The following is a 531,260-nucleotide window of genomic DNA, read 5'->3' as shown; positions in this document are numbered from 1 at the left end:
TGTGGGGACCGCTTTCTTGACGGATAGTCATGTATCATCCTAGCATTAAATGATCACCTTTCGCGCGACAGACAACAAACGAGGTTTGGCCCTTGGGTTTTTTTGTGGTGAGTTTCTTCGTGATGTTCTGCCCGAACCAATCTCCGGTTTTCCGATCGTAACATTGGCTCTCGCGATCGGCTCAAATTTCCCCCCTATCCGGCAAAACATCGGAACCGAAAAGTCTCCTCGGAATTGGTTTTATCTTACGGTTTTATCTGTCATCGTTAAAAAAGTCGTCCATTATTCACAGGAAATTGAACTTTCGTTCACAATTCCATCACAGAGAGCTTATCTTTAAGGCATCGGCCTAAATTCGGGAAATCCATTTTCAAGGACAAAAGTTCTACTAAGGAAATAAATAGGATGTGAACACCGACAATCTTGCACATCAATATCACAGCTATCAGCCACTATGTCATACAAAAATTTGAACTTTGTGACTGTTTTCAACCGATCTTTTCGAAGCAAAATTTAAATTTTATTAAGCACATAGTTAGGGTTGCTTATCCCTATAGCGTATGTTTCTTCAAACAACTATTCACAATGATATCCTCACCTTGGTGATGCAGGGTGCCCGATGGATCCTTGCTCTTTGAAGTGAATCAAGCAATTTTGTCAAATGTTGAAAAAGAAACAAAACAATTCAATCTCATCAGCAGCACTCGCCAACTTATCAAAAGGACACAAATTTCCAATTTCTTTTCATCCTATCCTGAAAACAGCAAAGGATATGGTTTTTATACCATACTCGTTGGTATTTCGCCAAGTATTCAACGCTTGAGATGATCTATAATAAAAGCCCAAATCATCCGTAAAAGAAATGAGAATACCTTTTTCCCGTAACTTCTGGTATTTCTATTAGAAGGCACCAAAAGAGACATAATCCCAGACCATACTGATCATGTTACAATACTTAATATGTGTGTCAGTAACAGAGAGACTTAATTAGCACCGCACCTAAAATCAATCATTGTTGTTCCTGGATGATGATACTACTGGATAAAACCTTGTCTCAGTGTTCGTTGCCTCGCGTTTAAATCTCGAGAACAACTCTCCTTGCATCATTTTCACGTCCAATCTCGCTGCCACAACAAGCACAGAACTTTTTGACATGATTTCACCCCCGTGCTGAGATTTCCCCTGGCGGAATGCGCATGCGCCCACGCGTCAGCTGTACGTAAACGAATCCGAGGATAACATAAATCAGTGTCATTTCATCATGCTATACATCGCTGTGAAAAAAAGGAGTTGATGATTGGCAAGGTTTTACCCTGTTTACTCCGAGCATACAATCCGAACCCAGGAATACTTCGAGTAAATTTACTTCAAATATGAAGAAAATGTAGACTGGCGCCGCCGCTTGTGTTCCAGCTGCCAAACTATCTGGACATTTCGTTCCATCAAAGTGTACTCTTTGGCCAAAACTACTGATTTGTCGAATTAGTTTCGCATTCTGGGAATACCAGAATTAGAAATTGGGTCCAGAATTTTTTTCATACTTCAATCTGCTTGTAACTGTCGCCTCGATGTATACTGAATCGGTTGATGTGGTTGTCATGGCTCCAGAATGTTATGTCGTCGACATTCATTTTTATATCGATCTATATAAAGAAAGACACGCGCCAAAGACCAAATAGTTTCCCGCCACTGAATATGACCTTTGACCTATTGTGCAATTGGTTTTTAAGCTCTGGCAGGAGCTTCTACATGTGACTTGGTGATCGGTCGGTCGGTCTGTCTGTCCCCGAAAATTGACCAAAAGTATGGTGTTCCATGTGTGCCATCGGCGTCGCTTTTTTAAGCTCTGGTAGGGATTGATGAATTTCGTTTTAAGCTCTGGCAGGGACCATTTTGATCGATTTCATGCAAGATGGTCATGCAAGACTTCTTGCAACACGGCCAGAGCTTATTGTGCACTCGCACTTTTTTTTTTCTATCCTAGGTGAGTACCAATTGCCACTACCTATTTTCTACCAGCTTAGGGGTTCCTGATAACTATTTTTCTATCATCCTAAAGGGTTTCATGATACTATTTTTCATTCTCCTAGGGGATTCTTCTCAACAGGAGATATCAGGGGTTTCTTTAACCCCTTCAATGTTTAAGCTCCGCAAGACTTCTTGCAACACGGCCAGCCAGAGCTTAGTGTGCACTCGCACTTGTTTGTTGTTTTCTGGCGCGAATCTTTTGGAGGAACTCATCCAAAAGGAAATTAATCACAATCATGTTAAGACAACTCAACCCTAAATTTATCAAACAATTCCAGCAATTTGAAGGAACACAAGCGAAACGCTACGTACGCATTCCACACATTAATAGACTAAAAATAATTCAAACGAAGTAAAGTACACCTCATTACATTGCAGGACTATGCACATGTTAATACGATAAAAACCATATGGCCTTTCGATTTGAAATGTATATGGACTTTCAATCTCAGATGATTAGCTGCTACTAATTACAATGAATTATTTTCTGGAGCCATAAAATACGAAAAGCAATCAGTAGGCCTATGTCTCGCCTCGGGTGACAGATATTAAAGGGCCCATGCAATGTAACTTTGATTAATCAAGTCCTTGAAAACGAATCTTTACGTCCCATTTAACCTTACTTTCAATTTTCGATTTTCCATTTTCAACGATAGTTTGGTGCCTTTTTGGTTTGTATGCTAATGCGAATTTATACACATTCATGAGTGACTAATTTGTGATGTCATTTCAGGCAGAAACGTCGGGGTTACAGCTATTTAAGCACCAAAAGTTGTCAGAATTTTATATATTTAGTTGTTGTAAATTTCCTTTTCTTTGGTGATTCTTTGTTGTGTCAGCACAAGGCAGTATTAAAGCTAATGAGCAAACTTTTCTCACACATGTTTTCAATTTACAAATTATCTTTGGGTTTACAATGCGAACAGTAAACCCCTGAACTGAACAGTGTCTTCCTGAACTGACATCACAGCAACAGCGCCCTCAGTTTACCGGAAAAGCATTGAAAATGTTGAAATGTTTAAAGAAGTGCCTTTTTTCAATGATATTAAAACGGAAATTCAAAGAGTTTTCATATTGAATGAGAGGAGAACAAACTAGCACAAAAGGCGTTCCTAAGACAAATTCAAAAGAAAATCAGTCACTACTTTACATTACTATTTTTCAATAGAAATTACGCTCTCCTATTATCGCTATTTTATACTATTATTTATGCCTTTATTTTTAGTATAGGGCCCTATGTGTATTTTTTAATGATGTTTGTATTGTGTAATCTATACCACAATTCAGCTGTTGGCAGTATTATGGTCCAATAGCCATTTCAAATCCATATCCAAAGAACTTTTGAAGTGGAAGGCATTTGTCTTGAAACAAAATGTCATTTCGGAGTGAACATTTACATGTAAGGTACACTATAAGGTATCTATAATAGATACATTTTGAAATGATTAGGTTTACGGCAGCTATACTTGTACTTGTCAAGATGCTTGGGTACTGTAACGGGTGCGACTGGTGTGAGAGGCTACTGTGTATACGAGTATCATGTTGCTAGAAAATATCGGTGTCCCCCCCCCCCGGTCTAATTTGTCTGGAGAGGAGGCCGATCGTTCACCGACCAAGAGCAAAAAGTGCATTCTCCATTTCACTCGGACCGGCAGAGTTAGCATTGAGAATCGATAGACCACCGCCAATTCCTCGAAATATAAGTGCCGCCCATAATTTGATCCGAAGGAAGTAACACTAAAAAGGTTAATGTTATGAGAAAGTTGCGCAAGTTAAATCAATGCGGACGTGGTCGAAGATGTGTTACGGGAAGCATTGCAAGCAATTGATAAAAAAAGATACCACACTTAAAAGTTTATTGCCATGGACAAGTTGCGTAAGTTAAATGAATGCGGACGTGGTCGAAGATGTGTTACTGAACTTACTGGAAGCATCGCAAGTAATATTATTAACCAAAAAGCTATCACACTAAAAAGTTTATTGCTATGGACAAGTTGCGTTAGTTAAATCAATGCGGACGTGATCGAAGATATGTTACAGGAAGCATTGCAAGCAAATGATAAAAAAAAGATACCAGGAGGGTTGGGTAAAACGTACAACTCCGATATTGCTTTAATACCCTAAATGTTTGTAGCTCAAAAAGGAGAACAGACGCAAAAGTTTAGTGCGAATGGAATCTTGACAAAACATCTTCTAGCAATCAAACTGGGATACAACTATAATCACTTCAGCCTCCAAAGCTGGAATAACAAGCCGCCCTCCAACTACACAAAATCTTGATAATTCGTGAACAGGCTTGGGACAAAAATACACCTTCAAATCCAAGAGACACATCGCAAAGATTGCCGAATCGAATACACTGTGTAAACCATTACTAGTTAGTTCAGTCATATTCCCCCTGAAGTGTGTCAATAGCAGAGACCTACAAGATTCACGAAATTGATGCAGATAAGCTACGAGCGGTGTTCCCTTTTGTCCGTATAATCTGATAACAGACATTTACAAGAAAAACACTCTCCTTCCCCGGTAAAGTATACCTGCCCTTAAATTAGATTTTGGTCGACCTTTTGACAAGATGTACGTATACGTAAGTGGTAGGGTTGGAAAGTGCATTTATTGTAAATCACACTTTTCAACCCCGCGTTCTATTCTCGAGTGGTGGCTCTTCGCAGTGCTTGTTGCACCATAAGTGATTGCACTGATGCGTCATAATCGTGACTTTGCATGTTATTACTTTTCAAGTAAAAAAAAGTCAAATCATCCGTCACATTGCACGTAAGAAGATTTTTTTTTTTCGTTTTTGATGTTTGATTTTGCGTCTGTGATTGTCCACACAGTATTGTAAAGTGTTTTCCCTCGGGGAAAGTCTTGGCGTAAACACCGATGTTAATCTAATTTACAAATCGATAATAGAAAAGTTACGAACATAACACTCATGGAAATTATATACAGATGAGCTTTAGGGAATTCGGGAAGTTTGTATTTCTGAATTAATCAAAACTCTCATGCCTTCTACAAACAGGGAGGAACTGATCATTCTTTTACGTCTGGTTGTCATGGCTATAACACTTCTGTTAGCAAAGCATTGCTTTTTTACATGGGGTCGTTAAAAATAATCAAATAATCACAATATCAACTGTGGATTATTACGGAAATTTTTACAAAACCTTCCCAATGTTAATGGTTTGAAAATAATCCATCGTTTTCGTTGGTAGGTTGTTTTACTTTTATATCAACATGTCATTCCCTTCTTTTCCCGTTTAATTCAACTCTTTCCATCATTTCTCCTTTTCTAATCTCCAAGGAACTGCCGATATCACTTTCTTCCAAGAGGTTCAACATTCATCATTTAATACGGATGATCAATTCATTATTTCGAAATGTCTGACAAAACACTCTGATATTGATATATGCCTACTCATTTAGTGGTTTTTTTTAAGAATCCAATTACTTTGTTTGGTTACTGTTGACATGAATTTCTATGTTTCCTCCTTTGTTCGTTTAATTCAAATATTTCCATCATTTCTCCGTTCCTACTCTCCAAGGAACCTCCGCTATCAATAGTGTAAAGCCTACAGCAGTCCAACATTCATCATTTACGGATGATCACTTCATCATTTTGAAATGTCTAACAAAACATGCCCATGTTGATGCTCATTAGACATTAAATGACTTTTAAAAGAATCCAGTCGTATTGTTGGGTCATTCTCGCTCGCGACATGAATATCTAGCTTCCCTCCTTTGTCCGTTGAATTTCAATCTTTCCGTCATTTCTCCTCCAATCTATCTCCAAGGGACTCCCAATATCAATATTTAATCCGCACGAAGATGTCAATTTCAAAGTCTGTTCATCCGGGAAGCCTTGAATGCTGTTCGTCCTTAATCATGGCCATTTCCAATTCGCCGTTCATCCAGAGTAATTCCAGAATTGTGTCTTCGTTTTTTTGATTAAGCCTTTAGGCTCCACATCGACGATTTCAGTTGCCTGCATGCATTTAACTGAAACGTTACGATAACTGAAGGTAAACAGACTTAACTAATTCAGCAATTTTTAAACCTAAGACAACTTTGTAAACATATGAGGTATAAAGTAGAACGCGAATTATTCTCCTGAACAATTAATAATAATGAGTGTTTTTTTAAGCTGCGGGATAGCAGCTCAACAAAACAATCATCAGTTCTCTCCGTTAGTCCGTTAGTTAGTTAGTAACAAACGTTGACATTGTCCATTGCTCCTACAAATTTTGACAGATTTCAACCAAACTTTGTCAAAAGTATCAGTAGCCCAGCCCCAACATGTCACTTGACCAAACCGGGGTCAAAGGTCATCATGGGGTCACTGGGGTCAAAAATATAATTTTTTTAAAACTCAAATCACTACTCCTTCCAGAAATTACATGGCACAATCACGTGAATCATAGTGAACACAAATTCGTTGGCCCGCAGCTTCTGAGATCTTTCCGATCGAGCTTGTTTTTTTTTTATCACGAGTACCAAAACAATAAACGTAACGATGACACAACGGAACACGGGAACTTGCTCAAATACCAAGAGGTCCAGCACAGGAAAGTGAGGAAAGGAAAGGGAAGTTATTTCGAAGGAAGAGATATAGAATCACACATTTTGAAAATTGATTCGCCTGACGACGTTACGTCCTCAACGTGAGATTTTGTTACAAACCTTTCACTGGCGGAAATGTGTTTTCTAAATTGAATCTTGCCAACTGTTGACCCGTTGCGTATGAATAGCCAGCCGGAGGAACGGCCAGAACAAGGCTTGATCTCTTTCGCCATACCATACAGATCGACAAAACGAAACAAAGTTGCTACAGGCACTCATCTTCATATAGCACGCGTGATAATACCGATGTGTTTCGTCCGTACAGTCCGCGTCAGTACAGGTGGTCGTATTTGCATGTAAGGCCAAAAAAAAAAATAAGTCGGTCTCTGGTCAGCGCGCGCGTCGATTTTAATCATGCGCGTCGATCTTTTTTTTTTCCAAAATGTTCCGCGGTAGCTCCAATAGCGCCCTCTATTTCCGCACCTCCTCAATTTTTTTTTACCAAAGAGCACCAAGGAATGGGAAATTGCACCAAGGCAAATGATCGAAAGCACCAAGGCAAATTATGGAGGACACCAATGTACATGAGGACACCAAAAAACAAAATAGTCCCCCCTTGTCTGTACAATCCAAGCTTGAAGAAAAAAAAAAAAAGCCAAAAAAAAAAAAAAAGCCGCGTGGCCGCGTCAATTCCGGAACTTTGGTCTGACCAGAGACCGAATATTTTTTTTTTTGGCCTAACCTTGCTAAGGTTATAATCACGGAGTAAGGACTCAGCTCTATGGTTATACTGTGTCCCTAGATTGGTCCTCTTCCTGCTGACAAAAAACTCCTCTTGAAAGATGATCTCCACTGTACTCCATCCCTTTTGTTGAGGAGGATGTCCAACATCCTGTCTTTTCAGGAGCCCTTTTTTCTGAAAAAAAAGTTTATTGTCTCGTTCCAACAATGGTAGAACCCCGCGGGTCGTAGCACGACCGAGTACGTTTGGGAATTAAGAGACTGAGAAAGAGAGAAATAATAATTATAAATAAGGAGATTAGCGGCTAGGATTTGTTCGACTGGCTGGGGGGGGGGGGGGATGAGGAAGAGGAAGACGGCGAACAGAGATATTAGATTAGAATGGGGAATCCGGAAGTGGTAAAACTTGAGCGCGAACCACGAAGGAAACAGCAATTCTGTGTCCGAGGAGATGTATAACATTTGCCCAGGGCTGTGCCACTGATATTGGAATCATAAAAAAGGATAAAAAGAGTGGGATCAAAGGGGGAAGTTTACTTTGTCAAAGAGAACAGCGGAAGAATGAATTGAAGAAAAACTGGGGAGATGAGTTTGGATTGGGAACAAGTTTCACGTGGGCAACACACTTGCCCATGATAATCCAAAGCCCAAATGGAAACACTGTATGTGACGACGACCGCTCGACTTGGGTGTGAGAAAACGTTTGAGAGTGTGGCATGCATGCAACTCAATTTGAAAGGAGCATGGAAGATTTAAAGGGATATCACGGCCTGGAATGCGACCAATTGGGCTACAAAACACGGATGATATTCAAAAGAGCATTTAAAAGTAGAATATAAACGTCCACAAAACCATCTTTTTAAAAATGGGCGTTTTGTGTTATTTTGCGGGCGAGAATTTTGGGTGTCAAAATGTTGTCTCCGAAAAATCGAGCTGTTGAGTGCTAGTTGTGATCCAGCCGCGTACTATAGTTTGCATTCTGCGGACGGGTACTAAACAACATTTTTGTGTTGGTGCTGTGTGTTTACGTTGAATAGACACGACTTGAAATACGTATGGGTAGGGCCTTTGCCTCCAACGCGTCTGATGTAACAACCTTGATTTTGTTTTTTGTCTTTTCTCGGGAACGACAGACATTAGGTTTGTTTCCTTTCAACCAGACCTTCGGAAACAGTATAGGTAAACAATCCAAAACATGAAATTTTCAGGGATTTTAGGCCGTAATGTCCCTTTAAACCAAATATTTGAACACAAGATGGCTTCCCATTTCAAATTAAAAAGGGGGCACACTGATTTTTCTGTTAGGTTTTTTTTTCTAAACATTTTATCATACGTTAACCCGTGAAAACCCCGTTTCGCGCAATCTCCCAAGTTTCGAGTTCAATTTCAGTAATCTCTTATTTGTTCAACGAAGCTTTACCGCGGGTTCTACAAATCGCCCCCGGGGAAACGCGCGCGTGGGGCACGCGGCACGCGGCGTGTGACGTGACAAGCGCGCGCAATTTACACCTGACAGGCGGACCCTGAGGCCATATCAAGGGGGGCTGGCCGATCTGAGAGCGGCTACTTCATATGATGCTCATGGGGCAACTTATTGGGTACGCCAACACACTTTTTCGCCGTTGGCTTTTTCTCCTCCAAACCGCGGAGCAATCACGGTTTTGTCGGACCGCATTTGGGCAGAGGTGGGCTGATTGGGTCAGAACGGGGGAGGGGGAAAAAGAAAAGAAAACGCCGCGTGAATGAGATGGAAAAAACCTCCAGAATGAGTGTGGAAAAGAACAGTACATAAGACTGGGGAAAAAACACCGAATCTTTATTTGGAATTTGCTGAAATGAACTGACGAATTGTGAGGGGGAGAACGGGTGGGTGAAGGCAATAAGTGAAAATGCGGGATTGAGGTTGACACTTTGTTTATTCACACCCGGGCTATTGACCGTGTGACCTTTATCACGGAACTACTTTTACCGATAAAATGACTAGATTTAGAGGCTGAAAATGGGGATATACCCGATGTTCCCCAATACCGATGTTCCCCAATACCGGGCCAAAATCCTTAGGGTTACTGGTTAGGGTCGGGGAACATAGGTATTGGGGAACATAGGTATTGGGAACAAAGGTATTGGGGAACAAAGGTATTGGGGAACATAGGTATCGGGGAACATGGGTATTGGGGAACGTGGGTATTGGGGAACATGGGTATTGGGGAACATGGGTATTGGGGAACATAGGTATTGGGGAACATATATGTATTGGGGAACATGGGTACTGAGGAACATGGATACTGGGGAACATGGGTATTGGGGAACATGGGTATTGGGGAACATAGGTTTTGAGGAACATAGGTACTGGGGAACATATATATGTATTGGGGAACATAGGTATGCACCCCTGAAAATGTACATGTACCACTATGGATGTGTATGGTAAACAAAGGTTGTTCCTATAGGCCTACCCTTCGCAACGTAAGCTACCAGTGAAAAAAACTTTCCTGTGCTTTGCGAGGGCTTCTGAGAAGAAGACCACGATTATCTTCATCCAGTGGGACTCGAACCCATGACATTCCGTTTGCTTGTGCAACCCAAAACTTTCATATGTTTTATCTCAAGTTTCCGACGTACGGATAAACTCAGAGAATGAGTAGCCAAATTGTAGTTCAACCGCTGACCGAGAAATTTCAGTGTAATCTGGGCCACGTCGGGCGGCACAATCCCGCCGTTCACCTTTACCTCGTGTTCAGTTTACCTTGTTCCCAATTACGACTGCAGGGCGGAGTATCGGTTTTCTCAATTATCGATACCTCGAACAGTCCAGGCGTCGGGAAATTTTTTTCTTCCTTCTGAGCTTCCTCGAAAAAAAGAAGAAAATCGGCGGCGAAATGTTTCCTTGTATGTTAGACGATATTGGGGAAGAGACATCCATCTTATTGGATTTGCTTGCAAGTGCCTCCGGGTAGAGGGCGCTGTTTCATTCAATTAGGAAAACCAGGTATCGAGCTTTGCCGAATTTGGACGGCTAGCTGTGACATTCTAGGAATCGATACCGTCTCTGGAAATGACTCCGGAGTCGATACTCGGATGTTATCAAACTGAGAGGCCAGACACCCGTCAGGAACTGAAAAAAAACTTTTTAGAAGTAAACTTTTGGTAAGCCCACAACATAAACTTTGTGTGTTTTACCGACTAAATTCAAATAGGCTTCAAATACTGTTTTTAATATGGTAAAATCTCTTGTGAAAAGAAAGCAAACATTCACGCATAACATGGATGGCATATCGTAGTGTCGAGACAAGGTTATACGCGGATGATGCGGCAATCCCTTTACAGGAAAAGAAGACTTTTTCTCGGGGCAGCGGGTTGGCCTAGTGGTCCGTTCCTTGCCTCCCAACCTCTATGGCCCGGGTTCCAATCCCGCCCAGACCCGAATTGGATCCATGTCTGATTGCCTGAGTCCATGCCTGATTCCGTGTGTTTCCCCAAGAACATTAAGTGATTCCGTGTGTTTCCCCTAGAACATTCATGTGGGGCTAGGCTTTTCCTCGCACACTATCTAGCCAGATTACTGGTGAATGAGGAATTCCTTGTTTCATTCCCAGAAATAAATTAATTGAAGTAATAAAGATACCAATATTTAAACAATTTTCTTCCATGGTCCCTATACGTCCAGAGGATCCAGGGTTCGAGCCTGTATACAGTGACCGCTCTCACGCTCGTAATCATCCAATTACTTAAACAGACCTTGCAATCGGCAAAGAGGCCGGTTTTGATTTGCGCTCGTTAAAACCTGTAACACAAACCGCTCCAAGCTATACCAAGCAACTATAGTAAGATCACTTCAAGAAGGAGGACTCTCGTTATAATGGATTGATTTGATTTTGCACCTGAAAGAGTTCGACAATAGCACACGGATCTACCTGTAATGGCCATTAGTAACGGGTGGGGGAAACCAAACAAAGACCACCTATGTCTTCAGTCACAATGCTCTCCTCCTTTTTTTTTTACTTTCGTATCATTGATATCATTGGATTTTCAGGGGTTTAAGGAGGTCAACCTGAGAAGTTGCAGGAGGTTGCGAGGGGAGTCAACAATGCTTGACGATATCTTCGTCCTTGGGGGCAGTTTGTACCTGTTGTTCATTGTTTACCGATATCATTCTTTATTGTTTGGGCGATCACAATGGCAGCATTGTACCTGATGGGTTATAATGGGCCAGATGATCCTAACAAAGGATTACTGACCACTAAGAGACGTTTGACAGCTTCTTATTAATGGTAACATGACACGAAACCCACCGGTACCTCCTTCAAGATTTATATTCGGCTTATTAGACAAGAAAAGACCAAGGACACGCTGGTTTAGTCTGTGTTCAAGCAGGTTTTAAGCTGAAACCGGCTGCCTGATCGAACGATGTTCGCATCACCGGAACATCGACACCTTTTTGTTCCTTCCCGAAAAAAATATGTTCCAACAGATAGCAGGAGACGGTCCTATGTCGCAGTTGCTGCTCCGGAGGCCAGAAAAAGAATTACCATGAAGCTAAAGTAGGGGGTGGGTTCAGATGGTGGTACTTTCCTCGCTATCCAGTGTCACAAATTTGGTATGGTTTCCTCACTCCTGTTACAAATAAAACAGTTTGTAAACATTTCAACCATTCTTATTCCCGTTCAGTGCTGGTGCCATTGCGAGACAAAGTAAATTCTTCAATCATAAAGCAAGGAATCTATGCTTAATATTCGAGACTAACGATAGCAATGCCGCTTGAGTAACTCCTAACTCTTACCCGGAGGGGGGGGGGGGGACACGGAGAGAGTTCACTCTTGCTCTATGCTCTAATCAGCTGCCAGGAAAGATGTTAGATCTCACAAGATTTTTGCCAATGCTCAGATGCTTTTTGTTCATTGGTGATCCAGGGACGCAAAAAGAGTTTCATGACCTGCAGGGCAGGACACTAAAAGAAGGTCGAATGGGCCTTGAAACTTTGGTACTTCTCCAATTTTCACTGCGTAGACAAATTTGGTAACTGTAAACTAGTTTTACGTCCGCAATGCATACATTTCTAGGCAGTGGCACGGCGATACAGACACGATCGATTCCGACTGTCCGGTTTCAAGTTCAAATCGAAGTATCGATAAAAAAAAGGACAGCTAGTGAACTTTAAGGATTACGGCTCAACCGTTGTGGGTTCATCGCTCTTGAAGATTCGCAATCCATTACTCCATCTTAGGAGACGGAAATCCCCTTCACCTTCCGCTGAGACGCGACTGTTGAATTGAGAGGGGTACATGCGTGCACGTGCATTGAACCAAGAATTGATAAGATGATAGCGGTTGTTTTGGGGGCCAGCAGCGGGTAGGGACGATCACGAGCGCAGGGGTAGGACGGCGTGGATCGAGGCAAGGTTTTGTACCCGTTTTACTTTGCGAAGATCATGTTTTGGAGAATTTATGCGGAAACATGTGGGACAATGGAACATCGACACGCGTTTCGTGGGACAGAGTTTATACTTGACACTTTTTCGGGTCAAAAATGATACTTCTCTGGATCCTTTTCCGGGTCATTCTGGACCCGGAAACTTGAGTGTCATTTTGACCCGGAAAAGTGTGATTTTTACCAGGCAAAGTGTCAGTTTGATCCGGAAAAGTGTTGTTTTGACCCGGAAAAGTGTCATTTTGACCCGGAAAGAGTATCAGGTCAAACATGACTCGGATTCCGGGTCAGATCTGACCCGGGACTCTTTAGAGTGATCAGTGTTAATCCATTTGAGATCAATGACTGGACTTCACGCTATGCCACGGATGGTGTCTTTATGTCCTTAAGCAAGAGATGTTTCCTCAATTGTTCCGTATACAAAGGTGTTTAACGTCATGGGGCAGTGGAGGATAGGTTCCGGTATCAAAATTGCAACCAATTAAGCTTTACACAGGTGCTTAGGTAGGATGTATAAAAATGACATCAATATGCCGTCAAGGAAGATGAAGAGCACCTTTCAATGAAGTGCTGTACCCAATGCAGAACGGGAAGAGTCGGAATGAATATTTATGCCATGATGATATAACAGGTGTTTAGGGTACCGTCAAGTCCATCCCACTTCAATGAAATTGGACTGCACCTTTAAGCTGGCATCAAAGATCAGACAGAATGCACCTTGAAACCGGAATGATTAATTCATTATTAAGCTAGTTGCTACAGGTGTTTTTAGGTCCGACGCCATCATGGGTGAAGTTTATCCCACCTGCGGCAAAGCACCACACGATTGATGATCGAATCCCGGATGAGCCACTGATCCAATCACGGCTACCCATCGGCAATTCCTCTTGACACATCGGGTCTTTGACCATCTACATCTCCCGAAACCTCTCGCCCAATTCGCAATACTTCACGGATCCCCCGAGATCAGGACACGCCCACAGCGAAGTTGTCATTCCTTAGCCTCCAGAAAAAAACAGTTGCCATCTTTCCCAGAAAATGGAAAGACATATCAAAAAACGGATCAATCTACAGAGCTTTTTACACATACGACTGAACTTCAAATAATATCCTAACCTTTTTTTTCTTCAATCAATGCATTCCCCCAAGACAGTGTCGTTCCATCAACGCGCTGTTATGCTCCACAGATAAATCACAGATTGATTTGTCTGTGACATTATTTTGCTACATATCACAGAAAATTGGTTTCTGCTGCATGCGACACACACAAAAAAACAACCTGTCAAATACGCTTCTCCCTCGACTAACGAAATCGATACCTTTTTTTTTTAAAGTAAAATAGTTTATGGCTTCAGTACCATGTTCCCTCTATATTTGACAAACAGGTTAAATGGAAAGAAGAGAGGAATGGATTGTTGAGTAACTAAAGCACAGACAAACAAACAGCCAAGACGCAAATAGACAAAGGTTTGTGTACAAAGATGAGGCACAGTGCTAACAGCGTCTCGCGGTCCCAGCTAGCGCAAAACATTGGCCCAATATTGGCTTTAGGGCCTGTACGTCTCTTGTCAATGCTCACCAATGTTCAGCCAATGTTCAGCCAATATTGCTATTGTTGCCAATATAGGACCATTTTTTTTTTGCCAATGAGCAAAACGTACGTGGGCCAATATTGGGTAATGTTGGGTAATACTGGCTGACTATGTTCACCAGTGTTCAGCCAATGTTATGCCGATATTTCAATTGTTGCCAATATAGGACCATTTTTTTGCAAATTAGCAAAACGTACCTAGGCCAATATTGGGTAATCATTTGTGTAATATTGGCTGACCATGTTCACCAATGTTTAGCCAATTTAATGCCGATATTGCAATTGTTGCCAATATAGGACCATTTTTTTGGCCAATTAGCAAAACGTACGTAGGCCAATATTAGGTAATATTGGGCCGATAATGGCCAAGTTCTGCCTGAGATTGGCTTGCACGAATTAGCTCAATGTTAATGCCAAGATTTAATAGCCCAATATTGGTCCATGTGTCAGTGCTGGTTGAAGTAGTAAAACGAGACAGAGAAAAAAATCAACGGTGTAACAAAATATACCACGCGTCGATCGGGCAGTGAACTGCCTTGCAGTTCATTCAACTAGTTCTTCCAACGCATGCCACTTTATCTAATAGATTTTCTGTTTTTCTTGACAGCTTTGGCATTTCAATTTCCCGGGCTTTGAGAGGCAAGACCCTCTTCCCTCTCCCGCCAAGCGACATCAGCCGGGGAAATCCAATAAAAATCCCCTCGTGATGAAAAGGAGGGGACTTGACCTGTTTTTTACCCCCCGCCGCCAAACAAAGATCAATCCGCGGCGTGAAGAGGCATCTTACTGAACCCCTCATCCTCCTGCAAATTTGCACTCGGCGTTCGGTCAGAAAACAACGTCGTCGAATCGAACCGCGCTGAATATCGCTTAAAATCTTTGATGGAAACTTGAGATATGTCTTTGTATTATGCATGTCTTCGAGAAGAGCAAAGATTACGCGAGATGCAACTTGCATGACAACGAAATAACTAGAGATGGGAGGTACGCAGTTAAGAGTGTCTTTGGGCGAACGAATACAATGTATGGATTTTGTGCAAAGTGTCCCCCAATACACCGCAACATGATATCTTCACTCTCTACATCAACCAGTGTGGCTACTATCCCCTATGCTTTCACCGCGCATGCTAAACCTTTTAGATTGGGGTGTTTTTCTGGATTTTTACGTAAAGGAGTAGTCATGTTTCACCTACTCAGTGTCTCAGTAACAAAAATAACGACCTTCCAACTTCACCAAATTAATGGCTCGAAGACAAACGAACAAACACAACTGAAATTTGACTTCCAAGTTGAAGTTCACACCATCCACTGCACCTAAAATGCAGTGTTGAATCTATACTGAGACATCTGATAAAGTTACATTATGGTATTAGTGTTGATATAAAATCCAAAGGTTAATAAATTAATCCTGTTAAAATACACAACCAAATAACGACAATGGTGTTGCGGGAAATGAATAAGATAAGAACATAGAATAGAAAGCACGGGGATTTTGTGAACTCATTTTGGAAACCAAATGACACTTGAGACGGCTCCTCTTTAACACCACCGAGACCTTGTCCGTGTGCTCCTCGAGTCGCCCTCTCATCTCAATGATTAGCCTGGGACAAAATGCCTCCTCTCAAGAACTCGATATGTCAAGGAAATCGTTTAAGCCTCCCCCAGAAAACATGGAGAGCAACTATAAGCCATGTGACAAACCGAGGGCTCGCGACCATTATTAACGCGCTCTCCGGACTGCGCGCGGCGGGGGACTGAGGTTTACGGGCAGCTTGCATCCTTAAGAAAAGCAGTGTCCTCCCCAGAACAGGAGTGCGTTAATTTCAGTTACGGAGGCCTCTCCGTCAATATCATGATGGATGACCATTGCTGGATGGTAAACCGAGCACCTTTGTTAATGGCTTTATTATCGAGGACGTCTGCCATCATCTAGACCAAGTGCGACGAGTTTACCAGACGTCCGAGTCGCCTGAACGGACAACATTCATTTTGACTTTATGACGTGCAAAACTTGAACAACAAAATGAAACCCAAGACAGATTATTTACAGTGATCTGTAGAGTCTAGTCTATGTAAGGCCTAACTGGCTCTCACCCAGCCCGGTAACCAGCGATGTGCCGCTGACGGCGATGTGAGAGAAGGCTTTGTGTGTATCAAATCACGGTACCTTTCTCTGCAAAAGCCATCACAATGCAATTTCATCTGGTGCGGCTTTTGTGATATAGGCTTAAGTCCCCTCTGATGCTTGCCCGAAGACACTAATCACGGAGTTCTACGGAGCGTAACATATATTGCATGGGAGAAAAACACTTGTACTTAACCAAAAATAAATCACCGGACAAAATGCCATTTGACTTGTACTGCTTTGTTCTCTGTAGAATTTTTCTTAGCACCAAGAGTAGCTGAGTCCATATTTGTGTTAATCAACTCCATGAAATTGGACATATAAGTTTACACAGTCCAAGAAAACCCACACATGCCACCATAAGGCGGTTCATTCATCATTACCTAAAATAGTCGAAATTACCTGAACTGCCGAACAAGCCAATGTTAGAAATAAAAATATGTCAACTGATTTTTTTGGGGTTAGACCGCCAATAATTATGGTTGTGTAGCTCCGTATAGGGCTAGAGACAGGTACGGTATTCCATAGGTCGCGAGTCCAATCCCATTTCAGTCAATATTTCGTAGTTGAACCAAATATTGAATAAACCTAAACTAAATTAAAGTGTCTATATTTATAGAAGGTAAGTATTCCTGCAAGTGCCAAACTCATTTTGTATATTTTTAATTCGAACAAACTCGATCGGAAATATCTCGGAAGCTGCGGGCCAATGAATTCGTGATCAGGCATGAGTCACGTGAATGTGCCATGTATTTCCTGGAAGGAGATACTATAGTGTTGTTTATTGAGTGAAAAAAACCTTGTAAACCTAAAACAATCACCACGGCAACTCAATAATGCCATTGGTCTGAAACCTACTTAAGTCAGTGTTGGTTTATGGAGGTAAGCCACGGAGCTGGTTTCGGTACAATGTTGTTTTGGACAAGACTCAAGTCTTAAAAGCTCCCAGTTCGCTGAGAAGTAAGAAGAAAGTGCCCCAGGTGGGATTCAAACGTAAGACCATCTTGAGAGGTACGCCAGAGGAAGTGCTACACCCACTTATGAGATTCGGCCAATCTGCTTTCCCTGCCAGTGTAGAGTTGCAAACAAATGACGACAAGAAGATTGAACGGATAGGCACAAAGAGCTGGCAACACTGTAAAATTCCACCTGTCTTTATTAAATTACGTTTCCATTTTCTCGAGAGATCCAAGTAACACAATATACGGCTAGTCTCTTGCCGTTTCACTTGATATCCCACATGCTTCGTGGTGTTTCATCAAACCCTGCCCTACCGTGTATGGAAACCGCCGAAATTAAAAAAAAAAAAAGGTACCGTCATGTGAGACGCGACGACAAACGGAATTAACTCAAATTGGAAAACATTCCCTTGTTATGGTGAAATTAACTGTAATGAGTTGCACTTGTTTTCGGAGTACACGGAAGTTGGATCAAAAAGAAGGGTTTTGGCGCATCTGTTTTTGCTTGCTCTGTGGATTACGCGGCTCTGAGTGTGGAGCGAAATCACCAAGCGTGAGGCATCTGGACTGAGATGATACACTAGTAATTTTAAATCAGAACCAATCAAGAATTAATCAAGAGGATACTACCCATATGATGGAATTTGCGTCGGGTGATGTAAATTCAATTTTTGCAGTTCACCGACGTATTAAAAGCTGTATACTCAGTGTGTTACCCCCGAGTGAAAGTGAGAGGACAAAAATCACTCGGGTGGGACTCGAACCCACGACCTCCTGCTTTCTAGTGCAGACGTCGTACCACTCGACCACCGAGCTTGCGGAATCGGTTGGCTGGTTCCAATCTAGACTGTGACTGGACTACAGTTCTCTTTCCTGATTTCATACCGATCACAAATCAAACTGACATATTTCAGCCGGCCAGCCGGCCAGCCGGCCAGCCGACCCCGACAAGTACGGTGGTCGAGTGGTAAGATGTCTGCACTCGTAAGCAGAAGGTCATAGGTTCGAGACCCACCCGAGTAAACTTGCGTTTGTCTTTTATATCGTAAGTTCTCTGACAATACCATTTCAGAACTCATGCTTGCATAAATTACGCCAATGTAGGTTAACATACGCTGCGCACAGTGTCTTGGTTACGATGTAATGCCCTGGGTACAGCATATGCACACCCCACTGTGGAGGATTTTCTATCAACCCCAAGGAACGGAGGGCTGTTTCGAATTCAGGATCGCAATTTGCAAGGCGACCTTATCTGCGAACCGGAGGGCCAAATGTCTTATCTAATAACACAGGAGACATTTGCTCCTTCATCTCGCCTGCCCACCCATCCTCCCACTGCATCACTTGATCCTCTTACTACTGTTCCTTCAAGGTTACGTCTTGCTAGATCTAGGGACCGAAAGTTTGCTTATAGGATCACCTTAAGCTCTTTGTTTAGATTACTATTGTGTTACTATTGTCTACGGGGTTTATTCATAGTCCTAACTGTACACAGACCCTCTCCCATGTGCTCTGATCCGTCTCTGTGAGTTTACATTGGTCAACCAGGGGTGTAAAAACAGTTCTCGAAAAACAAACAGAGTGGACAATGAGGAACCGATATTCCTGAGAAAGGGATGGAGAGAACAGGTCAGTACTGACCACTGGGTTGACCAGTGGAGCTGCAAACATTGACCCTAGATTCATGCTCGGACCGGCTCCGCATGCTCGGTCCGTTGGTATTTTTCATGATTGAAATGATTCCGTATAGTCCAAGAGAAAGCGCTCAGATGCAAGCATAGGGCTTGTCATAGAGCAAGTACCAAGTTCCGACGCGATCATAGTCACAGCGAAAACCTAAGTCTAAACAAACCGTTTCTACAAACACTCTCCAAACGTAAATCAGTACATAAATGCTTGGAAAATCCGCTCACACATTATTAAGGACTTGACTCAAAGCCTTAGTACACATTACTTGCTAAAACTGTTCTCTAGTCTGAACAGAACAAACAAAACTCTGCTAAGTTCTTTCTTCGAAATTCAATGCAACGCCTCCAGCTTGGTTTCCGTGTGCCTGTTGGCACTTCCAATTATCATGTTAACAAGCCCGTTATCTGAGACGTTTTCCCGTCATCAGCAAGTTTCTTCTTCAACTGCCTTAGGTATGTTTTTCAAGATGTCTGCACTCACCCCCTCAATCCTACGTTTGCAATCGAAAATTAGTCAAATGATTTCCTGGAAAAAAATAATCAGACAACCTCCAGTTTGTTTACACGGGGTAACACGATATCATGGACTTGCCTTGGGGCACAGATTCCACACAGAAAAGAATATAAGTTCACATTTTGGAAGCAACTGAGGTAAAAAAAGCTGAGGCTATCAGAGTAAGGATTCAAATCCGGGAAAAAACGGGAATCAAACTGTGACCCATAAAAATGAGGGGGAAAACCTTCCCGATCATGGGTTTTCAGGGGAGAATCATTCAGAGTTTTCCTCAAATCTTCAAACCTCTAAAAGTCATCGTTGTCTTTCTGTAGTGTCTTAAGGTTTCCAGGCTACAAGTGAAAGTGTGCACCTTTGAGGACACTTTGGTAACATTACCGGAGAGCATGAGTACATTCATAAATGTAACTAAAAAAAGGTTTGTCCCACCTACACGATCATCTACATGTTCTGACACAGAATCTAATGCCTTCGGAGTGTGGAATAATTGTTCAAAAACCTTAAAATCCGTCGTGCACCTTCAGTGTCCACTCAGCAAAAAGATTTTTTTTCTCCTCAGTTCTTCCCAATTTTGGCGCAATCGTGTTTGCCAATCCCCTTGCGTTTTGTAAAATGCTATTACAGATTGAATTCCATCAAGACAAACAACTCCCTTAGAATTACTCATCAATGCAAATATCAAAACATGTGGCATTTGCACTGCCATCAATAACGTAATTATTGTCACAACACGAGGCAACTGTTGGCAGAATATTATTTTTTTCTTATTTTAAACACGACTTCAGCCTTGCAGGTCCCAACTTGAATTTAGATCTGTCAATTTTGCGAGTGCAATTTCAAGTGACTCATTTGGTTACCTTTCATTTTCTTCAAAACAAACTGTCTTCCAAATAAAATGAATTCATCAAAAACAATTGATTGACCTAAAAAAACGACGACAGTTTCAATAATTGTGAAACTGGCATTTTTATCCAGAACAATCGGCGTGTGCCATCTTCAAAAGACAGCCTAGTTAAACCACCCGATTGAGTCAATTTATATTGACTAAGTAAATTTATATTAACTGCGAGTAAATGTATATTTTGTGGAGAACTAGCGGTTCGGATCATTAAGTCGCCCACGACACGCATCCAAAACACATCCAAAACCGAAAGAGCACGCCTAAAGACTTCGCGTTTACTTGTTATTCAAACTGACGTCTTTGCACAAAACAACTTACGAACTTTTCAAGCACTTAAATACTGACTAAAATACGACTGCTGTAGCTGCAGAAAATGCTCTTCCTTCCACTTTTGAAGTTGCAACTTATTGTCGCCACAAGCACTGCCAAGGATATCAAATGTCACTTAAATTATATACTAGTTACCAAGTTATAAATTTGTGTTTTCAAGAATCTGTAGTACAGCAAATGACTACTTAAAGTTCTTATTATGCCCATTTCCATTTAGAAAAAATGATGCTGTTCAAATATCTACTGAACTTCGTGTTCTAATAACTTTTACATAAAAGAACAAGGTCGGTTCGGTTGTAAATTTCCATCGGTTACTGAATCTAAAAATAAAAACCACTGCATGCCTCTACGAAATGCAATAAATCTCAACCAAATCTTGCCTGTAAGATTTGCAAACACCTTTAGGCCATGACATGCCGAAGGAACAGTACATGTACCGGCATAATGCAATCTCATCGGGTCTGCACTTTCTCATGTTTTTTTTTTAACTGCAACAATCAATTCGGACAGTAGGCCTAAGCATTCTGGCCGAGAGAATTTACTTTTTCTCCTGCTGAGTGTCACCAACTTAAACCAGCCTAGCTCTGTTACTTGGAATAATCTTGTGCGCCTTGTGCAAAGGTCTTCAAGATTATTCCGGCACTTATAATAGAAGCTGATGGGGGATCTTATGGTAATGGACGTCTTGTGATAAGGTGGCGCTCGGAAGAAGAATAAAGCTGCCTCAGATCATGGCCGTGGACTCATCGGCTTGAAAAGAACTCTGATGATAATTGATTGGGGTAAGATATTTCTGTCGGTAAATTTAAGTAAATGAAAGTAAAAGGTGCTTTAACACAGATAGGCAAAACAAATACCCGCAGGGGACTCGTTAGACGGTATTTTGGAGTCCATTAACAGCAAACATCCTTGCTCATCAATCATTGTTCTAGTTGCGGCATTGGCGCATTTGTAAACACTATTTATTTACAGACAAATGCATTCGAAGAGTGTTCTAACTCTGATTAGCTTTATGCAATTAAAAGTTCGGGCTTCAGGAATAGAAAAATAACGAAACAATTAAACATTGAGTTATCAAGAAAATGTCATCTCGGTAATATCCATTTGAAAAATAAATCTTCATAATTTTCCAGTTCCACAAGTGCACAACTTGACTTGTTACAGATCACCGTCTACAAAATTGTGAAAGGTTGTCGGCATACCCCCCCCCCCCCCCCCCCAAACAACTGCTTATCTTTTGACGCCAGGAACGTTACTCAAAAACAAAATTCACACTTTGGTTCAAAGGAAGTTATCTTGTGGTAAACTCATAACCCACTTTAAAAGCCTTTTCCCCTGCGCCGAGACCACTCCAACACAAGTTGCCTCTTTCTTAATGTTTTTTCACTTATTCAAATCTCAAATCTTTATTCAAATTTTCTAGGTTATGGTGCCGCCGGTCTTGTCCTAGATTTGGGTCGCCTAGCTGAACTGTTCCTTACACCGACGCATCTCTTTCTTCCCGCGTGCCTCCGCATTCTCCCAATTTTATTATTTTCTTCGATGAATCGCATCCATATAGACTATTTTTTCCAAACTGCATTTACAGAGAAAATGAGAACGTATATCCGTTGATCTCCTCTTCGGATCACGTATCTGATAAAGAAATACCTACCTTGTTATTTCACTTTGTTGAAAATTTAATTATAACTGTAGTGGCCTTTATCTTTTAAAGCTTAAACCCTTAAGTCTCCCTGACCTTTCAATATCCAAAATGAAACTTGGAAGGGTTAGGAAGAAACAGTTCTCCACAATTACTTCACATGGACGTCTCCCCCTTGAAGAACACGAAAATACCAAGACTTCCTTAACTGCTTACTGTAGGCATATACAGCCATTTTATATATGGCACTCTATAAAATTCCCGGGTCACATTTGACCCGAAATCCGGGTCATAACTGACCTGCTACTTTTCCGTGTCAAAACGACACTTTTCCGGGTGAGAATGACACCTTTCCGGGTCAAAATGACACTATTCCGGGTCATTTACAATTGTCCAAAGAGCTTGTCATTTTAAACCCGGAAGGTATCATTTTGACCCGGAAAAGGGTCATTTCGACCTGAAAAGTGTCACTTCGACCCGGAAAGTGTCATTTTGACCCGGAAAATTGTCAGGTCAAATATGACCCTGATTCTGGGTCAAATATTGACCCGAAACTTTTTGGAGTGTGCGGAGAAGGCAATGGAGAAATGTGGGAGGAAACCTCGAAATGATACTCCAAATAAAAACCACACACAGTGTACAATCCATGGGTCTGAGTGGATTCGAACCGGGGACACAGAAAGGGAAGACCAGGTAAAGTACCACTGCTCCAACCTGACTCCCCAATCATCATCGGCTCATCCTTCCTCTTTTGTGTCATTTGGAAGACAAACGACAAACCAATGAGCCATGACAGTGACGATATTATGAAGTCACAGTGTTATTATAAGTTCAATATTAGAAGGCGAGTCGGAAGGATGATGGAGGGAGGTGTCATTAAAGACACTTCAAAGTGTGTGTGTGGGGGGGGGGGTTCACGGCTTTTTGGCACCGCGATTCCAGACAATCAACAAGATAGTGAAGAGGCAGACTATTATAAGATGAATTTTGCGTCGGGGTGATATAAATCATATTAGGTTTTTGCCCTTCACCGACGAAGATAGTGTAGAGGTAGACTGTTAACGGTTCAACTGCCGTTCATTGCCATGAGAGGATCTAGGCTTAGTCCGCTGTTTTCTTTTCTAAGAAACTCAAAGTTGATATTTTAGGGGGGGGGCATAACTTCTCCAAGAAGCAAGGAGAATTGCTCATTATTCATACTACAGATTTGGTCCAGTAGCAGCACAAAACAGCCGAGGGATTTAAGAGAGCATGACATTTCAATCTGTGCCGATACTTCCCACACAGGCAAAACATTACAGCTTTGATAACACTGAAAGTCGAGACAAAGACGAGACAGCCTTTGAAAAAAAAGTACAAACACAACAACGGCAATGATATAGACCATTTACGTTGTTGCTAACAAGATGTTTTCAAAAATGTGCTTCCTTTCTTTCTCCAATCAGCTCAATTATTAGTTTATACTAGAATCATCCGAACTAAAACCAAGCGTTTATGACGAACCTGACTCGTTTCAATAATGAGTCGCTGCTTGTCACCGAACGTTCTACATCACTGTTACATTTCCAACAATAACGAGAAATCAAAAAGATCCCCGCAAGGCAACTTAACTCTGCAGCTCGCAAGAAAACTCCATAAAAGACAGTAAATAAAGACAATCTTCAGTTGGAGCTCTGGAGAGACACTAAAAATTCCCAAGAAATATATTCCAGCAATACTGAATCCAAAGATTCCTCCAACTCAACGTCGCCTTTAACAGCACCTCGCAGCAAGGAAACCCCTTTCTTTTGAGAATACGGTGATGAAAAACTCGTTATTTAAGACACAGGAGAAGAGCTGCAAAATCCGCAAGAAATCTGCTCCTGCTATAGCCGAGAGTCGACCAACGGGATTGGAAGCACGGAGATGGAAAAAAATCTTAGTCTTACATCCTGATTGGATTTTAACTCCGGAAAGAGAGGAGCTGGCTTAATGGGGGGAAAAGACGTCCATTACTTTGCCGGTCTGAGGCTACGCGACTCTCACAAAATGAACAACGGTGGCAAACCCCGATAAAAACCATTTGGCTTAAGGTAGTCGTTAACACTTTCACATTACTCGGAATGTAGTGTCTGTGTTGACAACTAGCCCTACATGAAATGATATGCTTGATTTCAATTCTTATGGTATTGCATGATAAAGCTGGAATTTTACTATGATTTTTTGAAAAGTAACTTCAAGCCCACAAGAGCATTTTCATACTCGTGAAATAAATACACACAGTGAAAGAATACAAAAACTTCCTTGACAAAGGTTGCTGATATCGTTACAGAAACTTTTTAAAGTCATTTCACACGTGCAAACTTCCCCGAGTTAAAACACTGGCAACATCCTTTCCATTTAAGTATCGAGAGTGGTAAATATATGGAGACATAAATATCAACCAAAATTTATTGCAATGGCCGTTACATCACAAGGAGGAACCAGAACAACTACAAATACATCAGAAAACACTTTGGAATACCCAGAAAGCAATAAATCGCAGCGTCTTAGATGATTGGATTGATGTGAAAACCACTCCAGCACAGCACTTGTCAGCTCTCATTAAGATGTTTTCCTCTAAGCTCCATTTTTCCATAAACCCTTTCGCAAGATCGAAACATCTTCTTTATGTTCCACTGAGAGCAATTCATGTCCACATACAGATGTCATAAATATCGTCAATTTTTTTCAATATTCACTGATGCTCTGCAAGAGTTTAAATAAGTGCGTCTATACTTCATGTTCACACTTACGTGATAAAATGGGGTCGCGTATTCCTATACTGAAGGCTTGATGATTATTAACCCGCGTCACTCTGGGGCGAGCTCTTTTGTTTCTTGATCCAACGTGACCTGTTTCTGTCGCCGCGTTCTTATTCCGTCTCCCCCGAGGCAGGGGGAAGATTCATCATTCCAAGTTCATGTTCTCCCCCGTGTTGAGGCAAAATGGACGAAATAATGCGCCTTGATTTATTTCAGGAGGTAGTGGGGTTTTTTTTTTTATTTTTTTATTACAAGGACATGATGGATGATTTCTACGACTATGTCGAGTGATTATATGCTTTATGCGTATAGCGGCCATCTTAGAGGACAAATGTTTTTGTTTTGCTGGGATATGCATGAGTGAACTTAGGCATTCATTGTTACTGAATTAAATAACAGAAGTTTCCCTCCAAGATGGCTGCCACGCATAAGTGCTATAATGGCACGCGTTGCATAATACGAGGCTATTTGAGTATGGGCATGTGAGTTTTTGATGAAGAAGAATCGTTCTCAGTGCTCGACGTTTCGGGCCTTCCACCCTGACAATCTTCAGGAGTTAAACACTGACGTGTACTGTAAATCATGTTCTTCAGATACATCTCATCACAACTGAGTGTCAGGAATGAATGAAACGGCTTTAACCCGAGCAAATTTCAAAACACACCCTCTCTCGTGAAGACTTTCAATTATGTGCACGTCTTGTAAACAATCTGTCTACGCCTATACCACACCACCATAAGAGTTTAGCATGACGAGTACACATCATTATGTGGACTGGGGAACACCCTGACGCAATGTCACTACAGAATGCGTCTTCGTTACATGAGCAGGCTCGGTGTTAAACAGAACAGCCGTCAATTAAATACTGTAAAAACTGCCTAACTAACATACAAGCCAAGAGCCGAGGTTTCAAAAGTAAAAGTATCAACAAACTGAGGAAGAGAGTTAAACATGTACACGAGCACTACTTACTATTTTTCACACACACACACAAAACGACTTCTCATATCAAACTTTGGAAATATTTTTTTTCATCAAATACCGTTCCCTTCGGGGCCTGTTTGGCTGCCTATCAATACGAGATCTTGTTTTCAATATATCAATAAAAAAATACACGCGACTTTGAATATTTAAACAGTTCTTCATTTTCAGGGATATAAAAGGTGCGCGAGAGACACTTTCCTAAGGGGAATACATGTATTATCCATACCCTCACAAAAAAAAGTCACAATTCAGTGCTGAAATGAAAGCTCATACAAACGAGAGTTAAGTTAGAGCCATCGGCATAACTTCCAAGTAAGTCATTTCATACCAGTTTTGCTTTTTAAATGCTCATCTTTCTTCATAATTATCACTGAGAAGTGAAAATGGGACTGGTGACTTTGAACAACTTTTCTCATCAACTTAAAGGGTCCATGAAGTGATTTTTTCTGAGGAACACATTTTGTGCAACTTTCCCTTTCTGGTTAATGTTATTGTACAAATGTTGTAAAGTGCACTTCTTTAAACACTTAAAATTGTCCATGTTTTTTTACAACTGGGATGCTGTTCTGGTGATGTCATTTCATAAGGAGGACACTTGTTCAGTTTAGAGGTTTTCATTTTTAATTGTGAACCCCCACATATGCTTTTTAAAAAATATTTGTGAGAAAAATTTGCTCATTGGCTTACTGACACAACGACGAATCACCAAAGGATAAAAAGTTTACGACAGCGAAATATCCAAAATTCTGGCAACTTTTGGTGCTAAAATAGCTGTAACATTGAGATTTCTGCCTGAAATGACATCATAGTTTTTATCATGACGTTTGAAATTAGCATTAGCATAAAAATCAAGAAGGTACCCAAATACCTTTGAAAATGGCAAAACGAAAATTGAAAATTTCATCAGGTAAACTTTACCCGATGAAAGTAAAATTCAGATCTCCGAATACGGCACCGCAGGTGCACATCTTTACCGTAAAGAGATGCGCCTGTTCGTCGTGCCGTTTTCGTAGATCTGACATGTCTGAATTAAAATTATTCATAATTTAAAAAAAAAAAGAATTAAAAGCTCTCATCGTCACTCTGGCAAGACCGAATAAACTGCATCCCATGAATGTGTTATATTTGGTCATAAACACACCATCAGAGGTGATTCTACTTTCTATTTGAACAGACTCTCTTTCAATTAAACCCTTGTTTAAAAGTAGTTTGAAGATACAATAAATATATAGAAGGTATACCAGCATAAAATAGTCGCATATAATTAAACCGAGGTCGTTATAATAGTGTAATTTATTGTTGTATGTATTAAGTTTACATTCTGAAACTAATTACCAATACATATAATTGCACTTCAACTATAACAGTGGTCAGGTGGTGTTAGATTTAACACTGCTGTTGTATTGTGTAAATGTTTTACACCAATGGTGTAAAATTTACACGGAGGTTTGTAAGGTGTTGATCTGGTACACGGTACCGGTACCCTCTGGAATCATGTGCACAATAGGGAACAAAAGATTGTGTACGTCTCCACGGAGCAATTTGTATAGGTGAATACGTCTCCACAAGGTAATCGCGAAACAGATACATGTATTTAACTTAAAAACTAGGAATTTCCAACATGTCCAAGGTGTGTTGATGTGTCGCAAATTGAAGTATTTTATGTGCGAATTTCAGCCCAGGAAATTTATTTTGGTTAAAATAGCAGCATTTTGACACTACACTTTCAAACTCGAAAACTTTAGTACACGAGAACAAAGGAATGACTACACAAGGATACAAATTCCAGTAGGCCTTATTACGCATGTTTTATCATATTTTATAAGGAATTGTTTTATTAAAAAAAAAAATCTAATATTTCCAGAGTTCACGTACAGCTCTTTACGACTACGCATTTGACTGATGGTGATTGATACTGTGCAAAATCCTGAAGTTTGTCTTCGAGTCATCGTAAATACAGGGGCAATCGCCTAAACATTAATAGCAACCATTAATGATGCTTGAACAAACACTCGATTGCTAGGGAGCGGGATGGAGTAATCTTACACGGGGAGCAACATACATCAAACTAGGGCATGTAGGGGAGGAAAACGAGCGGGGAAAGAGCAAATCGAATCAGGAACGAAAACTACTCACCTGACATAGAGGAAAGGTCATCCACGTCAAGAGAAGAAGATGAAGAAGCATGTTGATCGTCATCCAGGGGGAAAGAGAGCTGTAAGACGAGCAGTGGCGTACGGGAAGCAGACTCCAAGACGCGGCCTGGATGAGGCTCGAGTGTGTCGTAATAATCGCAGCTCCTTATCGCTCGATGTTTACATTTTATGTTGATCCCCGATACCAGAGCTGTGTTCTGTTCCTGCAATTCTCAGAAGGCGGTAATTCAGTTGTCCCTTTTCCCGGAAAATTTATGCTACACAACTCTGATGGTGTACTGAACCAACTGTCTTGTGTCTGCAATTCAAAATCAGACAACTTTGGGAGAAGGGTAAAGTTCTGATCAGTCGTCAACAAGATTTCTTTTCAGTCTTTGAGAAAGTGATGCCGCGCCGTCAAGAAGGAAGCTAGTCGCTACTTTATAACTCTCCACTTTTGATTTTCACGAATGGTTCGAGCCCCCTCCCGGCGGTGTTTGCTGTTGTGGAGGGCTGAGAAGAAGAGAAGAAAAAGGGAAAAAACTGCGGCTCATTCACACGAAGTGTTGTTCATGTTGCTATTAAGCACATCGTGGAGAGGCTTTATCCTTGGGATGTCTTGGGGGAGACGGTTCAGAGAGATGATTCTCCTCCTCCTTGGAGAGATTTCTTCACTCCTAGCCGGGCACTGACGTCGACGAGCGTGCGTTGTGACACGAACGGGTCGCAACAAGCGAGTGACATCAAGGCACTGACCTGCGGACTACACAACTGCAAGAGAAAAGAACACATGAGAAGAATCGTGTCTTGAGCGTCGGAAACAAGAGCGGCTTTGTTCCGAGGAAAGAGCTGGCTGTTGGCGGTACGGCTTTGGATTGCACCGTAATCTGTCTTAAGTAAACCTTGGTTAAGCCACAGGCGGTTATATATAGCCCGAGTTTTATGCCGTGCCTGGACGAACAGGGCCCTGACAGCTGACTGCGTTGTGTCGGTGTGAAGCTCGCTCTTTACCTTGCGTGTGACAGAACAAGTGATAGTAGCTGGCCCACGATACAGCGCGCCAACGCAAACACTTTTCCCTTCGGAGTCCAAACTCCCTGATGGCCTTTTAGTTCGTCAAACTATTACCATGGCAACGGAAACAGCAATCTGTTGCCAAGAGATGCCGGTGAATAAAAGGGTTCTCTCCACGCATCCCCTGCACTGCCTCCCCATCAAAAACTTGCGGAGCTTTTTTGGCTGTTATTTCTTAATTAAACACCCATCCGGTACGAAGTTGTATCTCTCTGTTGTTTTTACCCACGTATTTCGCTCGCTCGCGATCGCAGTGCTTCCCTCCTCTCATGCATGGAACATCTTTTTCTCCACACTTATCTGCGTCCGCGCATCAGTCTAATGACTCGTACCCAGACTTCGAAATTAAATCGTAAGATAACCGGCTTACTTTTTTCCTGTGCAGATCTTTCTACGTGGGTGTCTTAATAACGCACGGGAGGGTCTGAAATCGAACGGAACAACCTGCTGGGGGCTGGCAGGCGGACCGAGCTAGCAGCGGTCCGCTCCTGCATGTACTACTGCTGCTGAGTTAATCGAGTGTTGAGGGGGACGCGAAATGCGAGTCGAGTTGTCACCAAGCTGATGTCTGAGAGCAATTCGTGGGTAATATCGCTGGGGAAAAAAATCTTATTAGTGGATAAAAGTTTACCTTTGCATTTGTTCTGCATGTCACTTTGTATCATCAACTGCTCACTGGTTTCGGACTTTTGTTTATAAAATTCACTTGGATCGTCAAAGAGTTATACTTAAGTCTGAAAAGTTAATATGCCTCGTGATTCTTTTTTTCATTCTCCGACTATAAAGTGAACGTAGACATGCGGTTTGCATATCCAAAAAGTTATAAAAAAAATTGAGAGGTGCCCAAATGAAAGTTGACGAACAAATCTCCTAAATCTTGTTAAATACCAACTTTGAAAGTTTAAAGCAAACAGGAAAATAGCACTGCTTTAAAAACGGGAGACGGCTTTACTTTTGGGCGATAGAGGGCGCTATTATGCTTGACGGCAGTACCTCTTTAAACAAAACCTGTTGAAATGAGGCGTGCCTGCGCAATCTTTTTTCTTTCTTTCTTTCCTTTTTCGCTTGGCGCTGTTAGCCGCATCGATGTGCCCTTTTAACAGGCCCGATCAAGTTCTTCGACCATCGGCCGGGGACCCCTCAATATACCCCCAAGGCACGGCACAACCAACCGTCGATTCTAATTAAGGCAACTCTAAAGATTCCTCACAGTCACGTTTCAATAATTTCCCCTGATTGCATCCTTCTTAGCCCCGCTGGCTTTTTTCTTATGATTACGGAAGAGCCGCCTGAGAAAATGTCAAGGAAGATGAGGGGAAAATCGCTCCCACTGATTATTTCTTCTTCACGCATATTTGGTGGGAGGAAACTGCGCCGTTCCGTTCCCGTCCCCAATTTCGTTTGTTTATCTGTGGGATTGAGCTATCGCCTGCGATGGTTTGTGAACCACAAAATTAATTTCTTGATGGCACTAATGGAAAAGTTTCTGCCTGTCTTTCACGTCCCCGGTTAGCTTTTTCATGTGCAAAATTAATCGCGAGGATTTTTTTTTGTCTTAAAAGGGTAGATGAGCGCGTCCTAGACCTAATGGTTTGGGAAGCTTCAACCCTTCGTAATAAACGTTTTTCTCCTTCACTTTTTTATTTTTTTAAACTGATGTTAAGTAAAATTAAAAAAAAAATGGAAATGTCGAATGAAGCGCCATCGATACTAAAAGGTTTGTAATTAGTGAATTTGTCATGGATGGGCTTCGGTTGTCAACTTTGATCGGTCCCCTCCTCGTTTGGCAGTCCAAAGAACAACAATTTATGCCCTTCTTGGCTGTCTGTAGGCCTTGGTGTAGAAGGGACAATTAAGGTGGGAGTGAAATGGTTGAACAATTATTTTCTGAGCAGCTGAGCCACACACAATGAACTTCTCATTATGCTTCTCATTACTGTCCTGAGATCTGCCAGCTAATCCCCGCGAAATTGCCTCCCGCTAGTTCTTGTTCTTTTTTGAGACCGAGACTATTCATTAACATTAATACAAAACAGCTGTATGATAAACTCTTGAGCAGTTTGTTGTTTTTGGAAAGAACTGTAATGAAACAAAATACATTACCATTACTTAACAACAAAAAAATTGCATTATTTAGGAGAAAGAAAAAAATGTAACGATGTCCAGTAAATTTACAAGAACTAGAAAAAATGCTCTAAATTACAAACTTCAGCAGATGCGTCAAGTCAGCGACTGCATATTTGGTTAGGCTTGATTTTTTTGGGAGTGGGCAGCTTCTTGCGATGAAGATTAGCTCTGCGCACAAGAATTCCCGTACAAAAAGTAGTATTAACATTAGACTGCCTATATATAAAGCTTTTGTACCTAAATATTTACATTTAATAGGGGCACATGCTGCACTGCAGGCAAAAACATTGTGTCAATCGAAGTTTCAGACCATAATGGGCAACATATAGTAGATGCACATTGCACTATTTTCCCAAAATATTCCCGATGTAATTTGACACTTTCCGTTTTGTCCTCTATACCCCATTTCAATTTCACAGTAAATTTATCTATCTACATAAAACTCTTATTTTTTTGAGAAAGATTTTCTTTCATGGTAACTGGAAATATACCCACAAAAATATGGGAATGCCTCGTTCAGGAAAGAATGTTGCATCCCGACGCCACTTTTTTTCATCATAGATTATCTTAATGAAGGTCTTTCATTGCAAAAATGTTGAATCTGGGACTGAGAAACGGTCCCAATTTTGTCAGAAAATACTTTGAAAATGCTATCGACTCTCCATAGACTTTGTACACAACCAAAGATGTGGCGTCCAGATACTACATTCTTTCCCTCGTTCATTCTGCACTTCTCCATTTTGAAACAATTCGTAACGATTAACATTTTCTGTCCCAGTTTCCCCCTTTTTGGTGCAAGGCGAGGTCTCCAAATAGACACAAACATTCACGAGAAAGGACAACCACTAAGAACGGTAAATGTTTTACCTGTTAAGCGCGAATTCCAGGCACAAAAGCCGTACAAAATGTTCGCCAGTATACAACCACTCCCTCCTTTCGCGAGTTGTGAATCAAAAGGCGCCTTTTTACCACTAAGTCCACAGTGCACGTGTGCTTACAGCAGTGTGTATCGGGCACTAGACCTACAAAAACTATCGCGTAGAGGAAAATAGATACATTCCATTTCTGGGACAGGTTAACGTGCTCGAATTAACTTTCTAGGATATAATTTGTCCCAACATTTAAACTTGTATACCACAAGCTGACATTATAATATTGTAATATCTACTGAATATACTAAGCGTATGTGTTCTTTTAGAGGATTCTTTAATTCGTTCTATATTATTACACATCAAAAGCACGTGCGGAAACCCCCACATTTGACAATGGTTAAGCCCAAAAGTTTTCGTCTGCTGGGCATTTGCATAAGAATAGATCACGCAGGTGTCCGACTATAAAACGCAGACGAATGTGACGCAAGTCTGGAGGATTGTACATACAGTGAACTGCAGAGAGGCAGGAATCAGACTATACATTATTCAAAAGAAGTTTTCTTGAGAACTGCGGTACTACTGCAGTAACTCGCACAATAACTTAACTTCGACAAACGCACGAAATGCGCCTGGCAACGTGAAACTTCACAAAAAGAAGGTTAACTTTGTTCTTAATATGTACATTTGACATTTCAGACCTTTTGCTGAATGCAAATAAAAGAAATCAAGCACAACACTCTTTCAGTGTGTTAATTCGGCAAAGAAAAAAAATGTTCCCCTGATGAGTGTACCCCAAGTTTGCAAAAGAAAATTAAACTGAAAATGTTCACTTCTCGACAGTTCACGTAAAAAGTTTCTGCCAATATGTTTTCGTAACTCACATGTCGAACAACCACTCAAACACGATCTTGCAGTTTTTTGCCGATCGCAAAACACGTTATTGCCACGATTTCAAAAGAAAATCTAACAGTCATGTGCACCACACGTCAAGAAAAGAAAAGAATAAAGAAACACATCACAATGTGTCGCCAACAGAATCATTTTCTTCAATTTCCCTCGATATTACAAAACTGCCTTCTTTTTTTTGGTCAACAAAACTGACAGGCGTGCCAGCTCGATAGTTAAAAAAAAAAGCCGACGGGGTGATGTTACGAAGACGACCCGTTTGTTGTGTCATCTATTTTGAAACGTGATCTGCCATTTGCAGCTTGGATTTCTGGGCCCGAAGCAATCGAGTGTTTCTAAAGGGTTGGATACGGTCGGCGCCCACACATCGATTACTTTAATTTCCCTCAAGTTTGGAGAGATATTTGGCAGAATTCCAGTCTCTTTTTTCTTTTCTCCAATCAAGTTTCGTGAATAGAATTCGCAGTTGCATGTGTTATTTCTTAATTTATGTGGCAAATGTCGATTTAACATTTATATTTATTTTTTTAATTTTTATTTGTTGTTTTTGTTTTAACATAAACTTGGTTTCCACTTAAACCACAACTAATCTACATCAATTAAGGCAACAAAAACTGTACAAGTGCATGAAAATCATTTAAGACATTACACCACTATGAAAAAGAACTTTTGGTCGAACTATCTACTCCAAGTTACATAGTGCAAGTTGCAAAACTCAAGGCGTTGCAGTTATCTACATATAGGAAAGACTTCGAAGACATGTACATGAAAGAACACTCCCTTCCATTGGAAAATATTTTTTAAACTAAATTTCAAAACAGAACCACCACCTAAACATTAACAATACAATGTATAACTCAAGAGTCAAAAACTACAAAGAGTTCTAAAAGTTAAAGAGTACATTTCATCTTTTTTTCTTTTTTCTTTTTTGTTTCTTTGGGGTTTTTTGCTTTTTTTTTTGTAATTTTTTTTTGATATTTTTTTAGCTGAATAGCATCTGAACTCAATTCAGGGATGTTGCAATAAAATAAAATGGTTGAAAGGGGGGGGGGGGGGGGGGGGGGGGGGGTAGTAAGAGGTAAGGGTAACCAAAACCAAGGAGACGTAAAAATTAAATTATGAACAGAAAACAAAATTGACTTTTTTTGCAAGGTTCCATGAAGTAAAAGTACAGTCGGCTCTCGTTATAACAAACTTGTTTGGACCTAGCCAAATTGTTTGTTATATCAGAATTTTGTATTAAGAGGAACATCAGTCCCATTCATTGGGCATATAAATGCACAGTCGGGACCAAGGCTTTATGTTTGTTATAACCAGAATTTTGTATTAACAGAGTTTGTACTAACGAGAGTCGACTGTACATGTATGGATAAGCCCAAAAATTGTAAACATTGTGTTGCCTGGTATTTCATTTGAATAAAGGTCAAATGCAAATGATGTCCAATTTGCATACACTATATGCGTGACCTAGAGGTTATCTGCTTGTATCCAGTGTGTTGTCACATGGGTGATGTTGCTCCCATGCATAGTGCCGTCTTGGGATCGATCTTAGACGTGCTGGTGTTCGGTGAGTTCAGTGGAGCTGTCGTCATCCTCGTTCTTCAATAATCCTGCAAAATAGATTTTGGTGAGAGAATTGTTGAAAATTGACAAAATACCTGAGAAACTGAGGGATTTCTCTTGAGAAGTTGAACAGAAACTCCTCAGAAGTACTTTATGCAAACCGAAATATAGTACTTCTACTGGCGAGTATCAAGGGCTCCCTCTTGTGGGCAGATCCTGCCAGGCTGGATTTTTTTTTTATATAACCACACTTTTCAAAAAGAGTTACCTTTTTCAAGAGAAACTATTTTAAATATCCAAGTATAAATATCGATAAGAGTAGTCAGGTTTTAGCTTGTAGTGAGATAGAAAGATCCCCCTCCACCAAAAAAACCAATAAATAAATAAAAAAAAAAAATAAAAACTAAATAAAATTATGGGAACTATTGACCTGAAAATCTGGGTTCTATCTTGATTTTATTATTTTTTTTAATGCTGGTTTTTTTCCACTGTTGATTTAACAATTAGGTAAACTTCAGTTGACCAGCAGTGTTCATTTCCTTCATATTGTGATATCTGTTGGTATGGGACAATTCATGTAAGACTAAAAAAAGAGGAAACATACGCATATATATAAGTGAATTCGTTTAATTCTTTTGCATTCCTTTAACCCAGTATAAAACATTTCCAATCACTTGGCAAGCAGAGTTGTAACATTATTATTCCCGATCAAAAAATTGAATTACAATTCCACTTTCCAATGGTAGTACGAGCAACTCAAATGAGGCAATTGTTACAACTCAAATATTGGCTGCCACACAACACTTGTAAACATTCCACCAATAACTGAATTGAAATTTACAAATCTATAAATTGATCAATTAAATTAAGGTTTGCGACAAAAAGAATCATCTGAGTATAGTAGTCGAATATATGGTTACATAGTATGGTTTATACAACGCCTGAATAAATCCCCATCATCTAATTGGTGGGTCGATGATCACATGTCACTGAATTATTCATCCAACTCCCCCCCCCCCCCCCCAAAGCCCGGCCGCACCGCAAAAATAGAAGTTCTAACTGTAAATAGAAATTACGTGGTTCTGACCAATCAGATGACAAGGATTTTATTCAGTTGTATGAAACAAATAATGGAAAGAATAACTTCATCATTTTCATGAGGTTCCATTCCACAAGGCGAAAACATCCACCTATCACCTCATGAAATTATTCTTACCATTACACTCATTTAACATTAACTTTTTTTTTTTATAATAACGACTTGTGCACAAACGTAATTATTTTCGCGAATATATTCACCTTGCAATACTCAGTAATATTTACAGAAATTTGTTCATGCTCAACCCGTACCCAAAAAATTGTTTTGGTGGCTTATGATGAACAATCCTTGAATGTTCTTATTATGATCACTTCAAAACCACAAAACTATTCTAATGAAATGGTTACCAGTGTTGTAGTCGAGTACTTTATCAGAGTATTAAGTTCTGCCGAGTACCAAGTTATCGAGTACCACTCAAACTCGGGAACGAGTACAGGTATCTCAGTCCGCGAGTACTTGGATGTCCGAGTATAGGTACATGTATGAGTACTTGCAGTTGCAGCCCTACAAGCAGGGCAACGGAGCATGTGCATCTCCAAGTGAGATTCTTTTGTTTCATTCAAAACTAAACTACTCAAGTTTTCCTCGAGTCCTTATAATCGAGTATGAGTACTCTGATGATTGAATATGAGTACTCTGATGATTGAGTACAAGTACGCTGATAATCAAGTACGATATCACATAGTCGAGTCCAAGTACTTCGCTTCTTGAGTACGAGTACTGTGAAATCGAGTCCGAGTATTTTGATACTCGAGTACTTAGACCTTTGAGTATATGTTTTGTAAAGTCGAGTCCGAGTACTTGGACTTCAAGGGTCCACGTACTCCGAGTATTTTGATACTCGAGTACGAGTGCGAAAACGAGTACTCTAAAAAAAGTACTTGAGTATGAGTATTGAGTACGAGTACTACAACACTGATGGGCACAACGAAATCTTTCCATTGGAGCATTTACTTTTTAAACAGTACAAATTGCGTTAAGTGCATAGACGTGTTAATATATAATATAGTATTAATACGTAACATACACTGTGAAAATTACTTTGCAGTTGGTATATATGTACCGGAACTTAAACTGCCGTTATGGATTTCTTTAAAATATTCTCATCCACGTTATTCTACAATTTAACTAATAATTTTAATTACTTCTTCAAATCTTAAAATCCAATTCACACTTGTTGTTTTTTTTGTCAAAATATTATTAAAACAAAATAAATTTAAAATCTGTATTCATTGCAGGTTAAACCCGGTTCATAAAAAAGCAAGGAGTATTTTCTAACAAGGCTTTTAATGTAACAGCAACTTTTGGCATTCATTCTGCTATCATGCAGAACACGGTTTGAAATTCGTAGGAGACTTCTTTTTTTTATTTCTATTAGTATTTTGGAAAGTGTTTTATCATGTTATTGTGAAATAATGGAAATTAATTTTAGAAAAATTATATTTATATTTCTTGTCTTTAGTATTCATTAGATTTATATTTGTTGTCTTATTCATTAATTCATTAAGTGCAAAGATAAATTTAAAAGGTTCTATTAAAATGAATACATAATCATTCTGAGTATATAAAGTATAATACAGAACAAAATATCATACGAGTTGTGGTGGTGAACAAGGTAATTTAATCTTAACTAAAAATGTCATCAAGTCTAGTTACCCGCCCCAAAACATCTATTTTATACATCCTAACATCAGAAGATCCAGACTATTCTTCACCTCCAAGCATTGTGGTGAACGCTCCAAGTTATATGTTTACACAAAAAACTGGTTATTTACCGGTTATGTTACCGGAAAGGTACATATAAATGTTAAAATAAGAATGTCATTTAATTAGCAGATATTTCATTTGTTTATATCTAGTACAAAAACGACCCCAATGAAATGAGTACGACCCTTTAAAAAAATCAAAATGTACACAATGTTCCCGCCATATTGTTTTATCACTGAATGAGCTTATAATTACCCTACGAAACTTATTTCTGCAATTCCAGAGAATTATTGCAAATATTCACACAGATTCCGAGCCGTTTCTTGCAACTTGTCAAAATTCACCCACACACTTCAAAAAGCTCACACATTAGAAGTCTCGCACGAGAGAACACTATCCACAAAGAAGAAAATAATCTGATCCTCTACAGTCCTGAATAATGTAGACGTTAATGCCTGTGCATTACAGAATGTTACAAAAGAGATGCAGTGGGTTTTTTTTTGACATAATAGGTTAATAACACCGCAATGACTGGCGGGAAAAGAGGAAATTAATCCCATTGACATTTTTAGAATGGCACTTCACGGGGGCTGTTTGGCAATGTTTCTAGTCGTTCTAACGAAAAGTTCATGGCAAATCTGATCTTTTGAGGGAGAAACTTTATCCCGTTAATTGCTATTGAACTGTCCGTCACACCTGACAATGTTATATTTGTCACAGCTCTTCAAGTCGATTTGTTTTTATAAAGCCCAGTCTTCCTGGAATTTCTGGCCTCTTTCCAAATTTTGAGACTAATTTTTCACGGAGTGCCAATTTTTTTGGCAATTCAATTAAGAGACAAAGAAAACAAAAAATGACACTCATTTTTGCTAATGAAAAAAAATCTATGTACCTTGGAATTAAAGGGAATAGCTTGAACTGTTGGAGGGATTGCGTGTTTGTTTGTTTGCTTGTTTGTTTGTTTTTCTGTCCGTTTTGGAGACAGATGAGAAATAGAAACAATGACTCCCGAAACGGAGAGATTTGGAGGATGCTCATTTGCTTATCAAAAGATTGCATGGACATGTAGCTTGTCATTCCTTGAAGTGTGTGGCTGTTCGTCTAGTAATACTACTTTTTTTTTCATTTTCTTAACCCTAACTCCCGAGGCTGTTTTGCTTAGATGCAACCTCAATCCTTCAAAATCCTCCAGATGCCTCCATGCAAAACTTGCATACAGCGTCAATCCTCCAAAACTCTCCGTTATTTCATGAATGTGGTCCTTGGAGGGGTGACCACTGCCTCAATCCTGCAAAAATCCTCCAGCAATCACTGTCAATATGTTGAGGCAGAGCCAGTGACATCCCGGAGCAGTGCAGAGGATTTAAAGTATAATCTAGGCCTAAATGTATACACGTCTAAGACCTTGACACAGTGCATCCTCGTAAATCAGGCACACAATATTGCCATGTAGCCTCAATCCTGCAAATTCCTCCATTTTGCAAAGAGGATTTTGGAGGATTTGGGAAGGTTAGGGTTAAACGTTTCATCCCTGTCGTAAAAGCCATACAGTAATCACAGCACATTTTCTTAAGGGGAACATTGAAATTTTTTTTAGGGCAGACTAGAGAAAGGGATAAGAGTGTAAACATATTGGACACTGTTCTCTCGTGTTTGGGTATTTTTTCGGTGGGGCATTCCTACCCCACCCCAGCACCCTAGCCGATCCCCGGTGGTGCCTCTACGCAGTCTCCTCAAACTTGCGGTACGAGCCTTCGTCGTCTGGCATGAGACCTGCGGGGAAGACAGGCACACACAGAAATGCTCAGCCAAAAACGGAAGAAAAAGCCATGAAAGGGGAAAAGAAAGGCTGACGTTCATCACTACAAGCACAAACTATGGCTTGACACAGCTGACAGAGGGCGCCCTAACCATTTATGCTTACTACATGAAGATGAAAACTCCTAGAAAGAAAAAATTGCTTCACATTGATGACAACAGAGGGCGCCCTCACCAAACTGTACAACACAACACAGAATCAGGAGAGTTGGTGCTCACTACATTATTAACCAGTTCGCGCCGGGATTATTTTGACAATGACCGGACCCAGGCGCGGGATTGTTCTCACGAACCTCGGGTTCAGGCCGTGATCTGTGGGTAGCACACCCTGATATTTCTGGCCTTGCTTGCTGCGAGTGGGTCAAACAGATATTTCTGGCCTCGCACGTTGCGTGTTTATCCGTCATCCGTTCTGAATGCGGCAAAACCTTCGCGTGTATACACGTCATCCGACATGAATTGGTTAACTTGAACTACAATCCACCACTTAAAAAAACCACTGCTTCACACATATGACAACAGAGGGCGCCAACACCAAAAAGTCTCATTCATATAACAGACACACTGCATGTATGTCTTCAAGAGATCCTAAACGACTTCTCACGAAATGTCAATGACTGCAATGATGATTCTAAATGTACACTGCGATGCTATGAGCGGCAATGAATCCTAATGAATGTGTGAATCGGTGGAGGATGTGATTACATAGTAAAGAGCAAGGGAATGATGGGTTTCCATGGCAACAGCGGAAATGAAGCATTGCAAAGCATTTTGCAATTTTTACAGAAGCAAATCAGCACATAATCAGCAATGAAGACAAAATGTATTCATTTTTTTTTTTAAGAAATGTGATTTCCCACTGGGCCGAAAATAATTTCCCAGAAATTTCCCAGATGTCCTTTTGTCAATGACACTTGTGTAAAAACACCACGCCAATTCACGACTACTTTTTAGTTTTTCATCAGTCATATGACAAGCGTTTCAGCAATTTTTTTAGGTCTTCCCCAGGAAATTCACGCCAAGATGAACTGCCTTTTGTGTGGCGTGTTGCAATTACAGCAAGTCACAGACACGAGATGTCTAAAATGTGTACTTGTATTAAAGGGAATGTACATCATTGGCTTTTGCTGTAATTTTCAGAAATGAAGTATTTGGGGGGTTAGTATAATAGATCAAAAATTGTTACACTGACATGTTTGAAATTTGGTGTTCGAAAATGCTGGAAAAACCAAGAAAAACAAAAATATTCAAGTAGTCTGGTTCCCTGACTCCACTAAAGATGAAATGGATCAAAAATACCAGAAAATTGTAAGGTAAGGGAACCAGTCTAGCTGGCCCGCACCCGTTCATGAACATGGAACCAATAGCTAGAAAAACAAAATTTAGACTAAAAAAAATGGTAAATTTGGAGCAGTAATTGAAAAAAAGTTAGGTTTTTCCAACGGTGGTCGGCCGACCAGCGTTGGAAATGTATACAAATAAACCATTTTCTTGAAAATGGCTTCACACCAGGTGCCATAATTTTACAGGATGCTTAAGCATGTCATTTACCAGCATCCTAGTAAGGTATTTCGTAACACCTTGGTAGTTTTATTTTTCGATATTTGCAAATGTTGTATTTTCCCTTTAACACTCTGGCCTATAAATAGTAGTACGGCTGAATAGCTAGGCATGTACGTAGCTTCACATTTTAAGGCCATTATCGAATACACACACATATTGGATGATTGGTACAAGGCAGTAACAAAACCCTGGCCTTCTCAAGTCCAAAGTTCAAGTATTTACAATGTAAGTACATATGAAGCACCTGACTAATAGCCACGATGTGTATTACATGCTAGTATCAAAAATCTATCAAGTGGTAGAGTCCAACCTACTGTATACATAAGACTCATCATCGATGTCCTTACCAAGTTTCACAAAGTCCGTGTCATTGTTATTCCTGTACTATGGCGGATTTTGAAGATTTCAGTTAGGTTCCCAACAAAAACACTTTGCATATGTAGGATTTACAGGTAGAATTAAAGTTGAATAAAAAAAGAAAGAGCCATTTTGTAACAGATATTGACCATTTGGTGTACACCCCAAGACACTACTGTGCGGCACAAGGTCAAATATCCAATTTTGATCAAGGTACAATTTATCTCCTTTGTTCTTCAAACACTTCACTTCTTATATCAGTTATTGACAAAAACCTTATGCACTCTTCATGTCAACAGATACGTGCAATAAGCTTGAGCGAGGCGAACACATTGTCAAGTGGCATTTTTTTTGCTTGTCAGATTCTTGTAACATTTGAAGGGACTCATGATAACAAATAAAAATGTGATTGAGTCATCAGTCCAGGCATGATATTTTACTCTCACGGGAAAAAGTAAAAAGTGTCCAGCAGACAACCAAAAGTGCACTGTCTAAAGTATTAAATGTCTAAAATGGAGGAAACAAAATAATACAAAGAGGAAAAAAAATGGAAATCCTACTGATATAGGAAACTATCATGCCTGTGTCAATCTTCAACTAAAACATATTCTCTGATACTTGTAGTTAAATGAGTGTGAAAAGGTTGGTTTTTTTTTAAATCTGAACTGAAACAAAAACCTAGAATTTAAATTCAGAAAGTCATAAAAAAATTGTTCTGATCAAACTTGTACTCAACCAAAACAGTTGTCTCTTCATTTCACTTTCAATGTGATATCTCTTCTTATTGACAAAAACACTTCAAGACTGTTTTTTCTGAGTGGTCTTTTTGCAAGAAAGAGAAAAGTTAGCAAAAACTAAATTCAGCAATTTTTTTGGGGGGGAATCACTGATTAGTGAGTCAGTCAATATTGCGTACAGTAGGCGGGATTCAAACAGGAAATTCAGGATGAAGATTCGCAAAATTTGATCACTTTGGTTTGTAAGGAATTAACTGTGACAGGCAGTAAGCCTTTTTTACTACAACGATGCACAAGGATATTTCCAGAGCCCTAACAATTGGACACAACTGACTATCACACAACTAACAATTCTTCAATTTTGACCCCAAAAAATATATACTCGAGTAAAAAATGACAAAATACAGAAAAGTGCACGGTAAAATTCATAAATTTGCCATTAAAAAAAAAAACAACGAACAAACAAAGCTGTGCAGCGATTTTGCTGTGATTTCTCAGATTTTTTTTACAAGGCGTGGAAAATCTTTAATGACGCACAGTGGAAAATGAGCGTGTAACTGGCATTTCTCCAACAGCATTGACTTTAAGCCAAAAGTAATCTCCAGCGAAAGAGGAAACATTGATCAACAACAATGGGAGCATGCACACTGACATGACACAAACGGCCAGCTGGACATATTTATACAATGGTCCTTCACATGTGTACAATTATAACACAGACGCACAGCTACATGAGCATGTACAGTGCCTTTACAAAGAAAATCTAAATTGTGGACAAAGATTATTATTTTTTTTATAAAATACCCAGCTATCATAAAACATACATTCTAAGGTTTATGCTAATACTCAAACGCGAGTCACATAATTTTTTTATAATGAATGTTTTACACAGAGCACGACAGTAATGAATACATGGTATCAACTTTAATAACATGTAATATACAGCAAATTTTGTTTTACAACTAATTACAATTGTAGTAAGGTTAAACTTCCCGGGGAACAAATGCCGAGTATGAGTTGGTTACAATTTACATGTGTTGTGTGGCAGCCATGGATTTATTAGAATGTGTTAGCAAAATGTCCGTGAATCGACAATAAAAAAAAAATTTTTTTAAGAAGACTCAAGTTGATAGCGGAAAAGCATGAAATTACATATCGTAAGATGAAGCCCTGTTTTATTGCAAGTTGTCAACGTTTTTGACATGTTCGTACTTTCACTTGGCTTCGGTCAATGCACCCAGTCCCTCATTCAAGATGTGCAGAGGAGAAGTGAAGAAAAAAAACCCACCAAAGTCTGAAGGAAGTGCTTGTAAAAATATAAAATGTATCCACTCACCATATTTCCGTCTGATTTCATCATTTTTGGCCTTCCTGTCCGCTTTCCTGTTAGGAAAACAAAAGAAAACGTTTACTTGCTTACTATTCTTTTAGATTAAGGGTGGTAGGGGTTCAAATTGAAAAAAGAAAATGATGAAAAAATTAGGGGACAGATCTCTTCATTTTTGAGGATATTTGACATCATATTGTCAGGTTAATCATCAAGTTTCATTCACCCAATGGAAAGCACACGAATGTGACAAATCACACAAGGGGAAAAGCAACAAAAAAACAAAAGCAACAGTACATTTTAGTGACAACACAAGAGATTTTTTAAAGACGCCATACAATATAGAAATAGAAAGTCCTCACAATGTCAGATCGCTTTTAAATAGTTACAACTTGGTGAGAAAGAAACTCTGTACTTAACATGCGTATCACATGTTTTGGCTTGTAACCCATTTTATTTCATGCAAAAATGTCTTTGCTCAATGAAAAAAACCTAAACGTTCCCACGAGACTACAAAAACACTCTAACTCCAAAATGTCCATATTACTGGGGGAGACCGGTTGGCGTAGCGGTTCTTTCCTCGCCTTCCACCGCTGCGACCCGGGTTCGATTCCTGCCCTGGTCAACATGTGGATTGGGATTTTCAGCTCTGCTCTGATTCCATGGGTTTTCCCCAGAATATTCTTCCACCTCTTAAACTGTAATTTCTTCTCATTGTCTTTTCTCTACAGGTTTCTTCAGGCTTGCGAGCTACTGAACCTCAGCCACTTTTAAGGAATCTCTGGGTTCATTACCAGAAATAACTAATATTTAATAATAATAATAACAATTTTTTCTCAGAGAATTTACTTTATACGAAAGGTATTAAAAAAAAATCATAGCCCTTCAAAGTTTTTGATCTGTGATTCTACTTGATGAGCTTTCAGAAAGGACATGGATTTTTGTTCACATTTGTGTTTTTAAGTGGCACAACAGTCTTACTATGGAGGATTAAAGGAACTGGTGCAAAAATTAACACAAACCCTAGTGATTGTGTTAACTGTGAGTATGCTGCCACCGTTTTTCAAATTTAGAGCAGGAAAATCACACACTGCAAGTAAGGCTGTCCCAAGTATACCGAATACTGGATGATCAACTGAACATTCAAAAAGCTTTCTGCCAAAATTTTCGGGGTTTAAAATTTTCGGGGTTTTGTTTTACCTCTCTCAAATATTCAATCTGCAAAAACCTTTTCGAATATTCGGTCGATAAATCGAATATTCAAATATTCAGAACATTCGGGACAGCCGTATAACAGTTGCAGCAACATTGAAGATGCGAGAAAGTGTGTCATGGTGAATGAATTTAGATGTTAAGCCGTGACAATGCGTCCGATCATCAACAAATCATTCAAAGGCCAATTCAATTCGTAACATTTGCCACCTTCCGAATTGACTTGACAAAAAGACTCTTTTTTAAGTAAAGGTAAAGATGTCGATGGTATAGAAGTCATTGGTGCAGAGTCATTTCTGACTACATGGTGCAAGCAAGCCTTAAGGTATGAATGCTGATAAACTATCTTCATGATACAACTTGTCTGAAGCTCATGACATTCATAACAGTATCAGAACAAACTCGTATTTTTAAAATTGCCTCTCCTGATTGAAACATCCAGGGATGAGATTGCCAATTTAAAAAAAAAGCCTGAAAATTTGATGCACGGTCTGAAAGATGCATTTCTTTCTATACTGATAATGTCTTTCTCTCAGATTCAAAAGTCTGAATTCAGACAAAAATTTGAAAAATCTGATGCCTGAACATCCTTTTATTTCCATATTTTTTTTTGGGGGGGGGGGGGGAATTTCAACATTTTCATCAGTTTGTTTCATCAATGTCAACATTTTCTTCGATCTGTTTTGCAAATGTTACAATTGGCCTTCAAATGTCTACAAGCTGCAGCCATTGCTTAGGCCAGATTTCGGTTGAGTGACTGCACACTTTCTAAATCTACAGCGGCCGCTGGTGAGGTCTTACTTCTGGCCACGTTTGACTTGACGTTCGGCTTTCTTCTTGGCGTAATTCCTTTCCTCTTTGTCTAGTCTGAAAAGGATAAAGAGATCTTTCGTTGTGAAATGTGATTTTTCGGGTGAAGGGGGAACACTTGCTTACTTCTGTTCGTGGTGCATCTTTCGCTCGGCCTTCTTCCGTTCGAACTTTGCGTCCTCCGAAGCGTACCTGGAAGGAACCAAAGGGACGTCAACGCGAGAAAAGGGCACCGATGCGCAAAAACGGCGGAGTCCTCTTATTTTGTCAAGTTTTAATCTTCTGAAGTATACATCCAGCGTCTTCAGCAATGAGTCAATATCAGCCGTTTTCAGTCAAGTTGAAGCAAGTTGCACTATAGCCCTATCAGCTGAGTAGTATTTCCAGTTTTGTCATCAGTTCACTATTGCCTACCTCACTGGTCAATATTATACAACTATTGAATGGCTCAAAGTGGAATGGGAGGAATATTATCACAAGGTAAAATCTGGACTTTTCCATTTCACAAGGCGAAGCCGAGTGAAATGGGAAAGTCCAGATTCTACCCAGCCATAATATTCCTCCCATCTCACAATTTAAAGCCACTCAATATTTGTTTTATATAACTGACATATAGATCCTTGTCATTTGATTTATTTCTAAATAAAATTCTAAACGATTTCAAATCATTTACTACACCATGAGATAAAGCATTCAGTAGTTATTTTATAACACCTCACCAGCAAATTCGGCTTGGTTTTACTATTTTTTTAAATTATTTAAATCTAAATACAGTTATAATGAGCTTCTATTTCAATACAAAATTGGTGGAAAATGTATTTCTCTCTTCCAAACCACCCCTTCACGAAATGTTTGACCCCAACTCTGTAGCGCTGGCTCTTGGGAACAATACGCGCTACGCGCAATGCGCACACCAGCATACATTTGCATACAAATATCGCGCCATAGAACAGAGATGATCCTAACTGTTGAATATGCAAATCCCATCCACCATGGGCCAATGGGACTTTCTGAGCCCCGGCGTAAATGGGAGCAATAATGAATGGCACGGTAACTTGAGTTCCACCAATCAAATGGCAAGGATCTGTACACGTATGTCAGTTATATAATCGCATATATATGCCCCACCCCCACTTTACTACTGCCTCCATCAACAGTCACTTACAATATTTATCAGCCTGCCGAACTCGCATAGGTAGTCAATAGGTGTCACATCTAAAGTCAATGTTATACCAAAAGATATTTACCTCCATATGCGGTCAATATTACTTCTATGGCCCTACTTACTTGGCTCTGTTGGATCTAGAACGGCAGCAGCAACAGTAGATGCATAGGGCAAAGCCAATAAGCAGAATGCCTGCAATGACTCCCATTGAGATGATCAGAGCCTCAAAGTTCACTGGAAAAACAAAGAGAAATATTCACATTTAAAGTGAGCACAGGCCAAAGGATGTGACTTTGCGATTAGTTTTGTAAACGTTTAGTAAATGTTTTAAGAACTGTTAAAAAGTTTAAACATTTAGCCATTCACAACGGCTAACGCATGCTCTTTATGTCTGCAGACCGGTGTGATTGACATGCTAACTCAACAATGGTAGTCATTGAAAAAATAAAACCTTTTTACATGTGCCCTTAATATAATCAAGGAAAGTATTGACGTGCTTTGAAGGTTTTGTAAATTAAATAGGTTTGAAAACATTGCTTATTTTTTGTGCTATGTAGGTTTAACTCAAAGGAATACTGCGTGAACGTAGGTCCCTTTTTTTATAATTCGGTTTCGTTTTAACGTTTTTAACCAATTTAGACATTCTTAATTTAATTGTTTTCGTTTAAAAGTTTAAACGTGTAAACGTCACATTCTTACAAAGGCCAAGATCATTATACCTTAAAAAAGCAGATTGGGCATTTTCTCAGGTTTCTTTCCCTAAAAGTGCGTAAAACCCATAATCCATTTTTTGTATGGTTGTGTGTTCAAACCAAATCACAAACAATGGCAACTATGCCCCTATTAAAAGCACGTTAGTTTACCTAAAGCAACGGACCGACGGCAACAAATACACAAGCGATCTGTGTGCATGCCATATAGGATTATGTGTTCAAACCCTACCGCAGACAATAGACAATAATGTCCCTCAGCAGGGGTCTTTACCACAATGACAGACAGGCAAAAGAGAGAATACGGGTACTTACAAAAACACACTCCCCATCTTGCTTCGGATAAGGCACAATACTTGGTAGGAAGGATTTCCTTGGCCGGATACAGGGCGCAAACCTTATTGGTGTTACAGTAATAGCACTGCAGAAAAGAGAGTAAAAGGACGCCTTTTACACTTAGCACTTGTCATGAAAAATACTTCAGAGATTTGATCGTATGCATTAGCACCGTTGATGTCAGAATTTTCAATAACTGACATCTTGGAAATCCAATATCAAGAATATTTGATATTAAAGACCATAACGATGACACTTTGATTGAAAAAAACTAACATTAAGTCCCAAGTTTCCATGGCCTTCTCTTGAGCATATTTCTCAAACTGTTTAAATAAATCTCAAGAGTGTTTGCCCAGAACGGGCGGTTTCTTTTGAGGTTTTACATTTGGGGAGACCGCGAATTCCAGCGAACGCAGAGCACAAAGCGTCGCCGCTTGACATTTCGTGATGTTTTTATTTTGAGTCACAAGCACAAGCTGCTGCCGAGTTTTATTTCATTATACAGCAAATGTTAAACACAAAGTAAAAGCACAAACGGGAGATTTATTTTGACGATAATCGGACGCATTTTCGATATTATTCCTCAATACCAAAAATTTTGATATTTTGATGTGATTAAAAAATTGCTATCGGCGATATCGATATCAAAATAATATTGAATAATCGAGTAATATCGATATATCGACGGAGCTTAGACAAAGGTAAAACGGGACTCAGATTAAGGTTCAACCGAAACCAAAAAATCGACCATCCCTTCAAATATTTTGACATTTTCCCGACTACATGCAAAATATCCAACTTTAAGCTCATTTTATGATGACACTGTCAGGTCACATATTTGAATGCCTGTCATTATTTACCCTTAACCATCAAATCCTAAAAAAATCCAACAGGATTGAGAAAGGAAGTTTTACATGAGATGCCAGCAAACTGGTCCATCAAAGATGACAACATAAATTTAGGGGGGGGGGGGGGAAATATCTGATTCAACAGGTTTTACTCACTTTAGCTCCTGGGAAAGCGAGACATTTGTCACAGCTTCCATTGTGTGCGCCACAGGCTGGTGAGAGAAAAGATGGGAAAATTACATTTATTGTTAGGCAGTGGATAGTTGACCGTGAACTGGTCCGCGATTGTTTTTGTTGTGGCACTGGTAAACAATGTAACAAGTTAACATGCAAAGTTATCTTACTACAGTCGATTTCCTAGTTCCAGATTGCAAACATTATTCAGTCTGCTTTTGGTTTAATAGTTTACCTTGAGTGATGGAGATAGCACAAAATAATTCTCCAAATTTAACCTCTTTTTCTGAATATACGTCCTAGTTCCGAAACGGTTTAATCAGTTCCGGAATGGATCAAAAACTGCTTTGCGTGAAAGAAAATAATCACGCGAGAAAATCATTTTTTTTAGCCAGAACCAACTCGAACGAATCAAACATATTTTCTGATAAACCATTAGGAAAGATTCCCATATCTGGCCATCACTTGTCACCCTGTGCACAAACCCTATGGGACTGGTTTGAAAATTTGTAAGTGTTTTCTCAGTAAAAATTCAAAAATTTTCCCTGCTAATTTGGACTTTTTAGGACATATTATCACTTTCTGATGGCTGCTAGGTCATTTAAGGGGAAAATTACTGATGGCCAGATATGGGAATCTTGCCAGGCGTTATTTAATTTAATAAGAGAATTCGGAAAAAATTGTGCAACTTGACGCCGCTTTTTTCTACTCCTAGAACTATGAGGCTCCGCGTGAGCGGAGCCTCATAGATGTAGAAGCCCGCAAAATTGTCTGCAGCACAAAACACTAATAAAGTACAAAAACGTCCATCAAAATGCAGACATTTCACACAGAACCGCTGCACAGTTTGCCCCTATACTCCGTACTTTACCTCTTGACATACTCACGTATCTTGGGCACAACTAACATAGGTGGATTCTGTCGGTTTTTAGGCCAAAATGATGAAAAATATGCCCTTTCCGCACTGAGCCAACCGAACACTTGAAACGTGCACGCATATGATCGAGCGATGATTTTCGGTTCGCTCGGAGCGCGCCGCGGGGGGTACGGTACAGGCGAAATGATAGTATGTGCATGCGTACAAGTGCATGTACCGTACCCCCCGCGGCGCGCTCCGAGCGAACCGAAAATCATCGCTCGATCATATGCGTGCACGTTTCAAGTGTTCGGTTGGCTCAGTGCGGAAAGGGCATATTTTTCATTATTTTGGCCTAAAAACCGACAGAATCCACCTATGTTAGTTGTGCCCAAGATACGTGAGTATGTCAAGAGGTAAAGTACGGAGTATAGGGGCAAACTGTGTGCAGCGGTTCTGTGTGAAATGTCTGCATTTTGATGGACGTTTTTGTACTTTATTAGTGTTTTGTGCTGCAGACAATTTTGCGGGCTTCTACATCTATGAGGCTCCGCTCACGCGGAGCCTCATAGTTCTAGGAGTAGCTTTTTTCATCATACAGGCCTATCATCTCAATGAAGGTCAGTCATTGCAAAAATGATAAGACATGATGAACCTGGGACTGATAAACATTTACAATTTTGTTAAAAAATACTTCAAAAATTTTCTTGACTCTCCATTGACTAATGACTTTGTACACAACCGCTGAAGTGGCGTCAGGTTGCAACATTTTTTCCAAACCTTTAGACCCATCACAGAACACATCACATAAAATCGATTATGCGCATGCAGGCCTAGGCCTAGTTGGGTCATACCGGTCATGTATGCACGCGCGCGATCCCGAACTAGGCAAAAACATCACCGACATAGTCCGAGTAACTTGGACATGTTGGACCCTACTTATTGCCTTTTTTAACATTCGGACACGGACTATCGCCAGGCCATGTCCATTGTTAAAAAAGGTGATAAGTGTAGGGTCCAAGTTCTAGTTACTCTAGCAAAAAGGACGTTCATTCGTTGGCGAATTTTCAGATTATAAAGTGAAAGTCGACCTTATTTTGATTCAACAAACACTTCAGTTTTAAATGTTCATGACTTCCCAAACAATCTTTGGTAACAGCAAAGTGGTCTTCAAGAGCTATTTTCTTCCGTTATTTTCTTCAGGAACAAAATAAAAGTAACACAGTTTTCACTCACTGTCGGCAACAGTCGGTGCGGCAGTTGCAGTTGTTGGTGTTTTCGTCGTTGCGTTCACAGAACTGACGAATCCAAACTCCGAGCAAAAACACACTAAAACAACAAGAACTACCGTGGAAAATAACAAATTCTTCATCTTGAACTCTTCTATGGATATTCAGAACACAGAAAAAAAACTCCTCCGTTTGAAAAATTGTCGATAAATGTGACAAAAGTACCGAAATAAAATCAAATTTCCTTGTTTTGGTAGGTGTCTGCGCACTTCTCGATTTTCAATGGGAGGTCACTCAGAGGTCAACGATGAGTAAGTGGTTCAAAGGTCAAACCAGACAACTAAGCGGAAGAATATTATTTTTATTTGGGAAAAAAATGAAAACACGTAAAGCTCTGTCAAAACCGCTTTCAAAAACGTGTAAAAAAATACATTCACAGCTATACAAAGGGTCTTTATAATTTTCAACACGTTTTTGTTTTCCGCATGAAAAAAAATGGGAACTACTTTTTAATAATACTAGGGGTCGTAAAAAAGTCTGGGACAATGACGTAATGTTTATGGTAATCTTGTACTAGAGAGGGCGCTATTTGCTCTCTACATTTCCAAAAGTTAGGCCGCTCAAAAAAAAAAAACCTCATCCAAAAGAATATTACTATCGTACGAAATGAATCGAATTTGTGACAAACATTTTTGTGAAAATGACAGTTATTTTATTTTCCACTTTGCAGTGAGAATCAAGAGTTTGTGCAAGTAAACTGGAAGAGGTTTATAGCCAAATATAAAAGCACCCACAACAAATTTCACACACGCATTCCAAAAAAAAAAGAACTTTTTCTTTGTAAATTTTCATTCGCCACAAACCCTTGTCCAAAACATTATCATACAATATAATAATATACAAACAATTATTTACAAATTATTATGCAAAATATACAATATTTTTTGAGGCCGCCTACCCCACTTCACTTTAAAATTTCCAATTTCAAGGCATAACTTTATTCCTATTGGCTAAGAACAAATGCATTTGTTATTGCTCACGTCACTTTTAGAAGAAAAAAACAACACAGAAGATAGAAACTTATTGAAGGTAGACTATAAAATTATCCATCTAATTTCTTTTTGACCCTGAAAAATAATAAATTAATAGTTTATCACGTTGAAATTGATTCATGAGAACTTATACAGAAATAAATACTTATTTTTGTTTGATTATTTTGTTTTGTATCTGATGCATAGCTTTAAATCTCCCAAAGTTGTGTCAAACTTCACTTTATAAAAATATAAAATTATCGTTTTAATCACAATTTTAATTCAAATGGAATGTAACCTAGCTAATTACAAGTATATGAACTTGTTCCAAATGACTTACAAAAGTTTATTTCAAAAAAAAAAAATTATCTCTATATCAACGGCAAGGCTAACAAAACACAATGTCTGTTCAACTTATAGGAAAACACACAATAGCCACACACACACATCACCTAAACAAAGGAGTATTGTTGAAGCAATCCATACAAAATATAAAAGACCATTTGAACATTAAAGGCACTCTATCAAAATTCTAATTATGAGAGTGAGGGTGATTTCATAATTACTTTGAGAGATGAACTGAAAACAAACTAAAATTTAAGACAAACGTTGAGAATTGAAAAATGAAGAGTGCAAAAATGGATTCATTAAAAAAGAAACCAAAATATGGCACCCTCCTCACAGTAGAATTGATGGTTTATCCCAATATGTTGCAAACTTAATTTGGTTTTAAATAACTAGACTTTGTTCATCCTCTGCTATTTTATTATGGAAATAAATTAAAAAAATAACCAAGCATTCCGAAAATGACATAGTAATAAATAATTACGATAGCAATATCAGCATCAGTACATAACAATATTAGTGACTGAAAAAATAGCGACATTTTAAGATATTACGTCCCCTGCATCACACACACCAAAATTTTGCATAGAAATTTCAAAGACAAAAAAAGGAAACAATGCTATAAAAGGCACCACGCAGATCATGAAGAAAGTCACACTGAAGAATACAATGAAAGTCACTGGCATCAACTACATGTACAAAATGGAAGACTTTTGTTGAATGTTGATTAATTGAGGTATAAAGTGAGACACAGGATAAGACGAAAAGACTTTGGCAAATGTTGCTCTCAGATCAATCTTTCTGATTATTGTATCCACAATTTTGCAGATCGGTGCAGAAAAATGATTGTTCATATTCGGAATGAGGCACATGCAAAACACATCTTTGAACCTAAGAGCTGGAATGACTAGAAATGATGCAAGCAAAATCAAAGCATGTGATATGGCTTCTGGACAGAAAAGAATGTAGTATCCAGACGCCACTTCAGCGGTTGTGTACAAAGTCTATGGAGAGTCAAGAACATTTCCGAAGTATTTCCTAACAAAACTGGAAATGTTTCTCAGTCCCAGATTCATGTCTTTTTTCAACATTTTTGCAATGACTGACCTTCATTGAGATGATATATGAAGAAAAAAAGTGGCGTCAGGTTGCAACATTCTTTCCGAAAGAAACACTTCAAATTGTAGCTTTTGGTACTAAGGCTGTTCATTCACTGCACACGTATTTCTATTGGCTCGCCTACCTCCAGACACACAAGGCACGGTGACCATCACGGCATTTTGTGAATACCACTGTTGAATAGCTTCCCATGTTGTTTTCACAGAATTTGTCATTGAGTTTCTGATGTTTACCGCATATTCTGTTTTTATCAATAGACTTGATATATTATTAATTTTTTTAATTTAGAGCACCAAGTTATTAAGACACCTGCATAAAAGATCAAGGCACATAAATACAGACAGACACACCAATTAAGTAATTTGTTTCAAAAGCACAGATTCATGACGTGGTGGCATTGTTCTGCTTGTTCTAAGGCACAATATTGTTCAGAGACATTTGCTTATCGAACCGGATGGTTTAAATTTGCCATCAGTTCGACAAGTTGCCGCTTGAGTAGCAACAGGCAGTTCATGTGTCTAATGAGGCAAATTCAAAAGTATAGAGCACCTAGTGGTCATAATGTTCGGAACCCGATAAACGCTTGTCAAGGCCTACATTCTCCTGTGTTAATGGTTGATTCCCTCCCTCTGTGTGTCCCCGCCCCCTTTGTGGGGCGCTCGCTTGTTTGGCGCCCTCCTCCTCCCCTGGACCTCTTTGGATTTCATCAGCATGTGCCGGTAGCTCAGCCGCAGGGAGGGGACGTGGATCAAGTGCCGGTCGTGGAACATTGTCGTGACTTGTAGCGGGGGTAGGCGGGGACCCCATCAGCTAGGGGTGGTGGCGCCGGTCACCACCCGACGCTGGGGCGCGTACAGGCCCCGGGGCGGGTGGGGCTGGGCGGGGGATTTGGTGAGGGAGGCAGCGGAGCCTGTGGAGGACAGGGCGCGGGGTTTCGCCAGGCCTCGGCGACGGATCTTGGGCAGGTTGTTGGTGGAGGAACTGGAAAGAAAGAGAACAATTAGGAAAATTGAAATCATCAAATAGATCTACAAGCAGTGTCAAGTCATTCACAAGTCCACCACTAGTCTGGTAGCAGGTAGGTCACATATTATTACACAAGTCTGGTTACAAGTAACAACTGGACCGAGCCCAGTCTAATGTGGTCTTCTCAGATACCAGCAGCGCTCCAGCACGTAACTGGTTCGTCACTCAAATTCTGATGGGAGGCAGGTGGCTCTGGACAACAACACACATACATCGGGGATAGCCTGACTGTTTATCAAGGACAAGCCACTGCACTCCCGCAGTGTTAGTTACAAAATATGCCAACATATTTATGGTCTTTTACTGATTGAGAAGCAATCTCAGTAGGGTGCTCATGAATGCGAACCCAGGAATCCCGGGTTCCTGAAAGCCACATTAGACTGGGCTCAGCCAAGTAATGCATGCGACTTGTTTCAAATACTGTCACAATCAAACTAACAATGCAAAAGTATGAGTTTTTTTTAATTTAAAAATTCTGAGTTAAAACAAAATTGTAACAGGACTCGTCATCTCCCTCAATGATTTTGATCCCAGGTAGATGTTGAATGATAAACATAAACCGATAACCTTCAAATATCTACTAGCTAATACCAAGCTTCCGAGATACAATCTTGATTGTTTACTCACCTCTTCTTGAGGCCCGTTGTTGGTGAAGGCGCGCTGGTGACTGGGGCGCTGGACGTCCGTGGGTCATGTGACTGGATGATGCTGGAGATCGGTGTCCACTGGGAAAGGAAACCATGACAACCAATTTCTGATAAATTTATAGCAGAATATTTAGGATGTGCACTGCCTGAACAGCAAATTTCAACAAAAAGGTTTAAACCATGAAGACAACTTTCAACCTCAACTGACTAAAAAGGGGGTTTCAACAGCACAACAAAACCGTTTGCAAATTGGGAGAACATTTCTAGGCGCTCTTACATAGAAACTACTGCTCCCCAAATTATCGTGCATGGCACACATCAGCTGAGTACCAGTCAGTGTGCAATGCTCGTCATATGGCATTTTGGTTGGTAACCAGTTTTGCTAGATTTCTCTCTTCTGTGGTTGCGGCTGAAGTGATAAGCCCTTGATGAGTTGGACAAGTCTTGTCTGGTTTCATGTATAATTTGCAAACTGTGCTCAAAAGACTGTAATTGATTCCATCTGTACACACTCATTGAGGGCGCTATTCACATTCTTAACTCACGCACCTCAAAGGTGGAATATTGCTGCCCGCAATACAGCCAAATGCAAGGAGCAGAAACACAAATGCAATCATTCACATCATTGTGTGTGCAGTGCCATGCTCAATGCTATATAAAATACACAGAGTTTCCACGGGAAGCCATGTTGAGGGGCAAATATGGCTGAGTTTTGTATGCTTATTGAAATTGTTTTTCAAATTTTGACAAACTGTATTCCATGCACAGCTCCTCGTGAAACTCTCTCTCTCTGAAAACATGCGTGAATGGTTTATGATGGTGCACAATTCATTACTGCTGCTCATTAATACAGTAAATGCAGGCTCAGTGACAAAAATGAAATGGTTTGATGATCATGATGATGATGACGATGGAAAGTGACACACGGTGTGCTGCCTACAAAACCATTAAACAAACCAAAATCTTGCCAACAGCCTGTGAAAAACAAAAACTGAGCAATACTGCAACATGCTCAAATTTGTCTTCTGAATGTTGTAAAACCATTTTTGGGGTGTGTTTACCCTGGACAAACCCATGGGGTCAATTGTTATCACCACAAGACCAAACAGCCTTTTTTTAAATTTCTGTTCATACTTACTGGGCTAAACCTGGGTGTGAATGCTGGACTCCATGGCTGACGCTATTGCATGCCATAATCAAAAGCGTTAATTTGTTTACTCAATGACGACATGTACATAGGTTGGTAATATTAGTGGTGGCAGAGGTGGGATGTTAGTGGCAGAGGTGGGATGTTAGTGGCAGAGGTGGGATGCGCAATATGCAGTCCATTCTGTCCATATTACAAGTAGAATGGCTTCTTCCACCAAAGCATCTGTGGTTCTCTAGCTCCGAGGCCATAACAAACCTTAGTTCTATTAAGTTTGGGACATAATTGATACTTTTGGGACACGGTTTTATCTATTGTTATTATTACATTTTGTTTTTGCAAAGAATCCGTTTTGTAGTGCTCCCAGAAGGTTCAGCCTAGATTATCATGGCAGGATTTGCTTCATCATAAGAACCAGCCTAAATTTGAATGCAACACTCATTCTGACAAGTGTAAAGTTTCAGATAAGGTTGCTGCTGGAAAGCAAGTCTAAACACTGCTAATACGGTATCCGGAAATAATGGAATGGTTTGTTAGATTTTGCACTTACCACATGCGAGTTGTCTTTTCCGGTGCTCAAGTGTATGCCTTCTTGACAGTACTCCTCCAATAATGACAATCCTAGACGGATACAATAGACCACACATTGCAATTCATTATCTTAAAAGATTTGAAAAAATGATTTGATGGGGACCAATAAGGCTCTACATGTAGGTGTCTGACACTCATCGAAGACAATATGGTTGCACTCATTCAAAATAAAATGTGTCAAGCCTAACTCGCACCATACGGGTGCAAACCAAAGCACGCAAGCGGCGTGTCCCTTCCAGTGGAGTTCTCATGAGCGGTGACAAAGTCCATTAGGCCAAAAAAAAAAATATTCGGTCTCTGGTCAGACCAAAGTTCCGTAATCGACGCGGCCACGCGGCTTTTTTTGGGGGGGGGGCTTTTTTTTTTTTCTTCAAGCTTGGATTGTACAGACAAGGTGGGTACTATTTTGCTTTTTTTGTGTCCTCATGTACATTGGTGTCCTCCATAATTTGCCTTGGTGCTTTCGATCATTTGCCTTGGTGCAATTTTCCCATTCCTTGGTGCTCTTTAATAAAAAAAATTGAGGAGGTGTGGAAATAGAGGGCGCTGTTGAAGCTACCGCGGAACATTTGGGAAAAAAAAAGATCGACGCGCATGATTAAAATCGACACGCGTGCTGACCAGAGACCGACTTTTTTTTTTTTTGGCCTTACCGTTCAAACACAGAGTTCAACGAGTCTAAACTTGCGTTACCTTTGGCGTGTTGCCGGTGGTACTTGCGCACCCATTCGTCCAGTAGGATGTTGTAGTATCGCGGGTTCTCAAAGAACCTCGCGTACTTGTGGGACGTTGGGGAGGGGAAGATGCGCTCAAAGCCCCCACAGCGGCTGTACTCGTCCTCCGCCTCGGTCAGTATGCGTAGATCATCGGGGGTCAAGGTGTCCAGGATGGACATGCGACATTGCTGGACAAAGAAGCATGTCAAAGTTCACATCAAAATCATACTCAGTCTAAAATCATGAGTTAGGGATTAATATGCACTTGTCATTGTTTTTATGAATGCGACAGGGGTGTTAGATACCAAAATTGACAAAATGCAAAGTATGATGAAGTTGACTATTAAGCTGACCATTATTGCTTGGGGGTGCACTGTCTTGTCAATCCTGTCGGTTTAAAGTCTAAATTTTGACTTAGGCATTCTCGAATGTCTCCACTGACTGCAGTTCAAACGAGTAGAGAGTTGCTGCAAAGTTACCATGAAAAGGAAGACTTTTTTTACCTCGTCGATGTGTTTCTGTGTGTAGAAGACATGCTTGGCCCTCTCATCGTTAGACAGCGGAGTCTGATACAGCCTCTTATCCATAAAAATGTCGCTACCACGGATCCTGAATGAGGAAAATTTTGAGTTTATTCAAAAAAATTAAGACAATGGACAAGTTTATAGCACCATTGCAGTACTCTTTGTTCAATCCCAACCAATTTAAACTCTTGTCAGATATAGCAACTTTATCAGGATATCAGTGAGAACATGTATGTGAATTCACGTCCAATTTTCCATCTCAGCCGAAAATCTCCAACACGTCAAACACGTGAAATGGTCCTTAAGAGCAGAAATTTGGAGACAGAATATTGACCAACATACTTGGAAGCCGAGTTGCTGGTGGGCGTCAGGATGGAGTAGATGTCTCTCTTGTCTGGGACGTGGAAGCTGGAGATGTTGAGAAGATCCTTGATCATCTCCCCCTTGATGCTGACGTCCAAGGGAGAATTGGAATGGAGACTGAATGCAAAAGTTAAGGTATACAAAAAATAATGGAATGTTAATGTTTTTTATGCCAAGCATTCTTATTTAGCATACACAAACTTGTCTACAGTATTTAGGAATTTTTTTAAATGGAGAAAATAATGGAACATTTTAAACTTACATGTTCAAAAGACTCTGTGTCTTATATGACAATTAACTGTGAACGTTAAATATACCTGACAATTACTTTTACTAATCTCAGAAAGCAAACAAATTTGTTAGATGTTATGCTGTTATCATTCTTCTTGACTACAATTTATGTAAAAATAAAAATGTAAATGAAAGTTTGTAGTTTATTTCCAAACCAAATAAAACGTTCGGCAATTTGCGAAACAATTTTGTCATGAATTACCTTGGGGAGATGTTGACTTCTAGAATCCACGGTTTCAGGTTCTCATCCAGCATGACGTCAAAGCCAAACAGTTCATGGACGCAGTAACGACTCTTGACGTTCAGCTTGACCATACTGTTGACGGTGGAGTCCACGCTGCGATACACAAAAAACAAACAGGTATCCAATCAAATGAAGATTACCACAAAACCAAACAGCCATGTTTTTTTCCTGTTCAATCACTACTCACTGTTCACACTTACTGGTCTAAGCCTGGGTGAGAATGCTGGACTCCATGGCTGACACTATTGCATGCCATATTCAAAAGCGTTAATTCGTATACTCAATGACACCATTCACATACCCTGGTTTTATTAGTGGTGGCAGAAGTGGGATGTTAGTGGCAGAGGTGGGATGCGCAGTATGCAGTCAAATCCAGCCAGGAATTTGCCCTCAAAAAAGTGACAAAGCCTTCTTTTACAAAAGTATATGTGACTCTCCAGCTCCGATGCCAAAAGAAACCTGAGGTTCAATAACTTTTGGGACATAACTGATATTTTTGGGACTCAAGTTTTTTTATTATAATTATTACATTTTTGGGGGCATAAAAACCATTTTGTGATGATCCCAGAAGGCTCATCCTAGATTCTCATGGATGCAATTATAAAAGTCTGAGCTTCATAAGTTTCTTTCTAAAAACAAAGTGCCTGCCAATGATAGCGAGGTGAAACTTGCCCACTCTTGAGGAGGAACTTTTACAGAGAATATACACAGCTTCCCAGCTAAGCATAGAAGACATACCTAATGATGGTCTTGACCACAACGTCCTTGATGGTCTCCCACACGCTGACGGTGTCTATGCCCATTGGTTTCAGGTAGCCCCATAGTGCCTTCAGGCCCCTGTAAAAAAAAGACAACACGAAGCAATTACGAAATCTGAACCATCTCTTAGCTCTGAAATTACTCTAGTTCTGTACGCATTTACAGAGAAATCGTACAAGACAAATCTAACAGTGGCATACTTGTAACTGATTGCCGATACGTGCACTTACCTAGGTCTCATGGGTGGACTACAGAATGCAGGCTGGTATATTTCTTTGCAATTTTCTCTTGGAGGGGTACATGTTTTTCTTCTTCAAACTTGCATTAGGGCAATTCCACGGCTACTCACGTTACAGTTTTGATGTACTTTTGAGCTTCCTTGGGCTGTAATTACCTTACTGAAAAGGTTTAATAACCGTTATCCCCATGGTAGATAGAGTAGACCTAGACCTACCTAAGCACCTAAGACGACATCCAGAAAAATGTGTTATGTATGATAAACAAGACGCACAAAATCGGTTACTCACATTACGAAAATGTAACGTGAGTAACCGTGGAATTGCCTATTACCATTTGTGTCCTTCGCAGGCCGTGTAGTCGTTGTTGGGAGTGAAGTCGGCATTCTTCTTGTTGATGCTGTAGTTGGTCAGATGCATGAACTTGTTGGAGAGGTTCTTCATGGACGCTGAATATCTAGCCAGACCGAAAAAAAAACAAGACATCCTGAAACATTCGTTCATCAATTCAACTTTAGAATTTCAGTACCTCCTAAAATGAGGTAAAATCACAAAAATTCCATTCTTGAACTTTCAAAGAAATTTCTTAAAAAGAAAACAAAAATGCAATTGAACATTCAGTTATAAATTCAAAACATTCAACATTTCTTTGGAACTCATCAACTGAAATGATCCAGGGTTTTAGAAGGTGGGGAAGGTGGGCGGGGGGGAAAGACAGGTTTACTAATGCTCTAAAAACTGTTCTACCCCTGGTTAATAAAGCACTCACTTCATTGTGGCGAATCTGGCAAGCCCATCCTGGAAGACGTAAATCTTGAGCGGGTCGTAGGACTTGACGTAGACGTAGATGCGTAGATCAAACTTGCTGTCGTTGATCAGGAAAGGTTTGGCGAGGTATCGCTGGACGATGACTGGTTTGCGTCTGGGGATTTGGTTCCACTTGTGGACCACGCGGATGCCGATACCCCTAGCTGAAGCCGGCTATAAATATAGAAAAATCGCACACAAATCAAACGGGAATTTACTATCTTTTATTATTTTTAAAAATACGTCTTGCTTACTTTTGACTTTTTAATTTAGTGCTCTGATATGTAGTGCCAGCAGGAGACCCGAGGTAAATCTCAAGGAGCTGCTGGAAGCAGAGATGTGCTAATCGCAGAAAATATTGGCTTAGCAAAATTGGCTTACCGGCCAAAATGGTATGGAATATTAATTACCTGTGTGACTGGTTCTTGGGTGTATTTTTGTTAAGCGCAGAAATTTGCTTACTCCTACATTTTGAGGTTTTTGTTAGGAGAACTCGACCCATTAGTCCCTGAACAACCCACAATCACCCTGCCTAATTACACAGTACAGTTTTACAGGCAATAAACACAATGTAATACAATGTAATACACAATGTAATACAATGTAATACAATGTAATACACAATGTAATACAATGTAATACAATGTTATACACAATGTAATACAATGTAATACAGCACTATTTCGGTTCAACTCACAGGTTTCAGGATCCACTTCTGTTTGGTCCCACCGTCCTCCCAGGCTCGTTTCAGCAGCTTGAGGTCATAGGGCAGGCAGAAGGTCTGAGGGAAGAAGCCGTAGTCCCGCTTGCCAAAATGCACCTGCATCTTGTAGAGGTTGCGCCAGAGACGGTCTTTGCGGCCGATCTGGAACGAGCCTGGCAGGTGGTTCACCTGAAAAAGGAGAACGGAAATTTTGCTCAATGCAACATAGACGTTTACCCTGTTTCTGTGTGTTGCATCTGGCAGGGTTAGGGTTAAAGGTAGAGTACATCATTTGAAGCTATCCCAAAAGTAACTGACAAAATTATTGTTGAAAAGCATATTTGGCTTAAAGATAGTAACGGCACTAAACTCCCTGTGAAATTATTCTGTCTGGGGTGCTGTCATTTTGAAGAAAACAATCAAAAAAGGCCATTTCCAAAGGTGTGTCAAGTGACACATTCTTGGAAGTTTCCGTTGGTAGTTGGTTTGTAATTCGGCAAAGCCGTGAATGGGTGCACGCAAACGTTGACACGACGTACAGGCACGCGCGGTTGCTATAATTCGTTGGTTCAGTGAATGACATCAGGTAGCTTGCAATCGGCTGAATGAGAACATGTCCTGGATGCTGATTTTGGGCGCGATTCAAAACATGACTTGGCAAGAGAAATCAAGATCTTAGAATATTGTTTTCTTGGAATGTACAGCATTCACTGCACTCAAACTTCACCAGGTATAGTTGTTAAGTACCCTTCATTAGATTTCGAGCACTTTTGTTGCTTCAAACGAAAAACATGCACAAATGACTAAATGATGTTCTCTACCTTTAAAGTAATACTGTTATAGAATGTCTTCAAGCTCAACAGAGTGTACTGCTAACCTTATAAGTCTTAGAAACTCTTACCTTTTGGTACTCCCGAACTACCTTGAAGGCGTTGGCTTTCATGTGCTTGCCCCAGTAACCAAGCCACTCATTTGCCTCTGTGGGGGAAAAAAATAAGAGTTTGCTTTCAGAAATTCCCAGTCTTTTTAAATATCTTAGCAAGCATTTTGTGCTGGTCCCAGAGGGCCAGCCTACGTGCTCATAGGAAACAACGCAAAATCGGACACAAAGAGCGCCACCTTGTGGCGCTCAGGAGCAAAATGGCAATTTTGTTTCACTCGAAATTAAAGATAAGACCTCTACGCCAATTTTCCGTTCAATTTGACCAGCGGTAGCCACGTCAATTTCTTTTTATATTGCCCTCTACCAAAACCGCCTCTAAAACGGTTGCCAATCCCTGGGCCCAGGTCCAAATGTAACCCCCAGCTCTATGCGAAATAGACCCACAAGTTTTTGTTTTTTTTCCGAACAAAATCTTCCGAGTTTGAAGCCACTAGTCGCAAATGCTTGATTTCCAGAAACATTTCTACAATCAATCCCAATTATAGGCCGCAAGGACCTCTTATTCAAAGTTACCTGTGGGATCACAAAATATTATTGAGCTCGCGCGCAGAAATTTACAGCGTTTTGGTGGTGTGCATCAAACCAAACAGTGCTTATCGTAACAGGATTATCCCATTACAACAATGAATGTTGGACTAGGTGCCAGTGGATTGAAAACATGGTCAGTCTTGCGGAGTACTTACTTCTTGTTGCACGGAACCCAGACCGGGCGATGCAGTTCTTGATGACGTTAGGGGTGATCGGGCTCATGCGCCACTTGAGGAGCTTACGGATCTCCCAGGGAAACTGGACAGCTGGAAAGGGGGTAGAAAATCAGCTCGAGATTAGATCAAGAAGTCTCCAACTACATCTTCTAGCAGTGACTTCTGTCAGGAAGCACCAATTTAAAGCTATAGTCCATCATTTGCAGCTAGCCGAAAAGTAACTGGCGTAATTATTGTTGAAAAGCATACTTGGTTGAAAGATAGTAAGGGGACTAAACTCCCTGTGAAATTATTCTTTCTGGCAAGCTGTCATTTTGAAGAAATCAAAGAAAGAAGGTTTTTCCAACGGTGCGTCTTAAGACGCACCGTAGGAAATTTAAATTAGTAGTTAGTTTTGTTATTCGGCGAAGCACGCGCAAGCATTGGTACGATGCACACGCACGCGTGGTTGCTATAATTCAGGCTTCAATTCAAAACATGATTCAGAAATTGATTTGATTTGAAATTGAGATCCTAGAATGCTGTTTTTCTCGGAATATACAGCTGAAGCTTAGCTGAAACTTCATCAGGTTAGTTGTTTAGTACCCTTCTTTAGATTTTGAGCACTTTTGTTGCTTCAAACGAACAAAATGCACAAATTACAAATGATGGATTATATCTTTTAATTATTTGATTCACAATTGGTTGTGCCTAAACAGTGAAGCCCCTCAATCATTTTCACTTTGACAAGAAAGTTTCAAGGGAAGAAACTATTTAAAAAGTATATAATTCTGTTACTGTTTTAATTAGGAAGACCTTACTCTCGCAAGATTGTAACATAAAAATTAAATAACATTGGAAACAAATGACCACATCTATCTTTCCATTTGACTACATTCAATCTCTAAATTATGATCAAAATCTTGAGAATTGGTTACAAATAGTGAAACTTTCAACCACATTTCAAAATGTCAAGAAAACAGATGATTTATCAAAAAACAGGTCTTCGAAATTTGGCATCTTAAAAAAAAACATGTTTTTTTAGGCACTTCCAAAATTTTCAGTACAGATTCGTGCCTGAGACAGATTTTTCTAAAACATGATTTTTTTTAATGCAATTTTACTTTGTTGAAACAAGCTTTGCCTACCTTTCTCTTCCACACCAACAAAGTTGATGGTGGGCGGGATGTGGCTGAACAGACTTGGGCTCAGCGCGGGCAAGGCATCGTCTGCGCCCGTGGTCAGGTATTGGAACATGCGGGAACCCGCCCGGCTGGACAGGCTGACCCTTTCGCCGTCCTGGGGCTTGGGGGACTTGCCGCTGGCAGCCGGTAAGGGTAGGTTGGTCAGCTGGTAGCGGGAATCGTTACTGGCGATGGAGTAACCGTCCGACTCGTCTGTGGAAAAAAAAACAAAGAGTTAAAGTTCAAGACAGTTTCGTTGAGCTGTTAAACACAAAAACCCTGCTTCATGCTTAGCACAAAGGAGTATTGCTTAGTAACACTACCTTACCAGCTAAAATGCCCTGCAATACATGCTTGTGGCTGGTTCCCACGTTTCTTTGCTTAGCATGTGAACGTGCCCAGCGAAATTTGTTCATTTTCTAAAGTTTCACCCAAAAGATTTCACATTTTCAAATCCTAACCAACTTTATCCCAAGTCAAAAAATAACAGCGTTGCTGTTGAAACCCCTCAGCCAGAGTCAAGTTATCATCCGGAAACCATTAACCTTTAACTCAACGTGGTGACCTTGACCTTTGGCCTTTGACCCCAGAACCAGTCCCAACATGCCTGTACCAATGGGAAACCCCCTACCGAAGTTAGACACCAACATTTCATTTCTAACTCAAGGTATCATTCGGAACCATTTACATTGAACTCACCACGGTGACCTTGACCTTTGACCTTTTGACCCCAAAACCAATCCCAACTTGCCTGTACCCAAGGGCAAACCCCTACCTCAGTCAGACACCAAAATCTCATTTCTAACTCAAGTTATCATCCGGAAACCATTTACCTTTAACTCACCATGCTGACCTTGACCTTTGACCTTTTGACCCCAAAACCAATCCCAACTTGCCTTCTCCCAAGGGCAACCCTCTACCAAAGTTAGACACCAAAATCGCATTTCTAACTCAAGTTATCATCCGGAAACCATTTACCTTTAACTCACAATGGTGACCTTGACCTTTGACCTTTTGACCCCAAAACCAATCCCAACTTGCCTACTCCCAAGGGCAACCCTCTACCAAAGTTAGACACCAAAATCGCATTTCTAACTCAAGTTATCATCCGGAAACCATTTACCTTTAACTCACAATGGTGACCTTGACCTTTGACCTTTTGACCCCAAAACCAATCCCAACTTGCCTACTCCCAAGGGCAACCCTCTACCAAAGTTAGACACCAAAATCGCATTTCTAACTCAAGTTATCATCCGGAAACCATTTACATTTAACTCACCACGGTGACCTTGAACTTTGACCTTTTGACCCTAAAACCAATCCCAACTTGCCTACTCCCAAGGGCAACCCCCTATCAAAGTTAGACACCAAAATCTCATTTCTAACTCAAGTTATCATCTGGAAACCATTTACCTTTATCTCACCATGCTGACCTTGACCTTTGACCTTTTGACCCCAAAACCAATCCCAACTTGCCTACTCCCAAGGGCAACCCTCTACCAAAGTTAGACACCAAAATCTCATTTCTAACTGAAGTTATCATCCGGAAACCATTTACATTTAACTCACCACGGTGACCTTGACCTTTGACCTTTTGACCTCAAAACCAATCCCAACTTGCCTACTCCCAAGGGCAACCCCCTACCGAAGTTACAACCCCAAACAACATTTCTAACTCAAGTTATCATCCGGAAACTAAGCTGCCCGGACGGACGGACGGACGGACAGACACACATACATCCGGACGGACGGACGCCCTAGGCGATGACAATACCCCTCGAGCCTCTCGGCTGAGGGGTAAAAACTATAATAGTTAATTAATATTTTGTTATAAATTTATCTTTTTTTAAAACTTATTTGTTCTTGTTCTTTTACAGTCAACTCAACAAACACTGTTAATACAAATTCTGGTCATAACTATCATAAAGCGTTAGTTCCAACTGTGCTTTACATACATGTACATGTGCACAATGAATGGGACCGACGTTCCTCTTAATACAAAATTCTGATATAACAAACATTTTGGCTAGCCTGAGGTCCGGCTGTGTTTATATTAACGAGAGTCAAGCGTAATTCCTTTTTTGGAAGAGGGAGAGCTCACCATCTTCATCAAGGTCGTCTCCATCAATCCCGTCCATTCCATCGTCCTCATCAAAGTCGTCAAAAGATGCTCCGTCTCCAGGCATCCTCTCACTGCGTGGAGGAATAAGTAGAGAAACAAGGATGCAGTCAAAGTCTCGGAGAGAAATCGAGAAAGCCCCTGTTTCCATCACGATGCCAACAAGGAATAATTAATTCAAGTTTATGAACAGAGCGCAACAGCTTGGGGTGCGACAAGCTTAAGATCTTGTTGGGGACTGTTGATTTGTGGGTTCAAGCCAAACCAGTGGTTGCAGTTCTTGTGTCCTTGAGCAATGTACTTTACTGAAATATTGACAAATTGCCACAATAAGTTTATGGCAAACATGTTCGTATAATCACATTATCACCCTATGTGTAATCACCAGTTAATGAGATTTTTGGCCGAAGTTGAAATACTTTTGGTAAACAAGTTGGCATATTTTGTTGAACACTTATATGTGTACATGTCCTTTCTTTGCTTTCAAAATCGTAATCAACTTCACTTTTTAAGATTGCCCTTGTAACCTCTGATCATGTAATTATATGGGGAGTGTGGCCTAATGGTTAGGGTTCGTGACTCATGATCTGAGGGTCAGGGGTTCAAATCCAGCTGCTGGCCTTATGTTGTGTCCTTGGGCAAGCCACTTCACCCCCACTTGCCTCTCTCCACCTAGGAGTATAAATGGGTACCGGCATTAGCCGGGGAGCAACTTGCGATGGACTAGCATCCCATCCAGGGAGGTCTCAGTCATTTCATGCTATTGAAACCAGAGATAAACGCTGGCCTGATGGGCCACATTGGCTCGTGACAGTTTTTATTGTTTCTTTTTTACGTCCATTTTTTGTTCATGTCCCTGTTGTACACTCTTTAATGCCTTCTTTCTCCCAAGGGTGATTATGTAAAGCCAAGTACATGCCAAATAAACATGATAAATAAAAATAGTTTGAAGGCAGTTTTACATGTAATTATACTTGCATGGCTAAAATTCCACAGGTCAGGTGTATAAACAGGGACATAATAAAAGTCACACTTCTGGACCCCACGTTTATGAAATGACCCATGAAAAAAATGCAATAACGCCACTATTAAACTATCACACAAAGTTATTTTCAATGTTCATAAGGCTTTACGCCTGGAATTTCAATAAGTAAAAAAGTACTGCAACATCAGAACAATTTTGCACAAATAGTTGGTCCCTACAAAAAAAAAATCAATATTCACTTTTTGCAATCAGTAAATATTGCACAGCAAAAAAATATTGCCCAGGTACATGTACAATGTAGGCACATCAAAGGGCCCGGGTCCGTTTAATAAGCCGATTCAATTAAAACATTGTTTGAATAGGGTTGGGGAGTTGAATTCCAGCTGTCCATGGAGTGTTGACTCTGTCAACTGCCGTTTCATGTATCGCATTCCGCTTGGCTGACTTCAAATATTTACATGGGTTGCAATATTAAAAAAAAAAAAAACCGAAGAAGAAAAAATTCCCTGTAGGCGACGTGTCAAATTATTAATCAATGTTGGAGTGCCTGTCGAGTGGGGGGAGATTCGAGGACGCTCAAAATTGAATTGGATTGGGGATTGTCGGGGGATTTTTGCTGTGACAGCTTTCAAACGGCGGTTGAGTGTACTGTCATTACTAAGCGTGCAAACAGGTTCATATTTCGCGGAGAGGTTGTTACCTAATTTTGTTCAAATATTGTGCGAGGGTAGGGTAGGATATTAATAGGAAAATTTTTGCCTGGTACTCGTACTCACACTTATGGAAAAGTATTCATACTCGTAGAAAAGTACTCGTACTCGTGGAGAAGTACCTGACTACAACACTGGTAATTTCTATCACTAAATTTAACATAGAATTTGAGACTTTTGACCATTTAATCTGTAAATGATTTTTTGGAGGAACATTAATTTTATTTTCAGCTAAAAATGTTCCTGCAAAACACAACTTAAAACAAAACATGTAATACACTGTTACATGGTAATATCTACCGCAATTCGATTTATAGGCTTATGTCATCGATTAATTTTAATGATTAATAAATGATTGTCTGTGCTCAGAGTTAATGATTAATGATTGCAAATAACCACAAGGTTGCAATCAATATTCATCAAAAACCTATATGGATTCACTTGAACTCTACTAAAATTCTGCACAGTGCAATACAAGCTATTTAAATTAGGTGGAAAAATGTCCAGAATCTTTCTTTCTACATCAAATTTTCACAGCTCGTCTTGAATCCTGCTCCCATCCTTTTATTATTATTTAAATCTTTGCCCTTTCTCACTTGTTTATTTATTTTATACCAGCTTGTCCCCCAAAACCCACTTTTTTACGATGGTAAACAACTATCACTGCCTCCAAGCAGGAAGATGAAAATGGGATTTAAATGTCTTCTGTGAGCAAAATTTTTTTTTTTTACAAATCTCGACTGTTTTATTTACCTGGCTGGCAATTTCAACAAGGCCAGCCCAGCAGTCAAAATAAATCAAGTGACTGTTTTTAACAGTTGAGTGCTCCCTGCCTTCATAAAACAGGATTGACTGGCTGTGATTGTTATGAAACCTGATATAGCTGCTTTGACTGTAGGAGATTGATAAGCCGGCTGGGCCTACCAGTCACCTGCTTTTGTCTGTTGATGGAATTTGACTGTCAGAGTGCTTACAACAAATATGATCTGACTGTTGCTGACTAGCCTGTGTAAAAGGCATGGCAGGGGAACAGGATTGAATTTTTGACTGTCTGTGACTGAATCAAACAAAAGGAGAGTTAAAGGCACAAATACTACGACAGCAAAGAAAAAATCACTCTGCTGGCATTGTGTCATCGCTAGGCAACAACAAGTGATCTTGTCGTTTTTCCATTAACTTTCCCGACGACGCTCCGAGCAGGACAGAGACGTCACTGCCAATCGATTCGTTTTCCCGGCGGGATAACGGTTTGCGATCTGCTCATTCCGACTAACTGACAGTGCATAACGAGAGAGATCAGGCATTAAAAATTGAAGATTCGCGGCTCACGAGGCTTCAGTGCAAAATTGAAAAAAAATCCTAAAAATAGATCTCGGTGATGATTATGTGGGAAAAACAGATGGTCGGCCAATTTTGTTGGATTGATGACACCGTTCATAACAAGGATAAAAGCCACTTGATGAAAGAGGCTACAGGAAAATAAGGGGAAAGACAAACACGCCACGGCCGAAGTGCATGCGTTGCTGGAGTACTGTGGCCTCATTGTAAAAAGGAGAGCGATTTGCATTTTTGTGGTCGAAGGCATTGAAAATGCAGGTTCAAATCATTTAGTGGGAATGGTGTTAATTTGTGTTTTTTTTATTAATTAATTAATTAATTTATTTATTTCAAGCAATAAACAGACAAGTGCTGCATTTGACATAAAGGCATACATAAAATACAAAAAATGTGCAATTAGTATCAAATCGTATAAGATTCCTCAAATTTCAAAATCAACTTACTAGTTTTTCGGAAGTTCTGAGAAAAGTACAACTGAGGAAAAAGTTTCAATATTTTACCTTCCTGACGGTTCATATTCGTCATCATCCTCGTTTTCGACTTCATCAATGTCGCTCCACTCCTCCGCGTCTTCCGACGAGGAAATCCGTGACCTCCGGTTGATTTTTGACCCCAACGACCTCCTTACGCTGCCCTCTGACCCTGACGACTCTCTGCTGGTTTGTCGTTGCGGGCTGGACGGGGGTTCTTTTCCCGGACTGTCCGGGGGAGGCTTGGGTTTGAAGTTCGTTTTGGGTTGTTTTTTAGTCTGACTCCCTTGCAATGCGAATTTGCTCCGAGGCTCGTTCAGCGGTTTCTTGCCGCTGATTGGTCGGATCAGCGTCCTGCTCGTTGGGATCGGGGGTTTGGATCGCAGCGAGTCGCTAGCGGCACCGCCGGACCCCCGGGCGCCGAGTTCGCTCTTGGCCCGCACCAGCCCGTCCGTGGTTTTCGTCCGCTGCGGCGAGCGGACGGTGACGTTGTTCAAGTCGTTGCGTATCTTGTTGAATTCTTCGCTAGTCCGGCAGAAACCGTTCTGGTCAACCCCGCCGTAGTTCGAGATGTTGTTGTTGTCCAGGTCGCCCCAGACCGGCACGCGAGGCCCCTCGCCAAGTTTGCTTCGCAGAAGTGGCCGGCTGGTCTGCTGGCGCAACGGCAGGGGCTTGATGTTGCCCGACAGGGCAAGAGTCTCCAGACCCCTCTGCAAAGTTGCTTTAATTTCCTTGATCTGGTTTGGTGTTGCCATGATGCAGTCCGTCACCCACAGATCCAGCAGACGGAATGAAGTCGTCTCGCTAAGGCACGCTGTACTTTTAAGGCCCACGCTGGTGAATGCCCAACGATGCGAAAAATCTAAGCGTCCTTTTGTCACCTACGCTCCATCACGGCTGAATCGATTTGAGCGGCTCAGGAGGGATGCATCCCGGGTAATGGGGCGGCAAGGGAATGCCGGAGGATTCTCGTTCAAGCGTGATAGCTGCAAAAACCTGAGGGGAATAGGAAATTGATGGTAATACTCGATTAACTTCCTTGGTTGAATACAGGTATCGATGCCCAAAGCACTTTTTTTCTTCTGATCGCTGATTAATTACATTGTCAGTGTCACAGTCACTCAAAGGTCAATGATACACGCCTGACTGCCTAGCATGATTTATTGGGAACCATATCCATCCTGGCAAATTCCAACACCATAATTATGGGAAACTGCACACACATACTTCTGACTTTGATTCTGGAGGTGTGCCAACCCAATGTAAAAGACTGTCAGTTTAGGCGTACTGCACCCATCCTGACAGATTCCAACAAAACATGCTGTTGGGGTTTGATGGGTTGAGTTCTGTAAGGGTTCAAACAAAAATGCACGGTGCCTCAAAAATATATTTATAGTCTGTACTAATGAGCTCACATGTTATTCAATCCATGCTTTAAAATGGACCATTGCTGTTAAAGAGAGCAAGTTAATTTTAAAACTCTTTGTTGTTGGTTTATTCACCAGAATTGAAATGAAAAATGCACAAGAATTTCCAATTTGCACAGAATTTTGTTTTATTCGCGATGACATAATTTCAGATATAAGGAAAACATTTGATGTGCTTGTTGAACTTTATTTGTTTTTAGACAGGGCCATAGGCCTTATTTTGTTTTTGAGGGGGGCAAAAGTTTAATTCATATCAATGATTTTTTGGTATAGGGCCAATGTGGCATTAGCATTTACCGGTAGACATTGGAAATCACCGAAAATCAACTGGAAAACGACGAAAAACACCCCCCCCCCAAAAAAAAAAAAAAAACAACCAAAAAAAACCCCCAAAAAACCCAAAAAGACCAAATAAAAAAAAACAACCGCAAGAAAAAAAAGATTTTCTTCGTTTCCTTTATTTTTTCTGTTGGTTTTCTTTTAGGTTACTTTACTTTTATGTTTTTTTTATAGCAAATCCTATTTTTTATTGAAGTAGATTACATTTTTTTTCTTAGCGATTCATGGCTTTGGAAGATTTTTTTGTTAAAAAGGAATTAGGCCTAATGTAACGTTAAGTCTGAGAACCGTTTGGTTGATAGGGCCTAGTCTGGTTCCAAGAGCCAAAGATCCTGACGTTGAATATGGTCAGGCATTTGTCAGGTCAGGGAACTAGACAGTCGACTGCCGTAATGATAATCGGGGTTTTTTTTTAGTTGCTTTCCGATGTTTGGCTTTGCGGTTGTTTTTCCTGTTGCATTGTTTTTGGTTTTCCGGTCGTTAATGGAAGGATCGATGATTTTCGGTTCGCTCGGCACGCGCCGCGGGGGGTACGGTACAAGCAAAATGATAGTAGGCCTATGCACATGCGTACAAGTGCAAGCAGGCCTACCGTACCCCTGTGGCGCGCGCCACTTGAAGCGAAAATCATCGATCGATCATATCTGCGTGCACATTTTAAGTGTCAGGCTGGCTTAGTGTGGAAAGGGCATATTTTTCATCATTTTGGCCTAAAAACCGACAGAATCCGCCGATACTTACATATGTCAAGAGGTATAGTTTAGTACAGAGTTTAGCTGTGCCGCGGTTCTGTGGGAAATGTCTGTGCTATTTTGACATGTTTGAATTGATTAGTGCATGTTGTAGACTAGAAGCAGCAACAATTTTGCGCGAATTGCAGTTCTAGGAGTAAACAAGTATTAGGTGCCGGTCACTCCCTCCATGCCATGTACCGTCCATGCCATGGTCACACTGGTTTAAGCTACATAGCCCCCCCCCCCCCCCACCCACCCACCCACCCGCTAGGAGGCCCGCCTACGTACGTAGCCAAATACGTATAGGTGCCTACGTACGTTTTTGCCGGCAAGCTCAGAAGTAAACAAGCCTTGCAAAACCTGCAAGAAAACAAACCTCATTCATGTCTAGCAAGCCTGTGGAGGTTTGTCTCACAGCCAATACATTCACCTCAATGTCAGTCCATTTTTGTTTGCCGTAACCGAAGTTTAAACCGGTTATTTGAGCTCAACGAAACTAATCCCCAACTTCCAGAATTAATATTTTTTCTTAGCAACACTAGGTCACGTGACCAGACCTGCCCCAAGAGGGCGCTAGTCCAAGATGATGGCTGATTTTTTTGGTTGGTGTCACTAGAGGGCGGTATAATGGTAAACAATTCCTCAGAGGCATCAGCCTGTTGAGTTGGCACATCTTTCTCTGAATTCCACAAAATTGTTGTTGCAATAAACGCAGAGATTTTCTCGAGAGGTATCATAGAGGACAAATAGGTGCAACGATGAATACATCTGCAAAGATTGTGGAATGTGTTCCCAATTTTTCGGAGGGACGATCGAAGGAGGTGATGTTCTTCTCATCTATGATTTTCTTGGGGGATTCTTGATTTTGAAACTTAAAAATTGTCTCAATCCAAAATAATTTCAGTTTCTGTGTCAGGCATGTGAGGAGATTCTCAGCAAATGGAGAGAGATTACTATTATAAATTAATTCGGAAATTCATGTTTTAATACACTATTTTGTAATGATTCAAGTCAATGACTTGACTCGAGTCCGACTCGAGTCACAATTTTTGGTGACTCAACTTGACTCGAGTCCCTAGGGCAAGTGACTCCACTCGACTTGAGTCACTGCGATCAAATGACTCGACTCGACTCGACCTTCTTCACCTAATGATTGGCCTTGACTCAAGTCACTACTTTAAAATGACTCGACTCGAGTCAGAAAAGTCAGTGACTCATTACAAGTACAACTCTGAACAAAATATCAAAATGTTGAGATGTTTATTCAATCAATGTACAGATCGTCGACGCCATCGCCCATGCACTCATCCACACCGAGGGGTGCCACTTACTGGATGTGGACCCAAGCCCGTCCACCAACCGCACCGTCTTTTCGTTTGTGGGCTCTCCCGATGCCGTCGTCGAGGGCGCTCTCAATATGGCCCGGGTCGCGGCGCGGCTGATTGACATGCGACATCATCATGGTGGGGTTTACTTAACTGCTGACAAATTTTACTGTGAACAACTTTTTCGTAGCATAACAAAGTTTTAGTTTTTTGTTTTGCTTGTCGATAGAATCTTAATTCTTGTTTACTTTGTTCATTTTGTTTGGGTCCACCGTAGGTGAGCATCCACGCATGGGGGCGCTAGACGTGTGCCCCTTCATTCCAGTCTGTAACGTGACCATGGAGGAATGCGTCCAGTGCGCCAAGGAATTCGGGCAACAACTCTCTCAAGAACTCTCCATTCCAGGTGAGGAATGGCTTTGTCCAGTTTCCTGCGAGATAAGGGTATTGGGGAAGTTGGTTTGAATTTAAACATCTCCTAAAACTCAGAAGTAGTCATTAAACTAGGATGCAGTTATCATCAAAAGGTGTGTATCATTTAAATTGTGAACCACACTTTATCTCTAAATTCTCTTTTGAGTTTAGACAACATTTCAAAACGCAGAACAGTTTTAAAGCTTAGGTAAACCAACGGCTTGATTGATGACGACCCTTTCATCAAAAGATGTTTATAATTCATTTTTTGAACCCCTTGTTTTTTCTGTTGTCTTTATGCTTGCAGTTTATCTCTACGCCGAAGCTGCCACAGAAGAGAAAAGAAAGTTGCTGTCATCCATAAGAGCAGGAGAATACGAGAAACTTGCCACCAAAGTACGTTCCAAAGCCCGCATTATGTTGCAGCCTGTTGTGAGACTTTGTCAAGTTATACAGTCAATTGCCAAATGTTGATTGTCTTTTGTTTTCTGCCTTAGCTCGCCGATCCAGACTGGCTCCCCGATTTCGGCGCGGCCGAGTTCGTCCCATCATGGGGCGCGACGGCCACCGGCGCCCGCAAATTCCTGATTGCCTACAACGTGAACCTGCTGGGAACCAAGGAACAGGCGCACCGCATCGCCCTCAACATCCGGGAGCAAGGCCGCGGAAAAGGCCAGGTGTGGATAAACGAGATTCGACCATCGTTGACAAACAATTTCGATCATTGTTCTCCCCGTTGGTTTTCAACATCGGTAGTTTTTTAGGCGAGTCAGTATAAAGTCTGCCACGAACCAATATGGCCCATCAGGCCGGCGTTTATCTCCGGTTTCAGTGGCATGAAACGACTGAGAATATTTCTACTCCCCCTGGATGGGATGCCAGTCCATCGCAGGTTACTTCCCAAGTAATGCCGGTACCCATTTATACTCCTGGGTGGAAAGAGGCAAGTGGGGTGAAGTGTCTTGCCAAAGGACACAACAAATGGCCAACAGCTGGATTCGAACCCCTGACCCTCTGATCACGAGTCACGAGTACTAACCACTAGGCCTCAAACTCCCCTCCCCCTTTTACAAGAGTCCCTAAAAGGAAAGTGGTCTTGAAGTACTCTTTAACCCATCTAATGCCAATCATTATTTGTGCCTTATTTCCCCAGCCCGGAAGACTCAAGTCCGTCCAGGGTATAGGGTGGTGGCTCGCGGAGGCCAACCTAGCCCAAGTCAGCCTGAATCTTCTGGACTTTGAAGTCTCGACAATGCATCAAGTTTTTGAAGAATGCGTCAAGGATGCTGAGGTAATCCCACCGATAATTAATACTTTATCTCAGACAGTAGGCTCAGAAAAAAGTAATATTATTAAAGTTAAAGTAATAAAATATGAATCAATAATTCACACCCAAAAAACATTGACCAAAGAGACGGTATATGATCATTTTCCAACATTGCATCGCAAAGTTATTCATGCTTGCCAGCACCCTCCCTATTTCAGAAATTCATCATTCATTGCTGAATTTTCTTCATCTTTTTTGTTATCTTTCTAAGGAGTTGAATCTAGCCGTCTGCGGCTCACAGATCGTCGGTCTGGTGCCCCTGCAGGCCATGCTAGACGCAGCCGACTATTACATCATGAAAGAGAACCTGTTCATCTTGGACGAAGACCAGAAAATACGACTGGTAAGTGGTCCAGAAAGTTTAATAATTAATTATGACAATTCGTATTTATTCAGTAATTATTTATCATTAATACTACAATGTTTGGTGAGTGTAGATTTCTTCTGTAATTTTATTATAGGTGATTCAAAAGTTGGGCCTGAGTTCTCTGAGCCTCTTCAAACCAAACGAACGGATTATTGAGTAAGTAGAAACTGTTCCTTCTGTCAAATCACAAGCCATCACAAGCCATCATAAGCCATCACAACTCATCGCAAGTTAATCTGAAGTCACCCCGTCTCAAGTCAAGCCACACGCTATTTGAATGAACTGTGCTAAAGGCATTCTTTTGTTAATAGAGTTGAGATAGAGTTGCGATTGATTTGCGATTGGCTTGCGATTGACTTGTGATTGTCTTGTGATTGTCTTATGATTGCCTTATGATTGACTCCTGATTGTTTTGTGATTGACTTGTGATTGTATTGGGATTGTCTGTGATTGCCTTATGATTGATCTGTGATTGAATTGTGATTTGACTTGTGATTGTCCTGTGATTGTCTGTGATTGCCTTATGATTGACTTGTGATTGATTTGTGATTGGCTTGTGATAGCGTTTTTATTGTCGTGTGATTGCCTTATGATTGTCTTATGACTGCTTTATGATCACGTGTTGATTGCCTTATGATAATCTAATGATTGCCTTGTGATTGCTTTACGTTTACCTTGTGATCGCCTTATGATTGCCTTGTGTTTGCCTATTGATTGTCTCAATTACACAACTCAATTTAGGCTAAAAAAAAAATTGTTTTGCTTCCGATTACATGGCATTTGAAAATAGGGTAGTTAGGTAGGGAAAATATTTTTTTTTGGACAAATTTTTTTATATACGATCTTATGCCGGTATCTTCGTGTAATCAAGGGTGAAAGGAAGTAACTGATGATTTTCAGGGTTTCTTCCCCATTTCCCCCCCCCCCAAAAAAATTAGGATAGTGGCTGTAAAAATACGGTAGGTAGGGTAACCGGAAGCAGAACTATTATATATTTTTGGCCTTACGTCATTACAGGTCAGAACTTCCGTCTTTTCAAAACGGATAATTTTAGGTTTTGTTTTTTATTTTCATCAGATACATGGTCCGGGAAGATGACTCTATCGACGCTCCTCTGGCCAACATGAGCCTCAAGTCCTTTATCAAAAGTGTCGGGGCCCGGACCCCCGCGCCTGGGGGCGGGTCTGTGGCTGCTGCCGTGGGGGCGTTGGTAAGACATTCTTGTAGTCGAAGCCGAGAACTAGAGTTTGGTTGAGGAGACATTAGGCCGAAGAAAGTTAAAACTTATGGAAAGAGCAAATTCAGTAAGACGAAAGAAATAAGGTTTTCAATCTTACCAATTGTTATTCATTCTCAAGCCAGAAAATCTATGAAAAATTCACCACGACATCAATATCAGTGTACGCAGAAAAACGCAAAATATTCTACCAAAATTTGTTGCAGCTAGATGTCATTTAAGAAAAAGGAATGTGTCTCATTTACATATAATGAATATTAAGATATATTTATAGATATTGAATATTAATTTCTTCAAAACGATGACAGAGTTTTGTTGTCATGTTTGCAACAATTCCTTAAACGGAGGCTTTTTTCTCTTGGTTATGTGTGAGGATAATTTTTTATTATTTTTTTATTCTACATGATATTTTTTCAACATTTTAATAATCAATGTTTTGAATTTGCAGTTACAGCAAATCATAGTTAACTATGTAACTGGATGACAAAAATTACAACCACAGAATTGCAAAAGGAAGAGAAATGCTCCCATTTTTTGGGGATAAAATTTCCATTTTGTCTAAAAAAAATTTATGACCATCTTTTTAGGGTGCTGCTTTAGCTAGCATGGTTGGGTGGATGACGTACGGCAATAAAAAGTTCGAGAAACTGGATGCGACAATGCGACGTCTCATACCGCAGATGAACGACGTCATGCAGAGTCTGATACCCCTGGTGGATGCCGACGCTGCGGCTTTCAATGGATTCATGGTATGGGGAAAGCACGACGAGACGGGGACCCAGACCTCGCTGTCAAAATTTACTCATAGACTTGCATTTCTGTCATGCATTGCAATGAAACTATGTAGAATATTTCATTAAAAGAACTACTGTAATGGAGAAAAATTGTGCAAAACGGGTAAACTGATGTGGAAAAAAAAAGTGTTAATTGTTGCTTTTTGTCTTCTCAAACAGACCGCCAGTAAACTTCCCAAAACAACCGAGGAAGAAAAGAAAGTGTAAGCGTCATAATTAATTCTATCTGAATTTTTTTCCATTATGCATACAGGGGTGCGAGTGACCACTGATAAAAATAGCTAAAAACAACTGAAAAAGGTGTTAAAAAGCTGAACTTTGGAAATCTCCTATACTTTTGTACACAGCAAGTGAGGGAAAAAAGCTGAAATCCAAAACAAAAAAAGCTGAAATCAGCTGTAAAGAGTGTATGGATTCTCACTGCCTGTCAATCAAACTTTGCATTGACCAATCAGGTCGCAACTTTTGGTCAGGTGACCACGGTAGTCCAATCAAACAGGGTCACAAGCACTGTGAGAAATGTACACTGATCAAAAATGGGTGGGACTTCATGGCCAAAATGGAATATTCCATAAAATTGTCATTTGTGAAAAATGCGTTTATTTTATTTTTTCGCAGGCACGATGAATGCGCGCAAGCCGCCATTCGCACAGCCATCTCGGTACCCATGCAGGTGGCCAAAAGCATCAACGACATATGGGAACCATTGAAGGAACTGGCCAGGCACGGCAATGTGCAGTGCGTCTCCGATCTGCAGGTAACTTGGAAAATTTACAAAAATTCGTAACGACATTGGCAATTTCCAAAACGAAATTTAAAGAAGTAATAGTAAAACTTTGGTGCTGAAAATATAACGGTGCAAAATTGACCAGAAATGTGGACTAAGCTGTTGATTGGTCAATTTGGCTGTCATGTTTTTGTAATACAACAACGGGTTACCGAAGACCTGATAAAAGGCGCCCGCTGAATGGTCAGAATCTCGAGGTCAGGACACAGTCTTGTTTTGCATAATTAATCGCCGAATCTGTTGGCATATCATAGACCCTTGCTGTGCAAGGGGATATTTCCATAGACAAGTTCCAACCCCCTAAAAAAATAATCACTCCCCACGCCCCTTTGTAGGAGATCCTCATCAGCTGCCTGTGTTTTTTTGATTCATAGGTTGGGGCCAGAGCTCTGGAATTAGGCGTATGGGGCGCCTATTACAACATTATGATTAACATTCCAAATGTGGAGGAGGAAAGCTACAAAGAAAAGGTAAGAACTTTCTGATCACTACCTCAGTATTTTTTGGTATACATTTATCGTCTTCGTAACTACAGAAACAGGCTATATATAAAAAAAGAAATATTGTCATATCTGTAAATCTCGCACTGCTTTTTTTTCCCCAATTTGGTTTTAATTTTCTGGCAGGCAAGGGAGGACATTGAGACTGTCCTGAAGCTGGCAAAAGAGGGCGCCGCAGACGTGCTGAAAATTGTGGACGAACGTGCTTAAGACAGAGCAAGCTTAAGACAGTTGTGCATTCTGGGAATTCTGTCGGCCTGTATAATGTGTGCAAAATGTGTGAGTATATATTAAAGTTGGTAAAACCGTGCTATGTGGCGCTCAAGAATTTATTGTTCAAATTGAATTATTACTTGTTTTAGCATGAGTCATGAGCTTTCAAATGAGTCACCGAAAAGTTTTAAACTTTGAAATAGAAGCATTCTGTATTCGTATTTCAAAAATGTGAATATATATTTTTGTGTGCTGCACAAAAAATATTGTGTTTCTAGGAGACCAGGGTGATAAGCATTCACTTTTTTTTTTTCCTAATTTCTTTTTTTTTTTTAATAGTTTTTTTAGAATTGGTTATTTCAATTAAAAACAAAATTAAAAACAGTTTTCACATTTTAAATTGCCCAGTGTGAGTTTAGGTAGGGTACATGAAACATGATGCAATACCGTAGCAGTGCAGGTATAACAAGAATATTTGAGGCCCTCTTGTGGTGGTTAATCCCAACGTTTTATTATTTAACAAAAACCCCGAATAGTATTGTACTTACTACTTCATGCAAAGTTTAGGGACATGCATATATTTTTCTTCCAATACAGAAATTGTATGGCATATATGGTAAAAAAAAAAGTGTGATGACAATTTTAGTTTGGTTTTAATCAGCATTTCCGTTCTGTAATAGTGGTGTGTGTAACTGGGTAGCATGGCTTCTCTGGCATGTTTATATATAAAAGCAATGCGGTGAAATTGATGTTAAAAACAGTTTTTGTCTGTTGTAAAGGTAAACTTCCTTCAAAAGGAATGCATAATAAGCAATAAATGAAACAGCATGTTACATGTATATAACGCTGTAGATTAACTACAAAATGATTTAACACATGTAAATTTTCAAAAAGTGCCTTATCAAGTCGAAAAGACACACACAAACAAAAAAAGCTTGATGAAAGTAAAAGTTCTTTGTAATAAGCATATACTAGCTTTTAAAATATCCTTTTTGGAAAAAAAAACAAAATTTAATGTGGTTTAATACTTTATTTGGCCTGCAATGTCAGATTATATTTACCGTGCAGCTTGTGTAATGGATTTGGTGTTGAATAAAAATAGCAAAAGCTATTCAAACAAAAGTTAAAATGTCTCAGTTAGTTGCAACTGTGTCACTAATTTCTCTGCACATGCAGCCAATAAATGCATTCTTTTCGCTTTAGTCCAGTAATTTTATAAGCTGTGTCCTCTTCAAGGCCGGGGGTGGGGGGGGGAACCATTCAATGGGGATGCATGGTAGGGGTAGTTCCTTACAAAAACATTCATGCGTGACGAGTATAATCGAATGGACATGTTGGACAGTGAGCAACATAGAATTGAAGGTGCATTGTAAAAAGATCAAGCATTCCACAATTGTCTCCTTTTCATTGGCTGAGTTGACACTGGGGGGGGGGGGGGGAGAGGGGGGCGTTCGTAAGTCATTCTTGTGGTCAAAGTCGAGAACTAGAGTTTGGTTGAGGGGACATTAGGCGAAAGATCTTAAAAGTTACTTAAAAGAACAGCTCCACCAAAGAAAAATATACTTTTTAACCTAAAATGTTTGTGTCACGCTTTACTTCAGTCATACATGTATACTGAAATTCACTGTGAAATTGATATCAGTGTAAGGAAACGGCATTTTACCATAATGTGTGGCCACAGGAAAGGAACATGGTCTTTTACATATAATGAATATTAACATATATTAACATGTATTTACATATAATGAATATTATTTTCATAAATTTCAACAATTTCTGGGCAGGAGTACAAGTAGCATTTCTCCCCCACAGTAAAGGGAGGCTTGTTTTTTTATAGTTCTTGGTTATGCATGATGATAAATAATATTTTATAACTACAAATTTGTTAATACTTTAATAATTATCCTTTTGTATTTGCAATTGCGGCCAACCATAGTTGGCCAACAACTATGCAGTTCACGCATGCGTGAACGTAAATCATGTACCGCAGCTACCACACTTAATGTCCGACAAATTCAGGATTGCCGTTGTTTGCGCATCAATTTAAACCATCAAGCAAAGAAAACATGGTTTCATTGTGCCTTTGGGCCACTAAAGAATGATTCAGGCATGCCCAACAAGTTGTTCTGTCAAGCGATACTAATTGTTCCCTGCTGGTTGCAGGCATTCATCTGGTGATCAACTAACTTAAAGAGATTAAACCTCAACATAAGAGAGATAGGAATTCCTGGTGCAATCTTAATGAAACCAAAACACTCGAATAAACCGATATAAAAGAGGATTCACGGCACGCATGTAAATTCTCAATAAGTGCCTCAAGTCCAAAATGACATGGAAGCCCTGCTGGAAATTCATGATTCTTTGACAAATAAGCAGTTTTATTAGCTGTTCAAATATCATTTTTGAAAAAGAAGAAATTTATTGTTAGTTTAATAAACTGGTGAGTTTCTGAAATGCCATGATTTTGTTGGCCAAAGGATATTAAGAGATTTACCCACCTGTGTTTAACAGATTTGATGTTCAATCAAAAGGTGAATGTTTTTCAAAATAAATACGTCTCATTTTAGATTTTAGAAGGAATCAAATAAAATTTGCACATAAGAACTAATATTTGGTGATGCGGCACGTCAAAATATATCAAGTTAAGTGTATGTAGAATATATGACAATGTGGTGAAAATAATACAAACGATATGAGCTGCAGACATATATACAGTAACATCAGGCATGCAACTGGGAAGTCACAAAAAAAGAGGAAATTCAAATTTTTCCCAGACTTTGTACAGTGTTTTTCTATTTTCAATGGCACACATTGGAAGTAAAAAAAGAGAGGAAATCAGCTGATCCGAGGAAAAGTTGCATACCTGTAATATAGATGAAGATGTAAATTGAAAATTAAAGAACAAAATCTGTTGATATCAATTTGGCTGAATGAAGATAAAACAACTATAGTCGTTTTATCTTCATTAAAGTGGGGTTTGAACCTACAACCTCCGAAATGGTTCATTAGACTTCTTCAAAATATAAATTTAAAGGTATATGACGGTATTTGTGGTTGAAACTTAAAGTCACATTTGTGTAATTTAGCATCCTGAGGATGTTATTGTTATTTTGTTTTAAAAAGAACTTGTATAACTTACTTTAAAATATCAATTTACGATTTACAAAAATAATTTTCATTTGTGTGTGTGTGATTCTCTACACACAAATTAAATATTCGTTGCTTAATATGTTTAAATATCATTCAGAAATACCTAAGACAAGGTACCAATTCCTATTGGTCGAAAGCCTGTCACATGGGTGGTTTTAAACCACCAATAAAACATCACTGCGTTCTGCGCCACATCCCTAAGTGCACGTCGCACACGCGCCAATTTCCATAAAAGGAGATTTTTTCAGACCACGTGCCTATACCCGGACCATCCGGACACGTAACGCACCCCGGATGCTGACACGTAAAAAGACTAGCACGAGCGGCGAAGCCGCGAAGGCCTTTACTATCTCGTGGAACTAATCACTTATTCATTTATTCACGTAATATACATCAAGCAATATGAACCAATCATCTAATGGTGGTTTGCGGTTACCAGCAACAGCACCTACGCTATGGCGTGTGTGCTGTCTGGCGCCAGACGACGGCTGATTTACATTAGTAATGCTGCATTTTCATTGGTCAATTTACAACGGGTAATGCATTATGCATGTCTACCAAATCGGTAGACAAATGTAAAGAAAAACATAAGCGTTCTCCACGAGATGGTAAAGGCCCTCGCGGCTTTGCCGCTCGTACTAGTCTTTTTACGTGTCAGCATCCGGGGTGCGCCACGTGTCCGGGTAAGCGCGTGGGACTTGACTAAAGGGGCCTGGTCGCAGATAGTAACCCTTGCCTTCGGTTCCGGCTATTATCCCCGTCCAGGCCTCCCGCCAGTTTTAATCGTACATGTTTAAAACTGGCCAAGCACATATCTATTGCCTTAAGAATGTCAAAATACTGATTGATGAAACATTTGATAACATCTCTGACTTATATGCAGGTAGAAGAAATGATCGGGTACTGTACATGGTGGAAAACATAAAGTGAAACACGTTATCGACTTGATTCAACAAAACAGCTGCCTCTTTTTCCAAAAACTTCCTCCTTTTAACCGTTTTGCATTACAATTGAGGTTGTAGAAAGTTTCGCAATTCAATACAAAAGGTAAGACAATTTGCACATATACATGTAACAATGTCCTTTTTGATTATTCGGACACTTTTATTTAATTTTACATTTTGGGATTCATTCCCCACCCCCCCCCCCCAAATCTTCGCAGAATGAACTTGTACAACTCGCTGCATAGTTCTTCAAGGGACTTTTTTCTAAACTTAGCACACTTGGAGCACTGATCCCAATATGAAACAGCCTGGGAATGCCGGGTTCCAATAAAGGAACGCCAGGTTCCTAGTTAGGAGTGCCAGATATCTGAATATCAGGTTCCCATATAGGAATGCACATTTCCCATTTAGGAATGCCAGATTCCTATATCTGAGTATCAGGTTCCCATATAGGAATGCCAGTTCCCATATAGGAATGCCAGATTCCTATATCTGAATATCAGGTTCCCATATAGGAATGCCAGTTCCCATATAGGAATGCCAGATTCCTATATCTGAATATCAGGTTCCCATATAGGAATGCCAGTTCCCATATAGGAGTGCCAGATTCCTATATCCGAATATCATGTTCCCATATAGGAATGCCAGTTCCCATATAGGAATGCCAGGTTCCCATATAGGAATGCCAGATTCCTATATCTGAATATCAGGTTCCCATATAGGAATGCCAGGTTCCCATTTAAGAGTTCCAGATTCCTATATCCGAATATCATGTTCCCATGTAGGAATGCCAGGTTCCCATTTAGGAGTGCCAAATTCCTATATCTGAATATCAGGATTCCATTTGGGAATGCCAGGTTTCCATATGGAAATACCAGGTTTCCATTTGGGAATGCCAGGTTTCCATATAGGAATGCCAGATTCCTACATGGGAATGCCAGGTTCCCATTTAGGAGTGCCAGATTCCTATATCTGAATATCAGGTTTCCATATGGGAATACCAGGTTTTTATGACGGAATGCCAGATTCCTATATGGGAATACCATATTTCCATATGGGAATGCCAGGTTTCCATGAGGGAATGCCAGATTCCTATATGGGAATACCAGGATTCCATTATGGAATACCAGTTCCATTTATCGAAATGCTGGTATAGAAATATCAGGTATCAATGTGGGAATGCCAGATTCCTATATGGGAATACCAGGTTTCCATTATGGAATACCAGTTCCATTTATCGAAATGCTGGTAAAGAAATATCAGGTATCAATGAGGGAATGCCAGATTCCTATATGGGAATACCAGATTTCCATACGGGAATGCCAGGTTTCCATTCGGGAATGTCAAGGTGGCAATCTTGGAATACTAAATTCCCATATAGGGATACTTTCCTATAAACAAGCTTGCTTTACTCTTTTAATAAAAAAAAAGGAATAATCAAAATAAATTCCGGACCGTCCTTGATTTGGGCCTCATTTGAGTTTGATTCTCGGAATAATTATTCCCAATCGACAACTCCGGGATATTCCTCCTTGCCGATCGACTGTAGGATCGGAAACCCGTCTCCGTCCACGGCCTGGTCCGGATTGCAGTTGACACGGAAATACGCAGTGATTACTTGCTGATCCGTCCGTGTCATGAGAGTAAAGTTGAAGGTCGACCTGAGAGGGAGTAAACAACAACAACAAATTATCAACCAAAAAAGTAAACAGACTTGAAGATATTTGTACCAACAAATAAATTGTCATGGGTTGAATACCCTTCAACTAGCCTGAAAATAAATTTTTAAAATTTGACTCCCCTGTTTACATTGTGACTTTAGTTGTGTATTCATTAATGCCAAAGACAGTTTACCTTTTCCTATTGGTCGAGAGCCCATCACATGGTTAAATTCACCATACACCGGCACAGCTGCGTTCTGCACCACATCGCGCAGTACGCGCCACGCGCACGTCAATTGCCATATAAGGAGTTGTTTACAACTACTCATGAGACTGGACATAGAGGAGTGTCCCAAAAAATATGAAGTATAATAATTGCTGGACAAAATAGTTGGAAATTTATGATTTTTAACTTGTTTTAACTTTTGCACCAAACAATGTTGATTTTTTTTTTACCGAACAATGTTGATTTTTTTTTTACCAAAAAGGTATTTATGAATGGGAATAAATATGTGCTTGGCCAGTATTAAACACAATGAACCCGAGCGGGATCCAGACTCCAACTGGTCTTAAAACGTACTGTTTAAAACTGGCCAAGCATACATTTATTCACTGAATCAAATATTGGAAAACTAAAATGCATACTCACTGGAACATCATGTATATGAAACTATCGCGTGTTTGTATTGGACTGCAGTACTTGCTATTGATCAAAAACATAAAAGAAAAAAAAAGAGTATTAAGGCCAAAAAAAAAAAGTCTCCGGTTCTGGTATGCGCGCGCGTCGCCGTAGCCATGCGCGTCGGCAAAATGAAAAAGTTTTTTTTTCAATGAAAGATGATGCCTCAAAACCGCCAAACTCACTGGTTTGACTGGAATTCTGCTGCTGCGCAATTTCAACGTGGTTTTAGATGGGGTTATGATCGAGAATAAGCTTTTTGTGGCCTCTCTGGACTACCATATATTTGCACTAAGTTTAGTTGGGCACCATTTGCAGTCACCAGCCGTCATTTGAAGCAAAAAAGTCAGGTAAAAAAAAAAAACAAGTCGCGTCGCCGCACCACTTTTTGGACAAGCTCCATACCAGAAACCGGAGACTTTTTTTGGGGGGGGGGGCCTAAAGGGAATATACAACATTTGTAAACATCGAAAAATAAAACCACCAAGTTTTTACGAAATACTTTACTAGAATGTTGGTAAATGACAGTATAAAGCACCCTGTAAAATTATGGCACCTGGTGTCGAGTCATTTTCAAGAAAATAGTATTTTTGTATACATTTCCAACGGTGGTCGGCCAACCACCATTGGAAAGACCTAACTATTTTTCAACTACTGATCCACATTTACCATTTTTTCAGTCCAAATTTAGTTTGCTATTGGTTACATGTTCATGAACGGGTGCAGGCAGGCTAGACAGGTTCCCTTACCTTACAATTTTCCGGCATCTATAAATATTGATCTATTTCATCTTTAGTGGAGTCAGGGAACCAGACTGCTTGAACATTTTTGTTTTTCTTGGTTTTTCCGGCATTTTCGAACACAAAACTTCAAACACGTTGTAGAAATATGTGATCTATTATACCAACCCCTGAATAGTTAATTTCTGAAAATTACAACAAAAGCCAATGATGTACATTCACTTTAACATGCAATATGTCGTGGAATGTCTTTCAAAAATATGACTGTAAATTGGCACACAAGTCTAAAGTCATATAAAATTATAGCATTGGCTGGAATACAGTAGCATTCAATATTGGTACAATTTCAATAGGTCCAAGTAATTTTAACTCACACAGGGAAGTACTGGTTTGTCAACGTCATGTTAACGGGTTGTTTAAGCTGCAGAAGAAAGAAGAACAATGCCAAAATGAGATGTGAACACGCAAAGTTTGTTACTGATTAGGGTTGCCGAATATACCAGATATTCGATCATTCAACCGCATATTCGAAAAGCTTCTTGCCAGTTTGAAAATTCGAAAACCAAAAAAAACTACGTACATACAGGTGGGGTGGGGCAGGTGTGCGGCAGGGGACGCGCAGGGGGTGCAGAGGTGGATTAGGGAGGGGGTGCAGGTGGAAGATGGGTGGTGGATAGGGTAGGGTGGTTGGAGTACTAGGTGTGGTCGAGAGGGGTTCAGAAGCGGCAAGAAGAGTTGGGGTGGGTTAGGGTGGAGGTTGGGGTGGAGAAGGGGTGGGGTGGAGGGGGGGCAGGGTGAGGTGAAGATGGGGTGAGGGTTGGGTGGGGGTGAGGGTTGTTTGGGCTGAGGGTGGGGGTGAGGGTAGGGGCGAGGGTTGGTTGGGGGTGGAGGATGAGGGTGAGATTGGGGGTGAGGATGTGGGTGTGAGTGAGTTTGTTTCTGCATTCAATAGGGGACGTTGAACAATAGAGGACAGCAGGGTCCCCAATTCCCGAAGGTCCCCAATTTGGCGATTGTGTACGAACCATATGGGAGGTCTTCCTAAAAAGTACAAACAAAAGAGGGACAATAGGGGGTCCCTGATTGCAGGCAAATACACCCTTGTCTGTGTGGGTGAGGTTGGGGGCAGGGGTGGGGGGTGGGAGTTGGGGGATGAGGGGAGAGTGGGAGGGGGCAGGACAAGGTGGAGGAGGGAAAGAAGGTTCTACTCACCAGTTCCGTGGCTCTGATGGGTACCGCTTCATTCTTGACAAATTTCTCGGTCGTAATGATCTTGTTGTGGAACAGGACAGTGACTTGCAGTTGAATGTCATTTGTGGTCACCGACACAAAATTGTTATTGGTGATGTTGTAAAATAACTGGAGAAAAAAAAAAATGGAAAAAAAATTCGGATTGAAATGAATCAGACTCAGACAAGGCCAAAAAAAAAAATAAGTCGGTCTCTGGTCAGCGCGCGCGTCGATTTTAATCATTTTTTTTTTTTCCAAAATGTTCCGCAGTAGCTCCAACAGCGCCCTCTATTTCCGCACCTCCTCAATTTTTTTTTACCAAAGAGCACCAAGGAATGGAAATTGCACCAGGCAAATGATCGAAAGCACCAAGGCAAATTATGGAGGACACCAACGTACATGAGGACACCAAAAAAGCACAATAGTACCTCCCTTGTCTGTACAATCCAAGCTTGAAGAAGAAAAAAAAAAGCAAAAAAAAAAAAAAAAGCCGCTTGGCCGCGTCAATTCCGGAACTTTGGTCTGACCAGAGACCGAATATTATTTTTTTTTTGGCCTAAACATTATACAACAAAACCTTACACATCAATTGACCTGGGCATTAAACAATCACAGCTGACCATCTGGGATTTCAAAACCAAGAAGCGGACGGAAAAAAATCAGTTGATCAACCTGAAGCTTTGGGCGCAATAACTAACCATCAATTCCAGTGCGCAGGTGTCATGTTCATGGGACGTCGACACGTTCAGATCGACGTGGAGGGTGGTGACGTTGTCGTGAACGACGTCTACTGTCCGTGGTATGAGGAAGGCACACAGGGTTCCGGCGAGAACAACGCACAGCAGGAACGAGAGAAAGACATAGAGCCAGCTGCGGAGAGATATAACCGATATTCAGAAAAAGAAACACATGAAATGAACAACGTATTTCTCCTTTAAAGCTATAGTCCATCATTTGCAGCCATCCGAAAAGTAACTGGCGTAATTATTGTTGAAAAACAAACTTGGTTGAAAGATAGTAAGGGAACTAAACTCCCTGTGAAATTTTTCTTTCTGGGAAGCTGTCATTTTGAAGTAATCAACGAAAGTAGGCATTTCCAACGGTGATTCTTAAGAAGCACCATAGGAAAATTTAAATTAGTAGTTCGTTTTGTTATTCAGCGCAGCGCGCACAAGTATTGGAACGACGCACAGGCGCGCGCGGTTGTTATAATTCGGCGGATCAGTGCGCGACAGTGGAATTCAAAACAATTCAAAACATGATTCAGTAACTTTTGATTTGAAATTGAGATCTTAGAATGCTGTTTTTCTCGGAATGTACAGCTGAAGCTTAGCTGAAACTTCATCAGGTTAGTTGCTCAGTATCCTTCATTAGATATTGAACTCTTTTGTTGCTTCAAACGAACAAAATGCACAAATTGCAAATGATGGACTGTAGCTTTAACAAGCTCGATCGGATCTCGGAAGCTGCGGGCCAATGAATTTGTGTTCACCTTATTTTGACCTACGACTCCATAGCTGTAGGTCAGATGAAGAGGTCACGATGGACATTCTTTAACCCTAACCGCCCTGAATCCTCCAAAATCCTTTTTGCAAATTGGAGGAATTTGCAGGATTGAGGTTACATGGCAAAAGTGCGTTGCTGATTTCAGAGTACGCACTGTGTCAAGGTCTTGGGCCGGACCTTGTGTTGTTTATGCTCAGCCGTGCATAAATTTAGTCCTTGATTATACTTGACATCCTCCGCACTGCTCCAGGATGTCACTGCCTCTGCCTCAGCCTATTGACAGTCATAGTCGGAGGATTTTGCAGGATTCAGGCAGTGGTCACCCCTCCATGGACCATATTCAAGAAATAACGGAGGAATTTGCAGGATTGAGGCTATATGCTATTTTTCCATGAGGCCAATTGGAGGATTCTGCAGGATTGAGGCTACATCCTAGCAAAAATGCCTAGGGAGTTAGGGTTAATGTTTGACCAAGGCCAACATGTCGACAGCGCTACTTTTGTCATTTGAGCTTCTTGGTCACGTGACATTTTGGGGCTGGGCTTCTGATACTTGTGACAAAGTTTGGTTGTAAGCAGTCAAAATATGTTGGAGCAATAGACACTGTCAACGTTTGTTACTTACTAACTAACTAATGAACGGACTAACTGAGAGAAACGATGATTTGAAAAGCTGCTACCCGCAGCCAAAAAGTCAACTTTTTGGAGCAATTGAATAAAAAAAAAGACAAAATAAGTATCGCTACATGCCAGTTGGTTTGTTCCCACTTACGTTCTTCGGGGTTTCAGCCGCTTGTCATTGTATGGAATAAGAGCTACAAGATCATCTTCCTGCCCTGTTTGGAAAATATTATAAGCAAAGAAAGTGAGCAAAATAATGTTCAACTAAATAGCTTTCTTGGTTTCAAGTTTGAAGCCCAATTTTACTCAATTCTCCTTTTAGGTGACAACTTGCCAGTGAGATTGGGATGGTTGTTCTTTTATAAATACCTTTCCGGTCAAAAAGTCAAAACAAGTCAAAAATTGTGAATTTCAGACGATTTTGTTCAACAAGTTTACCTCATGTTTTTCGAAACACCCCTCTCGCCATGTTATGGTATGTCCCTCCTGAGAGTAGTCGTAAGCAACTCCTTATATGGAGATTGGCGCGTATTGTGCAGTGCAGAATTTAGGACTCGCGAAACACAGACCATTGGTAGTATTGCGCATGCCTAAGTGAAGATTGTGTGAACGTTCCACCAATAAAAGGGTAAAAGGAACCAGACTTCATAGTAGTCCAAATTTCATGTGACACCGGGAAAGTGTTTAAGACCAGCCAGCCGATGTTTTATTGACCGTTTAAGATTTTTTATTGACCGCATTCCAGCGATCAGGCATGAGAATAAATTTCAATGGAAAAAACAGGAAACTTGTGCAAAAACAGGAAAAAATATGTGAAATCAGGCCCAAAAAAACCCAAAACAAGCTCAAAACAAAAACGCAGGAATTTGGGCAAAAAAAAAAAATGGGAATTCCTGTTTAAACAGGAAGATTCTCATGCCCGAGGGATAACTTATAATTGTCTGGTCCCTCAAAGAACAAAGCCTTACCTCTGGGGATCTTCCCCGTTCCTTGACACGTCGGACATGTCAGCCCACTGCCTAGCTCCTCGTACGAATACATTGTCCCCGACGCCCGTGCGCTCGCCGCTGGCGAGACTGGGTTGGAGTTCAATCTGTCCTTTACGTCATTGGCTCTGTTGTTTTTATCGATGGTGGAGTAGTTACCGCTACTGGAAGACATGGAATCCAGGATGGGTCTGCTTGGATCGGAATGTCGTCAGGGCTGATGACGTAGCCACTCATGCTAGTAATAGGCTATTAATACCAGAACAAGTACCCTGAAAAGGAAACGTTGGTCTTAAATTCTCACCAACGGTTCTTGAATTTCACCTTCAGTTCGGGAAACATCGTTGTAACACACGCCTTGTTTGAGGCTGCCGTTTTGAATTCAGGAAAAGTAGACTTGTACATGACTCTGGCTGGACTTTCCTGGGAAGCATCAGACAGACCACTCACAGGGCACTTTGATTGGTCACCTGACCTATCACAGGGCACTTTGATTGGTCACCAGTCCAGGTGACCAATCAAAGTGCCCTGTGATTGGTCTGTCTGATGCTTGCCAGGAAACAGTCTAGCCAGAGCCATGCACAAGACTACTTTTCCTGAATTCGAAATGGCAGCCTCAAACAAGGCGTGTGTGACAAGGATGTTTCCCGAATTGAAGGTGGAATTTCTCTTTCTTTTCTTCCCAAAGGTATGTGAACCTAACCACCACCATTTGTATTTTCAATTCCCACTGAAGCCTACAGGAGTACAGGGGTGCATAAGGCAGTTTGAAGACTGTTTTTGGGTAGCCCCATAAATGTGGCCTATTTACTGGACTGCCTCCGTAAACATAGGCCACACATCCACATGTACAAAAATCGTGTCGACTTTGCCAAATTTTGATTTTCACATTTAGGCTTAGTTTGTAGGGGTTTTTTGCTTTAGAAGCATACTCACCCTCTTTATAGGCTAATCAGAAAGTGCTGCCTTTTTCAGATGTCTAATTTTCGTGAAATTTCCAGATTCATTTTTACACGTTTGTGTATCAAAATTTCAACATGAAATTTCACAAAAATTAGACATCTGAAAAAGGCAGCACTTTCTGACTAGCCTATAAAGAGGGTGAGTATGCTTCTAAAGCAAAAAAATCCTACAAACTAAGCCTAAATGTGAAAAATCAAAATTTGGCAAAGTCGACACGATTTTTGTACATGTGGATGTGTGGCCTATGTTTACGGAGGCAGTCCAGTAAATAGGCCACATTTATGGGGCTAGTTTTTGGGGTGAAATCTGAAGATTTTGATTGGGGGTACGAGTGGAAATGGTCAAAAACAATTATTAGTAGACGCAATACGGCCATTGATTTTGGACTCTCGCCGGACCGACCATGTCCAAATGTTAAAAAAGCAATCCAGCGTAGACGGTAGAGTCCTACTTTACTCCGACAACCCAGTTAGTTAGTACGACAGTCAATAGGGCCTATTCTGCTGAGTGCTACTGACTATTGTCTCGGGGAAATATGTCCTAAAAAGTCAAAATTAGCAGGGACAAATTTTGAATTTTTACTGAGAAAACACTTTCAGACCAGTGGTTTGTGCACAGGCAGGACAGGTGACAAGTGAATTGCCAGATATGGGAATGTTTCCTGTCTCTTTTTTTAAAGTAAAATTATATATGCTTTCCAATAACAATAGTAATACTCACCTTATGAACCTGTTACTGTGGGGATATGCCTACGTACGTGCATTTCGTGTAAAACAATCGTCAGTTTCCACCGCAAGAAAAAATTATCCGCGTCTGGTCATGTGAATGTTCTTAATCTTGACTTGTGCAAAGTTTACAGAGCGCCCTCTATAGACTCAAAACGACAATTGTTCAACTTGGGGGCGGGGTACATGTGAATGCCCCCCCCCCCCCCCGAATAATATGGCATCCTTCCAAAATGTTTTAGGATATCAGAAATTATGAAAAGCAGGTTCTCTAAAAAGTTGAATTCTTTAACAACATTGACCCCCCCCCCCCCAAAAAAAAACCCTTCCTAACAATTAAAGCAACTTGTGTCCCTTAGGAGGACACTTTACTTCAATGTATTTTTTTCATGACAGAAATTGGGTTGCCAACTCCATGATACAACTGATCAAAAGCAAAATCGTTTAACTCCTAAATTGTCATTTTTTCTTTCATGACATTACAATAAGTAAACACAGTACATTTGGCAGGGCCCTTGTGAAAATAAACAAAACCACAAAAAAAATGTTCTTTTCATAAAGAAAACATTCAGACGAAAAAGGAAATAAAACAGAAACTGACAGTATAGTGTCACAACAGAATAAATCTATTTTCCAGTGATACTGGAGAAAAAAATCTGAAATGTTTTATTGAGAAAGTGTTCTTCAATGTATGTACAATAACCATAATAATATTAATAACAATTTTCACAATCAACACATTTACAGGTTTGGTATACGTTTTCCAACGTCCAATAAGATCTACATGTACTGTACACGTTTCTAAGAATAACGACATGTTAACAATAACCCCCTGCACAGATAACATTTAAAGACTGACCAGCCGATAACATAAAACTTGTCGATCAGACTTATAACACATTTTGCCAAAATCGTCCAAACAACGGCCTCAGCAAAACCAATAGACATAATTTTGATTTTCATTTACAAAACGAACGATTTCTAGTTTTGATCCTTCACACCGTGCTTCCTAGCATTCATTGGTGCAATGCTAGAAACATTTTTAAACCCTTTAAAACAAATGTTAACACTGGTCTGATAATCCAAACTTAAAACGTTTCATAACAACACTTTACTTTTTTCTACAAAGCATTTTCCAGTACAAAAATACCATTTTACTATTTTGGGTGAAAGATCTACAGAAAATGGCTAAGTGAACAACAGATCCCACCCCACCCCAGCCCCCTCCAAAAAAAATAGGGCACTAAGGAACATCCCTAAAACTGGGGGGAAAAAACAAATTTGCTTAGTTCCAAAAATTATATGTGACAGCCCAACTTCTCATATGCTCAAGCAAGCACGTCATAATGTTTCAGGGACAATCTTGAAATGTGGATTGTTCTCATCTAATACTAGAAACACCAATTTAAACAGGGCAGCATATTCGGTAGAAATGCTCTGGGGATAATTCCTAAGCGGCGAAATCATCAAGGCAACTTCACAGCACTGTTATGCATGCAGAAATTGCCGCTGAGTAGATTTCACCAGCTTTAATCAAATTGGCTGAGGACCAGTTACAACTGGCATGCCAACTGTTACATTTTTGGCTGGTTCCCGGTGCAAATTGGCCAAGCGCTCAATGTCACTCAGTAAGTGTGAGTAAGGAATGCTACAAATTTCACAGTATGATGAAATCATTTCTAGTCCAACGATTTGACTAACTTGTCATCTAAATATGAAAGACAATGACAAAGAAAATTTATTTCAAAAAATCCGAAAATTATGACAGACAGGCAGCCTCAAGAACTATCCTATTCATTAAGAAAACAAGACAATAAATGCATTAAGTTTGACAATTGCAACCGGCAAAACTGATTGGCAAAATTAAGAATTCTGATATCTGGTTGTTTTTCCTTTGGCATGAAGAAATATGCCTCTTTCTCCAAAGCTTGCTTGTTTTCAACAGAAACACAGATTTGTTATATACCGATACATACGTAATCACAATTTTTACCATTTCTCATCTTTAACTGGTTTCCCGTGGAAAGGAATAAAGTTCTAAAATATACACCAAAAGATTGACATACGACATGTACAATAAAACACCACTAGTAAACATCCAGCGTGCTAGGGAGTTAATCTCTTGATTGAACCAATATACACCCAGTACCAAAAATTTTACTCCCTAGGCTATTTATATTTATAAAGTTCATCGTACAAACTGGCATTAAGCAAAAAATTATGTACAGTGATAAAAATGATGTCTGCATTTTCTCGAGACCTTTTTTTTTTTGCACACATTAGACAAAACACTGTATTACAAAGCTTGCAAAAAATTCTTTTAGAGTTTGGAGAAAAACTTTCAACTGATAATTTACTGTTACTTTTTATTTCGCACCAAACGTTAATAATGGGAACACAAGTTCATATCTCAACGACTTAAATGAATTAAAACCGACCAAGAAAAAATTGGATAGATTTCACTTGCTAAAATGTTTTTTTTTGTCACTTTGGTGTCAATTTTGTATATTTCTTCCAAGAACAGTTAAAAACGAAAGGCTCTTAAAAAAATTACAACTTCAAGTATAAAAAAACCCCAAAAATTAAAAAGACGCTTTCAAATTGTTTTTGTTCAAAATGGAAAACTTTAAAACTGGTCAAAAAGTTTGCAGCAAATGCATTACAAGTGGAAAATGATAAAACATAGCTTTCAACTTAAAAATCAAAACAAATTTGTAAAGAAAATACAGACACTATTCACAACTAAATCAGAAAGTAAGTAATAACCTACAAAATGAATGTCAACCTTATAAAAGGCAACCAAAAAGTAAATAAATAATTACAAATGTAACTCAAAATTCCCTTTTGGCGAAAAAAATCTTAGAAAAAAAACAAACCAGAGAATTTTGAAATTTATCTCCAAGATAACTGCAGGCATGCAACGGGGAACTTAGAAAAAAACGAGGAAACTCCAAATCAGACAAGACTTTGTACAATTTTTTTCATTTTCAATTTGTAATGGTATTCATGAGAAGTAAACAAAAACAGAAAAAGTCAGTGGATCCAAGGAAAAGTTGCATGCCCATAACTGGCTCTCAGCTAGTCAATTCTACAAAAATGTACAATTCTTTTGGTCACAGGAACGTGAAATGAGTCACTAAACATAAAAAACGATGTCAACTTCGACTTAAATTGAAACAAAATTCTTTACCGGATTTCTTTTGGTTTTAACCCTCCCATGCAAACATACATTCTGTGCAAAGTTGTCCTTTCAGTCAAAATCAATCAAGTGACTGCTTTCAACAGTTAACAGCTCCCAGCCTACATAAAGCAGGATTGACTGCCTGTGACTGTTTTAGAAACTTGATACAGCTATGCTTTGACTGTAGGTGATTGATATTAGCCAGCTGTGCCTACCACTTGCCTGCTTTTGTCTGCTGACTGAATTTGACTAGTCACAGTGCTTGCTTGAAATATGATCTGACTGTTGGTGACTAGCGTGTGTAAAAAGGCATGGCAGGGGAAGAGGATTGATTTTTTTGTGACTTTCTGTGACTGTTCAGACAGCAGGAGGGTTAACGACCCATTTCACGTCACCTCACGCCTACACTATTCTACTGAGTAAACATAATGAAGTCACTCTTCAATATGTAGAGAAGATGATTCTAATTAAAGGGAATATACATCATTTGCTTTTGCTGTAATTTTCAGAAATGGATGGAATTGGGGGGTTGGAAATATAAAGCAAATATAGTTACACTGACTTTTTGGAGGTTTTGGGTTCGAAAATGCTATAAAAACCAAGAAAAACGATCATTTTCCTGTAGTCTGGTTCCCTGACTCCATATAAAAAGAAACAGAGCAGTTTACATACATTGGGGAATTGTAAGGTCACGGAACCAGTCTAGCTGGCTCGTACCCGTTCATAGGTTTGTAATCGATTGCAAACAAGTGCAATGGTCAATTGGGGCCAGTATTTGAAAAAAAAGCCAGTTGTTTCCAACGCTGATCGGCCGATCAGCGTTGGAAATTGATACAAAAATACCACTTTTCTTGAAAATGACAGTATACCAGGTGCCATAATTTTACAGGATGCTTTAGACTGTCATTTACCAACATCCTATTAAGGTATTTCGCAAAAACTTGGTAGTTTTATTTTTCGATGTTTGCAAATGTTGTATATTCCCTTTAAATGAAATAAAGAACAAAAAACAAAAATAACTTTATCGGTAAAGAAACTTCCCACACTTTACCCTTGGTTCTAGGGGAAGGCAACATGCAAAACAAATTTTTATCAGAACAAAGCTTCTATATGACTTGGTAACAGTTTTGAACATGAAATTTTCATACTTTTTTGTTTTATACAAATATCTACTTTTGTTCCCTGAAAAACCTTACTTTATACAAACCGTGACTACAGGTACACAAACACTGGACAACACTAGTCTACTTTCACATTATATTTCCTGAGTCTCATTCTATTTTTCTTTAGTTTTGTATTTGTTTCTGTACAAAAAAGTGTTGGATTGTGACCATCAAAAAACACTGGAAAAAAAAAAAACTTTTCAATGTGCCAAAGGGTTCTTTCTGTTATAAAAAAAAATTCCACCTTGTTAAGATATCAGTACCATTATAAAATGTTTGTCATTTCTCCATAAACAATCTAAAAAAAAAAAAACTTTAAAGGGTTTAAAGCTACAGTCCATAATTTGCAGCTATCCAAAAAGTAACTGACGTAATTATTGTTGAAAAGCATACTTGGTTTAACGATAATAATGGACTAAACTCCCTGTGAAATTATTCTTTCTGGCAAGCTGTCAATTTGAAGAAAACAATTAAAGAAGGCCTTTCCAAAGATGTGTCTAAAGACACATCTTTGGAAATTTCCGTTATTAGTGTATTTTTAATTCGGCGAAGCGCACGCAACTGTTGACACAATGCATACGCGCGCGCAGTTGTTACAATTCATTGGTTCAGTGCGTGACATTGCATAGCTGCAATCGGCTGGATGAGAGTGTGTCCCAGATGCTGAATTCGGGCGTGATTCAAAACATGATTCGGCAACTTTTGATTTGAAATTGAGATCCTAGAATATTGTTTTCTCAAAACATACAGCATTCACTGAGCTGAAACTTCGTCAGGTTAGTTGTTAAGCACCCTTCTTTAGATTTTGAGCACTAAAGTTGCTTTAAACGAACATAATGCACAAATAACAAATGATGAACTGCACCTTTAAAACACTGATATGTTTGCTATACTGGCAGGGAAAAAAATGAACATTTTTTGGCACAGGCTTCGGGTTGATAAAAAGCTTTCTCACTGTTTGGGATAAGGATACCAAATTAGTGAAATTAATTTCAAAAATATATATAATACTGATTTCAGTGCGCTACTTAAATGTCATCAAAAGTCACTTAAGTAAACATTTAAAATGCCGTATAAAAAAATGAGGAACTGTTTTTATATTTAATGAATTTGGAACAAAATGGGTCTTAGGCATCATAGAGTTTGTTTGGAACATCACAGAAAATCGGAGTTAAAAAAAATCTGCGATGACCGTTGACTTGTGCAACACTTTTTGAGAAGTTTATTCTTCGTTGCCATGTAAGGTCACGTGATCTCATTTCCCGGGGCCAATAGAGGGCGCTTTGGTAACTTTTCAGCAAATTTGCGTAGAACTGATACAAAAACGATTCCCGGCAAATGTCTACATTTCATGTCCCAAATTTTTTGGTCATTTTTTTTTTTTTTTTACAAAATGGGTCTTATTATTTGAGGGAAGGGAACACAATGATAAAAGTCTCCTAAATTTTTTGTTAAGTATTATTTTTATTACAAACTTACGCTAAGCAGTTAACTTGATGCTAGCTCTTGTCTTTAGAACTTGTTTGTCGTCTCTCGCCTCCTCTTGGACTCTGACCAAAAAAAAAAAAATTTGCCAAAAAACTTCAAAATTTTAATTTTTAACAACACTTTTTTTTCACCACATGTCTAGTTTTTTTTATATTTTATTTGTGTGAATATTCGAACCGGCAAAAAGTTATTCGAATGTTTAGTTGATGATCGAATATTCAAATATTCAGTATATTTGGGGCAGCCCTAAAATGTTACTCCCAGATTTCTATAAATAGATTACAGTCTATTAGTTTGTACAGACTCTGTGCAGTAAATAGTCCTGTTTCTATTTATAAACAATGATGTCATGTTTCTATTTATGGAACAATGATGTCATGTTTCTATGGTATGGAATGATGTCGTACCTTGGGTCTGCTGGTGTTCTGTGGCTGGGTGTGTGCCGTCAGCGTCTGTAGTTCCCCATTGAGGGGCATGATGGTGGTTGTAGTGGTGGCCGTTCCGATGCCAGTGGGGAGTAACACCGACAAGCCCAGCCCGGCTTGGTTCTGTGTCTGCATCATCTGGTACACTAAATGCTGATGCTGTTCCTGTTGGAAACAGAACAGCCAAAATCGGATTGTTACAAATTATAAATGAAGGGCGGAGAGATAGCGATCTCTAATTGGGGGGGGGGGGACGGAAGAGAGAGGGGAAGGGGGTAGGAGGAAGGTTGACGGGGACGTCCAACTTACAGGCGTCAGATGTTGCTGAACCAGCGTGCTAAGGTGTGGATGCTGGAGGACCATGGTTGGATGTGAACCAGCGTTGACGGTCGGTAAACTGAGCTGATCGCGACTCGTGCTGTCCCGACTGGAGTGAGACGACTCAGTGCTCGTGCTTTAGAAATGCAAATAAAGAAATGAACGATAAGAGTTAACAATGTGTTCCTTATAATTATGGAGCTTTATACCAAAGTCTCAACAGTATATTACAATTATTACCCCCGTTCATCAAACCATGACTCGTTTTCTGCAGCGACTCAAAATGAGCTTGAACTGTCAATAGTTCCAGACCAGAGATTTGGGTGAGGTCTAAGTGTAAGTACTAACCTGTCTCTTGATGGCACTCGTTTGTGGACGTCAGCCCCGTGACCCGATGACGACCCTTGACCCAAGGTCGTCTTGACCTGCACAGGGGTCGCCCGGTCCTGGCTGGGGGTCATGCGGCCCGGCGGCGCGTGACCCGGCGTGAGCCGCCCGGGGGGAGGGGTGGCCTGCCCGTGACCGGAGACGACCTGGGTCGCGCTGTGGGTCGCGGAGACCCCCGTGGAAGTGTGGGAAGGGTTGGCGGGGCTGTGGCGCGCCGTAGAGGAAGACTGGGCCACGTGGTGCGCCACACCGTTGTTCTGCGGGGTGCTGGACGGGTGCAAGGGTAGCTGGGCGTGGTTGAGGCTCATGTTAGGGGGCGTGGCTTGGGAGGGCTGGGAGGCGGGGAGGGAAGGGGACTGGTTGTAGGAGTGGTTCAGTGAGTGGTTGAGGCTCTGGGTGCTACTCCGACTGCTGTTCAGGTCCTAGGAGAAACAAGATATAAGCAAAATTTAGAGATTAACAGAACACGTTACCAAATTAAAAACAGAGCATGTGTCGGAGGACGAAATTCAAAAACCAAAATTTTATAACTGTCTACCTGGCTACTTGCGCTCAGCGTCGTCACATCCGAATGGATCACGTTATTGAACCTCGGACTCCGCCGCGAGTTGGCGTTCTCGGGCGACCCACCCTGGTTCAGAGGTCGCGAGAGCCGGAGGTTGACGGCAAGCAAGTGATCACGACGCTGGACCAGTGACAAGATGTACTCCTCCAAGCGCGTGTTCTCCTGCCGGAGCTGGTACAGGCAGGACAGCAGAGAGGCGACTGCGGAAGACAAAAAAAAAAGGTGAGTGGGACGTGAACCTTCGACCACTAAACTCCAATTCAAGTGCACCACCACTAATAAACTCCCGGCACAGCTGGTAAGGGCATGACAACAGGGATCAAGCAGAATGAGATATGAACCAGAGACAATCAGATTGCAGCTCCAGTGTGTTACGAATAGGTACCATTCTACAATATCAACTCCCTGCATGGCAAATGAGTAAATGGGATATGAACCAGAGACCATTCAGCTGCAGTTCCAGCGCACTACTGATTGTTTCAATCCAACCTAGAGAAATTCCCTGCACGACAGGATAGCAGGGAGGAACTTGTGGGAGTGTCGAAAACTGGAAATGCGAGCGAATTGGATGTGAACCAGAGACCATCAGATTGCTGTTCCAGTGTACCATCGATTGGTTCTATCCACTGCTAAGGACACCCTACATAACAGAACAGCAGGAAGGCAACTAAGGGAGCAGAAAATGTGAGCAAACGGGATGAAAACAAGAGACTACCCCCTTCCCCCCCCCCCTCCCCCCCAAAGGAGAATCACTTACTGTCGAGATGAGTGGCTTGCTGCATGAGAAATTCAGAGCCTTGGTCCCATTGTCGCTCTAATAACTGCTCCATGGTAGCTGGCATCCCAGAACTAAAATCCACCACACAAAAAACAACAACAATATCAGAGCAGTTACTAAATCCCTCTAGCTAATTCTGTAATCAATGTGTACCTTTCAGTTATCTGTATTGCATGTATCCCCTTCTCTCAAACAATGATCAGACTTGAGATAATAATAATAATATTAATACCGGCGTCTCATATAGCGCACGTATCTACCAACTATTAGGTACTCAAGGCGCTGGAGATACGTTTATTATTAAAGAAAGGTAAATAAAGTTTATGAGAGATATGAGACCCATTATGTAGCACCTTATAAGGGTTCACAAGGTGCTGCGGGGCATATTATAGCCACTGCCAGAAACACCGGGGCAAACCCCTTCTCTTAGCGATAAGTGTTACTGGGTTCTTTAACGTGCATTACACAACACACGGGACATACGGCTTTACGTCCCATCCGAAGGACGAAGCAATAATGGTAAAGTGCCTTGCTGAAGAGCACAAGCACCATGTTCCCACAGTCAGGATTCGAACCCATGTACCACGGCACACGAGTCGAACACCGTAACCATTGGACCACAGCACCCCACAGAGATCCACAATTTGAAATGGGATAAATGTGTGTGTTTTTTTTTTCTGTCTTACGGTTGGTTGGCTTCTGTATGCTGCCGGTTATGGAGTGCCGCCAGCCGCGACTGTGGCCCGATGAGTCCACTCTGTCCGGCCATGTTGAAGACATCTTGGATTGTAGAATCTTCTGTGAAAAGGAAACAGTTGGACAATGAGGCTTTTACCATTTTATTCAGTACTCCTCTGAACTGTATGCCTCGGTCGTGATATCCACTAACAAGTCTCATTGCTAGTGAATGCACAAAAATGGTGGGAAAATTACCGCGCGCCAGTTTTCAGTTTTAACACTCGTTGATTTTGAAAGTTTAGTGTGCTCTGCCATTATAGCTATTTGTCCTGGAGAAGGGATCAAGGTGAAACTTGAGACATGTGAGAACGTTGTGTTTACCGTGATTGACAGCCGGGCTCAGGAAGCTTGGCATGGATGCCGCTGGATACAGCGGAGAATTTAAGCCACCGCTGCCACCAGGTCCGCTGAAGCTTAACCTCGGCATGCCTATCCCGGAGGGGCTTCCCACGGATGATCCGCTGGACCGCCTCTTCTTGTTGGGCACGCCGTCTCCCCCACTCAGCGACCGCATCGCCGACCGTGGCCGGTTCATCTTGCTGTCTTTCCGCTTCGCGCTTCGGTGCTTCTTCCGTTCCCGCTTGGTAGCCTCATCGCCGCTGCTGGAAGTTGTGGATATTGCCGCTTTGGAGCTGGAGGGTTTGTGGACGACCGGCTTGGGGGTGATTATCTTGGACGTTGGAGGGAACGTCGGTGTTGGAGAAAAGGTCGGCGTTGGAGGGAAGGTCGACGTTGGAGTGAACGTCGGGGTCGGGGGATCGGGTGAAGTCTCCTCCTCCTTCTCCTTCTTCTTGCTGGGCCCATCTTCCTGCTGCTCCGATTTGTACTTGGCCATGAATTCCTCATAGGCATCTGTGTAGGAGGTGGTTTTACCTGGTCCAGTCCTGGAAGGTGAGGAGGACATAACGGTCTCGACGTCCACTGTGGGAGTCTCACGGGATTTCTCAGGTGGTAGGTCCTTGACCATGACTGTTTCTGTGACCACCATAGGGGTTGTGGGAGTTGGTGTGGCGGGGTTGGATTTGGATCCAACCTTCTTCGACTTGGTCGGTTTCAGACTGGAGGTGGAATCCTCTGCTGACTGATTGGGGGAGGAGACGCGTTCAGAATAGCTGACGCTGAACTCCGAACCACCTAATTTTGACGATGCAGCTGTAGACTGGTTGTCACCAGAGCCAGGTGCATCTAACTTTAGCGAGCTACTCTTCCGACCCCTGTGACCAGGCTGAGTAACAGTGTTCCGGGTGAATTTCAGGATCAAGGAGCTGTCGCCTGAAGATGGATCCTCTGCTGAGGCAGACGGAGGTGTCCCTGCAGGACCAATGACAGTCTCGGTAAAATTGGCGTTGGTAAACTTCCCAGAGGAGTCTTCCTGCTTTCCACCACCACTGGGAGAGCTGGATGCAACTGTCACTGACTTGGAGTCAGCGGCATGTGCTTCTGTGAGACGTGCCTCCGCGGCTTTAGCCTCAGCTGCTCTAGCCTCTGCAGCACTTTCCTGCTGTGCCAGCAGGGCAGCACTGGCCTCTGCTATGCAAAACCTGTTCTTGCGTTCGGGTTTCCCCTTATTGACCTTCTCAAGTCTCAACTTTTCTGACTTGTCCGTTTTATCTGTCTTTATATCAGTCTTATCAGAAGGCCTTTCCGCTGCCTTTTCGGGGGTGCTGTACGCACTGCCAAGAGGCTTGAAGGGAGGTATTGTCTTGATATCCTTGTTTTTATTCTGAAAACAAACAAGCGGCATATCGTAAAAAAGCAATTTGACTACCGTATCTGGAGCAGCAACAGCAACAACAATGATGATGAAACAATTTTTCAGAATCAGAGAACTCCACATTTTCACAATTCTTATAGAACCACAGACCGTCAAAGAAGCTGGTCCTAGAAATTACAATTCTTACCAACTTGGTGTAGTGATATGAGCAGTAACCTGTGTATTTGACGTTATCGTTGTATGGTCCAGCCTCCTCGCACAACAAGCCGTCCTGCTGGGCACTGGGGAAACACAAGCAAAAACCACACACATCATACGCAAAAGACCGAGAAAGTGGTACAAACAGGCTGCAAGTAGAAAAGAGTTGACATTTTTCATGATCTTGTCAGGGAAACGATTGTGTTCAGTTGGCTATTTTGGCTTGTGTGCCATACTATGGACCCTGAACAAGTTCCATTGAATCAGTGACAACACAAAACAATGGCACAAGTTAATCCTGAGGTCCCTCCCGATTCCTTCAAAATCTACCAGGAAGTTTTGTAGGATTTTGCAGGATTAAGCGCTTTCAGGAATGTTTGATTCATATTACGCTATATAAATGCTGTTTCATTATTACTATTACTATTACTTTGCATGGGGATTGACAGACTTTGAAACTTGGTAGGTACAAAGGGTGTGCCATTGGGTTCCTGCACATTGGAGGATTTTGTAGGATTGAGGAAGGTAGAGCCCAGCTACTGTTACTTTACCTGGGGCTTGATAGCCCTTGAAACTTGGTAGGTACAAAGAGTGTGCCATTGGGTTCCTACACAGTGGAGGATTTTGTAGGATTGAGAAAGATAGAGCCCGGCCACTATTACTTTCCATGGGGCTTGATGGACCTTGACACTTAGTAGGTACAAAGATTATGCCACAGGGTTCCTGCACAGTGGAGGATTTTGTAGGACTGAGGAAGGTAAAAGCTCAGCCACTTTCGCTTTGAATGGGCGGGGTGGTACTTGAAAGTTCAAATACAGAGACCATGACGTGGATTTCGTACAATGCGATGGACTTTGAAAGAATCTGGAAGACTTGCAAAAAATCTGTAAGCCTTTGGATTTAGAGTTGAACAGTGAGTCAAATGTTTTCACTGTCGATTGAAAAATAAAACTTGAAACTCACCAAGTGACGTGAAACGATTGTCGGCAACCGTTCTTATTACAGGTCATACAAGCACCAATGGTAGCTTTACTCTCTCGTCCTTTCGTCTCGCACAAACAACACGACTACAGGAAAATATAAAGTAATTTGCAAAAGCAGAAAATTGTGAAATGCGGGTGGTAATAAACTGCTGTGGGACTGTTCACGTCGATGCTAAGCATAATATATTTGTTTGTATGATCAGTGCAACATGTGACGGACAAAAAAAATCATTAAAAAAATATACAACGCCTGAATATATCCCAGTCATCTGACTGGTGGGTCTTTGATCACATATCATTGAATTATTTGACACCACTGTTCATGAATATGGAAATTTGTATTACCATAAAAACAAAAAAGGCATTGAAACACATGGGTCCTTTAAGCAAATTATTTTATGTTTTACATAAGCATTTCCTGTGCCTTGCAACTTTCTGTGTTAGGCACAAAATGGCAACCTTTTTTTTTTACCTTATTATATCGATCATGAGGTACAGAAGATAACAGGATAGGTTCCATAGTTGTCACATTTCCAAAGTCAACTTCGGGGATGTAAAGCGCACAGACGACATGCGCCCAGCCTAATTTAAAAGAAACAGGAATGTCCAATTACTTTAAAGTTTTAAAATACATTCAGTAATTCAGAGTGAATATTATCATTACAAAACTGCAATTCCTTTTTAACATCTCCAACGGATACTTGGTGTAACACTTTAAACTGAGCTGGCGAAGGCATACAAAATCAGTGTGCTTGGAGAGAATTATTTTAGTCAAGAACTGTGACTAAAATTCCAAAGCAAAGAAGAAAAGTTCACTGATTATTGATCGAATCTGAGAATGCATTGGTCCTAATTTATTTTAAACTCTGTATTAAACCTAAATAAGAAAACACAACAAAAAAACTAAGACTTTGGCCTCAAATTTTCATTTTAAAACTGCCAATGTTGGATTGGAAACAATATATATAAGATAATTGTACGCATTATTCCTTGCTGTTACTTTTATCAAGTACTGACGTACCTCCATTATCGGTCCTTTTTAAAGCGCCCTCTCGCTGCGGGCACAGCTCACAACGCTGTGAATACAAAAAATTCAAAAACAGTACAATTTAAGGATTTCCGAAGTGGAAGATTACCAATTTTACTTGAAACAGTTCAAGACTTACGCAAGTAACATCTTGTAAAAATGAGGTGCAGATAGCTCAATTACATTGTATATGCTATGTATAACTATACACTGAACACAAAAACTCGGGTCATTGAAAAACCTTAACGGATATAATTCCATACCTGGACATCACTTGACACCCTGTGCACAAACCCTATGAGACTGGTCTGAAAAATTCTTAGTGTTTTCTCAGTAAATGCTTCAATATTTGCCCTGCTAAATTTGACTTTTTCAGGACATGTTATCGCTTTCTGATGGCTGATAGGTCACTGCACGGAAAATTTAGTGATGTCTGTGTATGGAATTCTTTCCACCTAAACAAACACTTTTCCTGCTTGTTAAACACAAAACCTTTCTGACAAACATCTTTCTATGCATGTACATTTTGTACAGTCGTCTCACTTAACACAAACTCGTTCGGACCTAGCCAAATTGTTTGTTATTTCGGAATTTTTTATTAAGAGGAATATCAGTCCCATTCACTGTACACATAAATGCACAGTCGGGACCAAGGCTTTATGTTTGCTTTAACCAGAATTTGTATTAACAGTGTCTGTACTAACAAGAGTCGACTGTATGCAATTCTGAACAAAAGTGGACATTGTTTTTCCCTTTCAGTTTCTGATCCTTTGATATGGTGGGGTATCTGATCAATGTAAAATCGTTCCTTGTATGCAACTCATTAAAACCCAGACTGGGAAGTTGCTTTTGCAAAACTGAAATCAGGCCAACTTCACTCACTATTTAGCCAGCAAATTTCTCCACAATTTTCACTCGGTATTTCACCAACCAAGTTTGAAGACTCAATTCAATTTTTAAAGGAGACTTTTCTTCAATATTTTGCACATGAGAGAGAAGTCAGGTGATTTCAAGATGAGGCTAAAGACTAGACTGGTGCATGTCCAACCGAGGTCCAACTGTTTGAAAAGACTGACCTCTTCATTCAGTGTCATTAGTCTGGTGGCTGACTATAGAGAAATGTGTAGAAATAGAGACTGGTACCTGACATCCTAGATCTTTCGGTTGGCAGAGTTGATTGATGCAGTACTGAAGGGTTGTCAAACTGGTCGTTTCAAGGTGCCAGTCTATTTTCTTGTGTTGCGTGTTTTCAATACCTTAAGTTTTGGGACTCTCATACACAGTATTGAGAGTGCCAAATTTTCGGACTAATTAAAACCATGCTTGTGGTCTTTTTCTTTTTATTCTTACCACTCTAGCAGCTCTCTCTTGTGATTCACACTTGCGGCAATACCAAGGTCCAGTGGGGACTGTCACTATTCCATAACAAGCTTCAACAGAAAAAAAAGTTATGCCTGATCAGGTGGCGAGGTCTTTTTCAGCAAAGTTTGATACTTTTTTTTAGAAAATAAACACAGGCATGCAACAGGGAATTCAGGAGGAAATTTCCAACCACACAAGGGAAAAAATGCTGCAACCTGACGCCACTTTTTTCTTCATCTCAATGAAGGTCAGTCATTGCAAAAATGATGATAAGACATGAATCTGGGACTGAGAAACATTTCCAATTTTGTTAGGAAATACTTAGAAAATTGTCTTGACTCTCCATAGACTTTGTTCACATCCACTGAAGTGGCATCAGGTTGCAACATTTTTTTCCCACACAAGACTTTGTACACTGTAGTGTTTTTCAATTTGTAAAGGCAGCAAGACTGTTGCATCCTGACGCCACTTTTTCATCATATATCATCTCAATGAAGACCAGTCATTGCAATAATGTTGAAAAGACATGAATCTCGGACTGAGAAACATTTCCAATTTTGCTAGGGAATACTTTGCAAATGTTCTTGACTCTCCACAGACTTTGTACACAACTGCTGAAGTGGCGTCCGGATACTATTTCCGCAATTCATCAGATTTTTTAAAAACGAAGAAATCAGCGGATCCGAAGAAAAGTTGCATGCATGCCTGTAAACAGGCAGAATGTTGATTCTATTTGTTCCCCAAATAACCTAAAGTTAAAGACAGTCAGTCATTGAACTCATTGCAAATAATTGTAATGTCTTGGGGGGGGGGGGAATTAACATATATGGGACTGAGATGAGAAACAATTCCAATATTGTTTTTTTTTTTAAATGGCTAGGCCTAGGGATGCTTCATTCAAATATTTTTCACAAACTCCTCAAATACAAATTTTGTTCAAAAAAACATTTTACTAATGACAGTAGTTGTATACAACACAGAATAATGTAATCATGGCAATTATAAAAGATAGTGGATATTTTGCCGGAGGTAATGACGGCAAACTAACGATTACTAAAGGTTTGCCGGCGGCAATCCATATCAACAGAGGGCGCTGTACTCTTTAAAATAGGGCTGAATTATAAGACGTATTAAATTCCCACTAAAAGTTGTGTAGCACGTTTGGTGTAATGGTTAAGCAAGGGCTCTACTAAGCGGGATGACTCGCGTTCGAATCCGACCGCACCACATTTTTAAGGTTTTTTTTCTCATCCCCAAATAAATAAGAATATTCTTCTTTTATTATTTTAACATGTCTCAAACATTTTTTGCAGAGTATTACATTTTCTTTTTCAGATTTGTGGCTCTGGAGGATTTTTTTTAAAAGGGAAATAAAGTCCAAAATTATAAAATGGTCTGAATCCCATCTTGTGAATACGAGGTAACAACGATAATTTTGGCATGGAGCCAGACTAAAACTTGTCACCGGAAAATGTTTAAGTACAAAAAAACAGTAACTGCGCATGTTCAGTGCATATCCAGCAAACTAACGTTTACTTAAGGTTTGCCGTCTCCGGCAAAATATACACTGCCATTATAAAATGTCAGTTGTAAACTGACAAAAGTTATAAAAGTTTGTCAGTGTCAGTCAGTGTCTTCACAATGAAACTGAAACAACTTGCTAGCCTAGGCCTACTTTCGTAAGCTGATGACTGCCGTCGTGAGTGGGCCTGAACTTGGCAATGGGAAAACCCTTTTCTCAATCTCATTCTCAGTCAGTGTCAGTTGAAATTGAATATTTATTTCCTGATAAGCATGATAAGTGATAAAACAATCAACCACTAGCTTCAATGATAATCCTCAAAACCCACGACTACTAGTAATTCTGATTGGTCTGTTTTTAAGTCAATAAATAAAGGCGCGTAGAAGTCCACCGGCATGCCTGGATTTTAAAAACACCATTCGTTTACACAGTGCAAATTTACCTTGGTGAACCGCCACATTACAAACTTGCCCGTCGCAATATACCAAGGGATTCTCAGTCCAGCCGCGTTCATCCCCGCAAACACAGCATCCCCCAATCATCTCCTTCATATTGGAAAAACTATCAACCGAGGAATTCTCACCAGCGAGTGGGAGAAATGGAGGTTTTCCGGCCCCAAAATGGGTCCCCTTTCCGTAGATTGTCCATCGAATCGAGGGCAGGATTTTTTTATTTTGTCCGAGCGCCAGGTCACTGAGCGTGCGCATTGACCTGAAGAAAATGCATTGTGGGTAAAATGCCAGTGAGGTCAAAGAACTTTACACCGGATGCAAACAAGCGCTCACAACGCTCTGATGATATGACTGACTGAGCTACAATAAGAGACGTTTATGCGGCTTCTTATTGAAGTCGGATGAAATAGGCTAGGAGAAGAAATTGGATTTCTAGTCTCCAGGTGACCTCCTTCACCAGCGTCTCCTTACAATTAGGACTTTTTAATTAACTAGGCACAGTGGGGGTAAAGGGATTATGGTTCTAAGAGGTCCGGGTGAGGCTATATTTTTATAAAGATGATGATGGTCATGATGATATGATGGGGATAATCACGATCATTATCATGATGATTTTCTTTCAAACTCACAAACGAAACTACTTGAAAATAACTCCCGAGTGTGAAACTGTGCATTATATATGATGTTTCTCTTAATTTACGGTATAGGGGTGGGGCAAGCAATGTACTTGAGAAACGACTTCAGAGTGAAAAGAATTGTCTCGTCCGGGCTTTTTGATTAAAAAAAAAATGGAGCCGGGCGCCTTTTCTTTTTTCTTTTTCTTTTCAAAATGGCGGATTTTTCAAGATGGCGGATGAATTTGTCCATTTGCTCGACTACAAAATTAAGTGTCGTCCAAAAGAGCCGTAACCATTTCTACATAACTACAATTTTGTTGGAAGCAAATAAAAAGACAATTGCAATATATATTGTCAATGTACACTGCAAAAAAAAATTACCGGAAAAGAACGGCAGATAAACTGTTAAATTTACAGTTTTATTACCCGTAACATTCAATCGACGTAATTTCCCGTAATTTTTACGGGATATTGTTTTATAGTGTACGAATTAAACATTTAAAGGGGGGGGGGGACACGGCCTTATGTCCATTGTCGTAGCAACTTAGCCTTAGGTGTCAAAATGATTTCGTTTTCCGCACAAGTTTCCAGGTATTTGAACTAAGGTTCGAACACCATGTTTTCGGTTTTTGGTCTCATGTTTATTTTTTAACACAATAACCAGGTATTTCTTATTTGAAATCTTATAGAGGTTTTATTACCGTGCTTTTATAACGAAGACCGGGGATTTGAACTTATTTCTGGCAGTTCAACTTCGCCAAATATTCAGTTTAGTTTTATTAGTGCGCAGAGGCGGAAAGGGATTGTGGGTGGAGCCAGGTTGAATCGGCGCAAGCTACTAGCTCATGACGTCAAGTGTTGACTATCCAATCATAATGCAGCGAGTCTTTCAAGGGACCAAAAAAAAACGAATTTAAAATTCTGAATCAGGGCCACGTGCACGGCAGAACTCAAAAATAAATAATTTCGCGTGTCTACATTTCAGCACGAATGTGCAAGTGCCCTTTAAAAAAAAAAATGTTACCCCCCCCCCAATAAAAATGGCCATGCTACACCACTGAATCGAACCACATATTTTCCTGTCTTCATCAGTTCCAAATGGGAAAACGTGTCTTCCTTGTTATCAGATCGGCTGATAGTGGGGAGGCGCGATCGAGCATTCCACTGGTAAAGTTTCATTTTTTTTTCTCAAATCAAAAACGAAAAACGGTGGAACCCCCCGCTGATGACATTTGACCCCTGAATTCCCTCACGTCCACATGTGGGTGGGGGATGGGGAGTGTTTTTTAAACCCGCCGTACCAATTTAGTCGTGTATACCCAATCTTCCCTAGCCTTCCCTCCGATCTTAAAACAACCAAAACAACCACCTCATGATCAACAAGAACATAACAGCAACTTGCTTTATATGGGTGGGGTAAGTTGAAAAGGGACGAACCTGTGTTCACAAGAATGGAGTGCCCATCTCTCTTTCAAAGCGATTGGGCCAGACTCCTCCATGTAATGCTGCTATCATGGGTGGGGGGGGGGGGGGGGGGTCGCCACATCTCCTCCACAGCGACTCTGTTACCTTCACTGCATCGAATACTGCCGGTACCCATTTAACAGCTGGGTTGAGTGAAAACCTTTCAGGTTGGGACATCATCTGTCAAAGTGTTAATATTGACAAATAAATAAACGTGCTGCAAGCTGCCTACTGACTAGATTGACCTGAGGTATCAAACAAAAAGTTAGATCGCCTATAACGTTTCGACCTAGAAGGATATTATGTCAAAGGCAAAATGATAGAGATCATGTTAGGATCGAACAATTTGGGCTCTCTATATAGCTTTTTGAAGTGGTAAAAAAGTTGTTAAACGCCTCCCCTTAAAAGATTGAGACAACTAAACATCAACATCCAAGTTTGAAGTTTATTGGTCTTTTCTGGATTCCACCGAAAGATTTTCTTGTTCTCAACAGATGGCAAAGTAAGACTTGAGGCTTTGCAGGGTGGAGATACTAATGAATGAAAGGTTTGCGGAAACACCACGTGGGAATAATTAAGAGAATGGTTCTGAAAAGAACCAGAGGTACAAACTCGACCTCCCAGTCAGTATGCTCTGACGTCAGTACACTCTCCTGAAGACGGTCAGAGCATACTGACCGGAACGTCGAGTTTAGACCTTATTCTTTTCAAAACCATTCTCTGAGTTTGAGAAATTATTCCCACATGGTGTTTCCGCAAACATTGCATTCAGACACTGTACAGTGCAGTGTATTCGAAGGACATTAACTACAACCACACACATGTAGGCGAAAATAAGTCTTTGTGTCCTTGACTTTAATGGCTTGGAATATATATTTTAACTTTTTATAAAACAAGTGAACAACAGTTAACATCTTGGAAAATCGAACAGCTATGTTTCAAATTTACACAGTATAACTACAAAAAAGAACAAAATGTTGCTAAAAATGTCCTATATTTGGTTTCCCAACACCGTTTCCATTGAGTCCCATAAACTTTTACGATCCTTTTTTTCTGTTGTTTCAAAAAAATAAAGAAGCAAAAAGCGGAACTGGTCAGCATTTTATACCAAGCTCGACAACACTGTGAAACCACGCGGGCTGAGGGCTGCCTTATTTTGGTGGAGATCTTTAAAGAAAGATGAGAATACTGCAGGTGTAAACAAAATTCCCGGTCATGCATCCAAATAGGTTGTCTGGGAATGGTTGCCAAACGTCCCGCCAAACATTGGTCAAAATTTCAGCCGGCTACACTTTCGGGTCAATTACTGTAAGTCGGTACAGCCGTACAGTCCAATTGCCGGCTATAAATGCCAAATTTTATGACAATTTTCACCAACTTATTTTTTTACAGCGTCTTTATAGCCAAGGCACCAAAACGTCTTCCAATTTCTTAACAGGTAGAAAACCATGTAAGTAGCATCATTTACATGTACCAACAATTGTGACAACAGTGCAGTTTTCCAAATCATGTAATGACCAAAAAACCCGGAACTTTTAGGCCTATATCTAATCAACGTTTTCAACAACAAACACAATACATATTTCAACTTTGTATAGGCAGGACATTACATTACAATGGACGGCTTAATTTTCCCCAGGTTCTAACCAAAAGACCATGCAAGAAGATACGGCGGAAAATTGAGACACCGCTATCACAAAAAAGAGGGGAAAAAAACCTTGCAAACATTTTGTTTTTGAAAACAAAACTGAGATTGGCTAATTGACTTCATATCAGGCCGATATGTGATCTATTTATGAAAGGCTAAATGTCGGTTATGTGACCTACTTTAGGAACAGAATTTAGGCTGTGTCGGTTTTTGAAGGCGCTCCCTTCAACGAAATTATGATTTTTTTAATGTGATGTTACTCTTATGTTGTGTGTATACTGCAGCTGCATACAACCGAGTGAAAGTTTACTGCCGACCCCTTCGGATCTTTTGCAAAGTTAGCGTTTTTTTCCCCGTACCGTACACGGACGAACTTGTAAAGCAACACGGCCATTTTGTCTCTCAAAAGCACAATCATTATTTTCAAGTCTGTTAAAAGCAAGCTACTCCAAAAGGCGGGAAAAACTGGGCCATTATTTCAGCTGTGATTCCAAAGTGTCTATACGAACCATCCGTTTTATGCTAACATTAAGTTCATGCATGGTACACATTTTCGAGCCTACTATAAACGAGTCGCAATTGTACCATAATTTTGGCGGCAAAACGATTATCGTGACACGTACCATTAAGCTTCAAACTTGTAAAAATGGCAAACACTATAACAACCGTTTGTACACAAACACCGTAACGTGGTAAGACACATTAACACTGCTTATATACGGCATTAGTACATGTTTTTCGCGTTGATTCGAAAATGGAAGTCGTTTATATATTACAAAAAACGTAGTTAAAAATGGCGGTATGTGTGAGTGCACGTAATATGCAAGTACAGGTACATGTACATGTACAAGAATTGTAGGCCTACATGTATTTCTAAACTGTGCGTGCAACGCAAGTGCAGATAATACGAAAAAGGTTCTGACCTTCACTGTAGTTTCGTTCAGTCTCTCTCTAAACTGACAATGTGTATACATTCTCAGTTCGCACATGCACATGAGACCCATGGAAACGTACACATGTACATGCGGAAACAATAAAGTTATGGCATGTATTTGAACAATTTTTCAAAAATTACAACGAACGAAACTGTGGAATGTACATTTATACATTCAATGTCGAAACATTCAACTACAATCACACTAATCTTGTAATAAAGATTTTGTAATAATATAATTAAATCAATAATGAAACATGATTGGTTTTGTGCTTCAATCAGCACCAACGTTAGCGTATAGCATTCACAGTTTTATCTTTTGGTATAAAAAAATACAACAGTTATCAACGAATCTATTTTCTTTTTTTTTCTGTTTGAAAAAGAAACAACGTTTTTGGTAATTCATGTTCGGGGTAGGGGCGGTTGGCCGAGTCGCCACCGCCAGATCGGGTGGCTTGCCGACGGTGGTTCACCCGGGTCGACAGAGGCTCGGTACGCTGGATGGAGATCGTTGTCTCGTACAACTAAGGACGGAACCACGGAGAAGAAATCGTTCAGTTTGAATTCAGAAGGGTTAAGTACGGGTGCCGAGAAACCCTTACTGTGCCTCTTGTTCGTGTCGCCTTTGAGTCGCTTCTTCTTCTTCCTCTTCTTCTTCGTGACCGTCTTCTTACGGTCCCGCCGCGACTTGGGTTTGTTCGTCCGTTTTTCGTCTAACTCCGTTTCCTTTTTTAGCTGCTTGATCTGTGCGTTTATGGATTCCAGCGCCTTCTCCAAGACTCGCACTGCTTTCTGGGGATCGCTGGGAAGGCGAAGCATTTTCCCCGTCTGATTGCTCGAGTGATGCTGATTCTTCTTAGAGGCATTTTTCTTAAGTTTCCTCCGGTGAGTTTTGCAGGCCCGATGCGAACGTGGATGCGAATTCTCCATCGTCTTGAGATGTGAACCGTTTCTGTGCTGAACGCAATCGCGATGGATCGCTTTTGATTTCGTCGACTTGCGGTGGCGGTGATGGCGACAGTGCTTTATTTTCGGCCGGTCCAAATTTGTTTCCCCGAGAAACGAACTCGTAATTCTTGTTTGCTCTGTGACTTCAGCTTCATCCTTTTCAGATTTAGGTTCACGGGTTTCCATAACACTTTGCCATTCGCCTTTCACAGCTTGCTGGCCACAATCTAGTGATTCCGAGAGTGATTTCAAGCTTGCTCGACCCAAGTCTGGCCTAGCTCTTTTGGCATCACGGGGACTTGCTGTCTCACCAGGCGCCCAAGTCCTGCGCCGTATTTTCAAGACAAGGGGCTGGGTGTCTGGAAACTTCTGTGTGGTAGTGGTGATTGGTGATCTCCGCTGTTGACGGGAACTAGGGCTTGGAGTTCCGTGTTTCAAACTAGAAGTCATAATGTCTCCGTTCTGGGAGGTACTTTTCAGGCTGAAATTGGGCTGCTTGGACGAGTTATTGTTGTCAGTGATGTTTTGGTCTCTACGATCTGAAAGCTCGAACTTTGAGATTGAGTTATTAACAGAGTGGGCCAAACTGCCGTGTAGAAGATTGTCATCATTTCGGGGAACTGGAAATGAAGGCTTTGGCGAGGCAGGATTTGATGGGATGGAGGAGTCGGAGAGATTGGAGTCGATCTCCAAACTGGAAATGTCAGTTTCGCTTTCCTCGCTGGCCACGCCAGTATGGCAGCCCGTCTTGGAGTTACTGTAGACGACAAGGCGCTTCTGAAACCCGTTGACGAAAGCTGACGGTTTCAGCGCCGGTCCGGGTGGGTTGGACTTGGTCAGCGGGGCTTGGGGCTGAAGCTGGGCCGTGGCGCACGGCCGGCCATGTAGCTCAGCCGCGGCCCGCCGTCTTGCCATCCCCGTGAATCCAGATTCTGAGCTCGTTTTACCGTTCCCAGAATCATGCAATACCGGATACTGGCCGCGACCTGCACTCATACAATTCAGGACCGTACCACTCTGTTTCTGATGTTGGCGTGCATTCAACATCGTGTGCACTGTTTAATGAGGCAAATCATTTTAGCTTCGGAGCCCGACCTGTATGCCGTTATCAGCGCTCGATAGTTCAGTGTCCGCTCCAGCGACCGCCATCTTGCGCGTTTATATAACCCTGCTTTCCTTCCATGATGATGATCCACACACTGCAGTCAAAATGTGTAAATAAACCACACACACGGCGCACAGTCGTCCTTCTCTAGTACGAAACTACGATTAGCATGAACGTACAGCGAAGAAAAGGAAAAGGGTTCTAATTTTTCAATGTACCTCAACACATAGGCCTACATGTACACATGGACGTTAGCAGTCATTTTCACTCCGACCGTTGTATTTGCAGCACAAATTGGGTTACCTTTCACGTGAAACTCTAAACGCTCAAGACGAATTATCTCCGTCTTTCCTAATATAATCTACCTATGCATTTACGAGTTTAAGTTCGGTAAATCTCGGACCATGGTCTGCGGTTAAATCTCATCACGTTCGAATCCAGAAATATATCGACTGATCTTTGGGAAATTCAAGAACATTTTCATCGAGCTACGGCAGGTTGAGCACTGTCTCGGGAAAAATGCATTGAATTTGAAGTATCATGTTATTTTATTAACACGGTCACTAAAAACGATTTTTCAGCTTATTCCATGGGGATGTGTAGTGGGTTTGGTATCTTCACAGTTTTAGCTTGACACCGAATATTAGTTTCTGAAAATGAACTATGGGTAAATGGCCATCGCTGCATGTATTTGCGCAGTGGGTCTACTAAGTGGTTTATGCATGTGAAATGTACAGTACATGTACATGTACATGTATGTACATGTACATGTACTGTACATGTACATGTACGTATATTCGTATAGTAAATTGTACATGTACATGTACATGTTCATGTGCTGCACTCTGTATGTCGGAGCATAGAGCTAGGACCTATGGTCGGCATGGTCGGAGTTACGTGCGCGCGTTCGATCGTTTACACGAACGTCAAAATAAGTCCCTTCGGTGCACTTTACGTAATATACGTACAATGTACGTTACATGATTACTTTAATATGGCTGTGAAATTTATGTACTGACACCGTTTTGAGATATGGTTAGGTAGCCTGAGTATCACCCGTTATATCCACGGAGCCAAATCCAGGAGAACGTCCGCTCATAGTCATATATCTTACTCCTGACATGCAAATTTATGCAAGCCGCGCGCCAGCCAATCGGAGTCTACTTTACTAAATCGTGACGTCATTTCATTTCCAAATCAGGACTAAAACTGTGATTGGTCAATTCGAATGTAGTGTTTTGTAATACAATAACAGCTGGGAGCGCATTCGCATACAGAGCGCGCACGCCGTGCTAGTTTTTTGTATCCATGTCTATCCGGTTCGTAGTAAAAATGTCATACACGCGCGCGCGCCACTGATTACTAGCGCCCATTGGATAAACACTCAGTTGCGTTAACTTCCGGTTCCAATGGTTCCAGTGCAACATAATGGCAGTGGGCGTGGTTTAAACTGTAGTGACGTCACACTAACGAACCGGATGACGCACAACGGGTCAATGACCGAAGACCCGATAGGATATAGAAAGCGCCCGCTGATTGGTCAAAATCTAGGAGGTCAAGAGGCGGGGTCTTACGCGCATAATAGACCACGGCATTCGCCGTTATTTATTTCATTCTTAAGTCAGCGATGCTGACAGGGGTCATTTTAACCAGCAACACTTTCAGTTTTGAATCTTGAGGAGTAATAATTGTTTTCCAAGTATAATACCGCCTACAAACATATATCCTCTTATTTTGAAGAAAAGAAAATTGAAGACGCACAAAAAATTATGCTAAAAGACATAAGTTTATATCAAGCACACGGTGGTGAAATAACTGTCAAATCAAACATTTTAATTGCTCCGCAATAGATAAAAAATCATAAATAGATAACAACCTCATAAATAACACGTTTTTATTATCATCAATTACAAATGCCATTGAGTTATTCTTGAGGGCGCTCTGCCAAATTGACGGTCCTCCAAAATACTGGTTTCCGCCTGCACTTTATGCATTATTGCATGTTCTGCGTGTGCAATTTATCGTGCACCATCAGACAGTTCCGTCAACATGTCGCTGAGCAGACGACGTGTACATTTCTTCTCGCAATTTCAAACTTTAATTTTGACGCTTTTGTTGTTTCTGTTTTGTTTCGTGTCGAATGTGAAAGCATGGGACAACGAGGACTTTGAGCTTTTCGATTTGGTGGAGGATGTCCAACTAAATTTCTATGATGTTCTCGGCGTCGAAAAGGTAAGTCAGCTCAGACCATCAGACTTGGTCGGAGTTTACACACACAACTCCGTGACACACATACACACATGCAACGCCATCCGCCGAGCTAGCTGTGTAAGCCGGGGGGTGGGGTGGGGGGGGGGGGGCTGCTACACTAGTTGGGAATTTGTCTCTTTTAAGAAAAATTGTGAACAGATAAACTTTGGTACTTACAATCAGTTGATCTTGAAGGGGAAAAAATGTGCAACCTGACGCCACTTGTGCGATTTGTGTACAAAGTAGACTATGGAGAGTCAAGAAAATTATTTCCTAAAAGTATTTCCTAACAAAATTGGAAATATTTCTCAGTCCCAGATTTATGTCTTATCATCATTTTTTGCAATGAATGACCCTTCATTGAGATGATATATGAAGAAAAAAGTGGCGTCGGGTTGCAACATTTTTTCCCTTTTTTCCCCAGATAAAAAGGTTTACACCTCAAAATAAATTTGATATACATGTAGGAAAAACATGATTATGCCATTTTGTTTCAGACGGCGAGTGCGGCAGAGATTCGCAAAGCCTACAGGAAACAATCTCTGCTTTTTCACCCTGACAAGAACAAGGAGGACGAGGCCGAGGAAAAGTTCCGGCAGGTAAAGATCAGAGAAAATAGATATTAATCCCGCTGGATTGTACAACGCCCTCTTTGACGCGTATACGAGTAGGCCTACATTATGAAACGTATTGGATGACTGCCACCATTTGTGCAACACCTGTGGCCGATTGGATAGCGCATCTATCTAATGAGTGAAAAGATCTCTTGTTCAAATCCTGGCTAGCGACATTTTCTTCTTCGTTTTTTTCATCCCAGAAACTTAAGAATATTCTTCTTTTATTATTTTAAATTGACTCCAACACTTAATTGCAGAGTATTGCATTTTCTTTTTCTGATTCGTGGCTCTGGAGGAATTTTTTTTAAGGGAAATAAAGTCAGAAATTGTAAAATGGTCTGATTCTCATCTTGTGAATACAAAGTCACAACTATGCTGTTGGCGCGGAACCAGACAAAGATTTGTCATGGTAAAAATTTCAAAGTCCCCAAAACAGTCACTGCGAATGTTCATTGCCTATCGGGCAAAATATCGTGTACTAAAAGAAAGCCGAATCCAGCTAAATATCCACTACCAAGAAAATTTGTAAACCGTAATTCACGCCCACTTTACTGACCATGTGCAACATAACATTAAACTATAATGCGTTGTAGACTATGATAGTAATATTGTAGCTTTTCTCGCTTTTTGTCCCCAAAATTATGTGCAGTTAGTTGCTGTGGCAGAGGTTCTCAGAGATACAGATATGCGAGAAAGGTAAGTTTGGATATATTTAAGAATCTTTTTCTTTCATGCTACAATCGCTCTTGGAAAAGCTTGGGCTTAAAGGGAATATACAACATTTGCAAACATCGAAAAATAAAACTACCAAGTTTTTACGAAATACCTTACTAGGATGTTGGTAAATGACAGTCTAAAGCATCCTGTAAAATTATGGCACTTGGTGTGAAGTCCTTTTCAAGAAAATGGTATTTTTGTAAAAATTTCCAACGGTGGTCGGCCGACCACCGTTGGAAAAACCTAACTATTTTTCAACTACTGCTCCAAATTAACAATTTTTCTTTCAGTCCAAATTTTGTTTGCTATTGGTTACATGTTCATGAACGGGTGCAGGCTGGCTAGACTGGTTCCATTACCTTACAAGTTTTCGGCATCTGTAAATTGATCCATTTTATATTTAGTGGAGTCAGGGAACCAGACTACTTGAAAATTTTTGTTTTTCTTGGTTTTTTCCAGCATTTTCGAACGAACACAAACCTTCAAACATGTCAGTCTAACAATATTTGATCTATTATACTAACCCCTCAAATAGTTCATTTTTGAAAATTACAGCAAAAGCCAATCATGTATATTCCCTTTAACCCTTCCTCTACTTCACCATCAATTTTTGTTATCCAAAGATACGACCAAATTCTTGAGCATGGGCTTCCCAACTGGCGAGAGCCGGCCTTCTACTACCGTCGAGTCCGCAAGATGGGCCTGCTGGAAATGGCTGTCTTGCTCTTCATCATCATAACGGTGGGTCACTACGTCGTCCTGTGGTCCATCTACTGGGAAAGACTTCTAGATCTTGTAAGTTGATTCTCTGCGTCACATCCGGGGGGTAAATGTCAGAAACACTGTGGGCTCCATGCATGAACAGACATGGTGCTTCATGAGTCGGATACTCTGCAATAGTGCATTGAGCTCAAAACGCTGTGGGTCATTTTGCAGTGTTTGTGTCCTTGGGCAAGGCACTTTACAACAATATTTTGCTACTTCCAATGTGGGAGTACAGTTAAATTAGTGCAGTGAGGGCAAAATGGATATTGGGTTTGGAAAGGCCGTTCGCACAGAAATGCTAGCGTTGAGGTTTGTCACGGTACTCCCAAGGACCGGAGGTGGTTTTGGGAATATTTGTGGGTCCAATGAGCAGGGGTAATAATAATGTAAAAACTTAAAACTAGGAAAGAATGTTGCATCCTTTTTTTTTCATCGCATATTTCAATGAAGGTCAGTCATTGTAAAAATGTTGAAAAGACATGAATCTGGGACTGAGAAACATTTGCAATTTTGTGAGAGAATACTTTGAAAATGCACTCGACTCTCCATAGACTTTGTACACAACCAAAGAAGTGGCATCTGGACACTACATTGTCTCCTTAACCTATGCTAAAAAATTGCTTATTTTGTCGTATTAATTGAGTAAATCCTTTATTTCACAGGAAGCAATCATTCCAAAGAAGAAACGGGACAAAAAGTCCAAGAAGGCAGGCCGGCAGCCCGCCACCACCTCCGCAACTACCCCGACAGACGCCGACGAAAATGCCCCCCAAGACCCGGCCCTGGACGACCCCCTCCGCCCAACCAAACCCCAGCTGGCCGATGCCCTCCCCTGCAAGCTCTATCGCCTCCTATTCACCACAGCAGTTTCCGTCCCCTCCATGCTGAAACAAGCCAAACTCGAACTCGAGATGTGGCGGGAGAGGCGAAAATTGGAGGCGGAGCTAGCTGCACAAGAGGAGGAGGAGGAGGACGGGGAGGAAGGCGGAGTTAAGAAGGTCAAAAAGAGGCGGAGAGTGGATCCAACCGTTTACGAGTACGAGCCAAGCACAACGACACCTGTAACCTACACTCCACAGGAAACCACGGACGACAATAGCAGCAAAATTTCTAATATAAAGGTAAAAGTCCAATTTGTGAAAAGTAGTGGTGGGATTAAAATCCGGATATTCCACTATTTGGTTTGGATTTTGGAAACCGGATATTCGAAACCAACCTTAAAATAAAATTAAGCCTTCCATTTTGTTATGACACAAGCTCAAGAACATTTCTGGAAAATCCCCCAAATTGCTCAATGGTTCTCTGATTGTGACCACATTCACTCGCTAATGGTCTTCGCGGTTCATGAATAGCCTGCTCATTGGACTGATCAGAGGGTTCCCATCAATTTTTTCAATCATTACAACTCTGGAGTGTGTTTCAAAGGCAAAGTCGTCAATAAATCTTGCAAGCTATACCCAATTATCGTGAAGGGCATTGCATGCGGCACCTCATTCATCACTGTCTGTTGGCACGACCGTGAACTGAATGGGAACTTCTGGTGGAATCAGATAACCGTTATTCGGTTTGAAAAAAAATTAGGATATCCGGATTTTGAAATATCCGATTTTTCCCACCATTAGTGTAAACTCTCCAAACCCTTCAAATCCCATCAGGTTTTGGAGGATTTTGTAGGATTGAGGAGGGCAGAGCCCACTTGTTTTTCTTTAGATGGGACTTGAGCCCCCATTAAACTAAAAATTTCAAAGAATGTCTTGTTGTGTTACTGGTCAGTGAGATGCAGCCGAAGCTAGAGGCACAGCCATAATTTGGAAAATGCCCCATTTTTTTCTTCCCTGATTGGTGTATTTGTTTAGTCTGGTGACTGGACCCAAGACGATGTGACCAGACTTATCCGGGCCATGACCAAGTATCCTGGGGGGACGGCGGCCAGGTGGGACAAAATCGCCGAAGAGATCTCGAGACCTGTCGATGAGGTTAGTACCAGGTAGTGTCGTTGTCAAGCCCGTCCGCAAGTCCCTGCAAGCCCTCTCGAGTTCATCACAAGTCCTCCCGTCCCAAGTCAAGTCACAAGCTATTCAAATGAACTGTGACTAAACGCATTCCTTTGTTATTGTTCATCCACTGTTACTTGTGACTGGACTTGTGACTGGACTTGTGATGGGGAGTCAGGTCGGCATAGCGGTACTTTCCTCGCCTTCCACTGCTGTGACCCGGGTTTGAATCCCGCCTGGACCAACATGTGGATTGGGTTTTCAGTCCCTGCCTGAATCCGTGGGTTTTCCCCAGAATATTCTTCTGGGTTTTTCCTCCCACCTCTAAAACTGCAATTTCTTCTCATTGTGTTCTCTCTACAGGTTTCTTCAGGCTTACGCCTAGGGCGCTCTTGAAGATTCCTTGGTTTCATTACCAGAAATAAAATAATAATGATAACACTGGTACCAACTTGTCAGTGGTGATCACAACCTCTGTTTGTGTTCTTTGGTGAATGAGTTTAAGTGGTGACCCACTGTTAATTCAGCTTAAAAACTGGCCAGACTACCCTGACAAATTTTGAGTGGTTTGAGTGGTTGAGACTGCACTCTCGAATAGGAATTCATTTGTTCAAAGACAACATGATGAGCTTGAGATTTTTTGGCGTTTTTTTTTAACGCTTTGGTGCAATGGTTACGATGTTTCTACTCGTATGTGCCGTGGTACGAGGGTTCAAACCCTGACCAGGAACATGGTGCTTGTGTTCTGGGGCAAGACACTTTACTACAATTGTCGCTCTCCACCCAGGAGCATCATTGGGTACCTGTGAAGGCAGAGACCAAATTGCGCTGAACTCGAGCTGCTGCAGAAAGATGGTCTCATTCCTGATGAACAGGGATAATAATTGTAAAACACTTTGAAACCTTAGGTATAAAGCGCTATACAGGGTGAGTAAAAAAAAAAAAACCCAAATGTCGGGCCCATTGTTTTATTAAGTTCTGCATGTAGCACTTTCAAAATCTAGGAAATTAAAGCCCAATTCATAAGCTTTCTTTCAGTACAAGAATTATTCAAATCACTTATGTACTTTTCAAGTTACAGAGTTTTAAACTCAACCACTGTTTTAAGGTTCTGTCCACAGATCACCCAAAAAGTTCATTGTTCTTTCAGCAAAACGAAAATAAATCACATAGGGATGTGTGTGAATTGTTTTCGTTTTGCTGAAAGAACGCACACCTTTTTTGTGATCTGTGGACAGAACTTCAAAATGGTGGTTCTGTTTAAAACTCTGTACCTTGAAAAGTACATGAGTGATTTGAATGATTCTTGTACTAAAAGAAAGCTTATGAATTGGGCTTTCATATCCTAGATTTTGAAAGTGCTACATGCAGAACTTCACTAAAACAATGGGCCCGACATTTGGGTTTCCTTTTTTTTTTACTCACCCTGTATAAGTAGCACATTATTATTTAGAACTACTGGTGGGTCATATCAATGAAGGACAAAAACCCTATATTAGAAATATGCTCACACACCCACCCACTGTGAAAAATTTAAGCTTGCGAGCTTTAGAAAACCAGAATGTCGATTGAAGCAATTACTTTTTGATTTATTTGTAGGTTACTAAGAAAGCCAAACAAATCAAATCTGGAGGATTCGTAGTCAGCGTGGATGCTTCGGCACAAGGTTGGTATTTTATATGATCTCACCCTAAAGGATCAAAAATGGTCCCACAGCTTTTTTTTATCCCTTGTAAAATCATCTTTTGAGTATTAACCGTCCTAGTCATCTGCACTATACAACCCTTGAAGTTTTGCAAAACCACTTTCGCCCACAGAGTTAGCACCCACACTTCAAATTCCTTTGAGGTAATCTTCTGTGGAGTATGGATAACACTTCAAATCCCTGCACAATTCTTTTGTGTGGTTATGCTCAGGGCAAGCAGGCAGATATGGTCATGCTTCACTGCTCTCCACAGTGCTGTTTTATGTGCGGTGACTCTCTGTGTGACACAGTTACTTTAACACTTCATATCCCTTCACTTGAAACTGACCTGCAGCGTTTTAAAGACATTTTACACATTGCTCTGAATATTGACTTCCAACTAGGAGGGTTAGACCGAGTGTTTTGGTTTTTTTTATGTTTCAGGTATAACTGGCGCAGTGAAGCACGCAGTGACCAGCAAAACGGGGAAGAAATTTACTGACGATGACATCACAACTCAAGACTTGACAACATCCGACCCAGACGACAGCCACAAGGAAAACCATGGAAAACACAAGCCGACCAAACCTCCCAAAACTGCCGAGAGAACGTTGCTCATCTCACAGACGTCGGGCAACGGAAATCTCGAGAGCCAACGGGATGAGACAGAAGGGGAGAACGCGGAGAACGCTGGGACGGAGCAAGATGTTTTGTCGCCGGGCGGGGCAGGAAGCTGGAGCCAGCGACAACAGAAGATCTTTGAGAAAGCTCTGACCGTCTACGGTAAAGGCGTGGCCGAGAGATGGGAGAAGATAGCTGATGCTGTCCCTGGGAAGAGAAAGGTCAGAAAACATTCTCCTTATGATATTTCTAGCCATCGCAAGTCCTGTCACAAGTACATCGCAAGTCAATTCATAAGTCCAGTCAGAAGCTACAGAGGACGAACAATAACAAAGGAATGCGTTTGTCGCAGATAATTTGAATTGCTTGTGGGGGAAATGTGGCCTAGTGGTTAGGGTTCGTGACTCAAGATCAGAGAGTCAGGGGTTCAAATCCAGCTGCTGGTCATATGTTGTGTCCTTGGGCAAGCCACTGCACCCCAACTTGCCTCTCTCCACCTAGGAGAGTATATATCAGTACATGTACCACCATGAACTGGGGAGTAACCTGCGATGGACTGGCATCCCATCCAGGGGGAATAGAAATATTATCAGTCGTTTCATGCCAAGGAAACTGGAGATAAACGCCAGCCTGATGGGCTCATTTGTAGTGACAGCCTTGCCTTTACTTACTTTTCTTCCAGGAGGAGTGCATCTTGAGATACAAGGAGCTCGTGGAGACGATACGACGGAAGAAACAGGGGAACGCAGGACCGCCACCAGAGAGGTAGCAGCAACAGAACGATGATGGTAACATCACTCATCATTGGACGACTGAGTTTGACAGTTTTTAATAAATTAATTTTAAGCCTAACACCCCCTGGTCATATTTTGCCAAGAAACTCCCTGAATTATCCAAAATGTTGCAGTGGCCGGTTTCAAAGGGTAGACTGGTTCCCGTCCGCATAATATGGGGATCGGTAGCTAGTTCCTATTTAAAGCCATTGATTGGATCACCTCTGAGAGTGTGCAGCACGATCTTTTAATGTTTGAAAATGATGTTTACTGCTTTGCGCACGGATGACAGTTGAACACATGGCTATAAAAAAAAGTTAACTCTTACCATAACCAGTAGGCATATTTAATCGGATGTGTCTCCATGAAGACAACTTCCAAGCATTGCAACTGGATATGTTTCAAGTACTTAAAAGTAGTGCCACTTGACTGATATCGACTGAAAGGACAACTTTGCACAGAATTAGAGGTACTTTTGGAGTTGTACTTTTTTTTTAATCCACACTTTTTTGATGGCTTTCCAATTCGATGCCTTAAACAAAAATCCAATTTTGAAATTATCTCTTTTTACAGTAAATTCAGTCAGATTGACTGCTTTTATGTTGGACAGTTCGTAGGTAATTTATGTTTTGTGAAACAAGTCTTGGTTCAAATATTGATATGTATTTATTTGTTCCCATTTGAATTTTCAGGGTTTAGTTTTTGTTCAAAAAATGTTCTGCTAAATCTAAGGTCATGTTTCGTCTGTATTGATCTTCATTGTTTGTGTGCTTAGCACAGCACTTTAAAAGTTAAAGGGACACATCTTTCCGAAATGGCCATTTTAAAAAATATTTTGCGATTGTTTACTTATCCTATTTCAAAGTTGTGGTCGGAAGGAAACTAAAAAAAATGTTGCACTGTTCCTGAGAAAGAAAAAAAACTCGGTTGCGTACTTCCGACGCGGAGGATATTTTGTGGCATAGGCGTACTTAATTTTCAGCCGTTAATGTGAGTAGCCTTCCTGGACATAGGTTCTTTCCAGCTGTCGGACGATTCAATGTACGGTGCACGTCATGTGTGTACATTAAAGTACACGCTGTTTCCCGCACGTCTGCAGTTTGCGATGCATTGGTGGAGTGTGTGCGACAGGATTCACGACAAGCACCCAACAGCTCGATTATTGAGAGTCAAAATTTTGACCCCTGCAATTCGTTCTCGCTAGAATAACACAAAAACAGCAAATTTTCAAAGGATGGTTGTGTGGACGTTTATATTCTACTTTTAAATGCTCTTTCCAATTTATATCATTTCATTCAAAATGTGTTTGTAGCCAAATTGGGCACTTTTGCAGGATGTAGTATCCCTTTAAGCCTGTATGTGGTGTTCATTTAAAGATACAGTCCATCATTTGTAATTTGTGCATTTTGTTCGTTTGAAACAACAAAAGTGTGCAAAATCTAATGAAGGATACTGAACAACTAACCTGATGAAGTTTCAGCTCAGCTTCAGCTCAGCTTCAGCTGTATATTCCGAGAAAAACAGCATTCTAGGATCTCAATTTCAAATCAAAAGTTGCTGAAACATGTTTTGAATTGTTTTGAATTGCAGCTATACGCAATGTCGCGCACTGATCCGACGAATTATAGCAACCGCGCGTGCGTGTGCGTCGTGCCAATGCTTGCGCCCGCTGCGCCGAATAACAAAACGAACTACTAATTTAAATTTTCCTACGGTGCGTCTTAAGACGCACCGTTGGAAAGGCCTTCTTTCGTTGATTACTTCAAAATGACAGCTTGCCAGAAAGAATAATTTCACAGGGAGCTTAGTCCACTTACTATCTTTCAACCAAGTATGTTTTTCAACAATAATACGCCAGTTACTTTTTCGGATGGCTGCAAATGATGGACTATAGCTTTAATGATACATGTATCATGAAGTACAGTGGAAAAATATGCACAGTGAATAAAAGTCATTCTCTGTCCACTTTTCTTGCCAAATTGTTAATTTTATTGGCTATTCCAGCTATAAACTTAACTAAATTGGTGTATGCTCATATCAAGAGTTTGCATGTAACCTGAAGTTATGTGAACCTTAGTGTACATATTTTATGTTACATTTGTAACGGTTGTGCCTAAACCTGATTCCATCCTAGTAAAGACTTCAACAAAACCCGAGCCGAATTTCTACTCGCAAAATGGAATAAAACTTTGCATGGAAAGAAATTCGTTTACTGCTGTTGTAGTTTGTTATCAGTTATCAGTTCTTGTTTTGAGGGTAAAGGGGTGGGATTCACATATAAACACACAGATGAAATATGGGAATTGAAAATAACAGGCACAAACTCTACGCAGATATAGAGTTGAACAATTGCACATCTCCAAGACGGGCCGTTCTCATACTTGCCCACCTTTAAAATTTGGTTTCAAGAACAAATAATTGTATCATTTTTGTTAATATACCATGTCATGGCAATAAACAAAATAACGAATCAATATCTGGGACTATTAAGCCAAACTCCTCTACCCACTACCCCCGCCCCCCAAAACCCATTGAACTAGATTTTTAAGCACACTTTAGAAAAAAGTTCCAGTGGTCAAGAGAGGGCGCCCTTTGCAGGCCAAGGGGCCGGTGTAGCGTGAATTTACGTTTCTATGAAATTTGGACTCATTGTTAATACCGCGCATGCGTAAGTTGGTAATTAGGAAAGTGACCGGTCACGTGAGAGGGATTAACCAATAATAGGGAAAAGGGGTCCGATTTTCATAGGAGACGGATTTTCATGTGACACCGGGGCCGGGGACAAACATTTTTTTTTAACGGTATGTCGGCATGCTAAGAAACAGAGTTCTTGGGCCATTGTAGGTACAGTCGAAGAGGAACTGAGAAATCAATGAAAATGATAGAAAACAGAGTGTTTTTACTGTTGTTTTATTCCCAACTCATTTTAAAAATAAAATCGGGATGCAAGAATCTGTGATCCTGGTGTGAGGACTAAATGTAGCTTCCAATCCGGCACAATTTTACAATAAGCCCCCCAAAAAGTATTCACAACGCCACCGGTGTGTGAAATTCTCGTTGCTTACTCTAAGCGCCCTCTATCGACATCAGCTATCCAGTGGCAGTCAAAAAACAGTTCCGGAGATTTTTAATCTAGATTTATTGAATTGTTATTCAAGTAATTTGATTTTGTTTTGGCAGCTTAACCATAAGTGTGATAATACCCACTTAATTTAATCCAAATGAATGAAATTTCCCACCCTCAAAATAATGAAACTTCGAGCTCAAAACCAAAACATCGTAAATTCGTAGCCAAATGATGTTTGTTTTTTGAGCCACTTCACTGGTACTCGGTATTTGGCGGCTGAACGCAGAGATCACGAAGTGACACCAGCCAATTTTGTGCGTGCCATTTTTGTGCACGGAGATTCAGCACTCGGTCAGTGTGCATTTTCTGCACAGTGTCACCGACATTGCTCGGTTCTTGACATTTTTGATCTCTGGATTAGGGTGAAAATTACCGCTTAGAGATGGCGTGACGTACTGGTGACAAGATGGATACGTCCCTTTTTCTTCTGGTCTTTCTCTTGGCCAGCCCTGTCCCTTCTTTGACCGATCCATCTGGAAAACTGGGTGAGTTTTGGGCTTTCTAATTTTTGTGTTGTGACAGCCGGCCATCATTTTTCGTCTGCTGCTGATGATGTCATCATGGATGTCATTGTTTATTACATCAATGACATTGTATTTGTTGTAATTGTGATGCGTAATAGTTGATAATAGATTTAATGTCACCGTTATGAAATTGTCAGTAAATTCCAGAGTCATGTAATTAATTTAATTTTATGTTACTCCACCTTTTAAAATAATTAAGGGGATTACTAACTCCAGCTAGGCCGGGGATTACTTGGAACATTGGAGGGATTCCCGTATCTGGCCATCACTTGTCATCCTGTGCACAAACAGTATGAGACTGGTCTGAGAATGTTTTCAAAGTAATTTCTCAGTAACTACCTCAATATTTGCCCTGCTATGGCATGGATTCAAGAGCCATGAATCAGAAAAAAAAATTAATCTTCTTCAATAAAAAGTAGGATATAGCATGATTTCACGAAAAACAATAAAACAATTAAAAATTAGAAAATGTATTTATGATTTTGGGGCACAAAAAAAAAAAAAAAAAATTACACCGATATTCAAACCTGTGCATTCGGCATTCTAACAGTTCCGGATCATCGCCATTTCCGGATCACTTGATTAAATAAATATTAATTCAACTGTAACCAAACTTTTTTTTTGCGAGATTTTGTTTTCACCAATTTTGCAATTGTTGGGGTAAAGAAATTTTTGAAATTGCTAAAAACACTACCCACGATCCAGTTTGGCAAAATATCTGCTTGTTTTGTAACTGGCCTGTGAAGGAAGCGTGAAAAGGCCAAAATCTGGTTTCCTGTGGAAGGAAGTCAACATTGATCGTCTTTTTCTTCACTTTATTTTAGGTTTTCTTGTAACTTTTTGTAAGGATAATCTAAAGTAGACCCTATCACTGAGTACATTGTAATAATGATTTTGGCATTTGAATTTAAAACTGAATTGCCATATTTGGGGAAAGGTTTTTATCACTCTGTTTCACACGATGCAGACGCACTGACTCCATTTTAACTACACGTACCTACTTTTTATTGAAAAAAATAGATTTCAGTTTCTTCTTCCTAATCAGTGGCTTTGGAGGATTTCGTTTAAAATTGGACTTAAGTCCAAGAACCGTTCGGGTGATAGTCTGGTTCCAAGAGACGTTGAATACTATAAGGTCAAGGAACCAGATGGTTGATTGCCGTAACAATAGCCACTGCGTTTATTATTAAAACGTAAGAGCTCCCGTCATGGAAGAATGTCAAATAAGAAGAACACTAATCTTCAAATGTTTTTGTCTTGCCTAAGGGTTTATTTGAGCGTATGTATTCCTACAGTTTCAGATATAGCCATAATTATTTTGGTCTTATCCTAATGTTTCTTTTGTTTACCACTTCGGCTGTACTAATCATCCCCACATTTTTACCCAAAATTTGCAATCTAGCATTAAATGACAAATTATTTTGTCAGTACATTCATAAAAAAACCCATGATGATCATGTAATTTAATTGCATTCTGCCCATGGCCATTGCAGTGTGAAACCAATTCTCTGTGCAGATCACTGACGTCATTACAATCACTGGTCATTTGCATTATTGAATTGTGGTCAGATGAACGCCCAAGTGCGTGCACCAGTGTGTGTCGTAGTTCCTGCGCGGCGTGAAATTTTGGTCTTCATAAGAAACACGAACTGCCTGACCATATTGTGAATAGATTCTCAGTGCGTGAAGACAATGAGAAGGCATAGGTAATGGTACATGTCATGGTGAGAGATGTGGTAAGAAATGGGATTAGGGTCGGATGGGATGGAACAGTAAGGTTTGGGTGGGGATTAACTCTAACCTCCGCAACTCCATCAAAATCCACCCCCCCCCCCCCCAATTTTTGGTGGATTTTGGGTACTTGGTCCTGCAGGCCTGGTTTCACTAAATATTGATGGAGTATGATGGACTTCAGGGCCCGGAGGCCTTTTAGCAAAGCATGCATTGGAAGTAGTGTGATTGATGGATTTTGGTGGACTTGGTCCAGTACTTAGTAAAAGGCAGTAGGGAGTCAGGATAAAAAGTCTAAATTCAAATTTTATAGAAAATTCATTTACAAAGTTCTAAATTCAAAGATTTGATATTGAATTATCACAACATCTGGAATGGTGCTATCTTTAATAGAGAAAATATCACAGTGTAAAAACTGTTAATTTTAATCAGTTTTTCATTAATTTTTACGGGACAATAAATTGTACAATGTGTACGGCCAGTACAGGTACATTTTCTTCCTGAATCTGAATTTAAAATAAAAAATTTAATCTTAATTTTTAAATAGAAAATCATTCCACAATTCAAGTTTCTAAAGCGAATTGTTAGTGTGAGTAATTCCCCTGTAATTAATTATTAGAACAATTTTGATTGAAGGAGAAAGGGATACATAATTTGTCTTAAAAATAATTTGATAAATTGTAAAAAAAAATGTTTGTAGCACCCAGTACCAACACTTGTGAGTAAGTCCAAGGTTTGCGTATAAGACACTCTGACACGTACATGTACATGTAGCTGCCAAAAACTGTAACCACAATTTGTGTCGTTAAAAGACAAATTGCCTTTTAGTTGTAAAAAGATGCAAATGACTCATCAAAATACGGGTAGATAGAGTGCCTGTTTGTGCAAATGACCGCACATGAAGTTGATTGATCGTCGGACAACTCAAAACCTTTTGTTTTTTTTACAATTATATACATGTGTACGTGTACATGTCGACAAGGCATTATGCCGTAACGAGAATCTTGTATAGGCAACACTGCGTAAATTGCTTTCCCCGCAGAGCCCCATTAGCAGCGCGAGGGTGAAAATCACGTCATGCTATACAGTGTTCACTGCTCTCTCGGATACTGCAGTTGCCATGGTTACGCGGTTTGATTTACATTGTATTTACTGTGCCGTGCGTAGAACAATTTCGTCTTGGATAAGATTTAACCTGAGGGTCACCGCCGTTTCCTGTTCATTAAAATATAAGCCTGTCAGGGTTTCCATTTTGATGCTAATAATATACATGTACCAAGGTATTGCATCATTTAATTTAATATATTCATTATGTTCACAATTTTTGATTTTTTATTAAATTGGGTAAAAAAACATTGTTGTTTTATAATTGTGACAAATTTGTATTGTCAAGAATGGAAACGCATAACGGAACTGCTGGCTCGAATTTATGGAGTTGTTTTCTTCAACATGAATACTTCAAAAAAGAGACCGAAATGATTCTCCAACCATTGCTGATTCCACTCTTACCCAAAAGATATTTGCTCAGAAAACCCACCTCAATTTGACTCAATATTTTTTTCAAAATGTACCTCATTTTCTTTTTACCTGGCATGCCTGGAGATGTTTACTCCAATTTTTTGTGGGCAGTTATTAAATTTAAAGCGAGCAAGCCCCATCACAATGGTATCGTCACGGAGGGATGAAACCTACATGTAAAGTTACGTGTTCACTGACCAACAACAAGGCTATTGCTCATTGTGAATGCTATCCATTGGAGGCCTCTGCCCTCTTCAATGCTTCCAGCAAATTGCAGTGTCGGATGAATTTGCCAATCTCTTGTACCGTGTACGCACCATTGTACTTGATGGTTTCAATCCTATTTTCCCATTTACCTTGGATCAGGATCTGCAGAAAGTCCCTGGGTATTCTTATTACGAAAACCATTTGTGGTGAATAAAAAAAAAGATCACTGCACTGGAAGCCAATGGAATTTGTTTATTCTTACGTAAAATTGTTTAGGCAACATCAATCCCAACTTAACACTACTGCTATCTGAACAGTCACAGACAGTCAAAAATCAATCCTCTCCAATCCCCTGCCATGCCTTTTACACTGGCTAGTCACCAACAGTCAGATCATATTTCAAACAAGCACTGTGACTAGTCAACTTAAGTCAACAGACAAAAACAGAAAACAGCTGTCTTATCAATCACCTACTGTAGGGTCAAAGCATAGCCTGTCAATTGATCCTGCTTCATGTAGGCTGAGAGCTCTTACATTGTACAATGTAACTGTTGAAAACAGTCATTTGATTGATTTTCACTGAAAGGACAACTTGGCACAGAATGTAGGCCTATAGAACCAATAAAGTGTTGTTTTTTTCCCTTGATCATGTTGATCCTGCATAGGCCTAATCTTCCAAATCTCCCTGCAGTGGATTTTTGAAGGAAATTTGGACCTTAACCTGGTGTACATAAATGTACCTTAACTACGGTACCATACATGTACATAATTGTGTAGGTGTACCTTGACCTGGGGTTTCTTGATTGAAACGCTCCTAATTGTACATCTTCAAGAACCTCACACAATCTCCACATCCATCCTATCAGGTTTGCTATCAGAGAGGAGCAATTGTGGCAAAGTGCCCTGCTGAAGGACACAGGTACGGTGTCACACGAAAATCCGACTCCTATTACAATCGGACCCCTATTTCCCTATTATTGGTTGATACCTCGCACGTGACAGGTCACTCTCCCGAAACGATCCTAAATATAGCATAGTACCGTACTCACGCGTGCGCAGTACTACCAATGAGTCCACATTTCATGGAGTCGGATATTCACGCTACAACGGTACTACAATTTTAAGATCAGGGGTCAAATCCCCGTTTAGGTGTTTCGCAGTAAGGCTGCTCTAATTGAATCGATTGCAGCAAAGTGTCTTGCCCAAGGACTATAGTGCTTCATGATTGCCAGGTTAGGGGTTAAAGGAATTTCACAATTTGCCTTCATATGTACCGACCGGTACCATGCATACAGATCACAAAACTTTGTACATCCCGTCAGCTGTCTTCTTGCTCGTTACTCATCCTTTTGTGGGTTTTAATTGTTCCGTTGATATTTAAGCTCAGATCTTAAGCCTGATTAAACACGCAGAATTAATCGCGGCACTGTATTAGCATAAATTTGCATAATCAACATCGCGTTGCATCCACCTGTACAGTCTTTGCCTCATCTTCTGCACTTGACTGAGCATTGATGACCAGTAACTGAATCTCTTTCCCTGAGTCTCCTGCGGATTGTAAGGAGATCCAACACAATTTCATCAAGTGCACAAAAGTGCTATCCCATTCATCTTCCAGAAATTGAAGTACATGTACAAGCATCCATAACCTACTATGAATAATTTTTTTCTGAACAGATATATCTACATGTACATGTGCTTCTCCACAAATGTTTGAACTATTATTGCACAGGATTGATGGAGAAAACATTGTAAAATTTGAGTTGAAGGTACATGTATAGGGCCTATGCAAAAAAAAATTGCAAACATCAAAAAACTACTAAATTTGTATGAAATACCGTACCTTACTTGACTGTAAGTGAATAATAGTCTCAAGCATCCTGTGAAATCATGGCACCTGGTGTGCTGTCATTTTCAAGAAAAGTGGAGTTTTTGTATCACGTTCCAGCGATGGTCGGCCGACCATCATTTAATTCTATTTAGGAGGTATTGTTTAATTAATTGGATCTTTGTAATGCTTCACTCTGTTGTCACCTAAACCAGTAGGCCAATTTAGTGGACAAAATTTAACACTTACAGCAACACATGTAGCAAGGAAATAATGACATTGAAATATATCGGTTGTCATTTTAAAACCGGCCACGCAGTGACAGATCAACTCGAGACGGTAAGCCAGTGTGAAAACTCGAGCATAGGTAGTCTAACGCAATCCAGACTAAATTTGATAAAAAAAATCGCTTTGACTGGAAGCATCTGACTAGTCCCCTCTAGTCAAAACTGCCGATGAACTTACGATAGCGCGCCCTGCCCTTTACCGTGGCGGGTTTCTGGTGGTTGAATAATGACCCACGAAATCACATTAAATACGCCCACTGCTGAAAACGGGGGACTGTGGAATACGAGAAGAAAAGTATTGATGTCATTCGGTTGCGCTCGGCAAATAAGAGTGGAGAAGTGTGCGTTAAAAATTAACCCCAATATGGCACAAATCAAGGACGATCGGTTGGTGAGGATGAAATGTGTTGCCTTCTCTTTGATTGTGACTGCTTCTTCTCATTTAATTGTATTTATAAACAGCAGCTGAAGGGTAAAGACATTTCAACATTTGAGAATAAATTTGGTAAATTTTATTCAAAGAAGAAAGCAAAGGGATCAATAGAACAGAACATGGTCTCCATATGTGACTGATATCCAGATAAATTGGCAAAAAAATAATTCTGAGGGCAATTTAGTGGTGGGAGAAATCGGAGATTTCAAAATCCGGTTATCCAACTTCTTTTTTAAACTGAATAACAGTTATCTGAATTCACCAGAATTCCCATTCAGCTCACAGTCATGTCAACAAAAAGTGGCAAGTGAGGTGCCGTAGGAAATGCCCTCCCAACATGCCCAATGACTGGGTATAGTTTGCAGGATTCAGTGACCACTGGGCCTTTACAAAAACACTCCAAAGCTGTAACGTTGAAAAAATAAAAATGGAAGGGAACTCTCTGATGAGTCGAATGGGCAGGCTATTATAGCAAGAAGACCACTAGCGAGTGAATGCAGTTACAATCAGAGACCATGGAGCAAATTGGGGGATGTTCCAGTTTTTTTCTTTAGCCTGCGTCAAAAAAAATTGAAGGCTTAAATTTTTTAAGGTTTGTGTCCAATATCCAGTTTCCAAATTCGAAACCGAATAGTGGAATTCGAAACAAATTTTCATAAAATTGGATTTAAATCCTACCACTTCAATTTAGGAAACTTTCCAAATAGTACAAACTCAAAAAAAAAAAAAAATCACCAACATGCTGACATGTAACTACCGGTATTATCCAAACCAACATCAAGTACACAGAAATTTACAACATGTAAATATAAGATATGGCAGTTCAAACAAAAACAAACATCCCCCCACACAAAAAAACAACCTGGAAAATATGCTGAAGATCAAATTCTGATCCATCATAAAAATGATGAATTTTAAGATATATTCATAAAAAAAACACTTGAAAACAACATTATAATAATTTAGTCGTGAGAAATCTCCTTCATGACGTTTGAATTCAAACCTCTGAAAGCTAATTCTAACGGAAATTCCAATTGTAAATTTCCTTCACAACTTGACTTGCCCCCCCCCCCCAGCGTCCTTGTACACTTTCATAAAAGCCATTATTCTGATTACAAAGTTACCATCCATCATCAGTATTTTTCACCATAGTCTGAAATTCGCCATTGTGTGGCAGTCTCGAGTCAATCCCATTTGTCCCTCATTTTGAATTTTCCACCGACTGTAAACAAGCTTCATCGTGTTGTACTGGCCACTCGTCCTCGCATGTACTAGTTAATAAGTTCTCCAAAACTAAAGGGGAAATACATACATAATGTATTGAGCAGTTTTTTACGCATGAATTCAAAGAATTGTATAGTGTTTCCTTTGCACATGTGGACTCTATTTGAACAGTGTCTTAATTTGGCTTTTTAATTTTGAAATCGCAGTGCTAAATCTTTTGTTACCGTTTATTAAAATTCGAAGTGTGCATTTTTCTTCAGGCAATGCCGTTAGTGATAGAATAATTATGAAGATACATTTGGTGCGCCCCAACACAAAAAATGTGACGTCACGTGGTACAAATGTATGTCAAAATCAGGCACTTTTGAGCTAGAAGTCAATTTTGAGTTATTGCAATATTAAAAGAGCAGTGCTCTTTTAAACGCCGCTTTGTTTTCTGAAATTAGATATTCCATAGCAAAGTTGTTAAATTTTGAAATCGGACTGTCCGAAAAGTCACGCTAATTTTGCATCATTTCAGAGCAAAATCTTGAACAAATTGTCATTTTTTATTGTAATGATTAATAAAATGCTTTGTTGATGAAATTTCAGTTTGAAACTTTTACTGAACATTTCAAAAAAATACATTTGTGTAGCGTCACAAATTTCAAAAATCTCAAAATCGCTGAAAATCATACAGCATGTTGTTAAGGGCAATTCTCCATGGGAGAGCAAAAAATGTCAAAAATAAATATTGACATATTAAACCTTTTTCGTACTTTTTCCAGACCTCAATTAAATGGGGAATTCAGTTCAAAAAACGAAATTAAAAAAAAAATACATATTTCTGGTAAAAACAGTGATTTTTGCAATTTATGATTAAAAACGTTCAGATTTGGTAAAAAAATAAAATTTTGTGTATGTATTACTTTCTGAATTATAGAGAAAAGATTTGATGTATTTTATGATGTTACAAGTTACTAACATTACTCAGGGTCATTAAAAAAAAAATTAAAAATCTAAATATATATATATATATAGTGTAGGCCTTCATTTAAAAATGTCAAAATTAGCACGTAATTCCGTTACCGAAAAAATGGCGAAAGTTACTTATTTCACAAATTGTCTTGTTTTTTTTCTACAAATCATTTGTGTTGAGAAAAGACCCTACTATAAACATAAATGAAAAATAAAAACTTTAAAATAGTAATTTCTTGGCATTTTTCCAAGTGGTAACGGAATTACGAAATGGTAACGGAATTACGGTAACGGAATTACGCATGCACAAAGTATGCACACTTCCCCCAGATTATGTACATGACATATTAAATAGGAGATTTGCATGTAAACCTTGGACAATAACTTTAAATACTAAATTACTTGTTAAATCATTTCCCTCTTTAATTTGCTATTATACAATTAAAAATAATCAGGTGTTCCATTGATTTTTTTACTTTTACTTTTTCTTTTTTACTATTTAAAAAATGCTAATAGTTGTTTGGTTACTTAAAGGGAATATACAACATTTGCAAACGTCAGAAAATAAAACTACTAAGTTTTTACAAAATACCTTACTACACTGTAGGATGTTGGTAAATGACAGTCTAAAGCATTCTGTAAAATTATGGCACCTGGTGTGAAGTAATATTCAAAAAAATGATATTTTTGTATACAATTCCAACGGTGGTCGGCCGACCACCGTTGGAAAATCCTAACTATTTTTCAACTATATTGCTTCAACTTTACACTCTTTCCAGTCCAAATTTTGTTTGCTACACCTATTTGTTACATGTTCATGAACGGGTGCAGGCCAGCTAGTCTGGTTCCCTTACCTTCCACTTTTCCAGCATCTATAAATTGATCCATTTTACCTTTAGTGGAGTCAAGGAACCAGACTACTTGAAAAGTTTTGTTTTTCTTGGTTTTCCAGCATTTTCGAACGCAAAACTTCAAACATGTCAGTGTAACAATATTTGATCTATTATACTAACCCCTCAAATAGTTCATTTCTGAAAAATTACAGCAAAAGCCAATGATGTACATTCCCTTTAAATACATGTATGTTGCCAAAGCCGTTGTCTGGGACCCAGAGAAAATATATTCCACAACAAGGATATGAGAGTTGAGTACCAGACTGTACTTGTACTTCTACTTGGCATAACTTAACATCTTCTCTTGCTCAGAGATGCCAACCAGTACAGTTTTATTGTATTTTCCACGATAAACTAGTGAAATTATACGATACAATTGTTCATAGTAAAATTTGATTTTCGTTAAAAAATAAATATACATTGCTAACTGGCAATGCAGCCATCACCAGACTGCTTTCATTTGACCTTGACCTTTGACCTAAAAAATGAAGCCCATACATGTTTAGGCCTACATTTACATTTTGATCTGCTTATTTTCACTGAGCTTTCCCCTTGTGGCATTTTATATACTTCTAAAATTTGTATTGTGATGAGTTTATGTTGAATTCAATGTTAATGTATTGCATTTACCTATTACATGTAAACCTATGGCGTAATTCCGTTACCGCCCAGGCGTAATTCCGTTACCGTGATTAAAATGCAAATTATGAAAAGAGTGATTATTTTTTCAACTTTGTTATGCATTGTAGTTAACAACACCCCTGAACTCTACAAATAACAGGTAGTGTCCAATTTTAAAATTTCCAAACTTCAGAGAGTTTTATTAATTTATGCGAGAACTCAAATATGCTTGTCCTCCGTCCGTAATTCCGTTACCGATATTAAGCTCCGCCCCTAAAAGGGTAATCTTGTGGGATTTTTGTTTCTTTAGCGGTCAATCAATTCTACTGGGTCTTGGCTCCCTTTCCATGTTTAGATTAGTTGCCTAGCATTGAACATATTTTCTTGGGAAAGAATAATCCTTGACAAAGTGACAAAATTCCGTAATTCCGTTACCAAAGAATTGCCCTTAAGCAACTGTTTCTCCATAGCTCGGCCCAATTCTGCCTGGTTTGGATGTACCACGTCACAAATGTACATACCGGGTAGGCGACATTACAAACATGAATGTTTGGGACATTTAATCCCAGAAATACTGAGATTTCTTCACTTTTTTTTTTAAAATTTGTACGGGGAGACAGAATTTATTTTTTGGTTGTTGCCTCTCAGTGTTGAGTCTGATGACGCACAAGTTTGACTAATTACGCTTATTTAATTTTTTTTTTTATATTTAAAAAAATAAATTGCCGTGTGTACTGGTATTTTGCAGTTGAAATTGTAATAAATCCGATAAATTTTATAAGATTGCTGTATTGGAAAGACAGGTGGTTGTTGGGGGTTATTGGCCTGTTCCACAATCCTTGCATAAAAAAACCCCACTATTAAGCCATCAACGTCAATTTTCACCCACATAATGTCCATTTTCATCAGAATGTCAAACTTAATTCAGAGCTGAGTGCAGTATAATGCTCTGAGTCTTAAGTGTACATGGATTGTAAAAAAAAAAACCCAAAAAACCTGACAAAAATGCCCTGAAGACTAATTTAGTTTGATGTACATGTACCGTACTCACAAATATGCGTGCACTTGTCTGTGTCATAAATGTAAATTAAGATCAATGATATGGACTTACCGGTAGATTGCCGTAGTTTTCGTGCAACTCAATATAACTCTGGGCATTTTGTTATCGCTAAGCATCCATGTCTTGCTGTCAACAATTTTGTTTCTTGTAGTACTAAGATCGTTGCCGGAAGTTTCTGAAGCGTTACCATGGTTAATTACAGTGGAGTAGAGAATAAATTGGTTGTGGAACTGTAGGGCCTATTGTGCATTAATTGTAATAAATTGGAAAAGTAAAGTTTGTTTTTTACAGATGTTTTTTTTTTTTTTTAAACGAAGAACAGTTTGACCACAAATATAAACGGACAGGTCAATTTGATCATTTTGATCTACCATATATAATACACGGTGTACAGTAAACGCAAGGTGCAAGATTTTTTGTTTGTCTCACAATGTACATGTACGTGTGCAATGCGCAACACACTCTTCAAAGGCATCGTGAACGGTGGCAGGTTAATATTTTTTATTCAGTTTATTTGTGTAGAAACTCATTAATAATTGAAAGACAGTAATGATCGTGCCTGCAATTGACCTACATACATGTGTATTCTTCTGTTAAAGCACACCATTAATTTTCCACACAAATACTCATACGTCGTACATGTACATGTACATGTATGGTACCGGTACATGTACTGTGCATGATAAATACTTACGCACACTGTACATGTAATGTACATGTACATACACATGTACATGTATGTACATGTACATGTGCATCCCTGCACACATACCGTATTATCATGATTATCGCAAATTGTGCAATCTCTGAAGACGGTAGCCAAATTTTGAGAGTACTAATAATAATGAAAGTAAGACCAAAAAAAAAATAGTAGGTCTCTGGTCAGACCGAAGTTCCGGAATTGATGCGGCGACGCGTTTTTTTTTTTTTTTTCAAGCTTGTATTGTACAGACAAGGTGGGTACTATTTTGCTTTCTTTGTGTCCTCATTATACATTGGTGTCCTCCATAATTTGCCTTGGTGCCCTTTATCATTTGCCTTGGTGCAATTTCCCCATTCCTTGGTGCTCCTTGGTACAAAAATTTGAGGAGGCGCAGCAATAGAGGGCGCTGTTGTAGCTTCCGTGTTAATTTGAAAAAAAAAGAAGGTTGACGCGCATGATTAAAATCGACGCACGCGCTGACCAGAGACCGAGTATTTTTTTTTTGGCCTTACCTTGCATGCTTCAAATTACCCTACAGAAAAAAAAACAAACCTTTTTTGAAACTTGCCAAAAATGAATTTTTCTGGAACCTTAAATCTGACAATAACAGTCCTGCTTTCCCCATATTCAGCCTACTCTTGACACAAATTGAGTTTGAGTCCCAAATTAATATTCCTCGTCCCCCTTATTAATTGGGTAACACACTGCGCCCCCCTGCGCACCCCTGTGTGTTCGCCCCTGTGCTCTCTCATGTCTCCCCTGGGTCACAGCAGCTGAAGACACAGCGTGCCGCTCACTAATTATTTCCTTTCTCTCGTCCGAGCCGCGGTCAGAGAAATTTGCGGCTTGCCCTGTGAAGGTGTATTGACATGCGTCCTTATGTTGTCGAATTATACATGTTATAAATGCAAGATGATCTTGGTTAAAATGTACTCAATTGGGCATGTGTGAAATGAATGACACTTGGTGTGATAATTTGTCTTGTTTGGCCATTAAAAAATGAGCAGGTTTAACTGGTATGCATGAGAAAATGTACATACCGTACATGTACGGTAGTCATATGTACATTAACCTCTACTTGATCAAAATTCCAACATGTGGTTCAGCTACATGTAAATTTTGAAAATACAGAGGTTTTTAACATGTTCAGTGCTCAACATCCACATGTACATGTCCATGTCCATGTACATGTACAATGTACTTGTTCACAACATGTGTACACATACATGTACATGTACATGTATCCATACATGTATCTGTCAGAAATTTAAATGTTTGTAAATATAAAAAATATGACTACAAGTAGAAACCGTAAAATTTCAAATTTTTTCCAAATACTTGTACATGTTTATGTCATACATCCGCTGATTCATCACATCGTACATTTCATGTACATTTTTGCTTAAATGAAACCTTATGAATTATTAAGTATCATCTGCAACATACCAGACTGTGAATTTCTCCAGCCTAAATTTGAGGAAAAAACCATTGATAAATCTTCTTCCACAACAACATGCAGTCATCCGTGCAATTGTCTGCAGTAAGTAAAAAATTATATATAATCCTGACAGACATTATCATTTCTGGCAATCCAATGCAACCTACATGCATTCCTATCCCCCCCCCCCCCCCAACGCTCCCTTGTCACATTTGCGTCAGTAGCGTGTAAATGGATGTTGAAATTATCTCCGCGCTGGCGAAATCCCTCTATTGTATGCCCTACTCGGAATACAAGTGTCGTCAACTACGCCGGCTATATTTCTGACCTTCCACGGACACGATGCTAGCATTGAGTCAATACAATGCCTGTGTGTGGGTGTATACAACATGTGGGCGTTAAAAGCACTGACAGAATTTCTTCGTGTCGGTTTTGTTTCTTTTGACATCGTCGTTTTTTTGTTAGTTTTAGAGGACTATTTTTCAAGCCATATGTTGGTTTTGTTTTGGGGACAGAATGAAACATGAGAGCATTTTTCCTGTTATTTGGTCCCTGTACCTCGGGGGAAGGACGTCGTTTTTTTTTTTTTACTCGTGTTTGAGATTCATTTCAACGGTTGATTTTACAATGGATTTAGTTTGTTGGTGAATAATAATAGAGATTTTAGAGCGCGGACTTGCGTAACGGACTTCATTCACAAAACGCTCTCAATTTTTTATTTTTTATAGTTACATAAATGAATAGGGCCGCGATACAACAAAATCACCAAGTTAAAAAAGGTGTGTTTCTTTTGTGCGATTTTTGGAATTACTATCAGGGTATTATTTTTTTTGGAGGGGGTGCACAAATGCACTCCGACATTTGGAAAAGTTATTGATAAGGACAGCGGTACACAAAAATATCGCAAAGCTAAAAAGGTGTGTTTCATTGTGTGATTTTTGGAATTTCTTTCAATTTTCAGGGGTTTTTTTGTGGCAGGCATTAATGTAAGTACCCAGATGTTTTTAAAAGTTCTTGAAAAGGACAGAGGTACAAAAAATAAGTGCATTTAAAAAAAAGAGTGTGTTCTTTTGTGTGATTTTTGGAACGTCTTTCAAACGCTTAGACGTTTTTTTTATAGTTATTGAAAAGGGGATGCTTGAAGCGATGCAAACAAATCGGAAAGTTAAAAGGGTGCGTTTCTTCGTGTGTGTTTAATTTTTTTTTTAATTTCTCATTCTTTAAGGGGGGGGGGGGGGGGTGGAAGGGAAAAGAACAAAGTGCATTTTTAGACATTTATTATAGTCATTGACAAGGTCCCTGGAGAGACCTATCGGTACGCACCCAGGGAGAACAGTTCTTTGATAGCTGATGGGGTTACCCTGGTAAAATAGACTATAAAAAAAGGACAACACAAATTAAAACATTCAAGTTAAAAGGGTGCGTTTCTTTGTCCGGGTTTTTTCCTTTCTTTCCATTTTCATGGGGGGACGGGGGAAGTCACTGGAAAAAGGAAGGACACAATTGCATTTAATAATTATGAAATTGCGCACAGTATGTATTATAATTTGTATTGACTAGTGCTCTCTCAAGTAAAAAAATGGCCTTATTTGCGAAAAAACAATGTCCATCGTCATACATGAATAATATTTCACTGTGAAATTAACCAAACTTGATCAGGCATCAAGTGCGCATTTAGAGAGGTTGCTGCCAGGATTTGGAGGGGAGGGGGGCTCTCTCAAGTGAAAAATGGCCTTTGAGAATCGAGCAATATCCCACATCATAACTGTACAAAATGTGCATGACCAATATTGCACTGCGACAATTAACCCAACATCCCATTTTACTGACATGAATTATTTCAGTAATTAATTACATATTCATGCATTTGCTTGACACACGTTTAAATATTTCATCAGAGTACTGTAATTCACTGACATTGGCAGACCTTGGAACAAGTCACACATGTATTACATGTGTACAATGTACAATGTACGTAGTCACCTATCGTATGCGAACACAAGTCCAATTCGTATACTGGCAAAAGACTTGCAATTTTGTTTGAGTTTTTTTTGGGTTATATTTTGTTGTTGTTGTTGCATGCTGTAGTTGACAGCCCAGTAATTACCTTGTATCTCATGCGTGACACAAGAACTAAGGAGACAATGCCAGATCTGCTATGTAATTACCATACTTACACGGTACATGCACAATATTGTCCAACCCATTACAAGGTGGATTGTGTTTTTGCAATCAGCGTTTGACAGCGGTCATATAATTTTGCCACTATTTGAATCTTGCCTGCGTCAGTGTGGGATTTGTTATTGTAGACAAACGACTGACGCCCTACAGTACGCCACCCACATGTAAGTTTAAACAGTGGGCGGTCATCAGACATTTTCAGATAAATAAATATGTTGAAAAATGTCCGAACAAAACCGGACGTGTTCAGTTAAATTTGGTCCTTAAACTGCGTTCGGAATTAGGAAAAAAAAATCTAACAGTCAACAATATGACCGCTGATTTTGTCCAAGCAGTGTACATACATGTTTGTGTCTCAATTTGCTCTCTGCCGTGTCCACATTTACATGTATACAGTATAAAAAATATTCCATTTTGTTAAAAGGTCATGAAGGTATGTAGATCATTTGTCATTTGTGCATTTTTTTCGTATGTTCAGCAACAAAAGTGCTCAAAACCTAAAGACCGGTGCTTATATAACAACTAACCTGATGAAGTTTAAGCTCTGTGAATGCTGTATATTATGAGAAAACAATATTCCAGGATCTCAGTTACAATTTAAAAAATGCCCAGTCATATTTTGAAATCGGCATATGGGACACATTCTCATTCAGCTGATCCTACCGGTACATGTGTGCGATGTCACGCACTGAACTGACAAATAAAAGCAACCGCACACGCATGCGTCATGTCAACGCTTTTGCGCCCACCCCATTCATGAACTACAAACCAACTACTAAAAGAAATTTCCAAAAAGGCGCCACTTGGCTCATCTTTGGAAATGGCCTTCCTTGTGTTGTTTTCTTCAAAATGACAGCATGCCAGAAAGAATAATTTCACAGGGAGTTTAGTGCCATTACTATCTTTAAACCAAGTAAGCTTTTCAACAATAATTTTGTCAGTTACTTTTTGGATATTTGCAAATGATCTACTCTACCGGAACCTTTAAATATATTTTTGTTTGGAACAGCCATTTTTCATTTTTGGATATATGGATATATGACAGTGTGTGTCCTTGTTAAAAAAACCCAAAAACAAACATAACCAGCGTAACAGCAAATTTTCAATTAGCCTTCACATGCAAGACTCCTCTGTACATCTTTATTCAGTCAGGTTTAAGGTCATAGGTTAGGGTTGTCCACTTCCGAATAATTTAGTATTCGATTACTTGAAACTGCTTTCGACTGAACATTCGGATATTCGAAACTGCCAGCTGCAACTGCGTGCCGCACCGGTCAAAAGTTGCACGCAGAGCGTGTCAGTTGAAATTTGCATCGGCGAATCAATATGGGTTGCTGGAGTATTATGCAGTAAGTGTTTTATAACTGTTAAGGGCTTTAAAGCTATAGTCCATCATTTGCAGCCATCCGAAAAGTAACTGGCGTAATTATTGTTGAAAAACAAACTTGGTTGAAAGATAGTAAGGGGACTAAACTCCCTGTGAAATTGTTCATTCTGGGAAGCTGTCATTTTGAAGTAATCAACGAAAGAAGGCCTTTCCAACGGTGCGTCTTAAGACGCACCGTATGAAAATTTAAATTAGTAGTTCGTTTTGTTATTCGGCGAAGCGTGCGCAAGCATTGGCACGACGCACACGCGCGCGCGATTGCTATAATTCGTCGGATCGCTGCCCGACATCGCGTATAGCTGCAATTCAAAACAATTCAAAACATGATTCAGTAACTTTTGATTTGAAATTGAGATCCTAGAATGCTGTTTTTCTCGGAATATACAGCTGAAGCTTAGCTGAAACTTCATCAAGTTAGTTGTTCAGTATCCTTCATTAGATTTTGAACACTTTTGTTGCTTCAAACGAACAAAATGCACAAATTACAAATGATGGACAATATCTTTAAGCTGCTAAGGATGGAGACAATGAACCGCCCTTGACACAAAAATTACCGTCGACAAATACTAGTTTTCCGATCAACTGGACTTAATGTCAGTTTCTCTTTATTATTTTTTGTTTCACAGGGTGTCGCTTCAGCCCAGTGTGCGACGAAGATGAAGTGTGTGCAGAAGGTAGGTCCGCCATGGCCGTGAATTAGTGTCCTTGAGCAGGATGGTTTATCACAATTGATGACCATTTTTGTGTGTTAATTGCTTTCAGTGCCTCGGTATCCTGTCACTGGGAGCAGTTGATGAGTGTCACGGTCCGTTACAGCTCATAAGCCTTTGGCGGCAGGAGAAATGTGTGGACAAAGCCATAGTTGGCGAAGTGCAGAGTTTTTTTCATAATGAAATGATCAAGCATGAATGGGTCCGTTCAAACAGTTTCCACATTGCCGGAGGCAACCTCACAATGGATTCAATCATCCTCTGCATGAACATTAATCACCCAGCGGCAAAATGTAATAAATGTTGTCAATAGTTGTCTGAATGCATGTCATCATGTACACTGCTGGCTTCCATTGCAAACAGCCAGTAAATTCGTTTGAAGAATTTATTCTAAATCACATTACAACTCTAACTCTCCCAGGTCTGCCACAAGCTATCAGGATGTTTTTTCAAGATTTTTCTGACCTTTACAGGAAAACGTCTTCCCAAATCCTGTGAAAATTGTCCACTTTCCCATGGAATTGCCCTTTCTACATTTGTATATGATCAGGGGCCAATTTCATAGAGCTGCTTAAGCACAAAATTTGCTTAAGCACAAAAAAGTCTTGCTTAATAAAATCAGGTTACCGGCCAAAACTCCATGCGATTGTTATGCTAAGTAAACAACAGCTAAATACCAGTCACAAGCAATGTACATCACTTGGAGTTTTGGCCGGTAACCTAATTTTACTAAGCAATGTTTTTTCATGCTTAAAGGGAATATACATCATTTGCTTTTGCTGTAATTTTCAGAAATGGATGGAATTGGGGGATTGGAAATATAAAGCAAATATAGTTACACTGACTTTTTGGAGGTTTTGGGTTCGAAAATGCTATAAAAACCAAGAAAAACGATCATTTACCTGTAGTCTGGTTCCCTGACTCCATATAAGAAGAAACAGAGCAGTTTACATACATTGGGGAATTGTAAGGTCAGGGAACCAGTCTAGCTGGCTCGTACCCGTTCATAGGTTTGTAATCGATTGCAAACAAGTGCAATAGTCAATTGGGGCCAGTATTTGAAAAAAAGCCAGTTGTTTCCAACGCTGATCGGCCGATCAGCGTTGGAAATTGATACAAAAATACCACTTTTCTTGAAAATGACAGTATACCAGGTGCCATAATTTTACAGGATGCTTTAGACTGTCATTTACCAACGTCCTATTAAGGTATTTCGCAAAAACTTGGTAGTTTTATTTTTCGATGTTTGCAAATGTTGTATATTCCCTTTAAGCAAATTTTCTGCTTAAGCAGCTCTATGAAATTGGGCCGCTAGCATTCTGTGCTAAGTTGTCCTTTCTGTCAAAATCAAACAGATGACTGTTTTCAACAGTTCAGAATTCCCATCCTACATAAAGCAGGATTGACTGGCTGTGACTGTTTATGTAACTTGATACAGCTATGCTTTGACTCCGGTTGATTGATACGCCAGCTGTGACCTACTTGCCTGCTCTGTCTGTTGACTGAGTTTGACTAGTCACAGTGCTTGCATGACATGTGATCTGACTGCTGGTGACTAGCCTGTGTTAAAAGTATAGCACGGGAAGTGTATGGACATTTTGGCTGTCTGTGACTGTTTTAATAGCAGGAGGGTTAAAGCCCAAATATGATAACAGTATAGGATGCTAAGTTTTTATTAATTTTTTAAAAATTTTTTGTGACAGACCAACTGTTCGGCACCTGCATGCAGCGTTTGGCCAACTTCCTGCCCAACTACAAGCTTGACCCGGCCGGCCTGAAGCAACTGAAGGACGTCGTCCAGTATCTACTGGACGAGGGTTTCGCGTGGGAAGATCAATATGCGCAGGTTGGTTTACGGGGAAGACAGAAAAAAAAATCAGTGGGTGGTCACATGATCTTTTCTGACAGGATAACAATTTCTGAGGTGACGCAACCGATGAGGGATCCATATTTTGAATCTGTGGATCTGAATAAAAAATTTTCCTTGATTTTTTTGTCCAATTTCAGGCATATTTCAGAAAGACTTTTGAGTTGTCTGTAACTGATGACACATTAATAATTCTATTCAGACCAAAATGTAAGAGTTATAAATTTTCCTCAAATTTTTCTTTTTTATCCCCCCCCCTGAGAAAACCCACCAAACTTTAAAAGATGAAATATTATTTCAGTGCCAGATTTTAGACATTATTTAAAACAACTAAGTCCTTTCAATAATGTTAATTACATTTCAAAATATTACCTGCATGTACATTAAATGAATTCCTGTTTGCTGAAAACAATGAAAGAACAAACCTTAAACAACTGTTTTTGTTTGCTTTAAAAATATACAGCCCAAACTTTTTTCTAATCTTTGTATTTTCAAACTAAAGTCGATACGTTTACTACCTGTGCGTACATGCACATGTAATGTACAATTGTACATATTAAAATGATGAGAAAAAAATGCAAGACAGAGATAAATGAGTGAAAGGACTGTTGCGATCTCACGACGAAAAACCTGCTCTCTGGAAAAATTCATTTTGCTCGCAATCGGGATCCATCCTCGGTTGCCGTTGACGACGCATCTTGAAGATGCAACTTCCCAATAATACCCACCAGCTGTTGCCGTAATGCGCTTCCTCAAGATGAAGAAAAAATCAGAAGAAAAAAAATATCAGGAAAAAACAAGAAAAGAAAAGCTGCTCCGTGTCTATCCAGAGCCGAGTAATTCCTGCGTGATTAGCCTCCGGTTGCCGCGGGCAACCTTAATCTTTTTTTTTTACCCCACTCGCTCATTCATGCTAGAATTTACGTCATGTAGTCACAACTACCCTTCCTTACTCATTTCCAATGGCATATGGTGTTGGATTTAGTTGAGACTTTTTTTTGCGTGGAAGACAATTTTTTTGGTCTGTTTGTGTCGTGAATTTTGAAGATGTTGCACGAGACGAGAATACGGTTTGGAGGATATGACATCTGCTATGTACAAAACATGTACATAGTGCTGGATGTGTGTACATGTATGTGTTGTGAATGTTAATAACGATGTGTTCCCCCCCCCTTTTTTTTTAGGGAAAAACGTTTTTACTTACGGAAAGTTGTGTAACCCCAAATTCCAAAACATGAATGAAAACAAGATCTTTAAGTTATTGTTATACCATCCCCAAAATATTTGTCCTTGAACATGGACGAACATCACCCACTTACAATGTATTAAGAACTGTGTACATAATTTTACAGAATAAACAATTTTTTTTAATACGAAACAGCAGCAGTGCCGCTTTAAATGATCAATTTACTGATTGTCACTTGGCGACATGTTCTGTTTAAGTGTCGCTGTTATCTCGTTGCTTATGTACACATGGATGTGTTATGTCAACAGCTTGCTTCCAGCTTTACGCGGATACGTGCAGTGCAAGTCCACGTAGATCCATAAAACGTGGTATGCATTAACAAGAGCGGTATTGACCGGCTAATGTAATGCACTCTTTGTCGCTTTTTGAAACCATCTTTTTGTTAGATCAGTCAGAGACAGTCAAAAAGTCAATCCTGTTCCCCTGCCATGCCTTTTACACAGGCTAGTCAGCAACAGTCAGATCATATTTCTTGTAGGCACTGTGACAGTCAAATTCCATCAACAGACAAAAGCAGGTGACTGGTAGGCCCAGCTGGTATTTCAATCTCTTACTGTCAAAGCAGCTATATCAGGTTTCATAACAATCACAGCCAGTCAATCCTGCTTTCTGAAGGCAGGGAGCACTCAACTGTTAAAAACAGTCACTTGATTTATTTTGGCTGCTGGGCTGGCCTTATTGAAATTGCCAGCCAGAGAAGGAGGGTTTGCTCTCTTTAAAAAATACGAAAAACAAAACAAAGAAAAACAAACAAACAAACACCCCCATAAACAAACAAACAAACAAACAAATAACAAGTCATTTTAATAAGTTCATCCCTTTTAGCCTCTCAACATCAATGTAAAACAAAAATTGTTAATGCTCAGAAACAAAACATTTTAGAAAAGAGAAAATTTTTCGAAAATGCTAAATTAATACGTAACTCTTCTCTTTTTGTGAGTGCAATAATACCAGTTGTACGAGACGCCTTCAGACTAATGACTGGCCTTCGGTCTTGATGAAATGCCCAGTAGGCTTAATTTCATTGCTTTCTAGACACCTGGGCTCAGACAGGCTATTCACACACTGGACGTTGTCCACACTCCGCAGCCCACAAATTAGCAAGTCAGATTATCTCGCACGTCGCACGAAAACATTATAATATTTGATGTAATGTGCTCATGAGATTATTATCAATTTTTATTTCAATGTGAGCTTTCTGATCAGAAAGGATTTTTTTTAATTTGATTGTTGAATATTTTCCTGACAAGCGATCCTTTTTGAAAAGTATTTTTATTTTTTGGTGTTAAGACATTTGCACTTGTAAGCAGAATGTTCGTGGGTTCGAGTCCAACCCAAGTAAGCTCGTAATTTTTTTTCTCAAGCTCTTGGATAAATTAGCACCAAGTAAGCATAGTAAACCATTTGACAGAATTTAGCTTTATGTAACACTTGAATCTACAGGAAGTGGACATGTTTTCAAACTTGTTAACAGATGTTTGTCATCGTTTTTTTTTTTTTTTTTTTCAGGATTCCCTTCGAGAAGTCCTCGACCCCTTCAGGCAGAGTATCGTCCCCGTGGCCCCTGAACTCCGACCCCCGGGATACCAGCCAGAATCTCCAATGACCGACGCAGAGGCCGAGGCGTGGGCTACCGTGGACCGCCTGGCCCAAACCTACCAGGCCGTGCTGGACGAATACCAGGAGCGTTACCGGGCCTACGAGGAGTTGGTGAAGACGTACGGGTTCGGGACCGACGACGACCTGAACCAGTACGCGGCTGAGATGCAGCGCAAGTACGAGAGCGTCGTCCGCGAGCTGCAGGCCGAGGAAAGAGAGAACTTGCGCCGGCTGTACAACCTGTACTACGAGAAGTATCTGAGCCTGCTGGAGGAGGAGACTAACCAGGGCGCGACTGATGCGCAGGATGCGTGGGATATTGAAGGCGGGTACGGAGAGGGCAACGATTGGAAGGGGCTGTACAAAATGCGACTGCTCAAGGAATACTTGCAGGTAAATCGCGGGGAAAATGTAAACTTCTAACTTTTAAGATTCTATAGTAATTGGTAACGGAAAGCCCTAAATTTGTCCAGGAAATTTTATGGAGAAGCCATGGAGTTTCATTTTGGGATTTCTGCCGGAAATCTGGACTCCCATATTGTATTTGTTAACCAGTTCCTGCCGGAGGCCGTGATAACACGCACTGGCTGTTTTTGTACCCAGGCACGGCCGACAGATTAAGACGTCAGGATTGGCTTTGACTCGCCTCCGGGTGACATCTTAACAAGCTAGTCCCTCAGGCCTTTTGTACACACACACAATGTCCGTGTTGCGGACTGTGTGCTGACCATTGTGTGGGACGTTGTGCGCGGCCTATTGTTTTACAATTTACGCTTAAGTGCACACCCTAGAGTATTAAAACATATGAAGTTTCGGAAAGAAATATTGCACAAGTACTGTTGAAATCACTCATCAGTATTTGCAGCGTTTGGCTGTGTATCAGAAGTTGGCTGGGAAATTTTGCCTTCTGAAAATTTGGAAATTTTTCGGCAAATATAAACCCGGCGCGAAGTGATTAAAGAAGGGCTGAAACTTGGCTGAAAGTTTCCTTGAATTGCACAAATGGCAAATGCAGTCAAACACTCGGTCCTCTACCCTGACTCATGACTCGAGGGGAAGAAAACAACTTATTTTCCGTCTCCAAGTCATCTTCAATGTTTGCAAGTCGTCTCTTTCAGTGTTGACCCTTGATGACTGATCATTTAAAGTCATCCATTCCTGATGGTCTGCGTTGGAAACCCGCATTTTGCTGCCCACTCGTCTTTAAGTTTTACATGAGGAAAAACCATCAGGACTGCATGAAGGACACTCCTCACGAACTCGTTCGCGAAGGGAACGTCACGAAGGGGTCGTGGTGGGCCTATCGCAAGTCCATCAAAAGTCCAGTCACAAGAAACAGTGAATCATCAATAACGAAGGAATGCCTTTGTCATTAAAAGCTCAATTGAAGAGCTTGTGAGTTGAATTGGGACTGGAGGACTTGGGATGGACTTGTGATGGACTTGTGAAGGACTTGACTACTTCCCCGCTATAATAGCGGCCCTGCAAAACAAAATGAAAGAGCAAAACATTATTTGGCCTGTACATCGGAAAAAAGTTCATATAATCTTCCTATCAGTTCTTAACCTGAATCCCCTAGAGTGATTTACTAGGAACACTACACTCACTCTTGCAAAATCCAACAGCAAGGGTAAATTCGACACTCAAACTTTTGGAATCTGTTTATTGGTGCTAAGCCTGACCCCATATTAAGCAGTTTACTCGTGCAGTACTCATTCCAACAGATTCCAACAAAACATGCCGTTGGATTTTGAAGGGTTGGGGTGGTTAGGGTTAATCTGTCGGCTATTTTGAAAATACTCCCTAGCCCTGCAAGCTACTATAATAATAATCAGCATTTGAGAATGCTCTTACTAGTAAACTAAAGCACAGCGCTTACAGTATTATTATTACCCCATATCATTGGGCCAATAAAACATTCCAAACACCATCTCAGCTCCCTGGGGAGTATACAGCTCGATGCAGCCTGTTAAGCGCAAGCAAGCTTATTCAATCACAATAACCATCTCTGCCCTCACAGGTACCCATTTACTCCTGGGTGGAGAGAAGCAATGAGTGACAAAGTGCCTTGCTCAAGGGCACACGCACCATGACCCCGGCTGGACTCCAACCCACAACCTGCAGCTTTACCCGCAGACCACGAATCCAGTGCCCTTAACCACGAGGCCACAGCACTCCTACTATAATGCCAGTGTGCGTTTCAAAGATTTTCCAGCTAAGTAGTACTGCTGTCCCATTGTCCATACTCTCGTATTACTGCTTACGTCTTCTTATCTTCCAGCTCCTCTACAATGAGAATCGGGATCGCTGGGTGACGTCCTCGGAAGAATCGGCCTCAGAATCCGACACCTCTTCCGAGGGCTCGTCTTACTCCTTGGAATCCTTCATGGAGGAGTGGAACGGAGATTTCGGCAACGAGCTGCCCGTCGGCAATGATGAGGTTGCCGTGGAGACGGAGGCGGCCGAGCCTCAAGATCAGAACAAGCAGGGAGAAGGTATCGCCAAGTCTTAGAGACTGATTTTGGCTTAGCAAGGAAATACTGCTTAGAAATTTGTGTGCTAAGCAGCTCATTGCAAATTTTGGCTTAGCAAGGAAATACTGCTTAGCAAATTTCTGTATTTAGAAACTTTGTGTGCTGAGCAGCTCATTTCAAATTTTGGCTTAGCAAGGAAATATTGCTTAGCAGATTTCTGTACTTACAAAATTTGTGTGCTGAGCAGCTCATTGCAAATTAGTCCCAGCAGCCTAATTTACAAAGCACTGCGTATCTTACGTCATGTGTAGGAATTGCGCACCAAATTGATTTCGCAGTTACGCAATAAACTAACAATCGATTTCACGAAACTTGACGTAGCTGCGCAACGTTTTAACCCTCTTCTTGCTTAAGAGGTCACCAATGGTCAAAATTTTCTTCCTCACCTCCTGGCATACTGTGTACAACCAATGGGGGTCTTGACCAATATTGACCCAAGTAATTACCAGGCTGACAATACATGTTTCCATAGGAGGGTTAAATAATCTAAACATCTTGGACGAGGGTAATGATAGCATTTGCGATGTTCGCGAAGCAGTTGTTGAATCAGATCCGCCCGCCATTTTTTTTTGTGCCGCTGTCAGCGGCTCGCCATAGCGAAAGAGTTAATCAAAGTTACTTGCCCCAGCAACTAATTCTAGCTCATGAAGCAACAGGTTATAGTTACCAGCACAGAGGAATCTTAATGGAAGTATTCAACGCTTTTTTGTATGTTTTCTTCTTGAAGGGACCGTGTATGATACGATCTTCGGCGATTTGGACGGGCAGTACTGGAACGCCCTGACCGACGAGGAGAAGAACGATCTCATCGACGAGATCTTGCAGCTAGAGGCCGAAGATGCGGGCGTTGCCACGGAGACGGGAGACGCGGAGGAGGAAGGTGGAGGAAAGGAGGAGCAAGGGGCGGAGTCTGGCGAGGAAAAGGGGGCGGATGAGAAAAAGGCTCCCTCTAGCAAAGGTGAGATTGGCCGTGTCAAAAGTTTCTCTCTGCTGGGAACCAGTCATGGGTAGTGTACATTACATGGCTTTTTGGTTGGTTACCGGATTTTGCTCAGCACAGAAAATATGTGCTTAGCGCAAATGGGTTACCAGCCAAGATGTAGTGTAACATATGAAGTTTGCGACTGGTGCACGGCGGCTTCACGGCTCACATTGCTTAGCGCATGCATTTATTACCAGCGTAATATTCCACTTCGCAGCTTCTTAAAGCCTAGTCAGAGGATCAACCATTCACATGTGCAGCAGTCACGGTCGAACGTCTGATAAACCCTAACATGCAAGTTATATGGCGACCGTGGGCGCCAGCCAATCGGAGTCGACTTTAGAAGCGTGATGTCATTTTGATCAGAAATGTGGACTAAGTTGTTGATTGGTCGATTTGGCTGCCATGTTTTTGTAATACAACAACGGGTTACCGAAGACCCGATAGAAGGCGCCCGCTGAATGGTCAGAATCTCGAGGTCAAAACACAGTCTTGTTTTGCATAATTAATCGCCGAATCTGCTCACATATCATAGACCCTAGGGATATTCCATAGAATACTTAATGCCCTTCTAAAAAAAAAATATATCATGATGGTGCCATACAAGGTTTGTGTTAAGAGGCTTTTAAATAATTGAGGGAACAAATCTGGCTGTGAATTTTAAGTTGATAGCAAGTTTTTCAATGCATGACCAATTCCTACATACCCCCGAGAATGCCAAAAAACGAGTCTCCAAGTGGCCGAGGTTTATGACTTAGTTATTCCAAACTGGCGCTCTAAGGCATGTTCTTGCATGGAGCATTTTAAAAATTCATTGTCTTTCTTAAAACAAATTTTCTAAGAGCACCATTGTTATGTCGTTCACGTTTAGCAGTAATATCGTCCGGGGTCAAATTTCACGCCGGTGCCCGTCGCCTCAGTGGTCACCGACGGACAATCTCGTTCTGCAGTTGTGAACTCAGTAAATTTTTTAACAAACCTTGGCGCGAGTTGTCGTGAACAAAGAGCGAAGATATTAATTATGTAACAAGATTGTAATTTTCAAGATGTGAAAGAAGAAATCTGTGTGTACTTGAAACTTGCGTAAATTTTTTAACAAGCCTTGGCGCGAGTTGTCGTGAGCAAAGAGCAAAGATATAAATTATGTAACAAGCTCGTAATTTTCAAGATGTGAAAAAGAAATCTGTGTGTACTCAACTTGGCACCAGCATCTTACTCAAGCTGTGTCGGGGGGGGGGGGGGGGCAGACACAAGTACAGTTTGGACTTTCAGTGACAATTGAGAATGATATCAAAATCATCAAAATGATATCAACATCATCAAAAACCAAAACTGCCAAGTTATCATGAAATACCTTACTTGACTGTAAGTGAATAATAGTCTCAAGCATCCTGTGAAATCATGGCACCTGGTGTGCTGTCATTTTCAAGCAAAGTGGAATTTTTGTATCAATTTCCAACGATTGTCGGCCGACCAACATTGGAACAAAAATGACTTTTTTTCAAATACTGCCCCCAATTTACCAAATTATTTAGTCCACATTTGGTTTGCAATCAGTTACACATCTGTGAACGGGTGCAAGCCAGCTAGTCTGGTTCCCAGCTCGTGCTCTTGTAGTCTGAGAACCAGACTACAATGAACAGCATTTTCTTTCTTGGTTTTTCCCGCATCTTTGAACACAAAATTTCAGGTCAGTGTACGAATGTAACAATATGTGCTATTAAATATCTCACCCCAAATCCATCCATTTCTGAAAATTACTGCAGAAGCAAATGTTGTATATTACTTCAAAAACTTTTTTCCCCCAACTTTTTTCCAATCTGTCTGAGATCAATGTAGTGGCTCAAACTGACAGGTTCTAACGACTATCCTCTAAATTACATACACCTGCCAGGCATTGTCTGTTACTCACACCTGTCCCTCGGAGCGGTAATATATCCCATCATCCCTTGGGGCATTTTTTTCTTCTTGGAGTGTAAGCGAAAGTTCATTCCACTAATTAAGAGGTCTTTTTTGTCTTTCTTTCTCCTTTAGGTCAAGGGGTCGGCCAGCCTGGCAAGGAGTTCGTTGAACCCTTGCAGCAGCCTAAGGAGTCGGGGATTAGCATGAATGTTGACCTGGCCAAGAAGGACGAAGGTAGGGATCTTCTTCAAAATAAAGAGAAAAAAAATTTTCTTAGGCCAAAAAAAAAAAGTCTCCGGTTTCTGGTATGCGCGCGCGTCACCGTAGTCATGCGCGTCGGCAAAATGAAAAAGTTTTTTTTTCAATGAAAGATGATGTCTGAAAACCGCCAAACTCACTGGTCTGACTGGAATCCTGCTGCTGCACAATTTTAATGTGTTTTTAGATTGGGTTATGGTCGAGAATAAGCTTTATGTGGCCTCTCTGGACTCCCATATAATTTGCACTAAGTTTAGTCGGGCACCATTTGCAGTCATCAGCCGACATTTGAAGAAAAAAAATCAGGTAAAAAAAAAAAAAAGCCGCGTCGCTGCGCAACTTTTTGGGCAGCTCCATACCAGAAACCGGAGACTTTTTTTTTTGGCCTTAACTCTAACTGTCCCGCATCCTCCAAAGTCCTTTTTGCAAAAATGGAGCATTTTGCAGGATTGAGGCTATATGGCAAACATGTGTGGCTGATTTTGGAGGATGCACTGTGTCAAGGTCCTTGGCCAGACCTTGTGTTGCTTATGCTCAGCCGTGCCTAACTTGAGGCCTAGATTATACTTGGAATCCTCCGCACTGCTCCAGGATGCCACTGGCTCTACCTCAACATACTGACAGTGATTGCTGGAGGATTTTGCAGGATTGAGGCAGTGGTCACCCCTCCAAGAAATGACGGAGGAATTGCAGGATTGAGGCTGTTTTACAAACAGTTTTTACATGGAGGCAGTTGGAAGATTTTGCAGGATTGAGGTTACATCCTAGCAAAAATGCCTAGGGAGTTAGGGTTAATCTGTCACAGTACGTGATTCTTTGATTGCATTGCTTGTGTGATATTCTCACATTTTGCTGCACAATCTATCCTTTAAATAGAATGTAATAATAATAATGATAATAATAGTGAACATTTCACACCTAACATGCCTAATAATGTGCAAACTCAACAAGGAAATCTTGTTTTAGAGTACTTAGTCAACTGTCCCCCTGAAATTGGAAGAGCATTGCTATCATCAGTTTGGCCAATCAGAGTGAGACTCACAAGCACGCACAACCAATCACATTGGTTCCGTTTGTGTCTGCTCTTCTCATGCCAGTGGGTCCTCAATTTTGTCATCTGTACCAGTGTAGACTTGAAAAGAAACCAAAATAGATCCGAGTAGAAGTGCCACTCACTGCTTTAAGGTATTTTTCTGTTTTTTTTTTTCATCCGTAGCTGCTATTTTTGTCACTATCGTGCATTCCATCTTGTCTCGCGTGTTCTCCTGGGGGGTAATAACCACAAATAAATCACCCTTTTGGGACTGTTTGGCCAGCACGCAGAGAGAGAGAGAGAGATAATTACTGGATAGGAATTTGCCGGAGGGGGAGGGGGGGGGGGAAGCAGACGACATTCATGTCTGAAACATGAGTTGTGACTACACGTTGAATTATAGATGTTGTGAGGTGTGTGGGCAAACATTAGAGTGGTTTGAGTGAACGCTTCCATTTGATGTGTTCACGCATGAATGAATGTTACTGTGACAAGTGGATCATGAGGAGTGCACATTTAACGCTGAATGTACGTTAAATAAATCCCTTTTGGGGGGGGGAGTTGGGTGTTTGGAGAGTTCTTTGAGAAACCCCTGCCCCATCCCCACCACCCCCACCCCTTCTCCTTTCCCTTCCCCCTTCCCTTCCCCCACCCCTTCTCCTTTCCCTTCCCCTTTCCCTTCCCCCACCCCCATCCCCAACCCCACACCCCCCTTCTCCCACTCCCACTCTCACCCCACCCCTACAACACCCCACCCCACCCCTACAACACCCCACCCCACCCCCATCCCTACTCCACCCCACCCCCATCCCTATCCCACTCCTACCACACCCCTACCCCAACAAACCCTACCCAAACCCCACCCAAACCCCACCCAAACCCCATTGCCAATAAATTTGTAACACTTTACCAAAAAAATTGGATGATTTCTGAAAAATAAAATTCTGGGTTGCTTTTTAGATTGCCACATGATAAGGTTTTTAATCAAAAATGATTCTTCTAAGTATTTTGAAGTGACGTTGCTGTCCCGATACGTATTTAGGAGTGAGTCATTTATTAATTTTCTCAGATTTTCTGTTATATTCAAGCAATTTTCCCCGACACAAAAATGCCTAGGGAGTTAAGGGGTCAATAATTTCCCTGTACTTAACAAGTGGCATTTCACTGTGTGGGAGTGCGTACAAGCCGGGACCTTCGGCAGGTCACGCACCCCTCAGCACCTGCAACTTCCATCTCCTCTGTCAGTCATCATGAACTATTGATGGTGTCAACGCCGTCCCTCATAACTTTTACCGATGACGGCTTCTTGCCGTGGTTGCCAGAAGGAGATCCCTCCGTGGCCCTATAATGTATGCAAGCCTTCACACATGGATAGGTCGACTACATGCCTGGCATAATAGTCCAAAGCGAAGACTGAGTATCGCGTTCTCAGTCAGAGTTTGCTGCTGTCGATGGCCTAATGGATTCTCGATCTCTCGTCTACGATCTTATCATTCAGTAAGTCCTCGCGTTTCCAGGATCAATCGACGATATGAGTGATTGACCTTTAAGCGATCTGCGGCCGTCCTACTTTAAAGAGGAGCAAACAGCTCCGTTGCCGTAGCAAACTTCATTGGTACTTGTGCCACCGGGTCCAGTGAATTGATCCTCGATACGTTTCCATGGTCGGACTGGGTGTGGTTCAGTTTGTCCCCGTGAAGTGGCACGGAATCCACTGGTACCCGTGTCACTGGTTCCTGTTTGTCCTCTGGGTGATGCGATTCACATATGGACGACGGCCAGGAGCACGCCCTGTCTTGAGTTGGTACCTGTGTTGCTGGTTCCCACAGTTCAGATGCACCTTCATCCTGTTCAGCGAGTGACAGACGATACGTTGATTGTACTGTAGATCATCTCGACTTTAAGTGGCGTCCTCGCTGCACGTTCCGCAGCTTGGCTGCATGATATTCTTCACACATGTCCAACGGGGACTATTTATAAGCCTAGAAATCCTCATCGGTGCCCATGTCACTGGTTCCCGACTTAGCAACTGCGCCATTCATTCTGTACAGATCTGCTCGGTACTCGTATCAGTGTCCCCTTATTAGAGCTTGTAGCCAGTTTGTCTGAAGTGGCTGATCGGCATTCGTGGACATTTTGCACATGTACTTTCCCGGAGAACTGCAACGTTATTTTTAGACCTGTATAGACCAAGACGTCGGCTTTATTTGCAGGCTGTGCCAGCACATCTGTGTAAGTTTGTATCCTTCAGATTTTGGGACATCCAAAATCTGAAAATGCGTGTTCCAAAAGAGAGTTCACTCCATTAGTCCAGGGGTGTGAAATCTCAGCTTTAAAGCTGATTTCAGCTTTTTTTGATTTGGATTTCAACTGTTTTCCCTCACTTGCTGTGTACAAAAGTATAGGAGATTTCCAAAGTTCAGCTTTTTTACACCTTTTTCAGCTGTTTTCAGCTATTTTTATCAGTGGTCGCTCACACCCCTTACAAATACATTAAAAAAGTAGTTGAAAAATTTGTCTTTTGTTTGTCGGAATGGCTTACGTACAAGTATAAAGAGAGCTAATTAGGGATCTATGTACAGTAAGATGTTTAAACAAGAACAAATTTCTTACCGTCATGTTGTGAAAAATTTGAAATTTATTGCAGTTTTGAATCAAAGCCTTGGGGGAAGTTAGTTTTAAAATTGTTTTGAAAGACAAACTTCAAGGTGTTGGTAGATTTTCCGAATTCGTTGCATCTTGAGAAATTTATAAAAATTCCTTGTATAAAAAAAGATTAATTAAATAAAACCCACGCCATGTAGAAAAAAAAGGGCCTCTTGTAGAATTTGGCCGTTTTTGTTGCAATGGGAAATCTATTTAACTGAATAGCTCACCTCAGGCACTCATGTCTGTAGACATTTGATTTATGTCATTAAAGAGACTGTCAAAGGAAAACGCTCAATTTTGTTTTGGCCTAGAGCCAAAAATTCAAGCAAAGATGGATCACCATGATGAATCGATGATTAGTATTCCCGACGGCAGAACAGATCTTGATTTTCTGTCTCCTATCCGAATCGGTTTCGTCTCTGATTTCTCAGTACTGAAATTCCATCGGAACGACCTCTCTTTTTTTCTTTCTCTTTTTTTACTTCGTTTGGACGGTAGCTCTTCTATGCCTGTACGTAGTCGACGCGTGCTCCAGTATGGGCATCGCTAATTTTGTTTGTTTGTGAGTTCAACGTGTTACCGGCCGCAGGAGTTTAAGATATTTGCACGGGCGGCTGCCAAAATCAAATTAACGTCTTGACTTGTATGCGGTACGAGGACCCATCCAGACAAAGGAGGGAAAGAATGCTTCCCGCTGTAGAAACACTCTCAGTATTCAAAGACTCGGGCTGGGAATGAAAACGGAATCGAAACGGGATATCTTAAGTTGATTTAACTCGACTTAAAAACGTTGCATGCCCTGGCAACATTTGACGTTGTTATGCCAGTAGGAAATAAATACTTCGAGAAGGGGACACTCCTGATAAAATTACACCCAGAAAGTTGGTTCTTCATATTACCTTCAATTTTGATTTAAATTTTGACTTCATAATCGGTATTTGTAACGTACGATTTTGATTGATACAAGTTATTACAAGGTGACCTTTTAAATTGAATAATCAAGTGTTGGAATTTTTCAGAGGTGTATGCCATGCTTGTCCACAAAAAAAGAGTCGTTTTAGTTTTGAATGGTTTTGACATTATTAACATATTCATTCTTTTTTCATCCACTAACTCTTTTTCCCCTCAAGGCAAATTTGTGCATGAAGATGTAAGTGAATCAGATAATTGTCGACACAAGAAAAAAAAATTCAAAAAATACTTGGTAAAAAGTTGGTGGAGGAATGCATGGAATAAACTGCATGATAAAAATTCCCCCTTTTTTTTTTTTTTTTTACAAACAGGTAGTTGGGAAGAAATAACTTTTTTTTTTCATTTGGGTTGATTCACATTTCGTATTCATGACTTGAGTCTTATCATGAACTGTATGGTTTTTATCAATTTGCACACTTCATCATTATGTACATGGAGAAGCACGGTGAATTTTCTACCTCAATTGTTGGCAACGTTTTTTTTGATTTGTTTTCATTTTTCAAAATGTAATGCAGAAAGAGGTATATATTTGCCAGACGTAAAAATGCCCCCCCCCCTCAACCCGCAGGGAAATACCAGGATGTGCTACTTAGACAATGTAAATTTCATTAACATTAATGTGGTGTCTGAGCACATTTTATAGTGAGCTGTGTAGCACAGGAATTTATCGAGCACCAAAAGTATTTACTGCGATGAAACTGATTGACACAAGAAGTTTCATTTCTTCTGAAAAAGTGGATGATGACATCATAAACACCACACTGGAATTGCTCATATACTGACTTCGCAGCTTTTGCAATATGAAACAGTATTCTTAGATAATCAGATATGGATGACATTATTTGTACATTTGTTTCTGTTCATGTTACAAAAGGTAGGTAAAGGGCGCCCTCTTTGATCACGCACACAATCCATTGCATGAACTAACACGTCTTCAGCACGGGAACACAACGCAGAGTGTAGCATGACCAGTTACAGATTTCTTTTCTGTTTCTGTTCTTGAAGATGCTGTTGCCGTGGCAACGCCAGAGCCTGCCAGGAAGGAGCCTACCACACCCGCGCCCGAGCCGACCACCGCCAAGAGGACGACATTTGCTCCTTCTGGCTACGTCTTCATAGCCCTAACGTCGGGGTAAATACTCGTAATTTCTTCTTTTTCATTTTTTTTTTTTTTTTCCATTTTTTTTTGGGGAGGCTTGTTTCCTAGTTGTGAGGGTCTTGTTTGACTTGTGATCAGAGGGTCAGGGGTTTGAATCCAACTTCAGGCCCTGTTTTGTGTCCTTGAGCAAGCCACTTTATTACAACTTGCCTCGTTCCACCCTGGAGTGTAGATGAGAACCACGGAAGCAGAACATGGAACTGATATACATACATGTGAGCCTAAGCCCAAAGTCAATCATGGCCTAAAGTCTTTTGAATATGACGCTGGAGAAATAGCCAAAGTTTCAAAAATGCCCCATTAGCTCTGCAAGCAATGCATACTGCCCTCTAAGGGCAGATATTGCACAGGTGCAATATACACACATCCCCCCCCCATTTTTTTTGAAATTCTCTAAGAAATATCCACCAATCATCCGTCAAAAATGTAGCCTTCCATTGACAATGTAAACGGAAGAGTTTATTCACCAATGCTCAACCGATGACAAAAGTCCCCCCCCCCCCAAAAAAAAAAATCAATGTTAGAGAAAGGTTGAATATATTGTCCTTTCCACCTCCAAAGAAGACATCCAAAAGAGAAGCATTTCTCGGGTAAACCATGTTTTCTCTCTGATAGAATCAGAGTACAGCTATCGTCCATTATCTGCCTGCAGGTCAAGAAGGGAAAATTGCAGCTTTTAGGAGTTTGTATTTTGTAAAACACAGCGATTATCTTAAATTTTGAGTGGCCGACAAGCATTTTGCAGGCTTTTGGAGAAGACCGTTTTGGTTGTTAGAGATGAACAGGCATGCATCTTTTCCTCTGATCGGCGGATTTCCTTGTTTTTAACTTCTCGTAAATACCACACAAATTAAAAAACACTGTACAGAGTCTTGGGTGTGTTGGAATTTCCTCTTTTTTTTGGTAAATTTCCAGTTGCATGCCTGAGTGATATCGGAACTCGAACTGTCCACCAGGACGGTGTCCCCCCCCCCTCCCCCTTTAGAGTTCAAAAATTCTGAGATGATTATTGGTGTGGGTCGCCGACCGTGAAATAAGATTTGCCATCTGAGGCAGCGCGATCGCCGCGAGTGTGTAAAATGGACTGGAAAACAGACTAGCAGGGTCGGTGTTCCATCATGCTGTTTTGGTATTCGCATGGCGTTCATATAGAGTGGCCTGGCCGGCTGTGTGGCAGCTGACACGGCTGAGTGGCGTCATGGGTAAATGCTGGGCGATAGTGCGATATATATCGATTAATCGTGATTAGCGATCATGGCCTTTGGTGCTAATACCAATTATATTTTCCAGTTTGTTGTCATAACCACAATTAATGGTTAATCCGAAATTGTGCATTTTTGCACCTGAACTCTCCAAAAACCCTCACTACGCAAAACCAACATCTGCGTTATAACCAGCAATCGATATTATTTGTCATAGGATTAATCGATAAGTGATCGTTTTGTAAATCACCCAGCACTGGCTGAGAGCTTTTGACCCTTTCCCCGTCGTCCATTTTTAAGGGCAAAAAGGTTTAAAAAGGAGAAGGACGGGCACTTAATCCCGTAAGACTTTTTTCTGAGTATCTGCCGAGTTGTTTTTGAAGAAAAACAACTTGAGGGTGTTACTGATGTTTCTTGTCTGCGTTTTTGCCTTGCTCGCTGTTTGACCTTTTTTTTTTAAGAAGGTACTCTTAGATTTTTAGTAGATTCTAAAGCCTTTCGTTGAGAGTCGAATTTGCCTGTTTAGTAAAATAGAAACTTAAACCTTTTGACAAAGTTATTGCCATATTTTACACAAAATTGTAGTGATAATGATCATTGACATGTACACTCTTTTAAATGATACGCAATGTGGTAGTAATATTAATGATAATAATTTATTCTTAATACAGCATTTTTAAATAAAAATCTCAACAAAATGCCTAGCAAAATATCAAAACCAATAATTTAAACCTTTTAATAATTAAAAAACAGTTACAGTAATAATCTACATCAAAAAGTAGTATTGAATTTTCTAACGTCTAGCAAGAAAGAAGTTCCATTGAATACAGAAATAAGTTGGGTTGTAATTTTTGGGTTGAACAATTAAAGAAAAATTTTTTAAAATATTTACGAACGACTTCATAACAATGAGTTTCACTGAGAACACATTGCACTGGATGTGTGTGTTAAAGATATAGTCCATCATTTGTGATTTGTGCATTTTGTTCGTTTGAAGCAACAAAAGTGTTCAAAATCTAATGAAGGATACTGAACAACTAACCTGATGAAGTTTCAGCTAAGCTTCAGCTGTGTATTCCGAGAAAAACAGCATTCTAGGATCTCAATTTCAAATCAAAAGTTACTGAATCATGTTTTGAATTGTTTTGAATTGCAGCTATACGCAACGTCGCGCACTGATCCGACGAATTATAGCAACCACGCGCGCCTGTGCGTCGTGCCAATGCTTGCGCGCGCTGCGCCGAATAACAAAACGAACTACTAATTTAAATTTTCCTACGGTGCGTCTTAAGACGCACCGTTGGAAAGGCCTTCTTTCGTTGATTACTTCAAAATGACAGTTTCCCAGAAAGAATAATTTCACAGGGAGTTTAGTCCCCTTACTATCTTTCAACCAAGTTTGTTTTTCAACAATAATTACGCCAGTTACTTTTCGGATGGCTGCAAATGATGGACTATAGCTTTAAGTGCGACATTTCAACATGTGCTATTAACAAAACTTTAAATACATATTTTAAACATTGGGCTAAACCCAGTATTAACATTTTTTATAAATCTAGCCACTTGTAATATATTTTTGAGAGCTTTCGTGCTCTAGCCAACAAGATAGTACGCTGGGAATGGCTGTTTTGACAAAATATCAGATCTGAACTTTCAGCATTATTATTCATGCAAATGCTGATTTTTTTTCCCGCGGACACCTGTCCCCACAGAGACTGAATCTTTTTCAGAAAGGGAATGCGAAATCGTGACATGTCGTCGACAGACGGCGTGATTTCCTCCGATAGCAATATCCGGCTGTCTGCAACTGTTTGACGTCATCAGTGTAATTAGCTATGCGTAAAAAACAACCAAAACAAAAGCTAATGGGAATCTTAATTCAGCATGGTGAATCACATTTGTAAGAATTAATTTGTAGTTGAATCGGAGATTAGAATCTCTGAACTGATGCCTTTTTTTAATATTCGTTTGTTTTTGGTATCTGTCAATCTCAAATCGGGGCTGTCCTTTATTCCCAAATGTCCTAAATCCCCTGACCCTGGCGCAATGTGTGAAACAATGCGATCAAGACAGATCAGTTGAAAGTATCCAATGCCAAAATTGAGCAGGACAATTCAAGCTGGCACAGTGTTCTAGTAACGATGGACAAAAATACATGCGGTTTGACCTCAATCGGGTCAAAAGTGTTTACAATTTCTGAGAAATTCAGATGTTTTATTATTGTAAAAAAACCCTGAAATCCTCAAAATGTTCAAGAATTCCTCTTACTAAGTCCCACTGAACGCCATTTTGTAGCTTTTTTTTATTAGTTGATCTAAATTGTATAATTCCTTTCTTTTTTTGATCACAAACTTGCTAATTTGTTTCCGGCATTGAATCAATTTTATACAAAATCATTGCTGTTGTTTTGATATACATGGACATGTTTTTAAACCAAACTTTTATTTCTGAGAATTCGCTAAACACTTTGTTTTGAAACAGTGATAACCACATCTGTTTTCAGCAGCAGTTTTTGTCCATAATCAGAATCCATTGTATTTTAAAGCTATAATCCATCATTTGCAGCCATCCGAAAAGTAACTGGCATAATTATTGTTGAAAAACATACTTGGTTGAAAGATAGTAAGTGGCCTAAACTCCCTGTGAAATTATTTTTACTGGCAAGCTGTCATTTTGAAGTCAACGAAAGAAGGCCTTTCCAACGGTGCGTCTTAAAGACGCACCGTATAGCTGCAATCGGCTCAGTGAGAACGTGTCTCAGACGCTGAATTCAGGCCAAATTCAAAACATGATTCAGCGACTTTTGATTTGAAATTGAGATCTTAGAATGCTGTTTTTCTCGGAAGAAACAGCTGAAGCTGAGCTGAAACTTCATCAGGTTAGTTGTTCAGTATCCTTCATTAGATGTTGAACACTTTTGTTGCTTCAAACAAACAAAATGCACAAATTACAAATGATGGACTATATCTTTAACGGACCACTCTGTCTAGTTTCTACTGAGTCAATTCCTACAATACCTGGTGACATTCCCTACATTTGTCAGACTGGGGGGGGGGGGGGGGGCTGGCTCAAAACCACAACACTGCCCGGAGATTATTGAAGCATTAATCATTCAAGACCTTGAGAAGAAAAAATAACAGGATCGTGAACTGTGACAGTCTGGCAAAAAAAAAACGGCCACAAGGGGCCACAAATTTTTATTTTTCTCGGTCCCAATTCCTACGAGGGATTCTGACACTGACAAACGATGCACGTCGGCAAATGATGTACACGCACGTCGCGTGAGGTGTACTTGTGTAATCTTACGTCAGTCAACCGTGATGAGAATTTATGTAGTAGATGTCATGTCAGACAAATGAAAGCCCATTGATGTTAAAGGGGCACTAGGTCCTGAAATCCCCTAAAATTTTATGTTTTGGATTGTTTACTTTAATAGCCTATTTCAAGCATCTGGTTGAAAGAAAACCAACCTAATTGTCTTACCGTTCCCGAGAAAAGACAAACAAAAAAAACCGCTCGTTTACATCGGACATGATGGAGCAGAAATACGTTTTTCGTGTCGTTCTCAGTGTACAATATACACGTTGTGTGTCTCGGGAACAGCGGTGACCAATCTCCAATGCAAAAAAAGGGGTTTCTTCAATGACCGCAAAAGGCGAACACTCAACGAATGAAATCACAACTACATGTAGCATCCAAATAGCTCGAATTTATGGGGTCGCAAAGGTGGAAACCCCAAAATTCGTTCTTGCATGCATAATACAGGAATAACACAAAAACGCCCAGTTTTGAAAGGATAGTTGTGTGGATGTTGTATATCCTACTTTTAAATGTTATTTCCGATTAACATCATCTCGTTCAAGGCGCGTTTCGTAGCCCAATTGGGCTGTTCCAGGACCTAGTGTCCCTTTAATGGCCTTAGACTCCGGCACTTTGAAAATGTGTTGACGGGGACTATTTTAGTGTCACATGTGGTCCATTTTACTAGTGGATTAGTTGATGTTTTTATTTCTAATGCAACTTTTCAACAGTACGTCTTCAGAAGACAGGAATAGACATGAGACATAACAATGTCACACTTTGTTTGCCGTGTGCTTCATGTGCACTTTCTTACAGTAGCTTGATTGTTTTCGTTCCCACCTGGCTCCCATAAGAAAATGCATGTCCGACCAAAGCGTGACGTCATGACGTTGTTTCTTTTAGATTTCCCATTTGCCTTAGAGCATGGTCCCAAAGCAGTATCTTTTGTGAGAAAGGGCTGAGAATTCTTTGAGAATATGATTTGTTTTTTTAATTTGAGATTTTATATCTGATGTTTTATTTTCCAGCTTATTTGAGGGTAAATGTTGTTTATTTTGGAGAATTCTCAGTGATAAACTGAAATTGTAACCCTGACCTTCCCAAATCCTCCAAAATCCTCTTTGCAAAATGGAGGATTTTACAGGATTGAGGTTGTATGACAAACACGTGCGGCTGATTTTGGAGGATGCACTGTGTCAAGGTCTTAGGCCGGACCTTGTGTTGTTTATGCTCAGCCGTGCATAAATTTAGGCCTATATTATACTTGAAATCCTCCGCACTGCTCCAGGATGTCACTGGCTCTGCCTCAACATATTGACAGTGGTTGCCGGAGGATTTTGCAGGATTGAGGCAGTGGTCACCCCTCCAAGAACCACATTCAAGAAATAACGGAGGATTTTGCAGGATTGAGGCTGTATGCAATTTTTACATGGAGGCAGTTGGAGGATTTTGAGGATGCATATCCCAGCCAAAATGCCTAGGGAGTTAGAATAAAGGGAGGGTTTGTTTCTTCAAATTCCCTTTTTGATTTTGTTTTTTTAATGGGTGGGAACTTCTTACTGAACTGGCTGTGTACTGCTCATTTTAAAATAGTCGACACACCCCTTTGATAAATTTACGACTTTTTTTTTACCCGTACGATACATCAAAAGTGCATTATTGACATTTTGACAGAGGAGAAGCATTCGCTTACCACTGCCTAATTATATGCGAGTGGCCTTTCCAGTCTTGAGTGCACTACGTGATGGCAGATGACAAATCGATACGAGAGGCTCCAGAGGTCACGTGATCAGTCACATGATCAGTAGCAACTCTGGCTCTGTCTCTAGTTTGTATGGAGAGCGTAGGAGGCCCTCTTGTGACCAATTTGTGAAATGCCAGTGTGTGTTTGTTCAACTCGATCGGCCATGTGTTATGGATATTTGCATGTGTTGCATCTGAAATTGTGTATGCGCATAAATTGAAATTTGGGAATTTTTTTTTAAAGTACGGATTTAGCCAGCTCTGGGGTGTGTAATTTGCTGTAAATTTAAAAAAAAAAGTGGTGTCCATCTGTTCACCTTTGAATGAATGTCAACAAAGCTCAAAACAGGATATATACACTTAACGTACATTTTTTTACACACGTACATTTCTCTCTTCAATCCTTGTATGCAAACATACATTCAGTGCCAAGTAATCCTTTCAGTCAAAATCAGTCAAGTGACAGTTTTCAACAGTTAAGAGCTCCCATACATAAAGCAGGATTGACTGGCTGTGACTGTTTATGTAACTTGATACAGCTGTGCTTTGACTGTAGGTGATTAAGCCAGCTGTGCCTACCACTTGCCTGCGTTTGTCTGTTGACTGAATTTGACTAGTCACAGTGCTTGCTTGAAGACTGTTGGTGACCAGCCTGTGTAAAAGGCATGGCAGGGAAGAGGATTGATTTTTTTTTACTGTCTGTGACTCAGCTGTTTGTACGGCAGGAGGGTTAATTTGGAAAGTAAATTTACAACCCTTTTTTCTCTGTAAGATTGCAGAAAGTACATTTACAGTAATACAAAAAAACCAACAGTTTTGGAACATATGGTTTTATCAATGTTTACTACCCCCCCCCCCCCACGGATCATATGCAGATATATCCACATATAGACATACCAAAGTATTGAATATAAAGCTAATGTATTCTGCTTATAAATATCAAATTTGTATTTCAAATTACAATATATTTACAGCATATATAAATCAACATGACTAAAAATATGTACGGTTCATTGCCCCGTATGGTAGAGATATGCAGTGGGCATAGAAGTGGCGCACAAGTTGTGCATAATTTATTTGGTCGGCGTATGCTAAGTTATTTCCGTTTCCATATTTTTATAACTGTACTGTGAGGTCCAGAAATATTCATGTCTAAACGTTGTGCGGTGTACACGTTGCATATCAGACATTTTTACCAGACCGGGGTTCTCTGAAGTACGTATATTTGGTTGCGCAGAGACTATGGACATGTTCATGTAGCACTTGTTTTGGTAAGTCCACGTTTGATGTAAAAGTTGACTATTAAAAAGCGAGGACATATGGTACGCCCATACTTGTTTACGTTACATACCAAGTGTGGACATTCCATTGCTTTCGTGTAGTTAAGAAAAACCAGTGAAAAAACTCATTTTTCTCAAACTGTGAAAACTCTTTCTGTATCTGTCTGTATCTGTATGGCTACGTTGCAGAAACCTATTCAGGCATTATCGCAACGGAGTACTGAGGTACTCAAGGCACTGGGAGTTATGTCTATTGTTAGATGAATGAAGTACATGAGAGATATGAGACCCATTATGTGGCACCAGGGTTTACAAGGTGCTGCGGCCACTGCCAGGACACCGGGGCGAACCCCTTCTCTTAGCGACAAGTGTTACTGGGTTCTTTAACATGCATTACACAACACACGGGACCTACGGCTTTGCGTCCCATCCGAAGGACGAAGCAATAGTGGTAAAGTGCCTTGCTCAAGAGCACAAGCACCATGTTCCCACGGTCAGGACTTTCAACCCAATTTTTTTTCTTTCTATGATTCCCTTTAGTGTTTCTCTTCATTCTGCCATGGATAAACCTAACCCTAAAATGCCTCTAAACCTGTTTTCCAGAAATGGGGAAACACTGTGTGGACTTGCCCAGGTCCACACAACGTCGCCTCTACCTGGTTTATGTGGACCTCTTTTGTTCGGAAGTCCACGCAGTGAATGTAATGCCTACCCACTTGTACACATTGCCTTATACCAGTACCTATTGTTTGACTGTGGACATCTCCTTTGTATTCGTGTTGTTAAGAAAAACACGGAGAAAAAAAACCTGTTTTACTCGCACTGTGAACACTCTTTCAACCCATTTTTTTTAATCATGATTTCCTTGCGTGTTCCACTTCATTTTGGGACAGATAAACCTCAAACCCCAAAATGCCTCTAGCCTGTTTTCCAGAGAGGGGAAAATATTGTTGCCCTTTGGTTCCACATTTGCCAATATGTAAGAGCATGTAAGCCCTACCCAACCCCAAGCCAAACCCCTGCACTATGACTAAAAAAAAAACCCAATCAAACCGTTATGGATTCCAATTCTCTCTGTTCACAACTTTTCTTCTTGACTTCTGACTGACACCTCTCGTACATAGACACTGACAGAACGGGGAACCGCCAACATAGGGCTGGATAGATCAGTCGGTAGAGCGACATAACGGCAATCCGAAGGTCGCGGTTTCAAACCCCGCTCCAGTCCACGTCTCAACTTGAATTGTTATTTTTTGTCGTCCGCTGAACAGGATCAGTTTGCGAGAAGCTCAGATGCTTGTCGAGGAGCTGGCCATTGCCCTGGACGCCCCAGAAGGAGCCTTCTCCGAGATAGAGTAAGTACCAACAACCAACTTCTTCCTCTTAACCCCTAATAATTAACCTTCCTCAATCCTCCAAAGTCCTCCGGATGGTTTTTGGAGGATTTTGGAGGAATGAGGCTGAATGCAACATACAGTTTTATAGGATTGTGGAGGATCGATGCCGAATGGTTTTTGAAGAAGAGGAGGATTTTGGAGGATTTTGGAGGATTGAGGCTGAATGTAGCATACAGTTTGGGAGGATTCTGGAGGATTGACGGTACATGGACATTCAGTATCGGTTGATTTTGGAGGATTGAGGCTGAATGGTTTTTGAAGAAGAGGAGGCTTTTGTAGGATTGAGGCAGTGGGTACATGTGCAACATTTTGGAGGATTTTGAAGTATTCAGGCATGGTCCCTAGCATATGGCCTAAATATTTTGCGCCTTGTTTCAGTAAAGAGAATCAACACCAGTCAAAATAAAAATCAGTTGGTCCATGGAAACCCACAGACTTACTTATTTGTGTTCGTGTCAAAATGGAGTTTTTTTCCTCGGCATGCGGAATATTCACTAACATGCTTACAGCCATGCTAGACGGTAAAGACACACACGGACTGGTAAAATTAAACGTCTGTGCAACTGCTGTGGGGCGAAACAACACACTCGGAAAAAGCTCTTGACCGGTTTTAAGACGTGTGCGTATGAATATACCAAACGTGGCTATGAATTCAAGAAAGATATTAAAAAATTTCCATTGCACCCCCGGGCCGTGAAATCTGTTAAAGGAAAACCTCTGTACTTGCTTGCCGTGGTTGAAGTATATCTATGCCTTCAAGCTGTTATTATTCTTTCGACAACCACCCTCTCCAAAAAAAAAAAAAAAAGGAAAAGAGACTAATTATGACATAAGTAAATTCTTATTGAATTGGCAAGTGAATTTGTATTTTGAAGTTCGTGATAGATATGGTAAATGGTTTAGAAGAAAACGTTTAGAAAGTTATTTGTTGCGGATATTTTTCTTGTAGCACTTTGCCCAAACCCTCCCAGATCTTTTAAAATCCACTCTGAGATTTTGAAGGATTTTGTAGGATTGAGGAAGGTAGAGCCCTGCCCACTGTTACTTTACATGAGGCTTGATGGACCTCGAAACTTGGTAGGTCCAAAGAGTGTGCCATTGGGTTCCTATAGAGTGATGGATTTTGTAGGATTAAGGAAGAGCCCAGCACTGATTACTTTACATGGGGCTTGGTGGACCTCGAAACTTGGTAGGTACAAAGAGTGTGGCATTGGGTTCCTATAGAGTGATGGATTTTGTAGGATTGAGGAAGAACCCAGCCACTATTACTTCACATTGGGCTTGATACCCCTTGAAACTTGGTAGGTACAAAAAGTGTGCCATTGGGTTCCTAAAGAGTGATGGATTTTGTAGGATTGAGGAAGGAAGAGCCCAGCCACTATAACATTACATGGGGCTTGATACCGCTTGAAACTTGGTACCTCGTACAAAGAGTGTGTCATTGGGTTCCTGCACAGTGGAGGATTCTGTAGGATTGAGGAAGGTAGAGCCCAGCTATTACTTTACATGGGGCTTGATACGCCTTGAAACTTGGTAGGTACAAAGAGTGTGTCATTGGGTTCCTAGAGAGTAATGGATTTTGAAGGATTTAGGAAGATTTCTAGCAAAGACATGAAAGATACCAGACGGTTAATTAATTCTGTGTGTGTTAAGTGTGTACATTGTACATTTCCTACTTTGTTAGCTTGCCATGTGCTCTGGGCGGATGTTACTAAGTACGTGAATAGTGAATGAAATGTTAAGCATGGAAGAATCAAAAAGAATTTTTTGCCATCTTGTTACAGGTTACATTGCAGGTCAGAAAAAAAAGCAAACAAACAAACAACCCAGCAAAAACACCAAACCCCCGCAGTAGCTTGTCAGCAGTCGAAAGTCCATTTCATTATCCCGTCCTGTCTGAGTTAAGAAAAGGCTCTGTGTCAGCACCACGCGTTACGTTCCCACGCCTGAGTGATTAGCCTATTTTGGAACAAAATGAAAGGGAAAAACGTTTGTTTGCCCGGCACTCAGAAATTTCTGTCAAGACTTTGATGTATATCGGTCAGCTCTTGTCAACAAGTTTTGCTACCTACACGTTTCTGTAAACATCTCATGTATAGGACTTGAAAGTTGAAGGGGGGTGGAGTTTGGATGGGCATGGAAGGGGGGAGAAACGTCTGTGTCCTGATATATCGTAATGAGGAATGATCCCCACCTTTGACTTTATAAGTTACATACATCATGTTAAAGCGCAAATCATTGGCGTTCCAATGATACCAAATTAATTTATGTAGCTCAATTTATTCCAAAGATATTCCACAGGAGCGTCAGCAGTGTCAAACCGAACTTCGCCGACCTCATTCCAAGAAAAACGGCTTTAAAAAAAGAAACACACTGCGCGCCAATGGCAGTGGAAAATGTTTCGGTGTCCAACTTTTGGGAGTGTATACATTTATTTTTTTCTCAACAGAAATGTATAGTGTGAATCTTTGAAACCTTGGCTACTCAAAAATAACAAAAAACCAATATGGATTTTGAAATTTTTCTGGTGTATCCAACTTCAGGCGTTGATAACTCAAAAACGTGGTTTTGGGGGACATTCCTCATTTTGCCACAGTAGGTTACATCTTTCTTCCAAGCATGGAAACTTGTGTTTCCTGATTCAGTATCGCCGATTCTGTTATTGCATTTGCCGCTAGACCCCTATAAATTGACATGTTCAGGAATATGTAATGTACCAAACCAATCTTGCTTCCCTCTACATTCCATTCTCACTATATCCTGACTGTCCCTCCCCCACCCCCTCCGCCACCCCTATGTCATCATCTCCATCAAACCACCCGGCCAAATCCGTCCTTCCCTCTCGCGCAAGTCGATTGCCATTTCTTGGAAGGATCCATCCTACCGTCCCGTTCCCCTGTGCTATAATTACACAAGCCCCGGCTTTTACCTATCCCCAAACACAACAAACAGCGACCGGCTGGCCTCTTTCGCCCCGCGCTGCACAGCTTATGTATATGTCCTGAGGAGGAGGCTGTTTCTTCTCCTTGTAGATTGGACGTGCCGTTTGGACGATTTGCTATTGATCAATGACGTCGTTTGGGGCATGGAGTGGGCGACTTCAATGTTCAGATAGGTTACGCGAGCTGTTCAGCATGTCCCTAAATATTGTCTGGCACCTCAATAACAGGCCTGTTTTATTATTTCCACAAACTTTTCAAAGGTTGTCCCTTTGAACCAAAGTCGTACAGGGTGAGTCAAAAAAAAAGGAAAACCCAAATGTCGGGACCATTGTTTTAGTGAAGGTTCTGCATGTAGCCCTTTCAAAATCTAGGATATGAAAGCCCAATTCATAAGCTTTCTTTTAGTACAAGAATCATTCAAATCACTCATGTACTTTTCAAGTTACGGAATTTGAAACACAACCACCGTTTTAAAGTTCAGTCCACGGATCACAAGAATGTAAGTGTTCTTTCAGCAAAACGAAAACAAATCACATACCTGGTAGGGATGTGTGTGAATCATTTTAATTTTTCTGAAAGAATGCACACCTTTTTTTGTGATCCGTGGACAGAACTTTAAAACGGTGGTTGTGTTTAAAATTCCGTAACCTGAAAAGTACATGAGTGATTTGAATGATTTTTGCACTAAAAGAAAGCTTATGAATTGGGCTTCCATATCCTAGATTTTCAAAGTGCTGTATGCAGAACTGCACTAAAACAATAGTCCCGACATTTGGTTTTCGCTTTTTTTGACTCACCCTGTACACTAATGTTACTTAGCCAGACAAATTCTTAGTAAATCTTGTTCATTTGCAAGAAATTTGCTTTGGTGAATAAAATATTCAGAGCATTTTAGAAGCAAGGCACGTGTATCAATATCTAATAAAAATTAACACTATTCATTATCTTATAACAAAAAAATAGTGACAGTCCAAAGAGAAAATAATTTTTATCCCCCATTGTAATCATGAGTTTTGATCAAGATTTGGGGTAACGGGCGAAATACAAAATGTAGCACCCCTTTGCCAAGAATGTAAAAAAAAAAAAATAAATAAATAAAAAAAATGTAGCACCCCTTTTGCCAAGAATGCAAAAAAAAAAAATAATAAATGTAGCACCCCTTTTGCCAAGAATGTAAAAAAAATAAAAAAAATGTTGCACCCCTCTTGCCAAGAATGTTAAAAAGAAAGAAAAAAAAGTAGTTATCACATCGGAAACAAAATGTAAACACTGCACCTACTTGTCAAATGTATACATTTATATGCATAGATTTTTAATCCCGTGTTGTATTTATAAAATGAGGTTTGTTTCCTCTCCAATTAATATTATAGAAACCCCCCCCCCCCCAAAAAAAAAATGGTTGAACTGACAAATTTCACATCAAAACAGGAACCAAACAAACAACCCAACACCCCAAACACACTCAAACAAACAACGCAACAAACAAACAAACGTAAATATGGAAGTAAAAAAACATGTTTTCCCAAGCGTTTTCTCCGAACAAGATTTTTTTTTTGCTGGCAAACACATGTACCATTCGCTTGACAGTGTGTGTGAGGCCAAAGCTTGTTGATGTTTTATTCGTCTTCATTTTGTCTGACCTACTTAGATTCATATCTATATTGTCTGCCCGAACCCTCTTCAGTATGATCAGATCTATAATTATAAAGAAACCTTGTTTTTTACACTGGTCTCCTTCGTTGCTATTTTGAAACCAAACTGGAAACATAATGCTGTGTGGTCACAGAGTAAGGGGGAGGATCGGGGGCTACCGCGTAGTTCACGTTAGACTCTCTGACGTAATCCCCGGCATGCCGGTTTCCGACGGGAACTGCGCCGCAGGCCAAAAAAAAAAACCTAATTGAAAATCAAGGCCTGGTTTATTGATTGCAGTTTGGTTCAAGCCACAAGCAGATTCTATTGCACACGCTGTATATCACCACATGTGTGCGTGTGATGTATTTGTGTGTGACGATTGCATTCTGTGCATGAATGCGGTACACACATCTGATTATATATCCCAGCACCACGTCATTATTTTGCGGGGCCACACAAGATAACACATTGCTGTCCGTGTTTTGGGTATTAAACGCCGTGTCCCTGCCGGGATTTTGTCACCGTTTCCACGTGCTCGGAATGGCGTATTAGCCCAGGAATTTTGGTTGGTTATTCCCGTCTTTGCCGATTAAGTGTCGTTATCCTGGACTTCTTTACCATGTTCACCGTCTGGATTCGGATTACTTGTCCATCTCAGCAGTGGTATGTTCTCTAATGAGTTTTTTTTGTTGGTGTTGTAATTTCAATTTTGGAATTGTCGAGGGAGTAATCGCTAATTGCCCCATTGGAATTCTGCACACGGGTGTTGAATAATGCAACGGATTACGGTATGTATTTGAGTGTAGTGCTATTTATATCACCAGTGTTCTGTTCCGTCTTTTGGTTGGGGATTCCATGTTCTGTTCTGTCTTTCAGGGGCGTCAGGTTGGCGCAGTGGTTACTGTCCTCGCCTTCCACCGCTGTGGCCCGGGTTCGATTCCTGTCCTGGTCCATGTGTGGATTGGGTTTTCAGTCCCTACCCCATTTCCGTGAGCTTTCCCCAGAATATTCTTCTGGGGTTGTTTTCCCACCTCTAAATAGGTTTCTTCAGGCTTGGGAGCCACAGTACATTGAGGAATCCTTGGTTTCATTACCAGAAAGAAAAAATTAAATAATAAATAATAAAAAAATTACATGTAAGTGAAGGGTCCTGGGTTTGATTGCTGCCTGTTTCCTGTATTATGTTTCTCTCAGCAATTCAAGATTGTTTTTTTTTTTATAAAACACAGATCTGTAAATGCCAAAGCTGTTGTATTTTTGAATATATTCATTGCTAAATCTTGCTTCGGAGTTACAGAGAGGATAATATTTCCATGTGAGTTGCAAAGCTGCAAGACACTTCTATATATTGGAATAAGACAGATCTGTTAATGCCAAAGATGTTGTATTTTTGAATATATTCATATTGCCAAATCTGACTTCGGAGTTACATAGAGGATAATATTTCCATGTAAGTTGCAAAGCTGCAAGACACTTCTTACTATGGAAAAAAAATCCACAAACATGGAAATATGTACATTTTTATTTAGCAAAATTTAGTATATTAAGCTCTAAACATGTGAAATAATGTACATGTACATGTGTACTATATGTACCTTGCAGTTCTACACGTCAATTCTTTCATTCATAGAAAAAAAGCCGTTTAATTTTATTTTTCCAATTTAAGACAGAACATGCGGTTGCTAATAATGTATGCATGTGATATGTTCTCACATTCCTAATCCTTCAGTCATGTTTTCATGCTCTTCGCTAATATGGGCATTGACTCAACTTGGTTCATGAATATTTAATTCTACTTTTTAGAGCAGATCCGAGCCATCCCCCCCCCCAAAAAAAAACGAACCAATTTTGTTTTGGGTACAGTGATGTTTTACATGTTATAAAGGCAGGCACTGCATACACCACCATGTTTTCCTCAAAAAAAATTGGTTAAACTTAAAGTGGTCAGAAATTGCCTCAGATCGCACCACAGAGCATCTAGAATCCAAAGATTTGTCGTGCCCTCGAGCGGCCCCAAACCCCATGCCGTAATTTTTGGGCCCACCTTTTTTTTTGGGAGGGGGCCAACATTTTTTTGGGGCCCCCCCTCAAATTATGTTCTGGATCCACCCTTGCTGCAGTTAAACAATTCAAAATGTATCCAAAATAGAGAGATTTTTCAGGGCTGTTTTTTTTTGGTGAGCTTGAATCTCTTTCAATTTATAAAACAAATATCCTGAATCTTGTCGATCTTTGTCCGCAAGTGTGACGTACATGTACCTGTCCTATTTGACGTCACCTAGCAGGGGATGTGTTGGGGGGGGGGGGGGGTGTCTGTTTGGACATAGCGTGCATACTTTGTGTTTACATCAGTGTGGTGAGGTGACACTCGGTGGAGTGTGTAATGTGAGCGGCGAAGCTTGTCCGTCTGGCTGATCGGTAATGATGTATGAGCGGCGTCATTTTGGGAATGACTGCGTAATGGCAGTAAGTGGTCGTGGGCAAGAAGATCTTTGTTTTCCTCAAGGAATTTGTTATTGTTTGGGAGAGAGACGGATGTGTGAGGGTGAGATATGAAAAATTATGTCGGCAGAATCCCCAGCGCATTTGATCGAAACGTAACACGGAAATGTCTGTTTGTCTAAAAGCTTTTCATACGGGCCGTGTTTACAAAAGCTTGAATCCAAAGCAGCTCGTCTGGTGAATTCATTGATACAGGGTCGAAAGCAACTCCTGTCTATTTGTAGAGCATGTAGGACTTAAAAGGTAGGGTAGAACATTTGTCATTTGTGCATTTTTTTCTTCGTTTGAAGCGACAAAAGTGCTCAAAATCCAAAGACGGGTGCTTAACAACCAACCTGAAGAAGTTTTAGCTCAGTGAATGCTGTATATAGTCTGAGAAAACATTTTTCTTAGATCTCGATTTCATGGCAAGAGTTGCAGAGTCATGTTTTGAATTGCGCCTGAAATCAGCATCCAGACACAGTGTCATTCAGCCGATTGCAGCTATGCGATGCCACGCACAGAACCGACGAATAATAGCAACCGCGCGCGCATGTGTGCGTCGTGTCAAAGCTTGTGCGCTCTCTTTCATGGATTTGCCGAATTACAAACCACTAATGGAAATTTTCAAAAATGCCTCTCTTGACGCATCTTTCGGAATTGCCTTAGTTTATTGTTTTCTTCAAAAGGACAGCATGCCAGAAAGAATAATTTTACAGGGAGTTAAGTGCCATTACTATCTTTAAACCTAGTAAGCTTTTCGACGATAATTTTGTCAGTTACTTTTTGGATGGCTACAAAGTAAATGCACATCAACTGGCTTGACACATCTCTGGTTATAGACCGTGGGCCAGAAATCCTATCTTGCCTAGAAAATGAAGACAAGTCCGTTCAAAATTTTTGGTGGCAAAGAAAAAATGCTTGTTCTTTGTCAATTTGAGGGTGCTGAATTCAATTCTTTCTGTTGCCAAGCTATCAGGTGGCAGGTTTAAGCACAATCTTCGTCCAAATTGTTATACCAAAAACATGAAAAACATCCTCTTTAGCTACCAGCCTATTTGTGTAATAAACTGGCATTTCGAACAACCATATTTTTGCTTCAAAATTTGTTTACTTTTATTGCACAAAGTTTATTGTTGCGTGTCCTTCTTGGTACCAAAATAGCAGTTCTGCCAATCAAAGTGCAGGCTTAGACTAAAAACGGAAAGCAATAAAATTTGTCCTATTTTAAGTTCTACTAAACAGAACAGAAGTTTAAAAAACAACAATTAATTGAAATAAATTACAACTTGAAAAATAATTAGGAAATTTCAATGGATAATGTGCCTTTTTGGGGCCAGACAAACAAATAAATAAAATAAATGAAATTATGATGACCAACTTGGAAATGATTTTTCAACACAAATACACAGGATTGGTTACCGTCAACAACAAATATTCATTTCCTGCTGTCTTTGTTTCTGTATTTTCTTTAATAATGGCTTTTTTATCGCTGTGGAATTAGCCTTGGACGAACCCAGAATCATTGATTTTAAGTTCTATAACCTATTTTAAGTTCTACTAAACAGAACAGAAGTTAAAGAACCACAATGAATTGAAATAAATTACAATTTGAAAAAAAAAATGGTAGGAACTTTAATGGATAATTTGCCTTTTTTGGGGGCCAAACAAACAAATAGATAAAATAAATAACATTATGAAAACCAACTTGTAAATGATCTTGCAACAGAAATACACATGAATTGTTACCGTCAACAACAAATATTCATTTCCTGCTTTCTTTGTTTCTTCATTTCTTTTACCAATTGCTTATTTCATCACTGTGGAATTAGCCTTGGTCGAACCTACCGTTGCAGTAATTTATTTGTTTAAATATCTAGTTTGAGTGTATTTATTATTAACGATGCAATACACGAACCAACACAGAACATGCACCCTGTCTGTGTACAGTCAACATTCTTGCAGGAGATAGTAATTAAATCTCAGAAGAAACGTAATCTGATTTTATATTCAAGTTGGGACGGGGGTGGGAGGTAGTAAACGGAAGCTGTAGATTGTCGGTGCCTCGGAAGAAAACTATAAAAAAATAACAATAATAATACAAAAACACACACCCTTTTTTGTAGGTTTTTATTTTTTTGAATTCAATAATGATCAAAAGAGATGTGTGTATGGTACATATTGTGGTTTGGTTAGTTATCACAATGAGCTTTGTGGAAAACGGAGGACGGTGCAGAAATTTCACACTTGCATGCCTGTCAGGTGTGATAGATGTTGCTCAGAAAATCTATACTCTGCGACCTATGTCATGATGTATTAGATACATGTATGCTGCAAGCATGAAATTGCAGAGGGCAAGTACCGGTATATATCATTTGCAGCTATCCAAAAAGTAATTGACGAAATCAATGTTGAAAATCTCACTTGGTTGAAAACTAGTAATGACACTTTAACGCCCTGTGAAATTATTCTTTCTGGCATGGTTTCATTTTGAAGAAAACAATTTAAAGAAGGCCATTTCAGTTTTATTAGTATTTATCAGGCTGACTTGATCTGCAAGAAAAATAGTCGAATGTGAAAAGTTTGTTGAATGTTTCTTCACTTAACTGAAGGAAATTTTGTGCTGATCGAAGCTGCCATTGTGGTTGTTGACAACAGTGGGTGTATATCCTGCTGCGGGCTGCGTCCGTGCGCGACGGTACCGCATGCTACGTTCTGTTGACTGGTTGCCAGCTGTGAGTTTCCAAGCTCTTGATTGTGCGGAAACCAGTGAAAATTGTTAAAAATGCCGGAATGAGGACAATATCATAAATAATATATTGTCTTCATCCGGAAAGCATACAATACGCTGATTGATTTTTACCACTGGAGGCCCGATGTAAAGAATGATGGTAAGAATGTTGCATCCTAACGCCACTTTTTTCATCATATATCATCTCAAAGAAGGTCAGTCATTGCAAAGATGTTGAAAAGACATGAATCTGGGACTGAAAAACATGTCCAGTTTTGTTAGCAAATACTTTGAAAATGTTCTTGACTCTCCATGGACTTTGTACACAACCGCTGAATTGGCGTCTGAATACTACATGTACATTCTTTCCATAATAATATCTATTCCATGTGAACATACATGTAGAATTAGCTTGTTATATTGCCAACACACCCAATTGTTCTGGTTTTAGTTCACTGTATATCATGTAGGCCTATGTCCTCGGTCTGTAATTAATCACCGTGGCGATCATATTACACAGTTAATTAAAGAACAATCTTGTGCTAATCCATCAACCTCCCCCCCCCCCCCCCCCCCCCACATTGACGTCATTTCATACATCGTCATCATCGGGAACTCAACTGACCCCTCGAATAGATTTGTAGTGTGACAAAATGCCGAAGTGCTTTCAGTAGTGCCGGCGAGTGACCACAACACTCTTTGCGCTGATTTTTTGTTGTAGTTGCAGGGACGCGATATTTTAACAGCTTCCAAACTCGGTTGTTTCAAGGGAGTAGCAGATTGCTGTTCGGCCGGAGATTTATAGGTTATCACAATAAAGGGCAGGTACGCTTGCTGGGTGCAGATTATCATACCCCTGCTTCCTTGTGAGATACAGTTCGCAGACTAAGTAAGGGTTTCAATCGCTTCTCAAAAGTGGGGGGGGGGGGGGGGGGGGGGGACATACCTTGATCAGAAGTAATGCGAGCATGCAGTGCCAAGCCCTAACGGCGTAGGAAAACTTTTTGGACTCTAGACGCTCTGTGGTGCAATCAAAGGCAATTTCTGACCACTTTAACCAATTTTTTTTTTTAGCGAAAGATGATAATTTAAACAGCGTTTTCGAATTTGGAGTCATTGAATCAGCTATTTTCAGCTAAAGAATCATAGGCTGCAATTTTTATTCGGAGGTGAAAAAAGTGTGTGTGTGTGTGGGGGGGGGGGGGGGGAGGGGGACAGTTTGGGGCCCGCTTAAGGGCCTGAAACATTTTGGATTCTAGATGCTGTGTGGTGCAATCTGGGGTAATTTCTGACCAAATTTGTTTTAGGAAAAGATTACCATTCCAACATCATTTTCGATCTAGTCAGCTATTCTGAGCTATAGAATGAATAATGAAGGCTACAATTTTTATTTGGGGATGTAACAAGTGTGTGGGAGGGGGGGGGGGGGACAAACGATATGATATCCCCCACTTTAAAAAGTAGTCCCCCCTGTCCCCCACCAATTGACACCCATGGGACAAAGAAGTGGGAGACATTGACAGATGTTTGAAATTTGAAGGTTATTTTGTTTTGAGTTCCACCGCAGTTGTACATGCTTGCATGAGATACATTTGTACCAAGGGTGACAGACACTGTGACAAATAGGGTGATAGACTACGAGACAAAGTAAAGAGAGACTCAGTGACACGTAGACACGCAGACTCTGCAATACATAGTGGCACAGACCTCTCAGAACAAATTCATGTAAAATTGGACAAAATCAGTCAGATCCCCTGAGAAAACCAATTAACATTTTTGACTGATTTCATGCCCATCTGCCCAGAAATTGAAATGTCCTGCCGTTTAATATACATTACATTGTGTGTAGTTTATAAATGGTAAACTGTAGAATATTTGTTTTAGCACTGTGCAGTACCCTTTCTTTTGAGTGGTACATTGTAAGAACAATATTCTAAAACATACCCAATTGATGTACTGTAATAGTTTGTCTTGTATATCAACATCTAGTTGGAAATGTCCTTTTTTAAAATATTTTAATTCCCCCCCCCCCCCTCCCGAATTGATTTTTCCTTTTCATACTTTATTTGTCTCAAACACCATCGGTGTTAATTTTGATCCACCCACCTGTCGAGCAGAGCGGCTTAGGTGTTGCCATAATCGAACTGTCAACTCAATAAATTTAAAAAGAAAAAAGAAAGAATAAAAAAAAGCAACATCCGAGAATTTTCTTAATCCATTCTGGACTGCGTTGGTTTGTTTACCGGCTTCGCGCAAATTTTATCGGCTTTGATATTGAAACCTCCGCGGGCCCTCTCTGTCTACTTCCGCGCCCGGGGAATCGCGCCAAATTGCGGATTACAGTTGATCGGAGAAAATCGGTTTTAATGTGGGAGGGGGAGAACGGGGGAAAAAAGATAAAAGGTAAAAAAAAAAGCCACGGGTTGCTCCCGGCAACTAGTGTTGTCGTCTGGCTTGTGATCAAGATCCCAAATCCATATGTATCGCCTCGGGTTTCGGAGTCGAGAACGACGGTTGGAATTTTTGTCTTGCAGCCGAAAATTTGTCTCAACAGTTCCTTTCCAATAACATTAAATTCCTCAAAATGATATGCTTGATAGAACGTTAAATGTGCTCATTTGATTACTGTACTACCTTTGTTCCTATTTTTGTAATCGTAGTGATTTAATTACATCTAATATGCCCACTGACTTACCCCTCTGTCTGTAAGAATTTTTACAGTGCTTAAAGGTCATATATAACATTTGCAAACATCAAAAACAAAACTACTAAATTATTATGAAATTTTACCGACTTGACTGTAAGTGAATAACAGTCTCAAGCATTCTGTGAAATCATGGCACCCAGGAAAACAGACTAGCTGGCTTGCACCTGTTCACAGATGTGTAACCGATTGCAAACAGAATTTGGACTAACTAAATTTGGTAAATTAGGGCCAGTATTTGAAAAAGTCCTTTTTTTCCAATTGGTTGTCGTCCATTGTTGAAAATTAAAACAAAAATCCCACTTTTCTTGAAAATGACAGCACACCAGAAGCCATGATTTCACAGGATGCTTGAGACTATTATTCACTTACAGTCAAGTAAGGTATTTCAGATTAATTTGGTAGTTTTTGTTGTTGTTGATGTTTCCAAATGTTGTATATTATCTTTAATTAAAAGACGTGGGTGGTTATCGTGTTCCATTCCTAAATCCTGATTCATCAAAAAAGAAATAATTGAGCATAAATATTTAAACAACAAAGAGTACGGTAACATCATCATCTTCGCAGTTCAAGGTCTTCTTCCGTAAACTTCAAATCAACCAAAGTGGCAATTGATTACGCAAGCTCGGAAGTGTCTTTTTCTTATTTGGCTTTCCTCAGTGCAGTTACATTGTGTGACGATAATGCAATAATGCCTCTTTGACGCGTCAAACTTACCGTAGTGCACTCGTTACGTGGGTGGACAAAATGCGTTGTTCTTCGTAATCACTTGTGATGTGTGTTTTTGCGGACCTCAATTACCGGACTAATTGCGCCTTTGGAAAAATATGCGAATGATGTAGTTTGTGATTGTCTACCCCTTTAGCGTTGACGTATGTGACTCCATATAATTTCTCTGGCTACTGTTAATGGGTATTGTCAGTTATCATTGACACTTGATGTGCAGTGACGGCTTGTATTTCTGTGTGTATGTCATAAAGTCCGTTGCCCTCTGTGTGCAGTGCATTGTGGGATATGCGATTCAGTCAGAAAATACATGTATGTACTTCTCATGAGGAGAACAACGTAATATGAAAAAATGTCGAAGAAATATCAAAGCCCCAATTAGACAATTCTATCCCAGCATGTGTGTTTCTTTAATTTGTTCTGGCTTGCAACCCCTACCCCCATCCCACTCCCCCACCCCATCCCACTCCCCCACCCCCAATCCACTCCCCACCACCAACCCCAATCCACTCCCCCACCACCAACCCCAATCCTACCCTACCCCCAATCCAGCTGGTTTTGACTTTTTACCTCATCAACAGGGATGAGATTTTACAGACTTTTGTCTGAAATCAGACTTTATGAATCTAAGAGGAAGACATTATTAAGTATAGAATTTTCAGACTTTTTTTTTATTATTAAATTGACAATCTCAGCCCTGCTCATCACATTCAAACACCCCCTGACGGACATGTACATGTAGAAACAACCAGTGTGGCAGAAAAAATAAATACCCAATTGATTGACCGCAGCTTGTGTGCACCTTTAAAAGACATCCTACCCCTAAAATTCAACCCCCCCCCCCATGTAGGTCTTGATTTCCATCCAAGCATTTTCGGATACCTCCCAGGTAACAACATGGCAGAAATAATAAAATACCAAGTTGACTGATTTTCTCCCAGCTTTTGTTCCTCTTTAAGACCCCCACCACCACATTCCCTCCTCCAACTCCCCCAACAGCACCCCCCTCCAACTCCCCCAACAGCACCCCCCTCCAACTCCCCCAACAGCACCCCCCTCCAACTCCCCCAACAGCACCCCCCCTCCAACTCCCCAACAGCACCCCCCTCCAACTCCCCCAACAGCACCCCCTCCAACTCCCCCAACAGCACCCCCCTCCAACTCCCCCAACAGCACCCCCCTCCAACTCCCCCAACAGCACCCCCCTCCAACTCCCCCAACAGCACCCCCCTCCAACTCCCCCAACAGCACCCCCCTCCAACTCCCCCAACAGCACCCCCCTCCAACTCCCCCAACAGCACCCCCTCCAACTCTCCCAACAGCACCCCCCTCCAACTCCCCCAACAGCACCCCCCTCCAACTCCCCCAACAGCACCCCCCTCCAACTCCCCCAACAGCACCCCCCTCCATCCCTACAGGTCCTAAGATCATTCAAGACTACCGGGTACTTCAAACCCAGTGTGTGTGTCCCTTTAACACCCCTTCCCCCTCCCCCCTCCCCCTACAGCCCACAGGTCTTGAGAACCAACCTAGCAGAAATAATAACCCGCCAAGTTGAATGACTTCGTCCCTAGGGCATACGAAGAATTCATTATCAGGCCTTTATATCTGGCTATTCCCGTCTTGCGAGTACATTATGTAATTACCGCCTGCCCGAGCCTGGTCCTTCTTATTTCCTTTCGCGATGCAAATCTTTTCAGCTCGTGGCTTCGTAATTGCAGAATTTCATAAGTTTCAGAATCAAAAGAGTGCATTCACTCCTAAATTGAAATATTTTGTTCTATCTGTGGAGATCTCTACATAGTTCGATCGAAGGCCTTTGAGTCATGTTAGTTTTGAGGACAGTTTATGCATAACTTGCGAAATTTTAATAGGTTGTGAAATTAAATAATGTAAATTTAAGAAAGGTAGAATCAACTTTATGTTCTCATTTTCCGGGCATAAAATTTGGCAAACAATGTGTGTATGTGAGCAGTTTCTGCTTGAAACATTAATATTTTGTTTTTAAAAAGATGTTCCGAAGATAAAGCTTGAACTAAATGTACATAAAATGTTTCTAAATTCATGTGAAAATTGATTTCTCTTATATTTTTCCCCACTCTTCCAATTTTTGTTTTTTCCAGAACTGGTGAGAAACAGGTGACGTTCAAAGTTCATCCCGACGTGATTCGGATGACCCCAGCCGAGGTCGCTGAAGCTGCAGGTAAGAGACGTCCTGATTGGTTGTTGCTATGGCAGCAGACTATACTGGACCAATCACAAACAGCATACATTGGTGTATTCAGATTTACATGTACACCATAGCGATCAATACATTCTGTTTGGCATGGTATCTGTCAGAAAAAAATTCAGTCATTTTGATATATTTTTCAAACCTTCAAAAAAAACCCCCAGTATTATCTAGCTACCATGTTTCATAAATAGCCGTTTTTTCCCCTCTTTTTTTCTGTTTTTTTTCTTCAAACTTTGACAGTATTAGTACTCTAGCAACCATGTTTTGTAACTGTTCATTTTTTTTAATAGGCCTATATTTTTCAACATGTTTTTTTATACAAAACATTCATCAGTCCAAGATTTAATGGATAAAAAGTCATTTATAAAGCTAATAATTGTCATGAGCTAAAAGTGACAGTCTTGAAAGATATTTTTCTTCTAAAAAAGGAAAAAAAAGTCCAAGTACCATGGCAACTAACGAGCTTCGGTCGCTCACGTAAGCCGGGCTTCAGCTTATACAACTGTGGAGAAGCGAGGTCGTTCGTTGTGTAACAAACGTCTTGTAAGAATGTCGCAGAAGTTGCTACATGGATGCGCCATATTTTAGTTTAGAATGCTCGAATGGGTTTCTCAGACCCCAAATTCGTTGCCGCTCGCACTCACAAATGCACCGTGTTTACAGAGAAACGGATGACGCGCGGCCCACACCGTCTTCCTTTCCTCCAAAAAAAAAATCCGAAAGACCAAAAAGCGATTGATTTTTCAGGAAGTTGCCCTTTCCACTGACCCGGACACGGAAAACCGTCCTCCGTAATAGAAAACCGCTGATCCGCAGGCGGTTGCCATAGTAGCCAAGCCGATGGGAAGAGGGTCGACCAGAGATAGATGTGTCCACTGGTTTTGCTGTCGTCTTATTTAGTAGAACAAGAAGTTGAAAGATGACTGAGAGCAGCTATGGGTTGATTTTAAAGGGGCAGGCGAGACGAAAATTTAACAATCTTCAAGGGGCAAGCAAGGCCAGACTGATTTTAAAGGGGCATGTAGCACAGGGAGGCACTGAATTTAAGAGACAAGCAAAGCAAGGGAATTGATTGTAAAGAAGTAGGAAGGACAGGGTCGAACTGATTTTAAAGGGGCAAGCGGGACAGCGATAGCCTGATCTTAAAGGGCCGGCAAGGTGAGGGAACTGATTGTAAAGGGACAAGCAGGACTAGGAAGAACATTAAAGGAGCACACAAGGCACAGCGACTGAACTTAAAAGGGGCAGACGAGACTATAATGAACAAATCTTATAGAAAAAGGGAAGGTAACGGCACTGATGTTAAAGGGGCAGGCAACACGAGGAGGTACTGATCTTAAAAGAGCAGGCGAGGTTAGGGTACTGATCTTAAAGGGGCATGCAGGACGGGACGAAACTCGGCCACATTTCACAGCGCTGCTTAAAGCAAGTGGTTTTCTGCCAACAGATCCTGTGTCTATCTGGCAATAAGCATAGCAAAGAGCACCCTAATTTAAGGGTGAAAACTTGATTCAAATTGTGATGTTTATTATTGTTTCAAAGTAAATCACATCTTTTTGTTTAAAGACAAAAAGAAACAATCAAATAAATTAATTAATTAATATCGGATGATATGCATGATTGAAGCAGGAGTACACATATTTACAGGTTCTGTCCGTAAAGGTTATCTTCGACTAGTTTTGGGGCCCAGCGTGTAAATTTCCCTGCTCCGCATAATAGCGGCCCGCAATTCAATAACGCACGGCACTGTTGACTGAGTGCCAACTGTGCACACATGTTGTATGTAAACTAGGCCACACCATATGGCGTGGAACTATTTACTTATGAATTGCCGAGCGCGCCGTGGGATTATGCTGTCTCCCATTATGTTTCTACAATTCAGCATCGGGTGAACTGTTGGTATGGATTTTTTTCCCCCACCAAATAATGTTCTCTTTGTCGATAGTGTTCTCATCGATAGTGTTAACCTGATGCACATAATTATCCTGCCTCGGCGTGTTTAAAGGGAAAATACAACATTTGCAAACATCGAAAAATAAAACTACCAAGTTGTTACGAAAAACCTTACTAGGATGTTGGTAAATGACATGCTTAAGCATCCTGTAAAATTATGGCACCTGGTGTGAAGCCATTTTCAAGAAAATGGTATATTTGTATACATTTCCAACGGTGGTCGGCTGACCACCGTTGGAAAAACCTAATTATTTTTCAACTACTGCTCAAAATGTACCTTTTTTGTTCAGTCCAAATTTTGTTTGCTATTGGTTACATGTTTATGAACGTGTGCAGGCCAGCTAGACTGGTTCCTTACCTTACAATTTTCCAGTATTTTTGATCCATTTCATCTTTAGTGGAGTCAGGGAACCAGACTACTTGAATATTTTTGTTTTTCTTGGTTTTTCCAGCATTTGCGAACACAAAACTTCAAACATGTCAGTGTAACAATATTTGATCTATTATATTAACCCCCCAAATAGTTCATTTCTGAAAATTACAGCAAAAGCCAATGATGTACATTCCCTTTAAATGGACTAGCCATAGAAGTTTTTTCACTAGTGCATGTGGATTTTCATCCCTTGTTTTTCCCATCCTCCAAATGAACACAAAACAAAAATTACTTTAAGTGTCTGTATATATTTATCATTCGCAATTCTCCTGGAGTGATTTTTAATGAAATGCGGAAATTGAGCCGTTCAGATATTGAGTCGGCTTCTCGCCAGAGGAAATTGGATGTCCCGAAACTAGAAAATGATAGCCTTGAAAAAGAAATATGCGCGTCTTTTAATATTGTACTGTTCGGATTGGTCCACACACTACATTAAAAATCATTGAGCGTTTGTTAAAGACAGCACCTGGTTAGATTAAATGGTTCACATAACTTGCATATCAGCGTAAAAAAAAAGTTAAAAAAAAAAAAAAATTGAAACGGACTTTAGCCAAGCCATTCATTTGGTGGAGCTGACATTTGTATTCAGTATTTTATTTTTTTAAGTTGTTACCTAAAGAGAATTTGCATACAATTTAAATGAAGCAATGGTTTGAATTGAAAAGTGGATCAGATTAAAAGGGTTTTAATTAGTTTTTATAAAAATACAAAAAAATATGCATTATTCAGTTTTCTTGTACACTCGTACATTTGACTAATGACGCAAACATTGAAACCTTTATATGCAAAAAAACACACCATGTTTTCTTCGAGGAAACCAAACCAGACAGCTGTGCCAAAGTAGATGCTAATTACACGTTATTAATAGACACGCAATTAATGGCATTCCATTCACGCCTACGTTACTGACATTTCACCCCCCCCCCCTATTCCCCCCCCCCATGCTACATTGTGATCAGTAGTCATGTCTTCATGTACTCTGCACGACCGTTCAAGCAGAGAAAACAATATGAAATTCCGCAATTGCTTCATGTTGGCTGCGCTGACACACGGATAAGAGATCGATTGCAGCCTGATCATGGAGCAACTTGACGTCATACTGTCTGATTCGAACACCCCCAGACATGAAACAACATGTTCATGTTCATAATGTGCAAGCGCCGTACACATACATGACATTATGCACATTACATTTTTCAGAAGCCGTAGTTTACATGTTGCGGTTCAGTAACTACCCAGCAAGCAAAGTTGACATGTTTTGCATATGTGCGCCTCAGGAAAATTTAACAAGTCGGCATCAAATTGGATTACAACTAGTTGAAACCACTCATCCTCGTAAAAGGTGCGCTGAAACGAAGTGCACTTATAAACCGTACGAACTTCTTTTAAAATTCTCATATCCCGGGGCAGGCTTACCTCCCACTTTGTAGGTTTACATATGTGCCTTGTCATTGTGAAGATTCAGTTGCGTATAATTATTGTCAGTGAGTTAAAAAAAAGGGCAAATACATGTTGATCTTAGAAGATTGCGGGGTTTTTATTTGCTACGATTTGGTAGCACAAGTCGCAGTATTTTGATGGCCTGAAATTAAAGGGAATAGGCAACATTTGCAAACATCCAAAAAACAAAAACTACCAAATTATTATGAAATACCTTACTTGACTGGAAGTGAGTAATAGTCTCAAGCATCCTGTGAAATCATGGCACCTGGTGTGCTGTCATTTTCAAGAAAAGTGGAATTTATGTATCAATTTCAAAAATGGTCCGTCATTGGAAAAAAACGTACTTTTTTCAAATACTGTCCCCACTTTACCAAATTTAGTTAGTCTACAGTTTGTTTGCAATCGGTTATACATCCGTGAATAGGTTCAAGCCAGCTAGTCTGGTTCCCTGGCCTGACAATTCCCCATCATCTATAAATTGCTCTATTTCATCTGAAGTAGGATCTGGGAACCACACTACAAGAATGACCTTTTTATTTGGTTTTTCCAGCATCTAGGAACACAAAACTTTAAACAGGTCAGTGTAACATATTTGCTATAAAATACTAACCCTCAAATCTGTCCATTTCTTGAAATAACAGCAAAAGCGAATGCTGTATATTCCCTTTAACACAGACAAAGTAGAAAATAGAAATGATGAGAAGAATAATAGAATACACTGATCAGCTGAGTGGTTTTTAATTTTTTTTAAATTTTTTTTTTATTTATCTGGAATCAATAAAACTAGGGAGAGTCTTTCCGATATGAGCGTTGTTATCGCGCCAGATTGAAATAATCAATAGATCTCTGAGCTACAGCAAAAAAATATGATTGTCTGTCTTTTGGAAATTATGAAATTTATTATTGAATTACATGTAGATGTATTTCTATAGTATTTATTTCTGGTAATAAGAAACAACAATGATTCCTCTGAGGCATGGCACAATAGCTCTTAAGAAACATGTGGAGAGAAGACGTTCAAGACATTTTCATTTTAAAGTCGAGAGAAAAACCTGAATGCTGTAGTAAGACATCTGCACAAGAAAGCAGGAGGTTGTGGGTTCAAGTCCCACCAAAAGAGTTCAGCTTTTCTAATTTTTTTTTATAATACTGTTAGAAAGTGCAGATAATGAAGAACTGACTTTTCATCAATACAGAGTTGAGAGTGGCAAATCCTTGATTATAAATTCAAATCTCACCAATATTAAACATCCATCTTTGTTTGACCTGTATCAAAAAAAAAACCCATCTAATTAAATCAGTGCAATTGATTCAGTTGGATCTCAGCAACACTTTTGTGCGCTCCTAGTGTGCATTCGAGTAGCTCACCCGGATCGAGTCGGGTAACAGCAGACGGGTTAGCCACGACAGCCGGGCTAATCGAACCCTCAATCGCAGGCCATAACGATCCTTACGCTACGCCCGTGGCCGCGGCCATAGCCACTGACAAAACGCCCGTTTCGGACTGGGTCTTAGTTTGAGATTTACTGCTTTTCAGTCAGTTGCAAAACTGAAAAAAAGTTAGGCTGGAATTATAGCCTCTAAAGTCCCAATGAACTTGATAAATAAATTAGACTTCAAATAAAGTTGATTTTTGCGCCACTTGAGATTTCCGCTGTCCGGCCGCCATATTTCTCCGTTTCTAGGAATGAACAGCGCGTGCGTGTGACGTATTTCCACCACTGACTCTGCTCCACGAGCAGGGTCTGTGGTGGCTGACCCAGGTGAGCCCCGAGAATGACGTCAGAGCTAATCGAACGACACGGGGCTAACCCGAGTCGACCCGGGTAAACTACTGGAACGCATCCCTAGTGTACACACTTGACCACAACATAAACTATGCACAAACATTGTACATGTACATGACTGTCATTAGAAGATTGAATGTCATCCGGTGTTGAGGAGACGCAGCGTTTAATTTAATTACCAAATGTTTTGTCAAGTGTTTGTCTAAGCTGGATCTCACAACTTCCCTTCTCCTTGTGTTATTCTAGAGGGATCTTTATGTATTCTAGTGCTTGGGTGAGCTTTGTGTTTCGACTTAAGCAAGAAAATTATCAGATTATTTGATGCCACCTGCCAATAATTACATACAATTTTTGGAAGCCTCTCAAAAAGATTTGGAAAAAAAAAAAAATGTTCTCATGTTTTTTTTAAAACAGGTATTCTGTCTGTGTATGTAGCCAAGTCTACTGAGATTTTTTAATGTTGCATATTTTTTTGTCATCTTGTGAGATAAAAAAAAAAAAAATTTCTAGGGGGAATTTAAAAAAAATATATTGGCTTGGAGTTCAGGCAAGTGGAAAAATGCTGTCAATGGTGCAAACCAGTATTAAAAAAAGACAAAAATCTGTCCGCCGAGCTCATGAATGAAAGTTATACATTCAAATTATTCGATATTAGAGAGTTCTGAGAGCCATGGAATTAGGGGATTGAAGACATATGGCAATGCATCTCTGGCCTGGACATGGCTTCCAATTTTAAGCATTTCGGATGCAATTGGGTCCGAAGGTGGCGCTATTTAGCCATGTTGTGGAGGGATCCTTTTTTTCCAAGTAACTAAGTTTCCAGTTTGGAAATATCAGTCGTTTTAGGGGTGGTCTTTTTTAGCTGGTAATCTCAAATAGTCATTGGTAAACCTATCAAAAATTGAAAAGAAAGTGAAAGACGACATGTTGATCATCAATATTCTGTGCAGCCTGAACACCTGTGAGAGTTTTTAGTGTTTTTAAAATTATTTTAGAGTATGGGAATCATCACTGGTGTCTATATGAATTTATTTACTGGGTTGCATCCTCAGGAAATTGTATACTGCCCCCTCTATTGATACATATTTGCCATTTAGGTACAGAATGGAAGTACACAATTGTGAACGACAAGTTAAAAAAATTACCTCCCAAAAAAATAGCCGACTATTTTTGTGCCGGTATCGACCTCTTTCCTTTAGGGCACATTTTATGACATCACGACAGACAAGCTCCCCCCCCCACCCCCGTTGCCTCAAGCGGTGACATTTACACCGCTTCTATATTTTTCTCCACCCCGGTGTGAGGAAATCTCGCAAATAACACACCGAGGAAGAAACGAGATGGGTAAAAAAGGAAAGCCGATCTGTTTTTCCTGGAAGTGTTGGCTGGCCCAGCTGGCGCATCTGTGAAGTGGTTTTTGTGTGGTTGGATATCAGTGGCATTGAACGTCACGGATGTGGATGTCAATGACCATGGACAAAAGAGGGCGCTCTTTCATGGACTGTGATTTTGCACTGACCTGCTTGAATTGACTTGCATACATTTTTATCGTGGATTTGGATATATGGGAATGAGGGAATATTGTTTAAAGGTAATAAACATTTGTTTTTCCTGTAATTTTCAGAATTTGAAGGATTTTGGGGTTAGTCTTTTATAGGAAATATTGTTACACTGGCCTATTAAAGGGAATGTACATCATTGGCTTTTGCTGTAATTTTCAGAAATGAACTATTTTGAGGGGTTAGTATAACAGATCAAGTAATGTTACACTGACATGTTTGAAGTTTTGTGTTCGAAAATGCAGGAAAAACCAAGGGGAAAAAATGTTCACGTATAGTCTGGTTCCCTGACTCCACTAAAGATGAAATTGATCAATTTATAGATGCCGGAAAATTGTAAGGTAATGGAACCAGTCTAACTGGCCTGCAGCCGTTCATGAACATGTAACCAATAGCAAACAAAATTTTGACTGAACAAAAATGGTACATTTTGAGCAGTAGTTGAAAAATAGTTAGGTTTTTCCAACGGTGGTCGGCTGACCACCGTTGGAAATTTATGCAAAATATCACTTTTCTTGATAATGACTTCACACCTGGTGCCATAATTTTACAGGATGCTTTAGACTGTCATTTACCAACATCCTAGTAAGGTATTTTGTAAAAACTTGGTAGTTTTATTTTCCGATGTTTGCAAATGTTGTATATTCCCTTTAAAATGTTTGTGTTCATGGATGCTGGAAAAAAAAAACACGGGAAAAAAAATGCATTGAGCAACGGATGATACTCAGACTACATCAACACTAGTTATTGTTGGTAAGCCATCAGAAAGCAACAAACTCTTTGCTGTGCACTCGATGTACAAGTACTCCCTCAACGACATTGAAGGGAGAGTTGGGGGAGAATGGCTGGAGAGATATTCCAACGCATTTTCCGACGACGCCTGACGCTCCCGCGAGGACGCCTGGGCTTTGCGCACATTCAAAATAAGGCCAAAAAAAAAAATTAGTCGGTCTCTGGTCAGCGCGCGCGTCGATTTTGATCATGCGTCAACCTTTTTTCCCTTCAAATTTACCACAGAAGCTACAACGGCTCCCTCTATTGCAGCACCTCCTCAAATGTGTGTACCAAGGAGCACCAAGGAAAAGGGAAATTGCGTCTAGGCAAATAATCGAGGGCACCAAGGCAAATGATTGAGGACACCAGTGTATATGAGGACACAAAAAAGCAAAATAGTACCCACCTTGTCTGAACAATTCAAGCTTAAAAAAAAAAAGCAAAAAACCCCCCCCCCCCCAAAAAAAACAAACAGCATTGCCGCATCAATTCCGGAACTTCGGTCTGACCAGAGACTGACTATTTTTTTTTTGGCTAAAACTAGTTGCAAGTACTTTGCGCTTTACACGGCGAACATGTACGTGCACACGGTGATTCCCCCCCCCCCCCATGGGGGCTCTTGGAGGTGGTAAAAAAAAAAACGCCCTCTATTGTTGGCGCACGAAGCACATTACTTGATAAAATAATACCTACACTGCATCATTAGACAGTAACAATGCTTGACATTATGCATTTCTAACATCAATCTTGTGCACCAGAAACAAAAGCAAACTAAAACCCCCAACAAATCTCATCCTGTTAGCGTCGTCAACAATTCATTCTGTTTTCGTGCCGCAGCGTCGTGACCAATTCACTCGGTTTTCATGCTCCACCTCGCGAATGTGCCCATGTGTGTGTTTGTTCTGGTTCCGGCTAGAGCAATTTCATTAGGATTCCTACATCTTTCCCCTGGCCTAGTTTATTTTTGAAGCATTTTAGGTTATTCAAGGGAACTGGAGAGCGAAGTACAAATAAACCGACTGGTGTGTTTACCCGTGCCTGGATGCATTTAATGGAATGAGGAATGGACGCGGTTCTCGAGTGAAACCTTTTAGGTCACACAAATGAAATCTTTGGAACGGAAAAAAAAATAAAAGGCCCCTGACTTTTTCAGTTAAAGAAATCCTGTTAAAGAATTCCAGATCACTTTTAAATTTGTATTGTAACAAGTTTGAAGAACTGTTTTTCTAAAACATAAATCTGGAAAATGGAATCAAGTTCCAAAATTAAAAGTTTTCACAATTCTCCAAAATAAAAATGCAAACCTGTATTTTTTGTTATCCATTCATGTACGTATTTATGTTGACAATTTTTAAATCAAATTTTTATGAAATCAAATTCAGATCTGTGTAATCAAATAAAAAAACAATGAAAACCTCTTTTCAACGGAAATTTGCCAGCTGAGCAGTTGTAATAATTGCATGAATTGGTAAAACTGGCTGCACAATTTACGATTGATTTTCACAAAAACCACTTGTTGATTTTTTTATGCTTCAATTTTTCCCCCCTGTTTCTTCATTTTGTTTAGCTGCTCGTCAGTCAGATCTGGAAGACATGATGGGAGTCACCATTACAGAGACGGGGGTGGGCAAACAGGTAAGTCAATTTTGTTTCGGAGGGGAAAATTGTGTCCGTAATTTTTTTTGAGTGGAGCAAACTTCATTTTCAGAACTGACACTGAAGATCGATAGTGGAATGTCCGTAGGTCAAAGGTCACAGAGCTGTTAAGGGCAGAACTTCGCTAAGTATGGAAAATATTGGTTATGAGCCAAGATATCAATTGATGTATATTGGCGTATCACCGGTTCATGGCTGTTGCGTGCTTAGCATATAAACATTTGCTAAGTATTTCCTGCTTAACAGCTCCATGGAATTAAGCCCTGTTGCCAGACATCCCCCCCCTTAAAAGCCTTGGTTGGCCACGCCCCTCAGTGGAACACTTCTCTCGCCGGTGTTCTGCAAGAAGATAAAAACGGCACTCGGGTTGCATCCTCGGAGGGTACATGCGTAAATGGATCATGTCGACACCCATCAGGGCGCCCTCTGGTGGTTTGTGTAGAGGGGACAAGATCCCGTCCGTTGCAGTGATCACAATCCAGTGGGGTATTTTGTGAAATGGGCCAATGAGACCAAATGGTGACAAGCCTGTTGTAGATATTGTTATCTGTGAGGGCGCCCTCGACCGGTAGTGCACGGAGGGGATATAATTAGTGTTGACGGCAGTATTGGTGTCGGGGTAATTGTAATCTGATAGCTGTTCTCTGTAGGCGACAGTTTAAATTGGGGTTTAGAGAAATGAAAGCACTTGCGTTTAGAGAAATGAAAACACTTGCGCTGAGTACTCGTGAACTCGTGCTTATAAAAACACATCATTGGAAAGGTCTAGTCTGGCAAACCTTGTTAGCTCTGAAATCTGTTTTGAAAATGAAAAGTCTGTCTGTTGGCTTATGTTGTCTTTGTTCAAAATCCCCCCCAACAACAAAAAATCCAACAAGTTGAAAAAATGTGGTAAGCCAAACTTTATGCCTTTTTTTGGCCAAACAATTACAACCACTACACTTAAAAATCAACTTGAAGTGTTTTTTTTAAAAATAATTGACGACGGAAGCAAAAAAGATCCTTTGACACAGATCCATAATTCACTCGGCAATTTCACCCGAGCGACTCCATTACAAAACCAGGACATAACCACGGCAACTGCTCGGCGGCCAGGTACGCGACGTTCTACATTATCCCCGGATGCCACCGCTAAGCCGCTTTCGGCTCTTGTGACTCCTTTACAAGGAAAGTTTCCCCGCCAGGCGCGTCGGATTTCACACAGCCTGCGGACAAAAAATGTAAATCGGTAACGTTTTGGTTTTATTTTCCGTGTACGGATGTGCTTTAAATGCACTTGGAATGTGGACATTAGTGCTGTTGAGGCGTTTTGACTTACATGCAGCTAGACATATTTTGAGAGCAGAGTTTTTGGGTCTTCGTTTATGTGTTGTGCTGTTTCCAAGGTTACATGTTTCTTGGCGGATGTTTTCCTAGTGTCTCGGATTTGATGTTGTTTGATGAGGGATTAATGTCGAGAATGGTCAAGTGTTAATAGATGTTCAGTCGCAGGTTAGACTGGATACCTGTCCTTGTACATGAATATGAGGGCAAGCTATCTCCTTCAAAACTTGTGAAATAGATCGGGGCGGAGTGACGTCAGTTTTTATCGGTTGTGTTACAATGTATGTGTTGACTGTTCTACTTGTTCTTCTATCTCAAACCCCAAAGACTTTGTACTTGTTTTATTTTCGGCGCCACTTTTGACACTAAACACACTTTAATCTTGATCAAACTTAACACAATCAAAGACCATATAGCAAAGATGGTCCGGGAAGATGGACGATGATGTCATCACAAGAATTTTCATGATGATGTCATCACATATCATGTGACGTCATCTTAAAGGTGCAACTTTCAACAACTTTTATCTAGAGGCCGATTGGGCTGAAACTTTGTGCATAGTTAGGGATCTGGGCCCTTTGGCATTGCTTACCACAGAATTCCGCGCTTACGATCACCATTTCGTGCTTACCACGGTAGCAGAAAAATTGTGCGCTAACCCTGTAAGCCAGAATCCTTAGTTACGGGATGTATGCATGCGCAGCAGCGTAAATTCCTCATTAAAGTGTTAAATATGCTTTACCGTAAGCACGGAATTTTCTTCTATAGTAAAGCATTTTTTCGCTTACGGTAAACAGAGCCATGAAATTAGGCGCTGTACTTAGACAGACATAGATCTCTGGTTTTTTGTAATCTGTTGCTCTACATCCATTTGGCTTACTTGCAAATCAAGGATCTCCGTTTATTTGCTCCGCATTGACAATCCCCTCCGTTCTTTATTGGAAAAAAATTGAGATTAGAGATGTATTTTGGGACTGACCTTTCGTAGGGAAAAACTTGAAGATAATGATTAACAAGGTCATGAAGGTGAAAAGAAATTACATAAAAATCAAGAAAATTTACAAAAAGAGATATCGATCTGGAAAACACATCCAAATCCATGATCCATTTTCTAGTTTAGAGTGAGATTATACGCCGTTGAATATTAAAATAATACAGATCGCTCGCACAAACTCTAAGTACAGTTGAAAGTACGCTCACTTACAGAGCCAAAAAAAAAAGACGGAAAAAAAAAATCGTCTTTTCCACTTAATCTTCTCCGTTCCCGAGCTAAGTCCCATTTGCGGCGTTTCGGGTATCCTTACCTGCGCACTTAGGTGCATTCACCTAGAAATTGAGCTTTTAACTTAGAGCGTGCATTAAGAATTTTAACGTCCCCCCATATCTATAAATCTTGAGGGAACTCTTTGCACTTTAAGTTCACCAGGGTCTGTTCACCCTCAAAAGACGGATTTAGAAATCTGGGAAAATATTTAAATTTGATGCCGGAAGGAGAATTTGCCTTTTTGCATTTTTCCCCGATAATATTTCTCGCTTATCATGACACAAGCGATAGTAAAACTTGGTATGTGCATCCAGTGTGTGTGAATTTTTGAAGTATTACCTAAAAAAATATTTTCTATAAGACACATCAGATTGTTTATTTACAAATTCTCCTGATTACAAAAAATTGCAGAGACTCAGTAACAAAATGTTTGTTTAAATGCAAATTCCAAAAATAAACAAATAAATAAAGAGTATCAGAACATATGTGATATTAACTGATGTCTAAAATGTCAAAAAATGGGACGGAATCGTTTAGTTTTTGAGTCATCGTCAAAAGGACATTTTGGGGTCACTCCTAAATAAAATTTAAATGCAAGCACTCAGTGACATTTGTTAACACATGGTCTGATCAAATGGTGATTGAATTGAAGTATTTTGAGTTGCCGGGGTAAAAAAGAATTTCCCCTGGGGAGGGAAGTGGTTTGTAGGGGTAGGGGTAGGGGTGACCTATATTTAATCAATCCATCTCTCTTTTATTGTCATCTTCTGTATGTGCCTTCCCATTTCATAACATCTACAGCGAAGTGAATTCCCTGTAGGTAATGAAATTTGATGATTATGCTGCCTGTATTTTTTTCACAGAGGTTAAGACTTACATGTAAAGCTCCCCCCAAAAAAAAAAAATAAGGAAAAATTTCAGATGTAAATGGCATTAAGCATGTAAAGACCGCACAGTTTTTCAAGTGGTACATTGCGTCCCTTGCTTCATTTTGTATTCAAACTCTAATCAGCGGCACATTTTTTGGGGGCTCTTACACTTTCTGCCGTTACTCCCTCTGAAGCAGTCAATGTGGGCTTTTCTCAGCGCCGGTCAGTCGGCCCCAGTAACATCCAAGATCAATAAATGGCTAGATTTTCTTTTCTTTGCGTCCCTTGCTTCATTTTGTATTCAAACTGTAGTCGGCAGCACATCAAAATTTTTTTTGGTTCTTTCACTTTGTGCCGGTTCTCCCTCTGAAGCAGTCAAAGTGAACTCTTCCTAGCGCCGGTCAGTCGGCCCCAGTAACATCCAAGATCAATAAATAGCTGGATTTTTTTCTTTTTTTGGTACGCTCGGAATCAAACGAAAATTCCCCAGCCTTTTTGTTCGTTTTTTTTTTTTTTTCATTTCTATCTTGCTTAATCTCAAAAGACAACCATTAGCTTTTGCCAGTCAGTGGCCGAGGGACTCCAAAAAAAAAAAAAAAATAGTGGAAAGACAGGCCGGCCGAATTCCGTTGAGGGAAATGTCTCTGTTTCCATAGCAATATCCCGGCAATCTTGCAGATGGGGAAAAATTGGGCTGTACATGTAGCTTCTTGCCAATGAACTGTTAAGGGCCTTCTTTTTGTGATGCATGATTTTTGATTTCCTCTGGAAGTAAAATAATGAAGAGATAAACATTTGTGAGCATTCTGATAATCGCCAATAAAACGTAATTAAAATTAAATTTACATTTTCTTTTACCCTCTCTTCACAAATTTATTGTGTCAATTTATGTTCAAATTTATGCAGTATGTCCTATAAAAAAGAAGTTTTTTTCACACTTCCCTCTTAAAAGTAAATGCTGTGTCAAAGTACATGTAAGTCATGTTTTCTCCGTTCACAACCAAATTTTCAAGGGAGGTAACTTGAAACCCGTTGATTTATTATTTTTTTCACAGATTTTTTGTTTAAAGATTCTTCGTTTAAAGATTCTTTGTTTAAAAATATTGGACTTGTAATTGAAACGCCAGGAGTTGCCCATTTTGAGTTTGACACACTGGATGGGAGTCGCAATATGGGTCAATTTTATCTGTTCCCATGGCAACAGTGTACCGAACTCGGGAAAATAAAAGTGTTCTCATATGTCATCTTGGGTAGCCCGCTGGGCTTGTTAGCAACGCAACATGAGACAAGAATTTTCACAAGTTGCGTGCCGACAAGACGAGAACCCGTAAAGAAAAAAAAAAAATTGAAAAAGAAAAGAAAAAAACCCTCTGGTTTTGGATAACATAACCGGCCGTGTTCCCAAGAGTTTACTCAGGATATAGATCCTAAGTATGACATTCCCTACTTAAAAATCCACTTTAGAGTTTTCGCAGAGTATGCGCGTCGCAACGCTAGGCGAGGAAAGTCTCCGGGAATAAACCAGACGATGGCAAATAAATGAGAAATGATTCTCAGGTTGCCAGGTTTTAAGCTTGTCATTTATCATCGGTCGTGACAGAGAGCTGACTTGGAAAGTCAGCAATAACATAAGAAAGGGTTTGGGAAGTCGGAAACAAATGATTAAATGCGTCATTGTCTGGAAATTAACCAGTCCTGCCCCCAACCCCCCCCCCCCCCTTAAAAAAAAAACCACCTGGAGCGAAACATGAAGATTATTTGCTTAATAGCAGAAAATGGGTTACCAACCAAATTCTAATCCAATAACTCATTCAGCGAACAAAATTAGAAATCATTTTTGAGTTGCGCCAATTCCGCGCCCACATGCCCCATGCGTTTGTAAAATTCTAGTCCAATAACTAATTCAGCGAACAAAATTAGAAACCATTTTTTGAGTTTGCGCCATGTCCGAGCGCAAATGTCCCACGCGTTCTTAAAACACAAGACGCGCGCTCATTTTTTTGCATCCCTATTGGTCGAAGGAGCCCGGAGTGCGTGCGAACTACCAGAGCGCGACTCGCGCAAGCCCGGTGCCACCTCAGAAAATGGCTTCCAGCTAATATAGTTCGTGATTCTCACTTAGTGTCAAGCAATAGGCCTATTTTGTAAGAATTTACAACGCAAGCGTTGTAACGCCCGTGTGTCGTGTCAACGCACGACACGCGGGCGTGGTTGCCGTTGTTCGTCGGTTCAGTGGGTGATATTGCGTAGCTGCAATCGGCTGGATGTGAACGTGTTCCGGATGCTGATTTCGGGCGCAATTCCAAACACGACTCGGCAACTTTTGCATTGAAATCGGGATCCTAGAATATTGTTTACTCGTATTATATAAAGCATTTACACTGAGCTAAAACTTCATCAGGTTAGTTGTTAAGCACCCTTCTTTAGAATTTGAGCACTTTTGTTGCTTCAAACGAGAAAAAAAAAAATCACAAATGACAAACTCTACCTTTAAAAGCAAGCCCATCAAATTGGCCCTTTAATAAAAAACGAGGAAAAAATAGGAAACTAGACCAGGTGTCGTTCTGTTGATTCTTCATCACCGGTGTACGGAAGACCGTCAAAGGGTTGCCATCTGACGGATCTGAAAGGGAGGGAAATGAAACGCAGTTCTCCCCACCCATCACCCAGGCCTGTTCTTTTGTCTTGGTATAGATCGCAACTCCGTCAGCAGGTGTGGATCAATCAATTGTCCGCTCTCTCGGTGATTGGTCACCCAGATGGTGTGGCTCTCTGTACACATGGCCAGATTTTTCGGCCGCGTTTGTTCAGTTCCTGAGTTGATGCATCATATTTGTTCATTTTTGTCTACCATGATTGAGTGCACATACCGCACACTGGCAGTAGCACACACTTGTTGACACTCAATTATTCAATAAATTTGCCATACAGGAACAAAAATATTGAAATTTCTTTTATTTTAATGGAATCACTTTGCAACAGACTTAAATATCATAAATTTCAAAAGTACAGGAAAAAAAAGGGAAAATGACCTCTCAATGCCATATGTTGCTCTAAAGACGCTGCCCTCGATTGTCAGTTTTAAAGGTTTTTGAAATGTGGCTTTGTTCAAGGTTTGGCTCCATCGCTTGCTTCAGAATCTTTGAGAAACTTGGGCATTACAAAAACTTATACCTCTTACCATAGAATTTGATGACATTAAAGCAGAACACAGACCCAAATTGATCCGAATCTGAAGACAGATCCGTGATTTGGAAATTCCTCAAGTATGCAATATTGTCCTTATCTGAATCAACAGCGTCCTCTGTTGTCCGTTGAGTGCCAGCTGGGAGATCGCTCAGCACAGGGTCTTGTTAATTATTGATATAACCTGGCTGTATCGTGCCAGGTATTGACATGAACGAACAACCTGCAGGGTGATGGATGGTTGGGGGGGGGGGGGGGGGGGGGGGGGGGGAGTTCGTGGCTCTCTAGGATCAAAATTATGATGACCTACTGAAGATAGGGTTACACGTGCACAGGATATACTTGGGGGAAAAAAACCTGTTAAAATATCAGATTGGAAATTGAAGTCATGGCAAAAAAAATGGAGTGGGATATTTTTTTTTGCATCTTAGGCCACTCTCAGAGTGAGGTTGTAACAGCTTTTAAGCAAAGGAATCGGCAGATATTTTCTTCTAGGTTTTAATTTTTGGTGATGTTCATTGTTCAATAGTTATTCATAAAATTAGTGTTTCATTTATTTTTTTTAATTTGAGAAATGCCATTTTAAAACGAAATGTGGAAGAGATGGGTTGATTAAAAAATACAATTGTTTTTTAACGAAAACAACAGTTTAACAAGAAAATCAAATGTATTGTTTTTTTTTCCTGGGAATAAACATGATTTTTTTAAGGCACCCATAAAAATCCTGTTTTTTATGTCATGTTTATTTGGCATCTTTTCTTGGCGATAGCATCAACAGCTGTTTATTCATAACATTTGTTATATTAGTTAAATATATTGGATTTTTTTGCTTCAGAATCGTATTCTAAATGTAAAATTGTGAGAAATGTGGTTTATTGTCGAATAAACAGAGGAAGGATTTTAACCTTTTAAGGTTTACAGAAAAAGATTCAAAAGATGCAAGTAAAATGTGAATGGCATCGGAAAACCATAACAATATGCAGGAAATAACATGCGATGCAAAAACACCCATCGCTGCACTGTACGCGAGCCTTTTGTCATTTGTTTTTTACCGCGACTTGAACTTTAAAAGTCGATTTCACGAAATGTCAAGCAGCGGCGTACGCGTCTAATGTTGCGCCTTCTTTATATTTGCACTACGTCAAGCTTTTTAGTGGTCCGAACTGGATCGGTGTTCCACAATTCCACCGGACTTGCCCCAGCCGAGGCAATCGGAGACGGAGTTGTTTTTGAGCGATCCTTTTTCAAGGCTTTTCCTCGCAAAGACCCTAAGACATTTGATTGTCCACTGTCTGTCAGATGAAAGCCGAACACGGAAAATCAAAACAATAAATCGGATTTGGAGATAAAGTCAAGGCAACAAGTGAATATTTTGATAAATAAATCAGTTTTATATCGTAAAGATGTTATTGATTAAAAACCTATGTACACATGTACATGTACAGTATGGAGCTTACATGTACATTAAAAAAAAAGGAAAAAAAATTGTTTTGATTAATTGTAATATTAATTAAATACATTTGTAACATATCATTTACATCTCCACACAGAAATTTTGCCAGATCTCTAAAAAATCTCGTGATTTTTCTGTTGCTGTACAGAATAAACAGAGAAGTTTTAGTACGAAATGTGTGAAGCAAAACATTTCAGTCAATAAATGTAATTAATCGATAACTGTCTGATAAGCTTCTGAAAATTCTTTAGTTAATAAATGTTTTTATGGGGGAGGGGGGGTGTTTGTGCTTTCAGGGATTGCAGAAAAGAACTGATAATATCGAACATGATACAGTGTGCATGTCGTTTTTATTCTTGAGTGGTTGACATGTGGTGTATTTGAGTCTTTAAGAAATTAATGAATTTCTTATGGCGCAATTGGTAGAAACTAAAAGGCTTTAAATGTTTTTTGGATGACTATTGTTTTTCCATAAGGCTTTTGTTAGCCCAAGGCTTCCAAAATTCTCTTTACAAAATGGACATTTTTGCAGGATTGAGGCCACCAGTATATGGCAAAAATGTGCGGCTGATTTTGGAGGATGCCCTGTGTCTAAGGTCAGACCGTGTGTTGTTTACGCTCAGCCGTGCAGTTTAGGCCTAGATTATACTTGAAATCCTCCGCACTGCTCCAGGATGTCACTGGCTCTGCCTCAACACATTGACAGTGATTGCCGGAGGATTTGGCAGGATTGAGGCAGTGGTCACCCCTCCAATTAAGGGCCACATTCAAGAAATAATAGAGGATTTTGCAGGATTGAAGCTGTATGCAATTTTTTACAATGAGGCAGTTGAAGGATTTTGCAGGATTGAGGCTACACCCCAGCAAAAATGCCCAGGGAGTTTATAATATTTCTGAAGCAGGGAGAAATTCAATTAATGATTTTGGGGTTTCTTGTACAGATTCCCTGCCTTTGAATGAAAACTGTCTAGATGCCCTTGATCAGTCGATAGCGCTTAAACCAGGACCCTAACCACCGGCCTGCAAGGAACCTTCATTTCAGTATTAAACTTTCAAGTAATTACAGTAATAGCCTATAAATCATCAGAGCAATCCTCTCTTGTGGCGCGGCTCAAATGACAGTTGTGCCGTAATCACCGCGCACGCGGAACGATTCCCGGCTCACGCAGAGATTCCAATCGTTGGTTTTTGACCAACGCGTTTGCTTTATGTACCTCAACTGATCATCAATTTGGGGCTTGAGTATTTGTAATTCACGATTGTATAAATCCAGGGGGGACAAAATGAATATGGGGATGCTTAAATAGGCGGCAAAGTGTTAAAGCGGTGCGAGGTGGCGAGGGGGTTACAGCAAAGAAAGAAACAGCCGACAATGGCATTTGCAAAACAAACAAAAAATTGAATCAGACTTGAATTAGTGGTGGGATTAATATCCGTTTTTTGAAAATTCGGTCTGAATTCCAATATTCGGTTTGGATTTTGAAAACCGGAAATTCAAAACCTTCCTTAAAAAAAAATGAAGCTCTCCATTTTTTGTGACATAGACTTAAGGAAATAATTGGAACATCCCCCAGTTTGCTTCATGGTCTCTGATTGTGACTGCATTCACTCTGCTAATGGTCGTCTTGGTTCATGAATAGCCTGCTAATTGGACTCATCAGAGAGTTCCCACCCATTTTTTTCCCCACCATTACAGCTCAGGAGCGCATTGCATGCGGCACCTCACTCGTCACTTTCTGTGGCATTAATGTGAGCTGAGTGGAATTTTCCGGTGAAATCGGATAACCGTTATTCGGTTTGAAAAAAAAGAAGGAATAACCGGATTTTGAAATGTCTGATTTCTCCGATCGCTAACTTGAAGCGTCTGTAAATTTACTGTAAGTAACTGGAAGAGGAAGTCAGTTATCATGAGTGCTATAGACGCTTTGCATGTGGCGGCCATCTTTGTATATCAATTCAGTAACAATGAACACGAAAGAGGTCTACCCATGCTCACCTTTGCAAAACAAGATCACACAGCTCAAAGAGAACAGCAGGGCAAATGATCCGTTCCAATTCAAACAATTCGCACACAAATTTTCCAGAATTTGGTTGGATAATTTTTTTGTCGCCTTCCTCATTATTAAAAAAAGAGAAGAGGAAAGTCACCTATGTTTAAGCCAAAACTGAACTTGGCAGCTACTGTACAAAAGAAAATGACGAATGGAATTAACAAAAGAGGTAATCTATTGGTTTATCGAAAATGTAATTAAATGAAAATGACGATTTATACTATCCTAAGGGTGTGGATTGTTCACCTCCAGGAATTTTTTGATTGAATTTCTACCCCGTGGCTATATTACATAAAGCCCATTGAAAACAGCTTTTCAACAGGCTTTATGTAATATACATGTAGCTTTATGTAATATAGCCACGGGGTTGAAATTTTATTTAAAAAAACAGCAGGGCAAATGATCCGTTCCAATTCAAACAATTTGCACAAAAATTTTCCAGAATTTGGTTAGACATTTTTTTGTCGCCTTCCTCATTATTAAAAAAAAAGAAGAAAGTCACTTATGATTAAGCCAAAACTGAACTTGGCAGCTACTGTATAAATGAAAATGACAAATGGAATTAACAGAAGAGGTAATCTATTGCTTTATCCAAAATGTAATTAAATGAAAATGACGATTTATACTGTCCTCAGGGTGTGGATTGTTCGCCTCTAGGATTTTTTTGATTGAATTTCTACCCCCTGGCTATATTACATAAAGCCCATTGAAAACAGCATTTCAACTGGAGGGCTAAAAAAAAAAAACTTGCAGATGTTGAATATTATGCGTAATATCTTCCGCGCCAGCTGTCACCGCACGGCTAATTAACGATGCAGCATTCCATTCAGCAGTTTTCCACGGTTCGCCGCACGCGACGCATTCCAGCGACTGACACCCGGGCCGCATGGCATGCATGCATGCATGCATGCGGCGCCCATTTGCATAATCATTCAATCACAACTTGGGAGCCCGTTTGGAAGGGCATGACATGTAGCGGCCGTTCCCGGGCTTGTTAACGGCCAGTTAACGGCCGGTCGTGGGACATCAAGCGGCGTCTAATGAGCTCTCGACCTGGGCCCAATTTCACGGTACTGCTAACCACTCAATTTCCGTCTTTCCGTCTTCCACCTCTCTGTGCTTACAGCCCTAGCAGAGAAATTCTGCGCTAACCCTGTAAGCGTAGACTCCTTTAACTCCCTACTTAGTTTTTTACTAAAGGGCAATTCCACACCAAAGTGGACATGACACCAAAAAATTCAAATACATGTGACTTAAACAAATTTGGCATCGAATGAAAGCTAAAAGTCTATATTTTCAAGATTTGAAGTCGGAATTTTATTTTTTATACATTTCGGTACCAAAAAATAGGATTATGTAATAATCCTGTTTTAATCCTAAAAACGTGATTAATAGTGATATGAAAGTATTCTACCAATAGACACACAAAAATATGTACTAATGCCATCAGTTTCTGTCATGAGAAAGTATTGGTCTTGAAAAACCGACTAAAACTTGTTTTTAACATTTTGCGTAATTTGTTTCGCTTCAGTGACTTCTAATATTTCAGGCTTCGAAAATGTCCTTCCGTTACCGAAAAAATACATATTTTTAATTTATTTTTAAAACTTGCAGTATGAATGCAATGAAAGTTACTGTGCAAAGCAAGTTTAGGTAGGCCTTCAATATGACATTATAACTGACACTGTTGTACTTCTCGTTTTTTAATTACAATTAATTAAATCACGTCCTTCCGTTACCAAATTGGTAACGGAAGGACGGTAACGGAAGGACAAATTGTATTTTTATCAAATGTTACGACATTTGCGCTCATGTTTGAAAAATGAAAATCACTGCAAATACATGCATGTATAATGAACATTGAAAGGACATTCATGTGACCCACCTTCACAAAAGCGGGATAAGCAGGGCAAGGTGTTTATTACAAAGGAAGGCACAGGCATGTACAACATGTACAATGTACATGTACATATATGCCGATGTACCAGTACTTGTACATGTATGGAGTTGTTGCAGAAAATCAAATCATTAAGTTGCTGCCATCAGCATTCATGGACAATAGAGAAAGATACGAATTCTGTGAAGCCATTCCAGAAGCAAATTAAGTCAAAAATGAGATGGCAGAAAGTACCGGTACTTTGGGGCACTTTCATTCAATTTACATGTGTAAGACATGTGAGGTGCAATCTTTGACAAATTATGCCCAATTTAAAACTTTCAGTTTGGATGTTTATAAATTAATTGTTACTACTCTAAATCATTGTAATTTGATTTCAAACATTGATTTTAGAGTTCAATTAAAAGCAACACCTAACTGAAGCCATCAGTTCTACCGGTAGATGTTTTTACCTTAAATGTACATGTAGGCTGGTCGCCCCCCCCCCCCCCCCCCCCACCCCAACCTTTGAACCTACCGGTATTATTATTAAAAGTTGTTGGTGAACATGTAACCAATATACTCGAGAGTTCAAATACTGTGTATTTAAACTTTTAAGGATTGAGGTGATGGGTTTCAAGTCTATTTCTGTAGTAGTCCTGTGTTCGTGAATTATGTGTTTTGGGTTGTTTTCGTTTTTCTTTTGTTATCATGAATTAGCAGCTTCTATCTTTATCTCAATAGTTTCTTGGGTATAATTATTTATGCCAGGTCTGCATATTGATGATTTCACATTCAGTTACACATTTCAGCAATTTGTTTCACTTGTATAATTAGTGTAAATTCACATTTTGTTCATGCTATAATTGAGTAAACCTTTTGTCCTTCCGTTACCGTCCTTCCGTTACCAAATTATAATCTACTTAAAACGTTGTAATTATATTACCGAAACACTTAAAGTCAAATGAAAGGCGGTATAGTATAGATAAAGCTTCAGGGATTCCATTTCCTACTTTTAAAATAAAATTGCCCCATAAAATTCACAGAGTTTACGCAAAACGCGAGTAAGTTGGAAAACCCTTGTCCGTTTTACCGTCCTTCCGTTACCGACCTCATTAATATTCATAACTCATAACCGGGAGGCATTCATGCCCCCCAAGAGTGTGGAAATTGAAAGTAGCATTATAGCAATACAATTGTGACATTTGTTTGCTGTAACTATGAACAGTGTCTGTGATACACACATTTGAAATTTTGTTTAATGAGTGAAAACGTCCTTCCGTTACCGTGGAATTGCCCTAAAGTAGAAGACCATGTCCGTCAAAATCCATCACCGACTCCGCTTCACATAATGCTTCAGGACCAAATCCGTTGAAATTCACCACTGATGCTGGTGGATTGTGATGGACTTGGTACTCAGGCCTACTGAAATCCCCAAAATGGGGGATAGATTTTGATGGAGTTGAAAGGTTACGGTAAATGGATGCAGGCATTTACAAGCCGAACTTCCTTGCTTTTCGTGAAATATGCGAACCACAACAAAAAAAAACTTGTTATAATTTCAATCCATGTAAATTCTTTCCTTATTAAGCAGAGTCATGAAATTTGGGCCTGTACCGCGCAGAACTGCCTGACAGTCTGGTTCTTATAAACAGAGAGTGCATTTGTTCATAAGACAAGTCCAGTTACCAGATTTTGCTTTTCGTATTTTGAAAAAAATCTGATGTAATTTAGTCTGGTCACCAAAACCTCAAAGGTCGAATGTTGTCATTTTAGTTTAAGAGTCTGGATACCACATTGTGTGATGTTAGATCATTTTGGTATTTTTTTTTTAATCTGATATGAATTAAAGAAATACTGTTTTTGTGAATTTTCGGATTGGATCTTTGTTGTCACAAAACTATTGTAAATTTAGCTTTTTGTTCTTTGAAGGAAACCTTTAAAAGAGTTCTTAGTGTTTATTTCTCATTCACTGGATTTCACGTTGACAGACTATTTTACAGTTTAACCCTAACCTTCCCAAACTCAATCAAAATCCATCCCCCATTTCGGTGGATTTTAGGGGACTTGGTCCTTCAGGCCTGCTGTGACTAAATATTGATGAAGTATGATGGACTTGGGTCTGGAGGCCTAAAGCAAAGCATGCATTGGAAGCAGTGTGATTGATGGATTTTGGCGGACTATTAAACGTAGTCCAGTACTTACTAAAAGACAGTAGGGAGTTAGGGTTAATATCTGAGTTTATGCTGATTTAAAAAAAAAACCACACAATCATAATCACAATATTAATGTCTCCACTTTTCCATTACCGTAACATCTGTCGTAAATCCTACTCAATATTCGACCAAACTCTCATGCAGGCCAAAAAGTAATCTATGAATTGTAATATATGCCCTCAAAATCCCCAGCCTCGAGTTAAACCTTTTTTATACATGTACCGTACTGTGCATCCAGGGTTCGCAGTATCCGTTAAATCGCTGCAATATATCACGTTGCATAAAAAGCAATTTAAATACACAGTATCTGCACTTATCCAGAGGTCATTAGTATTATTTTTTTGTGTGTGTCTAAAGAGCTTACTTTCGGGCTCTTGATTCTTGGCCAAAAAAAAAAAAAAAAAAAAAAAACGAAAAAAAAAAAAAAACACGAAAAAAACACGAAACAAAAAAAAAAAAAAAAAAAACACGAAACAAAAAGGAGAAATGAATTGGATGATGAATAGCCACAGTTGAATTGACCAGTTTCCATAGTGTCGGGCGCGTGCCGTGTGAATAGCGCTGCGGTGCGGTGTGTTGCTGGGTTGGCTGGAGGGGAGATGTGTGCATGTGTGTTTATGTAGATTTATGCAGGGGTGACGGTGCGGTCAGTGTATTTGCGCGAGGGGGGGGGGGGTGAGGGCAGAAACTGACGATTGTTGGATGTCAGTACGCCCTGTAGGGAGAATCTTTTGCTGAGTGTACTTTCTGATGCTTCCTTGTCGATTTGTCAATTTTTCAGTTCTTTTCTTCAGATGTTGCAGTGCTTAGAATATCGATGTCTTTAAGAAGTAATATCATAAGTTCTTGAAGATTTCTCTGTAATGTTATCTCCTCATTTGTCCTCTTTTTGCGTAGAACAAGGATGCCATGAAAAAAGTCTTTAAAAAAGATAAAAATTTTCATCCTAAACATAATTGCAGTTGATTGAGGACACTTCCGAGATAACAATAGCCTGAATTACATGAGTTATCACCGGAAGAAGAAACCGTCGATCTCGTTTTTATGCCTAGCAAAACAGCAGTGTTTAGATTGATCCCACCTCCCCCCCCCCACCCTGATTTGCAATTTAGTGAAATTTTAAAGTTTAATAGGAAACATGTCATCAAATCCATTTCCGTATGCATATATTACGCTGACAGTAGCATATCATTATTGCTACGGACATTGAACCCTTTCATCACTCCAAAATGCACTTCGCATAATTTTCATCTGTAACGCATGCATACATTGTTAAAATTAACATACCCCCCCCCCCCCCCCGGTAGCTGCTTTAAGGAGCTATATTTTAAATGCTGTATACTTGAAATGTCATTTTTAGGGCAAGCGGAAAAATTGTTTAGCGTTTCGTTTTTATAATACATGCCTTTAAAATGTTGAAATCTCATGGCTGATTTAATACACGGAATAACCAACACAGACATTGAGCTGTGGTGAGTTTTAAGTTTATTAAAAGAAAACAATTTTTGTTAATAATCAGATCCTGGAAATTAATCCTTACAGACTTAATTGTGGTGGAGTGGGCGATAAAAGTATCTACTTTCATTTTGACGTGAATTTTTTCATCATTTCTTCAAACATTGCCCGAAGCTATTGTCTACCTGCTAGAAACGTTGTCGACTCGAAATTAGCTTTTAATATTGAATTTTCAACGGTGCAGTCGTATTAGAAACATAGTTCCCAAGGCACTAAGCAGTATTGCCCACAAATGCTTGCATGTACATGTACATGCAGGCGCGCACCAACTGATAACATCCCCCCACCCCACCCCTTGCCGAACCGCCTCACGGCACCCTTTCACCGCACCTCATTAGCATGCGAAGTAACGTTTTTCCTCCCGGTTGCGGGCAGGATTACATCCCAATCTACGGCGCACGCACCTCCGCTATGTAACCAGTCCGCTTCCTGTTGGTAGGAAACATGTCTGCGCGGGGTCACTGCGAACACAGCGAGGCTTGTATGTAAATGCGGGGACTGAGTCTAGATGAGGACCGAGTCGAGAGGGGCTCAGTATAAATGGAATTATCTTTTCTTTTCTTTTCGTGGGCTTTATGACTCCTGTTCCATTTCCGCTTTTTGAGTTCGGAGCCCTGTATTCAATCTGAAATCACTAATTCCAGAAATCAGAGATTAAACAAAATGACTAGTCATTGTTTGGTGTAGGTCTCAGCATCCGAAACGAATTTCAAATCTGCAGGAAAGTCGGGGAACGCTCTCTTTCGGATTTGGCTTTGTGTCTTAACCGTTGAGCCGGGGTGAATCTGGCGAAATGAAGAATTGATCTTCTGGAAATTTAATTTTTTTGTTATATTTTGGAGTGCGGTTTATTGATATACTGATGACTTACTCTAGACAGACTGTAGCTGGCTTCTGTGGCTTTGTAAATTGTTTATGGAAATTATACTTGTATCCTTTCATGAAGGTACGCAGGTTGTGAGCTAAAAAAATTAAGTACAAAATGACAGTCGTGAAGTACTTCTCAAGTTTCTTCCGTCAGATTGCCTCAATGTAAACTCCTTTTCAGATGTCTACTTCCTCCCAAAAGTTCATCTCCTGTTCCATGTGAGTGTTGACACACGTCTTCTTTCTCCGTCATTGCTTGTTAATTTTCTTGTAACAACCATCAAGTATCTTGCCTTGTGGTTTGCGAATTCCTTGGGAAAAAAAAACAAACAGGATTAAACTGCGGCAGTGGGCTTCCGCATTTCGGCCAACGAAACCTTTTTAATGCCAGAAAATCCGCCCTGTAACCCAAGCCATACAAACCTTTGTCGGTTTCGACCAATTAGAAACCCAGTGCGGAGGATTGTTTTTCCCTCATCTAAGAAACGCAACACCTGTTTCCCCATAATTAGAACCGACACGGATCGGGTTGTTAACGACTCAACATGTCCAAAACGCATACCGGCCGTCTTCCCTCGCGCAATTTTTTTTTTTTAAAAGCAGGTAATATTTCATGAGTTAATAGAGAAAATGCGGAGTTGGTTTTATCTACTTAAAGCCACCCACAAGATGCAGAAATCCTGGCCCAGGGCAATAGCGCACTTTGTCCTAACGTTCAGGGTCACTTAATTTAAAAAAAAAATATACAAACATTTCAGAGACGGATTTTTTTTTTGTATAGGCCCAGGGATGACATGTATTGAGATTGACAGTGAAGGTGGACAAGACTGTGTACCCATCAGCAGTGAGGGGTAATAGTGGCCAGACAGAAATAAAATCAAGTTTATCCTGGAATGCAGATATCATAACAGTAAAATATTTTCACTCTAAGAAATAAGATTTGGAGCAGTTGTCAGTAACAGAAAGTGTGTGACATGACATGACATCTGATAAGAAACCTTTGGAGACTCAATGTTTTGAAAATATCCTCTTAAACGAAAAAAACCCAAAAATATCTGAAGTGTTAGCAGATTTGCATCATTACTTGAATCTTTGAATGAAAATTGTTTGTTTTTTATAATCATGTATCATTTTTTTTTCAAAATACTTGAGACGAATCTTTATCTTACCAACTGAAAAATTTGGGGAAAATATTCTTTTTGGTCAAGTATTAGCGAGTGTCTGTCTGCATGTGTTTCCCGGCCCACTGTATGTAATAAAAAAATATTGACCCAAGCCTATACTAGCCAATATTGTCCCAACTAAACACACACATTGATTTCCTTTCACTTCAAGTACAAGTTCTGGATTAAAATTTAACTTTTTGTTTGTTTAAGGGAAAAAACCACTGTCATTTAATCAATTTTTTTAAAGATCTCCTGAAGAGCGGGTCCTTCAAAAAAAAAAACACAAAAAAAAACCCGACAAATTTTAATGCATTTTTTGTCAGGTAAGAGGGAACATTTTCACTGGGAAACAGAAATATCTATTTGTCCTGCCGCTTTTTTTCTGTCGTTTTTATTTTTCAAAATTGCAAATGAGTCACTTCTCATCAGACCCGGAGGGTGAGCTGTCGTAAAACGCATCTGACCCAGAAAAATATTGCTCGAGCCAGAGTGACCGTTAAGTGACCGTTAAAGTGACCGTTTAAGTGACCGATCGTAGTGAAAATGACCGCTCTGAAAAAAAAAAACGGTCACTCGATGACAAGAGAAGGACACTTCCTTCATCTCAATCGATTTTGAAACCTTAAGGGAAATCTTCCCGAATTTTTTTTTTTTTTTTGTGGAAGATGACTTTCTTTAAACCACTTTTTGTGATACCCATTTTTGCCTTCCCTTTTAAAACCATATGTAATCACCCCTGAAGTGCGTTTTATTCTCTTTTTTCCCCTTAAATCTTAAAAAGTATGAATTTTTGAATTTTTAAACAGCGGTAGTCAAAATGTAAATTTTGTTTCATTTACTTTGCATGTTTTCAGGGATTTTTTTGAGGAAAAACAAACAGACAAATTGCATGTTATCAACTTGTTTTTGACAAGATGCTATTTTATTCCTCCCTATTTCGTCTGTAAGCAAATCCACCAAGACCTTCAAAACATGTCTATTCATTTTTTTCATTCAATAAAAAAAAAAAACCTCACTAGAAGTAGCTGACACCGAAAAAAAATAGGGAAAAAGCAAAAAAAAAAAGACGCTCTTTCACTTTTCTTTTTCTCGCCTCCTCAGCAGGTCGCCCCAAGACCCCAACAACATTCATATTTTTTTGATTCCTCAACAAGTACAAAGTAATATCTAGCACTGAAAAGAGAGAGAAAAAATATAGAAAAAAAAACAGATTACTGCATGACCAAAATGCCATCTGGCCATGTAAGAGCTTAGGCTTACACTGAACTAGAAAGCCCCCCCCCCCCCCACCAAAAAAAAAAAGAACAGAAAAATGGGCAAATAAGACTGTTGCCTGGCCTTTCCCTGACCCATGATTTGCCGAGTTGCGGTAGCACCTTGCAAAGGCCGGATGCATCCTCCCCAAGGAGGAGACGGTGAACATCTCAGAAGAGGTCAAGAGAGCAGCTGAAAGCTCCTCATCCATCCCCATCTCAAAGATACAGAAAAAAAAGAAGAAAGAAAAAAAAAGAAAAACTAGATATTCTGCTCCAAATCCATGCCCATCTCAAATATACAGAGAAAAAAAAAGAAGAAAGAAAAGAAGAAAAAGAAGAAAAAAGCCTTGATATTCTGCCCCTCATCCATCCCCATCACAAAGATACAGAGAAAAAAAAAGAAGAAAAGAAGAAAGAAAAGAAGAACAAGAAAAACAAGATATTCTGCTCCTCATCCATCCCCATCTCAAAGATACAGAGAAAAAAAAAGAAGAGAGAAAAGAGGAAAGAAAAGAAGAAAAAGAAGAAAACCCCCCAGATATTTTGCTCCTCATCCATCCCCATCTCAAAGACACAGAGAAAAAAGAAGAAAGAAAAGAAGAAAAGAAGAAAAACTAGATATTCTGCCCCTCATCCATCCCCATCTCAAAGACACAGGGAAAAAAATATAAAAAATAAAGAAAAATAACCTAGATATTCTGCTTCCTGTCCTAGTCCAGTTCAGCGGAGGATAAAAACCAAAAAAAGCTTGTATCTACACGTTTCTCCAGAAATGAGGACGCAGGGACTTAGGGAACCAAGGAAACGTGATCTGGTTTTTGTTTGTTTAAGCAAATGCAGGAGTCCTCCTTTTTGTGTCCGACAACTTGCTTGGAAAACAGCAGAAACTGTCACAATTGTTAAAAAAAAAAAATTGAAATTTGTTTTGAAAAATGTTCAGATAATGAACTAGCTCAATATTTTAGAGCTGTCTCATGTAGTATCCCAAATTCTTTGACCAACCTTGATTGCGCTTGGAGTAATGAAGGACTATTTTGGTTTTCAGTTTTTAATTTTCACTCTTTTCACTGTATGTTTCTCTCTTAAAAATTTGGTGACAGTTTAGTGGAAGTATTTCTAATTTTGAAATGTTTGACTTTAACCAAAAATGTGTATGAAGAAACGTGTTTTAAATTTTCACATGTCACCATCTGCATGCTACTTGAAGTTATCTGTCACTCTTGCTTCTAAGCATTTGCAGCCAGAATTGGACAGACTACCAGCGAGCCTAAGACCCACAATGCACATGTCATACAAAATTTGCCTGCCGTCGGGTAACCAATGATAAACAAATTTTCCAGAGCTAACAAATCACCCAAATCCAAGCAAATATTTTCTCATTGAAAAAAAAAAAATTTCTGTGAGTCATCACACATCCCTTTCAAATTTGTTGTCACAGACGGACAAATGATTCCCTCCTCCATTCATCTGCGAAGCCTCCTCAGAGATTTAGCGGATTTCATATCGCAGGACTCTCATCACTAATTCCTCTTTTCTCATCAAGAAAAACGAAGACGATTTATCTAAATTCAAATGAGAATGCCTTCAATATTTCATCGGCAACGGCTACTGTTCACGGATTTGCTTTTCAGAAGAAAAGTTTGGCCGGTCATTCTTGAGAGCGAAGGTAGCTGGGGATTCTCCCCAGTTTTTTTAGAACCCATTTGGCAAGGGGGTTTGTATTGTCAGGACTGCGAGTAAGCACTGTCCCTTGTTTCCCTCGGATTCATTCATTCTTCTTCTTCTTTTTTTAAACCAAAACAATCCCTGCGAATCCTCGCCACAGGGCACGCGCGGGTGAAGCATTCTGCCATCGAGGTTTAATCAGACCTAGGGTCCTGATTAAGAAGTGTGGCCAAAAAAGTGTGTTGTTGGTTAATCCCTTGCAAATGGAATTTGATGGGGACAGTCTAATTTGTTTGGTTATATCATTGTAGCGAGCGATCATTTTCGCAACTTCAAGTCTGTTCAGGCGTGAGATTTTGTTCCCGCACTTAAGTCTGAAATCAGACATTTTGAGTCTGAGAAAAAAAAAATCAGTTAAGAAAGAATGTATCTTTCAGATCTTACATCCACTTTTCAGACTTTGTTAAAATTGTTTTTTTTTCAACATCATCTCTGGTGTGTTCTCAACCTTCATCTTAACCATAATCCTCCAAACAGTATTGGAGGATTTTGGAGGATTGAGGATGAATGGTGTTTGAGAAGCATAAAGATTTTGGAGGATGGAGGATGAATGGTGTTGAAGCACATGAGGATTTTGGAGGATTGAGGATGAATGGTGTTGAAGCACATGAGGATTTTGGAGGATTGAGGATGAATGATGTTTGAGAAACATAAGGATTTTGGAGGATTGAGGATGAATGGTGTTTGAAGAGGAGGATTTTGGAGGATTGAGGGTGAATGCATTTTGTGATGCAGGACTGTCTGACGGTTTTAAAGGATTGAGGCGCTGGGTACTCTTCATTTGAACACAAGTTCAAAAGTTTGGAGGATGTTGGAGGATTGAGGATGGTTCCTGGCAAAAAGGGCCTAGGGAGTTAGGGTTGAACATCCCGAATCGGTGAGAACCAGGGCACAGTTTGAAAAAAACAAACAAGAAATCACCAGCGTCCTCCACGGGTGATTCAGGACAGCCCGCGTGACACCCCCAATGACAGAGTTGTGGTGAATTGTGATGCTGAATGGCTCTGTCATTCTAACACTAAGTTACATTTCAGCCGATGCCACGCTCTACAGTATCTGGAACCCCTGTACATGTACATGTACTTTATATATGTGTGTCACTGACTCTTCAGTGTTTGGGGATTCTTGCCCCCTCTCCTTCAGATGGCCTTTTATAACCTCCTTTGCAGTTTTTGTTGTGACCCACAGAAAAATCCCCAATGCAAGATATCCTTTCAGTTGCAGTATTTCTTCCCCACGTTTTCTTTTTTTGTGTGTCCTCTAGAGCACCTTAGCAGGAGACGTTTGCCTTTTGTGTCAGGACCCTTTTCTTTCATTTTTTTAGGGAAGGTCTTCTACCTCATTTTTGTAGTCTTTACTTGCTGTCAGAGTGCAGACCAGGCCCCCGCGCCAGCCTGCTGCGTTTCATTCGCCCCTCTCGACCGTGCCACTGGGGCTCCGGACAAAAGTTTGCTGTAGGTGTTCCTGGCTCGTTGCTTTGTCTGAATAAAAAGAAAGAAGAAAGAAAAAAAGAAGAATTACATTAGCTGTTTCCTATTCTCCCTAAGCTGCCTTGCCTGGGGCTTCTGCAAAAGTTTGTAAGAGCTTTTCTTCCGTACGTCTTTTTTATTTTTTCCTCGGATCACAGGAAGACTGGTTTGTCAATCTCCGAACCATCCGGCTGCGGGTCTCCCTTGAAACGTAGGGCTAGGGCTAAGGCGAAAGTTGGCCGGAACTTTTGTCCGTATCCAACACAGATTTCAATTCTCTGGAGAAGAGCTATCACCTTTTATTCTCGTCTGACTTTTGCCATTTGACAGGGGTCATTTTCTTCGGCTTTCCGGCCGCTACAATCAAGGGAAAAAAAATATAATTTGATTTTCTGCCACTTTTCTTTATTTCTTTCCTCCCAAAGTAAATAAGCTTGCCGTTCTCCGAAGAAATGACAGGAAACGTCTCAGTTTGGGAACAAAGTACCAGGGCCTATGCTACTGACTTTAATGAAATAATGAAGTCAATTTTCAACCTTGTTAGATCCATCAACTCGTAAATCCTCAAAAGAAATACAATTAAAAAGCGGAAACTGCTCGCTAAATGTTGTAATTTGGCAAGTCACAATTATAGAATTTGATACTAAAGCAAAAAGACCAAGAGCAAAATGAGCCTACCGAGTGCTTCCAGAAAAGCAACGGATGCCATAATTAGAAAACAGCTTTAGATTAACCCGTGAATTCAGTGTAAAAAAAATGATACAAAATTGGACTTACATTTGTGGACAAGCACATGGCTGTTTCGGCATTTTGTTAATGCCTGTTCAAGTTGTTTTAAACACTAATAATTATTGCACATCCCACCGTATACCAAACGAATTGAATTTAGTGCCCAAAGTGCCATGACATGTTAGATGAAAACGTGTACAAATGCTAAAGGGGAATGGCTGAAAAAGAAGGGGGGGGGGAACTCTTAACAAAAACAAAGGCAGTTTCGGCAAGTTGCCGAAACAGCCCCCCCCCCCCCCAAAAAAAAATAGTCGCATTGACTTCTTAAAATTGCAGAGCCGAAGTAGCTAGATTGGTTGTATAGATCTGTTTAATGACCATTCACGTTGTCTGTGATCTGGAGAATCACCGATGACCATTTGGGAATCAAAAACCCCGGACGGATTTTTCATTTTGTTTAAACTTTGGCCGTTCAACAAGGCAACGTTCTTCTCTGTATTAGATTAATCTACAAGTATAATCGCACCATAACGTGACATGTCTCTTTTTTTTTTTTTTTATATCTTTTCTTTTTTTTCCTTGACAACACGACCGAATCCCTTGCCGGAAATCTCGACGGCCGTGGAGTTTTTCAGAATCTCACTGATTGCTTTCCCTTAAGGTGAACGATGCCGGTCGTTGACACCTCGACAGACTAGGAAGGGGAAAAGCATGAAAATGAAGAAAGAAGAAAAAAAAAATAATGGTAATAATTGAAGTGGATAAATTTGTTAAGATTGCGCGTTTAGGTTTTTTCGCCGTTTTCATTTCACACTTGACAATCTCATCAAAACGCTGCTGTAACAACAGCATCATAATTACGCGCCAAGCGTCAAACTGGTAACATTATACTCGCGGCATCAGATGTCCACAAAAATTCATCAACCATTCAAAATATTTCTCGTTGCTATGGTGCCGGCGATTATCCCCGGGGAAAAAAAATTGAATTCATTTTGCGCTGGGATTTTTGTTACTGCATCAGTAGGCAGGGTGAAATAATTTGATGACTATGTTTTAAAATTTGATATACATGTACCTTTTATTCTGTTGTTGCAACATATTGATTTGATCTCTCTTTTAAATCATAAATATTGCCTTAAATAGTGGAGTAGATTTTTGTGTCAACATTTATGTTATGAATTTCAGGATATTTTAATCCTTGAAGATTTTAAAACTTCAAATGTCGTGAGTAGTTTCCTGCAGTGTTCTCCAAATGAATCGAAGCAAGGACAATTTTTACAAACCAAACAAAACAGCTGTCTAATTTAAAGATGGACCCTTTAACGAACATAAAAAATTCAACACTAAATTTCATTTGTTTGGAAGAGGAATACAAGTGTACTCAAAATGCAGCCCTCTGAAAATACCTGTGATTGATAAAGATTTGTTTTTAAAACAGTAGAAACAGCGAGTATTGTTTCAGCAGCTGTCAGGAAAGTGCTCCACCTTTTCCGTCTACGAGATAATTTCTCCAGACCTCTCAATCTTGCGGGGCAAGACGAAGGCCAATTTTGTCCCGCGACCCTTCGACCCAGATTACCAAGTCCTACTTTAAAAAAAAAATAAAAAATTTGACGCTCATGTACTGGCGTGTCTTGGCAACATTAAACGAGAGAGAAAGGTGCGGAAGAGGCTGAAGAAGAATAAGAAGAAGGGAAAGGAAAAAAAAATGAGACAAACAAGTTTAGCGGGAACCATTTATCAAATGCAATTTAATTGTCGACATGGGCAGTTTTTGGATCGGATTGCTAGCGCGGCATTGTTGCGGCTGTATTAGCCTCTGGGCTTAGCCCGGACTTCGTTCTGCGCAGCCGATGAAGACAGAACTGCAAATAAGACGCTAGAAAATTTTCAATTTGGGAGCTGCTTTCTTCTGTCTATCCTTTTTTGCCTCTCTCAGGGTGCTTAGATCGGTTATTGGCTGATGACTGGATCGTATCGTCAGTCTGTCCAAACGATGTAATTGAACAAGATTGTCGGGACAGGCATTCTTCAAAGCCTATCAATAGTTTTATGTCCAGAGCAGATTTTAGGCAACAATTTTTGATGCACATCAGTTATTTTATTTCCTCACAGACCCCTCCCTTCCCCCCAAAAAGTACATTTTATCTGGGATTTAAAAACAAAGAATAAGAGGAACAGAGGAAAAATCAGACCAGAAACAATGCCTCTTCCGTAATTTTGTGGAAAAAAAATTAAAAAATACAACCTTTGTCTCCTGTGTAAATGTAAAAAGACAAAGGTTTATAAGTATGAGATTGAAAGTTTAAATGTTTGTGAAAAAAATGAAATTGGGGCACAGCTTGTTTTTATTGATCTGCGTTAATTTCCAAAGGAAATTAAAAATGGACATGTAAACGAAAATGTTGCTCTAGTCTTAAGAAATCATACACCTTACAGAGCATTGACTCCCAAGATTTATTGCAAGTAACCTTGATCAAAAATTGGAGTGATCTCAATTTTGATTCACGCAATAAAGACAATTTTCTGTGAATTTGTAACAAACATCATGCATGAAATTTGCCGCCAGTGCATTCATACGGGTTTTTAAAGGCATCCGATTTAGCATAGCGAATTAATCATTATCGATACACAAATCACAAAATTGTAAAAAAAGAGGCATCAAGCCTAATTGTACAGCCTTGCCATCCAGTGCTTTACATTCAAACATTGATTATTAATATCACGCGCCAAGGAGTCGTTAGCTCGTTAAATGTACCCCTCCATTTGCTGCCCCTGACTGGTTGCGTCGTGGAGCTCGCGTGGCGTCGGTTTATGCAAATTGCCAACGACCTCGATCACAGCTCAGCTGAGGTTGTTTCGTATCGATCCCATTTTCCCAGATTTTTTACCCCCCCCCCCCCCATCACGCTGTTAAAGGCCGTCCAATGGTTGAGGGTTTTTGTTCTCGCAATCTTGGCGTTCGTTCAGTGTGAAAATTGATCAGTCCCTGTCGTGGCACAGTGAACTAACATGTCCCTCGAATAAAGATCGACAATTTCCACCAGAATTTTATAACGCAAGCATTTGTATCCCTCAAAAAGTCGCAACAGTTTTAAAAACAATTTCAAAACTTTTCCAATTTTAGGGGTCAACACATTTGATTTTAAGATCATCAATGATTTTCAAAAAAAAAATCTATATTACTTTGTCTTGTTCTTTTCCCATATTTTGTTGTACTTATTCTTTACAATTGTCTTGTCTTTGATTATGTCAAAATGAACTTTGATTTATTTCCAAAATTTGAATTTCTTGTTAATATCATGCTAGTTTGTCTGTTTTTTTCCCCCTGTGCAAACGTTCATGTATTTTCATTGAAGTTGTCTTTTCTTGATGTTATTTGACTTAAGTTTGACTTATTTCCATCTATTGATTCGTTTCTAAATGCTTGATAAATGACGAAATATTTAGGCAACGTACACATTTAAGATGTTGCATGGGAACTATCTCTGTGGTAATGTCCAACCTTGTGACCCTCTCACCGTCACTATGTGCACCACCCTGTCTGTCGACCATTCCCTTGCTAACCACTCTCCCCACCGTCTTGTCACCGTGTCCGTGACTACATTCGACCCACGCTCTCAAGCCATCGTCCTCTCTCTCTCTCGCATCACCCCCACAACCGTAAGAATACTGAAAAATTGACCGGGATCGTGCTGCATGTGCACTCCTGCACTCAGAAGAACCGAAATTCAACCGGGGGTTCCTCGAAATCCAATATTTCTTCTCCGTCATTTTTTTCCTTCTCATGTCAGACCTAATGAAATCGCTTTCATTCCCCACTCAGATGCCTCATAGACCTTGACTTTCTTAATTTCCTCGCCGCGTTTGTACTCTTTTTATCCCCTATTTCGCCAAGAGTTTCATTCCTGCACCTTCATTTCTCATCTTTGTCCCCTATCCCCCCCCCCCATATACCTTCTGTTCTTTTTCTTTTCTGTTATTCCTGCCAACCTCTGAAAGCCTTTTCAAGTTCTCCATTTTCCTTTCGATCGGTTTATGAAATGCCATCCACATCTTGAAATCTGATAGCCTGCCGAATTCTGCTTTTTAAATTTTTTTTCCCCTTCAAATTCCATATGCCCAGTGTCGTCAACTTTTCGGCCGGGAATCAATCCTAAAGATTTCAGGGGAGATACCAAGTGATCTGACATACTGCTTCACGTCTCTATCACCCTTGTTCTTTTATTTATCCGCTCTGTACACGTTCATTGATTCGGCCATTTCTCTGAGTTTCTTTTTAAAGCCCGCTTGGCTTATTTTTTTCTCTGATTATTGTTTCACTCCTGATTTCTGTTGGACCTGTTAACCTCTCAATTGAGAAAATAGGTGTTCATTCTGTACGAAGTGCCGCTTGACTTTGCGTACGTATATTTATGCTCGAGGAATAGCAGTGCTCTACTGTAGGAGTTCGTTGTTCGCTTCAGGATAGGAAACATTGTCATTATGTGCATTAAATTCTTCATGTAGTTATTCGTCAGATTTTGATTTAAGTGGTTATTGATAAAATTAGAGTTTTGCTTTCTGTACACATGTACTGTATATGCTGAGTAACAACAATATTTACCCTTCTATGTAAACATGCATTCTGTGCCAAGTAGTCCTTTCAGTCAAAATCAAACAAGTGACTGTTTTCAACAGTTAAGAATTCCTAGCCTACGTAAAGCAGGATTGACTGGCTGGGACTGTTTATGTAACTTGATTTCACAGGGAGCTTGAGAGACTATTATGCACTTACAGTCAAGTAAGGTATTTCATAATCATTTGGTAGTTTTGTTTTTGGATGTTTGCAAATGTTTTATATTATCTTTAAAGGCAGCCTTTTGTTCTTAATTCCTGCTAAAAGACTAATCTTAAAAAAAATCCTCTAAAACTAAAAAGGTCTACAACTACTATAAAAATAATTCCATCATACTACCCACCCCCTCGCCCCCCAAAAAGCTTTTTGTGGTTGGCATTGTATTCCTGTAATTGACATCTGACTGTGGCAAAATGTACATTTGTAGCCAGAGAAGAAAGTGCATCCAAAAAAATTCTCGGCGGGTTATCACAGCCAATTCAATTTAGTATCCTCTCTGCCTTGTCGCTAACCACCAACCCCCAAGACATATCCTGCCTGTCGTTCTATCCCAATCTCCAGGGTCTCCGGAAGTTGGAAAATATTTATTTTTCTCTCTTGTCCTTACTCTCCAAATCTCACTCGTTTCTCGGCCCACCTCACTTTATCCTCGATCTTTTAGTGCATTACCCTGATGAAACCCGATAACGGTCAAAACCGGAATAGAAATCAGATACTAAAAGCGAATCGGTAAGAAAAGTAAAAATCCTCAGTTTAACCCTTTTTCTGTCTCCTTGCCCCCTTTTTTCCCTCTCGCCCCGCCCGCACCCCTGGGACAGTCTTGAGATGACAAGACAAGTGCATTTGGATGTCATCTTGAAGAGAGTGCAAATGTACATGTATGCTGCCTAGAGTTGGCATTCTGACAGGCTTGCAGTTTCGTGTACACAGAACTCAATGAGAAATTACTCTTACTATTGCACTCGTCTAGTTCGCATTCTGACAGGCTTGTAGTTTCGTGTACACTGAACTCAATGTGAAATTACTCTTACCATTGCACTCATCTGGTTCGCATTCTGACAGGCTTGCAGTTTCGTGTACACAGGACTCTATGTGAAATTTACTCTTACCATTGCACTCGTCCAGCTCGCATTCTGACAGGCTTGCAGTTTCGTGTACACTGAACTCAATGTGAAATTACTCTTACCATTGCACTCGTCTTAGTTCGCATTCTGACAGGCTTGCAGTTTCGTGTACACTGAACTCTATGTGAAATTACTCTTACCATTGCACTCGTCTAGTTCGCATTCTGACAGGCTTGCAGTTTCGTGTACACTGAACTCTATGTGAAATTACTCTTACCATTGCACTCATAAACATCTAAAACATGAAAAAAGTAAGACTGCTGCAAACTGCTTACTGACTGGGTGGACCTGAAATATGTAAATCTAAAAATTAATGTGGCCTGACGTTGCGAACTTAGCAAGTTCTTCTTCAGAGGCTAAAACAGAAATGACAGAGGTACATACATTAACATGGGGGTGCACACAAACATGCAGGGATGAAAGAAGAAACACAAAAGGAGGATTAGGTGGGAAAGGTGTGGACAGATGCAGGGGAGGGTGGATGAGAGAACAAAGAAACAAAGGGAGATGGCAAACCACAAGGGGTCTGGTATGAACAGGGGAGGGACCATAAAGGGGAAGGATCAAAGGTCACAGGGAGTGGGAACGGACAAAAGAGTGTGGGAGTGAAGGGGGATTATGCGGGGGGGGGGGGGGGGGGGAACAGTATGGAGGTGGAAAGGGATGAAAGATGGGGAAAGATGGGGAAACACAAACAACGAGGACCAGGTGGATTATCTGTAACAGAAGACAATGGAGGAAGAAAAATATTAATCATTTCCAAGTTGGATGTTGAGACCACATGAATCCGGCCCATTGTGCAGACCAGATGCATGAAATCGACTTCCAGTGAATAGTCGTTCTGAATCAAAGGAGTACAATTTTGGGAAAAAAATGTTGCAACCTGACGCCATTTTTCTTCTTCTTCATATATCATCTCAATGAAGGACAGTCATTGCACAAATGATGATAAGACATGAATCTGGGACTGAGACACATTTCCAATTTTGTTAGGAGATACTTAGAAAATGTTCTTGACTCTCTCCAAAGACTTTGTACGCTGAAGTGGCATCAAGTTGCAACATTTTTTTCCGCATTTTGTGCACTCTCGGACCAGCTTTAGCAGGCCTGCCTTGTACTGTTTCATGTCATGGGTCATGCATTCTGGCTCAAGATTTTATTTGTAATTTGTATCGCAGTTTGTGGAGAGGGTGACTTGAATTTTTAATACAGTCTTTTTTGGGCCAGAAACCTTTCCGACTTGAACATCCGAGTACGATAATCCGAGAAGGAATCATGCATTTTTTAAAAGAACGCACTCGTCGTCTGTTCCAAGATCCGAGGGCTGATTGTATCTTGGACCGCGTCTGTGCAGCTTAGCTTGACATTTGAATTTCAAAGCAGACACAAGTTTGTTATTTTTTGTACTGTTAGCCGGAGAGAAAAAAAATGGCAACTGTAGCGCTAGCAAAAACAGGGTAATCCTAGACGATAGCTTGTTGTCCTGTCCAGACTGAATTGGTTTCTCACCTTAAAAGCTTTTCCAGGATGCATATAGAGGTCATTTTTTTTTCTGAATTTATAAAAAAATTTTTTTAATCTTATTATAAGTCCAGGACACGAATCACCTTATTTTTTCCCTCCTCGCCTCCTCGCAAAGAAAAAGATGGCGGAAAAAATCCGGGCCGAAGTTTTGTTCAGTGTTTGGTTTGAAAATAACGGGCCAGTCTTTTTGGCAGGCCTCAAGAATAACAAGGAGGAGCCCCAGCCCGACTTGTCGGGGCAAAGGCGTGCAAACTGTTTACAGAGACAACATCAATTCTGTCTTGGTTGCCGTAGCAACCGTTTCCCAACCCCATCCCCCCTCTTTTTTATTTTCTTCTCCTCCTCGGTCGAGGTGCCGTCAGGTGAAGACGGCACAGCTATTCAGCTTGATCGGATAATCGATATTTCTCTTTTTTTCCTCTCTCTTTGCCCTGGCCGCGGGACTTATCGTCATATCTGGTTTCTGAGCTGTGTGTTTGTCGTCATTGACAAACTGGAGGAATTTACAAAAGAATAAATCGCAAAGTGCACCGAGTTCCTTATTGACGAAGTACACTTTGTGACAAATCAAGATCGATTCTCTCTTTTTTCTTCTTCTTTTTTTACAGTTTAGGCTCGGTTACTTTAGACCATTGTTGAGCCAACTGTCACTCATGAGCTGACTTGAAAACGTAAACAGGTTTTTTTTCCCTTATTTTTTTTTTTTACAAATAAGCTGATTGACTTCCTTGATATTGTGCGAACACTTGTGCATCTTGAAGTTTCTTAATTAATTTTTTAATTGTAATCGTTAATTTGAAAGTGAGCTGGAGATGCGGTGAAGTAATATCCATATCGTTAACAAGCTTTGTTTGTTTTTTCTGACATGCTATCCCTGTCTGTTACCCCTAAAAAAAACAAGGAACAAATATTTTCTTGATGAAATTTCACGTTGAAATCCCATGCCCAATATTTTGAAAATTAAAGTGATATGAAATTTCTCAATCACAAATCAGTAATAGTAATACAAATAATTGAAAAATTATATCTCATTGTTTCCATTATGACCAATGATCAAAAGCGCATAAAAAGTCTTCTAAACAAAAAAAAGGACAAAAAATGCTTTAGAAACTCAACTTAAAAGTAAAAATACATTGATCTACGTATTACAATTAGCATACAAATAAAAAAATAATCCACATTAAAATAACTGTATGATACACAAACAAAGCTAAAAACATTGAAATTATAATACACTTCATCTACAAAAGCATCAGTTATAAGAACTGTCTTTTGGAGAAAAAAAAAAAGGTAAAATATCTACCCACATTTTTTTATGGCCATTCTTCCTTGTATAATGTGCTGCCCATAATTTTGACCAACCCTTGGCCCTCGCACAATGTCAGTATATATCTACATTGTACGAGGTGTTAAAATCCGGCTCTTTAATTCTTACAACCTCAGTCTTTGATTTTTTTTTGTGTAGCTTGTTGCAATTCATAATCCTCTAAATAAAAAATGAATATGACGGATCCGCGCAATCAGGACTCTTTCACCTCTCAGGTGCTTCCAATTCAGGTGTGACAATACGGACAGAAAAATGACCGCAGGGCGCCGGTCAGTATTTCACGGCCGGTGTCCAATTTCTCCCCCTCGGAAGTGGTCACTGGCCGTTTCGAGTGAAATAATGAAATAATTGCATCGGGTGGGAGCGGAGTGGTTTCGGCCCACCGACTCAATTTTTAATGCCTTGTGCGAGCCGGGGGGGGGGGGGGGGGGGGGAATTTGCATGAAGCGTGCAGAACGGTGCTAAGCGCGAAACAGATATGCTTAGCAATGATGCTTAGCAAATTTGCATGAGGCGTGCAAATTTGCATGAAGCGTGCAGAACGGTACTAAGCGCGGAACAGATGTGCTAAGCCATGATGTGTTACCGGCCAAACTGCTATGTCATATGTATAAGTGTTGGTCGGTACTCCACTGTTATTTGCTTAGCTGATTTATTCGCTGAGTACTATTTGCTGCTTAAAGATAGAGTATACCATTTGCAGCTGTCCAAAAAGTATTGCTGTCCAACGAAATTATTGTTGAAAAGATTAATGGCACTAAAGACCCTGTGAAATTACTCATGCTGTGATTTTGAAGAAAACAAGAAAAGAATGCCATTTCCAAAGATGCATCAAGTGACACATTTTTGGAAATTTCCGTAAGTAGTTGTTCTGTCATTCTGCGAATCCGTGAATGGGTGCGCGCGCGCAAGCGTTGACACGATGCACACACTCGTGCGGTTGCTATTATTCATCAGTTCAGCGTGCGACATCGCGTAGCTGCAATCGGCTGAATGAGAAAGTGTCCCGGATGCTGATTTCGGGTGCAAGTAAAAACATGACTAGGCAAATTTTGAATTGAAAACGAGATCCTAGAACATGTAGAATAATGTTTTCTCAGAGTATACAGCATTCACTGAGCTAAAATTTCATCAGGTTAGTTGTTCAGCACCCGTCCATCTATACATTATGAGCACTTTTGTTTCTTCAAACGGAATGCACAAATGACAAATGATCTACTCTACCTTTAAACAGTGGCATAAAATTGAAATCTGATCACTGCTTTCTTTCTCATAACAGAAGTCACAGAACAGCTATTGTGTCAATGCATATTTCCGTAACAACCTGTAGCACGGTATCAAGTTAATTACTTAATTCAAATATTTTAGTACATGTGTATCAGTTTTGAGACACTTTGTTAGTCTTGGATGGAAATGCTGCAGTGACTTGGACGAGTCTAGTAGTTTGCCCTGAGGGGAACGTGCAGGACACTCGGACAAGTCTAGTCCAAAGGGCAACGCTTCTTCGTCAGCTAAAAAGCAATATTAAAGTATTAAAATCGGCCGACGCTGCCTGATGTAATCCTATCTGTGGCGCGGTCACCGCGTTGAATTATTCATTTCGTAAAGAAGATAGGGGGGGGGGAGAGAGAAAGAATGGGACGTAAAAAAAATAAAAAATAAGAAATTGACCTGAAAAGCTTGTATTTAATTTGGTTTGCACGGAAGGCTTATTGTACATACGGAACAGTATCTGGCTTAGTTACACTGTCATGGGGAGCCTGACAATACTCGTACAACATCCCCCCCCCCCACAAACCTCGCTCGCTTCTCAGCGTCTTGACAAATCCTTGCCTGGGGCACCTCGGAGCAAAGATGGTCGCTACCTCCTAGAGGAGAGAGGGTTGCCCTGGCAACCAGGAGATCTGTTCTCTGGCTGACCCCGGTGAATACGTCTCAGGAACAGAGAGAAGGAGCAAGCGGATGGGGGAAGAAAAAAAATGGAGAAAAAAAAAAGCGAGGTGGTTTTGGATAATTTCGTCCGCCGTTACCGGGCAAACGTAAGGGTTATTGGAGAGCAGAGACCTGCTCTTTTGGATTGTTAGTGATGTAATTCCAACCACGGGGAGAAGAATTAGAAAAAGAAGGAGAAAAAAAAAATGAAAACTAGATGTTGTTATGGATTGGGTCTCACACTTTTCCTAAGTGTCCTGGTTACTTACAGCAGTGTAGCTTTTATAGTGTGGCGGCTGTTATTCACGGTGTTTGATAAACTGCAGGGCGTTAGTTTGAGTGTTAAAAAAAATCTGTTGCAGTGTACCTTCCGGGTAGAGGATGAAAAATCGCCGTGAACTTTCCATCACTTCTACTACTTAATAGCCTCATCCTTATCTTAGGCTGGCTTCAGAGTCCAAGCGTAAATTTGTGTATTTTGTTGGAATAAATGAAATGAAACAATTCTGCAAAATTGCCTCCAGGGTTTTTCTAAAATTAATCAATTCTGCAATATTTTGTGTTTCTTCCTGAATTTTTGTGCTAGATCTCTTTGCCTGGGCTTTCAAAATCGTTACAACCATACCTGTTTTTCTCTCCACTTTTCACTGAGTTTGCTGGTTTTGTTCGAAGATAGGTGCAGTAGGACTTAAAGTTTGCACTGCATGTTGGGCCGTGACCTCAGACAAATACAGCAGTTGTACACCCAAATCTACTTTCTCTGTTTAACCTTTTAGTGCCTGTACCGCCCCAAACTGTCCTGCCTGTTCCCCCCCCCCCACCCCGCCCCGCATCGCACCCACACCGCCCCAAGCCACCTAACACTGTATTGTTTATTGCTTCATCCTTGAATAAATCAAAAGTTTGAATGGGTTTGAAAATGTTACTTGTTTTGAGAAATTCTCTTGGCATACAACTTTACTTGATATTTGGGGCACCCTCGATTTGCAATCAAATGGCCAGCATATTTTTCTTTTTTTAAATCTGATCCAAATGTCACAGTCTGGTTAAGAGTTTGGCGTGTTTTTTTTTTCACCCGGAGTTCGGGGACACAGTTGACTTAGTACAAGCGCGATTCCTTTTGTCGGTAACTTGTTAAAGCATTTGCTCGGACAAGTCCAGACAAGTGAAAATCTTCAGAGCACATTTGCAGACAGGTCTTCATGCCGTGGATGTTGTTTTCTTTTCTCATTTTTTTTTTCGGGGCCGGTCTAGACTGCCTAGAGCCTCAACTTTCTCCTGGCATTGCGCCAATTCTTCCCCGCTCCGCGGCCGGCCGCGCATTGCAAGGGACGTCTGTGATTCCATAATAGCACTTATAGCTCGCAGCCCGAGTAAAATGCTTTTGAACGGGGGACGGGTCCAAGTCTGCTTATTCCTGCCGCGATGCGATCGGAATATTTAACCTGAAAAAAAATATATCCCACACCGGCATGCGTGTCACGGGGAGAGATGTTCGCATGACACAAAGTATACTCTGGTTTTAATGTCTCTGTGGCAGGGTTCGTAATCTTATCGCTTTCCGTTAAGTGCTGCAAACCCTTAAAGAGGTTTTCATGCTGCTTCTTCTTCTGTTTTTTTTTTTTTTTTTTTTTTTGCTGAGCTTGCAGAGAGTAATATTCAGGCTGACTTGCCGAACGGCTGAAATTGCAATCCGGTCTCAGCTTTCCCAAAACCCGGGGAAAGTAGAAACACTCTGTTAGCTTAGCATATTTGTACTTGCCGCACAGGCCTCGTGTTACAGCCTGACTCTGCTTTTGAAGTGGAAACTGCTAAGCAGGCTTGTCAGCCGTTGGATATTTGCTTACCAAATTGTCTAGTCTTGAATGTCAGGATTTTGTCACTGCAGCTGACAAATCTGAGGACTTTTGGGAGCAGTGAGAAATTTAGTCCTAAGGTTGGAAAAAGTCTGTGGATTTTTCTATTTGCTTTGTTTGACTTGACGTGCTTCAGCCGTTCAGCAGTCGTCAGAATACTCTTTTCCACTTTCGATAGGCTTCAACCGAGATTCAGCTTTTGTCAAAATAGTCTGGCATCCCTGCCTTGATTTTTGTTTTGGCACAGAATTTAAAGTAAATAGAAGATACCTTTTTGGGACTTGAGTTACAGAGCTCGTATCAGGAGCTTGCGACACCATGACAGTGTCTTTATCAACTGGCGCTGTTGAGGCCCTCACGTCAGAATAGAGTAAGTCATTGGAAATGTTTTTAAGTTTGTTAACTTCCCAGAACATTTCCAGAAATGAAAATTAAAAAAAACAGTATATTTGTCATTAGAGGAGTGTTGCGAATTATCAAAATTGTATCATTTTACAGTTCAGCAGTTTAATAAAAAAAAAAAACGAAATAAAAAGGGTCAGTCAAGTTAGTATGTCATGGCTGCCAAATGTTGGACAGTTGTCACTGATTTTCTGATCTTGTTTTGTTTCCCCGGTGGCAGTTTTTGTAAAAAAAAAAGGATAGATTTTGACAAACCTAACTAATTGCCAGGTGAGTTGCCTTGTTTTGGCCGAGGCAAGCTGAAACTCTAGAAGCACATATTGAGAAGTTGTATTTTCCTGGAACGAAGTGGAGAAAAAAATGTCGCGCTTTTCCTGATCATGATTGGCATTCGGTCCCTGTATTTGCCCGCCAGTCAGGATTAAATGGTTTTCAGCCGTTGAAAAATGGCCTTTTTCCTTGCATTAAGCTCAGGTTTTTTCCCTCAGGTCTTAGGCTATGTATTGCAAACCTTAATGGAGTTGTTTTTGCCTGCATAATCCCTTAAATCCGTCTTGAGAAACAACTTGCTTGACAGTTACAGGTTTGAAGAAAAAAAACTGAGAATGTTTAATTGTCTGTTTTGCAGATTGGGGGATTCGGTACCGTAGTCAGAAATGTATTCCGCCGCTGGGCCGCTTTTTGCATGTGGTCGCTCGCAGCTCAACTTTAATGATCGTTTGTGGACTTTAACTTTAACAATCGGTTCTTGTTCGGAGCAGTCGTAGCGAATAAATCAGAACACATGGAAGCTGAAGCCGTCTCGATCATGAAATCTTAATGAACGTTTGCGGTTAAGACTGGGGCAGATTAAAATCACTGCGACAGTTTTAAGGAGTGTTTTCCATCTTCTCTGGTCGTCCCTGCCTGCGTGTCACGTTGTCGCACCGGGGAGTGGAGATTGTATAAAAGCCTAAATTAAACATTTGGCCGGGCGTCGGCACGGAATATATCATTCCTGTATCATTTTTTTGGTCGGACTTGGAAGGTAAGAGGGACGTGTGTGTGTGTGTGTGTGTGCGTTCCCTCTCGACTCAATATTTGCAGTGGTGGGCTGTATATCTCTCTCGCACGGATTGCGCTGGGTCGGGGTTTGTTTAAGGAGATGCACTGGCTGTGTCAATTTCAGTACGGCTGTGTGGCGGGAGTAGTTTTTAAAGGGTACTGTCAGAATTTTGTGTTGTTTCGTTGGTTGGAGATGTTGGTGATGTCGTACAGTCAATGATGTTTTCATCACTCTTGCTTGTACGTTGAGTCATTTCTCATCTGTGGTTTGTGTTCGCATAATTTTGCATTTTTTTTTTTTCCGCATTTGTTGCAGCTGATATTTGCAATACTACATAATTTATATTTCTCTAAAAAAAAAATCTATATAACAGCATTTTGGCTAATAAGTTATTAACTTGAAATTTTACAAGTTTAGCAAATTATGTGTTGCATGTATTTTCATTGTGGGGAGGTGGAAGGAATAGTCTATGGAATATCCCCTTGCATAGAAAGGGTCTAGGATATGCGAGCAGATTTGGCGATTGATTATGCAAAACAAGACTGCGTCTTGACCTCGAGATTCTGACCATTCAGCGGGCGCCTTCTATCGGGTCTTCGGTAACCCGTTGTTGTATTACAAAAACACGGCATCCAAATTGACCAATCAACAGCTTAGTCCACATTTCTGATTGGAACGATGTCACAGTTTCTCTGATTGTCAGGCGTGCGGGGTTGCAAAATTGCAGTACTGAGCCACCAAGCTTATCCATGATGTGTTTACACAAAAAAAAACCTGCCTATTCCTCAACTCATTTTCATTCAGCTGCCATCAAGATTTTTTACCCTCCCCTTAATAAGAATTCCTTTCAACCTTTTCCGACGGTGCGCACCTGGGGAATGTTCCCCATTCCCTACTAATCTGATTTTCCTCGTGTAATGGGTTTCTTCAAGAGATCCCCTCCCCCCAAAAATTCCAGATTTTATTTTTAAAACAGCGGTTGCCAAGGCAACCGCATTTCCCCCCGTCCATTAGCAATTCATACGACACAGTTAATTATTTAATTTGATAGAGGCCCTCATTTGTTAAAATTCCAGGGAAGAAGAAAAAATAAAGAAATAGAATTTTTTTTTTTTTTTAAAGATTCGTGTAGTCTCCTGAGTTCAGATTTCACCTGATTATGTTGCTCCGGGGCATGCACCGAACTGCAAATTCTTTGACTCTTCTCCCTTTCTAATTAGGCATCGGGTAATAAGAAAAATCGTGGAATGTTCGTTAACTGGTCTTCTTTTCTCGGAGCCCTGGGGCGCGGTGAACGAATGTCGCAAGCAGGGTTATTGGAGGCTAATTCGTGGTGTGCGGTCCGATAAAAAAGATGGGGGGGGGGGGAACGCATCCCTCCCAACTATATACGGCATAATCATGACTGACTGGACGTTCGATGCACATCAGAAAAGCATCTTTTAAAGGTAATTTGCAAACATCAAAAAACAAAACTACCAAATTATTATGAAATACCTTACTTGACTGTTAGTGAATAATAGTCTCAAGCATCCTGTGAAATCATGGCACCTGGTGTGCTGTCCTTTTAAAGGATAAGTGGAATTTTTGTATCAATTTCCAACGATGGAAAAAACTGACTCTTCTCAAATACTGCCCTCACTTCACCAAATTTAGTTAGTCCACATTTTGTTTGCAATCGGTTACAAATCCGTGAACGGGCACAAGCCAGCTAGTCTGGTTCCCCGACCCTGACAATTCCCTGACATCTATCAAGAATACAACAAAAACATAATTTAAATTATGACAAAAAGGTTTTGAAGAATTAAGTAATTTTCACGAAATCGGTTTAACTGTCTTGTAGTACAGAATACAGATTAACAGATCGACACTCATTAAGTTTTTTTTGTCAACGCAAAAATGAGCTTTTTACTTTATACTTCAGCATTGGTAATGTAAACAAAGAAGGGCAAATATTTGATTTTTCAGAACTGTACATAATCAGAAAAGCGATTTCATGTCATCACAAACTTATTCCTAATTCTGTATTTCACCATATACAGTCCTTCATATCTGGTGAATTTGTTGTTTCGAGTTTTTAGAGGGTTAAGACCGCGACTGTGCGATCGATATCCCCACCACTTCGGTTTTAAAACTCCCCTGCCAGACTTCTATTAATTAAATCCAGTGCAGTCTACATGTAATATTGCTGGCCGTGCCGGTCGAAATCGAATCGGGTAAGATTGTTGGGCTGCGAGTCTAGTTACCGAGGCGAGGGTTGGACCTGCGCCATTCTTAGCGGTTCTCCTTCTATGGTTTCTTTTCCTCTGTTCCGTTCCTCTGTCGTTCGTCTCCACGCTGGATCGCTTTGCAAGGAAAGAAACAGGCCTGTATCAAGCAGAAATTGAGCAGGATGATAATATTTCATATGCGGTTACGTATTACATGTAATTCCAGATACACTTCTACTTGTTTAAAGTCGGATATTTGTTTCATGACGTGCATTTTTACAGAATGATTATATGGCAATCCCGGTCCCCCCCCCCCAAATTTTTTTTTTTCAAATCATATTTTTTTCCCTGAAGAATTATATTAGGCCAAAAAAATATAGTCGGTCTCTGATTGTACAGACAAGGTGGGTACTATTTTGCTTTTTTTCCCGCGGTAGCTAGAACAGTGCCTTCTATTGTCGCACTGCCTCAAATTTTCGTACCAAGCAGCACCAAGTAATGGGGAAGGGCACCAAGGCAAATGATGGAGGACACCAAGGTATTTGAGGACACAAAAAAGCAAATTAGTACCCACCTTGTCTGTTTTGTACAATCCAAGCTTGAAAAAAAAAAAAAACGCATCACCGCATCAATTCTGGAACTCTGGTCTGACCAGAGACCGATTTTCTTTTTTTGGTTGGCCTTACAGGATTTAACTTGTTCATATCTGATTTACGCCTGGCTGATTTGTGTTTAGCCAGTAAGCATGTTTAGCCAGTAAGCATGTTTAGCCAGTAAGCATGTATATTTTCTGACTAGTAGTTGTGCTCACATGTCGAAGCTCATGAAGTTGGGTTCCCAGCTGAGTTTCATTGGAGTTGCTTACAGCAGAAAATACTGCTAAGCAGAGGTTATCTGCTTAAGTAAATGTAAATACGGAAGAACGTATTGGCGGCAAAGCAGTGTGCCTCACGTGGCATTTTTTGGCAGGTCACCTGTTTTGCTGAAAATGTCTGCGTTATGTCGCAAATTGTATTTTCTGAGCAGTAGGCGATGATCCAGTGGTTACGGTGTTGGACTCATGTACGATGTTGACTGGGTTCAAACCCTGCCAGGAACTTGGTGTTTGTGCCCTTGGGCAAGACACTGTGCCCTCAGCAATTGCCTCTCTCCACCCAGGAGTATGAATGGGTACCTGTGAGGGTAGAGGACGGAATGTGCGCTGATATCGGCTGCCGCGTGGTCTCGTGGCCTGATAAACGGGGGAATAACTGTAAAACGCTTTGAGATTGTTGATACGATGGATATTGCTACAGTATACATGTATAAGCATTACAATTTATTTCTCTATTAAAATGATGCCCGAAGGTGCAACTTTGATAAAACTGCTAATAAAATGACTTTTGATTAAAAAGGGGAAAAGCTCCCAATCTTCGAACAGCAAGAAAATCCAGGATGAAACATGCACCATGAATTTGTTGAAGCCTTCTTCCCGTAGCTCAGTCCGCAAGATCAATTTGACTCCTTTACAGCTCTCACCTCAACGACCTTTAAAATTTCAATCACGGCAGGGGATCCCTTTAAGACCCGCGCTCACCCGTGCTCATTGCTGCGGTCCTTCAACTCCAAACGGGGCTCAGCACTTCGCTCCGCGAATAATTTCACCAAAAAGCCTTCGTTCCCATTGGCTTTGGGCTTCACTGGCTCACGCGGTGTCACGTTGCACAGGGAATCCTTCAGATTAAAACGCCGAGAAAATGAAGTAAAAAAAAAAAGCTTGAGCTTTATACGGGGATATGAGGGGCGACTGAGAGATGACGGGGAAAAAAAGGAAAAAAGACTGACTTTTTTTTTTCTCGCTGATGGAGATCGGGATTATGCTGAGTGGAAGGGGATGATTTTGACATCTGTCCTTTGTCGTTTGCGTCTTGATTCTGTGGGCTTTTGAGTTTTTATGGTCGCTGGAGGGTTTGCCGTTTGAGCTCTTTGAGTTTCAGCAAGAGTTGAGGATTACGACAGCTGACATGCTGTAAGATTGTGAAATTATTCAGGCTGAATTTGGACATGTTAAAAGACATTTAAAAAAAATATATTGTAGCGAACAGATTGAATAAAAAACGTTCACAGAATGTAGAGTAGTGTATTTCTGTAAGGCGATTATTTTGTAATATACATGTAAAATAAATAATCGGAAATATCTAGATACCAAAATCTTACGAATATCACACACTTGCATATATTTAGAGTATTATTCTCACCACTATGAAGCTTTGAGGTGGCGTTTCCGTGAATTTTATTAACATTCTTTTATCAAGTGATCAAAAGCAATCTGAAGGCTTACCACCCACCCCCCCTTCCCCCGGCCCATAGAGCATGGCATTATGTAAATCAGATAGTAAGATTTGTATTGACGGCATACAGAATGTATTGACCCATGTGCACATATGCGCCGGCCGCGCATTGTTTGCACACGCTCAGTAGAAACACCTGTGTCGGCGTCCATTTTCGGTATAATTCACAGAATGCGGCGTGATGCATTACGTTGCTTATTGTACATCCACAACAGATGTTGCCAATCGAGCTAAACCTCATACCCAAATCTAAAACCCGTTATTTTTTTTGTCACCGGAAGTTGTGCGGATTCGATAATATAATTTGTCACCAAATTATCAGCTTTTTTTTTTTTTTTGAGGAAAGGGGGGGGGGACATGTTGCTGACGGATTCGAGATCATCGTTTAAGTTTTTTTGGCAAAGAAATCTATTGCTGCACTGAGAAAAAAAAAGAGCTGCTAAAGAAATTATGCTGCAAATTATCTTGTCCATATGGTATGCCTCAAGTTATGGTTTAGGGACGTGGCTCTGTACAAACCAACAAGAGATAAAACACAAAAGTCACATCATTTTTGGAAGAAAAAAAAATTAATTTGAAAACAGACTGTAATTTTTAAAAAGTAACCAATCTCGAACCTTGGACTCCATAGTAGACTGCATAATATTCATCTCATAGCACATGACATGTATGTACTGCGTGCACATGTGGAACGGATATTTAGCGTCATACATGGGAACTGTTCATTACTTCAAAGGTAATATGAAACGTTTGCTTTTGCTGTAATGTTCAGAAATCGATGGATTTGGGGGTTAGTATTTTAAAGCAAGTATTGTTACACTGACCTGTTCAAAGTTTTGTGTTCATACATAGATGCTGGAAAAACCAATTAAAAAAATGCTGTTCTTGTAGTCTGTTTCCCTGACAAAATGGAGCGATATATAGACGTCAGGTCGGGTAACCATACTAGCTGGCTTGCACCCATTCACGGATGTGTAACCGATTGAAAACAAAATGTGGACTAACAAAATTTGGTAAATTGGGAGCAGTATTTGAAAAATGATGTTTTTTTTCCAACGATGGTCAGCCGACCATCGTTGGAAATTGACACAAATATTCCGCTTTTCTTGAAAATGACAGCACATCAGGTGCCATGATTTCACAGGATGCTTGAGACTATTATTCACTTACAGTCAAGTAAGGTATTTCAGAATATTTTGGTCGTTTTAATTTGTGATATTTGCAAATGTTGTACAGTACCTTTAAGTACAACATTTACTGCTCAAAGGTATTCCAATTTATAGATCGGTTGTTGCATTTTCATATCCTGTTTCCATACGTACATATGTCCGATTGCGGTTACATGTGTGTTTTCGGCGTCCTGTACAATCCTTTCGGGCCTGTACTTGCTACTTGTATAACGCGTAATTTGATTGGTTTAATCAGTTTACCATTGAACACTTGTCATGGCACATTTTTCTAATGTTGTTAAATGTTTCACGGCAATCAGTAGGCCTGCAAACGAATGTTAAATTGAATTGAATGCTTTGAGTGGAGATAGTGAGGCTGAAAATGTAGCTGCATTGTATGTAGGCCAAAAAAAAATAGTTCGGCTTCCGATTACATGGCATTCGAAAAAAGGGTAGGTAGGTAAGGAATTTTTTTGTGTACGATCATTTGGAGGCGTCTGCGTGTAGTCAACGGTAAAAGGTAGAAATTGATGCTTTTGGGTGTTTTTTTCTCATTTTTCCAATAAAAAAATTAGGGAAGGGGCTGTCAGAATAGGGGGGGGGGGGCCTATGTGGCCGCTTGTGTGTAAACCATTTTTTCACAAACTTCGCATTGTTGATCTTCACGAAGTTTGCTTCCAACTGCTTTAAATGATTGGAATATGTGATGCGATCAAGCTACGTGAGTCGTTTGTCGGAAATTTTCATTTGGAGATACAGGCCAAAATAGGGCCACTTCATCACATCGCTTCATCACATCTCCTGGTGTTCCGACTTCCATAATATTTTAACTAAAAATGATATCAGCATGCGGTTTCCACAGCAGTAATGCTGAGATTGTGCTCTTTTCAAATCTGTAATAAAAATTTTTTGACCGGGGTCGACAAACGACTCATGTAGCTTGATCGCATCACATTTTGCTGTTCATCGCTTTTATTGTTTGCAATATATGCTGCACTTTTGTTGAAATTGTACTCTCGTCCTGCAGTTGTCCGGACTTTGGTTTTTACCATCCTATCCTCTGAAGCGGCAATAACGGAATTGGAAAAGTAGGAAGATGGTTCAAATACCATCCCTGCCCTTAACTCGCCATCACTCTCTCTCGCTCTCTGTCAATGATTAAAGAAGCGTAAACGGCGCGTGTTGCGTCGTGAGCGGAGAACCCTGGACTCTCCGTCGTAATAATGTTCACCCCCACTTCGCAGAGCAACCCTCCGATTTTTTTTTTTTTTAATATTATGTGCACGCTAACGAGGGGCTTATGTTCACTCCGTAAATCACAAGGTTGGTTTTAGGGGGAGAGCTATTTAGCCGGCGCGGTGGAATGAAAAAGACTGATGTGATTGCTTCTTGTCGGTTAGTTTGTCTGTTTTCTTTCGGGCGGTGGTCCCTGTGTTGTTAATTACCACACAACGACTAGGCGATCGTCCTTGGGAATTTTTTTTAGAGGAAAGTTGAAGGGCGGTTGTCTTAATAGACAAAGAGGAAAGAACTCGTACCCTCATAATTACAGTTTTTCAAGGTATTGATACGTTTTGCTCAATTTTTATTACAAAAAACCTTGATCTGTTATAGTACTCGAGGGCTTACAGTTGTCTTTTTTTTTGTAAACCCTGTTATACCTTTTGAATTAGTCATCACTAAAACTTGACTTTTTGTTCCGAATGAATGCACTGCTGTAATTTAAATGTAAATTATTTGTACCGTCATAAATGTCTAAGTCCTATGATGTTCAGTTGTATTTTTATACACCGGTCGAGTGCTAAGCTCTATGACTTTTATGGCGCTGATATCAGACATGTGTGGAAAACATCTGTGTCGATCAGAAATTTATCTAGAAAGTTGATCTAGAAAGCTATAAAACACATTTGTTTACAGTGTTTACAGCCAAAAAAAAATTAGTTTATTCACACCAGAAACCCGAAATCAGTTATTTTCATCCCAGCATAAGAATTTCAGATAGAGAGAGAGAAAAAAATTGTCCCCTCAAAAACAGAAAACCTTTATATGAAATGAGTAAAAAAAAAAATGTTTCGATTCAAAGTTTGATTTGCAGCAGATTTCTTATCAAGGGCTTCTTCAGGACACCATTCGTAAAGAAAGAAACAAAATGAAAATTGATAAAATCTTTCCGTACCGTCTTTTAGTGTGGTGAACTGGAGAACATTGGGATTTTTGCTTTTGGCATGTCTCTGTGGTTCAATTAGTTGACCTTCTCGTTGTCGTGACTGTTCTTAATGAAAGGGCAGCCATTAAGCTGAAAGCAATGAATAAAGAGCCCAAAATATTAGTAATATTCCTCGAGGCCTTTCGTGCCCTTTAATTTATTGACGAATAAAATGTATCATGTATCATAACAGTTTTGACTTTCTAAACATTTTCTGTTAGTAAAAATTTAACCAATTACGCCCAACCCAAACCAAACCCACACAAACCCTTGAAAAAAAAATATGTAAATCCTTCAGAAACATACCCTTTGTTAATGAACCCTTGTAATGATAATTTATTTTAAACATCTGGAAAATTTGGCGAAGAAAATAATTTCCTGAAAGAAAGATCGTCCTGAATCAAGAATGGTCTCTTCCAATTCTGACCACAAGATATCTCATTATCACGGTCCTAAATCACCCTACGGTAGAAATGGAATCTTCCAAGAAATAAAATGTAAACAAAAAAAAAGCCCCTTCTCATTCTGAACATTTTTTTTGGTGCGTACATCTGTTTGCTCGGCCCATTGTTAACGGCAAAGGAAAAATTATAATATCCACGAGCTGGATTTTAATTAGCAATACTTGCCGATAAATCCGCAGTGTTTACAATACAGAGGTCGTTTTAGAACAGCTGGCTCGGCGACTATTGTGCCTACACACACAGCTTATTTATAAGGCCTCTCTATCCAATGAGGGAAAAAAAAAAAATTACCGTGATTGATGCTGAAAGTACTATTGGAATATGATAACAGAAAAAAAAAACCTGGCGCTCATTTGCATGATAATGGCCAGACTCCAGTGTCCACACCCCCCTTCAACTGATCGGCTATTTGCAGCACCTGTTCACGGTTGCCGTGGTAACCTCCGCATCCAGCCAATAGCAGCAGCGCAGGGTCATCGTGGGTAAAATTTTTTTGTGGCCTGCTCTGCCGTTGTCCGGTTTTGTGTGTGTGTGTGTGCAAGGGAGGACAGACTTTCAACTGGAGATAGGAGTACGTTGTGCGTGTCGGAGGTTCAGTGTGCAGTCCGGTCTCGGTACGGCGGTTTGGTTGAGCGTGGAGCAAAGTGTGCCTCTTTACCGGTTGTTGCTTTGTTAGTTATCGCTATGCACTCCGAGGAGCTCGGTAAACCGATGGGCTACGCAGTAGGTAAGCGAGCTTAGAAAACATTTCATCCTTTCTAAAAAACATTCCTCTGTGTTTTAGGCTTCTGCAGTTTGGAAATTCATTTCTCCGTGAAGACTGCTCGCTTTGAGGGGACAAAGGACTTCAGGGTTTTTGTCAGTGGTTGTGGATTTTTGAGAGCCCTTTGTCAGCCGTGTATGCAGTTATTGTGCCGTACAGAGGCTGTGTAAACGCACATATATATGAGTGTGTAACAAAGAAAATTGCCTCTTTCTGTCGCTCTTCACCGGGCAGTGTTGTGTAAGAAATGTTGTCAATCGGTTCCAGGGTCGCCAAGCAGTTTGCTGGTAATTAGAGGCCGTTTGATTGGGGGGGAAATGGGAAGGCCGGGGCCGGCGAATTGGAGATCTGATTGAAAGCGTGAAAATTGCTGGACTGGTGGCTAATAACGAACCTAGTTTAATGAAGGATTGTAAATTTTGGGTCATCAGAAGGATATCATTGTTGAGAATCTGGAAGATATAAAGAGAGGTTTTGCCTAGGTGTTGGTCTTGACTGTTACATTTTTATTATTTAATTGGAAGATTTTTTTTGGGGGGGGGGAAGGGGGGGGGTTGATTCTTTGTAATGATCAGTAATATGGTGTTTGTCGTTCAAAGACAAATCTTTATCTGATATGGAAGATGATTAAATTTCACGAAATTATCGATCGACTCGCTGGGAAAAGACAATGGCTTCGAAAAATCATTTGGACAGCTTTTATATTTTTTTGGCTAAGCGTTTTTTAATAAAGTGGCTCGTTCATAAGTTTGTTTTGCATCTGCATATTTGAACTGGTTCTTAACGGTTCAATTAATAAAAAAATGACCTCAATTTTTTTTCCCAGCCATATTGTGACACAGTTCCTTTTGAATTTACTACCGTGCCGTTACAGTTGCCTTATGCGGTAACTCCCATTAATGTGAGATGTGTCCGTCCGGATGCATTATGTATGCCCGAGTCTCCATCGTGTGGACGCGTTGCGGAGTTCACTCGACGGATTGCCGTCATTAGTGATGCATGATTGGCTTCGTTCACACAGCCCAAATTTCAAGTGTTACGTCGTCGTTGTCGTGAACATGATGCAAGGACGCGAGAATGTCCTGGACTTGGCACTATTCCGAGTGTGAGCTTCGTATTTGATGGATGATGCACTTGCTGTAGTCATGACCAAGTATTGTGCAATGCTAATGAGTAGTGTGTTTCGTTTTGTGCTCTGCATATGCTTTCGGTCTTTATTCATGTAATTTTCAGGAATCTTTAAAAATTGACTGCATTATGAGTTTTAGAGCTCTGTAAAACTACGACAGATGTTTCAGAAGCTGTTGGTTTGTGCTGGTAGTTGTAAACAAATGCTGGCAATGTTTTTGTCTGGAAATATTTTTGTCAGTGTTTTATCTGTTCAGGGTTTGATAATGGTTGATATGTGCCACTGTGATGTTAGGAATCACAGCGCATATGATGGTGTGTATCACTGTTGGCGTTCCGTGTTTAACCAAGAATTTTGACAGCGACTGAAACAGTGGACTAGCAAATCTGGTTCTGAGAGATATTTTTTTAGAATAATCATCTAAAAATCCCTCCAAAAAAAAATGAATCAAATTAATTTTTTGAGATGACTTTGCAATAAAGGCAGGCAACGACTAAACCACCATCTTTTCCTCAAAAAACATTGGTTAAAGTGGTCAGAAATTGTTTCAAATCGCACCACAGAGCATCTAGAATCCAAAAATTTTTGGGTCCCTTAAGCAGGCCCTGAACCCCACGTCGTAATTATTTTGGACACACTTTTGGGGGACCAAATTTTTTTGTAACCCCCCCCCCCCAAATTGTGTTCTGGATCCGCCCTTGTAGTGCACTCAATTATTTGCTTCTGGGAAGTGAGTCACAATTGTTGTATTGTTGTAAAATACCCTGCCCATGGACACTAGGTGACACGATCCTCTTATCTGTGCCTTGAACCTAGATCCAGATGACCCTTCTGGTAAGGACACTGCCTCGTTATTCAGTGCTATATCATGTGTGGATGTACACGTACATGTCCGGCATGTATGCCAAAGCAAGGAAAATGCTTGCTCAAATTGACACAGAGGGATCCACGGCCCGAAACAGATTGCAAAAACATTAGCAAATTGAAAGAGGAGGTCTTGAAGGAGGTCGATCAGTCACTGTCCTGTAAAGCAAAAAAGGTTCGCTCCGTTCTTGTGTTACATCCTGGCAAGGAATCACGGTGAACCGCGTGACCTCTCATCACTCGGCGAAAACAGCGAGCCATTTGCATGAATTATTCCGGCCGGTGGTTGGAGTAATGTCATCAATTAGTTTCGTGGAGAACCCCCCCCCCCCCACCCTTACCGCTGTATGAGGGTTGCTTTAAGGGGGTTTGAGGCTCCAAGCGAGAGGTGTGTGGAGGGGCATTGGGAAGGGAGCGGTAGAGAGCCTCATGTACATAATTGGTTAATAACGATCTCTCCATGTTGGGTCTGATTACCGTTATTGATTTGATGGGGGGAAGGGGATGCTTTCTTTGGAGGTTGCTCCTCGGTGGTTTCGTGTTTGGGGGGTTATGTATCGTGACTTGGGCCGGGGAGTTCCGCACGGATGACCTGTTTGTTTTGCATGCGAGAGTCGGTAATCAAATAACACGAGACCGGGCAAGGAGAAAGTTTGCATCGAGTGGGGGAAAGTCTGGCTGTGTCAATATGTACGGGACGTTTCGGTAGGCATTGCCTTGGATGAAAACAACATTTGGGTGGTTTGCGAAGGAGTGAACCGTTTTCAAGGTTCTGGATGTCTCTGTGACGTGCATACTTTTCTCGAAGGAAGTTTTCACAGTTACCTGATGGAAAAATAATATGTTGGAAGTGGGAGTGTAGGATTTCTTTTTTGGGGGGGGGTGGCTTGGAATCTGAAATTTATTAAAATATGCAATGGGTATGGATTGAGAGAGAAGATAAACTGGCGTTGATCTGAACTTACAAGTAACCTTCATCAGAAAGGGTTGGGGAAAAATTGCAGTTGATATTTTCGAGGGCTCGGTGTGGAAATTTCAGGTGCCTAATCTGAGCGGCTGGGGCGCTAGACTCACAAATTATTAGCATAAAAATCACAGAAGCGCCTGGCTAGGCTCCAATAAAAAAAAAAATGAAAAGTATTAGACCATCACTGAAATCACTTGAAAATTTCCAGAGGTCTAGAGTGCACATGTATTTGGAGCCCCGAGTTACACATTTGCAGCCGTTTCGAATTTCAGGAAGGTGCCTTGATGCTGCTGTCAATCTGACCCAATCAACTGGTGATACTTAACCGGTGACACGGCTACCTTGAGCTGAAAACCAGGTGGCCAAACCCCCCCCCCCTCCCCCAAAAGGAGAAAAGTAGGAACGAGTAAATAAACTCATCTTTGGTGTAACCCTTTTCTTGTGATGATGCGTGTCTTCCTGCCTCAGCGTTGATTAATTGGGCCGATCCTTTCTTGTAACCCAAGCTGGTCTGTCGGTCGACAGGCAAGATGACTTCGGCGCGCGGGCCTCCCGATGTGGCTTGTAGCTGTGCAATTCATCGCATCAGAAGATAATGAAATGGGTTGATGTTCCCCAGGGGTGGGGTGATGTTTGGAAAGTGGGGGGGGGGGTTGAAGAAGTGAAAGAATTTGTTGGAGGTTATGATTGAGTACGGGTTGATGAGCACCGTGGTTGCCTAAAATGTGTCGCGAGGCTGTGCGATTTGTCACGTGGATACACCGTGAAATGGGTTAATGTTTCCTGTGGGAGGCCGGGAAGGGAGACGGAAGTTTGATGATGTGTTGGACGGAAGATGGTGATGGAAGGTCGTGAAAGGATGAAGGTGGGGTGGTTGTGTGGGTACGCGACTCTGACATGAGAGGTTTATGGTCATCGGAATGTGACATGCCGCTGTGTGCGATTGGTCACATGAATGTATAATGATAGAGGTTCAGGTTCGGAGTAGCGCGTAGAAGATCCGAAGATCAGCTGTGATCTCGTTTTCCAAGTCTGGCGATTTCTTGATATCTAGGTTACATGGCGGAGTGGTATATCTTTCCAGACTTTAGGCCTAACCTTCCTCAATCCTCCAAAGTCCTCCGGGCGGTTTTGGAGGTTGGAGGGCACATGGACATTCAGTATCGGTTGATTTAAGAGGATTGAAGCTGAACGGTGTTTGAAGAAGAGGAGGATTTTGGAGGATTGAGGCCGAATGCATTTTGAGAAGCAGGGCTGGTGGAGGAGTTTGAGGTTACACCTCTATGTTCCGACACCCCTATATTCCGACTGCACATATTCCTACTCCTAACCCTAACCCTTACCCTAAACCTAACCCTAACGGGAAGTAACACAATCTTATGTGGGGTTGTTGGGACATAGGGGTGGCGGAACATAAGAGTGTTGGAAAATAGAGCAGTCACCGATTTTGAAGGATTGAGGCAGTGGGTATCCTTCATTTGAACATAAGTGCAAAATTTTGGAGGTTTTTGGAGGATTGAGGATGGTTCCTAGCAGAAAGAGCCTTAGAGTTAGAGTAAATCTTCACTGTTTAGAGCATACGTAAGACCTGCAGAATATAGACAAACCTTTTTTGAAGTGTGGGATCCGACCAAAAAAAACCCCAGAAATTGATTTCTAAGTGTGAGTAAATTTATTTCCCAGAATTCCAGAGGTCGTAAAGAGGATTTAGTTCATGGAGAGTCTGGACTTGTCGCATGTTCTATCCGTGGGTTTTGTCAGGATTTATGCCTCGAGGCTTTGTCATGAATATTCTCCCCCCAGTCTCTTGGCAGGGCAGACTCTCCATCCTTGATCAGATTTGGGGAGAAAGAGTGAAGCAACAGCTTTCTGTGTTTGTAGGTGATCTCTGGAGACTACCAGACTTGTTTACGCTGAGTTCAGATTTTTTTCCCCTCAAAATTTCAAAAATTGTCTAAATACTGTCTACAGACACATTGTGTGGTCGAAAAATTCAAAATGCAGCTTGTTTTGGAAGTCTGTTTTGTCATGTTTTGGAGAAGTGAAAGGTTTACGACTGAGTAATTTTATGTTGACCACCAAACGAACCTTAATTCTTCCAACTGACATGTCTCAACACAAGCCCTGTCTGCTCCTGTAGGCTCATAAATTGCATCCGCGCGAACTCTCGCTAATTTCACTCTGCACTGCCTGTGTCCCCCCGAACCCATTGACTGATGAGGCTCATCGATCAAGCGGAGATAAATCTCCAATCCTTCACCAGACGAATGAGAGAAAAAGGGGGTTTGGTGGGTGGGGCAAGAGGGGACGAAGATGAGCAACTTCCGTCTCCCGTCTCCGAGAAGAAAAAAAAAAATTGAGGAATGATGAGACTTCCTCCGAAGCTTCTTGGCCTGGGTATCAAGGAGAGATGGTTTAATAGACATAAGTGTATCGTTTTAAGTAGGGTATTGGGCCAGATTGATCCATCATCTCGGAGAAAGAGGACAAGGGGCGAGACCAGAGAGGTAAAAGAGGAGAGTTCGGATGCGCAGGTGGCTTTCTCTACGAGCTGATAAAACAGTTCGTCTTCTCAAGAGTAGAAGAAAGCTTGACAAATTTGGAATCGTTGAATGAGGTAGAACGCTATCAATCAGGCGAAGTGAAGACGCTGTCATAAGGACAGTGTGAGGAACTAGGTTTTGGAGGTTGCGCATGATTGGAGATCGGATTTAGAGTCGGGGGTAGCTGAGTCAACAGGCACTGCATGCTGCCAGAAATGTCAGGGACGATTTGCAAGTTCACAAACTTGCTTACTGTTCAAAGAGTCAGTTGGTTTTAAGCTTGATGCCCTTCGACAATTGCATGATCTTTTGAAGTGTCTCAAACCGTTATACGTGAAATTTTCTAGCAAGCTGTTGTGAAGCTCAAATTGTGAGCAGAGTGGCGTGATGGCAAATTTAAGTGCCTCTGCTTGCCACACATTGTCTTGTCACGTTTACTCGAGACATGAACACTGTGAACATAAAATGCAGTTTTTAGACAACCTTCGATGTAAATCTACCTCGAACTTTGCGTCGAGGTAGATTTTTTGTCTCTGAGAATGCCGGAAGGCAGAGTAGAAGGAAGAGAGGGCGAGAGGAATTGATATCGGAACAGATATCGAGAGTCGACCGTCTGTGGTACGAGGATGTGAAGGACTAAAGCGTAGGATTAAGCTGGTTTAGAATTTTAGTGGGATTAGGCCTGTTAATCCCGGCCTTGCTCTCGTATCTGATCCCCCGAGAGCTGTTGGGATTAGAGTTGGATTAATGTTCCTTGATCACTTGAGCTCAGTTTCCAGTTCTCGGTTTCAAAGACAGAAATGAGATTATTGGATCGGCCAAGATTTTCTCCGAACTCACAGCGAAAAAGTAACATTTGAATCAAGCCCAGCAAGGATTACATTTAGGCATCGATCCTCTAGGACCGCGAAAGTTTAGCCCTTTGCTTGAAAAAATCTCCTCAACACAGATTGATTAACTTTGGGTGTTCACAGATAGTTGGATTACATTAATCCATCCTTAATCCTCTTAATCCTTGCTCTTTAAGATTTGGTTTGGGCTATTTGCTTCATGATTGCAGGTCATAGACTTAAAAAAAAATAATTTAAATAAATTTTTAAAAATCAAAAAATTAAAAACGTATCCCAAGATGCCAAGAATTGGAGTGATTTCATTTGGCCCAGTTTTTCAAGATCTGCAGTTGTTTCTTAGGCCAAAGATGAAGCCAAATTGTATTATAAACTGTGGTTTCAAAAAAAGAGCTGAATATCATCCTGCTAGGAGTTGAAACTAATTATGCCAAAAAAAAAAATGGCAAGAATATCGATAATGAAATCCGTGTGTGTGTTTTGGAAGCAGCTGGGAGCGCCACATGTCTTTTGTTCGGCAGACAATGCAAGAGGATGCATAATCCTGTGAAGACAGCTGGCCGGGGGAAGGGTGGATGCGACGAAGCGACGAGGGTGGTTGGGCAATCGCTGGAACGTGGTGGCTGTGAACGCGCGTTCATTAAATTCTCGTAGCTGTGCGGAGCGTGCGTGAGTGAGAATATTTCTATTATTACCTTTTTTTTTTCCTTCTAAGATTCCCGAGGAAAGTGATTGAAGGGTGAATGCACAAGGGTAATGCCCTGCTTCAGTTGTCGGCTCTTTGTTTCTCTCTCTTTTTTTTTTTTTGGTGGTTGGGGGAGGGGGAGGGTGTCTTTTGTTGATAATATAAATCACAGTCCCCGAGTGTCGAGCGTTATTAACACAGGGAGCAATAACTGGCGACAGAACTCGGAAATAAATTATGGTAAATCCAGTCGGGTTTGAAGTCGCCGATTATGGTATGAACGCAGGCTGTGAAAATCATTTTTGTTTGAAAGAAATCTGAATCACATTTTGAATATGACTACAAGTCCTCCAACAACTCTCTTGCAAAGTAAAATATGTACCTTTTTTTTAAATACTAAATTCTCAGAGCCATGCTTACAATCTAATGCACCATTTCACTTTGAATTAAAGGTTTTATGCAATATTTGCGGACATCAAAAAACAAAAATATCAAATTATTATGAAATACCTTACTTAACTGTACATGTAAGTGAATAATCCTGTGAAATCATGGCACCTGGTGTGCTGTCAATTTCAAGAAAAGTGGAATTTTTGTATCAATTTCCGACCATCGTTGAAAACAACTGACTTTTTTCAAACACTGCCCCCAATTTCCCAAATTTAGTTAGTCCACATTTTGTTTGCTATTGGTTACACATCCGCGAATGGGTGCAAGCTGGCTAGTCTGGTTCCCTGACCTGGCAATTCCCCGACGTCTATAAATTGCTCCGTTTCGTCTGAAGTAGGTCAGTGTAACACTATTTGCTGTAAAATACAAACCCCAAATCCATCGATTTCTGAAAACTACCGCAAAAGCAAACGTTGTACGATACCTTTAGGCTAAAAAATCGTAGCTGAAAATTTAAACAAAGAAAGTTAAGCCAACATTTTATTTTGGATTTGTCTCGAAAACAAAAAGTACTTTGACTGGCTTAACCACTGACTGAAAATCCTTGCGGATGACCCATTTCAGTTTTTTGTTTTCACCCCAAACAACCATAGGTACAGTGATATATCTGCCCTCTGGTCATGTCAGTTTTACGTTTCTCTGCCGGGAAGATTCCCTGAGCAGAAAACGTTGGAATTTTGAAATCCCCTCCGCGAAAACCTAGTCAATTGGACTCAAGCGTGCATGGTCAGTTTATCCCTCGGTAATTTAAGCGTGACTAGCAATCGCTCACATTACCACTGAACTTTACCATGTACTTTTTTTTTTTAATATACTCTTACCCAACCAACAAACGAGATTTATGAAGTAATTATCTAGTCAGTGTTTATATTTCCAACTTTTTTTTGTGCGAGTTGTGATTGAAATATGGTGCTGTACTTCGGTGCTGATGTATTAAATGTGTCTGTGAGCCTTGGAACTGAAGGAATATAATTTGAGGACGGTCGCTCGTCACTCAAACGTGCTTCAAAGAAGCCACTGGTGAAATAAAATAGTCATGAGACATTCAGGCAAAATGAGATGGAAATGGGCACAGGCCGTAGTGGAGCAAAATGCAAAAAAAAAAAATTAATATGGTGATTTGTTTTTTTTTAATTTTTAGATTTATTGATATTTGTAATTGTTGATTTGTCTACTACATATATTTTAAAGAAATAGTATTAAAATCGTGGGGTAAAAGTGTTTTTAAGGTAAAACAATTGGCATCTTTCATTTTCACGACTACAAAAATGCAAAATTTTAAAGGCCATTTTCTCAGCATTTTACTTTTTTGACGTGTCAATAAAGCATGAACTTTCAACAGCCATAACTTGTCAACGGAATGTCCGATTGAAGTGCAACAAACAGTATTGTGAGGAGATTTTTATTCTCTTTCCTAATACCCGCAAAACCCTCATTTCGACCTCTGCCCAGGTCTGTCTCATTTTGCCAGAACGCCTTACATATTTGATTGGAAGAGTTGAAATCATGTTCAACAGATAATTTGGGCTTGCCAGCGTATTTTATTGAGTGAACTCGTACATGTACATGGCTAAACCTTGTGATTCTGTGGGCCATGTGTTGTATTTATTTCTTGCAGCCGATGTTTGTATATAACAGTTAGATATCGGTACATGTACAGGTGGGCTTATACATACAATGTGCATAGACCAATCTGGGCATGCCGTCAGTTCTATCACGAAGGCCCCCTTCAATGGCGAGAGCATTGTGCTAGCTATTGTACAGACAATCCGTCACAGGACCGTTGCTGTGTGCAGTAGCGTATACAATGGTCTTCTCCATTGAAGGAGGCCTAGTGAGTGTACAAAGTGATGTTCGGTTTCGTCTATAATACCGCCGTATTGATATTATCAATTTTTATCAATTGATGACTTAGAGGAAACTTGTCTTCCGTGACTCAAGATTCAAACTCATGCTGAGTCAAACTCAACCCGAGTTTCAGTCATATTGGCCTTTGTGACTCGATTTTGAGTCTGACATTCGTGAGTTTTGTGTCTGTGGCATAGAAACCAACCAAAGTTGCATCTTAGATGCTGAAGCGAGTAGGATTATCTGTGGTTTAAGTAAAGTCTTGGACAAAACCTGCGCAGGATGTGTTTCCCTCCGAGGGAATAAAAACTGACGTTGGCTCGATGAAGAGGAGTTGTCATGGCAGGATTAACGTCTTTCAATCCCCAGTGAAGCTATCTGTCATATACGATCCTCACTTTCTTTCTTTCTTTCTTTCCTTTGACTTTTGTTCCGAGACAGGGCATTGAAGAACTTTTGCTCCATATCTTATTGGTCCGTGTCATATCACCCGAGCATCAGGTATTAATATAACAAGATCGGATTTCGCAAAACCGTAAAAAAAACCTTTCCCACTTGCAATAACACGAGGACGCCATTGTGTCAGGCGCGCAAAATAACACAGGCACTCGCGTCAGATCGATGCGCGACTCAGTATAGCTGACGCACAGAAATCGGGGGGGGGGGGGGGTGAAAACGCAAACAGTGAAAGATTGTGACAGATGACAAAGGTTTGGAGTATCAGTAGATTTCCTGGGCCGAGATTGTCACAATTGTTGTCATCTGACGGCTCAGGTTTCGTATAGAATCCGAGAAGAATACGAATAAAGCTACAAAAAGATCTAGGCCAAGGGCTGGGGAAACGGATATTCAAAAGCTTCTTTTTAAAAGTATAGGTGGAGAAAGGGAGTTGGTGTCAAGATGGAATTTCGTCCGGAGGAAATTTTATCAAAGTTTCGGACCGTGTTCTACGGATTGGATAGGGGGAAGACATGGCGGTAGGATTTTAAAAAAAGACTGCGTTTCTGTTGAAAAAGTGCTAGCAAAGTTTGGAAGATGTATCTGAATTCAGAGAGAACAGTGGAATGTGAACCAACAGGAAGTATTTCAACATCAGGTTGAACTACATGGAAGAAATTGACTGGAGCAGGGTTTGAACCTGCAACCTCCGGATTGCCGTTTCGATGCTCTACCAACTGAGCGATTCAGCCCTACGTTGGCGCTTCCCCATTTTGTCAATGTCTTTGTTCAAGGGGCGCTAGTCAGAAGGCGTCAAGGATCACGCTCACGTCACGCCGCTAGCAACATCAGCAATGCTACAAACCTGGGAAAGTATCAGGCTTCAAAAACTGAAGTTTTTTTTAATGCCACGGGCAATGCCAACGTTTTTGTAACCTTTTCGTCTTTTCGTCGACATCACTTTAAAATTGCTTCGTCGAACAATTCCTCTTGGTGTGTTAGGCACTGTCTGTGTCTTCCTCGAGAAAAAAACTGAAGACCCTTTCGAACAGAGACTTTTTTGCGAGGGTTTCTGAAGACCCTTTCAAACAGAGATTTTTTGCGAGGGATTCGTGGGTGGAAAACCCAAGAGAAACGGGAGTGAAAAACAAAACCCACGCTATCTTTTTCAGATTAAATATTATCCGTGCATTTTTAGAGGTGGGATATCGGATTTGCGTGGGCCAGAATCAAGTATATTGTCTCTTCAGATATTGCAGCTATAGTGCTGTATCTACAATTTTGTCATTTTTTCCCCAATCGTACAAATTTCGCAAGTAAAGCAGAAAGTACGCACACCGAGTCAATTAGCAACGAGCTAAAATTTCAACAGGTCAGACTTTGTAAAAACGATGTTCATTAGAATTGGTTCACCATGGTCTCCAGTCAGTAAATATCCCAAAAATGCAGATGGGATTTCAAAGGCTCTTTCAAAGACTGTTTTAAAAGCATCCCACACTGGGGGAATAGAGACACTCGGCCAAAGAAATGTCCAAACTATCCAGATGGGTTCGTAACCCTCAACTTTTTTTTATCCTCTCCTGTACTAAAATCACCAGAGGCCTCACTGCCAGAGTGTTTTTAGCGGCAGCAACAGCGGCCATATTGTTATCTCTGCCGGCAACTTAATTAGACGATTTTTTTCTTCTTCTATTCTCGCACCCGAGAGAGAGAGATGGGAGAGAGAGGCGAGCGCTGGATAGCGTTTGTCCTGCTGGCCTCGTTTGTTTTTTAGTCGCAGACACCCGATCCGCGCAAGTATTGTAATGTGATGGATTGCTAAAATACATTTAAGCTAGCCCCCCCCCCCCTCCCGCGGCCGTGATTCCGTCGGATGGGAAACCCGATCCCGTCCAGCCGCGCGTCAGGATTTCTTTACAACTGATTTCCGCCATCCGATATCGCAGCTCAATTTCTTTGATTTCTGGGGACCAATGTATCAAATTTTTGCTTTTTCGGGCGGTCCAAAAACTACCCCTCAAAAAAAAAAAGAAGGTCAAATCGTTGTGTTGTTTTTTAGCCCCTCTTGGATAGATTTTGTCCCCCCCCCCCCAAAAAAAAGTCTTGAAGTTGTTTCAATGACGTTAGTGATGGAGTTTAACGTGCATTTGTTTGGCAAGTTGTGTGAAAGAATGGTTATAAATGAACCAACAATTAAATTTACACGTTGTAAGTCTAGTACCAGATCTATGTGCACAACTCGACACATTTTGTAGACCTGTGTAGCAAGCTTGTTCATTGCAGCAACGCGCTCGGGAGGCGCACTTATTTTGTCTAAAATGATCATCATTCATTTTGTGTAGTGTTCCAGGAGAGGATCATAGCATTCAGCGTATCGTTACCCCCGATCATAATGCCAATAACAGTTTCTGAAAAAACTTGCCATTGTGTGGTCAGCTTTTTGAAAAATACAGTGCCAATATACACTCAACCAAAAAAGAAAGTCCCCCCCCCCCCTTCCAATACTTTTTTGTCTAACTCAAAATCTACGGAGCACCTCTCGCCTCAAATAACGACTAATCAGTACAGAAATTCCTTAGCAATCCAGCCATACTCTTTATTTGGCCCAAAACAGTGATAATGTGTACGAATTTATGCAATTTATGACCAATGATACCGAAAACAGTTGCACTTTTGTATACTGTGCAAGTTGTGGTTCACACTCACCTTGCATGTATACAAAAAAGCAATTTTTTTTCGGTACCATTATTTTGTCATAAATTGCATAATTTTGTATACTTCATCACTGTTTTTGGCCAAGCAAAGAGTATGCCTGGATTGCTAAGGAATTTCTGTACTGATTAGTTTATTACTTGAGTAAGATGTGCCCAGTAGTTTTTGAATTAGACAAAATAAAGTATTCAGGGGGGACTTCCTTTTTTGGTTGAGTGTATCTGCTGAAGTTCCATTATCACTACTGGATAGTGAAATCAATTGCAGTAAAGTACCCTGCTCAGGGACATCTTTTATGTTAGATGCATGTACATGTACATCATTTCCCACAAGGTGACTTGCACCATTAAGCCGACCGCGTAATTTGCAAAACAATCACGGCAGTCATTAGCTTGTGACTGGCTCATTGAGGTACATTGTAGACTGAATTTCACACAGTGCCTGCCACAGAATTTTCTCCTCGACCGAAAAAAAAAAAAAAAAGAAAACCAAGAAAAATAATAATAAAAAAAAAAAATCTCTGGCTATGAATAATAAATGGAAATAAAAAGCTGACATCAGTCATGCTTAACAACCTCTCCAAAATATTTTTAAAAAGAAAGAATAAAAAAAGATGATAAGCGCTTTGCCGCCTTCTTCGACAGCTTAAAAGGAGGCGATTAAGCTGAAGTCTTCGACCGCGGTTTAAAATTAAACAACTCGGAGTTAAAAGCTCTGGACACATTTTCATGTTGCTTTCTCCTCGATCGGCCCTCTCCCTCTACCTCCATCCATCAAAGCATTGACAATAATTGCTGCATTGGCAGCTTGCGTCGTTAACGACTACTTCACCGTCTCTGAAAAGAGTGGGGAGGGGGGGCCTTTTTAGTACCCCATCCTCAAGTTCCTGTTTTGAATATTAACGACGTCGTTTCTGAGCACACCTCCGTTAGATATTTGAATGAGAAAAAAAAAAAAAAGTCGGCTCGATTAAATTGCACCGAGCGGTCTTAATGAATCTCCAGCGTTAAATGCATTGTGGGTCGGCAGCGCGCTTGAACGACCGCACCATACATTTTGATAACCGCATATTGCCTCCGCGTACCAGGTCATCTGTGTGTGTGTGTGTGTTTGTACACTACACAATGAGCCAGTTATATTCAACAACCTATTTGATTCATTGCTGTACAAATTGCTGGCATTTTAAATTCCTGACAGTCGCTCTCAGTCTGGTGATTAAAAAATACGGCCAAATAAAAAGAGGCTCCCATAGACGTGTGTGCTTTTAGAGGTCCTTTGATCGGCATATGGTAAGTTTATATAGTCGGCGTTGTTCCTCTGCCATGTACATTGTACAATGTGTGTACATTGTATGTACACTGTACGGATGCATTAGGCGATCTATAGCTTTTCTTCACATGTTAATCACAGCGGCTGTGTATCAGGTTTGTGATATTAAGCCATGGCTTACTTAGTGAATTTATGCATGGAGCCACTCCGTGAGACATGATGGTTCTGCTTTTTTTTCATCAGTGCTCGGCAGGACTTTTTGGAATAAATTGCCGCCGGGCTGATGCATTTTACCCGCTGCTATATATCCTGGAGTGCGTGCCAGTCTTGTGAATGGCAGACCCGGCTGTGTTATGACAAGTTATTATTGCGTTCCATAAACACTGCAGTGGCTAGATATTTATGCATCTTCAAAATTGTGATCAATTCATAAACACTGTCGGGGCGGTGGCTGTAATTATAATGATCCGTTAGAATTTTGTAAACGTTTCGTTGGAACAAATAATTTTGAAAAGGATTTGACCACACATACAATTCTGAGATAATTTTTAATGTTAAGTTTGACCCGCATGCATTTGAACTATCAGACACGTGACGACATGGAATTCAATCTTCAGTGAAGATACATATATTGTACAGCAATTCGAAATCCAAGATTGAATATTTTGTCACTTTTTTTTCTGTTTTGTTTTGTTTTGATGAATCTGGTAGTGATTCCATACTTTGAATATCTGTATGCCTTGCAACATGTTGGTTTTTAACCCCTTTAGGGCCGTTTTGCTAGGGACCATCCTCAATTGACCTATCGTGGTAGAATCGCGTCAACGTGGCTTGTAAAATATTATCCAATAACATGATATACATGGAACGCGCAAAATCTGAGACAAACCAAAGTTAACGTACAAAAACTTCATAGGGTTGTCTAAGGGGCGTGGCTAACTCACAAATGGCGATAGGTCAATCCAAAATCCTCCTAAATTTTGCACTTCTGTTCAAATGAAGGATACCCAGAGCCTCAACCCTTCAAAATCATCAGACACTCCTGCCTGAAAAAAATGCATTCATCATCAACCCTCCAAAATCCTCCTCTTCTTCAAACACCATTCATCCTCAATCCTCGAAAATCCTCATGTTTCTCAAACACCATTTATCCTCAATCCTCCCAAATCCTCATGTGCTTCAACACCATTAATTCACCCTCAATCCTCCAAAATCCTCATGTGCTTCAACACCATTCATCCTCAATCCTCCAAAATCCTCATGTTTCTCAAACACCATTCATCCTCAACCCTCCAAAATCCTCCAAAACCACCATGAGGATTTTGGAGGATTGAGGAGGGTTAATAAAGGCATGGTAATGGACTCATATGCTATGCCATTTTTCAAAACGCGATCCTGTCCTCTGCTTTGGCTCAAGACTCTAGCTTCACAAGTTTTAAGGCCCGACTGCAGACTGTCAGAATCTGTTATATGTTCATTTGTTGCAACAACAAATCTTTTCTGTGGTGTGGACCCTTGCAGTCGTGGCTTTGAATTCATCCCTAGTCTAACTTACATGTAGATTCTGTAAAAGTATACATGGTGTAAAAACAAACTTATTATACAGATGAAAACGATCTTGACTTTTTGTTGGGAAAGGAGAAAATTCCCAAAGCGCCGCAACTGAACTGATTTCCACAACATATCCAATTCATCTCTCAAGTGGCCCAATTGTAACATGCGGAACTCGTCTTTCGCTTCCAGCTACGAACGGGATTCATCCTCTGAATACCAATTCGTTCCGCTAATGGCATTCCTCTACATTTTATCACTTGAATTCCACCCCAGTCCGGGAAAAAAAAAAAAAAAAAATCAGTCGGAATTTCCAAATCGAGATGCAAGTCACGCTAAAATGCACTCGGGCACGATTCATGCAACCGGAGCAAGCTTACTGCATGTGCATGGATATACTCTAGGTCACTTTGGCTACCTGACCCCCCCCCCCCCCCCTCCTTACTCCCTTTCCCAGTAGTAGCAAAAACACAGCGCGCCGATTCTGAGCACACAAAACATGGCGCCAGTATTTCTCCCGGAACGCTAATTCAATTCTCGACGGTCACATAGCCGGCTACAGTTATGCCCACGTTGTGATAATTATATTACCGGCCGGGGCCCCTTTTCCACCGGTAACCGTGCACGCGTGCCTGACTCTCGGGTCATTCATCAGGGTCTACCGAGTAGACCCATGATCAATGACTTGACCGCAAAAATTACAACCACAAAAAAGACGATAAATTTAATATGCAGATTTGATGCGCTTGATCAAATAGCATAGCGATCGGGGAAGTCATATTGCATATTTGGTCAGGCCACCAATACTACAATATGCTGACATTTCTTTTAATTGAATCTTCAATATTGGGGGTCCGTGAACCGTTCAACCAAGTCGTCGATATCGTTTGGCTAAAGAGGACTAGACAGGGCAATTAATATTTAGCGGATGGAATTTATTTGGAGGCAATTTCACGGTCAGTTTACGTGGAGAGTCCCGGACGAGTTGCTGGCAGAATAAATTTGCATTCCAAACCTTTGCCATTTGTGACTGGGGGATCAAGTCATGGTCTTGTGATATACTATATACCTCTATGGTGGAAAACAGATTGATATGTGGCTACTCTAGTTTATCTCAATTTGGCTAAGAAAGTCCCTAAATATAAGAAGAACTAGATGTTCTGTGGACAAACTCTGGTATGGCTAGTGTTTTTTTTTTCAATCATGTTGGTGGAAAGATTAAGAAACTGCAAATGTTAAAATACAGACATTAAACAGGATGTACTAGACATCCTTTACTGCAATTGGGCTAGCAGCCAGTATTTGGCCTTTGATTTCGGCTTGTAAAGTGGCCTTTCAATTATCGTTATTATTATTTTTTAGTGTCTGCTGGATTTATTGACTTGTATCATCGCTGACGCTGTGCCTTTAGGTTTGATAAGAATGTGTGTTTTGTACATTTTCTGGCCAGTGGTTTGGCATGTACATGGGCCAGGCATTATGGCCTGTAGATTTTGACTACGATTCAGCCATTAATTTGGCCAGTAATGTACACATTTTTGGCTCCTAAAATCTGAACAAGCTCTTGGGATTTCATGCCTCTCCTTCCTTGCAGTGTGCCAGCATTTTAAAATATTTCCTGGAAAATTTAGTTGAAGTGCACAAGTACATACTTTCAACATAAACGCAGCTAAAAACTACGAATGTATTTATGGCAACAGTAAACCAAAGTTTCACTTTTTTTTACGTGAAAAATAAGTTAATCTTCCCTCTCCGAAGCATGACATCAGATGATTTTCACAGATTTTCACACTCAACGGGGGAAAAAAAAGAAAAAAACTTCCATTAATTGATTAAAATTCGCCTGTAGAAGAAACGTTACCCGCCGTCGATATTCAGTAACGCGGCTTACAAAATGCTCATCCACATGTCACGACCCTGAGTACTTGGCATTTCAGCGTCTTTACATTTTTAATCTTCGGGGGAGTTGGCGCACTGCTCGTTTATTAAGCGCGGGTCCGGCTAAACCGCGCTTGACCTGCTCGCGACATCTTGCAGCGCATTACTCACGCCCCGGCGAGCAGCGGTATACTCCGTCGGCAGTGTTAGCGACATTATGTGGTTTGGGGACCGCGAAAGGTTCAAGTGTATGGTACGATTGCCGACACAATATCTGATGACCATGTTAATAAATCTGTTTGGTTTGTTCTGGATTTTTTTTTTTTGTCCTTTCATTTTTTTTTTTCTGTAAATGTGCCAGGAAAAGAATTCATTAAAGATTGGAGTAGCGTTCCGATCATCGAGATTTTCAAAGGTGCCGCGTATTGCAACAAGGAGTTTCATCAATTAAAAAATAAATTGTTATTTTGCATTTTTAATCAGTAGCCATAACTCCCTCGACTGTGTGAAAAATCATTTGAAAATTGGAGGATTCGGTTTTGTTAGGGTTACCTTATTTCAATTGCAGTTTTGTTTACATTTTTCATTTGTTGTCCTTGTTTAAACTGAATTACAAAACATCTGTGTAAGATAAATTTTTACATGTAAACTTGCTCATTAAAATCCACATGGTATGGCCTGTTTTTTTTTAATCATTCACACATTCATTGATAACTTGACTTTTAATGTGCGAGAAATTATTAAAATCTTATCTAATCTGAATCAAATATTCCATCCATATTGCATTCTACCAAAATAGAAAAAAAGAATAATAATTAGGCCTACGGTGCCAATCTTGTTCAACTTGCACGGAATTCTATACCCAAATGCTGAGTGTTAACATTAAGGCAAAGAAACTAAATATGAAAATTAAAAATAATTCATTAACATTAAAATATTTTGCTGCATATAATGATAAAACTGTAGATTTTTTTTATTCCTTTGCAAATCCTTTGTAAACTGGAATCCATAGAAACCGCAGAGACTGACCTTTGTTCGTCCCAATTCATAACCGGACCAGCTGCCAACTGTACCATGAGAATAATCAACACCCCCCTCCCCCCAACCCTGAGAAAACAAACAGGCAGCACTCTCATGAATGACCTTCTTTCCCCGCCTTCCTTTCATGTTTTTTTTTTCTGTATTACTGTTTGTGTTTAGACAATGCGCGGCACGTGCTGCCACGTGGCAGTGTCGACACATTGTGCTATTCTGGCTGTGGTTTTATGCATAACCGGCACTTAAATGAGGCTAGCAATTGGCGCTGCATTTTGTACCTAGTTAGCACCATTTTTTTGGTCTTTGTTGATCGAGTTTACAATATAAAAACTCTCCCTGGAATAGTATTTGTGATGTGATCAAGCTAAATGAGTCGTTTGTCAACCCTGGTCATTTTTTTTTTTTTTTTTACAGATTTGAAATAAGAGCACAATCTCAGCATTACTGCTTAAATGTGCCCTAACCCCATTATTCCCTTGTCCTTTTCCCACAAATTTCGGTATGTTTAGTAATTTAGACCACGAGCAACAAATATAATCTAATTGCTACAGCAACATTTTGCCTCTAAAGGGGGCTGTCTCCCTAATGACCGATGTCTCCCATCATGCGAAGAAATTACGATAACGTGTCTCCTTAATGGTACCATTACACGTATACATGTAATAATAAAAGTAGCATTTATAATGCATTAAAATGTTCAGATGCGCATAACAATTACAGTATTCATTTAAAAATTGTACAATAATTTTTTTTTTAAATATTAAAAACTACAATTCAACATTAATATTAATAATTAATACAATTTAACAATTGTACAATTATACAAAAAAAACTACAACTGGACAAACATTGTGTGCCACTGATCAAAGGATTTTATTCTTATTGTCTGCAAATTACTGATATATTTTGGCAGTGAGTACATGTACGTTTGCCTCTCTCGGCACAAACCTTTTTGTTTTCTTCTTCTTCAGTTGTCTAATGCAGGACAAACTTCTTTTTGGGCATATATCTGTACAAGAGTGTTAAAGGCCTCTTTTGTATTCAAGCTAGTTCAATCAAAATTCAATTCATAAAATGCAAATTTAACCAATGAATATCTCATCAGCCCAGGGGGACTCTTCCCCCCCCCCCCCCCCAAAAAAAAACTAATCAGATACACTGCGTAAAATAGGCTATCAGATATCAACAGCTTCACAGTTTGCCCGAACTTCATTTGCATCTTGATTCAATACCCTCTTCTTTAAAACCTTCCGTTCTGCGACCAAACGATTTCTTGAATAATATTTTGATTCACCACTTCGTGGTTTGCGTCATCTTTTACCGGTCGACTCGCATCGACATTAGAATTCAGAAAGAGGAGAAAAATGCAGTGGGGATGATTCGTGTTGGAGGATATCTGTCAGACGGCATGAGGGTTTTTGAGCTTTAGTTGTCTTGTTCCGTCTCCTCCTCTCTCTCTCTCCCCCCCCCCCCCCCCCCCCAGCGAAAGGGAACGGTGTCAGTGGAATTTAACTGGTGACACGTCTTGGTTAAAGAATGTCCCCTGTGATGACCGGATTTGGCTTGACATTTGTCGAAGGCCCGGAGCCTGCGACCGAGGTGGAAGCACCTCATCTGCAATTCTGATGTCTCCGATTTGCCCTAGAGCCCTCGACTCAATATCTCTCGCTCGCTCCCTTCCCGTCTTAAGAGAAAAAAAAGGTCTTGTATTTGTTTGCGAGCGCCAGTGATCAACACGGCCCGGATTTGAAAACGGAGGCACGAATGAAAGAAAGGGGAAGCAAGAAGAGATTAGGGTTGAGCAAAAAAAAAAGGAACAAAGAGAAAACACCTGTTGTATGAGGGATGTGTTTCAGTTTGAAATGACGACTTGATTCAAACATCCTGTCTGATTTGTTTTTTCTTGATTCGAGGAAAGAGATCAAGTAGAGAGGCTTGTTAATGCCCTTGTTTGACGTCAATCTGCTTCCCAGCGTCTTGAGATGGAGCGCTAAGCATCTGGAAAGTCGAGGATTTGGTTCTACAGGAGGCTTTTGGACTGATCGAGGCTTGAGTAAACGGTAGACCGCGGTGGGCCGGAATATTCTATGAGCTTAGCAAATACTTGGAAGTGTCTGCTACGACGTCAGAATGCGTACAAACAAAAAATTCCGTGGCTTACTCAGGCACTCCATCTTCTTCAATCTTCGGAGCTCAGCGTGTGCGACGTCTAGTGCGCAAGTGTTTGTTGAATCTGCCCCCGGTAGCCAGTATACGGGACACCGGTTGTCGCAGCTTCCCAGGAGCCGCGAAAATGTCTTTGACTAGGATGCCCCCGTGCCCCTCAGAGTGTTCGGACAGCAACAATCCCGGGGGAAATTAAATGACACGCGAGTGTCAGTCAAACGAAATCCAGTCAGAATTAACAGCGGTCTCGGCGCTTTCGCTGGAAAGCGGGATTTTGTTGCTGGGTTCGGAAATCCAAAACCGTTCACCTGTCTTCTATCACCGAACTCATCACTTCAGAAATACAGGAACATATCTCTCAACATGTATACTCAATATTTAGTAAATATCCATCGCCAGCCAACTCTTTTTTTCTTCTTCTTCTACCCGGTATTTGTTCATCATTAACCGATGTTTGTTTGTTCAAGCAATCCGGATCTAGCCACTCCAGTAAGGTCTCATCTCTCAATTTCCTCTCTTTCATGTTTCCGGGCAGTGTTCATGTAAATCAGTAACTTTTTTTACCGTCACAACTCAGTGGCATTTGTGTAGATTGTTTTGTTCGGCCAAATGGCTTTCAATTTATTTTAATACCATCATTTGTGTCTGTTATCTGTGGTTGTTTGTATATCATTTTTTATGATCGGCGTATGGCTTTTAAGGAAACCCGCAATTTCTATTCATCCGTTGGTAAATATATGGACAGCCACCTATTTCATCAGAGGAGGGGGATATATTTGTGAAAATGTATCTCTTCCAGATATGTTTCTACTCTGTGAAAGGCATTTTTACTTGGAAATGATGTCCGTCAATCAATTTGAAGAAGTATAATTTTTATGAAGCACCAAAATGACTTGAACCAAAAGCAAAAACAGTTCAGGTATTTTAATAATTACTTCATCATCTTCAAATATGTACATGTACCTCTTGTATCATAAGTTTAGGCAATTTTTTGCCTTCAGTTAAAAGTCTTTTTATTAAAAGTGCTCAATATTTGTTCAACTTGTAATTTGCTTCATTCGATAGATTTGGGGTCCACTTTTTTCCAGTCCCTGTTACATATGACATCTGTGATTTTATAATTCTGATGCGCTCCTTAATGCAGTCGTCCTCAACAAAAAACATCATTTGAAATCATTCAAAGTGACACTTAAATGGTAAATTCCAAAGTACCAAGGTAACAGGGACAAGAAAAATGTCACATTTTGGACCCTAAATTTACAGAATGGTCCATCCAAATTGACCTGACTTTAACATGATTTCTCAACTCCTCTGCCCCTGATTACCTCTCTTCTCTTCTCTCAATTCGAACCGGGTCTCACTCCCTTCGCCCTTCTCATGGGAAATCTCTTGTTGTCCAGAGGACAAATAAACTCGCAGGCGATCGGGCCTTCTCTATTGCTGCTCCCCGATTGTGGAATAGTCTACCCATCCCTATCAGAAACTCCGATACTGTGCCAACCTTCAAGAAGGCTCTCAAAACCCATTTTTTCCCCACACCATAGCTGGTCGTACGCCCTTGTTGTGTTTCTGTTGTTCTTTCTGTAGTTCTTCTTTCTTTGTTTCAGCGCCTTGTATCCTTTGGCAATTTGGCGCTCTATAAATCCAGTTCTTATTATTATTATGAAGTCCAGATCCAACTCTGTGTTAGAGTCGGATTTCAAATCCACAACCTACAGACTTTCTTAGTTTTGCTCATTCATTAGGCATCTGTCTCAATTTTCCTTTCGTTTTGTCTTTACCTCAGACCCACATTACCGTCTTGGACTCCCCACAAGACGACAACTCCACCCTGATTGTCGTGACAGTGGTCCTGGTGGCCTGCATAGTGGGCATCCTGATCGCTGTCATCACCGTCTACTGCTACCGACAGAAGGCCAGGATCAGGGCCAAGCTCAAGGGGCTGAGCTCCAACGGGGGTGCCGTGGAGGGGGAGGCGACCGCTGATTATCAGGTAGGTACATGTACAGCCCTGAACAGAGTGGGTGGAGGATGGGTGGACAATTATTTGTCAGATGGGGTGAGGATGAGGGTCAAGCTCAAGGGGCTGAGCTCCAATGGGGTGCCGTGGAGGGGGAAGCGACCGCTGATTATCAGGTAGGTACATGTACAACCCTGAACAGAGTGGGTAGGGGATGGGTGGACAAACATTTGTCAGATGGGGTGAGGATGAGGGTCAAGCTCAACGGGCTGAGCTCCAAGGGGGGGGGGGGCGTGGAGTGGGAGGCGACTGCTGATTATGAGCTTGGTACAACCTTAGACCTTGGATGGGGTAGGGGATGGGTTGACGGACATGTTGACAGATGGAGTGAGTACATGGGTTTCAAGGATAGATGGACAGACACAGTGAAAGACAGGGAGGGGGATGAATGGACAGAAACAGTCAAAAGATAGGGTGGGGGATGGTTGGACAGACACTGTGACAGATGGGGTGATGGGTGTATAGAAAGACATGCTGACAAGATATAGATGTAGGAACAAGTGTGAACTTGTAGACAGGCTTACAAAAAGGTTAACATACATACATGTAGAACGCAAATAGTTTTTGATTTTGATACTTGGATCGGTATCTATAGAGCGCATTTTAAGGTTAAAATGCACTTACTACTCTAACCACTGCCAGAATTCAATGTAGTTTCCTCGTTTTTTTACTTCTCATGAATGCCATTACAAATTGAAAAACACTGTACAAAGTCTTGTGTGGTTTGGAGTTTCCTTGTTTTTTCTAAATTCCCAGTTGCAAGCCTGGGGCCAATTTCATGGAGGTGCTAAGCACAACAATTTGCTTAGCACAAACATGTCCTGCTCAGTAAAAACAGTTACTAGCCAAAACTCCCTATGATTTTCACACAAAAGTAAACAACAGCTTAGTACCAGTCACAAGCAATATAAAACACATACAAATTTGGTTGGTAACCCTGTTCTTATCCAGGAGGAATGCTCATGCTAAGCAAATTTTTGTGCTTAGCAGCTCCATGAAATTGGCCCCTGATCTTTAGGCAGAGGAAAATTGTACTGTAAGAGTAATCTTTGTAAAGATTCTCAGTGATACCCAGGATGTGAAATATATAAAGTGCATCAATTGTTGTCATGCAAGCATATATCAGTGTTCCTGCATTGGCCATTATGATACATGGAGGCCAGTGCTGAACAGAATGCGAGTACGGCTCACTGCGCTCTCATAAACATGACTGAATGACCAGATGAGCTTCAGTAACTGGTTATTGCTGTGTGTCCTTGGCACTGAATCCCTTCCTTACCTCCCCCCCCCCCTTCCCCCTCCCCCCCCCCCCCCCCCCAGGCTAGTGCACATAATCAATCCCTGTCCAAATATCTCCGTCTACCGTAGAACAATCTCCGTACGCCAGGTCAATCCAATATTCAAATCCCGTTTTTTTGTTGTTTTTCTCCCGTTAAAATTCCCCACGCCTCCTTCATTCAAAAGTGCAAGTGACACGGGTCAGTTTTAAAACCGCATCATCGCACCCGAATATTTTAGTCACGCGGGGTACAGTTTCTGAACGCATCCAGTGACACGTAAAAATGAAATGAAACAACCGAATGCCAAAAACGCAATTTTTTTGGGCATTCTTTATTGGCAACCGTAAACTGAACCTTATTTTGACAAGATTTTTTTTTTTTTTATCTTGTGGAGTGGTCGCTCGGAGCGTTTTTTATTGTCGTGGGGTCAAGTCTAAGAGCCGTCCACCTGGGCAGGTGGTGGCAGGTTGGCGGGGGGAAACGTAATTCACTCTGTCGCAACCTACACTCGCACGCGTCTTCCCTGTCTGTATGAGGTCTCGTTTTAGTGCTGACACTGTTGTAGCAAACGACTCATTGGAATTTTATTTTAATGATTGACGTTAAAATATATATCTGACGGCATTGGCGATTTGACATCATAAATATTTTCTATTTTAAGAAAAAGTGTATTGACAATTTGTAAGATGCAATTTTTATTGGATGCAGAAATTTTAATACTTGATTTCATTTTGCAAATGTTTGTTTTAGTTATGTTTGTACTAACCGGTATATCATACTGTTCGTTTTAGAGTGTTGGATATTATTGTGTAACGGAAATTTCTTAGAAGTTTAGTACAAATGCACTTGTTGGTCATCTCGTAACCTGTGACATAAAATTGTACATAAATAATTCCCTTATTCTGGAAATCATTTTTTTATATTTTACTTTATTTATTCTTGAACTGCACTATAAAAAAAAACCTGTTGAGAATGTCGTAGGGCTTCAGAAATATTCTCCTTTCTCCCCTCAGTCAAAACAAAATCACACAAAGGAGTTACCATGAACATTAGACATCAAATGTGAATCACTCACCATTGATATTTAAGCTTGTCAGTTTTTTTTATCTCAAGTTTATTCCACAAGGTGTTATTCTGTAAAAAAAACCAACCTCTCACAAACTTACAGCCAGAATTTTTGCAAAATTCTCAAACTGATGACTCCAAACCAAACTTTCTGAGAATTCCCCCATAAAATCAAATACTCATTTTTTAGAATTGCGTTTTCCATCTACATATTCCATCGGAAAAACAATCCGAACCGGAATGCAGAAGAAACAGACAACAACCTGTTTTCCACGGGCCCCCTTCCCAGCCGAATTCCTGCGGGATAGTTTCTTAATAGCGCCGGGTCCGGTCAATCTATATCTTATTGATCTGACCTGTACTTTTTCCCCGGTTCCCTTCCCCGGCCAGGATTTGTGTCGGCAGCGAATGGCCAGCAAGTCCTCGGAGAAGCCAGAGCCGCTCAGCCGCATCAGCAGTGTCGCGATGAGCGAGGGCGCTAATCCAAGTCCGTCCAGTCGCAGCAGCACGTCGTCGTGGAGCGAGGAGCCAGTCCAGTCCAACATGGACATCTCCACGGGGCATATAGTCCTGGTGAGTTCCCTTGGGGAGCTGTTGGTTCTTACGAGGGTTGGACGTGGGGGAGTCCAATCCAGATCCTTATTTTAATCAAAACCTCTTCTTGAAGTATTTGTGACCGGCTCTACAAAAAAGGGTATTAAGTCGTGCTTAGCATTATTGTGTTATGGCCTGCTCAACATTGAGAGGGTGACAATTTTGTCAAAATGTGGTTTTCATTTTAATCATGAATGACATCTTTAATACCTACAGTTGCAGGTTTCTTTCACAGAAATGTTGCTTTTGATGAACAAAGTTGGAAAAACAACAATTTTGTGTGCATCATTTTTAGGTTCTACAACAAAGCCTGCTATTTCGAAGCCAGTTTTCTCAGTTGTGCAATTTGAACTCCAAGGAAGTAATTAATATGTAAATTTGTCATATCTCCAGAACAAGAGGGGCTATGGGGCTCTGCTATTTACCAAATGAAAGCTTACGTTGTGGGCTTTCCAACTATGTATATAACTCCATTCCACCTTTTTGCGACATAATACCCTTTTTTGTGGAGCCGGTCACATTTTTTCTCAACAAAATTAATGTTTACACAGAATTTATAAGGATTTTGGTTGTTGTCTGGAGGACATTCAAAGGTGCCGGGCCTAAATTCAAAGAAAGAAAAACCTCAGTTGATGGAAAAGCCAACGTAAAAAGATTTGTTTTTGGTTACTGTTTGAAGAGTGTGAAGTGTTTTTGTCTCTCTGAGAGCTAGTGGTTAACAGTTCCGTAGCCATGGTGCGAACATTCGGACGGGATTCCTCAGCGCACATGTACAGGCGCTGTAATTTTGTGAAACCTAGAGAGAGAAGACGTTGAAGAAATGTCAAGGTTTTAGAAGAAAAACCCTGGAGTATTCCAGGGGAAAATGCTCAGAATCAGATTTGCACTGATGAAAAGCCAATCAGCATATCGCCCTGTGGGATTCAAACTCTGGGTCACAGTGGTAGAGGCAAAGAAAGTAAGCTTGAAATCACGTTCTCACTTAAGAAAAATATTCTTAAAAAAAGGAAAATATTCTTGAAATTGGAAATTGACTAAGCCAAAAGAACTTGTGTAAGAACAATTTTATTAATGTTTTAAATATCAAAAATTTTGGGAAAATTGTCTTTTCCAAAACAAGGTTTTCTTAAGACATTTCTCAGAACAAGAATTATATTCCTTATTAAATTTTTTTTTCTTGCTTTAGAAATTCATTTTTTGGCTGTGTAGTACAAATTCCGTTGCATTCAATACAAAAAATGAGATCTTGATGCTTATTTTTCGGCCGTCTTGTTTCTCCTCGTCAGTCCTACATGGAGGACCATCTACGCAACAAAGACAGGATTACCAAGGAGTGGGAGGCTCTATGTCGATACGAGCCGGACGTCAGTAGCACCAAGGTGGGGGCACTCGCCATCAACGCTCCCAAGAATCGCTACCAGAACGTCCTGCCATGTAAGACACTTCTCCCCCTTAAATTGGGAGATATTTCTTATATTTCCCCTTCTGTTGGGTTGAAATACAATTTGTCATTAATGAACCCTAACTCCCTAGGCCTTTTTGCTAGGATGTAGCCTCAATCCTGCGAAATCCTCTAATTGACCTCATGGAATAATAGCATATAGCCTCAATCCTGCAAATTCCTCCATTATTTCTTGAATATGGTCTGTGGAGGGGTGACCACTGCCAGAATCCTGCAAAATCCTACGGCAGTGACTGTCAATATGTTGAGGGTTGGCCAGTAACATCCTGGAGCAGTACGGAGGATTGCAAGCATTATCCAGGCCTATTTTCATGCATGGCTGAGCAAAAACAACACAAAAGTCCGGCCCAAGACCTTGACAAAGTGCATCCTATGAAATCAGTAACGCACTTTTGCCATGTAACCTCAATACTCCAACTCCTCCACTTTGGCAAAGAGGAATTTGAAGGGCGGTTAGGTTAGATTAATTATGTAAAGCCGGTTTGTGGCACAGCTACAGGCTTTAGATTCTTGAATGCTTTTTTAATAGACACCTCTCATAGACAGCCATCTTTGTAGGATAATTGCAACTGGGCATTCAACGCGATCAGGTACGTCTGCGCCCAGGGTGTAAAATGTTCAAAATACATGCACACGTTTCTCGAAATTTCTGTGAAATATGGCAAAGTGGATGTGCGTCATGAAAAATTTGACTCCAAAATGCCGATGCATGTGACAATCTGTAAGCAGCGACGTCATTTGAGAGAGAAGGTTTCATTTCCCTCAAAGACAGAAAAAGTGGAGATCAAAAGGCTTCAAATAAAATAGACTTGGTGCATGTTCGTAAAATTCTCCGAAACAAACGCAGTTATCCGTGCGTGTTGCTGATCAAGTCAAAGACATAAGTCTCGCTGTGTTTGAAGAGCCGTTGTGGGCACTATGCGGAGCTGAGTGTGTCTATATGCTCTGTGTAATGAGCTGGGCACTGTCCAAAGACTGAACTCAACTTGGAAGGGGGGGGGGGGTTGAGGCAGGTCGGACGGGAGGTTGCCTAGGCAGGGCAGAGAGCAAATAGGCTTTAGAGAGAAGTTGAGGGTGATAGAGCTTTAAGAAGAGGTTTGCTGATTGAGAAAGGGTCGGTGATGGTGCTTGGGTGGAAGGGAGGGGAGGAAGCAATCTTAGGGAGAGAGTAGGGTCGTCAGTCGTGGGGAGAATTTGAAATTATGAAAGGCGATGTCCTAGCCATGCATAGACCAGAGTTAGGGCTAACATTCCTTCGCCCCACCTGGACTTGCCGATGTTCAATCATCTACACATCTTGAATACTTAAAGTAGAGTTTATCATTTGCAGCTATCCCAAAAAGTAACTGACAAAATTATTGTTGAAAAGCTTGGTTTAAAGATAGTAATGGCACTAAACTCCCTGTGAAATTATTCTTTCTGGCATGCTGCCATTTTGAAGATCACAATAAAAGCAGGTCATTTCCGAAGACGCGTCTAAAGACGCGTTTTTTGACATTTCCGTTAGTAGTTCGCTTTTAATTTGGCGAAGCCGTGAATGGGTGCACGCAAGCATTGACAAGACGTACACAGGCCCGCAGTTGCTATAATTCGTCTGTTCAGTGCGTGACATCGCGTAGCTGCAATCGGCTGAATGAGAACGTGTCCCACACGCTGATGTCGGGCAAAATTTAAAAACATGGCTCGGCAACTTTTGAATTGAAATTGAGATCCTAGAATATTGGTTTCTCGGAATATACAGCATTCACTGAGCTAAAACTTCATCAGGCTACAATGTAGTTGTTTAGGCACCCTTCTTTAGATTTTGAGAACTTTTGTTGCTTCAAAAGAAGAAAATGCACAAATGACAAATGATGTACTCTACCTTTAAAGCTTCATTTGCCAAAAGACCTGAGGTTAGCATATAATAAAGTAATTATAGACAAGCAGGTCATGATAAAGTCTCCTGCTCATGGACAATATTCATCGGCTGGAAATGTTCCCACAGTCTTCCACCATTCAGAGGCAATTTTTCTTTCTTTTTTCACAGGAGGTCAGTTTATTAAATTCTGAGCAACAAATTAATTTCAATCATTTATCTCCTATCAAAAAAAAAGAAATGTCAAAATGCTAATTTATCACTGGAATATGAAAAAAAATAGGTACCGCATGATCAAACCTGTTTATAATAAACAAAAAATCGGTAGCAGAAAAGAGTAATGATGTTCATTGTTATGACTGCATGTGACATTTAGCCTTGAAACAGGTTTAGCCTGGAATTAACCAGGATATAACTAAGCCAGGTTATTACTCAATAATTTAAGCCGGATTTAGCAGGCTCCACTTGTTTTCTTTGTTTGCATACGTTGTGCATTTTTGCATTAAAAATTGCAAACGAGATTTTCATGACAAGGTGAAATAAATGCACTCGAACGCCTGTTTTGAAATGAGTTTTATTACCGAACGAGTGTACGTGCAGTCGTGCATTTATTCCGAGAAGGAAGTTCTCGTATATTTAATAATGCTTCGACGACTGTTCAGCATACAAAAATAGTGCATCCATTATGTGAGCATTGAGTGCACAATCCTGCAGCACATCACAACTCAAGCGCGCCGACCATTCTCGGCACAAATTAAAGGCGACGGGTTGGGCCTTTTTTGATGTGATAGTTTTGTCAGGAATTACGCGTCTGTTTGGATAGCGGGTTTCGTTTAAGATTGCAGTTTTTGGGGGGATCAAAGACTTGTCTAGGATATACTGTTTTGATGGTTTATTTAATAACATAGTACAGTTTTGGAAGGAAAGCATGTTTTTTAAAAGGATAACAGTTTTGTCTATAAGTAGATGGACTTTTGCGTCGGGAAGATGTACATATCATATTGTTTTTTGTTGAGTTTTTACTCTGAGTTTATGCATGTTACGCCATTATATAGACTCTTTGCGCAAACAGTAAATGGCGCCATTGCACCAATTTTGGAGAGCTGAAAAGTGGGGGGACACACCGTGTGTACGTACTGGTTCTCGTGCCTATGGCGAGAAGTGCGCACGATTATTTTTAATCCGAGTGCGCTCAGCAGTGGCATCTTCGCGTGAGCGCCAGATGTCGGGAATGCGTCCCATTGGTCTCCCCAACTCTCTCTCTGTAACCATTGAGGGGGTGCTTGTGCGCAAAATCCATACGCAAAACATGCAATACCGCATTGTACATTATTTCTCTCCTCAAAAGGTAATAGCAGATTTGTAGGTTTTGGGTTTGATTCAAATTGAAATCTAATTTTCGTAATTTTTTTTTCCTTTTCCGCAGACGACCACACACGGGTATTACTGAATGACTCCACCAATGCACTAAGCTCAGACTACATCAATGCAAGCACGATAGTAAGTACCCCCACATCTCTTCCCATCATTCATTGCAATGTTAAGCCAGGGTGCCAAGTCATGTCTCTGCTTACTGTTAGCGAAAAATCCCCGCTTACTGTTGCAGAAAGTTCCGTGCTTACAGTTAGCATATTTCACGGGTTAGCAAGGAATTTTTAGCTTATGCGCATGCGTACATCCCGTAACTAAGGATTCTGTGCTTACAGGATTAGCAAAACATTTTTGTTTTTTTAATGCTGTTAGCACAGAATCGTGATCGTAAGCGCAGAATTCTGTGGCTAGAAGAGTCTTGAAGTTTGGCCTCTGTCACAAACAACGAGTAAAAGGACCACTTTTGAAGTAAAATTCAGGAATAAAAACTAAAAAGATTTACCATTCGGCATACAAAAAGATTTCGCCGAATAACAAAACGAACTACTAATTTAAATTTTCCTACGGTGCGTCTTAAGAAGCACCGTTGGAAAGGCCTTCTTTCGTTGATTACTTCAAAATGACAGCTTCCCAGAAAGAATAATTTCAAAGGGAGTTTAGTTCCCTTACTATCTTTCAACCAAGTTTGTTTTTCAACAATAATTACGCCAGTTACTTTTCGGATGGCTGCAAATGATAGCTATAAACAAAAAACAATTGGCATCTTTCATTTCCACGCCTACAGAACTCGAAACTTTGAAGGATTTTTCTAACTATTTTACGTTTTAGACATGTCGATAAATGCCACTTTAAAAAGCCATGACTTGTCTTCAAATTGTCTTGTTAAAGTGCAACAAAGAGAATTCAAGGAGAATGTTATTCTCTTTCCTAATACTTGCAAACCCTCGTTTCGACCTTGGCCCAGTTCTGTCTCATTTTGCTAGAACGCTTCACAAATGATTCACCATGGATGTGACTCTCTCAATATGGGGTCACTACATCTCCCTCCTATACAGCTCCGTCCTATAAAGATAACATTTTCTGTTCGGATTTGCATTAAACAGTGAATATAAAAGAGACGTATAAAGTGAGATGTGGTTGTTGTTTTTTTATCAAGAAAATCTTGAGTTTTTAAACTAACACACATCTGACGTCAAGTGGAGCTTTTCTGTCGATCTGATCTAGTCCAAGTGTCCTCCAAACCTGAGAAGGTTGTCTGTAGGATGTTATCAGAATAAATTTACTTTAAACAAAAAAAAGGAGAGAAAAAATACAGTTTCATCATCTTTCACTCTGTTTTGAAACAGGCAATAGGTTTTTCATTTAAAAAAAATGCGGTTGGCAATGTAACTTATTGCCTCAAAAAAACAAAACATAAAATTTACTTATGCTTACCTGCAAATAATTAATGTGGCAGAACCCCCAAGCGGGCGACAACACGGTCCATTAGAATCCAGACGATAATTTGTTTTGACCATTCACTTTGTTGAGGCGGGTAAAAAAGGAGGGCATAGAAAATGAAATGAGGTCAACATCATGGACAGCCCTGCGGCAAAACAAAAGATACAAGCGCGATAACGATAATGGGTCTCTGACAACGAAGATTGTCAAATATAATAAATGAGCTCAAGGCAATAAGCATTTTTTTGTTTTGAAATTTTATTGCCGAAACACAGAGACATTTTTCAATGCAGGTAGAATGCGGTCGAGGTCCAGAATAAATTTTCAAGAGAGAGATAGATAGAAAAAAAAGATGGAATATTGGGGGAAAACTCACGGCATGCATAAAGCAGAGATGGCCGGCGATAGCGATAATGGAGTTTGGACGTTAGGGAAGGGGGTATCTGGAGGGAAGAACACCGCGCGCCGTATACATCTTAACCAAGATCTCGTTCTCTCGAGATTTAACCGAGGGATTAAAAAAAAAAAAAAGGAATATCAAAAGTCAGTTGAGTAGCTTGTGTGATCTAGGCCGCTCGCCCATTAGCCGGATCCAGGTCGTTTCGGGTCTGATCTGGAAGGTAAAGCTCGGTAATGGACCGTCCATGCCTGCTCTTCTTTGTAAATCTTGGTCGCAAGTCAGGTAGAACAGGTCAAGCCTGTTTTGTCCCTTCGTCTTAGACCTCTCCTGCCCTCTTTTCCCCTCCATAAGACGCTCTGAGAACCTGGGAAGTGTAATTTACCAGGGAATTAGGCCCGCATTAGCTCGGACTTTGGTTTTTTTCTCTCTTCTTTCTTGCAGCGTGGTTATTTGATTATAGGTCAATCTCTGATGAACTGGGTTATTTTGGTTTGTTTGTTTTTGTTTTTTTGAGATTTTTTTTCTGGGGTGGGGGAATTAACTGGTGACTCCTCGTGCAACGTTTGCGCAACAACCGGAATCTTTGGGAGAATTTTGTCGCAATTTGAGACGGATGTTGATCTTAGATAAGGATAGGAATATCGGCAAGTCGGGACGGGTTTTTTTAAGATGTTTTTTCTGGGGTGGGGGAATTAGCTGGTGACTCCTTGTGCAACGTTTGCGCAGCGCCCGGAATCTTTGGGAGAGAATTTTGTTGCAATTTGAGACGGATGTTGATCTTAGATAAGGATAGGAATATCGGCAAGTCTTGACGGGTCCGGGTAATTGAGGGCAACACGGCCGGAATTGGAGAAACAGAGGAATTGGAAATTGTATGAAAGTACCAGAATTATATGCACTATACAGAAGAATGTAGATGACAGTATTGCAGTCTGGGTTACAGAATTTGTAGTCTGCGGAAATTGTGAAGTCAACAATTTGTTTTGGAGAGTAAGAAATGCTCCGAGAGAAATCAGTTTCCACCAAATCGACGTGGAGTTAAAATTCCAGAATCACTGTTTGAAATGCCCACATACATTATTTTTTGATTATTGTATTCTACTTCTGTCCTTTTAAGTTCTTTTGAGCATTCTCCATAAATATCATCATATCAGAATGTTACCCAATAGATGACTGTGATTTTAAACTCCACATGTTTTATAAATGTAACCGAAGAAATGCATTCACACAATACAAACCGAGCTGCACATGTACTTAACTCGGAACACCAATTTTAAAATTGGATAACGTTTGAGGATCTTCCAATACGGAATATCTTGCCCCTCCATCCCCCCTAGTAGTCTGTGGCTGTTCCAGAGCCACGCGACAGACATCCCGCAGGTTGTTATTTCTCGTCAAGCAGACTCGACCAAATAAATAGCACGGGATTCGGACCGGAGGGGTCAAATTTCATTTTCCAATCATAGTGTGATTAATCTTGCCTTGGCGAGGGAGCCCAGAAAATTACACCGTTTTTTCTCTCTCTCTTTCTCTCTCTGACCGGGCAAACGTTCCTCATCAGCACAACTTTTTTCCTTTTTTTTCGTGGTAGCTTTAGGCAGGGGCTGTATGATGTGGTTATTACAGTCGGATCGCCGAGGCCAATCCCCTATCAAATATCTGCTGGAGTTTAAGATTATGATGATGCCTTTATTTAGGAGGAGAAAAAAAAATTTAACATCCCCGCAGGAATCACGGGAATAATAAGGAGCACGGATAAATCAGTTGGAAATCTGCGATGAGGAGAATGTATAATGGCAGATGAACTTGTCTTCCCGAAAAAAACGACGGTGAAATAAATCCTTGGAATACATACATACAAGCAGTTGCCGCAATTGGAAGGTCTCCCTGTCACCATCCGGAAGGCATCATCTCATGAACAGTTTAAGGAACTCTTAAAAACCTATTTGTTCTGATTTCATTTGTTCCCAATTCTGTTGATTTGTTTACAGCGCTTTGAATCCTTTGGCAAAGGTGCTTTACCAGTTATTATTATTATTATCATTATTTTTTATTATTATTAATGTACCCGGGTGTGTTCCACGATACTTGACACTAACATGAATATTATACCAGTCTGGAATTCCTTTTACTTCCAATCAGAATTACAATTTATAAGCATATATTTTATATATAAATCGTGATAATTCCCTTTTTTCAGGCGGACGCAGATCCAAGGAACCCGGCCTACATTGCAACCCAGGCGCCCCTGTCGTCCACAATAGCTGACTTCTGGCAGGTAGGTTGGCACTTGATTTAGAAAGACTTGGTACTTGTCTTATAAGACATGGTACTTGACTAGAAACAGTTGGCACCTGACTAGAAAGACTTGGTACTTCACTAGAAAGACTTGGTACTTGTCTTGTAAGACTTGGTACTTGACTAGAAACAGTTGGCACTTGACTAGAAAGACTTGGTACTTGACTAGAAAGACTTGGTACTTGACTAGAAAGACTTGGTACTTGTCTTGTAAAACGTGGTGCTTGACTTGAAAGACTTAATACTTGACTAGAAAGACTTGGTACTTGACTAGTAAGACTTAAAACTTGACTAGTAAGGCTTAATACTTGACTAGTAAGGCTTAATACTTGACTAGTAAGGCTTAATACTTGACTAGAAAGACTTAATACTTGACTAGAATTACTTGGTACTTGACTAGAAAGACTTGGTACCTGACTTAGAAAGACTTAATACTTGACTTAGAAAGACTTAATACTTGACTAGAAAGACTTGGTACTTGACTAGAAAGACTTAATACTTGTAATGTCAGATTTGGTACTTGACTAGAAAGACTTAATACTTGACTAGAAAGACTTAATACTTGACTAGAAAGACTTGGAACTTTACCAGAAAGGCTTAATACTTGACTATTAAGTGACATGTGATACTTAAACCTTCAGACTTGGCACTTCTAGTAAGATGCTGTACTTGAGTAGAAATACTTGGCACTTGACCAGAAGACTTGGCACTTGAGCAGGAATACATGGTATTTGACGAAATAGCTTTAGTAGTTGACTAGAAAGTCTTGGTAAGCAAGACTTGATACTCGACCAAAGTCTTGTTTTTTCCCCAGTATGAAATCTTAGTACTTCAGACTTAATCCCTTGGGAATAAACCAGAGAGTGTGTTTCATTGTCACCAAGAATGATCAACATGACTCGAGACTCGATACCAAGAATAATGTACTCCAGAAATACTTGAGACTTATATATCTCAGACGTGGACAAGAAAATAACTCGGCAACACCGCTTTAGCGACATCATAGATATAGGTTAAGACTGTGAGATGGCTTTGCCGGAGTTCCAAAAAATTGATTAGTTTTGTAACGTGAGTCTGAAGTGTCTTAATTGCCTAAAGGGTGCCGTCTACAGTTTTTTTATATCACATTATCACATTCACTTTGCTCTTGGAAACCCGATACACCTGCCCCCTGTTTAACTACCGGTCTGGGCGATAAGAACATTGACTGGTGTCAAGAGTGCGAGAACCTCCGAATATCATATTGCAAGATCCTGTCCTGCACATTATTTCCTACGACGCCAAAGTGCATTTATTTTTTTTAGCTGCGTGCTGGGGCCACCCTCTAGCAGCGCACTGCAAACAAAACCCTGGGAAAAATCTTTTGAATAATTTATGTCTGATTCGGTGTGCGTATTTGACCACTGCCTCGCAATCTTGCCAATCTGCGATGGCTTAGTAGGGGTAAGGTTGTCGCGCAGGTTTAGAATTTCAAGCGTGACTTTCTGAGAAATAACCTGGCTTGTGCACGGAGATGTCAACAGGGGTTGGGGAGGGGTGATAGGTTGGGGGGGGGGGGGGTTGAGGATAATACCCAAAGTGTGTCAGTCTTGTCTGCTATAAAATCTAAGGGCCAAAAAGGGGAAAACATGACAAAAGCACCACTCTGTAAAATTTGACACAAGAAGAAAAAGCAGAAATTGCTGATAGAGATATGTAACCAACATGGATTGAATACATATCGTTGGGTGCACCACAAAGAGACAAAGACAGATCGTCTTGTGATTTTAATCACTCGATACGTCACTTCCTGGTGCGGCAACTGTCCACAATAAATCACTTCGTGGAGCGACCGACTAGCGTCCAATGGTGACTATTTCTGTTATACATGTACATACTTTCGGTTCTGGGAGTGCTCCATCTTCATTATAGTCGTACAGCTCTAAAGTACAATCACACAGTGCACTCTAAGAAAAAAATATCCTTAAATACCGTACACCTAGCTGAAACGTAATGATTCCTTTTCCTTCAGATAATAAAAATTGCCCAGAACGGAAAGTTCAAAAGAAAGTTCCTGAATTTAAGACATTTTCCCACGTTACTACTTTGACTTGTCGGTGTTTCAACATAAAAAGGAGTAGTGTACCTTGGGAGGTGATTTTCACGGATAGCTGGTTCGCGATCCGCGATCGGCAACTAATGTGCTAATCGTGCTAATGCCGGCATTTAATGCCCCCACTTTTCTTTCCGCCGGCGCGCCCGAGCTTGTCACATTGTGTGGCTGTTTGTTCTGCTGACTGCCCATTCCAATTTGATTTGGAGGAGAAACTGGCGACCTTCATCACGGCAACTGATTGAAGATGACATAAAAGTTTGAGATTGAGCGTGTTATTCTAAGTGGGGAAAAAAAGGGATTTCTATTTCGAAACCATGGAGTTTGAACGAAAAGTGACAGCTGGATTATACCATTAACTGAAATCTATGAACCAGTCTGTCTTAATAATGAACATTTAAGGGGAAAGTAAATGGCATTTATGAACTTCTGATGCAGGGGAATAAGGAGAAATGAACTGACCGGAGGCTTATTTTGAAATTCACCAAGTTATTCTGACAAGCTAGGACTTGACTAGGCTGTATGTCAGCGGTATGAATATGAATCCTAACAGAATTTTATCAAAAACTTAAAAAAGCAACTTTTAAGATGGGAAAGGTACAAGACGATGTATCCATGATGTGCATGTAGTTAAGATTATTCCATTTTAAGAGCAGTTTTTTTTCACAGTCTTTGTCATTCTCTCTCAAGGTACATCATTTTCAAGATTGGGACTGAAAATCTCATTTTAAAAATATTCACAAGGATCATATTTGCATCAAGATAGCGTGTCATTGCCCGCTCGGGTTAATTACGATGGACCGGATGATCGCGCTCTCCAGCATAAAATGTCAGACGGCGACAGGACGACTCGGTCTTCGCGCATAACGACAGGGTCGTGACCCTACCCTCGAGCTGTAGGGTCTCCGTGGCAACGCGGAAACCCGTCCCGGGCTCAACGTCCTCTTGATTCCGTTCGTCACCTCGTCAACTTCTCTCGGATGATGAATGCGGTGAACTCGCTGGTTAATACGAGATTGCGGCTGTCAAGCGTGCATAAGAGGGAGAAAATATGGGAATGATATGCCATCGTTCAGACTTTGAGATGTGTTTGTCCGAACGACCGTCATAAACTATTCATTGGACACTGCCACAGAATTAGAACTTGAGGAGTATAATTGATGGGCCTGGATTGAATATAGAATTCATGAAGGGGGTTTTCATCAACAAACACTCATACAACTTTGAACAATAATTTATGTGTATTTGACTGAGCAGTTTTGGCCAACAGAGGGCAGCAAATATTTGCCCAGCTGCCGTTATTCTTTTTCCAAATGAGGAAGGTTGGCTGGACACCATCTTACTAGGTGGCGCTCTTGCGGCTCTTCGTCAGGGCAATTTGAGGTAACACACTCAATATACCAACTACATGTGTAAAGGTAACGATGATATTGGAACTTTAAAATGACAAATTTGGGGGGTTTTCTTTCTGTCTTGAATCAGATGGTTTGGGAGCAAGGAGCAGTGGTCATCGTGAACCTCACCCCAATGACAGACGCGGACACCGTACACACCCTGTACTGGCCTTCAGAGGGCGGCACACGCTACCACTTCTACGAGGTCCACCTGGTGTCGGAGCACGTCTGGTGCGACGACTACCTCGTCCGCAGCTTCTATCTCAAGAACACTGAGGTAGGTGTGAAAACGTGCTGGGATTACCGGCTGTGCTGAGTTTACTTGCTGTGCTGATTTTACTCAATGTGCTGAGTTTACTCACTGTGCTGAGATTACCTACTGTGCTGAGTTTACACACTGTGCTGAGTTTATCCACTGCACTATGAGTTTACCCGTGGTGCTGAGTTTACCTTCAATGCCGAGTTCACTTGCTGTGCTGAGTTTACTCACTGTGCTGAGATTACCTACTGTGCTGAGTTTACCCCACTGTGCAGGATTTACCCACTGTGCTGAGTTTACATACTGTGCTGATTTTACCCGCTGTGCTGAGTTTACCCACTGTGCAGGATTTACCCACTGTGCTGAGTTTACATTCTGTGCTGAGTTTACCCACTGTGCTGAGTTTACCCACTGTGACAAGTTATCCACTGTCCTGAGTTTACAGATGTGTGAAAAATACAAATATAAATTGTTGTTGGCAAAAATTAGGCCTCACCTAATGGCAAAGTCTTTTGCTTTTTTTTCAATAAAAGTTGATTTTGTTTTGTTTTTTAGACGCAAGAGACGAGGACAGTGACCCAGTTCCACTTCCTGACCTGGCCAGAGAACGGAATACCGCCCTCGCCCAAAGCTCTGCTGGAGTTCAGAAGGTAAAAGCCATTTGCCATTTCTCAAAACCTGGCTTTGTTTGCAGCTTTGGCACCAGACTCCATGACTATCTGTCCCTGCTTTAGGGTGCCCTCTGTTGTTAGAAATCTGCCATGCGGAGAAGCTGTCAATTATTTTGTCAAGAAAAAGTTTCACTTCTTTTTACTTAGAAGTCAATGCAAATGTCCTCTCATCATCGCTTCTTACAATTTTAAATATTAAGGTACGTCCGTCGGCGAGACTTAATCATTAGCAGTTGTTAAGTTATGCCATTTTACGACTGTACCTCAAACTTCACAAAATTAGAAACATCTTCGTGGCTGACGCCCTCCCACGCCTCGTAAGTGATTTGCGTGCGCTCCTAATTCGCACTTTCTTTTTATAGGTGCCTTTTTAATTGCACAATTTAATAGAACGCGAGGATTGTCGACGGCCAGTTGCCACAGTGACGAAGCAGATATTTTTTTTAAAAGGCGCTAAGTGTTTCCGTTTGGTGACAGTACCTGTAAGTTCTCAAACGTTATAGACAGATATGCCAGGTTTCGATCGTGAGGCTGTCCCAAAATAAATACTTATCTGGGGACGGCTCCAGGGTTTTGGTCGAGGCGTGCGGTCAGTTTGGGGAACCCAGGTCGAGTGACCGTCAGCAGCGGTCATTCCCTTCGTTGCCGAAGCTCGGGACAGGACGTGGACAAAATTGGCTCTAAACGACTCAAGATGTTTGCGGCCTGAAAACAGTCCTTTGACCATTTCTTCCTTGTCTTTTTTCAACAAAGTTGAACAGTTTTTTGTTTTGACCCAGAGGCAGGCTATGTTTTTTAAGGGGTTGTGTTACCTCATCTTTGTGTTTATTTTTTCCTTTGCCCCAGGCATGGATTAAGGCAGGGGATAGGGAGGCTTATCACCCAGATTAAAAACTTCCTCACAGATATTTTTTTCAAAGATACCAGTTGTGCCGACAAATGTTGTAGAATCTGAACTCAGGAGAAGTTTATTACTAATTTTCCCGACAGGTTTTGAAGAAGTTTCAGAACAAACATGGTTCTCACAGGAACTTTAGATATCCCATAATAGTTTAGAGACCCTTAAGACAGGTTTTTCAGTCTGCCGTTGACTCGACCTCTAGAAAATTTGACCAAGGTCACAGAAGGCTCCAAGTTGTACTTTTGAAGAAATCGTACCGCAACACCAACCTGAACTTGAAGACAATACGACCTTGGGCCATTCTCACCTTCCGATATCCCCGACGGATGCTGCCGGTCTTAATGCTTCATCCCACCCCGTTGCATTCTCACCGGCTTATCTCTCGCCAATTGCGTTAATTTTTCACCCTCCCTCTTGGCGTCGTAATCTTCATTAAAACCGTTCTCGGTTGTTACCGTTGATTGAAGCAAAGCCAGTCTTTCCGCTCAAGTGTCAGTACGCAACACCGTGCGTTAAGAAACGGTCAGGCGCTCGATGTTGCAAGCTTGATTAGACTATGTAAACTCTCGAGGATTTCAGCCATTTGTTAATTATAAAAAAAATAGCTAATAAAATGGTATTTAACTTTTGCTGCTCATGCCTTTTTGGATATGTCACCTTGAAATATAAATTTATGGCAAACATTATGAGTTTTCTAAGTTATGAGCTTTGAATGATGCATTGAAAGCATAAAATTGCCTATGGTGTACAATTAGATACATCAACGATGTTTCAAGTTATGAAATGGACTACTCGCTGATAATTCCCAAAATATTAACGTACATGCATTTCAAGGGAGAAATCCATCATTTTTTTTTGTTCAGGAAAAACATCGATCATATAAATTATATATCTAGGAATAAACTTCCGTTGGTACTTTCTGTTCTGATGTATTTTTACCCTTTTCAAAGCAGACATCAGAACTCCGATGTGACTTCCAAATGTTTTAAATTACCTCAATAAAATGTAAATTGAAACGTTTAATCTTCCCAAATTGTTTTTTTATCTAAGGGACCTTTTTTTTGTAAAATAAACCTTGGCGGGGTTTATCGGCAGTGAATTTTTATCTCCAAAATCTCGCCGTCTGGTTTGTAGTCCCAGAGGTAATAACAAAATCGGGTGGGGAAAAAAACCTTTCTGACTTTTACCGATCCAAGCTTTTAATTAAATTGTCATTTGTAATTTAATGACATTTGCCAGTTGCTGTTTTTGTGTGCTGTAATCGTCCAGCTTCTCAAAAAAAAAAATCCACCTGCTGGGGGGCTTTGCTTAATTGCTATATGCAAATATCCTTGTCCCTGGCAATTTCCTGTGACATTCCAATTCCAGAGGGGTTTCCCAGGGGAATGATTGTGTGCAGATAATAATTGGATATTGATGTATTTAGTGAGCGTAAACAACTTTGTACCCGGGGCACCCAACTTGCCCAATGATTCTAAATGAGATTTATTTCCCCCTTATTTGACCATTTCTTAAGCAACTCTACAGGTCCCCGAAGACAGCAGACAATTGGAGTTACAAATTAGCTGTTCCCTTGCCAGGGGGTACTTGTTGGTTATTCTACTGGGGGGGGGGGGGGGCACGCATGTAATCAAGCAACTGTTGTGATGCAGGTCCAGCAAAAGTAACAAATGGACAATGGTGTCTAGAGTTTCTGAGCAAAAAAAGAATCAGCCAACTAAAATTTTGCCTGAAAAGTTTGGATAAAAAAACACAAAGTGTCTGCAAAATATGGTGAAAAGGCATCCATCTTTTGACAAAACTGTCAATTGTTTTTTTCCTACAATATTTTGTATGAAACATTGCTCACATTTCTGAGCCGCCGAACACTTGCATCTTTTTATCAATGCATTTTTGTATCCCTTGGAATCATTGTGTCACTTAATAGACAAGGCCTTTCTGAAGTTAGTTTTTTTTTATTAATTGATGTCAAACTTGGTTGAATATATGTATGTCCAGTTCTTTCATCTGGACTATATTTAGGCATCTTGGATCTTCCCCTGTGAAAGTTTAAAAGGTTGTTCAGGGGTCGCCGCAGGTCCCTTGCCAATTTCCCATTAAAATCTCCGTCCAATATCCATACATCATCTGGTAGATTTGAAAATCTGGCGGTGTGGGGCTTTTTCCCCCTCTGTTTTAATTGGTGGCAGACCGACTTTATTTTTATGATGCGATGTCTTGTGAGTTGCCTGCCTTGTCTAGCCTGGGGCACTGTTAAAAAAAATCCCACTGATCTACACGTTTTCCCCAATTTAGATCATTTCCAAATTTGTCAATCAAACGCCAGTCCTGATTTTCCCTGACGTCGTGGAGGAAAGCGTAAAAAAAAAAGTCTCCGTCCGACCTGATTGCTGCACCAGGGTCGTTGTCAATCCATCAACGGTTTGGCAGAGATTGTTCACATTTTTACTGTGGTGCTTGACTTGCTTAATATTTTCCCTACACCCACACTTGGACTTTGCCCAGAAGAGTTGTAGGGTTGACACTTCTCCCCTCCCCCCCCCTCCCCAAGGAGTTGGAATACCCTCTGGACCAAGTCCAGCAGATTGTTCCTGAATCCCCCACCCCCCAATGTCAAGTTAGATTTTCTTACTGACAATATTTCTGTCTGACCAACTTGATGCCCATTTGAACTTTTCATTCAAGCAACATTGTTTAGCGTGTATTTTCGGCAGTGTGAAGCAACTGCTCCGTTAACATGTTTCATTTTGCAGTGACCATCATATCCCTAGTCTTTGCTCTGCTAGTATCATGCACTCTGATCTTAAAGGAGCACTCTGCCATCTGCTCTTCAGCATATTCATCAGCATTAAAATAAAAGGACCAAAAAAAAGGGGAAGGTTTTGCAGCAGATATAGATACCAACAGTTTCTCATTTGGATAATCAACTGCTGAAATTGTTCATGTTGTCATCAAAAAGCTTTTCTTTTTTAAAAAAATATACTGCCCCCCTCCCCAGCGATTCAAAAATCAAAGACTATGTCCCTGTCCATGAATAATCATCACTGTTGGATTTGTTTTTATTAATACTATTTACCTAACATTTAATGATTATTTCTAACTTCCATTCCCCCGCCCTTTTGTTTTCCATTTTTGGTAGAATTATGATTAATCCTAAAAATCCACATTGTTCGCATCAGAGTTGAAGCAAATGCTAACTAATGTTTGGAGTTCTGATTTTATGCTAACATCACCGAGCTAACATTTGAGAGTGCTAACATCCGCCCATATACCATCTTTTAAACCGTTTAAACCAGTTCATTGCGAGAAGTTGAGAGTTGCAGACTAATGTTGAAACTTACTTTTGGAGTTCCAATTAACTGCTAACATGTTGGAGCTAACATAACGGACCGCTAACGTCCACCGTTTTACCATCTTGATAACGTTTTCATTCCGTTTTCATCTTCACGGCACTAACCCGCTCCTGTCCCAGTCATTTTTGTGCTTATGCAACTCTCCTACTCTTGTAGTTGCATAGTCACAAAAGTGATTGGGACACTGCGAGCGCTCACTACCTACTACTCACCTGCTCAAGCCTCACCTACTACTCACGAGTGATAACATGACTCACGATTGATGACTAACTCATCTTTAGCTAACCATTTCAGGAGACAGAAAAAACTCACCAGCGTGGAGTGCCTTTTCATGTGTGGCAAAAAAACCCAAGTGTGCCTTTGCGATTGCTACTCACCTTTACAAATCTCATTACTCATGAGTGACTACTCACACTTTCATCAAAGCTACTGTTGCCGACACCACGCGAGACTCATGCGTAGTCAAAGCTGGCAACGCTGCGATCATTATCAACCGCTCACCATTTGAGATTCCTGCTCACGAGTGTGTTTACTCATAATTACTCATCAGAAACTATCATAGATGCCATGAAAAACTTAGCGAGTTCCTACTGCACTGCTCAGTACCATCTCAAGTCTTCACTGCTACTCATCACGTGTGATTACTCAAGCAGCCGTCTCGAGCTAATACTCGAGTTCAATGCTACAGTTATTTCTCATATTCCCTGCTCCTCTTACAGTTTCTCAGCTTGATAACCCAACAACGGCTCGTGTCAATTTTTTTTTTTCTTGATAGAAGAACCTCAGCAACTCTCATCCTGGTATTTTTTTCCCTGAAATTTGGCACTTAAGTGGATTTATTCTTCAAGTCTTGATTGGCGAGCCGTGATTGTCACAAGGTGACACCGTGAAGATTTTGGTAAAAAACACAAAAAGAGAGGAAATGTCTCATCATTTGAAGGACTCCGTGATGGAGTGCAGAGGGGAAGGAGCAGACAACTAGGAGTTCTCGTCCAAGGTTGCCCGAGATTTATGTACATCACGGAATCTTTTCTTCGGTAAAAGCAAGAGAATGAGCTCCTTGTAAGACGCAGGTTATTGCAAAGGAAGGAAATTTGTCATCGTTGATTCAGTGCGCAAGATAGATCACAGATCCAGCAAAAACAGCTGACCTGGGTTCCTCCCGTGGTTGTGTCTTAGGTGAGGAGCTCAAGACCCTCCAAGGGTTTTTGAGAATTTTCTTGGATCCTTGAGGAATGAAGTGAGATGTACGCCGAGGCAAGAACTAGCCATCTTCAACTGAATTTCAAGATGGAATGCTGAACATCTTGAGGAAACAGCTGGTTATTTCTGACTCTTGCGCAAACTGGGAGATTGCCACTGACGAATCAATTAAAGATCCTTGCTAGAATCACATGAATGATCACGGTGTATTACAGCATGCCTAGAAATCTCAGCTGGGTCAAGAAACCAAGATTATCCGTGAATGAAAGAAAAAGATATCAACCAAACCCGACATTCTAATCATCAAGTTTGAGCTCAGTGCTTCAGAATTCCACTCAAAATAAGTAAATTGACTTAGTAATCAGTAATCCCTTTCATGCTTGTTCCGTGAGCCGGACGATGTATTTTGAGAGAATCTGGCCAAGTTGTCACTTGGGGGGGGGGGGGGGGAACTGTAAGATATCGGGTCATGAGCAGGAGTCAATTTGCATCCTCTTGTGGTTAACAGAGAGGACTATTTGGCTCTTGTGAGGACCTCATGATCTCTCAACTGAACGGAAGGAGACAGCGGCAGTATTGAGTCCCAAATAGCTACATTTTGGCAGCTAAACCAACGGCAAGACGGAAAAGTCTTTCCTGCAGTTCCTTCAACTACATATTCCATGGCACCCCCGAAAGGCCATCGTAAATCAAGATGACCGCCGACTTATCTCTGTCTTTCAGATGGCAATCGTCACCATCTCCAGGGAGCAATATATTAACTCCCCCTTGACAGATAATGGCCATACCTGCACGAAAATGAAATCATCCAGCCATCCCTCATGATAATTGTTTGGAGATGGTTATAATTTTTTTTACTCAAAGTTTTGTTTTGATGTAATTGGATTTTTGTATCAGCTCCCTTTTTAGGAGTTGCTTGACACCTTGGCAAAGCTTGTTTCTGACTCATATAATTGACTGAGAAGGGGGGCGGTTGTTAAAAGCCCCTGAGTGCGTGCTACCAAGTAGATCTTAGAAATCTTCTTTCAATTTGCTCGCTAATTGGCCGACAGGTGTTAGGAGTGAGGTTGTCACGAAGACTATAGCAACCTGTTCAACAGGTTAGTTTGCAAGTAACTGGACTGCGCGTTGGGTTCGTGCTCGCAAGGATTGGGGTTGATTGAGAATTGCCGTTGATTAACTTTTCACAACAGATGATGGCCTGTTGAAGTTGAATGTCCTGTAGGTCGAACTTTGTTCCCACTTTATGACCCCCCCCCCCCCCCCCCTCAGAAGAGGGAAGTATGAAATAAAAACGTTAATTTGAGAAAATTGGATTTCGCAGATATCCCCCAATGTGATTCAGTGTGGAAGAACCAAGGAACGCAACCTCTGGAATCATCCTTTTTGGCTTTAATGTGACATATGCAAGTTTGTCACAAGATTGTCAGATCACAAGTCTCTCCATTTTGTTTTCCTCCGAAGCGACATGTAATAAATAGAATGTTTTTTGGCCGAATGTTTAATTTTTACCTCCGGTGCTGTCTTAATTACTTGCGCAGTTGATGTACATGTTGTAGTATTAGTCATGAACTGTGTGCCAAACTTCGTGGACAGTTTGCTGTCAGGGGATTTCATGTTTTTTCCTTCTTGCAAGGCTACCGAAGTGTGCTTGGATTGAGTCACATACCACATGGGTTATATTCATTTGAGTTGATGTTCGTGTGGTTGTAATTTTCTTTCTTGCATTTTGTTTTGCATGGGTGGGTCGGAGTTGTGGGGGGGGGGGAGGGGAATTCATCAACTTCCTCCCAGGACTGGCAACAGTTCATTTTCCCATGAGAGTGCTTGGTGTATTATGACCTAATACCATGGCGCTGCTAAGCACGTGATTTTCCGCTAACAGAGCCTCCATCTATTTCATGAAGGCTGTCGGCAGTAAGCACATTAAAGGCGTGCTAACCTCGTAAGAAAATTTGATTCATAAGTTTGTGACCTACGGTCATCAAATCTATTTCTATACATGCATAACAACATGGGCGTAGCAGGGTCATTTTTACTGGGGGGGGGTAAACATTTCTTGAAAAGGGCACTCGCACATCTGTGCTGAAATGTAGACAGGTTTTTTTCTCTTGGCCTCCGTAAAATTCAAATTCTTGGACCATCTTTTAATGAGGGCGCTGTTCAAAGTGGATGATCATACACACTATCGGACAATATATGACGTTTTTCAGGACGGCACACGCACGAAATTCCCAAAAGGGCACTCGTTACAGCCGCTAGTTAAAAAAAAAAGGCACTCTTATGTGTACAAAGGGCACTTGTTTAAAAGACAGGGCACTCTTTAAAAATATTGGGGGGTGGTAAACACTGGTGAAAAAAAGGGCACTTGAATGGAAAAGGGCAATCTTTACAAAATATTGGGGGGGGGGGGGAATAACCCTTCCCCCCACTGGCTATGCCACTGTGTCCATGCCATGAAGTAGTGTCTAAGGTTAGCTAATTTTCCCGCTTTAGTAAGCACAACATTTCTGCTAACGGTTAAGAATGAAACTGAGCCATGAAATCGGGCCTTGAAGTAATTACAAAATGTAGCAGGGATGTGTGCACCATCATTACTATGTGACTTTGTCTAACTTGCGTACTTCCGAAAATCTTATTGACTGCTTTTGACAGTATCTATCGGCACCCGCGACTGGCTTTCTGAAAAACACCCTATTACCTTGAAAAATGGACTTACTTTGAAGTTCAGAGTGATTAGAGCGCCTAAAATGTGAATTCATTGCGTGATTCGCTCTTGTCCTACATGACAATGCATTGATGACAGACAGAAGATACATGTGTGTGTGGCCCCAGCCTGTTTGCACCGCCCACTACTTTTACTGTTTGTTGCAAGGTCTGTCCAGAAACATTGATTGTATTGTGTGGGCGGCAACATACTGGGTGAGTCAAAAATAAATTGCCCGAAATAGAGAAAATATGTGGCTCGACCCATTTCATAAAAATAAAACAGGGATAAAGTTATTGACTTGTAGCTGTGAAATTTTCACGTAATTTGCACACTCTTCTCCCAAGTTATGTCTGAGTAATTTTTTTCTGACGAAAGTTCGTGGAACTAATTATATGCCCAAGTGCGGCAAGTTGGTTTTGCGCATTTCTTTTCAACGACTGTTTCTTCAAGCAGTAACATGAAACAGCCATCGAATCGGTAGTTTTGATGTGTCTTGCTTAAGATGGGTTTGGTGAATTGGTCTCAAGACGCGTCTTAGCTAAGATTGATCTCAGAGCAGGGACTCGTCTGAAGTCCTAAGATGAGTCGCGAGACGAGTTTCTTGAAATCGGTCCCAGGTGAAGCAGCAGCTGTACGAGAGGTGCCCAGTGTGTTGCACATGTTACCCTCGATTGTTTCAGCCTTTTCGGTGGCAGTGCCGCCCTTACCTACCGGTACCTGGGGTGATCAAAAATCTGCCAAGTTGTACTTTCATTACCTTGGCTGTTCACTTTTGGCTGTTGTCCAAACAATTAAAACTAATAAGGAAATAAAATATAAAAATAAGAGGATATGAATATATGAACGTGAGAATGAAGAGGAACGACATGCAAAAAGGTATTTCAATGTTGACACGCACTCCACTCTGGGTAGATGGCCCAGACGGCGACAATGTGTCGACAAGAGATTTGCCAAGGTGGCCGACAGGTGGCTTAGAAGTGTAAGCGCTTAATTACCTGGCAAATTGCCAAGTTACAAACATGGGGATTCCTGTAGACTTACACCTTTCCTGTTGCTTGGAATTTTTGGTTTGACTTTTGTGACCTCCAGTTTTCTATTAAAAAAAAAACAACTTGGTTGCCCCCTCCCCACTCATCCAAAAGATTAATGCAAAAGTGCTGACCGTTCCAAAAAAGTGCTGACCGTTCCCAAAAATGCTGACACACCAGCGAATCTCTCAAACAGTTCCTGCTTCACCTTGAACATGACTTACAAGTCCATTGATAAATCCTACATAAGGCCAAAAAAAAAAAATATTTGGTCTCTGGTCAGACCAAAGTTCCGGAATTGACGCGGCCACGCGGCTTCTTTTTTTTTTTTTCTTCAAGCTTGGATTGTACAGACAAGGTGGGGTACTATTTTGCTTTTTTGGTGTCCTCATGTACATTGGTGTCCTCCATAATTTGCCTTGGTGCTTTCGATCATTTGCCTTGGTGCAATTTCCCATTCCTTGGTGCTCTTTGGTAAAAAAAAATTGAGGAGGTGCGGAAATAGAGGGCGCTGTTGGAGCTACCGCGGAACATTTTGGAGAAAAAAAAAGATCGACGCGCATGATTAAAATCGACGCGCGCGCTGACCAGAGACCGACTTATTTTTTTTGTTGGCCTAACATGACTGACAATTACAGAATGTCTCTTTTCATTAGCCATATGTTTTTACTAGGCTGCTGCCCGCACAATGTAGTCAATGTTTCTGGACAGATCTTGCAACAAACAGTAAATGTGGTGGGCACTTGTCTGTCATCAATGCATCGGTTACTCGCGTTACAAAAATGTAATGTGAGTAACCGATTTTGTGCATCTTGTTTATCATACATAACACATTTTTCTGGATGTCATCTTTAGTGCTTAGGTAGGTCTAGGTCTACTCTATCTACCATGGGGATAACAGTTATTAAACCTGTTTAGTAAGGTAATTACAGCCCAAGGAAACTCAAAAAGTACATCAAAAATGTAACGTGAGTAACCGTGGAATTGCCCAAATCCATTTTTTCAAGGTGATTGTGTGTTTTCAGAAAGCCATGTTGTCACTCCTATTAAACAGCAAGATTGACAAACTGAATCAGGTGGTTAAAAACGTGTCGTACATAAGTGGCGTTTACTTGAAGGACTTGAAGACAACATAGGAAAAGAGAATGAGGAATCGTGTCGAGGACATTAAGGACATTCATCATCCAGCTTATAACTTGATTCACCTATTTCCTTCAGGAAAACAAGGATGAGATTAATTAGTGCAAAAACTGACCGTTTTAGAAATAGTTTTATACCATCAGCCGTGCGGATTTTTAACAACAGAACATTTTTCATTTACATGATAGTTATTATAATTGTATATTGTTAATTGTACTAATTTATGTGTTCATTGTTTAATTGTATTGCATTTTTAATTATTAGGCGTTTTATGCCAGTCCAAGGTTACAAATTCCTGTGATTTGTTTGTAACATTGGCTGATTAAATCAATCTAATTTAATCGGATCGTCTTGAAAGAAGGCACTATACTTTGGAGTGCTTACTGTCAGAGACGTGGGTTCGAGCTCGCCGCGGACACTTGTGCCCTTAAGCAAGCCACTTAACCATTCTTGCCTCGTCCTTTGGATGGGACGTAAAGCTGTAGGTCACGTGTGTTGTATAATGCTCGTTAAAGAACCCAGTAACACTTGTCGCTAAAGAGAAGGGGTTTGCCCCGGTGTCCTGGCAGTGGCCGCAGCACCTTGTAAACCCTTAAAAGGTGCTACATAATGGGTCTCATATTTCTCATGTAAATAATAGACATAACTTCCAGTGCCTTGAGTACCTATACTCCGTTGCGATAATGCCTGAATAGGTTTCTGCAACGTAACCATACAGATACACAGATACAGATAATATCCGTAACATGCTATGGCAAGTTAAAGGGAATATACATCATTTGCTTTTGCTGTAATTTTCAGAAATGGATGGAATTGGGGGGTTGGAAATATGTAGCAAATATAGTTACACTGACTTTTTTGAGGTTTTGGGTTCGAAAATGCTATAAAAACCAAGAAAAACAATCATTTTCCTGTAGTCTGGTTCCCTGACTCCATTTAAGAAGAAACAGAGCAGTTTACATACATTGGGGAATTGTAAGGTCAGGGAACCAGTCTAGCTGGCTTGTACCCGTTCATAGGTGTGTAATCGATTGCAAACAAGTGCGATGGTCAACTGGGGCCAGTATTTGAAAAAAAGCCAGTTTTTTCCAACGCTGGTCGGCCGATCAGCGTTGGAAATTGATACAAAAATACCACTTTTCTTGAAAATGACAGTATACCAGGTGCCATGATTTTACAGGATGCTTTACACTGTCATTCACTAACAGTCCAGCAAGGTATTTCAAAATGATTTGGTAGTTTTATTTTTTGATGTTTGCAAATGTTGTATTTTCCCTTTAATATGACTTAACTTTTTTGTTTCCTTCTCTTTGTCGTCGATTTCTCGTTTTAGGAAGGTGAACAAGTCCTACCGCGGGAAAGCCTGCCCGATCGTGGTCCACTGCAGGTAAGCTGGGGAAACAGCGCCCTCGGTTGGTCAGTGTGTTATAACACCGAGTGACTTGGCAGATTTCCAGGGGATGCGTATTATCCTCACCCCGCTAGCTTTAACCGAAAAGAACAAGGGGGCCTTGGCCCAGGAAAATTAACTCAGACGCAGAACGCACCCCTGGGCCTAACTACTAGACTAGATAAGCCAGACATTATAATTGTCTTATATTTTTTTTTTTTTTTTTTTTTGGTGGTAAAGTCAGGCAGTATAGTAGGAGGTCGGTAGCATAAAACTCTATTGAATTAGCAAGCTATAATTTTTCATTCCTTTGCATTGCTTGTAAAATTTCCCAGGGAGTTGAAATGATTGAATGAAGGGTGTGTGCGTGTATTGCTTTCCTGGTGGAGACATTTAATCATATCCAGTATGAGAATTCCGTGGTCGTTTCTGGGTACATCTGTCGTAGATCTGCGGGATATCCAAACAGAAATCCTAGCATTGCCTCATTTTATATAAAGGTTGTAGACAACTCGCCGACCATTACATTACAATGTTCCCTTGACATCTATCAGCCGACCATCGTTGGACAAAACTGACTGTTTTCAAATATGCCCCCGATTTACCAAATTTAGTTAGCCCACATTGTGTTTGCAATTGGTTTAACACATCCGTGAACGGATGCAAGCCAGCTAGTCTGGTGCCCTGACCTGACAATTCCCCCGACATCTAAAAATTGCTCAGTTTCATCTGAAGTAGGGTAGGGAAACCAGACTACAAGAACAGCGTTTTTTTTTGGTGTGTTTCTTTTTGGTAGTATCTATGTACACAAAACTTTAAACAGGCCATTGCAACAACATTTGCCATAAAATACTAACCCCCAAATCCATCCATTTCTGGAAATTATATTAGCTTTAAATTTGGCAAGTTTGTGCCCTGTTAAGATGAGAAACAACACAGTGGTTTTGGAGTAGGGGTGTTAAGTTTTTCCAAGGCACATAGGAAATTGGCTTGTACATCATGTCTGAGGGTCGGTCAGTTCACTGTGTCTGGTCTCGCTAATACCCTAATCCTTGGGAGTTGGTCCCCCAAAATATGTCTGTCAATTTGGGCGAAAATTTGACCTTTTCTGCAAAGCTACCCGAGGCGCGAAGAAAAAACTGGCGATTTCAGGATTACAAATATATTGATAGAGTTGTCTGTCTACCCCTTGGGTGACTGGAATTAACTGTTCATTATAGCCACTTAGTTGGTGTAGCACTTGACTAGTGGCACAAAGGTCTGTGGTTCATGTTCTGCCTGTTTTAAATTTGCTTGCCCGTTCATAAAACATGTACATTTGGTTTTTGTTTTTTGAAGGGGAAGATCTAAACAAGATTTGAAGGTTTGCACAGTAAAGAAGGTTTACGATAGCATCGTGTGACAAATCGCTTTAGCGAGTTTGTGAGGTTCTGTAAAGAACCGAAATTCGGAAAAGAACCGAGGTTCTGAAAAGAAACCGAGGTTCTGAAAAGATCTGAGGTTCTGAAAAGAACCGAAGTTCTGAAGAGAACTGAGGTTCTGAAATAACCGAGGTTCTGAAAGGAACCGAGGTTCTGAAAGGAACCGAGGTTCTGAAAGGAACCGAGGTTCTGAAAGGAACCGAGGTTCTGAAAGGAACCGAGGTTCTGAATAGAACAGAGGTTCTGAATAGAACCAAGGTTCTGAAAAGAATTGAGGTTCTGAAAAGAACCAAGAGAAGATTTAAAATGAAAACTCCAACCACTTACTTCGTGTCAGAAGCTCAGGAGGAGTGTGTTTTGAGGGGTGAGGGAGGGGTGAGGGGGGGGGTAGGGGAGGGATGGGGGTAGGGGAGGGTGAGGGATGGGGGTAGGGGAGGGGTGTCTAGTACCCCTCCTGACCAGTCTATGATTGAATGACTAACAGACATCACAGATACCTGTAGTATCAGGACCAAGGTAGGGGGGGAAACGAGGGTCTGCCATTAGGTTATGTTTCCTGCCACATACGTACATCACTGCATACACCAGACGGGGTTTGCAGGAAGTATGACATTTGGGAGTTCCGATTGGTGGACAAAATTATTCTTTTGTTGGGAGGCCTCTAACTTTTTTTCTCAAACAGATTCACTACAAATGCAAGCTTCTTTTCTCTCTATTATTGTTCTACAAAGTTTAACTTGAACTTCTGGCAAACTGGTAGTTTTTGATCGATTTAAATTCCAACGAAGCATGACCTATTGGCCAAATTGGATGTGGTTTAAAAGTTATTTATAAAAACTTGTTGAGAACATTAGCCAAATGTGCCTCCTAAATTTCTTAAATTTCCTAACATTTCTGAAAAGAATGCATACATGCCGACAGAGACAATGTTTGATTAACGAACAAAAGGTCAACACATTCCTGTCCTTACTTGTATAACTAAAAAAAAATGTTATTTAAGATAGCAGCTAGATATTAGGCTTTAGAGAAAACTCAATAACTTTGCAAAATATTCTTTAATCCTCTTAGAAAGTTAGATTTCATGTTTTTTTTTATTGTGGTATCTATCTGTGGACACTATCATGACAGAGTTTGATCGGACTGTGTTTGACAAGGCAAGAGTACCAGTTGATTTTTCTACACAAACATTGTAATCAGTGGATCCTTCCGCGCTTAATAATGGACACCAGCTTACCGGCTGTAACGACGTCAAACCTGTCACCCCGCCCGTCATTGTTACATCGTCAGAAAAGTCTGAAAGAAAAACAGGATATTACTACTGGCTGTTTAAAGCTAGCCCCTTCCTCGCCCTCCCCTTCAACTTCAACCTAATAAACTTACAAAAAGCCGCAGAATCTTGACCGAAGACCTCAAGATTCTGAACGTCTTAAAAGACGAAGCGCCTAAACCCTGGGTCATATCACATATTCAACTAGACATCCTCCTAATACCCCAACTGAAAATTCTTCATCGGTAGGGGTGGGGAGCAAAAAATGAGAGCAATAAAAAAAAAACACGGTTCCCGAGCGTCAAGTCCGTAATTACGTGAGTCATTTCCTTTAACCCCTCCACTATTTGCCAGAGTTAATTCTTTTCCAGACTCAAAAAAAAAAAATCTAGCCTGTTTTAGGAAGGAGTTGGCCTCAGGTCATATGTGTCGTTGAACACATAAAAAAAACTGGAGATATTTTTTCATTTGAAAGGCGGGAAGTTATTTACCCTTGGGGCAAGGGGAGGGGAAATCACCGATAAGACAGGTATATAATTCCATCCGAGCTCGTTTAAGACAAAAACACCAGTGTGACTTCAGTGAAACGCTGCTGTTCCCATAATTTTGAGTTAAATGTCAAGGGAGTTGATTCTTAGACTCTTTCTAATTCTGATGGCAAAAGTTTTTGAGATGATTTTCCTGTCCCGTTCATTCTTCCAAGCTTGAAGTTATGAAAATCGTAAATAAGTGAGATTGTCTACGAAAAATTCTTCTGTGAACCAATTTTAAAACCAAAAATCTTATAAGTGGAATTTGTTGTTGTAAATATCATCGAAAGGCTTGGGTGTATTGTCTGGTAGCTTGGTGATGGAAATGTGTCTTTGGTTTTCATGATTTCGAACTGAGCCCAAGCTTAGAGATCTGTGGACTTATGTCCTTGAGGAGGACACTTTATCACAATAAAGGAGCAAATATATAGCTGAAACGTGATGTTATCTTTGTGCGTCGTTAATCACAGTTAAAACAGTTATTTAGGGGCTAAATATACTTCCCAAAGATTTTCGATTCAGGAATAGTTATAAGCTGTCCAATCAGAAGTAATAATATCACACCAAATACGATGTTACCTCGGCTCAAATTCGCGGGTTGACGTAATTTTAAAAAAATGTTTTAAATAACCATTACGTAATCATTTCATAAAACAAAGTTAGTATAGCTCTTTCCAGAGCTAGGGCCAAGTTTTCTCAGAACCGTTGATGACTCAATTAAATCATCGTTTTGATATTTTTTTTTTTGTGTCCGCAGCGACGGAGTCGGGCGTACAGGCACCTACTGCTTGGTAGACATGGTGCTGACGCGCATGACTAAGGGCGCCAAGGAGATTGACATCGCGGCCACACTGGAACACATACGGGACCAGCGGCCAGGCGCCGTTAAACTGAAGGTAACGAGACAATTCATCACTTTTAATTAATTTTGGAGAAGTTGTTGGATGCATCATGTGGAGTGACTAACCTTTCAAAAGAAAATTTGTTCTGAAAAAAAATAAGACTTAGAAAGTTGAACAAAGAAGTTGACTGGAGCGGGGTTCAAACTTACGTCCTCCGGAACACCGTATCGGTGCGCTACCAACTGAACTATCCGGCCGTATGTTGACGGCTCCCCGTTATGTAACTGTCTTTGTTCAAGAAAGGAAGACGTAAAGAAGATAAAAAGAAAAGGTCAAAGCTTTGCTCAAGAAAAGGTCACAGCTTTAAAGGTAAAGGGGACGAACCTGTGTTCACAGGAACGGAGTTCCCATCTCTCTTTCGAAGCGATTTGGCCAGACTTGAAGTCACGAAATGCTGCTGTGGGAATTGCCACACCTCCTCCACAGTGAGTCTGTTAGCTTCCCAGCATTGAGTAATGCCGGTACCCATTAACACCTGGGTTTAGAGGAGTAATTGAGGTAAAGCGCCTTACTCAAGGGCACAACACGCATGGCCACGGCAGGGCTCGAACCCACAATCTCACGATCATGAATCCTGTGCCCTACCGCTAGACCACACGTGTCCACACAGCTTTGGTCAATGCTAAAAAATTTGCCATTCAGTTTAGAAACTTACGGGTTGCCATTCCCAAAAAGAAAAGGCGCGTCATCTTTTCACAATTTCAAATTACAATCATGTCACACATTCTGAAGTATACTTTGCCCTGACGCCAAATTCCATCAGCAACTCACTTCCTTTTACATCCCAGTTCTCATTATTTATGGATATTGCATCTAATCATTTCTACTTTTAATAGGTCCAACTTAGTTAACTCTGGTCATATTACCCAAATCCACTCTAAAAATGAATGGCTCGCGGTTACAACAATATTTGTTTTGCGTTCACCGCAAACGCCTTTTCAGCTACCCTGGATCCACGGCCCCAACTGTTCGCATCGATACATTAAAAAATATCATCATAGTTTGATGGCGTACTTCCTATTTTTTTCATCCACTGTCAAGAGCGATCCATCAAATGCTGAGACGTAGATTGACAGCTGTGCTCTCTCCCTTCCTTCCCCCCTCCAATGACCCATCCCTGCTGGACAGGCATTTCCTCTTGACCCTTTTTATATGAATGATGGACAGTGACGTAATGCGGTCCGATTTGCTGGGGTGGACATTTGAAGAGTGGGGGCCACTGGGGAAACCTCATATTCATGAGGGGAACCTCTTTTTGTATGAGGGGACATTCCGTGGCTTTTAACAATGAAAAACTCATTTTTGTCTTCACCCTTATTGACGAGCCTGTGGGGGTCGTTGCCCCTCCCCCTTCCACCCATATGTCCTCATGTGTCCTCAGAAGCAGTTGGAAAGCTAAACAAACAATCGCATGTCGTGTTTCAACTTGCTGATGTTTGTAACATACACTGACTGACAACAAATGGAAGTGGACTGAAAAAGACGGGTTTGTTGGATGTTGTGATTCACAACACGACTGGCATTCCCAATTGCTAACGGACCTGAGACTCGGTGATTGACAACGTCCGCCAGGTCTTTTGTTTTATTCGCTATCTCTAAACTTGTCCGGAAGTTCACAAACAAAGCAGCCAGAGTGTAGTACATGTATGTTGTCAAACGGGCCGATGTTTCGATCGGTTAAGCTCCTGATAACCGAACGCCTTCCGGTCTTCTGTCAGTGCCACATTGTGTCCTAGGCTTGTCTAAGATCACAAAGGCTGTCCTTGTTGTCTTAATAAATCCTCGAATGTCTGGTCGATTGGGTTAGTCTGGCCTGATTGTTGTTTTGTTCTTCCTTTGTGGGAGACTGGGAGTAGAGCTTCAAACTCATCTGGCATTACAGCTGTCTGGTTGTAGACAGTCGAATTGACTTTGATGTTGAAGTACAATGGTTGCTTATGTTGAGGTGATAGTTTCCCCCGAAATCGGAAAAGGGTTCAAAAACAGAAATGCTTTTTTTAAAACCAATTTTAGGTTGTTTTTTTTATCTGGCCCGATACATTCTGTTATGAACTCCAGAACAAAACTTTTTTTTTCCATGTAATTTTATTCAGGAAAACAAATTAGAGCTGGACTATTCAATGGGTTGAGCTGTGGTGTGGTATTGTGGAGATCAGAAGTTCGAAACTCACTTCAGTAAAAAAATTTGTTCAACTGAATCTTTGTTTCTCATCTGTGGATCCTTTGATGTTTTCAATTTTTTTCTTCTCCTTTGGAATTATTTTGTTCTGTCCATGATAAAAATAAAGTGCGAGTGATTCAGTGCATTACATGGAGGGGGGGGGGGAGTTTAGGGGAATGATTATTATTAGGGTTAGGGTAAGGGTTACTGGTCAGTGTGCGTGTGAACTTCGAAAACACCTGTGGTTACTTTGCTTGGACCGTTGACTTCTCATTAATAGCTTTGGTGCCAGCAGGTAGCAAGGACTACTCAGACCGATTTCTGGCCATGTGTTACTGCCCGTTATGCGGAGTTGGATGCGTGCAAACCGTTTTGGATCGTCGATTAAAAGATTTTATTTTTGAGATTGTTATCTCGAGCATATTGGACACCGATCCTAGAGTTAATGTTGGCCCACCTGGCAATGCCATTTCAAGATGACCTTCGCTGTTCAGCCCCCTCCCACACACACACACACACACACAAAAAATTACTAGTAATACAGGAAAGGAAATATAAAATTATTAATTTTGTAAATAATTCCTGGGTGAGTAATACTCTATCGCTGATGAAGCCGTCAGCTCCGTACTCTTTTCAAAGTTATGAATTTGGTAATTTTGGCATTTGATCAAAAAAGCACATTACATTTTTTTTCTTACAAGATTATTTAGAAAAGGAAGTGCACATTTAAATCAAGGTTTTTTAGTTTGAACTTGAGCCACTGCTAAGCTTAATGGACTAAAATTTGAAGCCATTTTCGAGCATTAGCGTTCATGCTGCAGGTGTTCATAAAGACGAGGCCCGCATTTTTTGGTAACACTATTGGTCGAAGGTACCCGGAGCGCATGCGTACTACCTGAAGGCGACTCGCAGGAGGCCTGGTGCCAGCTCGGAAAACAGCTGTCACCAAATTAGTCTGTTGTTATTATCAGCTGGTGTTGGCAATCAGTAGGTCGCTAATTATAAACTTAGGGTCACGTAACCGTTCTATATCTCTCAAATGACGTCACTGGCTACAGATTGTCACGTGCATCGGCCCGGAAGTCAAATTTACATGACGCGCATCGGCTGTGCCGTATTTCAAAGAAATGTCAAGGGACGTGCGCGCGTGTTTAGAACATTTTGCTCACTGCACGCAAACATACCTGATGGCGTTGAATACGCAGTTGTAATTTTCCTTCGAAGATGGCTGTCTATGCTGCCAGTCACGAGTAACAGCGGCTAAACAGTAACGAAGAAACGCCTTTATCATCGTTCATGTTCATCTTGTGGACTAGGGACTGGATGAATTGTAATGAACATGTGTGACTACAAAACTGTAACAGCCAGTGATTTATCATAAATCGCTCCAATGTCTTTCCGTTTAATACCACTAAGAAACATCTGTGTCTCTGATGCCATGGTTACCGCATCTTCCATTCTCTCTCTCATCTCCCCCACACAGGAGCAGTTTGAGTTTGCCCTGACGGCCCTCGCCGAGGAAGTCAACGCCATCCTGAAAGCCCTACCGCAGTGAGTCCGCCCGTCGCGACCAACACAATCACGTCTCCCAGATCACTACACGACCAACCACCGTAAAAACAGTGACAACCATAAAATGAAACAAAAAGTGCGTTCATCATCGCTGACAGAATGAACCAAAGAAAGAAAAAAAGGAAAATAGCCACTTGTACAGAGAAAACGGTGTAACAGATTGTATGATAGTGCAGGAGTTTATTATAAGACTATTGGCCAATACACTTAGAAACTTTCAGGTCACATGTGCAAGGGTTTATAGGAATCATAGGCTGTACTCCCTGACATGGGTTAATTTGAAGATTTCATGCCAAAAAATGACTACATTTTTGTCTTTTTTAACCAGTTCCCCAGATTACCTGTTCAGTAAAGGAACACTAATTTTTCGAGGCATCATGCGTGTCAGGTTTGAAGACCGAAATTTTTTTCATGCGTTTTCAAAAGTGCAATCAGATGTTTAATAATGATAAAACAGCACTCTTCCAGTTTCTGCGATCAATCCTCGTAAATGTATTGAAAGCACATGACTCATTTAACTGTGATTGATTGAAATAGCAAAACATAAAAACTGTACTTCGGACTTTGTGTATTATCATTCTACTGTACAGTCAGTACTCTGTAGATATATTTATTTCAGCTCTTTCTTACACATTCCTGATGATTCAGGTAAAAGGTGAAAGGTTATTAAGGGGGGAGGTATTTTGTTTAAAGTTTCTGGGCAGGTACCGCCCCAAGGAATGGCGCCTAACACCGTTGAATCAAAGCCTTTAGATGCCAAGTTGTCCGCAGGTGTGTCGCGTTATTGAATTTTTATTGAGCTTGAAACAATCTTCTTACACCTGTTCTGCCACCACCCTGGGGGGAAGGGGGGAGGGGAAACGTCAACTATCCAGTCAGGCCATCAACCGAACTGACAAAGCTTGATTGTGACAGGTGCTCATACCTGCAACATGTGGTCGCAGTTTACTCTCCAGGAAGTAATTGATAATATTGACGTGCGCACGGGGAAGGGCTTTCTCTTGTAATGGGGGCGAGGTTATTGCGAACAGGAATCCTGACAGATAAGACGGCAGGTTTTTTCTAACTTCTCGCCACGGGTCATATTTCTTCACATCGTTTCTTAATTACTTGCTCAAATTGCCGGCATTCTGGGAGTGATTCACTGATTTGACGCCTTGACTTTCGAAGCCCAGAATAACTATATGAAATCCCAAGTGAATTTCTCTTTCTTAAATTGTTGTTTTCCTCTGTGGTCAAAAAAAAGGATGCAGTGATGTGTCCCTCAGAATAACTGACCCTATTTTGACAAAAATCTGCCATGGCGTGAAAAGATAGTGAGACGGTCACAAGATGTGTAAATGATTTATTGTATTAAGAAAAACAAAAAACCAGGTAACTGCCAGTGCAAAGATATTGCAACTTCAGTGAACTTAAAAAGTGAAGTGGCGACAACTTAAAAACTGCGGCTGGTTGGTGTAACGGCCATTGAAGACAACTGTTTAAAGTAAACAATATATGTAAAAATAAAAATATAGAGATTTATCAAATGTATGATAATGAATCTTGTGATTGAAATTCCGTAGAGCTATGAAATAGTAGATGTTTTCGTCCATTGTGAGTGCTGTCATTGGATTTTGTGCAATTAAAATAATGCTGTATGTGAAATTGTGAAGAAAAAAAATGATCATAAAAGTCATCAATTTATGGAGAGTCAGGATTTCCTGGGCAACACTTCCGTATTCCTGAAACCTGAATTTCCATGGCAATGCCGTTTTAAAAACTTTATCGTCACACTAACAACTATGAATGACGACCTTTTCATACATGTAAAAACTGTCATATTTTACAGTTTAAGGGATTCCGATTCTGATGATATTCAGTTTACAAAACTTTTTTTTGAGTCCACATTCCCAATGTCCTCAGGAAAAAAGAAATCATTGCAATATTTTTCCAGTAATGATTTTTAAAGTATAAGCAAGTGAGTTTTCAAATCTACAAATATAAATTCATGAATATGTTGTGGAACATAATTTGCATGATAATGATCATATTTCCACATTGTATTCTGAATACATGCATGACAGTCTTAAATTGCATGGTTAATAATGTTGAGTAAGTACTTTTCATTTTCACATTGATAGCATCAACTATCAGCGCGTTGATTTTATCAAGGCATTTATCTTGTATATTTGGAGACAGTTTCATATTTATGTGACCATTCCAATATTTTGTCAGTACTCTGAAATGAAATCATGGTTTGCAAACCTCGTTTTTCAATTCCAAAAGATTCCACAATATGTGGAGAGACATAATAACATCTCATTAAATATCAGGAATCAATTGTAGATTGATTATTGATTGATTGATTAGAAAACTTAGTGCTGACTTGGGCTAAGCAAATATTGATTTCACTACATTCAAATTGTTGATATTCAGTGTGCCGAAGGGCTGATATGTACACCTATATGGCTCAACCAATTCATCAATGTCTTGGATTATATTTTTGAAAAATATTCTGTTTTAGGGTTTTTTTTTCTCAGAAGTTGAGTGAATATACTAACAAATTCTCCCAGCTGTCAATTTTTGTTTTATTTTTTTAGCCACCCAAATTGTCATTCCCATTTTTTATTTGTACATAAATCTGTTTTTTTTTTTAAGGACAAACCGTTACGTTAAATACCAAAACTGAATTTTAATTGCAATCTATGACGTTGAAACATCAAACTATGTTTAAAAGAAAAGTGTTAATTTTATGAATATGACATAATGAATTATGATTAAAGAAGTTCTCAAAGAATATGTAAATCATGTCAAATGTAAGAGCCAATCATTCAACTCAATGCCAGAATACGTAGTTATGAGTTCTTAAAAGAAGCTCTGTGATTGGTGGATACTTGTTCCATTTATTTTAGTGTATTTATTGACCTGTCCATATTAGTTAGTCGTTTTAGTTTTATTTATTATTAACTTGGATTACTAATGAGTAAAACTGAAGTCCAAAACTATCGCTAAACTAGGCATAAGTCCTGTATAATGTACCGCTTAACTTGCTTAGTTCAGTTTGTATTAGTTATTGTGAAACCGAGTTTAATATATGATGATGTCATCGTGTCAAAGGTCACGAGTCACGAATAAAAGCACTAGGCCTCCCTGTCTAGATATAAATAAGCAACTGGAGTCCAGCTTTGCATTGAAAATCGTTTTTATTTCAGTCGTCTTTTATATTTCCTGTGTCTAAAGAATATTTTAACAACAAACCCCCCACCCACTTTAACTCCCCGCCCCACCATGTTTACCTGGTCCTCTGGAAATGTAATGTCTTAATACGTCACGGGTACCAGTTTCCTGCCATGTTTATTTCCCAAGTTTGTGACGGCGCGGGAAAAAGCACGCGGCAAGTGCGTACGTCATATTTCGAGTTTGTGTTTTCACGTTGCTGCGGTGAGTCAACCAGTTCTCCCCATAATGCCCCTCCCTGTCCCCCCAAAAAGACTCTTTCGGAAATTAGGTACGCTTTAGCGGATACAGAGGACGAGAGTGCACTGAAGTGCATGTGAAAGGGCAGTTTAAGAACAGTCGGGGACCATGAACTTGAATTTCAGCCGCAGCTGCTGCCTGTTTTTGCACGTTGCACTCACCTCGAGACTACCCTTGACGAAAGAACAGCAGTTTAAGTCTCATCAGTAAGAAGTTAAGAACTCTCCTGAACCTGTTGATTCCACACGGTCCAATTTCCGGGATCAGTTTAATAGGCTTACAACATCCTTCCAGAAACTTGCATGTACCAAGCCAGGTGGTGAATGTCTCTCAAGATGCATGAGCGAGGAGTTGACATCGCTCTGTCATCTAGACACCAGTTTGTCCGCCAGCTTGCTCAGCTTTGCCGCCTCCTCGTGTGTTAACAGAGCTCAACCTTAAACCTGGTAAGTAATACGTTCCTTTTATGTAAAACTGAGAGTGCGAAACATACATGCACTGCATGTACATTACCGCCATCTGTTTGCAGACGATAGTTTTTGGCAGACGACCAAATTATACAACCGTCATTTTGGTCGTAGTCTGAGTGAGTGAATTCTCCACTGAAAAAAAGATGCCGTTTTGATCCAATACATTGTATTTTATATGGGTCTTTCCTAGAGGGTGTAACAATACATCTTACGAAATGTTTTGACAAAATGGTGGTAGGGCCTATACTGTATTTCATTTAAAAAGCACCGAAATGCGCTATGGCAAACCTTTTCACATTGGTAGTCTTCTATGTGCAGTTCAGAATGATAAAATGTTGTAGGCCTGTCCAAAGACAAATCGTTATTGCATCTGTATAATTCTTCCGGCTACATGGACACGGTTTATAGAGAACGCTTGGTTGTACGCCACAAGTGCCCTTGCCGTTTCATTCCGATGCATCATATCGTTTCTTTATAGGAACTATTTGTGGGTTTTGTCTCAGTATGGCTGCTGGCGTTTCGTCATGTTTCATTATTTTGAGCTGACGAATTGTTCACATTCACAGTGAAGCTAGTCTAGATTATTAGCCAATGAAAATCGTCACATTGTTCCGCGAAGCATCGTTTAATTTTTGTTTTTCCTATCGCGGTACTGGGGTATGTTGCATTAGTTTGAAATGTGCTCTAAGTAGGCCGTGCGATCATATTATTTTTAAGTATTTGTGATATTATTTATTGAAAAGAAAACAAAGAATATATCTGTCTCGATACTGGTTGAAGTTGACCGACGTGAGCAAATGCGGGTAACTTGAGCTTTGACTCAACTTCTGAAAGCGATGGGACACGTTTCCTCTATTGTTTGCCTGCACAGGTGTGCTCCCAAACCATTCGCTTGATCTTTTAACCTTTACAGACGAACAGGCGGTGCCGGCTTCAAATGAAAGAATAACCGCCATTCAGGAAATAGTCTTTTCTTGGCGAACATGAAAACATTTCCTCCATCAATCGGGACCTTTCCTGCACCTGTTTATGCACATTATTCGATCCCGTTGTGTATAATTTTACCCCTTAAGTCTCCCTTAGGAGTTTGAAGGATGTAGAAATTGTTTTATCGAGAGATTGTTTCTTGGAGTTCCGCTCCAAGCATGCAATTAATTTCACGGATGATTTCACGACAGTCTAGCATGTTCCGATGAGTAATGTGAGACATTTTTGCCCATTCGATGTTTGTAAAGGGCGACCTTTCATGAATTACATAAAGCTGTTGGCAGGTGGTAAAATGCGTTGAACTTTACTAAGGGGACAAAAGTAGCATGTCGCAAAATAGTACAGCGTACAGCAAGTAGTAATTCACGGCTTCACCGAATTAAAAACGAACTACTGGCGGAAATTGAAAAAAAAATGAGTTTTGAGACGCATCATTGGAAATGACCTTCTTTTGTTGTTTTCTTCAAAATGACAGTGTGCTAGAAAGACTAATTTCACAGGGACTTTATTGCCATTATCTTTAAACCAAGTAGGCCTATGCTTTTCAACAATAATTCCTCAGTTACTTTTTGGCTAGCTGCAAATGATATACCCTACCTTAAAGAATTACACTAATATAAAAGGAACCAGTTTCGGATTTTACTCGGGTCAAAGCTATAGTTTTTTGATGAACATTTTTTAAAAGCTTGATTGGTTGCTTTTACATCGATTTTAAAAGTTTGTTGTTGGTTTATGTACTTTTATAGCTTTCGTGAATCTAGTCTCCTTGTGATTTCGGATAAAACAATATTCAACCTCGTAGCAGAGTGAAACAGTCGGGTGGCTAACTTGACTCGATCTGTACTAACTTCATTTTGGTGCTGTAATTCGAACTTATACTTGATAAAAACAAATTATACTTGCTAAAAACAAATTAACACAGCAACTCAACGACGAAGATTATAGTACTCCATGCAATTCAAACTGTAATGAGCTCGAACAAGGCACGTCCGTGCCGTTATTAACAGACAATCAAGAATGGAAACTGATTTTAATGAGCGCATGCCAGCTCGCAATGGACCCAGTGCTAAATCGAGGAAACTAACGAAAATTGCCCGGGTGCGAGACTGCGCGTCATAGGAAGAGGCTGGGCGCGGGGAACCATGCCCACTTTTGACCCCTTTGTCTTTTCCCTGCCTTGTGATTCTGACTACGGAAATGAGATTTGAGCAGGCGAATATAATAAGGCCTAAGTTTAGAAACTTGATTGAGATTGTGCAGCCCAGGATTGTTGAGTCAAGTGTTGGACAAAACTGACAGTCTTCCATGATTGATGATACGACAACTTATGTAGAGAAATTATGCTTCATCGTCTTGTGTAGGCCTATTAGAAATTACATTTGGCCCCAAACCCTTGGAAGCAGCGATTGTGCATAATAATTGACTTGGATCTTTACCACACCCATTCCATCACAGGAAGACCCCCCAAAAATGCAACCCTGAAACATTTGCCTTTGTTAAAAAAAAACGTGATATGTACATTTTTATGTTTTGGATATCAGATTGAAGCTGAGAGCTTTTTCTTTCAGATACTGAACAAATCATGAAAACAGCACGTTGGGTTGCTGAGAAAATGCCAATTATGTAAAGGAAGTGATTTTCATCCTTTCCAAAAGTGCTTCAAATAGTTAAACAGTATGCCCATTGTGCAATTGCCTTCCATTTGTGCAATTGTTTTTAATATTTTGACATATTTATGATGCTGAAAAGGTTTAAAATATAATTAAAATGGATAAGATACCTGTTCAGGTGGAAAATAAAAGGTATTTCCATCAAATTCATTTGTACTCTTTTCATATTATGTGCCGTGTTGTTTGTAAGGATTAGGACACAATGCGCCACATGCATTTCATGCACAGATAGGTACAGTGTAAATCCCCTAACTTTGGTAATGCCATTGGAATGGACCAAAAAGAAGTTTTTGAACGAAAGAGCTCTCAGCTTTAATTTGATATCCAAAACATAAAACTTCACAGATCACGTTTTTGAAAAAAAACCCACATGTTTCAGGGTTGCATTTTTTGGGTCACACATGTACATGTTATTATCCTAAAACATTTCACCAAAATATCGAAGTACATTGTACCGAACAGGTTATATATAACCCATAACAACCCGTGGTTCTCGAGTCAAACACTTGTTTTTGTAAGTGGCCCACGTCTTGATCTTACAATTCAGCTTCAAGTAAATTTTCATGAAACAGTTTTCAGCTAAATACAGTTTCAGTCGGACATCAGGGACGTTGAACAAGGTGCAGCTGGTGATTGTTGTGTGAGTCGATGTCCACCTGTAAGGCCTAAGCCTCTTACCTGTCGTTGCAGTGACAGTTTTCAGTGTGTTATGGGATCTCAAAACGATCTGTTCTGACTTTAGTTCACTTGGGGGCAGGGCACTAGCAAATCAGAATGCAACAGGTGATTTTCTGATTGATTGATTCCGATGTTTTGTTCCAGCACTTCCTTCCTGTATTTGTGATGCTTATAGGGTTTTCGTGTTATTGAAACTGACGTGCCCAGGTTAGCGCAATCCAGGCGAACGTGACTTACGGTGATTGAGATGGAGAGGGAATCTTGAAAACACCTTGGGTCGGATAGGTTGTGTGTGATTCACATCGGCCAAGTGTGTGATGACTGTACTGCGCTTGCACAAGTGCAGATTCATCACGCCATCAAACTTAGCACGGGATGGCTACTGTTGGTCCCATGATAGATAGCCCATCCCGCCACTACATCGCCACCCCTCCATCACCACCTCCATCAACATCATACATCGTTGGGCATTGTCATCATCTTTCCTTTACTTTTAGTTTTAGGTATAGAAGAGATATAGGAGTATGAGACTACGCCTCTTTTTACGAATTTAAGTCATGTCCTTATTCTCACCTGAAAAATTCCATTTTCTCGTTTGAGTGGTGATTTGGTTAGCTGAGACATTGAGAGTTAATCTTACTTGGATGTCCTGAAATCGTGCACTCGTCTGCCGCCGTAACTCAACACAGGAAGAAAAGTAACTTTCACCACTCCGAGAGAACGTGCATCGAGATTAAGTCAGCGGGCTTGAGCCCTTGGGGCGGGACGCGTTTTTACCATGCCGGGCAAGCCGCACCGATGACTGGCTCTGCGTTTAGGGAGCGTGGACTTTTCTTCTTTCTATAGATCATTGGATTTGACTAATTATACAAAACCACAGCCACGGGCTAAACATCTGAAGCAAGTTAAGATTTGTATACCCTCTGGTCATTTCCCTTGGAGGGTTGTTTGTGAAGCTGATTTTGTGTTTACCCATACAAGGCCAGAATGTTTTTATGTTTATCAAAAGTTTGTCAAATCTCTAGAGGAATAGGGTGTCATCTTTCACTGTCGTCACTCATTTTGACTAGACTGAGGTACATCTAGGAATTGCATCATCCAATGCTGACAAGCACATGCCCCAAAGGCCACTCCTCCGTTCAGTCAAAGGAGAAAACGATATTTCTGTTTGCAAAGCCACTATGAAGATATATATTGGAAGGTGAAGAATTCAACAGGGGAAAGCATTTACACGAATGACTGGATGTACCTTATTTTTTTGGTGGCTTCATATTCTGGCTATCACTTTCTTTTATTGTGCAATTGACGCATTTTATGTTACTGTTTCCCATAGGGGGCCTACTTCTTTTTTTGCAGGAGTATTCATTAGTCTTTGATATAGAAAGGGTTACCTTTAACCACAAATCCTTTAAACTCCGCCCTAGTGTTACCCAATATACTGGGCATCCCAATACTCAAAATACAATCTTTTGATGAAACTTTACCCGAAAGGGAATCTTAGAAAATGTCAATCCGTCATTCGGATCTGTCATTAAAAAGAATTCATCAACCGCCAACGGAACTGCATTATCTAAATCCCTTGCGTGTTTTTCTAAGATCATTTGATAGTAAAAACTGGACATCTGACTCCTCTTGGGAAATCTGACGACCTCGTTGGGGAATTCCTCCGTCCTTTGTCTCCGGAAATGTACTGCATTAGACGCTGGATCTTCCTCGAAGTGTCGAGAGAATCTTTCATCGTGGATGGCGGGTTCTCCTCGTATTGAGTTCTTTGCGTAATTGTTGCGTATGATGGTGGCTAACTGGTAAAGTTTTCAGCGGTATGGCTTTTTTACATTGATTTTCGTTTCTTACATAAAGTCTTTGGCTCCTCGTCCTTGCTAATGCTATTCTCGCTATCATTTCTTCCCTTTTCCGTCCAGTTCTCGCTTGACCTTTGTTTCTTAACCATTAAAATATTGAAACCGTTTTGAAATGGAACCGACACTTCACCAATGTGCTAAGTTAACACTTTTTGGAGCCTATATTGATTCAATAATTTGTGCAATATACAGGGTGTCTAAAAAAAAAAACCGAACCAACATATTTAGAGAGCATAGTCCATCAGCTCTTCATCAACGAAACAAATATTTCCAATCAGATACAGTTTTATTTATTTATGGGCCATTGAAAAATGTAAAAGTGGTTCTTTTGCATTTTGTCCGCAGTGAAAACAAGGGCCGAAACTTCCATTTGTGAAAAAAAATCTACCAAGCGGAGGGCAGAGACAGAGCAGCACAGCAAAATAAGAAGGTAACCAAACAGTCCTTATAGCAGGACTACCATTATAACTCCAAAAGGATAAATGACCATTGTTGCACAAAATTTAAGAAAGCAAAACTACTCTCACCCCAAGTACATTACATTCCTAACAAATGACAATTGAGACCGTGAACAGATTGAAAACTCAGCGCTTATTTTGAATTGATCATAACTCAATAAATATTATATACCCAATTGGATAGATTTTTGTGCTCTGTTGAAAAGCTAATGGACTATACTCTCCAAATATGCATCGATATTTGCGATGTATTTTTTTTTTTAAACCCGGGAAAAAGAGGGCGCTTTGAGGGTTCGGTTTTTTTTTTAGACACCCTGCAGTTACCAACCGATGTTGAATAAACAACACAGTTTTGCTTAGTGTTTTACTCAGCGCCTAAATTTGTCTGCGGAGTGTGGCTCCTCCAAAGTCAGAAAATCCACCAGATCTTTTCAGAAGGGCACCCACCCCTCTCTTTCCGACAACCCTGGTCTTTCAGCCGTTGATCCATGTCATAATTTCGAGCGGATAACCCCAGGAGACAGCGCCAATGACCCGTACACCGACTGACAAGAGAGTCCAGGGCACGTAGGGGCCAGGACCCGGGTCACGGGGCGAGTGTTTGGGTAGATACAGACCCGGGCAAAGGAATTATTAAGGAGGCTGGGGTTAGGGGTAGGGGACTTAGTCCGGACACAGCCTCGGTGTTTTTCATCGTGCTCTCACTCAAATTATAATTATAAACAGCCCCGCCGCTTTTCGAATTACGGCCGGCCGGCGGTCTGGCCATTCTAATCCCCAGGTTCCCCTTTTGGGGGATTCTGGAAGACTGGATCCGCCAGTGAAGGACCTCTGCTGGGAACCATGTGCGTGTATCTCTTTGCGAGTTCCGTGTGGTTCTCGGATTAAAATGGTCGACTCGACATTTCAAGCTCTGTTCTCTGCTCGTCTCCTGGAGAATATACCAGACTTCTGAAGATGCAGAAGCTGAAGAATTACTCTGGGTGATACTGAAGGTTAGACTAGAGGCTTGTTTGGATGCTAGAGAGTGCAGGATGTTAAAGTAGGGGAAGCTATAGGTGAGTGCTCTCTATTACAAAATTCATCACCGCCCTGAATTTTCAATCTTAGTTTCAAGGCTAGCTGTGTTGGCCGAGGGACAAAGTCTAACAGCATGGCTTATTTTAATCACATGCACCAAGGCACCCCCCACCCCCCATCATGCTACTTACAGTCACCCAATGTAGATCATATCCTCAGCGGTACACTGATTTTGGTGTACAACCTGGTCACAAAGTCTCTTTGTACAACTCGTCGAATTCGACACTCTATTACTGTCAGCCAAATTGCAACGTCACCCACCTATAATAATGATGAATCACCCACTGGCAACCTCCTCACTCCCCGGTGCCTAATTTAACCCAAATACGGCCAAATTTAGCGCATTTTTCTACCTACACCTACGGAAGCCGCCACCCGTGTCTCTCCAACCCCTGCCCGCCTCTGCAAGAATTTATTTTCCCCCGTTGTCGGGAATTCTTTTTTATTTTGGGAATGATTCCTTCAGGTTGGAAGCACCTAGTCGGAGTATACCCCTCTGGGAATTCTGTCAAGGAACTCGTGTGTAACTTTGTCATTTCCACTTTCTCTGCCTCGCACTTGGGACAGAATTCGCATCACGGGTTGTCTTTCCAAGGCCAAGAGCTCTCAATTTTTAGTCTCCTTGACCTCGAAGGCCTGATTCGAATTTCCACCAAATTTAAAACTAATCGGTTTTAATTATGAAGAAGTGTGCATCGTAGATCCAAGTGACTGTGCAGGCTTTATCGTTTAGTTTGGTTCTTTCCGTAGGAGCTCGACCCTGGGACTGACGACATACGTTCAGGGGCATGGTAGCCATATCCAAACAGTTTTCCATCATAGCTTTTACCGTTAGCCGAGTGTACTCAGAGCTGTTTGCAAGAGTTTACGAGAGAAAACAAAATTGCGATCAGAGGCTCGGATGGGACTCGCACCCACGACCTCCTGGTAACCAAAGCAAACGACTCAACAAGCAGCAGAGCTTGTCCGGGAAGTCTTTTGGTTCGATACTGGTATAGAGAGGGTACCACACTTAGTTACTTTAGAATGAATGTTGCGACTTGGAGATGTAACTTTTTTTCTGTGCTCATAACTGCTCTACAAGTATATATGAAATTGTTCTCAGATGATAAGCAGTATTATAGTGGAATCTGTGAGATTGTCGTCACTAAATGTACATAAGCGCAAAGCTGGTGAGCCAGGGGAACTTTTGAACGTGCGAGTTCGGTCACTCCAGGTCCCACTAGTCGGGGGCCCTTCAGACAGTAATGGGTACCTTAAACCCATAGCACACTCCGATAGTCACGTACTCCAAATACTAATCACATCTCTTCCTCCGCTGGCATTAATTCCTTCATCTCCGCCCCTCTTCCCTCGCCGGAATCCGCTAGTTCAACCCCTCGTTTCCCTTTTACTCTTTCAACATTAATGATTGAGATTAATGTCAGCCACAGCTTCGGCACGTCGAGGGAATACCTTAATTCGATATGCTAGGAACTATTCAATAGATCTCCATTATGTTTGTGCGAAAATCCCATTTTACCTTATACATGTACCCGGGGGACCCCGACAAAGCTACTCTCTCAGTGCAACCCACATCTACATCCGGGCTACTCCTGACCTAAAAGACGCTCGCGCGAGGTCATGTGAAAGTGTTGTCCCGGCGCCTGCGCAGATCACGGCATGGTGGAAATGGGTTGAATTGCTCGACAGACCGTGAAATGAGGTTTCAATTGCGTTTGTTGATAGACATGCTTGGGAGAAATTTGCGCTTGAAATAGGCCAATTTTGATGTGTTTACCTGCTAATTACAGGCCCGGGTTTTTCTGGGGAAGTTAATTTGAGGGATAAAGTTACCACATTATTTGCAGCTGAACGGATGAACCCCGTCCTGTTAAAACTATAGCTCGATCAGTCTAGCCTATCCCCGCTCAGCCTAACCATGCCAAGCTGTAACTAGCCCGGAACAGCACAACGTAATCTTGTTCAGCCCAGTCGGCGAACCGGCACAGCCCCCCCCCCCCCCCCCCCAACACCAGCACATTCCAGCGCTACCCTGCTCACACCAACCCTAATCCAATCTGTGTCAACTCACCTTATCCCAGCTTAGCCCAAACAATCCCAACCCAGCCTATCTCAGCTATCAGCTCTACCTGGCCAAGCCCACTTGGGAAGTTTAGCGAAGTCAAACAAAGAGCATTTTTATTTTTCTCCCAGGTAAACGTCTTGCTAGAAAAAAAACACAGACGATCTGCACTAGACAACTCATCGGCTAGAAACCAAACACCGCCAACAGTGTTGCGATAACTTCCTGTGAAAAGTCTCGCAAATTTCACGCTCTTAGAGATGTTCAAAACAAGAAGTGCCTGCAGGTTACAATTGAGGTGAAGACAAACAGTTCCCGTCCTCTAGAGCAAACCCTTCAAGATCCGAACTCCAATTACCAACACATCTTTCATCCCTGGAGGTTCACGCCCCTTGCCTTGCTTGGTTAGCTTCCCCTCGTCTCAGTTGACTGCCTCCAGAAACCCACAGGGGTACAAGTCCAGTCTCAGGAGCAGAGCTGTAGGTCCTCTTGAGACATATCCCAAGCAAGTCTGTGTCGGTGTTTTGATTTCGAATGAAAATGTTGGTCCAAAGTTTAAGGTGAGAAGTCGATCACGACATCGGGGATTTCGGCTCAAAGTTAGGTGATGAGGCACTAGCTTACACTTTGAAGTTTGTATGGGAACTGAGTAGTTATTCAGGTCATGTTGGTGTATTAACTTCATCCTTAAGAGAGTGAGAGTGAGGTGGAAGGTCTTCTAAAGTGAAAAAGGAGAGGACTGCACGCGGTGAACTGCCCATGGTTTAGTTCAATTGAGAAATGTGATCAGCCATATAACTTAAATACATATTCAAGAAATAGTAGGCGTAATGACTTAGTTTCAGCAGCCGTTATTGACCAGTCCGTGTCTGCTCACAATCATACGGCCGTAAATAACTTTGTTACATAAATAAACCACGATCGACCGGAAATAGGCACACAAATTAAGTACTTGGTCCGTGAAGGAATAACAACTGCGCGTTAGAAAGATGGTTATGACGTAACTAGTGTCCAGGATACAATGGCATGGATTATATCACCTGTGCAGTGAATTAGAGAGAGCTAGGTATAACTTTGGGTGAATATAAACGCGCGCAGCAGGCTCAGGATCCCTCTTAGTCCGAGCATCTGTGTTTCATCTCTTTAATTGGTCCATAATCTCGGGGATTATAGCCCTTTTACAGATGTGTTTTTCTCCGAGATGACATCAGTGACAATTCCGGAAACTCATAACCAAGATCTGGGCCACCAGAAGTATCCCAGCTGCCTTGCAAATTCTCTTCTAATTTAACCGCCCGTATCATCAAACAGACAAGATGCTAATCCACCAACGGAAATGGAGGCGTCACATCTATTATTGAGAATCCGATATGTGGCTTCTCACCCAAATCTGTACAATTGGATGGTTTCCCCTTCTCAGCATCTATACTTCTTTGAAAACTGATGATAAAACTGATTTGGGGGGGGGGGGCTTTATAAAATAGGGTCAATGTCTTGTCCAGGGGAGCGGATAAAAGTTAGCCGTTTACTACACGCCATATCGTCAATCTCTTCAAATATCTCTCGGAAAGTGTAGATGTCGCTGGTTGGACGCATAACGTATGCGCGCACTGAGTCGACGCAGCTTGTGAAATATTGTCCAATTACATGATATATACAAATAGACGCGGAACGCGCAAACTCCGAGACAAACAAAAAGTCCATAGGGTTGTCTAAGAGGCGTGGTTAACTCGCAAACTACGATAGGTCAATTCCACCGCTGAATTTACAAGGTTCGTTTCTTTCATCAATTTCAGTTGACGGAAAGTTTGTTTTACTTCAATGTTATACCAAGGGCTACCCTTTCATCTCCCAATCTTTCGCCGAGGCAAATGGAGGAATTACGCTTAAATCTGGAAACCTCTAAAGCGTCCCCCGCAAACACCAAGGTGTTAATCCAGAATTCCTTAAACCTCAGCAAAGGTTTAGTCATTTCGTTCTCTCTGCCTGTCGGCGCCACTCCGTAATCTTTACCTCGGAGGCTTCGTCACGTTACAAACTCCAGACAAGTTGGGCTGTTTTTGTTGCGCTCGTAAGGGCTCATGGGACCGGGTCTGCTCGATGCCCATCTCTCTTATCGGCGCCATCTTGACGCGAAACCCCAGAAGGGGCGCTGTGGTGAGAACTGACCATTGCCGCCATGTTTTCGACACGGGAAGTCAGGTGTTTCACCCTTCTACTTCTAGAGGACGGAATCCGAAATGTCGGCAATTATTTTTTGATGGTGTCATTTGAGGTCGAGCCCGGCCGACCGTAGTTTGTTTTGCTTTGAGTCATGCTACCTTCCTTCTTCGCGGGGCCCACATCTTTGATCTGAGGTCTAATCCACTGCTTCGGTCATCGCAATAGCAAGTTCCATGGTAACAGTTCCCCTTCTGTCCAATTGGTGAACGTTTCACCCTTACTTGTTCTCGTTGATTCAAAAGAACAGTTGCCGCATAATACCGAAATCAAACAAATTGGACATATTGCGAAAATGTTTGAATTTCATACCTCCATGCACGGCATACAAAAAACCCCAGAGACCTCTGGCAGTCTAAATCAATTTGTGTTCTATTAAAAGAAAATTATAAAATATACTCGACAATGAAATCTCGTAAACCATACTGACAGAAATTGTAAACAGAGGTCAACAGGCATGTCGACAATTTGCACCAATTAACCTCCAAGTAACGGACTGTGAACAAGATCGACCTCCAGGATTTTTTTCAGTGAACTCAAAAGAGGAGAATTTGTGGTAAATGAACTGTTTCCACTTGTTTAAATCATCAAAACACCTCTTCTTTTCTTTTCTTTATAACCATTTAATGCTTGTACGAGGCTGAACACATTACCTGGGCATATGCGCTGTGAAATTACGTAATCAATTTGTGAAACAAATTAGTAATAACTGACCTGAGGTCATTCCAATCATTTACGAGGGAAATGACGCCCTCAACATACTTTTGCATCACATAACAGTTCTAACTACGTGATGGCAATATCCCAATGGGACCTCTGGCAATAATTGGATTGTTTGTGTCAGAAAAGGGAAGAGGACTAGTCTTGTAATGTGTTACCTTAAGTGACCTCTGTGACGTAATTTTGGTCTCCCGCTTGACGCTTCCGCTTAGAGAAAATTAAGTCATGTATATAATGTTCACCTTGAATACAATTATTGTTTTCCTCTTACAATGTTCTGGATCTTTCACGAAGCAATTAACAACAGTTAATAGAGGGTTGAGGGAAATCAGGTGTAGACCTGTTGGGGAGGTCAGAGAACACAAACCACACGGCAGTGGATGGGGATAATTATAACACTGGCAAGATACTTCCTGCACCCCGCGAACGGTGATTGCGCACAGAAGGGAACATCGGGACTCCATTGCGCAGGTCTCTAATTGGTCAGGCGGCAGTGATGCCGCTGTACATCTCAACGATCGAGAGGTTGTCTGACTGTGGGTTCATTTTGTACACGGAGCTTCGTGCGATTGAGGTGGATCTATCTTGGGAATATATAGGTAGCATTGTTGAGGACTGCTGTAGGCCAACACTTGTAATAAATAGCTACATCGGAAGTCGAACATGTGAGTAAAATTGATTTTGAGTATTGTGGTGCAATGTCGTCTTTGGAATTGAGGCTTGCAGAATCGAGTGTCCAGTTTTGATGGAAATGATTTTGTTTGATGTGTTTTAAGAATAAAAGTTTAAAACATTTATACCGCTACCGGCGTTTTATCGTGCGTGTCAACAAAATGACGAAGTCTGGATTATCTTCATATTCAAGCAGCTTTTATTCTGTGCATGAGTGTTTACTGCCCGGATATTTGGATAGTGAAGTATTTATAATAATAAACGTATATTCTTGTGGTATTTCACATTGTAGTTCCCACTTGTTTTATGGCATGATGCTGTGACTCTGTTCAAACAAGCAGCTGCAGAAGAAAGTGAAAGAAAGAAATATTCAATGCACTTCATTTCAAACGCAATGATTTTGCTTATTGGAGAACGGTGATGACCGACGCGGCAGTTTCGTCATTGTGCCGGTACGTGACGCGCGTCCGTGTCCCTCGCAGTAGGTCACGCATCCCGCGCGCGTTGGTCACTCGTCAAAGGAACGATACTTAATTTGATTGACAAGTACAACGGACAGGCGGGCTTCTTACGACACGGCCTATAATTTTAACACCATCATCATTTTAGGTTTCATAAGCTAATCCCAATTTTATGCCTCAGCTTGACGTGTTGAGTGAAGCACGTCTGTTCCGCTTTCCACCGCACCTCTGAAATAGCCCCGCAATTTTTTGCAAAGTAATCTTACTTTTCTAATGATTTCATGCCCTTAAGTCCCGATGGTATCATTGTTAGGCAGACTCCTTTTTTGGCTTTACCCTCCTCAACATCCTAGGCACGGGGATTTCATACCGTAGCTAATCCCCCTTCCTCACTCCATCCCGTGATAACATGAAGCGTATCTGCTGGTTTGGGAATGGAATTTTCCACGGGCGTGCGGGGTATACCGAAGCTCTCATGCCGGGTGAAATTAGGACCGTGAGCCAGATCGTTTCAGACACGCGGTGCGCGATGCGGTGGTCAACATAAATTATGGTGCTTGGGCCGGCCTCTGTTATCCTGTAACATTCTGACGCACAGTTTAGGTGTCCAAGAGAAGATGTGAAGGGGAGGTGGCTGATTCATAACGCGGGAGTCACAACATCTGTTTTGGTGCCTCGATAGACACACTGACGTGATAGGAAATGTCTGTATTGTGCTTTTAATTGACTTAAATATCAAAGTGTCAGAGCGAAAGTCGAAGTAAGGGAGCACGCGAGCGCAGAGCACCGAAGATGGTGGCAATTATTAAGCACCCAAATCAATCATGTTCAATTTCTTAAAGACGAATTTCCTATTTCTTCATCTTTTCCAGTTGGCATCTCCGGACTCCTCACCCACTGCAAGCATGGCTTCAATTTTGCGACGTGTTTGTCTGCCCCTCGTGGTGTTACTTTATCTTGCTGCTGCACGTGTGTCGTCCCAGAGGACTATAAAAGTGGGCACGTGGTTACCAGGGCAGCGCGTCTGCGTGGCTACAGCCTGCGCGTACACCGTCGACATCGCCCTCGCCGACTGCAACGGTCGTCAGCTCACTTGCTTACCGTTGAAATTCAACCAAGCAGTCAATATGGACATGGGACAAAACAGCATCAACCGGTTACCCCGCGGAATGCTGACTGGTTACCTTAGACTCAGGTCGTTAGACCTAACAAACAATTTGATCTCGACCATTGAGGACCGGGCTTTCAATTCGCTGGGAACGCTCAAAAGCTTGACCCTGAGTTTCAACCGGATCAGCCGATTGGGAGTCGGGACATTTACCGGACTGAGGAGTATACAGAACCTCTATCTGCAAGGCAATAGCATCGCGTCGATTCACGTCAACTCATTCACGGGCTTGACGGAGATACGAGATTTGAATCTCGCTGGTAACCGATTGGTGACCTTGCCTGATTCCGTATTCAGCCCCATGGTTAACATGCGGAGACTCATGCTGCAGGAAAACCAGCTGAGTACCACCAACCGCTTCTTGACTGGTTTACGAAGCCTGGTCGAGTTGGATCTAGACGGTAATCGGTTTACCACTTTGCCAGATCTGAGCGGTATGCGCATGCTCGGTGACCTCGAGATCACAGATTCCAGTATACGGCGGATCAAGAACAATTCATTTGCCGGTTGCGGACGGATGAAAGAGTTGATACTTTCGAGCAACTCTATCGACACGATCGACATTCTGGGTTTTAATGGGTTGCGGGATTTGACGGACCTCCATCTGTCATCCAACGTACTCCAGACGATCCCACAGACTGCCTTCCGCCAGTTGATCTTCGTGGAGAGATTATATCTCCAGAACAACTTGTTGAAGACTCTGACAGCCAATCACTTCGCGACCTTGACCAGACTGCTTGTCCTGTCTCTAGGCAACAACCAATTGACTGTCTTTCCTCCTCTACCAACTCTCAGATCACTTACCACCTTGGATCTTACCTCCAACCAGCTATCAACGTTCACCAAGGATATGTTGTTGTCCCTCCCGCTCTTGAACCGCCTTCTGCTGACCAACAACCCGCTCCAGTGTGACTGCCGTCTCAAATACCTCCGCCAGTGGTTCATTGATAGCGGTCGGCGGCACCGTAGCTTTGAGATCCCGCAGTGCGAGCTGCCGGCCTTGTTAAGCAAGACTCGGCTCACTGCTGCGCCGGCGTCCGGTCTGCTCTGCTCTCCGCCGTCCGTGTGGGCACGCACGGAGTCCGTCTCAGGCCTGGAAGGACATAACATCACCTTAGATTGCAGCGGGACGGGTGGTTTTCCTTCCCCGTCTATCTCTTGGCGGTCACCCGATCACCAGGAGCTCCTTCCCGATGTTCTCTCGGGTCGGTATCTCGTCTCAGACGATGGACCAATGACAGTCATCAGAGCAACCATGGCCGATACTGGACTATTCACCTGCGTTGGATCTAACCCTGCCGGTATGGCTACTGTTGCGGTTGCCTTAAGAGTCAAAAAGAATCCCAACCTCCCAATACCTACTCCGGCAATAGGTGGGACCATCCCAGTCACACCTGCTCAAGTGGACCCACTGACCTCGCCTGGAGTTGACAGACCCATCACCCCATATATTGACGTGGTGACATCATTTAACACACCCTCAGAGAAACTCCCACCAGATGTACTACCGACAAGCTGGGAACCAGGGAAGCCTGGGTGGGAAGAAAAACCAAGACTTCCTGGAGAACAGCCACCGCCTTCTGACGATGACCTGTATTGGGATGAGACTGGCTGCGGTACACATCCTACCAAGGTGGCCTGGGGCATCTTCCTGACCTTCTTCTTAACTTGTATCCTCTGCACCATCTTCTTCTGGTCTTGGTACCACCGCCTGATCCCAAGGATCATCGGGCGTTCGCTCAACCTCCGGTCTCTCAAGAGCAGGCGTCCGATGTCTCGGAACATCGTACCCTTGCGGTCGCGAGCGGCTAGGGCTTACAACCAGATGCAAAGTGAGGGCATCTACATGCGGCCAGGCTCCTACAGCGGTAGCGACGACTCTCGCAGCTCTTCCGGCACCTTCGATCCGGATAGTCGTTACGTCATCACAGAGAGCGCCGTGGATCCGGAAACCTTAGTGCGAAGGCAACTGATCCTGGACAGACTCACGCTCAAGCCGTCGGTCGTGTCCGGCGCTGATCGGCACACTTACATGAACGCCGATGTGGTACTGAGTGAATCGAACTACACTGCGCTTTGCACAACCAAAGACGCTAATCGGTCGTCCGTGCAGCCTGGGACGGAGTCTAACGAGGAGCACTCTACCAAGCAGTTCAAGCATAAATCACTTGCAGAAAGGAGTGTGGACAGTAGAATATACATGGATCTCAGTTGAGGAACCTTTCCAAACTCTTAATTTAATGATAAATAAAGGGATGAACCGGTGTCTTTTGAAATTATTACTCTAATTTAAATAAATTAAACTATTTTAGGTCAGGGCAATTCGGTAAAACCCAACGCACGTCCGACCACATGATGTACGTGTACAAGGTCGCTATAAGGTGGTGGTACCTTAGTTTGGTCTGTAATTGTTTTCTACTCATTAGATGTCACATTATTAGTGATGTATCACATTCACTTTTCCAACAGCAGCTCATTAAAGTGTCGGACCTGTACGATCGAATTTATGGAATTGCCCGTATGGTACAGAGTGGTGTTGTATATAACTTTGTGCAATCTCAAACAAATCTTTGTATTCATTTCAAACAAAAAGGTGGGATCTTTTTATACTACAGCGCGTCCCAAAATACCCGCAACTTCTTTTGCGAGGCTCTGGCGTCGGCGCGGAAACACGTACCGCCATTATTTGTTTTATATCATTTGAAAGCGTGGAACTTTAACTTTACCCTGGCGAGTATTGGTTTATTATTCCAATGAGTTTTAAAATTATTCGTGTTTAAATAAAGGCATGTCAAAAACAAACTCAACCGATTTCAAGGAACATCGACGATGCGGTACATCAGATGCAAACTCGAGTCAACAAGCTGTTGAAATAACAACATCAAAAACCAGTTAATTTATATCAAAAACACATTGAACTTGAAGCGAAGAACAATATTGTGAATTTATTTAGGGATTGTCTACGTGGATCGAAAAGAAAAGGAAACACAGAAAGTAAAAGGCAACGAGATCGTCACATCATGAACATGATGAAGCATTTCCACATTAGAATAAATTTGCATGATTGATTTTCCTTGAAATCGGTTGAGTTTGTTTTTGACATGCCTTTATTTGAATAATTATTTCAAAACAATTTTTAAAATTAATCAATACTAATGCGCCTATCAAATGCCCCCCCCCCCCCCGCAGCCCCATGTCCGATGTCGGAATTTCGTCACGTTTTTCATGCCCCAGGGTGGGGATTTTGGTTACTCAAATTACATTTTTACCATTGGCGTGCTACAAGGAAATGCATTTACTAGTGCACCCCATGTCGAGGCATGGTTGGGGATTGTCACTTAAAATTTTGCCCGAGAGGTGGGGATTTTGTCACTTCAAAAGTGACAATCCCGACGTCTTGGGTGGGGCAGCCCGGGGGAGGGGTGTGGGAAACAATTGATAGTCGCATTACCAGGTATAAAGTTAAGATTCCAAGTTATAAAACGAAATAATGGCGTTACGTTTTTCGGCGGCGACGCTAGAGCCTCGCCAAAAAAATATTGTGGGTATTTTTTGATGCGCTGTAGTCCAGTCTTTTACGCATCGTATAGACACTATGATAAGGGAAATTGCATTGGGGAAAACAATCAGTGTTGTCGGGTACTTAACTTCTCCGATAAAATTTGCTTGTAAGTTCTGCATCATTTATCTCATATAATAATATTCCACATTCCATTATTGTAAATATGTAAGAAACGTTGATGTATATTAGTGTACATATAATATGTATAGATTATTTTGTACAAAAGAAAGATTTAAAGCAAAAGAAAGATGGATTGTTTCTGATTTTACGTACTATTTACTCTAGTTTCCCTGTTTCAAAAAAAATGGGGGAGTTAGGAGTTTTACTAAGAAAAGCAGCACATCAGCAGTGTGTCATGTGATACAACAAGTTAATTGTCGTAAGTGCTGAGCAAGATCAATAGTTACTCAGCTACAAGGGCGGATCCAGAACACTTTTTTTTGGGGGGGGCAAATAAAATTGGGTCCCCCTAAAAGTGGGTCAACAAAATTACGGCGTGGGAAAAAAATGGGTTGTAGATGCTCTGTGATGTGGTGCGATCTGAGGCAATTTCTGACCACTTTAACTTTGTTTGAGGAAAAGATGGTGGTGTACGCAGTGCCTGCCTTTATTGCCAAGTCGCTTAAAAACAAAATTGGTCGGGTTTTTTTTTTTGGGGGGGGGGCATGGCCCCTTTTGAACCCCCCCCCCCCCGATCCGCCTGTAATAGCTTTCTACTGAACAGAATGATAAAGTAATTTTGCCTCGCATTTTGTAGTCTAACATGTCTCGGAAAATTGAATTCTCTAGGAGGTTGTTTTACCGGCCAAATTCTTGTGCCAATGATGGAGAACACGGATACCATTTTTTGGCGGGCCACGCACGGGCGAACTCCACTATTATATATATTTAAAACCAGTTGTACAACAGAGGGCCATTGGCGTATCCAGCTTTTGATGTCGGGGGGGGGGGGGGGGGGGGGGGGGCAACCGCACTCGCATATCCGCGCCGAAATGTAGACATTTTTTTCTCCGGACACTTGTGTAATTTGGGCTCATGCCCATAATTCGAAAGAAACCCCTAATATAAACTGAACAGCGTCTTCCTAAAATAACATCACAGCAACAGCGCCCTCAGTTGTCCGGAAAAGCATGGACATTTAATTAATGTTTAATAAGTGCCGCACTTTTCAATAAAATTAACCCAAAGGGAATGTCAAATAGTTTTCAGATGCAGTAGAAAGTTGCACGAAATGTGTTCTTAAGAAAATCTCATCTCATGGACCCTTTAGTATTCTTGAAAAACGTCTTAAGTAACTTCATAGGGTAAGAGAGGGTGGGTGTGGTCGCGCCTGGACCCCGCTCAGGCCCAACCCCACTGTCTTTGAAAAATTTGACTGAGTCACGAATATTTATTTGAAGTTAGTATTTCAAGTTTGGACAAAACCTTCTTTTAATATTTAAATTACAATTTGTGTTTTGTAGAAATATTACTGGAAGTTGAGAAAGATGCTTGTTCAATAAATATTTTGCGAGGGAGATGACTGTCCCATGAAAGATTGTGTCATTTTTTCCCTAAATTTCGAACAGTTGGATTTCTTAAAACGTAAGTTTTGAGAGGAATAAAAAACTTTCCTCCTTCTGAAACATTTTCATTATGAAGATGCAAGTGCGGGGGGTGCCACACCCATTATACATGCAGTATCACATGACTAGGCTTCGCATGAACAATAGTCAACGAACATTCGTTCTTCACGAAACAAACACCAAAGTACGCCTGTTACAGAGACTAGCAAAGGACGCGATGAAACTGGTCCCCACTTTCGCAATATTCAAAGGACAATGGAGCGACCGGGAACCAGTCTAGGCTGTAACAGTATTTCGCAATTAATGCTTTATATATTTAACACTACGCCCTCATCGTCGAGGTCTCCGTGGCGCAATCGGTTAGCGCGTTCGGCTGTTAACCGAAAGGTTGGTGGTTCAAGCCCACCCGGGGACGATTGTTCTCACTTTTTCCTTCCGAGATATTTCATCATCGGTAAAAGTATTTTTGATAGTGATACATGTGCGATCTCCAAAAAGAAAACGTCTTTTAAAAAAAAATTAATCCTTTTTTTCTTCTTCATATTTACATCTTTTTCTTCTTTATTGAAAAAAAACTTGTAATGAAAGTGAACTGCATATAATGTATCTCTGCTAGTAAAAGTTTAAAGTCGATATTTTTTGGAAGATTTTCAATGACTACCTCTTCGAAATTACATATAATTTATAAAGACGAAGAAGAAAAAGAAACAACTAATTCAAAAACTTGAGATAATGTGCACATTCAATATTTCTTGTCAACATTTTTATTAATTATGTGCAATATCTGAACTTGACTGAACTCTTTGTTAAACGTGTAAAATGGGAAAAAGAAACGGGCAAAATATTGAGGCACACAAACTTTTGCACAACTCTAAGCTTGAGGTTAGGAAAGCTACTTCGATTGATTTACTTGAGTCGTTGAGGGCGTTCTCCTCCAAATTTGGACGGGAAAGTTTCTGAACTTGGATGGAGCGCTTGACAGGTGGTATTCATAAATCCCCGAAAATGGCCTAAAATCTTGCCAAAAAGAACCGATGTTTTGACAGGATTGGATAGAGGACAGCCGGTAGAGGCAACACAAGGCCAACATGGAGTTTAAAGAGGTGTTTGCGGTAAGTGTTTCGAGTTTGTAAAGTCATTAGAAAGTGTTTGTGGTTGTGCTGGAAATGGTGTCGGTGTCAAGCATACATGTACATTCCAATGCGTTGCAACACACTTGGCCATATTCGCTCAAGCGTGTCGTTCGTTTTCACGTTTTTGTTGTGTTTGTCCTTTTCCTAGTATTTAATCCTTTTGTACTGTAGTTGAATAAGACGTATGTGGCATACATAGTTCGTCTGTTTCTGTGTTGTATGGTGTATTGTAAAATTGTATTCAACCAGGCCTACCGCCTAGCTCAGCCTCAGCTCTGGGAATTTTAAAATTTTATTCACCATGTCAAATTGTCATGAGGCAATACTGCAATAGAGCTGGACTTCCCCGGCCATATTCAACCATGATTCAACACTTGGGATTTTTTTCTAAAGATTATACAGACGGGAAAAAACTTATGAGAGAATTCAGACAACTTTTTGGGTTGTCTGAGTCTGAGACAAATTGTGTATTTGAGAATTGTGATAGGAATGGGCACCTGTTCTTGGTCCAAAATTCATATTCATATTTTTGTTTTTCGTAACATTTTTATTTACACTGAGTGTTGATCATTCCAAGTAATGCGTGATGAAAATGGCTTAGCCTCAACCTTGTGAATTGATTTTACAAGTTTACAACTTGGAAGATTGCAACGTGTTGTTCAATTCACATTTTGGAAAAAGAATATGAAAAAGTTGTAATGCTTTAAAGAATTGTGCAGCATAAAAATTAATCAGATTGTGATGAAGAAAATAATGAGATTTTCTTAAAACTGGAAATGTCACAAGTGAAAAAAAGTTGCAAACTTATATTTTCAGGTTCACCATTTACTTTCTGCCTTTCTCCAAATTGCTATTTCTGTGTAAATATATTTTTCTTCTTTTTATTGTGGATCATTTATTATGTCCACGCAAAATCTTGTCGAAAGTTTTAGAGTTGCGTTAATTATTGTCTTGTATCATTTATCTTTTGAGATCAAAGTGCGTTTGTGTGAGTTGTGAGGAACGATTACAGTAATTAGTTCCACGTCAATATATTTGATTGCGTTCAGTTGCATTTGTTGATGAATGTATGTTTATTGATGTTATCTCAAATTTTATATAGGTTTTGGTTTACAAATATTTAATCCCTCCCGATCCACTGAAGACATGTGACACTTCCGAAAGTTATTACATATTTGTCGTCATAAGCCGGCATCGTTATCTTGTAATAAGGCATGATAGGCAGGCTGATTATTAACCAGATTAACTCTTTTATTCTGCTGGTTTCACGACCTTTGGAACAGGGCTGGTACTGTCGCAAATGTAATGCTTACAACGCTCATCAAAACAGTCGCTATGATTCATATCTCATAAAAAAAAATATGGCCACAAGCTTGTGATTATGAATCAACTGTTGGAAAAAAGGCCTGCAGTTTTGGTTTTGCTGTTGACAATGCAGCGAGACGATTAGTTTTGCCGAGTTAGTAGTTTCATAAAGGAAGTACCAGCCGCGGTGGTGGTTCTTTGTGTATTCGACGACAGCACAAAGATTTCGACATCAGGACTTATTTGGAATTTCCAAGCCAGTAATTCCGGGTTGTGGGGTTGGAGAGAACTTTACAGGTGAACGCACCTGTAAAGCAAATAGCGGAACTAGTCGAGCTGAGGTTTATATTGATTACTAGCAATCATGGACCACTTTGCAAAATCGTTTTGCGTAAGTACTAAAAAAAAAATGTGATTTAAATTTTGTAAGTTTCATTTATTGTATGCATGTGCTGAGATTTGCTTATAAATATATTGCTAGGGAGGTTCATTAACTTACGGTGCTAATTAATAAAGGCTAATTCTAAGAATTGTGATCTCCCGGTATCTCATAATTAAAATTCATTAACGCTGCATGTTACAAATGTACTACCCCCCTCAAGCCTCAAAAGTCTTACAGGTGGTTTTGGAGGATTTTGGAGGATTGAAGATGAATAAGTAAAGTTTGTCACGAGCCAATGTGGCCCATCAGGTCGGCGTTTCAGTAGCATGAAACGCCTGAGAATATTTCTATTCCCCCTGGACGGGATGCTAGTCCATCGCAGGTTACTCCCCTGCTATTACCAGTACCCATTTATAAATACTCCTGGGTGGAGAGAGGCAGGTTGGGGTGAAGTGGCTTACCCAAGGACACAGCATATGACCAGCAGCTGGATTTGAACCCCTGACCCTCTGATCATGAGTCACAAACCCTAACCACTAGGCCACACTCCCCACCCACAATGGATATGCAGCATACAATTTTGGAGGGATGTGGAGGATTGAGGGCACATGGATATTCAGTATCGGTTGATTTTGGAGGATTGAGGCTGAATGGTGTTTGAAGAAGAGGAGGATTTTGGAGGATTGAGGCTGAATGGTGTTTGAAGAAGAGGAGGATTTTGGAGGATTGAGGCTGAATGGTGTTTGAAGAAGAGGAGGATTTTGCAGGATTGAGGCTGAATGGTGTTTGAAGAAGAGGAGGATTTTTGAGGATTGAGGCTGAATGGTGTTTGAAGAAGAGGAGGATTTTGGAGGATTGAGGCTGAATGCATTGTGAGAGGCAGGGCTGTTAGAGGCTTTTGAAGGATTTGGGCAGTGGGTACCTTCATTTGAACATAAGTGCAACATTTTTGAGGATTTTGGAGGATCGAGGATGGTTCCTGGCAAAAAGGCCTCTGGGCTTGTGGTTAGTTTAATTTGGTTCACTCGTAGCCTCAAGCCTTTCTTGTAGTAGATTCTGTGCAGAATTCTGCATGTGCCTGTTCTGGTGGCCTTGCTAGCCTGGGATTTTCTGTGCACAATTTGGTAGTTTATTGTATTTATTGCAATTTGGAAAATGTAATTTATTACTGCCAGACTTCAGCATCCTTGAACATTGGCTGAGCTGTCAGTGGATACAATGTAGATATTGGCCTCCATTCAGTATTGAGCTACATGTAAATAGTTATTCTAGGCAATAGTGTGTAACTAGGCAACTGTAAGAGGTAAAAGCCCTTGGATAAATCACATTTTGCAACAGATGACCCTGACAGCAATGTTTAGCCAGAGAGTTGTCTGGGTGTCGGATTTGCTTCAAGTTGTCATTATCAGATTTTAACACATTGGAATTCCTTCTTTTTTTTCCCAATTAAAGGTAGAGTAAATGTAGATCATTTGTAGCTATCCAAAAAGTAACTGACGAAATTATTGTTGAAAAGCATACTTGGTTTAAAGATACATGTAATAACGGCACTAAACTCCCTGTGAATTATTCTTTCTGGCTGTCATTTTGAAGAAAACAATAAAAGAAGGCCATTTCCAGAGATGCGTCTAATAATTTAAGAATTTTTTTTGGATATTTCCGTGGTAGTTGATTTGTAATTTGGCGAATCCGTGAATGGGTGTGCGCAAGCATTGCCACACCTTTGACCTCACTTGACCTTTTTTTGCCCTTTTGCAGGATGAGGCGGGTTACGCAGAGCTGAAGAAGCACATGAGACAAGCCACGGATTTCAGTTCCTCAGTAATGAGCATCTTCCAAGAAAGGTACGACTAGGGTTAAGATTTGTTGATTTATTGTAAGAAAAAAAAATGGAAATTTATACTTCGGTTAGTTTACATGTAAACAAGGGTGGCTCCAGAACACATTCCTTGTTTGGGGGGGGGGCAAAAAATGTTGGTCCCCAAACAATTTTTGGATTTTAGATGCTCTGTGGTGTGATCTAAGGCAATTTCTGACAGGTTTAACCAAGTTTTAAAAAAAATAATAGATAGTGTTGTTAGATAGCGTTGTTACTTTAAAAAAAAATTGGGGTTTTTTTGGGGGGGGGGGAGCCAGGCCCCTGTTGCCCCCCCCCCCATCTACTCCTGCATATAAATAACTCTAGTGACATTTTGAAGTGGTTAGGATTTTGAATTTAAATGAAAGTACAACAAGTGACAGGACATGTATGTACATTGTATGTATAATACATGTACATTGTAAATGTAAATTGGTGTGTAATACATTCTAAATGATTCATTGCATGAGCATACATGTATCGATGCCATCTCCGTGTTTGATGTTTTGAATTATGTCTGCGAAAACAAAATAAAGTAGCTTAATAATGGCATTTGTACTCCAACAAGGATACCAGATTGTAACGATATATTTATGACTGTATCAATTTGAGCCATCATTGTCATCATGTTACATTGTGCAATGCAACTTGATAAAATGCAGTGTGCAATGTACATGTGGAAGTAGTTGACAATATTGCCTCCAAGTGCCATATTTGTTTTTTGTTGCAGTTGTTTGGTTCTTTCCTAAGCTTGGTTAGCTTGTGTTGTTTCTTATTCACAGAGCTGACATTGAATCAACGTATGCCAAGAGTATCGCTAAGTTGAACGCCAGGGCAATGAAATGCAACAAAGACGCCACAGGGTAAGTACATCACTGTACATACACGTGTAGTAATTAACACCCTGGCTGGCAATTTCAACAAGGTCAGCCCAGCTGTCAAAATAATTCAAGTGACTGTTTTTAACAGTTGAGTGCTCCCTGCCTTCATAGAGCAGGATTGACTGGCTGTGATTGTTATGAAACCTGATGCAGCTATGCTTTGACTGTAGGTGATTGATAAGCCAGCTGGGCCTACCAGTCACCTGCTTTTGTCTGTTGACGGAATTTGACTGTCACAGTGCATATGATCTGACTGTTGGTGACTAGCCTGTGTAAAAGGCATGGCAGGGGAACAGGATTGAATTTTTGACTGTCTGTGACTGATCAAACAAAAGGAGGGCGAAACAAATAATCTGTTGATCATTCAACAGGAAAAAAAAAGAATATTTCAAAGTCATTTGTCACAAAAAAGATGACTTTCCTGGGAGTGAATAAATGAAATAAAAGTTGAGCGTTATCTTGGCCAGGTATCGCATATATTTCGGCGACCTTTTTAACCCCCCCCCCCCCCAAGGAAAAGGCATTGATATTCATTTTCCGTCAGCTTGAATTCTAAATGAGAATTTTTGTCCATTTTCAGATCCTTAATGGCAGCATGGAATATTTATTGTGAACATCTCAGTGATGAAGCAGAAAGCCATAAGTAAGTCGTTCTTGCATCTTACACCTGTCTTCCATTTTCCTGAAATTGACGGTGGCTGCATTGTGCAACATCTACCTTAGTCAATTTGTTTTATCCTGTGGAGTTTAACCCTAACACCCTAGCCCTTTTGGCTAGGAACCATCCTGAATCCTACAGAATCCTCCAATTGCCACCATGTAAAAAATTGCATTCAGTTTCCACCCTCCAAAATCATCCGTTATTTCTTGAATTTGTTCAGTGGAGGGGTGACCATTGCCTCAGTCCTACCAAATCCTCCAACAATCACTGTTAATGGGTTGAGGCAGTGCCCATGACATGAAAAGCAGTGGGGATGATATCCAGCATAATGCAGAGCTCATTATTATGCATGACTGAACATAAACAATACAGGGTACAGCCTATGAAGTGCCATTCATCCTCAATCCTCCAAAATCCTCCAAAAACCGCCTGGAGGATTTTGGAGGATTGAGGAAGATTAGGGTTTAGCATCTTGAAGAATGTAGAATCTACCCCTACCCTTATTTCACAACCAGTCTAAACGAATCCAACAGCTAAAAAAAAAACCCAACTCAGTCATCTGTCCACTCCCCACACAGACAAGCAAACATCAAACTTTTATGCTCTCTTTTTACAACAACGTTTTACTGTGCAATGTTAAATAAAGGTTACACGCATGTATATGATTTTATCTATTTCATTTTAATGTTAAAATAATGTTTTATTGTTTTATTACTCCTACTGGGACCCATGGGAGATCAGTTCTGATAGAAGGACTGAATGGGCCAGCCAGTATAAAGAAGAAATCAATAAATAAATAAATAAATAAAACTTAGATCTTATTGTATACAGCATGTAGTCATGCTTTTAGTGACTGAAAAATGTGTAATAAACGGTAATTTTATGCCATGCCTGCAGTAGCTTAACTTGATACTGCTTAAATATTACTTTTATTTCAATGATGATGAAGGGGATTATATATGTGACCGGCTCCACAAAAAAAGGGTATTATGTCGCAAAAAAGGGAATTGAGTTATATACATGGCTGGAAAGCCCACAATGTAAGCTTTCATTTGGTATATAATAGAGCTCCATAGTCCCTCCCGTTCTGGAGATATATGACATTATATTTGCATATTAATAACTTCCTTGGAGTTCAAATTACACAACTGAGAAAACAGGCTTTGAAATAGCTGGCTTTGCTGTAGAACAACAGAACGATGCACACAAAATGGTCATTTTTTTCCACTTTGTTCATCAAAATCAACATTTCTGTGAATGAAACCTAAAACTGTAGGTATATTGAAGGTGTCATTCGCGACAGAAAATGAAAATCCCATTTTGACAAAATTGTCACCCTCTCAATGTTGAGAGGGCCATTACACAATAATGCTCAGGGCAACTTAATACCCTTTTTTGTGGAGCCGGTCACATATTTTTTTTTGATGGTTTACACTTCTCAGAGTATCAGCCGAATGCCTACTTGAGGACATCTACAAGAGACTTAAGACCTACTTTGACATGCACGTCAAAGCCCGCAAAACGGTAAGCTGGAAGATCTGTTTACAAATTCTTGAGACAGTTACACTAGTTTCTCACGCACTATAATGGGTTTAAGGTACAGCCTCTGTCTCGAAATTCATCTAGCCCAATCCTAATCCTGTTGGTTTTTGATGTGTCTCACAGTGTCAGCGAATGTTCAATTTTTCGCCGATATGTTTCATGTCATGTATGTGGTACCATATTTCTATGTTTGTTTTAAAGGTAATTTACAACATTTGCAAACATCAAAAACAAAATAACCTACTTATTATGAAATACCTCACTTGACTGTAAGTGAATAATAGTCTCAAGCATCCTGTGAAATCATGGCACCTGGTGTGCTGTCATTTTCAAGAAAAGTGCAATTTTTGTATCAATTTCCAACAATGGTTGGCCGACCATCACTGGAAAAAAAACTGACTTTTTTGAAATACTGCCCCTAATTTACCAAATTTAGTTAGTACACATTTTGTTTGCAATCGGTTACACATCCGTGAACGGGTGCAAGCCAGCTAGTCCGGTTCCCTGAACTGGCAATTCCCTGACATCTGTTCAATCCGTTTTGTCTGAAGTAGGGTCAGGGAACTAGACTACAAGAACAGAATTTTATTTCTTGATTTTTCCAGCATGTATGAAAATACCAACCTGCAAATTAATCCATTTCTGAAAATTACAGCAAAAAGCAAATATTGTATGTTACCGTTAACTTTGGAAGTCAATAGCAATTTCCTAAATATTTATCGGGTTTTTATTTGCAGGCAGAAGCAAATGTGGACAAAGCGTGCAAGGCATGGCACGACAAACGGGCCGAAATGGTCAAGGTAAACACTCCAATGCTAACCATAATTTGTTGAAAATGAGACCGTTATTAGATTTGGTTTATGATTCACCCAGCAACACTACAAAGTGGTTGTAGATTTTTTGAATTAAAGGGCTCATGACGTCAATTTTACCTGAGAACATATTGTGTGCAACTTTCTACTCGTCTTAAATGTATGAAAACTTTGACATCCCTTTTTGGTTAAATTTATTGAAAAAGTGCATTTTTTTAACCATTAAAAAATGTCCATGCTTTTCCTGACAACTGAGGGCGCTGTTGCTGTGATGTCATTTCAGGAAGACACTGTTCAGTTTAGGGTTTTTTTGTTCAAATTGTGAACCCAAAAATTTGCTCTTTGAAAACATTTGTGAGAAGACTTTGCTCAATGGCCTACTGTCATGTGCTGAGGCAACAATGAATCACAAAAGAAAAGTACGACAGCAAAATATCCCAAATTCTGGAAAATTTGGTTGCTGAAATAGCTGGAACATTGAGGTTTCTGCCTAAAATGACATCACACTTCCTCAAGGAAATTGGCTTTAGCATAAAAACCAAAAAGGCACACCCTTAAAAATGGCAATTTGAAAATTAGGTTAAATGGGACACAAAAGTGCATTTTCAAGGATTAAATAATTACATGACATGGCCCTTTAAGGCAAAGAGTGTAGTTGCAAGGTTTGTCACAAGCGATTGAGAAAAGTTGCAGACTATCTGTTACGCTGTTTGCAGTCATTTGTTGCAGTTGAATATGGTCCAAACATTGAAACCCTGGTTGAAAATGTCAACCATGCCCAGAGCTTTGGTGAGTGAATTGGGGCTTTTAAAAATTTTAGGGTGAAAATCTCAAGTTTGAAAACACTACAGCTTTGCTGTGGGCCTACCTCAGCTTTCAACGTAGTCCAGATTCTGGACGTGTTTTTTTGTTTTGTTTTTGTTGTCACAAACCCAGTAGGGCGCCCTCCCCACAAACACTCGCCCGGGTGTGAGAGTCTGCTGTTTGTATGCGCGTGCAGTGGCTCGGGTTGGGCGCATGGGGGCGCGCGCTCGATTGATCGTACGAGAACAGTCTAGGCAGTGGACTACTTTCAACGCTGCAATTTGTGAAATTGAAATTGAATACCTGCATGTTCACCAATTTAAACCCCCTTTCCCACTCCATTTTCTACCCTCAGGCTAAGAAGTTAACTCACTCTAAGACCAAGGAGAGTGAAGGTATGCAGGCTGTCTTGGAGAATCCCTGTGCTAAAGGGAAGGTGATGTCAGACAAGGAACTGGGAAAGGTACTTATTACTCGTATTAGGGCAATTCTTCGGAAATTGAAACTAAATCAATTTTTGGGGAAAAAATAATTTTTGTTATGTGATGTAAATCAATTGATTATTGTTCACTAGAGTGTTGCTAGTAAGTACAGACGCAGATTTCTTAAGTTGTTTCATGATTTGATTTTTCCGTGCATAAATTAGCATAAATTTAATTACAAAATGTCACACACATGAATTGACTTGTGATTCATGAATTGACTTGTGGTTTACTTGCGATCCATCACAAGTCCCTCATACTTAATAAACTAAACTCCCTGGTATTTTTGTGTCTCACAGCTTCAGGCTAAGAGCAGGAAGGCAGACGAGACAGCAACCAAGGCAGACACAGACTACCTGAGCCTCATCAAGGCCACGGAGAGGGCCAGACACGAGTTTGAGAAGTCGCTGCGCCAGGCGGTGACGACGTTAGAGAAGCTGGAAAGAGAGCGGATCGGGCAGCAGAAGGAGGTGCTGCTTTCCTACACGGCCTGCCTCTCTAAGATGCTGGAACCACTCAAGAAGGTGAGTTATTGGGTCTGTGCATGCACATAGAGGCCGCTGTGGGCAAACTGTTGATTGGACAATAGCATTTGATGCTGTCCCAGGTGGCTTTCCAGTACAAACTACCTAACCAAAATGGAGTTCCACCCATCGTAATTTTTAATTTTCAAATAAACCACAAAGGGGAACTGACTAGCCGTAGCCTCTCGGAGTGATCCCTGATTGTCATCACCCAGGCTTTCAGCTATTGTTAATGTTGCCAGCATCTTGACCTTAGGCATGATCCTTGGCCACAAGGCATGTACACGTTTATGGCTTATGACTAGCGCTCCTTAAGTAAAGAACAACTTGACAGAATGTCAAGATACGGCTGAGTGGCTCAGTTGGAAAAGCACTAGTATATTTTCTTTAGTAGGTTCAAGGTTTATAATCGTACTTCAGACAATTTCTTTGCTGAACCGCATATCAACCCTCCTATGTAAATATGCATTCTGTGCCAGGTTGTCCTTTCAGTCAAAATCAATCAAGTGACTGTTTTCAACAGTTAAGCGCTCCCAGCCTACATAAAGCTGGATTGACTGGCTGTGACTGTTTTTGTGAATTGATACAGCTGTGCCTTGAGTGCATGTGACTGATAAGCCAGCTGTGCCTACCACTTGCCTGCTTTTGTCTGTTGACTGAATTTGACTAGTCATAGTGCTTGCTTGAAATACGATCTGAATGTTGGTGACTAGCCTGTGTCAAAGGCATAGAAGAGAAGTTGATTTTTTGACTGTCTATGACATTTCAGATAGGGGGGTTAACTTTTAAATTTCTAGTGTAATAGGCTCAAAGTATCGTACAATGTTTGACTGTCATATTTGTGTGGTGATTTTGTCACAGAATGTTGACAGCATGTCACACGCAGTGTACAATGTTTGACTGTCATATTTGTGTGGTGATTTTGTCACAGAATGTTGACAGCATGTCACACGCAGTGACCTGCATCAACCCTGACGGTGACGTCATGGCCATTGCACAGCACAAAGGACGACAGGTGGATCACCTCGATCAGGTCCTCTACGATCCATACGTAAGCATCAAACTACCTCCCACTTCACATTCTATGGGGGAGTGTGGCCTAGTGGTTAGGGTTCGTGACTCCTGATCAGAGGGTCAGGGGTTCGAATGCAGCTGCTGGTCATATGCTGTGTCCTTGGGCAAGCTGCTTCACCCCCACTTGCCCCTCTCCACCCAGGAGTATAAATGGGTACCGGCATTAGTTGGGGAGTAACCTGCGATGGACTTGGCATCCCGTCCAGGGAGAATAGAAATATTCTCAGTTGTTTCATGCTACTGAAACCGGAGATAAACGTTGGCTCGTGACAGACTTTACTCTACTTTGTCCACATTCTAAGAAGAATCTGGATACTTAAATACTTTTAAATTGTGTGGATTTTACCTCGATTCTTGACTTTTAAAAAAGTTGGTGTTGGTTAATTGTTTTGTTTAGGCAGCTTGCATGTGGGCCACATTTTGGAGTGAATAAGGCTGCTGTAATCTTGGGGATACAAAACAGTAGATAAATTATGTTTTTGTGAACGAAAATTCAGATGTAATAAATTTACTTGAACGTAAAACGTCTTTGGTTGCGTGATAAACAAAGGTCCTGCCAGAACCTGAACGTCTGGCCCTCTAATTTTTTTGATGAAGATTTTTTTTTTTTTTAATTCAATGTCCAATCACCTTACAAATTAACTTTTGTATTTTGCTTTTCAAATTGCTAGGAGGAGGATATGAGCAACAGTATGACGCTGAACCGGCGACGTCAGTCGCTACACAACAAGCTACAGTCCATAGAGGGCGAGATACAGAAAGAAACAAAAGTTAAAGCTGGTAAGTAATACATTATCTCTTCGGTGTGGGCACGTGTGGTCTAGCGGTGGAGCACAGGATCCATGATCGTGAGGTTGTGGGTTCCAGCCCCGCCGTGGCCATGCGTGTTGTGCCCTTGAGTAAGGTGCTTTACCTCAATTACTCCTCTCAACCCAGGTGTTAAATGGGTACCGGCATTATTCAATGCTGGGAAGGTAACAGACTCGCTGTGGAGGTGGTGTGGCGATCCCCCCCACAGCAGCATATGAGTCTGGCCCAATCGCTAATGAAAGAGTTGGGCACTCCGTTCCTGTGAACACAGGTTTGTCCCCCTTTTTTTTATCTCTTCAGCTCACTGATTGAAAATGTAGGTAGCTAGATATAGTCTGTTATAAGTACTGACGAAACAGAATAGTTCTAATTAAAATAAGTATACAAAAGTGTATTTGTTGCAATCCTTTTGTGTGAAGTGTAATTGGCTTAGGCCAAAAAAAAACCCAGTCTCCGGTTTCTGGTATGGAGCTTGCCCAAAAAGTGGTACGGCGACGCGGCTTTTTTTTTTTTTTGCCTCAAATGTCGTCTGATGACTGCAAATGGTGCCCGACTAAACTTAGTGCAAATATATGGGAGTCCAGAGAGGCCACATAAAGCTTATTCTCGATCATAACCCCATCCAAAAACATGTTAAAATTGTGCAGCAGTAGGATTCCAGTCAAACCAGTGAGTTTGGCGGTTTTGAGACATCATCTTTCATTGAAAAAAAACTTTTTCATATTGCCGACGCGCATGGCTACGGCGACGCGCGCGCATACCAGAACCCGGAGACTTTTTTTTTTGGCCTTATTTGCGGGGAGCATTTTATTTTACTGCCAAGTGCTGATTTTTGGTTGAAGTCATTTTTTGAAATCTTTGTCCATTTTTTGAGACTAAGGACTGGGAATGTTAACTTCAGAGGCAGAATTTGCTCATGCTTATGAAGGAACAGAAATCCATTTGTCTGAATGAGTGTTGGTTCATCTAGGATGTGTAATATTCTCAAGGTTACAATTAATAAGTGGTATGAAATTGACCGAAGGCTCCCAGACAGCAGAGAAAAAAAATGAAATTCACAGAATCTCTGACACCCCCCCCCCCCCCTTTACAGGTATAGCTCGTCTGTCCGGCGCCTACGCAGAAAATCCCAGCTATGCAGATATGAACGCAAAGGAAGACGTAGCTCAGCAACTCGGCCATGTAAGTAACCATAAAACCACAGCACTCTATAGATCCTTTCCATTGCAGCCATGTTTGAGGTGCATGCTTTTGAAAATTCAAAGTTTGCATTTATTTCTTAACTGAATCAAAATAAAAAAAAATGTTCTCCAATGTTTTGGTGCTGGATGCAAAGGGTCCATGTACAACAGGTGGTCTGTCGATTCTCTGTATCGCAAGTAAATCAAAAGCCGTATCGCACGTCAGGTCCCAAGTAACGGGGAGTGAACATTGAGAAAGAAATTACTGTGTCCTGGTTCATTTGAATACCTTGTGACTAGGCTTAAGACTGGTTTAGTTGTGATGGACTTGTTGGTTTATGGTTTATATAACTCTAACTTCCCTGAGTACTTCAAATCCTCTTTGTCAGAGTGGAAAAATTTGGAGGATTGAGGTTACATGGCAAAAGTGCGCTACTGATTTCGTAGGATGCACTTTGTCGAGGTCTTGGGCCGGGCCTTGTGTTGTTTTTGCTCAGCTATACATAAATATAGGCCTTGATTATGCCTGAATCCTCCGCACTGCTCCAGGATGTCACTGGCCAAGCCTCAACATATTGACAGTCACTGCCGCAGAATTTTGCAGGACTCAGGCAGTGGTGACCCCTCTATGGACCATATTCAAGAAATAATGGAGGAATTTGCAGGATTGAGGCTGCATCCTAGCCGAAAGGCCTAGGGAGTTGGGGTTAAAAACATGACGTATAGCAGTTAAAAATTGAATTGCATGCCATGTAAAACAATAAAATAACAGTAAGAAGACACAAATAAATATAACCATTTTCAAAAAGCCTCCTCTGTGTCTGTACAAGGATTTGTGATTGACTCGTTTCAGTCCGATGAGATGATCAACATGCTGCGCGCCTGTAAGTTCAAGATCTCGGTAGCACTAGCCATGATGGACAAGAAACCCAAACCCAGCGACGAAATCAGCTCCTTCATCAAGACGGAGAAAGACAAACAGGTCGGTGGCACTCACTGTAATCACCAAGCAGTTGTGCAGATTTACATGGTCTGATGGTGTTGCGCGTTTTTTCACCGGGGGGGGGGGGGGAGTTAAAAGTCAGCCAACACTACAGATTTAAATACTTCGTACTCGGTGCCGAAAATAAACCATGTTGTATTTGTTTTCTTTTGACCTCCATAATCAAACTTGACCAAAGTCTTGGGGAAATCCCTCACATGGAAAATTAAACTTCTAAGAGTTTTGGTTTTTCAGAAGAGCATATCATTTCATGCTTTATTAAAATTTATAAAATACAATTTGAAATTAATGTTGCAATCCGTAACCTTGTTTTGGGCTATCCCTGAATTTTTTTTCAAAATTTTGAAATGTGAGAAATCATCCAAGCTTTTCCCTTCAAACACATGATCGATCTTTGTGTTTTACAGCAAGGAGTTCATGTGAGCGTCTTGAAGATGCCTAAGTCCGCTACCTTACCTCCAGTCAGTGAAGTGGACGGAAGGGGAACGGGAGACGGGGCCCACTACCTACCTCCTAGCCCTGACGAGACCAACAGTAAGTCAGCCCCTCAAGACTTCAAATAAGAAATTGTATTTTTAATCTGTTGACGAATCCAGGGTACGTGATCACTGTTCAATCGCATCGGTGTGCGCCAAAAGTTTTCACAAGTGCAAGTTCCATATTTTTTTAGTTAATGATATTGTTGTTTAAAGCTATAGTCCATCATTTGTAATTTGTGCATTTTGTTCGTTTGAAGCAACAAAAGTGCTCAAAATCTGAAGAAGGATACTGAACAACTAACCTGATGAAGTTTCAGCTCAGCTTCAGCTGTATATTCTGAGAAAAACAGCATTCTAGGATCTTAATTTCAAATCAAAAGTTGCTGAGTCATGTTTTGAATTGCGCCTGAATTCAGCGTCCAAGACACGTTCTCGCTAGCCGATTGCAGCTACGCGATGTCGCGCACTGATCCGAATTATAGCAACCGGGGTGCGTGTACGTCGTGCCAATGCTTGTGCGCGCTTCGCCGAATAACAAAACGAACTACTAATTTAAATTTTCCTACGGTGCGTCTTAAGAAGCACCGTTGGAAAGGCCTTCTTTCGTTGATTACTTCAAAATGATAGCTTGCCAGAAAGAATAATTTCACAGGGAGTTTAGTCCACTTACTATCTTTCAACCAAGTATGTTTTTCAACAATAATTACGCCAGTTACTTTTCGGATAGCTGCAAATGATGGACTATAGCTTTAACATGATGGTATTAAAAAGTGCAGCATTGAATTATACTGAATGGAACGTTGTTTGTCCACAGTTAACAACAATGATATAGAGCAAGCCAAGCCGGTAATTGGACAGTGTGTGGCCTTGTTCGACTATGAGGCCACCGAACCCGAAGAGATATCACTCAAAGAAGGTAAGATTGCAATGATAGGGGAACTTAAACTTTACAGAAAACAAAATAACTGGAGGTTTTTTTTTACTTAAGGCAACCTGGACACATCTACATGTGTTGGAGTCATTCTGAACAATTTCAACAGTTGATCTTTGATGTGTACATGGAGTTGTTACCATAGTTTCAATCGTCAACTTAACCCTCCTTTTGTTTGATCAGTCACAGACAGTCAAAAAAAAAATCAATCCTGTTCCCCTGCCATGCCTTGTACACAGGCTAGTCACCAACAGTCAGATCATATTTGAAGCAAGCAATGTGACTAGTCAAATTCAGTCAACAGACAAAAACAGGTGACCGGTAGGCACAGCTACAATCCCGGCCAAATTCGTTGGGACACGTCCACACAATGAGCATACCCTCCCCCGGTCCCCTGCTCCCTGGTCAACGTGTCATCTCGCGCTTGAGCACAGACCGTCCAATGAGAGACAACATTGGCCGGGGGCTTGGGCCCAGCGAGTTTTGGCCAGGATTGTAGCTTATCAATCAACTGCAGTCTAAGCATAGCTATATCAGGTTTGATAACAATCGCAGCCAGTCAATCCTGCTTTATGAAGGCAGGGAGCACTCAACTGTTAAAGACCGCAGGGCTGGCCTTGTTGAAATTGCAAGCCTGAGAGGGAGGGTTTGTAGTCTTCAGAATAATTTAGTTTGACTCGACTCCAGAACGCCAGTATGAAACCGCCACTTATTTGGGCTTTTTGATTGCAGGGGACATCATTAACATCGTCCAGAAATTTGAGGATGGCTGGTGGCACGGCGAGATAGGTGGGAAACGAGGCAACTTCCCTGGTTCCTATGTGGATTTACTATGAAGAAGGTGCTTGATTTCCAGTCTCGTCTACATGCAGGGGACCAGTTGCATGTAAGTTGATTAACAGTGGGATATAGATCATGTAGAAAGTCAAAAGAAAATCGCTTTTGTTTTTGGTAAAGTTTGCTCTTTACTTCAATCGCTGATCAGTACTTTAATATGTTTCTTTTAACCTCCTTAAAGGGAATATTCAACATTTGCTTTTGCTGGAAGTTTCAGAAATGGATGGATTTTTTTGGGGGGAGTTCAGTATTTCACAGCAAATATTGCTACACTAACTTGTCTGAAGTTTTGTGTTCGTAGAAGCTGGATTAACCAAGAAAAAGAAATATGTTCTTGAAGTCTGGTTCCCTGACCCAATTTAAGATGAATCGGAGCAATTTATAGACATCTGGGAATTGTAAGGTCGGGGAACCAGTCTAGCTGGCTTGTACCCATTCGTAGGTGTGTAATCGATTGCAAACAAAATATGGACTCATTATTTGAAAAAAGCCAGGTTTTTTTTTCTGACGGCGATCGGCCGACCAGCCTTGGAAATTGATACAAAAGTACCACTTTTCTTGAAAATGACAGCACACCAGGTGCCATTATTTTACAGGATGCTTTAGACTGTTATTCACTAACAGTCTAGCAAGGTATAATAATTTAGTAGTTGTTGTTTGCAAATGTTGGATATTCCCTTTTAATAACATTTGGTCTAAATTTGCCAAGAGAAACTGCCAATTTTGGTTTAGTACCTTCAATATGTTTCCTGGAAATGTGCAGTTTTTGTTTTTTTCGTTGGTCAGTAAAACAACCACAAGAAACAGTGTATATAAAGGGCATTTTATTCAGTTACATACTCAGAAAAAACGTACTAGAATATATAAAATTTATAGAGGGCATGTATTCGACTCGACAGTACTTTGAAGAGTACTTTTGCAGCTTTTAAAAAGCACTTAAAATATGTGAAATTTTATACTTCAAAAGTACTATTATCTGTACAATGTATACCTCATGGTGTGGTTTTGTTTTATTTTGTGAATTGGTTGTGGTTTTAATTTTGAAGAGCGAGTTGGATATTTTTTGTGTATACTATTGATTATTATAATATTCATCAAAGTACCAAGATGTTTTAAAATGCTGCGGAGATAATTCATTCAGATTCTGAGGAGTATATGATGGTATTTATAAAATGAAGGCATGTCAATTCTTCTAAATCATAAAATTTGAAGGAATATTCGATGTCAAGTTTCTATTATCCTATTATTAGACACGGTTGGTGCTTGTACATTGTAACCAAAAAAAACACTCTTCCATTGGGATCCAACGTCATTCCACGTACATTTTCATTCACTAGTTTTACACAAATGTGCTGTAATTCTTTATATTGTGTATGTAGTTTTCAGGAAGCTGAACTTGTACTTGTAACATATCGAAACAAATCACTTTTCCTTTAGCACCATTTTTTGGTCAGTTTTGGATTTTTAACTGTTATGCAGCAGACACAAAAGAGAACGAAGATGTCAAAAGTAAATTATTTGCAGTAATATGCAACATCACCAAAACTGAATGTTTCTCCATCAAAATGACAGCCATTTAACTGCTCAATTCAACACTGAAAAAAAAAAAGTGTTAACTAAGAATCAGACGGGGCAATTTTTGCCAGACATGAGACGTTTACCTTGTTTGTCCAAAACAAAATATTGTAGAGAACGTGACAGATTGCAAGTGATCACATTTTTCCCAAGCATTTTTTTGTCTCATTTCTTCCTCTAAATTATGACACGGGTTAAATTTGTCAAAACCTGGCAATTGTTGCTGATAAGAAAAGTGGTTAGTGTTATACTTGTCTGTACCTTTTATTGTGAAAACACTGAATCAAGTGGAAGTGTACATTTTGATAATTGTTTAGTAACATGCAATGTTAAGAACCGTTAACCACTTTTAATTTTTGTCAAAAAGGAAAGTTGTGCCAATTTTGAAAAAACAAAATAAAGGTTATCCCTTGCAATTTGGATTTTCCAAACAAACAGACAATCTAATTGTGGTAAAAATGTAACCACTCTTAATTTTTTGACAAAAGTGAAAACTTTCCCAACTTTGTAGAAAATGTAAGTAAATGTTGAGAAATTTCAAATTTCATCAAATATCAATAAAAATGTAAGGGCCTTACAATTTTGAATTTTTGACAAAAATACAAATTGGGCCAATTAAATAAGAATGTAAGGTAAACCCCTTGCAGATCTGAGTTTTTTAACCAAAAAAACAACATTGGGCAATTTTTAATAAAAATGAAAGGTTAACCCCTTTTGCAAGTGGTTAACCTTACATTGTTATTAAAAATGGCCCAACTATAATAATGTAAGGTTAACCCCTTGCAAATTTGACTATTTAAGAAGCACCAAATTTCATACATTTTAAGTAAAAATGTAAGGCTAACCCCTTACCGTTTTGAATTTCTGACAAAAATCATAATTGGGCCAATTTCAATAAAAATGTAAGGCTAACCCCTTACTGTTTGAATTTTTGACAAAAATCATAATTGGGCCAATTTGATTTTTGTCAGAAATTCAAAACGGTAAGGGGTTAGCCTTACATTTTTATTGAAATTGACCCAATTATGATTTTTGTCAGAAAATCAAAACGGTAAGGGGTTAGCCTTACATTTTTATTGAAATTGGCCCAATTATGATTTTTGTCAGAAATTCAAAACGGTAAGGGGTTAGCCTTACATTTTTATTGAAATTGGCCCAATTATGATTTTTGTCAAAAATTCAAACAGTAAGGGGTTAGCCTTACATTTTTATTGAAATTGGCCCAATTATGATTTTTGTCAAAAATTCAAACAGTAAGGGGTTAGCCTTACATTTTTATTGAAATTGGCCCAATTATGATTTTTGTCAAAAATTCAAACAGTAAGGGGTTAGCCTTACATTTTTATTGAAATTGGCCCAATTATGATTTTTGTCAAAAATTCAAACAGTAAGGGGTTAGCCTTACATTTTTATTGAAATTGGCCCAATTATGATTTTTGTCAAAAATTCAAACAGTAAGGGGTTAGCCTTACATTTTTATTGAAATTGGCCCAATTATGATTTTTGTCAAATTCAAAACGGTAAGGGGTTAGCCTTACATTTTTATTAAAATTGACCCAATTATGATTTTTGTCAGAAAATCAAAACGGTAAGGGGTTAGCCTTACATTTTTATTGAAATTGACCCAATTATGATTTTTGTCAGAAAATCAAAACGGTAAGGGGTTAGCCTTACATTTTTATTGAAATTGGCCCAATTATGATTTTTGTCAGAAAATCAAAACGGTAAGGGGTTAGCCTTACATTTTTATTGAAATTGGCCCAATTATGATTTTTGTCAGAAATTCAAAACGGTAAGGGGTTAGCCTTACATTTTTATTGAAATTGGCCCAATTATGATTTTTGTCAAAAATTCAAACAGTAAGGGGTTAGCCTTACATTTTACTGTTTGAATTTTTGACAAAAATCATAATTGGGCCAATTTCAATAAAAATATAAGGTTAACCCCTTACTATTTTGAATTTCTGACGAAAATCATAATTGGGCCAATTTCAATAAAAATGTAAGGCTAACCCCTTCCCGTTTTGAATTTCTGACAAAAATCTAAATTGGGCCGATTTCAATAAAAATGTAAGGTTAACCCCTTACTGTTTTGAATTTCTGACAAAAATCAAAATTGGGCCGATTTCAATAAAAATGTAAGGTTAACCCCTTACCGTTTTGAATTTCTGACCAAAATCAAAATTGGGCCAATTTCAATAAAAATGTAAGGTTAACCCCTTGCAAATCTAAATTTGCAAGAAGAATCAAATTTTATCAAATTTCAGTAAAAATGTAAGGTAAACCCCTTAACATTTTGAATTTTTGACAAGAATCATAATTGGGCCAATTTCAATAAAAATGTAAGGCTAACCCCTTACCATTTTGAATTTCTGACAAAAATCATAATTGGGCCAATTTCAATAAAAATGTAAGGTTAACCCCTTACCGTTTTGAATTCCTGACAAAAATCATAATTGGGCCGATTTCAATAAAAATATAAGGTTAACCCCTTAACATTTTGAATTTCTGACAAAAATCATAATTGGGCCAATTTCAATAAAAATGTAAGGCTAACCCCTTACTATTTTGAATTTCTGACAAAAATCATAATTGGGCCAATTTCAATAAAAATATAAGGTTAACCCCTTACTATTTTGAATTTCTGACGAAAATTATAATTGGGCCAATTTCAATAAAAATGTAAGGCTAACCCCTTACCGTTTTGATTTTCTGACAAAAATCATAATTGGACCAATCTCAATAAAAATGTAAGGCTAACCCCTTACTATTTTGAATTTCTGACAAAAATCAAGATTTGGCTAATTTCAATAAAAATATAAGGCTAACCCCTTACCGTTTTGAATTTCTGACAAAAATCATAATTGGGCCAATTTCAATAAAAATGTAAGGCTAACCCCTTACCGTTTTGATTTTCTGACAAAAATCATAATTGGGCCAATTTCAATAAAAATGTAAGGCTAACCCCTTACCGGTTTGAATTTCTGACAAAAATCATAATTGGGCCAATTTCAATAAAAATGTAAGGTTAACCCCTTACCATTTTGAATTTCTGACAAAAATCATAATTGGGCCGATTTCAATAAAAATGTAAGGTTAACCCCTTGCAAATCTAAATTTGCAAGAAGAATCAAATTTTATCAAATTTCAGTAAAAATGTAAGGTTAACCCCTTAACATTTTGAATTTTTGACAAGAATCATAATTGGGCCAATTTCAATAAAAATGTAAGCCTAACCCCTTACCATTTTGAATTTCTGACAAAAATCATAATTGGGCCAATTTCAATACAAATGTAAGGTTAACCCCTTACCGTTTTGAATTCCTGACAAAAATCATAATTGGGCCAATTTCAATAAAAATATAAGGTTAACCCCTTAACATTTTGAATTTCTGACAAAAATCAAAATTGGGCCAACTTCAATAAAAAATGTAAGGTCAACCCCTTACCATTTTTAATTTCTGACAAAAATCATAATTGGGCCAAATATAATAAAAAATGAAAGGTTAACCCCTTACCATTTTGAATTTCTGACAAAAATCATAATTGGGCTAATTTCAATACAAATGTAAGGTTAACCCCTTACCGTTTTGAATTCCTGACAAAAATCATAATTGGGCCAATTTCAATAAAAATGTAAGGTTAACCCCTTACCATTTTCAATTTTTGACAAAAATCAACTTTGGCCAATTTTAATAAAAATATAAGGTTAACCCCTGGCAAATCTAAATTCACAAGAAGAATCAAATTTTATCAAATTTCAGTAAAAATGTAAGGCTAACCCCTTGCAAATTTGAATTTTCAAGAAAACTCAGATTTCACCATATTGCTATAAAAATGTCAGGTTTACCCCTTTCAAATCTTAATTTGCAAGAAGAATCAAATTTTATCAAATTTCAGTAAAATTGTAAGGTTTACCCCTTACCATTGCGAAGTTTTGACAAAAATCAAAATTGGGCCAATGTCAATAAAAATGAAAGGTTAACCCCTTGGAAATTTGAAGTTTCAAAAAAACTCAAATTTCAGTAATTTTCAGTAAAAATATAAGGTTAACCCCTTTCAGACTTGAATTCTGGACAAATTAATACAAACTGAATTAAATTTTAACTTTTTTAATATTAATCATAGAAAATTTTGATATTTGGTTTGGATTTTTCTGTTCGGCGTTTAGTAATTAATCTACTTGATTGAGTAAAACACATTGTTACGTCACATCCATAAGTGTGTAATTTACAAAAGAAAATGTTCTTAATTATATTTTTTATACAGTATTAATTACAGTACACTATGTATGAAATGCTCAACATTTGAATTAAAGCAGGGAAAACATTTTGAGTGAAATAAAGCTGTACATTTGCCAAAAATATGAAAATTTACAAAGGACCATATCTCGTGTTTTACCTTTGATGCTGTATTTCTGTTCAAGACTTCATTGATTGTGAATGTTTCTATGTCTTTTAAAAAAAATTACCTTGAAATCTCAGAAGCAAAGCCTCCTTTAGGCAGATGTGCTCTGAGACAGAGCCTCCTTTAGGCAGATATGTTCTGAGACCTCACAGACCACGTTGTCATGTCATAGTGAATGTGGCATAGTACTTGGTGGACATCTGTGGTCCCCTGCCCAGGCTGGATTGGTGCAAATCCTCCTTTAGGCAGATGTGCTCTGAGACAGAGCCTCCTTTAGGCAGATATGTTCTGCAGATATGTTCTGAGACCTCACAGACCACGTTGTCATGTCACAGAGGATGTGGTATAGTACTTGGTGGACATCTGTGGTCCCCTGCCCAGGCTGGATTGGTGCAAAGCCTCCTTTAGGCAGATGTGCTCTGAGACAGAGCCTCCTTTAGGCAGATATGTTCTGAGACGTCACAGACCACGTTGTCATGTCACAGTGAATGTGGTATAGTTCTTGGTTGACATCTGTGGTCCCCTGCCCAGGCTGGATTGGTGCAAAGCCTCCTTAAGGCAGATGTGATCTGAGACACAGCCTACTTTAGGCAGATATGTTCTGAGACGTCACAGACCACGTTGTCATGTCATAGTGAATGTGGTATAGTTCTTGGTTGACATCTGTGGTCCCCTGCCCAAGCTGGATTGGTGCTGTGCCCTCTGTGCCATTTTGTCAAAAGATCTGCAAAAGAAGAAAAAAGTGCTAAATTCAAACATTGATGGCAATTTGGGCGCTGTTAAAAATGCATAAAATTTTATTTCAAAAGATGGCACCATTATGATATACAATAATTTGGCGATAGGCCTAACTTCTGAGTAGCCCCTGCTCAGGTAGTACGCACCACCCACTCTCGGCTCCTTCGACCTCATAGAATAGGGTAACCAAACTGCACATGCTCTCGTCTCTAAGAATGCGCGCGCAAACGTTGCAACCCCTCAAAATAGTTTCTAATTTTACTTGCCAGATTACACTTGAAAACTGTATCCCACAAGAGGGCGCTGTTAAAGTATTAAAAATTTATCCCACAATAGGGCGCCATCACAATTTTAAAAAGATGTATCACAAGAGGGCACTGTTACACAACAGTGGACAATTTAATATCACAGAGGGCGCTGTCACATTATAAATTTTTTTAACTCAAAAGAGGGCGCTGTCACAATATTAAATAAAAATATCTCACAAGAGGGCGCTATCCAAATATTTTTAAATTTTTATCGCAAGAGGGCGTTGTCACAACATCATTGAAAATTTGTCACAAGAGGGTGCTGTTTACTTCTGACTTGGTGTTCACTAAACCATGGTTTTGACTCCAGTTCGGCTTCCGCGTCAGAATTATTCACAAGTCTTGTGAATGCCAAATGAAAAATAAACCAACGGAAGTAATCCTTAATATAATGGGACTTATTATCAGGAAGCAGAAAATTGATATAAATTCTCCAATATTATGGGCTAAAATTCAAGCTGAAGATTACTAATAACGGTGCTTATAATAGCGCTTTAAACCAAAGGTCTCAAAGCACACCAAACTTGACTTTGGTTTTAGTTGAATTACTTAGTATGCATACAAATGACTCGCACAAACAAAAATATTGTCGGGTTAAGAGGTATCAAATAGTTTTTGCAGTTTAATAGAAAATTCAGAAAAGACAGTGGCATTTGCTCACCCTAGGTACTGTTGTCTGATCTGATCCCTGAGTTTGGCTGACTCCATGGCAACGACCCTTGACCTTTGGATAACATCCTGTTTCTGGGCGGCTAGCGATTGGCTCTTCATGTCCTTGTAGGCCAGGTCCATCTTGATGGATTCCTGATACAGAGCTTCGTCCTCATCAACTCTGGAAACAAGAAAAAACAACCAACCAAATCAGAAAACTTCCAAAATAGTTTTGAAATTGTATTTCTTTATTTTAAAGGGAATGTACACGTACATCATTTGCTTTTGCTGTAATTTTCAGAAATGAACTATTTGAGGGGTTAGTATAATAGATCAAATATTGTTTAACTGACACGTTTGAAGTTTTGTGTTCGAAAATGCTTGAAAAACCAAGAAAAACAAAAATGTTTAAGTAGTCTGGTTTCTTGACTCCACTAAAGATAAAATGGATCAATTTATAGTTGTCGGAAAATTGTAAGGTAAGGGAACCAGTCTAGCCGGCCTGCACCCGTTCATGAACATGTTACCAACAGCAAACAAAATTTGGACTGAAAAAAATTGTAAATTTGGAGCAGTTGTTGAAAAACTCCCATAGTCCTGTAAAGCTGATGAAGCAGCTCTTGAATTAATGCCCGGTCCTATACTTCGTAATTCTTCGAGATTTTCTTAGGGTTCCGACTGTTGTGAATTACCTCTTTTTCAGTTCCTTGTGAGTCAGCTCCCGGGACCTTCTGGCATACCTGGCCTTGTTGGCTTTGGATTGGACGGTTTCGTTAGCTTGCTGGGCCGCTCTTTCTTGGGCCTTGGATAACAAAGTCAATTCAAGAATAAAGGGGTAAACACTGGAAAAGATGGAGCGTATTAGTATCAAAATATTTGGAAATAGGAGGTTCCCCTTACCATGAGTGACTCGTACATCAGTTGTCGTTGCCATTGACGATTCTCATCTTCAATTTCTTGACGTAGCTGTCTACTCTTCTCTTGCAGCGATTCTTCCTTCTGTCTGTTACCATGGAAACAGGAAAGATGTAAGGGATGCAAAACCCATACAGTTTACAATTCATCGTCTAAGCTTAAAATGTTCTGCAAGTTTTTTCCTGAACCCTTTCAAATTAAACTGTTTGCAATTGCTGGCAGTTTTTTTTCCCCATTTTGTCTCACCAATGAATGTTGTTTGGAGATATTACCAGCCCTCATACATATTCCCCCCCCCCGACCCCCTTTTGTTCCCCTCCCACCAAACTCCTTTGTTTACTAATCTTTCATCCACTGCCCACCTCCCCCATCCCTTCTTTGTGTTTCTCCTTAAGACCCCGCCTGTGTGCATGTCCCTTGCATGTTTTTTTCTTGTCCATGTGTCATTTGCCTCTGAAGAAGTCTTTGCTAAAGACAAAATACATCAGGCCTCTCTAACTTTTTGTTTTTTATATTTTGGGTCAATCCAGCCAGTGAGCAGTTTGCAGCAGCTTAATTATTTTTCACACATGCATGAGGTCTCACCTGTTGAGCTTGATCTCGTGTTCTTGAAGCCACTGCCGATTGCCCAGATTGCGCTCTGCTCGACTCTGCTTCAGAAGGATGGACTCTCTTAATGAAGTCATGTACTCCCTGCATAAACACAATGGGAGAGAATCACGTAATATAGGTTTCCAGGGGGAAAAAAAATGAACACAGCTTCAATTTGACACTTCCCTCCCGCATTTCAAAAGTGAATGCTACTATTGATTGTCTGCAAATTGTCAGATGTTAATCAGACAATCCTAGATTCTGTGTCTGAGCTGAAGGAGAAGTGGGAAGCTTGTGTCCTGGAGCAACACGTTTTACTGCAATATGGGGTGCATACAGGGTCTACAGATTTTTTTCGCTTTTCTCAAAAACTTGTTTCCTTCTTACTGGTTGTACTTACTGATTATCTTTCTCTAGGCTGGCTTTCATGGATGAACGGAGTAATGTCCCCTTCCAGTTCCTCTCTTTATATTCCTAGTAAAAAGTAATTAAAAAAATACACTGTAAAATTGTCGACATGAACAGGCAAAGAATGAACGAATGATAACCTGAAGAGACCTGCACCCGAATTCATGAAACTCATCGTAACTTGCGATGCATAGTTAGGGTAGTTAGGTCTTTGGAGGTAGGGGCAAGGTGAACATGACAACATTCGGTGGTTTTCTTACCCTAGCCTCCTGGTCTTCTTTCAGGCTGCGTAACCTCTCAGCTCTCTCCTGAGTGACAGCCAAGTGATCAGACACCGCCTGGCGATACTCCTCATCCTTCTGCTCTCGCTTCTTCAACACTCGCTCCTGAAAGGATTCCAAAACACCACAAAAGGGCTTACTCCTTTTTTTCGCTACTAGTGGCCATTAAACGCAGTCTGAAATTTCTTTGAAGCATCTGCAGCCCATCAGAACCAGGTTTACATAATCAGCCTGTTTGGTTTTATACTCTTTTACCTGTTTGTTCTTCTTTTCCGCATCTTCAAGTTTCTTGAGCTGAATCTGATGTTGCTGTAAACAATAAATGTAAGTGGAAACTTTAAAAGATGTAAGCTTCCTTTTTTACAGTGTTGAAGAGAAAGATTAAATTAGGATCTATATTTGAGGTCTTCTTAAAAATATATATTGGATGTTTTTCTTTTCCTTGTCTTTTTATCCCACTTTGACAATGACTGATTTACATTGGGCAGGGTTACATACAAAACCTGTGATTTTTCCCTTTTCAAAAATTCCTGTTTCCATAGCGTGATGTCTGTCGGGATGTCTGTCTGTTTGTCTGCCTGTCTATCTCTCTCACCATCAAGGCTTCTTGCTCCTTCACCAGTCTGGCATGGTGCAAGTCCCTGTACTGAACGTCTTCTTCTGCTTCTTTCATCTCTTTGTCTCTCTTCAGCTGTTTCTGCCGTTGTTCCCTCTCCTGTTTTCAAAAACCACAAAGTAACAAACCAAAGGATGTGAAATTGTGGTAAAATATCCTGCTCTGGGACACAAGCTTTGTGATCATCATTATCAAATTCAGAAGGGTTACAAAATAAGTGAATGCCTGGCAATTAGGAGTAGCAAGTGCTACAGGGCCATTCTTCGGTCACTGTGTGACATAAAATTGGGCTTGTCTGATTTTTGAAGCTTTACCCCTTGTTGACTACATCTGACATATTACTTTCACTGATTTTTATCAGGTTAGTACTTTTTAATCCCTACTTCAGAGTATAGTTTCTACTTTCACAAATTGCGTCGAAATGTTAGGACTGTTCATCAAACTTTGGTCACGTGTGTGACATCAGACAAAAAAATGTTATCCGGCCAACTGTTTTCCGGAAATTCACGCTTTTTCTCCAAAGTTCTAAGGACACACACACCCATACTTACTTTGGAGTAAGACTAGTCTTTTGTGATTTACAGAATGCATAAACAATGTACACCCTCTGCTTTAGTTTTACTAAATGGGAATCGTTCTGCGGTCACGCGTGTGACACTTTGATCGGTCACGTGTGTGACATTTTGTGATTAAAATGATGCTAATTTATGCATGGAAGAAATTTGCATCTTACTAGCAAAACTTTTTCCCCAAAAAACAATTTACATTCAATTTCTGAAGAATCGCCCTCTAGAAGGTTTACTTTCATCTACATAAAGTACAATAATTGACAAAGATATTTTAGCTTTTAAAGTTTCTGTTACCTTCTTTTTCTGCCTGGACTGGTTTGCCTCGGCCAGGTTCTTCCTGCGTTGCATCTCATTCCTGACCTTTGACCTTTCTTCAGTCCGCCTCTGCTCGTCCCATGCTAGCCTCATCTCCTGCCGCATTTCTTCCACCATTTTCTCATCTTTGTATTTTTTCTCCAGCAGGTCTAAGATTTTCTGATCCTGTCGAAGGGGAGTGAGTTTGTCAAAAGTTATTAAACTTGACTGACTTATTTGAATTGACTGGTTCTGAGAATTATGATCACACGCCAAAAAACCCTCGTTTTGATATACTTGAATACATGGTGTATTCAATAAAATAATATGCTAATGTGGAACACAGTGGAATGACACCAGAACATGGAAAAAAAAAACTTGCACAAGTACAAGGCTTTAATCACCTGATCTGACAAAACACTGGCACCAGACGCCGATGAAAGCCGACTGACGGACTGTCGCGATGAACACGAGGACATTGACCTCTCCTGTGGGCCTCTGACCTTTGACCTCAAGCCAGGGGTTGTGACAATCGGCGAGGCGGGTGTGTGGTGCGTGATGGAGCGAGTCGTTCTCCTGGGTTCGCTTGAAGGGGCTGTGGATGGTCTGTTAGACTTTTGCGATCGTTGGCTCGTGAAATGTGCTGATGCTGGACGCTGAGGTTTGTCTGTGACTGTGTTCCTGTTATCACCTTGTCCAAACTCCAGACCTACATATGAGTAGATGGAAATATTTAAATTTCAATATTTAGCAGCAAAAATTTGCCAGTTAATAACATGACAAAATTTCAGCCAAAACTTTTCTAAAATTGCTGTGTAGCATAAAAGGAATGGCTAAAAAAATTTGCAAAAGAATTATAGTTTTCTTTATTCATTCAAGTACACTTCATTCGGGAAGCTTTTTTCAAGGAAAATCAACTCCCTAACAAGACAATAAAGAAGGGAAACTTTGTAGAAGAAATATGAATTAACAGCTAAAAGGATAACAAAAAAGATGACGATGACTATTTGTCTGTAAACCTAAAAGAGCTACTGTATACACGTAGAGTTTCAGACTTTTTCTATTGATAACGCAGGTATTCTTACTTCTGTTCTTTATTGAATATTCATGGTCTCTCTTAGGTGACTCGGTGCCTTTCGAATGGTGTCTGGACTTGTGTCTTGAGTTCTCATCTTCTTCTTGTTCAAGGATCAGCCTTTCTCTCAAGCGACGACACTGCTTCAGTTTCCCTTCAGAAAAACAGAGACAAACTTTGTGATTCTGAACACCTAATTATCTGGAGAGTTTGGAGAATGTATGACCAATCTACTGTTAAATAAACATCAAATGTCTTATCAATAAACTTAAAAAAAACAGGATATGATGTTTCACTTCTAATGAAAACTAGGCGTCAATTCAAATCCCTAACCCCCTAAGGGTTCCTCAGGACTACCCTGCTATATCCAACAGAGTCCAACGGTTACTTGCTGCTCAATCCAACAGAATCCAACTGTGCCTAATTTTTAGTTGTCTGCTGGATCCAACAGAGTCCAACTTGGCGTTATTTATCAGTACCCAACAGAATCCGACTCTGAATATGTACATGTACATTTGTACAAGGGTTTTACTGCTCAATCCAACAGGCTCCAACAGGTTTATGATAGTTAGATTCAGTTGGATTCAGCAGGGTTAGGGTTTTTTAAATTAATGATACTTCTTAGAAGCTTGACTGGATGGTATTGAAGAGGAAGAGACCATAATTCAAAGTGTTCAAGATCGACCGCTCTATGGTCACTGATGAAATTCCCAGGGCGTTATTTTTACAATGTCGACTTGCATAATCGTGTTCTATACTCACTGAGTCTTTGCTCTTCGTGTTCTTCATACAGCCTCTTGGCGTTACTCAACGGCTGGCCAGTCAGGAGACATTCCTCCTCAAACTCCATCAGGTCCTTGTGCAGCAACTCAATGGGCTACAAGGAAAGAGACACACATCCAGCAACAGTGATATATGGGACACAGCCAGTCAATCTTGTTTTATATAGGCTGGGAATTCTTAACTGTTGAAAACAGTCACTTGTTTGATTTGGACTGAAAGCACTACTTGGCACAGAATGCATGTTTGCATAGGAGGGTTAATAAATTTTCTGTTTTTACAATCAATTTAATTTGTAGATTGAAGTGGGGTAAGAGGGGGTATTTTCGACCGGAGGAGAATCCGACCAATTGCTCTTATAAGTACAAGCCTCTTGTCTGACTAGAATTAAATTATGCGCTGCAAACAAAGTAAGTGCGTGGTCATGTTATAGGTTATTTCAGTTAAGGCCAAAAAAAAAAAGTCTCCGGTTTCTGGTATGGAGCTTGCCCAAAAAATGGTGCGGCAACGCAGCTTTTTTTTTTTTTACCTGATTTTTTTGCTTCAAATGTCGGCTGATGACTGCAAATGGTTCCCGACTAAACTTAGTGGAAATATATGGGAGTCCAGAGAGGTCACATAAAGCTTATTCTCGACCATAACCCAATCTAAAAACACGTTAAAATTGTGCAGCAGCAGGATTCCAGTCAAACCAGTGAGTTTGGCGGTTTTGAGACATCATCTTTCATTGAAAAAAAACCTTTTTCATTTTGTCGACGCGCATGGCTACGGTGACGCGCGCGCATACCAGAAACCGGAGACTTTTTTTTTTTGGCCTAAGATCTCACTCTCTCAGTTACACTACGTAGAACTGGTTTTCCTCATCCTGTCGAATTCTACCCCTATCCCATCTGTTTTTATGTTCCGAGGCCTGTTAAATGAACCGGAAGATATCTTCGAGGCCCACCAGCGGGTAGTACAACTCGCTACGTTTAATCTCTTGTAGATGGTTTCCTCTGCACTTAAGTAACAAAATGAGGCTATTGATAAGCAGCGATGTGACCAGGCCCAGAAAGCTGGTTCCAAATAGTCCAAATATCGTAGTCCAACCATCGTCGACTAGACAGAGTTCGGGCTAACTTAGTCGAACTATGGTTAACGATAGTTCGTGCGCAAACTTGCCCAATGCTGCAAACAAACTACGTACATGATCATGTCATGAGTGATTATGGGGAAAGATTTCCATATACGAAGTTCACTAATTTTCCTCTGTATTGACTAACAAGCCCCCAGATAGCAATTTCATGTCATCAAAGTCAATTTGAGCAGTGAGATAATACAAGCATTTTCTTAGAAAACACTTAGAATGTTTCAGTCCAATCTCATAGGGTTTGTACACAGGGTGTTGAGTGAACTTCGTATATGGAAATCTTTCCAATTATGGTTGAGATCTCACTCTCTCATTTAGGCAGTGTCAGTTGTCCTTATAAATGTGGTCGGATACTCCTCCTTTTACCGTAGAGTTGCTAAATTGCTTCAAAAAAAATGTAGGAATAATTTTGTATTCTCAAAGAAAGTGGCATCATTACTACACTTCCATTTGACCTCCTCTTTCTTTACACTACCCATTGTATAGATGTAGACAAGTGCATGTATGTACTTTGCCACTCCTCTATCAGAGACCCCCCCCCAATTGACAATACTGACCTGAACTTCAAGTTGCGTGCACGCTTCCAGCGATCGCGGACTGGTCAATATGTAAGGGCTATCGACAGCCTCTACACTCTCAAAGTTGAACAAGTCCAGATGCAGGTTGTAGCTGGAGTTCTGCCAGTCTGACATGGAACTGCTGTTGTCCATGTTAGCCGCTGTGCGACTTTTGGAGGCCGAATTCATCTCCTGTCAATGTTCGTATTTATTCTGTCAGTTTTATAAAACAAAGGCTTTCAATAAAACATTTTGCTGCAACATGTTGCAAAAGTCACAGGCCCACTTGCATTTTAATGCCTCAGGAAAACAGTTAAACCATGTGAACAGAATATTGAATAACACATTAGGATAAGTAAAAAAATAACTAGTTTTTTTCTAGTGCTTTATTAAAAAAATAGCAGGCAACCTTTTTTCTTCTTTTCTCCCTGCCGACGATGTTTTTCATTTTCTCGAGTCTTTTGCTGATACAAAACGTGTCCAAAGGAGCCATAACCTTTTTTACATAGCTGACAAATTTATTGAAAGTGCAAGCTTATTTTTTTGTGAATAGCGATGTCACGCCCCAACTATCGCATCGGTCCCAACTATAGTTGGGCCTGTCCCAACTATAGTTGGGACGGTCCCAACTGTAAGTTCCACTGTTGGGCTGGCCCATCTATAGTTGGGCCACTCCAATCTTTTTATTTTGCGGTCCCAACTATAGTGTACATTGTTGTACGATTATAAAACATTCCCTACAACTCTAATACACATCTGACTTTACTTGGGACCAATGAAATTAACTATGGGTGGGGACCATCTGTAGTTGGGCCACCGCAATATTTTTATTTGGCGGTCCCAACTATAGTTTACATTGATGTACGACTATAAAACATTCCCTACAGCTCTGTTACATACTGTCCGACTTTACTTGGGACCTTTGACATTAGCTATGGGTGGGGCCCATCTATAGTTGGCCGGCCATGGCAATCTTTGAATTTTGCAAAATGTTGCTGGACAATAAAACCAAGCAGCAGCTGGACAACTCATCCAACTAGGCAGTACCACGTGACCGGCCAGCCTTGCGGCATGCATGCACGACGAATACACGGCATGCACGGTGCCAGCGCCGCGGAACATTTAATCCAACAAGATCTATCAAGCATGAAGCATCCGGCGCAACTCCAGTCCCAACTATAGTTGGGCCGACCCAACTGCCGCACTATAGTTGGGACAGTCCCAACTATAGTTGGGACCGATGCGATAGTTGGGGCGTGACAGCGATTTGACAATGCAATAGCGCAACTGGTTAACCAAATTAATCCACTCTCGCTGCTTTGCGAGACGAAACTGGCACAAAATCCACAAATGAATCTGTTCCCACGAATATTATGTAATTCTTGACGTAAAGTATGAGTTAGAACTTATTTACATGATAAAATGTTGTGATAATACGGTAATACTAACCACAAAAATTGGAAATTCCAGTTCCAGCTCCAAGGCAACAGTTCAACTTTAGCGCTTTTCATTTATTAATGAGAAAATGACCTCAATCTGTCAAGAGAGGGCGCTATGACCAACATGGCGGCGCCCATGGTTAGAGTTTCGTGAAGAAACCTTTCGACAATAAAACCAAATTCAAACACAAAGAACCCCGAGCAAATACTGATAATCGCAGTTGATTCCAAAATCACCGAGGTGTGTTTCTGTTCGACAATTTCTTGACTGAAATGATTGGTAAATTCCATATCATGGCAGGTATTTTCCCCAAAACTTTCTGCCAAAAGTGCCATTGAATTTGACATGTTTGATGATTGTCACGGTGGAGGTAGGAATTGAGTAGGCATACGTTGGAAATTTGCATTTCTATTCGTTCATATTATAGATTCGTCAAAATGCATGTCGTCTGGTCGCGCCAGGTTGTTCTCGGACTCTACAGACGACTCCTAAGGGAGGCCGAGACCCTCAGGTTTACAGACAGAGACTTCTACAGGAGGAGGATACAAGGGGAGTTTCGCAAAAATATCCACGAAGCGGATGAAAGCACGAAGTTGAGACATGTTCAGCACATACGAACTTGGCCTATGCATCGTGCGGGAATTTGCACGCCTGCGCACTTGCAGTCATTTTTAGAAAAATATGTCGGTGACTTGCCTACGTCACAGACAACCCGAACGTTTGCGGGTCAATCCAGGTCAATTCCCGCGCGGACCATCTATTTTTGAACCGATCGATATTGCGGTCGGCCGATATGTAATCTGATACGTTCCCACGCCACGGCAAGGCACTATGCATACATGCTGCATACAAATACGTATACGTGTATGTACATGTATTGGATGATCCAGGGGATCGGCGAGCTTCAAGTCAATTTTTTCAAATCGGAGTTCGACTCGAAGCTTGCTTCATTTTATTTTTGACCAAAATGCAATTTGGCATTACATGTATATTCAAAGTTACATAATAATACAGCAAATATGAAAGACCGTTTAGATCTCTACATCATTTGTTGTGAATTAGCCACTGGAAAACACAGTACAAAATAACTTTATTTAAGTTTAATAACTTTTCAAAATCTGCACCTGTGGTTTTTAGTATTTTACGACGATGGAAAAAAAAAACATTTTTAAAGTTCTTTATCCTTTTTTCCCCGGCATATTTTTAAAGTTATATTTCATTGTCATAGTGCTAGCCCAGGGCGGATAGGCATCGTGTCTTTTTGCTATCAGTCTTTATGTTATCATTTTAAAAATTATTGTGTTTTACAGGCATATTTTATTCATAGGTTAATTTAAATGTAAGTTTTACTATTGTCAGTTCTTGCATGCTGTTTTTACTGTTTTTACTCTTTGATTTACACCAGGACAAGAATGTGTTTGCTTTTAATTTAGATGACTAATACAAGTACGAATATGAATGTTCACCACTTGTCAATAATGTCGAGAAGTTATAACAACAAAGGCATGAAAATAAAAGGAAATACACTTGATGCCAACTTCACGAAAGGGGTAGATCATGGGGGCAATTCCGAAGAGTCGTCAAAGAACAGACGCAAAACAAACAATCCAGATTATAATCTCCCCCAGGCTAATACATAGTCAAAAACCCGTTCTTTAAAAATCGAATCAGAGTAAGTAAGCAGTAAGCAGTAAGCATGACAAGTCTTTCTGGTCCCTCCCCTGTTCATACCAGACCCCTTGTGGTTTGCCATCTCCCTTTGTTTCTTTGTTCTCTCATCCACCCTCCCCTGCATCTTTCCACACCTTTCCCACCTAATCCTCCTTTTGTGTTTCTTCTTTCACCCCTGCATGTTTGTGTGCACCCCCTTGTTAATGCATGTGCCTCTGTCATTTCTGTTTTATTAGCCTCTGAAGAAGAACTTGCTAAGTTCGCAACGTCAGGCCACATTAATTTTTAGATTTAAGTCTTTTAAAAAATAGTTTTGAAATTTTTGAATCAAATTGCAAAAGGTTTTCAGCGTTTTTACGGAGGGACTAAATTATCAATCCAAAAATCATACCTTTTTTCAAAATTCTTGTTCCGGCTGAAATTGCACGCAACGAACATTTTTTGGAAAGAAGTCTGGGTCAAAATCAGATAAAATCAACGAAATCATAACAATCAATGTTGAGAAAACTTTACCTGAATGTCTTTTGATTTTTTACGAAGAGACAAATTCGTGCAAAGGGTGGGGAATGGGTATCGGCAATTTGCCAAAACAATAAGTGTGTGGGATTTAGTTTTCACGACCAGACAAACATCTATGGGGATTAGTTACGATACCGGTACCTCGCAATTGTTGTTCCATTATTCTGTAATTGGTACATCTTTGAAGTTTCATCTGTGTTTCAAAAGTTAGTCAGTAGTATGCGAAATGTTTATTCCAAATCGTGACCAACTTAAAACCTCTTTTCTGACAACCACTGCAAGTTCAACGGGTGCATTATGTTATACCTGTTCCCCAAACCTAACCCTAACCGTTAAACCCCAACACCTATTGCGGCAAATTCACCCCTTCGTGAAAACGCTGACAAATTGGAATAAGCGAAATCTGGATAAAGTCAACACTGATAACTCAAAACCTGAAAGTCAAACCATCCCTCCATGGTCAAAGAAAACTGCATAGTACTACGAAATAAAACAATATATATACCCTGATTAACCAAATTTCGAGTTGTTCCGTAGCTGCATGGGAGGCTATACTATCAAGGTTGGGGCCTTAGGCCTATATATCGCAAGTCCGACTCCTCCGATGATAAACCTGGACCCCCGCCACGCCTCGGAAGTCCGAAATTTCCAAATTATTAGGCGTCGGACTGATGAGGTGTCGGACCTAGGCGTCGGAATTTTATAACAGTTATGGGCCTTATATTAGATTTTGCCGGACTTGGGGCCTATATGCGTCTGACATAATTATATGAGGCTTAGCGGAGCCCTTAAGATTTCCCTTTAAGTCCAATGTTATTGAAAGGTCAGAAACGATGGAAAATGATGAATACTCCGAATACAAAATACTCTAAATAATTATGGAGAACTAGTGATCAAAGGCATCTTGTGAGCGAATAGTTCGTCAGTACTGATTGTTATTCTCCTCTGATGTCATTGTGTATCGTCTAAACATGAGAATGCAGTTTCTATTTTGTTGGTTTCTGACAAAGGAAGGCATTTCAAATACATGTATTTTGCACCAATTTTTAGAGAAAATATTCTGAACTTGCGGAAAAAGGACCCACCAAGTCAGAACGTAGGCCAAAGAGGCGAAAAAAGATATGGTTTTTTTTTTTGCATGCGGGAGGTGTTTGGTACGCCCACGGGGGTACGGACGTGCGGATCCAGATAATCCACCCTAAGAATTTCTGTGTAATAAGCCATGCTAGAGTAAACTTTTAAATAATAAAACATGAATCAATGAAGTTGGAGGCTCACTCGGATGGCAGGTAAGGGAGCCGCTGGTACGTTCAAGTTTGACACCACCGAGGAGAAAGAGAAGGCTGCCGGCCAAGGCTAATGCAGCTAAGGAGAAGGAGAGAATCAAGGCCAAGAAGGAACGGGAAATGAAAGCCAAGATTGCAGAAAAGCCAAGAAAGCCAAAATGGTGAATAAAGTCAAGAAACCCGCGCCGAAGAAGTCACCCAAGAAAGCTGCCAAGAAAACGCCATCCAAGTCAAATATACATCTGTCAAGAAATCCTCCACCAAGCCATGCCAGCCAAGCCAGCCAAGAAGCCAGCCAAGAAGCCAGCCAGCAAGAACACATCGAGCAAGCAGAAGAAAGTGTCGGCCAAGCCTTCGAAGAAATCATCGAATCAACAAACTAAAACCAAAACGGCTCTTTTCAGAGCCACAACATTTTCACAAAATAGATATGAGATATTCGTTTCTGCAATTTGCATTTTTATTAAATTTTATATTTTTCATGATTACTGTTTTAAGTTTTCGTATAAAGCCCCCCCCCAAAAAAAAACCCCCAAAAACATCATTGCATGAAAATAAGATATTTTCACCCCATATTCCGTCACCGACACCACGAAGTAACACTACCGTGTTAAAGCATATTTTTTTCGATTTTCAGTTTTCTGGATTTTTTAAACATTATTCATCAAGGCCTACCATTGCACGAAGTTCCAAAGCTTCAAGAGCTTTACTTTAATAATTACGCTAAGTATCCATGGCAACTTTTGCGCAAAAGTGACAATTTCGTTTTCACGAAGTAACACTCAAGTTCCATTTTCCATTGCAATGCATGGCGCGCACTCTGCTCATAAGTGAGCAAAAACGTTTTCACGAAGTAACACTCTTCTTGTAGCAAGTTGTATGAGCGCGCGCGTGCTGACCTGAAGTTGCACTTTCCTCATGTTAAATACATTGAAGAGTGTTACTTCGTGAAAACGAAAATTTACAGTTTCGCAGCTTTTTTGGTTTCACGAACTAACACTCATCTTTTTTCTCTTATTTCTTGTTTATTTAATACACAAACGAGTGAAAAACAGCAGATTTAATAAATTCAATTCATCAAATGTCCAGAACGAGAAACCCAACTGAAAATACTCTGTCGTTTTGACGCAAAGTGCTGTTTTAGAAGGCGTTCAACTTTAGTTGCCGTTTTCTCCGATTGCCAGTTTTTACTGGTATGTAGATGGGTGTTACTTCGTGGTGTCGGTGACGATTCCATTCCGCGCCAGGGGACAGCGCAAAGGGTGAATAAAAAAAACCATGATATTCCAACCTCCTGATTCGGAGTACTCTAAACTCCCCCCCCCCCCCCCCACACACACACACGCACACCCACGCTTAATTGCACAGGCGTAGAAGTGGGGACGCGGCCCCATCCCCCATTTGCCCCCATCCCCCATTCGCCCCTCCCCCCGTCCCTAACGCCCCCTTCCCCGGGGTCTGGATAATGGTGCACGGAAAAAAGGAAAAATTAGGAACAAAGGAAATTTTGTTCCCGGTGCACCGCCCCCTATCTCCCCACCCTTCCAACCTGCACTCCAACCCGCGGGCCTCCCTCACCCCACCCACTCAACCCCGTCCCGTCGCTTTGGGATAGTAAGGGACGAAAAAAAAGGCCATCAACAAACGGAATCCTTGCTTTGTAACGCTTCTTCCATAGCTCCTGCACGGGTGCATGTCTATGTTCCCCAATTCCGATGTTCCCTAATACCGATGTTCCTCGAAATCCTTACCAATATAACCCTAACCCTAACCCTAACCCTAATCCTATGGATTTGGGGGAACATCGGTATTGGGGAACATCGGGTAGATCCCCTGCTCTGCTGCACGTACGTACGTGTATACTGTATACAGACTAACTGATCATTCGCAATTTTTGGCATTTCCTTCGAAAAATGTCCATGCATATTGCTCGCGACCATCGCACAATCAAACCGACCACCCACATGTGGCACACCATTCGACAGCTAAAATCCTCAACTATTCGAAATAAATTCATTTGAATTTGAACCAAATACTGGAAAGAAGACAAACGGGATTGAAGAGATGGACTCCTATTCCTAGCGAGAGTGGCCGAAATTGATCGACGACGATGCCATGCGCGTATTTTAAAGCAAGAATTTGACGATTGCGTCATAAAATTCGGCGCTGTTCACCTAATTTGCATACGAAGGTTTCTGTGAATAGTTTGTCGTGGCCCCCACCCTCTGCCCCAAGGATCGGGATTATAATGCAAGGACCAAATCAAAAGAAGATTGAGAAATTCCAGGCCCTCCCAATCTGCGGCTCTCCCGGGGATATTCAACCCTCCTGGTTCGGAGTACTATAACCCCTCCACCTCTCTCTCCCCCTCTCTCTCCCAGAAATGATATTCCATCCTCTTTGTTTTGGGAAATCCAACCCGTCCCCCCCCCCCCCCTCCACCCACGGGCAAGCAAGTCTGAATAAAATCACTTGAAGAATATGCAATCCTTTGTTTGGTAAATCCACCAGCCCTGCCCACTCCCATACCCACCCACTGGGCATGCAGATTTGGAACTTAGAATCACTGGAAGAAAATTCCCCGACCCCCAACAACCCCTACCCGGCCTCAACCCCCCCCCCCCCACCCCAACCCAGTCCCTTCTCGCAGTAAAAAAGAAAGTCTGGTCGGGAACGTAATTGCACCACCACCGTAAAAAGACAAAAATCACTGTTGGAAAAGAAAATAATTTCAGCTTTCTTGGCATGGCTTGAACCGCACACCCTGCCCCCGCCACACCCCGGGGGTCTGAATATGATATCCAGGACAGGGGAAATGAAATGAAAGGGGTAGGCCTACTCCCAATAATGTAATAAAGGTGCATCATTCATCAGAAAACAAAAAATCTTGCTTTTTAGATTAATTTTGTTTGTTTTTTATTAGAACGCAAGCGGTGATGGCGTGATCAATTATTGAAAATCATTTGCAATTTGTGGCTGTTCCATCGAAAAATGCCAATGCATATTGCTCGCGACCATCGCACTATCAAACCGACCACCCACATGTGGCACACCATTCGACAGCTGAAAACCTCAACTATTTGGAATAAATTCATTTGAATTCGAACCAAATGTTGGAAAGAAGAAAAATAGGATTGAAGAGATGGACTCCCAGTGAGATTGGCTGAAGACGATGTCATGCGCGTAATGAAGCAAGAACTTGACAATGACGTCATCATGAGCGGAGCTGTTCGCCTAGTTGCATACGAAGGTTTCTGTGAATAGTTTGTCGGGGCCCCCACCCTCTGTCTCCAAGGTTCGGGATATAATGCAATGACCAAACTCCGCTGGATCGACGGCCTCACCAGATGGAGCGGTCTCAGCGTGGATAAACTAACTGCGGCGACCCTTCAGCGAAGGAAATCACCCCTTCACCAGTCACACAACCCAGAAGAAGTGGACGGTTGTTGCGTCAACGGGCAGTAGCCTACCACGTCTGATGATGATGATGATGATGATGATGATGATGATGAAAACAAAAGAAGATTGGGAAATTCCAGGCCCTCCCCTTCTGATGCTCCCCGGGATATTCAACCCTCCTGGTTTGGAGTACCTTAACCCCCCACCCCCCCCCCCCGACTCATGTGGCCCCACCACCTCTCTCCCCCCAAGAGCAGCACGTCTTAAGATTAATAACTAAAAGAACATAAAGGACATTCCACCCTCTTTGTTTTGGGAAATCCCCCCCCCCCACAACCCCTACCCGGCCTCAACGGGGTCCGCTCATAAGTCCAACGCCTCATAAGTCCGACAAAATCACATCCCCTAACCAAATAAAGGCCCATAAGTCCGACGCCTCATAGGTCCGACGCCTAATAAATCCGACGCCTCATAGGTCGACGCCTCATAGCTCCGACGCCTCGTAAGTCCGACACTCGTTTTTCCGTTGTCGGACTTTTGAGGCGTTGAACTTATGAGGCGTCGGATCTATGAGGCGGAATAAATAAAGTCCGACGCCTCATAAGTCCGAAATTTCGGACTTATGAGGCGTCGGACCTATGAGGCGTCGGACTTATGATACGGTCCCGCCTCAACCCCGGCCCGGTCCATGATATCGCAGTAAAAGAAAGTCTGGTCGGGAACGTCATTGCACCAAATTAAAAGACAAACTTCACTTGTTGGAAAAAACAATTTCAGCCCTCTTGGCGTGGTTTGAACACCACGCTCCGCCCCCCCCCCCCACCGCCCCATCCCCAGGGTCGGAATATGGTATCCAGGGCAGGGGAAAGGAAAAAAAGAAAGTGGTATTCCCAATAATAAAGTCACATCATTTATCAGAAAACAAAACATCTTGATTATTTGGTGACTGCTCTATGTTCCGACACCCCTATGTTCCGACAACCTAGATTGTGTTACTCCCGGTTAGGGTTAGGGTTAGGAATAGGAATATGTGCAGTCGGAACATAGGGGTGTCGGAACATAGAGGTGTAACCGATCATTTTATTAATCTTGGGTTATTATTAGAACGCGCGCGGTGCCGGCGGGCCGGATATAGCCGGCGTGATCAATAATTGACAATCATTCGCAATTTTTGGCAGTTCCAGTGATAAACTTCCATGCATTTTGCTCGCGACCATCGCACTATTAAACCGACCACCCACTTAGGCCACACCATTCACCAGCTAAAAAACTCAACTACTCGGAATTAATTCATTTGATTTCAAACAAAATGTTGGAAGGAAGAAAAACAGGATTGAAAAGATGGACTCCCTTGGACAATACGAAGTTTGAGTTCCAAAAAGGAAAACGCGAAAACAATATTTTAATCGTCAAAACTCACCCTTTCATTTTGACGCTGTCTTCGGCAAAAGGAAGCGGACATCATTCTGTTGCTTTCAGCATGTAAATTTCTGGCAGGTGCATCCTCCGATGTAGGCCTACAGTGATATTATTCATAAAACTGAAGGAGTCTGGCCGAAAATTGGCCGAAGTAGATGGCATGCGCGTCAGCAAGAATTTCATGATGATGCTATAATGAGCGGCGCTGTTTACCTAATTTGCATATCAAGATTTCTGTGTTGGTGGGGGCCCCCACCACCCACCGGCCACTAGGGTCGGGATATGTTGCAAGGACCGAAAAAAAGAAAAGGAAATGTGAAATTCCACCCTCCTCCTTTTGAGCCCCCCCCCGGATTTTAAGCTTCCTGGTTTTGAGTACTCTACCCCCGACCCCCCTCTACACTCACGAGGCATCCTCCCCACACCCCCCCCCCCTCCACCGGCAACCCCTTATGTGCACTCCCCTTCCATGGAGTCCTGATATGGTGCAGGTGTTAGAAATGAAAGACAGGAAATATTCCATTATCCTGGTTCTCAGTACCCCCCTCCCGTTCCTTTCCCCCCACCCAGGGGACCCCACCCCACCCCTCAAGGTGTTTGGATATATGCAATGGCCCTTCACCCAAAGAATGTGCATATTCCACCCACTGTGTCTTTGTTCCCCCGCCCCCACCCCATCCCCTCCCCCTCCCCCTCCCCCTCCCCCACCCCACCTGCAGGCCTCCCCCGCCCCACCCGCGGGCCATCCCCACCCCAACCCACCGCCCAACCCCGTCGCATCGGGATACAGGGGAAAAGGGACAGAAAAAAAGAGACACACACACATTTCATCAAACGGGATCCCTTTAATCAAACGGGATCCCTTTAATCTTCGTAACCGTCTTCCACTGAGCTATATATATCTCATGCACGTTGCACGTGTTTATATCACGTGATTACTTCACTATCATTCGCAATTTTGGGCAGTTCTAGCGAGCAATTTTTATGCATATTGCTCGCGACCATCGCCGTATCAGACCGACCACCCACATGTGCCACACCACTAAAAAGCTGAAAACCTGTTCTATATGGAACTAATTCAGGTTTTCCCCAACCAAATTCGAGAAGAAAGAAATTTAGGATTAAAAAGATGGACTCCGTCGAAAAATAAGAAGTTTTGGTTCCTAAAAAAAAACACGCTAAAAAATGTTTGAACTGTCAAAACTCAGGCAATATTTCATCGATTTTGACGCTTTCTTCGGCAAAAGAAAGCAGATATCATGAGCTTTTCTACTGAAAATTTCTGGCATGTTCACTCTCCGATGCATAATGATTTCATTCATAAAACTGAAGTGAGTCGGGCTGAAATTGATGGCATGAGCGCAAGCACGAACTCAACGTTGACGTCATAATGAGGGGCGTGTTGACCCCAATTTGCATAGGTGAATTTTCGCGATAAGTTTGTATGTGTTCAGGTGATCTACGGATACATGTAGTTTGTAATCTTTAGAATAAAAGCGAAAAAGGAAATACTTTGAAAATGTTCTTTACTCTGTATAGACTTTGTACACAACCACTGAAGTGGCGTCTGGATACTACATTCTTTCCCAAATACTGCTTGAGTGTATTTGCACAATGGATAACAACTATTTATGGGAAGAGAAATGTCACAGATATTACCACCTTTTAGTGTTTGGTAACCATTTTGCAAAATTAAAAGTGATATATTTGCACTAAGGTCTATGGTCTTGCCTATCAAATCAGTACGTTTGTGTCTGTTCTTTTTTTTTTGGCAGAGAGGATACCACTTCCTGGAGAGGAAGTTGGGTGGTTTGGTGTGACGCCAAAAAAACCTCCAAATGAGACTACCAGATTCATCAGCAGCTGCTTTGAGGCAGCCAACGGCGAATACAAGGGGGGGGGGGGGAAACAGGAACCATTTTTAGTAACGTCGCAAAAAGGCAGCCATTGTGTAATGTGTACACCACCCACAGAACTCGACAAAAGCACCCCCTCCCCTTGCTTTTCATATTAAATTTGGGGCGGCTAATTTTTGGACCCACTTTTTCGGGAGGCAGCCAGTTTTACCAATTTGTGCACTGTTTGTATGTTGGTGACTTCAAAGGGACATTTCTACCTATTAAGGCAAAACCCAAAACTTAAGTGAGACGCTGATTAACTTCCAGTCTGCTTTGGAGTTTTCCAATACCGAACACTTGAAGAACATTCCAGCAGCAGTCTGAGAACTTGGGTTTTATGATGAGGAACCAGTTGAAGAGAGTTGGGATAAACATGTATAGCCTTTTAGGATAGAAGCAACTTCAGTTGTACCGACTACCGGCAATCGACGTGTGTGATTCAGAAGGAGCAGTGATCTCATGTTTGTGGACTTTTCCTGAGTCATTTATCTTTTGACTCGTGGATAAAAATATGACGTCATCATGTTTAAGTTGAAAAGGGGTGCATCTGATTCTGTGGTTTTGTTTTGGCTCAAATTCAAACATAAATTCTGTCTTAATACTTGATGGCATTATTTTACAATCATTTCCAAGTTGGGAAAAAAAATCTCAACATATATAAAACCTGCAAACATTGTATTAACATATGTAAACAATTCATTATTTGTAGTTAACAACAACAGGACATTTTAATGCTGCAATAAAATACTTCGTTTATATTCAATGTGTTGGTATATACCTGAGTTTTACCAAATGTTAGAATCGTGTTATATTTCACTATAATACAAAACAATATGAGCAAATACTGCATGAATTCAAGAGCAGTTAACAAATAGTACCAGAGAATTTTACATAACACACTGAATATTTTTTTAAGCAAAGGAATGCCCAAACAACTATCATGAAGTTACAGTCAGCCTGGTAGGAATGATCATTCTGATCTTCAATTTGCACAGTAATCGTTTTGTCTGCCAAACTGACCCCATATTAGGCCATTATTTTAGGACTCCAGAAATAGATTTGCTAATCACACTCATGGGAAACTGACTTATCCTTGTAATATAACTTCCCTCATTTTCCCCACTTCCTAAAAAGCGTGGGTGTAGGTCTCCATATTGATGGAATAACGAATTAGTCAAAACCTAGATGTGTATTGCCAACAACTATGTATATTTCCCCAAAAGACTTGTGATGATTTGGTTTGGGGTATTGTTTCAAACACAATCCATTTTTGTACAGGCTTTATGGACAGTGCTTTGAACACAGCTGAATAACCCTTTGGCATTCTGTCTTTTGGTATCTCGTAACTCCGAAATTCAAAGGGTCAAAGTAGACCTAACCTGGATTTAATTTAAAAGTACATTGTACATGTATAAATTGAAATTTTTACTCATTCATTGTTTGTAGGTGTATATTTGTGTCGTTTATTGAAGTTTTCATCAGCAATGAAATAGCTGTGAGCCCAAGCGTGTATCGATTTGCAGTTGGGCATCCATCTGCATTTGGGAGCAATCCGCAGCAGGGGTTCTGCACGGTCAATAACATTTCGCGCCTTGAATATAGACGACGGTGTTTCCCCGACCACTTTCCCTTGTCTAAACATAATCCATTATGCTATGATGATATTTCCTCGGAGTACCAAGTAATACCTTCCCTTTCTGATTAGTTCCGCATGTCTATAAATATCGGTGGCTGAGAGAATCGAGGAACTGATAAAAGGTCACTTTTTCTTATTAAACCGAGGTCGTCAGAAAGTGTGGTTAAACATGAGTAAGAATCATTGGAAAACCGAAAGTGGTTTATATTAAAAGGGGGACAAAGCCTAGTCGCCCTCTGCCTTGCTTGTTTTATATCGAAAGATAAGTTCTCAAGTTTCTTCAAGTAAATTAAGCCAACTTTGGCTTAATTTACTTGTAGAAACTTGAGAACTTATCAAGTTCCTACAATGTGTTGGGTACATGAACCAATTTAGTCAGCGTCGACACCAATTAATTTGGCCGATTGTTTACGATGATAATTCCAGAACGCAACTTCAAGATGCTCTGTTGCTGACCGACATTGCACGGTGATTTTCTCCCTGACAATCTCTGGCGAGGCCGCTTTGTCATTTTCTTTCCCGCGTTTTTATTACTGTTTCCCGTCCGGTGACCCGGACATACACTTGTCCAATTCCATTTGCAAAGCCGGATTTTGGAATTGTAAATTATTTCCAGATTGTTGTTCACCGAGTCGGATGAATAAGTTCAAAACAATCTAACCAAATATTGACACATAATTTACAGTTCTTATCAAACTGGTCTGCCCTGCAGTTAAAAAAAATCAAATACAATTTTAAGCAAACATACACTGTTTACAATATAACTATTAACCACAAGAAGACCCCACTGATCTCTCGCGTTCCTGTTCAATGTTGATCGTGCGCGTGACCATTGAAAGTCAACCAAACATGGTTGAGGGTTTGGGGTTGGGGTGACGGGGGTGTAGGCGCGTTCCAAATAAATGTAACGACTGTAAGCTGCTTTCTACGAATTTGCCATCCTTGGCTTCAAGTTAAAAATTTGGTTAGTAGGGGCGTAAGCCTTGCTTTTTGCAGACGGGATGGATGCGATTATGTCTTGCGAACAGGTGAATAGGCCTATGTCGCCGACAGAGTGCGTAGTTGTGGGGTTGATTTTCAAGCGCCGACAATTAATGTCCGGGCAAGATCAGAAAAACAGATCGCAGATAGTCAACCGAATGGTGAACATTAATTTTCAAAAATACACGCACCAATCAGGTTCGCACACAATCCTTTGCGTTTCCTTCACAAGATTTCTTCCGGCTGATCAACCGGTGTTCTTGTTCTAATGACGTATTGTTTATGCTAGAATAATTATGATGATGAAATAATGAGTGTTATTGCACTTTGTTTTGAAGAATGTTTATCTCTAGGGCGTAGCCCAAATTTCGGCTATACTATACGGAGTCCGATTCCTGACGCAACAGGTCAGCGTTTACACGGAACCGATCCTTGTGTAGCACAGTCTCAATCGTCCTATCGTGGTAGTACACGGCCACAATGGCAAAGTTATAGGCGCAGTCTATGCACATCAGCGCTAACGCCATCAAAGTGAAGCCATCTCCAAACTTGGCCAGGATCTCCTGGCCCGTGTAGCACATTAGCCCTACGAAGAGGAGCAAAAATATAAGCGAAACTTCCACAACCAAAGTGCTGATAATACAAAGTCTGATATCGCTGTAGACTGGCAAAACTTGGGATTTCAAATGCTCAAATTTCCTTTTCCTTGCGTCCAGTTCTGTTAGTCTGTTACTTTCGCTGGTGAGCGATTTTCCCGGGGCCCGCTCGAGACAATTGGTGATGAGCCTCATTCCAGCCTCCACTTCCTTGATCTTCCGTATTAAGTCGCGGTAGACAGGTAGGTTCTGGTCGACGTACAGCGACTGGGCGACTGGAACGGCGGCTATGATGAGCTCCATGACGTAAGCGGGCGTATGGGTGGGGCCAAAGACGCACGTGACCGCGTTCAAGAAGGCTACGAGCAAGAGTAGAAGGCGCGCAAAGTTGTTAACGTAGACGGTGGTGTTGGAGATCCACGTGAGGTCTCCAGAATTAGAGATGCAACGGCAACGGCTGGCGGCGGAGGCCACCAGGTTGCACACAAACTCGGTAGTCTTACGACCTGCCAAAGACAACCAAAACCCAAAAGTTCAATTTTATGCAAAAAACAAATTTTGAAGTTTCCCTCTTTTTTTTCTTTTTTTTTTAAAGATGAAAGTAATAAAGTATAGGGCAAGGGTAGTATTTGTTGTCACTGTGTTTTTCTTTACAAAAATACTTGATTGTTTATCTTTGCTTTCTATAGTTACCAAGGATGCCCGATCAAAACAAATGCCTGTTACCATAACAAATTGCTGTAAAGTTTTCCCAAAGTGCGCAGTTTTATTTTGTTGTGTCAAAACTGTTTATATTTGTTTAAATTCAACGAGATGATTCCTCGTCATCTGTCAAACAGAATACAAAAGTTTGCTGCACTTCGACTTTGTCCAAGGACATCATCAATAGATAATACAAGCTTTGTGGCATACCGCCTGCTACTATCGGATTAGTGCATACCAAAGAGATAAGTATAATGCATACAGCGATATGGCACACTTCCGCTTTCTGTAATTTTCAAGGACACTTGTAAACCTCAAACCACAACAGTGGCGGTTGTAGAATGATTCCCTCTATTACGATCAATGTTGGAAAAAAATAATTTTGAACAATATCAGGACAGTTTAAGGAATCTCCGTTCATTAAGGTTTCAGATCTGCTACAATCCCCAATGAAGTTCAGGTTCCCAAATTGTTAGAATTTGTCATCTGTAATTATTAAAAAGCAAAGAAATAAAGCATTGGGGGGGGGGGGGGGTCGTGAGTAAGACGCCTTACAGCTGTCTCTAACCATGGAGGTTCCTCGAGGCGCTTTGTTTTTTGACTCACCCTTTGAAGACGATAGACACGTGGCCACAACTTGGACGGGAATCTCAAAGTGCGCCGCCAGCAGCGCATCCACATCGGCTGGTCCCCGTGTTTTGCTCGCTATCGACGGCGACTCGCTTGTGCAAACACGGTGCGTGGATAATCCTCTAGCTGGATTAAGGGATTCCGGGGAGGGATTAAGTTCTGTTGTGACTCCACCGAAAACAGAGTCGGGGGAAAGTTTATCTGACAGTGATGACGTACGCGAAGTTGCATCATTCAAAACATCGGGTCTTTGTTTATACTCCGGGAGGAATGTTTCTGCGCATGTGCCAGGGTCTGCCCATCTTAGAGTCGAGGGCTGGAGCTCTGGGAACGAGTTCGACGGAAAAACGTCTGCCAACAAAAACAAATGTATACAAAAAATAGGTATAATCAATCTAGGATAAGTCAAGTAAATCTTAAAAAACGGAAAATAGTTTGTCATTCATAGCTTTTTACAATGATGACACAGCACTGATTTTTAGTGCTCGTGTGGTAGAATATTGCAAAGGAGGTTGTCATGTAACAGGAAATGTTCATGTAAAAAAGGAAAGCAATTGCAATGTTATGAAAACCAACAGACAACACAAATCAAAACCAGTTATCTGCGAATAATTTCCGCTCGGAAATGTTGAGCCAGATGTATTTTGAAAGCAGGCTGAAGTTTGTGGATTTTTGGCCATGAACATGGCTGCAGCCTGCGGCCGCAAATATTTTGAACCCAAAAGTTTGCCTATGACCTCATATCCTTGGCCTTATTTGCGTTTGCTGTAGTGTTCTGATATTTCCTGCATTACTACGTTTGGCAAAATCCATGGGGAAATTGCCGTTGACCTTTTGTGACCTCTCTCGTGACTAGAGAGAAACACACAAATCGAGGCCAAAGGGAATAGTCTAGTTAGAGAAAACTAAGAAGGTCTTGCATTATGTCCAACTTAAATTCAGAAGTGAACTTGGTTTCAAAACACGAAAGACGTAAGTAGACATTGTAAGAAATAACTAGGCTGGTACCAATGAATGAATTATTACGAAATTGGCGTAAGAATATCGTCTTGCTTAACGTCAGGGAACCACACGCTAACTGGCAAAATGTCCGGATGTTCTTTTGGTCGGCATTATTCACTCTTACAATATTTTCTACATAGGCCCAATGTAGCCCGAGTCAAGTAGATTTCTTGTAAACATTTTCACAATTTTTAGTGGTACGATACATTCGATGACAAATCAGATGTTATAAAGCAGTTACGCAGTAAACCTATGTAATTTAGACTGTGCAAAAAAGGAGTAGTTTTAAAGATTATCATAATTCAATAAAATAATTGTGATTATTTTGGGATGTCAAGAAGCACGGTCATGGTTTTGTTTCAACCCTTATCTTTGACTTGCAAATTAATCTTAAATCTAACTTTAACCCATTGCAATGAACTCACCTCGGGTCAAGATGTTGGTCCCTGTTCGATCTGTTTGTTTGTGTGCCTGTTGTACTATCTGTACCAGTGACTGTACCAATACGCTGAGGGCGTCGTACCGCTCACACACCCGAAGCGCATCGGCAAGTTCTTGGACCGTACCGTCCCATTCTACTAATGCCTCCAAGGTCGGCCGCTTGCATTTGCAACCCCAAAATCTCACCTGTTAAAAAAAGGAACATGGTTTATTAAATGTCCACATTTTTCACGGTCAAATATTGGAGGTGGGTCTATTTATCTATTTTAACTAACTCTCTGGACAGACTTGTTTATAGAAAGCTTTTTATAAACTTTATTAAAACATCAAGCCAAATGGTGCAAGTAGCCTAGACCTGTATCCATTTAAATTTAAAGATTCAAGTATCAAATGTATCCGTTATAAGCCCATAAGTAAATGGAATATTTCTTTAAATTACCGTTGTCCAATCATGTTCAACAAACCTGCAAAACATCAAAATCTGTCCTTAATAAAAACAGGGGGAAAGACATCCATGGCATGTTACCAACCCAAACCCTGCTGAATCCAACAGGATCCAACTATATCATAAACCCGTTGGAGCCTGTTGGATTGAGCAGTAAACCCCTTGTACATTTTGTACAAATTTATATAAACAAAGTCGGATTCTGTTGGGTACTGATAAATAACGCCATGTTAGACTCTGTTGGGTCCAGCAGTCAACTGAAAATTAGGCACAGTTGGATTCTGTTGGATGGAGCAGGAAATAACCGTTGGACTCTGTTGGATTTAGCAGGGTAGTCCTGAGGAACCAGTCATAGGGGTTAGGGATACATAAAAAGGAATTGTAAAATTATCCAACGCCACATGTTCTAAATGCTTCATTGAGAATTCGAGTTGACATGTCGTTCACAAATACTGTTTATGTAGGCCAATCATTACCAAATTGCCATGAACCGTCAGGCTTGATTCACTTCTTTAGACTTCCACGATTGGTTTACCAACCGGTCTGTGGTTGAGCCATGATTGAGCTTACCTCTTCCGGTTGAAAGCCGAGTTCTTCCAAGACCGCGCGGTAGTCATGTCCCAACGGTTGTTCCACGTCCAGCAGCGTGGACAGTTGGATGGTGGTACGGTAAAAGTTGGGCAGTGTCCGGTAGGCCGTCTCACCCAGCGTCGGTGGGGTCTTGGGATCCGGAGTCGAGTCAGTCGCCGGTGATGATGAGAGCATGGCTGATCTTGAGACGATCCTCCCACCGGCACCCCACGTCTCAGAGAGAAAGGAAGTACACAGATGGCCAGGCCAGAAGAAGCCTGGCCATGTCCATGATTTCGTTATATCCAGTCTAGTGTCGACGAAAATCCCCGTGTTTTGTTAGATTGTTTGTTCCTTTTGTCGCACGGCTGAACGAAGGAGGATAGTGGAATGTTGCGCCGTGGTAGCCCGACGCGACCAGCGTGGCAAGTGGAAATTTTATGTTGATGTTTGAGCGCATGTGTCAGGGACGTGCCAAACCACACGTCAGGTTCAGAGGCCAGATATCAACGACCTCAGCACACGGTGATACCATGGTGATACTGCTGCTGAACGAGCTCTTGGAAAACAGCGGCGTATATCCGGTCGCTAGTGCCGTGTGTAGTGTACACAAATGCCTATCTTGCTTCTTATTGCGTTAACAACGCTTCAAGGTCATTCGCGCGGCGAGGATTTAGCGGGGAACCCCCGCATGACGTCATCACTCGGTGGGGTCAGCCAGAGTCAACTAGAGTCACATGATACTTGCGATGCCATGTGGGCGTGTACGCACGTGACTGATGAATGCAACGCATCGATGAGCGAAAATGAAAGTTGACATAAAAATAGAACAGGCTATCGGCCAACGAGGGAATATAAATTCACTTATTTAGTTCCCCGTGTATAATATGGCTTTCTGCAATTTGGGGGTTTGGTCGGTATCAAATCAGCCTGAGGGAATAATGCTCATTGATTTTGGCAAGGTATCCACCCTGTGTAGTTGGAAATAGCATTGCAGCGGTGGCAGCTTTTTGCTATCACCTTTTTTTTTTGTAAAAATGATCGGTCGAAACATGCTTCTTACCACATATAATAAATCCGGTAACAACTTATTGGCGGCCATTTTGAAAAAACAAAATAAAATAAAAGTGATAAAACCACAAAAACTGCCAACGCTCACCCTGATTATCTATCACACATTTTTCAACTCTAGATGTTCATACCTTGCGACAAAAAATTGCTATGAGCATTGCTCCTTTTGCTCATTTTGAAACCAGTGGCCTTTTTGGACCGAAGCTGATAGCCCTGTAACTCTTTGTTTTTATGTGAAAGTACAGGTTCATGTTCCTTGCCCTATGGTTGATGTGGAAATAACATACGAACAAAGACAGATATGGTTTGAGTGGCAGTTTTCAACTTTGAGGCTTCTGGTTCGGGATAAAAAAAATAATAGGAAAGAAGCTCTTCATCTTACGTGCATGCAGTCTACAATTCATAAAAAAATATAGTAATATTTAAAACACCCATTGTGATCTAAAAATATAGAAGTGCACTTTTATAATTAAAACAAGTCCCACTACTAGATTAAAAAGTACATGCGTCATCACCAAAAAGAATAAGACATTATTTCCAATCTAATAGTTAGAAACTTATTTGATTTTACATATGTACACATTATTCTTGTACACAGGTGAAAATGAAAATAATATTCTAATATCGATTTTTTTTTTTTTTTTTTTTTACATATATACATGTATAACTGTACACAGATGAAAATGAAAAACAGGTATTCGGTGTTTTCAGGTGTTCGGTGACAGCACTTAAAAGTTTGTTTACAATCAAACAATATTTAATGAAAAATTCTAAATCTGATTATGTGTACAAAAAGCAAGGCAATAATGTACAATGTACATGTATATATTTGTTATGTACATTTCGTCAAGCGATGTATGACTCATGGCTCTTTCAAAATAAGATCTCGTTTACCATCACTCGATCTCTCCTTTTTGTTTCCAACAATTTGCTTGGACAATTGTTTTTTACAAGAAGAAGAACATAAGTGACCAAATTGCTCCATAAGACAAACACCTCCGGTAAAAAATCGGCTCACAATCTAAGAGGAACATGTTTTATAGTTCGTAGTTCCCCCGTGTCAAAATTTAAAAACGCAACCGATCCAGAAAAAAGCAAGAGCATGTTCGTGAACCTGAATATGGGAAACGAACATTTCTATTTGAATGGCCTTGTGGCACACCTGAATCAGAATTATCTCATCATGTGACGGACCGTGGAGGACTTTCCCGGAATACGGATTTTCCGGTGCAAGTTGGGCAATCTGCCGGAAGGGCAGGCACGTGAACTTGTGTGACGTCATTGTATGATAATAATGAGAACAACCTTTCCCTGATTCGCCGGTTGCGCGTACACTACCGCACGCGGCGCTATTACCAGACCACGATCGCGCAGACACTCGCGACTGGCACAGAGGGCGTGCGTAATGGTCTGTCGGATAGTTATGCCATTGTGGGTTAATAGTGCGAGCTATACTTTTGTTTTCGACTGAGAGTTGCAGCGAGAGAGGTCCCTTGAGTCATGACGTATCAGTGGCGCACCCAGGATTTGGTGGGGGGGGGGGCTCAAATTTTTTTTTTTTTTTTTTTTTTACAAATTTGTTAAAAGTTGATTTTTTTTCCAACAAATTTTGCCTAAAATTTTTGGTCGCAGAAATTTTTTTTTGGGAGGGGCGGCCTATTTTTGACGTTGGTGGCGCCACTTACACTCTTATTATACTACTCGAAAACAGGCCACATTCATATCACCAAGGCCAAATCGTGGGACTAAAAAAAAAATACCAAAAAAAAATTAAAAATTTGACAACATCGGGGGGGGGGGGGGGGGGGCTCAAGCCCCCTGAGCCCACTCCCCTTGGGTGCGCCGCTGTGACGTATCTTCGTACTTTTAAATGAGTGGCTTTTTGAAGACACTTTATGTTTCGCATGTGGGAAAAGCTATCATCACCCATGGAGGAAGCATCACCTCACAAGATACCACAAAAGACTTCCTCAATTAAGATTGCATAAGCTTATATGGTTCGTGCGGTTGGTTTGGGCCTGTAAGTCAACTGACAACATCCAATCAGGATGGAGCAAGGATGATACCAAATATGGACATGGGCGGAGCACAGCTACTTTTTATCACACTGATTATCATTGACCATGCGCAGTTTCTTATATGTACGGTCTTGAAATGCACGATATGCATGCCGCACTTTTTCCTGGAAAGTATAGTCTGATCAGGTATGATGACTGCGTCGTGAAATCATAATACATGTATATAAGTGCAAAATTGTTCTCCTTATAAACGAAAATAAAAACACCCATTTTTAAATACTGACACTGTCGTTCCTCTCATTTGTACTTCTATGTGTTCCTCCCTCGATAATGAAGCTGAAATCGTTGAAAAGTATTATCCAATGTCAGGTAGATCTCTCAACGCGTGAGGGCGTTCCACCGCCCTTGTAGTCTTCTGTGCGACGGTTACTTTAGTTTCAAGCTCCATGCCGGTTCCGACGACGACCGAACTCACCGCGTTCCCGCGGCCGCCGCGACGACGCCAGTACTGGAAGTGGTCGCGCAGCGCGTTCCTGAAGGTTTTGTTTTTGAACGTGTAGATGATGGGATTGGCGCAGGAGTTGAAGAAAGCCAAGACGGTGAACGCGTCTTGGAGGGTACTGAGGAGATAGTCCTCTGCGCTCAGGGAGCCGATCATGAAGGCGAACTGAAGAGGCCCCCAGCAGATGGAGAAGGCAACAATGACCACAAGAAGCATCTCGATGACCTTGCGGCGAGTCTGGAGCAAGGAGTAGGCCGGGTTGTTCCTAGAGTCGATCTGCTCCAAGAGGTTACACGCCTGCTGCTTGAGGGCTTGGATTGTCTTGACATAGGTAACCAGCATCACCATCAGTGGCACCAAGTACTCGATGATGAAGACGCCAATCGCGAGGAAATATTTAAAGCCGAGACCTCCTGGAACTTCGTACAGGCAAGTCCCTTCCGGGGAGGGGACTGTGCAGTATAAGTTGAAGGACTTCTCTACGGCGCCGAAAGCCCACATGCCCGCAATGAAGTACCAGGGTCGCGATTTGCTGAAGACCGTACGGTACCACAGAGGGCGGCAGACAGCTAGGTATCGCTCCACGGATAACATGGTAAGGAGGCCGACGGAGGCCACAATGGACGTCCACATGAAGAAATTGGCGAAGACCAGGCCGCAGTACAAATGGCCGAGGGCGCCCTGTGGTACCACCTCCAACTGCGTGGGCCAGGGGATGATGTTGGCAGAAGTGAACATATCGGTTATGGCTAGGGCTAGGATCAGAGTGTTGGTGGTATTCTGCCTCTTCTTCTTGCTGATGTACACAATGATCACAAGAAGGTTACCAACGACGCCAAAGATACCAAGGCAGAGTTTGATGATGGTAAGCCATTGCCAGTACACCGACGCCATCTTGTTTCCCCCTGCAACAGTTACCCTCGGTGTATCTTCAAAGCATCGCAGACGTGACTTTCTCACGAGACGCGATTGCACAGCGGTCGTCTGCCCTCTCTGTAGTATCGACTTGCTTTGTTTGTACACCTCAGTTATCATAGACCTGATCAAATACGGGAAAAATGGCATCGAGTCAAAAAAAGTCAGATAATCTTGTGTCGGTTCCAATTTATATATGTGTTGACACGGACCGTCGCAGCAGACCGTATTCAAACACTCGCGGACTTTATACGTATTTCTGCAAATACTACTGACAATGGGACACCTACGCGCGCTTTTCAGACCGCCAAAACATCATTCAATACAGGATTATGATAATTTTGGTTTTAAGATTTAGAAACCGTCCAATCGATATCCAGTCCAAAAATATAAAAAATTAACCCGAAACTAATTAAAATGTTAAATAACATTTAAAAAAAAGTAATGCTAAGAAAAAATTAACACCTGAATAGACAACGTAAGACATATCATTTCCAGAACGGATTTTATATATATATATTTTATATATATATATATATATATATATATATATATATATATATATATATATATATATATATATAAAATTATAGCAGAAGGCTTCTAAGATAGATTTTTGTCGTAAGGATGAGAAAATTTAAGCTCCGAAAAAAAAATGGAATGTGCAAATAAAATGAAGCAGTCGATGTAGATTTGTTTCCCATTGAAACAAATTTATGAAAAACACTGTTCATTTGCTTAGAATTTGGAATAAAAGTGTAAGCTGCTCAATGAAATGGGGAGTTTTAATTTTTGTTTCTTACATTTTTAAAAAGCCGGTCAAATATATCATGTCGTTTGACGATGTAAATGCGATTGTCTCCATCACGTCAAGACACACAGGCGTAAAACGCGTAGTTAAACATTTAATAAAGGGTATCGTGTTCGATACTCATTTTCTCCTCGTACAAATCTTTAAGATTTTGGTTTCATATTTTAATACGACAATTTGTCTGCGTGAGTTTATATCGAGTGCTTTGATTCCGGCTGATTTAATAAATAACTAAAGAGAAGGAAAAGGTCACGTTTTTGTATCCGTGATGACCAAAGAACAACGAATTCACGTTTACTTTCTCTCGAGAGAACGTTTTCGCCACATCCCAGACGAGAAGGGTGAGGCGCAGTGAGTAACGGGTGATTTCACTCTGAACATTGTTTGAGCTTTCAAAGGTTATTATTTTTGACTCAAATTTGGGAGGTTTTGTGCGCTGTGTAGGAAACACGACAGTGACCACGGTCACTTCCCAGTCACGTAGTTTTCTCATTCATCATCCACGCCGTGTCATCCCCCACGAGATGTTGACGAGCGCCCGCTGACACGGCCACACCGTACCGGCCACGGCCAATTAAAAATAACCATTCGGTAAAAACAAAAGCAGAAAAGAAGAAAAAACTAGAGGCACGGCAACACAAAACACACAAGCATACGTTAGTTTGTGATCCCGTCTGCGCAATCTCCGATTCTCAGCGTGGAATTCTCCGTTCATATCTTACTCCTTGAGAATATTTCAGTGAAACTATGGCAACGAGCGCACGAAGCCAAGGTTTTTTTTTTTCCTTTTGAGTTTATAATTAAAGAGCGGCGGCACGGTATGACTGCATTGTCAGTATCAATCACTTTTTGAATGATAGGACATGAGCTAGAAGGCAGACAGGATTCAATATAAATTGTGACAGATTGGAATGATAATAATAATCATACAATTTATTTTGGCTTCTGGGTAGACGCTTTGGTTTTATATTTGTTGTATTTTTGTCCCAAATTGAATCTGGTCACTGCAGTGATATTTTTTTCGCTTTTCGCCTCTTAAACCCACATTCACATCTCACCCAGACCCAAATGTAAATTAGGTTTTTCAGTCCCTGCCTCGGATAGGATATTTTTCCACCTGGAATTCCACGTCTTTCCCCCACCTTTTCATTTCATTGTCATTGCAATTTTATTTCATTGTCTCCTTCCTTCCCTATCGTGCTACCTGCGTTTGGAATTGCTCTCTTTTATATAAAATTATTATCGACCAAAATGGTTGGTAAAAAGTCACCTTTTATGCTGCTTTTTATCTTTGTGGTTCATTCATAGCCGGCCACACATTCCCATTCGGGTACAAAACACACCGCACCCGTAACCTGATTTGCCTTGTATATTATGGGTCGCCGATTCGTCATATAAAAACGACGTACATTTTACGCTTAGGGAGTCCGTTCGATTTGGCCACTCCATATCAGTTTCCATTCTTGACCCACTTATTTTCTCCCGTTATTTTATTATTTGTTTTTTAATGAAAAGACGATTTTTTTCACAATTTACTCTCCGTCTAAAAATTTACCAAAGCTATCTTTTCTTAGAAGAGGCATCTGATTTCATTTTTTTAATTTTTTTTTTTTAAGTAAAGTATGGAGAATTTGTTATCACCGCAGGAACTGGCGTTTGAAAAACATAACCCAATGACTTTCGAAATGCAACAAAAACAATCTTGATACCTAGTACCTGCACCACGATCGAACGGATGGAGATGGTCCGGACTGATTTATACAGCGCCTTCATTGGACAGTTTATGTACTGAGGTCGGAATGGCCTACTGTGATTGGATGTCAACCACTGACGTCAAGCATAAAGGTCACCAACGCTCCAATCGCGCCTGCGTCAGTTCAATTGGGCTCGCCCACAAACCTTTACGCTTTCGTACAGGATTGTGTATGAAAGTCTTGTGCACACAAACCGAACTTTTTTTCCATCGCGGCGTCGTAAGACAGTCATGCGCATGCTTAGATGTACGTCACCGGATTTGGGGTTGTCTGCTGCCCCCAAGAGTTCAAGACTCCCCTTATTGGTGTAAATTACCCTGCTCAGTGTTTCTAAATGGGTTTGTTTTGTAATGTATATGCGATTAAGGTATCACTCACACTGTCAATATTTTAACAACGCCACCGCTTGCCCCTATCGACATTGCCAGTGTCCGGTTTCTGAGCACACGGGAACAACCATTGATCACGGATAAAGTAACCTACCACCTCTGATAATTGGTGTGACCTTTTTACTGATGTGAATACATTAGTTTTGTTTCCACTGGCACAGCTACGGAGAAGTCAACCACGATTCATATTACTGGACAAAGAAAATTCAGTGGCCTGTTATTTTAGCCGTCTTCAGAGGCAAGTGACAAAGGAACTTTCCTCTGTCGTTTGCCTCCGAAGAAGGCCTTGGTACGGGTGAAATATCCGGCCACTTTAATTTGTTTTGATTTGTATATTTCAGGTCAATCCAGTCAGTGAGCAGTGTGCAGTAGCTTAATTCATTTTCATATTACCAAAAGTTGAAACGTGATATGTACCAAAGCTTTTAATGGTTTTCCTGATTTACAGTTTTTCTTCTTTTGGCCGGAATATTACTGGCTACGTTTTAATTCGGTGACTGTGCTAAAAACATTTTAAAAACTGATCTCCCTTTAATTGTAATTGTACATTACGAACTACGAAATTAATAAAGTGCCATTGCCACGGCCGAATGCCCTAGTTGAAAGCTTAATGGGCCTACATCCTCCCAGATAAAATCATTTTCTTTGTAGTATCGGGGTAAAACGTGCTCAAAATTGCTCAGCTTTGTGTCTGCAAGCACAGACTGGATACGGACAATGTGCGTCCATTAAGGTAAGAAGAGAGACTACAGAGATATTAAAATGCCCGGTGGTAGTCAGGTGCAACATCTCCTGGCGCCAACATGGCTCAATGATGTAGCGCTGAGGCGGGGAGGAGGTATAGGGATGGGGGCTGGGGCTACAGTGTAGATCATATCTATATACGCAGCTAGGTGCAAGGTACGGTAGTAATCGAAAAATCAATACATGTTTACATCGAGTGCTTGGGTTAAATTTGGGGGAAGCGAGAATAAAGGTATAATGGTGGGAAAGAATACAGGTTTTGAAAGTAGGTACATTTTAAAACTTTGTATTTTGAAGTCAACAGCGTAAGAATAGCGGCAGCAGCCTAAGATGTACCAATTTACCGATGAGCGTTCCCCTGAAGACAATCAGCAAATACTAGCCGAAACGTTGAGTCGTTTAACAACTTGATCTTGTCAGGGAACCGTCATTTGATGCCCAAGAGAGTTATTCTTATCGAGCTTCCGGAAAATTTCACGAACCTCAAACAACAATTGAGCCTTATTTGCTTATGAAGACCACTTATTTCATGAACCAAATCGATATACATGTAGTTAAGTTAAGTAAAACCAGTTTACCAGCAAGAATTGTGGCAGTGTACTCTAGTTTAGTTCAACGTGCTCTACTTTCTGGAACCGCCATCTGAAACCATTATTATCCCGATAGCAGCAAAACTAACTGACTTTTTCAATTACAAATATTCAAAAGGTAGACTTACCTATAACATCAATAAATGAGTATCTGCGTAGGATCTGGAGTAAGGATGTGATGAGTAGACGCTGGACAGAACGTCTGTAGTCCGGACGTAAATGTGTCATGTGTTGAATGGTTCATCACGAAACACTAAAATGACAGACAGAGACAGTATGAAATCCCGCTCAGCGCGACCCCCCGCGCTTCGTCTGTACCGAACGCTGATTGGCCACAGGGCGCGTGCATCGCGAGTGTTCAGAGACCGTACGGCCGCTAACGTTCAATATAGGAAAAAAAGTTGGTAAATAAGGGTAAGATTGATCACCGAATGCCAAGGTAACGAGGAACGATGAGAAAAAAGGAAGTGGGCTGGGTGATGCACCATCATGGTGACACTTTCTTTACTTACCCGAACATTACCCGGGTAAATGACAATAACATTTTCTTATAATGGGACATGGTGAGGCTGTGAAAGACAGCAATTTCTGCTGTTGACTTTGTGTCTCGAGATAATTAATTCAGAGCAAGGCGAACTGGGTGAACGCAGTTTATGTCGTAGAGTGAAAACGCTCGTGAAATGGACCTGCTTGTTGATATTAGAACTAGCTTGGGTATTGATAATATAGCGTGGATTTTCAAAATGTAAAAACTGAAATTTAAGGTATACTGGCCTTATTCAATTTGTTTTTTTTTTTTTGGGGGGGGGACGGGGCAGATGTGAGCAATCTATAATACAGGATGCATTCAAATACAATGTGATGACGTCACGTTTTGTTTACACTTGTGCCTTCTTATGGTCGGAGACGATGGTTTCATAGCCCCATAGAAAAGCGCGCACGTTAATAAAGTGTGACGTCATCTGTACAGAAGATTGTTGTTTCCAGCAAAGAAAGCGTCCATAAGTTTTTTGTCTTACGGTGGATAGCAGTATTACGCCCACAGCCCTACCTTTTGGTAGCTGTTAATACGTTTAAAAGAATTGCATGGTGTGGTTCTTTGAAGACATGACACATCAGCGTCATTGCGCACTCCGATACAAGCTTCAGGTAGGCAGGAGTGGATCTAGCCGTGCGAGTGCAGCAACACCACTGGTGTTAAATATAACACCGCAGAAGGAGAAATACATCGGTCTGCCGTAAGAAGAGATTCTACCTGGCCTTTGAGCCTGCCGAATTATTGATTTCACGAATTAATATCGCACAGGCCTCTGAAAGAGAAAAGAACAAACAAATACGAGCACCGAACAATTATTAATACTACTGTTAGATGTGATCCTGCACACTAAACCTTTTAAGAAATCGATTACTCCTCAGTTCCTATGCATGCTTATTTGTTTGAAAGCTAGAATCGATTATTCATGATATTACGCACCACCAATAAAATAAGTCAATTTGTTTATATTCTGACTATGATAATATTGTCACGATGACATCCTCATCATTATTGAACCACCGACTATATACACTTGGTTCAAGCAAGAGGGATGCACTGTTACGACAATAACATAGGACGTATTCAGTATAAAATATATTTGTGAACTACATGTTCCAATCATTTCATTCTTAATTGACTATAACTAAAAAAATCTTGCCGAAAAAAACTTGCTCAAACCACAAGAGGACGCTCAGGTTTAGATAGACATTGTTGTACACTTGTAGTTAATATTTAAATTTACCCAAACCGAATAGGACGCGTATTTCTGGGCGAACGAGGGCGCTATATGAAGACGCCATTTTATGAGTACCAAAAGACTGGTTTCCACTCCGATAATATGGAGACCAGTAGCTATAGTTCCCATTTAAAGCCATTGATTGGATCGCCTGAGCCCGTGCGCAGTACTTTTTTTTTAATTTTTGAAAATGATGTTTACTTCGCGCATGGATGACTGTTGAACACATGGCTATCAAAAACTGACTTTAGGCAAAATCGCCACAGTACGTGTCTGCTCGAAGGCTATTTCAAGCATTTCAACGGCATGGTTTTCAAATAACGAAAAGCAGTGCCCCTCTGTTTATTGCTAGCTGCCAGAGACACTTTCAAATTCAGCGGAAATCGGAACTCATCACCCCACAAACTGCCCATTAGGGGTAGCCCAAGTTGCCATTTTGCAATAGGCTGGTTCTGCGCTTAAATTATCGTTGAGATTTTGTATTTAGGGCCCGTGAATCAGACCTAGTTGCGTTATGGGTATATCTTCCTACTTCTACACATAATTTGCATACATTAGGAGGAAATTCTCCTAACTTATTCCTAAACGACAAAATAATATTATGTAATTTCATCTCCTTTTTTTTCACCCCGGAGATTAATTTCGTATGACATTTCTTCCTAAAAAAGATCGCCCAAAAAATTCGTGCGCAGTTACGAATTTAGTAAAACCTAGCCTTTCGTTTCGAGGTCAAACAGTTTCATTTGTGTGTGCGTGTGTGTGTGTGTAGTCTCATTAAAAACACTGTCCGAGGATACGATTAATCGCCTAGTCTTTATAAGGCTATTACTGTGGTCAAATACTACTCCCTCTCTCTCGAAAAACTCTTAGCACCATATAAAGGCCCAGAACAGAATGGATGTATTTGGTCACTCTTTAACTAGTTTCTCCACTGACCGCGACTTGTCAACGACATCTCTGTTTGTGAAAGTCGAGGGGGGTGGGGAAAGCTAATCGAGCGATGAAGAACAAATTACACGGGCCAGTGGTCTACAAAGCGTCCTGTCTTAAAGGGGAAAAGGAGAGAGAGAGCTATAGACACGTCAGGGGACGATGCCTTATTTTATGCCTGACTGCAAATCTAAGTTAAATGACTTTTTGATGGAGCATAACAGATCGAGAGCACTTGATATGCAATTCGGCAATAGGCCTTTTAAGACACTTGACGGTTGCTCGAGCGGTTCTTTTAAGAGGCACACTTGATTTTGTTTAAATCAAAGACGAAAGACTATAGAATGGGATGATGGAGTTGATCCCTAGACACCATTCTGTCCTAGGCACTCTTGTTTGTTTTTTTCGGTACAATAATTCTCCGCCAGTTTGTCTTCTAAACGGTAAACACAGCCTGATCTTGAAAGGTTGAACAAACATCAACCCAAATACCGAGGTGTGCATATTACTGTGACGTCATGGTGAAGTCATCAGGCATCAAAGACCTTTGTTTTGTTTTAGTAAATCACACGAAGCATTCAATATTTATATTCTAGTCTATTTTCTGATCTTGTTTCGACGTAATTGATTGCAGTCGTAAGTCACCAGTTTGCCTCCGCCTTATTGCAGAAAAGTATGTGTTTTTTTTACAGTGATAGCCACAAATCATTCTTTCATTGGCTCATAACAGAATTTTATCATGGCCATGCAAAATACAAAAGCCATAAAAAAACACTTATTTTAGATAAACTTAAACATTTGTAAATTATGTTATATAAACTCATATGACGTTAAACAGGCTGCGTAAAGCACCAGAAATGATGTTCAAGAAATTAAGATCGTGACTTTAATATAGTCATTGTTTCTCAAATCCATCCTTCAGGGTTATACCTGGATCAATGGGGGCGCTGTTCAAATCCGAGGAACATTATTGCAGAAAAGTGTACAAAATACCCCCGAAACCCAGATGTCTCTGTCCGAAGTGTGTGCACTGATGGATATATACCCCCTCTGGATCCGCGCCCGAGTAATTGGTTCACGGTCTATAATTTTTATTGTGACAATTAATTACACTGCTTAGGTATTTCGTAGAAGTGTGCATCTTTATGGAACAAGGCAGCTACCCCCAATCCTTTATTTGTAATTGAGAAACTGTTTGGTGCCAGAATAAAGTAAACCATACTGACACAAGACACTCTGGATCGTGGCTTTTCTTTCGACGGTTCAATTAATTTGAAACAAAGTAAAAGTGCTTCTGACAAAACTAAAGCTGTAGAAAAAAAATATTTTCTACGACTGTTGAATTCCCTGCTCGGATGGGGATGGGCCATTCTGGTGGCTGTTGGATAAAAAATGGCGGTTGTTAGTACTTATAGTGACCACAGAAAAACATGCAGACACTCGCCTTTATAACACTCACTGGATGCATTAACCTCTTTTCTTGCTAAAAATACACATACCTTCGTTGTATTTGCATGCGCATTTGTGGGGTAACGAAGTCGATTTAATGGTGCATTAACGTTCTGGTCGATGGCAAATATATCACAGCTTTCGTTTTCCAAAGACGACAGTTTGTTTTAAAACTGGGGTAATTGTGACTGAAAAGACGGCTAATGGGATACAATCAGACGACGACGTTAGCGGACCCCTCCCCCAAACAAAAAGCCCACCGGGCACTTAAACAAATCCCGTGTTTAAAGACTGTTTGTAACCTGACATCGCAATGTGAAAACAGGAACAATCCTTACAGCTTCTTCAGATATCATTGGTTTGTTTTGCGCCGAGCCGCTTCTCTCTGATTGGCTATGGTTGTCAGGGGCGCGTATAGACGCGTGGGTGTTTGAATATTCAAATCAAGTTCAGGTCACAGGGACAATCGCGCACTACTCGTTCTCAGACTCTACATCATGCCCATTGCCCAACGATACGCGATGGAGGAAGTGTTTGGATTGAGGCAGATTTTCGAGAAGATAATTGGCGCGTGTTTTCTTTCCTCTTCGCGGCACGGTAAAGGGGCGATTCTCTCCCCATGGGGACAGAGAGTGTTACTTGTCCTTATGGATGCAGATGACCAGAGGGCTGAATTAGGGAAGGAAGATCGAGACAGTTGCCTAAGGTGCATAGAACCCTGTGTGATTTAGTACAAGAGTCGTCGAGCTGTGAATGCAATCCCTTGTCTTCGGATCAAAGTCACGGGTCTGTACACACCGATGTGTCTTCCTCCAAGGAGGAAAGCTTGTCAGATCTTCAAATTACGCCACTGTGATCCTCACGGCAAAGGTTACGTCAAAATAGCCTCAAACAATGGAACGACATTCCTCAAATAAGGCGTGCACGCTACCCTCTTCTTTCAATTTAGTTCAAACTTCATAATTATTAAAGACTACAGCGAGACCTATCCATACTGATTTTATTTCTGATCCCAATGCATGTAAAACATTCGCCATGAAACAACTGAACAAAAAAATCTGCAACTGGAACCACATTCAAGCAGGGCATATCGGTCTAAGTGCTATTACCAAAAAGGGGAGAAGAAGCTAGAATGAAGAACTAACAACAACTGTGCCAAATGTGTCATGTATGCAAAAGTTCCAGTTGTTTTCGCATTCAAAACGATCTTTCAAAATAACAGGAACAACCAGATTGTTGCTGCTTTTTTTTAAATTAATTTTGCAAACATTCCGTTTCGTGGAGCTCCAGTTTGAAGTTACCGAAGGTACAGGACCTAGAAAAGAAGACGTCCTCGATTAGAGACTGTCGTTCTTCTCCCAACGAGAGATATTTGGAACATCTCAACATCCTCAGAATGAAAAACAAAATTTGAAACACAAGACACGAACGGCTCAGGTGAAACGTGGGCAGTTAATTTATTAAACACATCCACTGTGATCGAATACAAATAATTAATCAGTGTGGCTAGGAGACATAGTGTGCCCTTGTTACTAGCCAAGTACTATTTGGTTACTCTTTCGTTCTGGTGGCGGCGTGCTTGGTTAGTAATTGGCGCAACTACAGGTGTCAAATTTGATCATAACTGCATATACCTTCAATACCTCTCCTCTAACGAGTCGTATTTGAATAGACAGGGGACGAGGAGTGAGGAATTCAATTACACCGTTCACATGACGTCACTGTCAATACCAACAGCGCCCTCTGGTGTTAAGTGATAAAAGTGTTTAATTGGTGCGATGGGTTTAACAAAAACATTTATTTGCCGTTAATAATTGGCACCGTCCTCTGCAGTATGCCATTGTATATCAATTGTGCCATTAATAAAAACGAGAAAAAAGTCAAAAGCTATGAAGGATCGCAAAGTATTTGGAGGGATTCGAACCCATGACCTCCAGAATACATTCGCTGAATGACAGGGGAAACATTGAACACGAGACTTCAGTTTAAAAATGTGCCGAGACCTATCAATGTATCTGTACAAAGCAGTGAAATACAGATTCAGGATTCTACCTAATAACTTGGGTTAAATTGCCTGACAAACAGCGCCCGCATAACAGTTTGTAGTAAAAACCGTGAATCATACCAATAGACTATAAACACGTCCAGTTAGATTTCGCTACAAACAAAGTTGCACCTAGCTGACTACAGCCATAGGGTCAGCTAGGTGCAAATTGGACTGTTTTTACCAGTTACATTTAACAAAGATTTCAGAGTGTTTAAAATGAAATTAAGTGTGATTCTCAATTACATCAGTGAGGTAGACAAGTGCAAACATTCGCAACCACGCGAATACACCATAAAGTGCAAAATACAATAGATAGCTTGCCTTATTCGCCATATTATTCACGGTGTACAGTTATACCGAGAACGGAACAGTGACCGCAAATGGAAAGCACACGCTACAACAAAAATGGGTTCTCAACTCGATCCTTGACAACGCCAACATGGTAGGGCAAGAACCGCTCGTGATATCCAAATGATTGCATTTCAGTTGCCCTGGGGACGGTTTGCAGATAAATAGCCCAGATATATTTTCTCTTAGGCTTCCTATTTTTCTCCCCAACGTAATTATGAAACCATTAATACGGGGCACGCTTGGTTTTGGCGGGCGATTTTCTTTTCAATATTCGGGGGCTGCGTTTATACTGGAGGTTGTGCGACCTGCGGCGTACTGCCTCATTGTGCGTGCACGCACTGATAACAAGCTCCAGAAGTTCAGACGGGGAATCTGGCGCTCCTCTGTTCGAAATTTAATCAAAACTAGTCCGTGTGGAGGGATTGGAGGACATTTATCATACCAGATCGTGACAACCGATCAGCAGCAGCAATGGTAAAGATGCCGCTCAATTTACAGTTGTCCCCATTGTGAAATAAGGGCTTTGTTTGGTGAGTATTTTCTTACAATGGTTTACTGCTTTTCCTGCACAAGACAAAACACACTATACGGCAGCACTATTATCAGGTTTGTATCTGATTCAACCTTAAGGGGATGTATCGGAGTCTGAATCCCAAGTGTATCGGATCTCCAGGAACTGTGCTGACTCAGTTTCTATCGGCTGCATTACCGTTTTCGATTTAACGTCTCTGAGAGATCGGCCAGGGCTCATCCCAGTGTCAACTTCCTGAAACTTCATCTTTTCCGTCTGCAGTCGGTCGATTTTGTCCAATGGGGAATGTGATTGAATTTCAAGATCGTTTTGTCGGGCGTTATCGAATCAAGCCAAGCAATAGGAATCCCTTAAGGGTTCATCAGCTACATGTACATACCAAAGTGGATACCAAGGCACGTAATGTCGTAACTCGAAATCGTCGGCTGCCGTTTTCAATCGAAGTGTTTGCACAGGTTGGTAAAATCATGGGTCCCTGCTCTATGGTAAAAACCAATCCATTGCTGGCGGGGTTTTGAAGAGCAGTACTGTAGTCGGGTCCATCACAAGTCCTCACTATTGTCGAATCGCAAACGAATCAAATGAACTATGAACTGTTGGTTTTGTGACCGGACTTGTGACGGACTGTTGGACGTTACACTATGACAATTCAACCCAGCGTTGTGGACATCACGCACTTCGATGGAATAATCATCCATCTTATGATTAGTGGTTGGTTAGGTACTGAAATCAATCTTTCTGTTCCAGGAGTTGGCAATGAAGGTGAAATTTCTTCCTAAAATACGGTTTACCTCCTTGCTTTTTTTCTCCTAACGTACAGCTAGGCATCTGGAAGGTAGCCTCAATTTTCAACCAGAGGCTTAAATGCTTGTCGATAAAGAAGCTCAAAAACACACGCAGAAGCTTAAAAACACTCGCAGCGTTTTGTTCACGGGATGTGTTGCCACGCTATTTATTTCATCATGGCTTAAGTTTAAATGTCTGATGGCTTATGAAGCCTCCTCCGCACTGTCTGTACACTGAACGCCTTCCGATATCGCCTTAGTCTTATCTAAGGGTTCTACCAAATTCTTTGGCGTCCTTTTACTGATCGTGTTAATCGGGTGTGCTCCTCCGGCCAATGCGGTAGGGCCTGTGTCAGTGACAAAGGCAGAATCCGCCACCCTGCTGGACTTGCGGAACAGATTCCCCACCGAGGTCCGGAACTGTTTGTTTTTGAACGTGTAGATGATGGGATTGGCGCAGCTGTTGAAGAAGGCGAGGATGGTGAAGGCCTGGTGGATGCTGCTCTGGAAGTGCGAAGAAGGTAGGATGCCTAGGTTTATGAGGAGAAAGGAGATCTGGTTCGGGGTCCAGCAGATGATGAACGTGATGATGACGATCAGGACGACGTGGATGACCCGGCGGCGGGTCTTAAGGACCGAGAGAGCCGGGCCGCTCTCAGGGGCGCTGTTACTGCTGCCCGCTGCCTGGTGACCTTGTAGGTTGCGAGCCTGAGCCCTGAGTGCCTTGATGGTGAAAAAATTACAGATGACCATCACAGCAATTGGTATGAAATACTCGATGATGGCAACACCAAAAGCGATGACGAGGTTCAAACCCTCGGGGAAGTCAATGACCACGCACCCTTTTCCCTCCACTATTTCCGTCTGGTAGAAGTTAAAGGACTTGACTACAACGGCGAAGATCCAGATGATCCACACGAAGCGCTTGGGCCAGGACTTGATGAAGACGCTGCGGTAGCGGATCGGGTGGACCACGGCTAGGTACCGCTCCACGGAGAGCACAGTCAGCGTGTAGACGGAAGCCTCGATGGAGATAAACAGTAAGGACTGGGTGAACACCACACGGCAGTAGATCTCACCCCAGATGTTGTGGGTACGATGTGGAACACCGGCAGCGGGATGAAGTTGACGGAGCTGATCAAGTCAGCGCAGGCCAGCGCCAGGATCAACACGTTGGTGGAGTTCTTCTGCTTTCTCTTGCCGCGGTAGACGGCGATGACCAGCGAGTTCCCAAGGATACCGACCAGGCCTAGTATGACCCGACAGATGTTCTGCACGTTCCATTCGAATTCGATGGGTGGTACGGTCGGGACTTCGGTAGCATTCACCGCATCCATGGTAAGAGTTGCTTTCAAAGGCCGGAGTTAGACATGCAATCACTTAAACAAGTCGAAAGTTTTCACTACAATCTGTGTAAAAACAACAGGAATGAATTATTAAACAAATGCTATAATTCTTTAGGAGGGCTTAAAAATACTGCATGTAGCTAGCTGTATCTACAAGCTGATGTAACTACAGGTATCCTTTTACTTTTCTAGTCGCAACCAAAATGCTTAGACGGTGATATCCGCGGAACAGCTCATCACGTGACTGTAAAGCAAAGAAGAAGCGAGTCTGCTGCCACCAAGCGGGCGAACAGCGCCCAAAATTACTGACGTGCGTCACGGATCTCAGGTTTTGCCCTCCTCCGACGTAAAAACACCGTATACTCAGTGTGTTACCTCCCGAGTGAAAGTAGAAAAAATCACTAGTGCAGACGTCTTCCCACTCGACCACAGAGCTTGCGGGATCGGTTGGTTGGTTCGAATCTGATGTACATAGCAGCGGTTACGGCCATTAAACTATTCATAAGATTGAATTTGCGTCGGGGTGATGTAAATCAAAAGTCGAACCAGCCGATCGATCCCGCAAGCTCGGTGGTCGAGTGGTAAGACGTCTGCACGATAGAAAGAAGGAGGTCGTGGGCTCGAGTCCCACCCGAGGGAATTTTTCCAACTTTCACTCAGGAGGTAACACACTGAGTATACAGTGTTTATACGTCGGTGAAGGGCAAAACCTAATATTGATTTACATCACCCCGACGTAAATTCCATCTCATGAATAGTCACGGATCTCACCAATGAAAACTTTTGAACCGTGTTCCCCGTACCATACATCATCTTCGTAGAACTTCGTTCATGACAGACATTCCTGACAATAAACCTGCATCTTCCAGAACTTACTCGGGTGTTTTTCTTTGCAAAAGCGCTTGCCTATAAACACACACAGGGAGCACCAAGTCTTCTATTTCAATGACAATTATTCTACAGGCACAGCGGGTATTCGGTAACCTTTGAACAGTGTACTTTAGGATAGCGATGGACGTGCTCTCATTTTGAAGTACTTCATTTGTTTCGAAGGTTGCCATTCTACGAGATAAGGCCAATTTGTCAAAGGAAATCGACACGAAATAACAGCTGACAATACTGGATTGTCAGAGTGGTTTGAAAACATAAGGTCGGAAACAAGAAAATTGGGATGATGGTGAAGTTCGCCATAAGTGGTCTTTCAGTGCGAAATCACATTAAAGAAAGAGAGAACAGGCTGATTAAACTTGCAAGCGAGGTCAACCCATATATTTGCAGAAAGCTAACAAGACGAGGAGGTAAGTTACGAACTCAAATCTAATTTATATGAACGAAGACAATTAGAGATGTATGTCACACATTTCAATTTTGACATATTCTTTCCAATTATAGGAACTCAGTCACAAAAGCACATGTAAAACGGATGTTTTCAAGGTAAATTAGAAAGGGTTTGACAAAATAATCCTTGACTGACAAACAAACTTGGATATTTGAAATTACCAGACCCAGATTTCAGAAAGGATCTGATGAATGGAACCCCATGTTCTGCGCCTTTCACAGAACAAAGCACCGTCTTTCATTAAAATAGCAACCGAGGATTAATACCGCAACCCAGCGTACAGTCAAAATGTCATTGTGGCCTTCACATGGGAAAATACGTTACTTATGTGCTGTCTACTTCTGCCCCATTTCAGGAGAAATATCGTAAAAAGCCACTCTCTTTGTTTCCCGGAATGCATTTACTCAATTTGCCAGTCCGTATGCATTTTCTGGCCCCTCCCGTATATACATTCGCCATTAGCGACACAAAGTAAACATGGCCTCGCCGAGAAAATCAGAGTGAAATTACAGCAGTTATACTCGACTGGAAAATGAATATGTTGTGATGTTTTGTGCTCAGGAAAGCCATTTCTAATTTGGTATTACAACAAACGTTTCCTCCCTCAAACTTCCGAGAGAATTATACTGTAAGTTTTGTTGAGTGGGATTAAAACGATGCACAATCGGGCATTGTGCTCCACTATTGCACAAAGATACACCATGGTTCATTTGTTGTGTTCTCTCAAATTTGACATCAAACTAAAAAAAGAAATCAAGCACCAAAAGTTTCGAAGACTCCTCCAGAAATTCCACAACAAGATAGTTCCATTTAACAAGTCGGGGCTTTCGTGGTAAATCTGCACGTCATCAATCTGCTCTACAAGCGCTGTTCTATGAAAACAGAACGAACCAAAGGCAAAACGTTTTCCTTTCCGACTGAAACAACGATTTAGATGTCAAATTTCATTCAACGGCCGTTCAATTCCCAAACAATACGGAGTATTGAGAAACCCCCAGACACGGCTATTCGAAGAGAAATCTTCAATCCTTTCAGCTTTCGCAGCGCGATTTGTGGTTTTTGATTCTCCGGATCGACACGGGAAAATACCTGGAAAAGAGGTTCTCTGTATCTTAACAATCCCTTTTAAAAGTCAGGACAATACGTTTGTCGATTCGTCACTCCGGTGCGGTATGCGATATCGCTGTTTTGATAACAAACGATGGCAGATATACTGACGAACTTGACTGCGAGTACGGGCCGAGTGCATGCCACGTGTAAGTAACTGAACACTGTGACGATCCATATTGATTAATATCGGGGCAATACCCAAACCGGATCAAATCTCGGAGAAAGAGAAAAATAAAGATAAACTCGCCGGCGCTGCGCTAGCGACGTCCTTCGCGCCTGCGACTTCCCCGGAAGAGGGTGATTACTTTCCACGGCTGATTTAAGTTGGTAACCTAACTTGACGCTGTGAAGACACGCCAACAAAATATCTCTCATCTGCTCAACACGGCGCGCATTCCACGCGCTGAACCAAATGAAGGATGAAATCTTCGATAGGAAGAGTGGCCGCGTCTTAATCACGTTGTCGCACTTGAACTGGCGAGGGGAGAACGGAGACGTGGAACTAGCCAGTGTAATGTCAGCTGGGTGATTAACTGTGAAGTGTGTTTGGTTGTGACGGTATAGGAAAACGCCGATCAATTTAAAAAGCTGAACAATCAGAATGAAAAGCCATTTCATTCAGTAAATTCAAAAGCGATGGAGCAATTTCATTCATAACCAGAGGAGACATTTTGGCGGCATTAAAGCACACGTACATTTAAAATAAATGCTGTATAATTGTATTTTTCATAGAAGGTACGATCACTTTAAGTTTTAGTCCACCCCAATTTCATTGCACTGATTGATTTCACTCAAAGTTCAGTTCAGTGTAAATGTTGGGTAAATTTGACGGAAAATATTTGCAGGAGCAAAACAGATTACCAGGCAATATTGCACTTGGTGTTATCCTATAAGCCCTATTGACTGGTTCTCCGAAACATATTTTTTTCTTATAGCAGCTTCAGGAAAGAATGACAGGGGCTCTAGTCGTAAAATGACCGATTCACGTTGTACGCACAAACTTACAGGTGCACTCTAACCTTTAACCAAACCGCGCAAATAAATAGCTTTTGGCGCAGTTTTAAAACTGCGCCGTCTTAGCCAGATCCGTGAGCAAACAAGATAATACAGGGATCTTTCATATCGATCCTGAACACGTGCACGCCTTGCCGCGGGACAGCGCGCAAATCGGTTTCCCCTTACAAAAGTACAGTCGTCAATTTGCTCCGATCTATAGGGATACAATTACAAATCCTCTCGAAGTTCTCTTGGATTGCTCGGCGTGGATCTCCGAATCAATTCAAGATGCCAATCCAAAGATTTGTCATTCAATTTTGCCCCGGTTGTGAGCCGTATAAGTCCCCCAACTTGACACGGCAAGTGACATGAAGAGATTCCGGTATTTGCAGTCAACGTGGACCGCAACTCCTGGATTTCGTTCTGGGTGAGATCCACGATCGCTCTGGGTTAAATCCGAAAGCTGTTCGGTTAAAGGGATGACATTTTGCTTTATTGAAGCTGAAAACGGGACAATAAATATTGTCACTCCTACTAGGCTGCCCAAACCGTGCAGCTGTCAGTATGCAGATCAATGCTCACAATACTTTAAGATGTGGTCTTGGTTGACATTTATGGCTGAAAAGGTTCTTGGTAGCCTACGGCGACACATAGACCATATCTTAATGTGGTTGATAAAAAGGAAGTCAAAAATATTGCCTTTTTCGTACTAACGAAAATCATTGGGACACAGTGAGGGTTATCACCAAATGATGTTGGATATGGACAATTTATGGCTAATGAATTAGGAGGTTTGCGGTAAAACCATGATATCTCTTTGTGAGTTGTGTGGTGCTGAGAAGAACCAGTAGGTGTTACTCTACGTTTCGAACAGCATGCTCTGTTCGTCATCATGTCTTCTGACGACGAACACAGCATAATGTTCAAAACGTCGAGTTAAACCGACTAGTTCTTCTCAGAACCACACAACTCACAAATAGATATCATTCACACGGTTTTACGTACCGCCAACCTCCCATTCATTGATCATGTCCACCATGCAAATCTTTACGGTTAGGTATAAGACTTTATATGAAGCGTTCCAACAACTATAACAACTCGGCTATTGTAAGAATGTGTCGTATATACGTAAGAGTGCAAGTTTTTACGAACTTTGTAAGCCTAATTACAAAAGTTTGTCAGTAAATATCGGGCATGGTTACACAACTATGTCGTAAGAACGACAATTCAAATGAACTTAGTAGGCTCACAACTCCACAAAGATTTTTAGAAGACATCGGATACGGTATCAAATTTATTTTTAAAAGCCTTACCGGAAAATCGGGTGATTAGAAACTGCCTGGCAAAGTTTGTTTTATATTAAAACTGACTATCAGATGTTTCTGCTGAATGTAATTTAATTTTTATATCAAAAGACAATTTTGCTAGCTGACGCCATGCAACCCGATATTTTTATTCAGCCTTCTATTATGGTGTCAAACTTTAATTTCAAGATCACTCAAACCTCTGAGGGTTTAATCTTTTCGAGTCTCTTTTTAAACCCTTTTTCGGACGTGCCAAAGACAGATTTCGCAAAATTACTTCGGCACCGTTGCTTAAAAGTCGCTTTACAGATGGGATTTACACAGACGAAACTTCTTGTCAGTTTAGATCAACGACGAAATAATACAATAAGGGTTGCAGGGAGGCCATTTCCAAAAAAAAAAAAAATCTAAGAAAAATTACTTCCGCCTCAAGAGGTTTTATTGACAAAAGAATTAAAAAAGAACGTAGAACGGCCTAGACTCATTACGAGTCTTTAATTTCCCACAAGACTTTAGAGTGCTGTTACATCACGTTACATCACGGCGCATAATTTAATAAGCGCCTGCTGCACTTGTCATTTTGAAAACAACCTTGGTTGAGTAAAATCTGCTATACAGCTGTCAAATCGGGGAAAAGGAAATTTACACAGATCACAAAGGTACCATTTGGTACAATAAGGTGCTCGAAATAATGTTCCCTTTGGCATTTGGAAGATGTGCGTGAGAACAATAAACACGTCTGATAACACGATTATAGGTGAGGGACATTGAAGAATATGTTCACGTCCTGCAAATGGACAGCGCAAGGCTACGGGGGAGGGACAATTGTGCGATACAATGGAATTTAACATAAGGGAACTAAGGTAGAAAGCCGAGAAAAAAAATTGATCAATATGATATGCTGAATTTTCAGCTTGGGTTGTTGTTGTTGTTTTTTTGCTACTTCGGGGTAAAAATCGAGACAAGTTACAACAGAGTCTGAGACAGGCTGCATCTAGCTACACGATTAAGAGCTGTCGAATTTCAACCTTTATTCCCGATGCAAAAAAAAATGTAGCAAAAAGAGACAACAATTTTGCTGGCCACAGAGGGCTAACCTCGTGTCCTCTTTGCACTGAATGACTGACTGATTGATTGAGTAACTGGCTGTCACTTGTAAGCGGAGCAGTGCTATCGAATAGGATTACCCCATATTGGAAATGAATGGGCTTAATCCTGCTCATTGTGTTCACCAGATGCGTGAACATAAAATAACGTCCACTGAAAAGCCATTGTGAATCAATTTAACAGAATTTTGCGTGCTCTGTGACCAGTGGCATGGTTACGGCATTTGACTCGAGTATTATACGATGGTGGGTTTGTATATGCATTCAAAATATAGGGGACGTTGACCAATAGAGGACAATAGGGTCCACAATTTCCAAAGGTCCACGATTGGCGATCGTGTACAAAACTTATGGGAGGTCTTCCTAAAAAGTTAAGTACAAACAAAAGAGGGATAAAAGGGGTCCACGATTGAAGGTGTTTACACACGTATGTGCCCATGTAAACCCTGCCAGGAACTTTGTGTTTGTGCCCTTGGGCAAGACAATTGCCTCTCTCCACCCAGGAGTATGAATGGGCACCTGTGTGGGTAGAGGACCGAATGTGCGCTGATATCGGCTGCTGCGTGGTCTGTCTCGTGGCCTGATAAACGTGGGAATAACTGTAAAGCGTTTTGGGATTGTTGATACGATGCAAAGCGCTATATAAGCATTACAAAGTTTAATGTTGTAATTTTTATTTTGTTAATAGGCTTGCCCTTTCTTGTTTGATTTCCAGTTCATCTTAAGGTTACGCACTCCCACCACCAAGGCGATATTTCCCGTAGTGGGGTATAGCATTACACCCATCTAATTGTGATTGAAGATGCACCTGAGAATCAATCAATTATATCGGCTCCGCTCCAATTTGTTTTAGCAGCAGTGTCGTGATTTTGTTAAAGTTTCACGGATCACGTCTTGTTTTAGCTATTTATGAAGAAAAAAAGAAGTCCTGCACAAATCAATTTTTGGATTTGCTGGGCAAAACACTCTGCATTTCAATCAATTTATGAATGGGTCATGTTACACACCTGTCAGGAGGCAGCATGCGTTACGTGTGGCGGTCTTGCTCTTGAAATCAAAACCACGTACGTGAAGGAACATGCTACATGTGTCCTCAGGCAAGACACTTTACAACATTTTTTTATCAAGTATCGAGCATTACGTCATTAACGTTGAAAGACAATCGAAATGCAAGTTAACAAGGTTGGATGCAGCTGCTGCACTCTTAAAGGGGCAATGCAATGAAGTTTTCTTAGCAGCACATTTTGTGCAACATTTTGGTAAATTTGGACTTCGGACCAATGGGACTTCGGACCAATGGGACATTTATACCAATGGAACGTATAAAGCAATGGGCCGTCGGACCAATGGGCCGTCGGATCAATGGGACTTCGGACCAATGGGACTTCGGACCATTGGTACTTAGGACTATTAAACGTCCCCCATTTCACGCGACATACCCTAGTGACTGGGTCGCGGCTCATTTTGGCTTACCGCAAATGCTTGCTGAAATACCTTCTGTAGCAGTTTCACGGCATTTAGCTAGGTCCAAAGTAGGCTTACATTGTGTAAAGAGTGGTTATCCCGAAGATAATGTTATAAGCGAGGAATGGAAATGATAAAGAACTTCTGGCAAACTCGGCCGCAGGTGTGTGACCCGTGTAGTAAATCCCTCCAGGACAGTAAAATAACGGATTTAAGTCACGACTGGGAGTTAACACACAATGAACAAACAAATCGGAGCTTATATCCGCGCATTTTTTTGTAGACAGTCGGTCTATACGGAACAGCCACGTTATCATTGGAACGGCGAGATTTCAAGAATCTTCTGATAAGGCGATGTTGCTTTTAGATCCCTGGAGTAAAGGAGTGGACGCGCGAAAATTCTTCATCAGGGAACACTGGGCATCAGATATCCTCGCTTTGTGGAACTTTCATCCTTTTTTTTTCAAAGTAAAAAAGGGGGACAAAAGCTGATCAATGACCGTATTTAATGCATAGAAACGTCCCCGAAGGAAATCATTCATGCATGATGGTGAAGTTCGATATAAATCGGATACAAATATTTTTCTTGAAGAAGAAAAAAACCCACTCTATTTGAGAGATGGGACGATTCAGATTGCTTTCCGGTGTTGATTGAACAACTTACTCTTCTAAGATGCCACACGATGTTTGCTTGGCACAACATTGTTATTAAAGTCTAAATTTTCCCCTTTTTTGAGGGAAGGGAGGGGAGGGGGGTGTGCTGACAGTGTGAATTTAAAAGAGCCCCAAAATCAAGTCATCAGAATAGAAAATGACCGGAAAGATTGATAGATCTTGTGAATTCAAAGTAAGTCTTCGAATATAAAATGTATGTTATATCGGGTCCATTTTATTAAAATGTATTTATTTGTTTACTAAGTAAGTCCAACAGCGAGATCATCCCAAATTACAGGATATAAAAATATTCAAAATATAAAAACGAGGGTGCGGGGCTTCACTATAATACAACTACATCTAAAAGGAAAAGTTGAATGAATCACATTTCTCAAAATCTATTTTCAAAATCTATTTTATTAACAATGACTGTGTCTATTTGAAGTTTTTTTTCCGCTGAAACACCACATTGCAAAGAAATTAGTTCTGACCCAGAGTGAAATACAATCGGCCAAAAAGGATAAGATGCAAAACGTTATTTGATTATAGCCTACGGTATAATTACAAACGTCTTATTTTACGAGAGGGTTCTTAACGGCGGCTAAGATGTAATTGAGATTAAGAAAATGGCTTTAATTTCGAACGAGGCGATTGGCCCGAGGGCGAAATTGCTATTACACGTAATCCTAGAAAGGGTTTACCAAACTTAAACGGCTGATTATATGCGCTCTTAGAAATCAGATACGAAGGGAAATCCTAAGCGCCGTTCACGACAGGTCGCATGATTGAATGACCGAACAAACTCTCTCCCTCTGTCTCAAAACAAAATTGAGAACTCCTGGTCTCTGAGGTAAAGTTTGCAGCAATTTACAGGAGCGTCTTCGGTTTCGAATAGCGGGAGTTTGGCGGAGCGTGAAATTGCGAGCTGAGGTGCAGGCCTAACGAACTTAAAATCTGCTGCACTGAACTGGCAAATTCCAATATGCAAGCGGGAATAGTGAAATATGCACCCATTGAGCATTCAGACAGAAATATTGACTTGACAGCACTGGTAAATGTTCACACACTTCACAAGCTGTGAGTATATTTAATATAGACACTCACTTGTAATATGCAGGGACCATAGATGAAGTTTGAGACAATCCAAGAAATACAGCTCGGATCGATATAGACTGTGTTTATGTCGACTGTCTGCGATGCGCTATGTGCATGTCTCGAATCTGTTCCGACTGAAAGGTTCCAGTAAGTCTGTTTTTTTACTAGCATAAGGACATTAGCAGTGATTATGGAATATTGCACTTAAAAGAAGTAAAATCCTACGGGGATTGGCACGCGGACTAGTTATAATTGCTGGAAAATTAAATGACAGTTCTTATAGGCCAAATTGGTATGACCAAAACTTCCTTTTCTCCTTACCTTCAGAGAAACAATTACGAGCCTTCCCCTCCCAGTCAGATGATGTAGTTAATTATTAAGACAGATCATTACAGGTAATGCAATGGATCGACAGGTAATGCAATAAGACAGGTAGATCAAAAGAGGAAAATGTCATCCATTGTCTGGCAAGGTCGCTTGCTCAATAAATGAGCCATTCCGTCAATGTCACGGGTAATGAAGTTTGGAATCCACTGCCATATTTCTGACTTAAACGATGATCGTTTATATGCCGTCTGCAATGCATATAAGCCGTGACTATTGCGTGGTGTGTACGTGCGACGCCAATGCGAAATGTTCTTCAAAATTCGAAGCCGGGCCAAGCTATGGCATGCAAAATTTCACAACTTATTTCACCGATGTTGTAGTATAATCCACCACAAGTCATCAAACATGACATACTCTGACTGTGTACCAAATGCCATACTTTCAGGCAGAAACCTCAATGTCACAGCTAATCCAGCACAAAAAAATTGCCAGAATTTGGGATATTTTGATGTCGTGGATTTTCTGTTCTTTGGTGTTTCTTTGTTGTGTCAGTAGGCCTACATGGCAATAAGACAGCGAGCAAACTTTTCTCACAGATGTTTTCAATGAGCAATTTTTTTGGGGTTCAGTATTTGAACAGTAAACTCCTAAAAAGAACAGTGTCTTCCTGAAATGACATCACAGCAACAACACACTCAGTTATCAGGAAAACCATGGACAATTGTAAATGTCTAAAGAAGAGCACTTTTCAGTAAAATTAACCAAAGAGTGATATCAAATAGTTTTCACACATTTAAGAGGAGTAGAAACCTTCACAAAATAATTTTAGGTTCCTAAGAGAAATTCGTTGCATGGACCCTTTAACGTTTATGGAATAGCTTTCAGTAAAACGAACCCTGTTGGGTTGAGTGGGGAGTACCCCATTGTCCACGCAGAGCAGTTATAATATATACATGTTTAATACAAGCGAACTCTTAAGGGTAATTATTGCACATTAAGACACATCAATTTGACCTTCATTGGTAAAAACATCCATGGTGACGGATTGTACCGCCAAATGAACATGACCTTTGCTGATATCATCGGCAGGATTTCATGAAATAGCCTCGAAGTTGATACTATGGCAACCAACTCATTGTCATCTGAACCCAGGGAGGCAGACCGCCACATTCTCTTCAAAGAGACACTGGGCTTAAATCAACATCGGAAAAACGTACAGTGATGCTGGAACGAAACATCTGGAGAGACTTCGTTTCTTTGGTTCGATCGGAAGATCGACCAAGGTAGGTAGGACTTCATGATTTGAAAGAAATGGTTAAGTATAACGACTTTCGAATAAAACCCATCCCTAACCAAGTGGTCATGGTCTTTGAAAGAATAGACGCCAAAATTGCTACCAGGAAAAACACATAAACTATATTTAACAGTTTCATAAGGTCACTACGACAATTATTGAAGTGCAAATTGTCTGCTTTAGCACAGGTAATTCATACCGATATGCAATTGGTCGTCAGATAATGGAACAAAACAGGTAGACCAAGTTAGTTAAAGAAGAATATATCATCCATTGTCTGGAAAGGTCGCTTGCTCAATAAAAGAGCCATTCCGTCAATGTCACGGGTAATGAAGTTTGGAATCCACTGCCGCATTATTTTCTGACTCAAACAATGAGCAACATTTCCACAAGTCTCACGCCTTTTTTCCCCTGAACCTCACAAAATTGGTAACCAATCAAACAAAGTCCAAACAACATGTTCATAATGTATGGTGCTAAACCAGCGAAAACCTGACAAAACCTACTGCTGGAGTTTGGAGTAGTTCTAAGCCATGACTATTGCGTGGCATATAATGTGCGACGCCAATGCGAAATATTCTTCAAAATTCGAAGCTTTCCAATCTGTTGCATACAAAATTTAATCCGGGTTATTGCACCGATGTTGCATTAGAATCCATCACAAGTTATCGGTATCGCAAGTAATCACAGAGTTACCCAGTCCTAAGCCAAATCACAAGCTATTCAGATGAACCGCCGACAACGGTATCCTTTTGGTATGGTATTTTTCCAACGCTGGTCGGCCGACCAGCGTTGGAGAAAATTGGCTTTTTGTCAAAAACTACTCATACTTTTTCATAATTAGTTATTCCGCATTTTCTTTGCAATTGATCACACACCTGTAAAGGAGTACAAACCTGCTAGACTGATTCTCTGACCTTACAATTCCCCAAAGTCTATTGCTCTGTTTCATCTTAAGTGGGGTCAGGGAATCAGACTACAAGAACAGGATTGGTTTTCTTTGTTTTTCCAGCACCTACAAGCCCAAAACGTGAAACAAGTCATTTTAGCAATATTTGCTATACATACTTATCCTCCAAATCCATTTATTTCTGAAAATTGCAGTAAAAGCAAATGTTGTGCATTCCTTTTAATGTTAAATAGTCACCCAGTCAGTTGTGATCTTAGTATTGCACTTAAAATAAGATACAACAATTTGACCTTCGCTGGTAAAAGCATCCATATTGACGGATTGTAAGGCCAAATGAACATGAACTTTTCTGATTAAACGTCGGCAGGATGTTATCAGATGGATCGGCAGGATATCAATATTTGAAAGGAATGGTTAACTATAACATGGAGGAAGGAACGACAATGAAGTGGTCATGGTCTGTGAACGAATAGACGCCTAAATGGCTAATTGGGAAAAAAACCACATAAACTATTTATGGATTTCATAATATCACTTCAACAACCAAGTGCAAATGTTCTACTCCAGCGAAGGACTCCTCAAAAATTAATGAAGATGATGATACGAAGAAAGAAAGAATGAATGAATATTTCATTGAAACTGTTCACCCTGGCAGTGCAAGGGAAAGGATACCTGACAAAGGAGTAACTCGCCCAGACATAAACTGATCATGCATCAGATAACAATGGGATACGAGGTTTACGAGCGTGACTGGGAATAGATGCAAACAGGATATGACGTTGGGTAGATGACACGAGAACTGCGCGCAGGGAAACCATTAGACATTTCTGTGAGATTGAAATCCGACTTAGACAATTATTACGCACGATTTCTCCTTAATGTCACGCAACGTCAGCGCACTGTTTTTTTATTTTTTATTAAAAGGATATTACGTCCTGGAATGCGCCCAATTGGGCCACAACACGACTTAATGATAATAAGAAAGAGCATTTAATAGAAGGATATAATCGTCCACACAACCATCCTTTAAGAAACTGGGCGTTTTTGTGTTATTCTTGCGAGAACCACGCGAGAACAAACTTCGGGGGTCAACATTTTGACTCTTTAAAAAACCGAGCTGTTGTGTGCTAGGTGTGAATTATGCAGCACAGTGCATCGCATTCTGCGGACGTGCGAGAAACAATATTTGTGTATTGGTGCTGTGTGTGTTGTGCGACACACACACGCAACGTGTACCGTACAGTGAATGGACACGGCTGGAATACGTATGCGTATGCCACAAAATGTCCGCCGCGTCCGATGTAATCAATCGGGTTTTTTTTTTCGTCTTTTAGTCTTGGGAACAGTAAGACACTAGGTTAATTTCCTTTCAAACCGACCTTTGAAATAGGGCAAGAATAAATTCCCAAACATATATTTTTCGGGGATTTGGGGCCGTAATACCCCCTTTAAACTTGAAGCAGTGGTTGCAGATATACAACGCTGACTCAAGAAACCCAAAGGGACGACAGTTTTGAACAACTCTTGTTTTGGTGTGGTCTCTGAAAGATTTCTGGTATAATGAAACATGATATGCTGCTCAGCCTAATCAATTAATTAACAATAATTGCAATACAATCGACAGTTATAAAAAAGGAATCAATTTCCTTTACATTGATCAAAGATGCTTCAGTTTTCGCATCCCTAAAACATAACTGTACATTAAATGGTTAAATCACTGTTTTTCAACGCGAAACATCACCAGAAACGATTTCATTAAATAGTGTGTGCAAAGTGATGTGAGGCACACGGCAAAAGAAATACACATTTATCAACGGACTCCCTAGCGTCATAAAAAAATGTCTCATATCAAAGCGTATCAGTTGAGGATAACTTTAACCCAATAAGTCAATAACGTGATTTTACACGGAACTATCTTACCTTGTTTCGCTGGCTGTGTGTGCTCCTTAATCATGTCTCTTGTTCTTCGAGATCTCCAGATCTAAGTTCACTGCAAGGGCAAATAAGCCAGTGCTGCCGACAGTCGGAACGGCAAAGAGCGTCAAAACAGGAGTTTCCCGCGTTTTGCATGTGTGGCAAGTTAATTACAAAACGGCAGGAAAAGCTAAATCCTAAAATCTCGCGGAAACGGAACGATGTACCGCCGATCGGATGAGACGAAATTGAGATTCAGCCTTTCGGCGGCCCGATAGCTCAGACAGTGTACAATGATCAAAAAGAAAAGATTCGAAGGGGCCGGATCTTGTGTTTGCCCGCCAGTAAAAATGAGGATTGTATCATCGCAGACGTGATGATGACGAAGAGGCGGTTTGGATCGCTGTCGTTCGGGTGGAGTTCTGCTTAAAGGCGCGTAAACTGTCCGGTGTAAATGTATTTGAACCCGCTACGGGCGGATTTACAGCCAAATTGCGTTACGATCAGGCTACACCTGTATCGTATCAAGCACGCTTATACCATATGACTGACTGTACTCTTGTACTGTCGTCACGTGATTGAGTCACGTGATCGCGGGCGCGTATACTTTGCAGCCAATCAGCAAGTGAACAAAAAAATGGATGCAACACGCGCTATGTATACATCCAGTCTGAAGACTGCCTCAATAGCGCTCTCTCGCATGGAGTAAGAGAGTCGTTAGCAATTTGCTGTGGACTGATATATAGAATTACGATCTCGCGTACAAAATGACAGGTTTATGTGGAAAGGAGTATTTTAGTCCTTATTCATATACCTCACTGTAGGTATAATTGATTTCTTTGAGGGGGGGGGGTTCAAATTTATTTTTAGGTAAAATCGAAAACATAGTTCTCGTATGATTGATTAATGGTAAAAAGAAATTCCAGGAGGTTTCGTGGTACTAATTAGGCCTAGTTCACATCAAACGAAGAAAGACATAACTGCTGCGAAACTGACTTATTAAGGTTTTATGAAAAACTTTCGCGACGCTTCGTGATGACAATTACTTTGCATGAAACGAAGCAAGACATATCAGTTGTGTTTCTGCCAAACAATTAACTTGAGATTAAAGATAATCGCATGGAGTTTCGTATAAAACATTACTTCACTTATTAACGGAGAAAGACATCTCTATTGTATGATCAATTAATGGTAAACAAATTCCGTGGGGTTTCGTGGTAACAATTAGGCGCACTTCACATAAAACGAAGAAAGACTGACGATTGTGTTTCTGCCCAACAATGAACTTGAGATTAAAAATAATCGCATGGAGTTTCGTAGTAAACATTACTTCACTTATTAACGGAGAAAGACATCTCTATTGTATGATCTATTAATGGTAAAAGGATTCCATGGGGTTTCGTGGTAACAATTAGGCGTACTTCACATAAACGAATAAAGACGTATCTGTTGTATTACTGCCCAACAATTAAATTCAGATTTAAAAAACATCGCATGCGGTTTCGTAGTAAAAAATATTATTATTAACAGAAAAAAGACATCTCTATGCCGATTGTACGATTAATAATGGTAGAAGGATTTTACCTCTCTATAGTCCGGCGTCCCATGGTCCGACGTCCCATTAGTCCGATAAAACATAATACTGTGTAGTTCCACTGGTTCAGGTTGACTGACCCTAAACCGAACCCTGACCCTAACCCTGACCCTAACCCCACTCCTATAACCCTAACCCTGAATGGGACGTCGGACCAATGGGACGTCGGACCAATGGGACGTCGGACCAATGGGACGTCGGACCAATGGGACGTCGGACCAATGGGACGTCGGACCAATGGGACGTCGGACCAATGGGACGTCGGACCAATGGGACGTCGGACCAATGGGACGTCGGACCAATGGGACGTCGGACCAATGGGACGTCGGACCAATGGGACGTCGGACCAATGGGACGTCGGACCAATGGGACGTCGGACCAATGGGACGTCGGACCAATGGGACGTCGGACCAATGGGACGTCGGATTTTTTTCAAAAAGGGAAGGGGATTAAGACAAATATCAACCGCTATTTCGACATTATAATATCGAAACTAAAAGGTGTGTGTAGCAGATGGCTTGCGAGGCAGATACGCAACGTTTTAAGTTGTTTGCTGATTTTTTTTTTTAATAAATAAAAAAAATCGTGGGGGGGGGGGGGGCATGGCCCCTTGATCTTCCAATGGGTTCTGCCCGGTTATTAAGTAAAGGTTTCAAAATTTACGGGAAGTCTCGTTGCGTGGTGACAATTACTTCACATAAAACAAAGAAAGAAGTAAAATAGTGTTTTTGCCCGACTATTAATTACTTATAAGGTTATATAGAAGAAAACAAGATTTTTCATGGTAAACGATTACCTCACAAAAGACTTCGAAAGACTGTAGCTATTTTTTTTCTGTCTGACTATTAACTGAAGGTTACAAATGTTTTATATGAGGCTTCGTGGTAACGATTAAAAACGAAAAAAAGAAACCAATAAAAACCGACCAAAAAAAGAATATTAAAAACGAAAAAAGAAATGTACTCTGTTTCTGCCTGATATCACACGGCTAGCTTTCCACTTAAATTTTGGTGATCTTCTTTTTTTTTTACCATTCTGTCCAAATATAGAACATCGATACATTGGGCAACGGCGCTGACATTATAACATACAAATCGTCCGTGAACCAACAACATTTCTCGGTTTGCTCTCTATAATAGTGACAGTGCTATGTTGGACTGTCGCTATGCACGAACCGACGCGATATCACGGAGCATGAAAATGTCGGGGGTAAATAAAAAAAAAATTAAAATGATCAAGCAATTACTGCAATTACTTTAATGCGGAAACACTTGTGAAATATTTGCACAGGCTAGGCAATCCTGTCAATTATGTCAATGGGACTCAAAATGCATGTCAAGTGCATGTGCTCGAAAGCAATTCTGCGCTAGCAATTAGCATGCCATATGGTGAAAGCCATTATGCTGGGATAATGATCGCGTTCATGATTTTTCAAGCACTTTGTCAATAAAATGTTGGTTGCCTCGTAATGTGAGGTCTCTCGGCAACTCCATGTTTCCTCTTCTTATTATTTTAACCAGAGCAGAAACAATTTAAGTCGGAATATTGACAAGCGCGGGCGATGACAGATTATTTTGTCTGATTTGTTGATCGTGCGAACAACTTCGTGATTTCGTTTACCAAGTTAAAGGTATCCGTTAGCAAAATCCACGTGCCTCTTACAGTTATTGATACCAATACTGATCCGAACTGAATCGGATATGAAGCTTGTACAGGGCGAGTCAGAATGATCTGGACCCAAGTTCACCATTATTTGTTTTGTGGCAAACAGAGTATGATGAGAAAAAAAACTGAGTTTTTCATATGAATGGTTATTACCTTGTCTTCCGCAGGAATTTTGAATTTTCAAAATAGCGGCTGTGGTGAAGATGACATCTTCATTGAAGTGGCTCATTTTCCAGTCTGCACACGGAATTGGTTATGCTTTTTTTTAAATGTGTCAATAACCTCAAGTGAGTCAGTCACCATGACTAGGTTTTTATTTATTACACTGCTTCACATCAGTACGCGATTTCAAAAAAATTGTTGAACCATGAAAGCGTGGTCAGAGTGTTTTTAGCGTGTGTTCTTTGCTAGCGCTTTTCTTCAAAACGGTACAATGGATATACATGAAACTTTCACCCAATATGTCCAAAATACCATGCAGCCTATAACATATCTCAATTGCACTTGTTACATGTTTTTCATATTTCCTTTAATTTGGGACCATCATTCTGACTCACCCTGTACATGTACTGAAAATATTCGTATACTGAAAATGCTACTTAGGCATCTCTGTAACCAATTAAAGAAAATGAAGTAGATACGCTTGCTTGCAACCGTCCTCCGCATTAAGTATCCTCAGAGCTCAATGAATGTATTTTAATTTGTCCGGGGTAAGATCAACAAAGAGATTTTTCTGGACATGCCGCAGAACTCGAAGCGGGTTTACCAAAGCGGAATCTGATCTGAGAGCGAGTGATATTATAAAAACGGAGCGGTTCGGTAAATCCAGGATTGAATTGCAGTCGGTGATACGCCGGTCCTAGTCCTTCAGGTATCAGATAGCTTATAATGGGCCGGGCAATACACTAAGACATACCCGTCTCATTCAGTTAATTAATACGTACTGGAGACCAAGCTGGTTACAAGTTCGCGTGTATAGGGAAGGGGGGGGGCATTTTTAATTAATTCATATCAGGGATCCAGATCGGGTTGCGGAACTTGAGCAAACATCAAACATTTCCAATCTGCTGCTTTGCGATATGCTTTCCAAAATTTAGACAGGTATCCAAACAGTCTGCTTTACTAGTTGACTTTTCTAAATACGTTCCTTCAAATTCTACGAGGGTCCTTAACTTACAGACTATACTCCGCCCCTGTCAAGCAATGTGATTTTGATAAAGGGCAATGCCGTAAATTCGGACCTACTATTGGAAAAGTGAATGTGATACATCATTAATAATGGGACGTCTAATGAGTAGAAAACCATTACAGACCTCACCAAGGGCGGATCGCAATAAAGGCAGGTACTGCGTAAACCACCATCTTTTCCTTAACAAAAATTGGTTAAAGTGGTCAGAAATTGCCTCAGATCGCACCACAGAGCATCTAGAATCCAATTTTTTCCCCCCGCCCTTAAGCGGGCACCGAACCCCACGCCGTTATTTTTCGGACCCTCTTTTTGGGGGACCAAATTTTTTTTGGCCTCGAAAAATTATGTTCTGGATCCGCTCTTTGACCACACTAAGGTACCGCCGCTTTTAAGGGACAGTTTACGTGTTTTAAAGGAAATTATATTTATTAGAAGAGCATTTAAAAGTGTAATATAAACTTCCACCAAACAATCCTTTAAAAAAAAACTGGGAGTTTTCGTGTTATTCTTGCGAGAATCACGGGGTAACGAATTTCGGGGGTCACGATTTTGACTCCGAAAAATCGAGCTGTTGAGTGCTTAGTTGTGATCCCTGTCGCACAGTGTTTCGCATTCTGCGGACGTGTAAGTAACATCATGAAGTGTATGTGCTGGGTAATATGTGACGAACACAACGTGTAAGGTACACGGAAATAGACACGGCTTGAAATACGTATGCTTATTCCATAAAATGTCCGCCGCGTCCGATGTAAACAAACAGAGTTGTTCGTCTTTTCCCGCAAACGGTAAGACATTAGGTTTGTTCCTTTAACCAGACCTTTAAAATAGGACAAGTAAATAATCCAAGACATGAAATTTTCGGAAATATTCAGGCCGTGATGCCCCTTTTGCGACCTTGTACATAAAAAGTACATGTACATCATTTGGTCGGACGTGCGTTGGACATTACGGAATTGCCCCAAAGACAAATATATACCTTTATCATGCTGCCACCATTTCAGTCATGTTCCCTGTATCCAATAACAGCACTGAATGACAATTTTATTTGCAATAAGGAACCAGACTATTTTTCCTTCCAGCCTCGCTTTGGTTACGTTGATTTCTATGGGGAAAAATCCAAATGGCCGCAACATGATAATGGTCTATTGTCTTAAACCAGTATGATCTAAAGACAGTGTTTAATATAAACCGGCCAGTGGCCACACAACACCAGTCAATGAAAATAAAGCTTTAAAATGCAAAAGGCAGTTCTTCTCCTGTACGATTCATGACAATAAACATCGGATGTTTGAGACACTTTCGAGGCACTAGTCCCGCCTTCTCTGTTAAAACTGGTTTAACCTTCACAGCCAAACAAATGGCTAAACAGATACATCCAACCAAACTCCCCAGTATTCATTTGTCACAACATGAAACCACTTCAAAGAAATCTTGGCCAAAATTCAATTATGGCCAGCTCCATTACCGTGATCAAAATAAAACAGGAACTCCGACTTTCATATTTTGTGGCTAGATGCAGCGTGACAACGATACCAAATTCGTCATCCGTTTTCTAGGATGTACTCCTGAGTGCATGCAAACTGTTAGGCAACATTTCTAGCATCAATTATCCCTCCTATCGTATACAATGTACGCATCTGCTCTCTATAAACAAACCAAGATATGAGAGGAAAGAGAGGAACATTTTAAGACTTCGCTGGAATCACGAATGCTTCTCGGTAAATGAATTACTCACAAGATAAATTGCTCTGGGCACCTGGCCAAGCAATCATTTAGCGTCTGCACTTTGTACACCCCCAGTCTTCCACTCGTCAAGAAGACAATGCTTGTATTACAGATGATGGCGTTGACTCCTAAGCAAATATGGGGGCGGGGATAAGGCGGTGAGGAAGGAGGCATGAAAGTCAGTCGATGATTAACAGCCAGCTATGATTGAAAGAAATGGAAAAGAGGCAAAAGTAGAACGACTAATAGAATCAGAGTACTGACAAGCGAAACCGTAGACCTGAATAGCACTCCTTCAAGCTTTTGATCTGAAGAACCGTGCAGCGACAAACGGTGGCTTCTGTGCGGCAGATTCAACGTTGAGGGCGCTAGGTGCGCTCAACGATTTCACCAACAATTTCGGCAAGTCAAGGTACGGGTCCGAGTTGATGTGATACCGCCCTCTCTGTGGAAAGATATCTTCGGAAAGTGGAGGGGGTGCAGCCTTAACCTTTAAGGCCAGCTTAGTAGAAGTGCCCCCATTATGATACAAACATACCGTTGTATATGCTTTTATGTAAAGAAAAAAAAAACTGCGTTAAAAACACGTTTATGCCTGGAAAAACTAGGCCTACAGAGTGAGTAAACAAAAAACCCCTAACCCAAATGTCGGGACAACTGTTTCAGTGACGTTCTGCACGTAACACTTATAAAATCTAGGATATGAAAGCCCAATTTATAAGCTTTGTTTTAGTACAAGAACCATTCCAATCACTCATGTACTTTTGAAGTAACGCAATTTGAAACACAACCACCGTTTTAAAGTTCTGTCCACGGATCATAGAAAAGGTGTGTGTTCTTTCAGCAAAATGAAAACAATTCACACACTTCACTAAAACAACGGTCCCGACATTTGGGTTTCGTTTTTTGGTAAGGTACTACGTCTGTGGCTAAAAATACTTTGACTCCAGAGGGCGCTATTTGGACATTTTGGGACACGCATTTTGACGGACAGAGGTCGCACTAGTGTTTTTCCGTTTTAGACGGTTCATACCGCATGGTATGAAGAAGGTACACGTATCCTGCCAAGAGACATTTCAATGTCTCCCTAATACCTCAGCTCCTATTTAGAAGCAACATTTTACGCGAATATGTTATACCGATTGCTCGTGGTCCAATTAGTAAACAAAAATCAAAATTTGTGGGGGTAGGATAAGGGAAATTGGGGTTAGGGGTCACGAAAGTCGGACTCGCACAAGTCTATGGGAATGTCTTCCAATGGGTATGATTATCAGTTATTATTGCTATTATTATATAGTTATCAGATTCAACACGCAAAGTTAAGAGCCCCCCCCCCGGCCCCAACAAACTTCCAACAAACCCAAGGAATGATACTTTATTGCTAGGAGTGGAAAATGTCAAGCCAAGCAGTAACGCGCGGCGTTTGTTTAGGCTACTCAAATTTCCCGCTGACTCCAACGGGCGTGATACCCATGCATATAGAAATTGAACAAAGATGACAAATTCCGTGGCTAGTGAGCATCTTAGGGTGCGTTCGTGCAGCTCACCTGGGTCGACACGGGTAAAGGCAGACGGGTCAGCCACGACAGCCGGGCTAGTCAAACGCTGACCCGCGAGCCATTACGACCCTCACGTGACGCCCTTAGCCGGCCGTGGCCGTAGCCACTGACAAAACGCCCGTTTCGGATAGGATCTTAGTTTGAGATGTCCTGCTTTTTAGTCAGATGCTAAACTAAAAAAAGTTGGGCTGAAACTATAGCCCCAAAAGTCGCAATGAACTCAATTAATGATTTAGACTTCAAATAAAGTCCACTTTTATTTTAAGTCCACTTGAGATTTCCGCTGTCCGGCCGCCATATTTGTCCGTTTCTAGGGAATGAACAACTTATGTGTGACGCGCTTCTAACAGTGACTCCGCTCCACCAGCAGGGTATGTGGTGGCTGACCCGGGTAAGCCCTGAGGATGACGTCAGAGCTAATCGAATGGCACAGGGCTGCCCCGTGTCGACCCTGGTGAGCTAAACGAACGCAGCCATTGCTAGTCCCTGTACATTGTTGTTCTAATAAATACCAGAGATTCTACAAAAGAGAGAACAAGCCCTAATAAATTAATTTGAATAAATTAAGTCGTGATTAATATGTATTATGTAACATTATCTTGCCATTAGTAATAATAAAAGCCTAATGTAAGAACAGTCGTCATCTGGCCAACGATTGGATGGGCCCCGGTGGTGGGAGGGCCGTATTGTTTTGCATGGCTTTTGATTGGATAAGATACGTGTGCCATCTAAAACGAAAGAACACAACTTGCTTGTTTTCGTTGTCGACTGTGACCGAATCCATCGCAACACTAGTACTAGGAACATTGCAAAAGGAACAGTATTTTGGAAAATAAAAAAAATACGAATACATGTTCATGGTTTAAATAAGAAACTGAAGGGAGCTTCAGACCACTTAACAAAAACCTAACAAAAACCTGATTAAAATAGAACCTTGGGCAACTGTGCTATTTTTTTTATAAATAATTTTTGACTTCAGACTTGACTTTCTGGACATCTTATCATCACCAGTAAAATGTCAAGGTCTTCTATAACATCAATTCTGTTCACACAATTACACGCTCTGTTTACGGTCCAAATAACTAGAGTGTGATTAATACTGCTGCCGCTAGCTTTAAAAGCCAAACTGTTCTAGTTTTGAAAGGCAGCCCCTTTCAGGAAATACGGTTCGTTAGACAAACAATGACTGACAGTACGCACAGTCTGGCACAGATGTTATTTCTATGTTCAAAGATCAATGGCGTACAATGGGCTTATGAATAACGGTTATTTTAAAATATTAGCGGCACCTGCTAGCTGAATGGAGTCATATAGTAATGTTTAAATTTGACCTCAATTTGCCTGTTGACCCCAAGTGGGCGTGGTAAGCTTTGGTGAAGCAATTTCGTCACATTTTTCATCATCAATTAACTTTTATGTTTTGCATAAACAGTGATACAATTTGGAGTGTTTTCATATAGATAATGTTGTAATATTTAACTATTCAAAGTCTAAAAGAAACACATTTGCCAAAAAAGCAAAGCAAAACAAATCAATCATTTTTTTCACGTGCCAACCGTGACTTTATAGGACAAAACAAATGACTGAAATCAGAGCATAAATAAACCATCTAAGCACCAACATGAGCATATAAAATAATGCTTCCCCTTTTGAGGGTGTTGATATGGATGGGGGCTGCAGTACTGTTGCGCACAGACATGTTGCATTCAAAAACTGTTATAAAGAAAAAAAACCCCGAAATTGGAGTAAATTGATTATTAATGGTTAGCCCTTCAACAAATTCTACACAACTCCCCCCCCCCTTTTTTTTTAAAGGTATCGATGATTTTTCTGGCATCATTTTGTTTTAGCCATCTTGTTGCATTTTCTGTACGTAAAGCGATTAACTATACTAAGTATGCACGTTCAACACTCTAAACAGTCCCGGGTCAGGCTTGACCCGGAAAAGGGTCATGTGGGGCCTGACCCTTCTCCGCGTCAAAAATGACCCTTTTCCGGGTCAAAATTGACACTTTTCCGGGTCAAAATGACCCGGAAAATGAGTCACTAAGTTTAATTTTGATCAGGAAAAGTGTCATTTTTTTACACGGAAAAGGGTCAGGCCCCACATGACCCTTTCCCGGGTCAAGTCTGACCCGGGACTTTTTAGAGTGAAGGATTATCGAGAAAAAAAATAAAGATTGCTAATTTCTTTGGTTGTTATGCAAATAAATTTACGAATTTTCCCATGATCTGATTATGCATTGCAATTAAAATAATGTTCTCCATTTAAAGACTCATTTTACATTTTGAAACGGCACATAATAGTTTTCCATTTGTTAATTTTTTTTTTTTTTTTACAGTACCAAAACCCTTTGACAAACAATAGCTGTCAAAGAGTTTTGTTTTGGTTAAGGGAAGAAGACTTATTCTTCCTTACTTCGATTTTTTTTTTAAATGAACAGTATTCAATCTTCTTTCTACTCTTGCCCTTGATTTTCTACAAAGCACATCACATTATAATGCAGTACTGTAAAATTCACTGGTGTCTTCCGACCTTGCCAAACGTTCATTTAAACGAATCGAGATTTGTGTATGCAAATGTCCGTGCATTCGTGCATTTTGATAGTGGAGACAATACTCGACGCAATTCAATAATTAAGTTATTTACAGTCGTTGGTTTTATAGTTTAATGAAATAGTCGCTCTGATCTCAGCTCCTTGCATTACCAATGAGGTGCTGGTCATTTCTTCAAGTTCATAAGTTACTGTTTAACACTGGAACCCACGGATCGTCCATTTATTAAAATCTGACTAGATACGGTAAATTGTTGTTGGATTCACTTTTCTGTGGCTGTTGAGAAAATGAAACTCATGTCCCGTGATTGAGATCCTTTACTTTTGGTTCGAGGTTTAATCCTCCATTTTGCAGGCAATCACGAGCCTAATTTAAGCATAGTCCAGTGCAAAATATACATTGTCAACTAGGCCTATTCAAGAAATTATAAGACTTTCTTTCCGGGTCAATGTGGCAGGCTACTTTTGCCGCGACGTTATCACATGGCGTCAATCGTCACCCACTGTTTTCAGTCCATTTTTGTGCGCATGGAATAAAATGTATTTCACAAAAGTTTCTGCGACATTTACGATCATGTTTTGAAGTTTGACAAGAAATGGGTCAATCCTGTTTTGAACACAAATTTTGTTCAGGAACACGACTCGACGCATATCCCTGAGGATGAGGCGTTTGTGGCGGTTTGTTTCTGGTGTTGATGTATAGTGAAAATCGGTGCGTTTTTGGTGTATGGCACTGGGGGTGGGGGTGCTGGGGTGGGATGTTGCCCGCTACCGCTTGCCCCATGCCCAGCCGTGTCTATTTGGTGTAAGGTCCCCGTAGCTTGCTCGGGCATGATGCCGACCTGCCGCTTGATGCATGGTAAGAGCTGCCCCACAGCCGCTCGGAAGTTCTTATTCAGCCCGATGTAGATGGCGGGATTGATGCAGGAGTTGAGGAACGCCAGGACGGTGAAGGCTCGGTAGGTGAGACTTGAGAAGTACTCCGGAGAGAGACCGCCGAAGTTTAAGATCAAGAAGCCGATTTGATCCGGAGCCCAACAGATGATGAAAGTGACGACGACAATCAGGACCATTCGGATGACCCTACCGCGGGACTGGAGGAGCGAGAAGGCCGGGGAGGTCTTGGACTTGTTCCGCGCTAGGAGAGACTGGGCCTGCCGTTTAAGACCCCGTACAGCGAAGTAGTGAGACACGACCATCACCGCAACCGGAATGACAAACTCTACGATGAAGAGGGTGAGCCCGTGGAAAGCTTGGTATGCGGGGCTGGGCCAGAGAAGGACGCAAAAGTTCTGCTCACCGACGTCGGGGATGTAAAAACTCCCGCAGTTCAAGATGACCGCTGATATCCAAACAGCAGCAACGAAGCGCTTCAGTCTGGGCTTGCTGAAGACGATCTTGTGCCTGACTGGGTAGACTACTGCAAAGAAACGCTCCACTGATAGAAGAGTCAATGTGAACACCGACGCAACAATAGAAATCCACATGATGACTCTGGAGTGGATGAGCTTACAGTAGACTCTGCCTGCAGCCGTCAGCGGCACGTAGGACAGGGTCGGGAGCGGGATCGCGGCGACGGACGTCAGGAGATCCGCAAGGGCAAGCAAGGCAATCAGTTTGTTGGAGTTGCTGCGGACCCGGAGTTTCTTCAGGTAGACCATGATGACCAAGCTGTTACCGAGGAGGCCTACCAGGGCGAGAACGAGCTGAACGATCCAGAACCAGTCCCAGGGCAAATTGTTGATTTCCCCGTCAAGATCGCCTGTGGTAGCTTCGGTCCCCTCCGTTGTGTTCTCCGGTGAATCCATGCCGCTCTGTGAATCTGACGGTGCAGTTTTGAACTTTTCTGGCAAGTCTTTGCTGAGTCACTCCCCGACTCCCCGACTAGCTGACTTCCCGACTAGCTGACTCCCCGAGTCACTCCCCTGAGACTTACTGAGTCGCTGACTGACTGACTGACTGACTGACTGGCTGCTGACGGGGAGACTCCCCGAGTCACTGAGTATAAACTGATGTCGTCAACTGAGACGTTCGAGTCTAGATTGATCGGGCAAGCCCAGTCATGTTAACACACTTCGTCAAATCGATGAAGCATCAGCACATTCGTATCCATTCGATCGACTGACGCAAACTGGCAGAGAACTCGGTTTACGAAATCGAATCACTGCTGTTAAATTGCTCTCTCTGGCAGGATTATAAGTGGATTCGGAAAACCAACTTGGTAAATTTCAAGTTGTTTACTGCCGCTAGGAATGAAAACGTCCACGCCTTGCAAACTGCAACTTAAGACTGTTCCAACAGTGCTGTATTTGAGTAGTGCAGTGCAGATCTCATCTGATGCATACACAAGAGAGTTTGAACGGTAAATGGTTGGTCGTATCGCGGAGGAAGGAAACAGATGGTCGTTCCAACTACCTGCTTAAGTGATTTTATGAGCGATATGAGAACAGTGTACCAACGCACATGCGCCTCTCACGTGCTGATGACGTATTTACTGATAAGCGTTGGCTTTTGGCCAATTATAATTGTTCGGTTTCAAGTGGATGGGGTATATGGGGAAATCTTACACTATTAAATACATTTTTAAAATAGGAGGCTAAAATAAGGCAAACTTTTAGGGCTCGGGAAACGTAAGTGCGTGCGAATGGAGAGCTTTTGTCTGTTTAGTTTCCTGTTTCTTCTTTGTTTTCATAGTGTAATCAAGTGTGTTTTGATTGTGTTCAAACATTTCAGGAAGGAAGGAAAGGGAAACTGCATGTGATATTAAAAATACAAAAGAGTGAAACTTCCACTCTTTTGAAGAGCCATATGGGGCACAAATTACTCCTTTCGAGTGTTTTTTTCTCACTATTTTAGAGTGAAATTTGCGTCTTTTTGATTGGTTTTTCACTATGGTCCGTAGGGAAACCACTCTAAAAGAGTGAATAAACTTACTCTTTTTAAAGAGCATTATGGGGACAACTCGTGGTTTTTGTCCAGGCTTTTTTACATTTAGAGAGTACATTGCACTTTGCTGTATAAGGCAATTATAACGACCGATCCAAAAAAAACACGGAAATGACTGCATTTGCGCTTAGCACCTCTGGCCACACGCCCCGCCCACTATGTTTTGTGTACATTTCTCAATACTTGTGACCGAGTTTGATTGGGCTACTGTGGTCACCTGACCAACAGTCGCGATGTGATTGGTCAATGCGCACTGTTCATAGCCATCTGGATTTAGGTGATGGTGGTGGCGGTGAAAATGTAGTAGTGAAATTGGATTTCACTCAATGTCTATGAAAGATGTGTGAGCAAAAACATTTAGACGTCGAGTCACGCACTACAATGATGTGCCAACGCATTCTTGTTCCAAATCCAGCAGCTAGCGTGTCACGGGTACAATGTACTTATGTACATGTATAGTTCCAGACGGTATACAAAAGGCAGTCTGCTGGAACATGTCGATTGATGATGCATTCGGAATCATTAATTTTACCCAAAAAAATAAAATCCGTTATATTGTTTATTGGTTTTTGTCAAACGTTGATTGACAGGTACATTATTTTAATGCCAACAAGACAGCAAAACTGACAAAATTCTTTACAATTCTTCGCCGATACCCAAAAAAATTATGCCTATCCACCAAAAGTCACCAGTAGGCTTTAGTCCAAATTGCAAAATATTTTCAAGAAACACTTCCTACATTCAACAAACACGATTGTCATTAAAGTATGAAGTGTGCTGAGTTTAACAGAATCGTACAGAATCCAATTAACATAAAACAACAGAAAGTCTTCAGTTTCCAGGATATCGAGCTCACACAAACACCTCCCTTTAGATTATGACAGACTACAAGAAGAGTTATAGGCATCAGATTGAAACATTCAATAATTATGAGTTGAAAAGAAGTAGAGGCATTTTTTGCTAAAAAAAAGGTATGTCACATAGGCCCGACACGGATACGCCAGGTGTTCCCCACATATTGCGCTCAGGGGGTCGCCAGCGGGTCTAGACGGGGCACTTTGACTCTTCCACGCCCGTAGGGGCGCCGCTCCACCAAAAACAAGGATTATGTTGCAAAATCACTCTGCAGCTGAAAAGTAAAACTAGGACATTCCTTTAAAAAAAATGTCATGGATGACAGACACAATGATTGCAGCTAAATTATTTGCAAAGCAACAGTTTGGTTACTATGAAACAAAATTGGGCTGCATTCTCCAGACCTGAAGTTAAACAAGTCAAAATTCCCACTTGGGATCTATTCGTCGTTTTGATGTATAGCAAGCGACCGTAACAATTTATTGATATCAACTTTTGTTTTAGTACATTTGAAAGATTTACAGTTTTTGGTAAAAAAAAAGTGTCGACAAAAGCCTATGGGGAAAAGGTAAATCCACTTTGGATGATTCTTTAAACCATATAGAGCTCCGAGTTTCTAGAGTATTCGATTTTCTATAGAGTAATAACTCTAGAAAATCGAAACCCTATAATTATGGTTGAATAAGCATCCAAAATGGATTTAACTTCCTCCGCAGGCATTTGTCGACACTTTTCCAAGAGTGTAAGGGGAAGTTGCAACAGGGTTCCTTGTCTATAACGTTGAGAATGACAATGAACACCGAGTGGACAGCAGCAGTAAAGTACATCGACAGAGAAACGAGACATTAAAATAATAATGATATCTTTTCCCGGGTTGACGTCATAAAATTATGCACGAAATGGGCACTAAAACCGACTCGATAGACAGCCAGGCACCGAGGTTTACTTTAAAGCTGTAATCACATGAAGGGTTGAAACATTCTTCAACGGTATCACAGATCATGCAGAATATAGGCCCACAGAGACACTGAAAACATTTTGATGATTTTCAATTGATACAGAATTAATATAAACCTAACCACCAATGAAATTCAATATTGGGTTTTGCCCTCCACCGACGTATTGTTACAAACTATGTCATGATAGTCAGTGTTGACCCGTACTTCTGAACACCGAGTTTTTCCAGCGCTTATAAAATACGTCGGTGAAGGGCACAACCCAATATTGAATTTACATCATCCCGACGCAAATTCCATAATAGGATTATAGTACGAATGAAATGTTTCGACTTAGGTCATGAAGACAGTGTGGCTATGCAACAAATGTGGTAGATTACTTAAGTAGTCAGAAATATTGCATGTAAACTTCATATAAATATTTCATGTACACTTGATGTAAATATTTCATGCAATTAATATCACTATTTCATGTACTTGATATAACTATTTCATGGGCGACGCAAATATTTTCTGTACTCGATATTATTTCATGTACTTGATACACTCCATGTAGTTGCTATACATATTTCATGGGCGACACAAATGTTTTCTGTACTCTATATAAATATTTCATTTTCTTGATATATTCCATATACTTGCTTTATTTCATATACTTGATATGACTAGTTCATGTACTTGAGTTTTTCAGGCAATTGATGTTACTATATAACACGCACCTGAGATAAGTATTATATCAACCTCGTTCCCAGGGTGTCGAGCAGTACGCTCCCACCACTACCTGCTCTCTCACCCAGGTATTGGATCATTTGCATGTTCAAAAATCTTGCACAACACGTATTACAAATTAGGAATAGTCTGGTGGCTGGCTGCGCGTTAAATCAGCGTCTGTTTTGTATGCGGTGTCTGGAGCAAAAACAGAGTCAATTCGTAGCGGCGAGAGTTACGAAAACACGATTTTTGTTTCAATTGAAAATGTTACAATCTTATCCGGCCAATGTGCAGTATCACACTGCATATCAATATGAGCAAATTGGACAAGAAAGGATTATTTTTTTTCAGAAGTTGTGGACGTAAGAATTACAATGAACGTGAAAACACGCAATGCACGTTGTAAATAACCACCAAGTAGGGCCTACACGATATAAATCCATTACCTGCTAATGTCGGTATCGAATAAGATACAGGAAGCAAGTTCCCATCCCAGGGCTAACTATTGGAAAGGAGGTTGGAAACAAAGTAAGCTCTGGGGATGAGGTTGGTATGTCATGTGCAATCAATAGCACTCGCTTCATTCAATTTCTATATCTTAGGCCTACGCTGTTCAGTGCAAGTTCAACGCCGCACGAGAGTGCATTCTGCTTTACCGACCTATTTTCATAGCTTTCTGACCCAAATATCCCTTTGTTACCACCACATGCAATTAATTTTCATATTCAATATTCTTACACAAGCGGCTTTTGGGTGCAAAGCTCGGATCTATATCCACTTACATCACGTCTACCTCAACGCCCCTACACAAAAAGCTGATTTGAAAATCCCTCGACTCTCAAGCCGCGGGAAATCAAGCGTCTCATCCCCACGGCAACGCCGCTAATTGGAAATTCCCAAATCGAAGTGAACCACAACAGAGTCGTAAATAACAGTCCCGATACATGTTTGATCGCCTGATTAGTTGGTATTATTTCGTTCTCTGCAAACTTGCTTGACCTACAAAAGTTAATCGCCTTGGAAAGACAAATATCTTTTGAATGAGCGTTTGAAGAGAGCCGCTTATTCCAATCTTCTTCCCACGAAACATGATCGCACAGTCCAAATTTAAAAGCGCAGGGAACAGACAGATCGACAGTTTAGCAGCAGACGAAATCGTTGAAAGGTGCTGCTGACTGGCAATTAACTTTCTAAAAGTTGCAGCGACAGTGACAGTGACACGTAGAAAATGCGACCTCGGTCCATGCAGGCCCGTGTGTATGGTGTCCTTGAATTGTCACTGTAACGACAGTGACCCCAATAAGCATTTGGCTTGCATGTTTTGTCATTGCTGTTTCGAAAGTGACCATGAAGGCTCTTGGATCAGGTGACGCCCTCGTGTGATTGTCACTGATTTGTCGTTGTCGTTACGACAGTGACAAATATTTCCTGCCCTGAAAATGACTTGAAATGTTTTTTAAAGTTATAAAGTAACAATTCCAGCAAGTAAAACATCTCGGATATGTCTTAAAAATGATGATAGTGACAGTCACTTCTTTCATGAAGAGTTTTACCGTCCGAGATAAAAACGCTCCGAGCATTTCTGTGGATATGGTATTGATCGTTGTCTACAGCTTAGAGAACATCCTCAAGATTAGATTTTCCCCCCTCAAAATTCACTTATGATCCATAATTCTATTATGTAGTTTCCTAATAAGGACAAGAAATTGCAGGTGCACGTCGAAAGTGCGACTCAATTGATTCCGAAAGGCACAATATCATTTGCCTCCTAATTTCATTCAACACACAAAAGGTATATAGGCTATACTCTTTACAAAGCCGAAATACTATTGACCGTATTCTGTTGCATCACGCGCACAAGACATCAGCGCGCGAACCAGAGTGAGAACCAGAACAATAACGGCCGATGTCACATTTGGTAACAGAGTACACTCACAAAACAAATAGTGCAATGAAAATGAAAAGCCGGACATTGGAGCACATTAACTAAAAGGCTCTTTTGTTTTAACCACAAGGATATAGCTTTTCATTTGAGTCATGATTGGGAAGGGTTTTCTCAGAAGACAGCCGGCCAGACCAATCAAAAACGAGAATTTTGGTGACTATTTTTTTCCTTCTAAACTTCTGTGCTGGAGACAGAAGGATTCATCCAGACATCTGATACGACTTTAAATGATTATACTTTAAGCGGAATCCCCCTTTTCCCCAAACAGGCATTTATAAGAATGGCTTTTATTCATTTCAAAAGATCTGAGCCAAGGACTCAAGACTGTAATTTCTTCTCATCGTCTTCTCTCTGCAGGTTTCTTCAGGCTTGCGAGCTTACAGTGCCTAGGGCGCTCTTGAGGATTCCTTGGTTTCATAACCAGAAATAAAATAATAATAAAGTGCGATGTCACTTCAGGCAGGAACCTCTATTTCACAGCTATTTCAGTACAAAAAAAGTTATCAGGATTTTGGATATTTTTGCTGTTATAAATTTTCGTTGTTGTGTCAGTACATGGCAGCAAGCCAGTGAGCAAACTTTTTTCATTTTCAATGAGCAGATTTTTGGGTTCACATTTTGAACAGAAAACCCGTAAACTGAATCTTCCTGAAATGACATCATAGCAACAGTGCCCTCAGTTGTCCGGAAAAACATGGATTAAAAAAAAACTGTTTAAAGAAGTGCACTTTTGAATAAAGTTTACCAAAAAGGGATGTCAAATAGTTTCATACATTTAAGAGGAGTAGAAAGTTGCACAAAATGTGTTCCTAAGAAAAAATCATTTTATGGACACTTTATTAAGTTCTTCGTTTTTAATCGCCAAAATAACGCCCTATGTGCTACAATCTTGGAGACATTTTGTACTGAAAAAAATCTACATTTACGACACACAGTTTTGTGATGCAGACACTATGCTCTCTTAGTTGGATTTTTTTTAACGATGATATAACGATCGAATTTTCAATTCAACAGCTATTTTATTATAAGGGAAAATTTCCTGAACTTCAACCCAAAACGGAAATTTATCTCGCAATCCGTGATTTCGAAAATGTCTGGATTATTTTTGCACTATATCTATAACAAATAAATAGGCTAAATGCAAAAACTGAAAACTTATGGCAGTGTCATTTTACAGATGCGGATCATGACTTTTACAATAAATTTATGATTAGACCATTAATTAGATCTAGAATATCAGTGCCACGTGTGCAAAACTGCTCAATGGTCAACGCAGTATGGTTGAAGCTTGTATGTCGTTATACCAAAACCTGAAGAGCGGCTCGCAGGATAGTTGCTTGTGATTTAATTATATCTTCACTGTGGCCCTGCATAACTTAGCAAATCGGCTGAATGACTGACCAAATTAAATCCACGTTCAGGGATATTATGTTTAGCCCTGATCTTTGATTTAATTTTGAGGTCTGATTCAATCACTGACAACTCTAATAAGGTTATCCTTCTGACGTAATTGGGAGTAGAGAAGGGGGTTGTTTACAGTCGGGTTTAAGAGCCTCCCGTTGGTTTACTAACCGCCAATTTTTGCAAAATTTACAAATTTCTCATTACGCTAGTAGTTATTTCGGTCGTTAAATTGGCTTCATCGCTATCTCCCACAACAAAATACTCTCGCCACGCCCCTCGGGTACGCTAAAGCAGTAAACAAATTGCTCTGTCGCTCCGTAATGAGATACATTTTCGTGCACTTTTTAAGCAGCTTTATGCGTTCCTTTATCAAATATAGTATCTTTGTTGCATGCCTCAGTGAGGCAATTTACGGGAGCAAATTTGCCGTGACGGCGAGCGACAGCTTGATGGGCCAACGGGAAGTACGCTCTAAAATTCCCCCGGGCGTAGCGCGGGAAAGCTCGCTACCGACTTACGCGTCCGGGAGGGAGGCCTATGCACGCCGGGGAAAAATAGACACGCAAGCACCAAGGTTCAAAAATGGAGATACGGGCTTATCGTCTAAGACGATTTATGAGACGATCTCTTCCACCCAAAGACCCACCTCCACTCCCAAGAAATCGCATTCAAAACTATGGGAAGTTAAACTGTAAGCTCTTTAGCTGAGCTCACACGAAGGGAGGAAATTGATACTGTCTTCGGATTACTTGTTAAAATCGCTCCTGGCGACCTTTATTTGGAACAAGATAGATTTCATAAATACTAAACATCGAGAAGCAGATTGTAGCGGGTGAAAATGCTCTTTAATATTCGGGGCTAGCCAAGGATGGTCCGTAACATTCATTCCGTTATAGAAGTGACAAGTGTAATTAATGAACGCTTACACCGCTAATGCAAGGGGCGAGACTTTAAACCTCTCATCCTTTAAGCACTGTTCGGGAAATCACAAGGGTTCTAAGTTCTAACCTCGGCAAGGACTGAAAAGAAAGATGCCGACTCATGCTAATGCTAAAACTAAGATGCGTATAGAATGCTTAATTTGGACGACATCGACTTGGCGCCTACTTCTATAGCAAGATATGGTGTTACGTATACACAGTCATCGATAGATAACAATCCGTGGCTGCGAGCTTATAGAATGAGGAAACAAATAACATTGCTAAGGCAACTAAAAGCTGAGAAACTGGTTCACTATAGCTTCTTGTTTCAACTAGGTAGACCATTCAGTGGAATCCAATGGTCTCCAATGGGGTCAAGTAAAGAGAAGGCAATGTGCAGAAATGCGAGTTTTTAGACGTGGGAGGGAAACCCCAGAAGGATATTCGGAGGAAAACCAACGGAATCAAGTAGGGACTGAAAACCCAATCCACATATTGGCCCAGGCAGCAGTGGCGTAAATCTGTGCCGGCGACTGGGGGGGGGGGGGGGGGGGGGGGGGGGGGGGGGGGGGGGGGGGGGGGGTGGGATGACCAAAACCCAAAAATTGCCCGGCCGTGGAAATTCGAAAGGGGGGGGGGTGTTGGCGGACACATTACACTAGGGGGCGCTCTTCGGGATATAGATGTATATCAATATGTATACTCGCGCTTACATCAAAACGGCGCATTTTAAAAGCTTTTGTACTTTGTTTCACCACTTTTCAGTGCTATTGAATACATTTTTGTTGTTGGGATGTTCGAAAAATACCTCGAAGTCCGCATTTTCTTGTTCTCATCGCAAAAAAAAGAGTGAGTATGTGTGTGTGTGGGGTTGATTCAATAGCCCATCCCCTGGTCAAAATGTGGGAGGGGGGATATATACCCCCCCCCCGGATTTACGGCCCTGTCAGGCAGGAATCAAACCCGGGTCACAGCGGTGGAAGGCGAGGAAAGTATACCGCTACCCAACCCGACGCGCCTTTGGTCAAACCTCTGCTCAATCTACATTGTAGATCGGTTAAAGACTGAGACACAGGACAGAGCCCCGTCTTTGGTAGAATCTCGAACCTAATCAAGATTCCTGAACGGTTCTAGAACATTCAGAGGATCCAGTTCCAAAATCCCAAGTCAACATCGTATGAGATTTGTCTACACCCACAGGTTTGTATATTAACAACCATCTTGATATTTTTTCTTCTCTAATTAAGGAAAACAAATGATACTTTATTGAATTTCCACAAATATCTTGTAAATGTGACGGCAATTCGACTTACCTTGTAATCTTGATGACGTACGAGGGGACAGGGAGATTGGAGGAATCAGCGGGAACTTCCTTGAGTCCTGATGAAGACTGTCAGATAATTAAGACACCAGGAATCCAATTAGGGTAGTTCCGGAGGACAGTCCTCTTTGATTCTCGCCTCAACATCCTTGAGGAATCTTGTCGATTGACACTTCTCCGCACATCGTCAAAGATCCGTATCCGATAAGGCAATAGGACCTTCCTAATCCTGTGTTTTCTCTGCTGCCTCATGTAAGATGTTGTTGGTTCGGGGATAACTTGGCCTTCGTCCGTCAATCCTTTTGTTTTTCCGATAAACAAGTCTCTTGATATGTCTTGGAAGGACATTCTGGAGCCAGTAGTGTCTTGGGAATAAGTACGCCTAGAGTACACAATCTGGATGACCACAACACAAAACCACCATCAGACATACTGAAATGATATTGCATATTTCCTTCAAATATATATTTGTTTATTTCAGTATCAAATGATATTTTCTTTGGTTCATTAAGTACCGCCACTCTTGCTTTTTTAAACATTTTCATCGATATGATTTTCCTATAAGTAAAGCTCAATTAAATGTACTTTAAAAAAAATGTAAATAAAACGGTGTCAGACTCAAATTGCTCTTACCCAAGGGCATTTAAAAATCCGTTCAATTTGACCATTCTTTTCCTCAATATGACTTACCACATTAATTAAAACAAATCATTGATTATAAAAATACAGAAAGAATAAACTGAAAAGGTAACAAAAATCAGAACAGAATCAGTAAAACAAATAAGAAAATAACAACCAAATTAACAATAAAAACAAATTAAAAGTAATACAAATTAACAATAACAAATAAACTAAAATGGTAAAAAATATTAGAATAATTTAAAAGGGTACAAAGTAATAATGACAATAATAACACAAAAGGAAACTGCGATTTTGTTTCCACATGAGCAGCAGATTGGAGTTTTATGAAAACAACTTTGTTATTTTATTTATTCTTGGATAAAGCCCGTCATTGGTTCAAACGAGGCAGAAAATGATAAATATGACAACTGTGGGCACGGTTGTTTAAATGCATTTAAATTATATGTGAAAACAAATCTGCACATTACAATTTGTCAAGTTGTGAGTTATGGTACACTGCTATACACCGTTCTAAAACCACCCAGCTGTGCCAAAATATTTTGAAACACGCGAGATATCAATTATAACGAAGTTGATATTTAAATCGTTGTATGTATTAATCATATTATTTTTTTCTGGCAGTTAGATGGATGGAAACAACTAATTAATGGAAAATGACTTTCAGATCAACGAACCATTCCCCATCGGTTCTTTCTCTTTTGAACTTCATATAGCGTTTCCTTAAAAGTTTTAATTTGTTAAAAACAATTCTATGAAAAGAAGTTCATGACAACTTTTCGTATGTGCAGTAGCATTTGGCTCACACAAACGGTCGACAGTTGCAAAATAAAGTTCAATTTCTCGCCCAAGATATTTATCTTTGGTCTTTTGCGTTTTAATATTTATTACGCATGCCCCTTTAGGTGAAACAGGCACGTGAAGCAAAACCAGAGAAAACAAGTTTGCAATTACAGGTGAAATAATAAATTGATGGTAAATTCTGATTGCCTAGACCTCAGACAAATCCGTACCCGAACATAAAACTGATTCCAAAGGGAACTGGCCCAGTTTTCCCGGCTATCCGTCTGAGAAAAAAACCCTGTTCAGGTATCTACAACGATACGGTAAATCAGAGAGACTGTTTGCTGGGGGGGGGGGGGGGCCTCTGTGACGATTGTATCCGCTAAAGGGTCGTCAGGACAGATTCCAAAGGTTGATTGGTCCGGCTTAATGGCTGCTTTCCGTTTCTCGTTAGATTCCGGGAGGACAAAGATCCGTTTTGAATGAGACTGGAGAAGATTGTAGAAGATTGGAACCAATTTCTGATCTCGGATCTGTCCACTGGAAAAGCTTGAAAACAGGTCAGTGTAAATTTGAGACAGTGGGATGCCTCCCCCTATAGGCAGACCCTAAATAATAAATGTCCTTTTAGATATCCCGGTACCTTGTTAAAGCTGAGGGGGGTATTTGACCTATTTTATTTCAACTCAATATAAACTGTAAGAGTTACAGTTTTGGTATAGAGTTTTGGATGCAGTTCTTATACTGCACTGGCTAAACATCACAGACTACATGTAAAAGTTTGATATACTGAAGCCACTTATCAAAAGATAAGTGATTACAATTTTTTTTCAGAAATAAATTCCATAAATATTTACAATTTCGTTCTACCTTTCATACAATGTGATTTTGATAAAACAGTGCTGCTGGAAGGCTGACGAGATGAAAGATGGCCAACTGACCTTTTTCCTTCCGAGCTTTTGGAAGGCACTGAATTATTAACAGCGCTTATGAAATTACGTTGTTGGAGGGTGAAATCCAATATCAAAATTTACATCTCCGCCCGATGACAATTCCATTATACAAGATAAAGTTTCCTAGAAAGCAACCTTGTGCTCGGTCTAAAGTGTCAATAATTGGGAATAGATAAGCTGATGCACCAGCCGTGGGGTATGAATATAATATCTGTTAACACTATTAGGGGTCATATCGTTCCGATGGGAAGATGAGCTGTACGAGCCTAATGTGATGGATAAGTGCTGTTTAATTTTTGTTTAAGAAACTTGTGGAAAAGATAGGGATTTTTTCTATTTACTTTTCGCACTGCATAATGAGTTAGCTATAAATCAGTTACATGTAGTATTCTGATTTTCAGTACCAAGTTGCTCAATAATAACTAGGTTCTCACATCAATAGTTATTCAAAAGGTTCTGAATCCCCCAAATTTTCCATTTGGCAGGATAATAGATCATTCTCCGTACTTGAACTTTCGAGGGTGTTCAACCCAATGAATAGAGAGAGAGAGTGGCTGGGCTTTACCTTGCGTAATGCTGCAAAGTCCTTCGGCTTAAATTTCATTTTTTTTTTTTTTTAATTTTGAGCCATGAGTGATTCGAGATACACCTGGCAGACAACCACTTCTTGATCAATCTACTGGAAACATTCACAAGGATAGTCATAAAAGTATGGCCTGAAGAAAACAAATCACACTTTATGTCTTCTGCCTCTCTGGTTGGTACTTGAAGCGTTTCAATTTTCCCCCGGGCTCTAACTTAATCCACCTTTGCCCAAAGTGGAGATTTTACCGCCAATTTATATTGCATTATCTCATCACAGGTTTCCATATAAATTGTTTTGACGAATGGCACTTTGCGCCTTTCCTGACTTTCCCGACTGTTTATAAAAACGGAATCCTCGGAGGAATTCACACCTAGCTTTATTTTTTTCAAGTCAGACAAGAAGATCCGAGGAATGATCTGAAAGCATCTTCTTCACATAAAGTATTAAACTTGGCAACCATTATTAATGGAGCCAGATTAAAAACGGCAGGTACATAATTTTTTTTCCAGGTGGTGTGGTGAGACCTTACAGTTCTCAGCCAGTTGTTCATCCATATCGCCTCATTTATCGTAATGCATAACTCAGGACTATAATTCCTTAGTGTAGTCAGTACATGAAAGATTACTCTGAAGCCTCTCAAACACAATTTACAACCATTATTATCAAAACAGAAAAACAGAAAATTCCCATTTGCCATTTCGATTTCTGTCCAACATAAAACTGCTGTTCCTATGGTCTATAGACCACGCCCCCTGTGACGCCATACCGCAAGGCAGCCCTAACATTTCAGCATCTTCTCCATGTTATTTACCCTCATTAAACAGTTTATGTCAACACTTTTAAACGACTCCAATTTCAAGAGATACACATGCAGCACAGACGAGAACGGTTAGCTGAAAGTTGGCATAGTGTGAACATAACATCCAAATGTTTAAAGGGCCCATGACATGAATTTTACTTGAGAACATATTTTGTGCAACTTTCTACTCTTCTATAATATATGAAAACAACTTGACATCCCTTTTTGGTTAATCTCATTGAAAAGTGCATTTCTTTAAACAGTTAAAAAATTCCATGCTTTTCCGGACAAATGAGGGCACTATGGCTGTGATGTCATTTCAGGAAGACAATAATCAGTTGAGGGTTTTCTGTTCAAATACCGTGAACCCAAAATCTGCTCATTGAAAACTTTCTGAGAAATTTTGCTCACTGGCCTACTGTTATGTACTGAAACAACAACAAATCAACAAAGAAAGGAAATACGACAGCAAAATATCCCAAATTCTGGCAAGTTTTTGCGCTAAAATGGCTGTAACATTGAGTTTTCTGCCTGAAATGACATCATGCTTTTGCTCATGAACATGCAAATGTGCATGAACATCAAAACCAAAAAGCACCAAAATGCCCTTAAATATGGCAAATTGAAAATAAGGTTAAATGGAACACAAAGGTGCAATTACAAGAACTGCATTAAAAAAATTACATTACATAGGACCTTTAATCAAATGTGGCATGATATTAATGCTTTGGTCTTGTTCTTACCTTTAGAGCATATATGGGTCACTGTGTGGGTTTTAGAGTGCTTATGGCACCTTTGGCTTCAAGTTGTTGAATTTGGGATTGGTCGTAGCCCAGGACCTCCAAGAGGACTCGGTTCGTGTGCTCGCCCAGCTGAGGCGAGGAAAGACGCACGTTGGTCTGAATGGTGCTGTATCCAACGGGAGGGCCTGTGGAGATAAAAGTTTGGTATTGTCTGTGTGCCTGACTAATCGAGGGCGCTATGTTCTATTTAATTTTGGGGGTTCGCAAAGACTTAATGCTACTTTATGCCAAGTTGATATAATATTTCTACGATCTTGATTTTTTTTTAATGGGGCAGGGATTACTGTATGTGTGAAGTTAAAAAGTGAATTCTGTTGTTTTTTTTTTACCCCTTAAGGCCAGTTTATACTTCATGCGAATGCGATGCAAATTTGACGTCAAAATGCATTTGCAGCAAAATTCGCCGGAAGTGAAATGTGTTAAACTTTTGCGAATTCGCATCACGGAAACTTGCTCTGAAGTCACAAATTCGTGTTTGCGTTAATCAGGCATGCAATTGGGAAGTCACAAAAAAAAGGAAATTCAAATCTTTCCAAGACTTTGTACAGTGTTTTTGTATTTTCAATAGCACACATGGGAAGCAAAAAAAAGAGGAAATCAGCTGATCCGAGGAAAAGTTGCATGCCTGTATAATTGGTATGTTAATAGCAATAGCACCCTCAACAAGGAAAGAGTATGGCCATTACAAATAGATGCACATATAAATACGGAGTAACAGCAAGTAACAAATATGTATTCCTTTTAACAAAGAACCATGAACATAATTCAAAATTTCAATGCAGATTCTACTGTAAAGCTTCATTTAACAAACATTCAAGACTTGCTTGGGAATCACAAAAGAAACTGTGTAAAGAAAGTACTGCGGCATATGGGTTAAACAAGCCATTCCATAGACTGCAAGCAACCGTCATGATTTCAGGCTTGTTACTCTGCATTCAAATATTTCTTAGAGGGCGCACAGGAAACATCAGCTTGCAGTGTCGGAGGCAAACCCCATGGGAGGTCTTTATCGGGTTAACTTACGGGACCAATTACAAACAGCGCTCAAGGAATCAATCCTTGATATGCACCCCGTGGGAGACAATGCATGTCATTAGGAGAGTACATCGTTAACGCAAGGCTTCAATTATCAGGGTTTGACCTTAACTTTTCTTTTCGCTTGCCAGCTGGGCTAATGAAACGGACTCTTCACTAGCCTGCAGGCATTTTCACTAGCCCGCATGTTTTCTTTTATAGAGTGTCTCATAAACAACAATGTGCATACATGTAAAATGTGTATCTTGAGACAATCCTGTCAGTATTCCTAACAACTAGATCTAATAATTTAATCCTTAACAGTTAATGAAATTAGACACAAATTGATACAGATTTGCTTTCGGAATTTAATGATTATTTCTTCCTGTCCTTTCATCTTTGCCATATCCCAATAATTTTTGATTCGCCAGCCGGGCTACTTAAAGAATAGTTTGACTGGCCCGCTGCTGTTTTGACTAGCATTTGGCTAGCGGGCTACCGCTTAAGTCAAACCCTGCAATTATGTATAATTTAATATTATGATGTCCTTTCTTATTTTTTATTTGCTGTTAAATGTCAATCAGTTCTGTCTTTACAACATGCGATTTGTAGCACCTAATTTGCATATCTGTTTTCATTTGCTGCATATTGGCTTAATTTCCATATTGGACTTTATTTGCATATATTACATTGGCATGTCTTACTTCATTTACATATCTACTTCATTTGCATATTTGATCATCTGTGCTTATCAGATCTCTTGCAAATTTTTTGCATAATAACATGAGCTATACCTAATGGTCAAGATTTCTTGGTATAAATGTACTGACGTTTAAAAAATGCCGTTACAAATTGATTAGTTTGAAAAGCTGGCTACCAATATCCTTGCCAAAACACAACTTTATTTAATAGGGTTTGGCAAATAGCCCAGATTTTTGTACGTTTGCTTGTCATATTGACAGTGAACAACCTAATTTGGTTCGGTGTAGTTTAAACATCAGGGGGGAAGACATTTATGTGCTCAACAACTTCTTTAAATTTACATGTTTGTTTAAATTTACAGAAGGGACCTACAAAAATCAAAGCTGAATGGTCAGAATATTGAATTGCATGTTCGCTTTTGCTTTTGGTTTCAGGCCACTGTTTGCATAAAATGTATCAATAATTTGTGTCTTGATTTCCCTGTTCTGAATTACCTTCGTACATCTTGCTTGTCAGTTTGTTGAGACTCTTGTGGCAGTATTTGAGTTTAAATACAAACAGGGAACATGATGTACAATGGATGTGTTCTTGGGCAAGACACTTTACCTCAATTGGCTCTCTTTTACCAAGCAGTATAAATGGGTTCCCGTGTGGGGTAGAGAACTGATTGCACTGATCTATAAAGTCTGTATTTGATCACACAGCCTGATGAACAGGGGTAATAATTTTGAATCCTTTGAAACATTGGTTCAGAGTGCTATATCAATAGCACTGCATTTGATTAATTAGCAAGTTGTGTTACATTGTATCACATTGTATACATTTGTATTACACTGTATATATTTCCTGATGAATCCATACAACCATACAGTACTGTGGCAGTTTGGGGCAGTGTAGAGAGTATCAGGAACGGCAGTTTGGGGCAGTACAGTGACAAATGGGTTTAGCTTACCAGGCACTCTGACGTTTCCGACAGTAGGGTGATTGAACTCCTGTATCATGTTATTGTGGACGACTTGGGGGTCGCTGAAGACCTGTTGGAGATTTTGCACCGGACCAAACGGGAGATTAGTCCTCTCGAGAGCTGCCACCCAATCGGAAAGATCCTTCTCCAGGAATCTGGAAAACACGCAGAAGGTAATATATGAGACTCATGCAAAAAGAGGTCAAACCTAGAAAAGGTTCAAAGGTCACTGCTATTGTGTCCCTAAGCAAGACAATTTACATAAATTTGTAATGCAGGTAACTTTAGTGATCAAACACAGAATACATAACAATGTCCCTGGCCGAAAGTGTATTTATCAACGAGTCAATGTTGAATACTCCTAGTTCATTTGATGTGTATCACTACTATTGTGTCCTTGGGCAAGACAGTTTACACCAATTGATTTCTACAGTTATCAAATACAGCTATTTTGCACCCTACCTGGCTGACAGTGTCTTTATCAACGAGTTCCTGTTGATTACACGTAGTTCATTTGATGTGTATCTTTGGTCTTCGATAAGTTCTTCCATTTCCAACACCTATGGGGGAAAGTGATTCCAAATACTTTCAGATTTTTCTGACAGTGATCAAACAAATTTGAAATTCAAGAAATGTTTTCAGTTAACTTCACAAACAAATCTTGCTCAGTGCATTATTTTATTTGTTTAAGACACTGCCTTCCTCAATCCTGCAAATCGTCAAAAACCTCCCGGTGATTTATGAAGGTACTTGGAGGGCAAAAGTTAACGCCAAGCAAGAGAAAAGAAAGGAAGAATTTTGTCTTCAAATAATGAACCCATATGGCCCCCCCAAAAAAGGGCTCCGGTTTCTGGTATGCAAGAAACTGGACTTAAAAAAAATATTTCAATGTAAGACGATGTCTCAAAACTGCCAAACTCACTGGTGTGACTGGAATCCTGCTGCTGCACAATTTTAATGTGTTTTTAGATGGGGTTACGATCGAGTATAAGCTTTATGTGGCCTCTCTGGGTTCCCATACATTTTGCACTAAATTTAGTCGGGCACCATTTGCAATCATCAGCCGACGCTTGAAGAAAAAACAAGTAAAAAAAAAGAAGCTGCATCACCGCACCACTTTTGGGGCAAGCTCCATACCAGAAACCGAAGACTTTTTTTTTTGACCTATGGGTCAATCTATAAATTTAGGGTCCAAGGTGTGACATTTCTCCTGTTCATGTTATCTTGGTACTTTGTAAACAACGACTTCAAACAATTTTTGTATTTGTTGGGTATGTAGTTTTGCTATGAATAGCAAAACTATCCTTGGATAGTCCTAGGGTCGACCGTGCCACTACATTCATAATCACTCTTTGAGAACGACTGCATTAAGGAGTACATCATACTTAAAGAATCACAGATGTCAGATGTAACAGGGTAAAGAAATGGACCAAAAACTGATCCTTATTTCATCTACTTCCATTAATGTAACATTAGCTGCCTCATCTTCTTTCCTATTAAGTAAACACAGATGACTGCAGAGCCTATTTTTAATCAGGACCTACTTCTAATCAAAACATGAGTCACGTCAAATATTGGATCTCCTGAAAGACAATCATCGAGCACAAATGTCAAATATCAAATACCTTGCAGAGAGTCTTGAAGTGATCATTGTTACCCGCTCCGACGATCAGAAGTCGGTCATCTGATGTCTTGAATGCCTGCAGATTAATCAAAAGCAACTGTGTGTCTGTCAAACTAGAGACGTGATTTCCGCTAAAAGACTTAATAGACGTCTGCGTCTGTTTAACTCGGCTTCGTAATAGATCGATCTGTTAAAGCCCTGCCTACTCCGCACATGGCCAACTAACCATGAGCCTTGTCAATTGGCTCATCCGTACCTGATAAGGGACAATACTGCCATGGCCGGTGCCCCATCGTTTGGCCTCCATTCCTGCCATCAAATAATTAGCCCCGATATGAGACATGATAGCCACCTGTTGATAAAAGAATGGATTTTATTCAATAAAATTATAACCGATGTCAAAAAGTGCGAAGACCAAGTTATGTAAATTATGCTTCCATCAAGAAAGGCAAGCCTAGGGGAAAAAGAAAATCCCTTTTGGCTAAAACATCGTACCTGAGTTGACAGGAGGTTGCAGTCGATTTTCTGGCCCTGCCCCGTCCTCTCACGATGTAAGAGGGCAGCCATGATGGCTCCGTGAGCAAAGAGCCCCGTCGATAGATCCGTCATAGCCACGCCCACTCTGACTGGGTCACCATCCTAAATATGAATAAATTAATTTGGGAGAAAAATTTAAACCACGCCCATGAGTAAAGACATGTTTTAATAGATCAGTCACACAGCCACGCCAATTCTGTCTGGCTTACCATACTGAGTGATATAGTTCACTTTTGGGCAATCCTCAGGCTTGTCTTTAAATGTATCTCTAACTGTTGTTTTATTGTATGCCTGAAAATAAATAAATAAATTAATAAATATGAATAATAATTAGTAAAACCACACCCCAAATAAAGCGGCTTATCAATAGATCCATCATAGCCACGCCCATCCAGACTGGGTCACCATACCGCACATGTAAAATAAATGATAAACACCACACCCACAAGGAAAGAAACCTGGACACAGCCACACCCTCCCTGACTGGCTCACCATCTTATACAGAAAAATGACCTCCTTAATCACCTCATATCCTGTGATGTGTATAAGGCCAGCCATTGCTGCTGCAACAACGTCATAGCCCCCTCGCTTGGCATAGGGCCCATCTGGACCATAACCTGAAAAACCAAGCACAAAACAGGAAATTAAAAAAAGCAGATGAGCACTCCAAACGTACAAATTGCCAGGCAATATTTGGCAACTTGGTAGCTTCGTGCATGCAAGTCCGTGCTTAGCCTCACCTGTGATGGAACAGTAGATTAAAGAGGGGGCTATTTCCTTCAGTGTCTCATAGCCCAGACCGAGCTTGTCAAGTTTACCTGGTAGGTAGTTCTCCACAAGGATATCGCTTTGGGCAACAATCTATTAATTGAAAAAAAAATACCAAATTTACTCATACAAAGCTTTCCCGTTGGAACAACTGGTCTTTAACCCTTAAAGGACGGGTTATAATGGGGACATTCCTCCACACATAGAGCAAGTGGCCCGCATGACTGCACAGCCTTTGTGTGGTAGCGGGACTGCACAAAAGCAGCAGCTGTGGAACTACCCACTAGCCATGTGCCACGGTGTGCCACGGTGTGCCACGGTGTGCCACGGTGTGCCACGGTGTGCCACGGTGTGCCACGGTGTGCCACGGCATACCACAGCTGGCAACTGCATTCCAATGAGGATTAGCGGCCGCGGCCATGACCGCTTCCCGTGCGCATGGGGAACAAGAAGAAGTGGGAAAGAGGGGGAAGTTTCTATGCATTCTAAGTTTGCATGCTTAGAAGGTGTGTATCGGAACCGGGTGCCCGAGTACCCGACTGCTGATGTCTGGAACCGGTTTCAGATTAGGTACCCGTAACCAACTTTACAACTCACTTAATGACTTCTCAGACGATGACAAAGAAACTTTTTGAATGCCATTTGTGGCGAATGTTCAAAATGATAACCAGGCTACATGGAAAACAAAAACAGATTTCATGTTTATGTGCATTTTAACGCGTGACAAATGACGCTCCCGAAAGATGCAGTTTACACCATGAAGCTCTTTCAGACAACTTCCGAAATTTGAATTTAGGGGTTGGGTTTCTTTTATGGGTACCCGTACTATCAATATTGCACACCACTTTGTGCTCCATCAGGTGACCAGATGAAGAGACTAGATAATAAATAAGTACAAAAGGGAATGTAGGCTTTGAGGCAGTGCGATATGAGATGAAATGAACAAGGTTTTTACCTTTTTGATTATTTGCAACCCCTCAGGATGTCTGAGATCGACACAAATACTCTGAAATAAAAACAAAAAAGTAAAAGTTTCAAATTTAGAAAAATCGCACTTGTTCACTTATGACTGTGGAACTGTTCAAAATTTTGCAGTTTTGTTAAAGGAATATAGTAAAATTCAAATAAAATGTTTTGGTTCAAAATAACAAAACTAGCATCAAATGTGGCAGAAAGCTAAAATAACTTTACCAGCTCTGCGCTACAGAATCCTTGATAAAAATGGCAAAAAAAGTCAAAATGGCTTCCAAGCTTTCTGTAATCCAAGGTTTACCTTTTTGTTTCTGTTGATGGACAAGAAGTAGCAACTTTGGTCTTCAACAAACGGAGGACCCCAGAGCCGTGTGTCGTCACCTGAACCTAATGAGATCAAGTTTCCAAATCAACTTAGTTTGGTTCTGCCCCTAATTGCTATGGATCAATCAAAATCAGTATTTTTAAAATGAATTTAGGCAATATGGAAAAAATGTTGCAACCTGACGCCATCTTCATATCATCTCAATGAGAGTCAGTCATTGCAAAAATGATGATAAGACATGAATCTGGGACTGACACACATTTCCAATTTTGTTAGGAGATACTAAAAAAAAATTCTTGACTCTCCATAGACTTTGTACACAACCATTGAAGTGGCGTCATTTTTTCCACTAATATTTTGGGACACTATTGAAGACTGACCTGGTTTTTCAACTTTGATGATGTCAGCTCCGAGATCTCCAAGAATCATTGTACAGAATGGACCAGCTAGAACTCTGTATAAAACACAACCAAGAAAGGATTCCACATTGGTCAATGTTTAAACTCAAATTCAGCGATAGAAACAAGGCAGATCAGGGTTCAACCTTGACTTTTTTCCACCAGCCAATAGACTTTTAACTAGCCCGCTAGCATTTTCACCAGCCCGCATGTTTTTGTTAGAGTGTCTCACAAACAACAATGTGCCAACATGTAAAACGTGTATCCTGAGGCAATCTTGTCAGTATTTTTAATACACAGATCGAATAATTTAACCCTAAACAGTTAATAACATTAGACACCAATTGATACAGGTTTGCTTTCTGAATTGAATGATTTATTTCTTCCTGCCTTTTCATCTTTGCCGTATCCCAATAATTGTTGACTCGCCAGCCGGGCTACTTAAGGAATAGTTTGACTAGCCTACCACTATTTTGACAAGCATTTGGCTAGCGGGCTACCTCTAAATTCAAACCCTGCAGATGAATATTGTATTTTTTTTCTGCAAAAACTGTACAAAGAAATGGAAATGGACGACACTAATGCTCTCATTTACCTTGTAAGATCCAGCACCCTTATCCCTGCTAATGGTGCTGTTGGGGTTGGTATTTCAGTCTTCCCTGGGGCGCTTTTATTAACAGCATGTCTGTCTAGATAAAGGAAAAGAAACACAAAAACTGAACTACTGCAGAACGTATGGTTGCTAACTAGACCCAACATCTTTTTAAAGCTTGCAACTGATTAATGTTCATTTTTCGTGAAATTTTCAGATTCATTCGCACACGTTTGCGTATCAAAATTTCAACATGAAATTTCACGAAAATTAGACATCTGTGATCTGAAAAAGGCAGCAGTTTAAAGCAAATATAAATTACAAACTAAGCCTAAATGCGAAAATCAAAATTTGACAAAGTTCGACGTTTTTGTACATGGTGGAAGTGTGGGCTTTATTTACGGAGGTAGTCCAGTAAATTACGCCACGCCACGTTCACGGGACTCTAACTCGACAGACACGACAGGGAGACATTTACGCAATATTTTCCTATAAATTCACGCCCTTAACTTACCAGCTGTTGTAGAAATAGTCCTTGCACATATGTTTGCATGGTTGGCCGAACAGAACTCCCGTCTCCCCTGAAACCCCCTAAAAAACCTCGAAAAGAATGTCAAGTGAAAAGAGTGGACTTTTCTCATGGAGGCCGCCATCTTGGTTGACCTTTGGCCGTACGGGCAATGTACAAAATTTGCATAAGTTGCTCTCTCAAACGTATGGAAATTCTTCCAACAAATTCGATTTCATATTTTGTTTTCTCTGAAATGTCAAAAAAAAAAATTCTCTTATCGTGGCTGCATGGATTTTTATGAAGATTCTAGCATCGCACGCTTGATCTCAAAAACCCCAAACACAGGCAAAGCACACTGATTGGTCTGTCTGTTCTGGGGTGTAAAACTTATTCGGCCAATGAGATGGCAAGAAGCAGACGACCACATTTACGGTGATCCTGCAAATCCTAGAGCGCAATTCCCGCACCGGCAAATGTATCCATCAAAATAAAGGAAACACTTTTTAATGAACAAAAAGAATTTGAAGTCTCTTTTCTTCCTTTTCGAAGTTCTCTCATGAATTTTTTGAGTCGTTTTGTCAGTATACATGTAGAAGTAATATTTTACGTCAAATGTTTGACAAGATAATAAAATATGCTCAAAATAAACGCTCTTAAGCCCGATTCATACTCGGCGCGGAAGCGAAAGCGAACGCGAATTTACGTCATGGCAAGTATTCCCACTTCGAATTCGTAAAAGTTGAACATAATTATTTCAATTCAGGCGAATTTCGCCCCATTCGCATGAGGTATGAGCCAGACTTTACAACGCGAAAATATATTGATACTCTTAGATCAATATTAGGAAAGTAGGAAACGAAAAATCTCGCATATTTATTTCTTATCGGGAAAAACAAGATATGATATTGTTTTAAGTACAATGTACTGAAGTTTTGAGGTTCGAGCTACTATCAAGTTAAAGTTGTGAGTAAGGTTTCCAAATCATTCCACAATAATAGGTCTTGTCGGTAATTCTGTCCATCTGCTTGTTTGTTTTGTCTTGACAAATTAGGACTATTTTTTTTCAAAATTTGCATAACAGAAAATAAGGATAAAGTATCGACTATTAGCATCATTCTTTACATGCACATCACTATAGGGCTACGGTTTGCAAAAAGGCAATAACAATCTTCTATAAAACAGTATCAAATAGAATGCTTCTGAAGTTCTTTCTTAGAAAAAGCCCATTGATGAAGTTAATTTCTTTTATATACTTTTAAATATAACAGCTAAATTTGTATAACCTTACATAAAGGGCCAAAGTATATCAAAAGTATCTTCCAGAATGCTTCTGAAGTTCTTCTCTTATAGAAAAAAACCAATGAAAATAATTTCTTTATACACATGTACTTTTAAATTAAAAAAATCTTCGTCTTCACGCAGTTCATTCAGAAGACATGACTCAAATATTGTCACTTCTTGATCAATAGAAATGAAGCCTTTTGCAATTTGAAGATCACTGGCTCTTGTTTTGAATACAGGAAAGTTCTACGGAGAAGGTAACTCTGCCACGAAAATCAGCATCTTTCAAACACTTTGTACAAGTCTGGCAGATTGGCAATTTGGAGTACGTTTGCATCTTGGGCGAAAGTCTTTGGAGGCAAGAGCAGTGCTTTTAAGGCGGGATAGACGACGTGCTCGATGGTCCACCTCCAGTTGTAAGTTGGCATAGTCGCTTGACTAGTAGAGGCAGTAGGTTCCTACACAGACAAACCAAAAATAAAATATTATCAACAGAACAAGACCAATTCTGACAAAATAATTTCTTTAAAACAAGGCTACGAAGCAAAAATCGTTGAGATATTCTGACCTCTTCTTTTCCGTCTTTTTCTTCAAGACGAATGTTTTTGTGGATTCCGTAGAAGAGGCCACACTCCCTGGCCAAACTTTCGAAGCACTCTTTCTCAGAATCCCACTCAACCTGTCAAATGAGGATGGAAAAGGAAAACAACTGAAGAATGCACATTATGATTACAAGCGATCGTAAAGAATTCTTAAATTTCTTGCATGCATGTATTTTTTTTTTCATTTCTACTGTTCGAAGGAGCATCTCAGAAATGTCTGTTAATTGGGATTGCTAGATCCGTCTGTTTAAAAAAAATGTTTGGGTTTAAGGGTATATTTGTCTCACCTCCGTGGCCAGTCGGAGTACAAACATTGGCAGTCTATCTAGAGCTGGGATGTAGTCATCAAGTAACAAGGGTATTGTGCATAGGTTACCCTCCTGCCAAGAAAAAAAAATGAAAAAAAAATGTTGCAACCTGACGCCACTTTTTCTTCATATATCATCTCAACGACAGTCATTCATTGCACAAATGATGATAAGACATGAATCTGGGACTGAGAAACATTTCCAATTTTGTTAGGAAATACTTAGAAAATGTTCTTGACTCTTCATAGACTTTGTACACAATCACGGAAGTGGCATGAGGTTGCAACATTCCCCCCCCCCCCAAAAAAAAATCCCATTTTATTCATGGAATGTTGGGTCAAAGTATTGGATTGTAGGATTCAACATCAGGCTGAGACTGCAGTGCTGGTGTCCTTGGGCAAGACACATTACGACTACTTTTCCATATAATTGCTTATAACACAGTTTCTGAGTTCACATCCTTACCCAGTCCATTTTTTTATCAAGGGAATAAACATATGCTTGGCCTGTTTCAAACGTACGGCCAAGCACATATATGTATTCCCATTCATAAATACCTTTGAGTCAAAAAGTCAAAACAAGTCAAAATTGTAAATTTTACTTCATGTTTTTTTTAAACACCCCTCTAGCTATGCCATGGTTTGTGCCTCTCACAAGTAGTCGTAAACATCTCCTTATATGGAGATTGGTGCATGTGTGGCACGCACTGCGCGATGCGGTGCAGAACACGGCGGTGCTGGTGTAGTGTTTAAAACCAGTCAGTTTCAACCCCCCGTTTTATAACCACTCAGGTGACAGACTCTGGGTATGCAATGGGTATGTCCTACGTATTTATGAATATTTATTCAACAAGACTAAGCATGCCTAGTCCAGCTGGACCCAGACGTGTGACAGCTGGTCAGCCGGTCAGCCCCTGCTGTACAGCTTCAGTTGGTCAGTTTTAGTTGGTCAGTTTTAGTTGGTCAGTTTTAGTTGGACAGTCTCAGCTTGACAGCTCAGGACATTATTTTCAATCTGTGACTGATCAGGCACTCAGTCAGTGACTCGGTGAAAGTGTAGGTTATTATTTGTACTCAGTGACTCATTCAGTTTAGTCAGTCAGATCAGTCAGTAACTCTGGGCAAGCAAAAATTGTTACTTTTTACCTCATCGATCTGAAGAGAGAAGTAATCCCCAATCATCTCGGCCTTAGACTGTAGGAGGTCTAGGACATACTTGGCCAGCTGCTCCTTGGGACCATCATCTTCTGTCCAGCCACTTTCCTCCGAGTCTAAAGCTAGCATCGCCAGGTCATAGATGGAAGCAGGTGTCTGTAAGAAAGAAATGATCAATCCCAAAATGGAAGTCAGACCACATCAAGCAGCGCATCGACACAGTCAAGCTTTTTTCCAGAAGAGATTATGTTTCCCAGTTGCTTACAATAGATGTAGAAGTAAAGAGTAGCAAAACAGCAGCAACGTCTGTTTCAAGCCGACATGGCTCATCACACCAGTGTGTTAATCACTTGTTTCCTGGGCATTGAAGGACTGAAACATTTCTAATCCTGCTGGATTGGATGCCAAGGTAGGCCGTGTCCGAAACGGGCTTCCAGAGCTACGGCTACGTCTATTGTCAGCGCGTCCCAGCGTATTTTCAATGGGCGCGGACCTAGACCTAGCTCTAGACAGTTGATTCGGATGCAGCCTTATTTCTAATGCAGATACCCTTCCTTGGTGGATAAGGTTATTGGAGTAAAGTGGCTTGCCCAAGGACACAATATAAGACCAGGTTGATATTCATCTCTGGTTTTCAGAGTGTGAAATAACTGAGAATATTTCTAATCCATCTGCGTGGGATGCCAGTCCACGACAGGTTACTCCCAATTTAATACTGGTAGGAATTTATACTCCTGGGTGGATTGGGACCAAAAAACATCTTTAAGTAGTAGAGAATTTCCAGACTGACTTACAGAGAGTCTCATGATGCCGCAATTCCCGAAATCAAAGATCATGAGTTGGTAGAACAGTTCCCGGCTGAGCTTGACAGTGTTAACGAGGTAGAGTTTAGTCTGGTGCTGAATCAGCGCATGCTCAGCGTTGACAAGACCCACAAACGTGTGGTGATGAAACACATCTCTCAAACCTGGAAGGGAGCAAGACCAAATTACTTTGCTACAGCTGGCATGTCCACATGTGCTTAGGCAAGCAGCTGAATAGATGTCACAGTATTTCTCAAGAACATTTTCAAAGCAACTTTCCACAATTCTACCAAATTTAAAAGAATAAGTTTTACCTTGATGCATTTCATCCTCGATCAGCTGCTGAATGGACAAGACACTGGTGAGGCGGATTTCTCGGTGATGGTGACCTTGACCCCCACGGCGACCTTTCAGTGACCTCTGACCTGATGTCTTCACATCCCCGGCCTCTTTTGGACTGTTTTCAACTGGAGGTTTCCTAAGATGGAAAAAAAATTAAAAAGATAAATTAATAACAGAGAAACATATTTAAAATGCTTATCATATTTCCATTTACAAAAAAAACGACTTGGTGCTGGAAAGCAAAATTTTGATTGAATCTAGATTTTTGGAAATCTTGTGAAATCATTTCTTCACCTTGCAGAAGATGTCGAGGGTTTTTCTCCATCGTCAGTTTCCATTGGCTCATCGACTTGGTTTTCTGAACTCGTACTTGGTGCTGCATTCCCACTACAACCTTGTTGCCTGTCTCTGTCCATTTCATCTGCGAGCAAAAAAAAAAAAAAAATCAATTATAAAGACATGAGAAATTGCATTGAAACTAAACAAAAGACAAAATCTTCGGATGGGATGAACTCCTGGGCCCAATTTCACTGAGCTGCTAAGCAGAGAATGTCGCTTAGCAGATTTAAGTGCTAAGCACAAATGAGCTGCAATACACATTGCATGGTATTTTGGCTGGTAACCCATTTTTGCTTTATTTTCCGTGCTTAGCAAAATTCTCCAGGATGGTTTTCCGGATGTTAATACAAAATCCACAAGTGTGCAGTAATATTTCTTGACTAACTGCTCACCTGTAGTTGACTGCGTCTTCATTCTGGGTAGGAAGGCTTCCAGTTTCTGGGCCTTGTCGTCTGTCCGGACCATCTGATGGGCGTAGACTGTTGAGGAGGTAGCGTTGCCAGAGGGTGTCTCGGAGGATTTCTGGGTGATATCGGAGATGGGGACCGGAGCGCTGGGCAACAGAGCCTGGAGAATAGTTTACGATGGTCAATACTTTTAATAAAGATGAGGATATTTCTACTCTACTGGGGATTGGGGGGGGGGGGTAAAAATGGCAAACTGCAAATAAATAGATCAACATATTACATGTTCATTTGTCTCATGAACACTGCCACCTAGTTTTTAGACGGAGCACAAGTTTGGGACTCCAAGTATTTATTTGAATTTCTTGGGGTCGAAATATTTCATGCTATTGGCCCCTGGCACCAACAAAAGAGGGTGTATTTTTACCACTGTTGAGAGCCCCGAGGACAAGACACACAGCGTGTGCGTACTGTACTGTACTGGTTCGCGTCTGCAGTACGCACAACTTCATGAATGTGCCATACATATTAGCCACAGCATCTTCGCCTAAGCGTCAGGCGTCGTCGGTACGAGAATACGTTCGAATTCAACTTGCGATGGTCTCCCAGACTAATCCCTGCCCCTAATAACTTTGGATCACTTCTGATGCCCAAGTTTTGAATACTTTTCCTTCATTTTACCAGGTAGTTGATCAGGCAAAGTCGACCAACCCCTGAAAATTGTTTTTAATGAGTCTTCTCCTGATAATCGATCGACCCACCTGGGTGAAGTACGTCCTGGAAGCGTTGGATCCCAGAAGTTTCTGCTCGATGCTTTTCTGGATGTCCTCAATGATTGCCTCCTCGTGTAAGAAGTGAACTTCTTGCTTTGTTGGGTGAACATTCACATCGACGTTATGTGGGGAAATCTCAAGACTGTACGAAAAATGAAAAAACGATAATTTGAAAGAATTATGGAATCCATGTAACACCTCGGGAAAAAATAATGAAATTTCAATGAATTGATTCTCTGCCTTACCTTAGATACAGGAATGGATGGGTATTCTTTGGAAGGTAAGTTGCATAAACGCTCTCGATGGCTTTGCGCAAACTTGAAGATTCAACCAGGCGATCTACAACAAAGCACAAAATTAAATCCGGCTTTAAATTAAAATACAGAACACTTTTCCTCAACATTAATCAATGTTTCTATCAATGTATGTTAAATGGTAAGTTTGGATGCTACTTTTACGACACAACCATCAAGTCCAAAATCTGGAATGAGAAGAAAAATGTGGAAGAAGGAAAGGATTACGCTGAACTTACGATTGATGAAGAGGAGGAAGATACATTTCTTGACGGAGTAATTGGCATTGGAGATGAAACCACGGAGCTTGAAGGCAAGTTTGCTGTTTTCTGTTTCAATTTCTAAGACTTCCCTGTCAATAAAGAATATTGGGTATGGAATATGGAATTAAAAATCATTTAAACACGGGGAAATTCATAGGAAAACAAACTAAAGACTGCCGGTTATTAAAGTCCAGAGTTTGATATTAGTTTGATAAAAAATTTGATACGGTCAGACATCGGACAAGTACTGACAAAAATAAGTTTGTCTGAAATCTTTGTACTTAAAAGTGTGCAGTCCAAAAGTGAAGAACACCTTTAAAATGATGAAAATAAGACAATTTTTTGTCAACATAGTTTGTATGGCCTAATTTCAAACTGGAGATCAAAGAGAAAGATACCTTGCCACTGACGGACCGTAGATGGTTCTGATATTGTCCAGGGTGGATGCGTTCTGCACCGTTCTGACGTCGGCTGAACTTTCTCCTTGCTGTGGGTGTTACAAAAACAAAACTCTTCAAACTAAGCGGACTTAATTTTGGATGTATAGAGCTCATGAGACCTGATGATGATTGGACTTTTGATTAACTTGTGATAGGACTGTGATTTGACTTGTGATTGACTGGTGATTGACTGGTGATTGACTTGTGATTGACTTGTGACTGACTTGTGATTGCTTTATGATCTGCGTTGTGATTGACTTGTGATTGGATTGTGATTGGCTTGTGATTGACGTGATTTGATTAGTGATTGACTTGTGATTGACTTGTGATTGACTAATGATTGACTTGTGATTTGACCTGTGATTGACCTGTGATTGACTTGTGATTGACTTGTGATTGACTTGTGATTGACTCTTGATTCAACCAATTACAACTCTAGTTAGTGTTGTAGATAGCGCACACTGACTAAAAACATGTGCTATTTTGTTGCAGAACATTTTAGAAGCGCCAAGTTAAAGTATTACCTTTTTCAACGTGAACGCAATACCGGAGTTGTGGATAGCGTAGCGGCTTACAACCTCAGCGATTTTGTTGTGTTCTTCGCTCGCACTCTTCAACGCTTTCCTTCTTGTGTTCACGTTGTAAAACAGATCTTCAACCTGTAACAAAATCAATCAAACATAAACGTAATTTTAAATATCTCTTTCAAAACCTAGAATTCAAGTCTTGATGACTGTTTTATGAAAAATGATATTGCTTTAATTTTGACCAATCTTTTGGGGTTTATTGAATACAAGAAACATTGTGATACTAAACATTGCAACCTTAAGTCTAAAAACTGCAACTTAAAGTTGCAACATCAGGCAAACTTACAGTGATTTGTGTTCCCTTGTTGCCAGCGCAAGGCTTGATCGGTGCTTTCAGCTTGCCATCAGCGTAATTACCCCTGTCAAGACAATCAAAATGTGGTAATCTCGGATTTGAAAAAAAGGGATGTTGTTTTTCAAATATTGAATCAGCATGTCTTCCTTACTCCTAACCACCTCCAACCCTTCAAAATCCAACTGCATATTTTGTTGGAATCTGTTGGAGTGAGGACTGCACTAGTAAACTGATTATGCTTTACATGGGGTCAGGCGTACCACCATAATCAGAGTCCAACAGTTTGGGTGTTGAGTTTACCAAATGGTGTTGGATTTTGCAAGAGTGAGGAAGGTTCCCAGTAATCACTGAAGGAGTTAAGGTAAAACAAGAAAGATCTCAACAAGGATCTTAATGTTCAAAACACCTTGGAACGCAACCTTACTTGTAGGCACATTTGGAATCTTCCGTTCTTGTTGTGATGGTCACATGGGCGACATGACTGATGCTTGCGAGTGCCTGACAGGGGGGGGGGGGGGGGGGAGGAAAAAGAAAATTGAGAAACTTCAAGCAGGCATCCTAGATTTGCCATACCAGGAACTCAAGACAGAACAATGGCATCTTGTCCAAGTTTTAGCTCCTTCTTCTAAATTTGATACTCAATAAATAAAGGATGATCTGTGCCCCCCAAAAAGTCTACAGAAACAAAAATGTCTATTCAACAATTAAATCATGATGACATTTTCCTCATTATAGAAAAAAAGAACCCAAATTGTGTTTTTTAATCTCACCTCACCACGGAAGCCATAGGTTGCAATGTTATTCAGATCCTCAAACTGCCGTAACTTGCTAGTGGTGAAGCGCTCACACACAATTTCCATGTCATCTTTCTGCAACAAAAAACAAGGAAATTAGAATCCACTTTCTTTGAAACTACTCAAGTAATGAAAACTAAACCTTAACCCTAAGCCTCATGCTCTTTGCAAAGTGGAGGATTTTGCAGGATTGAGGCTATATGGCAAAAATGTGTAGGTGATTTTGGAGGATGCACTGTATCAAGGTCTTGGGCCGGACCTTGCGTTGTTTATGCTCAGCTGTGCATAAAGTTAGGCCTAGATTATACTTGAAATCCTCCAAACTGCTCCAGGACGTCGCTGGCTCTGCCTCAAAATATTGACAGTGATTGCTGGAGGATTTTGCAGGATTGAGGCAGTGGTCACCCCTCCAAGTCCAAGGACCACATTCAAGAAATAACGGAGGATTTTTCAGGATTGAGGCTGTTTTGCAAACAGTTTTTACATGGAGGCAGTTGGAGGATTTTTGCAGGACTGAGGTTGCATCCTAGCAAAAATGCCCAGGGAGTTTGGGTTAATGATTGACCAACCTGAATTCCCGTTCCGTTATCTTGTATCTGCAATAGTTTCATGCCGCCAGACTTCACCGTGATTTGTATGCTGGTAGCCTGGGCATCCAAGCTAGAAGTAAACCAAGTAAATATCGACAAGTTTCACTTCTGCTGACAACTCCGAGGTATAAACTCAGACAAAAACCAAAACAACACTTACAAAATCTAGACCTACTTACTGCAGAGCCACACTATGTAATTGAACCAACATTGGGCTTAGTCCATCTGGTACCTGGACAATTTGGAAGAAGTCCAAATTGATATGGGCCCAGTTAGGAACAAGTCCCAAGTTAGTCCAAGTCCAAGTTGGTCTGAATCCCAAGTAGTGTCTACGGGGCCAAGTTGATTTGGTCCATGTTGGAAATGCACCCAACTGATCCGAGTCATTGCTGATTTGAGTCCAAGTTGATATGGGCCCAATTAGGAACAAGTCCCAAGTTGGTCCAATCCAAGTTGGTCTGAATCCAAATCGGATTATTCCAAGTTGGTGAGGCAATTCATGTGAATGCAATTTCCACCAAGCCTAAGACTGGGCCCAAATCACAGAGGTTATATTACAAAAAAACTAGAGAGCACACTCGCTGTACTCGCACGTACCAAAAAGCGTGCACAGCCTTAAATATAGCACTCTGTGCGCGTGTGCGTGTGTACACCTTATTATTACACCTTGCACGTGGAGACTGAGTGCACTTGGGAATTTTACAATCGTGCTGTGTTCTAACTATAACTCTGCGGACGTGATTGTTTCACCTAAAGTATGGCAGCCGCGCGTCCGTGTCAGCACATCCGCGTGTGCGCCTGGTATATTACTATTATTTTTATTATTATTAATCATTTCTGGTAATAAAACCAAGGATTCCTGAAAAGCGCCCTAGGCACTGTAGCTTGCAAGCCTGAAGAAACCTGTGGAGAGAAGACAATGAGAAGAAGTTACAGTTTTAGAGGTGGGAGGAAAAGCCCAAAAGAACATTTTGGGGAAAACCCACGGAATCAGGCAGGGACTGAAAACCCAATCCACATATTGGCCCAAGGCGGGATTCGAACCCTGGTCACAGCGGTGGAAGGCGAGGAAAGTACCTCTACGCCAACCTGAGTGCGCTCTCTAGATTTTGAAATATAACTCCATGGGCCAAGTGGACTTAGACCGGCAGTTATACATGGGTTTGCAGGAAGTGGATTTGGCTGCCTTCATAGTGTTACTACAAGCTGTAGCCATTTGGTTGGAAATCCAACTTGGTTTCGGTCTGGGTCAATGTTGGTCTTCGTGATAAGTGTTATTCTAACTTGGTCATATCAAGTTTGCAGTTGGGTTGTGTCATGTTGACTCTCACCAGTTTTCAATCATCTCTTTGAGGGCATTGGCCGGTCGCTGGATGACCTCACCAGCCGCGATTCGGTTCACAACTGTCTCGTCAAGTTTCATGATTGGCCTGGCTGCCATGGTAACAACTCGTCACTCCCTGTCAGCTGAAAAATACAAGTGAAAACTGTGAACACGAATAGGATCTTTGAAAATCAACCTTTCTGAATGAAACCCACCTTCCGAGTATAGTTGGAATGATTGCAATAAATTCTTTGTTTTGTTTATTTTCAAACCCTCAACTTTGGAAAGCAATTATCCCCTTAAATGTGGCCAATTTACTGGACTACCTCCGCAAATAAAGGCCACACTTGGAACATGTACTGATGTAGGCCTACCCGAACATGTAGAACTTTGTCAAATTTGGATTTTCACATTTAGACTTTATTTGTAGTTTATTTATGCTATAGAACTAGAAGCATACTCGCCCTCTTGATAGCGATATAAAATTTAGGCCTATCCCCCTTTTTCAGACATCTCTACTTTTTGTGTAATTTCGTGTGGAAATTTAGATACGCAAACATGTTCGCACGAACCTGGAAATTACACAAAATATAGATTTCTGAAAAAGGGGGATGAATTAAAGAGAAAGCACTTTAGCTTACAATTGTAAAGCCAATTTAATGTTTTCAATGAGGGGAAGAATTCCATACACAGACATCATCACCACCACTGGCACTTTTTCCATGCATCACAGCAATCACTTGTCATGTCACTTGTCAGAAAAAGCAGAATTTTGCAGGGAAAGTTTTGAAGCATTTTACCCGTTTTACCGTTTACTGAGAAAACCAGTCTGTTTTGTGCATAGGGTGTCAAGTGATATGTCCAGGTGTCATGGAACTCTTTCCGAATGAATACCTAGAAGAATAGAAATGAATCACTGAAGCTTGAAGTGAAGAACATGCAGAATCGTCGCCCAAAAACTGTGTAGGCCTAGGTACTATATAGCGCGCGGTTCGTTCGTTATAGGCTAGATGCATATTTACGAACGAACCGCGCGCTATTGAAGCGCGCCCTCTATTGACAAACAAACAAATAGGGAGTGACACTGTCTGGGAATTCCCCCAGTGAGAAATCAGTATTGTCTCATGACCAGTCGGTGAGCAACACAACAGATGATGATGTGGCAAACATTTCCTCCATGATCTCTCTCTGAAGCGGGCTAGAGGAGCGTTCTCTGCCGAAATCTGAGTCCCTGGCCTCTTATTTCAGCTACATCGAGCGTCATTTTCACAGTTTGCAACTATTTTCTGTATTTTTTTTTATTGAAAACTAAATTTATAAATGCAGCGCCAGTTGACCATAGCGTTCTTCTAGTCCGAGTAACTTGGACCCAGTGAGTTATCGCCTTTTTTAACATTGGTCTGGCGACTTGGACCAAACTTATCGCCTTTTTAACATTCGGACATGGTCTGGCGATCGCCAGTCCATGTCCGAATGTTAAAAAAGGCGATAAGTTGGGTCCAAGTTACTCGGACTAGCATTCTTCAATATGCAATATGTTCTTTTAATTTTTAAGACTAAAAGTGTAAAACCAATTGTCCAGCTCCAATGCTGCCTGTTTATTACTAGTTATTCATTTTCATCTAAAAAACTTGTGTTTCGTATGTTGTAGACTACTGACTAGTACCAGACTAATATAGACTAGTACCAGATGTTTCTCTTGACATAGACCCGTGAACGTGGCGCTGTATACAATGCCACAAGCTTCCCTCGGGTAAATACAAGCGAAAGCATTCTATCTTTTGATCCACTACATATAACCATGTATAATTTTGCCCATAGGTGAATCACTTACTTGTTGGGCTTCTTAAATTTACGCGAGTGTTGGATCTGTCATTGCCAAGAAATTTGATGTAAAGTACGGCACAACTTTGTCACAATGAATGTTTTCAAAATGATCAGAAAATCAAAGACAGGCATGACACTCTGGTACCCCGAGCTCCGCATGCGCAAAACAGTAGGAGTATCGCCAGTGGGTAACTGTCTTGCATGGCAGGATGACCGTAATACCATATACAATTCTGCTAAATCCACTTCGAAAGTCTGCCAAATCACCCAGTATATATTGCTGTTCCATTGTGCAAGGGTTTGTTTCAGGGATCTTTCAAAAAATGAAGGTTTTTCAAACCAAATGTGCAATATTTCTCTAATCTTTTTCATTTTCCTTCATCTTCATAATTCTGCCGAAAAAAATATTCTGCTGATTTTCTGTACAACTCATTTTTGTATGCAAATATTCTGTCAAATGTAGCCGAAATTCGGCTAGAACGGTCACTCCATCTTAGTAACCGCGGATCACAATAGAGTGCTTTTACTATAGACTGAAGCGTGGCTATGTATATAGCCACGTTCACGGGTCTACTCTTGACACAATTGTTTGATGCAGAGTTGGACTGGTTGTTTCATTTGCCAGTCTATTTTCTTGTATTACTAAACATTTTTTCACTATCTTACCTTTTGGGCCTCTCATTCATGAAATTCTGAGTCCCAAATTTTCGGACTAGGTAAGCCCATCACATGTACATCATTTTTGATATTATATTGCCAACTTATCACATCGAGCGGACGCATAGCCTAGTGGATAGCACACTTGCCTTGCAAAAATGCCACTTGATTTTGAGTCCCAGCACGTCCGTTGTTTTTTAAACTTAATTATTTTTGTGTCTCAAAAGATAAGAATTGTCTTCTGTTATTGTTATAAAATCAAGTGCTACATTATTTAATTGCAGATGGGGGAGTATTCATCTTTTTCTGATTCGTTGCTCTGGAGGATTTAATTTTTTTTTAATGAAGGCCAGGGAAATAAAGTCAGAAATTGCAATAGGTCTGATTCCCTTTGTAACTAAAGTCACAATGACAGTTTTAGCACTGAACCAGATGAACATTCGTCACGGTAAATATTTCTAAGTAAAAAAAACGGTCACTACGCATTTTTCAGTGCAGTGCCGGTACAGCACTGAAAACAACCGGGGACTGGTCCATGGTCAAATATCCACTGCCAATGAAATAATGTGTGCAACATGTTAAAGATGAGAGGCTAACCCCATGCTCTTAAAAATGTGAAAGTTTTTCTCCTCACAAAGTTTCAATTTGTATGTGTTACCATCTTTCAAATCACCAGTACATGTTGATAGTGCATTCTTTACCTTACAAGATGTTCAGTATAATTAGCAAACATTGTTGTTCATATAGCATAATCCCTTTTTTATATTGCAGATGAGGTCCTGAGACCTCAGTGAAGCCACTATGGATAATAGTCCACGTAAACCAAAGTCAGAGAAAAAGTGGATGATCCAGTTCAGCGACTCTGGGTCAGATGATGAGATGGAGGAGAGGGAAGAGGAAGAAGATGAAGGTAATGAAACAGGAAACTAAGGATGTGAGACTAGGATGTTTTAAAGACCAAAGAAATCAAAATTACTCCAGAAATTTTCTAAAATGTTTGTGGAACCCAAATTTTTAAAAAGGGACCTGGTATTTATGCCTTCCAGTTTTATTTAAAAGAAAATCAGTGATGCTCATAAACCTGTTTAAGTTACAAAGCATTGCAGACACCTTAGTACTTGATCATATCCCACGAAGTTTAATTTAATTATTTTTTCAATGAGCAGCAACTTTCTATTAAGGTCAACCAGGGTGTACACAGTTTATTGTGGTTAATGTTTTTAATATGTCTTAGGGTAAAGATCATTTGCCATGTTAAAATGTTTGAACGGATCGCGAAAACTTTGCTAAACGTTTTTAACAAACTCAATGTGTATTCTCATCCTTACAGGAGACGGTGAGGAAATCGAGAAGGAAATGGGAGAAAGTACAGTGGTACAGATTTATGGTATAGATGTACACTCCAAGGCGACTTGGTCAGTCCTGAAAAGCTACATCAGCCAGCACGCAGAAGGCTTGAAGGAAGAGGGGGAGGACACACTGCTGCCAACGCAACCAATGACTCTTCACTTTGAGTCTCAGGCAGCTGCTCAAAAAGCCTGCTCTGTTTTATCAAATCTAATGGGTCCCAGTAGCAATGAGATTAAGTTTGAGATTCTCAACACGGAGGGAATCCAGAATGCCTACGATGTGGGACAACAGCCTGCAGTCGAAGAAGCCACAGGTAAGACCAAGAAGCCTGGGCCAAGGGTACGGCACCGGAAGCCAAGGGAAAGAGAGCGAAAGAAACGAGTATCTGGGGATGGTCTTGATCCAACATCATCAGCAACTCTTGAGGTGATCAACGTTGGCATTAAGAAGGATGAATTTCAGAAGCTTCTCACTCAGCTTAAAATAACATGTCAAAGCTTATTTTGGAAGCAGCAACCTAATGGAAGTAAAGTCTTTCTCCAGTTTAGGAGACAAGAGGACGCAGATGCTACTCTAAAGATCTTGAATAACCTCTCTGTTGGTGCTGCTAACCAAAAACTGGTTGCAAAGATTGTCAAACCAGATTCAACAGGTGGCAAGGGCCTGGGACAGACTCCGGCAGGAGCAGCATCTCTATCAGAGCCATTTCAAAAAGGGCCTGCCAGAGCCTCAGCCGACAGATCTCAGAAAAACAACAGATACGGGAACAGCAGTAACAGAAGTTCCAGGGGTGGACACACAAGAGTTGTTGGAAAGCAGCCTGAACAGCATGGTCTGGATGGCACTTGCTCTAGTCATAGACAAACACGAGGCCCTGGACAGATGCCGAGAGGTCCAAGTAAAATTCCTTCTTTGATCGAATTACCTCTGCAGAAACCAGCAGGTCAACAAAGAGAAAGGAGCTCTGTCTGTGATGATGATGATGATGATGACAGGATAAGTGCTGTATCAACTGCGAGTAACGCCAGTGCTTCCCCAAAAGTCAATAGCATAGAAGTGACTAACATTGATCCAAGAGTAATCAACATTGGCTTTTGGCATTTCTTAAAAGATAATAGGATACCTGTCGAACATCTCGAATTTCAGACTACCATGACACAGGAACGATGTGCAGTCATCTACTTCGCTACTACAGAAGACACTAGAAGGTCACAAGAGTTTTTACATGGGCGTCGGATTTTTCCAGGAGGTCCTCGAATGCAAGCCAGCTTTATCACAACATCAAACTCAAATGACCATCGTAGGGTAGATGATGATGCAAATGACGGACAGGTCCGGGGTGCAACTGGAGGACCTCCTCAACACCCCTCTCCAGGAGGTTACAGAGGAAGGGGAGGGAGAGTTGGCAGAGGTGGCAGAGGTGGCAGAGGTGGCAGAGGTGGCAGAGGTAGATCACAAAACAGGCACAGGAAAGACGAGGATGAATCAGACAAGTTTTCTGAATGTAGTGAGACTGTGAGTGTCGCATCGAGGAAGAGTTTTGCAAGCTCCAATCGTGGAGGAAGACAATATGGCAAGTCCTCATCACTGTACATAACAAACATCGGGAAAGATTGCGACGAGGGGGAACTTTGTGGTTTCCTACAGTCTCTTGATTTAGAATGCGAATGTTTGGAGTTCAGACAATCCAAAACGACTGACACACAGTATGCTGTCATTCAGTTTCCAAATTGTAAGAAGGCAGGTGAGGGTAAGAAGGTTCTGGGTAGTGATGAATGGGTACTAGGGGGATCTCTAATTAAGGTCAGTTTCTTCTGGAAAAATGTCTCAAGAGGAGGAGGAGGTTCCTTGGCCACGCAGCTAAGTCAGCTAGAAGTTGAGGACGTCGACAGTCGGAGTAGTATCCATACATGGCTAGACAAAAGTGATGCCTCAGCGGGAATTGACTACAAAAACAGTACCAGGGGTCAAAGGGGGCGTGGTTATTCTCAGAGAGGTCATAGCGGTCAAAGAATGGGGCATGATCTAACAGACCAAAGTTCCAAGATTGGACATGCTGATGAAGATGTTAAAGATGGACACCGATTACCACAGGGACCAAGGGCCTCAAATGCATCACCAGACAGATCACATGTAGATGGAAAAGCAGATCTTTCCAAAAGGTCACACAGAGAAGCCAACAGATTAGGTCAACAGGATTTAGAATCAAAGAACCAGGCTTCAGAACCACCAAACCAAAAATTGCCAGTTGGCAAGAAAGCTGGTAACGGAAATCCTTATCAGTTAAAAGATAAAAAACGAGAGCCAAATCTGAAAGAAATTGTGATAACTGACCTTCCCAAAGACATCTTCGAGAAAGATGTTGTTGACATTCTGACTAAAGAGAAGTGTCGGGGATTCATTGATGTACGTCTTGTGAAAAATAAGGATGTCAGAGATCGTACCAGTGAGTGCTTTGTGAAGTTCAGAGAGAGGGAACAAGCGATGGAGGCGGTGCTAAAACTTTACGGTAGACCGATACATGATCATCGCTGTGAAGTCCGTCTTGCAGTCAATCATGACCAGATGGAACCAGCGATTGCCAGAAAAACCCTCATCTCATTTCAAGAGAAAGAAATGCCTGACAAGGTTCAAACAATCGAGAGTACCATTGAAGGTAAAATCGAGAAAATTGTAGAAGATGTACAAGATCTTAGAGAGGTTTGGGAAGAAAATCTGTCTTATGCTGATCAGGAACGTTGTGAGAGCTCTATTGTAGCACTCGAGCACCAGTTGAATGAGCAAGAGAGGTACTTGAGGGAGTTTAAAACTGCATGCATCAGTGTAGAATCAGCAGTCGACTGTTTGATGGAAAGAGTTGTGGCCCTATCGGAGGTACAGAGGATTCGCCATCGCTTTGAGAGAGAATGTCGCCGTGCCGAATCACCACTGCCAGTGTATGGCTACAGACATGACATTCAGGAAACTATCCAGAAGAACATGGCCGTAGTCTTACAAGGGGAGACTGGATCTGGGAAAAGCACTCAGATTCCCCAGTATGTTGTGGACATGGAACTTCAGAGTCGACATGATGGTGAGGATGCTCTAACTGGGGTAGGGCAACAGTGGCGAGTGGTGTGCACGCAGCCACGCCGGGTTGCAGCCCTGACTCTTGCCAAGCGTGTCGCCGAGGAATACGGCTGCCGAGTTGGGGAAGAAGTTGGTTACTTCGTGGGGAACAAGAAGCTTGTCAAGGACAACACGGTGGTGACCTTCATGACCGATCGCAAGCTTCTCAACATCTGCATGGCAGATCCTGACCTGTCCGAATACACCTGCGTTATCGTAGACGAGGCGCACGAAAGGTCTGTTGATACAGATATCCTCTTGGCTACCTTGAAGAAGCTCTTGACGAAGCGACGTGATCTTCACCTCATCATCATGTCGGCTACCATTGACATCAAACTGTTCACCGACTACCTGGGTGGGTGTGCCAAGCTGAGCATTCCAGGTCGCACGTTCCCCGTAGACAAGCATTGGTGTGGGGATGACGTCGGCATTGGTGAAGGCGATTACCTGAAAAGGGCCATACAGCAAGCTGCAAAGGTGAGATTAAAAAAAAACAACAACAAATATGGAATCTGTTCATTCAAGATCTGGAGTTAAATTATTGGCTTTGAAGCCAATAGCATGCCTCACTTTGGAATGGTTTGTAGTGCCAGTCTCATTATCAACATTCCAAATTCATCTCGGTCTTTGTCTTTACACATCATAATACTGTTAAATTCTTGCAACAATTTTTGGCAAAAGGCACTTGATTGCTTGTTAAACTCTTGACTCATTACCCACATTGAATCCTTGTTCATGAGCTGTGTTGTCTGAATGCTAATTTAGGTCATGCTTACAAATACCTTCTTTCGTGAAAACATTCATTTTATGATGAGTATTTACCAGAATTTTCATACTCTTTACAGGTGCATAAAAATGAAGGTCCGGGGGATATCCTTGTGTTTCTGACCTCTGCTAACGAGATTGAGACTGCGTGCAGAGATCTTAAATCAGCCCTCGGGCTTAAGACCGCCAACGATGATGAGAGTCCTGTACTTATCCTTCCTCTGCATGGAAGACTTCAGCCTGAGGATCAGATGAAGGTCTTTGCAGAAACAAGAGCAAATCAGCGGAAGATCATCTTTGCTACAAATGTCGCTGAGACGTCGGTCACCATCAAGGGCATTAAATATGTCATCGACACAGGCGTTGTGAAGGAGTGTCAGTATGACCCAAAGCGCAGCATGAGCCTTCTGAAGGTGACTACAATTACGAGAGCATCAGCTGAGCAGCGGGCAGGGCGGGCAGGGCGGACCGCGCCCGGAGTCTGTTACCGGCTCTACACTAAAGAGGAACATGGCGAGTTGGAGGAGACGATGAAGCCGGAGATCCTAAGGGTGCATCTGGGGATGGCAGCTTTGCAGCTCTTGGAGCTTGGTGTCGAGAACGTGGAAAACTTCGACTTCATCCAAGCACCTGATCGGGACGCCACAAGGCAAGCCATGATCACCTTGAGGCTCTTGGGTGCCGTTGATGAGGATGCCAAGCTGACTCCCCTGGGAAAGAAGATGGCTACTCTCCCCCTCGAACCACGTCTGTCCAAGCTGGTTCTTGAAGGAGCAAAGAGGGGTTTAGCCACAGAAGCTGTTGCACTGGCTGCTTTGATATCTGCACCAGGGAGCATCTTCTACAGAGGAGGCTCCGACAAAGACAAAGAGAAAGCAGACCGACTGAAACTTCAATTCTGTCACGAAAGCGGTGATATCATCACGATGCTGAATGCTTATGTTCAATGGAATAACCAACCAGAGAAGAAGCAGAAGGAGTGGACTTTGGAGAACAGTATGAATTCAAAGACCTTGCGAGCTGTCAGGGAGACGGTGAAGGAAGTCGGTCAGGCACTCAAGAAGGAGCACAGTATCGACTGCAACTACAGCAAGATGGAAGCACCAGATAAGGTGAAGAGTGAGGATCTGCAGAAGGTCATCATGTCTGGTTACTTCCAGACAATGAGTCTCTACAATGGCCATCATCGGGCAGGATATACGGTCCTACCCCAGCAGAAATCGGCCCATGTCCATCCATCATCTGCTCTCAAGGCCCTTGGTAGCCATCCCACCTGGGTGGTGTATGAGGAATTCAAGCGCACCTCACGCGATTTTCTCTTCAACGTTACTCAGGTCGATATTTCTTGGCTGGAGGAGGTGGCTCCAGTGTTCCATAGAGAGATCGATCTGGAAGCTCTCCGGGAGATGGCCATGGTGGAGCTTCCTCCAATTTCCCTCGGAACAGCTCTGATGAGACAGCTCATAGCGAAACGAAATGAAAAGATAAGAGCGCTTGAAGAGGAAATCACAGACAAGCAGAACTCACCGTGCATCATTGAAATCAACCGAAGCACAAAGCAGCTGCACATGTTTGTCAATAAACAGTGTTCCTCATTTGCCGAATCTAACGTCAAGGGCTTCCTTGAGGATGAACGCAAGAGGATCGAGCGTCAGCAGATTGAGGTGCCAGTCGGTGACTCGGGGGTTGTCCGTCAAGTGGTCATAGCGGGAGCAGAAACAAGGTTCATCTTGATGGCCAAAGACTACCGAACCCTAGAAATTAGCAATGTGCCTGCTGATGCCACTGAAGATGACGTGGAGAGAATCATCCGCTTCGCCGGTTGTTCCAGAGAGGAGATCATCGATGTGTACAGATTTCCGCCACAAACGTCGATGGCAAAGGCCAGCAAGTGGGGCCGTGTGACCTTCATATCTCCAGAAGCTGCCGAAGATGCTAAAAAGTGGCTTGAGGTGGCTGCTGCTGCTGAGGAGACATCGATGACGGTGAGAGCCATGCAAGGTCGAGGTTTCCAAAGGCGTGACATCCGACGAGTCAACACCAGATTGGTCGTCACCTGGTTCACGTGGCCATCCAAAGGTCATGCATTTGTCAACTGTGATTCAACTGATAATGCTGTGCAGCTGATGTGTGAATTAGCTGGTCTGCGTTTGAAGGGGATGATGTTGATACCCAAGCTTAAAAGGAATGACACAAGGGCTGTGCTTATAAATGGTTTACATCCAGATGCAACACAAGATGATCTTGAGAAGGCCATCGAAAGGAAGACGGACATCCCTTTCACCAGATGCTACATCGTCCGACGGGAACCTGCAGGGTCTATACCAACACCAGATGAAGTGACACGAGACATATATAGCATGTTTGATGGGGCAGTTGAACAGAATGAAATGAATATCGACATACTCCCAGTCAAGTCTGAAAAAACTCAGATGCACAAAGCGATTGTTACTTTCTCAGGTGACAACGAAGGTCAAGTAGATGCACGTTTGGCCGAACTCCAGAACAACCCGCGACGTAACCCACAAGGGCAACTCTACCACCTGAAGATCACAGCATCTTGCATGCTCTTCTGCCGTCCCGAAGTTTACGGGTGTCTTGAAGAGGACATCAAGCAACTGGTGGAGACTGCAAAGACAGAGAAGGAAGACCTGGTCATCAGAGTCAATCCGAGCAGGAAGACAAGTGACTGGGTAATTTCCATCTCGAGTGGGAGGGCTGAAGACGTGCAGACTTTGAGACGCTCACTTCTGGTGTATGTGCAGGGAGAAACAGTGCCACTCTCCGACCTGTACCATTCACAAATATCACATCAGAAGAAAAGCAAAGTCTTGGAGATGCTTCAAAAAGCTCTAAGGTACGTTCAAACCACAGATCTCTGAGCCACTAATTTGATTTGCTGATCTATATGTAATTGACAGCAACGCTTGAAAGGCTTTATAACGTAAAATTTTTCAAAGACAGTGATTTTTAAATGTCTACAAAACAATCTTTCTGAAAAAATAAACCCTAGGAATATGTAACAACAAAGAGTTTATTGTGTTTTACAGGTTCCTGATTGATGATTTGGATGCCCATGCTATGATCGACACCCGCAGACAAGCATTTGTCTTCTTCGGAAAGGACCGAACCCGGGAGCGTCTTAAACGCCGTTTTGGAGACTACGTTGGGATCATCTGCAACAATATGCTGAGAGAAATTCCTCTGACAGCGAGCGTGTCTCCTCACTGCACTAAAGGCAGGGCCATCAGGGCTTTAGTGAAAGCCTACGGACCTTGGCTTAAGGTGAGGAAAAATAGTTCTTCCTGTTAATCCGAGCAGGGAAACTTTTGTAAACTTCTTGGTGGGATATTGAAATTTGCAGTTTTTCCCTGCCAATAAACATTATGGGTTGCAGGTATCTCGGAGGTTTACTCATGCTTGTGAACTCTTAAAGTGTCCGTGTGATGAACTTTTCTTGAAAACACCTTTTGCGGCAACTTTATACTCTTAAATTTATGAAAACTTTTTGATATCCCTTTTTGTTTTTTATTGAAATGTGCACTTCTTTAAACATTTACAAGTTTTCCATGCTTTTGCAGACAACTGAGGGCCATGTTGCTGTGATGTCATTTCAGGAAGACATTGTTCAGTTTAAGGGTTTTCTGTTCAAACTGTGAACTCAATATTTGCTCATTGAAAATATTTGTGAGAAAGGGTCGCTCATCATTGGCTTAAAATTATTGCCTTATACAGCAACGTATGAATCACAAAAGAAATGGAACTTTATGGCAGCAGAATGTCCAAAATTCTGGATTTTTTGTGTGCTAAAATAGCTGTAACATGGAGGTTTCTGTCTGGAATGACATCACAATTTTGCTCATGAATATGGAAATTTGCATTAGCATACAAAAAAACCACAAAGGCTACAACATACCCTCCAATATGGAAAAGCCCAAACTGAAAATTAGGTTCAATGGGACACAAAGGTGCATTTTTAAGGATAGCATTAAAAAAATTACGTTGCGTGGGCCCTTTAGTCAATAATGAATCGCGTGAAAAATTCACCTCAACTTAAGTCTTGACAGAACCTATCTGTGAATAAGTCATATTTTTTACCCTCTTCTGAACTTTGCACCTCGGACAATACATTTGCAGTTTTGGCCAACATTCCTGAATCCTGCGTCATTTGATTTCACTCGAATCTTGACGAAACTGTAAGTAGACATTCCATTCTTTTCAATCTCCAACAGGGTCTCCAAGAGAAAAGCGAGTCGGCTGCCATTACCATGAATACGAGACAAGGAGTGCTGTTGATCGAGGGCAATCCGACAGTCTTTGACAAAGTCCACGACTTGGTCTACGATTGCCTCAAAGAGGCAGGTCTAGAAGATGCCATGAGGTGAAAACAGAATTCATGAGCTTGTCTACTAATACAAAAGCTTATCCCGACAATGGGCTGCAAGCAGTGTTTTTGTATGCTGTTGGAGAAATCAGATCAGTACGATTCGACAAAGCAAGAAATGTTAATTTGTTTTCCCAATTTTCAGCGTCGAAGATAAGCAACCCGTCGAGGATATTGAATGCGGTATTTGCTACACGCCGGTGGATGGTCACGAGGAGGTCTATCGTCTTAGTGCCTGCTCTCACGGCTTTCATCAGGGGTGCATCAGGGAGCTGTTTAATGTCCGACTGAAAGATTCCAGCAAGGACTACCCTATAGGTATGGGTTTTTGCAGCAAGGGCTTACGAGAAGATTGTGTACAGATGCTCCAAGCCTTCCCTGTTTGGAGATGTTCCCTTTGCAAATGGGAATCCTTGATTCTTAAGAGAGCCATTAATATAAGCGTTATATGAATCTTGACTACATACTCGCATACTTGTGTTTTGAGTTTAACCCTAGCCCTTCCAGATGCAACACAGTGCAGCAGGTGGAAAAGACATGGTGCACTTTGATGCATTCGGCTACCAACACCAGTGCATGAATGGCCAGCTCTGAAACAATGAGAGCCAAGTCCCATTGAACAATGCCACAGTTGTATCCTGCTGCGTGCGGTGACCACGGACTCTGAGGCAGTGTTGCCTTGAGACTTTTCCCCTGATGGATCTTGCTACATTTAGCAGGCTTGTCACTTAGTCAAGTGTTGTATGTTGCTACATTTGGCAGGGTTATGGCTAACATACCCTGGCTGGTTAGGGCAAGAAAAAGAATTATTCCACTTTTTTTGTTTAACTTGTCTTGTGGACCGACGAATTGACATTCAGTGTACAAGGCCACCATCTGTGGACAAACACCCATAGATCCACAAGAGGGGGTGCTTCCAAAACATGGCAACTGTATAAACATATGATTTGAAATCATGAAGATGCACATAGTGTTTACTTTGCTTTCCGCCCGATTTCAGAGTGTCCTTCGGATAGCTGTGGCCGCCCCATGCTGTTGTGCGACATACGCATCCTCTGCCCGGAGGAAGACACGCGCCTCAAGTTGTACCAACTGGCGCTCGAAGCTCACGTTGCTCAGCAGAGTGACGGAAAGCTCAAGTTCTGCCCGACGGCCGATTGCCGCATGATCTACAAGCACACGGATGACGCGCAGACGTTTGTGTGCCCAGAGTGCCGTGCCCGACTGTGTTCGTCTTGCGGGGCGGAGCCTCACCGTGGACAGACGTGCGAGGAGTTTAAGGTACCCATACCATTCTGAAAATAAAGAAATTGTGAAAATGAACTGCAATCAGTTTTGAACAAAGGGAATTTACAGAAATTGGATATGAACTTGCAGCCTCTACTGGCAGTGTACTAACGGAGCGATCCAGCTGTACAATGTTTGTTAGAAGTCTCCCAGTTTGTTACTTTCTTTTGTTCAAGGGGTTCAAGTTAGAAACTTTTTCATGCCCAAACTCACAATATTAACATTTGGCCATTGGCAATGTGGCTTTTTACAAGGAGTCATCAGATAAACCACAGGTTAAAGGCACAGTCCATCATTTGCAGCTATCCAAAAAGTAACTGACAAAATTATTGCTGTAAAGCATCCATGGTTTAAAGATAGTGATGGTACTAATCTCCCTGTGAAATTATTCTTTCTGGCACCCCCATATTTTGAAGAAAACAATAAAAGGCCATTTCCAATGATGTGTCTAAATACAACTTTTTGGAAATTTCCGTTAGTAGTTAGTTACCAGTGTTCTCCAACTTTGAAAATCAAAGGTTGGCGCTGGGGTCGGCGGGGACTCCTGCGAGCGCGGAGCGCGAAGCCCTTACGGCGTGGGGTCCGGGGCCCGCTTAAGGGCCCCGGGAAAATTTTGGATTCTAGATGCTCTGTGGTGCAATCCAAGGCGATTCTCCAGGCCAGTTCCCCCGATTTTTTTAGCATTCAAAAATTTCCTTTTCAACCTAAAGCAGACTTCTCTCAGATCAAGTGACGCCTTTTTGTAATTTTGAAAAACAAAACGGGATACAAATTACGGGTTTTTTTAACGCAATTTTATGGGTGGTGATGGTGCCGTGCGATCATCATCTTTATTTTCATGTTGCGTTTTGTCGTTGTCATCGTCATTTTCCCCCAAAATTTCCCTCTATTAATGACCTACCTGTATGTTCTTAAATGTCGCCAACTAGTTTGGTAAGTCAAATAAATTAAAAGTGGATTTTGTTCTCTTAGGGAACCGGGCCCATACACATCGCCATTTATAACTTTTGACAATCGGCATGATCGGAACACAATGTCATGTGCACGCGTGTTTTGGCTGGCCTCGAGCTCGTTTGCCTCGTACACATCAATGCGTATTATATTGTGTACCGCGCGTGCAAGCACTGAGAAAAAGAAAGTCGGTTGGCTGCACGTAAGATCTGCCGTACGTACTCCTGCTGGTGTGTGTGTGTACTAATACAGATATATATTTTTGCGGCGGGGTTGTCGCTACTTGAAGTATCGGCACACTCCGGAACTGGGGATTCAGTTGTCAGTGTGTGTGTACATCGCGCGTACTATAGTATAGTACGTACGGGTGCATGGGGAATCGCTGGTGTTTGCACGGCCGGCCGTGCGTTTGATTGATTCAGCGAGATTTTAAGACAACCCCGATCGGGCTGGGATGACATCGAAAAACATTGTTAATGTGTGGGAAAACAACTGAAATCAATTATTTTAGTTGTAAATGTACACTGTAGAGTCAAAAAAATTAAACCTGGCGGCAGGATTTTAAAGCTTGGCGGGGACTTCTTAAACATGGCGGGCGCCGCAGAAAGCATGGCGGGGCGCCAGGTTTGTTCTACATGTTGGAGAACACTGAGTTACTATTTCACCGAAGCCGTGAATGAGTGCGCGCAAGCATAGACACGCCATGCATGCACAGCATGCACGTGTGCGGCGTGCACACGTGCATGCTGTTGCTATTCAGACTGTGTAGCTGCAATCTGCTGAATGAGAACGTATCTCAGACGCTGATTACGTGCGCAATTCAAAACATGTCTCGGCAACTTTTGAATTGAAATCGAGATCCTAGAATATTTTTTTTCGGAATAAACGGCATTCACTGAGCTGAAACTTATAAGCACCTTTTTTTTTAGATTTTGAGCACTTTTGTTGCTTGCAATGAAAAAAATTCATAAAATACAAATGATGTACTCTACCTTTAACAAAAATTGACCGTTATGCAATTTCTTCTCAAGAAACAAACAACTCCACATACGTTACAAAATTCCCATTACTTTGAAATCCATAACTTTTGCAATCAACACTTTTGGCAGTAAACCCTGGGCCCAATTTCATAGAGCTGCTTAAGCAGAAAATTTGCTTAAGCACGAAAAAACATTGCTTAGTAAAATTAGGCTACCGGCCAAAACTCCATGTGATGTATATTGCTTGTGACTGGTATTTAGCTGTTGTTTACTTAGCATAACAATCGCATGGAGTTTTGGCCGGTAACCTGATTTTATTAAGCAAGACGTTTTTGTGCTTAAGCAAATTTTGTGCTTAAGCAGCTCTATGAAATTGGCCCCTGGTCTTTTTGGTCCCATAGATCCATCGTCCATTTCTTGTTCATTTTGCTTACCGACACAGATATCTGGCAAGAATTTTGACGACATCGAGGAATGGATGAGGACCGGCGTGGACGCCAAAAAGTGCCCGGTGCCAAACTGTGCTTGCGTCATTGAGAAAATCTCCGGGTGTCATCACATGACGTGCAAAATGTGTGGCAAGCACATCTGCTGGGTTTGCCTGCGTTTCTTCGACACCGGCAACCAATGCTACGGGCATCTTCAAGAAGTCCATGGCAATTTCGTGTAATCCATTCAATCGCACATTATCATCTCAACTTCCAAAGTTATGATATTATACAAATATTGAATGCTTCGAGTGGTGTAGTAAACTAGCCTCCCAAGGTGATCCATGGACATTGTGTTTTTGAGGCAAAGCTGAGGGAAAAAAGAATGCTCCATGGATCACGGAGGGGGGCTAGTTTTTACTTCACCACGAGATAAAGCATTCAATATTTGCTTTACATCACTTCACCCTCAGCTTCTGTGTGGTTTTTAATATTATGAATTATTTAAATCTGAACACAGTTAAAATCAACTTCAATTTCAATACAAAATTGGTGGGAAATGTATTTCTCTCTTCCAAACCACCCCTTCACAAAGTATCTGAACCCAACTCTGCGGTGCGCTCTCTTGGGAACAATAAGCTCTACGCGCAACGCTCAACGCGCACACCAGCGTGCAATCGCACACACATACCGTGCCATGGGCATAGTACTTTGGTTTAAAAACTAAAAGCTATAGTACTTTGGTTGCACACTGAAAGATAGCAAAAATAGAAAGTACCATGTGACCAACTCTCGGCCAATCAAGACACAGAATCTGTGGTCGAGGTGTTATAAAAATGAATAGATATGTTAATGAAATTTGTGCATGTGATTTATAATTAAAAAAATGTATGCATGTGACTTATTGAAAATAGAAATTTAAAAAAAATATTTGAAAGAATTTATGAACAAGTGATGAAGACAGCAATGCAGAAACTGGGTAATTTTGATGTTACATTGATGTTTCATTTTATTCAGCACTACACTAGAAAAATCCTTCTTTTATCACCCTTTCGTCCACCGGGTTAACAATGTATATTTAGTTACATTCTCAGTAACGTGAGTTTCTTCACAACTGAAACAGTTGTTTGGAAAATAATATCAATATAATTAACCCCTGTTGAGAAACTGAATTAATTTACTACAAAATAAAAAAAGTTTTGAAATTTAAAGTTGTTCAGTTCGGCATCGACTTGCAGTGGATAGAAAGTGTGAGTGTATAAACGCATCAAAGTTTAAACAATTTAATACTGAAATGAATTAAACTGCTGCAAACTCGTGCAAACTTCCCACTGACTGGGTTAACCTGAAATGTATAAAAAAAATTTAAATGGCCTATTTCACCTTACATAGCAAGGCCTTCTTCAGGGCCTTCTTCAAATATCAGGTCATTTTAATTTTTACATTTAACATAGGATTTTAAACACTTCCATTTATGAAAGAAAATGTGAAATATATATTTTTTGAAAAACTTGATTCTAATAGTTTAATAGTCTAGAATAGCCAGTAATCTTCATTTGATGATGAGATGTGGGGAGTGGAATTAAAACGTTTGTAAAAAGTTCTATTTTGAAAAACCTGAATCTATTGTTTTAATAGTCTAGAATAGCCAGCAATCTTCTTTTTTGGGGGAGGAACGGAGAATTATCTTTATTTGATGATGAGGCATGGGTGGCTTGTGCGTAAAGCGCTCGCCTCTCACTAAGGTGACCACGGTTCGAATCCCGGCCGCGGATCACATGTGAGTAGAGTTGTGCGTTGGTTCTCTCCTGTGCCACGAGGGTTTTTCTCCGGGCCCTCCGGTTTTCCTCCCTCCGGAAAAATCAAACACTTCTGCGAGTAAGGATGATTAGCCTCCCAAATTATTATTGTTGTTATTAAACATTTGTAAACAATGCTATTTGCAAAATGTAATTAATGTTTTTTTCCTGCAAGGGTAAACAATAATTTCAATAACACAGAAACGTCTGTCTGATGACATTAAATAAACTGCATGAATCAGAACTAACTGTGTGAGTAGTTGTTTGTGATTTCAGTTTGAGAATTGCTCCTTCAAACAGTTGCTAAAAACAGACTTTTCTTTCTTATAGTTGAAAGCCAGTTTTTACGTTTGCACAAGTATGACCATAGTGACGACTTTTCCCCCAAAAAACATTTTCCAACCGGTATTTAAACAGATGTTTAAGAATTAATTATTTGGTGTTTTTGATAATTACATGATATTTTTACTTTTCAATAAATTATTTCTTTGTATATGAAGTGTAATGTCGAAGAGAACAAATTGACCATGATATCTAAATATAATTACGATTCAGAGGAATGATCCAAAACTCCTAGTCTGTAATCTCCTTGACCATTACTAGATGATGGATGTATAAGATTTGAAAAAAATAAATTTTCAGGTTTATTCAATGAGCTCTGTCGCAGACATTACATAATTCTAGAATCGCCCCTAAAAAGAAAAAGAGAAAGTGTACATGTTTCACACACAAATGCAAAATAATCAAAACCACCCTCCCCCCCCAAAAAAACCCAACAACGACCAGAAGAAAAAATGTGGAAACCACAAGCCTGCTCAGTTGGTGAAAATAGTCTCTTCCTGTCGTTTCTTCCGGTTCATGACGGTTCCAGGCTTGTTCTGAGCATCGGGGTGACTAGAGAGCTCTGGCGGGCACGTCGATACGGGGCTGGACAGCAGCAGCTGCTTGAGGTCGTAGTAAACGTCGCTGTCATCTGGTGTCAGGAAGGAGATCGCAGTACCCGTCTTGCCGGCTCGGCCCGTACGACCGATGCGATGGGTGTAATCTGAAATAAAAATCGTAACGGAGATTCCTTCAAATACAGCCATCCAGTATGCAAATAGGAGAGTCGTTAAACTCAGGCCCTCCCTGGTTATGCAAAATCTACCAGGAGGTTTTGTAGGATTTTGTAGGATTTTGTAGGATTTTGTAGGATTGAGGAAGATGGAGCCCAGCTACTATTACTTTACATGTATGGACCTTGAAACTTGGTAGGTGCAAAGAGTGTGCCATTGGGTTCTTGCACAGTGGAAGATTTTGTAGGATTGAGGAAGGTAGAAACAAGCCACTAGTACTTTACATGGGGCTTGATAGCCCTTGAAACTTGGTAGGTACAAAGAGTGTGCCATTGGGTTCCTGCACAGTGGAGGACTTTGTAGGAATGAGGAAAGAAGAGCCCGGGTACTATTGCTTTACATTGGGCTTGATAGACCCGTGCGAGTTGTCTAGTAATTTTTTCATTCCAAGTCTAATTCAATAGTTCAAAACTTTTGTATCGGTAGAAATATAGCACTCTGTAAAGAACAGGTCCATGGGCATGGGGGGGGGGGGAGGTAACAAACGACATGGGGTAATAATAGATGGGTATTTAGTATCACTGATGTGACAAGAATATGACGAGTTAATTCAGACTCGCCTTCAATATTCTTGGCCATGTCAAAGTTGATGACAATGGAGACATCACGGACGTCGATACCGCGACCCGCGACGTCGGTAGCTACCAGGATGTCCTTGATGCCCGTCTTGAGACTGGCCAGGGCGTACTCTCGCTGCTCCTGGCTCTTGCCTCCGTGGAGGGTCACTGCGTTGTACTGAAAATTACCAATAATAAAACATGAAACAGCCACTTAAATATTTGCCACTTAAATATTTGTTGTGACATGGTGGTGTAATGGTGTAAACTGACGTGATTCTGAGGTTATTGATGCAAGTTTTCATTTTGTTACAATTCAAAAATGGCATTCTTATAATTTTTACCTTTTTTTTTGGAAGCAAACTTTATTCAAAAGCTTCAGTAAACATGGTATTTCAAATATCTGTACTCTGAAAAAAGCATCAATCTACACCGTTTGCTAAAAAAATCTTGCTTATTCCGATTGGTCTTCTAAGTTTGTAGGATGCAAAGAAGGAGCGAGACTTACTCCCATTTTTTCCAGCGACTTGGCCAGCACATCGCATCCCTTCTTCTGATTGACAAAGATCATGATGGGCGGGTCGTAACCCTTCTCCAAAATCTGGACCAATCGGTGCCTGACAGAAAGAAATGCATCGACAACTTTATCAAATAATGGCCTTACCTTGTAAGCCCCACCCACATTTCTAGATTTGACCATAAGCCCCACCCACCTTTCTAAATTTGACTATAAGCCCCACCCACCTTTCTAGATTTGACCATTAGCCCCATCCACATTTCTAGACTTGACCATAAGCCCCACCCACCTTTCAAGATTTGACCATAAGCCCCACCCACCTTCCTAGATTTGACCATAAGCCCCACACACCTTTCTAGGTATGACCATAAGCCCCACCCACCTTCCTAGATTTGACCATAAGCCCCACCCATCTTTCTAGATTTGACCTTGAGCCCAACACACCTTTCTAGATTTGACCATAAGCCCCACCTGCATTTCTAGATTTGACCATAAGCCCCACCCATCTTTCCAGATTTGACCTTGAGCCCAACACACCTTTCTAGATTTGACCATAAGCCCCACCTGCATTTCTAGATTTTGACCATAAGCCCCACCCACCTTTCTAGATTTTACCATAAGCCCCACCCACATTTCTCAGAGTGCTTGTGACTGAGTTTGACTGAGCAATCTGGTCAGCTGACCAAACGCCTTAATCTAATTGGTCAATGTGCCGTTTCACAGGCAGGAAAGGTCAAACAAAAATGCTATAATTTCCTCACAAAATACCAAAACTAAAAAACAAACAATAATTATCTGGGTACCTCTATGGACAAAGAAACAGGTTTAAATGACATTTTAAACTGTTCGGTGAGCTTGGAAATCCTTCGGTTGTTCTAAGTGGAGATCGTAGAATACTTGCCTCTTTTCTTGGTTGGAGACCATGTAGACGATCTGTTGAACCTTCTCTACCGGTTTGCCGATAGAGCCAATGTAGACCACAGCGGGGCGACGTAGGTAGGATCGGGCCACACGCTCTACAGCAGTAGGCATAGTGGCTGTAAACATCACGGTCTAACGGAAGTGAAAGGAAAAAACTCTAGCCAATATGAACTCTGTGCACAGGTACCTTATTAACCCTACCTTCCCCAACTCCATCAAAATTCATCCCCCCATTTTGGGGGACTTGGTCCTGCAGTCCTAAAGGTAAAGGTAAAGGGGACAAACCTGTGTTCACAGGAACAGAGTGCCCATCTCTCTTTTGAAGCGATTGGGCCAGACTCATATGCTGCTGTGGGGGGATCGCCACACCTCCTCAACAGCGAGTCTGTTACCTTCCCAGCATTGAATAATGCTGGTGCCCATTTAACACCTGGGTTGAGAGGAGTAATTGAGGTAAAGCACCTTACTCAAGGGCACAACACGCAAGGCCACGGCGGGGCTTGAACCAACAATCCCACGATCATGGGGCCTGTGCTCTACCGCTAGACCACACGTGCCCACTTAAATATTGATGCAGTATGATGGACTTGGCGCCTGGAGGCCTGAAGCAGTGCTAGGGGTATCCGATTATTTTTGCACAGAGATTTGTTGGGCACAGAAAATATTTGCTTTCAGTAAAAATAGGGTACCACCAAAATGCACTGCTGTGTATGAGCTAATGCGTCAACAAGAGAGGGCTCTTTTTTACCACTTTTTTTGAAGTTTTCGAGTTTTTCCCAGTGGTCTCCCCCAACTCTCCATTTCTGACCATCGACGGAATTTCTGACATTTTCTGACAAGGTACCGGGACTCAACTCTAAGAGGCTCATCTATGAGATTATTATTTTTTTTTCCCACTCCCTGTGACCTTTGATCCCTGTGACCTTTGATCCTTCCCCTTTCTGGTCCCTCCCCTGTTCATACCAGACCCCTTGTGGTTTGCCATCTCCCTTTGTTTCTTTGTTCTCTCATCCACCCTCCCCTGCATCTTTCCAAACCTTTCACACCTAATCCTCCTTTTGTGTTTCTTCTTTCATCCCTGCATGTTTGTGTGCACCCCCATGTTAATGTATGTACCTCTGTCATTTCTGTTTTAGCCTCTGAAGAAGAACTTGCTAAGTTCGCAACGTCAGGCCACATTAATTTTTAGATTTTTTTTTTTTGGCGAAATGTTTTCATCCATCTCACCTGTCGGAATTTGTGCTTGGTAGCGAAATTTGCGAGGAGGACTGCTGAGTCTTCGGCGTCGTCAGTATCTGGTTTCTGATTGGTCACCGGTAGATACTCCAGAATCTTCTGAACGTCCGGCTCAAAACCCATGTCGATCATACGGTCAGCCTACCGGGGGAAAAAAACGGGGAAAAAAATTCCATGACCAGCGGTGTAAATGTTATCACTTTATTTAAAGACTGGTTCCAGCCCCTTTCCTTCACAGTGTGGAGTATTATGGAGGGAATGGGAACCAGCCTACCTTACTAGGCTCTCTCTGTTAGGTATTCCCCCACGCAATAAATCCCTAAAATAAATAACGAGATGCACATAAGGCCAAAAAAAAAAAGTCTCCGGTTTCTGGTATGGAGCTTGTCCAAAAAGTGGTGCGGCGACGCGGCTTTTTTTTTTTTTTTACCCGACTTTTTTGCTTCAAATGTCGGCTGATGACTGCAAATGGTGCCCGACTAAACTTAGTGCAAATATATGGGAGTCCAGAGAGGCCACATAAAGCTTATTCTCGACCATAACCCAATCTAAAAACACGTTGAAATTGTGCAGCAGCAGAATTCCAGTCAAACCAGTGAGTTTGGCGGTTTTGAGACATCATCTTTCATTAAAAAAAAAATTTTTTCATTTTGCCGACGCGCATGGCTACGGCTACGCGCGCGCATACCAGAAACCGGAGACTTTTTTTTTTTGGCCTAAACCAACGTAATATCTCAATAACTTGTATTCGTATTGTAAGGCTTTACATGTCCTTTTGAAGTTTGTGAACAAACTCTGCTCACCTCATCCAAGACAACATAAGTGCACTGATTCAGAACCAGATAGCGGTTCTCCAACACATCGATGAGACGACCCGGTGTTGCTATGACAACCTCGCATCCCATCCTCAGCTTGAATCCCTGGTCCTCCCGTGATATGCCACCGATGATGGAGACAGATCGGACACCTAGCGGCTGGCCGAAGCGTACCGTCTCTTCCTCGATTTGCTGCGCCAGCTCGCGAGTCGGTGCTAAGATAATGGAGTACGGGCCTTGATCGACATCCTCCTCCCTGTGGGGAAAAAATGGCTGAAATGGTTAACGACCTCCTCTCTGTGAAAATAGGATAGCTAAATTGGTTGTCTTCCTCCCTGTGGGAATAGAATAGCTAAAAAGGTTAACGTTCTCTTTTTTTGTGGAAATTAAATGGCTAAAATGGTTGTATTCCTCCCTAAGGAAATAGTATGGCTAAAATGGTAAAAATCCTTCCTCTGGAAATAGAATGGCTGAAATGGTAACCTCTTCCTCCCTATGCATATAGAATAGCTAATGTGGTTAACGTTCTCCTTTCTGTGGAAACAGAATGGTTGTTTCCACCCAATGGAAACAGAAATGGTTAACATTCTCCCTGTGGAAATAGAATTGCAAAAACGATTGTTTTACTCCAATTGAAATAGAATGGCTAAAATAGTTAACGTCTTTCCCCCTATGGAAGTAGAAGAGCTAAAATGGTTAACGTTCTCCTTTCTGTGGGAATAGAATGGCTAAAAATGGCTAATGTCTTCCTCCCTGGGGAAATAGAATGGCTGAAATGGTTAATATCCTCCTTTTCTGTTTACAACGTGATTCAACAATTACATGTACTGTTGGTGGCAGATTTTTATTGGATTTGCCCGGCAAAAAGTCAGGTGTAGCAGCTCTTTGGTTTAAACAGGGACGAATTTCCAAAAAGTTGATAAAAGGTCAGAAAAATACATTTCTTTTTATACTGACAATGTCTTTCTCTAACATTCAAAAAGTCTGATTTCAGACTAAAGCCCGAAAACAAATCTCATGCCTGTTGTTATTTGTGTTTGGCGCCCTCACTGGCTCATGCACAAACGTCATGGGGCTTTCTATATGGAAAGAAACGAGAATGCGAACCTTTGGATTTTCGGCAGTGTGGTGATCCAGACCAGGAGGGGGATCAAGAAGGCAGCCGTCTTACCGCTACCGGTCTCCGCCACGCCGATGATGTCACGGTTCATCAAACCGATAGGAATGGCCTGTCTCTGGATGGGTGTGGGGTCCTGTGAGCGACAAGAAAATATGAAATGGTATATTTAACAATATGGAATTCATAGAATTATCACAACAGACTGAGCTAACTATAAATTTTTACTGAACGTAATTTAGACTTCAATATTTAAAAGAGTAACTTCATTCTCCAAGTAATTTATGATTCTAGGTGAGACACGAGGTTAAGGTTGTAGAACATCAAATTCTTTGCAAGATCGTAAGAAAGATAAAAGTAATTTTGACTTCAATATTTAAAACAGTAACTTCATTCTCCAAGTAATTCATGATTGTAGATGAGACACGAGGCAGCAACAGACATTTTTAAGGTTGTAGAACATCAAATTCTTTGCAAGATCGTAAGAAAGATAAGATAAGTAAGATGCAAGTTAAATGAGCCGTTAGGTTCCTGCAAAGTTGCAAGTTTGTGAAGAAGTCAGAAAGAATCCCAGCCCAACAAAAAAACAAGTGGATTTAGTTTTAATAAAGACTTGCTTAGCATGTAATGTAAACCGGTTAGCCTTGTAATGTTAACCAGCCTCGTACTGCTAACTGGCTTAACCCTAATTTCCAAGCATGATTTACTAGGAACCATACCCATCCTGGCAAATTCCAACACCATATGGGAAACTGCACACACATATTTCGGGAGGTGTGCCAACCCAATGTGAAAGACTGTCAGTTTAGGGGTACTGTACCCATCCTGACAGATTCCAACAAAACATGCTGTTGGGGTTTGATGGGTTGAGTTCTGTTAGGGTTAATAATACCTGGTAATATTAACTAGCTACCTTTTATAGTTGACCAGCTATTAACCTTGTAACACTAACTGGCTTACCGTGTAATTCAGACCCTGGATGACATCGTTGATATTTGACGGTATTCCTTCACACTCGGCCCAGGATCGCAGCGGGTTGGGGATGCGTCCTCCCTTGGTGCTGATGTTGTAGTCCTCTCGGAAGATGCGCCAATCTCTCTCGGTCATCTCGGGAAGTTTCTTGTCCTTCCAGTGCCGGTCGTCCCACTTCTGCTTCTGCTCCCTCTTGTCTTCTTTCTTCAATCTTGTTCTTTGAATTGAATTGAATGGATTCAGTATAATTAAACCAGTTTATTGCAAAGTTCAAGAAAGAAAAAGGATTTAAATGACTTTAGAATTAAAAGCGAAGTAACTACCAACTTTAACCCTGACGTACCTGAATCCATCAAAATCCACACCCCTGTTTTGGAGGATTTCGGCTGATTCAGGATACCTCCATATTGAACGAGTTGGGGGATTTTGATGGATTCAGGACAGTGAGCCATGCGGTACTGCAGGATTTTCATGGATTCAGGATACCTCCATAGTGAACAGTTGGGGGACTTTGATGGATTCAGGATCTCAACAGTTTAACTCCATGGCTATATGTTTGGTGTGTACGAGGTAAATGTACTACACTGCTGATTCTGATGGACTCACTGGTGGATTCTGATGGAATCTCGACGCCAACATTTTTTTGGCATGACAAAATTGGTGGATTCTGGCAGATTCAGGATACTTTCTAGTAAAAGTGCTCAAGGGGTAAGGGTTAAAGGAACAGCAGGAACACGAACATAATTCCTTGGAGATTAATCATTGGTGATCAATTACTGGAGTTTCTCAAAAGCATGGAACAGTTTCTTATTTCGGAGTGAACAATTCCGTGTTATATTCAATGCCTCCCCCCCCCCCACGCCTAATTCTTTCTAGTTTTTGAAAAGAAAAAAAAAAGAAGACAAAAATTTCAATGAATGTTAAAACTTTCAACTTACTTTTCTTGCTCTTTCTGTTTTCCAGACCGCCGTTTATCGAGGAGGTCGGAGTAGAATCGAGCCTCTTTCTTCTGTTGCTTGATGTCTATGCCTCCAATGTGGCCACGCCCGAATAACTGAGCCTCGTGTTTATCCTTATAGCTGAAAAAACAAAAAACAAAAAACAGATATGACGTTACACTCATGTCTATGGGAAGAGGCACACTCCATTTCCATTGGCATATGTGTATAGCAAGTAGCCAAATAATTTGGACACAGACTTACATCGGGTTGAAGTCTGTTGAGGTGTCTTCCCCCGCGTCCCAATCGAAGACAAATTTCCGGTCGTTGAGTCTCCGGATCCGTCGCTTCTTCTTGACAACTCCGAGGTAGCGATCCTGCGAAAAAAGGGGGGGGGGGAGAAGAAATAGTGCTGTAGTCCATTTTGATGTCATGGATCGCAAGTACATCGCAAGTCTAATCACAAGTCTAATCGCAAGTTGACTCACAACTCAAGTAAACTGTGGATGAATAATGACAAAGGAATGCCGTGGCCACAGCTCAATTGAATAAACTGTTGAGTTGAATTGGGACTGGAGGACTTGTGATGGACTTACGATTGATTTGTGATGACTAGTGATGGACTTATGATTGACTTCTGATGACTTGTCATGGAATTTGTGATGGAATTTGTGATGGACTTGTGATTGAATTGTGATTGGATTGTGATGGATATGTGATGGACTTGTGATGACTTGTGATGGACTTGTGATTGACTTGTGATTGACTTGTGATGACCTGTGATGACTTGTGATGGACTTGTGATGGACTTGCGATGGACTTGTGATGGACTTGTGATGGACTTGTGATGGACTTGTGATAACTTGTGATGGACTTGTGATGGACTTGTGATGTACTTGTGATAACTTGTGATGGACTTGTGATGACTTAAGATAACTTGTGATGACTTGTGATGACCTGTGATGACTTGTGATGACTTGTGATGACTTGTGATAACTTGTGATGGACTTGTGATGACTTGTGATAACTTGTGATGACTTGTGATGACCTGTGATGGACTTGTGATGGACTTGTGATAACTTGTGATGGACTTGTGATGGACTTGTGTTCGACTTGTGATGGACTTGTCACTGAATTATGATGGACTTGTGATGACTTGTGATAACCTGTGATGGGCTTGTGATGGAATTGTGATGGACTTGTGATCACCTGTGATGACTTGTGATAGACTTCTGATGGACCTGTGAGGATTTGTGATCGATCACAAGTCCCTCTACTTCAATAACCAACCAAGTTTTCTTCTTTTTTCCTCCCAGACTGACCTTGATGGCTTGTTTTTCCTTTTCCTCTTCTCTTTCTCGGTTCTTGGACGAGTCGTCGTCCCTTTCTCTCCGCTCTCGTCTCTCCCTTCGCTCCACCCGTTCCCGTTCCCATGGATCGCCTGTTGCCATGGCAATACAGCAAAATAACAACAAATCAAAGCAGGTTAGTTGATGAGAAAATCTGCTCATAATGCATCTCTTCTTCCATAAAATGCTTCTTAATTGTACGTTTGAAGACAATTTCGCACCGCTGAATCTGCTCACGTTCCCAAGATGTGTTACCATAGCATCCAAGCAAAATAAGGAGAAAAAAAACAGCAGCTAAGTGTATAAAAATAACTGCTCATAATGCATACGTGTTTCCTCCAATATAACATTTTTTTGATTGAGAGCTTTTTCATACATGCGTTTTTGAAGAATTTTTTTGAACCTCTCAAACTTCTGAAATATTCACTGACCGGCCAACTGTGAATTCTTCAAGAATTCCATCTGTTTCTTTCTCGCTTCGTCCTGGTCCTTTCGTTTGGCCTCCACTTCCTCTTTCCGCTTCTGGAGGGCCTGCTTGGCCCGCTCTTCCTTGGTCAGAAACTTTGGCTGCAAGACAGGAAAAAAATGCAACGAACAAGTCAGTATTTAAGCAAGATGCTAATATAGTGGTGTTAGGTGCCAAACTAAGTTATGTAAAAGAAAACAGACAAAAAGTGGTAAAATCGGGCATCAACATGGAATAGCATTAGTTACTTTTAGGACCCCTCTATATTTGGGTTTCCTCGATTTTTGAACTTACAAGGTGTTTGTCATTCCAATATTACATCTGCAGTCTCAGGCAGTCTTTTTTTTAGTTTTAGATTGGCACTGTATTTTTAAACATTTTGAACAGGGCTTGAGGATAAAATGTTACATTCTTAGCAGTTTTGGCAGTTGAAGATGTATGAAGCATAAAAATGGGTTTGTGTTCTCTTGTATAGGAACGGGGTCCTAAAAGCAATTAACGCCGAAAGTAACTAACACCCATGGAATATTATCTTCTGTGAAGAAATGTGGTTCTGAAAACAACCAGCGTTAAGATGTGTTTTCTCAGACAGTGTGCTCGGTCCGTCTTACCTTCGACAGAGCTTCTTGTTCGGCTGCTTTCTTCGCCAACATCTCTTCCAGGGAAATCGGTTGTTTCTTGTTAAGTTTTTCATCTTCTTCTTCTTCATCGTGTTTGTCTTTCTTCAGTCTGTTTGGAGGAAATGGTTTTTGTATCAAAATGCTACTCTTCTATCTGAATTCCCTGTAATATTTTGTGTGAACGCCACGTCTGATTTTATGAAATTTGTATCATAATTTCCTCAGGAGAAAAGTGATTCACACGCCCTCAAATCCAGGGTTAGTATTCTACACTCCAAACAAATTTTATATCAGAGGTTGCTAGAAATTTGAATTCATCGTACCTTTGCTTTTTATCATTAGGCGAACGCGATCGGTCGCGTCGCGATCGGTAGCGGTCCCTGTCGCGGTCTCTCTCTTTGTCGCGATCTCTCTCCTTGTCCCGATCCCTGTCACGGCTTTTCTTGTCGTCCCGCTGCCTGTCCCTGCGGTCGCGATCCCGGGACCGAGAACGAGATCTGAATAGAAAATAAAGCAAAACATCGAAATCAACCGCAAACCTCAGAGTGTACTACAACCAAGTAGACAAAAATCTCAGTTATACCATCCCTTAAACCAAGCCTAGCCCACCCCCAACGAAAAACCTCAAGAAGGAAAACCTGTAAATTTTTATACTTTTTGAGGGAAAGTGGACACAATAGGAGTGTGCAATTTGGTTTTGATAAAGTCTCGTGCATTTACCAAAATTTGCCGAAACTAAAAAGTACCTTCCAATAGTGTCTACCATTATCACAAAAGCTGAAAAGAACGTTGCAACCTGATGCCCCTCTTTTTTTCTTCATATATCGTCCTTTCTTCTTATATCATCTCAATAAAGGTCAGTCATCGTATGAATCTGGGACTGAGAAACATTTCCAATTTTTTTAGGAAATACTTACAAAATTTTCTTGACTCTCCATAGACTTTGTACACAACCGCTGAAGTGGCGTCTGGATATTACATTCTTTCCCAAAAGGTACTCTTTTTTTTTTAATTCAGAGCTTATGGGCTACGTGCGCCAACAAAAGAGGGCGCATTTTTTTACCACTTTTGAGAGCCCCTTGGACAGGACACTGCGTGTGCTGATTCGCGCGAGAAGTACACACTACTTATATATCCTGAATGTCCACAAAGCTAAGCCATACGGTCTTCGTGCGTGAGCATCAGGCGTAGTCCGCGCGCGAAAACGTTCGAATTTAACTTGCGATGGTCTCCCAGACTAATCCCTGCCCTGATAACTTTGAATCATTCGAAGTGGATGGACCGGGAACCAGTCTAGGTCTCCCCCAACTCTCCTTTTCTGGCCAATGAAGGAGTACTTGTGCACGGATCCCATTTTGATTACTTGAATGGTGAATTCTCGCTGTTTTCCCCTTCATGTTGGCTTGTCAATTCTCACCTTTTCCTGTCTCTGTCACGCCTGTCTAGTCTGTCGCGCTCATCCCGATGGTCCCTGTCCTTCCTGTCTTTGGACGACATATTGTCGAGGTGGACTATGACGTTAGTGTTGCATTTGCGTCACTGGTTGAATATGAATCTATAAAATGGAGGGCAAAAGATGAGACATCATAGATAGAATACAACCGTATGCAGTGGTAATGTAAAAAAGTGCCCAAAAAATGTGCGCCAGTGTTTGGACTAATCTCCTCAGTAGGTTGGAAAACCAGACGTGTGGCCGAACGTACAGCGCAGCAATACGGAGGCCACACAAGTGGGGCTACTAATAAAATATGACTGAGAAAAGACATAGGCCCACGTGCATGACATAGTCAGATATGATAATATCACACTAATAAAGATTTTGGTACTAAGTGAAATAACATTGATGATTTGACATTTTATACTAATTTTGAAATATTTGTGGAGACAATATATGCTGCCCTCTATTGTCGAAACAGTGTCAGTCATGTGATACACCGCGCTATAGCCGCATAAAAAAAACCCGCGCCCCATGGAGCAAAATTGTGACAAGCTAAACAAAACTGACCGACCTTGGCTTACAGTTTTAAGCTTAAAATATAACATGGCAAAATATGTTTAAAACAAGCAGACAATATAAAACTAAAGAAAACCGATAAAATTGTCTAATTCTACATGGTTTTTCTTAGCAAGTCTTCAAGGCAAGCCTACCTACCATTCTCCGCAACAAAACAAAAACGTTCTGGATGTGCAATAATAGCGCCCTCATTTGTTTACATGAAATTTTGCACGCGACAACTATTGAGGGCGCACTGTAATATTTCTGACAGCAATTTTGTGCTTGCTCTACAATTTACAAACGATTTTTAAAATGATAATATTGTGTTAAATCGAGTACCGTAGTTTTGATGGTGAGTGCAGACTTATTAAATGAAAGTCAGGCTTTTAATTCGTGATGATCATGACTTGTCAAGATGGTTTGATGACTGAGCCAGCAGAGATTTTTGTCTGGTAACCATGGTGACTTTTGGCTCTTTTCTTTTTCTTAGAAAAGAGGCCCCACCCCCTCAAAGGCTCAACCCCATTCCTGTCACCTGATTTACCCATACTTTAGGAAAGAACTTTGCATCCTGACGCCACTTTTATCATAGTATCTCAACGAAGGTCAGTCAATGCAAAACTGTGTTGGAAAGACATGAAAGTTCAAACATTTCCAATTTTGTTAGAAATACTTTGAAAATGAATTTAGTCTCAATACAATAGACTAAGTCTTTGTAGTTTGTACACATCTAAAGAAGTGCGTCAGGAAACTACATTCTTTCCATAATAGATAACAATTTCATTGGGCATAATTCCTGTTTTGTCTTTCAGTCTCATAACAGCCTGAATCAGTAAACATAGTCACAGTGGCGATGGGGTAAAAGATTGGCGACAACAATGACGGGCCGTGACTACAGAAGTTTTGTGTCACATTATCGGACTGGGCCAAGAGAAATTGGAAGGGCCTATGAATCAGGTAAAATTCGACTCTGATAAAAATATGGCAGGTTTCCATTTATAATGTTTCTTCCATCTTTCATGCTTTCTAATTTATTGGTGTTTTCTTTATGTTTGTCGAGGGCCAATGCTGACTTTCCAACTTGAATTGATTGATACTCAACTATCTGGTGACAATTTACGCTTCTGCCTTTTTTTCTCAGATAAGCTTCTCATTCGGATGACCGAGGGCTTAGGAAGCAGCAGGTACACAACGCCCGACTATGAGAAACTAAAATCCCAGGCCTTGGAGAAGAAAATCACCGGAAATCGCTCGCTCATCAAGGTCAATCGCCTGGCTGCTATCTCCAAAGCCAGCCAAGAGAAGAGCCTCTTGAAGCAACATGGGATGGTGTGGCAGCGGGAACTCGGGCGGCTGGACGCACAACGCAAAAGAGCGGAGAGCGAACAGGACTCGTTCTTTCTCAGCGGCACGTCAGAGCAGTCGGAGATTGCCATGTTTATGCTGGAGGCTGAGGATTATCAGCTTCAACTAGACGCGGAGAGGAAAGCTTTCAAAGGAGCCACCGCTGACCCCATCTGGACCTTGCGGGAAGACCTTCAGGCTTGGTTGACGGAGAACTCACCCCAGTTTCATCCTGGATCGCCAAGACGTGAGGAGATTGTGGCACAGCACGCCCAAGTCTCTGAAACAATCGACTCGGTCAAAGAGCAACAGCAGAGCCTCTTAGTCAAACTGGACCATGAACAGAAGGCCTTGGAGCAGGACCTACAGTCGAATTATCTCCGGGGTCTCTTTGCTGGAGCGGAGAAGTGGGTGGTAGAAGGCGTGCCCGCTGAGGCTCAGATCCTCATCTGCCCCGATGTTGAACTCCGAGACTCGGTTCTGGTTGAGTTTGAAATCCTGGACCAGAGATACTTGGCACGGCTTAGGGAACTTGACAAGCTGCATTCTGATGTGCTGAGGTAATCCTGCAAAATCATTCCAGAGAATCAGGCTGTTTTTTTTACGGATCTGGGATGGTTAGTCAAGATTACTGGTACTGAAAAAAATTGGAAGACTATCAACATAGGGCCATCAGGCCTGGTTGAAAGAGCACAGGTATGGTGTTCCATAGGTTAGAGGTTCAAATCCTGTACTATCCATTTATTTTATATGCAAACGTATATGGCTTGTTTGTTCCCCAGGTCAGACACCGGTGGCTGGGATGCAGGGGACCACTTTGCCTTCCAGGCGATAGTTGATCAGTACCCCCACGATCTGACCAATCGGAGAGCTCTGTATATCGACAGGTTGCGAAGACAGCTGCCTCACAAGACAAGATCAGACACAGTGAGCAATTGGCAAATTTTGCAACTTTAAAGTAAACCGCATTGCAAACTGGTGGTTTTTTTTCTATTGTGAACTGCTCATATTCCGATTCCGTTTCACAGGTGTCCCACGAAGACTGGTCCCTGCGCCACCGTTTCTACATCGAACACCGTCGCACCTTGATCAACTGCTGGGCGCGGGACAAGCAGGAGTTGTACGACAAGGCCGTCGCTGTCTTCGCCGACGCATGCCTGGCCGAGGAACTGCAGCAGGCTGCGGCGATTAACAGGCAGAGACAGGATGAAATCTGCAGCCAGCTGGGACAGAAGGTACGACGGCCGAAGACCCAATCAAATCTTTGCCATCAATAGTAACTACAGATTCTTTGGTGCAGGGTTCATCTTCTTATTTGTAGACTGCAGTTAGAACCCCCCAAAAAGGAAGGCACAATTTTTAAAAAGCAATAAAGCTGAACACAGTCATGCAACTTTTCCTAGGATTTGCTGATTTCTTCATTTTAGTGTTTCTTCATTTTTTTCTAAATTCCCTGGAATTTGAAATTCCTAATTCTCTGAAAATTGACTGGAGTGGGGTTTGAACCTGCAAAACCCCGATTGCTGTTCCGGTGCTCTACTGACTGAGCTATCCAGCCTTACGTTGGTGGTTCTATTTTGTCAATGTCTAACTGTTTGATTTGTATTGCAACTTGAGTCTCATTTTGCATTTTGGGAATACGACTAGCTGGGAAGTGCATTTGCCAGTTGTAGAGTGAACATACTGAGAGTAATTTTTCTGGCGGTTGTCGAAGGTTCGTCGATGGAGAGAACAGAAAGCTGAAGCCATGAGGCTTGAGGACGACCTAGCATCTCAGCGGCGGCATCATTTTGAAGAGCAGAGAGCCAAGGAGCAGGAAATGGATAAGAAGAGGAGGGCCGTGGACAAACAAAAGGTAGGGCAAAGGGTGTATATGTACGCACCATAGAGGGCGCCATTTGATTGCTCAACAGAGCTAAGTGAGGCATTGTTCATCGTATGCCTTGCAATTTAAATCCAATCGTACTTGGGATGCCTTTCAATGAGTTCCCTGTGCTGTCATCTCTTATTTTGCCAAGGTGGAAACGTACCGTCATAAACTGAGGAAGGAGCAAGAGGCGAGGGAAGAGGAAAACATGAGACGGTTGGCGGAGATCAAAGAAGCCATGGAACTACAGGCTGAGACGGACCGAGAAAGGTAGTTAGACCGAGTCCAAATTACTCGGCTGCGGCTGCCGGTAACACGCATAGGTACATGTGCATTTGCAAGCCGTAGCGAAATAATTTGGAAGCGGCTTAAGTAAAGCTAGTCACTGAATGTGTGCATGAACCAATGAGATTGCTATTGCACTTGCTTCTGAATAGAAGGTGTTTCTTGGGAACTGAGGGTACAGGCGAACATGCAAGTCTACTTTGAAAAATGCAGTGTGCTTGTTTACTGGTGAAAAATGATGTTAGGCAATCTTTACAAATTGACAAGTTTTTCAAAGATGCAACGTACATACAGCAAGATTTGTGCCACTTAACGGCAGCTTTTCTGTGTTCTGAATTTGTGAAATTGCAAAAATGGGGATTTTTTTTTTTTGATTTTTTTTTGTTAGAGTAAGCTACCGAGAAGCACTACTTGGAGAACGCAAAGAGCGATACAGGGAGGAGAAACGCAAGGAAGCCGAGAACGAAATGGAGCGAGAACGGAGACTGGACGCACTGAGGCAAATGGTAACGATGGCTCTTTCTTGCACCTAAAATGAACTTACAAAATTTTTGAGCTTGAGCTGTTTAATCATAGGACTCCTGTTTATGTCTTGCAGGTTGAAGTGCATGTTGAGCATGATCCACAGCGCGTCTTCCAAGCAACCAAGGTACGGTATTTTGTACTCCTATATGATCCCCTGTGTAGTCTGTGCATGGCTTCCCACCCCTACCCACCCCACCCCACCCCTCCCCACCCCACCCCACCCCTCCCCGCCCCACCCCCACCCGCAGCATAAAATTAAAAAAAAAAAAGATGTATATGTGGGACGAGAGATGCATTGCCCAGTTGGCCTTCTGCGATGGTTCAAGCGTTCCTAGCATCGATAAAACTGGGGCACTACTTCTATAAAAAAAAAGTCAGGCGAGGGCAAGCAGAGCCAAAAAAATGCAAGTAACATTGCCCACACTACGTATACCATTTCTGAACCATCAGAACCTTGCCCGTGATGGTGTCTTCCTCTCCAACAAGTGCGTGCATGCAACATATCCTTTCTTGGCTCTAATTAGTAAACCACGTAGCACTGCACATTTTTTTGTTTTACAGAGTTCAAATCAAACCACAAGGCAATACATCCATTTAAAACTCTGTTCTCCTCTCAGAACCCTACCCTTTTCCCTAGTTAACTTTGGCGAAACAATCCTTCCAAATTTTTATAATGAATGCATTCTTTACGCTGTTGATCCCTGTCAGGCCTATAATGCCCATCTCGGCATCGGAGTAGACGAAGACGTCAACATACAGAAACCGCTGTTTGACGCCAGAGGATTCACCAATGAACAGGTATAAAAGCCAGTTTCATTTCGAACTGGCAAATATTTGCTCGTAGTTAGGGCAAGTCTGAAACCTGAACATGCATTGTGTTCCTTTCGGAATCGAACACTCCAAAAGGGTGCTCCTGGCTGAGAATTCCAAACAATTCAATTTTAGAGTTGCTTCTGAAGTGGAGGTAAGATTGCACCCTATACTATAGTGTTGTGTGCGTGGCAAAAAGGCGTATGCACTTACGACCTGACGTGCGAACGCGTAATCACCAAAATTCTCCAGCAAAAGGGCATATGCAGAAAACTGCTAATGAAATTTAAACATTTTCCTCGGAAATTAATACTAGTTGTTCAAAGAATTATGATTCATACGTGTGACAAATTTGAAATTTGCACGATTTATGTTACGCGTTGGAGAACATTGGATTCATAATACGCGAAGGGGAACATTGGAGCCTTACAATGCAATTTTTTTGAAGTGATTTTTCGCGTCAGATTGCTCATATGCCCTTCTGCAGGGCCCCCGACGATAGATCGAAAACACATCCTACAAGTTAGTGTAGACTAGTGTAGAGTCAAAAAGCAAATCCCTCAGTGGAAGTTTTGAACTGAGCCATGAGGTTTACTTGTTTTCTGGGATAGGGCAGTGGGTCTTTGATCAAAGGAGCTGAACCGATTTTTCTCCTCTCTTTGTTCAAGGTGTTGTCAGACCCGCGATTCAAGCTGGAGCAAGCGTTGCGCAAAGCCGGCCTGCATGCCAATCCTTACGCTAGAGCCATGCTGGGCGACACCAAGCCCCTGAAACCGCCGAGAAGGGATCAGGAATCGACGGTCTTCAAAGATATCAAACAAACTTGAAGGAAGAGTGAAAAATGACCATGCCAGCTGCAGAACAGTGCAACAATGGGCCATCAACACCAGTGCTTAAACGGCCAATTCGGAGACAATGGGAGCTAGTCCCATTGAACAATGCCACAGTTGTATCCTGCTGCAGTTGGCGACCACAGACTCGGACGCAGTTTGGTCTTGGGATTTTTTAACCTGTTGGAACTTGTTACATTGGGCAGGTTTTCTCACTTTTAACAAGTGTTGCATGTCGTTTCCGCATTTGGTAGGGTTTTTAGGCAACATCCCTTGTAGAGTTCGGCATAACTGTACAGATTTCGTCCAAAATTTATTTACATCCGTGGCATTAAGAAAATTAAAAGATGGTGTAAGAAAATTGTTTTTGAAAAATGTACATAATTGTGTTTATAAATGTATACAGTGTAGCGTTCATGAGCAACGTTTAGCAGTAATATTGTACTGTAAGCTAGAAAGGCTTCCAAACAAAATTTCATATTTTAGTTTTTTTTTTCAGGCAAATTCATTCCACATAAAAATTGATTTTGGCCATCCAGGTAATGTTTAACTAGTGCCCATGATTATTCTAATTCTACCTCTGCAATTTGTTTATTTTATCAAATAATATACATACATCAGGTTTTTGGTATCAATACGACATTTCATTTACCTTAAATGCACTAAATTAGTCTACAACATTCCTTAGCCCTACAGATAAAAGAAGTGAATATTTATCCTTCTGGTCAAGTCGGCGTTTACTCAGGAACAGGACAGCCTCCATGGTATCTGTAGGAAGGCGAAAAGAAAATTCTATAGCTTTTTTACATTTTGACAAATTTGTCACAAAATATGCATGTATATTGACGAAATATAATGCATGTTCAATCTAACGATGTTGGGACATCGACAACAGAAAAGAAAGGCAGTGGATATTTTGCCGTCACCGAACCAGGAATCTTTCTATCCACAGCTTATCTCGATATCAACTGTGGCAGCTAGATGACAGCCGTTTCTTTAAATTAGTTGACTAAGTGATAACAATAGCATGACATCATTTTCTTTTCTCATGAATAAACATAACTTTCCCATCAAAATAGCCAATCACAGCGCACCGACGGCAAAATAGCGTTAGGAGGTATATTGCCGGTCTAGGCAAAATATCCACTGTCAAAAAGAAAAGGGAAAAGTAACATCATTTTTTTAAAGCTTCCAGCCTGAATTCTTCCCATTTAAAATTCAATGTAAATAGTGGAAAATCATGAAATAAAAAAAAGATACAACGGAACACAATGAATGCATTTCTCTCCATTTAAATAACTGCTCAATCTACCTCTTTAAGACTTCACAAACACCCCGCCCCTGAACTCCGTTGACCGTAAATCGACTCAATCCTTCCCGTATTTTCACGCTCCAGTCGCTGTCCATGTTGAAATACATGACGTCATCGATTTGAACCTCCATATTAAGTTTCTCTCCAACTATAACATAAAAAAAGAAATTGAAAGTTCGCTCCATTTTTCATATTTAGCTTTCCTGAAATACCACTAAGTCTTTACCCAGTAACATAATGTCCTTTACCAAAACAATATTCATACCAAATGCCCAGCATTTTTTTCCCGCCAAAAATCCCCCATAGATTGGCACATGGCAAACGTACCTTCTGGTTGCATGCTCAAAGCGAATCTCATTGGTGGATCTTCCGTCTTTTCCATCAAATCAGCCAATGGGAGATCGACAGACACGGCTGGGATAACCTCTCCCGTCGGCTGCATCACAAAGCCAGACATCAAACTGAAACAAAAACAAGGCAGACGTTGTCCAAGTTGCAATCGTATTCATAACAACATCAATTGTGGTTCCTAAAATGTCATTTATTGATATAAAAAGGTGTTTTTCCGGATAAATGTTACTTTTATTTCTTACTTTGAAGCGACGCCGGGAAAGCAAAACGCTCCCACGTGCAGACATATCCCGTTCTAGTGTTGTTGGAAAAAAAAATAAACGAGAATAAACACGTTGTTTCAAGTTAACCACATGACGTTGGCCCCTTAATTCAGTTTTACTACATCTCATAAATATTCATGATCAAATTGGAGCGCGTCATTGGCCGATTCCGCCGCGCGTCCGGGAACTAAAAAAATACGTGTACCATCATCTTTGGAAAAATTACGTTCTTCTTAATTTAGCTGGCATTGTTCGTCCATAACGACAACACAGAATAGCGATCATTATAGAATACTGCACAGTGTACCGAGTTTTCAACAAACTTACACAACATTTTATAGGGTAAAAGTAACGCAACGCACGCGCTTTGTCATGAGTAACTTTCAAATTAGCTTAATCTCGATAGGAATAAGTATGAAAAGGAAAGTACGCACGTCGAGAACGATGAAATTCAAGACGTAACTGTGCATGTCCGCCCACCGTCGAGGACCTGAAAATCGAATATTAAAGAAAATGTGTCATGTCTAAAACACTTTCAGGAAATAAAAAGGCGAAGACAAATTTACAAATCAAAGGGCAGGAGAAATAAAGTAATGATCTGACTACGCGAAAGAAGTGATTCCAGTTCAGTAACCATCGTGGATATCATGATTTCAAGGAAAAGGAAAGACAAGACGCATCTAACGAATGTCCACCCTGATTAGCCCCAAATTCAAGGTCCAAATAAAATGACCGAAATCCTATAAATTTTTGATGGACGACTTTTTTTCGGAAGGCTGTGGACTTAACAAATCGGCAATTACGGGCGATCCTACCTTGTGACCGGTCTTTGACCCCCGTCAAGATCAGCTTTCGCTCCTCCTCTTCACCGATCCGTACCACGCCCTCTAGCGTTCCAAACTGCTCAAAGTGAAGCTGCCTCATACTAAAATGAGCGGGCCGGAAAAAAGGAAGGCATGCAACTGATTTTCTTTAAAAGTAATAATATTGGGGTGCGGCATTCGAGATGTTTTTTGCGAAGTGCATGTTTAAACAAACATTTGCAAAAACAAACTTGTAACACTGCTAAGAAATGGCAGTCGATGGGGGCGGGGCAAGGGCTGGGCACACGCAGATTTTCAGAAGCCCCTCCTTTAAATCGAATCGTCCCACCCAGGAAGGGTTATCTCTGCCTAGTAATATGCATTTTGTTTTTAATTAGCAGTGTATTCATTGAACACTAAACATCTGTTTATAAAAGAGGTAGATTTTTTTACATTTCTCGTTTTGGTTCATATAATTACAATGTATCAGGCCCATACAAATTCTGTGAATGTATTTTATTCAGTTTAGAGTTTTTAGGTTTATAAAAAAACATCAGCGTACGATTTGAGTTTTTGGAGGAGTTCCCCCGTCCATTTTTCCTTGGCGAGGTTGTAGGCTGCTAATCGCGGATGAATGTCCGTAGTGAAATCATAGTAGGATGTTACCGCTGACCATCTACAGAAAACAAATCACAAGGAATATTGATACTTCTCTGTTTATTACTCGGTGATACACTGGGCGTGACCTAACAGAAAAAGAGGCGGGGTCAGCCGGGAAGCGAGACATATGGGAGTGGCCATAACGTTTTTTGGGGGACGTGACTCCCAAATACGTGCGCGCACGGTCGAAGTACATAAAACGGAATCAGAAAAGTGTCATCTTGACACATGATGTCAAAAATGACATCTGTTACACTTAATATTGACCTTTTGCTTCCAAATACTGTGACATCATCAAACTGGAAGTTAGCTGTTGTTATTACATACACTTAATTTGCATATTTCCATGCGTTATTTTTACTTAATGATAAACAAGTGTCCTCCCTTCCCTGTTTGACTGATGACGCCTTCAAACCAGAAATAACTTGTACACGTACCCAACTGTTTACTAAAATTTATCACACCTTAAAAGACGCATTCTTTTTGTACAAAATAATTGGTACTGGAAATGTTGAAGTTCTTGGTCCTTTTTTTCTGACATAAACATATTCATAACTTAATTGGACAATGTCCAGTGAAATGGTTGTCTACCCGACCACTCTGCGTTTGTAACAACAAACGCGAACCTCTAGTCATTTAATTGCAACTATACCATAAATGACAATTAAAAGTCACAGCAAATTGATTGGCGACATGGGTATTTCGACTATACTACATAAAAGGCAATGACATCGCCCAGCTTACGTGAATACGCAGTGAACATTAACATCCGGCCTGCTGTCATTCTCTTCCCAGTCGCGTCTGATTCCAAGCCTGAAACAAAACCACATTATCATTAGTTCATTGGATACTGTATTCGGTCCATGCACAGCCAGCTGTGGGCGCTATTTAATACTAAGTCGTCTTGCTAATTCTCGCACGGTGCTGTTTTGGGGAAGAAAATGACTCACTGTCGCACTAGTTTGTAAATCTGTGCCTAAAATACTTCTCCCTGAATCTAATCATACTTCCAGGCAAAATAACTATATTCCCAAGGGGTAGTGATTACCGGCAAGTTCCTTTGTAGACGACCCTCCATTTCTTCAAGGGTTCAATGACCGTGATGTCAAGCCCTCCCCCGCTGAACCCTTGCCCCAAAACACCGTCCACCACGCAGTGGGGGTGTCGAGGGAGCACCAGATCCCCCAGGCCCGGTAGACGGAGGAGGAACCACACATCACGGCGGCCGTCCGGCCTGATAGCCACCCGTGCGATCAGGCGTGTTGCACCCGTCTGGTCCGAACCGTTCACGTAGAACGAGTTGTGACCCTGTTCGGGGGAATTGGGAGTATTTTCTTTTAAAAAGTTGTACTTCCTTGTGTTAGTCACTATTTAGCAAGCTTAGGAGTGGGAATAAATTTGTTCTGGTTAGTATTTTCCCTGAAAGGAAAACACGACCTTAACCTCCGATAGGTCTACATGAACTTGATTATAACAATCACTGTGCATTGAAGTGCTACATCGACCGTAAATTCTGCTGAGAAGAGTTTAGACTTGACTCAGCAAGCTTTTGATTACTCGACTCGAAACAACCCTTTTCATGTGAATTAGTAATGATTGTAAATGATGAAATAAGTCAAAAGTGAAGTTGAACAGAATGTTGCAGTAGGCCTACTTTAAAATTGCCTTGAAATATCGTTCCCAAATCGGATTCCTTCTTTCGTAAGTTAAGTGCTACCTCAATGATAAACAAGTCTACGAGGTTGGATTTAGTTCACCATCTGGGTATTTTATGCCAACATCCGGGGTCCATCCAGAATCGAATACACCAATCACCGCCCTTCATTTCGACTTGTCGTAAAAGGGGGTGGAGCAACAAGTTTCCAAACGGGAAATGCCTACTTTATGCGCACCGATGTCATGTCAAAAACACAAACACGAGGACATTTGTTTTAACTCAAAAAATTTTGACTTACATACGGATCGTCACCTATCCCCATGTAGACGTCAAGTTGAGATAGTTTTTCTTCTCCTTTTCTCATCTCGTCCGGGTCAACCGATCTTTTCCCCGCGTGAGGGGCACGGCGCCGCGCTAACGTCAGCATCAATTTCACGGCGTGATACTTGAGCGAGAACCACCTGCCGGGCACGGCGTAGATACCGTACAGCGGCGCGCTGTCCGGTACGGTGAGGTTCACCGCGATGTAGACCAGAATCGGCACCGCGAGAAAACAAAATATGAGAGATATCACATCCATGGCGACACAAATTGTGTTCGACTTCAAGTTGACACTTGTTTCACCGTACGGAAGATCGACAAAAGTCGACCACAGCAAGCTAGCTCAGACAACGTATGACGATTGACGCCTACACCAGCCCGTATGCGAAATACTGTCTGTATTCCTAGCTTTAGTTCTGTGGGTGTTATAATAGGGTTTATTGCACCCCTCCAGCAAATCGCAGGGTCAACGTACAGAACCTGTCGCGGTCATTTAACCCGCTCAGATTTTATTTCACATACTTTTTCCTTTCTTTGTCCCGTTTCTCAAAGCACTGGCTTAAAGCAACAATAAATCGACCTCATGAATAAACATGGTATTTGATCGCACCAACAGAAAGAATTCGCGGCACTGTGGGTTGTACTCAATTTGAAATCATCCAACAATACATAAAAGCATCTATTTTATTACAAAGATATGAGTGTTGCGGTTATCTTTTTGGTTATTTGAACAAACATTACAACCATTTCCAAATGGATAATTCACAGACGAGTTTACAGTAACTGTCTATACTGTATTTACACAAAGACCAAAGGTTACTGTGTGATAGCCATCAGATGAGTTTCAAAGTTTATAGTCCCAAATAAATTTGCACTTCATTGTCTATGACATCATGAGTTTTGCTCGCTCTTGCGCATCGTGAACAGGGCTGACAAAACACGAGTATAGCCACAAACATGCATGCGACTTTGCATTCACAGATGCAAGTTCTCTTCACACATTATACACTGCATTCAATTCACTTCACGATATGTTCTCTTTGTTCGATCTTGGCCTCAAAATGTCAAAATTACCGTAATAAAGGCAACATTGCGAAGCGGATGTACGTGTGAAATGCTTTTCACCTTGACATTTTCAAGCTATCAGCACTACTACTTAGTACTACTAGTAACACTGAGCTATAGTGTTGTTATGATGTGGGTATATGCCTTGAGGCAGCGCGGGCTTTATAGCTTCATGCTTTCATGAAGGCCGCCATGTATTTACTAGTAGCTATAAAAAAGGTGATAGTTCCATACCAAGGCTTTCGCTCAGAACTTGAATTTCAAGTTAACCTCCAAAGTGAGGGCAATGGTGCTCTCTTTTGTGGGGAGGATTAAACAAACCTCATCAATGGCCTACAGTGACTTAGCACTGAGAGCCTCGCTTTGGATGCTTGAGATTCGACTATGAAGGTCTATTATTAGTGAGCTAATTATTTTTCACTGATCTGGCGGTATGTGCACAAAATATTTGTATGCATGAATATAGATACCGAATACGTACATTATACGGTATGGAATAAAACACAAGATCCGAACGTACGACGAAGTACAACAAAATCAACCAGTAAACATAAATAATCCTTATACACTGGCGGATCTACAGGGGTGGGGGTCGGCGTTCATCGGCTCATGCACAAAATATAGCGTGTCTGCTATAACACTCCCTTCACCCTTTACAGCTAACCCCTTGATTCAAAGTTCGATACGCCCCTGGCCCTGGGCATGTACATGTACAAGGAAGGGTTGACATTGCGTGTGAACTTCAGTAATCCATGGGTCCACACAAAGGATATATTCGCAACGTACGTGCGGATTTACAATCGCCCGTACAGAAAGCGGGGGAAAAAAGGGTACATGTACCTAAAAGGGTACCTATTCGCTGCGACCGAGTTCACATCTACCCCAAAGAACCAAAGATGAAGACTTCAAAATAAGAGGAATTATTTCACACTTGAGATAGCGTCAACGCGATTACACGTGCGCGTTAATATAAGGGCTCACCAGAAATCCATGCATAAAATAGTAACACTGAACTTTTTTGATAAAAAAAAATCAACAGGAAATCCGCAAAGAGATTTACCACCCTTGTTGTGGACACTGAAAAAAATTGGCTTCACTTGACAATTACGATAGAAAGACATATACTGCGCACCAAAACTAGTCGTTACGTAAGAACCCATTTACGGATCCGAATAGTCTGATTCTTGCAAGTACAGCCTCACTTTCGATGAACCGTGCAAAGCGCCCGCATTATACGTGGAAAATACATTTTTCTACCTGCCTGAACTTAAAGTGACCGTAATGATTTATTCAGGAATTAAGTTATTTATGTGCAGCACGTTGTAAAACTGACATATATTTAATTTGACTTGGTCTCTTAAAGTTGGTATATACGGGCTTTTTCAAAATTTTGATTTTCTTTTCCGAACGAAACTTAAAGGAATGTAATGTCCTGTATGTAACACATAAACTTGCTTGTTTGTTTTTGCAGGCCTTTATACAGTTTTGAAAACTGGTTTTAAATGGCGCACTCCAGTCCAGAAATTGCGCACACTGCTCAGAACGAATTAGGAGCGTCCCGCTCTTAATTCAAAAGTTGAAATTAATTAATTGATTGCTTGTCGTGGGCCGATTTTGCGTGCGATATCTCGTAGAAAAGCTCGTAACTAATGTAATGGTAGAGAATTATCAATTCAATTTGAAAATCTAGTTTTCAAGGTGCCACACCCAAAAAGCACGTATACACCAACTTTAACCAACACCATTGACTTAGGGTCGTTAATGGCAAAGCATTATGAAGTACTGTTGCTAAAATTATTCCAAATGGCTAAAACATTAAAACATACGCTTAATGACTACAAAGGAATTAACATCGTACAATGGCGTCTGAAGCAGACTGGTAAACTGCTGTTTCACAGAAACAGGTGCAAGTTAAGACACTATGAAGCACAATAAAAACAAATGTTTTGTGCATAAATTTAACCTTAATCACAACTAAACATTAATTTTTAAAACGTGAAGGATTAAAAATATTTTCCACCTCACCCTCCTCGTTTTAGTAAAATATCAACTGCATTATGTGTTTACTACGATATTATAATTCAATACATTAAAATAAACTCTTAGCACGTACACGTATATATTACTACTCATATATTCATATATTCATATTTAAATTTAAGTGTTACATATTCATAAATATTGAAGTGTGCAGCGATCATAATAGTTGATGAATTTGTAAGGTTGTGATGAGATAGATGTTTGTTTCAGAATTCCTATAAATTGCTTGGCAACAGCGCCTATGCAACAGCGCCCTCCAGTGGCCCTTGGCAGTGCTCCAACTTTGTGTATATATTATTGAAACTTGAAATTAATATTTGTAATTGCAACTTGCAATTTTATAATTACTTTACATTTTTTTTATTTATATAGTATACATTATTATTTTAAATTCAAGTATTTGCATAATATTCCATGCATTGTAAATGTAATTCTTTTAAAAGGCAGTTTTTATTGTGATATTGTAGGCAGCCAGCGCAGGCTTTTTTTTTGCGATTTTTTTTTTTGCATACATGCACAGTAACAATGCATATTTATACATATACATGTATGCACATCAGATCTGTTTATAGAAAAATCTGCAAATCAGATATGATATAGGCCATTCAGGAATTGTCCCGAGTAATATAAGACGCTTTGGTCGAGCAGCAGATTTAAAATAAAAACCTATATTCTGTACACATGCAAATATTCAAACTTCTAAATACCCTGATATACAGGCTCATATAAATATTAATTACACTACATACAACCATATTCACATACTTTATACAAATAAAAATACATGTGCATACATTCAACTTAGGCCCCAAAAAATAAATAATCGGTCTCTGTTCAGACCGAAGTTCCAGAATTGATGCGGCGACGCGGTATTATTATTTTTTTTTAGTGGCTTTTTTTTTTTTCAAGCTTGAATTGTACAGACAAGGTGGGTACTATTTTGCATTTTTGTGTCCTCATTATACATTGGTGTCCTCCATCATTTGCCTTGGTGCCCTTTATCATTTGCCTTGGTGCAATTTCCCCATTCCTTGGTGCTCCATGGTACAAAAATTTGAGGAGGTGCGGCAATAGAGGGCGGTGTTGTAGCTTCCGTGTTAATTTGAAAAAAAAAAGAAAGGTTGACGCCCATGATTAAAATCGACGCGCGCGTTGACCAGAGACTGATTACTTTTTTTTTTGGCCTTATATCGATATTTTGAAATATGGAAAGCACTACATGAACCTGCAATGTATGAAGTATTACATTCAGTGGCGTACTGTGTAAGTACTTGAAAGTGGAGAATTGGTCCTCTTCTGTGAGTGAAACGTGCACAAATTTAATTGAATCCCGTCCCTTTTTTTCTTGGAAGAGTTATTTCAAGGTGGATTTGGGGGCGGGGCTAGGGATGTGGCCTCTTCACTTTATGCATAAATTGGTGAATCCCATGTCAGACCAATGGGTCAGGGGGCGGGGCTAGGGTGTGGCCTCTCTAATTTATGCATAAATTGGTGACAGTAGAACTGGCAAATCCCATGTCAGACCAATGGGTCAGGGGGCGGGGCTAGGGGTGTGGCCTCTCTAATTTATGCATAAATTGGTGACAGTTGAACTGGTCAATCCCATGTCAGACCAAAGGGTTTTCAAGCCAACTTTGGATAAAAATAAAACAAAAAAATTTATAAAGCATACCTTTGTGAAGTATTAATGGAAAACAAGTTTGGACATTCAACTCGAAATGGTTTGCAGGAGCTTTTTTTCCAGTCATGACGAGGTTTTGGTGTAGAATGATCAAGATATAGTTATGGAGCATGGGGCTCATCACCCTCCCAAATTTAACCAAGTCCGTATTTGAAACCCCCCTCCAAATATTCAGCTCGCAGGAAATGTTTAGTCTGGCCACAGTCCTTGTAAAGTGAAGTAACTACTGCCCCCCCCTTCATCATTGGCTCCGCCCATGAGATTCACAAGCCTGGTTGAGTTGACAGCGCCTGTAGGAATTGCAGTAGCGCATCTTTGCTTCGATAGGCGATCAACCCTCCGGCATTGGCCCACTCCTGTCCCGGGTCGTTACTACTGCTTGCGTCGCGCCGATGATAACGCAGCTCGGCCGGTCCCAAATCCAGTCCAGCTGGATTTGAGCTGCTACCCGGTTCCCCGCTATGCTGCGCGCGATAGACTTGCAGCGCGGACTTGAGATCGATAACGCCCCCTCCCATGGATTTTAGTATCGCGTGGGGACCACAGGTGTCCCATTTGAACGTGCTGCCCACCGATAGGACGTACGCGTCCACGCAACGCTCGATCGCGCAGAGGATTTTGTAGCCCGCGCCGCTGGCGTATCGGATCTTACCGGAGGTGAGTTGGGAGAGCGTGGCTCTGATGTCGTCGTTCTCGCTGCGACTCATTATGACGGACAGGCCCTGGGTGGATGGACGGTCGTTGGGGGTCAGGGTGAGGGAGTTGGCTCGGAGGTTGCCGTGACTGATGCCCCAGATGTGACGCCCCTGCCACCTGCAAGAACAAGAGAAGCACCTGTCAAGCAATCAGTGAAGACTGACAAATGGGATCTTGGCTTCGTGTGAATAGATTGTGACTTGAATCGGGACTGAATGACTTGTGAGGACTTGTGAGGACTTGTGAGGATTTGTGAGGACTTGTGAGGACTTGCGAGGAATTGTGAGGACGTGTGAGGACTTGTGAGGACTTGTGAGGACTTGTGAGGACTTGTGAGGACTTGTAATGGACTTGTGAGGACTTGTGTGGACTTGTGAGGACTTGTGAGGACTTGTGAGGACTTGTGTGGACTTGTGAGGACTTGTGCGGACTTGTGAGGACTTGTGAGGACTTGTGTGGACTTGTGAGGACTTGTGTGGACTTGTGAGGACTTGTGAGGACTTGTGAGGACTTGTGAGGACTTGTGAGGACTTGTGAGGACTTGTGAGGACTTGTGTTGACTTGTGAGGACTTGTGAGGACGTGTGAGGACTTGTGAGGACTTGTGAGGACTTGTGATGGACTTGTGAGGACTTGTGAGGACTTGTGAGGACTTGTGAGGACTTGTGAGGACTTGTGTGGACTTGTGAGGACTTGTGAGGACTTGTGAGGACTTGTGAGGACTTGTGAGGACTTGTGAGGACTTGTGAGGACTTGTGATGGACTTGTGAGGACTTGTGAGGAATTGTGAGAACTTGTGAGAAATTGTGAGGACTTGTGAGAACTTGAGAGGACTTGTGGGAACTTGTGAGGACTTGTATGACCTGTGGGGACATGTGAGGACTTGTGAGGACATGTGGGGACTTGTGGGGACTTGTGAGGACATGTGATGGACTTATGGGCACTTGTGACAGACTTGACTACAACACTTATCACAACCCACCGATTACTGTCATCAGTTTTACAGAACGGCTGGTTTATAACTCCCATCACCGGTTCCCCGCTCTGCCTGTTGAACGCCCCAATAAGTATGATTGCACATTGTAGTCCCTCCTCATGGATACCGTCCGTCGGTAACTCGTCACTCAAGCCTTTGATATACTGCGCTGTCCCATCTGAAACAAGAATGAAATGATAGTGAGTGAATACAGAATTGCACTTCGCGTTTCGTTATGCCTGGAATATTTCGGAATCCTTGCACTTTCTTCGTACTTCAATTCTCAAGTTGCATCAAGACCAATATAAATAACAGTGGCTGGGGTCAGTGTTCCTCAAAACTTTCCAAAACCTCCAAGTGATTTTTAAACGATCTTGGCGGGATAGGATTAAGTAACATCCATCCAAATTTTCCAAAGTTCAGCTGTGTCTACTCTCCACTAATCAATCAATCAAATTTCTCAAAAACAAATCTCACCAATTGGGTCAATCCAGATACCCAGCGAATCAACATCCAGCTCTGTATTCACACCGTCCAATCCCGGATCAGTTGGCATGGCGATGTCATCTCGGTGGACGGCCTTAGCCAATAGGGACGCAGCGTGCACATTGCCATCAAGGACCTTGGTGAGGAGGTCACACGTTTGCTCCTCAGTTGGTTGGACGGCGACCGTTATCGACTCTCCCAAAGTGTTGGTGAATTTGTTGCTCTCTTCTCCGAAGACAAACTCTTCAAGATTTGGAAACTATCATGAGAAATTTACAACATATCCAAAACATCTGATTAACAAATAAACAAAAACTTGTTCAAAACTGAGACCTGATGTGCATAAAAACATACTGTCAAAAATCACAAAAAAAACCCAAACAAGCCAATTTTATTCACACTTATAATAACCCATTATTCACTGCACCGCCCCAAGTTGCCCTGCCTGTTACTCCCTGTAGACCTGCCCAAAACTGCCCAAGTACAATGTAATTCTGGAAAGTTTGGGACTGTTGATACAATGCACCGTTTTAAGGGTCCAAATTTTTCGTTGAAGAGAATGAACAGGGGAATCTTACCTTCTTTGCAATCTCATGACGAATCATCTCCTGTATCAAGACGTCACCCAAAGTCTTGAAGTCCCTCACAAAACGCTTGTTCTTCTGCTCTCCCGTCTTCTCTTCCACCAGCAGCTCAAAGAGCGCCCTCTCTGACCGGATGATGCGAGCAAGGTCGGCTGCCTTCTCCGAAAGCAAGACGAGGGTGCGGAGGACAGCGGCCATGTTGGGCGGGGTCGGAGGCAGGCAAAGAGAGAAATCACAGGGAGAAATATGCTGGTCTCCCCGAGGATGTACAAGGATGCGTTGCTATGGATACCACATCAGCCAAAAAAACAGGATGATATGGAGACAACTTTTTCACCTGGAGAAAGATCAATCAGAAATTTCATTTACTTATTCAGCGAGATTGCACAAGAAAAGTATTTCACTCATTTTATCACACAAATTGAGCCGGTTTAGACAATTTCACATTTGACCCCCAAAAGGTCAGGTTTTTTAATTCGCAGCGGCTATTGTTACTTTACGGCAGTCGGCCATCTTGTTCTCAGACCTAGTAGTATTCAACATCAGGATCTTTGGCTCTTGGGAACCCGACTATCCAATGAATGGTTCTCGGATTTTTTATTTCCCTTTTAAAGAAAATCCTCCAAAAGCCACGGATTATCATTATGAAGAAGAAAATGAAATCTTCTTCAATAAAAAGTAGAATTTGATTAAAAAACATAGAAGTAGCCTAGGCCTAAATATATCGCAAATACCGCTCGAATGAATTTGCACAATGAATGACATGCATTATCATATGGGAAGAGAAAAGGCACAGAAATTGCCCCCTTTTCCTGATCCTGCCCACTTGGGTCTTAGTTTTTTATGTCAAACATGTCCAAAAAAGCGGTTATTCTCCCACTTCAAATGGTTTCCAAATATAATAATACATTTGTATTAATCTCACAAGTAGATGGGGTCCAACCCCTTTGGCTAATTTCAATCTTACCCGGCGAATAAAATGAAACTAAGGGTTTATTTTCAAGGCGAAGTAGCCGGCGAAAGATGTACTGTTGACAGCCCGTCATAATTCATGTAATTACTGGTGAAGCAATACAGCGCCCTCAACAGTTCGCTCCTGGAAATGTTAGTCTGACATCTAGTCTAGTTTCCAGCCCTCACCGGTTTTGTAAATTTACGGTCTTGCACGTGGGTCAATCGCGATGATCCAGTTGTACGGCTGCGCTGGCATGTAAAACGTTTTTTGAGCAAACAAATACAATCCGGTAGGTGATAATTTGCCGTTCTTTCGATTACCAGAAAGGTCATACTAGGCCGATGTACAAGAAATGTTGGGGTAAAAAGTTGACATTATTCGTCATTACTTCACGTGATTCAGTTCATGAGGGGGGGGGGGGGGGGAGTGGGTGGGCCGGGCGTGGGGGGGGGGGGAGGGATTTGGTGTGATCATTGGATCATTTTGCAAATTTTTTTTTTGCATAAACGAGACTAGAGTGAATATTTACAGAAACACTGGTTGGTCAAGCAGGTTGATCTATCGGTTGTTCGCAAAATAAATTTATTGATCATGTTGATTCAACCATATTTCCATAACGATTAACGGTACAAGTAGGCCTAAATCACTAAATGAGAGCCCCAAATTTTCAGCATAATATCTCAAGCACTAAGTGTGATACCCCAGCCCCCCCCCCCCCCCCCCCCCCCCCCCCCCAGTTAAGCCCGGTTCATACTTCACGCGAAAGCGAAAGCGAAGCGAAATTCAAGACGTCAACAATACATTTGAAGCGCGTCCACCATTGTTGACGACATGAATTTCGCTTCGCACATGCTTTCGCATGAAGTATGCACCGGGCTTAAAATGTGTATTTCACCCGTTTAGGGAACTTTAGGCAAACATGGCCAAAGGTGGACGAAAGAATAAGGAAAAGAGGAAGGATTTTCAGAAAGTCAAGTTCAAGGTCGGCAAGAAGAAACCGCAAGCCGACAACTTCACTGTCACCACCTTCAAGTCCCAGGCCATCCAGATCCGTGAGCAGCTTAAATCGGGACCAGTAGACGCTGACGAACCGACAACACTGAAGAAAAAGAATATCCATGTGAGTGCGTTGTTTATAAAACCTGTAGGAGGATTCGAATGTGCTGGAATTTACAAACAGCTGATGGCAAACAGGTACATTCCAGATCCAAGGCTTCAGCAGTCTGTCCGACCACACAACCTGGCAGTGGAGGTACCAAGATCAAACCGAGTCGGCCATCAAAGGTCCTTTTTACCATCTATGGCCCAAATATGGAACTCTCTTCCCGCCCACATACCCACTACCAGGAATCTGGCCAGCTTCAAGAGGGAGGTGAATTGCTATCTGGGCGACAAGCCATCAGCATTCTCTATTATTTAATTAATGTTTATAGCTGTTAAGGCCCAGATATGCTTGTGTAAAAAACAAAAACAAAAAAAAAACAACATATAGGCCTAGTTGGGGACTTTAATATTAGAAGTTTTTTTTTTACAAATTTGGAAAAATTTTGCTTTATTACAACAGGACCCATGGAAATATTAATTGCTAAAAGATCCTGTTTTATGTGGTTAGACTATTTAGCAATTGACTTACTCTAGTAAAGTTTAATGGGAAGTACTTGGAAATTAAAAGTAAACAGTTAATGAGATAATAAGTAAGCAGATCAGTTTAATAAGAAGTTTACATCTTTTATTATTCAGGATCTTCTGTGCCACCTGAATCACTACAATGTGTCGATTCGTCAGTCTTCCATTGCTGGTATGAAGGAGCTCCTGTCTGCTCATCCGTCGCTGATATCTCAGCATCTAGCAATCCTGATTGACAGCTTGTCTATCCTGATGACGGATAAGGAAGATGCAGTACGAAAAGCAGGTTAGAAAAATCTTAAATGACTTTCAAAGTGGAGCACTGTAGCCCTGCGGCGTCCAACTCGAGATCTGTGACTAATTCTGCAGGTTGAGGGTTCGAGTCCAGTCTGAGGGGTTGTGGTCTGTGTGTCCATGGGCAAGACACTTTATCACTATTTGCTTCATCCCACCAAGGACTAAATGGGTGTCAGTGAGAGCAGAGATGGTTAGTGTGATTGATTTTAGCTGCTTTGCATCTATTTGGCAGCAGTGAGTGTACACTCCCAGAGAGTTAAGACAGCGTTTGGAATGTTTATATTCCCATTGAGCAGGGGTAGTTATAACAGCGTAGCACCTTATAGTTAAGTGGCTTGCACAAGGACACAACATGAACAGCTGTTGGATTCAAACTTCGAAACCTTCTGATCATGAGTCACAAACTTTAACCACAATACCACACTCCCCTACAGTTCAAAGTTGACAGTTTTTGAGAGGAAACGTTGTATTGAATTCTCTTTTATCAAATTTACTTTGTTTACATTCCGATCCAGGGATATCTCTTCTGCAGCTAGTTCTCCAGGCCACCCCGGCGGACCGCGTTGGGCCGTTCTTCCCCGTTCTAAGCGCCCACCTGACTTGCGCCATGACCCACCTCCAAGAGGACATCCAGTTGGACTCTCTGGCCATCCTGGACCTAATGCTGGCCTCCTACCCCCGCTTGCTGACCGGCCGGAGCCAGGAGCTACTGACCGTCTTCGTCCAGCTGATCTCGCGCCAGCGGAAGCAGTCGGTCGGCTGGACCGAGGGCGAGTTGGACGGTGGGGAGCTGGCGATCAAGCCTGGCAGCAGGATCTCCAGCCACAAGTGGAGACAGAAGGTCAGGAACTAGACTCAGGCCACGTCTGAATTACTTAACCAGTTCGCGTCGGAGGGCGTGATAACACTCACTGGTTGTTTTTAGACACAGGCACGACTGACAGGTTAAAACGTCAAGATTTGCTCAACTTGCCTCTGGGTGACGTCTAAACATGCTAATTTACATGTTGTCTAAACATGCTAATGAGTTTACGCTCCAGTGCACACTTCGGAGTATTGAAACATATGAGGTTTCGGCAAGAAATATCGTACAAATACTGTTGAAATGACTCAGTATTTGTGGCTTTTGGGTGTATATCAGAAGTTGGCTGGAAAATTTAGCTTTTTGCGAAAATTGAAATTTTTGGCCAAAATATTCCTGGCGCGAAGGGGTTAATACTAAATGGTCATAATTTAATTTGAAAAACCAACAGGTCCTGCAAAGGCTGAGGCAGTTCCTCACAGCGTTACTTGAGGAATATTTCATTAAGCACTCTCGTCAAGCTGACAGCGCAGCTGAAAGTGACAACTACACAGTCAAAATACAAGAACACAAAGAGACAAATGCACCAATATTTGCCCCAGGATCCCACGCCCATGGATACAGAGACGAGTTCATTTTGAGGTAATGGCAAAATTATTGTTGAATTTTACAGTGGCTCTCTCCATGCTATAATTCATGTAAACGCTATTATTCGTGTAAAGAGGCGCTATCTAACGTTAACCACTTCGCCAAAATAAAAACCTTTTTTCTTTCTCAGAAAGTTGCCGACACCAAAAAATGTAAAAAAAACAGAGAGTTTCTTTTACCAAAATTAAAACAAACAAATTGAAAATCGTTAGGATAATAAAGACAAATTGAATTTTTTTTGGGAGGGCAAATGTTTTATTTGAGTCATCAATATGGAGTCTAGCCAAATTTGTAGCAATAAGCCGTTTGCGAGTAACCTATACCCTTTGGGATTTACGTTTGAAAAACATCTGGTACACTGACTTGTTCAGAATGCTTTGCACATTTTAACTTTGAATTCTCCAGACCAAAGACACTGTTGCTATATCACATGATTCGGGGCAAGCTCTTGCATAGTTATGTAAGAGACGCTCACCCCAATACATCGTTCACAATGGTGAGAATGGCACAAAGACACCAGACCATGCCAAGGCTGGGAGTTGCTAGCATAAGGCTTGCCCCGAATCACGTGATATAGTAACAGTCTCTTTGGTCGGGAGAATGCAAAGTTAACACGTGCAAAGCATTGGATTAAGTCAGCGTTCCAGATTTTATTCAAATTTAACTCGCAAATGGCTTATTTAACTGAGGGTTTGTTTACAACTAAAAGGGAGCTACCTGGCTAAAATGAAACAAATTTAATCAATTACAGTTTGACATCATCGTCGTCATCATCAACTTCATGTCAAGATTTCAGCGAGCCAGACAACCTTCTTGGGTTTGTGCGTTCGTTGGTGCCCTTGCTACTCCAGTGCTGGATGGAGGTCGCCCCCAAATCGCAGGGTCATTCCCAGGCTCATTTGCATAGTGTTGCCGTGGAGATACTGGACGGCGTGCTGTCGGTGATCTTGTTGCTATGGCGATGGATGCAGAGCGTGTGCGAGGAGAAGTGCAACTTCAGCGTAAGTTTCATCATTTGGTACTTGGAGAGTCAAAGTTTATTTAAATATTTAGTATTTGGTGTTGCCCGTTACCGACATAATTTCATAAAAACTGTACCAACTCTTGCTTACCAGTGCGTTGCGTTTCTCTCATAACCAGTGTATGACGCAGCTCCAGAAATTGTACCACAAGAAATTTGTAAGCCACCTCCTTCCCTGCTTCCCCTACACATCCCACGATGCCCCCGCCAGAGCAAAGCGTTCTGGGAAGGCGACACCCATGACTGTGGTGAACCTCAACCTGTCCGCCTGTGAGATCATGTCGTATTTCATGAGCAGGGGTGACATTTCGGTCCCATGGCTGCGACGCATCATGGCGTACGTGCTCGAGACGTGCGTCGAGGGCGGAAGCCTGTCGTCTGGGCATGTGCAGAGCTTGTTGGGCGTCGTGCGGCGATTGGTCAAAGTGCTGCCTAGCGAAGGTGAGCATCAGGCATTCTTATGGTTGTTTCTGTAAACACGTGACATCAACAAGTTTTATCCCTCATCTTAAAAGTGGAATTACTATTCAAATGACTTTACTCACAATAGCAGAACAATCAAAAATCAAACAAGGTCACATATTAATGTCGCTGTAACTACCTCACTTTTTGTTGTTTTTTGCAGAGAGCGTAAGCGATATTCTGCAGGCTGTGTTTTCATTGTACGAGAGTTGCCACGTCCTGTCGGCACACAGACAGGCAGCAATGCAGTGCCTGGACGAGTTGTTGACGACCCACGGAACAAAACATCCTTCCTCACGGTATTTGTGACATATTCAATTCACCTTCGTCGCAAAGATTCGCTTTTCATACAGACTTCCTATATTGTAACAAAAGCAAACTTGCAAAATACGGACAGCCTCTCTTTCAGTGTGTACTGACCTTTGACCTCTGGTGTTCCCTCCGCAGGTCCGTTGACAGTCTTTTCATTCAGAGTCTTCCAGAACTGATCAGGACGTTAGGTTCGGTTTCCTCCAAAGCCTTACAGATACTTCTACGCCGAGCAGCGCAGCGTCAAGCCGAAGCACTGACTTGTATACAGAAGCACTTGAAATCATTCGTAGGTAGGTATAATTATTAGTGCCTAATAAAAATAAACTTACCCAAAGAATCATCCAGGGCCAATTTTTATAAAGGTGCTAAGCACATAAATTTTTAAGCACAGAAATTGAATTGTTTAGCAAGCACCAGTTAAAATGTCATGCAATATTCATTGCATTCACTGTTCTCAACTGATTTCTGCTTTATAGTTCATAGATGTTTGTAAGCAATAATTTTCTGCTTCCACAAAGGAGTTCCACGAAACTGGGGCAAGGATGTTAATCCGTACAAATATTAATTCATACTGTTGCCAATTGGGAAAGAGAAATGCTTTTTTTGGTAATTTTTCAATTTTTTTTCGTTTTCCACTATCACATGTAGACCCAGAGAGTGGTGTTTTATTGAAGCTTTCTGCAGACCTGCAAGTTCACATCATCCACTTGATTCACCACGCCGACCCCCTCGACCTGGACACCCTGAGGTCGTTGGCCACGTGTTGCCATGACAACCGCATGAGCGCAGAGAATGTGGCATATCTCGTAAACATTTTGTCCACAAGGTAATGTCAGAAAGACTGACTGAAAGACTGACCAACGTATAAATAATTACACTCCCAAGTCTAGCTAGTCATGTTATGTACATCATTCTATTCATATTTTGTTAATGCAGACTTCTAGAAGTTGGCGTCTCACCTTATGTTGACCGCAAGTTGCCCTTCAACTCGGCCGACTTCATCAGTTTCCTGTTCTCTGTTTCAATTGGTAAGACGTTAAATAAGACATTAAATATCAATTTATTTCATGTAAATGTCTGTGTTTGTATCCAATTCACATTTTTACAGCCTGGAATATCAAACCAACCATAAAAAGTCCCCATACCACTGTAGATTCCGACATTATAGGCCAAGTTCGGGCAAGGACCATTAGTCGACTAGTGGTTGATTTGTGACGTACCTTACGCCTGCGCACTAATAGCAAAGTGCGAACGTCTCTAGTCGAACGCTGGTCAAAATGTCATCGCAAAACGTCTGGATCCTGGCTCCCTGCTGTACGTTATGAACCCGCGCGGCTATGGTTACCAGCGAAGCAACCAACCCCAGTAGGTTGGTTCCAAATAGTCGACTAGCGTAGTTAACCATCGTCGACTAGATAGAGTTCGGGCAAGCGTTAGTCGACCAATGATTAACTATAGTCCTTGCGCGAAGTTGCCCATAGTTTAGCAACCTGAACCTACATATATAGTAACTGTGCAAAATAGTTTTATTTTCACAAGTTGAGTCGCACTTTCAATCCAAAATGGCGGTTCCATGCAAAGAAGAAATGTTATTTGCTGTACTTACTTTTCAAAATGACAGGTTCCACTCAGTTTGAGCTTGCAAGTTCAGACGGCCAAGATAGTACGTCCCAGGATGTAGGAAAACCTAGACCGTTGCCAAGCAACCTGACATCCGTCTCCATAGCAACCAAAGCAGGCAGACCATGGCAGCATCACTCGGCTATTGTCAAGGTATAAATTATTCCTAAAACTTTACCGCCAAAATGTACTTTTCAGGTTTTTGGGGAAACTTTTAGCCCTTCTCAATGGGCCTAAAATTTCTCATTGTTTTTTTAAGCTTTAATATGTCAAATTTCAAGATTTTCTTTTCGTTGTAATGTATTTTTTCTTTGTTTTGGCAGAGTGTTTGTTTGGGCTACAGTCTTATCTCCAGTAAGCAGCAGATGTGGGATCTTGTGCAGACGCTTGTCATTAAATTGTTGGTAAGATAAAATTCTATTTTTAAACAAAAAATTGTTTTACAGTTATTCCTTTTATCATGATGTTTACGACCGCCATCTGTTCTTTTTCAGAATTCCCAGAAAACCATTACGTGTTACACAGCGTACGCCGTACTACATGCAGCCAACTATCTCACAACAGGCAAGACTTACTGGAGAAAAGAGGCACTCAACAAACTAACAGACTGTTGCTTAGCAACACTGTACAAGGTGGTATCAGATGATGTCATGGGAATCGGCAGCTCTGATTGGTCGGAGGCCATTTGGGAAGAGGCTGTGGATATGTTGGTGGCATCCAAGCCAGTTCTGATGGAGATGATGCAGCGAATACATGCATATGTTACGGGTAAGTTGTGAATTTGAACTTGTAGTTCATGCATATTCATGTTTTAGCCTTCTTCTCCTATTGGTCAAAATTTGCAAACTTATTGGTTGGTTGTATTGGCAGAGTTGTATGGTGGTAATGTTTTAAACAATTTTGTACAAGCTGTTGAATATTTCATAGTCTTTTTTTTGTTGCTTTGGCTCTCCATAGATTTGACTGACCCTGAACATGTCCATCATGTTGCTATGGTGATAGTAAGACTACTGCAGACACAGAGATTATCTGCTATCCTGGCACAGATTACGGACAGTGCCATGCAGGCTGTAAACAGCATCATGGTAAGCCAAAAGAAAAAAATATTGACTTTGTTGTGTTTTATCTGTTTTGGTGGCGAGTATTGAACGGAATGTCATTTTTATTGAAATTTGCATTTTTCTTTTTTATAGAATCATCACCTGGCAACAGAAGGAAGTCGCTGGGTGGCCGAGCTGCAGTACGAGTCAAGCGTGGTTCTGAACGTTAAATTGCAAAGATGACAATAGGCACTTCCCGGGATCCCCCATCCCCCACCCCCATGTCCTACACCCTGTCCCCTCCCCCAGCAATGTTGAAATCTAACTAGACATTTTTATGTTCTTCAGAAGAAATAAAGACAAATTTGGTCAACAGTTTGTTTAATCTGATGACTGTACACATAGTGTAGTTTTATTGGGTTTCTTGAACTCAACATTTATGATTTACTTAGCCATTAAAAACAAAAAATGAGACTTACGGGTGTGAAAAAGAATAAGGGAGATGATACGAAAAGGATTTCTGGTCAAGTTAAAATATGGTAAGGCCAGGTACAAAAAACCCAAAAAAAACAGTTGATCGATTGGGATTTTCAAAAAGAGGAGGATGAGGGCCTTTTTATTTAAATTTTTTTTTCAAAGATGGCCGCCAATTATTTCAATTCAAAATGGCCGTCAACATCAGTTTAAAATGACCGCCAGCTTTTAATTAGCTATCCTAATAGTTCTATGTATTTTATTAAAGCAAAATACAAGAAAAAGTTAGCATTTTGATGCGAGGAAAAAAAAATACAAAAATAAAAAGATGCGGCTTCAAAAAAAGGATGCAGGCGGGGACGATCAACTGGTTTTTTTTTTACTTGGCCTAATTTTATGAGTTACCTGATGAATGTGTACACTGTTTTATGAGCATATATGAAGGGCATGAAAGCATTAAAGCATTTTACAGTACAGCGTTTTAGTAATTAGCCAGCCTTTTTGAGTTTTTTCCACACGACTTTAAAGTGTTGAGATGCCATTTTGAAGAATATTTGGGTTTTTTTTTAATTTGTTTTCAGTAACGGTTTTGAAATTAAGACCATACGTTGATCTGCAAAAAACCTTGATGAATAACATGTATTGATTATGTGTGTGGTATAGCCCCCTTCATTTTCCCGAGCCTGGCTCCCTCAAATTTCATTCAGTCCAACTTCCTTCAACTTCAAATCGTAAATCGGGGATTTAATGATTTTTATACAAACGTGGTGTTGGTGGCATCACCAACTGTTGACGCTATCTACATATACATTTCAATGAGGGCAATCTTATAAGTCGCAACATTGAAGATGTACCAACTGAACGTACACTTTCTTTTGCTATCTTCGTGATGAATATTTACATGATATGACATTATCTTGTAAGAGCCCAGAAAGAGCAAGTACACCTGCATAAAGTTGGTGCACACTTTGATGATAAACAATGATTATTTTATAAGTGGCCATTTGTACAAATGCAGTGCGCCAGAGTAAAGTTAATCAACTTTCCGCTGAGAAACATGGATTATTTTATGAATGGCCTTTTTACAATAAATGAAGTGCACCAAGATAATTTGGCACGCATGTGACTGACAAACATTGCTGATTTTTCCTCTGGCCATCATGGTATCTAGATATCCCACCAGCATTTCCCCATGCTTTATAAACTAATTGCAGCATAAACCGAAGTAGCCATTATGGTATCTAGATGTCCCACCGGATTCTCTTCTTCTTGGGCCTCCCTGCTATCAAGAAAATTTGGCAGACATGCTGTTGACCAACAAGGTTTATTTTCCAACTGGCCATTATGGTATCTAGATCTCCCACCGGCTTTTCCTCTTTTTATGATCAGCACCGCAACAATTTGCACATACCCACTGAGGAACAAGGCTTATTTTTCAACTGGCCATCATAGTATCTAGATATCCCACCACCTTTTCCTCTTCTTGTCGCCTGCCTTTTTATTACAAATACAGTGCACTGAGATAATTTGGTAGACACAGCCGAGAAACAAGACTTACTTTTTGACTGGCTGTCATGGTATCTACATATCAAATCTGCTTTCGTCTTCTGTGCATCTCAGCCACCATATTGTCCTTTTTATCTAGATATCCCATCGGCTTTTCCTCTTCTTGGGCCTCTCCGCCACCATCTCGTCCAGTTGGTGGGCCCTCTTCAGGGCCTCCTCCAGGGCGTGGTTCCGACCGTCCTGAGCATCCTGGGATACAGCACCCGGCTGTCCGAACCCACCCAGCTGCCAGTAGCCGTGGTTGTCCAAGCGACCCGTGGGACTTGAGAGCCCCGCCTCACCCTTGTCTTGCGAGGAGCTACCATCCCCGCTGTCCCTCTGTGGGGCAGTATCCCATCTACTGCCCTCCTGCTTTTTGCCTGCGCCGTCCGTGTTGTTCCTAGTTCCTGCTTCTGGCGACTTGGGCCCTCCGATATCCCATTTGGACTTCCGAGATGGTGTCGCGCTCGTGTTGGCCGGCTTGTCTTTGCTCTCTTGCGGGACCAGCGTGCTCAAGGTACCCTTCGGGTGACTAACGGGGGCCTTCAGGCTTAACCCGGCTGCTCCTTGAGCCTTCAGACTCAGTCCGGTACTCCCCAGGGCTTTTAAGCTCAGCCCGCTCTCAGCAAGGCTCGGGTGGCTGTGGGATAGGCTTGCCGCGGCGGGGTTCTTGGGAGGCATGGCGTAGTGGCCCGTGTTCTCAGTCGAGAAGGTCTTGGAAGTGGACGAGGAGCTGGCTTTCTGGAAGTGCCTCTGATACTGGGCCTTTGGAATGAGATTTTAAAAAGTCGTAATAAGAATGGTTGATGAAATTTTGCGATTTACAAGGTTGATAACAATTGTGACTGTGAAACAAGATTGATGCAAAACTAAAGGCTGTACTGAATATTTAGATTTGTGGATATTTCATCAATTATGAGACAACTTTTAAATTTGAATACTTGAAAATGAAATGCATTTCAAAGCTCTTGATACAAGAGTTGTCTATCTCATTATTTGCTGAAACCACTAGATTCATTGTTGCTACTAGCAGTATGTTGTAAGCTAAAGGTTCTTTGATGACTATTAATGTACAGCTTTATGAATTTCTATAGCTGCTATTGCTATTCCTTAATTCATCCCAAAATTCTCCTCCTGCTAACCATAAACATTCGAATATTCAGATATCACATTATTTGAATTATCTCGGCCCTCAATGGCACACTAACCTTGAATGTATTCCTCACGGACGTGAGACGTCCGCCCTCCGACTCCGATGGGTCTGCGCCTGCGTAGCCTCCCCCTAGGGGGCCCAGCGTGGGGGCGCTCTTCCCTCCAGAGTCGTCCTGGCTTCCCAGGCCTGGCCTCTCCTTGTTCTTTGATCGTTCCTTGCCATAGCCAAGTCCTGAGCCACCGCTAAGCTTGCCCTTGGTACCGTGGGTACTGCGGGTCTTACGGAACCTCGGATTCTGGTGGGAGAAAAAAAAACGTTAGTCGGGTGTTTGAGGAGCAATTTTGCCAACAACTCATACGTCAGGTTCTTAAAGGGAATATACATCATTTGCTTTTGCTGTAAGTTTCAGAAATGGATGGAATTGGGGGGTTGGAAATATATATCAAATATAGTTACACTGACTTTTTTGAGGTTTTGGGTTCGAAAATGCTATAAAAACCAAGAAAAATAATAATTTTCCTGTAGTCTGGTTCCCTGACTCCATATAAGAAGAAACAGAGCAGTTTACATACATTAGGGAATTGTAAGGTCGGGGAACCAGTCTAGCTGGCTCGTACCCGTTCATAGGTTTGTAATCGAGTGCAAACAAGTGCGATGGTCAATTGGGGCCAGTATTTGAAAAAAAGCCAGTTTTTTCCAACGCTGATCGGCCGATCAGCGTTGGAAATTGATACAAAAATACCACTTTTCTTGAAAATGACAGTATACCAGGTGCCATGATTTTACAGGATACTTTACACTGTCATTCACTAACAGTCCAGCAAGGTATTTCAAAATGATTTGGTAGTTTTATTTTTTGGATGTTTGCAAATGTTGTATTTTCCCTTTAAGAAATGGCTTCCTTCTAAACTTGTTTAGTCTGGTGCTCAGGGTGACTTAAATTGGCCCAATTGACATTTTTGTATTAATTTGGGAGGCTTATCATCCTTACTGGCAGCTGAGAAGCTGAATTGCGAAGGACGCAGCTACAACGGGGTCGAGCCGCTGGCATGTATTAAGGCACCTCTGGCAGCCAGCCGCATCGACCCATATATTACCACGGAGCACAGCCAGAGATCGAAAGTGTTTGATTTTTTCCGGAGGGAGGAAAACTGGAGGGCCCAGAGAAATATCCTCAGGAGAAAACCAATGTATGGTCCGCGGCCGGGATTCGAACCAGGGTCATAGTGGTGAGAGGCGAGCGCTTTACGCACAAGCCACCCATGCCACCCCAATGTACAAACTCTGTAGGTTGCAACGACGGATGACATTGGCCCAAATTGCCTTCATGTGACCACCTGGAAATTTATATAATGGTGTTTCCAAAATGTGGCTTTCTCTCCAGTTTGACTTCAGCACAGTTTAAGCCCCTGACTTTTAATAGGGATATCCAGCTCAACATAGGTCCATGTCCAGGAATATCAAAATGTAGGTTTTTCCATTAAGGCTTCAAAATGATTCTGTTTGGCTGAGTCGAAGCCAGAGTTGGAGACTTGAGCCAAGATTTGGAAAATGGTCAAAACTCATTATACAAACCTGCATGGCGAGGTCCAAGAGCGACTGAGTGACAGACTGGTTAGCCCCTTCCAGATTACGGACCAAGTCACCGGCAAAGTAGACATCCTTAGACGTCACCAACGTGTAGGCAGTGCCCTTCTCCCCTAGAAACATGGAGAATAGAAATCATATTTAGAATGGCTCAGCTTAATCCCATACTCCAAAAGGTGGCGGGAGATGGTAATTGGGACAAGGACAAGGTTTGAAATCCTCCCTGCGATAATTACACACCTGCCCTGCCCGTCCGTCCGATGCGGTGCGTATGCGTGTCGATATCCCGAGCTACATCGTAGTTGACAACGGTTTTGACTGACGGTATGTCCAGACCACGTGCTGTGAAGAAGATCAGTACAATAAGTCAGTATTTCACAAAATATGCAATCCTGCCATAACCTGATCCATAGTATTACCCCTGACCAGCATCTGTTTGCCCTTTTCTTTTCTTTTTATCAATATGGTGTTTTTTGTAAGGCGGCAGAACGCTATGCCCCAATCTGTAACAAATTAGCTCAAGTTGTCTACTTACACCGTTCAAGTAGGCATGTTTTGTCGACTGTAAACTTGAAAAATTGACTCTCCATGGCAAACTCTTGGTGGCACACTGCACCGAGAATTGCCGGATTCAACTAGATCCAGGAATTGCTATTGCTTGCTCGAATCATACACTTACAAAACTACTGACCCGAAAAACGAATTTGTCGACCATCTCCCACGATGTACTGGGAAAAATGAACTCTCCGTGGCAAACTCTTGGTGGCGCACTGCATTGTGAATCACCCAAATTCAAAGGTACTATTAATCAAAAATTGATTGATACAACAACCAATTATGCCTCCAAGGGTACCCACAATGCACCTGTACTTTCTTTCGCCAACAGAACCAAAAATCTATCTTCCAAACGGCTGTTCAAATTTTTAATCCTGCTTTAAATGTCAGACTTACAAGCTACATCAGTTGCTACCATGATAGGGATGACTTTCCTCTTGAACTCTGTGATGACACTGTTCCTTCCGCTCTGGTCCATGTCACCGTGTAACAGCCCAACTGAAAAACACAAATTATCAATGAGACAGAAAGACATTTGTTTTTTTAAACTGTGAATCAAATATATGTTCTTTACTTTGAAAGACAAAGACATCAACAGTTCTCATGAGCATCTGAGTTTAAATCTTCAGCCTGACCCTCCCAGATCCTTCAAAATTCAACGGGGGGTTTTGGAGGAATTTGTAGGATTGAGGAAGGTAAAGCACAGCCCACTATTAAATTGCATGGGCTTGATGGCCCTTGAAACTTGGTAGGTACAAAGAGTGTGCCACTGGGTTCCTGCACAGTGGAGGATTTTGTAGGATTGAGGAAGGTAGAGCCCAGCCCACTATTAAATTGCATGGGCTTGATGCCCCTTGAAACTTGGTAAGTACAAAGAGCGTGCCATTGGGTTCCTGCACAGTGGAGGATTTTGTAGGATTGAGGAGGGTAGACCCTGGCCACTATTTGACCCAAGACTTGAAAGCAAAATTACAAAATCATTGTTTTCCTGGATTGTGGAGGATTTTGAAAAATTCTGGCAGGTTTCTTTTGAAAAAATGTCTAAGGCATTAAGCTAGGTTCTATATTCCTCAATCCCATAAAATCCTTCAAAACCTCCTATCAGTTATTGAAGGATCTGGGACCTACCATTGAAGTCCTGCTGTCTGAGATTGTTGGCCAGTTCCTCCGCGTTGAGTTTCTTGGTGGCAAAGATGAGCACGCTGCCCAGGGTGGTGAAGCGGACCAGCTGGCCGGTTAGCCACTTCCACTTGCTGTCGGGCGCCTTCTCGTCCCGGAACACTTGGACTATCTGCGTCACGTCTTCGTTCGCCTGAAGACAAAAAGACAAAAACCGATAACCAAGGTCTATATCTGTTTATGAACAGATTGTATGCCTTTTTAAAATAATGCCAGGTCATAAAACACAAAATGACGAAAATTCATTAGAAAAACATGCACAAAGTCTATGGATTTGGGAGAAAAAAAAAAAGGAAAAAGAAGGAGAAAATAAAAATCGGAACAAAAACAATGGCTTTTCAACAACTCCAGCAACAAAATTATCACAGGGTTTGTCAGTTGGTGAACAATGATACTTAGTTGATGGGATAAGGAGGATCTGGGGATTTCACAACGCACTTGTTTACTTTGGCCTGTCTATTGCAAGAGAGCTCTAAACAAAAGATACAATGGCAGATATTTTTTTTAACTGAAAGATCGTGATCTTTATAATAACGACTGGCTCACCTCCCCTGCATCGCCTTGCACCACTCTGATTGGATCAGTCAGGATGTCTCGGGCCAGTCTCTCTACCTTCTTGCGGAATGTTGCGCTGAACAACAACGCTGCAGGAATCAAAGAGGGGGCGTTAAAACCCAATCCACATATTGGCCAAGGCGGGATTCGAACCCGGGTCACAGCGGTGGAAGGCGAGGAAAGTACCGCTACGCCAACCTGACTCCTTATACCACCCCAAACAACCCCAGCGCTCCATGCATTTATGGATTTCTCAAGGAGTAAATACGGTGTATAGCACGATTTAATACAAGCACTAATGGGTTAAACACATACGCAATCATTCATATGCCATCATTTTGTTCAACGATACTTATCATTAAAATGTACTTGATTAAAACCGAAGGGCTGTAGTAGTACGGGTATGTAAACTGAGCGTTGGCGATTTCTTACTTTGTCTGTCTGGCCTGACGTGGTTTGCAATGGACCGAACCTGTGGCTCTGTGGATAGATGAGAAAAAAACGTGCACAGAATCATTCCTGTTCAAACTGAGTTTGTGAGAGTGTTTGATTACATCAAGCATTTTCAGAGGGAGGGCGACATCATGGGCCCAGGATAAGCCCCATTTCGACGGTGAAATATTTTGATTTCATTGCACGCATGCTGAACACAATCTGTCTCATTTTGTTTCCATTCATATTCCTGCGTTACTATATGCAACTGTTAACTCACCAAAACCCATGTCAAACATTCGATCTGCCTCATCGAAAATTAGGAAGGTAACCCGCTGAAGATTGGTGGATTTCTTTTTGACCAGGTCAATCAGACGACCCTGGAAAACAACATCAATGATATAAATGCCACGAGCTAGGGAGTCTTTCAAAGGCTTCTCTGACCGTATAGCTGAGGGACACTTTGATATGTAGAGAGTTGTTAGGTCAAAGTTGATAGTTCAAAGGTCAACTGACCGGTGTACATATGATGACCTCTGTCCCCTCCTGACACGCCCTCTGCTGCTCCCACATGTTCCCGCCTCCGTAGGCGCACACTGCCTTGATGTCGTAGGCCTTCCCAAAACGCTTCACTTCCACGTAAATCTAGGAATCCCAAAACGACTTCTGTCAAATGTTATCAGTATAAATGGGTGAACAAGTCTCAGCACTTTTAAATTTTCTTGAAATGACAGCAGTAAAACATTACTCTTTTCACGATTTGTAAGATTTGTAACCCCTTATCTTCTAAGATCAGCTTTTGGGAGATTGTGAAGGAAAATGGAAACTTAGGCCCAAAAAAAAAAGTCTCCGGTTTCTGGTATGCGCGCGCGTCGCCATAGCCATGCGCGTCGGCAAAATGAAAAAGTTTTTTTTTCAATAAAAGATGATGTCTCAAAACTGCCAAACTCACTGGTTTGACTGGAATCCTGCTGCTGCACAATTTTAATGTGTTTTTAGATGGGGATATAATCGAGAATAAGCTTTATGTGGCCTCTCTGGACTCCCATATATTTTCACTAAGTTTAGTTGGGCACCAATTGCAGTCATCAGCCGACATTTGAAACAAAAAAAAACAGGTAAAAAAAAAATAAAAAAGCCGCGTCGCCGCACCCCTTTTTGGGCAAGCTCCATACCAGAAACCAGAGACTTTTTTTTTTTGGCCTTAGGGCCTGGGTACTCTTTTTTTTATGGGGTCTGAAGCCACTTGACAGGTTTTTTTTTAGGGTGCATTAGAGTAGTTCACCCGGGTCAAGTCAGGTTTAAATAGCCCCATGCCTTTCGATTAGCTCTGACGTAATTCTCGGGGCTCACCTGGGTCAGCCACCACAGACCACCACTTGCTTGTGGAGCAGAGTCCCTGGTGGAAATACGTCACACGCATGCGTTGTTCATTTTTAGAAACAGACAAATATGGCAGCCGGACAGCGGAAATCTCAAGGGGACCGAAACGGGCATTTTGTCAGTGGCTATGGCCGCGGATACGGACATCATGATGTCATGATGGCCCGCGGCTGAGCGTTTGAATAGCCCAGCCGTCGTGGCTAACCGTCTGCTTTTACCCAAGTCGATCTGGGTGAGCTACTCGAACGCACCCTTAAAGGGAATATACAACATTTGCAAACATCGAAAAATAAAATTACCAAGTTTTTACGAAATACCTTACTAGGATGTTGGTAAATGACAGTCTAAAGCATCCTGTAAAATTATGGCACCTGGTGTCGAGTCTTTTTCAAGAAAATGGTATTTTTGTATACATTTCCAACAATAGTCGGCCGACCACCGTTGGAAAAACCTAACTATTTGTCAACTACTGCTCCAGATTTACAATTTTTTTCAGTCCAAGTTTTGTTTGCTACTGGTTACATGTTCATGAACGGGTGCAGGCCAGCTGGACTGGTTCCCTTAAGCCCTGTCCGCACTGGACTTTTTTTGGTCAAACTAACCGAGACTATGGGTACTTTTCCCATTTTAAGTCCAGTGCGGACAGCCTAGGACGTTTTCCTCTCGGTTACTTTTCCTGAGTCCAGCGGTTACTTTTACTGGCCAACTGCTGCCCAGGAAAACTTCCCACGCGCCCAGGAAAACTGACCACTTTTCCCGAGACGATAAGTCCAGTGCGGACAGTGCGAGTCGGTAAAAGCGGCTCAGGAAAGCGTACATCCGGCCCGAGCGCCCTGTTATGCATACAGAGACCGCACGAACCTGCACGTGCAGTGGCCGAACATTTTGTAGAAACACGCTGCGATGTATCATCAAGTCCGAGCAGTAAAATCTCGTTAAAATATATATTTAAACGGACAAATACATACAGAGAGAAGAGAGATCACGTTCTGAGAATTAATTTGCGGAAATTCTCTTTCTCCACCCATGTATGTTATTTTCTACGATCCAAATTCGTCCTGATACGCTACTGTAGTCATGCACGGAACATCATGGTCCGGTACCGTACGTAGGCCGTAGTCACTGGTTCCTGACCCACATCATAGCTTCGATTCTGTATGTAAGCATGCGATGGGAACCAACGAATACTGATGGCACTGCTGCCGCACGGAACATCGTACAGCGGCATGGCTTCGACGACGTGCATCACAAATGCGTCAGAATTATAGGCCTTTTCGTCAAGATTTAGCGTGTCAAGATGAAATAATATCGTGTAAACGATTATGTTGTGCATGCAAATGGCGTGTGTAATATTACTGTGCATATCGGCTGCTGAAAATGTGATCGGCAATTTGTTTTCTGTGTACGGTGAGTCATTATACTGACACTGTGACAGCTCGGTTACTTCTCCCACGCGGTCTGGGTAAATTTTCCCGTGTCGAAAGTCCAAGTGCGGACAGTGGTCACATTTGACCATTTCTCATTTTACCATCGTCTCGGTAAAACCTTCAAAAAAAAAAGTCCAGTGCGGACACGGCTTTACTGTACAATTTTCTGACATCTATAAATTGATCCAATTTATCTTTAGTGGAGTCAGGGAACAAGACTACTTAAACATTTTTGTTTTTCTTGGTTTTTCAAGCATTTTCGGACACAAAACTTCAAACATGTCAGGTAAACAATATTTGATCTATTATACTAACCCCTCAAATAGTTCATTTCTGAAAATTACAGCAAAAGCCAATGATGTACATTCCCTTTAAGTATGAGACACGTACAAAAAATAAGCCATTTGGTTCTTCCATAATGGTGAAATTTAAAGGATTAGGGAATGTTCCAAACAAAAATATCCCGGGTCACTCTGCCCTTACTGACCTGCTGAGCCAGCTCCCGTGTTGGGGCACAGATCAAGCCGATGGGCCCTTCGGTGGTCTTCACAGCTCTCTAAATTACAAACACAGCATGAAATAATAATTAACGATTAAGCTTTTCATTATTACCCTAACAGTCCTGAATCCTCCAATTTAAATACGATTTTGCACACCCCCTAGGGAGTTAGGGCTGGAAAACAAATGTTAAAACTTTGAACTATCCTGGTAGGATTGTGTAAAGACATTGGTCTTCCCATCCCATCAAGTAAACAAGCCATCACAAATGTGACCTACAGAGGAAAAATGAGGAATGTCCCCTCCCCAAACCTTGTTTTGAGTAATCGACACCTGAAATCGGATTTATACTAGAAAAATCATGTCAAGATCGATATTGGTTTATTTTGTATTTTGGGGTAGCCAAGGTGTCCAAGATTCACACTAGGCACAGAGTCAAGTAGGGAATAAAAACCCCAATCCACATATTGGCAAAGGCAGGAATCGAACCCGGGTCACAGCGGTGGAAGGCGAGGAAAGTACCGCTACGCCAACCTGACTCCCCTGACAAAGTGATTGACTTTTGATGTCTTGTGTTTGACTTGTGATGTCTTGCGATTGACTTGCGATGACTTGTGATTGACCTATGCTTAACGCAATCCTCTCAATGACAACTCTGACCACAAGTGATCCTAATCACATCAAGCTGCCTCAAACAGGACTTGAACCCCGGATCGCTCGACTGCTAGCCCTTACCTGATCCATTACGTGTACCAGCATAGGCCAAACGAACGCCGCAGTCTTTCCGCTTCCTGTCTTAGCGATTCCGATGATGTCACGGCCGCTCAGTGCGATGGGTACTCCCTGGGCCTGGATAGGGGTGGGCTGGGAATACTCCGACTTGCGGATGTAATGCATGAGTTGTTGGTCGAAGCCAAAATGACCGAAGCTACTTACGGGCTTGGGTGGGTCAAAACCGGACACCTGTGGAAAATTCAGAATTTCAACAATTAGAAAAAGGAAGCTTCCAGTTTAATATGCTTCAACTGTATTTAGAAACGACATCAATAAACGGTACAATCGATGCACATCTAGTTTTGAAACTTACTCTGATTCCAAATTTCTTCCGCAAATCCAGTATTTCTGAGTACTTCAGTGCTGCAATGTCCTTGTGTTCTTCGTAGAAGTTTTTCGCAAACGGTTCGTACTTGATCTGAAATAGAACGGTGGCGATAAAAAAGAAATAAAAGTCACTGGAGAGTCAAAACATTGTAAAATCAAAGTATAATAGTTTGAAAAAAATGTAGCCTCAATCTTTCAAAATGAAACGGCAGCTGAAAGCAGGCAGGTTTTTAATGAGGTCTCACCTCCGTGTGATCGACTGGTGGGAGTGGGTCGATGAACTTTGACCTTTCAGGAATGATGGGATTGCCGTCGTCATCGTATTCGAGGATGTCGTCCGCATCGTACATCGGCACGCCGGCATTAGGATTCTCCTCCATGTACTTGAAGAAAGATTCCTGGAATGAAAATTGAATCAAGATTGAATGTACAAGAAAATTTACGAATTCTTTTCACCTCATAATTATTACCCCTGACTGGCTAGCCAATATTTTTTCAAGAATTTGGTCAACGACCGTAGGAGCATGATTAAAACCCGTTGGTAGAACTACGTCAATCATGCTAGTATAGTGAATGGTATCCATTTGCAATTCATCATCGTTATTTTATCAAACACCTTTCTTCACATCCTTCGCTTCAGTGATCAAGGTAAAGTTGCTTGCCCATGGACTCAAGTCACAGGCTAAGTGTTCAATATTCTTACCTGATCATCCAGTTCCTCAATGTCTTGCCTAACGGCTTTCTTCTTGTCTTCACTGCTGTGCTTCTTGGGAGCTGTTTTCTCCTTCGCCAAATCCTCCTTGAAAACCACAACAAAATGAAAGATAAACTTGAAAGTACAGCATTGATGCTTGACAAGAAAAATCTCCTTCAAATTCCGTGCCTAACTTACTTATTTATTGTAACTTCACTATGGTTGTCGGGGATACATTTGCCATCCCGAAACTTGTGCGCCGATTCCAAAATTTAAACAGCTAAACAATCTTATAAATCAAGAAATGGTCAAGCAATGATTTTGGCCAGAGTGTTTTTTTTTTTTTTTGCCATCCAGCTTACATTGATGCCGGCCATGAAAGCATCTAATGGGTCTTCTTCACTGTCGCTCTCCTCATGTTTCTTTGTTTGGGCGTCCTCCTCATCACTGTCAGCTTCAAAATACCTGCAGATACCAATGGCAATAGGGAGTCAGATTAGCCCACGGATAATTTCTTCGCCTCCACACCTCAATGACCCGGGTTCGATTCCCAACCAGACCCAAAAGTGAATTATGATTTGTATTCTGTAAATACAAACTCAAAAATACGCCCATAAAACTCCAATGCACAAATACGCCCGTGATACTCAAAACTGAAATTATGTTCACCGCTTTTCTTGCGGATTTCTTGTCTAGGGCTATTATGTAGGTCCTGAAACTTAGGCAATGCTGATAACAGATGTAGTAGTCTTGGGACATGTTGTTGTAGAAACGCAATCAATGCCACCGCGACAACCCCACACCGCTGCGAGAGGGCATTATCACGATGAACCGCTATCACCCACGAACCGCCTGAAACAACAGCTTGGGAATTTTTTTTTGGGGGGGGGGGGGGAGGGGGGCCGTTTCAGATGGGTCATTAGGGCCCGTTGCCACATTTTGACAGAAAAATCTCGTCCACTTACTCAGCTTCTGTGCGATGGCGTTTCAGCATAGCCTCCATGTACTGTGTGTGAGAGTAAGAATTGGCAGGCGCTGGTTTGGCGTTGGGGACAGCGTGGTAGGATTTGCCCGCCCCCAAGTTACTGTAGCTCCTCCCACCACCCCCACCTCCTCGCCATCCTTGATTAAACATCCTTGGCTGAAACTTTCTGTAGGCAGAAAAATACATTTATTAATTTGTCGAAGTGTTTATATTACAGTGAACTGGTCCTGTATTTTTCCGTTCTTAGACCGGAACATCGTACAGCGTCCTCATGGTCTCATGCGCGCCTATTCAAATAGGCCTACACCATATAAGATATTAAAGTACCAATCCAACTCGAGTAGACACATGGCCTAATGGATAGAGTGTTAGACTCGTATTCGCAATGAAGGGGATGTGTTCTGGCCCTGCCAGTGCCACTCGTTTTGATTTTTTTCCTCCCAAAAATACTTACAGTCATCTTCTTTTATTGTTTTAAATCAAATCACACATTCAATTCCTGAATATTTCATCTTCTTTTCTGATTCGTGGCTCTGGAGGATTAATTCAAAGGGAAAATAAAGTCTGAAATTGCAATAGGTCTTCCCATCTCCTTAACACGATGTCGGGACGACAATGTTGTGTGAGTGCATAACCAGACAAACACTAACGAAGATTTGTCACTAGCATAAAAAATGTCTAAACTTTTAGTCCCAAAAACAGTCATTGTGCATGTTCAGTGCCTTGCCGGCACGCCCGGTGCAATACTGAAATTAAAAACAATCCAGGGTCTGGTTCAGAGTCAAACATACACCGCCTGCTTAATTTTCAATAAATTAAAAAAAATAAAATAAAAAAATATATATTTTAGGCCCAGGCCCATCATTTGCCCATTGTATTCAATTACTTATTTACGAAGGCAGTCCCTTTGAAATATTTTGCACCCCCTGCATAATGTATACACAACAAAGTGATATCTGAACAATGCATGCTGTGCATAAATGAATCATGTTCAATCAACTCAGCTCAAGTGTCGGAAATATACGGCTGGCCGATATTCATTGTACAATTAACTGCAGTGGGAGTGTAGTCCAGAAATATGCTAAAATTTACAAAATGAGACGTACAAGGATGACCATTGGAATTTGAAAAGATGCACAGGAAATGCTTCAATATCAAATGGGAGAAATGAAACAAAAACGTTACGATAACTTACTGTAAATGAGTAAATCTCGGAACTGGATCGCTCTCCCAACATCCAAGTCAAAATATAAAGGGCGCCCTCAATTTCCAAAGGGGCATGCGTCTAACGATTGAGGGCGCTGGCATAAACAGTTTTTGTCAGCTGACTGGTCACATGGGCAACCCGGTCACATGTGACTGTGTTGATCGATATTTATTTGCAACAGCTGAAAAACTGTGGTCTGTGGATAACATCATAAATAACACTTTCTTTTTCGCCTTTTTATAATTCCGTTTCATAATGAGATGGACCAACTTGATCGCGGCAGCAGTTTTACTGCTGGTTTTCCTAGAATCTGAAGGGGTAAGCTAATGAACACGGAAAGTGGGTAGTTTTTGTCTTAACTTTTTGAGGCAGGGCCTTGCTTTTGCTTGGCCTTGGCCTTGCGTTCTTTCATGTCTTTTGATATCGCCCCGGTCATTTTGCCGGTCCCGAAAGAGGGGCAGTGGAGATGCCGTACAGCGCCCTCACACTGCGGATCGGTCTTTTTTCCTCTATGATAGAAAGCTGCCCTCAGTGAGGGCGCTCTGTGCAAGCTATGATTGACTGCTGCAATATTCGTATCCTGTGCAATTTATTGTCACTGTTTTGCCCTTCTTACAATTAGCTGAAATGTACTTCACTATTTGCAGATATCTGCTGCACGCTCTTTCACCATCGACTATGACAAGAACACATTTCTTAAAGATGGCCAACCCTTCCGCTACATTGCTGGCTCCATGCATTACGCCAGAGTTCATCCAATGTACTGGAAAGATCGACTGACGAAGATGTATATGGCTGGACTGGATGCTGTTCAAACGTGAGCATTCAAACTCAGTGGGAGATCTACAGGGGACCCCCCCCCCCCTCCCCCTCCCCCTCCCCCTCCCCCTCCCCCTCCTCCTCCCCCCCCCCCCCCCCCCCCACGCCCCGCCAACCCTGCCCCCGACCCATCCTCAATTAAAAAAAAACAAATCCACTTTTATAGTTATAAAATGCTTATCCGTCAGTGATTAATGTTTTCAGTATCACTATATTACTTTTAAAAAGTTTCCCTCAGCAGTTTGAAAAAAAAAGAGAACTCCAATGATAAAGACAAATTCCAAAGATCCATCGTTTTTTCTTTTATCCCCATAAAACCAGATACGTCCCGTGGAACTTTCACGAGCCCAAGCAGGGATCCTTCGATTTCGAGGCTGGAGCTGATCTGGAATCATTCTTGCAAATGGCTCAGGCTTCGGGGCTGCTGGTGATTCTGAGGGCAGGGCCATACATCTGTGGAGAGTGGGACATGGTATGCTTTGATGTAAAAGAGATGTCCTGTAAAATGCTCCAAAATCTCTAAAACATTTCATCCTTAGACTATTACAATTTGAGCTTGAAAGTTTTTATTCCTATTTTCAAAGTTAAAGCATTTTTTCAAGAAGTATCAGATGTAACATTGATAAAGTAACTTGCAAATATGTCTAGCTTTTCATAGTATAGGCTCTGTGCACAAGTACTCCTTCAACGGCCAGAAAAGGAGAGTTGGGGGAGACCTAGACTGGTTCCCGACCCATCCACTGCGTATTTCGAATGATCAGTTTAGGGGCAGGGATTTGTCTGGGAGACCACCGCAAGTTAACTTTGAACGTATTTGCGTGCCGACGACGCCTGACGCTCACGCGAAGACGCTCTGGCTAATAGCTTTGGCACATTGAGGAAGTCGTTCATACTTTGCGCCCGAACCAGTACAGTACGCACACGCTGTGTGCTCGTCCACGGGGCTCTCAAAAGTGGTAAAAACGCGCCCTCTTTTGTTGGCGCATGGAGCCTATAGGTCTTTAACTTTGGTAAAGAATTTTCATAATGAAGTTTTTTCTTCTTTTATGTACTAAAGGGAGGCCTACCGTCATGGCTCTTGAAAAACCACGGCATCAAGTTGCGTACATCTGACCCAGGTATGAATGGACCATTGGCATAGCGGTACTTTCCTGGCCTTCCATCGCTGTGACCCAGGTTCGAATCACGCCCGGGCCAACACGTGGATTGGGTTTTCAGTCCCTGCCTGATTCCGTGGGTTTCCCTTATACTTCTGAACCTGTAATTTCTTCTCATTGTCTGCTCTCGACAGTTTCTTCAGGTTTGCAAACTACAGTGCCTAGGGCGATTTTGAGGAATCCGTGGTTTCATTACCAGAAATAAATAATAATGTTCATCTACACAACCTTGTTATTCAAAGAATTAGTTTTAAAAGGGCAATGTACTGTTAATAATTCAAGATTTCTTCTTCAAAACCATGCCTGCCAAATCTTCTGTATTTTTATAGTTTGGTCTGAATCACCTCATGACTCGACAAGTACATTTAGCAGTTCGGTATTTCAATTTTATCCTGTTTATGGTTTGTTTTTTCAGTATACTTGAAGTACGTTGACCAGTGGCTGGATACGTTTCTACCCAAGATTAAGTCCCATCTCTATGCCAATGGCGGACCAATTATCACAGTTCAGGTAGGTTTAAATATCTTTTAGGAAACTCTCAGCTATTTGATTTGCAACCAGACAACGTCTTCTTTACTGAATATATATTTAATGACTTGAGACTTGACCAGAGTGACTGAGACTTATGAACTGAGTGACTTGAGACTTGACCAGAGTGACTTTAGACTTGACCAGAGTGACTTGAAACTTGACCAGAGTGACTTTAGACTTGACCAGAGTGGCTTGAGACTTGACCAGAGTGACTTTAGACTGGCCTAGAGTGACTTGAGACTTGACCAGAGTGACTTGAGACTGGACCAGAGTGACTTGAGACCTGACCAGGGTGACTTGAGCCTTGACCAGAGTGACTTGAGACTCGACCAGAGTGACTTGAGACTCGACCAGAGTGACTCCAGACTTGACCAGAGTGACTTGAGACCAGACCAGGGTGACTTGAGCCTTGACCAGAGTGACTTGAGACTTGACCAGAGTGACTTGAGACTTGACCAGAGTGACTTGAGACTTGACCAGAGTGACTTGAGACTTGACCAGAGTGACTTGAGACTTGACTAGAGTTACTAATAAGCTCGACCAGAGTGGCTTGTGACTTGACCAGAGTGACTTTAGACTGGACTAGAGTGACTTGAGCAGGGTGAGTTGAGACTTGACCAGAGTGAAATGAGACTTGACCAGAGTGGCTTGAGACTTGACTAGAGTGACTTGAGACTTGACCAGGGTGGTTTGAGACTTGACCAGATTGACTTGAGACTTGACCTGAGTGACGTGACACTTGACCAGAGTGACTTGAGCCTTGACCAGATTGACTCCAGACTTGACCAGAGTGACTCCAAACTTTATCAGAGATACTTCAGACTTGGCTGGAGTAACTTTAGCCTTCCCTTTTTAACTGACCTCCAGATCGAGAATGAATATGGCAGCTACCCAGCCTGTGATCACGAGTACATGCGCCATTTGCTCAGGCAGTTTAAATCTCATCTCGGGGAGGATGTTGTGTTCTTTACAACGGATGGACCGTCTCAAAGACTGCTGGAGTGTGGCTCCTTACAGGGCATATATGCAACAGTGGATTTTGGTGCAGGGGGTGACCCAAGTGCACGTTTTGCTGTACAGAGACAGTTTGAGCCAAAAGGTCCTCTGGTAAGTTGGCTGAGGTCCTCATTGTTATTGTTATCTCAAGCAACCCATTGTTCCAAGTCCTCAGTTGTAAAAGTCAACTTGGTCAACGTAAAACACCTTCCATCATGGACCTCTTATTGTCCTATTGTTTGCACACATTTTGAGAAGATCCCCCATTGGTTTTGTACACGATTTCCAACTGGGGACCCTCGCCCAACCGTGGACCCTATACCTTTATCATGCTGCCACCATTTCAGTCATGTTCCCTGTATCCAATAACAGTACTGAATGATGGTTTTTTGTGCAAAAAGGAACCAGACTATTTTTCCTTCCAGCCTCACTTTGGTTACGTTGATTTGAATGAGGAAAAAATCAAAGATGGCTGCAACATGATAATGGCCTATTGTCATCTATTGTTCAAGGTCCCCTATTAAATACTTACTCACACACACAGATACTTTCTAAATTTCTTGTCAGTAATTTTCAGGGAAAATGTGTGCAAGCCCTACCAGTAACAACCCAGCTTCGATCACACTAAGAACACTGCCTGTTTTCTGATATGTGTGGTCGAAATGGAGCTTTTGGAAAAAGACTGAGATTTTCCAAGTTTCAAAATTCTTCTTTTCGTCAGAATTTTTTATGTAATTTGATTTTCAGGTCAATTCTGAGTATTACACTGGCTGGCTGGACCACTGGGGGTCACCGCATCAAACCAGGACGACGACAGGAATTGTTGATTCCCTGGATAAAATCCTGCATCTTGGAGCTAACGTCAACATGTAAATTTCACCCTATTTCCCTCGGTTATTTTTACGTTCAAATATGCTGAACCTATTTAAACCCATAAAACAATCCCTATGTGAATTGTTTTGTTTTGCTGAAAGAACACTTACCATTTTTGTGATCCGTGGACAGAACTTTAAAACGGTGGTTGTGTTTAAAATTCCATAACTTGAAAAGTACATGAGTGATTTGAATGATTCTTGTACTAAAAGAAAGCTTATTAATTGGGCTTTCATATCCTAGATTTTGATAGTGATACATGCAGAACTTCATTAAAACATTGGTCCTGCCATTCGGTTTTCCTTTTTGTTGGACTCACCCTGTAGTTATTTGTTAGCGAAATCTGTCTTTTTTCAGGTACATGTTTGAAGGTGGGACCAACTTTGCCTACTGGAATGGAGCCAATGGGAACGAGGCCTCGTACTCACCGCAGCCGACGAGCTACGATTACGACGCACCACTGACTGAAGCTGGTGACCCAACCCAAAAATACCTTGACATCAGGACGCTCATTGGAAAAGTAAGAAGCATAAGTCAATCACTTATGAAATCACACGGGTGACCAAGAATATTTCACAAGACGGGAATGCCATGGGTGGAGAGAGGCAAGTGTGGTGAAGTGTCTTGCCCAAGGACACAATCACTGTGTTTCCCGCCGTTAGGGTTCGAACCCGCATTACATCACACATGGTACGGACACAATAACCATTGGACCACAGTGTTCCACCTTAAACATTTAAAAAAAAATTCCCGTTAATATCTTTCTGTTTTTAGTACAAAAAACTTCCACCGGGAAATGTTCCACCGCCGACACCGAAGCATGCCTACGGCAAAACGGACATGAATCGTATCGCGACGCTATACGAGGCATTGGGTGTCATCTCCCCCACTGGACCAATAAGCACGGACTATCCTATGAGCATGGAAGATTTGCAACAGGTTTGTAATTATTCATAAGATGGAATTTGCATTGGGGTGATTCAATATTAGGTAAATTGGGTAAATTCAATATTAGGTTTTGCCCTTCAATTACATATAAACACTGTAAACTCGTTGTGGTACATCAAGTGAAAATGAGAAGAATCACTCCGGTGGGACTCGAACCCACGACCCTAGTGCAGACGTCTTCCCACTCGACCACTGAGCTTGCCGGGAATCAGTTGGCTGGTTCAAATCTGATGTAGCAGTGGGTACCACAATGAAACTATTCACAAGATGGAATTTTGCGTTAATATTAGGTTTTGCCCTTCGCCGACGTGTAAACACTGTAAACACTGTATACTCGGTGTGTTACACCCCGAGTGAAAGTGAGAAAAAAATCACTCAAGAGGGACCTGAACCCACGACCTCCTGCTTTGTAGTGCAGAAGTCTTACCACTTAGTCTGTAATTAACCTTTAATCGCTCAGTTGTATAAATCTGTGTCAACTACTGGGGGAATAATAATGGCAAAATCCTAAAACTGCCGGACGTGGGGGGGGGGGGGCTTGTCCATTCCTGGCTATTTGTACCATAAACTGGTTTTTATTTTTTAATTTGCAGGATTTCGGGTTCATGTTGTATCGAACCCAACTGAAAGCCAACTACACAAAGCCCACACCGCTGTTTATTCCTGGCATTCGTGATCGTGGATACGTTATGGTAGACCAGGTATGATGTCACAAATTTTCATTTGTTATTTTGGCATTGCCCTTTAGTTTTTAAATGTGAAACATTTCAGAACGCAAAATTTGCAGAAAAATCTTCCAGCACTTGCTACAAGGTTCAATTATGCTGTATATAATTTTACAGATGATGCATTTAAGATTGTAAATTACTACGCCAAAGCTGTAAAATATTGTGTACTTTTACTAGAAACCTATAGGAATTCTTCAGCGCAACACACATGTGACCCTCAACATCGATGGTCACGTCAACTCAACGTTAGACATCCTCGTTGAAAACATGGGTAGGCTAAACTACGGATGCTGCATAAACGACACAAAGGTAAATGTGAATGAAAAGATTTCTTTTTTGAGAAATTACATTCCATGTTTTGAAATCTATGGCTGTGAAAAGTTAAAGGAATGGTTATTAGAATTATGATAACTGACATCCTGTATTCTGATATTGATTACAGCGTCCCATTTTTAAAAAGTAGGTTTCGTTTGAAACATTTTTGTTAAAATTTGTAAACAGTTTGATGCCTTTTTAAAATCATTTTTGATAACGTCACATTTTACCACAGGGCATCATCAGCAATGTCACACTCGACAATGTCGTCCTAAAATCCTGGCAAATCTACTCCCTCAACCTAAGTAAGGCTCACCCAATGACCCTTCAGGCCATTGCCATGACAACGCCGGCCAAACTAGAAGACGTTCCGTCAGGACCGTTGGAGATTCCGTCATTCTATATTGGCACCTTGCCAAGCGGTCCGGCGGGGGGACCCCAAGACACCTTCTTGCAGATGCCCGGTTGGTCCAAGGTGAGAAGTTTGTAACTCTTCCCACTCCCCGATCCTATACAAAATCAATTAAAAGGCTATAAAGGATTTTGTAGGATAAAGGAAGGTAGCTCAGCAAGTTTTACTTTACATTGGGGCTGGATACCCATAGAAAATCTAACTCTAACCTCTAACCATCCTCGTTCCTACAAAATCAATCAGATGGTTTACAGGATTTTGCAGGTTTGAGGAAGGTTTTACTTTACACAGAAGCTTGAAACCCATGGAAAGTCAACTCTAGCCCCTAATCCTAACTCTCTGCTCTCGCATTCCTACAAAATCCATCTGAAAGTTTTGGAGGATTTTGTGGGATTCAGCCATAAAAGAATGCGATCGATTTCATTGACAGTGGTGGATTTTAGAGGGCTTAGAAAGGTTTCTAGCAAAGACATCAATGTTGATACGTTTAAAAAATATTTAAAATAAAAATTATAAAAATTGGTTTTTTTTATAAACCTTATAACACTTATTTTGTGACTACTTTTCTTAGGGTCAGGCTTTCATCAACGGTTTCAATCTGGGTCGCTATTGGCCAGCAGAAGGTCCGCAGTTGACCCTCTACGTTCCAGCTTTCGTTCTGACGGCAACCAAAAACACCCTGGTCCTTTTTGAGACGGAACACTCGCCCTGCAACTCGTCCAACCCCTGCTCTGTGGAATTTGTCGACAAGCCCATACTCAACTCGACGATTCCGCCTGTCGGGGATAGGTTTGTCGTACCCGAGATACAACAGGAAACGGAAAACATGGACACTATCCAAGATTTTGACCTAATTGATGAAGATGTATTTGAATGGGAAAGCATGGCGTTGTCGGAATTGGATTCATCCGAGAGCGGTGCTTCTTCTTGGGAGTATGAAGTTGATGATCCTAGATGGGTGGTGGACGGGATACCAGACCCAGTTGATGGACCTGAACCGTCAACTGATCCCGTTGCCGAGGAAAATGGCAAAAATGAGGACAATTCGTGGTTGGGTGTTGCAAAAGATATCGCCCTGTCTGCGGTGGAGATCTTTGTTTACTTCACCAGCCTACCCGTGCTTGCCTGGGGTTATTTGTAGGCACCACAATTAATCGCGCAAGGTGCGCAACATTTCACGCTGCACAACTTTTCAGTTATGACAATTTCACGAAAGTTTCAAAGTGCGTAAATTGGTGACTTACACAACAAACTATGGTATAACTTGTGCAGTCATTTTAGGTGGCATATTTAGTTGTGGTGTAGCGACTGAAAATGACCTCTTGTACCAGCAAATCGTTATTATCATGGAGCCTGTTTATTATGCACAAACTTATCAAGGTAGTGATACAAGATCACAGATTTGAGTTTTAAGTAAAAGAACAGCTGTTTTGTTGAGTCGGACAAACTACATGTATTATTCATAATGGCGGGTGGAGTTGATTCAACGGCTGTATCATGAACGAACAAAATCATAAACGAACAATCGTCGGTAATGCTGTAATTATCCTTGTCCCAGATGTCAAGATTATTGAAAATGTTCTGCAGCTACGCCAAATTTCGTGAAATTGATCGTAGCTTTATTGTGCAGCTGCCCAATGAATGTGTTACGCAAGTCCTATGCTTGGTGTAAGTTACTCACTGTTTCGTGAAATTGGCTGCATCGCCTCAGTGCTTTTGCATAGAGGGCGCTATTTGCATAATTACTTGTGCGCTTATTGATCGTAATAAATGACGACCATATGATATAATGTTGCCCAATTTGATGGAGTTAATGTCAATCAGAATACAATGAACATAGCAGGCATGTTGTCTGGTTAAACAAATATCAACTGAGCACCAGTTGCAAGAAATTAATATTGTACTTTGATTGGCTGGTAACCCGTTTTTGGTATAAGCAAATGTTTCATATGCTTTGCATTTTCTGTGCCGCTTAGCAGTTTTTGGCATAATTGAGCTGATCTGAGATCCATGTTAAAAGATGGAACAAATTTGATGTAAACGAGGATGATAAATCATGAGTCTGGTACCTATAAGTCTTTTAGGCATAGTACGCTGGAGGGGATGCAAGGTGCCTGTTGGACACATGTCAAAATACAAGTACTAAACAAAAAATGAATTATTGTACTTGGGTTCAATGGTGATACTTTACTGTGCAATTACTTGATTTTTTTTTTCAAATGGGGATGGGTTTAAGTTTATAGCCAAATAAGTATCTATAGATTGTTGTTTTTCAATTTTGTAATTTGTTACATTTTACTGAAACACATCTCTTAAAAAAAAAAATGTGTAAAAAACAGTAAACCCTGTTAATGGGTGAATTTCAA

At 41.0% G+C, this 531,260-nt stretch overlaps 25 protein-coding genes, 1 non-coding gene and 1 pseudogene across 43 annotated transcripts; 11 read left to right on the top strand and 16 right to left on the bottom strand.

Moving 5' to 3' along the window:
• Positions 1–34,750: 34,750 nt before the first annotated feature.
• LOC119744663 (pituitary tumor-transforming gene 1 protein-interacting protein-like) lies at positions 34,751–51,204 on the bottom strand. 4 transcript variants are annotated; one of them, XM_038220725.1, is made up of 7 exons: positions 50,906–51,204; positions 48,796–48,851; positions 47,771–47,876; positions 46,868–46,979; positions 45,572–45,637; positions 43,568–43,614; positions 34,751–34,997 (listed from the first exon to the last, which is right to left on the bottom strand). In XM_038220725.1, the coding sequence occupies exons 1-7, from the start codon at positions 51,039–51,041 to the stop codon at positions 34,936–34,938; spliced, it is 585 nt and encodes a 194-aa protein (XP_038076653.1). In that variant the 5' UTR covers positions 51,042–51,204; the 3' UTR covers positions 34,751–34,935. The 4 variants fall into 4 exon arrangements, with proteins under 4 accessions (XP_038076653.1, XP_038076652.1, XP_038076654.1 ...); XM_038220724.1 differs by lacking the exon at positions 45,572–45,637 and adding an exon at positions 45,707–45,772 and having other exon boundaries at positions 50,906–51,203; XM_038220726.1 differs by lacking the exons at positions 34,751–34,997; positions 45,572–45,637 and adding exons at positions 39,352–39,529; positions 45,707–45,772.
• A 383-nt stretch (positions 51,205–51,587) lies between these two features.
• On the bottom strand, positions 51,588–72,936 carry LOC119744595 (tubulin polyglutamylase TTLL4-like). Of its 2 annotated transcripts, XM_038220601.1 has the most exons (18): positions 72,756–72,936; positions 69,910–70,875; positions 66,359–66,450; positions 64,222–64,470; positions 63,074–63,184; positions 62,349–62,425; positions 61,442–61,636; positions 60,707–60,918; positions 60,272–60,394; positions 59,681–59,779; positions 58,901–59,035; positions 58,387–58,524; positions 58,024–58,129; positions 57,498–57,708; positions 56,764–56,834; positions 56,205–56,246; positions 55,047–55,144; positions 51,588–54,374 (listed from the first exon to the last, which is right to left on the bottom strand). In XM_038220601.1, exons 2-18 carry the CDS (start codon positions 70,632–70,634, stop codon positions 54,200–54,202), a joined length of 2,859 nt encoding a protein of 952 aa, XP_038076529.1. In that variant the 5' UTR covers positions 70,635–70,875; positions 72,756–72,936; the 3' UTR covers positions 51,588–54,199. The 2 variants fall into 2 exon arrangements, with proteins under 2 accessions (XP_038076529.1, XP_038076530.1); XM_038220602.1 differs by lacking the exon at positions 56,205–56,246.
• A 55-nt stretch (positions 72,937–72,991) lies between these two features.
• LOC119744596 (formimidoyltransferase-cyclodeaminase-like) lies at positions 72,992–80,539 on the top strand. The gene is made up of 14 exons (XM_038220603.1): positions 72,992–73,200; positions 73,659–73,842; positions 73,982–74,110; positions 74,426–74,514; positions 74,616–74,795; positions 75,272–75,409; positions 75,657–75,788; positions 75,907–75,968; positions 76,890–77,022; positions 77,637–77,798; positions 78,003–78,046; positions 78,462–78,600; positions 79,005–79,100; positions 79,257–80,539. The coding sequence occupies exons 1-14, from the start codon at positions 73,138–73,140 to the stop codon at positions 79,338–79,340; spliced, it is 1,635 nt and encodes a 544-aa protein (XP_038076531.1). The 5' UTR covers positions 72,992–73,137; the 3' UTR covers positions 79,341–80,539.
• A 3,088-nt stretch (positions 80,540–83,627) lies between these two features.
• LOC119745238 (transmembrane protein 106B-like) lies at positions 83,628–91,067 on the bottom strand (the record flags this gene model as incomplete). Its single annotated transcript, XM_038221461.1, has 7 exons — positions 83,628–85,098; positions 85,748–85,801; positions 86,892–86,938; positions 87,730–87,876; positions 88,446–88,617; positions 90,025–90,088; positions 90,842–91,067. Coding segments are annotated over 7 exons (873 nt in total), but the record flags the coding sequence as incomplete, so codon positions are not given.
• Positions 91,068–98,263: 7,196 nt separating this feature from the next.
• On the bottom strand, positions 98,264–109,099 carry LOC119744811 (protein AF-10-like). The gene is made up of 14 exons (XM_038220959.1): positions 108,839–109,099; positions 106,863–106,942; positions 105,507–105,561; positions 104,958–105,067; positions 104,466–104,569; positions 103,492–103,585; positions 101,912–103,313; positions 101,539–101,650; positions 100,832–100,923; positions 100,048–100,274; positions 99,471–99,931; positions 99,114–99,258; positions 98,787–98,969; positions 98,264–98,441 (listed from the first exon to the last, which is right to left on the bottom strand). The coding sequence occupies exons 1-14, from the start codon at positions 108,945–108,947 to the stop codon at positions 98,391–98,393; spliced, it is 3,225 nt and encodes a 1,074-aa protein (XP_038076887.1). The 5' UTR covers positions 108,948–109,099; the 3' UTR covers positions 98,264–98,390.
• Positions 109,100–113,913: 4,814 nt separating this feature from the next.
• Positions 113,914–115,506, bottom strand: LOC119745237 (probable serine/threonine-protein kinase mkcB). Its single transcript, XM_038221460.1, has one exon. The coding sequence runs from the start codon at positions 115,504–115,506 to the stop codon at positions 113,914–113,916; it is 1,593 nt and encodes a 530-aa protein (XP_038077388.1).
• A 2,064-nt stretch (positions 115,507–117,570) lies between these two features.
• Positions 117,571–125,693, top strand: LOC119746017 (dnaJ homolog subfamily C member 1-like). Its single transcript, XM_038222772.1, has 9 exons — positions 117,571–117,796; positions 118,312–118,413; positions 119,081–119,127; positions 119,772–119,943; positions 120,576–121,034; positions 121,770–121,889; positions 123,507–123,573; positions 124,036–124,433; positions 124,895–125,693. The coding sequence occupies exons 1-9, from the start codon at positions 117,614–117,616 to the stop codon at positions 124,979–124,981; spliced, it is 1,635 nt and encodes a 544-aa protein (XP_038078700.1). The 5' UTR covers positions 117,571–117,613; the 3' UTR covers positions 124,982–125,693.
• Positions 125,694–128,368: 2,675 nt separating this feature from the next.
• On the top strand, positions 128,369–196,100 carry LOC119745236. Its single transcript, XM_038221459.1, has 11 exons — positions 128,369–128,597; positions 145,731–145,778; positions 147,518–147,660; positions 150,437–150,919; positions 152,808–153,021; positions 153,788–154,018; positions 156,077–156,178; positions 161,862–161,988; positions 170,812–170,895; positions 186,280–186,359; positions 195,906–196,100. Exons 1-11 carry the CDS (start codon positions 128,519–128,521, stop codon positions 196,022–196,024), a joined length of 1,710 nt encoding a protein of 569 aa, XP_038077387.1. The 5' UTR covers positions 128,369–128,518; the 3' UTR covers positions 196,025–196,100.
• Positions 196,101–222,487: 26,387 nt separating this feature from the next.
• LOC119745234 (receptor-type tyrosine-protein phosphatase N2-like) lies at positions 222,488–303,256 on the top strand. The gene is made up of 12 exons (XM_038221458.1): positions 222,488–222,622; positions 264,102–264,308; positions 264,380–264,451; positions 267,071–267,253; positions 268,561–268,708; positions 272,021–272,094; positions 276,006–276,083; positions 279,678–279,866; positions 280,404–280,498; positions 292,188–292,241; positions 296,220–296,358; positions 300,009–303,256. The coding sequence occupies exons 1-12, from the start codon at positions 222,488–222,490 to the stop codon at positions 300,078–300,080; spliced, it is 1,446 nt and encodes a 481-aa protein (XP_038077386.1). The 3' UTR covers positions 300,081–303,256.
• A 233-nt stretch (positions 303,257–303,489) lies between these two features.
• On the top strand, positions 303,490–320,872 carry LOC119718847 (leucine-rich repeat and immunoglobulin-like domain-containing nogo receptor-interacting protein 1). Of its 2 annotated transcripts, none has more exons than XM_038188268.1 (2): positions 303,490–304,002; positions 317,772–320,872. In XM_038188268.1, the coding sequence occupies exon 2, from the start codon at positions 317,805–317,807 to the stop codon at positions 320,280–320,282; it is 2,478 nt and encodes an 825-aa protein (XP_038044196.1). In that variant the 5' UTR covers positions 303,490–304,002; positions 317,772–317,804; the 3' UTR covers positions 320,283–320,872. The 2 variants fall into 2 exon arrangements, with proteins under 2 accessions (XP_038044196.1, XP_038044195.1); XM_038188267.1 differs by lacking the exon at positions 303,490–304,002 and adding an exon at positions 316,327–316,431.
• A 2,663-nt stretch (positions 320,873–323,535) lies between these two features.
• On the top strand, positions 323,536–323,609 carry Trnan-guu. The gene has a single exon. It is a non-coding gene; the product is annotated as a tRNA-Asn (tRNA).
• Positions 323,610–324,112: 503 nt separating this feature from the next.
• On the top strand, positions 324,113–340,281 carry LOC119746249 (nostrin-like). 2 transcript variants are annotated; one of them, XM_038223083.1, is made up of 15 exons: positions 324,113–324,306; positions 327,773–327,858; positions 328,655–328,735; positions 329,334–329,396; positions 330,857–330,938; positions 331,694–331,756; positions 332,928–333,035; positions 333,354–333,578; positions 334,510–334,629; positions 335,324–335,432; positions 336,556–336,644; positions 337,497–337,625; positions 338,054–338,180; positions 338,940–339,041; positions 339,789–340,281. In XM_038223083.1, the coding sequence occupies exons 1-15, from the start codon at positions 324,283–324,285 to the stop codon at positions 339,890–339,892; spliced, it is 1,512 nt and encodes a 503-aa protein (XP_038079011.1). In that variant the 5' UTR covers positions 324,113–324,282; the 3' UTR covers positions 339,893–340,281. The 2 variants fall into 2 exon arrangements, with proteins under 2 accessions (XP_038079011.1, XP_038079010.1); XM_038223082.1 differs by lacking the exon at positions 324,113–324,306 and adding an exon at positions 325,997–326,023.
• A 5,282-nt stretch (positions 340,282–345,563) lies between these two features.
• LOC119744585 (coiled-coil domain-containing protein 177-like) lies at positions 345,564–356,341 on the bottom strand. 4 transcript variants are annotated; one of them, XR_005273576.1, is made up of 16 exons: positions 356,236–356,328; positions 354,787–354,955; positions 353,083–353,197; positions 352,331–352,474; positions 351,650–351,954; positions 351,246–351,431; positions 350,362–350,481; positions 350,022–350,075; positions 349,746–349,871; positions 349,478–349,551; positions 349,072–349,179; positions 348,472–348,574; positions 348,264–348,373; positions 347,582–347,752; positions 346,183–346,598; positions 345,564–346,019 (listed from the first exon to the last, which is right to left on the bottom strand). XR_005273576.1 is itself a non-coding variant. In XM_038220587.1 (16 exons), exons 2-15 carry the CDS (start codon positions 354,973–354,975, stop codon positions 346,499–346,501), a joined length of 1,905 nt encoding a protein of 634 aa, XP_038076515.1. In that variant the 5' UTR covers positions 354,976–354,978; positions 356,236–356,341; the 3' UTR covers positions 345,564–346,159; positions 346,473–346,498. The 4 variants fall into 4 exon arrangements, 3 of the variants coding, with proteins under 3 accessions (XP_038076515.1, XP_038076516.1, XP_038076513.1); XM_038220587.1 differs by having other exon boundaries at positions 345,564–346,159; positions 346,473–346,598; positions 354,787–354,978; positions 356,236–356,341; XM_038220588.1 differs by having other exon boundaries at positions 345,564–346,159; positions 346,473–346,598; positions 354,787–354,999; positions 356,236–356,329.
• A 10,567-nt stretch (positions 356,342–366,908) lies between these two features.
• On the bottom strand, positions 366,909–375,854 carry LOC119744586. Its single transcript, XM_038220589.1, has 4 exons — positions 373,422–375,854; positions 372,391–372,592; positions 370,940–371,314; positions 366,909–370,137 (listed from the first exon to the last, which is right to left on the bottom strand). Exons 1-4 carry the CDS (start codon positions 373,614–373,616, stop codon positions 369,413–369,415), a joined length of 1,497 nt encoding a protein of 498 aa, XP_038076517.1. The 5' UTR covers positions 373,617–375,854; the 3' UTR covers positions 366,909–369,412.
• A 473-nt stretch (positions 375,855–376,327) lies between these two features.
• On the bottom strand, positions 376,328–383,521 carry LOC119744516 (D(2)-like dopamine receptor). The gene is made up of 3 exons (XM_038220468.1): positions 383,267–383,521; positions 382,344–382,468; positions 376,328–378,051 (listed from the first exon to the last, which is right to left on the bottom strand). Exon 3 carries the CDS (start codon positions 378,045–378,047, stop codon positions 376,866–376,868), a length of 1,182 nt encoding a protein of 393 aa, XP_038076396.1. The 5' UTR covers positions 378,048–378,051; positions 382,344–382,468; positions 383,267–383,521; the 3' UTR covers positions 376,328–376,865.
• A 4,278-nt stretch (positions 383,522–387,799) lies between these two features.
• On the bottom strand, positions 387,800–391,678 carry LOC119744778 (annotated as a pseudogene).
• A 23,073-nt stretch (positions 391,679–414,751) lies between these two features.
• On the bottom strand, positions 414,752–417,722 carry LOC119744777 (allatostatin-A receptor-like). Its single transcript, XM_038220909.1, has one exon. The coding sequence runs from the start codon at positions 417,033–417,035 to the stop codon at positions 415,857–415,859; it is 1,179 nt and encodes a 392-aa protein (XP_038076837.1). The 5' UTR covers positions 417,036–417,722; the 3' UTR covers positions 414,752–415,856.
• An 8,547-nt stretch (positions 417,723–426,269) lies between these two features.
• Positions 426,270–439,486, bottom strand: LOC119744774 (succinate--hydroxymethylglutarate CoA-transferase-like). Of its 2 annotated transcripts, XM_038220905.1 has the most exons (14): positions 439,259–439,486; positions 438,748–438,841; positions 438,135–438,208; positions 437,731–437,816; positions 437,413–437,463; positions 436,430–436,550; positions 436,215–436,306; positions 435,648–435,791; positions 435,409–435,504; positions 435,154–435,228; positions 433,991–434,088; positions 433,517–433,683; positions 430,789–430,973; positions 426,270–426,681 (listed from the first exon to the last, which is right to left on the bottom strand). In XM_038220905.1, exons 1-13 carry the CDS (start codon positions 439,395–439,397, stop codon positions 430,807–430,809), a joined length of 1,404 nt encoding a protein of 467 aa, XP_038076833.1. In that variant the 5' UTR covers positions 439,398–439,486; the 3' UTR covers positions 426,270–426,681; positions 430,789–430,806. The 2 variants fall into 2 exon arrangements, with proteins under 2 accessions (XP_038076833.1, XP_038076832.1); XM_038220904.1 differs by lacking the exon at positions 426,270–426,681 and having other exon boundaries at positions 427,241–430,973.
• A 609-nt stretch (positions 439,487–440,095) lies between these two features.
• Positions 440,096–450,818, bottom strand: LOC119744772 (DNA mismatch repair protein Mlh1-like). Of its 5 annotated transcripts, none has more exons than XM_038220902.1 (19): positions 450,742–450,818; positions 449,855–449,990; positions 448,503–448,593; positions 447,910–448,008; positions 447,564–447,637; positions 447,131–447,203; positions 446,782–446,916; positions 446,216–446,304; positions 445,794–445,906; positions 445,507–445,600; positions 445,250–445,403; positions 444,477–444,651; positions 444,040–444,166; positions 443,718–443,881; positions 443,395–443,567; positions 442,592–442,756; positions 441,426–441,518; positions 441,105–441,215; positions 440,096–440,994 (listed from the first exon to the last, which is right to left on the bottom strand). In XM_038220902.1, exons 2-19 carry the CDS (start codon positions 449,962–449,964, stop codon positions 440,812–440,814), a joined length of 2,223 nt encoding a protein of 740 aa, XP_038076830.1. In that variant the 5' UTR covers positions 449,965–449,990; positions 450,742–450,818; the 3' UTR covers positions 440,096–440,811. The 5 variants fall into 5 exon arrangements, with proteins under 5 accessions (XP_038076830.1, XP_038076829.1, XP_038076827.1 ...); XM_038220901.1 differs by having other exon boundaries at positions 449,855–449,992; positions 450,752–450,768; XM_038220899.1 differs by lacking the exon at positions 450,742–450,818 and adding an exon at positions 450,657–450,735.
• A 107-nt stretch (positions 450,819–450,925) lies between these two features.
• LOC119744775 (ATP-dependent RNA helicase DEAH12, chloroplastic-like) lies at positions 450,926–467,768 on the top strand. Its single transcript, XM_038220906.1, has 10 exons — positions 450,926–451,219; positions 453,103–453,241; positions 453,662–455,605; positions 455,858–457,266; positions 457,635–460,411; positions 460,605–460,839; positions 461,787–461,935; positions 462,084–462,256; positions 462,939–463,219; positions 465,599–467,768. Exons 2-10 carry the CDS (start codon positions 453,133–453,135, stop codon positions 465,824–465,826), a joined length of 7,305 nt encoding a protein of 2,434 aa, XP_038076834.1. The 5' UTR covers positions 450,926–451,219; positions 453,103–453,132; the 3' UTR covers positions 465,827–467,768.
• LOC119744771 (probable ATP-dependent RNA helicase DDX23) lies at positions 467,741–480,197 on the bottom strand. Of its 3 annotated transcripts, none has more exons than XM_038220897.1 (16): positions 480,159–480,197; positions 479,424–479,561; positions 478,330–478,503; positions 477,998–478,115; positions 477,352–477,487; positions 476,894–477,012; positions 475,836–475,948; positions 475,572–475,712; positions 474,622–474,850; positions 473,652–473,797; positions 472,533–472,800; positions 471,721–471,870; positions 470,474–470,625; positions 469,564–469,672; positions 469,059–469,233; positions 467,741–468,428 (listed from the first exon to the last, which is right to left on the bottom strand). In XM_038220897.1, exons 2-16 carry the CDS (start codon positions 479,501–479,503, stop codon positions 468,199–468,201), a joined length of 2,340 nt encoding a protein of 779 aa, XP_038076825.1. In that variant the 5' UTR covers positions 479,504–479,561; positions 480,159–480,197; the 3' UTR covers positions 467,741–468,198. The 3 variants fall into 3 exon arrangements, with proteins under 3 accessions (XP_038076825.1, XP_038076826.1, XP_038076824.1); XM_038220898.1 differs by having other exon boundaries at positions 480,155–480,176; XM_038220896.1 differs by having other exon boundaries at positions 480,123–480,166.
• A 59-nt stretch (positions 480,198–480,256) lies between these two features.
• On the top strand, positions 480,257–485,941 carry LOC119744776 (coiled-coil domain-containing protein 148-like). The gene is made up of 11 exons (XM_038220908.1): positions 480,257–480,354; positions 480,815–480,959; positions 481,144–481,906; positions 482,129–482,273; positions 482,375–482,581; positions 483,061–483,201; positions 483,365–483,483; positions 483,887–484,004; positions 484,097–484,147; positions 484,732–484,821; positions 485,502–485,941. Exons 2-11 carry the CDS (start codon positions 480,881–480,883, stop codon positions 485,658–485,660), a joined length of 1,872 nt encoding a protein of 623 aa, XP_038076836.1. The 5' UTR covers positions 480,257–480,354; positions 480,815–480,880; the 3' UTR covers positions 485,661–485,941.
• Positions 485,942–486,149: 208 nt separating this feature from the next.
• Positions 486,150–494,361, bottom strand: LOC119745233. Its single transcript, XM_038221457.1, has 10 exons — positions 491,008–494,361; positions 490,101–490,360; positions 489,797–489,865; positions 488,955–489,068; positions 488,405–488,514; positions 488,024–488,079; positions 487,569–487,621; positions 487,303–487,436; positions 486,976–487,123; positions 486,150–486,431 (listed from the first exon to the last, which is right to left on the bottom strand). Exons 1-10 carry the CDS (start codon positions 491,287–491,289, stop codon positions 486,401–486,403), a joined length of 1,257 nt encoding a protein of 418 aa, XP_038077385.1. The 5' UTR covers positions 491,290–494,361; the 3' UTR covers positions 486,150–486,400.
• Positions 494,362–495,269: 908 nt separating this feature from the next.
• On the bottom strand, positions 495,270–499,644 carry LOC119745366 (inositol polyphosphate 1-phosphatase-like). The gene is made up of 5 exons (XM_038221676.1): positions 499,525–499,644; positions 498,552–498,894; positions 497,965–498,232; positions 497,494–497,665; positions 495,270–496,629 (listed from the first exon to the last, which is right to left on the bottom strand). Exons 2-5 carry the CDS (start codon positions 498,753–498,755, stop codon positions 496,080–496,082), a joined length of 1,194 nt encoding a protein of 397 aa, XP_038077604.1. The 5' UTR covers positions 498,756–498,894; positions 499,525–499,644; the 3' UTR covers positions 495,270–496,079.
• Positions 499,645–499,678: 34 nt separating this feature from the next.
• Positions 499,679–508,317, top strand: LOC119745370 (testis-expressed protein 10 homolog). Its single transcript, XM_038221679.1, has 16 exons — positions 499,679–499,801; positions 500,426–500,632; positions 501,253–501,424; positions 501,951–502,276; positions 502,689–502,879; positions 503,637–503,886; positions 504,026–504,347; positions 504,532–504,667; positions 504,816–504,970; positions 505,329–505,506; positions 505,617–505,708; positions 506,302–506,453; positions 506,624–506,704; positions 506,795–507,068; positions 507,258–507,385; positions 507,494–508,317. Exons 2-16 carry the CDS (start codon positions 500,432–500,434, stop codon positions 507,581–507,583), a joined length of 2,748 nt encoding a protein of 915 aa, XP_038077607.1. The 5' UTR covers positions 499,679–499,801; positions 500,426–500,431; the 3' UTR covers positions 507,584–508,317.
• On the bottom strand, positions 508,186–522,203 carry LOC119745364 (ATP-dependent RNA helicase DDX42-like). 2 transcript variants are annotated; one of them, XM_038221673.1, is made up of 18 exons: positions 522,104–522,203; positions 520,889–521,074; positions 520,286–520,388; positions 519,933–520,028; positions 519,475–519,627; positions 519,216–519,320; positions 518,864–519,091; positions 518,118–518,186; positions 515,337–515,465; positions 515,101–515,200; positions 514,821–514,868; positions 514,380–514,477; positions 513,783–513,966; positions 513,051–513,152; positions 512,340–512,441; positions 512,088–512,212; positions 510,568–510,807; positions 509,456–510,124 (listed from the first exon to the last, which is right to left on the bottom strand). In XM_038221673.1, the coding sequence occupies exons 2-18, from the start codon at positions 521,056–521,058 to the stop codon at positions 509,456–509,458; spliced, it is 2,721 nt and encodes a 906-aa protein (XP_038077601.1). In that variant the 5' UTR covers positions 521,059–521,074; positions 522,104–522,203. The 2 variants fall into 2 exon arrangements, with proteins under 2 accessions (XP_038077602.1, XP_038077601.1); XM_038221674.1 differs by lacking the exon at positions 522,104–522,203 and having other exon boundaries at positions 508,186–510,124; positions 520,889–521,058.
• Positions 522,204–522,266: 63 nt separating this feature from the next.
• LOC119745365 (beta-galactosidase-like) lies at positions 522,267–530,901 on the top strand. Its single transcript, XM_038221675.1, has 13 exons — positions 522,267–522,433; positions 522,763–522,932; positions 523,256–523,406; positions 523,992–524,052; positions 524,507–524,601; positions 525,490–525,729; positions 526,366–526,487; positions 526,849–527,011; positions 527,266–527,430; positions 528,033–528,140; positions 528,345–528,476; positions 528,718–528,957; positions 529,466–530,901. The coding sequence occupies exons 1-13, from the start codon at positions 522,371–522,373 to the stop codon at positions 530,033–530,035; spliced, it is 2,280 nt and encodes a 759-aa protein (XP_038077603.1). The 5' UTR covers positions 522,267–522,370; the 3' UTR covers positions 530,036–530,901.
• Positions 530,902–531,260: the final 359 nt, after the last annotated feature.

This window comes from Patiria miniata, unplaced genomic scaffold (genome assembly GCF_015706575.1).
Source record: "Patiria miniata isolate m_02_andy unplaced genomic scaffold, ASM1570657v1 HiC_scaffold_7, whole genome shotgun sequence".
NCBI classification, from domain to species: Eukaryota; Metazoa; Echinodermata; class Asteroidea; order Valvatida; family Asterinidae; genus Patiria; species Patiria miniata.
This window is presented reverse-complemented; position numbering and strand designations above follow the sequence as displayed.

Excerpts from the sequence above, each read along its gene's own strand:
- LOC119744663 (XM_038220725.1), bottom strand. The coding sequence starts at position 51,041 with ATGAAGAATTTGTTATTTTCCACGGTAGTTCTTGTTGTTTTAGTGTGT. Across the intron at positions 48,852-50,905 it reads CGCACCGACTGTTGCCGACA|CCTGTGGCGCACACAATGGA; the intron begins GTGAGTGAAAAC and ends TTCTCTCACCAG. Across the intron at positions 45,638-46,867 it reads TCTAGATCCAACAGAGCCAA|ACTAGACAAAGAGGAAAGGA; the intron begins GTAAGTAGGGCC and ends TATCCTTTTCAG.
- LOC119744595 (XM_038220601.1), bottom strand. The coding sequence starts at position 70,634 with ATGGCAACACCAAACCAGATCAAGGAAATTAAAGCAACTTTGCAGAGG. Across the intron at positions 61,637-62,348 it reads TAGTTCGGGAGTACCAAAAG|GTGAACCACCTGCCAGGCTC; the intron begins GTAAGAGTTTCT and ends CTCCTTTTTCAG. Across the intron at positions 56,247-56,763 it reads GAAAAGACAACTCGCATGTG|CGTCAGCCATGGAGTCCAGC; the intron begins GTAAGTGCAAAA and ends GGCATGCAATAG.
- LOC119744596 (XM_038220603.1), top strand. The coding sequence starts at position 73,138 with ATGAATACATCTGCAAAGATTGTGGAATGTGTTCCCAATTTTTCGGAG. Across the intron at positions 74,796-75,271 it reads AAGGCCGCGGAAAAGGCCAG|CCCGGAAGACTCAAGTCCGT; the intron begins GTGTGGATAAAC and ends TTATTTCCCCAG. Across the intron at positions 77,799-78,002 it reads CGGCTTTCAATGGATTCATG|ACCGCCAGTAAACTTCCCAA; the intron begins GTATGGGGAAAG and ends CTTCTCAAACAG.
- LOC119744811 (XM_038220959.1), bottom strand. The coding sequence starts at position 108,947 with ATGAAGGAGATGATTGGGGGATGCTGTGTTTGCGGGGATGAACGCGGC. Across the intron at positions 98,970-99,113 it reads TTCAGCAACATCTGACGCCT|GAACAGCATCAGCATTTAGT; the intron begins GTAAGTTGGACG and ends TGTTTCCAACAG. Across the intron at positions 98,442-98,786 it reads AGAACACCAGCAGACCCAAG|AGTCCAAGAGGAGGCGAGAG; the intron begins GTACGACATCAT and ends TTTTTTGGTCAG.
- LOC119745237 (XM_038221460.1), bottom strand. The coding sequence starts at position 115,506 with ATGTTGAATGCACGCCAACATCAGAAACAGAGTGGTACGGTCCTGAAT.
- LOC119746017 (XM_038222772.1), top strand. The coding sequence starts at position 117,614 with ATGTCGCTGAGCAGACGACGTGTACATTTCTTCTCGCAATTTCAAACT. Across the intron at positions 118,414-119,080 it reads CCGAGGAAAAGTTCCGGCAG|TTAGTTGCTGTGGCAGAGGT; the intron begins GTAAAGATCAGA and ends AATTATGTGCAG. Across the intron at positions 121,890-123,506 it reads TCTCGAGACCTGTCGATGAG|GTTACTAAGAAAGCCAAACA; the intron begins GTTAGTACCAGG and ends ATTTATTTGTAG.
- LOC119745236 (XM_038221459.1), top strand. The coding sequence starts at position 128,519 with ATGGATACGTCCCTTTTTCTTCTGGTCTTTCTCTTGGCCAGCCCTGTC. Across the intron at positions 147,661-150,436 it reads GGGAAGATCAATATGCGCAG|GATTCCCTTCGAGAAGTCCT; the intron begins GTTGGTTTACGG and ends TTTTTTTTTCAG. Across the intron at positions 150,920-152,807 it reads TGCTCAAGGAATACTTGCAG|CTCCTCTACAATGAGAATCG; the intron begins GTAAATCGCGGG and ends CTTATCTTCCAG.
- LOC119745234 (XM_038221458.1), top strand. The coding sequence starts at position 222,488 with ATGTGCACCACCCTGTCTGTCGACCATTCCCTTGCTAACCACTCTCCC. Across the intron at positions 264,309-264,379 it reads AGGCGACCGCTGATTATCAG|GATGAGGGTCAAGCTCAAGG; the intron begins GTAGGTACATGT and ends AGATGGGGTGAG. Across the intron at positions 280,499-292,187 it reads GCTCTGCTGGAGTTCAGAAG|GAAGGTGAACAAGTCCTACC; the intron begins GTAAAAGCCATT and ends TTCTCGTTTTAG.
- LOC119718847 (XM_038188268.1), top strand. The coding sequence starts at position 317,805 with ATGGCTTCAATTTTGCGACGTGTTTGTCTGCCCCTCGTGGTGTTACTT.
- LOC119746249 (XM_038223082.1), top strand. The coding sequence starts at position 325,997 with ATGGACCACTTTGCAAAATCGTTTTGC. Across the intron at positions 334,630-335,323 it reads AGGTCCTCTACGATCCATAC|GAGGAGGATATGAGCAACAG; the intron begins GTAAGCATCAAA and ends TCAAATTGCTAG. Across the intron at positions 338,181-338,939 it reads TAGCCCTGACGAGACCAACA|TTAACAACAATGATATAGAG; the intron begins GTAAGTCAGCCC and ends GTTTGTCCACAG.
- LOC119744585 (XM_038220585.1), bottom strand. The coding sequence starts at position 356,297 with ATGAAAAGCGCTAAAGTTGAACTGTTGCCTTGGAGCTGGAACTGGAAT. Across the intron at positions 350,076-350,361 it reads AGGAGCAAGAAGCCTTGATG|CAACATCAGATTCAGCTCAA; the intron begins GTGAGAGAGATA and ends TATTGTTTACAG. Across the intron at positions 349,180-349,477 it reads AGCCTAGAGAAAGATAATCA|GGAGTACATGACTTCATTAA; the intron begins GTAAGTACAACC and ends GTGTTTATGCAG.
- LOC119744586 (XM_038220589.1), bottom strand. The coding sequence starts at position 373,616 with ATGCTCTCATCATCACCGGCGACTGACTCGACTCCGGATCCCAAGACC. Across the intron at positions 372,593-373,421 it reads TCGGCTTTCAACCGGAAGAG|GTGAGATTTTGGGGTTGCAA; the intron begins GTAAGCTCAATC and ends TTTTTTTAACAG. Across the intron at positions 370,138-370,939 it reads GTGTCTATCGTCTTCAAAGG|GTCGTAAGACTACCGAGTTT; the intron begins GTGAGTCAAAAA and ends TGTCTTTGGCAG.
- LOC119744516 (XM_038220468.1), bottom strand. The coding sequence starts at position 378,047 with ATGATAACTGAGGTGTACAAACAAAGCAAGTCGATACTACAGAGAGGG.
- LOC119744777 (XM_038220909.1), bottom strand. The coding sequence starts at position 417,035 with ATGGATTCACCGGAGAACACAACGGAGGGGACCGAAGCTACCACAGGC.
- LOC119744774 (XM_038220905.1), bottom strand. The coding sequence starts at position 439,397 with ATGGCGGCCTCCATGAGAAAAGTCCACTCTTTTCACTTGACATTCTTT. Across the intron at positions 438,842-439,258 it reads GACTATTTCTACAACAGCTG|ACAGACATGCTGTTAATAAA; the intron begins GTAAGTTAAGGG and ends TCCTTTATCTAG. Across the intron at positions 433,684-433,990 it reads ATAAAGACACTGTCAGCCAG|ATTCCTGGAGAAGGATCTTT; the intron begins GTAGGGTGCAAA and ends CGTGTTTTCCAG.
- LOC119744772 (XM_038220902.1), bottom strand. The coding sequence starts at position 449,964 with ATGGCAGCCAGGCCAATCATGAAACTTGACGAGACAGTTGTGAACCGA. Across the intron at positions 446,917-447,130 it reads ACAAGGGAACACAAATCACT|GTTGAAGATCTGTTTTACAA; the intron begins GTAAGTTTGCCT and ends ATTTTGTTACAG. Across the intron at positions 443,568-443,717 it reads CGAGGATGAAATGCATCAAG|GTTTGAGAGATGTGTTTCAT; the intron begins GTAAAACTTATT and ends GCTCCCTTCCAG.
- LOC119744775 (XM_038220906.1), top strand. The coding sequence starts at position 453,133 with ATGGATAATAGTCCACGTAAACCAAAGTCAGAGAAAAAGTGGATGATC. Across the intron at positions 455,606-455,857 it reads CCATACATGGCTAGACAAAA|CCAACAGATTAGGTCAACAG; the intron begins GTGATGCCTCAG and ends CACACAGAGAAG. Across the intron at positions 463,220-465,598 it reads AGACGTGCGAGGAGTTTAAG|ATATCTGGCAAGAATTTTGA; the intron begins GTACCCATACCA and ends TTACCGACACAG.
- LOC119744771 (XM_038220897.1), bottom strand. The coding sequence starts at position 479,503 with ATGTCGTCCAAAGACAGGAAGGACAGGGACCATCGGGATGAGCGCGAC. Across the intron at positions 478,504-479,423 it reads CGTGACAGAGACAGGAAAAG|ATCTCGTTCTCGGTCCCGGG; the intron begins GTGAGAATTGAC and ends TTTTCTATTCAG. Across the intron at positions 468,429-469,058 it reads CATGGCCAAGAATATTGAAG|ATTACACCCATCGCATCGGT; the intron begins GCGAGTCTGAAT and ends TTTTTATTTCAG.
- LOC119744776 (XM_038220908.1), top strand. The coding sequence starts at position 480,881 with ATGACGGGCCGTGACTACAGAAGTTTTGTGTCACATTATCGGACTGGG. Across the intron at positions 482,582-483,060 it reads GCAGCCAGCTGGGACAGAAG|GTTCGTCGATGGAGAGAACA; the intron begins GTACGACGGCCG and ends CGGTTGTCGAAG. Across the intron at positions 484,822-485,501 it reads GAGGATTCACCAATGAACAG|GTGTTGTCAGACCCGCGATT; the intron begins GTATAAAAGCCA and ends TCTTTGTTCAAG.
- LOC119745233 (XM_038221457.1), bottom strand. The coding sequence starts at position 491,289 with ATGGATGTGATATCTCTCATATTTTGTTTTCTCGCGGTGCCGATTCTG. Across the intron at positions 490,361-491,007 it reads GGATAGGTGACGATCCGTAT|GGTCACAACTCGTTCTACGT; the intron begins GTAAGTCAAAAT and ends TCCCCCGAACAG. Across the intron at positions 489,069-489,796 it reads AATGTTCACTGCGTATTCAC|ATGGTCAGCGGTAACATCCT; the intron begins GTAAGCTGGGCG and ends TGTTTTCTGTAG.
- LOC119745366 (XM_038221676.1), bottom strand. The coding sequence starts at position 498,755 with ATGGCCGCTGTCCTCCGCACCCTCGTCTTGCTTTCGGAGAAGGCAGCC. Across the intron at positions 497,666-497,964 it reads TATCTGGATTGACCCAATTG|ATGGGACAGCGCAGTATATC; the intron begins GTGAGATTTGTT and ends TTCTTGTTTCAG. Across the intron at positions 496,630-497,493 it reads AAAACTGATGACAGTAATCG|GTGGCAGGGGCGTCACATCT; the intron begins GTGGGTTGTGAT and ends TTGTTCTTGCAG.
- LOC119745370 (XM_038221679.1), top strand. The coding sequence starts at position 500,432 with ATGGCCAAAGGTGGACGAAAGAATAAGGAAAAGAGGAAGGATTTTCAG. Across the intron at positions 502,277-502,688 it reads GCCACAAGTGGAGACAGAAG|GTCCTGCAAAGGCTGAGGCA; the intron begins GTCAGGAACTAG and ends AAAAACCAACAG. Across the intron at positions 505,709-506,301 it reads CCTGTTCTCTGTTTCAATTG|GTTCCACTCAGTTTGAGCTT; the intron begins GTAAGACGTTAA and ends TCAAAATGACAG.
- LOC119745364 (XM_038221673.1), bottom strand. The coding sequence starts at position 521,058 with ATGTTTAATCAAGGATGGCGAGGAGGTGGGGGTGGTGGGAGGAGCTAC. Across the intron at positions 514,478-514,820 it reads CGTCAGGCCAGACAGACAAA|CGTTGTTGTTCAGCGCAACA; the intron begins GTAAGAAATCGC and ends TGATTCCTGCAG. Across the intron at positions 513,153-513,782 it reads CAGACAGCAGGACTTCAATG|TTGGGCTGTTACACGGTGAC; the intron begins GTAGGTCCCAGA and ends TGTGTTTTTCAG.
- LOC119745365 (XM_038221675.1), top strand. The coding sequence starts at position 522,371 with ATGAGATGGACCAACTTGATCGCGGCAGCAGTTTTACTGCTGGTTTTC. Across the intron at positions 524,053-524,506 it reads GTTGCGTACATCTGACCCAG|TATACTTGAAGTACGTTGAC; the intron begins GTATGAATGGAC and ends TTGTTTTTTCAG. Across the intron at positions 524,602-525,489 it reads GACCAATTATCACAGTTCAG|ATCGAGAATGAATATGGCAG; the intron begins GTAGGTTTAAAT and ends ACTGACCTCCAG.